At 42.3% G+C, this 511,533-nt stretch overlaps 8 protein-coding genes and 1 long non-coding RNA gene across 14 annotated transcripts; 5 read left to right on the forward strand and 4 right to left on the reverse strand.

Annotated features, from left to right (window-relative positions):
* Positions 1 to 11,014: 11,014 nt before the first annotated feature.
* PAPSS1 (3'-phosphoadenosine 5'-phosphosulfate synthase 1) lies at positions 11,015 to 59,389 on the reverse strand. The gene is made up of 12 exons (XM_075149742.1): positions 59,117 to 59,389; positions 52,038 to 52,152; positions 47,270 to 47,505; positions 45,794 to 45,932; positions 43,437 to 43,555; positions 35,407 to 35,520; positions 33,316 to 33,427; positions 30,085 to 30,290; positions 27,619 to 27,754; positions 25,911 to 26,179; positions 21,856 to 22,085; positions 11,015 to 12,047 (listed from the first exon to the last, which is right to left on the reverse strand). Exons 1-12 carry the CDS (start codon positions 59,174 to 59,176, stop codon positions 11,909 to 11,911), a joined length of 1,875 nt encoding a protein of 624 aa, XP_075005843.1. The 5' UTR covers positions 59,177 to 59,389; the 3' UTR covers positions 11,015 to 11,908.
* Positions 59,390 to 101,963: 42,574 nt separating this feature from the next.
* RPL34 (ribosomal protein L34) lies at positions 101,964 to 452,231 on the forward strand. 4 transcript variants are annotated; one of them, XM_075149752.1, is made up of 5 exons: positions 101,964 to 101,973; positions 449,344 to 449,419; positions 449,518 to 449,617; positions 450,385 to 450,488; positions 452,104 to 452,231. In XM_075149752.1, the coding sequence occupies exons 2-5, from the start codon at positions 449,355 to 449,357 to the stop codon at positions 452,186 to 452,188; spliced, it is 354 nt and encodes a 117-aa protein (XP_075005853.1). In that variant the 5' UTR covers positions 101,964 to 101,973; positions 449,344 to 449,354; the 3' UTR covers positions 452,189 to 452,231. The 4 variants fall into 4 exon arrangements, with proteins under 4 accessions (XP_075005853.1, XP_075005854.1, XP_075005855.1 ...); XM_075149753.1 differs by lacking the exon at positions 101,964 to 101,973 and adding an exon at positions 448,380 to 448,526 and having other exon boundaries at positions 449,346 to 449,419; XM_075149754.1 differs by lacking the exon at positions 101,964 to 101,973 and adding an exon at positions 448,509 to 448,934 and having other exon boundaries at positions 449,346 to 449,419.
* SGMS2 (sphingomyelin synthase 2) lies at positions 102,491 to 132,751 on the forward strand. Its single transcript, XM_075149744.1, has 6 exons — positions 102,491 to 102,711; positions 124,764 to 125,425; positions 126,210 to 126,327; positions 128,161 to 128,314; positions 131,088 to 131,254; positions 132,084 to 132,751. The coding sequence occupies exons 2-6, from the start codon at positions 124,971 to 124,973 to the stop codon at positions 132,285 to 132,287; spliced, it is 1,098 nt and encodes a 365-aa protein (XP_075005845.1). The 5' UTR covers positions 102,491 to 102,711; positions 124,764 to 124,970; the 3' UTR covers positions 132,288 to 132,751.
* Positions 143,515 to 159,595, forward strand: CYP2U1 (cytochrome P450 family 2 subfamily U member 1). The gene is made up of 5 exons (XM_075149745.1): positions 143,515 to 144,788; positions 150,143 to 150,775; positions 154,857 to 155,018; positions 156,017 to 156,184; positions 156,614 to 159,595. Exons 1-5 carry the CDS (start codon positions 144,350 to 144,352, stop codon positions 156,790 to 156,792), a joined length of 1,581 nt encoding a protein of 526 aa, XP_075005846.1. The 5' UTR covers positions 143,515 to 144,349; the 3' UTR covers positions 156,793 to 159,595.
* HADH (hydroxyacyl-CoA dehydrogenase) lies at positions 161,106 to 183,731 on the forward strand. The gene is made up of 8 exons (XM_075149747.1): positions 161,106 to 161,291; positions 165,028 to 165,156; positions 166,668 to 166,825; positions 167,521 to 167,647; positions 170,573 to 170,662; positions 172,181 to 172,253; positions 182,077 to 182,193; positions 183,244 to 183,731. Exons 1-8 carry the CDS (start codon positions 161,163 to 161,165, stop codon positions 183,360 to 183,362), a joined length of 942 nt encoding a protein of 313 aa, XP_075005848.1. The 5' UTR covers positions 161,106 to 161,162; the 3' UTR covers positions 183,363 to 183,731.
* Positions 197,759 to 268,220, reverse strand: LEF1 (lymphoid enhancer binding factor 1). Of its 3 annotated transcripts, XM_075149749.1 has the most exons (12): positions 267,974 to 268,197; positions 267,012 to 267,075; positions 265,384 to 265,517; positions 227,043 to 227,175; positions 223,228 to 223,318; positions 220,912 to 220,995; positions 218,855 to 218,977; positions 217,956 to 218,118; positions 215,203 to 215,310; positions 211,364 to 211,412; positions 210,668 to 210,708; positions 197,759 to 198,884 (listed from the first exon to the last, which is right to left on the reverse strand). In XM_075149749.1, the coding sequence occupies exons 1-11, from the start codon at positions 268,181 to 268,183 to the stop codon at positions 210,674 to 210,676; spliced, it is 1,194 nt and encodes a 397-aa protein (XP_075005850.1). In that variant the 5' UTR covers positions 268,184 to 268,197; the 3' UTR covers positions 197,759 to 198,884; positions 210,668 to 210,673. The 3 variants fall into 3 exon arrangements, with proteins under 3 accessions (XP_075005850.1, XP_075005849.1, XP_075005851.1); XM_075149748.1 differs by lacking the exon at positions 210,668 to 210,708 and having other exon boundaries at positions 267,974 to 268,218; XM_075149750.1 differs by lacking the exons at positions 210,668 to 210,708; positions 220,912 to 220,995 and having other exon boundaries at positions 267,974 to 268,220.
* On the reverse strand, positions 427,810 to 448,460 carry LOC142082087 (uncharacterized). Its single transcript, XR_012673570.1, has 3 exons — positions 448,370 to 448,460; positions 429,928 to 430,019; positions 427,810 to 429,169 (listed from the first exon to the last, which is right to left on the reverse strand). It is a non-coding gene; the product is annotated as an uncharacterized LOC142082087 (long non-coding RNA).
* A 2,126-nt stretch (positions 452,232 to 454,357) lies between the features above and the next one.
* OSTC (oligosaccharyltransferase complex non-catalytic subunit) lies at positions 454,358 to 458,413 on the forward strand. The gene is made up of 5 exons (XM_075149751.1): positions 454,358 to 454,517; positions 454,609 to 454,875; positions 455,127 to 455,220; positions 456,226 to 456,423; positions 457,779 to 458,413. The coding sequence occupies exons 2-5, from the start codon at positions 454,737 to 454,739 to the stop codon at positions 457,795 to 457,797; spliced, it is 450 nt and encodes a 149-aa protein (XP_075005852.1). The 5' UTR covers positions 454,358 to 454,517; positions 454,609 to 454,736; the 3' UTR covers positions 457,798 to 458,413.
* A 34,768-nt stretch (positions 458,414 to 493,181) lies between these two features.
* On the reverse strand, positions 493,182 to 507,479 carry ETNPPL (ethanolamine-phosphate phospho-lyase). Its single transcript, XM_075149758.1, has 13 exons — positions 507,328 to 507,479; positions 505,371 to 505,489; positions 505,051 to 505,210; positions 504,368 to 504,442; positions 502,515 to 502,608; positions 501,391 to 501,507; positions 499,605 to 499,687; positions 498,852 to 499,077; positions 497,801 to 497,955; positions 496,948 to 497,037; positions 496,606 to 496,736; positions 495,646 to 495,713; positions 493,182 to 494,776 (listed from the first exon to the last, which is right to left on the reverse strand). Exons 1-13 carry the CDS (start codon positions 507,381 to 507,383, stop codon positions 494,645 to 494,647), a joined length of 1,506 nt encoding a protein of 501 aa, XP_075005859.1. The 5' UTR covers positions 507,384 to 507,479; the 3' UTR covers positions 493,182 to 494,644.
* Positions 507,480 to 511,533: the final 4,054 nt, after the last annotated feature.

Below are 511,533 nucleotides of genomic sequence, written 5' to 3' on the forward strand. Positions count from 1 at the left end.
TAAATGTAGGATTCCGTCAGAAGGAAACCAAACAAAAACCAACAAACCAAACATCAGTGGCTAGGTATCTCCATCTTAAAAAGAGAAAATGGAGAGCAGAAAGGACCATGTTTCAAAAGTTCTACTCAGATGAATATACACTCCACAACTGTCTGCATAAAAGAAAGCTTAAATAAGCCCCTAATTAAAACCTATTCAGTTCCTGCTTTTTTATTTGGGCAAAAGATCAGAGCAAATGCAAATAAGCATGTCACATATGAACAGCAGGTCTGGCTGGTATTTAATTCTGAGGAAGACAAATACAGTCCTGCTTGTTCAGCAGAACTCTGCAAAGGGAAGACTTTTATTCTTCTACAATATTTGCTGAGAATGTTCAATTTTACCAAATAGGACAGAAGGGGAAAAAGAAATCCCTCAGCAACCACTGAAGTTTTCGACAATATTCCAATCTTCCAGTTAAGTCATTCTAATATACAAGACAGCAAGGCCTGTTCAGCAGTGTGAGGAAAAGATCAAGTATTGAGTCCTGCAGTGAAACAGCAATGCCCTTTTTTTGCACTTACAAAATGACTTTTCCAGGAACAAGATTCACCTCTGAACATAAGAGGGCACCTGCCAGAGCACTGACTGCCGCAGAAAGAAGGTCCAAGTGGCAAGAACATGCTAAGCCAGCTGTTCCCGCAGCAGCCTGTCCTCACAGAAGTCTACGCAGCATTTTGCACTGCACCCATTAAATTAATTACAGAGCATGAGCAGTAAAGGCAGATCTGCTGTTATCCCATTGGGAATGACATCTTCTAACTAGTGCAAGGTCAACAGGCCCACAGAGAGGCTAAGGCAGAGCTCATAGACATGCTCATGTGTAATAATTATCAATGTGCAGATTCAACTTTACATTTTCATGCTGGGTTGAAAACAATCACGGTACCAGAGACAAGGGAAAAATCTAAAACATCAAGAAGCTTACCACTTTCCAAGTGCACTTTTTTGTCCTCCTACAATTTAAAAGTGCTATTGATTAAAACAAATTCAGCAGCTCTTGGATAATTGAAAGTCAGTTTAAAAACAAGAAATGGTGATACTCAGTTCTTTGAACAAGCTTAATCTTGCAGCTTTTATGCAATCAGCTCTTTAGTAAAGAACCCTGCTTAAGACCAATATTAGTGAAAACACTAAATTCCTTTAGGATTTTGACTGTGCTGATTTGAAGTTTTAATGTTCTCCCAACCCCCTACTCATTGCAGGATTGGTATGTTTCTACTTGGAGAACAGCGGGCTTCTCTTTTGCTTTTTGTTTCCAAAGAAGCCTGTAACAAATATGCCTTTTTGATTATTTCCCAGTTTGTGCATCAGTACCATGGATGGTGTTAGAACAGTTCTATGAACATTTTGCAAATGAAGCGCTACCAGATGCAGTTTAATCGTGTCATACTGCAAACAAGGCGGCTTTCCTCGCTACCATGATTATTTATCATTTTACCTTGAAATACTGAAGAATCATGGCCTTTATGTCAGATCAGTAGCAAACAAGCTTTAATCTCTTTGATCCATATTGCTCATCATGGAAGCATTAGAGAAAACAAATTATAGAACAATGGAGAGATGAGGTCAAAATCATAGAATCATAAAGGTTGGAAAAGACCTCTAAGATCATCGAGTCCAACCATCAACTCAACGCCACCATGCCTACTAAACCATGTCCCTAAGGGCCTCATCTACACGTCTTTTAAATACTTCCAGGGATGGTGACTCAACCACTTCCCTGGGCAGCCTGGTCCAATGCTTGATAACCTTTTCGGGAAAGAAATTGTTCCTAATATCCAATCTAAACCTCCCCTGACGCAACTTGAGGCCATTTCCTCTCGTCCTATCGCTAGTTACTTGGAAGAAGAGACCAACACCCACCTCGCTACAACCTCCTTTCAGGTAGTTGTAGAGCACGATGAGGTCTCCCTTCAGTCTCCTCTTCTCCAGACTAAACAGTCCCAGTTCCCCCAGCTACTCTCATAAGACTTGTTCTCCAGACCCTTCACCAGCTTTGTTGCCCTCCTCTGGACACGCTCCAGCACCTCAATGTCTTTCTTGTAGTGAGGGGCCCAAAACTGAACACAGTATTCGAGGTGCGACCTCACCAGTGCCGAGTATAGGGGCACGATCACCTCCCTGCTCCTGCTGGCCACACTATTTCTGATACAGGCCAGGATGCCATTGGCCTTCTTGGCCACCTGGGCACACTGCTGGCTCATGTTCAGCCAGCTGTCGACCAGCACCCCCAGGGCCTTTTCCTCTGGGCAGCTTTCCAGCCACTCTTCCCCAAGCCTGTACCGTTGCATGGGGTTGTTGTGACCCAAGGGCAGGACCCAGCACTTGGCTTTGTTGAATCCCATACAATTGGCCTCGGCCCATGGATCCAGCCTGTCCAGGTCCCTCTGCAGAGCCTTCCTACCCTCGAGCAGATCAATACTCCCAGCCAACTTGGTGCCTTTTGCAAACTTACTGAGGGAGCACAAGATGAAGTATGTATTAAGAGACATTAAGAGAAAAAGGTAATTTCAGAGATCCTCACTTTCCTAAATTCAGTTCAGAATTTCAGTTGCTTCCATGTTGCTTAAGCTCATACTGGTTTTCCCCATTTTTGAGGGGAAACCATTCTGATTATTGTACTAACAAAGTTATATATCATGGCAAGAATAAAAAACGTCCTGCAAATAATTGCAGTGCTCTACTTCTAGATCTGGCACAAATTCTTTCAGCAGGCTTCACACTTACATTGGCACTTGGTGTTCCATAGATAGAAGCATACAGAAGTATAGCTAGAAGCATATGGAAGTAGAGCAGTCACAAGCAATTACAACTATCTTTACCATCTCTCTGGCTACATCAGAAGAACAGTTTCTGCCCAATATGGAAAAATCTCAGGATTTCTGGAGCTGCAGCTGCTCCAGCCTTCACAGCTCTAGTTAAGAAGCAAAGGTTTACTGGGTTTGGTTGGGATGGAGTTAACTTTCTTTACAGCAGCCCATATGGCACTGCATTTTGGATTTGTGACTAAAACAGTATTGGTAACACACTGATGTTTCGGCTATTGCTGGACAGTGCTTGCACACAAAGGCTTTCTTTGTTTCTCAGCAAGTAGGCTGTTGACTGGAAGCTGTGACATGAAAAGCAGCAGCAGAGGCACAGAGAGTGAACTAGGACACTTTGGTTCACACTACAGTAACTGTTGCTTTCAGCTCCACAAATATGAGGGAGGAGAAAAAAAAAAACCCACACCCCCAAAACCACAGACCATGAAAACATGCTCCAGAGACAGTAGAACCAATTCCTGGAGCCCCACAAAAATAGCTACAGTCCAGGTAAATTCTAAGAACAAAAGGTCAAGGGCATCAGGCCCAAGACAAATAATCCCAAAGCAGCCAAGGTTAAGGCAGGAATGATATGGCAGAAAATGCTTGCTTTTCTAATGAGAAAAGCAAGTGGAAGAACATTAGTACTCTACATGATTTCTTCTTACACCCACAAGGTTCAACATTTGTGTATACAACACTATTCTAAATGAACATTCCACCAGATAAAGTAGTGGCATTTGCCTTGGCTCCAACTCTATATCTAATTTACAAGAGATCCAGTCCCAAAGTTCAGGGCTTCAGTTCCTCTTTCGCTCCACTTCTTTAACTGGAGGGCAAGAGTCATCTTTCCTTCAGATGCTTGCCTTCTAAGCCTTGGTTGATTTGGAGCTGGTGTCTTAGCTTTCACTGGGTTTTCACCTGCTTTTGTGGTAATATACAAATCCAGAGAGCCAATATATATCAGCAACTTTCTTGTATGTGGTGGATGGAAAATGGAGTTTGGCCTAAATGGGAACATGCTAACCCTTCCAATACTGCCTACTCCATTTATAATCTTCTTTTATTCTTTCCTTTTATTTTTATTCTTGTTTCTTTGAATGCTTCTGCACTTTCTAATTTTATATAGACAAAATTCATGAAAACTTATTAACTGTTATTCTAGAGCAATGGTTTTAAACTTGTGAAATGCACTTCCCAGAAAGGCTCACAGACTACCATTAAAGGAACCTCAAAAGACAACTAAACAATAACAAGATTACAGGCTGACTAATACTTACTAAACCAAAAAAACAACCAAACAAAAAACCCCTACACACCTGTAGCAGTCTGCAAACGAAAAAAAGATTGTAGGCCCCTGTTATACTGGTCCTGACCAAAATTAGAAACTCCATTGTCACAGAACACTCTCCAGCCCCTTCTCTCATCGTTCTCACGGCTGACTGATGAAACTGTAAACTGCATGAGTTCCCTTGTAAACTGCGATGCTTCCCTTGGCACATCCAAGTTGAGAAAATTTTCAGCCTGAAATAACAGAGTATTTTATCACAAAAGAAAGAATAAGATACAAGTGCGGAATGTACTATGAGCACATATTTTATTAAAATTGCACGTGGAGATTGAGCAGACATTGAAAATTCCACACGAACTATGAAATGCATAATAAATTCATACCACATAAAATCCTCTTAGATGCTGGAATTCTTCACGTTAATGGTAGTTTCCCTGGGGATATACACAAGCACAAATCTCTGCATTTTAGTGGGCAGGCCTTCTTTAATTTGTACTGATCATTTTGTAAGCCACTGGCTAAAAAGCTCCCAGTTTATGTTTTTGTCTTTATTTGGCTAGTTAAGATAAGTCTATTTCTTTGGAAACCCCCATTGTGTCACATTTAAGAAAACAGTGACTTACCCCTTTTCTGTCAAAATAAAAGGCTCTGTATATTCCAATATTCAGTCACAGACTTAAAGAGAGGAGAGTTAACACACACTCTGCAGGCTCTTAATACAATCAGATTCATTTCTCCATAGGCAGCCAGATCTCTCTTCAAGTTCACACAGATGAACATCAATGATATCTTCCAGAGTTAACGTCACAAAATCAACGTGGAAAGGCATTAGTTTCAAGATCTACAGACACATGTACAATAATAATCAAACCAAGAATGGGTAAAGAGGCGGAATTTTCTTTCATTAGTTACACGGTTATGTAGAAATATCTGAAATGAGGAGTTGTTGCAAGTTACATACTGGTGAAAAAAGTCAATAAAGTATGTCTAAATGAAAAGATGAGTTCGCTTGTTTGAAACTCTCTAGTGTAGAATTGGTCTAGATAGACCATGATTCTCAGTTCATCACCAATATTCAGCAAATACTCAAACTGAAGACAATGCAACTGGCTGAATAAGAAAGAGAAAACATGTTGGTCCCCCATCAAGACACATCTTTAAGTATGGAAATGGAAAGATCAGGATATTTGTTTCATTTTTCAAGTACATTAAAAATATGAAAAAGAAGCTTTTTTTTTTCCAAAAAAACACTGACTGAAGAACATCAACTTCTTTCTGCACACCTTTTAGACAGAACATGCTGCTTTGAATTTGCATTTATATCCCAACTATGATTATAGAAAAGGCATAATATTCTTTTGAAAGAATTACATATTACAAGATGTGTTCTTTTATTGTTAGTGCTTGAATGAGGCTATCCTGGAATTCTCCACCATCAACTCACCATCTTTAAATACACTCTTCTCCAGCACCTGAAGTACTTGACAAGAAATCTTCACAACATGAATGATGGACACCCCTGAACAAAAAACTTGTATGAAAAGGAAACAAGCTATAGTTTTTTTAATAGTTGATGAAAATTCTGTACTCAATCTTAATAAGGTTGACCTTTATGAGACTTTTTTTTCTTTATACAGAGGGAAAACTTTGTAAAGTTTACAAAGAAAAACTTAAAAACTTTAATGTTCTTTGCAAAGCCATTTCATTGTGGAGCTCAGATGTGTGCATGTATTTAAAAATACTCACAGCAAAACAGTAAAAACTATGCCATTCTCAGTGTCTCTAGCTACCAAGTAAGGCAAACAGATTTTCAGTTTTCCAAAAGCAGCAGTATTTTTCCTTGAAGAAATAATGAACAAAGGAGTTATAAATAACTGTCTCTAGTGAAGAAGTGTCAATAATACTTAGCATTTTGCACTGTACTTCTGATGTTGACTCTGATGGCATGTTTATTGCTCTGCTGTCACGTAGTATGATAGGAAATTTTTGCTCATATAATTACAACACTGGATCTTTCTGACTGTATCCTAGTTAAATATAAACTATAACAGTGCTAAACTTTTTCCTAGTGGAAAGCTATGATTAAACATGATCCTGTCTCATGATTGTCTTCATTGTCTGGAAAAAATTGAATCAAATGATTAAAATATTTTTTTCACAGGTGGTAGATGAACTATAAACAAGGCAGAACTCAATGATACATGAGCAATCCTGCAAACATCCTTCCGTGGACTATCCAGCTGCATTTTTCCATTCTACAGCGGGCAACCCATTTGAACCCAACGTTTAAGAGTCAAGGAGTCTCTTCTGCTTCCACTTAAACCTTTGAGAAAGCTTCTGATGAAATCAAATTAATAGTACAAAAGCCTAAACGTTTCCTCTCTCTCTGAGGAGCACTCCTGAAATCAGAGAAATGTTTCCATGTTAGAGGAGTGGGTTTGTCCTCCTGAACAAAATGTCATGCTTTGTAATAAATAAAATGCACCAACAATGTTCAGGGAGTATTAGCACATGGATACTGGTGTCTCTCATCTGTCTCATCACAATTATTGCAACAAGCTTTACTATCAATCATTACAGAAATAATTGATTTAGACCACAACAATTCAGACACAGGTCATCTGGGTGGAAAGCCTGGAGATCTGCAGGTGCTCAGCAAAAACTGAAAACTCACAGCTTAGACTGCAAGTCTTTTACTTGCAATCATAACTGCTGTTATGAGATGAAAATAAGTGGATATGGCCAAAATGTTTGTATTTTTCTCATATGATGCAATTTAGAGTGAGGAGTGTAGGACACCACAGACAAAACAGCTTTGTTTGCAGGGAATAAAAGCAAGATTTGGGCACTATATCCACCCCACTGAAGTTTATACTGAAACTGATTTTTTTTTCCTCCTTTTTTACATAGACAGGTAGTGTTCTGACTACAATCATACTTCAAAGCATTGTGTAGATGAATTTTAACATGAAGGTCAAGTGACAGTCCTTATACTGAATCCAAGGCTCCTTGAGTTTTATGGCATATAAAAATCTCTGTATTCTCTGTTTTAAGTTGGAGCCATTTACTGTCTAAGAATTCCAGATGTGGCTTTAAAGCTGTGTTTTCTAGCTTTCAGTGGAGTTGCCTTTCCCTCTCAACTTCAAAATGATATCAAGATGAGGTCTCTAGGGCAAACAGCTCTGGAAATGTTGAAGGCATGATTCTGGCTCATGCACATATATACCCTCCCATAAAGAAGAAAAAAGTGATTTTAATAAAGACTAAATAATGAAAAGGGATACAGGTAAAAACAATCCTAATACCACAAGAGCAGACACAGAGTTTGCAGGAGACACAAAGAAAACCCTTCAATGGATGCTTCAAAAGCCTAGTAAAAATCCAGCTATATTCATAATCAAAAAGTTTTTTGTGAAATGAGAAAGCAAACTTAAAAGAGGCCCTGCTATTCCAGCCCTCAGGCTTTCTTCAAGGTAAAACAACACAACTGAGCAGAAACCTCAGCACAGTCTTCCTTTAAATCACATGTTTACCCAACACCTGTTTGGCTGCTGGCAAGGAACTCTCATATCCAATGGACTGGCCATTGAAGGCTTTAAATTTACCCTTGGCAATCTAGCTTCTCAGCTCCATCTTGTAAAAAACTCTAAACATACAAAAAATGGAACTAGTGTCACACTCCTCTTTAACAGCATCTAAATCAGGAGTTTTGTTAAGCAAGTTTCTGAGACCAATTCATAAACAAAATACTAATTCTGAGCTATCAGTTGCTTTCATTCTAGCATTTAATTTGGCCAACTCCAGGCTGAAGTCCCTATTATTTTATGGGTGGTGGTGAAGGATTCTGTGTCAGGTTTGAGGAGTAGAATACCATTCCTACATATTTCTTACCAGTGTTCAAGCACCACAGTAAATTCCATTCCTATAGATGGATAAACAGACATGCATGCAAAGTTAAATGAAGATTCCATTTCCATCTTATTTTTTTTCCTGTGGATTCTCCTATATTAAGTGAAGGAATAGTTTTCCCTTTCCCTGTCTTTGGACATGACGCCATACATGCAGTAAACTTATCTTCTGACTCACAGGGAAGCAGAGATGAGAGCTTTTTCCTGTGTTCCTACAGTGCCTAGCACAAAAACTAAAAGGTTCATGACCAGAGATACAAGGGATGCCGTGTGTGTAAATACCGACAGTGACACACACACAGAGAGCATTGAAGCTGTCAGCATTTACAGGGAAAGGGAATAATACATTGATTAGCACCTTTAATTTGTCAGGAAGGGAAAAGGATCTGGACTACTCTGTTAGTATTTGGTCAGGATGCTCTAAGTAACTTTTATTCTTTTTGTAGCATGGAAAGGCGGTAAGTTTAACCCTCTGCGTGACCCACCTGTGGAACTTTTTGAAATTAAGGAAATATGAAATGCAAGGGAGGTCCAAACTGAAGCCAATTACAGTATTGGCTACACAGCTCATGGTAGCCCTGTTCTATTTCCACCACCACCACCACCACCACCACGCCAAGACATCCACTCATTTCCTCCCCCTCCTGACTTTTACTGAATTATTCCAAATGTAGAAGCCTCGTCAGCTCCAAACTGCTAAAAAACCTGTGACCTAGTCTACATTTTCCATTTAGCATCTCTGAGGTATTACTGCTCAGATCCCCCATTGAAAGGAAAAAAATCAGACAGAAGTCAGCACCCTCAACATTCATCTACTATTTTTCCATCACAGCCTGCAGATCCTTACTTGAGAAGTTACCCTTAATATTCATGTTAGTCAAAAACAGGCATACGGGAGCTCACATAGGAAAACAGAACTCTCAGCCATGAGGTTCTTTACAAAAAACTTGCCTTTTTCTTAAGTTGCTCATAGGTACTGCAGGAATCAAAGTCACCTGGAATTAATAATTTCACCTAGGAAAGGTAGTAATTTTGTACCATTTATTTAACCCTAAGGATTAGGGTTTGGTAGTCTCCACCTACCTCATTAATCCTTGTATTTTGGAAAGCTGCGTCCAGATTGTCCTTGTATCAGCCATATGGATCGAGGGTGTTATTACTTTCGTACATCACATGCCCAATACATCAGAATGATCGGCTAGAAGTGAATAATCATCCTGAGACTGTACAAAAAGCACAGGATAATAGCCATAAATTATCCTGTGCAAGAGTAGCAGGTAAAGAACCATTTATAAGGTAGATCAATGTAGAGGCAGAAGGTGGGAGGCAGGGGGAACACTTTTTGACATTTTTCATCTTAATGAACAGAATAAAACTCCACTTGATTGTAAAAGCAAAGTGACCTTTAGAAAAAGGACATACTTGGAAGTTTAATTTTGCTGTTCTTCACAAGAAGAGAACATACCTATGTAACTGCTTAGATTCATGATTCATGTACATATCAGTATTTTTCCAGGAAAAAAAGAGTTGGTTTAGGAACTGAAGAAATGAGACAATGGAGCTTTTTATTTTCCCAGCTGGAAAGTTAGGTCCTGCTCGTCCTCACATCCATCACATGGTTCAAGAGTATTATTACTTTGTATGACATGTTCCTGAGGTCATTGCTCTTTGGTGACAGAGCAGATGTGGGAAGACAGGTGTTGGGTGCAACAACCATTACCTCCTTAGTCCTGTTGCTGCCTCCTGGAAGACACCCAACTGTTGTCTCAGAAGAGCCTCAAATGCCATAGCACCCTTAACAAGGTTGAACCTACTGTTAAAACCAGAATGTTAGGACTGGCCAATTGACAATGCTTCCCACTGAGATAAGGTAGAGAAAAGCTAAGGAAAGAGACACTGGCAAAAGGATAATTTCTGGGGTAGCTCTTTCCTGTAAATAAGCTTCCTTAAATAAGGCAGCTGCAGAAAAAAGGAAAAATTTGAACTCTGCAGTGAAAATTCATATGGTACAGGAAAATATTGTTGTATAGAGCAAGTCCTGCCCACAAATCGACCAGATGCTCCTGTTCTTAATCAGCATTATGCTGGGAATGCTGTGGCTGTTGGCTTAAAGTTAGAATAAACCTGAAAGCTTCTTTAATACAGAGCCTTGCAAGAAATGCTTTCCAGAAGCACTATAACAACAAGGCCTCAGCATCAAACCAGCTAAGTATGAAAACTAGATCTGCTTGTTATCACTGTATTAATTTGCTTGAAGGCATTCCTGCTTCTAAATTAACTTTACAGGATGATTCACATTCATGCTCACCACTCCCACTTATTTTCCGGACTTCATATAGCACACGTAGCATTTTTAAAACATTAACTTTTGTAGACTTTCACCTGTGTTCGCTATTTTGCCAAAATATTTTTATTATCTTTCATCATAGCTAGCAGAAAAATCAAACCTGACAGCAAAGAGTCCAAACTCCAACTTCCAACAGCAAATCCCGTTTTAGCAGCTGATAACTCTTGTTCACCTTCATAGTTAAACTTGAAGTTTTGCATGAACAGCTGCCCAAAGATGAATTGACTCTCTCTTCTGGATTTTGCACATCCTACATACTGATACAATCTAAAAAGAAAGCCAAGTTTGAAGAAAATCTGTTCAGCAATTCTGAAGAAATAAGCTTTACACTACTAAAACACAGTCTCAAGTAATTGCTGTGGTTCGCTAATAAACATGCCTCTTGTCTTTTCCCAGTTCTGCCTTGCTTTCTATCAGAGGTAAGAATCCCATTAAACGATACTTTCTACACCTCTTCAAAGAGACAGAGGAAGAAAAGAGAAGGAAGTAATCCTAGAAGAAGAACATATGCTTTGTCTTTCAAGCAAGCAAAGCTGAACCAAGCGAAGGAGATTACTCTTTGGAGACCTTGAAAAATAGCTAGAAAATTAACGTCAGGACTAAGCATTTGTACAACAGGAAATGCCAAGATCTAAGGATTTTTTTTATTTTTCTTGCAATAATTAAACATTAATTCAAGGTTGGTCTTTCATTCTTTTTTTAAAGTTGTAGTACATTGAACAAGTATATCTGGAACCAAAAACTGTCAAGTTGTATCAAATGAAATAAAACATTCCCTACAGACATCTATGGCAACAAGCACATATAAAAAAAAAAAAAACGGATTAGTTATCAATTCAAAGTGAAAACGAGATATTTTCTTTTATTCATTACTTGGCCATCTTTACAGGTCCACAGCAGAAGAGAATCACCGGACAACTCAATGAACTCCAAAACCAAACAAAGAAAGCAAAAAAGTTTAATTATGCTACATAAAAAATACTCTGCTTTTTGGTTACATATAGTCAGAAATTAATATTAAGTGCTTGTGGAGATGATGATGAGATAAAGATGAGGACGCTTCTATGGATGTTTTAAAATTTATTTACTTTTTCGATTTATAGATAATCTATCCATAGTTAAGGGTCTAACCATTACATTTTCTCCTACAAACTACTAAAATCAGACACTACCCAGCAGTTTAAATAACATATGAAAAAAGCTGCATCTCTTTAACAGCTGCAGAACTCATAGGACAGAGGCAGTAAAATATAAAAAAAGACGAGTTAAAAATCCTACTGCAAGAATATTAACTGTAATAAAAGAGAAGACATTAAAACCAGCAGCTAGTTAGGTGCCAGGACATAATAGAACCCATAAGGACAGGCAAAGAATGATGCTAAGTTAAGGAGAAAGAGTCTGTTTTCAGAGAACTTCCTGACAGACACCACAACAAAGCAACATGAACGGTGACTGTGTGGTCCCCTTCTCGTAAATAAATCAGGCGTCAAAGGTTGATCTGCAGTTAATAAGAGGCCTAAGCCTTCTCCAAGGATTTGTAGTATTCTGTCAGCACAGTCCAAGCCTTAGGAGCCATGAAGCCTTCCGGCGGGTTTTGTCCTTCTCGAGCCAGCTTGCGCATGCGGGTCCCCGATATAAATTCAAAGTCTTCATGGCTGAGAGAAAAGGAGTGCAGGCAAGAGGGGAGAGGGAGAGGAACAAAGGAGGGGGAGGGAAGAACATATTTTAAAAGCAGGCAAAGTTGCTCATATTCCTTCTGCTTTCTTGATACTTTATAAATTTCTTCTTGGGAGTATAATGCTGTATAGGAACTGTCATTTCCAGACATTTGGCCACCAATGCCAGTAAATCTCTAGAATATACACCCTCTACAATATTCAGCTTAGGTAACTCCTGAGATTTAGCAACATGGTCCAACTGATCTCCTGTGGACTGAATTAAGTCTGTGCTTCCACCTAGCCTGGCTTGCTCTCTATGAGGAAACAGGGAACTGCTATTGAGAGAGAACCATCACCTCCACCTCCTGTCTCAGCCCTCTACCAAGCAACCGCAGCCATCCTATTTTGCACCTTGCCCTGCCATGGCAGCAGACCAGCCTTACGTGCTGGCTGAAGGTTCCAGTGCTGGTTGAAGAATGTCATTTCAGTGCCACTAGAGAATGTGAAAAAACAACATTGCACGAAATCTTAGTGAAGGACAGTTTGCAGAACAGAGAAAGTAAAAGCCTCAGAGCCTAGAGGCAAGCTGTGCTGTTGCAAGCCACGGAGCATGCATATACATATATATATGCACATCAATAATGTGGCACATACAAATCAAAACAAAGAAAAAAAGCAGGGGAATAATAAAAATACCTTCCCCTAAAGATGTTTTTCCCTAAAAAACAGAATTCAGTTGGACAAATGCACAAATGAACCCAGATCAGGATTGTTTATCATTGTTAACATGACAATCTAAATTAATATTAGCTTCTCAGGTATGTGGTCATAAGCAGCAAAAGGTCCACAAGTTAAACTTTTACTCCTCACAGGACTGAAACAGTAAAAGCAAGACAAGAATGCCAGAGTTCTACCAAATGCTCCAAAGAAAAATTATTTATTCTTAAATTAAATATGCGATTTTACTTACGCCACTTGCTCAATTTGCAACGTGTATGCATTACTCATTCTTTACTTGTCTGTTTGAAATAAAAGCCAAGTATTGATCTCAGATGCACATGCCTTAGATCGAAACAAGAGCCAAGTGTGCGCATCAGAGGGCAGAACTTGGCTCCAAGTGCTGAGCTATGCTCAGTAGGGTATGGAAGTTAGCAAGATGCAGAAAGCATTCCACAGTTCCCTCTCACAAAACCACTAGCCCCATAACTTTTTGATTTGGATTGTATACATTTACACAGCAGCACCGCCATACATGCTCTTTTCTTACTGCTCTCAGTTCAGGACTGTAGGTTCCTGAAGTGTCACAACAAGGCAAAAAACCCTACCGTGCTTCAATTCTGCAAAATATAAATTACATAAAAATGAAAACTTAAAGTTGATGTAAGCCCATGGGAGAAAAAGTTATGTCAGTGCTATTTATAATGCCCGAAAATTTTGTTCCTTGGCAGAGATATCCTACTGTTCACTAACACTGCTTGATGGTAACTTGCTTTCTTTGCAAAGAACTATTTCTATACAATATACATGGGGAAGTGATAAGCCTGGTTAATTCTAGTGAAAAAATACTAAGTCTTCATATGATCAGGAAGAGAACAGTAAAGCAAGTGCTATAAAGTTTCTCCATGTGTGGTTTTCTCCATGGTGTGGTAGCAATATCAAAGTTCGAGCATTAAAAAAAATGTTAGCTGCTTTATCCCCTCCTTGCCTGTTAAGTTTTCAGAAAAACACTCAACTTCCTCCTGTGCCCTATGGGTACTAAGACAATAAATTTAGATATGCCATATAAGTTTGCTTCAATAAGACCCCCAATTCCTTTAGCTACTTCTTATCCCAAGTTGCATAAAAAACAGCTCTAGGAATCAGAGATATCAAGAAAGAGAGAAACACAAGAAGCAGCTAAGGAGATCTATAGAAACTATAAGAAAAGAAAAGAAAAACATGAGCGAGGATCATTTAAGAAACAGACTACATTCAGCATCTCATAACATTTCTAGAAATGTTTCAAAAATACCATTAAAAAGTACAAAAGTACTAATGATGCCCTCTCGTTATCACAAATGTCTCTCTTGAATGGATTTTGCTTTTAAAAAAAAATTACCTTAATTAGTAATCACTAAAGGACTCAAATGGAGCTTTTGCAATATATATTGTTTCCAGTTTAATCTCCACTTTCATACCTAAAACAGAGTATTTGAATAACCACTCAATACTCATTGTCTTTACTAATGGTAAAAATCAAATCTCTTCAATATCAGAAACTGGTATTTCCACTAAGCAGAAATACCTTATCAGTACTGGCACTGTGGTGTGATGTGAACCACAAGCATTTTGAAATAAAACATACCAGTAAGAGTAATATGATTTTGTGGAATAAGAAACCAGAGTCAACTACTTTTGTTCATAGTGAATTTTAAGGATATTAGGAGTTACTCTACATAAAATGGATTTGAGCGGAACATGAGAGTGGGAAACATTTGACCATTAAAGCTGTTATGAAATATAAATGCCAGTGCCATCCAAATTCCATTCTCGAGTGAGATTTGGAATGACTCTCAATGAAACTTAACCCAAGCCTTTTCTGAGCATGGGATTTAAGTGCCTTTGAAATTTTTATTAAGTGGCTGCTGGAATTGGCTTTCTTTGAGCCATATTGTATGTTAGTAAATGCTTACATTGATTTGACCTTTTACTACCCATTGAGTTTGACTAGTATTGATGTAATATTTGATGCCAATGCAATTAAAAGCATTCTCCAAAAGAAAGAGGAAAAAAGGCAGAAATAAATCCACAACAAAAACTTGTCAACAAAAAACCAGTCTTGAAACATATTACATGAAGACTGGTATTTGCTCCATGGCATAGTATCCTAGAGCCCTATTACACTCAGTGTGGAAAAAGCTTTACATACATAAGCTGTGAAATCTCCTTACTTATGGAGGACAAGGTTAGGCAGACAGAATATACATAACTTTGCTGTTCTCTCATACATCTAGCAAAAGGAGAAAAGGAATCTTTTCTTAGACTTCAGATTGTGCCCTCCTTCCACACACAGAGCTGTATGTATATACAGACACCCACAGGTGCACAAGATAATATTTGATATTTAGAAAGCAGTAAGTGATTTATTCAGAATAGCATAGGAAAAAATTTGTGCTGTTAATTAATCTTCAAAATATTCACAGTAACTGAGCATCAGACTCGAAGGACAATATAAACCATGCACAGAAGATTAAGAATTCATACACCAGTTCTTTCCTTTCTTTCATTTACAAAGACTAGTATTTTAATCTGTTAAATGGATTTCCCTTTTTTTGTGCATTCAGTAGTTATTTTTTACAATAATACCACAAGTGACCCTCGCAACAATGACAGATCTTTATGCTTTGTTATGAGCTCAAATACTCTAAGAGCAGTGCGTGAGGCTAAGATTTCAAAGACCTCACAGTTCTTGTGACAAAACAAAGTTATCACCAGTTTGGAAGTGGGAAATGACTGCATGAAGATGCAGCAGTCCTACAGGAAACCTTTGCCGTATCTCTGAGGTATCAATACAGTACCTTAATACAGTGACTGAGGAGAATATTTTTTCCACTTCAACAATTATTCCCTACAGGTTTAATCTAAGTATAAAATATATTACGTAATTGATTTTTCACTTGGGAGCACTAAAGATCAGTCATAATCTCAGGAACCCTGACCTGTATATATCTGGCACTGTGCAAATGACATTCTTGGAATTCCCATTCTCTGTGGAGGGCAATGTCTGGTGCTCTCAAAGTCTTAAGAAATTACTCTTAAATACAAGACTTATGATAAAAGTACAGACTATTCATTCATAGTTTTGCCTATTCATAAAAATACGTTTTTTGGAAACAAATGTATGGAAATAAAACAATAACATGACTTATTCACCCTGGTCTGGCTTCAAAATGACTGCTATGTTCTACATAGCTGGTAAACTTTAGATCTGATTAATTCCTAGGACAATTCACAGCCTCCTTATCAGGGGTTCAGTCCTTTAACAATTCTCCTTCTCCAACTTCACGCTTCCTAACAGGATCCATCATGAGGTGAAATCTAACCTTACAACCCTTTTCAGAAGGAATTTCACTGAATTTAAATTTGCCTTTACAGCATGAAGTCATGACTTACACTGTAACTCCTACAGGCTCAGAACATTGTCTCTTACAGTGTCAAGTCTTTGTTATGTCAGTCTATGTTATGCCTTGGGAATGCCCCAATGATGCTGAATGAACCAGCCAGTATCAGCTAGGTTCAAAACCTAACTGGCCATGAACAAACTCTTTGGAAAGTAGAACATAATAATGTGATTAATATCAACATATGCAAAGCAAATCCTTTATCTGCTGTGAATGAAATTCTTTTCTGACTGGCAGGGTTTAAGTGTTCTGAGCTGCTGTAGTGTTTCAATGTATCCTAAATCATGTACTAATGTTAATTGAGAAACCATATTTCACATAGCTAAATTAAGGAGGACAGTCAAGTATGCTTATCTCAGCCTCTTACTGTAACTTTAAAAATCAAATATCACACCAAACAAATTTGGGAATAGGATGTACTTAGTTGGAACAGCTGTCCCGTAAGTAAGACTTGATAGTATTAAAGCAGTCATGACCACCATATTAAAAGGTCCTGGAATAAACTATATAAAGTTAAAATCTCTCCTCTTCAGATACCCATGCTTCATTCACATTTTGCAGAAAGCATTAACAGTCTGCTCCAGTAACCTTACTTATGGGTTTCTTTTAGCCATAATGATCTCATCAGTTTTCTTTCAGGACAACAACAAAACAAAAAAAAAAACAAAAAAAAAACCAAAAACAAAAAAAAATCAATTTTTCCAGACACTGCTGTGGCTTTTTTAATTGCCAGACTAATTTCCTTTCTTAATTGAGTTTTTCCTCGGCAGCAGTCTGTGGCTGCATTTTATAGGACTCATCTTCTGTAAAGTATTGGGAATCTCTGCTCACCCAAACAACTACTATTATTAAGCCACCAATCCCAAATTACACTTGTCTGTGGTAATTGTTTGAGAGGCCTTTTTGGCTAAAGTGATTTGGCTGTTTTTCTGAAGGGATTTCAGCATTGGGTAGGGATTTTTTGGGGGGTGGTGGTGGTTTTTGTTGGTTGCTTGGTTCTTTGTTGTTTTTTTCTTTACACTTCAGTCTAATAGTGGTTCACAGATCAGACATTCATTTGGAATTTCTCCATTGTAACTATAATTCTTCCTATAAACTTTTCCAAAACATGTTTGAACATATTCAATTATTGATCCAAAATTCTATGAAATCTAAAAGGGTAAAACTATGATAAGCAAAGAACTGTACCAATATTCATACCAGTTTCTATATGTATTATTTCTTCAGAATTCTATGCAAGTGGAAATGCTCAAGCTTCCCACAGGAACTTAGATTAGGCTTGCTATCTGACTCCAGCGACAACAAAAAAGGAATTTTTTTTTTTTTTTATTATCCTCATTTTGACCAAAGGGAAAATAAAATGAAGTTAGCTCTACCTGTGCTGCTATACGTCAATGCTTCAAATACATTCATCAAATCCCTTTCCTACATCTTAGTTTCAGACACCTCTTTTTCCTAACTAGGTGCTAAACCTAGTTCTAAAATGTCCAAGAAACAAATTAAAAACTGTGGTGGCTTCATGAGGTAAAATACAAGTATAGTTTTAAGTCATTAGTTGTTCCCAGGTCTTAATATTTTAAAGGGTAACTTTAGTCAAACAATTTATAAAAGTTAAACTTTGTGCACCACTCTGCAACTACAATTACTGTGCAGCTAGTGTAAAGGCTTTTACATCAGTATTTTCTTACCCCCTTTCCTCACACACAATGCTCCATGATTATCCCTGAATGCAACCAGGAATATCTCTGCCTTTCCTTATAAACAGGGGTACATGTAGATACACCTGCTGCCAAGTGACTTCAGCTCCAACACAGCACCATAGCAGTTCAACATTGTTAACCATCAGCGTGAGGCCCTGACACTCAAAGTTAACAGTCATGTTCTCCAGACTGTTCCCAAGCACGGATACCAGGTCTACTGAAACTCCAAGGGCAGCATGCGTTCCAGAGGATACTAATGGAAGTGAGAAACAAACTTAACTTCTATATCAATTCACAAAACTGCACTTGTGTGGACACTTTTGGGAGCTGAAGACCTTAAGAACAATGACCTCTTAGAATCACAGACAGTGAGAAGTAAGGGCCTTTGTTACTAATTTGGAGGCAGGGCCAGTGGTAGGCTTTTTATGCTTCCCAGGCTTGCCACCAGGTCATGAGCACTTAGCCACAGTAAGGTTTCACATAGTTGCCCAGTATCTTATGGTACGTAGCTGACCAGCACCAACCCAGCATGTGAAAACCTACCCCCACAGGCGTACATGGAATGCTATCAGCAAGTGTTACATATTTCTCATAAAAGCTAAGCATGAATGTTTAGAAATGTCACAAGCAAAACAACTCTCTGCCGCTGCTAATGCTGCAGCCCCAACTTGTCAGACATCCTTCTGGCAGTTGAATCAAGCTTTTGGTAACCTCTCACCACTAGCCAAAGATTCATCCCCCATCGTCCCCGTGGCTTGGGATTGCCTTCAGAAGCAGAAAGATAATTCACTAACATCAGCAAAGAGCCCAACTGCAATAATCCCTGCATTTCTTTGCTGCCAAGCCAGGGGTGGGTCCAACTCTGACAAATTAGAGAGACACCCAAGATAGCAGATGGTGTCCATTACGGCTTCTCACAAGCACCTTCCCAAATAGAGGAGTCCAGGAGGCCTGAAAGAATAGAAGACATGACCACTCTGTGAGAAAATAACTACTTCTAGCAGCTAAGACACACAGCTCAGCTATAGCTCAGTCCAAGGCAAATCCACTTGCCATAACCTTCCATGCATCCATTAGTGATGTAAATTCTTGAATCGCCTAGCTGGTTGTCAAGTCTCCAAGCTTCAAACAACTGAGAAAGGTGCAATAGAAATCAAGTCACGCATTTCCAAAACAAGTCTGAGCAATGCTTCTATGCATACAACCCTCTTCCCCACATTTTCATGCTGTGTTTTTCACCAGGTAAGTAGTAAGCTCAGGAAAGATTTCCACAAACATCACTCTTTCGCACCCAAGGGTCTTCCACCAGTACCGATCCTCTCATATTTCCAGAGACTCCTCTATTCCCTGCTGTCCTCCTTAGAGAGTCAAGCACCACACGATCCAGGAGTCTGCCACATTTTCAGCCTTACACAGACTATCTTGAAATGCAGCCAGCTGCACCCACCCAAGCTCTAACTCTGTCTGGAGCCTACCACAGTGTTCTGTCTATGGCAAGCAGGAGCAATAATGGCGCTCTCTTCAGGGAGTCTGCATGTGTCCGCATTGCCCTCTAGAGGATTCCTGCCACACTCCAGTCCACCCGTAGTTCACAAACAGTATCTAGGGAAGGACAGGACAGACGGTCTTACATTGTGACAGCAGCGGGGCAAAACTGCACACTAATAGCAGCATGGTCTTTTTTCCAAGACAGTGACAGAAACAGAAGAAAAATGCCTCAAACCAAAGGGTCCCCACACGCATGATGAAAGGATAATAGGGTGCGCATAATGCAGTCTGTGACAAAAGGCAAAACCTGTTACAACAGAGAATTTTTTATCATTTGCTCTGGCTAATGACAGAGGTACAATTTTACTCCCCTTGATCTAAATCAAATCTATCCTGCTAAAAGTACAGTATCAATGATCACAGAATCAATATTCTTCTACAAAGATTTCCATGCAATTGGAATTCTAGCCTTTCACATTGCTACTCCCCTTCTATTCCAAATTATTAAGAAGTGACACACCAGTATAACTATTTCACTTTAATCTTTGTGTATTATCTTCTAAAACTTGCCGAATTACTTGGACAACAAACAGGACAAATAGCCATAGTATCTACTACAACAGCCTTTTGAGCCTTATGTTATAATGTATACATGTTTGCATAAAACTAGCAATATTTATGTTACAATATAGCTGTGCACAGCAATGAGGACTTCTAGATGCATCTCAAATAATGAAAGGCACAAAGGTAGTAAAGTGTTCAGCTAGCTAAGAGGCAGTAAGTTTAAGACGACTTTCATGTCATATACACTAGGAGTATCCTTCCCTCTGATTTTATTCCTCCTCATGAAAACACCATATGTATCAGGGCATAGGTCTGATCTGATGCTACTGTCCATAGCTTCACTTCAGGAAAAAAAAAAAAAAAAAAACAACTCTTGCAATGCCATCCAAAGAGAAACTTCACAGCACTAAGGAAAACCTTACACTGGAATGCTGCCTATATGGGAGGGAGGGGGAAGGAAGAACATCATCAGCAAACTACAACTGCTAAATAAGCATCCCTGATTAGCTTCAACTTTAAAACATCTGCAATGTAGCAAATCATCAAATTTCTAAACACATATGGACATCATAGAGTAATACACAGTGAAACTATTTTAATTCTTGTCAGGTTTCAACAGATTTGCCTTTATCATGCTGCTTATGATTTCCAAACAACAGAAGAACATACCATGAAGTTATATTTAGTTATGTAAGAGACGTAAAACTTTGCAACTTTTAAAAATAAAAGCAGACTAAAAAAGGCTAATTCAGGTTGGAATTTACTGCTGAAATATAAAGCAGTTACATAACCTACCATCAAGGTTAAGCCAGCACACTATCTACTAATATACATAATTCATGGTAAGAAAGACACAAGCTGCTGAATAAAACTTGTTGGTTGATTGTCACAAGCCACAGTGACATCGTTGGAGACTTTTATACTCAGTGTAATGGCAGCATAAGCAGCTGAAGAACAAAAGATAAGAGATGGGTTCATTTTTACAGATCAATCCATCCCATGCTGATTTCATGCTTTCAAAGATGAACTGCGTTGTACAGACATACTACTTCAATTAGAAGCAGTAGGAAATAGTCAGAATATTAAAAATACAAGTTTTTTTTTTTTACAGAAACATCTTGCTTGACGGTTTGTATTTCAGCATTAACTTCAACTGCAGTTTGATGTAAAACTAAAGTACAGTTCAATAATCTGAACAAATAGGTTCTATAACTAAGATGACAAGTCGTCTTCCCAGTCCCACTCATTGGCACCACAGCAACACATACAGTGAGTTTTGGACTCCGTTATGCCACATGAGTGAAAAATAATATTGGAACATACAGAAGGTGAAATTACCTGTGCTGTAACTGGATTAAAAAAAAAAAAAAAAAAAGAAAAAAAAACCAGCTGAAAACCCTGGGACATACAATGTATTGTTGTATTGTTGTTAAACAGAGCAAATAGCTATTTGTCACCCTCTCTTGTCCACTATCTTCTCCCTGCTGCACACTCTCATTGTTTCTCTTCCATCATATCTGATGCATACTCGACATCTGAGAAGCACATTTAGAAAGATAAACCAGCAGAAAGCTAATCTTACTATTATAATAAATAGTAATATTTTTCTGCGAATTTAGCAATCTGTGCCAACATGTTCCAGAATTAGAGAAACTCCAGTACCTGGGAGGAAAAGGGGAGCTTCCAGTGGAAGCTAAAGTTGGATCAGGTTAGTTGTGCTATGAAACCGCACCCAAATCATGCTTAAGTCAAGTTGCATTTGTGATCTAAAACCACATCTGAACACTGTCATCTTTGAGCAATATGAATTTAATTAAAAACAATTTTTTTATGTGGGCGGGGGGTAAAAGGCAGCTATTGCTCAAAAAGTCTTAAAAAGAAAATACAACTTACTGATCAGAGTCATAATAATCCATGCACTTCTTTTTCTTATTATAAGCTGCAACTCTGAAGGGTACGATTTCCAGCGCTCGGAGGCCTGGAGCCATTGTCAACACTTTGGCACCATGAGTTGGTTCATACAGATCTTTCCCAGTGTCAGGGTGTGGCATCCCTGCTGGATCTCGCCCTACAATGTAGAAGTTAGCTCCTGCAACCATCCGTGATCTACAGTGCCACTGAACCTAGAACAGAGACAGGAAAAAACAGTTAACAGAAGAAAATCGTCAAAATATGACCCTTAAAATGTGCATGCACTGTATAATTACTACTTTTTCCCTAATCAGATATGATTACTATGGAGCTACAACAAAACAAAGAATCAATTATGTGAGTCACCACCAAACTTACAGCTAAGACATACTATTCCCATTTCATTTGCACATTAGGACACTTAAAAAGTTACTTTAGCGGTGTTTGGAACAGTATAATCAGGGCAAGAACGATGGAGCTCATCCATTTCTTAGCTGAGTTCTTCCTGATGTTGTCACCCTCCATTCCTTCCCTTTTATATAAAAAGATTGACGCAAAAGCAACTGCTTTGGGAAGCTTAGTGGGATCTAGCCGTATATTGCTCTATTTTAATCAGTAATTTCTCTTTTAAAAAGACACCCTGACCAACAGATAGCTGCCAAACATCTCATTGGAAGAAAGAAAAGATAGGCTACTTAAACACAGTGTTCACAAGTGATCTAATCAACCTGTCTACACATTAAAAAAGAGAAATTACCCACACTCAGTTTTTTCACCTGGTGCATGTGGCAAGGATGTTGTCCGAGGCAGGACTTTAACACTTAGTCTGTGTCAATATTAAGACCCAAAGGACATATAAACTAGGTATATACTGCACATGAATGCTTGGAATAGGCTTTCAGAGCACTAAGACTGCCTATTTATACCACAAGCTTCCAAGATGAAAACTGATAAAGCAACTCTACCTTTGGTAAATAGTCACTTTTCCCTGGTCATTTTGCAAATAATTCGATTCTAACACATCTATATGAACTAGGGAGGAACCAATGTCAAAATCAGAAACTTTAGCTTTACTGAAGTTTTAGTTGGATGCACCAACTCCCTTCCACCTAATATTCGAAGTACTGTAAATATTGACAAACAGCTTTTCCACATTACTTTGCTGCACATTTCAAAATGAGTGGTTTCATAACTAACAACTTGATTTTTACTTTTTTTCCTTATAGCTCAGTTACTACTGAAGGTAAAAAAAAAAAAAACAAACAAAAACCAAACAAACCCCAAAAAAGATACTTCAAAGGAAATTCTGCACACAGACTATTCAATCATCCGCACCCTACAACAAAAGAAATGCTTTCAAATTATTCAGAAATGCGGTGAGAGGATTTTTTTTTTTAATCCCAAAGACATTTGCAGTATTTACTAGTTCCTAGACTGTTTGATATGACAGATTTTAGACTTATTACGTTATAGGACTGTTGGTGAATTTTCTTAATTCATTTTTATATGTAATATTCTCAATAGAAAATTTAACTATACAGTACAGGAAAAGTAAAATAACTATTACATTATTTTAGGTAACAAAGACACACCACTCGGGAAATGTCAATATGTTTTCATACTGGGAAGTATTCCCCTAAAAGAATTGTCATACCATCTATATAGCTTAGTACCTGCCAAAGGATACTCAGAGAAGAGTTTAAAAAACCAGCAAGTATATAACAGTAGTTTCTTATATGTGCAGCCTTACCTTCACACAAAACTAAAGGGCCCACCCAGTAACTACATAGTGTAAAATAGCTTCACAAGTTGAACAGTAATAAATATCTGTCAAAACATCTGTCAAGCGAAACGGAAAAAAAAAAGAAGGGGAGGCAGAAGGGAAATAAACCACAAATCATAGGACAAAAGTTGCTGCCACTACCTTGTAGTAAATGGACAATGTGATGGACAAACTTTCCTTCCATTACAAAAAAAAATTGCATCTGCCTACTGCAAATCTTTACAAAAAACAAAATCACAGTGTTTCATATTTTAGTCACTGTGCATGCTGTTCTATATTAATAAGCTTTAGGCAAGAAGCTCAAAAGTGATTTCTCAGAGTAGTAACTAACTATTAGTCCTACATTAGTCTGTAACTAATCATTACAGAAACCATTCAAGGAGGAAGCTTTGCAGTCAATATGGACAGAGTTTCGTAAATCAGTAGTCAGATAATGAAATTAGGAACCAGTCATGAGTTATGAGGGTACCATTGGTATCAGTTTTCATCTTGACCACAAACAGACATTACACATGATGGATTCCACTGCTATTCAAGCATATAGGGTGCTATAGAAGCATCTGGATGTTGATAGCTATGCTAGTAATTCTAATATTTATGTTAAAAGCACAGAGTGGGCCATACATATGAAATTCCAGCATACAACAGCAGATAGCAGCATATTTTCTGAAACTATTCTAGCATAGTTAAGAAATTTAAGCTTCATGTTGTCATTTGAGTAACAGCAAGTAATAACTCCATTTTGAATAAGTGAAGCTATTTGACTAGACAATTTAGAACAATGTAAACTACATGTTTGAGACATAAAACTAGCAGCTCTTGTCCCATTTCTATATATCCATGCTACTTCAGAACATATTTACTTTCCTAAGCAGGTGAATTTATTGCATTTTGATACAGAATTTTCCCTTATAGAACTGTTTCTTTTCTTCCAAGTTAATTATCAGGAATGTTAAAAATACAAAAATGCTAAACTGAAGCTTATAAACATGTCCATTAAAATCTTTACAGACTGGAAGGCCACATCCATCCTGTAGATAACCATCGCAACAGCTGCTTGTTGTTCTGTAAAGCACTTGGGCTACAGAAACAGATCTGCTACCAATGTCTTTTAAATGATCTATGGAAAATGATTAAAGGAAGAGTCTCTTTTATTACTTGGCTACAAATATTATTGTCAGGCTGTACTCTGAGGTCCCTGGAAATGCCATATAGGTTAGGAGAAAACTCTTATTCTGTTCAGAGTAAGGATTGTGGATTTTTGTTCCTCTTCATATGCTCATGAATACAAGACTGAAGTAGAAGATTTCTGTTAATTCTCACAAAAGGTCTATGGGAACAGTACAATATTCCCTAAAGTAACTCACTTACATGCCTTAACTAGATCTGGACTACAGTTTTTTCTTTGGACTGAAAGGCAGTGCAAGCTCTGTTTGATCAGTCAACTGGCCAGCAGAAAATAAGGGACACCTGTCTAATTTAATTCCACTGGTGAGATCTCCTATCTATCAAAAAGCTACCACAGAGTTAACCTCTTGAGCCTGGTCAGAATTTCAACTTCCTGTGACTTGGGGTGGGGGGGGAAGGTGGGGGGGAAGAGGGGGGTGGGGGGGGAGAAAAAAGTAGTGATGAGATGGAGAACCAATATCCCCTAAAGGAATTGCCCTCAAATGAGAGCATTTCTTCTCTCTGCTGCTTCCCACAATAGGGATTCCAACTCAAAACCTGGTTTCTAAATAAAAGCCAAAGAATTATTTCATACAAAAGCCTTGAAACAATTCTCTCTGAATTAAGTTTGCCAAAAAATGAACAAAGCCTTTTTTTTCCCCCCCTAATTTGTGTACAGCCCTCCAACATACAAACTTTTTGCTTAACAGTCATAAAACTTAAGTATCTTAATATTCAGGACAACTATTTGGTGTGTTAACAGATCTTATAGTTCCTTCTGAAAAAGACTGTAAAAAAGGAGGAAGGATTAATTCATTATCATACCCTTATAACTGTAAGGAAAGGAGCACATAAACCCAATATTGTCTTGCACCATTTCCAGCAAAATCCTCCAATATGGAAATTTCTTCATAGAAGAATGTTTTGGCTGATGACAGAGGGAGCCTTTACCATCTGATTTCCCAGGTAAAATTAGTCTCCTCTCTCCATTAAAAAAACACAACGCACAAACATCAGGCATAGCACAAAATACTTTAGTGCACTATCAAAGGGGTTTTGTTTTGTTTTAAATTCTTGATGTATTTACCTCAGTTGGTCCAGCATACATCATGGGGGAGGGGAATATAGCCACCACTGTTGTTTCTGGATTCAAGATTCCCTCCTCCAGTACTGCAGCGTGTTGCTTCATGCGCCACATGAGAGGAACGTCATCCTCCTTTGTCCAGCCTCCAAGGGGATGCAAGAGTAAAACTGGGCGCCGGTAGCCACGTTCCAAAAGCTGCTTATGAGTATCCTGCATTAAAAGAGCATGCCCATTGTGCACCGGGTTGCGTAACTGGAATGCAAAGACAGCATCTATGGAGAAAAAACAGACAAAAGATACAAGGCAAGCAAGTTATTTTACCAGGAGTTATGATAACTGAACTCTGAACTCTATTAAACAAGTATAATAGCAGTAGTCACAGGTCATTAAAGGATTATGAATTATTATAAAATCATTATACACAATAAGCAAAACTAATAAAAACCAACCATACTAAAAAAAAACATAAATCAGCTTCCTTCAGTTTTGAGATTTCTGCAGAATAACTCTAGTTATTTCTAGTTATTATCTAGTTATAACTCTGAGAGCTATAATCTTCTCTTTGGATTTTTCACTCGCATGAGCATATAATATAAAGATAAATTCTAAGAGGAAATCAAACTATGCTACCTGTCTTAAAGGCTCAATGTATCATCAGGAGAACAAATGGACATGTTTGCAACAAAACAAATAAAAGGGGATTTAATGTGCCTTAATAAGTTTCCTTCACCTAAACGGTTTAGTACAGTTTACACACAGTAAGAACAAAGCAAGGCAAACTGCTCTTCCAAAGTATTACAAACCCTTCCACAACAAACCCTGACACAAACAGGATTTCTCCCTTCTGCAAATTAAGATGAACTAAGACAAACAAGACAGCAAAATCACTGTAACTGAGAGGTTTCCCAACAAGGAACCAATGAAATCTAGAAAACAGGTTTTTTTCAGGTATGAAATATATTTATTTAGGGGCTAGCTAAAACAAAGAGTGGTATCTCAGACATGCAGATCCTGGAAATACTGACCACACTGAAAAAAAGACAGGAGCTTAGGACCAATCTCTGTTTGCATTCTTGATGTTAATCGCTTCCTTCACGCTTAGAAGTGCTTAGCAGCTGCCTGCCAGTCGTTGCCACAATGAAGGCAGTATGTTTGATTGTTCTCTGCTTTATGACATTATTCAGCCTCTTATTTATCTGCCTAACACAACCACTTTAGTGAGAAAAACTGTTTTTATTTCTTCTGCAATATAAAGCTAGCAGTTAGCTCACAATTTTAAATTGTGATAGATTCCACTTTGCACCAGTCTTCCTGCATTACTGTCATAAGCTTTGCTCCCCAGAAGCAGCATGGAACAGACTTGCAAATAGAAGAGCATGAAAGCTCAGCACTCAACCATACCTCTACAGTTTTAGCTGAACCTGATAATTTTTAAATCAGGTTCTACCACATTTTAATATGATTTTTTCTTGCATTAGTAGCATGTCTAGACAAAATTCAGAACCTCAGGCATTACCAGATTGTCTTGTGTATTTAGGCAACGCAGTGCCTGAGATCATAAAAACTAATACCAGCAAAAGGCAAAGAATGCCACCTAAGAGAGCATTCAAAATCTTCATCCTTGAAACAATGCTAGCCCCTGTGGTATTGTGGCAGCAGGCATTTGGATAAATCTTTGCAGGAAGAAACAGAACAAGAAAAATTTACTCACCAGCATTCATTTCCTTGAATTTCTGCCTTAGTTCAGCTGGAGTGAGACGGTATTGATCAAGTCCATCATTCCAAAAAATACGATCAAGGACCTGTAGATCTCCACCTACAAGCCAGTTCCCTTGCTCCATAACCATCTAAGAAAAGAAAGGAAAATCCTTGTTGGGATTGGTTGTCAGCTTCTCCTGAGCATTTAGAGCATTGCAATGCGGGCACATCTTTACCAAGGGAAGAGTTCCAGGTTAATTTCATTTGACAGTCTCAAGTCAAGCATCAATGGTTTGGTTTTGTTTTTTTTTTGTTTTGTTTTTTTTTTTGTTTTTTTTGTTTTTTTTTTTAAAAAAAAAATCACTGAAATATAGTCTGGACATGTTATACCATGTTGCAGGAGAGATGAACAAATCTTCAGTAGGCATATGTCTTTCTTTTAAAATAAAGGATTTTTTTAATATATAGAAATGCAAGTAGCCAGTATTCTTAACCAACATCATTACATGACAGAAACAGATAGTGGCTGGAAAGCCTAATATATTAAGTACAATGAAGTTGCACACTTTATAGTTGTTGGTCAAAGCAAATGCAGTTCCAGTATCACCCTGCAGTTTATTGCTGGTCAGCAATAAAGTAACAAATAAAACAGTTCTGATTAACTACTCACCCACTTTAATTTATGAAGAAAATCAGAATCTTTGAAGTAGGATAGCTTTTGGATTTGTTTCATGGTAATACTTTACCAAGGCAACATATATTGTACACTCACTAGAATTCTTTTGATATCTTCAAATATCACCTCACCCTTTATCAAAAAATAATTACGGCAAGCTGCTTAACATACTCTAGCAAGGGCCATAGAAATCACTCAGAAATTGTTAGTTTCTGAGAATGCATTTGCTTTTGAAGATGGAACCACAAAAGACTTAAGTTTCATACACATTTCTGGTAATTTTTTAGCCTTATGTAATTTAAAGATGACAACAAATGTTGATATAACATAAGACATTACATACTAAACCCACAAGCCAAGATGTTAAAATTAAGTGTGGATTTTTCAATTTCTTTTTACTTTGAGATAGAGGACCTGCTGGAATTAAATGATGATAGTCACCACCCCCTTCCCAAAGAAAATGCCAGACTGACATCTTAGCATGGTGGAGGGAAGGTGTAATAAAGATATGAAGATGAGAAAAAACTCTGCACTACAGTAACCCTTAGGCACCCAAAGATTCCTCATTAATTTAGAAGGGCCTCCAGATTCACGTGCTGTCATGATACTACTATGCACACATTCATATGCTGTCATACTACTATACACCCCAGTACAGACATAAGAACATAGTTCCTCATCTTCTACATTTGTTTCAGCCATGTCATTCTGTAATTGCTAATGCATTATAACAACAAGTCATTCAAATCTTGTCTGCATGAGATTTTCTCATAATTTCTTAAATTTGTGTTAAGTTTTCAATAAAGGGGTAATCTTACATTCATCAGCACAGAACACATCAAGGGCTTTGAAAATCTTCCAGAATACTCTTACTTGTATCTAGCAGGAGATGGCCTTTTTCAGATATACTCCTGAATACAACTCCAGTCAGTAAAAGGATGTCATTACACATTAATAAAAAAATTGATTACACCTTAATAAAGAAGTCAAAAAAATCCATAGTTTTCACATATGTATAACTATTAGTCATACAGATACTTTTAGAACACATCAAAGACTTTCCCTTTTTAAGAGCAAGCTCATAATTTGAGGTTTGTTTGATTTCTTTTTATTTGATTTTAAGTCATAGTTGTAAACAAAAAGATACTATAGAGACAAATGGGGAAAGAAACATATTTTGGCTCTGCAGACCTAAGATGCAACATTTACATCAGCTTGCAAAACCAAACACAGCATTGCGATGAGTATGTTACAGTTAGAATATTTCCGTATGACATATACATAAGGTCAAAATAATAAAACATACTGAACACAATAGATGGGAAATAACTCCCCAGAGAGTTAAATGATGAACTCTCCAGGAATGGGGCCTATTTCAAAGGCATCTAAAGCAGGCAGTTCTCGCGTGCTCCACATGCAGGCAGAATAGAAGTTTTCTTGCCTTCACGATGCATATAACTGCTGATTAAGGGGCTTTGATGATCCATCTGGCTACACAGAGGGATGTGTTTCCTAGGCACACTAGAGGGCAAAGTTCCCTCTTCTGTGGCACAGATTCTACAGTACATTCTAAATTCATTTCATGTGTACATATTGACATTAGATTTTCACACGAAGTGCAGACTATTCAACAGCTGCATAGAACAAAAAAAATCACCTTTGTTTCTGCTCAAATGTTTTAATTATTTCAACAGCAAAACTACTTTGAGAACTACACCAGTCACAGGCATCAGTTTCACTTAATTTGCAGCTCCACAAACAGTCCAGCTAATAGGACCAGATTTTCAATTTTTAAACACACACCTTGATATAGGGATGTTCCTTGCATGTCGTTCCCCATTGCCTAGCACAGCGTTCCTCTTTCCTATGCTCGTAGAATTCGGGATTACGGAGTATGGCCACACGGCGACCTTCATACACCAGTGCAATTGCTGTACACCCGTCCAGTCTTTCTTTGTCTTCTTGAGTAGCCGTTAGCACTATAGGCACTGACAGATTAATAACTCCCCCTGCAGAGTGAAGGAAAAAAAAACAACACCCTTATCCTTAGTAATGGTCATCAATGATATTATGAAAATCTACCCTCCTAACAAGCTACAGTCCAGGCTGTACATGTATCACACAAGAGGTAGTTCAAGTACTTATTTTAACAGGGGTTAAAAGCAAGTTTTAGAATGAACTCTTGCATAAGATATGTGTGCTATAAAAATGTGCAAGCACTGAGGTTTGAGAAAGAGCAAAGACAGTACTGAAAATAGCAAGTACTTATAGCTGCACACAAGTATTTAGACTGTGAGGATACTTTTTTGGGATCTCGAATATCTTGTTCAAGAAGCTATATAGTAAGCAGAAATACACAATTGACATTTTTAAACAGATCATCTAAAATATTAGGCAAGATTGCTACTGGAGTGGATAATGAGTGAAAAAAAAAATAGCATTCTTAGTAGCCATACTTTTGGTCCATAAGAAAAGTTCAATGTGATAGAAGCAGCCAAATGTAGCCAAGTAGTTAGCACATATAATTCAATTGTTTCAAAAGGTGACTTTTGCTGTTTATTTAAAACTGTATTCAGATTCAAGCATATATATTTCAGAAAAAAATGCTGAGTCAGGCAGACATTTTGCATAGTTTGTTCAGCTGAAAGCTTACCAGCTACTTTACTTCTAAAACTAAACCAATGTATCTGTTTTAAGCATTTACTTCACTGCTAGATGCTGGAAGTCTTGTTTTTCTTGACTACAAGAGTGAGATTTGAGAAGCCCAATGGAGTAAATTCTGTAAGTCTCATACAAAGGCTTGAATTCTAATGAGCATACACTTGCCTAAAGAGTGCAAAATTTTTGGGTCGACTCCAGAAGAAAAGTCATGGGCCCCTTGAAGTTAATGGGGGTTTTGCTATTGGCTTTAGTGGGGCCAAGACTCTAAATAAGGCTGATTTCCCTGTTATTTGAGCAATACACTTCTTATAACCTTCTCTCAATTTTACCTTAAGTGCAGTAGGAAGTTAAAAATCATGAAGCTGGATGAAAAGTTTAAGAGAAAAACAAGTCCCCCCCTTCCTTCATAATATAAAATGAAAAGCATGCTGCGTACCTTCTCCTAAATTCAGTCTTAGTGTTCAGAGTTATTTTCAAAGCAATTGGGTCACAAAATTGAGCTTGACAACAGTCACAGAGAAGGTGATTTGCCACCCCTAACTTGATAATTAAAAAAACCCTTTTGCTTTGTAAACAAGTAAATAAATATTTCAAACTGAGAAGAGATCTCAAACCTGTTGATTATTAAAATTTTGTCAGTGACCAATAATAAATATATAATATCATCAACATCTGTCTTCAGCCACTATACAAATGAGAAACTGAGGCAAGGTAGTGGAGTGAGTTTGTTAAGTCACAGATGAGCACAGTGTCAGCTTGAGCCTATTCCAGATAACTTAAGCTTTAAAGTGAGAATATCAACACAACTGCACTAATCTCCATAATGTAGAAGTCAGTCAGTATGAACATTGCAAAGGATGAGATGCATTACAGGTATTAAACAATTTCCCTCTCTTCAAAATAAAAATCCTGGAAAATGACTGCTGCTGTGAGACTCCAGAACTAACATATCAAGCAGGGAGGAAACTTTCAGGATGTTGTTCTGACTTAACCGTTGCCACTGCTTCAAGTAGCAAAGCAGCTTTAAGGCAATCACATTTTTCTAAAAAGGTTCTCATATGTAAATGTTGCAGTAGATATCTAAGAAGAGGAAATATGGTAGCACCTAGAGGAACATAACTGTTCAATTGAAGCTTAGGACTGAAAATTGTTTCCATCAGTAAGTTATTCGTTATCTTTCATTACTCATTTTTTGCAGCATACATGAGGTATTAAAAACAATTGCAAGAGAAGTTTAAAAACTTGTAATATTGCCATATCTGAAACACTCGTACAAGGTCTTAAAAGCCGTATAAAAATTCTGATTTGCAGAGGACTACATGGCAGAATAAGAAGCTACAAGCTATTTTAGCAGTCGAATGCATAGCATGCCATCTGCAGAGTACGTTTCACCTGGATGGACACACAGAAGGCAAATGGAATGAGAACAAAACTAGCAGTCCAAAATGATACTGCTAACTTTAGATACTCCAAAATAACAGGATGGCATTACATTGCCTAGGATAGTATCCGAGAGACTTATAGAAAAGGGAACTAGAAAAAGTAAGAGGGACAACAAATGTCTGGATCACAGAATTGAAAGACAAGACATTTTTTTTTCTGTTATCTGGTCTCCAGCAAGAGAAAAGTAGTGCAGAAGGAAATGGGGAGACAGGAATTTTTACTATCCCTCTTTGATATAGAGAGTGCAAAAAACCCTAAAAGGCTGGAGTAGAACAGAGCCTTCAAAGAGGAATAAATGAAAAATGACAGAGGATCACAATCAAATTCCAAAACCCGAGAATGTTATCACTTGTTGGCTACCTTAACTAATGCTTGCTCTTAGCCAATTGGTAATGCAAAATAAAATATATTTGTTTAAATTATCACAGGATAATTACTAAGTCATAGTAATTCAATTACATGTGACAATTGTCCATACTCAACACACCTCCTCAAATTCTGATTTCATACTTGCAATCACTCCAGCACGCAAGTCAGTTTGTTGTCCTTTCCTTCATTATGGAACAAATATTTTGGCACACAGAGCTAAACAGCAATCAAATTGCAATTCTGAATTCTAAAATCAATTTCTTCAAAACAAATTAGAAATGTGGATTTTAGGTTTAAATGTTTTTCAAAAATGAAAACATTTGAAAAACGTAATTTGTAAAGGCAAAAAGACAAGACATTCAAACTCTAACACAATGGTAGGTATAAAAAGAATAAAACCATCAAGTTTAAAACTGATGATTATAATATCCTATTCTCTTACCCCAGGTTGTGCACAAGCCCGATAACGTTACCATACCACCACTAAGAAGCAAAGCATCAACGCTATTTTAGAAGTAGGGTTAGTTTGTTCAGTTTTACAAATGGTAATTTTTACCCTACCATCGAGGAGACAGTCAAAGTGAAGGCACTGTAGGTATTCTCTCTCTCTCATAAAGCCATTCAGGGGTGTTGCCCAACCTTCTGCTAGCACTTGCACCCATTGCATATCCACCTTGTAAAGAAATGGAGAAATAGACTTAGAGCAGATAAAAGTTGTTGCTTAATGATTGACATCAGGTATTAATCATAATAGATCATGATTTACCCCTAAAATGCAGGACAGTATAAATGGAAGATTTCTCAGTATTACAGTTTTTAATCACAAAGAATTCAAAGTTTCTACAAGTAAGAAAAAAAGAACAAATTGTTCCTCACTATTCATATTTTTGGCTATTTTCCAGTCCTTACCCTAGATCAAGTTTCCATTTGTTAAAAAACAAACCAACAAACAAATAAAAAAAAACCCACGACAACAAACTTTATTTGTAAATGTTAGCTAAAGTTCAATTTAAGAGAATTAGAAAGTCACACTTGCATTTACTTTTTTAACAAAGCAAGATAACCAAGAGGTAAAAAAAGAAAACCAACACATACAATTACCACAAAAACATCAGAATTATGGGGGTGAATATTAAGAGGTCTAATCTTAAAACAGATTAGAAAGAAAATTTTTATTGCAGAAGCAAGTGAGACAGTCCACAAGTAAAATTCTCTCAGGATTAGTACTTATTTTCGTTTAAGAGGAATCAGCTTACAGGGAATTTCCTTCCTTAGCATTTAAAGAGTCACACTATGACTTAGTGTGTGGCCTCTATTATTTCTGCATGTGCATTACTAAGACTTGGTCAAGTCTTTGTCAAGGACAGGCTTTGCTTGTGCAAGTCTCTTTTGCAAAGAGCCTGACTAATTTTATTACACTGTTTAATTTATGCTGAGACAACACACATTTTCTTCCCAAGCTTACGTTATATACTTGCTTGATATTTAACAAACCACTGGTTGGGGGTAGAGGGGAAAGGATTTGTTTTTCTAGATACGGAGCAATTTATAATGGGACACTACAGAAATTTAATAATGGTGACCTTAAATATTTATTCCTTATCAAAGCAATAAATAGTTTTACAGAAACATATGTGAAAGGAATCTAATAAGATGCAGTGAAAGGAAGTATTAAAATTTTTTAGTAGTAGAAGGCTAGGCAGATTTTACAACTATTTAATTCAGTGCTTAGTACGTTGTCTCAATACTTCAGAGTCAAGTTACTCACTGCAGATGCTCAACTCTGAGCTTAATCAGCTCCTAGATCAAATGCTTAGCTTTAAGTTCTAGTAACACTGTCAAAAAGCTAGTGAAAAAACTCATGCATTGTATCTGTGTTTAGGCCTAGTTCTTCAGAAAAAGATGAGGTAGAACAGAAACACAGCCAGAAGCAGCTTTGTCTAATTTATCTAAATTGGAAAATAATGCATTTAACCAAAATAAGAACAGAGTTGATCCAGTCGATCCATGCTTTTCCACATTTTCTCTGCTGGAAGCCAGAAAAGTAGCATGAATATGTTCTAACCAAGGAAAAAACAAACAAACAAACAAAAAACAATAAAGTAGATATGATCATCTCTCTGTAGACTTAAATTTGCATCTGTTTGAGCCTGGTATATAAGGTTACTATCGTTCAGCTGAAAGTTACCAACAAGGAGAATGAAGAAGCAGTAACTGATTTCCTTCATAATTCTAGGTCATTACAATTCAAAATAAAATGGTTTGTGAAAGTAAACTAAAAAATAAAGTTAATAATTCTTCCAGAAACAACTGCTCATACAAGACATGCCAGGCATGGTTTAGTCCATGAATTGGAAGGAAGCGGGGAGGAAAGGCATGGGAGGAAGTCACTGTAAATTTAATCTCCAGGTTTGGGATAAATTAAGTAACGCTATACCAGACATTATTTATGAAATTACAAAGATTCAATTGTTATCTCTAGTAAGTGATCAAAGAAAACACAGATGCTGTGATTTCTCAAGAAAAGAGGAGAAAAGTATATCCAGATACATTCTATAACCAGTACAGGTATTTCGACTATATCTACTTCCACTGAGCAACAGATTAGACTGTCGTTCAACCTCAGCAATGAGACAACTGAACACATAATACCTTATTTATTTCCAAGGTTAACAGAGACTCAGCATCAGTTTTGGCCAACTGTAGCTTGTTTTCTGGCACATAAAGCTCTTTCACTTCATAAGAGGCATCCACTGGTACAATGTCCTGTATAAAAGGAAAAAAACAGAACTTAATGTTTGCTCAGAGTGCTTCTTGGACTGAACACGTGGTCAAGAAGTAAAATTCTAATGTTGCACTACTCTGTAGCAAGAGTTTATTCATTAAGCAGTTTTTACTTGTTTAAAAACCAGCACTGTTCCAAGATTATTATATATTGCTAGCCAAGCTGCTGGCTTGAGTAACTAAAGTGAAACATTCTGACAAGAGATTTCTTTCTAAACCTGAAGTACCCTCTATAACATTTACCTAGTAAATATTTAACTAATGAATTAAGTGCAGTTTTTATGACTTATTAATGCCTACATTATCGACAGCAGAAAGGAACGCTGTTTTTATACTTGCTAAAGAGGTAAAAAAAAGTTTTAGAGACTGAGGATTTATAAATTTAAGTCATTCATATACATTAGAAGTGATTAATATGGTACAAATTAAATGTATTACCTACAGCTAATGACATAACACCAGTGTCCTAATCTATATACTAACACTTAGAACATTTAAATGTGAGGCCACCTGTGCATACATATATGCAATGAACTGAAATCTAGTTTTATAACCAGAATACCACAGAATATCGATTTTTATTTGAAAAAAATTCAGTTTTCCTCCATGCGTTTTAAACAAGACGTTCTCACTCCACAATGCTCAAGACCTTAAACTTCTCATAAGATATGAATATAAGGATAAAAACATAATTAAAAAAAAAAGGGAGAAGGGAGAAGGCCATCATGATAAAACTTTAAAGAGTCTCCTCTGATAAAGGATGGCGTAAAATGTCAAAACCCAGTCAAATGTTCAGTGATATTCAGTAGCAAAAAATCAGCGAAAAGCAGCTGACAGTTCTTTTTAAAACAGTTTTTTCAGAGTTTTGGAAACTTTTGTAAAGTAACACTTTACTTTTTAAGAAAAAAAGCTCACCCTTACAGCAAAGTATATACAGACCCATAAAAAGAATAAAGAAATTATCTTTATTTTTCCAGTATATGCAGCCCAGAGTAAACAGGTATGCCTCTAGGAAACACAAAGTTTACCCAAGCATTTTAAAGTATTTATCCAAGCATTTACCAGACATTAGGCACTATCTCCATGGAAAGTAAAACAAAGGGAATGAGATTATGAAAGCAAGTGGGAGATAAAATGACCGCAGGAGTAAAAAGACATAGCGAGTCTCACCAGCTGTTACGCAATTCGTATCTCCAAAGACAAATAAAAGGAAAACAAATTAAACTAGCACTTAGAAATTGTGTTTTATAAGGAAAAGCTCAGTCCATTACACATCAGACATCATTTGGGAAGCTGATTTTATTAGGTAGTAAGTTAGGCAAAACTTAACTAATTTTCTCTGCCTGAGCAGCAGCATTACAGCCCAGGAGAGCTGCAGCAGACTCCTGCCACAGCAATAAGCCCAGAATCAAATAAAGGTATTGCCTGCTGTAAAGAACAGCAGACCTTACAAGCGAAGTATAACGACTGAGTACACATTATGCTGCTTCACAGAAGATTCCTCTCCAGACTCTAGTTCATTACCATGCTAGAATGTCCTAATTTTACAAACCATCAAAAGCTTAAAATAAATGTGCCTATTAAAAAGGTCTCTTCAGATATTATCCTGTTTTTAGTGTCCCACTGATGGGCACAACAATGGAGAAAACAAAGGGTTCACAATGCAGTTTCTGTCAACAACCTACCTCATTATAAGGCTGTAAACAGCTTGAAGACAGTTCTAGCAACACTGAGTCAGACATTTAGAGAATTTGTAGGATTAGTAAACCTAGACTCCCTTGGAGACATAAAACTGGTATTTAAAACAACATCTTCATTAAAAAAAAAAAAACTACCAGCAGCAAAAGGAATCCATAGGTCTTCAAACTGTATGAATTTTAGGAAAACGCTAGGCTAGCAAGCCATCTAGTGACCGCTTTAAGGTATTAATTTTACTCAAAGGTTCATTCTATCAAAGGACAAGTTACACAATATTCCTCAACATTTATTATTTCTCAATGCATTCATATAAATAACAGCAAAATAATAATAAAAAAAAACTAGATGCTTTATGGGAATGTGCCTCCTCAGACTGCGGTGGTAGATTCTTTGCTGATGCCGTCTAACATCTTCAATGTCTGTAAAGAAAGGGCCTTCAGGCAAGTTTGCGATAGAAGGGCATTCACAAGTGACATCCAATTTACATTACTGAATGACTAGTCTTACAAGTTCATATTAATTGAGGTATAAGGCCACTGAATTATTTATATATGGAAAAAACAAACACAAGTATTTGCTTGACTATAATAATCACTGAAGTTTTGGTACCTACAGCTTGCAGGGAAGTTTGTCAGTACTTTAAGTACGGGGAAAATTAAAAAGTGCGATGACAGCCATGATCTTAACAGAGAGAGGTACAGTTTTCTGGACTGAGGGCCTCTTCTCTGCCCATCAGTTGTGTTCTATCACGTTTTAAATTCACTTGAGCCATATAAACACTCCTCCTCTTGCCAACAAGAGGAAATTTCTGACCCCAGCCATTCACTGCTGTTTCTCTCAAATGTGTAAAGAAGCCCTTTACACATTTGTTTGGTCAAAATAAGTCATGTTTAGCTTATATAGTACATCTATATCAATCTAAATCATTTTGATCGAAAACATCTAGGAAATACTCATACAAACCTATCAGTCAGCAGATCTAACTGGATGATTGTTGCCTAACCGGAGTCTCTGCAATTAATATAGAATGGCTCTGAACCAAACCCTTGTCTGTGCCTTTTCCCAGAATACAGAAGTTAAAAACAAGAGAAGAAAGCCGAAGAAATGAGTTACAAAAACGACACCATCACAGTATTTAATGATTACACAATTCATTGTAACTGAAGCTTGTTCTTTAATAACAACTCCAAAATTATAACCAATTTGAGCTACTGAAATCTACTTCTATAACATCCAGTAGTATATTTGAAGAAGAAAACAACCACAACCAAAGCACACATACCTCAAAAATAGAATTCCATAACTTAAAATACAGGAAGTTCTGCTTACTTTCCCAAGCATGAGAAGTAGTCAATGTTTTATTGTTGTGGGAATTACAGAAGTTGAATACTGAGGTGTTTTTTTAAAATTATGCTTAAAAGCTTATACTGGTTTCTGCTCACTCTGGCTTACACCTTTACTGTTGTGTGTTTAAATCTTCACTGTAACAGTATAAAACTAATAGTATAATCTTGCATATCCTTTACACAGAGCATGTTTTTTTTCCCCAGCTTCTCACACAAAATAACCATTAGCCTTATCACAGAATCACAGTGGGGCCTCTGGATGTCATCTAGTCCAGCCTCCTGCTCAAAACTGGTCCCAGCACAGCAGGCTGCTCAGGAACTTGGTCGATCAAGTTTTGAGTATCTCCAAGGATGGAGCATCCACAAACTCTCAGGGCAACTTGTTCTAATATTTGATCACCTCTATAGTCAAAGTTTTTTTTTTCCCTATGTCTAGTTTGAATTTCCCATGTTTCATCTCATGTCTGTTGCTCCTCATCCTACCCTTGTGCACTTCTGAGAAAAGTCTTCATCAATCCTCTCTATACCCTCCCATTGGGGTGCTAGAAACAGCGACAAGACGTCCTTTAGCCTTCTCTTCTCCAGGCTGAACAAGTCCAGTTCCCCTCAGCTTCTCCTTGTAGTGCGACGTGCTCCGGCCCCTGAGCATCTTGGTGGCCTTCCGCTCAACTCACTCTAGTACATCAATGTCTGTCTTCTACCGGGTGAGGGAGAAGGGCACAAACATGGACATGGTATCCAGATAAGGTCTCACAAATGCCACATAAAACAGCAGAATTGCTTCTCTCAACCTGCTGGCTATGCTCTTGCTATTATAGTACAGTATGCAGTTGGCCTTTTTTGCTGCATGGGCACATGTTTTCATAATGCTGACAAATGTTTTTATAATGCTGAACAATTTATTTCAGTGCTCTTGTATCCTTCTCATGTCTTAGGAAGAGAGATACTCTGTTTACTTATCAAAAAGGTGAGTTATTCCACACAATGTCAGCATATATCAGTTAAAAGGTAGGTATGCTGCATGTTAATGTCATTGTACTGCATTTCATACAAATGCTTACTTCCAGCATTATAAACCACTTATAAAATCCCCATGGTCTGCACTTTGTCTTACGAATCCCAGTTTGTCCCACCCAATCACGTTTTGCTGTAGGTATTTGGTTTGAACACTGCATCCAAACAAATAACAGTTGTATTTATAGACATTTTCTGCTGAAATGATTTTGAAAGCAGGAGGAGACAGGAAACAAAGTTTCATGTAAAATAATGATTCAGAACCCAGCTAGCAGCTGGGTGAAATCAATTGTGTCAAATATACTCTGAGTGCCTAATTTGCAGTCAAATAATGAAAAAGTAGGCTGAAGACCTATAATGCCTGCTCTACGTGAATGTTACAGATATTAAAAACACTAAGCGCCCATGTTGGCAAGTTTCTCAATTAAAAAAAATACTGAAAGATGTTTTGGAGACTGCTGTAATTCATGTCAATTACCAAGGTGATCACACAGGGTATTCTTTATTATCAAAATTTTGATAAGTGAATGAGGAACTAGACAAGATTGAGAACTTTGCTCCAGAGAGAATCATTGTGTTGTTACAGTAATAGCTGCAGTATAATTTGAGGTAAAAAAACCCCAAAAACAAAACAAAAAAAAAACCCAAACCAAACAGATGTACAGAACAGCAGAATCCATTTCTACACATTTTCCAGGAACCACCAGCCTCAAGCTTCACATCTTAAAAAAAGAGACTGACCTTATAAACCGCAACAACAAAGAACAACCCCTAACTTCTACTCTGCTCCAAATTCTCACTGCTCCAAAATACAGAATTTGAATACAATTGCAGGGAATTGTTTGAATATAGCTAGGAAATCAGTACTATAAGGTACCATGAGGACCACCTTCCCAAATACAAGTATAATGCTAAGCTTAGATAAGAATGTGGCTGTAATTGTTGGGGGATGGGTGAGAGATGGAAGAAGGGACAAAAAGTTTATACATACACTCACAGTGGATTGATCTTAATAGTAGTAGAAGTGCATAATCAGATTCCAGTTTGGGGGGTGGTATTTGCAGAGCCGCCGTAAGTTGATGTCCCTAAGAATGGGACTTTTATACAAAGTTTAAATAGTTTATATAAACTTTTATAGTTAAAAGTTTAAAGTTACCTACTGAAAATGCAACTCTTTCCTTGTACACTTTTGCACTTCCTTAACAATAAAGGTGGCATTCCTGAGCTGTGACATCTTCAGAAAATATTTTCTGAGCTAAATATTTAACTTATTCCATAGTAAGGAAATATGAACTTTGTGCAATGGGCTAGATTAGCTATATTTATTGACAGGAAAATCACAAACGAAAACAATGAAATCTTTACAGCCAAACACCCGCTCTACACTTGTCTGACTCCATTGGAAAATATCAGCAAATTAAAAGCCAAATTTATCAGGCTCAAAAGCCACACAACCCTTTATGACTGGGGAAAAAAAAAAACTGTGCAAGCACTGATTTGTATAGTACTGAAAGCAGTTGGGGAAAAAAAAAAAAGGAACTTTTCATATGGCTCAGGCTTGGTAGCTTTAGGAGATACTCATCAGTACCTTGCATTCTAAGTCCCTAGAAAGAAGCATCTATTGCATTTACATGCAAAGAAGCCAAACCAGGTGACCCTCAAAACCAAGTTATACCACACAAGAACTTTGCAGATTCAACAGCTGCTCATTACTCCTATTTCTGTGTGGTTACCTCCCTTTTTCTTCCATAATGGATTGAACAAGTTTTTGGAAAAGAACTGATAAATTTGTTTCAGAGTTCTTTTCAAATATTATGAAAAATCCTAAGAACCAAATAATTCCACTACCTATAAAAGAACAATGTTTCAAATTCTCGTTTAATGAAAATATGTGTGTATATCTGTCTATCTCTATCTCAGCACACATTTATACAATTCTAGCTGTCTTCTCTTTGCTGCCATTATTGTCTGAATTAGTATAAAAACAGTCCTTGAAATTCAAGGATTACCAATACTTTGAGCAGACTTCTTCCCAAAGTTTTTCACAGCTACTGAAACAAAACAAACATCCCAAATTATTTTTAATGCTGCTGGCCTATGGTCTTTTTTTCTTTACTAATCAGAATGGATTATTAAAGAAGAACACAGACACAGTTTGTTCCAACTAAAGGAAACCTACAGAAATTATATTCTCAAGATATCACTGTATTAATATGGTCTGAGAAAAAGACATGCCTGTTCAGCCATGCCTTGGTTTCATTGTGTCTCATTAAAGTAAGCAACCACTCAGATATCTTGGCATTCATGATACTGTTGTCTACCAAAAAAACCCCAATAACAACAAAAAAAGTGCTAAAACATGCCTAAAGCAAAGGACAGAGCTGGGCCAGGAGCCAGCATTCAGCACTCTGTACCAAGTGTACTAATGCAAGACTTTGGGGATCACTATCTTGGCACGCGTGACATTCCTTTCTACCATTATGAAATGTAATGAATTGTTCTTCTGAGCAGGAGGCACAGGGCCTCCCACAGTCAGGAACTACCACCTCCCTCCCATAGGTAGGACCTCTACATAGCGCTCTCCTTTTTTCTTCCAAAAAAAAAAATTGAGATGAGCATTAGAGTAAAAATCTAGAATTCTACCCTGTCTTATCTCCTGAGCATCCTTGAGCAAGCAGTGATCTACTAACAGAGTTTTCTTGAAAATTTAGATACAAGAGACTAAATCTCTCCAAAACTGTACTGGCACAGAGGGTTAAAATTAACTCCATGCTGACTACATGATGAGGTCTTTCGCTTGTACCAACTTCAACACTTGGTGGAGCTTTACTCAAGCTACTGCCTACACCCTAAATTTCCAGAACATGCGCCTCACCAAAACACATGAATAATTGTCTGCTAGAGTATCTAAATTAAAATAATTGCCTGAAATGTCATTCCACTACCCACTGACTACAGATAAGAATGTAAGGAGATACATTTCTTCTATATGAAGATTAGCAAATTCTGGGAGTATGGTTTCAAGAGGATAAAGTCATCTCTTGGCTGCCCTCACTTTTAGTGAGTTTTGGGTTTGGGTTTTTTTTGTCTGTTTTGTTTTCTGTGGGTGGTTTTTTGGGGGCTTTGGTTTGGTTTGGTTTAGTTTTTTTTTAAGGTTGGGTAATGAGCTGAATCCACTTATCAGACAACAGGAGGAGGCCCGGAGGCTTCAAAAAGGGTGGTGTAGACTGTAGGCATGAACAAAGATACCTACCTTTTCAGAAGCTATAAACCATTAACTCAACTCAGTCAAGAAGATCAGTTTCCTGAACTGGTCATTACACAATTGCAGGACCACTTTTACTAGTGCAAGAAAAACAGTGGAAACAAGGCAAACCAGACACAACCACAGCAGCTCCTATTTAAGCCAGCTCAAGTCACTGTGTAAGTGCATCCCTGTCTCTTCACATTTGCAGTATATATTAATTTGTACGCTATAGAGACAAAGTAAAAAAATTCAGACTCTTACAAATGCTAGCAACCAATTTTAAAGTCAGCATTCATCATTGGTTCTGTAACAGCTGAGAGCGCCTTCTCTCCCTTCCAGTTATCAGTTATGATAATTAATATAAATTAATTTTCCACTTGTCCAAATCTTATTTCACTTAGAGAACAATGTTGATGCAATGTTTAGGTTTAAAAAGGAAACACACAATAGGACAAGTTTAAAAGCTAGAATTTAAAGATGTATAAGCCTTTAACTCTTAAAAACTGTCTCTACTTTTCCCAGCACATACATTCAGATTGCAGGCACAAATGCTTTGAAAAAAGTTACTAAGATATATCTGCATTTCTGCTCACCCTCTCTTGAAGAAGTTCCACAACTTGTTGTATACAATCATTCACATCACAGGAATCAGTTTTCAGCACAAGCTCTGGGGCTTCCGGTTTTTCATACTCAGAATCAATCCCAGTAAAACCTACAGAACATGAGACAAAAATCTTAAGTGAGTTTTTCCAAAAGATGACTCCATTTTAACATTGTTTACAGACAGTTTTCTAGATATAAACCAACACAACAGGCAAGAGCACAGAGTTTTAGCATCCTTAGGGAAATCAACAGGTTTTTTCTTTATCAGACCATCTGCTAATCGGGAGGGCACAAGTAGAAAAACTCGCGGGTTGAGATAAAAACAGTTTAATAATTGAAATAAAACAAAGTAGAACAGTAGTAACAAAAATGATAACAACAACAATAATAGAACATACAAAGCAGGTGATGCACAATGCAACTGCTCACCACCCGCCATCCAGCCCGTTCCGAGCCGTGAGAGCCCCCCCTGCTTCCCGGACCATGCCTCCTAGTTTATATACTGAGCATGATGTCACATGGTATAGAATACCCCATTGGCTAGCTGGGTCAACCACCCTGGCTATGTTTTCTCCCCGCCCCCGCCAGATTCCCGTGCACCTGGCAAAGCATGGGAGGCTGAAAAGTCCCCAGTGCAAGCAACAACCAAAACATCAATGGACCATCAACGTTCCTCTCATACCAAACCCAAAACACAGCAGATCCCAGCTACTAGAAAGAAAGTTAACTCTATCCCAGCCAAAACCAGGACACTACTACACGACTGCATCAAACCAGCATCTGCAGCACATACATAGCACATTTTTGTTGGTGAAGTTATTTGATTTATACTGTGAATAAAGAAAGGAGCACTGGCAGAAGAACTGTGCAGATCAACCCAGAGTTAGTCATCCATCAGCTGTCCTTCATTATTAGCTGTGATTGTTGGGTGGTTTTTTTTGAACACAAAGCCTGTTGTTGAACAATCAGTATATATGTAAATTCACACTCATGCCGCCAAGAAGTACTATGAAGAGTAAGGAATTCCAACATCTGTTACATTATTTTAGCTAATATACCCATCTTAAATAGCTGTTAATGTAAGGTAGATGTGTGTGTTTATTATAGTTATAATAACTACTGTCACAGACTGTACAAGCTACCAGTGACGCTTGTTCTGGCCTACTTAGGTAGCAATCTGCTTTGAAACAGAGGAGATTCTGACTAACCGTGCATAAACAAGATGGAAAAATCAAGCCGAAAGGCAAAGCATGTAAGCACAACAAGTCAGATCTGCAGCAGAAATATCAGCTGGGGTACTGAACAGCAACTGAACATCTGCATCCTCTACAACTGCAAATGCAAACGTTAAAACTTGAGTTTTTCACTTCAGACTTAAACACTCTCAAAATTAGTAGCCTAATTCCCCATCTAATTGCTGCAGTACCCCATGTGATAAAGAAAGGCCGGTATCTGTTCCAAAAACTGTATATTTTATAAGTATCTGATTACTGGAGGAGTGGGAATAGGGGGCAAAGTGTCAGCCTTATTTATTCCTGGTTTCACATGGTATAAGTGGTAGTACTAGAAGTATCAAGCAACCAGTCATGTGAAATATCTTAGATTTCTTGAATTTTATATCACTGTTGATTAACGGTGAGTTCATCATTATAGCATCTGCAAACTCAGCCCCTGAAAGTGATTACTTTAAAAACTGCTTTGTCTCTTAATACAGGTAAAAAGTACTATCATCAATCTCTGCAAACTGTTTTATATAACACAGAACAAAGAAGCACTGGAAACAATACTTGCAATGAGTGATCACATATTTAAGCTTTTTTTATTGCAGGCTGTACTTGATCTGAGGTTGGGGATAGGAAATCATTTTCATGGGCACTAGCATAGAACCCTAATTTCAAAATAAAAGTTAGTCTCTTCAGAAGCGTCCTTAATGGTCTTTACAGAAAGATAGTGATCATGCTTTACTTTTTGCAAGAAGTTAGTAACTCTTATTAAAGCAATTCTTTATAGACTTTAGAGAGAACCAGGCTCTTTTTTAACTAGTCAATGGACACACAAAGGAGTTAGACTAATCGTCAATCATAAGAGCTTGCAACAGAAATCACATACTGTGCTCAAGGTTTTTCGATGTAAGGATAGCCAGTTTTGCCCTTTTACTGTCCTATGCATTTAACTACTCAGTTGCATGAGCTAGAAGTTGATCTTAATTTTCTGCTCGGTCCTGTCCCCAGTCCATGCTGCTTTTAAGGGTGGTACACTCACAGACTTAAGCACATCCACATATGTAGAGTCAAATTACACCAATGTTTCACTTATGTAGAAAGGATGTGACTACATCTAGGTTCACCTTTAATTTCTCCAGCCCTGGCTTTCTTATAGAGTCCTTTAACATCTCTCTGCTCACAGACATGCAATGGAGCATCCACAAATACTTCAAAAAAAGGCAAACTTGCCCCTTCATGAATTCGTCTGGCATTATTACGATCCTGAAAGAAAACAGAAAAAAACCCTAAAAGATTGTATCCACATATTGTTATTGTCGTTCTGCTTTCAAAGTTCATTTTAAAGAAGCTGATAGTAGAATGTAAACAAGTTTTCAAAGTTTGAAAAAAGAAACATGATTTGATCAACTGATGCCCTGCAAGCTACAGTTCTTCACATAGTAAAAGCTGACAGGAAGATCTGAGATATTTTACATTAACCCAATTTATAAAGGAAAAAAAAAAAAAAACCAGACCCAGGTATAGAGTGCAGAATTTTCTATACCTGCCCCTATCTTGAGTTACATCCCCAACAGTTACATCTGCCTAGCCCACTAAAGTCAGAGGAGGTATTACCTGCTGTTCCTGATATGAACACCCTTCTCTCCAGAACACCAGATTTCTCTACATTCGTTAATCTGACAAAACTTGTATACTCCAAATATTATTTTATTTGTATGGCTTGCCAAGCATTGAAACAATTGGTGACTTTCATTTAGAGAACAAAAAACTTTCAAAAAATCCACTAAAATAATCTCTTACTAAATATGGTTATTTTTCCTCATATCTAAAGACTTCTGTTTTACTGCAGGATCTTGAGTTCCTGAAATTATTATCAGAACGACTGTTTGTACCACTATAACTAAAGAAATAACACCTTCTCATGCTGTGAAACATCTGAGCTACAGCCCCTGTGTCATTCTTCAAGATACTTGGTGTTCACACATCCTTTTTGTTTCTCCCATACATGTTCTCACACACAGACGAAAAAAGTCTTCACAAAACAATGTGAACATGGTTTTAGGTTAAATTTCAGTATTATCTAATATCATACTGTATACACAGCATGAAATAAAGTAAAAAGAACTACAGGCAATTAAACATTTTTCCCTTAAGTCACTTGGTAAAATACAGCTCATGCTATTCATTCACTGAAGGAAAAGTTGCTTTTAAAAACAACTTAACTGAGTCTTCAGGTTAAGTGTATACCTAGTCTTCATGTTTATAAAGTATTGGAATCTATATGGATAAAACAAGATATTGTAATTTTAAGACTCTTTCTTGGAGTATCATTTGGGTTTGTTCCTAATATTAGATTAATAATTCTGCCAAATAGACCGAAGGACAGTTCCAGTTATAGGACTAATGCAAACATTTTTTATATTTAAGATTAATGTTTCTGAAATTTGAGTAATCATCTCTAGAAAGCACAAATGTCAAAAAAACAAGCAAGCATTTGATTCTGGTTAAGTTCAGTGAGGGATTCCTATAACTAATATTCTGAGTGACATTTCGCATTTTGTATTTTCCCTACACTTTATCTAGGGGGTTTTCACATTTACCTGAGTATAAGGAGAGATGAAACTAGTAATGCACACCAAACCAGCATCTGCAAACAGTTTAGCAACCTCAGCAATACGACGGACATTTTCTTCTCTATCTTCTGGTGTGAAACCCAGATTCTTATTAAGGCCTTGGCGAATGTTGTCACCATCCAATGTGTAGCATGGAATGCCATGGCATACTAAATACTCCTCCAGTGCCATGCTCACTGTAGTCTTCCCAGCACCAGATAGACCTAGAATATTCAATAATAATATAAATGTATATTATAAGCATAGAAAAAAGTTAGGCAAATTGTAGTACATGTACCACCGCTAGTAAGAAGAACCCAAAGTGACAGAGATCAGCAGCAATGCCTTTCGGAGATGCTTACCTGCAATATAAGCCAAGTGCCTTTTACACAGACAATAGGTATAGGGAGAGTAAGGCACAAAGTGAGGTGTGCAATTAGAAGCAGACGAAAGACTTTGGCCTTGAGAGCTGTTGCCACTTACAGAGGTGGTGCACATTCCCCAGTGCTGCTGCTGGCAGTTGTTACTACCTGAGCAAACTAAATTCAGAAACCCAACACAGAGTTAAGATGCTACATTTACATCAGAAGAGGAAGATCTCACACTGAAGTAAATTTCAGTCAACAAAAGAAATGGGATCAGACCAAACCACACTCTGTTCTTACTGCTCACAGAATAACAGCACTGAATTAGACACCACAGACACAACAAAACTCACTCACAGCAGTTGTGCTCCACTAACCGGACTGTATTACCAACAAGCAAGGACAATTTTAATACTAAACTTTGGTCCAATTCAGAATCTTCGGCAACAAACCTTTAAACAATTGAGAAGTCTTGCTGGCACTAAAAAGCCTACTGTTTGCTTTAAGTTGGAAATGTACTTAAGTAATTTTCCAGACTAGATTTCAGGAGCTTATCTGGAGCACATGCTCCAGCTTATGCAGAGCAATCAATTCCTAAATGGGACACAAAGTCAAATCTTTGTAAGATGACATTAATCATCTGAGTAAGGGGGAAAAAAAAAAAAGAAAGGGTAATGGTAGTCTAAAAAATAGCACTAGTGGGTGAAGAAAAATGTTTTGATCTTTATTAGTGGTGGTTAAGATTTATTCTAGCTTTCAGAGAAAGAAGCAAAAAATCACACAAAACAGCAGTTTAGTATTATTTCTAAGACCTTTACAGCAAAGGCTGGTGATCATGCTAAGAAGCATGTTCTAAGAAAACACAAAGTGCAAAGGAAACCTTGACACCTGCAATAGTTTAGGGTAATTTAAAGAAGAGGAGTCATTGCATTGGTTCCTCCTTCACTCAATTTAAGATCCAGAGCAGTCTACTGAAAACATAAGAATATGTGTATCCCGGGACAAGTCCTACATAAGAACTTAAGCCAACACCTCTCTCAAGAAAAGCCCCCGCATCCATCTCTCAGATTTCAGTAAATCATAGAATCATCATAGAATCATTAAGGTTGGAAAAGACCTCTAGGATCATCAAGTCCAACTGTCAACCCAACACCACCATGCCCACTAAACCATGTCCCTAAGCGCCACATCTACACGTCTTTTAAATACCTCCAGGGATGGTGACTCAACCACTTCCCTGGGCAGCCTGGTCCAAGGCCTGACCACTCTTTCAGTAAAGAAATTTCTCCTAATGTCCAGTCTAAACCTCCCTTGGCGCAACTTAAGGCCATTTCCTCTCGTCTTATCGCTTGTTACTTGGGAGAAGAGACCAACACCCACCTCGCTACAACCTCCTTTCAGGTAGTTGTAGAGCGTGATGAGGTCTCCCCTCAGCCTCCTCTTCTCCAGGTTAAACAGTCCCAGTTCCCTCAGCCACTCCTCATAAGACTTGTACTCCAGACCCTTCACCAGCTTCGTTGCCCTCCTCTGGACACGCTCCAGCACCTCAGTGTCCTTCTTGTAGTGAGGGGCCCAAAACCAAACACAGTATTCGAGGTGTGGCCTCACCAGTGCTGAGTACAGGGGCACGATCACCTCCCTGCTCCTGCTGGCCACACTATTTCTGATACAGGCCAGGATGCCATTGGCCTTCTTGGCCACCTGGCTCATGTTCAGCCGGCTGTCAATCAGCACCCCCAGGTCCTTTTCCTCTGGGCAGCTTTCCAGCCACTCTTCCCCAAGCCTGTAGCGTTGCATGGGGTTGTTGTGGCCGAAGTGCAGGACCCGGCACTTGGTCTTGTTAAACCTCATAGAGTTGGCCTCAGCCCATCGATCCAGCCTGTCCAGGTCCCTCTGCAGAGCCCTCCTACCCTCAAGCAGATCAACACTCCCGCCCAAGTTGGTGTCGTCTGCAAACTTACTGAGGGAGCACTCGATCCCCTCATCCAGATCGTTGATAAAGATATTGAACAGGACCGGCCCCAGTACTGAGCCCAGTATGGTTTGGCTCATACTCAAAACTCTCAAAAAATTGCAAACTTGTGAATAATGACCTATCATCATCTATAAAAATTATCTACATTTTCTTGGACAACTACAGTTTTTTGTGTCAATGCTTACCTGTCTACTTTGAAAAGAGCAACAGCTATACCTGATGAAGCTGAATGTTATGACTTAGGCCAGAACCAGCTTCCAAAAGTAGAGGTCCTGCTCTCTCGCCCTCCCCTCTCTCCACTCACACTATCCTACTCCTATTAATCCACCACCTTTGGTGTCCATTAGCCAACTCAATTTGCTAATGGTTTTTTATTTTCCTTTTTCTTTTTTTTCCCTTTTTTGTGTGTGTGGGGAGGCTGTGTTAAGTTCACTGATGATTTAGCAAGTTGAATCAGCTCAAGGTTGGGCTGGGCAAGCACTGCAGCTTGTGCAAGGCAAGAGAAGGAAGGCAAGGCTGGAAACAGAAGTGTCTTCTTTTGGCAGCACTTAGGTACACCCCCACCCTAGAAAATAAGCATGGCAGTCCAAATCAAGATTTCAGCAACTTCATAATTTACTTCTCATTGATGCAGTCTTTGACTTGAAATTTTTGTCCCCACACCTAGCTTGCTATTCATTCAAAGGCTCTAGTTTTTTACACATCATTTGTGTAATCCAACGTGTAATGCAATGCAAAAGTTAGGGTTATATAATAATGAATTTTAAAAACAGCTTTTGAGCTGACAAGTCTTTAAAATAACTTACACTCTCAAAATTGCAAATTATTTTACACATGAAAGTAATGCTTTTCCATATTTTTGATACATTCCTCAGGGTTTTTTTTACTAGGACCCTTTGACTTGACAGCACAAGACATTCATTAGAATTTAGCTCTCAAATAAATCTTAGCTTAAAAACGAAGTGATCTCTGAAATAACTTTCTGTACACTCCCACCCCACGAGTGCTGATGAGGTGAGAGAATCTTGAAGGGAGTATACCACCGTTTCAGCTTTTATTCTAAAACCTAGCAGAGTTTTGAAGATTCATGTTTGCACAGTTCTAGAATGGGCAGTATTGCTTACTTCAATACCTACAGTCCATTTCACTCCCTACCACTAGTGCTCAAATATCTTCAATAACCTAGCTTCCCCAACACACTCTTCTTAATAGCTTACAGCCTTCCTACTTTTCTGCATTCTACCACCACCCTTCTTCCTCCTGAAAAAAAAGGAAATCGGGCACTAAGATTACATTTGTTTAAAAAGAATGACGACTGGAAAATGTTGCCGTGTAGATAACTGAGAAAACATTTTTATCATGACCTTTTTCAAAAGGATATTAATGAATTACCAGGAGAAACAGAAAGGCAGCCTACCAGATCATTCGAGCATTGAGAGACGGGCTGGAGCTCTGTGACAGAAATAGGGAGAGAAAGGGCTCCATCCTTTTACCAAAGAAATACATGACAGCAAGCTACTGTATATAATCTGTTTGGAATGGCTCTCAGCAATTTGTTATCAACTACTGCTTTACCTTTCACACATGTTCATTAACACTAGAGGAAACAAACTTTACTTAGTGTAGTAAGTTTCTATAATACTCTGTGAAGATCTTTTGTATTACAATACAACAGTGCTCTAAATGGTTTACAAACTAATTAAATGACACATTTTGTTATATTTATTTTTTATTTTCAGCTTTAACTGAAAAAAAAAAAAACCACTCCAAAGGAAATATGTTAAAGCTTCCAGGAACTTTGAAAGACAGAACAAAAAAATCCCCTCACAGTTATGAAACAAGGCTGTCTTCCAGAATTTACTTACCCCCTCTTTTTACAATCAAAACAATTCAGTGAAAAAACCACGGTACTGATTTCAAAAATAACTCCCAGTATACATTGCCTCAACATGTAATTGCTGTCCAAAGGCATAGGTTTATGTTAAAATGTTATTTCAACCCAAGGACACAAGAACATTCCAAAGAGAAGAGACCTTTACAGAAAAGATTCAAAAACACAGACTCTAAAAAAAAAAAAGTTAGGTTTCATTTGTCCATAGGTAAAATGGACAGTAAGAGGAGCCAGAAATGGTTAAAACACAAAAAACACCCCCATACACTCAAATCTCAACGGGAATTAAGCAGCAGACAGTGCGAAATAAACAATGCTCCTAGAGCACTGAACAGAATACATTCTCAAGTTACTATCTGTCCCAGAGCAATTTCTTGCTGGTCTACCTAAAAATAGTAATAAAATTGCATCAAGGTCTTAGATTCCACAAACATTCAACTTTGCTTGAAAAAAAGGAGCTACAGCTAAGTAGCTTTTCAGAAGAGTAACTGAAACAAAAGGATCCTCAGAAATCCGTGACTGTACCTGTTAACCAGACCGTGCATCCACGAAAACCACTTCTTGTTCCTACCACTTGGCCTCTCTTATTCCTGCTGACATGATGAGCTTGGTAGGTAACATTGGTTGCCCTCTGCATTCCCTGTAAAAGAAGTTGATTAGGTCTTTAACTTCTGAGAGGGTGAGCTGGCAAAGCATACTAAAACTTATTCACAGGCACAAAGACAGACCAATGGAAGTAAAAACAATACCCAATCCATCAGCTGCAGTGTAGATCAAAGGACACAAAGGAAATTAGAAAAGCCACCCATAGCAAACCACATCCCTTGTGCTCCTTCTGTGAAACTTGGGATTGCCAGGTTCGTCAACTATTACTTTCAAATACAACTGTTTAAGAAAAATCAACTATAAAAATAGAGCTGAACTGCTAGAACTGCTAGACTTGACTTCTATTTAAGTCATTTAAATATAAGAATATCAAATGGATTCTTTCTCTCCCTCTCAGCTAAGGTTTCTGTCATAAAACAGCCAAACATTGGCTCATGTTTAACTCTTAAGAGGCCTTTTCATTGCAAACTATGCATGTCTGGTCCAACTTTCAGTTCAGCACACACCTCCAAACCACTCTGCCTTTACCTATGATATCTTCAGCCTCCAGAATTGAGACAGTTATCATATATTCTGAGTGTTTAAAGAAAGTACTTTCTAAGCGACTTATTAAAGAATTTACTTTAAAAGATGGGATTTTTGTAATATAATTTTAATTAAAACAAACCTGGTTACAGACTTTCTTAAAACTATTTATTCATCATAATAAGCTGCTGTACGAATATCTTAAGTAAGATGAAACTGTTGTCAAACACATTTCATAATCTAAGGCGAGGGAACCCACAGGAAGATCAGCCTCAGCATTCCCTTAAGCTTTAATGGTATCTAGTTATGTGAACTTTGTTCATAAAAGATCAAGACCTTAGAAAACCAGACAGAGCATGAACAATCAAACAGAAGTGAAGGCTTAAAAAAAAAAGGGGGGGGGGAAGAGGTATTAGTGGTATATGTAATACTGCTTTGACTTCTCTGGCTTACAAACATATTGCAAGATATTTGCACTATCTTCTTTTTTGTCATTGTATCAGTGCTAGCTGGAAAGGAAAGCACTTATGACATTTAATAAAAAAGAAAGAAGGGAGGATATTCATCTACAAAGTACTAGCAGAGAGCTGTTCATAGTTTTAGAGAGAAACACCACAAAGTAGGTTTAACGGAAAAATGGTATTTACTTGTGGCTTCAAGAACTGCTGCTACATCATTCTTCTGTAAAAAAACACTTCAAAAGTTTATCTATAACTTAATTGGAAGTTATGAATTTGTGTGATTTTATGTCCCCACTTCTATACACAGCTGGGCTCATAGTTATTACAAACAGAAACTCAAGGTAGGAACAGATGTTCAAGATTTTAAATACAACAACTCTGTAATTCAGTGTTGACAGTCCAGCATCTAAAATTAGATGAAGACTGAATACCAACCCATAAGAAACCACCACCTGCGAACAGGTTATAACCATACAAAATGAAGTTATACTTGCTGATTGTGTTATCTTCAAATAATTTATCTCCTAAAACAAAGCTGTTTTGCACACGAAGTCAGAGCAATACAGGTAACTAAAACCAGAAGTCAGAGTCTCAAAAAAGTCAAACAGTCTTTCTTACAGTAGAAACAATTATGCACTACATAAAATTGGAGATCTCAGCGAGCAAATGCATAAATTGTGGAATTAAAAACAACAAAAAGAATTTAAGTAGTTAGCCTTCAATTAAAAGAAGGGTATACTGTGCATAATGAACCTACAGAGCAATTCAAACTAATACATTAATAGCAACATTCTTTCTCATTAATTCCAGTTGTACTGTATTGTACCAGCACTGGATAAACAGAAGACAGTCTTAAAGCACAGCTGTCATGCCACTGACTCAGTAGCATTACATTACATTAAAACATAAAAACACACATGCTTTTCTTTTGACTCCTGGCAATGAGTCTATTATCAGACTCAAATACTATGGAGGTCAAGTGTCTCATCCAAGGAGGCTTCTTTCAGTGCGTATTCAGTAAGTTACATCAGTTTTCTTTGTTTTCCAGAACTAGCAAAGCAGCAATGAAACTGATCAGGGTATTGCACTAGGCTTACAAAACACACGAAATCCTGAGGAAGCAGGCAAGACAGATTCTTACAATGATGAAAAAGACACAACGTTAAAAAAGAAAAAACAAAAAACTATCAAGTAATGAATTGGCAGAGATGACAAATCACAGATGACAAATCACAGCAACGAGAGGGCCAACAGATTGTAGAAGGCACACAAGTGCAACACAGCAGCCAACAAGCTCAGCGGTGGGACAATAATCCATTTGTACTTCAGAAGCAGGCATCCAAGACTAAAGGTTAAAGTGCCCAATCTGCATGCATTCAGAAACACACCCATCCCCAGCAGTCCCACCTTTTGTTTATGTGCGCATGCACACAAACAAGAGCGCTCAGTACGACTCCTTGGCAAAGTAGTAGCAAAATCATCCTTATCTTCCAAAAGAAAACAGCTTTTTATAGAGGTACGCTAAAGAGTTAATAATTTAGCAAGTCATTCTCTCTTGCTGCAAAAAAAACTGGTAATGTTTCCTAATCATGTCCACTTTGCTACTAGATGATTCACTACCACCACTGCGCAACAAAAGCTGAACGTTGGATCCTCAACAACGTAAGTTTTTAATTACTATCCCTGATATATACACTTACTACAAATATTGATGTGGCACAGAAAAATACTCAGGAGCAGAAATCAGTGGCTCACATCGGTTGTGTTCTTAAATTAGTTAGCCAGTCTTCAGATTCCTGTATATAAATTTTGATGAGTATCAATTGATGAAATTAAATAGCCACCCAAAATGACAGCAGAAATAAAGAACAGTCATTTCCTTTTACACTATATCAAAGCCTTGCTCACCTTGGAGATCCATATTATCAATGTTAAAAGAAATGAAACATAAGAAAATGAGTAGCAGAAAAACTCAATGTGATGAGCAGGTACTCTTTAAAAAAACTATTTTAAACTTCTTAGCCTAATTACATTCACTATAGTAGTCGCTACTGAAAGGACACACTAGATTTTTGTAAAGGGGCTAATGAAAAAAAGGGCATTTACCTCAAAGCTATTTATCTGCTTTTTTTACAACCATCGGAAATTTCCTCTCCAACTTGCCCACAAAAATATTTCTTCCGCCCCGTGTTACACATTAAGTGCTTCCGCACTACTTATACAAACACTGCATTTTAATATCTTCCCTCCTACTCACCACGTTAAATAGAAATAATGCTTCAGTCCACTGTATTTCATTATAATAGTAATGTCAGCTGAGAAGTCTGACATATCCTTCCTTTCTTCTCCCCCACTATGCTAGTTTATTTCTCACATGAAATCTGGAGTGCCGTAATAGGCTAATATCTTTGTACTGAAGATAAAAAAATTGGAGTATTAAAGTAACAAGCCTTTCACAGATGTGCACTGAAGAGCTGTCATGATAAGAGAGCAAGGAAGGATGACTCCACAGCTTACTTTTTTTGGCATAAAGGTAACTTTTTAGCTTTGCAGGTAGTTGATCAGGGAAATGAATACAGACATTTAAGAACTATGGGAACAGAAGAAAGAAAGAAGATGGGGACCAAAAGGAAATACTAACTCTGTCAATTTCTCTATGTATAGATTTGCTGTGATAGACTTTACCCATATTTTTTTTTCATCTTATTCTTGATGTTTTGCCCAGTTGCAACTATAATTTTTTTTGCCAAAGCCAAATCTGACTATCAGTGCCAAACACCTCTGATGTAAGAACTCAGATCAGACATCCAGATGAAGAAGAGCAAACCCAAACTGCAACACCAAGATTGAAAGGCAGCAGAAAGAAAAGATTATTGCTTAATTGTTTCATAATTAACAAACAGATCACTACACTGGCATAAATTGAATTTATTCTTCATTACTTCAGAGCCACAATGAAACATTGTGCTTATACAGTCACTTTATATCAAATTCTAACTTTTCACAAAGCAAGACCTCTGGTGTAGGAAGCAAAGCTTTCAATGGCAAGCAGAGACTCCCCAAGCTACAGCACTAACTTGAGACAGCTTTGAGGTTGGAAGCATCAGGAAAGAACTCTGTAAAGAACAGGCATGGTTTCTATACAAACCATATATGCTCAAGAAGCTGTGACTAATTCCATATTCTTCTGCTCTAAGATGACAGCGTTGATTCCTCAAGCTAACAACTCCCATAAGCTAATAATAGCAACACATCCAGCATCACCTCTGAAATGAAGTCTTATCTTTAATGCCTTTACCATTTCCCAATCATCCCAGATATTTTCTAGGCCATTTGTTAAGTTGCTCACCATGTGCCTTTTATAAGCCAGGGATACCCAGATAACGACACATTTTCATGACATTTATTCTTCAGCACTGATAACTCAACCAAATGGTAGGTTTCTTTTTTCCTCCAAACTGCTCTCCTCAATAGCCAAACGGCAACTCAAGCAGACTGAACGTTGCCCATTTTCTTTGTCTACATACAAACACAAGCAAGGAGAACAAATATAGTTCCAACATAAAAATTCGACTACCACGGATGCTAAAACAACAGCACCTCGCCTGAGAGTCTGTTTGTTCACATATTTAGATGAGGTTTCAGGATCTGTTCACCAAAAGATCTGCCATGAATGCCTTCCAATAGCTACTTTCTCCAATTTTGGTTTGAAAACTTGTGCTTTGATTTGGACAATTGTGCTTGGGAAAGAAGGGTAAGCCCAGAAATATCTGAACAATAAGCTGTTTTACAGTTATTAAAAAACTAACAATTCACCAACCCATATTCTGCCGCAGCCTACAGCATTACATTTTCTCCCACTTACAACAAAAATTCTTACTTTTATCCTTACAACTGCCCTCCCGAACACACTTTGCCACAGTGATACTGATAAATAAGGCATCTAAACACCTTTGCATGTAGCACCACCCAATCTGCCGAATGCATGCTCTCCTGCCACTTACACAGACTAGCTCATCTTTGCCAGATGTCCTAATGCTGGGACAGTTTCAAAAATCACAGCAGCAGAAAGCAGCCAGAACCTTCCACAGTACTGTGGATACAAGCAACCCAGTGATAACCGTACTATAAGGAGTGTATCATCACTTGCCACCTGCTGCAGTAACAGCATGACCAAAGGCAGAGAAAGCTTATTCACCAGCGCTGGAGTGAAATCATTGGCTGGCATCAGAAGGAATGGACAAAAACAAAGCCAGAAATGCCTCTGCTGCATATGCTCTCAGAGACAAGAATTGGAGCAAGTTCTCGTTAGGAGTTACCTGCAAAATGATGCAACACCTCAGTCGTGTTAGGAATTTGAGCTACACCAAAGAAAGCATTCCACAAGTCTTCCTACCAAGCTAGTGTAATGGCAGTATTTGCGGCTATGTTGTGTGCTTTTTTGTGACTTGGAGCTTGCTGTGCTCAGAGGTGCGCTCGGCGAGGAGATTTCCACAGACAAAGGTGTATTTTGAATAGCGCTAGATGCTCAGAGAAAGTTTGGAAGCCAAGGCTCAGCCTACTCTCCTAGGGGCTGCTGATTCCATCGGGGTGTAATAGGTCGCTTTGACTTTGCTCTCAGCTAGACAGACACAGAGTCAGAAGTGCCAGAACATTTGTCTGTGGAGCGTGTGAATCAGCAGCATTTTTCTCCTAGTGAAGCCTATTGGGTTATAAAGAGCATTTCAGCTGAGGTCTTCTGAAGAAAAAGGGAGAAGCAGAAGACTTCCTCTGCTTGCTACGTAATATACAGGGGCTTTCTAACCTCAACTGAACTCAGCAAACAGTTAATGTCAGTTAACTTTTTTTTAGCATACGATTTCCCTGGTTTGGACAAATCCATCTTGGTTTTGCTTCTGAAAAATTAAATGATACAGAGTAACTTTTGAATACACTTTGTTACCCCCACCCAGACATGATCTATCTCGCTATCTTCATAACATCTGATTTTGCCTTTTCCTCATAGAAATTGAAAGAATGTAACTTACCAATTACTCTCTTATGTAAACAAGTTTGAACTTGCACACAGTGGGAAGAGGCTTAGACAGGCACAACATCTACTGAATGCTTTTTAGTACAATACCAACTTCTCTGCTTTTTCTTCTTTAATAGATTTGTCATTTTAATAAGAAAGTTGTGGCCTGTACTACTCACAGCAAGACTGCAAAGACTGTTTTACAGTGTTACTTTCATACCAAATGTTTTCTGAATCTTATCTCTCGTCTGCTTCAGCTCAGCACTGTTTGAAAGAAATAATACTTTTTTTTCCCCCACTTGTCTTGCATCATCAAAAGTATCAAACGTTCTCAGCGAATGCCTGCAATGTATCTTCTAAATAGCTGCATTTTGGTCTTCGCTGTAAATCGATCTTCTCCCATCTTTATGAACAAGAATGAAGGCTTTGGCTAGATTTTTTTAGGCCCTGTCTCGACAGTTTTCCACGTAACAACCACCATACAAAGAACCTCAGTCTTTGGCCAACCCAGGTTTATGAATGGCCGCATTGTACATCGCATTCTTAAGCCTTCCTCCTTCCAAAACGCTGGAAGCTGAGGCTCACGGCGGAAGAGGCAGGGATGAAACCCCCAGACGCCCGGTCCTCTCCGGAGGAGCTTCCCGCCCTTCCCCACAGGCAGTCCCCTGCCCTTCCGAGGGCAGCGACGGAAAACCAGCACACCGGGGACAGGGCGCCGCCGCCGGGCTGCATGGCGACGCTCCCCTCAGGGAGCACGCGCGGCCGTTCCCTTAACGGTCCCGGCTCGCGGCGCCCCGCGCGCCCTCCACCCCGCATCCCTTCCCGCCCCGGGCGGGCGGCAGGGAACGGTCCAGGGAGCGGTGCGGGGAGCCCCCCGTCCCGGCTCCCGCTGCCGCCCACTGCCACGTCACCACGGAGCTCGGCCGCATCTTCCTTCCCCCTCCTCTGCCCCCCGCCCGCCCATCTGCCCCCCGGCGCACGGCTCCCCGCCCGCTCACCCAGCTCGGCACCCTGTTGGTCAGCTTGACTTTCTTGCACTGGCTCTCGGGCAGCTCCATGGCCACGGGGGCAGCGAGAGGAGGAGAACGCGCCTTCCCCACTGATGCTTGACGCGGGTGAAGCCGCTGCCTCCGGGGAGCTGTGCCGTGTGCGCGTCCCCGCCCGCGGCTTGGCCAAAGGTGGTGCAGGGAGGAGCCGCGGCCCGGCGGGAGGGAGGGAGGGAGGGAGGAAGGGAGGGCGGGCGGAGGGGCACAGGAGCCTCGCCACGCGCGTGCGCCGCGCCGTGACGCGCGGCAGGGTGGGCGGTGGCCGCGGGAGGCAGCCGCTTCCGCCGCCCGCTCCAGGCCGGGCAGCCCGGCGGCTGCTGCCCCTGGTGGGCGGCGGGTGGGCTGCCCCGGCCTGCGGGGCCCGGCGCTTTGCCTGCCAAGGCAGCTCGCTTTATTGCCGCCCGCTCTGCACTATAACGTTACTTTTGGGCGGCGTTATGGAGGTGCGTGTGGCGCTCTGGATTGCGCAGTCAGTCCTACGCGCTTGGAAGCGAAGCCGGCTGCAGCAGTAAGAGGCCCTTCGCCTGCTCCTGCTGCCAGGACCGCTCAGCTGGCATCAGTAAGCCAGAAGCCCCACAGCTTCTCCAGTTACCACAGAGAGGTGGAGCAGAGGCTGTTATGCCCCTGAGGCCATCAGGAAAAATTGGGGAGGGGGGGCGAAGCGGCTGTGTCATTTTTCTGTGAGAGCGGCGAGCTAAAGACACAGCCAAAGCAGAGCACTCCGTCCCCTGCCTTTGAAGAAAGACAGGGCTTTGCGAAGCTTTAGCTTGGGGGTGACGACACTCTGAGAAGCAGCAGAGTGGGCACTGGTGGTGACGTAATCATGAGTGACTTGGAAGGCAAGGGTTGTTCCAGTTGAATCTCCCACTTTACAGGGGTTTCCCCAACAAAGCAAGCTAATCCTGTGCTGTGTTCTAGGAAATGTCTCTTATTGTGCGTTCTTGGGTTCTTACTTCCAGGGAGGAACTGCTTTAGCGCTTGGGTGCTAAACTTACAGTGCAGATGACGCCATACTAATAGGAGTTACACTTGCTGTATAAATATTAGTCCATTTATATTAGTTCAAGAAAGGAATTGCTTTGGCACTTAAGTGATACTCTTAGGGTGGAAATGGTGCTGTGCTAACATGAGTTGCATTTACTGTAAAAATACTAGCCCATTTACAATCTGTCTGTAGATTAATTGTTCTCTGACAGTTTTAACAGGAAATAAAAAGGCCCTCTCTCTGGATGAATGTTTACTCCTGCTATATCAGAAAGACAGCCTTCCAGAGATACAAAGGTGTTGATTTTAAAGCGTATCTTGAAATTAGATTAAAAGCTTAAAATCGTTATGCAAGGTAGATGACCTCTCTGAAATCAGGAAAAATAATTAGAAATGCTCTCAGGCAATTTGAAGGTCATGCAGAATTAATACAACTAAGAGATACAACAATTGCAGTTATTTATTTAGGCTTGACTTGAATAAGGAGGTTGTACAGCATGCTGCCCTGCAAGTAACTGTTCAACAGATTGTCCCTGGCTGTATACGGACATTGTGACCATGACAAACAGTGACAGAGGCAGGGCCTGGATTTTAATTAGCAAAATCTCTCACACAATGCTCTCCCAAGCATGGAAAGAGAACCAGCATACTGCCGTGGAACAGTGAGATGAGTCAACAGTTATGTCTAGGGCATGCTTGGTTAACTGCGCTTTACACAACATTGCTTTACGTGGCTTAAGAGTAATTCTAAACGCCATTTGCAATCACATTCTTTTTAAAATTCTACCGTTACTTTACTCTAACTCTAATGATATGGATTGGTATTGTTCATTCTGCAGTCTGAGAGACCATAGTGGGAAGATGGTAGTTTGCAAGAATTCTAAATTAAATCAAAAAACAGGCAGCCCACTTACCTATGCAGGTGACTTCTTACAGGCACATTTGGCTCCCCAGTAATACACATTGACTGGGAGCAAGACACACTACATTTTTTTAAATGGTCTGTGTAGGAGTTTTGCCTTGGTCAGCTGTTCGCCAACACGGAGTTCCATCTTATCATGGGATTTTTTTGCCACCTAGTTTTTAAAGAAACTGTGTTGGATTCTGATTTGCAGGTTCAGAATACAAGGCCTTAAGCACAGGTGAAGTTTTAGGCAATGGTATTTACAGTTTGGAAAATCACAAGAGAAGAAAATGCAGTTGTATTACTCAAGTTGTACGCACAATACTGCCCAAACAGACTGAAGGTAGGGAGCTGCATGATTCCTTCCAGAAGATACTGCAAAAAAACTGATGAATGGACTACATACCAGTGAAATCTGAAGTGTGACTGCAAATATAGACGCTGGTGGTCAGACAGATGACATAATCTTAGAGGTAATAAAAAACATTTCTGAACAGCGATTCCTAAAACAGATCACCTTTTATGATTACACTAACATTCTAAAATAATGTATACATATATATGCGTATATAGTATAGTAAAATATTAACTGTATAGTAAAGCCATGTGTGTAGATGGGGTATATCAGGCAATAACCAACACATATATTTTACAGAGGTTAATGTCATAAGCATAGGTCATATTTCATCAGTTCTTGTCAACACTGTTTCAGTGAAAATGTAAATTTTTTTTGGTGTACAGAAGTTTGACATATAAGCCCATCCAGAACTGCCCATGCATTTTTCCCCTCTAACATCTTAACCTCCTTAAAAAGGGAGATGAGAATAGCATTCTTTAAACATAGGAGGCAAAGATATGTTAATTTATACAAATATTTGGGGAAAATGAACAGCCTATGAATTCTTTGTAAGGTTATATGTAAGTTCTGCATGGCTATTGAGGGGTAAGTTCCAATTCCACTTTCCTGAAATCTTTCCTGATGGATTGATTTAGATACCCAAGGCAGGTGTTTTCTAAACTTGAAAAACAAATTTCTGTGGGAGCCCTTACTGAAATTCAAATCAATAAACAATATCTCTGATGAATTGCTGTTATTTCTTAATCTGCTTCCAACCTGAGGTTAAAAACTGTTCTCATGACAGCAGGTGCTCTTGCAACCCTTCTCTATGGAGCTAATGTGCTCTATACCTGTGCCCTTACTAAATGTTAGTGTCTGGTAAGAGAATGTCAGCAGAAATGATATTATGAGCTAAATCTTTGGCTAGTCTGAGCCCCCAAAAAGAAGACCCACTCTACCTCTGGAAGAACCATCAGGATTTAGTGTTCTTGAGTTGATTGTGATGCTGAATACTTCTGTCAAAGAGCTACTCTGTAAAATGACCATAATAAATTTGGATTTAATGTTCTTGCAGGAGCAACACAAACAAAACATCCACTACTGTTCTGTTTCAAAAAGGGAAATTACATAAAAACGGAGGTACTTGTTAAAAAGGAATTACTAGAATCTTTATAGGCAGCACAGGGATTAGTTAAACTGTGTTGGATTCCAATTTGAAGGTTGAGAAAAACAGGCTTTGAGCACAGGTGAAGTTTTAGTCAAAGCAGCCTACACCCACATAATACCACTGAAGAAGGAGTGACAGCCCAGAGAAAATTCTGCATATGGAAATGCTGACCAGTCCAACTCATAGGGAAATCCTTTAAATTCTACAAAGGGATAATGCCGTAGAAGATAATTCTCTGCTGAGCTATCTTCTGTGTAGCCAGTTATACTATCTAATACCAACCAATCCCAGGCATTTAGTATGAGTCCCAATGTGCGTTATTTGACATTATCAAACAGAGACATACATGGTACCATACAGTTTCAACTTCCAGTACAATCTGAGCTACTGACCACATTGGGAAAAACATGAGAAGATTTCATCTTAGGTTATATTCCAAAGAAACGTACAAATTTGCAGGTGAAAATCAGCTTTTTAAAGAAAAATTATTTATTTAATTATAATATTAAAAAAATATGATGTCTGATATTTAGTTTTTAATATAGTGTTTCACCAGGCAGTCTGTCCCAAGATGTCAATTGAAACAACAGAGCTAAATCAAGCTTTAGGATGTTCAAAAATAGACAAGATTATTTTGAGTAGCTTCCAGACATCAATTATAAAAGGAATGTCTGAATAAGATTTGACTACAGACTAGAGTCAAAGTATTCTGTTGTTAAAGACTGACCATCTACTTGTATATGACTCATATACAAACCCAGAAATGCCTTACCTATAATATTATCTTTAAGATGCATGTTCTCTTATTTCTAGGAAGAAAAACAGTATTAATGAAGCATTCTCTAGAATCCAGCTACAGTAGTCATTTTCAATAAAATGAGAAGTTAGGGTAGAAATTCCTTTAATACTGGAATTTCTCCTCTGGTAAGCATTCTGATCAAATTCTGATGCATGTCATGATCATGTAAAGATGCATCTATTCAATTTTTTTTTCTTGAAAAATACCCACAGCAGTGTAACTCAGGTAGCCATGCAGGCTGTCTGCTTTTTTTTTTTTTGAGAAAAATATCATCTTCAAGGTAGATGATGCTGCCTACATAGGAAAGGCTCATCGCTGTTCTGTCAGGATTGTTTCCAAACTTTATTTCTCACATAAATCATTCTTCTTTTGACAACATTCTGGTGAGAACTTCAGAATGTCTTTTAAATAGATTAAGCATTTTGTTCAAGCTCTTCTGTGTACGGAGGGGTTAAAAGATGGAGTTTTGGTCCGTGGATGGACACTGGATGAGAAATAGATAGCTAAGAAAACCACAGTCAGCACAGAAAACAGATGGTTTATTGTCTATTGTTTGAAATGCTGAACAGAGAGATAAGGAAAGTTGAGAAAATGTTAGGGGAGGACGTGGAGGACATGGAGGATGTGCAACAATGAAGGAATACAAAGCACAATGTATAATTTTGTTTGCCTTTCTACATTTTGGTATTGGCTTGAGCATGGTTAATACGTGAATGCTGGATTATGGTAATATGCCGCGTGCACAAAGCCTATGAACCAATAGACGGGGTGGCTATGGCTCATGCAGCGCGCCTGATCAGCGAGCGCATGCGCCATAGACTCCCAAGAGTTGGCAACCGAGGCGTGTTTCGGCACCCGCTGGCCACATGTGTCGAAACCCATTTCCTCTGCAAATGTATAAATACTGGGATTTGCCGAAGAGCAGTGGGCCGGTGTACAGCGAGGTCACCGTTGCCTCCGTGGGGACGCCCACGTAAAGCTGGCACCTACCGACTGCTGGGCTGAGCTCGTGGCGCAGGACGACACAAGAATGTAAGGATGGTCCATCTTTCTCATGGTCTTCGGGTCAGTAAGACAATTGCTTTGCAAAATGCCCTTAGTGTAATGCATGACTGTAGTTAATAAAACGCTTGCTTTCCCCTTTTAATCTGTGTATGTGTGTTCACCTTTGTGGGAATCCTTGAATCCACTCTAAAGCATCTTCTCAAGTATTTTTGACACAGGAAGTAGGACCATGAAGCAATCTCCAATGGCTCTTACCCATAAATTCCTTATTCAGGGGTCTCCTGTTTTTATTCTGTCACCAGGTTTGTGTAGTGGAAAAGATGACTGCCAAAAGCTACCTGAGATTAATGAAATTAACATGTGGATACCCCACCTGTAATGCAGCTTGGCTTTGCAGACAAGATATGCTCATCTACATACAAAATACACAAAGGCAGGAAGTCATAGAATCACAGAACCATAGAATCGTAGAATAGTTTGGATTGGAAGGGACCTTTAAAGGTCATCTAGCCCAACCCCCCTGCCATGGGCAGCGACATCTTCAACTAGATCAGATTGCTCAGAGCCCCGTCCAACCTGACCTTGAATGTTTCCAGGGATGGGGCATCTACCGCCTCTCTGGGCAACCTGTGCCAGTGTTTTACCACCCGCATTGTAAAAAATTTCTTCCTTATATCTAGTCTAAAGCCACCCTCTTTTAGTTTAAAACCATTCCCCCTTGTCCTGTTGCAACAGGCCCTGCTAAAAAGTCTGTCCCCATCTTTCTAAAGCCCCCTTTAAATACTGAAAGGCTGCAATAAGGTCTTCCCAGAGCGTTCTCTTCTCCAGGCTAAACAACCCCAACTCTCTCTGCCTTTCTTCATAGGAGAGGTGTTCCACCCCCCTGATCATTTTCGTGGCCCTCCTCTGGACCCGCTCCAACAGGTCCATGTCTTTCTTGTGCTGAGGGCTCCAGAGCTGGACGCAGTACTCCAGGTGGGGTCTCACCAGAGCACAGCAGAGCAGAGCTGAGCAGAAGGGCAGAATCACCTCCCTCGACCTGCTGGTCACACTTCTTTTGATGTAGCCCAGGATATGGTTGGCTTTCTGGGCTGTGAGCGCACATTGCTGGCTCATGTCCAGCTTTTCATCCACCAGTACCCCCAAGTCCTTCTCAGCAGGGCTGCTCTCAATCCCTTCATCCCCCAGCCTGTATTGATACCAGGGGGTTGCACCAACCCAGGTGCAGGACCTTGCACTTGGCCTTGTTGAACCTCATGAGGTTCACATGGGCCCACTTCTCAAGCTTGTCCAGGTCCCTTGGGATGGCATCCCGTCCCTCAGGCGTGTCGACTGCACCACTCAGCTTGGTGTTGTCTGCAAACTTGCTGAGGGTGCACTAGGTCCCACTATGTCATTGATGAAGATATTAAACAGTACCAGTCCCAACATGGATCCCTGAGGGACACCACTTGTCACGGATCTCTATCCGGACATTGAGCCATTGACCACGACCCTCTGGATGTGACCATCCAACCAATTCCTCATCCACCGGACAGTCCACCCATCAAATCCATACCTCTCCAGTTTTGAGAGAAGGATACTGTGGGGGACCGTGTCAAAGGCCTTACAGAGGTCCAGATAGACAACATCGGTAGCCCTTCCCATGTCCACTGATGTAGTCACTCCACCATAGAAGACCACTAGGTTGGTCAGGCAGGACTTGCCCTTGGTGAAGCCAGGCTGTCTTAAATCACCTCCCTGTCCTCCGTGTGCCTTAGCATAGCTTCCAGGAGGATCTCTTCCATGATCTTCCCAGGCACAGAGGTGAGACTGACTGCCTGTAGTTCCCTGGGTCTTCCTTTTGTCCCTTTTTAAAAATGGGAGTTATGTTTCCCCTTTTCCAGTCAGTGGGAACTTCACCGGACTGCCACTACTTCTCAAATACAATGGGTAGTGGCTTAGCAACTTCTTCTGCCAGTTCCCGCAGATGGATCTCATCAGCTCCCATGGACTTGTGCACCTTCAGGTTCCTTAGATGGTCTCAAACCTGATTTTCTCCTACAGTGGGCAGCTCTTCATTCTCCCAGTCCCTGCCTTTGCCTTTTGTGGTTTGGGCAGTGAGGCCTGAGTACTTGCTGATGAAGACTGAGGCAAAAAAGTCATTGAGTACCTCAGCCTTCTCCATATCACAGGTAATCAGGTCTCCTGTTTCGTTCTGGAGAGGGCCCACATTTTCCCTAGTCTTCCTTTTATCCCCAACGTACCTATAGAAGCTTTTCCTGTTGCTTTTGACGTCCCTGGCCAGGGCTTTAGCTTTCCTACCCTAATCCCTGGCTGCACAGACAATTTCTCTGTATTCCTCCCAGGCCACCTGTCCTTGCTTCCACCCTCTGTAGGCTTCCTTTCTGTGTTTGAGTTTGTCCCGGAGCTCCTTGTTCATCCATGCAGGCCTCCTGGCTTTTTTGCCTGACTTCCTCTTTGTTGGGATGCTCCTGAACTTGGGGGACATGATCCTTGAATATTAACCAGCTTTCTTGGGGCCCTCTTCCCTCCAAGGCTTTATCCCATGGTACCTCTACCAAGCAGATCCCTGAAGAGGCCAAAGTTTGCTCTCCTGAAGTCCAGGAGGGTAGTGAGCTTGCTGTGCGCCCTCCTCCGTGCCCTAAGGATCTTGAACTCCACCACCAGTCCTGTATAACTCCCATACTTGAGAAAGATGGGATTAGAGGAGATATTTCTGGGAACCCATTCTCTGTCTTTAGCAAAAGCTTTTAATAAATTCTTTAATATTTGGACTGATATGTATGTCCAGCAGAAGAACAATCTGGCTCAGCTGTTTAAAGAAGCCACAGAAAGATCAGCAGAAATGCTAATAAAAACCCTGGGTGATGAGAATACCCTTTGTTTTGTGACATACTGCTGAATGTTCAACTCAGATTTCTTTTCATGTCCCACAATACTGAGGATTAAAGCTCTCTTCCCAATTATATTGCCAGTATTCCATCTGCTGAGTTTGCTCTTTAGCCAGATAAACTCACTCCATGTGCCGTCAGTGTTCAGAATGAAGTGGTCTATTTTGGCCAGCAGTGAGAGATGATGTTGGTGGCCAGTTCCAGGTAATACAATGATGTTATGAGAAGCTGAACAAATGTCATACAAGATAACAGGATACACAGCAACACTGTGTTGTCCGATGCAATGCTGTCTCTGACACAGTTCAAGAGAGGTAGATTGAGCGAGGTACTGGCTAGCAAAGACAGACAGCAAGGGGCAGTGCAGATACTAGAATTCTGGCTTAAAATTCCTGCAGAGTTCACAGGGTGCTCACTTTGTAAAGTGAAATAAAATATTATTTTAATAGTGAAACAAGAAAGCCTTCCAGGTGTAGAGCAAAAGTGCATAGTGCACAGTTTTGAAAAAGTTGATCTTCATGCTCCATATTTTGCAAAAATGCACATCTCCTCTAAAATGTTCTGAGCACTGGCATTTCAACTGCTGTAAAAGCTGTGATGACCACTAGAGGTCATTCAATGAATAAGAAATAATTCAGGCTATTGCCCTTCAGTTTGGTCATTACCTGGTTTGGGGTTTATTTGTTTTATTTTGTTCTTTGTCATTATCACCATAAAAAGTTAACTTTACAAGAGAGCTAAGTACTGGATTTCTGAAGATAACTGACTATCCGTGTACTCTATAGGTACGCAGTGACTGTAGGTAGACCTAGGTGACTGCTGACATTTTCAGGAGTGCTAGTTAATTTGATTGGGAACTAGACGTACACCTAGAAACCTGAATACTTTGCTGCATGCTTCTCTGTGTCTTTAGGTAATTAACATCCTTAAAAAATCTGGTCCTAATTCCAATGTTCAAAACTTCAAAAATATTTATCTGAATGACAGATGTCTATTTTCCACATAACTTTGTCTATTTTAAATTTAGGTACTATATTGTACCTTAGAGTACAACGAGTACTAGTACAACTAGACTACTTGTATCAGCCTTTGGCAGATACAAGGACAGGTGTATTGTTTATTTAAATATCAGGAGCAAGACTGAGAAACTGTAGACAGAGGGGTCTCTACTGAAGCAAAACTAAAGACAGGGTAACTTTAAAGGTGTTTTCTCTATTCCTATTACAGTCTTTGTTCAACATTTGAAGAAAACTACTTTTAAAATTTTTTTTTCCACATCTCTTTCCACATTATGTGGGAAAAAAAATCTTGTGGCAATCCTGTAAATAAGCTAAACCTGGTGGATCTCTGGGACTAGAAATGGAACAGAAGGAGGTTATCAGGCAGGAAGATAGGAAGGTGTTTAGAGCAGAAAAATGGGAGAAGGATGAGCAGTTACAGCTCCTGTCAGGTGAGCAAAAGATGAAGAAGAGATATGCAACACTTCTTACCCTAAAACCAAAGAAGGACCAGCTCTTCTTAGCTATGATCCTAGTAGGAGAGAGAAGCTGAAAAAGTGAATGTGAACCAACAGTTTGTTTTCTTAGGGATGAGGACATACAGAGGACTTTCACACTTGTCAACAATCCCAGGACATAATGTCCGTAGGACTGTTTTTGCCAAATCACAACTGTTGAAAGGGAAGTTCCTTCCAAGAGTAGATGATTTTCAACTAAAGTAAATATATTGTACATAAAGATTTGCAAAGTAATCTCTAATGTCACTGTGCTATTGAGTTGCTTTCTCACCAGCTACAAGTACTCTGTTTGCTACTCACTACATACATCATTCAGCTTAATAATAGTTTTTTTCATTACAACACAAACAAATTTTCCTTAATGAGGAAAGCCCTTTCTCAGAAATATTTGTAATACCATTTCTTCTTCAGTCATTTGATTTGTTGCAAATGGAAAGTGAGCCATTAGAGTGCTTTTCAATAATTTATTGCTCTCAACATGCAAATCCACCTCCTAAGAATAAGACGCTTAGGAGAAAAATATCTATCTCATCTTGAAAAGATTTTTGCATGGCGTACTAGGGGGCTATATCACAAGCACACCCACCTGTTGGAAACAACTGTAGCAGCCTGACTATCTGTTTGCTATGATTAATGGGATGAAATCTAACAAGACCAAATGCCGGATTCTGCACCTAGGGTGGAGTAACGCCAGGCACAAGTATAAATTGGGAGAAGAGTGGCTGGAGAGCAGCCCTGCAGAAAGGGATCTGGGGGTGCTGGTCGACAGGAGGCCTAACATGAGTCAGCCGCGTGCCCTGGCAGCCCAGAGGGCAAACAGCACCCTGGGGTGCATCAAACACAGCACAACCAGCCGGTCAAAAGAGGAGATTATCCAATGTATTCAGCATTGGTGGGGCCTCACCTTGAGTACTGTGTGCAGTTCTGGGCCCCGCAATTTAAGAAGGATGCGAAGGTCCTTGAATGTGTCCAGAGGAAGCAACAAAGCTGGTGGAAGGGCTGGAAGGCATGTCCTGTGAGGAGCGGCTAAGGACTTTGGGCTTGTCTGGTTAGGAGAGAAGGAGGCTGAGGGGCAACCTCATGGCTCTCTACAGCTTCCTGAGGAGGGGAAGTGGGGAGGGAGGTGCTGAGCTCTTCTCCCTGGTGTCCAGTGATAGGACGCGTGGGAATGGTTCAAAGCTGTGCCAGGGGAGGTTCGGACTTGACATTAGGAAGCATTTCTTTACCGGGAGGGTGGTCAAACACTGGAAAACGCTTCCTAGAGAAGTGTTTGATGCCCCAAGCCTGCCAGCATTTAAGAGGCATTTGGACAATGCCCTTAATAACGTGCTTTAACATCAGCCCTGAAGTGGTCAGGCAGTTGGACTAGTTGATCATTGTAGGTCCCTTCCAACTGAAATAGCCTATTCTATTCTATTCTAATAAAACCATGGCACATTTTGAGAATGTAACTGATGTTTTCCTCAGGAATTATTTCTTCTAAAGAAATTTTAAGAAAACTTATTTTAGTTGTTTTTAGCAGTTTTGGCAAATACACGGAATTTCAAGCTCTATTTTTTTCCACGTGGAAATAGCAAGTTCCAAGATAATTCATAAATAGAATGTTGCCACAACAACTTTAAAAGATGGAAAAAAACATTCTGTATGAAAGTGTTACAAGCTACAAGTGTTGGACACATGGATACTAAAAGATAGATTGGTGAGTTACACAGAATCACTAAACTTTGAAAGGTAGCTTCATAAGAATCAACACTGAAAAAGTACATTAAAGGCTTCCAGAAGAGTATAGTCTGCTTTTTAGAAAACAGGACAAGGATAATGAAATGCATACTGAAAGGGAAGATGTAATTTGTACATTATACCTCCGTTATTTGTTGTTCAGTATCAGACCTTTTGACATAAGTTTTGGAAGAATACCCAGAACTACTAAAGCCACGTAGATGCTAACCATCCTTGAAAAACAAGTACTTTAAATAAGCCTGCAAAATTACTACTTGACTCTAATGATTTTTGGCTTGTCGTTCTGTGTTTCAATTTCCCGTTCTGTAACATATGAATAATCATTCTTTTTACTGTAGCTACTTAATTGGAGGAAAATGCTTTGAAACCGAAGACTTTTTGTATGCCCTAAATATTACTATGTCATATACATTAAATAAAGTTATTCTACCATGGTGGCATTTACTAGTCTAGAATTACAAAATGTATTTCGGTGGAGAACACCCAAGGGCCAAAGCTAACAGAGACTCAAAACACATTTCTCGTTCAGTTCATAAGATGCTAAAATCCAGCAACTCAAGAACATGGAAAACTCTAATCTAAAATATTTAATCAAACTACAGACATTTTCCTAAAGGTTAAAAATATGGAATTATTTGCCAGATATGCAAGTCTGAAGCAGCTTTACCCGAAAGACTTTCTTAAAGACATCTCTAAGGAACTTAGAATTCATATTTTCCCAGAATAACTCCTTTAATCCGCAATGTGATGCATTACCAACCAGATTTATGAGCAGAGCTGTTGTTGCAAGCTGTCTTGGTGATACTTCACACACAGAATTGGTCACTTCCTGTGGCCCCTCTTCTGGTTAAGTGGCAGCAGCAACAGTTGGTTGGTTGGTTAGTTAACTAACAGCTAACTTGGTTCCCAAGTAGCAATCTCTCACTTCAGTGCCTCGGACAGATGCTTGTCTCAGCCTGACTTTACTGTGGCTTTGGTCAGAGCAATACAGAGAACAGCCTGTGAAGTACCCGGATCCTTTGTACCAGGATCTCTCCCTGACTTAAATTAGAACAGATGATTAGTGCACTTAATCAAATTAAAAGGAGCTGAAGGTTTTAGCCCTTTTTAAGAGGCTTTCAGCCCAGCAGCTAACAGGATCAATCTCTAAATGCTAGAGTAATCATTTATTTCCTTTCATTCCTTTTGATGTCTGAGAACAATACTCTTTGCTATGCTGAAAAACACACCAGCAAAATTGAAATAGGAAAAAAACAACAAAAAAATGCTGGCAGTTTAACTGTTCTTTCCCATGGGCACAGTCAGTTTGGTCAGACCCATTTATCTAGTCACTGCGACTTCTCTCTGCCTCCTCAAAATTTCTCTCTTATGACTATAAAGAATGTAAAAAATGGGAGGGAGAGTTTTATAAAGATCTCTTTAGAGAAACATAGACCTTTCAAACCTTTTCAACTTTGCAATCTCATTGGAGTAATCCTTTCAGTCACTAGAGGTCCCTAACCATAGAGCTAAACGAGATTGCAAGGATCACCCCTGGAAAAAGGTCTGGAATTGTTGTTGCTGTCTGAAAAAGACTGCACAATCTCTTGGGCAAACTCTTCAGTGAGCAGACCAGATGGGAATGCATTCACAATCTGACATTCCATTCAGTGACAGCAGATAACGTTTCCAGGCTGGTACCTGTCTGTTCAGCAAAGCTTCAATTTTGAATTGGGGGAAGAAATCCTGAAAAACATAGCCCCAAGAATGATGCCTTGGAGGCCTTCAGAACAGGACATATTGAGGTGGGAGAAGAGTAAAAAGAGCTCCTTTCATCATCATGTGAAGAATGGAGGGAGAAAAGGAGGCAAAGAAACTAGGAGACTGGCTATGTATCTGGCAGGAAAGTTTTTCTAAAATGTCAGCCTGCAAAATGTCTCAGTAAGAATGAATCATTACTTCACGAGTATTCTAAGTATGCGTCCTTATCATGAGTCTGTCTTTGTTGTAGTATCTTTCTGCCATAAACACTTCTAATCGTATCAGGCTTTCTCCCCAATATCAAATGGTTAATTTAATATGGAATCCAATCAGATAAACTGGATGACTGTTAAACATTGTTATGAATATACTGTGTCTATGTGGAACACATTTTTACTCATGTGCCTATTATAATGATCTGAGTAATCTGTCTGATTATGAACTGCATTTACCTTGGACTTAAAATATTGATTGTAAGCCCACATGCCATTTCTTTACCTGCATTTGGAAGCAGAATTCCAAGAGAAGGTGGCATAAGATTGTAACATTTTGGCTATTATCTTTTGGACAAGGAGATGCTTGTATTACAACACACCCTTTCTAGTCTGCAGCAGGAGAAAAGGATGGGGCATTTAACATAACACCTGGTTCCAGAAGGTGATGAGAAAGATCAAGAAGTCTTATGGAAGAAGGGCTGAGAACTTAAAAAATTGTAAGAACTAATCTACTTGGGCATTTTCACCTGAAGCAGGTAGAGCAATTGCAGGAAGGAGTCGTGTCACATTGAACAGAAAGACTTCTAGTGATTTGAAAGAAAAAAGTGCATAGCATTTAGATACTGTTTTCGAACCAATAAATCTGCCACCTTATAAGTAAAGACAGATCATATTTTAGTTCTTTTGCCACTCACTAACTCTTTGCCTTCACATCTAGCCTGAAGAACTAAAACATAGCCCAAAATGTCCATGCAAATCGAACTCTTCTTGAAAGTGTGCTTAAACAACAAAGGAGACTAAAGAAGAGTCAACAACAAGCACAGGAGTCAGTTTGTTGAACTGTACGTTCGGTTTCAGAAGGGAGCATTAAAGTTTGCACCTCACAATACAAACACAAATGAAGCAACTGGAGTCTCTTCAGACTCCAGAAGCTTAAAACATACCAGGCCCAGTGGACTGGGAGCAAACAGCACAATCTGGTAAGTGTCCAAGGGGCAGACTGACCTGGTTTGCTGCAGCATTAACTCATGTATTGCATTGTGTTTCATTTGGTCATGACAGATGTGGCTGTAGTTTGTTTGGCATTTCTAAATCCGTATAAAGGTTACCTCTGTATATGGCCTTTAAAATCCATGGTTTAATATGTATTCACTTACATGTTAACTCACACAAAGGACTCAAGTAATCTTCAAGAGAATGCCTAATAGTAATTAGAGAAATCTTAGGAGATTTATTATTGTGATGAATAATTTTTCATATTAACAGTATTACTCAGAGTTGGATTGTAATGATATAAAATACAGCCATGCAGGAAAAAGAATGTTTCAACAATGTGCTTTTGTTCTCTAGAAAATTGTGCTGCAGAATCATCTTTCAAGATGTTATGAGAGAATGAAAAAGAAAGCTCACAGTAATTTGAAGAAAGAGAACATCTGAATAGGAAGGACAAAGAAGCAGAACGGAAGAAGTTAAATGAGGTAGAAAACAAAGAAAGCTTTGAATTTTTAAAGAGAGGTGTACCTCTGGCAGAATCATCACCGTCTTTATATCCAATTTTCCTTTATAAGGAAAGCCTCCCATTTCAATCTTCTGCTAGTCTGGAAATCAAAGCAGATGATCAAGATGAAATTACTTGAAATGCAGGCATTCATATACAGAGTCATCCTTTCAAGAAAATTGTTCTTCCCAAGTAAATTTTAGAGACAAACACCAGTGCTCCATAAACATCATTGCAACGCTTCCAGTGTTTACATATTCACTGATGATTTAGGGTAATAAACACCATGGTTATCTTGACTAGAAGAAATGGTTACATCTAGGTTTAGCTTACCACATGTAAACACAATCTATATACCTCAACTGGCAGTCAATCAACAGAGTGCTACCTAAAGTTAATCTACCGTACAGAGGGGAAGAAGCATGAGTATTTAGTTGGTTAGGTTCTAAGTCAAAATGCTTCTACATAGAGCTCTGACTTCAATAATTACCTAAATAATTACATTGACTACCTTGAGATAAGGCAGCTTTAAACTCTCCCTCTGTAGGAGCTGAGCAGTGGAGCAGAGTGAAGAGCATGGTCTTGTTACTAGAACAGGACGAAATATTGCCAAAGGACTATTTTATCCATATTTCAACAAACTTTTTTTTTTTCTTTTTGGGGGGGGAGGTTGTCGTGTAGAATTTTGTCATAGAAAGGTAACCTGCAATGATCAGGGGAAGGGTCATGACAGGAAATACAGTTATTTGTTGTTTATGTTACTATTTATGATTTCAAACTCCTCCAATTAATCAAAAACACAGCTCAGACAGAGATGGAAATGAAGTCCCTTCTAACTGAATCATTTTAATTTTGCTTATAAGTTTTTCTTTATCCTTTAGAGCATCTTTACTGCTTTATTGAAATTCTTTGAATTAGGGATAGTATCTTCACAGCAAACTCATTAGACTTTGTTTCAACTCACATTGATTTCAGACCCTCAGCTTGATAAAGTTGTTACTTGACTTCATCCAGAACATGGTTTCAAAGCTGCACATGAACAGCTGGCTACCTGCTGTGCGGGTAGCTCCATGTGATCCTGAGCCTTTGTGCTTAGCCCCTTTGACCTGGTTAAACTGACCTGTACCATAAAATTACTTCATTTCTTGCTGCCACTCACATTCACCTTGCCTCATGTGCCTGGAACCATCTCCATCTGCTTGGATCCTAAATATTTGTCTATACATACAGTTTTTCAGCAGAGTTATAGTGACCAGTCCCTAGTGTGTGGAGACAGGATTTACCAGCAGAAGTTCTTGTTTCCGAGTCCGGTTTTAGCTACTGGCTGTTCTCTTCTGATTTTCTCTGTTTTGGTTTGGTAGAGCTAAAAATGAATGAGGGGGGCTTTGTGGAACCTGTCATTATGGCACTCAGTGAAAATTGCACCAGATGAAAGCCTAGAGCAACTATTGTGGGAAACCACATCAAGAACCACTCTGTGTATATTTACACAGCAGCCTATAAAGTTTTATTCTGATCTGACATGTAAGTATGTCCTTCATAATCTTCCTGTGTAATTTGAAATTGTAGAAGTACAGTTTAATGTATCTTTTTTAGCCTAGAGAACACATTCCTCTCAGAGAATTTTGTAGGTTTCTTGGAGATATAACTAAGAAGGGGTGGGGTAACGTGTCAAAAACAGAACAAGAGAAAAAAGAGAAAACCAAGATAAGCAACTTACACACTTGTCTTTTAAACAATCTTTGTGTCTGTTTGTGTATATCAGGGAAGTGTGGAACTTGAACCTTTGTATTACACTGAACTATAAAACCAGTCGTTTCTTGTCTACAGCTACTATGTCATGAGAGGGCTCAAGGCACAATGATGGCTGCCAAATCTTTTATACAGAAGAACAATTTGTTCGACATGTAGAACACAAACAAACTTCTCACAGACTTTCCCCTGCACTTTAAACAATGCAAACTTTTCATGTTATTTACTCAGAAAAATGTAATTGAGATCCAGCAGGTGGTTTTCCATGGCTTCACACTGCATAAGATTCGCAGCTCAAAGAAAAAAAAGAGCAACCATCTTGTTCTGAGAAGACACAGTGATGTATCTTCCGACTGAAGGAAAACATGAGATCGACAGTCCCCATACAAAATAACTCAAGCACACTCCTCCACACTCCATGCTTGTGAGAATCCATACAATTTGGCAGGTTTGGATAATTTCCTTTGCTCCTCACTTCAGCCTCACCCTTTCCATCTAAGACCGCAATTTTCAGGCCACTGGCTTGAAAGCCTCTGTTGTAGACCTAACATTTATAGCAACCCTTGTAATATATCTACAGAAGACTGACCTCTCTTCAGAATCTGTAGTCCCTCACTTCAGAGCTCATATTTGAAGCCCTTGATTCATTGTGGCTTAAAAAAAACTTTGAAGCAAAATGTACTCTTTGGCAATAAGGAAACCCACAGGCTTCTGGCCCGTTTGATCAATCTATCTGATGCCTAGGAAAGCAGAGGCCTTCCTCCATCTTAATAGGCATGTCCCTGAAATAGCAGACATGGTTGGTACACATTGATCACCTATTTACATTTCAGGAGGGCATTAACCAAAAAAACCCAACAACCAGGAGACATTATTTTCAACGATGCAGAATAAGCTACTGCATCTTCTTGAATACAACTGTCAAAAAAGGAAGGCATCAGACCAGGAGAGCTTTATTTTTGGGTGCTCTGGCTTCAGGAGAAACAGCTCCAAAGTATCTGTGGCCAAGGCTTTGTACTATGAGTGTTAAGAGAGTAAGACAGACAAATATGGGAGAGTCAGAACCTAGTGGGAAATACTAAGGCCTTCTGTATTTCCAGATAAGTGGTCAAACTTTAAACCCATGCTTTTCAGAAATTCTAAGTTGAAGCGCTTTCTTTACAAAACAAAAATCAGATTTCTCTGGAGTCATTACTGGGTATGCTAAATGGCTTCATTTACAGCGGATATTGCAAAGAAAAATCCAGTTCCCTACGCAAGGAGCAGGAGTTCAGATTCCTTCTTGAAATTTTTGCAATTCTCTTTCATGATCCCTTTCTACAGCATAGGGCAAACAATGAAATTATTGTTTCATCCTGGAATGGTATTTTTTAAGTAAGTTTAAGATGGATGTTGTAAGGATCTAAACCACAAGTTTTATTTTTCACATTAAAATAAAGGATATAAGGACAACAGTTTCAGATGTCTTAGAGATTTCAGCTCTGCAGTGCTCTGCCAACATGAAAAAAGTCAATATCAAACACCTGTTATGCAGTAGGATTTGTACCATTCCTTATGGGAATATCCTGATCTTTGTTTTTGCTTGTGCCCTTTGCAAATTCTGACAACATTCTCCAGAATGCTGGTCAGTCAGAATACTATGCAGTTGATGCATCTTTCTGTTTTGGTGTAGATACAGGAAAAAACATTACGTGTTAATCAGGAAATATATCTGAGAAGGTCAAGATAATATAAACAACTGAAAAAAGTATCATTTTTTAAGAACATAGTGTATGACAGAGAAGAATGATTCAGACCAAACTGATTAGTAATTGTTATGGTAAATCATAGTGACTTCTAATAGCAAAGACAAGGAAAAACAGGCATTTCAGTGATTACCTCAGTTACAGCGAGGCTCCTCCTTTTATCCCTAGTTTAGATACAACTCCTGTGGATTTGCTGACCATTAGGCAGACAGCCAAATGAGTCCTGTATAGTTGTTGCTTTAGGCACCTCAGTTCTGCTCCTAATAGCACAGGTATTGGTATTCCTTACCAAGCTTATTTTTGGAATGACAAAATTTTAAAAAATCTGTTACTTTGCCTGAAATGGTGAACTGAAAAGCAGAGGGTTAGTTAATTAAGTGAACAAGGCAAGTATTGTATCATATTACTAAAGTTAGCAAATGGAGTATGGGGAGAGAACAGGAAGTAACCAAGTAAACTACAACCCTATTAATCTGACTTTAATAGCATGCAAGGTTTTAAAACACACAGCATAGGAAAGAACAATTAACACATCAAGGTAAATGGAAATTTAAAAAACAGCAACGAGTAAAGAATAATTTTATGCAAAGCAGACTATATGAGATCTACCTAGTTGCCTTTTTTCAGATAAAAACAACTCCTTCTTTTTCTAGTTAAAATAAGCCAAATAAAACTAATTTTGATGTACCTTATTAAACAATTTATACATTAGCCCACCAAAAATTAGCCCACAATGGGAAAAAGGCTTCACTGTGAGAGAAAATAAGAATTTAGAGAAAGGAAATGAACTGGAATCAGATCAAAATTACAGAGAAAAACACAATTTCCTTGGTGTTAGACAGACTGTACTATCTTCACTACCAGGGCAAAACCACAAAGATTCAACCTGCTGCGTTGAAAGGGGAAGTGTATGTTTGGAGGAAAGTTACCAGCAGAATTCTCTAGGATTAGTTTGGAGACTAAAAATAGTGCATAGTATCATAGCTAATTTTGGCACAGCGTAAGTGTGTGCTTATGACATTTTCTGATGACAAAGTCTGGAGGCAGTGTCAAACTAGAAAAGGCTTGGACTATCATAAAGGTCACTGAACTTCAGTTACTGAAAGGGGATGAGGTTAAAATGTACAAAGTGCAAGGTTGTACACTTTGGAATTAATAACAGGAATTTTCTATTACCAGCTAATAGTTCATAGTTTAGAAAAGACACTTAGGTAAAAAAACTAGTATATTCATCTGTTGCAGCAGAACTATGTACTACCAGGGAGATGAAGCTATGAAACCCTCCCCACAGTTTTCCTATAGACAGGCAAGGGTACAACCTATCATGTAAGAATTTGTTATGACCTTTTCTGAAATAATGTAAAATGGGTCACAATCTTGATAGAGGAGATTAAAAGGATTTACCTTGTTTAGCTTATTTAAAGAAAATCTGAGAAAAGGTTTATTATTGCTCTCCAAATATACTGGGGATAAAGGAGGATAAGAGAAACACCGAAAGAAAAGATATTTAAAGTAGAACTCAGTATCAGCATAAGATCACCTGAGTAAATTGCCATGAAAATTTATCATGGAGATTAGAAGTTTCCAACTGTCAGGGACATAAAGTACGGCAACAGCTTCCCAACAGGAGTATGGAGGCAAAAAACCCAAACCTGTTTTAAGATGAAAGCTTGATAAATTTACAAATGGGATTATATGACCTGTTTAACTGTTGCAGGAAGGAACTAGACTCCATAGTTCATGAAATCTTTTCGGATCCTATGTTCTATTTAGAAAAAAGCAGACGAGAAGGCTTAAGCAATGAAGGAAGCGAAAGGCAACAAGAAGATTTCAGTCCAAATATAAAGGAACAAAATTTAAATGAAATGCAGCTGTGATCTGATCACCTGCACCTAGGTTAGCTGGCAATAAGGCAAACTCTCTTACTTGAAATTTCAGAAAACATTACTGTTCTGTTTCTTTTACAGCATACCCAGCTGCTCTTCCAACTACAGTTCTGGGACGTTTCCAAAGCTGCCACGGGAGATAGATCTGTGTCCTTTCTGAGCAGTTCTACCTTTGTTTCAGTTATAGCAATGAGGGCCTGTTTTCACTATACTGATAGTCCAGAGCCAGAACCTCTTTTGGTAAGACTCCTGCATACCTCCCAAAAAACCCACTTTGCTCCCCAGGGATATTCCCTATGCGGCAACAGCTTTCAAGTGTTAGCTCAAGAGTGTTTGGCAGAATGGAAAGGAGTTCCTGTAATTTATGTACCTATGACACCTTTCTACAGCTGCACAAACTTGAAGGTTTTGTTTGCCCTAAAGCTTAGCTGTTTTTGCCAAAAAGAGCAGTTAGTCCAATAAAAAGCAATTCTCTTGCCTTGAGCATCTTGTAAACAACAGGGGAAAGTCAAAATCTAAAAGCAATTGTGGGACCACCTTACTTATGACGGAAACAATTTTCAAAAGTCTAAATAAAGTAACTCATAGCTAATCTTCCACCCCCAGTCTTGGGTTCTGCATTTTGGTGCCCTTGTTTGGCTGGATGCTCGTCTCTGGTTATAACCGACTGCCACAGTTGCGCTGCCTCCACCACTGCGGGTGACTGGATTCATTCCCTTGCAGCAGCCATGCCCTCACTGGAGCAACCTCCCCTCGGACGGTCTTTTCTCCCATCTCCCCAGCACGGGTGAGCCCAGGGTACGCCACTTGGGCCAGTATCTGCCTCAGGCCAGAGCCTTCTGCAGCGGCTCCGAGGGGCAGCTCTCACCTTCGGGCCCCTGGGGCCTCCCGTGCCTTTCCGGGCGCCTGTCAGTCAGGCCTCGCCCCCGCTCCGGGCCAGACGCCGCTTGTCACGGGCCCCTGCGCCCGGGCAAGAGCGGGAGGCCTCGAAGGTAGTCTTGACGCTCGGCTGATGGGGGCAAGGTTGCTCTTTGGTGCAGAAATCGCGGGCTCCCACAAGCGAAGGCCCCGGCGGCCCTTGGGCGGCGCGCGGGGGACAGCAGAGGGCACCGTGGGCCCCGGGCCCTGCGCCGGCCGTTGGCGTTGGCCGTTGGGGCAGGAGCCGAGGGGTGGCAGCCGGCACCGCGGAGCCCCTGGGCGGGGGCAGCCCGGGCAGAGAGCAGGAGCCGGGGCAGAGGGGCCTGGGGCCGCCACGGCCTTGCCGCGGGCCTGAAACCTCTGCCCGAGTCTGGCCCGGAGTGGGCCGCGGGGACGGACCGCTTCGGTGCGCCGGTGAACTAGAGTGAGTGGCAATCCCAGCACCTCGGAAACGGCTCTCATCACTCGTAGGTTGTCCCCAGGCAAGAAAACCTCCCCCTTTCCCCCTTATTTCTAGTTAAGCCCTCCAATTCAAAACCGAATAGCCCCCTTCTCCCCACACAAATCGGCTAGTTTGTCCATGACTCCTCCCTGTGTGTTCCTGCCACTTAGGCTTTTCCACAAAGACATTTCACTGCGAGGCCATGACTTGTAAACTCTTCGGGTGGTCTCCTCAGGCAGCCAAACATGCAGGCTGTGCTTTTATTTTAAGGAGAAATGGGAAAAGCATTTGATTACAAAGGATGCTCAAACAGGCCTCTTTAATTTTGATTTCTTCCCACTTTAAGCTATAAATATAGCTGAAGATTACAAAGGGTTGTAAAGTAAATACCAAAAGACAACATTTACAATTTTCCACACAGCTACACCCTAAACCAATAATATATGGAAATCTGTCCAAAACTTTGAAGTGCTATTATAGTTTGTTATATGACAAAACACTGGGGTTTCTATGTATTTATTTAGCCACCTACCACTCCCTCACCAAGTTTTTAAATCCATTTGTTTGCTATATAGAAAAACATAACATTAAGGGGAGTTGTATTTTCAAGTTATTTGTATTACAAAAACATTAAATGAAGGCAAATTCATGTTAACAATGTATCTTGGACTTGGACTTGTATGATAAAATCAAGATCTGCTTTTAATCTATTTTGGGGGGGAAGGAAGCCTTTGATCTGATACACCTATTTTCTCTTTAATTATTTTCCTCCCACTGAATGTTTTTCCTATGATTCTAGCAAGAAACTTTTTTAAAAGTAATTTTTACCTCGGGTCCCATTAAATAAACAAAGCAAAACACAAAAAGACAGATTATTAGTAGTATTTGTGGTCATTTGGGAGCGCATTGAAGGCAGCAGTTGGTACAGATGATCTAATTTAACCAAATGATGTAATAAAGCAATACTGAGGATTAGGAAGATTTCCTTTCCCTATTTAAATTCTCTATCATCTGGATTATAGTGCCTCATGCCTTCCAAAACCAGATTCTATTATTGCAGCTGATGGAATTATATCTGAAGACCAGATTTTTTTTGGCGTTAGGAATTTGTCGGGTTGTACTGCCTACTTTGTGTTTTAATCTGTTTTTTCCAAAGTGTATCTCATTTGCAGTTCTCTGTGATGTTCCCAACCTAAGCAAAACTGCACTCTTGCTTCAGATAGACATCCTACATTGTGATTTCATTGTAAAGCATTATCAGCATATTTAGTATGAGTTAAAGCTCAGATCTCTTCTCATATAGTTTGGTCTACGGAAGTTTATGGAAACACCTTAATGGATCTGAATTATCTCAGCCAGGTGCTGGCTGAAGGATCAAGATGCTTATTTCTCAGGAATAAATGGTAAACTTTTCCAGTAGGAGTGGACTTGATATTTACCGTGTAACACAGCTTTGCTACATTTATGAGAAAGCCATTTGGTTTATATGGGAAGGCTCGAGTAGAATCCATTGAAGTCATGTGTAGTTTGGCGGCTAAGGATTTGAGGAAAGCTGAAAGAAAACATTTGGTTTAAACACTGGATTGCAGTGGTGTGTTCTTGGAACAAGAACAAAAATATTGTGCCATTAAATTAAAATATTTTTAATTACAGGAGAAACTACACTGAGTCTGTGATGCCTGTTTGAACCCTTGTGTCTACAGAAATGCATTAACAGTAAATTTCAAGTGTTTCCATCAGATGGCTACTATGCATTGGATAGGATTCTTAGTGCAAATAATTCTACAGTACTATATAATAAGTTCTTCCTAATACTAATAGAAGCTATGTTGCCTCATTTTAAGCAGTCCTGACAATTACTCAATTGTCTACGCATCTAAAATTTGTACTATGCTTCTAAAAATTATTAAAATCCTAGTGCTATGTGCATAGGTGTGTAGCAGCATTGATAGATATGTGTTCCAGGCATCCCCATACGCCATGAGATAACTGAAGCTGTAAAGTGTAAGTTTTGTGAACATGCTACAACCTTTTTTTAAAAGGAGGTATTTATAAGCAAGCTAACCTGAAATTTTTAGTGTTTCTGCAATGGAAAGTTGCAGCTAGCAAAGAGCACACAATTTCTCTCTTCTGTAATTTTAGACAAGAAGGGAGTAATACTAAACCAGTTAAAATCACTAAGCCAACTGCAATTACTTAAGTAATTTACTGAGATTACTCAAGACCATAAGTGTGGGTACTTGTGAATGTGCCACAGGATTTATCATACCCACAGGGAGTTCTCACCTCAGCTCTCAGTTTCCAAGGAACAGAGTAGAATTTTCCAATAGCATTGCTTTCCCTACACCATGTATGTATTAGGCTCAACACTGGCTTACTGATACTGCATATCAGTTCACTGCCTAAAATTATTGAGGATTATTTGAACTTTTATAGCTGTAGCAATGAAGATGAAACAGAGACGACCCTCCATGAAGTAGAAAGAAAGGTTTCAGGAACAATATTGTCCTTATGTCTTTCAATGTTCCTTATTAGATACCCGAAGAAGGTAGTTATTTGAGATAACACTCCCCCAAATACTGATCCTACCTATAAGCTTCTTGACTCGATCATCAGTGCAGCCAAAGCATTATCTGGTGTTTATGTGCAGGCTGCACCACTTTAAGAACAGTCAAGAGAAATGCTTTGTGTTGGTTCTTCGAAAAACACCACTGACAGCAATCCAGATCATAAGAGTCTCCTCCCAATACCAAAAATTGAGTGGGTGCTACAGACTGTGAGGAAAAAAATAAGACTAAATTTGAAATGAGAGATTGTTTGTTACTGTTCACTAATTTCAGTATCAGATTATTTTAATTTGAAGCTGTACCTCATTGCCTCTTTCAGGACAAAGAAAATAAACTACCTTTAACATGGTCTTCGGAGAACCCAGATCTGTCTGATAGGGTAAGATTCATCTCATTTAACTTTAGCTGGGTGTGTATCAGAACTAAGCTAGTTGCCTGCTCTTCTTCTATAGTTACAAGAAAGAAAATATTTATCCAAGCTGCTTTTGAATGGGGTGTGTTAATTTCTGTCTTTTTAGATTGGCTAAAGAAAGCCTACATGACTTACAGTAAATACTAAAGTTTTAGAAAGCCAAACCAGACAAGATGAATTTCATAGCCTGCAACTTGGCTGCATCTCTTTCATACAGAGATTAACAATTTTGGAGCACAGCTTTTATTCTTCAAGAGTTAGCTGCATGAATGTGTGTGTATGTATATATAAATATTTAATAATAAATACTAAATATTTAATATGTAAATATTTAGGGGTTTATAGTGAAGAATATGTGGAATCAGACAATGCAAGGGAAGGTTGCAGTAGGACATTTAAGTCAAATTATATACCATAACTATTTGAATAAGATTGATCTATTTTTATCTTTATAAATGTGATCTATCTAAAGGCCAGTTACATGGGAGTTTATGGGGCAACTGCAAAATAGTGGGCTTTATGTTGTAATTATTGACATAGATTGTATTGGTCTCCTCCCTCTTTATAGGTCTTTCCAGACATGCTTCACTAAAATGGAGGGTAAGTAAATACATCTGGATTTGGTACAGAGTAGTAAACTGAAATCAAACAGTCTAAGCTGAACTCCATTTTCCAGCCTACCATCCAACAGTACATCTTTAATTATAGTAACATGATTTCTAATACGTTAAAGCAGTAGGAAAGGCTATGCTAGATCTGGAGCAATACATAACAAGAAAGTAAAAAAAAAAAAAAAGAACAATGCAGGTTCTACTTGCAGACTCTAAACTCCGAAAGACTCTCCATAGCACAAATTAAAATCCTGGAATGCCTTGAGTGTTTCCTGAGAAGTTAATGGTGTTAAGGCATCTTGAGAAACACCTTTAAATCCAGCTGGTTTTACATGCTTTAGCATGTAATCCCTTTACAGTTGTCATGGAGTATTTGTGCTTTATATGTAAGGTTTTTTTCTCTTGATATACTTAGCCTAATCCTCCAATGTCTTATATGCTATAGAAAGCGAACAGAAAAATTTGTATATTGGTAACTGAAATCATATACGTTGTAGAGCTGTTAGACTGTCTGCAGTGTTTTGAAGAGAAACTCAAGCTAGATTCAAATGAACTAGCTCAGCTACTGGAAGCAGCGTAGCCATGGCAGCAAGCAGTTCAGTGTGAGCTGTAAAATCTGCCTGTAAAGGTAGGTAAATATTTGGACAACTTGCTGGCACAGAGTTCTTGTGCTACAACAGTTACACACTTATATGCCGCTCAGGATGACCTCAGCCTAAGAAGACAGCATAGCTGTACCTGTTGGCTGCTCAAGGCCTTGCACAACAGGCTTGGAAGTGCTCATGAAATGAAAAAGAAAAAGAAATGAAAAACTGTACCAGTTCTTTATCAGTATCTGTGTAGTAATCTCTTGGTCAAAAATGTGAGACTGTAACAGATGCTTGTTCTTAGTCTTGAGCTGTCAGTACCTTTCCTGTCCCCAGTACTCAAGTATCCCACATTATAGAGGAAGTGATAATAAGTGTACCCAATGAATATTACCAGTTCTTGTATGTATATATTTTCTATAAACAATGTGTTTACATATTCATCCAATTATTCAGATGATCCCTTTACAAACTTATTTTTGTTTCTGCACTGTTAAACTGAGGAGCCCAAGAAGACTAGCGACTTTGGCCAGTATTGTTTCAGGGTGCACACTGAAGGCCTGATTCCATTCCTCTTGAAAATTGCAAACCTGGATCATTTCACTAAGTTGCTTTATAGTGCAGCCCCTATTCAGGGGAATATACATGTGGTAAGACACTATTCAACGTGTTGAAGAGTGTTAATCTCGAGCCTCTAGGATTGATCATTTAATATCCACATGGTTTTGTTTCCTGCCCTGGAACAGCATAAGCAGGCTAGCACTTTTGGGGAAAAGAGATACCCCATTAAGGTGCCTTCTGAGGCCTGTTATCTAAACTTACTTTGCACCACTGCTTTTATATTCAGTGTCTGAGGGTGGTTTTTACATGGTGATTGAGGTATTATTAGCAACCGAATGATTGTTAGAAATCACTATAGCTAAACCAGCTGACTTTACAATTCTGCTGCCCTTAAAATGGATTTCAGTAAAGGTTTTTTTCTAGAATCTAATTTGGTTTAGACATGAATAATTTACAGGCTTCTTTTACAAGACACCACGAAGGATCAATATGATATAAAACATACCCACTACTGTATATGCCAGCTATTGCAAAATGCCACGCTGTTCTTTTCGCAGAACAAATTGCAAACATATGCACCAATTCAGTACAGATTATTTTCTTTAAATCATACAAGCTAACCATTAATTCAGTAGCTAATAGTGATTTTTAGTTCTTTTATCTTTCTTCTAATTACAAAGTCAGATACCAACAAAAAAAAAGTTGCTTTTCAGTGCTCAGCTTAGGGAACAATAATGGCTATTGGTTTCTCAGGGTTTATTTCTATTTTAATTCTGTGTACATATGCTAATAGTTAGAACCTGTGTTTCCATAATGGGGGTAGAAAGTGTTTGATACATGTTTTGTCATAGTTATGCTTTTATGTACTTATGCACAAAAGAAAATTGGACATCAGGAAATGCAGTTATTTAGATGGCCTATACTTATTTGGCTCTACAGTTACAAAAATGCATAGAAATGCCTTTGTCTGTGAACATCTAAGTTCTGCAAAGTACATAGATCAGTCTTTATACTGTTATAATTAGGCTTTAAAAATTAATATTGATGTGAATTATAATAGCTGTCTCTGTCTAGAATGATTTGGATCTGATTTGAAAGTTCTACATTTGAGACGTAAGTTTTGTAACTGAAGCAATTCACATAAAAAGAATTCAGGAGAATCCAGAATACAGTGATGCCCTAGCATATAACCTGAAAATTTAACTGACATTAATATCCAACTGGAATCTAGTTGGTTAATCTCAAAAAGTGGACAGAAACCAGTGTAAGTGGTTAGTTGCTGTAAACAGCAACATCTTAAGATAGACTACGTTTACCACACACCCAGCATTCATGGTTTTTACTGTGAAACCTCAAATTTTTTTTCTATAATATGTATATGCACAGTTCACCACCCACCAATACAAGATAACATCATAGTCAAGATTTGCCTGGCTCCAAAAATAGCATAAAGTATATATTTTTTAACTTCTTTAAGTTTGGAGAAAATAAATATTTAGAAGTTACGCTTAGTTTATAATCAAAACATAAATTTTGCCAAACTCCCAAGTCTGACAAGTTTTACTAGTTCTTGTCTTCAAGTTTCAGAGATGAACCAACACAGCATTTACCCTTGGGGTAAACAGTTTGAATAATGTCAAATATGTGACTATGTGGAGTATAATACAAACTCACCCTTCCCCAGGTCTGGCCATTATTGTTAAAATTTAAATAACAAAGTAATATGCACTTACATTTTCATTTGACCTTGGCTGCTGTCAGTGTTTTAAACCACATTCCTCTACTGCCTCTGCTTCTGAGAGGTCCTCTAGTGCATTTTATGTTCTGGATTAAAACTAATGTTACCCAGCTGCCCTTATGGGGGGTATTCTTCTGTAAAATATTGGAATGACTCAGCACTCCCTGTGCAGGGTCTTAAAACCTAGGCAGCTCCCGTTAGGATCTAGTGACGTGTCTAACTTGTACTTTTTCCTTCAGAATCATTTGTCAATTTTACCTCTCTCCATTCCCATTATCTATAGTGGAGGGAAAAATTTAAAAAGCCCAACCTCACTTCTCTTCACTTGGAATAGTTTAGTTTCATTTGCAATGTCAGCAGAGAAGTGCATGGCTTTGGAAAGTATTAGTTAACTTCCTTTTCTATGTTAGGGGTTCAGAGACACCAGCAGCTCTAGCAACAGCTGCAGTGATAGCAGGCCACCACTGGCAGTGGCAGGTCTTGTCCCTGTGTTAGATTCTGCATCATTTTGAAATCACTCACTGACCAAGAGCAGTGCACATACCACAGAACCTCCCATTGGAAACTCCTATTCTAAGGACAGAGCAGAAAGTATGCCTTTTGATGTGCCACACCAAAATAAAGAATGCTACATTTTTTTCCTACTAAAAAGACTATAAATATTTTTAAATACTAGATATGATAAGACTAGAAAAGTCTTCAATTTACACTGCCATAGTCCGGTAGACCTTCAAGAAGTTCCTTACATTTCACTTAAGCTATGATAAAATGTATTAAATATCTCTACTGCTGCAGTGTGCTAAACCACCTTCTACTAGGATAGTTAAATACGATGCACATAAGCTGCTTGAGTATCAGGGATAAACAATTTCCTACATTTTCTAATTGCAGTGGTACATGAAAGAAATATAGGGAAATGTTTTAATCATTATTAGGCAAATGGACAATTCTTGCACAGACTACTAATCGTCTTTTAGTTGTCTTGAAGTTGGATTCTGCTGTGTCTGTTCTGTTGTGGTATTTTACTCTTTTTGTAGTCAATTTCCTTTCCATGCTTGTCCTTATTTATAAATTATTGCTTCATTTTGTTCTAACATACTATGCTTTCTGTTTCTATACCAATATATGCAGATTTGCATGTCAGGAACCCTCCTTTTTAGGCACTGTGACACAACATGTCTCTAATACTTAGCTAACTTCCACATACGTCAAAATGCAGTGCTAGTGATAGCTCAGCTTCAGAAGTGGGCTATAGCATCCTAAACCATAATGGTTGTACATTTGTGGCAGTGTTTCTGTCCGCACAAAAGCACCTGATCACTATTTGTGAGGGTCAGGTAGACAGAAAAGGTCAACATGTCATTTGCCATACGCTGGCCAAAAGCAATGGGTGGAAGGAGGGATGCCACACTCTGGGACAAACTGGAGTTGATTCAGCCACTCATGCTCTTGCATTAAAGACTGAAGAAGTTGACAATTTAAAAAAAAAAATGGGGAAACAGACATCAGCACTATTAATGTTGCTTGTTCTCTGCAAATGTGAATCTTCTTTCTGTGAACTTAGCTTGGATGGCACAAAAAGTATTCTCAATTTATTAAAGAAAGGAGCTTCTTTCTTGCCTCATTTTTACCCCTTGTCGACAATCACTCTCACACAAAGAGAACACAACATGAATATAATGTTCCTCTTACACCCTACTGTTTTTCCTAAGAGTTTAATCCAGTTTAAAAGGGTTTAATCCAGTTTAAAAGTGTTTTTTAACTCGGATCATTTCACTGAGTTGATTTAAAGTACAGCCACAAATAGTTTTCTTTTTTCTCGTAGCAAAGAAAGCATTAAATTGTAGCACTTAAGTAGGAATGAGTACCAGGGAAAGAGGGGTTTGGGGGTGGAAGGTAAGAACCTCTTTAATTGGCTTGCCATTCATGGAAACTGTAATGTCAAATTTAGTTGATGGTATAAAATGCTAGTTCTTCAGAATAAAAGCATTTTTATCCTTACCTTGCATCCAGTTTTTAGAGATGAAAATGTCTTCAGCAATTGATAAAACTTGAGAAAACTTGACAAAGCCCAGCAAACTTCCTTATTGGTCACATAGATAACGTAATAATTACTGTTAAAACTGAACAATTTAAAAAGTTAAATCGCCTTTCCTTACCTGTATTATCTGTTATCTGCACTTGATGTGTTATGCAAAGTATACACAAAGTGCACACAGTTAGCTGTGCTTTCCATTTCTTTTTTTCCATGCATTAAAATTTTCTCCTGGTGTTTGGTGTATGCCCACTTCAGGAAAACTTAGAATCCAAACAAGTATTTTCAATTTTAATAAGAAAGCATATCAGTTATTAAATGTAAAAATTGTCTATCATCAGAGCTCTTTTCTCAGCTTTAACTACCTGACAATATTTTTATATCATCTAACACAAATAAATTTATGATCAAAAGTAATTAATGTTTTGCTCAGACGGTTACTAGAGATTTGACATTGGTTAATGTGGTCTGAGGGGTTACTGCTTACTCAACAAACATGCATTCCTGGCTTGATGCAATGTTTAGTAAAACGTGTTTGCATAAAATACTACGGAAGGTGGTGTAAAATATTTTTTCCTTCACACTATAATTGTCTGGTGATGATTATAAATGGGGATTGTTAGAAATAGAAGAGGGAAATGCCAAATAGATAGAAGGAGAAAAATGTCCCGGTGAAGAGGTTAAGCACTGGAATTTCTTGACCAAAACCCTATGGAATCTACAGCCTTGGAGATACTCAAAACTTGACTGGACAGTCCTAAGCAACCTCATAGAGCCTTACATTTAGCCCTGCTTTGCTAAAGGGTTGGACTTCCTGATCTCCAGAGATGCCTTCTAACCTAACCTCTGCTGTGATTTACAGTCAACTGTCTGTGCCCTCCATTACCTTATGTTTCAATCACAGGAAGAGATGGAAAAACTGTAGGCCAGACAATTTATAATAGAAAATGGATACTGAGTATAAATTTATGTTTTTGTTTCCACTTGTACTATTTTAGAACTTAGTTTCCAGACTGACTTGTTTGAAATATATTTTTTAATGTGTTTATAGGCTGAGCTGCTCTGTATTAACTCTAAAAAAGGCATTTATCATGGAAAGCTTGACCCAGAGTTAATTTTAGAGGTGCTAGCAAATGCTGCTGTTATAAAGCCTCTTTTCCTGTTTATGGTAAGAACAGATCTTCTCTTTTCCTCATACTTATTATCCTGCCAAAACCAGAGGTCATTAGCAAGGTGAATCTCTGTTTTTTCAGTGCTTCTCTCAGTATAATTTTAGGAAATACACACAACTGCTTTACGATACAAGTTTTCAGATGGAAACCTATGAAATTTTCGAATAATTAAATAAAAAGTATTTTAGTCCACATTTTTCCCATTACTGTTATTGATGTTATTTGTATTTGGTATGAGGGATATCAGGATTTTTTTTTTTTCCTCCAGAAACTGTATGGGATATATTGTTGAAACATAAAGAGGTCCCTGCCATTTCTCTTACACAGTTAATTTCTGTAGATTAAGAAGGGGTTTTCTAAAAGCTGAAATGGTTGCAACTAATAAAAGTGTACATCCATTAGGGCTTAGGATGCTATGGCCCATATCTTAGCTGAGCTAACATTAGCAGTACTTAAACAATACAAGCAAGATACCTGTATTAAAAAAAAAAGGCAACCTATTTAGTGTATAGAATCATGCAAAACCCTGGGAAGTCAATAAATATATAATACAGACAAACTTAACTTTTCACCCATACTCGGTGATACAAGTGCAGACATACAGTCAGTTTTCCAGGTTTTTACTTTTAGGTGACGATCTCAAAAGTATTTAAAAAAATGGACAGATAAATGGGGAGAAAAATTAGGTTTTTTTTCCCGAAAACTTATTTGAGGGTTTCAAAATACAGTCCCAACCCATCAAAATCTTTGATTGGGGAGGCTCTGGTCACATGTCCCTTGTAACTGGGCTGTCAAAAAATAGTGGACACTCATAAAATATAATTAGGAGCAATTGCCCAACATCACACTGCAGAGCTGGAAATAGAATTCCAGTCTTCTATTTAAAAATCCTAAGATAAACACTAGATTTACAGTGTTCCCTATCTTCTATACAGTTTGGGATTTTTTTTTTTTGGCAGGCTAACAAAGTTTAGCATAACACTGTGGGCTTATGTGGCCTTCTTTCCCTCTGTAGCATTCTTGGAACAATGTTATAATATGGTCACGTTAAAAGGATTTTTCCAGCACTTTCTGATTCTGAAGTTCCTTCTCATATTTTGTGTACCAGAAGCCTGATCTGTCTGGCATCTGTGCAAGCACGCATACAGCCACTCCCCCTGTTACTAATATGTTTGAATTCTGGGTTATTTCAAATTTCTGAGATTTATTTATTCTAGACACATCTAGATTACCCACTGATAAAAAATGGTGTGATGTTGGCTTACAGTATATAGATCAGTGAGCTGAAGTCAGGAATCCTCATCTTCTTTCTGATGTGCAGCTGAACCTTGGAGAAGCCACTACTGTACAATCTTATTTTTATCTGATAACTGGGAAAATCGTACATGCTTTCCTTTCTAAAAAAGCCTGGAGGCATATGGATAAAAATACTGAATAAAAAAATTTATTATTACTAATAATAAATGCTTAGAAAAATGAACTGAATATCCATTACATATTAATCTTTTAAGGAGGACTGAAAACATTAAAATTATGTAAAACTTACATTAACACTTAAAGAAAACACCCTTACAGTATGCAAAAAATAACCATATCTTTATTTTCTTACTGACTTAAGTGTTGAAGTTATTATTCTTCAATGAAGACTTAACTTTTTGTCACCTTGAGAATCATATAAAGAAAAGAAGGGAAGTCATACAAACCTTGAATGAAAGTGAGAATATACAGAAAGCACTGCAGCCATCGGAAAATTTGCAGAGCACAGGGAAGGAGTAGCAGAGGAGGATGATGAAAATAATAATGAACAGGGAAATTTACAGTAAATTTAGGCAGAAGATAAACAGTCATAGTGTATATGCGTCAAGACTTTGAGTTTGGTAATTCATGTCTGGCTTGGATTCTACCATCAGTAAGAATCGAAGTTTTTTACAACTGAATAGTCACTGTGAAAATGAAATATTTATAACTATACCTAATCTTGACAAATATATTATTCCCATACTACAGCTTCTATTCTTGATAAAGAAAATTTAAGTAGTAATTTAAATCTTACAGAACAGAAATTGTTGTTCTCAACCTTTTTCACATGTTATCTCAAATTACAGAAAAAGGGATATAGGGCTTTCTTTCATTTTATTTTGGAAACTCCCTCCTAGATCAATATAAAGAAAGAGCTGGCGATTATGACCCATCACCTGCTTGGGTACTAAGGACTGAAATAAAATGTGATTCTGGATTTCTCTTAAAAATGTAAAGTCCACAAAAATATTTCTGAATATTTTATCATATAGCAATCTAGTGGAATTTCTAGGATTTTATCAGTGACCTGCAGAACCTCATGGATTTACATTAATACCAAAACTTTTAATCCAGTACCTCCCTAAACACTTTAGAGATTTAGTAGATGGTCAGTTAGAGCAGAGAATAAATTTGTCAGAAGAGAAGCCTTAGTGAGGACCTAGCAGCAGCCTTCTGATGCTTAAGAGAAAGTTACAACCAAGAGTCCTACGCCAGGCTCTCTACAGAGGGGCAGGAAAACAGAATGAGAGAGAGCAATCACAAATTGAGAAAGGGAGTTCCAGCTAGATATAAAGAAAAAACATATTTCAGTATGATGATATTTAAGCATTGGAGCAGGTTTCCTAGAAAGACTGTGAGGTCTCAGAGGTTTTCAAGACCCAACTGGGCAAAGTCCTGGGCTGAATTCAGCATTGACCCAGCTTCAAGGAGTTAAGTAGAACAAATGTAGGTAAACTGCAGTCCACTTTGCTCCCAGTAACTGAAGTGAAAACCAATGAACATGCTACAATTTTCCTTTAAGCCTCTTTGGGCAGTCACAGTGAGCAGTATTTGCATGCATCCCATTTATGCCCTAGTCCGCTTGGTATTTTTGAAAAGATAGTGGCATAAAAACTTCACCATGCGAGAAAGTCATTTCCACAAATCCATTATAAGGACTAAAACGTAATTCTACTAGTGACCTTTAAGTATTGCAACTGTTTAAGAGAAATATACAGGAAGCAAAAATTATCCCAGGAGTTGATTTCTGCATAAAAGGACTGCATGATCATAAACCTGTTAGCATCAGCATGTGGACTGTAGTGATGTATAGGAAAAGAGTGGAATGGAAGTGATTAACACTGGCCTCTGGTGGGTTCCAGTTCTTCTGTTCTCCGGATGCCCAGTGTAAGCTAGATCATGACCTCTTAGCCAAGAGCTCTCTGGTTCAAAGGCAGTTAATCCCCAAAGGATTCCAGAGATGTAAGGACTATAAAACACTTGCATTCCACCTTACTTCACAGATTTTATATTTTGGATATTTTTTGCTGTAGGGGGTATCCTGGTGCCTACTCTTTTTCCCTCTTTCTGTCTGTAACAGGAGTCAGAAGCAAAAACAAAGACATGTACTAGGGACTGTCTCTACTTTGTCCTTCTCCTTGTCTCCATATGGCAGCAAAATAACAATTCCTTACGATGTAAAGAAAGACATTTTGAATTACATAACAATAGGTTTTAAAAAGAGATTTAAAAAAATCTCAGTATCTCTAAATACAATGTTTAACTAACTTACATAACCACTGCAGCATGAAGTCTTCAGGAATCATTACGTAGACTCCACTTATGGCTCTTGGGTGACGTGAAAATACTTTTCCACTGTATTGTGGCTTACGCCATCCCCAGCCTGCATCTGTCCCAGGCCCCAGCAGAAAGGCATAGAAGGAGGAGGTCCTAATTAACTAACTCCCAGTTGCCACAATATCCAGTTTAGCCATGGCTGCCTACTATGCCATAGTTCTCTGTTGCTGCAATATTTTTCTGTTATTCTCATTAGCCTTTTCTTCCACATTTTTGTGAAGAAATTAACAAAGTTATAAAATAACATTTAGAAAATACAAGTATCAAGCAGAGTAGGAATAAGAGATTTGAGTGAGAGTGTATACTGAATATTTACAGTGGGTTTTTTTTTCCTTAGAAAAGACCACAGGTACTGCAGGTTTTCCAGATGGACTAGAAAAATGCTTGCCTGGAGTTATTTCTACGAGGTGATCGACAAAGGCTGCTTTTGGTTCGGTGAAACGTGAAAAAGCTTCTTCTTTTCATTAATTACATTTGATCAGTAACTCATTAGGGATATTATTGTCAGAGCTGTGGATGCCAACACTTTCTCATAGCAGTTATATGATCAGCAGTGTTTCCACAAGTCACTCAATTATTCCTGAGTCAGAAAGGAGCACTATCTCCAGTCAGAGCATAATATGCTTTGCCTTTCTTTATACTCTGAAATGAAGCTAAGGATCCCCGTATTTCTGGTTTCCTTCTTCAAAGCCTATCACCCTGTAGATCTTTCATACTTTCATACTTTTTATGCCTATCCCTGAACTGGCACAATGGCAATTCAGCTCAGCGCGTAATTAATCAGTATCAATTATATTCACAGTAGAAAAAGATTCCCATCAGCTTCAGACTGCAGAATACTCTTCCATTACCATCTTACTTTCTGTTGCCTTTCCTAGTGTGTGCAATCTTGGAGACATCTATATTTACAACTCCTTGTGATTTATTTATAAGAGCAGAACAAGAATCTCCACTCTTAACAATGAAGACATCTCAAAGGTCTGCCTACATATAAACTTGTAGTACCTAAAGTCAAGATTATGTTATGGTGTTTTCTATTGAGACATTTCATGGAAAACTGTCAGCCTCCTCATCTCTTCTGAGATCTGCCTCTCTTCTCAAGCTAGAGACTTGAGAAGACTCTTCATTTTTTTTCTCACCAGATTATAGAAAGAACCCTTCTCCCAGTATTATGACTCATCCTTTCTGCATCCTCCTCCAAATCAGTTAAAAAATATGAATCAAAGGAAAAGACACTTTAGAACATGTTTTTATGACAGTAAATGTACATTTGGCAGGACATAACACTACCCAAATCCCTTCACTTTGGTTTCATGCCATCAGAAGCCATCTAGTCACATCTGTGTGATGATACATACAAACTGGCATAAAGACTCATCAGGAAGTGCTTTTCAGTCTAAGAAATCATCCATTAATCAACATTTTCTGAACTGGGGCCTTTGCACCAAATCTCTTGGCCATGACTTTCCATAAGTAGGACCAGGGCATTTTGCTCCCATGTAAGAATAAGCCTAAAATTACTTCTGCATACATTTCAGATACAGTGGAACAAAGGTCTACATGCATCTTTTCACCAAACTCATTTGTCTTTTGAGTCCTCTGAAAAAGAAAACATGTTAAAGCCCTGCTAATACACAGAATATCAAAAGAAGCATGTCATATTTGAAATTCAGAACTGATATATGAGTCAGCTCTGTCTTTTGCTTCTTCGTATCTCTGAGGTTCATGACTCATTCACTTACTTGAAGGGTACTGTCAGAATCTCTTTAGCTGTTAGTTCATAGTCAGACTTTATTCTACAGTCTTGCACAAAGTAATAGGAAGATTTCATTTGAGACTATTTTGTATACCTTCCTGTATTTGTCCTCAAACCTTTTTAAACTCTTGGAGAAATAGGCATGGGATTGTATTAAGATCTTACATATTTGAGGAGTATCACACCCTACACAAAAAAACAATGCACCAAAAGGAGCAGTCTTTCGGTGTTCAGTGCATAACTTCATTAAGCCCTACTTGTTGGTTGCTGGTGCTTTTAATTAAAAGGAGAAAAAGCATCTCCTGTTATGCTAGCCAGAAAGAAAACAAAAAGCAAGTACTTTGGAAGGGTAAGTAGATAAGCAGCTAGAATAGAAGGACCCTTTACTCCTTTCTGTCCTTTTCCCAGCTTTTATGGTATTGTCATTGTGCCTCTTCTGAAGCTTCTTGCATTGCCTGCTACCAGAACCAGTACAGCAGATTAGACAGGAGGTTACCCCAGTATGATAGCTCTCTCCGTATGTTTCACACTGAATTTACATTCAGATGATAACAGCAGTCACTTTTTTTTTAAAGTAGGCCACCTGTCCCTCATGCAATTGTGTCAGCTGCTTAGGTTTAAAAATAATTTTTGCTAAAAAAAAGTCTTCATACTAATAGAATCCTAAAATGCAAGATAATGAGATAAAAATTATATTGCTCATACACTTCAATGGGGAGGGATAAATCTTAGCAGTTTGGGATTGCTCATTCACATTCCAGTCTTACTTCCTTTTCCCTCTAATTTTTTTTCCTTTGCCAGCTGAATAAGGTAAAATTCTCCTTCATAGAAAAAGCACACACACAGAGACAAAAGAGATCATCTAGCAACTCCTGTTCAGCTACCGTTAGCTTGTATTAAAATTTAGGGGCTTTTTGTTTTGCATTACCAGGGAAAAGCCCTATAAACTTTTCGTTGAAGAGGACGGTTGCTAGCAGTCAGAGGTTTAGTACAACTATTCTGCTTCAGATGGGCCTGACTGCAAAAAATCCTAAGGCTGAGAAATGAAAAGGAAGCTACATAGGAAAGATGGGATCAGAGAAGTTAGAGAGGAAAACTATTCAGGAACATGAAGAGAAGGTAAGGTAGATAAGGCTGAGTAGCAAGGAAAATGGGCTAATTCAGCCGTCAGTTGACTTTGCGATAATTGTTGCAGCTAAGAGTCTTCTCTTAATTCTCATGCATTTAATGTCATATCCAGAAATTCTTATGATGTTACAGAAAAGCCTTAATAAGCTTTTTCAGCTGCCTGGCATCATTCTTCTGATCTACTAGTTGTTTCCAAAAATCTTACCTCTTTTCCTAAAGAGGTTGAGAATATTTCCCATATTTCTGCTTTGATGCAGTGTCCTAGAATCACCTTGATTTTCAAACTTGCAGATAGATAAACTAGAATTTATTTTTATTGTTCCCTGATCTCCCATTTCCCCCCTACACCCTCTGTCAAGGAAGTACCTGCACTCTTACCATTTCTTCCAAAGCCTTGTTTCATACAGGTAAAGCATTTCTTCAAATGCTGCTGTTGTGTATAGAAAGAGCTCTGAAGCTGGAGTCAGTGATTTTGGATGCGTATATTTTTAGATAGAAAATCAATTTTTGGCTTCAGTCATAAGGGAAACTGGTTTAAAAAAACTGATCCAGTTCTCTTATTTCACAGCTTCTAAAGCATGGTTGAGTTCAGATAGTTTGAATACTAAAAGCATTACCAAAACCGAACAAGCAAACAGCCGTTGTTCCCCAAACCCCATGCCGCAGTAGTATCCAAAGGAAAAAATAGGATAACTTTGCGATACAGCTTTTTCTGCTTATGCAAGTGAAATATTGAGGAGAAAGTGCAAAGTTTGTTTTCAGTTATTGATTTGTTAAAAACAAAAAAAAATCACTGTAGTCTAAATCGGTTTTTCTCTTCCTCGTGAGCTTTAGCAGGGAGTATAAATTCCACAAAGCTTCAGCATTTTTTCCTGAAATTATCCAAGGATGTTCTCAATAACATGTAAGCCTTTGGAAAAATAGTTTGGAAAACTTAGTATCTCTGCTCAGCTTTCGGTTATGAAAACAGCTAATAAAGCATTTTTGAGGAATGTAAACTGTATAAAGTACTAAGGTCAGACAAACGGGAAACAATAATCACAGGTTTTGTAAGCCTCGGAAATTAAAAGAGAGTAGCTGGAGGGAGCCCCTACCCTTCAGAGGTGCTTCAAGCAGTCCCCAGCCAGACAGGCTGTTCCTGACGACCAGCCTCACCAACGAGGGCGGCTCGGGGCAGCGACGGTCCGCTCCCGCCCGGCAGCAGCCAGCCGCGCCACCCGCCGGAGCCACAGCCGGGCACCTGCGGGGCGCGGCGGGCTGGGCTGCTCCGGCCGCCCGCCTGCCATTGGCCTGCCGCCGCTTCCCGCCTCCTTTGAAAGCTTGAGAAGGGCGGGCGGCCGCGGTGCCTCGGCAGTCGGGCGGCGGGGCAGGGAGGGGACGGAACGGGACGGGACGGGACGGGAGCGCCGGGCCAGAGCAGGAGGCCGCAGGTAATCCCCGGGCAGTCGAGGAGCGGCGGCTTTTTTCACTCGGAGGTCTTCCTCATGAGGATTAAAGGCGGGTTCAGTTGACTTTAGTGAACTTCACAGAGGTTTCTTTGCTCGTGGGTCTGCTTACAGAGTGATAGCATTAATCAAAGTCTCCTAAGTTTGTATGCTTAGTATAGCAGTGCTTGTCTCGACAGCTTAGTGCTTTATAGTAGGTAGTATTATTTTGCTTTGCATATTTATTTGGGTTCCGCTTCTACTGACTTGTTAAGGTAGGCTTGCTATCTAAGCAGCTGAACTTGTGGTTGTGCTAGCTGTGAGGATTTCTAAATATGTTTCTAAGGTCCTAACGCCTACAATAGCATGGCAGTACTATTTGCTTTTGAAGTGTGATGCTTATGAAGTAGTAATGGCAAAACTTGTCTTACAATTTCTTTTGTCGATTATCTTTTCATCTACTTGTTCAGTTGCCAAAAAACAGTGACACTAATGGTGAACCTATAAGGTAAGCCTTTTTTCTCATTCTAAAGCCCTTGATGATGAAAAAGAACTAGTGAATTGATTAAAATAACTAGCTGGAGACATAGAACTCATGTCATCACTGAAATGCATCTAATTCCAAAATTGTGAAACTTATTTTTGTTAGATGGTGTTAAGTATTTAGCGAGTGTATGCTGGTGAAGAGTCTCTTTATGAATTGATAGTCTACATACATTTGGCTTTAGTGTATTTTATTCTTTCATAATTGGATGGGAATAATAAATCATTCTGGACTTACTTCATCTGTTTCAAGGTAGGAGTGTCAGCTAGCACCTTCCTAAATACAATAGGGTGAGAACCAGGGTACAGAGTATAACGTTAGGCCTGAAATGAAGTAGTTTGCAGGATTTACCCTGATTTATACTCTACTTGAAGAAAAAGCAAGGAAGAATTATGAGGGACTATACTTGTGGGGGGGTATGGGACACTTCAGTGTAAAATAACTATGTTTTCATCTGCCCTTAACACGGCTGTCATAAAGGCTACAAATATGTGTGAACTCATTAGAACACGTGTGCTTATTAGTTCTTCCCTATCAAATTTCTGCATAGATGTCTGTTTTGGCTACACAAGTAGGCTATTTTTTGTACTACTGTTTACTCTGTCTATAAACTGTAAAGTCAGCTTGAACTAGAAATTCCTATATGGTTCTTGCTTCCCCCCACACAAACCCCATCTTGCAGCTTTAGTTCTGTCCCATGGCAGAACTAAGCAGGATTCTGGTGGTAGCTGCCTTTGAAAACTGCCTGGGTGTCTCTTTGGAAATAGTCAGAATTTTAATGCACAGTCTGGCTGTGTTCGTTTATAGAATTACTGTTTCCAATAATATCCCTGCTGATCTCATGAAAGGGGAAAAAAATAAACAGTAATGAAAAAGATGCTGGGTTTGTTCCAGCTGAAAGGAACGGTGATTTTTTTCCTCAAAACTCTTTCCTCCTCCCTCCCTCCCATCTGCCTCCCTGGGAGGTGAGAGGGAATGTGACTTGTATGTTGGTCTCCCCATGGAATTTTGTGTGTGTGTGTGAGAGGTTACTTTTTCCTCATAAAATAAGTCATAATTCTGCAAGTCTTAAGTTCTCTCCCTCATAATTCTGGTTTGAAAAGGACCTTGTGAAGTTAATCTAGTTTAAAGTAATGATCAGGAGATGTGCTGCTAATTCCTCTGCCAAGTTTTGTGACTTCACAAATATGCCACTTGCTCTCAAAAGTTTGTTGCTATGCAAGACTTGCAAACAGTCGTTACCAAATTAGTTACAGACCATCTCCTGCAAGCTGCTTTTCATAGATGCACTTCTGAGCTCAGTGGGAGCTCTGTGACCAAGTTCTACACTGCATCAACAGGTCAGCTGTGAGGATGGGCTTGTAGAGTTGGATGTGAAGCATAGCCTTGAACAGGGTGAGCTAATGTACTGTTATTTTTTGCTCTCTCAAATGCAGTGCTTCAAAGAATAGTATTTAAAACTAATGAAAGGACAGTGTTTCAGATGACTGTTGTATCTAAATAATTTAGAAAAATGCCGGTAACTTTTCCCTTCTTTCCTTTTAACCTTCCTTCCTTAAATGCCTTTTTCCCTTTAAAAAAAAAAAGGAGAGGCCTCTGTCTAGCATTTACTGTATCTATATGTATGTTTGCCTGTAGAAGCATTTTTTTTACTCTCATTACTCTTTCTATTCTTGAACTGTTACTCTGTCAGTCATTATCCTTTGTGTAACATCTTCAAGTAAAACCCAATTCTGCAAAGACTTGCATGTAATTAAGTGTGTGCAATTAAGCATAGCTGTATGTCTTTGTAACCAGTTAAAAGCAAACACCCTGCCCTGCCCATGGTACCTCTATTGTTTTTTGAGATTTGTTTTAAAGGATGCATTACCCAGTTATAGGAATTGGGGTGGGGGGGGAAGATCAGAGCAGGTTGTGAAGAATGCTGTGAGGTTCCAACAGATTTCTTTAATCCAGCACTACAGGTGTGTATGTTCATTCACCTAGCAATGAGAACAGCAGTAGTCTAGCTGAATTGTTTATCTGATTATAATATACTGTTCGTGTTAAGTCTGCAGGAGGGAAAACTTAAAATCCTGGCATCCTGTCTATACCAGCACCCTGCCTGTTGCTATTAGATCAGGGGAGAGTTTCCCTGTCCCACAGAATTCTGAGAGTGCAGAAAATGTTTCCACCCTGTGCTGGAATAAAGCAGATTCCCCTTTCCCTTCCCCCAAGCTTTTGTGGAAAAAAACAAAGTGTGAGCAACCCAAGCAGAATAGCCAATAGCTGGGTGAAGGGGGCTTTCCAGGGATGTAAAAAGTACAGGGTCAGGTGCCTTCCTTGAATCCAGGGCTGTGAACCGGGCCTTCTTCCTTCCATGTGACTGCACTTGTTGCTAAAGCCGTTTGACTTTAAGGAGGACAGGTGTACCACAGCCAAAGAGTTTCGTTGTGGATGAGTTGACACCTTATTCCCCGTCCCTCCCCCCGCCAATCCCATGTATGTTACACGGGAAGACTCCCAACAAAATCTGGTTGCTACGTAATGGTGGGGAACTCTTTTTAAAAACGAGAGGGAGGAAAAAAACCCCAAGCAAAGCCAAGTCCGAAGACAGGGGTGAAGCACGTGAGCAGCAGGGGGTTTCGGTAACAGTCATCCTTCATTTGAGAACAGAGTTCGGGAAATTAAATCCCCCGGCAAAACCGGGAAGCCCCTCCCTGCTCAGGGCCTGGCCTGGCTATGGGGGGGCGGCGCGGGTTCCGCCGGCGGGGACCGGGGCGGCCCCGAGCACCTGCGCCGCCGCAGGAGCCGCCCCTCTGCCGCCGAGCTGGCTCCCGGGGAGCGCAATGCTTAGCTCTTATCAAACGTTTTATGGGTGCAGTAGAGATGTCGGTATCCCGTTTTGCGAGCCAGCTTAACCCTTGTCCCGCGCCGGGGGGCTGAGCCGCCCCCCGAAGAGACGCACGTGGTTTGAAGAGGAGAGGGCGGCTGCGGGCATAGCAGACGGGATCCGGGCAGAAGCTGCAGGAAGGGCGGGGAGGCCGGGGGGAGCCGTGGAGGGGCACCGGCATCTCTGCATCTGCCAAGACCTCGCGTACCCCGGCGGCGGTGCCGTCCCCGGCGCAGTGAGGCGGCTCGGCAGAGCCGGGGGCGGCTCCCCCGCCGCCGGGCCCGGCCGCGCGGGGCGGCGGGCAGCGCGCGCGCGCAGAGGCGCGGGCTGGGGGGGCCGGGAGCGAGCGGGCGGGGCCGCGCCGCCACCCGCCACCTTTAGCGGCGGGCGGGGGCTCCGTAGAGTCCTGCCGGTTTGTCTAGCCCTGCCTCTGAATAGCAGCAGCGCCGGGGTGAGTCACTGTTCGGAAATGGAGTGGGCGGGTGTGTGTGTAAGAGAATGAATGATGTCAGGGAGGAGTGTGGCTCTCGCGGCGGGCATGAGGCTCGCGGTAAACACGGCGGCAGCGGCAGCCCCGGGCGAGCGCTGCCCCCGGCGCCCCCCGCCCTGGAGCCGCCCTCCGGCGGGGGAGCGCTTCCAGTTGCGGCACTGCTGAGGTAGCGCTGCCGGCAGGAAACCTCTCTGAGAAGTGTCGCCTCTGCTGACGCCCTTAAAGCCAGTCCCTTTCGCCAGGAAGGAGAAGAGTCTGAGGCTGTGAGAGGAGCAAATTGCAGGGGAAGGTAGAGATTGTGGCAAACTTTCTAGCTGCTTCTGCGTGCTGCCACCTCAGTGGTGGGAGTGTCTGGCCATAAGGAACTGCAAAGCCCAAACCTAAGAGCCCTGAGGCTTCAAAAAAGACTTCCAGCTGTCTTTAGAGGAGAAACTGCCAGCAGTGCAAGCTTTTGCATATACAGCTGAGTAGGTAAGTTGGGAACGGCACAGGTGGATTAAAAGCATGGCATACCACAGATGCGTGCTTAGAGAACCTGTTTCACGGAAGACCTCTACGTGTGAACTGGACAGAGACTGGGAAGAGCAATCCTACACTTGCGGTCTCTTCCATTTCTAGAGTATGTATGTTTTACCTGTAAAATAGTCTTAATTTTACTCTTGAAGAGGCCTCTCTAATTAGGGAGGGCACCTGCTGTTTTGATTTCTCTTGCAAATATGTAATGCATGGAACATACTTAGTTTGCTAGTAAAATTTTATGTTCTTGATACGGGCAATGTGTGCATACCACTTATAGCAATACCACATACCTAGTTCAAGAGGAGGGGACTTCAAAATGCCTGACTTCAGCTCAGGAAGGATTACCCTAAGCATTATAATGGTGTTGTAAAGGTGTGTTGCTGTAGGGGTTTGTTTTGGTTTTTTTTTTGTTGCTGTATGTCTGCTCCCTTGAAGCCACTCTTAAACTTCCTGAAGTGCAGCTAAACTAAACTTCTTGACTTAGTGGCAGAGTACATTTCTATTAACATTGCATGGTTTCTGGATTAAATAGAGCTCAAAATCCTTGTGAAAAGTAGTTAATGCATAATTTTCTGGCAAGATAATAAAACTCCTAAAATACAATGTAGACTAGCTGTTGTTCACTTTAATCTATTTCTAATATTTTTATTTAATTTTTTTAAGACCTTAGAAAATCAAATATCTATCTGTCCTCAAACCACTTAACAGCTATTAATTTATATGCAGTTAATTACATAGATGAATGGTTCTGTAGAGGTATTAGCATAAACCGAGCAGGTGCACGATATTTTCTGAGACAGTGGGCCTTACAGGAGTTTTGGCAAACTTCACTTTTAAGTTGCATTTATTAAATGGTTTGCCTAAAAAACAAACTGTTTTTAAAATTATATTTAATGTAGTTGCTTATGTATATTATTATTTGATAGGGCAGGTTTTTGGAGACTGTATAGTCTTAGATACTTTCTGTCTATGAAACCAATAACTTATTCTATGTTTTAACCTTACTTAAATGATCTAGGGCTTAATTTACTAGAAAGGTCAATGTGCTTGCTTCCTTTTTTTTTTTCCTTTTGGATAGGATTTACATTGCTTTTCAGTAAAAATTTATAATCCATGTCTGATTTTAGAGAAACATATACTTGTGTCTCTGTCCTTCAGAAAAATATTCTTCAAGTGTACCCTGTGTAGTATGTGCAGTCACAAGGGGTATTTGGACAAATCAAAGTGGTGGTGGGGAAACTTTAGGTGAAATTGTAAGGTGATGACAATAGTATGTAGATAAAGGCCCCTGATGAGATTGATTTCTGTACTGTCCTTGAAGTGAACTTATACAATGGAGAAATGGGAACTTGAAGAGAGCGAAGATGGATTTTTTTTTTTTTCTGCTCTTAGGTTGGTAATCTGACTCTAGAATGACTTTATGTACCCCTAAATTTTAAATATTGAGCCATGGTTGGCATGTTGATGAGCATCTATTTTTCTGGATCATAAAAGCGTCTTGTAATTGTAATATTGTAAGACACAAACATGATAGGGCTTAACAATCCTGTTTTCATAAACTAGTTTTCTTCTGAATTCAGAACTTAATGTTCTAAGTAGACATCAGAAGTATTATATTGTGGATGCAGTATTGTGAAAAACTTCCTATTTCCTTATCAATTAAAAAAAAAAAAACAAAACCCACACATATACCTCCCTGTCTCTGGGCGAGCTGAATAAGAGACTTCATCTCAAGTATTTTTCATTCTAAAACCAGAGAATTCTTTATTTACAGTGTATTACTATACCAAATAAAAGCATGAAGACTGGAAAGTACTGTATTGATTTTTAAGGATTAAATGAAAAATTAAAAAAAGAAATTAAAACAAGTGATTGGTTTAAAAAAATGGGTAGTTTTTCTTAAGGACCAGGGAATGTAAAAGAAGGTTTTTGAAGAAATGGCTCATTACAGCTAAGTCTCCTAGTATAGAAATGGTCTTTGAAGATGCAGATATTTATAACAAAATTGCATACATCTTCTGGTTGGATTTTTTTCTAATTTTGGTGGGCTGTTGGCCTACAATGTTCTTTGATACTATTTGTGGGGAGTGAACAATACAGATGCTGTGACATTTTATTTAGTATGGATATGGTATTGCGGTAGTCCGAACAGATACTGGGAAGATTAATGTAACACTAGGTCCACTGTCTTCAGAGATCTCTGTCTGCTGGGAGGATTGTTTGTACCATGGACACCACTGTCCCCGAAGATGCTGTGGACACTAAGAATGTCAGGCATCCAGGCACCACTGTCCCAGCAGATGCTGAAGACCTTAAGAGCTGCTGATGGGAAAGTTTTACACAGATAGCTCTGTCTTGTCCATTCTGCACCTGTTTAAAAGATATTTCTTAATTATACTGAACCCAACTGTTTTAGTGAGGCTCCAGAACTTTAATAACCACAAGTGTCTCCTATATGAGGACACTTGCTTATGTTATCACTGTTTCTCTTCCCCAGAATAGCTCTTGTGTGGGGATATGTGCAATACAAAGAATAAAGTACTTCTTACCAATATAGTTTGGTTTGGAAGTCTACTTTATAGCTGTTGATACGAATTTTAATAGGACTAAACTGTATACTAAAACTAAATCAGCTTCAGGAAAATCTGTTACTTGCCCTTTAGCTAACATACATGTAGTGTCTGTAATACAAGGGGACTACTGTGCCTTGAGGTCATGCTTGCGGTTGCTGAGTAAAACTAACTGCCTTACTGCACGTTAACCCCCCTTCAAAATATGCAGTCAAGTGTGGGTCATCTTGTTGTCTACAGTCTGATGGCATTCAAAAATATTGAAGTCTAGTCTGCTGTACGGATGAAGAAATTAAAATAGTTTGTTGGAGTATCTGCAGCTGTTGAGTTAATCATTGCAAACAGAATGGTTCTTAACAAAACAGTGTTCAGGTCTAAATCCTCAAAGAAAATAATTCTTGAGCATGTTTACTCAGGAAAACTTCATTGCATTCACTCTGACAAGACAGTTTTATAGCAAAAAAGCACGTATTCAGTATTTAACTATTTATTTTTCCAGATAAAACACTTTTCCTCAGATGTGTAACCCTGGAAAAGGAGAACATCCTGTTCACTTGAAGGTACCTGAACAAAAAAGCAGGTGTCTTGCTTTCACTTACCTTCTACAGTTTATGTAGGTTAACTTGTAACTGCCATGTTTAAGTTTCAAGGACATCCCACTTATTCTTTATAAACTTCGTAAACAAAAACTAAGTTGCTGCTATTGGTGGAACTGTGAGGATTCCAAAGGGTAAGCTTTGCTGCCGCACAAAGCAGTGTCTTACTATTCCTGGCTTTTGGAGCTAATTTCTTGCTGCTCCCTTCTGTAGTCTTCTGTTTCCTTTTCTCTGTATATTCAGATTTCCTTAGGCTGAATCTTACTAGAATCCTATGCAATACGGTAAGCTTCACACTAAGCTTTGCAGTGTTTTTACGTGTCTGTGGTTACTGATGCAAAGTGGACTAAGGTTGTACACCTGTTCTTCCTTGAGGAAAAGATGCCGAGCCTTTTGGGTGCAGCACTGAATGTTTTGGAAAGTTGCATCAGCTTAATGTGGGTGATTTAAGCTGAGTTGATGCAGAGCACTTATGGACACTTTTGCTTAAGAATGGCTAAATATAAAATAAATTCATTCAGGATTATTTTTGATTTAGCAGTAATCTAGAATCTTAAATGGAGCATGTAGAGTTGAATTCAGTTTCTTGGATAAGACGTAGGCATATCGCGGCTGAAACGGAATAGAAAAGTTTGGAGTACAAATAATGATTAAATGTGTATCTTCAGTTACAATAATGTTTCTTTGATGGTTGAAAGAGATGGTTGTCATGAAAGAAATCAAACAAAGCGAGCAAAACAAAACCAGGAAGCTAAATATATTTAAGCTATTCACTCTAGTCCCCCATCTGAGAACTTACAAACTGCCTGCAGCAGTTTGTAATCACTGGTTTTCAGAAATCCCCCAGGCAGTCGGTAATGTTCTTGATGAAATATGATGTTTCAGAGGCAGGTTTACCTGTTACTTGTCATAAACCAGTATGTCCCATGTAAAGTTATGTAACTTTTATTCATTTGGGAGAGAAGATCTTTTTGCCTAGTGTCTCTCTTGCTATCTTAGGCCCAGGTCAGTCTTGCTACTCAAATGTTGTAAACTCAAATGTTCCAAGCCTGAAGTTTTAAGTGCCAATATGGGTTAAATCGTACTAGTATGTTTATTCAGTTTTCGTCTTTATGCAGGTTCTGATGGCAAAGTGTCACTGTGAACTAGCAAAACTTACCGGAGTTTGCATTTGTAGAGCGTAACTTACGGGAGGTTTTCTTTTATTTTGTTTAATCACAGGTCTCTGGTGTTCATGTCTCTAATACTAGAACTTAAATTTGGTTGGTTGGTTTGTTTTTCTTTTTAAAGTCTTGGTTAACTGTAAAATAAGTGGGAGTTTGTAACCCTGTCAGAGTGCAGGAATCTGTCCAGCCTCAAAGAACAAGCCTCTAGCAGAGCCTGTCTAGAACCTGGATCTTGTAAGACCTAGCTTAAAGCCATAAGCAAAAGGTAATGACTTCCCTTTATTGAAGTGTTATTACAAGTGTTTTGGCATATGTTACCTCCCCAATATATCTTTAATAGAACACTTGCATCTGTAGAAGTCCTTTATTAAGAAGTCACCTGCTCTTACTGATTGTTTTTTCCTGTTGAAATGTTTGCATTTCTTAGTTTTTCTCTCTTTAGAGCTTTTGTTCTGCGTAGCCTCCTAAGATCTTAAACTGTTGTGTGATGAGTGCTGAATGACTTCTCACAATTAGTTTCAGTTATGTGAAATGTACATAACCGTGACAAAGTGTTTACTTATGCACACACCCAAGTTCCTGCTTATGTTCATTCTAGTGCTGGACAGTTGGTTAGTGGAGCAGAGCTAAATAAGGAGACAGTTTCCTTATTTAGGTGACATAATTTGCTAAAGAGAAACAGCAGTAGAGAAGGTCATGCCTCATAGTTGTTAGTTCTGTCTTTCATGTGGAGGGCGCTACATAATCCTATAGCTCGTTGATAGTTCTAATACATTTCTGCGGTAATTACAGCTCATCTGAATTTTTTTTTTTACTTCCCCCACATCAACCTTGTAAATGGGAAACAGCACTTGCTGTTTGTAGATGCTTTATAAAGGTGCCAAATACCACTGCTCGTGTCTTGGTTTGAGACTGAACACAGACTGTATTGAAGCAAATTGTTCCTATCACTGCTGCTGTCTCAAAAGGACATTTTAAAAACTGGAATGCTGTGTTACTGTCTTAACAGTGCTAACTTAATGTAGAATTCTGTTGTTTCATCCTCTGCCAGTTATTCTGGTTCAAATTTATGTATTACAATTTCAATATAAAACCAAAAGCATTTAATCTGAAATTTTGAAAGCAAATTTTTTCTTGTTTGTTTGATGCTGAGAGAAATTAGTTGCTATGGATCTACTTTGGATTAGTTCATACTTTACTAGTTTTTCTGGTAAATTACCTATTTCAGGAGTGTATAGAAACTATCAATATGTTGTAGCTTAAAAAGTTAATTCATGTTACTTTTAGTTCCTGTGTATTAGGAGCCTGACAAAATTCCTACTAAAGCTTGTGTTTTTTTCTATTGTCATAATGCTGTACTAATCTGTAAGAATGCTATTTAAGAGTTCTTTACAGTGCCATTCTCAGAAGCATGAACTTGTCTTCATTTGATTTCACTCTGATTTTATATACCATTTTGAGTGTGTCACTTGACAAGAGTTCATTGCTATCTTCTGGCATACCACCTTGGTCTTGTAGAGGCTCATGAGCACAAAACTTGGCTCTACTTCATAAGTAGCAAGGCCAATTTAAGACACTTGCTCAGCTGCAGTTATTGAAGAAGTGCAGATGCTCAGTCTGCTGTGTTTCCACAGAATTGTTTTGTTTCACTACATATGTATACTTTGCATGCAGCTATAGGGAGTGATTTTGAAATCTCTTCAAAAAAACAAACTCTACTTGATGTGGAAAACGTGCCAGAAAGCTAAAGGTGGTCCTCCAAAGTGAAGTTGTGTTTCTTACCATTCTGTAAGAAAGAGAATTGACTGAAATAGTTTGAATCCTGTATTGACTGTTAAAAGCGATCCTGCACTAAAATAGAAAACCAACTCTTTTCAGTGTTTTTGTTTTCCTGGAAATATGTTAAGTTCCATGGTGGACTTCAGTCTTAAGAGGAAAGACTGTGGCATCCTGTTTGGCTCTGAAGCAAGAAGTATTAAAGGCATTGCTCCTTCTAGGGTGCCATACTGAACTTGGAAGTTAATATGAAGACAACTTACTGAAGAGTTGAGTGTTACGGGTTTAAACTTCTGTCCGCTGCAGTGATTGTATCTTGAATTTGCAGACGCTATTTAAAATTTATCATCTTAGAAGTATTTATCACCATGAAATTGAATACTGCATATGCTATATAGCTGAATGGCAAGCTCTCTCCACTGAGGATAGCTTTTTTTTTGTGGTAACCATGGTCATCAGCTTCCCCTATGCAGTTCTTAAAAAAGAAATGGCTAAGCTATTTTCATACGCACAAGCAGGCATAAGTATTATAATAAGTAGTCATTTCTTCTGTGTAGAACAACTTGTCTATGTAAAGTAGGGTGGAATAATGTGTATGTCTATGGTACAAGTCAGTAAGTTGTAATGACTTTTGAAAGTTAGAAAGATGGATGAAATACATCTCAGCCTGCCAGCCATGGGACAAGGCACAATGCCTGTCAAATATCAAAGCTAAAGTAGTTGGGCTAAAGAAATATTCAGTTCTAACAAAAATCTAGATAATTACACTTCTTGCTATAAAAGTATTTTTCATTGATAAGTAGTGTTTCTTTTTTTAAAAGCATAATTCTGCAGATTTCAGGCAGTTTATGCTGTCCTGTGTACACTGCTTTCTAGTCATTGGACAATCTGAACAAGATAAGTAGCTGTCGGGCTTAGTTTTACTCTGTAGGATGAATGTTACCATAAATAGTTTCTGGTTCTTTCTTTTTTCTTAATTTGGACTTAGAGAAAGTTTAAAATAAACTCTTAAATATCATAGGGTTTGGACTAAACTCTTTAGCTCTCTTATATTTGAGGAGCTCAGTACTGAATGACTGAAGTTAAAATGGGACACTGTTCCCCTTCACGGGCCTGGAGCGCAGAGAAGAGCTGCAGTAAAGCAGGAGCTGTCTGTTCTATTGTGCTGCATTAAGGGCAAACACTAGAACTACATTCTTTTACCTTACCCAGAACTTATTTTTGAGTATGCATGCACGCCTTCTTCCTATTCTCCCCCTGCATCTGTTGTAGTGAAATCAGACACAAAGCTTTTAGCACTGCAAGCCTTTCTAGAACGTGTTTAAGGCAACACACTTTAGTCAAAATTTGACTGTGATGCATGTGATTGCAAAAAAGGTTGTTGGTTATCAAAGTCAGTATTGCAATTATAAGGACAGCTACAAGAGGAGTATTGTTCTTAGGCCTCACATAATTTGCTCAAAGAACTACTATCTTGATTAATCTTCCATAACACACACTATTATGAAAAAGCTTACTCTGGTTTTAATGATTTGTATTACTCAGCAGGTGTTAGACTGATATGACATAGCTTATGAGTTGGTCATGCGTTGCTGAGAATGGAACATGAAAAATCTACTTACACATGTATTTATAGTGATATTCTATAGTATTTTCAATTAGAATCAGGTTACAAACCTTTCTCCTTTCATCAAAAGGCTTGTAAACTGCAGGACACAGTATTTTTGTTGTTGTATATTTGTAATAGTGTGATTCAATGGAGTAAAAGACAGTCTTAGCAGACAGAAAATATATTGTTATTTAGGATGACTTTTTTTGTCTTGTTGCTATTATGATTGTTTTAAAACAGTTTCCACATCTCTCATCTCCTCTTTTCATGAGTCCTATAGGTCTAGGACAGTTCGTAGATCCAGTTAAACAACAAAGGCAGCCCCTGCTTCTTTTCTTTTTTTTGCCAGTGCTGTGTCACTTCGTAACTTCAGATATGTGAATTGGAAGTACGTGTACATCTAGAAAACCTCTTCACTTTCTTAGTTTAGAATTTCTTGGGCATTGTTTGAACTATGAAGTGGCTGCTGCTTTTTTCTCTGCTAAGTCTCACCATCTTTGACACAAACTCATTATGAGCAAAATGTCAGACTTAGTTTGAGGGAAGAGATTGAAATGTTTCACGCGAAGCAAGTCTGTCTGGGGAGTTGAAGGCATGTAGGCTAGGTGTACTCGTGAATTGACCTATACTTTAGTTCACCGGGACCTTCTTCCTGAGGAGATCAAGGCATCAAAACCATTTAATCAGTTTTGCCTAATGTTTAATGTGCAGCCTGATGTAACTTAAGTCTAGCCTTGTCTGAAAGGACCTTTTTGTCTGTGTTTACCTCTTAGCCAGGCAGCACTTATAGAGTGATTGCCCGTGAGGTATGTTTGCAGATAATCAAGCTATATTTCAAGTAGATCTTCACGTTGGTACATGCCAAACAACATATACCCTCTTACCTAACAGTTCAGAATGGAGTTAGTACTTTAGAGAAAGTATGTAGGTGTGTGAGCACCCTCTTGTCAATGTTACTCTGCCTCCTGTATGTATGATGAAAATGGTTTGTGTAGTTAAACTGAATAGTAACTTGTTTCCTAGTTTTTGTTTGGTTTTGGTGTGTGTTTGTTTATTTTAGGTTGCCTGCTGTGAAGTCCACACTTCAGCTCAAATACTGAAGGTTAGTGGGAACTTGAGTTCTTGCTGGAAAGTGTCTCAATATGTGTGTATGAATATTCAGTGGTCTGGTGTCTGAACATACCTAAGAAATTTTACTGTGAATTCTGACTCTGGACACTTCAGGTGACTGCCCTGACGGATTCCTTGCAGAGTAAGGGATCACAGCTTGTGCCATCATAGGGCTGTTGCCCCATAGAAGCAGAGTTGAATAGGTCTCAATTCTGTTCAAATCTGTTTCATAAATCTTGCTGTCAGACTTGAGGAAACTTTGGGAAGCTGAGAGCTTTTTCTGAATGGTCCAGAGTTAATTACTCTGTTGGAATTGAACTATTTCAGGCTTGAAGATGATATAACTTTTTTGAGTGTATGCTTTAGTATAGCTATCCTAGGAATGTAGGAAGAAACATTTTTGGCTTTGGAAGATGCCTTTGCTCAAAGGATGTGACACTCCTTTTGTGCTTATGACCCACACATCTGAGTATTCAATACTTCAACCAGCTCAAAATATGCATTATCTTAAATAAAAGGAAATCAGGTTTGCTCAGAGGCTGGACATGATTTTCGGGCTGACTTGTTTCCCGGTCTTTGCTGGAACGCTAACACTACTATGTAGAAAACCTGTTTCTTATGCATTGTCTTGAGTGAGATACTGAATGATGGGAACTCATCTAGGAAGTTTTAAGAAGGGATAATATATCTGCTGTAGGGCGTAGGTCCTGCTTTCTGAAGGACTTAAACAATGAAATTCTAACTCAATTTGTATCTTATGCCAGAGCAGCATTTTGCATTCCTTATGGTGTAAAGACTTTTTTTAGACAGTTTCTTTAAACTTTTTTTCATATGTGCATACTATTAAAAGAGCTTCTGGTTATTTAAAAAAAAAATCCAACAGAAAAAGACTCTGACTTCTTAAAAGTCAAAGTATTAGGAAGTGGCAAAAATAGATTGGCTCTGGGACTTCAGATGAATTCCTTCCGTTCTTTTAAAAAAAAAAAAAAAACAACCACAACCAAAACAACAAAAACCACTCAATACATGAGTAACTTGTGATCCACTGTCTTTGTTTATACAGATATACAATAGAGATAACTGTACTTCATGCAGTTAAATAAAATTAACATTGACCTGTAATATAAGTTAAAATTGCATGGCCTAGACTGTTTGCATGAACTAACTCTAATTATTACTGCTGCACTGAGGGGAGTGGAGCAGCTTAACATGGGGTGGAATTTGCTAGTATTCCAGCTTGACTTCTGCTTCGAGCTAAATAAAAGATGCCCTTCTGGGTGGCAGCTTGTATGGCAAGTCCTGAACCAGCCCCAGGTTTGTATCTTGTCTTGATAAAGCAGTTTTAAGAGATCACATGAGCTGGGATTAGTGTAGAATGTTGCAGGCCATCTTCTTGGGCTCCCTCAGCTGTCATTAACATCTTAGTACCACTCAGATGGTAGGGTTGTAGCCTAATGTACATGGGTCTTTTGTTTTCTTCCTAATTGGTTTACATTAGTTTAGAGGGCTTTTGTCTCTCTCCTTTGCAGTCCTGTAATTGCTACTGTGGAGGCGTTTCTTATTATACAAGGTCTGTCATGCAAGGCAGTTGGTATTCACATTTAATATTGTCCTTGTCATGTTGTGAGGTAAAGTATTGTCTTCTGTGCTTCAGTTACGCAGCTATGAAATTGTGAAGTTATCTGCTTTTTAAAGAAGTGACTATCAAGTGAAATTGGCATGGTGGACCTTCTAAGTCCCTATGAGACTTCCCTTCGTGCCCTTTGCTGTCTCTCTAGAACAGATGTGAGTTCTTAGGGTGGTATTGGCACCACAGATAATTGGATGCATTGTCCTACTCCTGGCAAGGAGAGGAGAGTAGTTAAGAGCAGAGGCATGTGCAGTGGCTCTAGCTGTGAAATGGCCATGCAGCACCAGTTCCTGGAAGAGCTGATGTTAGCAGAGGCTAGATTCTGCAAGCTCTTGTGCTGGCCTGTGTTTAGCTACGTAGCTACCTTAACAAGTGGCCTGGATTGCTGTAGTGCTATATTAATGAAAGCTCTTGAAATCCAAGCTACTATAGTGTCTAGCTTTCAAGTGCTGCTTTAGATAATAATCCTCTCAGATTATGTCGATTTGCCCTAAAGTTAGAAGGTCACTTCTGAAGCCAGTATACGTGAACTGTGGTTGCCAATACATGCAAATTGCTTTTGGCATAATTGGCGTTTTTGAGGAAGATTCATGCAGGAGCACAGCAGAAATAGCAATATGTAATCAGATGTCCCTCTTCATAAGAAGACACTAGTTTGTAGATGGGAATAATTGTTTTTACTGTGCCATAATTTTGCTGAGTTCTGCGTTCTCTTCTTTTAAAACTGATTACGCTATTTCCAGGTGAACACTTAGTTCTTTCCTTAGACTTTTGTAACGGATCACGTGGAATTAATTGATTCACAACTTATTTACTGTACACTATGGTTACTTGGCACACATTCGCAACATCACTGGTCTTGGTGAGTCTAGAGATGAGACTAACATAAACTCTTAAACAGCTTTGTCATCTGCAGTTCTGGCTGCTGCAGTGTGTTTTGAGGGAACAGTTTATAGAATCTGTTTGTCACCTTGTAGTTACAGTCTTTCCACATTTCAGCTAGTCTGTGTGACACCTTGTTATATCCTCCTTTTCCTCTCCCAAATCAGTGTGTATGTATAGATATCTGGCTGGACATGGGATAAGAATGCTTTAAAATGCTTTTTGAATCATTGTTATAAAATGCTTTCTATTAGAAGTTTTAGAGCTCTAGGACCTCACATGAAAATATGACCAAGAACTATGAAATATATTTGGAAATAACTTTTTCCAAATGTCCCTTCTGAAACATCTTGTTTGATAATACATTCTTTTCTGCTGGCTCCACCCTCCCCCCCAAATTTCTCATGAACAGTAAGACAAATGTCAGAACTGGACTTGGGTTCCAGCTTGTGCTTTTTACTGTGGAAATAGTGTCTTGACTCAATTTAAAGTGATAGTAGTGTTACTGTTCAAGTCTTTAAACACAGAAATGGAAAATAAACAATATTCAGCTGCAGCACACTAGGCAACTGATACAAATGCCATTTAGCAGACAGTTTGATTGCCCAGCTTGTATTTTCACCTCACATTCATGCTGGATTAGCTTAAGTGATCATTTGCTTTCCTATACTTCTAAAGATAACAGGTTCAATGATGACTAGAAGCCTCCCTTGGACGTAACAGATAGCTTAAGGAGTGGAAGTTGCTCCCTGAGGTATGGTTCAGTGTATTATAAAAGCATTCTATGTAGATTCAGAGTAACCTCAGTACTTTCACACCAGATTTTACCAGTTGGTAGGATAAGATCAGTATAACTCCAGTGATTAGATTATTGATTTCATTTGTACCTTTAGACATGCTGTCGATGTTACAAAGCAGTTGTCTAATGCTACAGTGAGAGATTCTATTGATGGTTTTTCGAGGAGCAATGCTGAAGATGGTACTTGGCTGTTTTCTTGCAGGAATAGTTTTAATCTTGCAATTTTAGTAAATGGGAATTTGGGATGAGCATCACCAACTTTGTTCTTTAAATCCTTTTTAAAAGCTTTAAAAAAGCAATAAACTTCTCAAACCATTAGGTGAGAAGGGGAAGGAAAATAAATGAAAGGATTGTTGGGAATGGTAAAAACCTTTATGCTGAGCCTCACACGAGGCTCATCATAAAAAGATTTCGTTATTGTGGTGATGTTCAATGCAGGGTTGTTAAATGCTAGAGGATAGAAAATCTTTCTTACCAAAGGCAAGGAATAGTGAAGAGAGGTTTGAATTATTTCGGAGACGTTTAGTTAGGTACTGAGGTAAATAGTTGCTCTGTGAGGGGCAGTAAAAACACATTAATAGTATTCTCAGCTGCTTCTTCTTACCTGTAGGGTGAGGCTCAAATGGAGATAGCAAAATGTCTGGGAACGGTATTACAGAAAGAATTTGGGTGATAGTTGTAATTATTTTCTACTGCTGTCCCACTGTTACCATCCTCTTCAAACTTTACTTAACAATGGTACCCAGTATTGTGGGGAGATAATGTGCCAGGCAGGACAAGAAATAATTCTAAGGAGACATGTTCTGTTCATCAATCTGTGGCAGAAACAAAAATGAAGAAGGAAGTGTGGAAGTGCATAGTACTTAAGTGTTTAGTATTTAAAGCTAAACAGTGTCTTCTTCCCTGACTAAATAATATAAAAGGGAAATGTTTTTTCTTGTCAGCATAATGTGGAAAGTATTTTCTTCTATTAATAGAAAAATCTTGAGCTGATAGAACACTTGAACAAGTTTAAGGAAGACTGCATTGGAAGCTTAGGTTGTGATGACTTTTTTTGAACAGTTTTAACTGTGTAGTGCTTAAGCTTGATGGGTAGAATTTCAGTGAAAAACCCAGTTACATATAGGAAACTTGATATAATTTTGATTATTGCAAACTGGAAGCTTGAATAATATATTAAGAAAGGATTCTGTGCTGTTGTTCTAATCCCCTACATAAACATCTGTCTGGATTGATCATGGCAGTCACTGAAATTGCTCAGTAGTCTTAACTTCTTGGTGTTAGAATTAAACTTACCTGGTTTTATTTCTGAAAGTGTGGCATGAGAAGCTGCAAAAAAAAAAAAAGGGAAACAAACATTCAGTTTGTGAGCTGGACGTAGATTTGGGTATCTGAGCCTGTGAACAAACAGCTTGAAAAAGGTCTGAGTATTTCCATCTCTATTTTACTGGGGGTGTTGGTTGCGATGTGAGAGCCTTATGCTGTTGCTGCTTGGTAGTAGGTGGGGTTAGGAACGGGTAGTTGTGGCAAGAAGGTGGAGGGGAAGACCAAAATAGGGAGCAGATCATGTTTCATGATCAGTTTCAGCCAATCTATGTGTTCACCGTCAATGATAGAGGATGTGTTGTGTCTGTATCATCCCTCTTAACTAATATTCATTAAGCTTTCCGGGCAGCTACATCAGAGTTGAGCAAGCTGAAAACTATCTAGGAGTTTTTGTGGGGGAGAGAGGAGAAGGTATTCTGTGACTGACTCCTGATTTATTTGACAGTGTGTAGCGTGCTAGATTTTTAGTGTTGGCAGAGAGGGTAAAACATTGATTGGGATACATACGCAGGATACCCTAAGAAAAGGAGGTGGGGGGAAGGAAAGGAGATATTAGTGTTTCTGAAAAGGGGTGTTTTCATTACTTGAGCTTCTGAACACAGCAAGTGTTGCTCCTATGCAGAGATCCATAATTTGTAATGTGTGAATCGGAGGGATATGTGAAACTAGCTTATAGTATGATACTGATCAGTTTTAAATATGCCTTGTCCTAAGAATTCATGTGGTGTCTTTCTGCTATCACTAGGTGAGGATTACAGTTAACGGTTTTCTCTTTAATGTCATATGCCTTGCAAGGACTAATGTCTGTATTAGACTTTAGTTAAATGAGTTATGAGGTATAAACATCTGTGTATACTTCAGTGCTAAAATAGCTTTTGTCTGGGTTGTACAACTTGTGCATGTATTCCTTACTTATTACCTGCTAATGTTGTAAAATACTCTGCAGATTTAAGCAGTTATTGTCTTCTCACTTTAAACTTTTAGGGAGAGGGTTCTTAATGCTGCAGGAAATACTTGAGAATGTTCTCATAAATGTGACCTCTTATTTTGGAGTTGGCACTGCTGCTTTTTGGGAGTAGCACGGGAAAAATTTGAGAGGCATTATCTTCTTAATAATTACCCAAGTATTTTTAGGGTGTATCACTGATAAATTTACTCTAAGTGTGTGACTTCCTCTTTTAGCTGCCTGATGGCTGATAAGCTGTAGCAGAGTCACTTTAAAGGACACATTAGTCACTGTGATTCCCCACCGCCCTGTACTGAAAGTGGTGACTAATCTCTGGGTCTGACTTTCGATTATGTAGCGCAACCTTTACCCTTGGTAACTAGGTGGAGGATTTCACCAAACAGTCTAAAACATTTCTGCCTTCTGTGCCGGGCCCCTCACCCCGCAGCCAGTAGTCTGCAACTTTTGTGTGAGCTAGAAAGGATGTGGGGCATCAGATGTGCTGCTAAGCTCTTAACCTTGCTGTCTCTTTGAGAAGAATCTTGCTTTGGAAAGTGGTTCTTCAACGGTGTCTGCAAAGCTATAGCAGAATGAAAGCAGTTAGCAGTGAGAAGCCCGAGATGCTCAGACAGCAAACTACATAAAAGCCTGGTGGTCCAGAGGTTTCTTTTGGCACTCTTTCGGAATTATTTTGCCTGATAAGACTGAGGTAGTACAGTGACTTCCACTCTTTGTAGAGTGTTTCTAATAGTAATTTTTAATGAGTGGAAAAAAGGACGTAAGCCCAACATTTCTTTGCAATGTTACAAAATATGCAGTGATAGAGCACCTTTTGTGCCTTTATTCAAAAGCAGCTGATTCAGAGCCTAAGTATCAATTCAGGTTAGCAGACTTTTCTGTCCAGATCTGAAACAGACTCATTTTGGAGAGGATGAATTAAGTAGGAAGAAAACTTATTCTTAATCTCATTTTTCTGGAGTGAAGTAGTTGTGAGGGAGTCTTTAGCCTCTTGGAAAAAGGTCAGTATTTCTTTCAGTTCTGTTGAAAAGGGATTTAGCAATGTGCATTGGCAGCGAAGGCAGCCAACGCTATTCTGAGCTGTATTTAATAGCAGCATAGGCAGTATTATAGGGAAGTGATTATTCCTCTCTGCATAGTACTTCTTAGCTGTATCTAGTTTTGGGTCCTCGATCCAGGAAAAACATAAACTGGAAGCAAGCCCAGTGGAGGGACCATCAGGGTGGTTAGGAGGCTGGAGCATAGGCCCTGTGAGAGGAGGCTGGGGAGCTGGGTTGCTTCAGCCTGAAGAAAAGAAGGCTCTTCAGCCTTCTCAGCAGCCCCTTCATATCTTCAAGGAGGTCATCAGGAACATCAGGGCCAGGCTCTTCACAGTGGTAGGAGGATGGGACACAAGGGGCATAATTTGTAATGAGAAGTAGATACAAAAAAGGTAGATCTAAAACAAAACAAACCCCAAAAAAACACCAACAACAACAACAAACAAAAACAAAAACCCACCAACTTTCACTGTGAGAACAGCCATGCAGTGGAACAGGCTGTCTGGAGGGGTTGTGCATCTTTGGAGTTGTTAAAGGTACAGCTGGATGAAGCACTGAGCAACCTAATCTGATGTCATAGCTGATCCTGGCCAGAGGCCTAGAGACCTCCTGAGGTTTCTTCTAACTTGGATTATTCTGTAAGCATTTCTGATTCTACAGATAGGACTCTGACCATTCTCAAAACCTCTGTTTTAGGAAAGACTGTTAACCTGTAAATAAAACTGTCTTTATTTATGCTATATACATGTGGATTATTGCCAGAATAAGTTACTCTAGCACTAAAAGATAACAAATAATTGCCATTTAACAAATATTGTGACCTTGGTTTTTAAAAGATAAGGATAAATAACCAGGAGGAAAATCTAAGTGTGTCATGGTGTCAGGATACGAAGCACCTTTAAAGAGCATCAGGCTCTTAGTTACCAAATATGATCCTCTGGAGTCTGGAGACCAAACAGTTGAAGAGTTTGAAGATGCCTTCACACAATTAAGGCAAACCTACTCAGCAGTGTTCAGAATTATAGAAGAGCTCAAAAATACTTTTTCTTTCTTGCTTAGGTAGTCACTGGGGTCCTGGTGAGTGCTTTTAAGGAAAAATTTACATATATTTTATATATATTTATTTATTCACATATTTACACATATGTGGGTATGAATATTATTTGTGCTTTTTGGGACATACAGTTTCAGAAACGTGGCACTGGTGTGGAATACACTGAAACTAAATGCCAGGAAAATGGAAACTAATATCCTTCTTACTTTTAAGAGGGTGAAGAAATAGAATTCCACAGAACTGGTAAAACTTGGATTGTACAAATAGATAACCAGTAACCTTGAAGACTTTTTTCCCCTCTGTCTAGGTAAGTGTAAGGATTTAGTCCTTAAGACAGCTTCTGTTGGTATGTTAGTAATCCTAAATGAGAGAATTGCAAAATCCCCCTCTCAAGAGGTAGGTGGAGTTATCTGCTCTATTTCTACTACTGAAAACAATTTTATAAAAAGCATTAACTACTTACCCTGTATAAAAGTTGAAATTTATTGCAAGTGACAATATGATGATAATCTCGGTTCTGAGAGCATTTGAATGAACGGTACTTCTGTAATACAGCTTTATCTTACTTGCACTTTAACATCACAGCAAGAAATGTGTTGGCAGCCTATTAGAGAATGTAGATAAACTTGTGTGCATGTATTTATATATTGTAAGCATAAACATTGTACAGCTGAAACATAAATACAGCTCTGAAAATATTTTTATTGTAGGGAAATAGAAATTATAAGCAAACCTATTAAACCTAGTCCTGTTTCTGCATGCCTAAATGTACTTTGCTCAGATGTGGTTTAGGATTTGTTTTTTGTTTTTTTTTTGGTGTGTTTTTCCCCAATGGTCTACATACTGTGAGGCATACATATAGCATGGAAGAAGGGATACTATAAAAACAAGCGGAGACCTGGACTGCTTTTAAAAATAAAAAATAAAAAGAGAAACCCCAAAAAACCAGTTTTTATTCATTGCTGTCAAGGTAGAAGAGGCTACCTTATCACGCTCTACAACTACCTGGAAGGAGGTTGTAGCGAGGTGGGTGTCAGTCTTTTCTCCCAAGTAACTCGTGATAGGACGAGAGGAAATGGCCTCAAGTTGCACCAAGGGAGGTTTAGATTGGACATTAGGAAAAACTTTTTTACTGAAAGAGTGGTCAGGCCTTGGAACAGGCTGCCCAGGGAAATGGTTGAGTCTCCATCCCTGGAAGTATTTAAAAGACGTGTAGATGAGGTGCTTAGGGACATGGTTTAGTGGGCATGGTGATGTTGGGTTGACGGTTGGACTCGATGATCTTAGAGGTCTTTTCCAACCTTAATGATTCGATTCTATTATATTTTCTAGTTCTGGTCTCATAAGTAGTCCTAAAACTTTGACTGAAGAAAACTAGCTAGCAGTTCTTTCCTGCTAATTGTGATATCGATAACAGTATGATGCCATAACTTTATCTCGTTATCTCCAATTGTGTAATTTTTTTCTGCAGTACTTTATTTACAGACCCTTTTTCTGCAGCTACCAAATACAAGAATATATTACAGCTGTATCAAATGTTTGAGCCAATTTTAACAAAAGTGAATGAGGTTTAAAAATACTACTGCCTAGAAACCTTTTCCATCTTGTATATGAGTGTGTGGCTTTCCTTAATGTCGGAGTAGATCGGTCTTACTGTTTTGGACGCTCTTGTTCCAATAGTATTGTTCATATTTGGAACAGCAGGCTAGGAACTATTTATTTGGAAGGCCTGTGCAAATTGTGACTATTCAGTCCTTGATAAATTATAGAAGTTAAAATATTTTGAGAAATGTTACAGAAGTTCAAATACTGGATGAGAAACACCAATTGTGAGCTAACTTTCTGTGAAAATGACCTTTAGGTGAAAATTGGATGACTAACAAGCTAAATGAAACTGCTTGTTATTCTTAAGTTCTAGCATAAAAAGCCAAATGTAGATGTGCTTTCTTATTACTTGTCTTAAAGCTGTACCCCCAGTCAACTATTTTCTTTTGAATGACAGTCAAATGGGAATGCAGAAAACTAAAGGAGCTATTTGCATGGGAGCAAGTAGAAGCTCAGGATAAACAGTTAGGACCCTTGCTCTTCTTGCATCTTTTTCACTCTTAAGATTTTCCTTGAAATATGTTGTTCCTTGTGGCAATTACGACTTCTGCTGTAATATTGCTGGCTAAGAAGCTCTGCTCCTTGATGACGGTACGTGTCTATTTTTAGAAGGTATTGAAGTGGTTCCAAAAAGAAAACTTGTTCCTAAAACCTGGGTGTATCCCTTACAGGAATTTTATTTCTCCTTTTGGGTAACTTGACCAATTTTGTGTGAGTCTTTGAGACTCCCCCAGTAAATGTTCCATAGCTTAGAGCAATCGGGTTTGATTTTCAGACCCTAGATGTCTGAAAGATGGCCAGGTCTGAGCGTTACTGAAGAAGTCTAAGGCCTACTACTAGGCAGTTTATGGGCATCTCCTGGTTCTGAAATGGGGGAATTCCAGGTTTGACAAAAGAAGCAATAGGTTATTTTACCTAAATTAATGTAAGGACAACATGGAAGCTAAAAGGAACACACCCCTCACAGGGACTTGGATGCGTATGTGAATTGGGGCAGGAAGTTGGCAGAACAACCTGTGTACTTCTGGGGAGTTCCTTTTACAGCCTGTAGCAGAGGATGATTAGGCTGTTGGTGCTCTGTGTCTATCACTTCTCTGGCCAGTCAGATTGGCAACAAGGGACTGAAAGCTTCAAGCAGAGTGTTTTTGTCTTTTTCATCAATAGAGTTTCTGCTTTCTTTTAGAATATGGGAAAAACAGTTTGAAAAGGTACTGTAAAGGAAAGCCTTTATGTTCTTACAGATCACTGATCAGATGATACATAGCACTTTGAACTATGAATGTAAACAAAGGTTTGACCACAGTATGCACTCTACTTGAAATAATCTTGATGAGCCATCAGAAGTGGTAGATCAATATGCCTTATAATCCATTTAAAAGTACCAGGAAGGAACACAACTTTTTGCTGCAAAGCTGTAGGTATAATTGCTTTGCTTAATAAGTTAATATAAAAACCTGAGTGCCACTCTACTTTTAGGTTGTTAAGTTATTGTTTGTCCATAGTTCAAATGCTCTTTGATCTTTAAGGCTTACTTGGAAGTCATTAAATATCCAAAAAAAAAAGCCTTCCTTTTACTTATGTTACTAGTGGTGTTAGGTATTTGTGGGGAAGAGAAGGAAATAACTAAGGTTGCTACTTACTGTGATGCTTTCTGTTCTTCAGTAAATGCATAATTCTAAAAATGTTTCACCTGTGCAGGATATAAAATATATCAAGTTTTAACTGCTGATCTCTACATCAGTGACTGCTATGTATAACATGGTGTTGAGAAGAAGGGTCTTGACTTAGTAGGTGAGTGCTAGGTAGACTTGTGTTCCAAAATTTAAGCAGTTAGACAGGTTTAGATACTTTTCTATACTGTCACTTAAGTGTTCTGTCGTATGCTTATCTTTAGTACACAGAGGGAGTAGAAGATTGTGTGTGTTAAGAAAAGGACTTGTGAAAGTTGAAATGTTGTTCTTCTATAGTTTTAAGTAAGGCTGTTACTTTTGCAGCTCTCTAAAAGAATATTCTTAGTTGTAGGAAGCATTGAGAGAGGACGTTGCCTGGCTGCTGGGTTAAACATCCCCTTCTCTTAGTGAAGCAGAGTTTATGATCTGATTAATAAGAGGGAGAAAAAGCATCTGAAATCTCCACTTCTTTTCTTGGGTGTTGTGTTTTTTTGGGGGTGGAGAGTTGTTGTTTCAGTGGTGTGTGTGTATGTGTTTCAGTTTTCATATGCTAGTTGATTAGGGATTTAGAAAAGGTCAACCAATGACAGTGGGTTTCGGAAACACTGCTGAGAGGTTAATTTAGAAATGCTTCTTGACTATTTCAGTATTATTTGTATGAATCTCACATATTTGTGATCTGAACCTTTACCTCTTCTCTCTTTCAGCAGTAAGAGCAGCAGCTAGGAAATCAGTGGGATTTACATGCTGATCATGTTAAATATCTTCTCTGTTTGTGTGTGTGGGAGGGACCAAAACAAACACCTGACTTTCCAGGCTGTATTGGTTTTAGATTGTCCTTGCTATCAAGAGATCAATTACTGGGCAGGTTTTTCCTAAGCAGGTTGTTTTCTGTTAAGCCATGTTCTGTGATGTACGGTTAGGGAGACTGGCACCTCTAGTTTTCATCACGATGACTTAATTGTACATATAGCATGGCAAACTATGGCAGCCTGTGTTGGCATGCAGAGGCTTGAGGTGGTGGTAGTGTTGAACTTCTCTTAGAGGAACAATTAAAGAAAAGAGATAATTATAATTTGCTGGTAGATAGTGAACACTTTGTACATGATAATCATAGAATAGTTAGAATAGCTTGGATTGGAAGGGACCTTTAAAGGTCCAACTCCCCAAACTACTTTTGCCATAGGAGCTGAACAGAGTAATAAAAATGAGTACGTTACAACTAGGATAAGTAAGTGGTTTCACAGAATTTCAGACAGGGGGAAAAAATGGTCTTTGTTTCGACTAGAGCAATATCAGTTCTGTAGAGGTGAACTGCGTTCTTTTCCCTTTGTAGAAAATGCTGTAAAACATGTGCACTTGCCTGATTTTTTTTATCTAATGAGATTTTACTGAACTGACAAATGCAGCCTGAAATAAATCCTGTGTGATAATGAATCTTGCTATTTGTTCCTTTTAAAAAAAATCTATTTAGGCATACTTTTAAGTAATTAAAGGCCAAACACAGATCCATTTGTAGTCTGCTCTACATATAGGTTACCATAACTAAGAATCTAATCCAGAGGTATATTTCTCAGTTCTCTGAAATTTCAGACGTTATTTAGTGGGTACTACAGTAGCTATGTAGACACTTTTTTTTTACTGTTTTGGTTGAAATACTCATTTAGATCTAAGAAAATGGAGCTATCCACTGAATAGACTTCCTAGATGAATCTATATTACTTTATGCCTTACAAAATCAAATCCTGTAGTGCCCTTCTGTTTTCTGTCCTATCACCTGGACTACCTGATTTATGTGGACAAACCATGTTAATCTGTAGCAACCCTAGGGTCAAAAAGGAGATATTTTGTATGGAATGCCCCTAAGCAATAAAATTCAATATTGCTGCAAACACGGATTAGTCTTGATTCTTACAACTGATAAAGCAAGTGCTGTCATGATCATTAAAGTCTGTGGATCTTGTCCTTTAAAAAAAAAAAGCAAGCCTAAATTACTACTAGCTCCTAAACTGATCAGAAATTTATCAAGTTACTCAGTAGGAACTGGCTTGAATTATTTCACAGTAACCACCTGTCTCTAGTTTGCCTTTTTACTGTATATGTAAGTAGACTTTGATGGAACTTAGAATAAGCATTTTTAAGATACTTGTTCAGTGTCATGTTGCTAGTTCTGAAGGTTCTCAGTATCTCTTTTGTTTTTTTTTCAGATGATACAGCTCTAGAAGAAAGAAAGATTCGTCTTCACGACTTGCTTTACAGTATCTGAATAGTGAAAGCACAATGGACACTCTTTAGAGTTTTACAGAAATCAAAAATCTTCTAGGAACAAGAACATTGGACTTTGAGGAATAACAGACTTTAGAGAGCCCAGAAATAGGTCACTGATAAACCTCATTTGGCCATACATCTCTGGAATGAATACCATTGAGACAGCAAAGCTTGAAGAGCATATGGAGGGTCAAAACAATGACGCTTCTAATGGCTACTCAAGACCTACCCTCTCAGTCAATGAAGAGAACAAAAATGGCACTAGCAAATCAAAGGGCTTGTCTAATGGCTTGCGAAAAACAACAAAGAAATATCCTGATTACATCCAGATTGCTATGCCTGCTGAGTCTAGGAACAAATTTCCTCTGGAATGGTGGAAAACAGGCATTGCCTTTGTCTACGCTCTCTTCAACTTGATTCTAACAACTGTCATGATCACTGTGGTCCATGAGAGAGTACCTCCAAAGGAGCTAAGTCCTCCCTTGCCTGACAAATTTTTTGATTACATTGATCGTGTGAAATGGGCTTTTTCTGTATCAGAAATAAATGGAATGATACTAGTTGGATTATGGATATTCCAGTGGTTGTTTCTTAGATACAAGTAAGTAGCTATATTTTTTTTTTTCCTCTGCTATATGTTTTCAGAACGTTGGTTTCCCTCGTTCACTTTGGGTAGAAGAAATCTTATGGTAGCATCTGTAGCAATATTGTAGAATAGGGCTGGCAGGAAAGTGACAAAGGGATGACTTCCTTAGAAAATGTTCCAGTGTCCATGCTGGATACGGAAACACAGGTTTCTCCTGGTTATTGAATAAAGTTTTTTAAATCGGAATTTCTGACACTTACATTGTACGAGTCAACTTTATTCTGGGATTGGGCTTTTCAAAGTGTGTTTACTGACATGGTGATGTTTAAACAGAGGAAATCATGATGATGTAAAAAATTTCATCCAAATTTGAGGAGGAACCCACTGTCTCTACAGCTAGACTAGAGGCTTTTTCCTTTATCTTCATGTGCTTAAACTGTACGTATTTAAATCAAGTAGTTGGTTATAATATGAAACTAAAGAAAAGGTCACTGAGTCGAGGAAAACTGTGCCTCACTGCACACCTAAGTTAGACTGAGGCAACATTAAATTGATTAGATAGCTTTGGTGGGAGCTTTGTGGTAGTTACGTTCTATTATGAGCTAGCAAGACTAAAACCTGAAGAAAGACTTTTTAGTATTTGGTTTAGAGAAGTGTGTGGTGAAGAGCAGGGGGTGGAGCTGCTCTTTAATTCTACGGACTTAGCTATATAGTAAAGCAAGAGCTCCGTAACTGTTACATGTATATCCTGTGTGTGAGCTTTGTACTCAATCTTTTTCTCCCCTTCCCTTACTTTCAGATCAATAGTGGGACGCAGGTTCTTTTTTATAATAGGAACTTTGTATCTGTACCGCTGTATTACTATGTATGTTACCACCTTACCTGTGCCTGGAATGCATTTTCAGTGTGCACCAAAGGTAAGAAAGAGCCTTTGCTCCCTAATTCTTGCCTTAGTCTCTGCCTGAGTCCTTATGGCTCATTACAGCAAATAGAAGATAATGTTCCAGGTGTTATGTAATAACACAAATTACTCTCAGTTGATGTCTTCAGAAACATAGATAGTGATAAACCAAAAGTTGTGTGATACAGAAAGAACCTCAAGCTGTCGCTGCGGTTAAGATGCTTTAAAGGAGAATACCTATGTTGAAATAGTGCTGTTACCAAATTAGTGAACTTGCTTCTGAGGCTCAAGCTAATTGCTCTAATACTGCACCAAGATTTTTTTCATACATGGTGGGATACCTAAGGTCAATATTGTAATTCGTAGGCTTATACACAAGCTTGTGTTGCAGTATGCTTTTAAAAAAAACCACAATGATGTTATATGCTTTGTCCTTTTTCTCACACTATTTTGTCAAGAGCTGTCGCAGTACCTGAAGTCAGCTGCCTGTCCCTGCTTCCAACCTGCAAAATGTATATAAATGTGACTAAAACAAGTTCAGCTATTTAAATGAGCTGATACATATAGAAACATGTACATGCTAAAGTTTTTTAAATATTCTTGTAGAAATATCGTGGCAGTGTAGTTAGGTGGTGACACAAAGGAATTCTGTTAACTGCCATCTTAGGTTACTAATGAAAAGTTGTAGACATATAATTGCCTTGGAACAAATTATATCCTGTTGACTGCACTGAAAGAACAGTGCACTTGAGAGAATAAGAAACAGTTTGGTTGTGCACTGGGAAGATAAGTATTTTGAAACCTAAAAATATTGCCAATTTGCTTGGGGGATAAATTTGTCACTTGTGTAGGATCTCATCGGTCTTGAGGTACAGCATCATGTCTGCTCAGTGTTGTTCTTTCACACTAGGACAATTTAGGGACATAGTGGATGAACTACTTTTCTAATGAATCAGTATCTATTTGAAAAAGTTTTATTTACGTACCACTATTGTAAAGACTCAACTGTTTTGTTCTAGTAGCTTGGGGAATGACTTTGTGTGTGGTAGACTGTGTTTTAAGGAATGGGAAGGGCTAAACAAAGGAAAACTTAAATGTCTCTGCTGAAAGTGTATTTTGCTAGCATTAAAACAGGATGAATTACTTGAACTCTGGAAAAACTTGATAGCTCTTCTGGATTTCTTTTTTTGTCCCATGTGAATATTTTTCTGATTATGAAAAACTCAGTTATCCCTTTATCTTGTTTGGTGTTTTCTTCCAGAGTTAATCTTTAAACAGCTAGGTGAAACTGAGTGTTTGCCTAGTATCGATGAGAAATCAAAAGCTGATCCTAATGCAAGTTTAAAAAAAATAAATCCTCTAAATCCAAGTAAGTCCTGACTGAGTTTGTAACCAAATCTAAAATTAAGCGAGTTTGAGGGTTTTGTTCTGTAGAAACATTGCTTGGCTCTGAACAGAATGGCAGAAGCAGCATGCAACGTTGCACTGTATCGGAACTAGTTTTGAATGGGTTTTATCCATTCTGTCAGTGGCTATCATGAGAATACCTGACCTTACAAATTTTTAGTATTTACTTTTCCAGTATATTCTGCATCTCATTCTCATACAATGCATATTTTAAAATAGCCTGGGAAAGTGTAGACAGAATGCTAGTCTTATCAAGCTGATCTTCAGCACCTGTCAACTTTGATATGCATGCTTATTTGTTTATGTGAAAGAAAGCCAAAGAAAATGAAGATAATTTGTGTCCTTTTCTCCTTATCTCTCCACATATGTTTGGGCAAGAAGTTTACTCAAGTCACTTATGGTGTATCTTGAACTATTTTTGTACTTTTTTCTGGTGTTCTAGTTGAATGGAGATTCTCAGGCAAAGGTTCAGAGGATCCTGCGATTGATTTCTGGTGGTGGTCTATCCATAACTGGATCACACATCCTATGCGGAGACTTCCTGTTCAGTGGTCACACTGTGGTATTAACGCTGATCTACCTGTTCATCAAAGAGTGTAAGTGATAGTATTTCAATGCACTTTTCTTGTTCAAATCTGTTGGACTGGGAAAACACATGATAAAAGTGCATGTAAAAACTATTGCCCTCCAAAAGTTACTAGTCCACTGTACACAGACTGTACGTGTATGGGTTTGAAATACAAAACGACTTCAATTGCTGAGCGAAAATGGAACACGGGTGTAGTAAAAGTGGTGTGGACTTTAATTAGGGGCTTAATGACTAGGCATGTCACTTTTATCTTTATATAGAGTGTTTACTGGTTGATTGAAGCAAGCTAGCTTTTCATTATTCATTGACAGGTTATTCAAATTTTGGGTAAAACATACTGTAGTTAATTATGCAGATTAGCTCTGTGCAGGTTGGCTGATACATCCTTAGATGTTAAGGAATTTTTGTGGCTTGAGCACAGCACCATTGCACACTTGTATTATATCCAGAAGCAATTTTCTTTCTTTTAAGTATGCTGTACATCAGTTACTCCAAACAATGGAAAGTTGATTCATGCTCCTTGGATGTCTTCTGCTAGAGTCTCCTACTTAGGCCTCTTAAAGTTGATAAGAATTTGGTAAGCACACAGAAGATACAGTTGGGGCTATGGTTTCCCCCTTTGCTTTATATTGTTATAGGGCATGGGGGGAAAATGTATCTGTGCTGCACACACAGCATCAATTGAAGCTTTGGAGAACTGAGACCAACTTCTAAATCTGATATATGGTAAGCAATGCTTCTACCCTGGGAACCTGGCCAGTCATGAATGCGTAGTGGGAAGTTCCTTTTCCAGTTCACATGTTTGGAATTGGAATCTTCTCTCCTATTGTTGTGTCCCAAACTGTGCAAATACTAGCTTCACTCATGGGCATGTGTAATTCTCACTGAAACATAAGACTAGTCAGCATCAGTTGAATGCCTTCCTTTTATTAAAATGTTGAAGGAAGGAAGTGTTGCAGTGCTACATTCTGCCTTAAGCAAAAAACACGATATAAAAACGCCTGTTTAATATGACAAACTTCAAATCTGTGGATGCGAGACATTCTTCTTCAAACAGTGATTTAAGATGCTGATTATAGTCTGCTGATTCTTAGGCCTAGGTCCTTCATGTTACTGGAGAAATGGCATGTGTAACTTATCAAAATTACCAGAAGAGTATTTAGGAAAATAACCCAATAATAGAATAGCCTAATAATAGATTTGTGTTTGCCTTGTTTTGTGTATGTTGTTGCAGATTAATGCTGGTCACATACTCTTTAATATCTTTAGTACCAGGAAAGGTGCAGATAACCCAATACTTTTGGGGCTCGTATAACTCATGTACTTTTATCATCAGGGGTTGGAGGAATAGTATCGTACAAATTCTTGTAATAAACCCTTTGACTGCTGCCTAATTGTTAGGCATATATTTCAGTGGAGTTGTGCTGAGAAATGCATAGCTTTCCTTCTGCCTGCCATATAATTAGCAAAATGCTATCTGAGCAACGGCTTAAGCCCTATAATTGCTCTGAATTAGAGGCTGCTTATGGTATTCTTTTCTGCTCTTTTGATGACACGTCTTCAGTATAAGATGCATGCTGAGGTTTTTATTATTTCTGGCCTAGTGGATTTTTTTGCTCTGCTCTTCTCTTCCTTTCATCCTTTGCTTCTTCACTTATTCCCCTGCACTCCAGCTTTTTGCCCAGAATAGCTATTTACATTTTTAGGCTTGGTATGTCTGTCTTGTTTGGGGCTGTTTTCATCAACTTCTTTAGATGACTTGTCTCCTTATTTATTTATTTATTTATTTAAAATCAATAGATACAGATTTGTCTGCAATGTTTTGGGAAGAGTTAAGAGAATATACTGTTTTGACACTTGCACCAAAATTTAAGTCCTCTTACAGTAACTATTTTGCATAGGCCTCTCAAACTACTACTGGGTAGGCTTGTTGAGATCAATAACTTTTCTGCTGGTATTGTGTGAAAGTAAAGGCTGACCATTGCCCCACAAGACAAGGCGTGCCAAAATCCCACTGCGAGTGAAAGGAAGCCCATTAGCCTGTCAGAAGTTATGAATGGTCATTGTGACACCCAAGGCATTTTTCAATGGGGAAAGAAGGGCAAGGGAACTTTTCCACTGAAGTGGCTTAAATGCATTTTGAAGAATAGCTTCACTCCCATTCGTTAATCTTTAATGAAAGGGTATAAATTCACATACTGTACTTCCCTGTACAGTGTATTCTGTTTCACAGCATGGGGGTTTAATGCAAAGTAGTTAAAACCTAGGAATTAAAATAAGAGTGTCTTTTCCTGTTTAATCTGTGATCTCTGCTCAGGTTATATAAATTCTAGACATTTTACTTGAGTGTAAAGTTTACTTGAGCATAGGCTGTAAAAAGAGCAGAGATGCAATACACCCAAGTAAAATAATCAAAGTATATGTCTTCCCTCAATTCTGTTTCTTCCCCTGCACCCCATACCCTGGAAGTGATTTAACTGGAAAACTTACTTAATTTGACTAGAAAATGGGTGACGGTGCTGTCTATCTCTTAACTGCAGGCTCATCTTGGGTTCATTTTACAAAGTAAGAACACCTCAGTAAGTTTGCATAATTCTTTAGTCTTGTTTTTTGTGTCAAAACAGGGTTCTCATACCAGTGTGGTATAAATGAGTTATGTTTTAAAATTTAGTAGCCTTAATTAAATAATCTTTTTTTCTTTCCCCTTCCCTTTGTGGATCGCTATAATAATGTATATGGCTTTTTTGTGTGTTTTTTCCCATCACCTCCCTATTTCACAGATTCACCACGTCATTTCTGGTGGTATCACTTAATCTGCTGGCTAATGAGTGCTGCTGGCATAATTTGTATCCTTGTCGCTCATGAACACTATACCATAGATGTCATCATTGCTTATTATATCACCACACGGCTTTTCTGGTGGTACCACTCAATGGCTAATGAAAAGGTGAGTGGCAAATACCTTTAGAATCAATGTATAGCCTGCATTTGTTAATACTGCTCAAAGATCAAAATCAGTTCTTAATTTCGAAATAAAAGTAGAGGTGCCATATTGAAGTTTAAACAAATTGGGCAAGGAGTTTCACTTTACTGTGGTTTAAGTAAATATTTAATGGATTAAGATCTTCTTTTTTGATCTGCGCCTGTTATTAAGTTATTTCAAAATTTATTTTTTATAAAGTTATTTTTTAAATTCCTGATATTTTGGCTTAAAAACATCTTCTTTGAACTTCAAGGTTTTGTTGCTGTAGTAGATGTATAGAATAGCCCTTGTTTGTCTAAGCTTATGAGTAAATGGTAGTTTAGTAATAAAATTTCTGACCAACCTAAATTACCTGAACCATCCTAAAATTCTAGTGACAGCTTTTCTGTACATGTCACTAGCAGTACATTTCTGAGAAATGAACACTTTCAAGTAGGAGCATAGCTCTCAAGCCATTTCAATCTAGTTTTCAACTATTAGTCTTCAATGGAAACATGACATGCCTGAAAGGACTAACATTCAGAAAGACTTGAGTGCTTTGTCTCCCTAAATTTTGTACAGCAACAAAGCATCCATTTGTGTTAGATGTTCAGTTTATAGTATACATTTGGACTATGAGGTATATGCTATCTCAATACTCTGTTTTTTCTAGGCTAAATGCATCTTGTCTTTGCAGAAATGCATGCAAATGTATTGTGTTTGTTGTAGTTGTCTTGACTCAACATAATTGATTATAATGCTTTAAACTGATTGTCTGTTTCCTTTTCCTCTTTACCTACTTGTGCCAATACAGACTTTAAAGGTTTCTTCACAGACAAACTTTCTCTCTCGAGCATGGTGGTATCCAATATTTTATTTCTTTGAGAAGAATGTGCAAGGCTCTGTTCCTTGCAGCTTTTCCTGGCCAATATCTTGGCCTCCCAGCTGCTTCAAATCTTCATGCAAAAAGTATTCACGGGTTCAGAAGACGGGAGAGGACAATGAAAAATCTACCTGAAGAAAAGAAGGAAAGCATCTGCTCTGTGTTTTTTGTTGTGTGTTTTTTTTTTACCAAAACATTAATGCTGTAACCAAAGTTCTTAAGAGGACTACACTGTAACTGAAGAAGTGGACCAAGCTTCTGTGCAATTGATTGGAAAGACAATTGTAGACACACGTATTGCCATTTCATATGTTTTCCTATCATAAGGCTGTACAGACCTATTCTACTCTTCAGTGCTAGTAGAATGCACCACTGATGGGATTTTTTTATTAAAGAAAAAAAATGGAGCAGGACTTTGCTTTACTAATGAGATAGAGGTGCCAAAGACCACATTAACACTTTCGTAACTAACTATCACTCATCCACAGAAGCACCCAAAAATCTCATCTTCAGAGTTCTGGAGTGCGTAAGGGCAAAAACATGCTAAAATGTAAAGGCACGATACCAGTGTGTCGAGGTATATAAAAAAAATAACACAATTGTGGGAAGTGGTTTGTTGCATTATTCTTGCTAATGAAGGTAAGGCCTTTGCGTGACTGGTACAGCTGGAAGCAAGTCTTGACTTTTTTTTAGACTCTGAGGGTATGAATATCTTATGACCCTAAAATAGTACTTACCACCATTATCTCCCGTATATTCTACCATATACCGATTTTTACATTTTTATTAGTAATTTTATATTTAAACTGTTGTGCTACCTGATGACTTTGCAAATTAGGAATAGCTGCTAACATCAGAGCTCAAGGAACCTAAAATTTTATTTTTAAAAAAGGACACAGTTTCAAAGTATAAATCTTTAATTGCAGTTTGGCCTTGGGTTTATAGCTGTACAGTGCCTATCAGTGTATGTACATGCATATACACACAAAAGCACACACTGCTGTGTAGTTAAACATGTATTAAACAAAACTACTTACTGGAAAGAGTGATCATATGATTCTTAATTCAGGCAAAAGCCCTACAGTTCTCATCCGCTTGAGGAGTGCAAGGCCATGTCCAAAATGGGGCTATATTTAAAATAAACTTTTTAATTTTAGTAGCTATCTCTAGCTGCAACTATGTAGCAAGTTTGCTTGGGAGCCATAGTTCTGCATTGAATTTCTTTTTTACCTGTTGGCACATGCTTCTGTGAGTGACTTTAAAAAACCAAAAAAGTGCCAAGGTGAATACCTACAACAGTAGCATTTCTTCAATTATTGCCTAAAACCATTTCATATTAAATAATGCTGTGGTAGAACTCACATGCAGATTCCTGTTTTTTTTCCCAGGGTTTCAGTCCAACTAAAATGGCTATTTAAGCAAGTTGGCTGAGAATGTGGGAAATTACCATGGCAAACATGTAACAAAGCCACAAATTAACAAATACCTGGTTCTTGTTGGTTTTTATTGTTTTGTATTGTTGGGAAAACAAAGTAGAAAATTAGCATACCATGTTTAACCATTTATATTCTGTATTAATTTCTGCAGTTAACTCAATTTTATTTTCAAATCTTCGGTAAAACCTGATAGCAAAGATAAAACTGCATTTAGTGTTGAAGTGATACTAATATAAAGGAGATGCTTATTTTAAGAATGTCTTGAACTGAGTGACAAGTGTGAACACAGTTTAAATAATGACAGCTTGTTTTTAAAAAGTCCATTGAAGTTATAAAATGCAATACAGAGTATTCAAATACACTATTTTTTTCATTTAAGGGGATCAATTGCTATGAGTTGTACGTGAGAATATTATTAATGTGCATTTCAAATATTTTTGTGCGTTATCAAAGTAATACAATAAACAGTTCCTTACAATATATCCTTGGTAAAACTTAGCTAAGAAAGAAATTCTGCTGATGTTTGGTTTTGTTATTTAAAATAAGCTTCTTAGAATCCTATAACACGCCCCTGGAAGTTTTGTGTGTATGGACATACCTATGTTTTCATTTGCTTGCTCCTGGCAGACCTTGAGCAGCTAAAAAGCCGGTATCAAAACACTTATATGGAAGTCCCTTTTTCTGCATCATATAAATGAATCTGTTTGATGTCAGTCTGTAAATCTCCCAAGATACTCATTATATCAATACTACTTCATAGAGCATAATATTTTTTTAAGCTGAATTCCAACTTTGTGATATCTTAAATACAGTCATGTTAAGCCACTTGTAGTAATACTATCTTTTAGAAATCGTGAATGAATTTCATTAGTGGTAACCATGCCTTGAAAATAACGTGATGAAAAGCATTCCAGTAAGGAGTTTAAACAGTGGTTTTCATCTGGTGGCTGAATAATAAATACTTTCATAGTCCAGATAGCTATTTTTCTGTATAACCACCACCATGTCTCAGTGGGATTTCTGTAATATATTGGCAAAGTAGGATTTCTTCATGCAGGATGAGGTGTTTGGGTTTTTTACACTTATTCCTATTTCTGGAAGAAAAAATATGGAAGTGATGAAATAGAACCCAGTAAAGATTATGCTTTTGTGGGGCAGAGTGAGCTTTCATTCTGCTGCTGAATTTGATAGAAACTTCTATTGTAATACAAAAGGAAAGTTTAAATGGCAGCCCTAGCTCAAAATACTTGATTCCTGTTCTGGCTCGGACCTCCCTTAAGTGCTTAAATTTTCTCCATTGTATCGAAGCCTCAAAATGGTGTGTGTGTTTAATTAGCAGAAAACCCCACTTCTCTACTATCTCAATAGCTTTAAATTTCTTTTGCAAACTTGGATGGTATAGATGTATTTGAAGACTCCTTAGGCCTACATGCAAGGTGATGAAATGGGGTAAGTAATGGTATATGCTAGTGCTTACTGCTATAGTAATTTATCCAATACAAACCACAGCTGGTACATAAAAATTATTGATTTTAAGAACTGAGTGATCATTTTATGTAAATACTATGAAGCTGAAAACATGGTTTCATCCTAAGAGGAAAAAGGATTGCAGTGGGTAAAAAGAACAGGAGAAACTTAGACTTCACTTAATGTACCGATCACTTGATTCTAGGCTTATTTGGGCTGTATATGCCCAGTGTTTTGCAATATGTCACTGTAATTATTTTTTCCTGGAGTTACAATAATAATCTTTCTTACAGATGTCACTTGAGCTGCAGCTGTACTGTGACTATAAATAAAATCCTCCTTCTCTCTATTGAAAAGCATTTACATGTTGAACTTCCCAGACACTTTAAAAAAAAAAAAAAAGACAGTACACTTGTACACCTGGCATATCAGTATGACTTAGATGCTGTTGGGTGCTTTGCATTTATGAAACAAGCTTTCTTAAATGCCTAACCTAAATTTAAACCTGGATTTAAAAGGTTAACTTGAGCATTTAAAGAAATATGCTGCTACGTGGTCATGCTACAGATGAGTAATTCCAGTGCCAGAAATTATTAACATACTTGAAACCATTGTAAATTGACACTTTTATGGTGTGTGCTTAGCGCTCCCATGTGGACATAAATGGTACTAAATGTTAATTATTCTTCACTGCTGTTTTCTTGGAAAGATAGCTGCAGGTGGGGTAGTAGCAAAAAGACCTGTGCTAATGTTGCTATGAACTCTAGCACTGGATTTGCTTCTCCCCTTAAAAAAGGGGGAGGGAGAGAAGGAAGGAAAAAAAAACACAAGACTGTATTTATATGTTAAGATACACTACCTTCATGTAACAGAGAAATAAAACTCAGTAACAGAGACAGAACTGGGAAGTATTTTAAGAGATGAGAGAATTCTCTTAATTAGATTATTGCAAATCCACTTATCTGTATCTTAAATCAGAACAGAACCTGTTCAAACTCTGGCTTTCTCCCATCAGTAGTGTCTGGCTAGACAATTTGTCTTAAGTTGTTTGGTACTAACCCAAATTATTTTTCTCATTTCAATAGATACGAAGTATGATTTACAGTTCTAGAGACCAGATCCATTAACTTCAGTGCAAGGTGAAGTCTTTCCATTTATTTTAAATGAACTTTCCCACAGCTCTTAGTTTTTTTAAGTTAAAAAAAAAATCTTAAAGATTCATGGTGTAACTTTGAAAACATGTTCAACCTATCAGATGTAGTGGAACCATTTTTCCTTACTGGCAGACTTAACAGCTGTAAAGCTCCATGTCATCTTGATATTTTTTACAACATGTGTTTTGGACTTATCTAGATGTCTTCTATAGGCACACAAAATTAGAGTGATACTGTAAGATTGAACACTCCTGAATTTAAGTGTTCTATACCAGGCATTGTAAAATCAATGTCTTAAATTCAGTTACTGAAAAAAAGGGGTCTTAAAAATAAATACTTCTGTTGGACACCATTCAAATGAATGTTGCTGTTTAAGTGCACATGAGAAAAATGTCCTAGCGTGGCACTGAAGTAACTTTGTGTATGTTAGCCTTCATATGCTACTTTATGATGCTTCCCAATGTCTTTAAAAAAAAAAACTGTGCAGAGAAACTGAGAATGAAGACAAAGGCCTTTTGTTCTAGTGTTTACAAGAAAAAGGAAGGAAGATGAAATCATTGAAGTAGATGGTGATTATGTATTGCTTTTTACACCAAATTGAGCTACAACTACACCTAACTTCTAAGTAATGGAGAATTAAATTGTTTCTGTGTAATAGTGCTGCAAAAAAACCTGTAAGGAAACAGGCAATATTAAGTATTTCATTCTACAGTATGGATGTGTGTCTTGTGCTGTGGACTGTGCTGGTTATCATCCATAACTTACAATACAAAAATAAACTCAGTGAGAGATGCTTGGAGATTTTAAAATATTTAAATATGATTAGCAAATTTTCATAAGCTGTTCCTCCAACCTGTCACTAATAGTTTCTAAAACAAGAAGAAAGTGCTGCAATGCTTAAAATATACTGAAGCTTTTTCTAGTTGGCTCAAGTTTCCGTGGATTTAGCCATTTGATTAAATCTTATTAACCTGGAAAGTAGCAGGTAAGAAGTTCAGGCTAAGTACAGGTAACTTAAATATTGTAGGGAAAAATTCTAGTTCTGAACTCATCTCTTATTTCAGTAGATAATCTTTCCTAACAAAACACTTAGAATGCCTGAACGATGTTTTAAGATGAAGTAACAATATTGTGCAGTCTCTAGTGTGTATCTAAAATACTGGTGTTGAAGAGACCTTGTCTCCTGCTTAGTGCTTAAAAACTCAGGAAGATTTGACTTGTTTTCAATGAAAATATTTTAATTCCTAAGGACTTGGGAGTTTAGCAAATACTATGAGAAGTTTGTTTTCTGTGGGCTAACCTTCAAATTAAAGATGCAACCGAGGTAGGAGGAGAGTGCAAACCAGCTCTTGCTGGAAGGAGTAGGTTGTGACTTTTTGAATTCAAATTATATTGGCTGCATGCTAGAGGCAGTCTTATCCATACTATAGTGGAGAAAAGATGCTGTATTATACCCTTATATTTAGTATTTGCTCTTTTTCAAATGATTCTGTATTGGTTGGCCCAGTCCTTCCCCTAGATGAGGAGTGAGTGTTTTTGTCCTTTACTTGCTGTATGGGTAGTCATAACTGGGTTTAGTTCTGCTAAATGTCAATGGAAAAAATGTAGATCCATTGTATAGAATGCCGAAGGTGTTTTTAAAGTCTCTGCGTGTGGATTTCTTCTGGCAGAAATACTCTTCTTTCAAGCTATGCCTATATAATATTAATTTCAGCTTTTGTATTTGCCCTCTGCATAATAAGGTCTTCAGGAGGTTAGCATTTGTGAAACTGCAAAGAGTTATTACAGAAGAATCTCCTTTGTGCCAACTGAGATTAATTTTCACAAAATAACTTTGAAATGTGTTTGAAGGTGTCTTTTGTCTGAAGTAAAGGCATTTTGAGCAGTTGGGAACCCAGGCACCATGCAGGCACGTGTGTGCAGAGAGGGGTCTCTGCGGCATATGCGATACTGGATGCAGTACAGGGAGACTTCTCTGGGAAGATAAACTTACATAGTAGGCTGTGAACCATCTTTGCTTGTCCTTTTAAGCTCCTTTCAGACTGAGGGCACAGTACTAAAGGTGGCAATAGCTAAAAAATGTAGTGAAGATCATTTACAAACCAGAAAACTATGAAAAGGGGCTGAAAAGGCAGACCACTGTAAAACCAGTCATCAGAGAGCTGTATTCTAATTCAGTGGAGTATATAAGCTGGTGTTACTTCAAGCATGTGAGTTGCATTTAAAATGAGTGGATCTGTTTTCTTTTTAAATTATTACTATTATTATTATTTTTTAATTAGAGATGGCAGGAGTGCTAAGAATATAAAGAGGCAATTTATCTCCCTGCTTACTTTTACATCTACCAGTGAAGTGTTTGTATATGGATATTAAACAATATTGCTAAACTCCAACCCCTCTTCCATTTTGAGTAACTTGTTATCAGTGCTTTGTTACTTCTGTAAAAACTGGGTTTGCATTTCACTTTTTTCATAGTTTGTTGGCACTCAGAAGGCTGCTTACACTTTAGCTTAGGCTGCTTTGGGCTCCTGTCTTACTCTATCTGCTTCTGTTAACTGCCTTTTCTAAATGGCTCAATACAGAAGAGTAGGATTTGCATTTGAGAAGGCTCCAAAATTAACAGTAAAGCCAAAAGGTATTCTTGTCAGACATACCTTTGCACAATTTGAAACTTGAAATTATTTTCAAGTGCAAAACCTAACATCCTAGGGCATACTTTTTATCTTGGGAATCAATTCTTGCTCTTTAAATGTTTAGTACATTCATTTTGTGTATATTTTCCTGATTCAGGAGAGCATGTGTGAGATGTGAAAAAGATAAATTCTGGGTGTTTTGTGAGGTTGGGGTCACACCAAGGAGCCTGAAAGTAAAAGAGGAAATAATGGTTTGATGGCTCGTGCTTTCCATGTGACTTTGAGGAGAACTCTGAAGACTTCTGTAAAAACAGCACAGGATGTCACTTTTAACTGCAACGTGGTTTCATCCGCGTTGGCTGACAGCTTTTCTTGCATGATTTCTCCTAGGTTGAATCTGTAGCTTTGTACATTAATTGGAGCTATATATCCAACCTGGGAAAAAAAGGCAAGAAAAGCCGCTGGCTGCTGAGGAACCTTAGATGGTAATACATGAATGCTGTAATGCTTGCATAATAAGGAGTTAATATATGGCCTTTTTTATAGCTTAACAAATGATACTACTAGAGACCTTTTGTGCTGTAGTTTCTGCTCTTGTTTGCAAACTGGGCCTCATTTTTACATAAATTGTTCATAATTAGCAAGAATTGGCTTTTATGTTGCGAAACTTTCAGGATAACACTTTCTAGCATGTCAGCTATTTTGGTTAAGTGGATGACAACTGAGTGTTGTGGTTTGCTGTATACCATGAGATACTAGAGTTGTAATTTGTAAGACATCTATGTTCCCCATGTAAAAAAAAAAAAAAAGCCCCCAAAAACCCCAATCAAACAAAAAACCTATTGCACTAGCTGTACTTTAAAAAAAGCAATAATGTGAGCATCTTGTAGCTTTTATCTCCAAAGGTGCTATCTGTCATGATCACTTGCACTGTTGACCATGAATTTGGTAAAACCATGTTAAAGAAATTGTCCTATATCGTTTACTGAGCACGTACAAGTTGAAACTTTTTAGGGTCAGCCTGTGTACTAACAAATGCAATACTTTGGACTACTTACATGACCACACACATCTTTAAAAATCAAAAACCTATGTCCATTTATGGTGCTAATGATGTCTTAAAAATTATCAAGAGCTGGTATTCTCTTCTTACCCATGAACATTAAGAAAACTGTTGTGACACCTTTTCAATAAAGCAAAATTTCTCTACATCTTAAGCCTGTTCCAAATGCTTTTTATATAAATATGACCTTTTTCTGTTTTATATAAAAACTGCAAAATATTATAGTAAGTATTTTTAATGCAGGAAAACGTTAGGAGTGTATATGGGTCTAGACTACACGTCCAAGATAAAATTTTCATACATGCTTAGGATAGCTGATCTTCTGAAACTTGGTCTAAAATACAAGAATTGTATTGGGTGGGGTTTAAGGCATAGGATAATAGTTAAAAAAAAATCTCTGGCTTCATCATCATTGTTGAAGCCTTGGAGACACAGAGAGAGGATGTGAAATGGACAAAACTGTATTAGGAGAACACTGATTATGCAGTGTAGATCTATGTTTGGCTGAAACTTCTGAAAAACAAACTTGTGAAGGAACATGACCATGTAACCATATCTAAAGAACAGAAGTGAAACTTGACATAATTATCAAGGCAATTCATAGTAGGACATTATCAAAACACATGAAGGAGCCTTAAACTAGGATTGTTTAGATTGTGGAACAGCAAAGTCATTTTCTAACTTTGTTTTAAAGCCTCACAAGCAACCTTCTCTTAAGATGAAAAATTATCTTGTGCCTTCTGTTGCAGAAGATATTATTGGGGGTTTTTTTCCCCCTTTGGTTATGATTTTATGTTGCATATAATGAAGGACAATGCACTTCCAAATCTTTTCAAGAGGCATCTTTGGGCAGCATTTTCTCTCCGTGGAGAATACAAAGCTGTTAGTGCTTGTTAAAGGCCCCTTAGTTCTCAACTTGCAGTTGTAAAAGTGTCTGCCTGTAACACATTTGGAAATCCTACTATAGTCAGCTTGGAAATAAGTATGATGCTCCTAATTGATATGGACATGTGAACCTGCAGAGCAGGTGCCATGTCCAGGTACAGACTGGCAAGAGAGCAGGGTACAGTCTGGAACGCTGCGGCACGCTTCTGCTGCTCTGAAGTATTTGCACCCTGAGGTTTTGGTCACTAAACAGCTCTCTTTCATATACTGGAATAAGTTCTCTTGAATCACTTGCACCTAGTACTTCAAGAAGTAAACAGGCTTCTCTAAGATCTATTCTATGGAATTTCTGTGTCTGTGCAAAGAATACTCCAGGTCTAGAGTAACTTCATTTAAAGCAGAAACAAACCCACCATCTAGGATAAAAGCAGGGCTGGCTGGGTTTTTTGTGGAGTGAAGATGGACAGTCTAGTAACAATAGTCTGTATTGTGTCTTGCTTCTCTCAGGGCTTGCTTTAATAGTAGGACACTTGGAAGAGCCAAAGAACATCTGTAACAGTTCTAAGCCACATTGAAATATAACTTTCCTATCTTTTGATTATTAGATGCTTCAGAGAAAACTGGGTGTCTTTTTTAATTTATCAAAAAAGTGCAATATTTACAGAAATATTAAGAGATAAATGGCTGCCTGTTTAAATGCCCTGCAAAAATGAAAACTTGCGAGCATGTGACATGCACTTGACTGAGAGCAGATTTTCAGCATTAGCATCTGCTGTCAGTTACAGAAACATGTTTATCAGTGCACTTGTCTAAGTCAACTTTCAAATATTTTCAATATTCTTTTGTCAAGGAGAGTGGTTTTTTGCGAATAAAGTGCCTGTGGAAATAAAAATCCAAAAGTTGCCTGCAAGCTTAAATAAAGCATATAAAACCACAGCCCATACTTGAAGAGAATGGGTGCTAACTCAACAACTGTGTAGAATAACTGGTCAACAATCATAGGATAGGATTCAAAGGCTAAGATAAAGTTTGAGAAGGGAATATTATACTGCTTTTGCAAGTTTACTGTGTTAATTAAACTTCCAGTTTCTGCTTGGGCCTTAACTCTGTAACTTGGTTATCTTTAAAGAAAAGTGAGTTAATTTGGCCTGTGTGTTTTTTTTTTTTTTAAAAAACCACTCATTTTAATGAATCCTTACTCTGGTGGGGTTTTTTGTTTGCGTGTTACATGGAGTTTTTTTACCTGTTAAAAGTAGAGTCAGTAAATGCTTTGACTCCTCAATTTAGGGCAAAAGAGTTTGAGGAATGGATTTTGCTTAAGTGCAGAATTAAATGGGGGTGGTTTTTATTACACTGATACTAGGACTGAGGAGGAATTTCCAATGAAAGCATTACAGTGCTAAAACTTGTATATGTAGTTATTTGTGGTATGCAGAATGTTAGTAAAGTACTTAGTTATATTTTACTGTTAATTTTATGCTTTAAAAAGAGGCTATTTGGTTCTAATTTTAATTGGAAAAACTGACTTTAATGTTGCAACAGCTTGTTATTTTGAAGCAGAAACATCCATTTGATGACACTTCAGAGCAAAGTTTACATTTGATCAGTAAATTCACTTAAAACTATGGAGGTAGTTTCATTTTTATCAAAATTAATGTGAAATTTAATCTCTGGGCAACCTAGAATTGGCCATATGCCACTGAAACCAATCTTTCAACTGCATATGGAGGCAAAGAGAATTTTTTTTTATCTAGTGCTACTTCTCAACTAGACTGAGAAGGAAGTGAGTCTAGATTACTCTTGTATAAAGAAAATAGGCAAAAACGGTGATGTGTTTCAGTTGTGCTGAATAGCTTAGCTTCTTATTTTCAGACTGCAGAACTTAAATGTTCCTTGAGACTCAGATTTGAAATGTCTTTGGATCAGATAAATTTTCACCTGTTTTTTTCTGTATTTTTCTAATAGATGCATTTTATTGGTGTACATTGTAATTAACCGCTGAATTTTTGCCAAATATGGACAAAAAAAAGCTGCATTTTGTTCTGCCAATTTAAGTCTGTGATCTTAGTATTTCTACTTTGTTTCATCCATGGCTAGTAAAATATCCATTTGCTGTTTATATTAGATCAAAGAGAGATTGCATCCAGTTGCCTTAATTGCTTGGCAGAAAACTGACCTTGACCATTTGAAGCTTTATGTATTTCTAAAATTCCTGTAACTTCTGTATAATTGCAATAAAACCTTTTTAATATAGTCCAGCCACTATTTTAAGAGCCACTTGTCACTATCTTTACTGAATGTTCAACTATTTAAAAAAAAAAACCACCATCCTTTTTAATGGGTAAGCACCATTTGTTCTTTGCATTTTTATTTTTTGGGGGTCACTTTAAAGGTGGTGTACTTGTGTTCTGCCGACAGTGCTTTTCTCTTTTAGCGAAGGAGTATCAAGAGCCCTTACTAAAATCATTAATGCTGCAAATGGTTTGGAGGACCATGCAGTAGCATTTTTCAACATCTGATTACCTTTGTAGGGATTAAATTTTAGATTGATCAGCTGGAGAAAGCGCACTAAGGTGTATTTCACAGGGTTGGGGAAGTTACCCTGAAAACCAGTTGGGAGTTTTGGGGGGTTTTTTGTTTGGTGGGGTTTTTTGTTTGTGTGTGTGTGGGTTTTTTGTTTTTGTTTTGTTTGTTTGGTTGTTGTTTTTTTTTTTTAATGGGGAAGGATAAGAACTAAAACCATCTTTCCTCTAAAATTCAGGTCCAGCTCTGAGGAGCCTCTCTGTGCTGTCCTGCATTTGCCAAGCAGTTACTTAACCTAGAGCTGGGACGTTGTTCCAGGTTAGTCCTTGGTTATGAAAACAGAAAATGTTGGTGTATTACCTAGAAGTGCCAGCTTTTGTATTTTGGAAGGGGAAGAAGGATCATCTATACTTCCTTTTCTTCTAAGCCCCAATAAAAAAAGATTTTTGCGTAAGGGGCATTTGAAAGTAAGTTCTATGAGGCTGTAAGGAGCAGTCACTTGTTTTTTTACTAGATGGACCTTCGTGCTTATGTTTAATGAAATCTTTTTAAACTTGGACTAAGTCCAAGCGCAGAGTCAGCTTTTGACAACCCCCTGCAAGAACTAGTTTTGCATTTCACCGTGTTTAACGAAGCCCCCCTCACGCTCTGCAGATAAGCGCCCGGGTGTTCTGGGCGTTGTGCCCCCACCCCAGCTGCCGGCCCCGCGCTCCACCTGCGCCGCCGCTCTGCGGCGCGGGGCTGGCGGCGGCGTGTGAAAATCCCCCGGCTCCGGGCCGCTTTTCCTCCGGATTACCTGAAGTCGGCCGCCGCGCGGCCACAACCGTTCGGCTGCCGCTAACGGCCGCGGCGGGAGCGCAGCCCGGCCCGGGGGCGGACCGCTGCCCGCCCACACCCCCGGCGGCACGGGGTCAGGGCGCCGGCAGGCCTCACCTCCCGCCTGCCCGCCCCCGCCATCTTAAGCCGCTACGCGGGGGGCGGGGGGCGAGGGCGGGGCGGAGGGCAGCGGGCCCGCGGCGCGGCGCCGCCTGAGGGGATGGCGGCGGCCGGCTTAGCCGCTTTGACGCGGCTGCTGCGGGCCCCCACCGCCACCGAGCTGCTGCTTGTGGCCCTGTGCTGGCTGGGCTGCTACTGGCTGCTGCGGCGGCCGCGGGCGCCGCCGGGGCTGCCGCCGGGCCCGGCGCCCTGGCCGCTGGTGGGCAACTTCGCCTTCGCCCTGCTGCCGCCGCCACTGCTGAGGAGGTGGGCGGTGGAGGTGCGGGGCGGCGGCCGGGGCTCCCCGGCCTTCTCCCCCCATGTCTTCCTCACCGGCCTCACCAAGATGTACGGCAGCGTCTTCCGGCTCTTCGTGGGCAGCCGCCCCTTGATCGTCCTCAACACCTTCGGGGTAGTGCGGGAGGCGCTGGTGCAGAAGGCGGAGGTGTTCAGCGACCGGCCTTCCGTCCCCATCGTCCTGATGATCACCCACAAGAAGGGTAAGGCTGCGGGGGTGCCCGGCGGGCCGGAGGCGCGGCCGCAGTGGGTCCCGCTTGGTGAGCTACCGCACGCTTAATGAACTGCCAAGGCGATACTTGGCAAGAATATTGAGCGGCAGCTGTTCGGTTTCGTGGCTGCTGTGCCGAAATCTGTAAATAACTGTTGTGAATTACAGGCTGAACCATATACTTGCTTTTTGCTTATCGTGTGTGTCCCTTGCCCTGCTGGTGACAGAAAACATACAGAGAGAAACTCGCCCTACCTTTAGGTGAACACGCAGCATCCCTATGAGCTTCACAGTGCTGTGGTGTGCACAACAGACAACATCGCCACGGCTGAAATGCCTGATCCCTTCACCTCTGTTTAGAGTAAAGGGAATGGCATTTGTGCAGGGACTTAAGGAACGCCTAGTCTGTCACCCAGGGCCTTTCTGATTTTAGCTATATCAGGAGAAGACATTTCAAATACTTTGGCAGTGGTATGAAATAATTGTGTGCTTCCCCAGCTCTTACTAAGTTAACGATGGTTAAGAGCAGGCTTCTGTGGAGTCCCATAGCAGCGCAGTCTGCGCTGCCTGCACGCAAGCTGCTGTTGCTGAGATGTTTGCAGGTGTGTTATTCTGCTTGTCAAAACTTACTGAGCATATTTGGGTTTTTTTTGAATAGGTCAAAGGAGAGTTTACTAGCTTTCGCAAAGAAAGGGCACGGGTAGTTTAAACACATGATGGCAATATCACAGTTAGAATTTCTTAATGATTAGTCTTTAGGTCCGTTAGAGATCTCAGTGTTTGTGGACTTTTTCAGTTTAGGAGGGGTAGCCCAAGAGGCTTGCTAATGTGCTAACTGTATTGTGAAACTCGTTTCTCTTTTTTTTCTGAGACCAGGGAAATCTATTGGTTAAGTGCCTGAAAAGTCTCAACTTTCCAAAAATATCTTCAATTTTTTAATGTACCAGAATCACCCCAGTAAAGATAAGAGGAAAGCAAGGGACCTAGATCATGTTTATTAAAAAGTAATCAGGTAACATTGCTGTAATTGGTTTAAAGGATAAAAAATAAATGATTAATGATATTGGTCTGAGACAGATCTTACTGGCATGTAGTTGTTGTTATAGTGTGTGAATATTTTTAGGTACAGTACATCTAGTAAGGACTGGAGGAGGAAAGGGGAAGAGCAGTTAGACGTTAGGTCAATTTTAGTGGTGCCGTAAAACCGCATGTTCAGGCTCGTGGTGGATTTCTCTTTCCTTGAGTGCTGTGAATTTTGTATATTTATTGTTTTTTGCAGACAGTTCTCTGTTAGACTTTTTTGAACACGGTGACACAAGAGTAGCCAGGGCAGTTGATGCATGCTACTTACAAAGAATTCATGTAAACGCCTAATAAAATCTCTGATAACCAAGTTAGCAGCTTCCACGGTTGGATGCTGCAGAGGAGTCAAAAGCATCAGGAGCCTGTTGTCCAGAGTGTGCTGCAGCCAAGTGCAGGGACTGTACCTGCCTGTGTAGTGCAGCGGCAGGGACATCATGCTGTTTTACATTTAGTTTTCTCTGGAAGGTCATCACAGCTACCTTCAGGTACAAGGACTGTTATATGAGGGTTGCCCAGTTGTCCATAAAACCTACTGAGCTGTTATGTATTGCTTGCGTTAGCTGGCGCAACAAGTTGAATTGCTGCAGATCCAAGAGTATTGTAGGATGAACCACGGAGGTAATGTATTTCGAGTACACAAACGGACAATTCAGTGAATATGGGCAGTGTGGGCCTGCCTGGCACCCGCACAAGGAGGTTCTCCAAAAGCCGCTGGAAGTCGCAGCTGCTTTCAGTGGGCTGGCTTGAGTTTAGTGGTGGCATGTAGGAGATGACTGGACCTCCGCGATGCTGCATTTGTGCTACTGGGAAGGCAGTTGCTGCGCAAGCGGTGGGGTAAGCGGTGAGCGATACATGTTTTCTGAAAGCTTATGTTTTCTTTTTTTTATGGTATAGGTACAATGTAAATCTCTGACCTCAGTTTTCAGATATTTTCCGTAAGAGCTCTGGGCTAACAAGTGTTTCTTTTTGTGTGTGGTTCACGGAAGAGGTGGATGGGTTACAACACTCAAACTGGAGGCCTCTTAAGTTTGGTCTGGGAGCCTCCCGTGCTTAGTTTCAGGAGTTCATGGGTGAGACTTCGCTATGGATCAGGGCAGTGACAGTTGTGTTTGTATGTGCTATGAAAGGAATCGATAGAAGCAGGGTGATTGTGTAACTTCAGATCTACCACTCATGAATTGGGTACTACAACACTGGGACGCTTTGAGTCAGTAAGTGTCCATTTTGGATTCCTACATCTTTGTTCTGTAAACAAACTACCCGGTGTAAACTTATGGGGCTATTTTCTTTTAAGCTACATTTTCTGTTGTAGTTTTGTCTTTACCTTGAGCTGACCTGCTGGGTATGTTGTGGAAGAAAGAAGGGCTTATCTTAGTTGTGTGTTGCTCTCTTGCTTGTAAGATGCAAACGAAATACTGTGCCCAGGGGAGAGCAAGTAAAAGTATCAGAAATGGCAAATACTGCATTTCAGCAACTGAGTAGCAAAGAAGGGAGACCGCCTTGGCTGGATGGGAAGTGCAGTGAGAGCTTAAGGGAGAAGGTAGAGGTCAATTCTTAATCGAAGGCTTCTGCACATACGCCTGCGGAAAGAGAAATACTAGACTAGGGTGAAAAAGTAGGTTTTGATATTTTTGTTTTAGTAAAGCATTTTTGTATTCTATAGCTATGAGAGGTGGCAAAGACTCGGTCTCTAGAGTGGATGGAGCTTGAGCAGTCGTCTGCCTTTATAGTCCTGTCCTGTGCACATCCAGATGTGGACATCGGACAATACAGAAATTAAATGTTGTGAATTCCGTGTTTGTCAGTGTTCCCAGTATTGCAGCAACACTAAAGCTAGCAGTGAGAAATTTGGGGGGCGGGGGGGAGGAGTTAGACTTTGCCAGAACTTGCTTCTCGTATGGATTTGAATTTTTCATGTAAAAAGGGAGAATAAAACAAGCTGTCTGATTTTCTTTGTTTCTTGCTTTGTTGGTTGTATTGAAAAGTTTTCATTATCAGTTCATAGAAGTTAGCCCTCTGTACTGAGCATGAAGTCCTGGTTTTTCTGGGTTCTTGTTGCTTCAGAATTTATTACTGTATTTTCTTCAGGGTTTTTTGTTTGTTTGTTTTTGACATTTTTTTTGTTTGTTGTTGGTTTGGGTTTTTTTAAGAATGCATTTCTCTGTGCTGGGTATGGTGACTTTTCAGGTCATGCAGAGATTTTCTTTGAAAACAGTGAAGTACTATTCCGTTATTATTGCCTGCCAGTGATCCAGTTGGCAGTTTTCTTTCTTCTCTTGTCTCTGTTATTCTGACTTTATGCTCTTCTTCCTCCTTAATCTGTCTCCTATGTTATTTTTTCCCAATTTGCAAACCAATTATTAGTATTCTGCAGTAGTTTGGGGTTTTGGGACTTCAGAAGACATCATGCTGTGCAGCCATGCCCTGTGCAGGACTGCTGGAGAGACTCTCCGAGCGCGGGGAGGTTTGTTGTTGATGTTAGCCTTCCTGGCTAGCAGAGTCTTCTTTACATTCAAGACAATAGGTGTCTCTTCTTTTACGAAGGCATTTGGATCCTGAAACTAATTTTCCTTGATGGCAGAAAGGGGAAGAGATTGTGGATGTATAGTCTGTTTTGGAGATATTTGTTGTGGGGTAGAAATAGTGATGACGTTTTTGTTTTTTTCCCCCCAAGAAATCCACGTTTCCCAGCCACAAACTCTGAAAATCCAAGTTGGTTCTTGGCCAAATTCAGGCCGAAATAAGCCTGTTTTTTCACCTACCCTACTTGAGGACACCAGTGCTACCAGGAAACATTACTTGAGAAGGGGAATCTGAAAAGTTTTTCGTTCTGTTTTTAAAGTGCCGGGGAGTAGACATTTGAATAGATTTCCTAAGGAATGTCTTCATGCAGAGAAGATGAAGTTCAGCTGATTCTTAGCTTGTTCTGACTCTTCATAATGTTCTGCTTATTTTGTTTAGGGCTTTTGAAGCTAGGTCATGTGTTTGTATTCATCGGTCTGTTGTTACTACTGCTACTATGAGTAGATAATATAATCAGAAAATCTGGCTAGAAAGATTACCAGCTTTATGTTACACTGAACTATTTATACCTTTGGGATTGCAAACCCTTCTGAGTACAGTTATCTCATTCACATATCTACAGATTTCTGTTTCTAGATATAGATTTCTTATTTTTTTTTTCTCCTTTTTGCATTAGGGGCTATGAGCATTAAGTTGTAATAGAAAGGTAGGTAATGGTAAGTATTGAAACATCATGCATCTTTCCATTGCTAATTTCTTATGGCCATTTCTCTTTCTTTTAAATTTAACATTAAGATTTGCAGTTGACAGAAGAATTCATGTTGCTTTTATAAATTAACTTTTTATTTCCAGAAAAAAACCAGATGTGGTGTCACTTTACTAGAAGAACAAAAGCAGAACTAGCGCATGTTTTGATGACTTTAAACTTTCTCAGGTTGACCATGGAGTACATTAGAAATAGCAGGTTGTGTATTTTGTCACCTGTGGTATCTTTGGTGTGGTCTGTTAATTCAACAAAAGAGATGTTTCTGTTTGTAAGTGAGCAATATTTATACTTGAAGCTAAGGGGTTTAATTTAAATGGTGTTTCATAATGACATCATCATGCAGAACACGTGCCTAGAGGCATCAAAACTGTAGAGATGCAAATCAAGCACGTTTTTGCCAAGTGGCTCTGAACCTGTCTTCACCTTCCCAGTTTGTTTGCAGCATGCGTATACTGTATTTTAATTGTAAGTTAAAGAAAAACCTTGCTTGTAATAGAAATGTGTACACATGCGAACAGTATTGAGAAGTTTGTATAATACGAAGGGGAAAAGAAATCCAAGCCGGTTTGTGTTTTAGTATCTTCTATTCTGCCTCGCTGAAGGAATTTGTGTCTCAGGACATTGAGGAGAAAAGGCTATAGCTAACATATGTCCCAGAGTAACAGTTCCTACAAAGTTGTTATCATTTGTAATAAAGCATCTACCTTTTCTCTATCTATTAGTGTCTTGCAAAGACTAATAAAACTATTGATGTAACTGTTATATTTGTTTCACTGACTGGGAAAAGGAGGGACAGGATTTCCTAAAGCTATTATAAAGAACCTTGTATTCTTCCTTTAGCTCCTCCCCAGTGCTTGGGACAGATTTGCTATGTATTGTTTCTCTCTCTTCTGGCTCTTCAGTTGCAGGCCTGTCTAAGTATTTCTTCTTGAAAATAGAGCATTTTGGTTTCAGGCTCTCCCTTTCTCTTCCAGGTGTTGTTTTTGCACCTTACGGCCCTGTTTGGAAGCAACAGAGGAAATTCTCTCTCTCAACACTGCGTCATTTTGGAGTAGGAAGACACAGCTTAGAGCCTAAAATCATTGAGGAGCTGAAGTTTATGAAGGAGGAAATGCTGAAGCATGGAAAGGATTCATTTAATCCCTTTCCGATCATTCGCAACGCAGTGTCCAATGTTATCTGTTCCATGGCCTTTGGCAGGCGTTTTAACTACGAAGATGTTGAGTTCAAGACGATGCTGAAGAACATGGCCCGCGCACTGGAGCTAAGTGTGAACAGCTATATGATCCTGGTCAATATCTGCCCTTGGCTGTACTACCTTCCCTTTGGGCCTTTCCGGGAACTTAGGAAAACAGAATTAGATATTACTGCTTTTCTAAAGAAAATAATTGCACAGCACAGGGATACACTGGATGCAGCAAATCCCAGGGACTTCATTGATATGTACTTCATCCATGCGGAGGAAGAAAAGAACAACAAAGAGAGCAGTTTTAATGAAGACTATCTATTTTTTATCATTGGTGACCTTTTCATCGCAGGCACAGACACTACTTCCAACACATTACTGTGGTGCTTGCTCTACATGTGTCTCTACCCAGAAGTACAAGGTAAGACTATTTTTATGCTAGGTATTTTATTCCAGACTGTAAAGCTCTAGATGGATGTTCAGAAACAGAAGCAAACAGCGACAGTAGAGAAGTCATTTGGAGTGCAAATAGTGCATGTGTATGTGTAATTTGAAAGGTTGGTATGTAATCGGACATCTTGTATCCTGCTCTGCTATGATTAGTGCTATATATTAACTATCTAAATGGCCCTTTAGCCTATGTGTTTCTTCTGTTTTGGGACAACTTCATCTTTCCCAAGCAATTCCAGGGAACCTTAGCATGTTTCAAAAGCTTTGACAATTGTGGCATTCCAGGCCTGTAGTAGTGATATAAGATATGTGAGATACATAGCGGTAAGGTCTGCTTTTATGCCTCCCTGAGCAAGGAGGTTCTTGAGCCTAGCGGCAGAGTCTGGAGAAGGAAGATCAAATCAGAGACAGCTTAAGCAAATTGGTCTTACACAAGTCCACGGTGCCAGCTGGTCAATGTCATTGCAAGGCCTCTCCCCATCAGTCTTGAACGGTCATGGCAGTTGGGTAGGTTGCTGATGGCGCGGAGGGAAAAGATGTGGAGCACGTGTCCCCAGAGGAGAGGTAGAAGGAGCTGGGCTTGCTCAGTGTTAGGGAAAGATGACCGAGGGGAGACCTTATGCTGTCTACAACTACCTGATCAGAAGATGCTAAGAAGATGGAGGCAGTCTCCTCTGAGGTGTGCAGTGGAGGGAAGAGAAGCAGCAGAGACAGTCTGCAACAAGAAAATTCTGATAAGATGCTAGGAAAAAAAATTGCTCTATGAAGATAGCAAGGAGTGCAACAGATTGCCCTGAGAGTTAACAGAATCTCTGACTTTGGAAGTGTTCAAAACCCAGTGGTGTGTGACCCTGAGTAGTCTGATCTACCCTCAGAGTTGGATCTAACTTGGAAGATGACTTTGCTTTGAGTAAGGTTTCAGCTCAGATGACCTCCAGAGGTTCCTTGCAACCCAAATTATTTGATGGTGCTCTGATCTGGTTACTGTTTGTGACAGAAAATGACTTGTAGAATTTTGTGGATATAAAAAATACCAGTGGTGTTGGAGAGGTTACAATATTAAAATAGTACTTGCTGGAGTTGTATTTCAGAACTACTTAGGACATATTTCCATCACCAAAGACTTAGAATTAATTTTGGTTAAATATTTTTCTGTACTGAGTCTTGCTACAGTAGATGTGGTTGCAAAGCCAGTGTTTTCTTTAGTACTATTTAGCAAATTTAGATGGTTGAATTTAAAAAAAATAAAGCAATTGATTTATTAATTTATTAGCAGCTTCTCCTAAAGTCCTACATAGCAACTGATTTCCACTAGAAAGATTGTTGGATGTATGCGGACTGGAAACCTTGGCAGGATGGGCAGATTCTACTTAGGTAATTCTACCTCAGTTTATAGTAGTGAAACATTTCCCCAAGAGACTACTGCTTTGCCCAGACTTCTTGCTAACCTGGAGTGAAGAAGGGTAAACCTCAAGTTATCTAAGAACAACATAAACCTGGAACACTTTTATCAAGTATTTGAGATTTTGAGGTTTTCATGTGCTGCAGCTGCTTTGCAAATAAGCAAATAGATACTTGTTTACAGCACCCTATCTGTCTGGAATAATCTTTTTAAATAGGTCAAGATCATAGTTTATTGCACAAAGTCAATCAAATTGTTCAGCAAAGATTGCAAAATAGGGCATCAGTTCAGTATATGGGAGAGAGAGTCCACTGGGGACAAATGTAAAATAGAATTTTATTGCATAGGCTTATTCTTCTATTTTTAATGGTTGTGTGTTATCACTGCTTGACTTGTTACGCAGTTACATGGATTCTAAATTACATGAGTTCTAAATCACACAAATGAGATCTAGAAGAGTTTTGGTTTTGTCTTTTTTTTTTTTTTAACTCCTTTTCCTACTGCCTGGTACTGTACATGTGTGTGCTAGTCAGTTTTCTCTCTTCTGCTGATCTCTAACAGTTTTATTGCCTCTCTCTGATTCCCCCTTGCCTTATGCTGTGGCTGTTGTCAAACAATATAAATAAGCTCAGCAGTCCACTGTGTATCACTTAGCTATGTAATGTGATTCTCTTACTTTTAGTATCCTATTCCTTATGTATCCTAATTGCCTGGGAATCATGTATGGGCCTCTTTTTTTTCCCCTGGTAATATGTTTCTCTTATCCCATAAAAGAAATACCTGAATTGCATAACTTCTAGCAGTAGCAAGAAAAGCAGCATCTAAAGCAGCTGCAAGAAAAGCTTTCCATCTCTTCCCCACCTTTCCCAGTTCTGAGAGCTGAATCTCCCCAGGGACAGAGGCCAGCTCAGGCACACAGTGCATGGAGAGGCAAATGAAAGGCTATTAGGGGGGAAAAAAATCAGAAAGAACATGTTTGTTTGTGGAAACCCGTTGTGCTTTTTACATGGAACAAGAGAAGGGTGGTTGTGTGCGTGTGCATGTATATAAGGAGGCAGTGGGGAGTATTTGGTTTGGTCTGTTCCCTGACTTGGTTTTGGTCCTTGACTTCTGAAGATCTGTGAGATTTTTAAATATATGAAATGTAGTGGAGCAGTTCAAATAACATGCTGTTAGTGGAGAACTCTTGAAATCTACATTTTTGCAGTTAGTAATGTGAGCAGCAGTTTGGCTGCTTTATGTATAGTTCCACATATCTTTACAAACTCTGAAGAAATGTTGTTCAGGATGAAATGCTGGTGTGACGTTTGGCATGAGACAGTGTCCTTAATTTTTTTTTTTATATTGAAAACTTTACTCGTTTAAATTACTGTGTGGATGTGCATACCTGAATACAGGGCTATAATGCGTCATTAAAAAAAGTAGCAAAACCCCACAAAGCAGGTCCTCGAGAGCCAATCTCTTGCTGTCCCAGGTATTTTTTTCCTGTGTTCCTCATATGAGAACGTGTTTTCCTAGCAAACCCAGTAGGTGGCAGCAACTGTTCGTTGAACACAGTTCATATGGTATTTCTGAATGCTTCTCTGAAAAAACTTTTCTTTGAAGAAACTTTTTTGCATTGAGCTTTTATTTAATCTTGAATCAGTGCTAAGGAGAGAAAAGAGCAAAATCTCAGCGTATCAGCAGCCTGGATTCTGAATCTTGGAAAAGGCAAGCAGGACAACCACAAAATATTCAGGATATCAAGGGTAAAAAATGAAAACTGACTTTTATTACTTTTGATTAAAGGTTGATTTTGAGGTCTTTCCTTTAAAATTGTCTTTTGCTGTGTAGCCAGATTCCAAATCACCTGGAAGAAAAGGTGCATCATGCTGTACGTGGGTGAAGCAAATCTTGCATCTTAAACTTCTATGGAGAGAATTACTTGGATGCTGACCCTTTAGTAAGATGAAAGGGACAAACAAATATTCTGACACTTTGTCCCTCACATGAATGAGAGGGGACGTAAGCTCATTAACTTCTGTTTTTCCTTTACAGAAGGGCTGTGTGGGGAAAGGAGCATCTGCTGCTGCCTTTTGAGGGAACTGGGAAATAGCTGAGTTTAGGTTCTGTGAATAGAAAGTAGGAAACAGCAAGAACAAGTTAAATGGCTTCAATGTTTGAAGTTACAGCTCCAGAATTCCTGCTCCAGAATGAAGTATCTAAAGCAGCTGCAAGAAAAGCTTTCCATCTCTTCACCACCTTTCCCAGTTCTGAGAGCTGGATCTCCCCAGGGACAGAGGCCAGCTCAGGCACACAGTGCATGCAGTTTCTTTTTGTTCATTATTTTTAATGCAGGCCAGAAGCTTGATGTTTTCACCATTCAAATTACTTTTCCTGTACTTTTCCAATACAGAAGTGCTAACAATGTCTGTCATCTCAGTAGCTTTACTCTTGACAGTTGTCAAAATTGCACTTGGTTGTTTTGTTTTTAACTGAGTCCGTTCTTAAAGCTTACGTTGGCGTAGTTATTTCAGCTAGGGATCACTGTAGTCATTTTTGACAAATCTACGTAAACAATGAACCATAGACAAATGAAATTAAGATGATGTCTTCTCACATATTGTGCATCTTTTAAATTTTTTTTATTTTTCTTGCTCCCTTTGAATAGAGAAGGTTCATGCAGAAATTGAAGCAGTTCTAGGACGTGACAAAGTTCCTTCTCTTACCCACAAGGCTCAAATGCCCTTCACGGAGGCAACCATTATGGAAGTGCAGAGAATGACTGCGGTTGTTCCCCTTTCTATTCCTCGAATGGCCTCAGAAACTGCTGGTAAGCATTTGTAGAGACTTGTTAATACAGCGTTTCTTTTGTGGATGAAGACTTGATGGGACATCTAGTGAGAATTTACAAAGGCCTCATTTATGTATTAGACATGTAACCCAAATATGTAAAATGCCATTTATAGAGAGTAGGTGGGCTTGAGATATTCCTCTATTTAAGCACCATGTTTGACCTAACATCCAGAAGTTTTCTAATTTAGAGCGATTTCTTTTCTGGGGGTCAGCTTGTGTTGACTGATGTGCTTAGTGGTAGTTGGCAGCTGAGATTTCACCTTCGTACCTGAAACAGCAGAGTTGTTTTTGGCTATCTGACACAGAGGTCTGAAAACATAAATTCGGAGCAATTGGTTTCCTAAAGCTTGAAAGGCTTATACCATTGAGCTCTGCATCTACAGGAAACAATAATAAATATCCTTTTCCAACTCATCTTGTTGGCTGTATGTTTTCTTAAACATAGCTGAACACTGGCTAAAAGGAGTGGGAGGTAGCAATACTTGGCTTTCAAACACAGTGCTGAATTGATCTGCTTTCTTAAATGTTTTGGCTTGCAGGACAGTGAGGTGCAACAAGCTGAAATGAGACTAGTCACTTCAAAACCCTCTTGTGATAATAGTTCAAAACCCGTCCCTCTTCCTTACCTCCACCTTCACAGTGGTGGGTCTCTGTGACAGCACAGGAACAGGAGGAAACCAGGTCACAGCACTTCCGTGCAGCAGAGTGCGTTTCTAATGATTGCTGCTGCCTTTTCCCTGCAGGGAGCTGTTGGTGTAACTTGATGTCTTCCCAGCTGCTCTGGCCTGCGTGATTCTGACCCAGGCAGGCTAGCAGATCACCTTTGCCTTACACTCCTGCTACTTTTATAGCCGGCAGCTGGTGATCCCTATCATTTTTGTGAAATCTTCTAGTCATCTTTTTAATAAGTGTAAGTCTGCCGTGTTTACTTCTAGCAACTTGTCAGATCCTCTGTCTCTGTGCTTTTGTTTAAAGTGCTGCAGGGATATACTATTCCAAAGGGCAGTGTGATTGTGCCCAACTTGTGGTCAGTACACAGAGATCCTAACATTTGGGAGAAACCAGATGAATTTCAACCATCGAGATTTCTGGACGAAAATGGCCAGCTAATTAAGAAAGAGGCATTCATTCCTTTTGGAATGGGTAAGATGTCCACATGCAGTCAGTAGCTGGTTGGGGGGGGGGTGGTGATGGTGTTTCAAGTGTAGGGCCTTGGAGGCTTGAGGCTTGAAAGTTGCACATAGGACCAATTACAGAATTTGTTTTATTATTACAGTTGATGGCTTGCAAAATGGGTTGGGTTCCTAAAAGCTCCAGTTGCCAGGCAGAAAAGAGAAATGATGAATTGTTCTTTGATAATACTTTTGCTGTGGATGTAAATGCTGTTAATATGGAGCAGTACAGCTGAGCAAGGCTTAGACTCAAATACGGGAGACCAAAGCTTCAGAGGTCATAGCTTAATAGCAGCTTGAGTCTTTCTGTGTTTGGACTATGCTAGCATAGGAATTGCATGTGTGTTAAATGGATCAACAGTACAAAACCAGTAATATGTCTCTTCTAACTGTTCTTTAGGTAAACGTGTGTGCATGGGAGAGCAGTTGGCAAAAATGGAGCTGTTCTTAATTTTTGCAAGTCTAATGCAAAGTTTTACCTTTTTGTATCCTGAAAATGCTGCAAAACCATCTATGGAGGGAAGGTTTGGTCTAACTTTAGCTCCATGTCCATTCAATATAATAGCTTTGAAGAAATGATATAACATCAAAAAAGATTAAACAAAGAAATACTGCACTTTTAAAATCCAGCTTTATTTTGTTTCCAGCTTATTTTGTTACTTTCTTTCCAGAAAAACAGCTACTGCATAGGCTTTCATAGTCGGTGAGAATGATCCATTTACACTTCTGGAAAAAGATTTTTTTTTTTGGTCAGCTGTTGCATTCCACAAATGAACTGACAGCATAGTTTGCAATTTGATACTAAAACTTGCTGGGCCTAACCCCTCTGTCTATAAGCTATTACTGTCAGTTTGTCAAATATTAATTATGGGACAATGGTCCAAAACGTCTGTTAATGCTTTAGCAAATAGTAATTGTTATTTTGGTAAAAGTAGTACACAAACCTTTAATTTACCAAATGAGTGAAGGACAATCTAATACGAAAAGGATTAAAGAATGAGAGGGTATTAGCATTTTCTGTGTAAAGAAACATTATAACTGCACTTAAATAATGACAAATACTTTTTGGAAATGACTAAATGACACTTCTTTTAACCTTGGAGGATTCTTTCTTGCAAGTAATTCGTAGGTGTAGATTGGATCGAATCAGTCTGGATTCCTGGACCCACACATTCTTGACTATCAGGGGTCACTATAAACAAGCAGGTACCAACTCTGAAAACCCAGGCTTGAAGGCCAAATGAATCCTTGAATATACCATGTTCTTAACATGAAAGGAGTGTGCAGCATCTGGATGCAGATGTTTTATCTCAGAATATAAATGAGAGCAGATTTCTCTAACAAGAAACAGAAGTCTTCTCTCTGGTGCCAAACAGATATTCACGTCGACATCTGTGCTGCCACTTCACATTCGCTGTTTTCCCCACGTCAGCAGTGGCTGCAGTCTGGACGAGACCAACAGCCCGCTCATCGGGGAAAACTCTATGTGCATAATTCTGAAGTTGGGGCTTGCACTCAGGTTTTTCATTTACAGGCAGTGTGGACAGTACTGCCGCAATCTGTTTGGCCTTGGGAGCTGGAGTCTTACTTCAAATACGGCATCAATATGGCACTACAGATGTAGGTCTTAAACATTTAGGCATGGAACATGAGGAATCTGACAAACTTGAGATTTGAGTATAAAGGCTTTCTCTTTGTTATCTTCCATATGGAGTAAAAAAATCTGTAGTTCGTACAATATTAGTGTATTGGTACCTTTCCCTTTTCACATGCAAAATTTTAGTGCTGTTTACCGCTATCAAACCAATTGCCAAGGAGACCTGTTGTTAGGTGTTTCGGAAGGGGGCACTGAATCCTGCCTTTTATTTGAAAGATCTCTCAAACATCGAAAGTGATCTTTTGGGGGACATGTAACAATTAACATTTAAATAATTGTTCTTAATCATCCTTAAATCTCTTTATACATCTTTTGATCTAGTGCATATGTACTCTTTTAAGGAAATTTTTTTTTCCCCACCTCATTGGAGATCTAGAAAATACTAGCAGTCCTCCTCATGTCAAGTTTACAAGACTGGAATGTGAAATTGACTGTAAAGTGGAATTGGGTATTCCATAGCAGAAACTAAACCTAAATTGTAAAAGAAGAGTCAACTCTTCAGCTTTAAATTAACCTCTGTTTTTGTCACTTTTTAACTTGAAGTTTTAAAAGCCAGGTAGTGCCTGTACAGCAAAGACTGTAAGATAGTTATTTTGGATTTAAATTAAGGTTTTCTGTTAGCTGTTTTGAGTAACAGAGGGGTTTAACTTCTGAATGATGTCTTTGGTTGGTCAGGTACCTCACTGTTTGTGTGAGAACTTCCGGTTCTTATATAGGTTAGCCCATGCTCATGTTAAATTTTTTCTTTGTATTTTTGAAAACCCCATAGCACAATAAAAAGTTGAGTTTGGTACCAATGCTAGTAAACTTACACTAAAAGCTGAAAACTATTGGAGTAATAAGCACTTATTTCTTTAACTTTATATTTTTCAATGAATAAATAGATTCTGTACAGTTGGGATTTTTGCCTGGAAATCCTTAAAATGGTATATGCTTAATTGCAAAGCTAAAATTAAGTGCTGATAATATTTATCTTTCTGTTGAAATGCCTCTTTAAGCAACATAATGATGTTGGTGTGCAACTGATTGCTTATAAAATACATGTCCTTTTAATCCATGAGGACACATCTGAAAAGCACTTCAGTATTTTTTTTTTTACAGATTCCAAAGAAGACATAATTTGCGTAATCCCCTAGTATGTGAAATTGTACATATTTGTGCTCGTTTTGCCTGCTAGGTTTAGTTTAAAATGTCACCTTTGAAAACTATTCTTTGAAAATTATCATTCTACAAATAGTACTTTGAGATGCAGTTTTTCATCATACCTATAATCAAATGCTGCATAGCGCGACAAGGTAAAAATCCTGATGTGAAGGTGCAACCATGTCAGTGTCTGCCAGAATGCAAGATGCTGTTGGAAACAACAATAAAGATCTGCCTGCCATGCCTTCCAGATGCCCTGAAATTTTCACAGGATGCCATGAAAGTAGCTAAGCAGTAGCATAAAAGCAATGAAATGTTTGTGGCTTTAAAAGTGTGTTGCCATTTTTGGTAAACTGTAAGTAAAGTGGTAGCAGATTTGGTTTGTGTTTGTAAATATGTCCTTCCCCTCCCTTTTTTTTAGCAGAGGAAGCATCTCAAATGCCTTATTGAAAAATGTATGTTTATGTAAGTGGATGGCTATTTCTGAATGCTGAAAATGTCTTTGTTTCTAAAAAGGACTTCAGACTTTGCTTCAGTGTAGTTTTATTTTTAATAAAGTAATTCCCAAGTAAGTGTTTGACAGCTTTGCATAGTCATTTTATTGAGTTCGACTTGTTGACTAAGCTTCTGGTGTTTGGTGTTTTACATCTTACAAAGAAAGCTTTTGAGTGAGAAGATGTTACAAAATGTTACAAAACGTTTTCGATGAGGAGTGAAGGAGGTGAGGGAATACAGTGAAATTGGGAAAATACAATGCCAGGCATGTTATGTGCAAATGACAGAAAGAGTATGTCTGTTCATTCTATCAATGCAGTTTTAAAAACACTGTTACTTGGAATAAAAGGAGGAGAGAGAAGAGTAGAGATGAGGAAAATAAAAGGGCGAATGAGTTGCCACCAGGAGGATAAGCTCAGTCTGAGGAATGAGGTGGGAAAGAAAACCACGGGCAGAGTCGAGGTGTGGTTTTGTTGGACTCCTGGCATAGAGGAGTCCGAAAGCAGAGGGCAGAGAGGGAAGGGGGTGCCCAGGGAGAGCCTGGGGTGGGGGGCAGAGAGCTGGAGCCTCTGGCCCGGAGGGAGCCCAGGGAGAGGCAGGAGGGCTCTCCCACACAGAAGGGGAGGGCCGAGCAGGAGACAACCGAAGCACTTGTGGGGAAGCAGAGGGTGTGAGCGCTGGCGTGCACGGAGAGCTGGGCGCTGGGGAGCAACAGCTGTATGTGGACATCCTTAACTCTCGAGTTAGGTTGCAGGTAACTTGGCACGGTGCTATTTTTTAGGAAATTTCATTAATTACCCGCTCAGCTGTCGTTTGCATACGCAAGGAACTCTGAATGTCTGTTTGGGTAAAGCTGTTTCCAGCAGCCACGTACTGCTCCTGACTAATCTGCCATCAGATGAGGCTGAGTGAGGAAAGGGAATTTTTTGCATTGCGCTTTTGGTACAAAGTGCAGAGATATGAGAATACTCCGCTTCTTTTGTTTGAAGAAAACAAGTTGCTTAATGTTTACCCCCATGCTGACTCAAGTAGAATACGCTGTAATTGCCATGTTGTCAGCTGCTGCTGTTGCTGACTTGAAGTGCCGGTTGTTCTGGCGATAAAGGACAATTATGATGGTCTGCATCTGACATAATTCAGCCATTGGTATTTATAAAGGAAGGATTTGATTTTTTTTTTTTGGTTTACTGTATAGTTTGTGCTAGCCTGAAAATGAAATCCCCTTCTAGTTTGGAAATACTCTTATTACAGAGTACTTCTAACCTTGACAAAATGAGCTGCTACCACAGCAGTATGAACGTTTGGAAGGAAATGCAGTGACCTCCACAGCAAAGGGCGGACGTTAGAGCAGCCTCTGCATGGAGCCTGCCGTCGGCCAAGCGCCAGCCAGGGGCGAGCGGGGAATGGTGACTGTGTGGGGCAGTGTTTTTGTTGTGCTGACCTTGCTGTGGCTACTTGACTCCTCTCAAGGAATCAAAAGTAGCGAAGGTGAAGGGCTCAGCGCCTCTCCCCGCGGCGGGCCCCCGGGCCCGGGGGCGGCCTCCGCCACCGCCCCCCGCGGCTCCCCGGGGCGGAGCGCGGCGCTCTCCCCGCCCGGCTCGGCTCGGCCCCGCCGCCGCTTCTCGCTCCGCGCTCCCCGCCGCGCTCCCTCGCCATGGCCTTCGCCACCCGCCACTTTGTGCGCGCCGCCTCCTCCGCCGCCGCCACGGCGGCCGCCAAGAAGCTGATCGTCAAGCATGTGACGGTCATCGGCGGCGGCCTCATGGGCGCCGGCATCGCCCAGGTGAGCGCGGCCCGGCCCGGCAGCGGGGCGGGGGTGACGGGAGGCGGCGGCGCCATGGCGGCCGTTGGGCGGCCGTTGCTCGGCGCGTGCAGCGTCTCGTTCGGGGCGGGGGCTCGCCTCGTCGCGGGCTGGTCGGATAAGGCGGGGATGGCGCTGGCGCCCCGCTCCCTGAAGGCTGCGCTGGCGGGGGCCGCGGTTCCCGCTCTGCGGCCAGCTGGGGCCCCTTCCCGGGCTGAGGCGGCAGGGGGAACCCCGGCTCCAGCCACCCCGCGCCGCTGCTCCTCGCGTCCCCTTCGCTTCTTGCGTTCCACTTCGGTTTTGTACTTAGAGCCGAGCCCAGCTCCGGTGCAGCCTCCGACCTGCCCCCGAGCGAGACGGGGGAGCGCGGAGGAGGCGAAGCAGCCGGTCCCCGCTCTGGTTCCGCTGAGGAGCGTCACGTGGCGGCGGGGTTGCTGGCCCGGCCTTGCCGACTGAAGCGAGACGAGTCGCCGCTCAAGTATTCTCTCTGAGTTGCAAGGCAGGAGCGATATTTAAAAACAAACAACCCAAAACTTCTCTGATATATTGCAGTTTGCGTTCAAATTATTTCCTGCTGTGCTTTTTTCAGCCTGTGTTTGTGTGAGAAGTAGCGGCTGCCCTTGCGCCGAGGGGCGTACGCCCAGCAGTGCCGACAGCCCCGCTCCGCGGGCCGGCCGGGGAGGCGTACCCGCTGCAGCCTGCTGCGGGTCTCGCCCCGCGGGCCGCCCTGTGCCAGGCGCGTCGGGCAGCTGGCGTGGGCAGCGTGTGCTCATCACAGCCCGAGGGTGAGGGCAGCTGGGAGCGTGGAGGGACCCACCCGTGCTGCCGTGCTGGCAGACTTCTGCGGATTTTGGTTTTATTGCTGCGGAGGAGTAGAAAGCACTGCTGCACCGCTGCTGCCCGGTTGCTCAACTTTCAAACTTTTTGCTCTCTTGCTAGTCCACGTATCTTCAGGTCAGACGGGTAGGCAAGAACCACCAAGGACGATGTTTTAAATTGTGTAAGGTGTTCTTACACCTTAAGACAATGTGTGGACTATTTATAAACCAGACAGTGTGTAATAATATTTGGAAAATATTGGTCCAAGAAAGAAGCTTCTTCAAACTTGCCAAGGGAGGAGATCAAGTGACATTTTACAAGTTATTAAAGTAGAATACAGCAGGCAAAATGAACATTTAGCTGTCAATCACCTGCAGAATTATAAAGTGGTTAATATTTAAATAGGACTTACTTTCCCGGTGCTTAATGTCAGGCCTTTGGCTTTCAAGTTCATCTTTAACTCGTGCTTTGGGGCAGAAGACTGAACGGTCCGTCAGTGATTTAAGATTTAGATGTTTACTTAATTCACAGAAAGAGCCTGTTGCCCAAGGTACCAGGGTAGTTCACAAACTTCACAAAGAGTAACTGGAGTATGCAGGCATCCCCAACTGGAAACTGACAGTGAGGTTGGAGTTCATAAACAGCGATTCTCCATTTTAATGAATTAATGGGTTTCCTTCTCCAAACCGAAGATTTCTCACATTCCTTGCAAATCTCTAGCAGTAGGAATACAGGGGCTATTTTTTTTACTAAGGAATTAGCTGGTTGTTTATTAACTTGTCTGGTAAAAACGCTCCTCTGTACCTTGATACCAGAGTTTGAGGTTTCCACTGAAGGAACTTTGAAGAAAGTTGTTCTCATGTTTGAGGAAGATGCACACTACGCAAAGGTTATCATTCTGCAGGGGAAGTGAGCTGATCTGCATATTCTGTTAGACTTTCAGAGAGCAGCTTGTCAAGACAAACATGTCTGGTGTTTGGCAGTAACAGGGGTTGCAGTCTTCTACCATTGTTAAGGACCAAGGATTGTTTTGCTGACCACCTGCCTCCTACTTATCAAAAAATTATCTCAAAATTACCAAAATTTACCAAAATTATCTCAAAGCAGAGATTATTGTAACACTGAACGGGGTCTCCTCTGCAGCCTATTAACAAAGCTTCTCCTCCCTTTTAGAACACTTAAGAAATTCTCTCTCCTCTTTCCTTGCTTTCTCATACTGTCAGGAGAAGCTAACCTCTGCTAAAATGTATGGGTGAAAGCCAGGAGTGTTTAATTTCTGCCACGTGAAAAGCACTTCTCTATGAAAAAAGCATTAATTGACTCCCCAGCACTCTTGTGTTTCTTATTTAGCATTCTTAAGGTCATAGGATAGCAGAGTCTGAGTGAGCATGTGTTTGAATCGTGAGGAGATGGTATGAACTTTTGCCATTTTTCTTCTTTCCTGTCTATGTAAATATGGTAAGAATGAGGTGGGAAAAGGGAGACGTTAATTTTTCTAGGATTTTTTGCCAACTGGTCAGTGATAGTGTAATCGTAAATGGATAATCAGTGAAGCATCTCTTATAAATGTACTTGCTATTGATTTTTCTTCTGAAGAGTGAAGAGTCTTGCTTTGCCATTGCAAATGATCGGCAACAGATGAAGTGTTAGGAGTGCAAGTCCAAGCTTGGTTTAAATGGTTTTTATGATTCAGTTGTTTTTATGAAATGGCCATAGTGAAAATAAAAAAACAATAAAAAAACGATCGATAAAGAAATGTCCATCTGTACACTGACACGTTGTTAAAGCTAAACTGCTGCTGTCCAGAGGCAGTCTGGCATTTCTTTATTTGCTGGATTAGCGAGGCAGCGTGGATGATAATAGCGCCAGGCTTTTCTTCAGGAGAGATCTCTCTCTTGTTCATTTCAGCTGGCTTTGTTGCAGTAGGTCTTGTGGGCACAGGAGAATCTTTAGTCTCCAGGTGCAAGGTTAGATGTAAAGTAAAAGTTTGCAGAAAGTAAGCTCCTAAGTTGTGTGACTTTAAAAACAGTCAGCGGAACTGTGGTTTAACATCTGTTTTCCACAGTTATTATATTACAACTCTGTTAGCTCAAGAATTCTGAAAATGAAGATAGGCTGTTGCTAACTAACAAGAGAAACATAAATTATTTGTTACTTCACTATTCATTAATGAGCTGCTGATTTTTAATAGGCTGTTGCATGTGAGAAAGTGACATTATATGTTTGAAATTAATTGAATACCAAACAAAAAGACAACCCAGTAGTGCTGTTGTCGCTGAGCCAGTGTTTGTACCAAGCGCGTAGTAAGGGGAGTTTGCCGGCCATTCAGGTCTGTGCAGAGTCCTGGAGTGGCGAACATTGCACTGCTACTCCCAACTCCACTGTCACCTTCCTGTTGTTGCAGGGACATGCTCATGGCCTAACAGCAGAGCTGTGTTACGCTATGTCCCAGGAACACAGGTTTAGCCATCCCTTATGACACCCACTCACACAGCCAGCATTCCAGTTTTGGTCTCCACAGCCCTTTTTCCTTACAAGATCCAAGGATCACAGCTAAGCCACTTGCTCTTTTCAAGACAGCTGTTCGTTCTTCAGCCATAGCTGCAGAATTCAGCTGCCTCCAGCTGCAGGTAGCGTTCTGCAGACAGCTTGGAGGGAAAAATGGGTTTCTTTTTCCATTTTCCTTAAGCTGTTTGAGACCTTTATCTCTTCCCCTCCACCTCAACTGCGTGCAGGTTTTCATGATTTTTCTAGTAAAGTGTATAAGTCTTTTTTCAATGTTCGTTAGCTCTCTTTTGCCGAATTCATTGCCTAGTGTATTGTCTGCCCTAACACAAATCAATACGGTTGGTTGTTTTATGATACTGATGTTGAATCTTTTGGTTTTTTTAACTTTTAGGTTGCAGCAGCCAGTGGTCACACTGTGGTGTTAGTAGACCAGTCAGATGAAATCCTTAAAAAGTCTACAAAAGGAATTGAAGAGAGTTTGAAGAGAGTGACAAAGAAGAAATTTGCGGATAAGCCTGAGGTTGACGTCATCTTCTTTATACCTCTAGGAAAACTTAGGAGAATAAAACTACCATACTGAAGTTCTGATATTGCGTACAGTTATGTATTATAGAGCATGTTAATATACTGGCTTAAAAAGAAAACATTTTCCATTTTCCAGTGTGCTTAAGAACTTGGATTTTTTTTTTTTTTTCATTCAGGGAGGTTGAAAGATGACTTACCTTATTTTCTTTCCTTTGTAGACTTCAGGCTTGAGATAAAGATTTAAAACAACTTGGTGACCTTTTAAAACAGATGCTAAATGTGAAATGGTGCAGAATTATTCATCCTAACTTAATAGCAAGCTATCTTTGAGTGCTTACCTGGGAATGCACCAATTTTGTCCAAAAGCCAATAGTAACAAAATTGCCTTAATACCTTTGTAAGGACTCTTTTTTTCTCTTTTTTTTTTTTTTTAGACTTAGGCACAGGATTACTGCAAAGGAAATTAAAGTGCAAGTTTAACTACCCTGAAGTAACATGAATTAGATGTATAAGATACTTTGCATTTACAGTACTGAGTAATACATACAGCAAGTCACTGTGAAGCAGCTGATGCATCTGAATTTATATCCTAAGTATGCTAAGGGTTATTTGTTGCTATGCCTGATTCTCTAAATTCCACAGCAGATCCGATTCTTGTTAACATATATAATATATACTGGTATTGATGATTATCAGCATGAATAATGCAGCAGACAAAGGAAATTAAAAAGGGCTTGTTTGCATGAGGAGTACAGAAGAAAAATTATAGTAAAACTGGATAACCAGAGCAATATAAGTTCCTGTACGTAATTATGGGGAGTCTTTTAATCCAAAAGAAAATTGTCCACATGATGCTTGTACTTTATATATAACATTATATTCTAGTGTGCAGGTGTGTTTTTACTTGTACTACGTCTCCATTTACCGTTGGTTCAAAGTCTTGCAGTTCCGTTTGATTTCTGTCCTCACAAACTATGTCAGTGATTGACAGATTTACTAGTCAGAAAACAGAATAATTTTTCCCCACATTTGCATTGAAACTACAGTGAGTGTAGGCCATTTCATTTCCTGAAGTATTCATGAACAAGCACATATCTATTCATAGGGGTGAAACCAGATAATCACTGAATGAAAACAATGCAGTGGTTTGAAACTGGAAAAGTTCCTCTTTATGGAGGGCAAGTCCAGGTTGTCTCAGAAACTACTGATTGACCAACCAGTTGTTCACTCAGACTCTCATGCCGAAGGTTGGACTGCATCAAATAGTCTTCCTAAAAGAATGAATTCAAAGATCTCCTATCTGCTTCACAGCACATTTGACTGGCTAGGAAAATTTTGTCAGTGAAATCATTGTATCTCTGTATACTTGGAACTTTCTCACTGATTTGGAAATGTAGCGGACTGATTTTTTCAGGGCTCAAAAAAAAGAGCACATAAGGGGATTTTCGTGTAAAAATAAATTAAATCATTGTAAATAGACATTGTGACTTCTTGGAAATGTTTCAGGCTGGTGCTGAGTTCATTGAGAAGACCTTAAAGAACCTCACAACAAGCACAGATGCAGTAGCAGTGGTCCACAGCACGGATCTGGTGATAGAAGCCATTGTGGAGAACCAGGAAATTAAAAATGAACTCTTCAAGAGGCTGGATAAGTTTGCTCCAGAGTATGTGTATTTTTCCTGTTACATTTTGAAACTTAGACCCTTCTATCTTCTGTTTTTATTCTTACACCGTTAGTTCTGCATTGTCTTAGCTGCCTTTTTTAAAAACAGGAGTTTTTCTCCCTTAGACTAACTCCAGACTGTCATGTGGTATGGAATAGTTGTTGTGCCAGGTGCCTATGCTACAAACTCTTTCAGATGTATTCAGCCAGGTTTATTTACTTGTTACATTGTTTCATTTGATGTGCTACTGGGTATGTTTAGTCAGAAGGTGTGTCCATCTACTCGGCAAGTTCAAATCCAAATGCACAACAGTGGAATAAGCTTATCCTGATACACATGAGGTATGGTTAACGTACATGTTCCCATATTTAAGTAGGGAATTGGGATGATGAAATATTCGTTCTCAGCGTGCCTAGCATGAACAAGTTTTAAGAAGTCTCAACCTCTTAGCTGTACATCACAGTCAGCTCAATAGTGGCTTAAGTGAACTAATTTTGCTTTGTATTACAAGAGTTTGGAAATAGCTCATTGCTGGTTATTGTGTGTGAGCTAAAAGTCTAAATAATCTGCAGGGATATTTCTGAGAATTCTGTGGATGGTTAGCCAACGGATGTCTATTTATGTTTAGTGCACCAATCTCCTACTGTCAGAAAAATAGCTGTCATTTATGCAATCCATATGTTCCATTTTTCCAGGCATACGATATTTGCAAGCAACACTTCATCCTTGCAAATCACGCAGTTGGCTAACTCAACCACCAGGCAGGATCGATTTGGTGGTCTCCATTTCTTCAATCCTGTGCCTATGATGAAGCTTGTGGAGGCAAGTGTTTTATAACATCATCATCATCATAACCACTGTAGCACAGCAATGCAATTGTCATCACTAAGAATTCAGTTATGAAAAGGTAGATCTCAGTTTGCAGCTCTTCTGATGTGGAATAAGCTACATCTGGTGATAAGAGGGTGGTGCAGTCTCTGTTGAGGCACAGGTTGAACAGACAGAGGTAACTTCTTCAGTCTCGAGGTTCCGAAGTTCTCCACTGAACTGCCAACAGAGGTGCTGTTTATAGCGATCATTTCAGGCACGAAGGCAAGCTGATTGATAAGAACTACTGACAGCTGAAACAAAATCATCTGATGACTGACACAGGAATTTGATGGTTACCAGTGTAGAAATTGATAGAAAATGATCTTACCGCCTTGTGATTTTTGAAACAAAGTCAGTGATGTTTGTTTCAATGTTACAGATGATTTGTCTGGAAATGTTACAATATTTCCCAACTTTTAAGGAAGTGTAAAAAGCAGTTTTTACATAACTCTTCAAACGTCTTTTCTAAACATTCTCTCTTTGGCTGCATCGTGCAATTTCTAATAATACTGCAATGCAGAGCAGAATAAGAAATAATCTGATATTAGAGTTTATCTGAGCCTCCAAAGTAAAGATCACATTGCAGAAAAACCAACAGGTGTCTCTTCTGCTTTTTCTCACCTTCCCCTGTTATGGCTGACCTTGATCAGCTAGATTTGTAAACTGCAGTAAGTGAAAATAAACTTTGCATTTTGGCCACTCTGCCCCAAAGTTGCACATACTTCGTGCCCTTAAATGCTGTAAATCTTTTTCCTGTGTCCCATGAGTGATTAGTTCTAGTATTGCTTTGGTGACAAGCACTTCAAATATGTTCTGCCTGCCTTTTGAACTCCTGAGATTCACTTTATTATATTTTTTGCTTGTTTCCTATTAAAATACACATTGTGCAGTTGCTTGCTCTGTGGCTTTGAATGTATCATTCTCTTCCTCCCCCTTTTGAAATGTTTGAACCTTTTGGCTGAAATGAACAAATTTGATTCAGAGTATGGTTGTCTGACGAGGGCTTGGACACTTGCAAATTCTCTCTCACTAACTTCTGTACCCATGTGGATTTTTTTTTTTTTTTTAGTTTAATATTGCACCCTGTATTTTGTGACTAAATGCTCTGAGGAAATGTTGTAAGAAGGAAAGGAAGGAATTTTGTAGGTGTTGTCAGAGATAACAGAAATCTTTAGAATAATTCCTTAGGATAACATAGGCTTTATTGATTTCTGTGCTAAGAACTACTTGTTGGCAGTAATTTATTTCTATGGATGAAATGTTCTATGCCTTGTCTCAAGCCTAAAACAAATGATAGTCTTTAGAAATCTAAACTAAGCCTCTGTGGCATTTAAAAAATACAGAAGATACCTATTATCATTTGTAAAAAACAAAACAGAGCAATCCCTGTATGACTACTGTGGTCAGTCTTTATAATTTGTGGTTTTTTTCACCTGACTTATGAATGTCCTAGCCCAGAGTCACTCCAGTTGATGAGCAGTATTTGAAGAACTTTAAAACACGGAAGCTGTACTTTTAGTGACTTGATCTTGAAAGGCACCAATATTAGTAAATAAATACACTTTTTAAGGCTTTGCTTTTGTTTCAGGTCTACTGCTGTAAATCAGGATTGGCATTGACAAACACTGTAAAACAATATTTTCTATGTAAAACAGATGTTTCAGTTTGAAATAATTGGAGGAAAATCAAGAGAATGGCCCAAACTATAAAAGATATTAATGAAATTGCCAGTCATCTGTCACGGAAGCTGTCCTTCATGGGTCACAAGTCTGCAGTGCCTTTGAGTCCTATCTGCTATTTTCATAGATTGTTGATCTCATGCTCAGCAGTGCATAGCTTTGAAGGGATTTCTTTCTCTAATAATCCAAAAGACTAGTGCTAATGTTTCAAAATTCTGAAGTGTATATTAAAAATCCATTCTTGAAACTGTTGCAGTCTTATGTAAGTATCTTAGATATTTTTATCTAATGTCAAAGTAAAAGAACACTATTTTTTCTGCTGAGAAACAAGCCTTTTCCTCAGTTGTAACAGTGTTTTTTTGTGTTGGCCTTACGTCAGTCATTAGGATGGGGAGGAAACCTCTGTGTGACTTAATTGTATGAACAAGGAGGGCAGCCTTAACTGCCTATGTGTAGCATTTTTCAGTTACTGCACATGGAGGTCAGTTTCAACACAAATATCACAACCAGTTCAGCTTCTGCAAGCCTTTTTTTTTTTTTTTTTTCCCCTTCTTTTTTTTTTTTAGGGGGTGTGTGGGGTAGGTCTCTAATAAATGACTTAATGCATCCCAACTCCAGTGAAGTATAGAAAATACTACATGTGACAAACGACTCAGTTGTGAAGAAAATCAACGTGGAAACATACTACTGAAAAGCTGAGAGGCTGTCACATATTTGAAAGACAGATTTTAAATTTTCCTTAGAATTAAATGTCCGTGTCACGTTTACATTGGGCACAGGGTAGATATTACAACCCTTTATATCAGGAACTATGTCTGTTAATATGATTCCTTAGATTGATGCCATCGTGTTTCCTAAGGCAACAGAGACTATGTAGCTTTTAAAGTTGTCCTGTTATACTATAATCTCTAAGTGGGATTCCAAAGCATGGTCCCTTTTACTGTCCATACTGGCTGAGTGGGAAAGTATCTTAAAGAAACACATAATTTCAAAATGTGCAAAATGCTGTATCTATCTTTAAAATAGATTTCTGTGTCTGTTATATATATATCCACTGAAACTGGTTTTTGCAAAACAAATGTTTTGTGAGTTTCTGGAATAGTGTTCTGGATTACAGTTTAATCATTGCTGTACTGGGAAATGAGAGAGATTCTGCTCATAAACGTGCTTACGCTCTCCTCACCTTCCCTCTGCCCAGGTCATCAAGACTCCAATGACCAGCCAAAAGACTTTTGAATCACTTGTGGATTTCAGTAAAGCAGTAGGAAAGAGTCCTGTCAGTTGTAAGGTGAGTACGTTTTGGTTGCATAGGGTTCAGAAGGTCTGTTCTTGAAAACTGTTAATTTTAAGGTCGTAGGTTTTAGTAGATGTAAGAGCACTCCAAGAATTTTTTTCAAGATAGTTTTTTTTTGTCCTGTTTCTCTTCCCTATTAAAAGCATTTTGACAAAGAAAATGCCCACATTTACCACAAATTCCTCAAAGTAGAGACATCTTGTGAGCAGCAAAACTCACAAGTATCAGGATTTAGCTTTAGTTTTTCTTCTCCAGTCCTGCAGAAGCCTGGACTGGAGAGCTTAAGCAGGAGCTCATCCTTAGCCATGCTAGAGACAAGACTGCTACCTCTTGTACTGTGAGGCAGTTGGATGGATCCTCCATGGTGTGTGCTTATTGCAAGTTTTTCTTAAGACTGCAGTATCTAGACCCATATTAATCTTCATTGCTTTGCAGCTTTGGGTTTTTTGTCTAGAGGAATACCCTACTTCCTAAGCACACTTTTTCTGAATCCATTAAGTTGTGGTCTGAGTAGCTTTAAGCAAGCTATTGCCTTGAGTTTCACAGCCCCAGGAGACATTTGGTCATAAAAAGAAGGGCCTGCAATCCGGTAGTTACCAGTAATTCAGCGTCTGGATGCTAGACTGATTCTGGCTGTACTGCTAAATTGCTCTGTGGCCTTAGCTGACTTTTTTCCTGTTTCTGTCACAGTTTTGCAGTATGTAATGCACAGAATATATGATGAATTATTGTTTATAAATTAGCTTGGTTAGAGGGTAATGCAGTCTCCATATCTGAACTTTTTTTTTTTTTAATTCAATTCCTCTTTGTAGAAGGAAAGTGCGTGGAATTCTCTGGATTAAATATTGAGATAAAATGGAATGAACAATAAACATCTGAAACAGTAGTAGTGTATGAAATAATACTGTATTTGCAAAGCTCTTTCTCTTTTCTTTGTAGTTTTGATTTTGATTAAAGCTTGTGTAGAAGAAGTTCTGTATCAGTTTGTTATCTTTTTCTGACAGCATGTGTCTTATCTTTTCATTGGTAGTGTTGGTGTTTGCTATTGAAGTGATCCTAACTTTCAAAAGCATGGTTTACCAGTGAGCAATGGGGGAGAAGTACACTATTTAGCCAGGAGTGTTTCTAGTAGTGAACACACCAAAAAAAACTGTTAGGAAAGAACTGCTCTTCTCGTATCCTTCAGGAAATTGTATCAGCAGAATTTTGCTAAAGAAAAAGCATTTGCCAACTGACCACATTAAATTGTTTTAAGATTAATTGAATTGGACTTGTAGTAGTCTTATTGTTCTCAGTCATGATGAATGTTTATGTGCCATTCCTTGTTTGTGAAATTAAGCTTTTGTGTTTTAATACTGAACAGATAAATCAGATGAAAAATACAGTTTAAAAAGTACCAGAAGTTGATGATTCAAGAAGTGTCTTCATCCACTTGTTTAATTTGTCATGTAGCATTTGAGTGTAGTACTGGTAAAGAATGTTTATTTAGAATCCCTTTTTTTCTTTTCACAGGATACTCCAGGGTTTATTGTAAACCGTCTCTTGGTGCCATATATGATGGAAGCTGTTCGACTTTTTGAGAGAGGTACTTGTTGAATTGACTTCAAGGAGTGTTGACATATAACACTGCTAAATGTTATATCCCTTCAGAAAAGCCTTGGGTTTCCCTCAAAACTTTCAGACCTTAAAGGCTGGAAGTGAATAGTGAACATCAAATATGAGCCCATGTGTGTAGTTGGAAAGACTTTGTCTTCACTTTGAAATGTCAGTGTATGCAGAGTCAGAAGGTACTCGTTACTTGTCTGGGAAATTTCTGGTGGTGGAAAATGTTTCTGGTTTGGAGATGACAAGGTGAGTGTAGTGCTATTGTAAAAATATCCTCTGCCAACTGATCTGGAACCTCCCTCTCTCCATCCTAAGAGACATTAATGAAAGTGGTTGAAAATCCCATAGTGGAACCATTAGCAAAGTTCTCCTGAGTTCATTTATATTGGGCTTGTGAAATAAAACACCAATTTTCAGGTGAAGTGAGTAGTATAGTACTCAGTGTCACACTACGGTACTGGCATACAAGTGATTTGGGCTCAACTCTTGCCCCACAAAACCTCCCATTCCCCTTCTATGTCCTTTTTTAACATAGGTTTGTTAGGAGCTCCCATATCGCTGCTGGTCTCTTTTACATTAATACTGAGGGTAGGTAGAAACAATCATGAATCGCCAAAGAACCACTAAATTTTTCAAAGCATTGAGAATTTTTTTGAAAAGGAAATGAGCCAATATAAACAAGTGGATATAAGAGGAAATTATGGCATATAATTGCTTTTATTTCAAGTGCTCTGCTCATAGCTGCGTGCTAGAATGCAATTTGAAATGTTTTGTTTTTGAAATCACTGCTTTTTTACAGATGAAAGCACTCCATTATCAGGATTCCGACAAATATGCTTTAAATATTAAAAATCTCTTATATAGCACATGGAAGGGATGATTTGATCTCCAGAAAAAAATATAAACCAACACTTCTCGTTTATCCATCAACAGATGCACCTACTTACATCTCAAAGGGAGAAAAGAGCAAATTTAGTGACTTGAAAGGCAAAGGCATGGATGCGAGGGGGCGTTATTCTCTTAGAAAAAGTCACAATTCTAAATAAAGTGTATGGGTGTTCCAGTGTGTGTAAAAGAGGTGCCTTTAAATGACACGTATCATTATACATATTTCAGGAGACAATAGAACTTTTAATTAAACGTAGAAGAAAACAGTCACTGAGATCGTATGTTAAAATTGACTGTTCTCTGCCTAAGCAAAACAATATTTTGATTTCATCTTTATTCTGTTTGTATTTTGTTCAACAGTATGATATTTCCAAACTTGTTAAAGTTCATTTATGAATTTTTAACTCTAATGAAATCTATTTAAAAAACTGGTTAATGTTTTGAAAAGCCTGATGGCTGTCTTCTAATTAATATTTTCCATTGAATCAGGTTAAATTTTTATCATATCCTTTGTTTTAATTCTCAGAGTAGACACTTGAGCCAGATTGTTATCCACATTAGTATGAAACCTATGTGCAATGCCAAACCTGAAATACCATTTTATTGAGTCAGTCCTTGAGTCTTTATTTATACAAAATCTCCCTGGGTTAAATGTGCGCTTTTGCATAGGCAAAATACCTTTAGTATATTAACAGTGATTTAAACAGCAGGCTTATTATAAATACTAATGTACGGTGGTCTGTACTGCCCTATTCTTAGTGGTAAACCAAAAAATCAGTCAGACTTCTTCTATGGAAGTCTGCTTTATACTAGGAGACTAGTGTGAACTAGGGGTACAACCCTTGTTTGCCCTTTTACTATTTTGAATTGTATTGTAACGCAGCTGTATACTGTCAGGTGGCCAAGTCCCAAGTTTGACAAACAAAGTGGGACAAATCTGTTGATAGAAGTAGTATGTACATCTGCATCAACTTCAAATGAGTTGAGGATTTATGCGTGTTTGAATTTGAGGAACTGAAATTATGTTAGAATTAAGTAAGGCTAATTTTCCCAATTTCGCAGAAGTGAAGTGTGGTTTAAAAAAAAACTGTCAGCTTAAAAGGATAAAATGACATCTATAAAAATTATTACTTTATACAGAACATCCACTGAAGTTGTTGCCTTTGCAAGAGATTTTGAAAATTTATTTCTACGATTCTCTGATCTTAGGTGTATAAATTGCATAGGCTATGTCTGCCAAGGTTTTGGACACCCTGAATGTCTGTACACATTGAGCATGGAGGTTATTTAACAAGTACCTCTGGGGTTTGTTTAACTTTGTCCTTTCTATAGGATCTGCAAAGAAGTGCACTGCCTTTATCGAAATATGTATTAGAAATAAGCAGTAGACGTGCATCTACTTTCATGACAGTATAAAATATGCATTCCCAGTGTCGTGGTTTAACCCCAGCCAGCAACTAAGCACCACACAGCTGCTCGCTTACTCCCCCCTGGTAGGATGGGGGAGAGAATCCGAAGGGTAAAAGTGAGAAAACTCATGGGTTGAGATAAAGACAGTTTAATAATTGAAAAAAAAAAAAAGAAAAAGAAATAATAATAAGTTGTAATGAAAAGGAAAACAACAAGAGAGAAAGAGACAGGAACAAAACCTAGGAAAAACAAGTGATGCAACCACTCACCACCAGCTGACCAACGCCCAGCCAGTCCCCGAGCAGCAATTGCTGCTCCCCAGCTAACTCCCCACAGCTTATATACTGAGCATGGCGTCATATGGTATGGAATATCCCTTTGGCCAGTTTGGCCATTGTCATGGCTCTACCTCCTCCCAGCTTCTGGTGCACCCGGCAGAGCATGGGAAGCTGAAGAGTCCTTGACATACTGTAAGCACTACAACTACTTACAACAACTAAAACATCAGTGTGTTATCAACATTATTCTAATACTAAATCCAAAACATAGCACTATACCAGCTACTAGGAAGAAAATTAACTCTATCCCAGCCGAAACTAGGACAGTATCCACCCCTTATTCTATACCATCTACGTCATGCCCAGGTCCTATATTTTCCAATACATTCCAATTAATGACCACCACTTTTCCTGTCTTTTGATATATACACACAGATATCATTCCCTTAGTCTATGGGCTATCCCTCTAAAATGTCTGTTGAGTTCATTTAGTCCATGACTTTGGCCTCCATCCGTCATAAGAGTCTTTGAGGGCAGGAGAGATGGTGCGTGGTGTTGGACTGTTGCATGCTGATGCCAGTTCTGGTTCCATCACCTCTCCACTTTGCTCGGTTTCATCAAAGTTAATTCTTCATTAATCTGGGTGATTCTTACTGTAATACCATTGATATGGCAAATAGCAACCATAGAACTGATGACATAGTGTATTATATAGCAGTTAACATCATACAATTCAGTTCATTGGCTATTTTCATCCAAAATCATATCCCCTTGAGGTACACGTCGATCTTCCCCATCATCCTTTCACATTACCCACCAAGTGCACCCAGGTCCTTGAGCAAAAGCAATCCCACGAATGGGTTTTCCCTTGCCTGAGGGAGGAGTAACCCAGACTGCCTTCCCCACCATATTTTTAATGTGCACTACAGGGACTTTATCCCCCTCTACAGTACGTAAGGGTTTTGATTGGGCAGGGCCAGCTCGATTGGCAGATCCCCTAGTGTTGACTAACCGGGTGGCTTTTGCTAAATGTGTGTCCCAATGTTTGAATGTCCCAGCACCCATTGCCCTCAGTGTAGTCTTTAGCAGTCCATTGTATTGTTAGATTTTTCCGGAGGCTGGTGCATGATAGGGGGTGTTATATACCCACTCAACGCCATGCTTATTGGCCCAGGTGTCTGAGTCCCGTTGTCTGACTCAGTTCTTTCTGGGGTGCTATGTTGCCATAGGACTTGTTTTCAAGGCCCAGGGTGGTGTTCCGGGCGGTGGCATGGGGCACGGGATATGTTTCCAACCACCCGGTGGTTGCTTCCACCATTGTAAGCACATGGCGCTTGCCTTGGCGGGTTTGTGGGAGTGTGATATAATCAATCAGCCAGGCCTCCCCATATTTATATTTTAGCCATTGTCCTCCATACCAGAGAGGCTTTAACCGCTTGGCTTGTTCGATTGCAGCGCATGTTTCACATTCATGGGTAACCTGTGCAATAGTGTCCATGGTCAAGTCCACCCGTCGATCACAAGCCCATCTATATGTTGCATCTCTCCCTTGATGGCCCGAGGTGTTATGGGCCCACCAAGCTATAAATAATTCACCCTTATGTTGCCAGTCCAGATCCACCTGAGCCACTTCGATCTTAGCAGCCTGGTCCACCTGCTGTTTGTTTTGATGTTCTTCAGTGGCCCGACTCTTGGGTACATGAGCATCTACGTGACGTACTTTTACAACCAGGTTCTCTACTCGGGCAGCAATATCTTGCCACAATGCGGCAGCCCAGACGGGTTTGCCTCTGCACTGCCAGTTGCTCTGCTTCCATTGCTGCAACCACCCCCACAGGGCATTTGCCACCATCCGTGAGTCAGTACAGAGATAAAGTACTGGCTACTTTTCTCGTTCAGCAACGTCTAAAGCTAGCTGGATGGCCTTTATTTCTGCAAATTGGCTCGATTCACCTTCTCCTTCAGCAGTTTCTGCAACTTGTTGTATAGGACTCCATACAGCAGCTCTCCATTTCCGTTGCTTTTCTACAAGACAACAGGACCCATCCGTGAACAGGGCATATTGCTTCTCGTTTTCTGGTAGTTTATTATACAATGGGGCCTCTTCAGCACGCGTCACCTCCTCCTCTGGGGATATTCCAAAATCTTTGCCTTCTGGCCAGTTCGTGATCACCTCCAAGATTCCTGGGCGACTGGGGTTTCCTATTCGGGCCCGTTGTGTGATCAGTGCGACCCACTTACTCCACGTAGCATCAGTTGCATGATGTGTAGAGGGGACCCTCCCTTTGAACATCCAGCCCAGCACTGGCAGTCGGGGTGCCAGGAGGAGCTGTGCTTCAGTGCCAACCACTTCCGAAGCAGCTTGAACCCCTTCATGTGCTGCCAATATCTCCTTCTCAGTTGGAGTGTAGCGGGCCTCGGATCCTCTGTATCCCCGACTCCAGAACCCTAAGGGTCGACCTCGAGTCTCCCCTGGTGCTTTCTGCCAGAGGCTCCAGGTAGGGCCATTCTCCCCGGCTGCGGTGTAGAGCACATTCTTCACATCTTGTCCTGCCTGGACTGGCCCAAGGGCTACTGCCTGAACTATCTCCCGTTTAATTTGTTCAAAGGCTTGTTGTTGCTCAGGACCCCATTTGAAATCGTTCTTCTTCCGGGTCACTTGGTAGAGGGGGCTTACAATCAGGCTGTAATTTGGAATATGCATTCTCCAAAAGCCCACAACACCTAAGAAAGCTTGTGTTTCCTTTTTGCTAGTTGGTGGGGACATGGCTGTTATTTTGTTGATCACATCCGTTGGGATCTGACGACGTCCATCTTGCCATTTTATTCCTAAAAACTGGATCTCCTGTGCAGGTCCCTTACTTTGTTCTATGGCAAAACTGGCTTTCAGAAGGATTTGGACTGTTTTCTTCCCTTTCTTCTGCTGTATTGCCCCACACGATGATGTCATCAATATATTGCAGATGTTCTGGAGCTTCACCCTGTTCCAGTGCAGTCTGGATCAGTCCATGCAAATGGTAGGGCTGTGTTTCCACCCCTGAGGGAGTTGATTCCAGATGTTCTGAACACCCCTCCAAGTGCAAGTAAACTGTGGCCTGCACTCTGCCGCCAAAGGGATGGAGAAGAATGCATTAGCGATATCAATGGTGGCGTACCACCTGGCTGCCTTTGACTCCAGTTCGTATTGGAGTTCTAGCATGTCCGGCACGGCAGCACTCAGTGGCGGCGTGACTTCGTTCAGGCCACGGTAGTCTACTGTTAGTCTCCACTCTCCATTGGACTTTCGCACTGGCCATATGGGACTGTTGAAGGGTGAGCGAGTCTTGCTGATCACTCCTTGGCTCTCCAGTCGACGAATCAGCTCATGGATGGGGATCAGGGAGTCTCGGTTGGTGCGGTATTGCCGCCGGTGCACCGCTGTGGTAGCAATTGGCAGCTGTTGTTTCTCGACCCTCAGCAACCCCACAACAGAAGGGTCCTCCGAGAGACCAGGCAAGGTGGACAGCTGTTTAATTTCCTCCATCTCCAGGGCAGCTATGCCAAAAGCCCACCAGTACCCTTTTGGGTCCTTGAAATACCCTCTTCTGAGGTAGTCTATGCCAAGGATGCACGGAGCCTCTGGGCCAGTCACAATGGGGTGCTTCTGCCACTCATTCCTGGTTAGACTTACTTCGGCCTCCAACACAGTTAGCTGTTACTCCAGCTGTTACAGACAGCTGTTACCTGTCACTCCAGAAATACAAATATAGCTTGATGGCATCAGGGTACACTGTGCACCAGTGTCTTCTAGAGTCTTATACTTCTGTGGGTCTGATGTGCCAGGCCATCAAATCCACACAGTCCAGTAAACCCGCTTGTCCCTTTCGTCCACCTGGCTGGAGGCCCCTCTAGTCCTGGTCATGGTATTCGCTACTCACTTCTTGCAAATACAAATCAGAAGTCTCTTCATTAAGATCAGAAATAAGATCAGCCCTTCTACTCTGGGGAACTGCCCACTGGAAAATGGAGCAGCAATTTTCCTGGGAGAACCCTCTTGTGTGATTGTTCTTCCTTGCAACTCGCGTACCTGTGCCTCTAGGGTTGAGGTAGATTTTCCATCCCACTTCCTCATGTCCTCTCCGTGGTCACACAGGTAAAACCACAGGGTGGCCCGTGGTGTGTACCCACTATATCCTCTCTCATGAGCAGAAGAACACTGACTCCTAACAGCTGAGATACTGGTCCGTACAGGTGGAGAGTAGGACCTATCCTCTTTGAGTTGCTGGACCTCCTGGGACAGTTTCTCCACAGCCAAGACAAGGGAGGAAGAGAAACCTTCTTCGTATTGCCGGAGTTGGTCAACCGCTTCATCCACCATTGGTGCCTCTCCGTCTTTCCAGGTCAGTATTGCCAACGAGTTGACATACAACGCTGGTGTGCCCCATACCAACTTCCACCACATGGGTCCTGTGCACTGGACTTCATCTGGATCTTTGGATAACTGCTCGTTGTCCAGGTCACCATAAACTACCTCCAGCACGGTGAGTTCCCTCAGGTACTGGATACCTCTCTCCATGGTGGTCCAGTTGCTTGGGCAATATATAACATCTTCCTTGAAGGGATATCTTTCCTTCCTACCCGACAGTAATCGCCTCCAGAGGCTGAGGGCTTGTGCCCCTTTTCCAATCATTTTGTCAATGCCCCCTTGCCTAGCAAGGGATCCCAGCTGTTTGGCGTCCTTACCCTCTAATTCCAGGCTACTGTCCTCATTATCCCAGCATCGTAGTAGCCAGGTGACAATGTGCTTGCCTGGATGACAGCTGAAATCTTTTTGCATATCTTGCAGCTCTTTCAGGGATAGGGATCACGTGGTTTCAGTCTCATTTATTAGTTCTTCCTCTTCCTCCTCCTCTTCTTATGATGGCTCTGCTTTTTCATCAGCCCTTGCTATATGAGCTGACTTTCACTTCCAAGATTTCTTCTAGTGTATAGGAGTGACTGATACCGGCACAGGTTGGTTCCCTGGTTCAGCCGCAGTGCCTGTCACGGGGGTTGGAATAGCTGCAGTGCCAGTCGCGGGGGTTGGAGTAAACACAGTGCCTGTCGTTTTGTCATCAGATCCAGAGGCCTTCTCCTCTCCTGTTGAACAGGGCTCGGTAGGCATGTGCCAAGCCCCAGCACATTGCAGTGATTTGTGTCTCTCTGGAATTGCCAGGGTAACAGCATACTTTTTCCAAATATTCTACTAATTTTTCAGGATTCTACACTTGGTCAGGTGTGAAGTTCCAAAACACTGGAGGTGCCCACCGTCCTAGGCATTTGCCCATGCTATCCCACACACCCTGCCCCTTATAACTATCTAGCCTTGGGGCAGATGTCTGGATGATATTCTTAAATTGCTTATTAACCTTAGACAAAACCAAAACAATATTCCCAAGAAATACCAATAGAAGTATCTTAACTATCCAAGGAATGTTCAAGATATTGAAAAGTTATTGTAATGAAGAAGGAAACATCGTAGAAGAAGGTAGCCAAGGTGCCATTCTGTATTTCCTCCATTAAAACCTCTCAGAGGAAGAACTATAATTGCTAATTGTCTCTACGAGGTGATACCCAGAGTACAGTAATGGCTTCAGTACAAAGCTCAAATACCAGATTAAGCTCAAGGCCAGTGTTTTAATAACGAATCTCTGAGGCAAAACATCACTAATCATTGTAGAGCACAGCAAACTGCAAAACCCAACACCAATCTTTAACATGTACAGCAAAAAAAAGAGCATGGTGCAGATCAGATAAACTAATATCGAGAACAGATGATCAATATTGTGACCCGCAACTGTTAACAGATATAAATTCCTTAATACGCTCTGGTTAATCTGTTGTTCTCTCATACCCTGCGAGCCCCATGTTCGGCTCCAAAAAGAACTGTCATGGTTTAAACCCAGCTGGCAACTAAGCACCACACAGCTGCTTGCTCACTCCCTGCCAGTGGGATGGGTGAGAGAATCCGAAGGGTAAAAGTGAGAAAACTTATGGGTTCAGATAAAACCAGTTTAATAACTGGGGGGGGGGAAGAATTAATGAAAAGGGAAACAACGAGAGAGAGAGGGGGGAACAAAATCCGGGAAAAACAAGTGATGCAACCGCTCACCACCAGCTGACCAATGCCCAGCCAGTCCCCGAGCAGCGATCACTGCTCCCTGGCCAATTCCCCCCAGTTTATATACTGAGCATGACGTCATACGGTATGGAATATTCATTTGGCCAGTTTGGGTCAACTGTCGTGGCTGTGCCCCCTCCCAGCTTCTTGTGCACCCAGCAGAGCTTGGGAAGCTGAAAAGTCCTTGACGTAGTGTAAGCACTACAACTACTTAGCAATAACTAAAACATCAGTGTGTTATCAACATTATTCTCATACTAAATGCAAAACATAGCACTATACCAGCTACTAGGAAGAATAACTCTATCCCAGTGACATTAGGACACCCAGCAAAAGAATGAGGTGAATATTGACTGTGACAATGTGGCAATGCAGGATTTGTGTTTTTACAGGCACAGACTAAAGTAGAAGTAACAGATTTCTGATAATTTTGATTTTTTTTTTATTAAATAATTTTGGAATTCACAAATTTAACTGCACCTGCACAGTCTCTTCAGGTCACTCTATCTGCCATCTCTGGTGCTGATGGATATCCTCCAGTGAAAGCTGCTGTAACTAAGCATGTTACTCAGCTGCTACTGCTCCCCCCGCCATGCCTGTCTTGTCCGTCAGCTGGGTATCACTTGCCTTCTGGCTGTTGTAGAGTAAGGGTAGCTCTGTCCTGTGCATCGTTCAAAAGCTGCTGCTGATCTCATGAAGCTGAAATTGAGAATTCCTTACTTACACTATTCAGCTGCCTCTAAAAGAAGCTCTTGATTCTTCATAGTGACGAATTCTTCCTCTAGTCTTTCTGATTGGTTGAGCACAGTAGCTGTGGCTCCATCAATAGCATAGTAATCTATACTGAAATGCAAGAGGAAGCTAGAAAAATGGAAAGCAGGCATGCATGTCTTTTTTTTTTTCGTGAGAGATTCAGCTTTATACTCCAGCATGAGTATGCTGACTCCAGTTTTTGTGGTTCTGAAACGTGCAGAGACTTCTGTGAAAAGACGCACCAGGGTGAAATAACACCCTGTTAATTATTTATAAGTGGTGCCAAGTAGATGCAGAATCTTCTCTGTTCATCAAACTGTCAATTTTTTCTCTAGGAGATGCATCAAAGGAAGATATTGATGTTGCTATGAAGCTTGGGGCTGGCTATCCCATGGGTCCATTTGAACTGCTGGACTATGTTGGGTTGGATACCAGTAAATACATTATAGATGGTACTGCATGCTTATTTTCTTCTATTTTTCCCCTTTTTAGCTATATTGTAGATGAATGTTCTAATGAAAATTTGACTCTTAATTAATTTAAACTCAATGTTTATGGCATAGCCTTTTAACTGTTGAGGAGAAAGGAATGCGAATTCAGCTCAGAATGCTGTATGAGTACAGCATTTGTACTGTATGCCCGTCCCTTATGCACGTGGGGACAGAACAGTGGTGGTTTTGCTGACTTCATCAAGTTCCAGTGGAAAATAATGATAATATTAGAGGAACTTTATATAACTAAAAAGAATCAGTGGGAAGAGACACATGTACTGGAGGTAAGAAATTCTCATGAAAAGCAAGAAATGTTGAGACTCCCTATCCTATTTCTGCCAGCCATGTTTTCATTCTCAATTAGTGGGAAGCCCGGTAAATACCTTAAAAGATGCAAGTATATCATCTCCCTTTCACTTCAGTTGATAAGTGGATGAATGTCAGTAAAATAACAAAAAGAGACATAATTGGTGATGGTTTGTTGATGATTGTTGTATAATATTGAATGAGCAGCTTAAATATTTTCCGAGGCAGAATGTCACTTTCAAAGTGGCATCTTCAATGAAGCCACTTTTGGTTTTAGCCAGTACTGTGGAGTAGCGTTATATTGTTCTAACTGACCGTGTCTTTCACAGGTATAAATTCAACTTGGAATTTCTTTCTACTTGAATTTCTTTTCAGCATAGCCTCTGTTGTATTTCCTTGTACTTAACTATATTTTAAAAGTTCTCCTTAATTTTTTTAAAGTATTAAAAATCCTTAGTCATGGAGATTATAAGGTGTTCAGAGTAGACTACACTTAAAGACTAATTGCTAGATTTGCTCATAATCATCAATACTGATCTGTGCTTTCTGAAGCTGTATTGAAGGGTCTAAGAGAGTCTAGAATAAGTTCCAAACCTCCTTTAATTTTCTGACCTCTTAATATTTTTCTAAGGAGATGCAGTTCTCTATTATCTTTGCATAGAAACAGAACTGTTACTAATTCATCCACTTTTTTTCTTCCACCAGGATGGCATTCATTAGAGCCCAGCAATCCTCTTTTTGCACCCAGCCCACTCCTGGATAAACTGGTAGAAGAGAAGAAGCTGGGTAAGAAGACTGGAGAAGGATTTTACAAATACAAATGAACTCCAAACCTCGAGACGTGTTAAACTGTCTGTGTATGCTATTCAGCGTTGCCATATTTACAGGTGAATTCTGTTTAAACCTTCCCAAGGATGGCACAAGCTGCATTTAGAACATAACCCACCTCTGAACTGAGTGATTGCACTAGTTAACTGTTTCTCTGCTGAAAGCTTGATTTGGTAGATTTTTTTTTCCTTGTAATTCTGAAAAGCTTTATATGTACAGTGCCTTCATGCAGATGTTGATTTTTCAGGTGCAGGACAGAATGACAACTGAATTTATGTATTTGAAACATTATTATATTAACGGGAAAAATCCTAAAAATAACCGCACTTTCTTAAAAATAAAATTTTCAACAATTCTGTATTGAATGTCATGGCTTGCAGTTGATGTTCTTGGTTGTAGTCCACTGGGTGGCAGTCTCTTTTCACTCTGGCAAATGTAGCGATGGAAAGGCAGTAAGTTGTTTTGTTAGGGTTTTTCTTAAATGCAGTGCTAATCTGTAGGTGTAAATTACAGTGCCTTGAACAATAATTTTTTGAATGTCATACTGTTTAAAAATAAGAATAAAAATCCTGCAATGGCAGGCTGTCACTTGGAGAGAAGGTTCCCAATACAGCATTTAAAAGCAGAACTCATCATTTGTGTTGGGATTTTCTGGCATTTTCAATTACTGGTTGAGGGCCTGCCTTTGCTAGGTGCTGTAGAAACATAATGAAGAAGTGGTTTCTATTCTGAAGGGCCTAATACGTAGATTTGTTTTTTATTAACTGAGCTAGGAAGCTGGTGAAAGCTTCCGTATGCTTTCTAGAGTCCTGTAAATTGGCTTTATTTACTGGCTGTTCACTTTAAGTGTCATTTTTACACACTACACTACTACTGTAGTTAAGTCCTTCAGGGGGTTGAAATTGGAGTCAGTGCTGTGTAAACAAATAGGTGTGTCTGGCTATGTGAGGCACCTTCTGTTTTGTAACTTTTATTTCCTTGGAGCTTAGCAGAACCTGGACTTGTTCATGGCAGGAGCGCTGCAAATCCTGCCTTTTCTCCAAAAACTGCAGAGCAACTGGGCAAGAGGGTTGGAGTTCCAGTTCAACTGAATAGTAGCCTTCTTTTGCTTTGTGTATTTTGGATCTGCAAACTGAGTGCTTATATATATTAAAGAAATGATGAATAATTATTTAACTCTAAGTTGCCTCTTCCTCCCTCCCCCAACATCTAATTCAGATTGCATAGAAAGAAACTGAGGCTGACAGATGTTGATTTCCTTGCACACGATCACACAAGAAATTTCCGAGTAGAGAATAAAAATTGTTGGTTTATTGGATCCTAGTTCCTCATTACAGATCTTCTGATTTTGAGACGCTTTTCTTGAAAGAAGAGGGTTAAAGGAAAGAAATGGTACTGGAGACAGTCTCTTTCCTTTACTAATATATTGTTAAATTGAATTGGTTTTCCTAAAATACGGTCCACTTCTTGCACCTGAAGTCTGTTTCACTTGAAGGTTCTTAGTGTCTGTAATTCAGTTTAGTGACTGCAGGGTGAAGTTAGCTTCAGAACTGCTGTTTTCAGTAGTAATTAAAAATGGAAACGTGTATTACTCTTGTGTCTTAAACAATGCTATTTGTTTTTTACAAAAACATTTGGGCAGAATTAACTTGATGCTACTCCCTTTACTCAGAAGATCATCTTTATTTTTAATTTGAAAACACTTAGGTTTATAGCAAGGCATAGGCTATTTAATAATAAATGTGCGAAATATTTTTCACTATTAGATGTGATGTTTTAGAAAAACAAACTTTCTCTAAAACAGTGTTTGCCTTTCAGCAGCTCTAACAGGTGCAGTATGTATATATGTAATATATACAAGAAACCTGAAAGAGGCATTTGTAAGTTTGGCTTGCCATTTCAGAAGAGACTTCTTTTTCTCTGTAGCAAATAGGCCACGTGGAGGTACTTTACTGGTGGGTAGGGATGGTTTATTTTATCAGCATGTGGAGTACTGTACCAGGACGAGAAGAGATGAGGTAAAGGGCCAAGACTTCAAATACTCTCCTTTAAATCTAGATCAGGATGCATAGTGGTAATGGAATGACTGAGGCCAGTGAATCAAGGTAAGGCTTTTTTTTTGCTCCTCAGTGAGGAGGTGTGGAGGATGTAGAAGTCCCTTCTTGGGTTCAAGATCATGATGAAATTGGTCAGAAGTAGGATATTAAATAGTCGCTCCTGATTTGTAGAAGAATTTCTGCAGCTTTGACAGTTTAAAGATGTCTTAGGAGGCTTAAAGAATGAGTAATGAAATAAAGGAATTGTCTGTCTCCACCTCTCCCTCATTAAAGATTATTTCCCAGCCCTTGCTATGCCTGGACTTGATGCGGAGCCACATGAGCCACCTTCCACTGCATGTAGTGTTGACGAATGAAGGGGAATCTCCTGCTAGTAAGTACCTCAGACTAGAATGTGGTACATTAGACCTCTCTCACCAGTCAGCTCTTCCTGAATTTTTATTAATAGGGTAAAAGAGATGGTGGAAAAAAATGAGGGATAGAAGAGAAAGGAGGAAGGGTGTTTGGCTTCCTTCACTGCCTACTTCTAAAACCTTTAGTCTTCGTTATCCTTTTTCTCAGCAGGCCTCACAGATTTAGAGCATTTGCCCCACTTTGGTCAAAGCTTTGAGATGTGTGCTTGGCACAGCTCAGGAGCAGCTTGACAGCCAACAGCTGAGGAGTCGGACGTGAGCCCAGCTGCCGCAGCTGGGAAGATGGTTCCAGATACAGCATCTGGGTCATTTCAGGTGCCAAACATGCTCCATCTATGGTCATCCTAGCTGCTGATGCGGCTGGGGAGAAGACGGGATCACAGCAAATTTACAGAGGGAGTTGAAAGCAGAATCTTAATTGGACTGGAGGAGGATGCTCTGCATGAGTGACTTACGGCGTATAAAGTGCAAGAGGCAGCAATAAAGTTTGATCCGAAGAGGAATTAAGCATGTAGAAGTTAAAATTTGGCTTTGCTCTAACAAATGAAATATTCTCCAATGTCCACTGAGCACAATAATACTTGTATGTGGGTCAATGGTAACAGCTGCCTGTTTGTTGAGTGCAGATGTCCTGAAGTTCTAAATCTGCATCTGTGTTTGCAAAAGTCATTGAGCTTTTCCAGTGTATTACTTTAGGAGATTAATTTTCTTAGAAGATACAGATATCAACTTGCAGTATGGATTTGAATCTGGAATGGAAAGTGGAGTTTGTTGCTTCCTCCTTATTTCATTGTGGGGACTTGCAGAACATTACCTTGGTAGGAATTCAGTTGGGAAAACAGCATTGCTAAAGAATTTAATGTGTGTTAATTGTCTGTTGATGAAGTTTAGCCCCTGGAAATGAGTAGCTGCCTTGAAGTGAAGAGCCCAGCTCTGTCCAGATGGGAGTTTTGTGAACCTATGCCTTATTTTACACAGTACGAAGAAGCAACTGCGTAAAACAACTTGAAAAATTATCTTTTTTTCTTTCTTAGACAAGTTGTATTTTTCCCCCAAACCATCTGACCCAAGGGTTTTGAAGTGACAATGCAAATGTCCTTCAAAAACCAGTTGTTACAAAAGGCATGCTATTGACAAGACCGGCGTTAACTCCAGCATCTAGCATGGGCTCTTCAGAGCCGAGAGAATCCAGTACTGCCAGCCCAGTGCTCCAGCAGGGAATCAGGCCTCCGAAAAGCACGGTAGTGGCTTCAAAAAGAGATTCAGAGTTTTGTTTTGGTTTTGTTTTCTTAATGCCATATTTGGTGGTTCTTCTCCTCCTGATGTTTGTTCTGTGGATAAGGCTGTTATCATACTTTCAGATATCTGTGAAACTTTTGAGGTTTGTCAATCGATCTCTTCTGTAGATCAACTTACTATAAATTAGTGAATGTTTACCAGGCTGGAGAAGAAAAAAAACAAGAAACTTGCTGTATAAAGCTAAGTGTAGCGAGATGTGATTGTCTGTTTAAATCTGTACTTTTTATTAGAAAGAGAGGGGCATCTGAAAAAGGTATTTCCAGCTTGCCCACCCAAACGGTTGTCTTGGTGTGAAAAGGCCTTGTGTGTTCTTGACTTTGTGCCAGGCTTTGGTCAGTAAAGTCTGCAAATGAGTTAGGTGTAAGCTAACTCAGTGTAACATATTCCTGTGGTCAGAAATGTAGGTGCTAGAGGGTGTAGGCACTAGCAAACGATCTCTGTTGTGTTACTTTGTAGTTTAATTGCAGTGCAGCATTGAGGTCTGAGATCCCGAGGATGGCCTCATTTGGGTGTGTGCAGTGTAGTAGCATAAAGGTGATGGGATTGCATTGTTCCTTAGTGAAAAAAAAAGAGTACGATCAGCCATGAGAAAGTACGTGCCGTTTCTTTGGGAAAGCACTTTTGACTTTTTTTATTTCATGAAAAATTCTTCTTGCAGAGAGATTGGAGAACTTGTGTGAAACTAGAAACGCTTGCTGTTCTGTAGTGAATTCTTTGTGTAAGCATCCACTGTGTAGCACCATGAGATACGAAATGTTTTCCATGTCTCAGAGTACTGCTCTTCAAGCCTATGTCCATAGATATATAGCTGATAGTTACTGCAAATGTTCATACTAATAATTTTTATTAAGCTATCAACACATAATTGCCAAAGTTTAATTCATGCTTGTTATTCTTACATCTAGAGAAAGCCACTTTACAGTACCATGTGTCTTTAAAGATGTGGGCAAACCAGAAGCAGTTTTTGTGGTTTGTAGTGACCAACTTTCCCTAAAAATTTACTGCTGACGGTTTTGGAGTTAATTTTTTTAAGAGAGGCAGTAGCCTTCTTGCGCCTTTAGCTATATTGCTGCGTTCTTACTTTTCTAACTAGTACCACACCAGCAACCCGCACCTCACCATTTTTATTCACTACAGTTTGCAACCACGTGAGCAATTATAAAACTGACCTGAATGATACCTATTTCCCTGTGCTTTTTGTAAGAACTGAGGCCAGGAGCAAAAGCAGATGATATGATTCTTTTGAGAGCTAGATCTTTTCATGTTATATATTCCTTCAGTAGCTTTTCCTGTTGTTCACAGCCAGAGGGAAGTGCTTCTGCTGAATTCTGTTAGAGAAGGGTTAAGTAGAGCCAGAATCTGGTAACTGTAAAGATGATTTGTAGAATGATCTGTCTTGAATTTTATGATCTTCTCAAAAGTTCACATTAAAACTGAAATCCCTTTTTATGTACCATTTGCTATCCAGTATACTTTTCCATTTATAAATGCAGTGCTATGCAGAGTCTTAAATTAAATGTATATGATCACAGAACAGTATGTAATGAGGTCTGGGGTTGTTACTGATAATATATTAATCAGATTTAGGTTTGTACGCCCATGGAGCAGCTTTGCACTTGTTCAATTCACTCTTCTCTTTTATTCCCATAGAGGTTTTCTATTTGGTTTTCTATAAATTGCAAGTAACTCGCAGCAATGCATTCTTTGCAGAGAAACTAGCACCATAAAGCTCTAATGCTGGCTGGATGTTTTGGTTGCTTCTGGGGTAGGAATAATGCAAAACACCAAACCTAGTTATTAAAGGAGCCGTTTCTTTTGTCATGTGGTGGCATGAGGCATCACAATGAGGCATGAGGCCAAGTTTTGTTTCCAGCCTTGGGTCAGATGCTGTACGTTGGCCAGGGCACCGGAGGATATTTTAGCACAAGGCTTTTGCTTGGCGGGCATTGAGGAACTTGTCGCTTACTTTGGCTGTTTCATGCTGCCAGATAACAGGATTTTTTCCTAGGCTGTTGTTCACTGCTGCTTTGCTTGGTGCATCTCTGTCCTGCCTGGTAACAGCTTCTTCTATTCTGGTCCCATTTTTCTGCCAGCAACCACTTCTAGGGTGGTTTTCTGTAAATGGACAAACCCTTACAGTATTCACTAGTTAAAGAATGCAAAATTTTTGTCATTAGTAACCTAAACCCCCCATTTGGAGTCTTGGCTTCAGCAACAAAAATCTTGTGGATTAACCACTTTCACCAGCGAGAGGCTTTCTGATGAGCTGTGGGAAGAAGTGTATGCTTGGCGGTAGGTCTACAGTAAACAGCTGGAATTTGCATGTGGTGAATTAGCACCAAATAAAATCCCCCTTTTTTTTGCTTAATTATCCTTGCATACTCCAATAGATCTATTAAACGTTTGTGCAATAGAAATTGGTAAAACCACACATTTACAATAAGTGGGTTTTGATTGTGCATAGACTGAGATTTGTCTGTTCTGGCCTGTGTAGGTAACATAATGGTCTATGATCTGATGAAGGGACCACTCTGTTCCCTGACTCCTCCTCGGCATGCAGTGATGCCCTGAGCCAGATTGAAGCGCTCCAGCCATTGGAAGCCCTTGCTTCAACTCTGAATCTTCAACTATTTTACATTAACTTGGTTTGAGACCTGCTGTTTTGAATCCTACAGAGCTGCAAGCATAAGCAGGTGTAAAATATACTGCATTTATATTCCACAGGCTTTTTAGGTGTTGGTTTTCTCTAAAGACGTTGTAAAAGGTAAAATATTTCTGACAACTACTTGAAGTCTTATTTCTCTGAAGACGACAAGAGGGCTAATGGGTTCCTTACAGCTGATGTTGCAATTCTTTCTTCTTTGCAATTTAGGGTGAGATTTCTAAAAGCATTTTGTTTCAGTTGGAAGCCTAGTGATGTTTTCCAGAATGTCTAAGCGAGTGAGGCATCTAGCTTTCAGTGATTCCTTTTCAGCACTGAAATGCCTCTCAGAACTTAAAGAAGTAGTATTTATGGAAGAGCCTGGTTTTGGGGGTCCTAGTTTTATTTAAATCTTGAACTTAATTTTCAAAAGAATGGGCAATATTAGAAGAGAACTAGCGTGGATTTTAATGACAAGTTCCCCCACCCTGCTCTGGTTCTTGAGAGAATGTGAAAGAAAACACCAATTTTCAGCCTTTTCCTTCTCTGTTTGCTGTTTATCTGCTTTCTTGAACACAGAATCAGTTGCAGGAACAAAACTCTGCTCATGCTGCTAATTATTAATTGCAGGCAGTAGCAATCAGATTAATAGTCAGAAAAAATATTGCCTTCTGATTTCTTCACCCTCCCACTTCACTTTCTTTTGAGCCAAAGGGTCATCACAATTGCTTACGGATGGATTTCTGGGTGCTACCATGACATTAGTGTCAGAGAGCGAGCAGCAAAAGTTAAGCACCCAAATAATGTTTTAAGTGCCTAAAAAAACTTGTGTGAGTCCTTTGAGGAAGGAGCGTGGGTGAAATAGGCTACAGGGAAATACTTCATTGAGAGAGAGCTGATTTGAATGAGGCTGTGGATGCTAAAACCCAGTCAGGGTGCTTTTAGGAAAATGGCAGTGTCTGTGAAGAGTGAGATCTATGATAAGCATTTAAATAGCTTACTTTAGGAGACAGTAGATACTTAGAGAATTTAATTTATTCAGTAATAGAGAGATGAGGTTTTTAAAGTGGTAACCTTTTCTTCTAAAAGGAGAGAGAATGTGGGGGGGGAAATACTGTTAATTTCACATAAGTGGTTTTCCTGATACCATCTTCTTTATTTCTTTAAACAAAAGCATTAATTGGAACTGAGGAAGAAGTCTTTCTCTTTCTTAGAGACTTGGCATTTTATTTTTGGCTAAGACTGAAAGCTATTGTTGCCTAAGTTGACGCTAAACTGGCAAATCTATGAACTGAAGCCAGTATTGTTACTTGGATCTAAATTTGTGAGGACATTTGGTTGTCTTAGAATAAAAGTTGAGCATATAGTTTACCTCAAGGGCAGAGTTATACTCTAAAGATTATTTGCACAGGTTTACAGCTGAAAACGTTGCTTAGCTTATTGACACATGACGTTTAAAGTAACATGTTGGTGGAAGGGAAGAATAATGGCAAATGATGAATGTGACAAATGGTCATACAATAGACACGATCTTCACCTGCAGGCTCAGTGCTTTTTGGCAAAGGGCAGAGCTTTTCTACAGTGGCAGCTAACATACAAGGAGGAAAGTTTCCAGTGAAGACTGTGATCTTGAAAAATCACTTTTATTGTGTTTTTAGGGAATGAACTGTTTCAGTGACAGATAAGATTGGGCTTAGCTATGGCTGGTATCAGTTTGACTTAGAATTTCATTTTAAGTCACGTTATGAGAGTAGTACAAACCCGCAGGCACCCAGCTCAACTTACAACTGATTTATATTGAAATTGGGAATTAAAATCTATAAATCAACCCAAATAATTAAATTAAATCAGTCTAAACAAAGGCAGTGCCCGTACAGCAGGCTATCCTGATTTAAATATAGCAGTTTGCTAAGGCTTGCTTGCCCACAAAGCTTGCTTTCTTTTAACTAATATTCGATGTAAATTTTTGGCTACTGGCAGGGAAGGAGAGCCACTTTCTCTGCCTTCTGTGTGGAAGGAAGTTCTTGTGGAGAACTTGCTGGATCTGCTGAGGAATAGAGAGAGAAGTATCAAAATTTGATATTTGACATGGCAGCTGGAAGTCCAGCATGTGTTAAAGGGTTTTAGATACCTTTGAATAGAATTGATTTCAAGATGTGAATTAGCAAGGACATCCTTCAACCCCAACTAGTGTGTGCTCCAAAGAACTTTGCAGGCTTTCCTGTCCTGTTTAGGAGTTGTCATGTCTGTAAATTACCCAATTTAACTAAGTATTGGCCGTAATGTCTGAAAAAAATTGGATGAAATTTAGTAAAGGGACAGGTGAGAAAGTGCTGCCTAGTCTTCAGTGTTCAGCAGTCATAGTAGTGGTGGGTAGTTGGGACTGGTGTTACGCTTTTCCATTTCGTCTTTTTTGTGAGCTGCTAGTTCTGCTTCCCTGGGATCATGGAAAGGTAATGCTACAACAGTGCACAATAGAAAATAGTTCAGGTGAAGCACTTAAATCCACGCCCATCAACTTACTCTGTTCTCTTACTGTTCTCTGAGTTGTTACCATTGCCTCTGGAAGTGAGGTAACTCCCAAGCAAAAATGACAAGGGATTAAGCTTGAATGAGACAGCTGTTGGAGTAAGGTGATCTGAAGAATTCTTCAAATGTTGGTTGATAAATACAATATATTCCATGTTTATATAATTGTGTGGTAGCAGTTATAATAACTATATCCATAGTGTAGTTGTATGCATCTCATGTAAGATATCCCTTAATTCTTCTGTCTGTGGTTTACACTAGTTATATATAATCGTATCTGATCCTCACAACATATCTGTGAGCTAAGGAAGTACCATCCTTGAAATGCATTTGGGGAACAGATATACAGGGAAGTTCTTCCTTAAATTAACTTGAAAATAGTCTTTTCACCCATTCTTTCTTCAAATAGTATTTGTTTCCAAATTGGAGTGAAAGAAGATACAGTATAGGTGTTAGACCTGTGCTAGATTTAAGTCCATCTTTTTATGTTCATAGGAAATCCAGCGTCAGGTCATTGGAAATGGGAGACTGCTTCCCCGTGGGTGAGAGCACGTAGCAGTGCTGTTCCACCAGCAGGGAAGCCCCAGCTGCCCATGAGGACAGGGCAGGAGTAGAGGGGTCAGTCAAACACAAGAGAGAGTTGGGAGGACGGAGAAAGCCTAGAGCAAGAGTGAAATCAAATGGACCAGAGGAAGAGGGAATGAACTGCTTGGATATTGAGAAATTGCTTGCTATTCTGTTTCAGTGAGTAATTTCAGTAATTTCTCACTTTAAAAAAAAAACAAACGGTGGGGAGTAACTGCTTTAGAATACCAGCATAGACAGAACTAGACTGCTCAGTGGTTAATTGAGTGCTGAGAGTGGTTTTATTTCTGAGTCATGCAGTTATACCAGTCCCACACAAAGGGAAACTTTCAGACCATATGTCAAAATCTTCCTTATACAATCTGAATTTTCAAACAGTGACTAAAACCACTCATTGTTAAATTTGTTGAGGGACCTTAGATTAAGGTGTTTGGATCGTGAATTCTTTCAGGATATCGTACTAAAAAGTTGGGTAGAGTTTGAGCTAGCAGGTTTTTACAGGAAAAAAAAGCAGTGGCCATTCTGTGATTCCTCAGGCGTGGTTTGTTTGCAAATATGATTTCTACCTATCTAATTTAGGATTGAGTGGAGAGGAAGTAGTTGTTGCTGATGCTGTTAGTCATGTCAAAATAAAACAGATTTCACAGGAGAAGAGTAAGAAGGAAACATGTTTCAGGGTAGCAAAAGCAGCAACTAGATTTTAAGAATCTCAGGCTTTGAAACTTCGTCTCAGTCAAGGGGTGTAGCCACTGCCGTGTTCTGGTGTGCACTGTCTCCTCTTTTATTACCCAGCACTTCACTTTCACAGGCAGGTGCTGAGAAAACCTAACCCTTATACAGGGGTCAAGATGTGAGTCCTTGCTTCTGTGGCTTGTCCTCTCTTAAAAGAAGACACAGATGGTCCTACCTCAGTCTAATCAATATCCTGCAGGATTTTTAGCCAGTTTTCTTAGCTGTCCAGATTTGAACTTAGTCCAATTTCAAAGAGTTGCCTCACCACATAAGTATCTTGACCATCATTAAGTTGTGGAGTATGTTATTTAGTTATTTTTCCTCAGCACAGTGACCAGGACAGACCAGTTCTTGGGTGAGTTGCTCTTCTGGTATGAGGCAGATGGAAATTTTTCTCCTAGCTCTGATGGTTCATGTTGATTTTCCATAGCTGAGAGGGATGAACAAACCCATCACTTATTTGTATGTGTTGGGTTTCTGGGAGGTGGGATGGGCGAGTTTATCAAAATGAGTTTTGTAGAAAATCATTCACAGGAAGAAAACCTTAGTATCCCAGACCAGGTGAGCAGTGACTATTATCTCAGCCAAGCAGACGCTGCTTCTGTGGCTCAGTGAAGTTATGGTTGTTGCAGGAGTGTGCCAGCCAGAGAGAAGATGTCATCGAAAGCCCATGGCCTGAAGGTATGAGTATTTACCTGGACGGGGAGCAGAATTTTAGTCCTTGCTTTGACCTGGCTGAAGGCTGGTGGTTGAGGTTCATTTCCCGTATTTCTGGCAGGTACGTCCCTTTTCCTAGGGCTGCAGATGCTTGTTTGCTTGTTTGCTTTCTAAAGCTGATCTTTGTATCCATGAGGAGACTCGCAGGGTAAATTCATACATTAATGCAGAGGTTCTCTTCCTGGCCTGTCATGTGGAAAAACGAATGTGTTCGGGCACACTTTCCAGGTTTTTGGCTTCATCTCAGAACATCTGTGTTTACAGCAGGCCATTCTCCTGTTACATCTGCTCTCCTTTTGGCTAACCTCCTTCTTAGCCCAGTAGTTTTGTCACTGACCCGACTTAGGAGAAACGTGTTCATAGCTGACAGGCTTCTGGCTATTTGTGGTGTTGCTTCTTTCCCTCTCATGTTCTACCTTGTATTAGGTCCTTATGCTGGAGGGGAGCCTGCCAGGCATGTTAGCCACCTTGTGAATGCAAGGGAACAAACTGCAGTTACATCACTGGAGAGGTTACTGGGCATTTCTTAGCCTCTGCAGTGTCCTTCATTTTCTGCCTGTCTTGCTTTAGCCTAATGAGCCGCCATGTAGGTCAGAGCAGGAGGCCATCAGGAAACAGGGAATGGTTGCTTCAAAGCCTTGTGCCCTGTTGTGGTTTCAAAGTGCAGATGACTGATGCTCCAGATCCTGCTGTCCTACAGCCTGAAGCAAGGATTGAGTCCTTAAGGTCCCACATTTGCTGCAAATTGACCTAACCATCGAGCTATCACTTGTACAACTAAGTCACTGCCTTTTCTGTTAGCTAATCCAAAGCGGAACTACAACAGAAGAGAATTCTCTAGAGCTGGTCAGTCCCTATAAGCACAGCTAGTGAATCTGTCATCACTTGCTGTGTGAGAAGCCAAAGTTAGCCTGGGGCATTGTTCTTTCATGTAACAGAGGGGAAGTGGCTCTGGTCCAGGTGATCCAGAAGCCTGAGGAGCCAGACCATCCTGTGATGTTGGCCTGATTAGCTGTAAATAATCCTGGCTTAACTGCCCTGTTCTGTGTCTTTGCCCATTGCTGTTTTTTCGGTGAGGGGAGGGGGAAGGACGCGTGTTTTCTAGCTACTAGGAGACCTCCTGTGTTTATGAATGGGACTACCTGTACCGTGATCTGTGCAGAACTGGTTTTGGCGCATGCATGGAATGAAGCATGGAGGGAGAGAGTGGGTTTGTGAATGCTTGTACAGAAGCAACTGGATAATTAACTCAGCCATTAGGTAGGAGCATTTAAATCCTTAAAGACATTTTCTGTGGGAAATACAGGGTAATCATCTCCTCAGGCACCCGAGAGAGACATGGTTAGATGCTGACTTCTGCCTTAATTGCACATCAGGAATTTAGGTGTCATTTTTGAGTCTCACCTGGAATAATTTATTCGGTAGCGCAAGGATTTAAACCTAGTCTTACTGCCAGGGTAACACCATCATCACTAGGCCACTTTCACTGTCTCACTGACACGCTGGTGCAGTAGTGAGGGCGCGGGTCAATTTGCTCTTTCAGTCCCACAGGAACAAATGCCGATCAGCAGTGGGGGGCAGGAGCGGACACTGACCCAAGTCACAGGGTGTTCCAGGAGAGCGCGGTTACTCTGTTTCAGGTGCTCTCATGGAGCATCCTAAGCCTCGCATATTAGTTAACCTTTCCCATAGTTGCTGTATGTGAAAGGTCTTTGATCTATGAATGAGTCCAACACATGGTGCTTGCTCACTCTATGTTAACAGCAGAGATGTTATTTTTAGCTCCTGAATTCTTTTTCTCCTTCACTATTAGAGCTGAAAGACCTTTCGTCCTTAAGACAGGCAACTGTTCACTACCTAGTGTATTTGGGACAACGTGCTACATGAGGCTAACACCTCTATTGGGAACAATGTTTTTGCAAAATGGGTAGGTGGCTTTTTAAATAGCCATTACAAAATCTAAATAAAGTAGTTGCGTTTTAAAAAGTTTTAAAAAGAACTGTTATCTTTGGAACATGTAATTTAGAGAACTCACTGCAGTAATCCTTGATTTAGAACAATTACTGCGCTAAAGTACTTGCTTTTTTCCCTTTAAAAACAAAAACAAAAACCCAAACCAAACCCCAAACCAAAAACCAGACAGGTTTCCAGCAAAGGCTGGGATAATTAACTGGAATGGAAACGTAGCCAAGTCTTGCAAAATTCTAGTATACAGTTGCTGTTCTCTCAGAGGTCTTTTCTCATGCCATCTGAGAGCGTTCCCTTGCCTGGTCACTTGTTTTGCTTTTTTTAACGTAATCACTAGTTGCTAGAAATAATACTGCAAGGACTAATATGCTGGTTACATTCTTACAATTGGGTTTGTGTGCAGTGCATGCTGGTTTAAGAGGAAGCTGTTTTATAACATTTTTAATTATGAAATTTCTTATGCAACAGAGTTTAAGGGTCAGTTATAAACAATCTAATCAAAAAGCTTCCTTAGGCAGTAACTCACCTATGTAATTTCTTGTAGCTCAAGCTTGACTCAGGCCACTCTCACACAAGATTCCGGAGCTAGAATATAAGATGTGCTGATTCAATGTACAGTTCATAATTTTTTTTTTGCAGTGGTGCTCACAAATCGTTGGAATAGTTTACCTATGGCTACAGTGGTTTTTTCCGTTTGAAGTCCTTTAGTAGAAGTCAGGCAGCTGTGTCTGTTTTTCAAAGCTGTGGAATACCAGTCCCTGAACAAAAGGGGAAAGGTGTCAGAGAAGTTGCTGGTAGTGTTTGGGGCTTGAAAGGCTCAAAACGCCTGTGCTTTCAGTTTTGAAGCATGCAGAGGAGCTGCTTGCTGTTGCAGGAACGTCTCGCGGGCGCCACTGGCAGCAGGCAGGCCATGCTGCTCTCTGGATCTGACACCATGAAACCAGGCCCTCCACAGCTGATTCTGCAGCCAGCTCCAGTCCTTGACTGCAGGATAATTTATGCAGCTATAAGAAATTTAACTGTAGTCTCCTGCCCCTCTCTGGACTGCATCCAGAAAGAAGGGAATCCATATTCCTAATCATCAGCTTAAAACCACTGCTGCATTCAGCAAGATTTTAGTAGGAAACTGAAGATAGAGGGAGGGATCACAGACCCTTCCACTTGGGCCAAATTTAACTGAGAAGCATAAGGGAGCACCAAGCCTGCCCATTCTTTGCTCCTGGTAGAAAACAAGAGACTTCTGCTCTCTTTAGGAAGAAAGTAAGCTTCCAAAATGACTTTACTTCAGGTGAGCAAACAGCCAAACCGACACATAGCATTTCCCGCAAGGGAAGAATGCGCCAAAAGTCACTTGAGAAGTGACTGTGCCTTCCTGGGCTTGCTTCTACCTTTGAGGGATTCTACTCCATCAAGCACGAGCCATTCTCATTTTTTTAAGCCAGACAATTGACTTTAGTTTTATTACAAAGCTTTTATTAAAAAACAAATGCTCAGCACATTAACTCAAACTGGAATGACAAAAAAAAAAAAAAATCGGTTGACAGTATTTTTGGCAAAGGCTGTGCCTTACTATTTTAAAAAATGGGTACATCAATGCTCATTTCAACAACTGGCATAAAATCCCACTAACAGGCTAACAAAAACAGATACAAATACAGAACAATTGAAGTAATAATTCAAGTGCTGGGCTTTTTACAAGGAGAAGGGGAATGGGTGAGAAGGAAAACTCACTGCAGTCAGATTTGCTGGATGTATTGCTTATGTTTACAGAGTAGATGATGCAAGACTGAAGTGTCTACTGACCAGCTGACTGTTGTTACATTTATTTAGTTCTATAGGACACTGTGTTATATAGACTGAGAGGCCACTATTTGTTACAAATAGTTTAACAAAAAAGCCACCTTTTTTCCATACAGGTTTTTCCTCTGGCAGAAAAAAAAAAAAAGAAAAACCCCTTTTATTTAAAAAGTATTTCAGACTTCTGACACTTGTTTAAAAGCTCATACCTAGTAAAATATACACCAAAGAAATTACAAACTAAAAGTTAAAATATAAAAGCATTCAAGTTTCTTAAAAAAGCTAAAACCAAAATTGATCCTGTCGCACCATTAAATAAAAAGAAGGTTGAGTGTGTCATCCTGGTCCAGGCAAATTCCATTCCTCGATGTGCTGTATGGGGCAGCTGTGGTGTCTACGTTACTCTCTTGGCTGAAGCAGGCAGAGACAGCCGTGCTACTTTGTTTGCTGACTCAATATGGACACAGATGAGATGGGGGCTTAAGAGTGCAAGGCAGAGGTGGAGTGAAGACAAAAGCTGCTCTGCTGACCCAGGAGCTCATTTGCTCTATTTATATCGGGGCTGGACCTCGTGATAGTGAAGGATTTTGGCAGTGATTGTCTTTATGATTCAGTGTCTCTAGCAGTGACATCAGGGTGAATGACATCCTAGACAGACTCCTTGGGGGTGGTCTGTGTGGCTGAAGGACACACCTAGGGTTTAACAAGCTTCCATCTCCAGAAGGGGTCCTGGTGTCGCCGCCTTTGCTTTGCAAGTTGAGAAAGCATTTCTTTTCCCACCTACGGGGAGGGGAGAGAGAGAGAGAGAGAGTGATAAAGACTATATGAAGCTTTTTTTTTTTCTTTGTTAAATCCTTCAAAGAAGCTGGTGATGGGTCACTGTAACTCTATGACACAACTGTATTCGTGGAATGTGTCCTTTGCAATGTCAAAGTTAAGTGCAGAGTATTGCTATTTGCTCTTGCTTGAAGTTTGCAAGAATATTTACGGAGAGTACTTTGGATTGTAAATAGATGTCCACACAAACTAAAAAGGAGGGGTTTAAGCTATTTAGACATTGAACATATTACAAAAGTAATTCCCTTTTGTAGTGGATTTCATTTATCTACAACATTTGACTCAGATATCTGTTACAAAACGAGACATCCTCAGGCTTTAGTACTACAGTGGTTGAGGTCAATTAAACCTCTACTTCAGAGCCTCATGCTCTACTCCCTGCAGAAATGAAGAAATGCCGTCTTCTGTAAGCGGCCGAGTAGAAGAATGTGGTGGGTGAGGCTTGTGTGAACACTGACCCTCCCATGCATCCACACAACTGGGGAGGATTCGTTCTGCTATTCAGCGGGGTAGGGTACATCTTCCAGTTGCCTAAGAGCCATGGGCCTCTTACCTAGCAGTAAAGTTCACTAGGATCTTGGAAGGGTTTGCGTTCTTATAGCATGTGAAAAGGCCAACAGTGCAAGCCTTATAGGGATTGGTCATCCAGAGAGGAACAGTTCTTCATCGTTAGGTCTCTGGGTTACATCAGCTGACTTACGCAATTGCTAACTCAACCATCACCCCTGCCCTTCTGACCCAGACAAGGGGGTTATAACAGCTACTCCACCCAAAGACTGTCTAATGAGTCAGGCGTTTTTCCACAGATGGACACATGCTGGCCAGTAATGGTCTCAGGATCATTGGTATCTCAAAAAATCTACATTAACCTCTAGGCCTCCAGGTACTACTCAGTTGCCAAACAAGTAGAGGGTTCAATGAGCAAAGCTTTTGAGAATGGCCAAAATTAGCACAGGAATGCAGTTTGGTGGAGAAGGTGAGTGAATTTTCACCAGAAAAAAACACAAAATGCTTAGTCACACAAAGAAGATACGCTGCCAGCACCTTGAATCACGCAAGGCAAGACAGAACAAGTTTATGAAGAAATGGTTTAAACCACAAGTCAAACTTCTGTTAGACGAATCATAATAGATAGACTGCTTGAGCCTGTAAAAGTCACAAGCAGAATTAATCAGCAAATATTACAGCAGCAGTATTTAAACCTGGGCCATTTATAACCGGGCACCCACCTCCCATCTGCTGCAGCTTCCCTGTAAGCCATTACAACGCAAAGCGTTTTGCCCGTACTGGTTGAGTACAGCTCCTGAAGAAGCAGTTACACAGGCTAATGTACTCCAGAGTAGAAAGCCTCCAAAACTGATTTTGGACCCTTTGATTTTAGTAAGCACAAGCTGAGGCCCCAAAATTTTACTTAACAAGCTGACGACTCATCAGAGGCCACCCACATGACCATTGTTTTAGCGGAAAGGAAAGCTGAGGACACTGAAGTAGTTTAGCTGCAGACTAAGTAAGGTAGAAAGAACAAGCGCAGATTTGTATCACACTCTCCTGTATAGCTTTAATTTGAAGGACACTCTCCCCTCCCTCAAATACCACCATCCTGGATACATAATGAATAATTTTCACCTGCTGCTGGTAGCCACAAAAGGACATTTAAAGTCACTGTGGCCTCTTGAACAGCCCAGCTGAAAGTCCACTGGCAAACCAGTGGTTTCAACAGAGGTGGTCTGTATTGACTAATTCAGTTCCTATTTCCTCATAAAACCAGCCCAAGTCCCAACTAAAAAAAGCCTTCGGAGCTTCCTGCCCTCCCCCCCCCCCACCCCCCCCCTCATTTTTTACAAAGTAGCACAGTGCTCCATAACACATGCGGATCAAAGAGCTGCGAAGGGCTCTACCTTTCCAAGGAGCACGAAGAGAGGCCAAGCAAACAGCAGAGGAACGCTGGGGAGAGCACCCTGCAGCTTTATATTTATTTTGTGCCTTTTCATCCCGGATTTTCAAAGGTTTGGTCCAGGTTGCTCTTCCTGGGAAGGTTTTCCTCTCAGTCTTACATGAAAACATTCAGCTTCCTGTTGAGGAATGGCCTTGAGGCGCCAGGCCAGTAGTTCACAGCAGTCTGATACAAGCGCTGTGATTCAGAGCTACTCCCCATTAGCAGCCAGGAATGTACTTCACCGAAGGAAATGAAATGCTCTTCTGTTGAGATGGTTCCCTGCCTCCTCCCCCCTTCCCTTACCAGCACGCTGTCTTTGAAGTCAGGAGGTTAAAATAACGACCGCGGCCTTGCTCTGGCCCTCAGCTTTTTCAAACAGCGGCCATCGCTTCTTTCTCAACCCAAAGGCAGCTTTGGCAGCGCCTGCCTCCTTTCCATTGCCCCTCTCGGCGCCCAGTTATCCCGTTCCGATAGAGAGGCTGCAGATACTGCTGTAATTCTGCAAGGGGACAGGCACAGTGAAGCCCCAAATATTTTTATTTCTAAGCGAGTACTGCAGTACAGCAAATTACACAGTAGCTATCCTGAAAACAGTATCTAGAACCCAGCCTTTCCCCAGCTGCACATTAAGGCTACGCGCTGGAAATACTTCCACTGCTGATAAACCAAATAATACCTAAAAAATACGAATGATGATGGTGTTGCCTTACAGATATAAAACAGGTCAAATCAGGATTATTTTCAAGAAACCACAGGCATGTGCTAAGGAGACTGAAGACTTCCCACATCTAAGGCTTCACTGGGGGGCTGTAGCTGAAGTCTCGCCAAGCCAGGCATGCCCTAGCAAAGCCCAATCCACAAGTGAAGTCGGCGCAATCAAAGACTGCAATTACAGCTCCCTGGCTGTGGTTAGGCTTCAAAGAAAGTGCTGCAAGTCACATTTTACATATGTGAAGTCTTGAGCCTGAGCCACAATAGGAGGCACTGTCTGTGCCATTTGCAGTGTACATCTGACTGCAGAAGGAAAGGGGGGAAAAAAAACCCACCACCACCTCGAGAAAGAAACAGAAATAAAATTCAACAATAACTCAGTGTTTTTTTTTAAAAAAAAAAAAGTCTTCAGTACTGAAGTGATAAAACTGTATTTCAGGAATCACTACAGTATAACTAAAGCCTCCTAACAAGCCTGGGCTCAATGGCTGAGGGCAAGAGCATCAGAGGGGGACCAGAAGTCCTCCCCATGCTTGGGGATGAGATGGATTGAAGGGTGGATCCGCAACGGCCTTGTGCTCCTCCTCTAGTCTTTAACTCATGCCATTTTTCTAGAACAAGGGAGAGGATTATGCAGCTTCATCCAGGTCACGCTAATCGGAAGAGGTTATGGAAGAAAGTCAAGAGTGTCTGGGTCGGTACAGGAGTAAGTACAGAGTAAAAGAGATAGCTAGCCCTTCACAGAAAGCAAGAGAAAGTGAAGATTTTAAACCAGGTGCTTTTTTTCTACTTCTTTCCCCACCATAGGTTGTTTTCATACAGTTGTAAGAAGAGACAAGACTACACATAACGGCAGTTATATGTATTAAAAAAAAAAAAAAAGAAGTCATCAGTCTCCAAACCTGGCTTTTAATCCAGTACTTCAAACAACACGGCAAACTCAGGGACCCGGCAGCTGAAACTGTCATTTTCTTTTGAAGTCCAAAATGAACATGTTGGACTTACTGCCAGGGTTTATCCAATACTCCAGAAACTTGGGTATGCAAAGCCAGGTGATTATTTATCAGAAAAGTTCACGCTGTTTGTGAAGCCCCTTTGTGTCTTCTTCGCAGCAGAGCTGGAGAGAGTTTCAGGCGCAAGCAGATAGATGTCGGCGCTGCAGTCTGCTCCTCTTCCTGCCCAGCTGTGCCATGGTTTGTGGGGTTAGCCTAAACCAGATCCTTGAAATGTTCTGGGCAAACAAAAACAAACACTCCACAACCTTTGTTGTTTCTAAACAAAAAAACCACCTCCCAACAAAACCCCAGTCATTTTAGTAATCCGATTTGCTGCAGGGTCCCACAAGCTGTTAGAGCACATGGATGGGGAGACCTACGGGAGACAGTAAAAAGCCCTCTCTGCAAGAGCTGGATACCAGCAGGCAGCAGAGGAAACCTTTTAAGCTGCCTTAGTTGCCAAAGAAATTACATAAAATTGTACCCTAAAACTGTAACAGATCCTGCCTTGTTGAAGCTATGTCAGTAGTAAGTTTTTCTTGGTGTTTTTTTCCCTGTTGTTTTGTTGTTTCCCCCCACCCCCCCCGCCTCGCTACTGTTAGCCTCAGCCCATTGCTGCTAACTGCGAATGGAGCCTCCAGTAACAAATTACTCACTCGTGTTTTAGATGCCCTGAAGTAACTACCCCTGAAAGTACCTCTCCATTGACTACAGGCGGAGTCTGGAGTCCTACCTTCTGTCCCCTTGGTTTGGTCTAAGCTAGATGCGTTAAGTGAACAGCAGGAATATCCCCCCCTCCACGAGTCAGAGACCTCTTCCAGAGCAGGTTAGTGTCAGCACGGGCAACACCCAGTATTTTAGGACTCCCGCTTTGTGCGGCTGAAGTCAGTGATGCCAAAGCAGGTGTGGCTCTTATCAAAGGCCCCCAGTGTAGGCAGCACGAAACTAGCAGCTCTATCACTGAGCTACAATCTTTAAAATGATCCTACTGGAAGACCCAGGACGTGTTTTTCCTGTTGGGGGTGGGAAGGGAGAGAGGCTCAATGTCTATAATAAAAAACAGATTACCTCTAGACAGCTGTTTCTAGCAGCTTCTTAAAGAGGAATAATATACTAAAAGTGATCAGCAAGGCAGAAAGAAATAGGCTTGTCCCCTTTTTGAATTTTTATGGCATAAAATAAATATTCAGAAGACTTTCAAAAATTATTTATTTTATAAACAGAGCTGTGAAGAAAGATGCATCAGTTCTAGGGGCACTGAAATTGCTACTTCAGTTTTCACCTGCTGTAACAGAAAAGACATATGAGGTACTGGTAAAGTAGTAAGTGAAAATTCTTTCAAAAGAAAGAAATAACATAGGTAAAGTTTCCTTTGTGGATCATCTTTTCTGCAACAACTAAACATAGGTTAGAATTGACACTGTACTTTGAAAGACAATCTCAACATTTAAGTCTCCTAATACATGGAATAATTTACATATAGTTGCTTTCATGCAACCAAAGGTAAGTCAGATGTAACCTGAATATCTTCTTGAGCTTCATCAACTCTTCTACACACAGGCATCCACAGAGCAACACTACCAGCGTAAGACATCAGTACACAGAAACCACTACAGAATTCAAACACATCAACTTCACTTTGATGCAATTAAGTCATCTCAGCAGAAAATCTCTACTGGTCCAAAATACACAAGCCTCCTGTTGTGCATCTCAAAAGACACACATATGGGAAGAAATCCAACTATTCATCAAAATGTAGTCTCACCTAGTGTCAAGGCAAATGCACATACCATAAAACTAATTATATGTAGTTATTTTGGCAATAACATTTTACCTCATGCAATTTCAGGTATCCCTGAGACGAAGGATAGAGGCGTCTCAAAACTCCCGAGTTTAATTCTGATGCAACTTAATATTAATGAGGAAACATGTGTCTTACTTCTGCAAGGAGGAATCAACTTCAGAAGTTATGTCTCTCTGCTCAGTTAAGCCTCCTTAGTTCTCTTACCCCCCGATCCCGCCGTACTGATGCCCCCGGCAAGAACCCTAATTCAGAGAGATGGTCACCGGTACCACTTCCCTCAGTTGCATCTACCCTGCTCACACGCTACGCCCCAATGCCAATGACACCTTCACTGCACAAATGCTACCAACGTTTGCTCTTACCGCTGGAACCAACAGCGGAAAGCTGGTGTCCTGAAAGGTCAGACTAAAACCCATGCTGTCTAACTGGCTGCCAGTCTCACATTTAACTGGCTATAGACAGCGGTGCTTCAGCTGGCCCTGTGTGAGCTTCCTTCCTTGAACAGCTTTCCAATCTGCACACTTTCAAAATTATTTATATGGTACAGTCTTAACAAGCGGGTAAAGGATCAGAGATTTAAAAGATGACTTGCATAAAAAGTCTTAAAGTAGAGGATTAAAGGACTGACTGGTATGAGAAGGTTGGCTCTATTAGCAGTGACTTCGCAACATCAAATTCAGGCTTTTTGGTTTTGGTTTGGTTTGGTTGTTTTTGTCTTCAGGATGGCTGGTTTTGCATTCATGTATATCATAAGACCTCTTCAATCCAATCAATCTCTAAAAGTCAGAGGCAGACAGAAACAAAACTCGGTGCTAAAGTTTGCTAAGCTTTGACAGAATTTGCATTTGAATACAATTCTGTTGAAATTAGAAAACAGATTTCACCCAAGCTTAGTCTCTGGAAACAACTGGGAAAGACTTCGACAATGTCATAACAACTTGCTTTCTAGCAGTTCAAGAATACGATATCAGTTTCTCATTTTGAAATTTTTCATGTAAATACACTAAAAAATGAAAATGCAATACAGACCCAAGATGAACGCTAAAATGCTGAGGTTTTCTTCCAATTGGGAATGAAACCACATTTCAAAATCTTATGTTTTCTTTATGAAACAGTTTGTTTCTACAGAGTTTTTCTCATGACCTTAGAATTCTCAGTCTGGTGGCGAGTTTACTAAATCCACTAAAATACACCGTTTTCATCCAGAGAAGAATGGTGCACCGGCCGTCAACTCTCTGTCCCCACCCTATCCCACAGGAAGAGTTAGAACAATAGTTGTCCCCCTGTTCCTTCATTCTAGCCCAAGCCGCCTACGGCTAACACCTCAGAAGTGAAACGATACGGGGTTTTTTTAATCACTTGTAAATGTGGCTGAGTTCAAACTTCATTGGGCATCTCTAACTTCACAGCAGCATCTGCAACTTGAGAATCTCTGACAAAATGAACAGGTTCTAGACACTCGCCTGCTGAATTATCTACTTCTGCCCTTTGTCCGTGTCAGTTTAAAACATGAAATGCTGAAGGTCAGCTTCATAGCTGACTGTGCTACACCCTTTGATTGCAAAAACTGTTTTGTAGATACTTCAAAAATTTTCTTGTTTCTCTAATCCCGTATCTATGCTGATTGTCTAGTTGAAAGTGTTCTGCTGTTTTTTTTATTTAGAAAACCTATGCTTGGCCTCTACCCTGACTTACCCTTATCCCTCCCATAGTCTCTGATTGCACCCAAAATAGTTTTTATACCCTTCCTTCCTTCCTTCCCTCCTGCACTTCACAAGGCTCCTCCGCCAGGCCGGTGGAGGAAATTGGGGAACTCAATTCTGCTCCGCCGCATCTCTCCCAGCAGGTGTCAGTGCCCTTCTGTACCTGCCACCTAAGCGGGAGACGGCTTTTCTTCAGGTCTGCTCTTTTGACGTTTTTCTTGATGTCAGAAAGCCTGAAAGAGAGGAGGTTTTCTGTCTTTCACCCCAGCGAGATCAATGTCAGGTGAGAATTAAGTTGCAGGAGGGGATCTGTCCCAATACTCCTTGTCTTTGGAAATTTCTATGCCTATCTGAAAAATGCTGAAGTTAACCAAAGCGTTCAATAATACAAATGTTTCAATCCAGCAAATTCTCTTCTGTTCATTCTGTCCTCTTGCCTACGCTGAAAGGCCACCGTTCATAGGCAAAACAGGGAACAAGGAAACATGAGTCGCACATGTAACATAATTTTTAAAGCAAATCAGGACATGTCTCTGCACCACCATCACCACACAAATTCTCAGACACTAACTTCTGCGCAAATCCTCCAGGCTCTGTTTAAAGCTTCTGAGCGGTCAAGCAGTATGGAAAGGGATGGAGCGTTTGCTTCATTTTCAACTGCTCAGCAGCAATTTCAAGAGCACTGGCCAAGCCAGGTTAGAAAACATGTGCCTCAGAAAGCAAGGTACCACATCCTCTTTGCATCTCCTTTCTAGGATGCTGGCCAGAAATCCATGGTCAACCATGACCACAGTCATCGGATGGTTCTCTTCCACGGTATTCTGGCTGTAGATTGGTCTGCTTTATAGTCTGCCTTCACAGCCTCACTCCATTTTATTTCTAAGTAACAAGGAAAAGATAATCCAGTCAAAAGTTGTTTGTTACAACACTATCCAAAAATCACTTCCGCACCGAAATTTGGCTCTAATTTCCATGTAGGAAGTTTGAAACGTTATAGATAATTCATTATTTAAAGTTAAACAGTCTTAATCTGATCCTTTTAAGTGCTTCTGATTGTAAATCAGTATTAGTCAAGTTTTCTCATTTTTGAAAGCTTTGCTAATCTAAATGCTAATTGTCATGGAATTTTGCAAGCCACAAATACACTTCTCACAGGTTTTCAAATGTCTAGTAAGCTTCTCTATCGCTCTTTTTAGCCCTTGAAGATATGCCAAAACACAATGTTAAATTATGTAGCTTGTGAGGACTTCCCAATTGCATCCTGCCATATGTCAAATGATGTGCCTTTTACAATTACCGTACATAGCAAGTCATAAGACGTTAACTATTTCCACGTTGTGGAACGATCAGGAGGAATTTTCATTAGTACCTTTCTCTTTCCTTGCCCATTTAAAAATACTCATGAGATGCCAAAAGTAGCTTTTTTCCTTCCAAAAGTCAAATCAGATAGGAAATGGGGAATCTCCAATTCTGACACAGAATTGCTCCCATTTACAAGTCTTCTACAAGGTTGTGCTTAAAGTAACAAGAAAACACCCACCTTTTTGAAAGGTGCTCAACAGATCTCTACATATTGTCCTTCATCTTAGCTTTCCTCATTTTCCCTTCCCTCCTGGCCTCTCCCAAACTCATTTTTAGCATTATCATTTCTTATGCCACTCTCGGTTGATTTCAAAAGGAGAGAATAAATACAAGTTATTTCTTCAACAAATAAAAGTTATTTCAAACATCTTGTTGGGCCATTTCAACTGAAAACAAAATCCTTCTTGGGGACAGTTCTACAACTCTTAAAGAATGGCAACGTGCTTTGGAGTACCCCAGGATAATTTAGCAAAGACTGGAGCGCCAGGTCACAGTATTCCTAAAGCACTGTAATACTAAAGTGTTTTACAAATTGGCCATTCAGCAGGCTGGAGGAGATCGCGGAACCCAGCTAAATCCTAAGCAGTGAAGCCATAAGAAGCCTGCTGCTGTGTACAAGCCCAGGAAGAGGAGCAACTTAACACTACCGCCTTGACTTCACCCCTCAAATGATGTCCAAGCCAAAAAGCAGGTTAGAGGTCCACCTTAAAAATCAGTTATGTGCTGAAGCATTCATGGACAAGAAAAAACACACCCAAAACTTTCACAGTATCTTAAATCATTTCTGTTTGCATGTCTCTTCCGTTACTTTCCTCTGAACATCCCACCACACAACCCTCCCACCATTTCATCCTTCTCACTTACATCACCGTAATTACAGCCCTGGCTGATCTCCTTTGTGCTGATCTCGAGATTCTTTCTTTGGTCTTGCCACCTACTCATTTCTGATTCTTCTCAGATAACAGAACGCTTGTCTCCTTCCCAGACCTCCCACCCTCCTTCCCCTTCTTCCTTGCACCATCCCTACGAGTAAGAATGCTAGTGTTTTCCTGTCTTCAAGAGCTCTTTGCGGCACTCACTGAAAGGCATTCCCAAACTTATTATCTCCATCCAGTAAAGACTACAACAGCTCTGCTGTGGGCCTGTTAAGATATTACGCTTGTGGGCAAAATATTCTTTGGATTAGGCTTGCAAAGGGCAAGAGTCTTAACCTTCAGAAGTTTACTTTGAAGTCTGGCTGATTCAGGTTCCCTAAATCATTCTGCGCATTTACTCCCAGCTAGAGCACATCTGTACGTCTCCAGCGGAGAGCATTCGCTCGGCACGCAACATTTAGCGAGGCTGCCTACATGCGCAAATATGGAGTCAACAGCACGCTCCCCCTTCAGTGGAAGAAGATACCTACTGTTCTCACACTCCGTGTTATAAATTGCACGAGGACAGAGAGACAGGTATTACCAACAGTTTGCACACTGTTACAGAGCTTAAGGGGAAGGAAGGAAGGGGTGTAGAGGTAAAAGGGAAAGAAAAAGAGAAAACCCACATACTCAGAACACTCATCCTCTTCTATTTCAACTCATCCTCTACTATGAAAAATGCAAACAGAGAAACTCCAACAAAAGTAGTTCAGTGTAGGCAAGGCAGTCATCCTTAGATTGTAAGGCATCCAAGAAACCAAATATCTCCCGGTTTTTAACTGTCACTTGAACCTCAGTTGTATTCTGATCCTAATCGAGTGCTCTGCGTCAATTCAGATAAAATTATGTGTGTTTTGCTTACTGGTAGTGTGTTAACATCAAAGGGAAAAATGCTCACAACTATCATGGACGTGGGCCACTAAGCTGAAATATCAATTATAAAACTCAAGGTTAAAGCACTTGCTTTTTTTTTTTTTTAATAGTATAATACTTCTGGCAGTTACTGTAACTAACGATACCTTACAGCTACATTTGTTGTGTAGGCTACCGAACCCAAATGCTGCAATTCACATCTAAAATCAGCATGACTCAGGCATATTGCAAAGAGCAAGACTGTCTGCTTGCCTGAAAAACTTTTGCCTAGCAGGAAGAGAAAAAGAGCAGCATTTTGCCTTTTCACTTTACTTCAGCTTTAAAAAAAACCCCGAAGTCTTAAACGCAACCAAGTTTAGACTAACCAGCACAACTACAGAAGAGGCTTGAATCATGCTGACTGACTGACGACGGACGCACTGCACAGAGCAAACTTAACTTGGCTTTCTCTGGCTGAAAGTCCAAGCAGAGCAGAGGGCCAACAGGAGGCGGCTTTGCTGACCACTCTGAGTGCCAAGGGAATCATGTGGCCAAACACGGCAGCGGGAGAGGGGATAAAGAGCCCATTTCTGTTATAATGCATAGGGGAGTTTAGAAAGTGTTATTTTTTTGCATAGTTCCTGGAATTTTCAGGGATCTCCCGAGAGCAGTCCGGGTTAATTAGACAGTGCAGAAGCAACTATTATGTCAAATGAGTGCCATTCCTACTAGAAAACATATCACGCTGAGAGGAAGAGAAGGACCAGCCTTCCAACACGAACACTGAGAAATGAGGATCTCACTGTGGTACTGTGTGCACTCACAAGCGGTCTGGATGGTGTTACTGGATATCTGTAATCACTAGTCATTCCACCTTCAGTGCAGATGATACGATATGAAGAGAGAAAACACACACTGGAAATACAACAACAACAAAAAACCCAACCCACACCACACATGAAATACCACTGTACAGTCGAGGGAGAAATTCTTGATATAACTGAAATACAGTCCCATTTTCTTAACAGATGTTTTGTTAGTATACAGGTGAATAAATTTTTAAAAAGTGTACCCAGCCAGCCAGCATCTTGTAGATGTCAGCACATAAAATGTACTCTGAAGCCAGCGTCTAACTTGCTCTTATGAACTGTGACAGTCTGCTGGCTGGGAGGGTTTGCACTGCTTAATAAACCCATCCCTGTGCTTCACAGGCAGACTTGCAGCGAGTCAGTGAGGTATGGCCCATTTGAAAATATTAAGGTTAAGAAGTGAAATAGTGAACACCTGATAGCCGGTATAAAAACCATCAGTAGTCAAAGTAACATTAGCTTTGGGATATGATACTTCTGCAATTTTTGCTAAATTCATATTATTGCATAAAATTTATAAGAAATCTTATTTTACAATTCAGTTTTATCATCAGGAAAGCTTTAGAGATGTTCTTACCATGCTTCAGATGTAGGCAGCTGTCATTCTGGGGCCTGTACCTGTAGAAGATTGTTTTCCTTTAACAAATTTCTGTTACAGAGTTTTTGCACATTCCAAATAAGTTTTTTTGCTACAGTATTACATGGATTTTTTGGTGTGGTTTTGGTTTTGTTGTTTGGTTTTGTTATGGTTCTTATACCAGCCATTTTTCTTGGGGAAAACAGGGTGTTTCTTTGTATGTATTTTACAGGCAAAGAGGAGACCTCACTGATGCTTTTAGCCAACCTACTAGGCAGCTGTTAGTGTACACAGAAATCTAAAACACAGCGATAAAAAATACAGTGGCTACAAAAAGGTCAGTGTAAAGTTTCCAGTGTCCAATAATCCCACACAGTATTTGAGAGACAGTGAAGTCTAAGGATGATACAACATTGATTGAGGAGAAAAGCAAAGGTAAAGCAGGACAGTGATTGCAGCAATGCGTAAGTTCAGCCAAAGGATGTTGATGCCGTCAGGACTGCTGCACGGAAAGGCGTAAGGGAGAGGAGATATGTAATGTGTGCATTTTCACAAGCTTGCATTCAAAGTGAAGTATCTTAAAACATCCATTAGAAGCAAGTGTTAGAGAAAAGCACGTAAAAATTAAATAGCGCAAGCCCTGGTTTCTAAAATATACCTGAGGTCAATGGTAAGTAAGAGTTGGTCACGGCCTACCTGATGCTGATTCCTGCAACTTTTCTCTCTTCCTCTTCTTTTTCTTCCCCTGAAAAAAAAGGAAATTTTACCATTCTATTACACACTCAGAACTTTTTTTTGTCGCTCCCCCACCTCACGGCGTAGAAATGAAAGCCATCTGGACACTGAGAAAGGAAAAAACCCAATTGTTTTCGGGATAGCCAAAACCTTTTCTAACCCGCTTCCAACTGTTTCAATGGTAACAAGGTTTGCTCTCAGCATCTATGGAGAAATATGCACATGAGCAATACGCATTTTTGTACCCACACGGAATTACAATTTCTGGCAGTTTTTCAACTAACGCTGGCAGCCGCAAGCATCTAAAAGACTTCTCATGCTTAATAATCTGATGACACATATGTTGATATCATAATTTATGGCTCTTACAAGAACTCTTCACACATTCAGATACTTACACTGTCATACATGGCAACAGCAGACAGGGTGTTGAAAGTACCTAGGACGACCATGACTTGTCCCCAGGGTGCAAACGAGCCAACTAAAACTGTTCTGATAACACCCGTACCTTAACAAAAGCCAAGTCCCATATGGCTGCACCCGGAGAACGCACTGTGCAATAAGCAAATAGCAGACTGCTGTATAGCGGAGCACCCTTAATGTGACTGAGGCGCAGGACAGAAATGGACGTCTGGCAGCTGTCTTTCTTGGACACCACACTGGCACCAGTGTGCCGGCGCAGGCTCATCGTGCCAACCCACACACTCAGCCTTCTCCTGCTCCCCCATCTACGGAAAAGGCCAGAGCTCCCAGTTCGCAAAGTCTTTCAGGAAACAAAAGGTCAGTTTAGACCCACAATTTTAAACCTCAATCATCTTGTGTCGCCCTAATTACCACTTTGATATTCCTCCATATGACTTTCCCTTATTGTCCTCTATTGTCAGTCAGAGCTTTTTCTTTTTGTTTAAAAAAAAAAAATCATATCCATCTATATTTTAAAGAAGCCTTCAAGCTGCCAGGACAGGCTCTAAGAGGCGAGCTCTGGCAAACCTTGGTGCAGTTGCTGTAAGCGGGACTGCAGCCCAATGTCCATCCTTCTGCCCCCAGCAAGGGGTCACCCCACTCAGCACAGCTGAGTCAACGCGTGTCCTGGTGTAGACCGGGCCATACACGGTGGCCACAAACTGGAAGGGCTGAGGTGGAGGGACACATCTTTCCATCAGCTAGCTCTGCAAGGCGACGGGATGGACAGCAGGTGATGTGAGAAACCACTGCAGTGCTCACTGATGGACAGCAAGCGAGGGCTCCAAATACAGCTACCGTGAAGTTATGGCAGATGAATTTAAGTAGTCTCCAGTCTGCTCTGGCAGTCTAGGCCTGCCTGATTCTTAAGCTCCCGTCCTTATGTATTCTGAGGCTGGCAACAGGGCTGGGCAATGCCTTGTGAGAGAGCTCCCAAAGATGGGACCAAGACTAGAAGCTGGAAAGCAGATTTCGAGGGCGCTGGGAAACCCACAGTGATATGCTTCATCACTTAGGCACCAAGGCAATACTCCTTTACAGAGGAAAGCCCATTAGTTAACATGTTAACATGGAAAAATCATGCGAGGAACATTATGCTTTATTTTCTATGGCAGGCTGACTTCAAGTGCTAAAACATACTGAAAGCTGATCTGAGATCCATCTATGAGATACCAGAAGAGGAAGAACAGAAGGAAAAGGCTGGGCTGAAAACTAGTTGTCAGCATTCCCCAATGAGGTAGTTTCTGACAATTCCAGCACACATAGACACATCACATTATGAAAACACTGTGCTTCTCATGACTATCACACAACTTTGCAGGACTACTTTGGGTGTCAGTAATAAAAACCTAATAAAAAGCACACAGATATTGTCAGCAGTTGAATAGCAATGCTTAACAATTTCTTGGGATTTCTGAAATCCTGAATAACCCGGCAGACCAAAATAGAATAATTAAAACCAAGCAGCACACAATTTTTTAATCGTACTGTTTTGTGAAATTCACCCACGTGAAACGGAAGAGTCACCCCTAAGTCACTTCCAACTCTCAAAATACTGCAGTAATATCTGTGCTAAATGAATACAATTTCATTTTTTGACTGCTCAAGTTAGAAAAAATGAAGAGAAAAAAGAAAAAAAAAAAAAAAGATGACATATACCTGAAAAAGTTTCAGTGATAAACTGTGATCTACCATGATCACCACCTCACCACCACTGCAACAAACATGTGCGTGCCTGGAGAGGCAGAGAGAAGGACTGCGAGAGGAAGCTAGCGGAGTTCTCCATTGTAACCTATAGGACTGGAGCATGTCAGAGCTATACTTCCACACAGGATGTAGGTTGGAAGCACATCAAAGACCGAATTCATACGTGCCACCTTACACACTCCAAATGCCTATCAAGTCATTTAAGAAACCGCAGGTTCACTGCTTGTGCTGTATGGCAGTAGGCTGTGGCAAAACACATCAGGTTCTCAGAGTCAACATGACTGAGCATCACAGGACAATCTTGAAGGCTGACATTCAGTAAACATGAGCTAACAAGGCTCCAAAGTGGTTTGATTTTCCAGCGAGTAAGTTCAAGACGATTGAAATCCCTTTGTTTTCAGGGAGTATATCACCGAGGCCCTATTTGTTCCCAGGTATATTTCAAGACAGCTCTGTTGACATGGTCTGGTTACTGGAAATAAACCCTACCTGCGTAAAGTCATGACAGCTCATCTGCTAGGAAAGATGACTGTATAAAACAGGCAGAAACAAGTTACTAGGGCTTACAGTAGTGTCTGTGCTTACAAAACTGGGCATGGATGTCAGCAAGACCAAGGCATTTGCTTCAGAGATGATCATGTAGTTTGTGTCAACACCTTCCATGCCAAAGATCTCCCTGAGAGACTCTAGCTTACAATGAGAATTTTGTTTATGCTGAACAGTAGCTGTGCTGGATTGGAAATGTTGGGTACTTCCACAGTTTCTGTTAACACCGTATTTAGGTGCCTCATATTCTTTAATGTCCACAAGACATCACTGAAGTAGAGAAATGCTACTGTCCACCTAACACAGATGGAAAACTGAGTCAGATATAGCATGTACACTTCCTATCACAGTAAATAATGTCACAGCTGATGGGGGGACGGAAAGGAGCCCAGATCTCAGGCTAGGATCAGTCTCTCAGGGTTGCAGCTTGCGAGTTTCACAACATAACATATGACTACACTGACAGCTCATTGTAAGCACAACAGTATAATTGTGCAGTGCAAGCTGTGCAACGTGCTATTAACACTTGTTTGATATTTAATTATAAAATAAGAGTGATGGTAAGAAAACTTCTTAGCTTCACCAAACTGTATAAAAGCAGAATCTATCATGAAGTTTACTTATACAAATTTTGCAAGCTTTATTTCAGAGATGGGCCATTCTGAATTACTTTCAGCTAAAGTTCAGTTTGCATTAAGATCCCTGGGCTTTTGGTTCTCTTGAAAGAAAGACACCCCTTTTTTACTTATGTCTAAAGAAGATTTCTTCATAGCAAGTGATCAAATAGAAAATTATGGAAAATTCACAGCTGTACAGTAGAACATAAGCTTTCAGACAATACTGACGATGGTCTTAGAAAAAAAAAACTTTCCCTTCCAAAACTGTGACCTTCATAAGAGGCATCTCACAACAACAACAAAACCTCAAGTTTTCTGGATGCTTGAAGTGCAAACAAATATAAGGGTTATGTTTGTTCACCATGCCTCCATTCAGAATTTTCCACAAGTAAAGAGAAAAAGAAGAAAGAAAAAAAAAGTTAGGTAAAGGGAATTAATTTGAAAAGAGCCTTCAAGTGAGCGACTTACATAGTTGTCTCTTGCAGACCAGCCTGGATAAAGCTGCATGTGTAGCTGCCTTTCTTTACGAGCTAGTTCATAATATTTCGCTTGTTCTTCACGGGAGAGAGCATGCCACTGCAAACAAAATAAACATAGCATTAGACTAGGAAATAAACTCATACCTAGGCAAAGGATGACACGAGCAAGTGTTTTTGTGACTTTGATTCAGTCCTTCCCCACTGCAAAAATGAAATTCATTAGCAATTACAAGTACCCGTGTTTATTAACCAACTTTCAGGCATTTGTCAGCTCTGCAACTGCCAAGTGCCTTGAGCAAGACAAAAATCATTTATGGAAATGGGGCTCACCAAATAATCTGCTCACAGAACGATGCTCTCCCAACACTACTTCAAAAAACCCCAAAAGGCCCAAACAACCAAAAAGCACCCTTTAACTCCTGACAAAATGAAAGGTTTTGTGCTGCTTTTAAAGGGCAGTGAGCTCCCTACCACAGAAGGGTTTGCTGTCTTGTTTTTTTAAGCAGCAGCTACACGCGGGTTTTCAATACCAATGCAGAGGGCTTTCTGGGCACCAGCAGGCTCTATTCCAAGATCAACCCCTAAGTATTGAGCTTCAAGGTACCTGCCTTCTGATTTCTTCTTGTTGTAATAGAAGAAAAGAAAATGGCAACTGCAAAAGTTTCTAAGATACAGAAACCACAGAACTGTAATCTTCCAAATTACATGAGTTGACCTCTGTAGCCAAGTAGGGATAAACGTCCCACTTTTATGTACTTGTAAAAAAAAAAAACACCAAACAAAAAAACCCCTCACAACCTGCATATTTGAAAAGGCACCAGCTATATCAGTATCTAATAATTTTGTTCTTGTTGAAACACCTATCATAGACCTGAACCAAAAAGAGTAAAGGCCTTTTATTTAGAATCAGGTTCCACTGCTACAGCATTAGACGTGTCTTCTTGTTTGACTTTGACAATATGCATGGGGGAGAAGGGAGAGAAGAAGATACTAAAAAAAAAAAAGACAGACATGAAATCAAGACACTCATGCAAGAATAATTTACAGAACTAGGATTTCAGATCAGATCACATTTGTATGATTTAATGTTTTGTTACATGTCAGAAGATGTGAACTAAAGCGCTTGTCTGTCTTGACGTAGCAAGTTCAATGTGTTACTGAAAGCACAGCAGTTCAGCCTATTTGCAACTCTCAAACTCCACATGTGCATTCCAAAACTGGAAGGTAGTGAACATTATGCCGTGGCATCAGAGAGCCCAGCACACGCAAAGCGTCAGCTCTTGAGAACGGAGGTCGTTCCTGTTCCGGAGTGGCACAGGGTATAGTAAATAGTGACCAGGATGACTGAACACAAAACATTCGATAATAATTAATCTCCAAGCAATTATATTGGATAACTCATGCGTTGTTTGTACCACAGTAAAAGTGGAATTTGAGGTACTTTCACAGAGAAGAGTAACTTGAAAGGAGGAGACCAAGCTGTGGAAAAAGCAGGCAACGGAGCACTGAGGCTTGATTCATTACCAAAATGGAGATAAATAAGCCACTGCCCTCATTCAGGCCAAGAAAACAAGGTTGACATACTAAGCAACTAAGATTGATTACTGAGGGAGTGAGAATGAAAACGTGATCCTAGAGACTTGCAAGAAAGAATGGAAAAGGCAAGCGCTGAGATGTCCTTTAAGAGGAGGTAAGAAGAACATCAGAGAGAAGGCAGAAGGCTGCAGGAACCGGGAGACGTACCAATAGATTTCTGCTCTGTTTGGGGTGTGTGGGTTGGCGGGGGGATGGGGCGGGGAAGTCTTCAGATTATAACAGAGAAATAGCAGTTAAGGTCATGTACCGACTTCCCACTTAAAAAGCACAGGGTTTTCAGAGCAGTGCAGTGCCTCTCAATACTGCCTTAGTCAGTGGTCAAGAAGAGGGGTTCACTAAGCAAGGGGATTTGAATAATCCCTACGCAAACTCAGATTGATACAAAAGTCGTCCCTCTTCTCACTTCTGGGACAGCCAAGGGCAAAATGGGCATTTACCTCTGCTGCTTTCCCTTGGAAGAACAACACTGACAGTGAACATGAAGTTTGTAATTGTGGGTTGGCCTGCGTATTTTTTTTCGGAGCGTGGAAAGAACAAAACATGCCTTCAATGCCACAGAAGCAAATGGGTCTCCGCAAGGCTCTGGGACGTATACCGGGATCATCAGTACTAGCCTGTTGATTTTAGAGACATTCAAAACTTGACTGGACGAGTCCCTGAGCAACCTGATGTAACTGGACCTGCTTTGAGCAGGTGTTGGACTATACGACCTCCACAGGTCCCTCCCAACCTACATGACTTTACAATTGGACGACGTTATATTCACTTTCAAGTTCCATCTCCACTGGCATCCAGTGTTCATCTTTGAACGATCCCCTCCTGCTCTGATGGACACCAGCCTAAGGGAGGACCCAGAAGGTGATCTGAATGCTCCTGCCATGTGTGAATGAGGATATTTCATGCCTGAGGTGCTGACACCATGACATGAGTGGAACAGACACCAATTTGATGACGTTGCTAATGCTGAAAAAAGAAAATCAAGATGCTACTTTTATTTTTAGTTGCATGTTTTATCTTCTATAGCTAATTTGATAGTTGCACATTAGTTAGCACCTCAAGCAGAAAGTGGGCCATCATACCCAACTAAAGGGAAACACACACAAATTAGCAGCACACGTGAGTACACACACACCCTCCTGTACATACCCTTCTGCCAAGAATCTGGTTGATAGCTGCGCTTTCTTTCAGAGTACACTCTGCTACAACGTTCGCTCTCATTTCTTTCATGTACAACATGAAAGCATTCAGAGGTTTCTTAATATGAGGTCTTTTTGGCTCTTGTTCTTTTCTCTGTTCGTGCTGAGGCTTCCTAAAACGTGGTGGGGGAAAGGGAAAGGAGGGGAAAAAAAGCATCCATTTACCTTCAGCCTAAAAAAACCCCAATGGAAAATTACCAACCTGTGGTTACAGTAGCATTTAAGTAGTAAGAATGAGAATTTCAGTGGTCATGTCCCATCCACTTTCATCTCTTTTCAGAGAACTGACTTAATTTAATACTCAGGGAGGATGTCAGGTTGACATTCTCCAGCAAGTAACATTTGATCTGTGAATCCGCTCCAAATTCATCACTTGTCTCAATTGTCTTTTTGAAAGGCTATCCATAGTATCCTAGAAGAGCACTGCTACAGGCAGGAGGATAGCTCCTCATCCGCTTCTTTCTTAGGCCTTTTGCCTTCAAGTACTAAGCAAAAGGGCTGCTTTTTACTAGTAGATTTTACAGTTAAGACCTTTCCCAGCAGAAGCTCATAAGTTCACACTCAAGCAACATCCACAGGTAGACAGGTTCACGATTATGTCTGATTCAAGATGACTGTTGCAGATAGCTAAAAAGTGCTGGACTGGAATGAGAAATGGCTCTGTGTCTCATTACTCTTCCCAAACAGTAGCCCACATCTCCTGTTTTAGTTATAGGAGAAGAGTTAAAATTCAGAGAGGACATAAAAGGCACTTTTTTTTTTTATTTTTAACCTCCTTGACTCTTCTTCAGATAGAGTTAGTTCTCAAACATTTATAGATTAATGGCTAGTGCAGAAAGGCAGACTCACACATGCATTAGCTCACTGTCGTTGTGCGGATGTTCTTGTTTTACTTGAGGTGTTACAATAGCTGGGTGAGGGATTCCAGTTGTATGAGGGCCTGGAGGACCAGGAATCATGTGATGTGAAAACCTAAAAGAGAAAACAAAGGAAGGTCTGTAACCTTACTGAAGACAGGCATCAAACACGTATGACAGCAGCGGGATGCCCCAAGAATGCAAATGCTACAGAGCTTGCAATGAAAGACAATTCTTAAGAGTGCATGAAAAATATTTGGCTAAGATTTGTGCATTGTAGCCCACTTATTCCAGAAAAACAAACAAACAAAACAGTCAACATTTTGGTTGTAAAGAAGTTATTTTATTACCTTTCAGGCAAACAGTTTTAGCAATGCACACAAGAAACATTTAACAGTTGTACTGTTGCACTGACTAGCAATAAAAATACACATTTCTTAACCAAAAACTGTATTTCCACACCAAGATATAAACATTCTTAAAATATCCACCACCAGCCAATGCAAAGGAGGGAACTGCCATGCAGAAACAAATAAAATAAAAGAAGAGGAGTCTTTTCAAGAAGTCCCTGATGGCTCTCTAAGGGATCTCTTACTTTTCAAAGTACTTAAGCTAAAAGATTGTAATATCACTTCACCTAAACTCACTATCCTTCCTTCAAATGCTTAAAATAAAAATAAACTAAAAAAATACTGCATCGGGGGAGAGAGGGAGAGGGGGAGAGGGGGAGAGGGGGAGAGGGGGAGAGGGGGAGAGGGGGAGAGGGGGAGAGGGGGAGAGGGGGAGAGGGGGAGAGGGTCTGAGACTTTTGTCCTAAATAAACCTTCCTTTCATTTGTACAAGGAAAATGAAAAGAAAACCAAAGTACCACTAACTCAATCATCCCACCCTACTAACCCAGGTCATCCTCAAGGATAGCTGAGACGAGTCTTGAAGGTGCTGAGCATTGCAAGCTCAGGCGCAGCAGAAAACCTGCATGCTTTATTTTGAACTGGTGGAAAGTACCATTAAAATCAAAAGCAAGCTCATGCTCCAAAGGTTTGCTAAATGAGTGCTGGTTAAGGAATCACATCCAGCCTCTCCTTTCTCCATTCCCTAATCACCTTGCCCTTTTCCTTCATGTCATCAAAATAAAGCAAACACAAAGCCCTGTAACCAAATCAGGTCATTTTATTATGGAGAAAGAATGGGTTTTCTTCCCAATCACCCTGACAGGCACATGCTTATCATTCACCTGTAAAGAAGTAAAGGGACAGTGATAATCCAAAGGAGCCCACACAAATAGAAGCAAGAGGACCCACCACTTATCAAGTGGTCTGTCTTAAGTCCCCATGCAAGAGGATGCGTCTTCTACACGTCACACAAAAAAACCCCAAGAATGCTATATTGCAACCTTGTGTACACCAAGCACAGGATGCAGAAGCTGTCTTTAGAGTGCAAAAGCAGAGGAGAGGAGGTCTGGAGTGTGTCATGGCCAAGTCTCAGTTAGCATTGCTTGCTTGCACTTAGACATAAAGACACAGCGCCTGATTCACACACCAGTACAAATACACTGTGCTGGCATCCCTTGCCATTAGAGGCTTTGGGCTATGAAATATCTACTTGCGAGCAAGTTTCCACACAGAGCGATACCTAAATGATTCAAGACTAATTACCAACAGCTTTGAAATTAGAACTAGAGAACGCAGACTAGAGTGACAATCCACCTGGCTGCACACTTGCATGAGCAAAACCCAAGGATGCACACTATATGTTGCATCTAGAAATGAACTAACGACCCATTTCAGATGAAACAGCTCAATTAATTGTTGACAATTCACTGGTGCTCCTAATTGCAATACTTCAGAGACTGTCAAGAAAATGCTGAATGAGACCAGTGTGGGATCCAGGCAAACTGTATCTACACAAATATGTTAAATAAAAATGTACGCATAAAGTTTTAGCTGACTGAAAAGCAAGCAAAGGCAGACCAAGATGCAAGCAGAAGAGCAACTTGCCCTCTAATGCCAGCAGTTACTCCCCAGTCAGTCATTCACCTCCTACACCTACCTGGACATGGAAGGGTCGACTGAGAGTGAGGATGGATAGGGCTGCCTGAATCCACTCGAGATAGGATATACAGGCTGACCTTGCCTGAGGTCACAGAAGAAAGGAACCCATCAATCATATGATACGGTATTCAGTAGTTACTCTAGAGTTACAAGCACTTGATGGGAACTCAGTACTAGTCACAAAAAAATAGTAACAGGTAACACTTTCAAGAGTTCTGCTGTATTCAAAGCTAACGAATCCTTGAACACTTTGGACTTTCTCCCTTGCTATTGAAAGATTCCCAATCTGGGTTTCCGCTGGCGAAGAAAGCAAAACCACCAGCCTTCCTCCCCCAAAGCACACGTGCATGCACACACACACACACACGCGCGTTTTAAAAGCACTGGAATCAGATTTGGTTTACTAGCTCTTAGGAAAGAGGCATTTTTTTCCAAATAGTTCTACTGTAGATCAGTGCAAGAACACCAGACTGTGAATTGTCAAGTTAGAAAACCTTTTGAATAGTTTTATTCAGTCTTTGAAAACTTAGGACTCTTTCCATTTGCATCTTTATAGTGAGGTAGAAGTGGCCAGCTTTTCTAAGAAAGCAGAAGTTTATTTGATTAAAAAAACGCCATAACCACCTAAAAGCCCACAGCAACATAAGTCCATCTTAACTACTTAAAGTTCAAACTTTGTAATCCAGTAAAAGAAGCCTGTGTGAAATTCTTACCTCCTTTATACTCCCACACATACGGAATATTTTGTCACCAGCCTGTCACTTGGACTCTCTAGTTTTTATCATCATCACCACATTTTGGCTACTTTCAGTTAGCAACAGTTCAGGTCGTGACTTCGATTAACACCCTGAAGTAGCATGCTATGGTAATGCAAACAAGTAACAGTTCAGCCCAAATCCCTGAACCAGCCCAGAAAGACCACCACACACATCAATCCTATTCAAACAGTTAATTATTGACTGGCAGATCAGCTTTCAGAGGGGGAAAAAGGGGATATTGGCCTTTGTAAAGTTCAGAATACAGGTTTCACACTTGGAGTACATTACTGGAAATGAGCTCAAAGGGAAGGGAATTAAAAAAAAAAGGTGGAGGAAGTCTCAGCAGCGCTACCACGCAGAAGGCAGCTGGAAGCCGTAAGCATAAGGGACGGCTGGGTACATCCTCCTGTCAGTGAGCGCTGCTGAACACATCCGCAAGCCTTATAAGATCGGATCTTGTCTCTCCTCTTCTTTCTCTTTTCCCTTTTCCCTCCCCCCAGCCTCTGCATCGAGAAACCATTCAAATGAAATGATTGACCACATCTGGAAAACGAATGCCAGGAACTACCTGGTGGTGGTGGTGGAGGTGGGGAATCAGCCGAGCAGCAACAAACGGGGAGGAAGGAGGGAAAAAAATAAGAAGAAAAAAATAGTGAGTCAGATACTTCCATATTTTAGTTTGGTATCTGATAATAATTTGTTCCAAAAAGGCATGTGGCATTTCCTGAAAGATTTGCCAGCAATACAGCATTTCACCATCTTTTGCTCTCTACTTTCTATGCCTATTGTCAACCGGATCATGTTTCCCTCCCATAAACACGCTAAAAAAGAAAAAAAAAATCTGCAATGCTTGTTGCATGGGCACGGATTATTCAAGATACAGCTTCTAAAGCACTGAAATTGTTGCTGAGTTTCCTTATTCCTTGCTCCGACAGATCTGAGAGCAAGTACCTATCTACCCCAAGCAGACATGAAGCATCCTGCCAAATCGATTACTCTGAAAATACCATGTTTCCTCCAAAAGGAAAATGACACCCTGAATGGCAGAGAAAGATCTTGAGAGGCCTAGTATTAGCAAGAGCAGCAAAATCTCCCAATGACAGAGGCTTCTCTCCATACAGAAACTGTAAAAAGCAGCAGACTACAAAAGTTTGTTCGCCATTTTGGTGCAGTTTCAAGATTTCCCCCCCCCCCCACAATTCAAAGTTCCTTCTTACCTTCCCTCCCCTCAGTAATTGCATTTTTGTTTATTAAAAATTTACATTTTATTCCTTGAGAACTGTTTTCTGCTATCTTTCCAAATGCCAAGAGCCACAAATCTGAGCCATAAGAAATATACAGACTTCAAAGTGAAATCTACACACTTCAATTTCTGTACGTGTTCAAAAACCAGATTCAATTCATTTCAAAAATCGACATTTTTTGATCTTTTCAACTAAAATAACGTAATTTCTTACTGCAGTGACATTCTTATTTTGTAAATGCTGCGACTGATTCAACAACAGCGAATGGTGTGCACATGCACCTTTGTCTGAAAAGAAGCTAGAAGATCTTACCAGCCAAGAGGTGGTGTTATCTGTCCAACCCCCCCTGGAGACAAGGGATAGAAGGTAGGGAGATCAGGAGCTGGAGGATGCCTGGACATGCCTGTTAAAGAGCACAGAAGAATGAATGATTTTTCCCCTCAAAATACTACACGTGGGCTACAGTTCACAGCTAACACGGCCAACGTTACAATGGAATTAGTGCTCTAGATAAGAAATAACGACGTTCTTGGTTAGTGTTAAAAGCAAAAGGCTATCCATGCCACCTTCAAAATAATAAGTAACTTGCACATGATATTGCAATTCAAAGGGAAATACTGGAAAGAACAAAGTGGAAGGAGGGAATAAATGCATGGGTAAGGAGCTGTGCAAGTTTCGATCTCCCGTAAAGCACGTTAGACAATACTATCCTCTCAATGGTTTCACCAAACCCGATCGGATCCTGAGGACCTCTTCTAACACAGCATGAAAGAAGAGGAAAATAAAGCGTTGTCAAAGAGGCAGCGCAGCAGAGCTATTAGATTAGGTAAATTGCTACTTGTACGTTTTCGTGGGTTCCCTTATGGATTCACAGATTTTGGAAACTTGCTACCACAGAGGATCAGTGGTTAATTAAGAATCATTTTCAGGCCTGTAATGGTCACACTTGATATGATTCATTTGGCTTCCAATTGTCACTCCAGCTCCAACTAAGCTCTTCATCAAGTTGACTCCTGTGGGCTCCAAGGTCAATCTGTTTTGCATTGGTAGTATTTCATGGAAAAATAAGAGTCCCATCAGAAATGATCCATCAGCTCACATTCCCCAGAACACAGAGTCCTACAACTGCAAGAATCACCTCAAGATTAAAGCTAATCCTCGTCCCAACAGGGTCCGTGGTCTCCATTCTTCACCTAAACCTCATGCCCCCAGGAGACATGGAATTATGGTTGCAGAGGCCACAAAGACATCGGTTTATTTAAATGTGTTTGGGGAAGAGGGGGCTGAAGCAGAAGGAATTGTTAAGTCTACTTCACATGTTAAATCAGCTGCTTTAAAAGGGCATTAAATATTTATGTGGTGACACTCCAAAGGTCCAAGACTGAGTGTGTGCTACCTTGAGACCTGCTTTATAGATTGATGCTACTGATTTATTTCCCCCCTCTAGTTTGTATTTAAATCTTCTGAATTTAATTACAAAATTTAAAGAATTATCTTTCAGGATTGTGTACAGAAAAGGACAGAAAACAATACTGGTGGTGTTACTGTCTCAAAAAAGCTAAATTCTCAGACTTGGGACCACAACCTGAGGATCATATTTTTGCCCAGTTGTCTTTTCAAAGGTGTAAAACAGCCGGTGGCTGACAGGAGAGGGAACTCTTTATATATCCCAGGGTTTTTATGTGAAAGGGAATGCTCTTTTGAAGCCGCTTTTAAAACAAAAAAAAAAAAAAAAAAAAAGGTGAATAAGCCCAGCCTCTCATCTCTCTCATCTCTGGTGACGGTTGATGCTCCTGGGAGTGACAACACGATCTTGCCCCTACCAGATCAAGTTCTGCACAAGGAGCTGGGCTGCTTCTTCCCCAAAATCCACATTTCTGATCCATGGAGATGATGCTGTTCTTTCTGCACTAATGCACAGTGGTTATCGCTAGCCCAAAACCTGTGGCCCCTCACGGGGGGCTACCAGCTACCTAACGCCCAGCATATGCAGCCACCGCATGGCCAGCTCTCCGAAGCAAGCTTTTGCTCACGGGAGGGTTAACAAAAAAATAAAATAAAATGAAATAAAAGGGAAGAAAGAAGTGACCGCCTTTAGCAAGGCAGTGGCTGTGTGTCCATCCCAACGTGCCTGGGGTGCGAGAGGCAGCACTGTAGGCAAGCTGCTGTGGGCCCCCCCGTCGCCTACCCGCCGGGGGATTTCGGTGGGAGGAGGGCACCTCGGCATCTGGGCTGGGGCACTGGGGTAGCGCCTCGCTCCAGACCCACGGTGGGAGGCGAGGACAGAAACAATGGTTGGAGGCGTTTGGCAGAGGACCTGAGGGAAAAAAATCTTCTCTTCACAGCAACTGCATGGGCCACTTCACTGGGGCTGCTCCCACATGCCAGCGGCGCCGAAATGGGGAGCATGGAAAGACCACACACATCAAGGAGACCGTCACAGCCAAAACCAGAAGTCTCCAGCCTGCGTTATCCATCCCCATCTCCACCAGACACTGTGCAAAGGGACCAAGAGCCCATCCAGGAACACCGGAGGGGCACGAGCTCTGCGCCAGAGACGCCCCGGCTGCCGCCGGCAGAGCCCCTCTCTGGGCTTGTGCTCCGGGACGGGGACACGAGCGGTGGGATGCACCGGGGCTGGACAGGGGAGAGGGCGAGATGAGGCAGAAGGGAGGACAGGCAGCAGAAACAACAAACCAGATGTTCAGTTTGGGTCTGCAGGAGAGGAGTACAGGGTAAAGGCAAAGAATTAGGGTGCAGGAGGGCAAACCCATCGCGCAGCAAGTGAAAACCTCTTGAGCTCGTGGACTGCAGCAGCGGGGTGTGCCCCAGCCACCACACCCAGCTTCGGCAAGAGGTGGAAATCCTGTACTCTAACACGCGTGGCACCCGTGGGATTTCAAGGAAAGAACATGAATATCCTTCTCCTGGGCACTGATGCAAAGGAGGAAGACAAATGAGGACAGGAGGTCTCCATTTGCTTCTTCCAACTCTGAAAAAGGTATTATACATGTATTTACAGGCCAGGCTTTCCAGGCAGAGTGCTTTTTGTATTTCTGCTTCCTATAAAAAAAAAACAACCAACCAACTAACCAGCAAACAGCAAAAACCACACAGAGCCACAAGGCCATGGTATTTTCTGGATGTAGCCCATGTTATTATCTGCGGAGTAAGGTCAAAATAAAAACTAGACATTCAGGGAAAGTCAGAACTAAAGAAAGTCTCTCTCCCTGAATGATGGTGACTAGACACCTCCCCAGATAAATGGGACAACTGCGCATGTGGACACGTGCCCAAGTAAAGCAGAGCTTCATGAACTTGTCAACTAGGCGTCACGCCACGTGGTGGGACACGTGTGTGCAGAAAGAGGCAGGGAGAGGCACCCTCCAGCCCCAGCCTGGCACTGACAGAGTTCACACCCACGCAGTGACATCCCGACTACAGCGAACGCCTTCGTAAGCCCTCTGCTCCCTTTCCTTCCCTCCTCGCCGCCAGTTCTCCTGAGCAGGCTTCTCCTCCTCAGGCTGCTTACCCAAACCCCGGCTCAGACCCGCGCCGTCCGGGGTCCGTCCTCCCCTTGCACTCCCCCAGCCACCACCACATCCCCCCCGGCTCCTGCATCCCCGTGCGAGCAAACACACCCAGGGGTTTCCTGGGGAGGGTTCGCCGGGGTGCTGGGCGGGAGCTCTGGGTGCAGGCTGGGCTCGGCACCTCGGAGGTTGTTGGCGCTCTCCCGGGGGCCCACAGGCTGACCCGGAGCGGGGCTGGTCTGACGCTCCCAGACGAGGATCTGGGGAGCTTTTTTGTTTGTTTTAAGGAGTCCTAGGGGCACAGAGAAAACTGACACCTGCGACCCTGGCATCTAAAACAATGCCGTCTGCAGAAGGCAGTGGGCATCAGAAGGTTAAAAATGTCATGTTTGCAAAGCCTTAACCTGCGCAGGGTTGAAACTGTATTCTATGGGCTATGCTTCAGTCATGCCAACTGACATAGGAAATAATTCGGACAGCCAGAATACAAGGACATAAAATACAATTTTGAGTAAAAGGGAGAGAGAAAAGGTTTCAATAACACCACTACTGAAGTACTCTTCCCCTGTTTTTGGGAAGGTGAGGATGATTGCTCACCTTGTTTGGAGCTGACGTCGGAAGGGATGTGAGACGGGTGCGACCCCGGGGAAAAGTGCTCATCGCTGTAGGTGATAAGAGGGGTGAGGGGGTGAACCGCATGAGAAGGCTGTACCACTGGCACCTTGTTTGACTGCAAGAGAAGAAAAAAAATTAAATTAGTGTTAGCAAGGGGCTAACTGGGACTTCTGCATCAAAAAACAAAAGCACTTCCAAAATGCAATATTTACTTATTTGTATTACTGAAGGGAGGGGGGACAACATTGGGGCTGGCGGACAGCAACCAGGTTTGCTGCCAGAATCGGCATCCTCGAACCACCGGCGCCTGAGGAGGGGTGCAGGCGTTGAGGAAAGGCAGGGAAATAGATGGGGCTGGGAGCAGGAGGAGAGGTGTTTGGGAGACACGGAGATGGGGCTGGTGGAAGCGGCGGCCGGAGCGCGGCAGGGCAGGAGGAGCACCACGCCGGGCAGGCAGGCACCGCACACCAAGGGCTGCCACCGAAGGACGGCAGAGCCAGCAGCAGTGCTAAAGAAACAGTTTGGCTACGGGATCAGCATTAAAAAAAAAAAAGTTTTAAAGTACAGGTTTGCCACATCTCCAGCCTTAAGAGCAACACAAGCATCACCGACTTCATTCCTCCTCTCCATCGCTCTCCAAACGCGGCATGGCGCAGCAGAGACAAGCCCCAGCCTTGCCAGAGGGTACGGCGGGCTTTTCCCCCGGCAATTTTACAAACTCCACTCAAAATCTCCTGGTCTGGGCAGCAGGTAACTGAAAAGCCACCCTTAAAAGCCTAATTTCATATATAAGTGGTTGGCAGTGACCTCCCAGAGGGGTCAGTTAGGGAGGAGACTCGCTGACCGCCCAGGGACGGCAGGGAGGCCTCTCGCCACGTCATGCCACGGAGAAGTCAGCAGCGCTACGAACGCCCGAGAGGGTCCCAAAATGGGTGCCGCAAAGCGATGTCCACGCAGGCCAAGACGCACGTTTCCCATCGGCCCTTCCCAGAGAGGCGCAGGGGAGGGGGGCACTCAGCGTGTCGGAGGGACACTGCCCAAAATTACGCTCTTGGATCAAGGCTGCAAGACAACGGGACTCGTCCGCCCCAATGAAATGCTGCCGTATTAACACTGCTTGAAACACAAGTTGCTCCTCCCGTGGTGGGATGAGACGTAGGGATGATGCCAGCGTGTAACAGGCGCTATTCATTTGTACCCCGCCACTCTGTACCCTGCCCCTTAGCAAAAATAATCATGCCCCAAACAGGTTTTTATTAAAATTTAAAAAAAAAGGAAAAAAAAAGGCAAAATAAAGCAATAGTCCTTCAGAAAGAAACACTGACAGCCTGTCAAATACTAGGAATTAAGAAAAGAAAAAATCATTTAAAAGCCCAATGAAATTAATTTTCTTTGAGCTCACTATTGAAATCCCGGCACAAACAGATGTTAGGACAATGCTCCAAGTACAAACCCAGGATTTCTCTGGACTTCTAGAAGCAGAATGGTTATTAAATGGACAACTCAATTTGTTGTTAAGGCCGGTAGGAGTAGAGGAAAGGGAGCAAATGGGAACCAGTGCAGCGTTTTCTGCTTGCCTTGTTTCCAGAGCACCACCTTAAGGAACTTGCATTAGCAGGCAGTATCTTCTTAATGTCTGACCTATCCCTCCAGTCATATTGCTCGGAATCTGGTGCCATGAATTTTTGCTAAATTATGCTATCCTTGCTCTCCTCTTAATTTTACGGTTTTCAACACAGATTTGCTTTCCTGTGGGAAAGAGATAAGAACCTGAGGATTTTAATTTAAGCTTCGGCCTTGTCTTATATTTTGCAAGACGGAGAGAGAAAGCAGCGCCAGTAGGTGTTTTAAAGCCAACAAGCATTAGGTCCATTTTTGTGACCAAATAATAAAAGCAATATGAATTCTCAGTAATATATAGGAGTTGAGTTGTAAAGGGGATAGCTCACACTGCTATTCATCTTCTCTGTCTGTATAAATTCAACAAAAAACAGATGCCAACAAATTTCAGACGCTTTACAAATCAGGCCTCAGTCTTCAGCTACGAGACTTGTGGGCCAGCCCACCATTCAGCAATTACTTTATCAACAATAAACTGTATATTATGAATAAAGATCAAGCAATAGATGTATTTAGGTCACACACACGCAGCTGCTAATCAGCATTAATTTCTCAAAATTTTGTAATTAACATTTTGTATTATACTGGATGTAATTGTCATGCACGCCCCTGGTATCAGGGTTACTTGCTTTCAGAAATCACCCGTTTGTACTTTGAGCAAGCCAATCCCCGTGCCCCCTCGCTCTCCAGCATCCTGCAGATTTTATTTTATTTTCTAATTCTCGGCACCTTATCCTCTAAGCCCACGGCAGTGGCTTTCAATGGGCGAAGCAACCGTGAGAAGTCAGGAGAAAAGCAAACCGCTTGTCAGCGGGCTTTAAATTAACATATAAACGGGCCGTATCACCATTAAGAGCATTTGGGGGTCTTGCAGAGCCAGAAACTGAAAAAAAAAAAAATAGTAATAATAAATAGTAACAATAATAAAAAGCTCTCCAGCCTACCTGTCCCATACTGCTTTGGGAGGATGTAAGGAGCTCTGGCCACCTAAATCCTGCTGGGCCCCCAGACGTGCCACCGGACAGGGGCTCGGTGGGCACAGGCTGAGCACCCCTGTTCCCTGTGGTCCCACCAAGACGACCACAGTGATTGACTGGGGGAGAAAACGCAGGGTAACACGTGCGAAAAGAAACCAGGATGAGAAAGGCCTGATGACATATTTTCCAAAAGCCCTATGGACTAAATCAGTTCTGCTATGGCACCTGCCCTACAAGTCAACCCAGATGGGTTATCTGGGCCCTCTTCCCAGAGAGGGTTCAGGGCAGGTGACCAAGATCTCCTATGCAGATCCGGATGCCCCTCTTGCCGCCCTCTCAACTCTGCCTGCCCCAGGCTGGGCGAGGAGCAGACTGGCCCCACGCGCCCCGGCTAGTCCCACAGATGCTGACCTGCACCCTTCACTCTCTGGGACATCTGGATCGGGGACGATGACGAAGCCCCTTCCACCACTACTGCTCGCAGTGGGCATTACTGCCCCAAAGGCTTTTCAGGGCTGAGGGACATAGCCAAAATCCTACCTCACGCTGAGGTACAAGGCAGAGCTGATTAGACTCCTCCTACTGCAGCCCAGTGACTTCACCCATAGGCTTCCTCCTCTTCCCACAAACATGCCATCCCTACTACATTCATCTCCCCAAATTCTCCGAAGATGGTGCATAGAGCTGCAGAGACACTTGAGCGATTGAGACAGACCCAGGGACTGCCGATCTGGGTCAACGTGATCTCCGTGCAGGGGGAACTCGGTTCCCCAAGCTTTGCTCAGCCCCTGCTAACCAAGCTAGCAACCACCACAGCTCTCACACTGGTGACGTTTACATCTAATACAGGCATGGTTCACAGAGGACATTTTATCCTCAATACAACCTTAAAAATCTTCCCCTGCAAAACCCGATCAGTCCAAAAGCCTTTGATGAGACAATTACATTATTACCCATTGTCCTACATGAGGTTCTTCAATATTTCAGTACAGAAATTATACTTCATCCACCCACCAAAATGTAATATTTTAGTGCAAACTGGTACCTAGGCAGCTTCTAGAAAAACAATAAAGCAGATGAGAATGCAATTCTCATTTCCAAGACAATCTGAAGAAGTTGGATGTTCATTGAAACGGTTCCTAATATGGCTCCGACGCAGCGTATGTGGTGTACTTCCACACCACATCAGCTTTGTCACCTTCATTAAACTCTGGGCCTAAGCTTCTTCACACGCCCTGGAAAGTAAAGGAAATTGAACGTACAGCCTAGCTCAAGATCTGCAATTTGGAAAAAAAAAAAAATAGCTAAAAATGAGGACCTGTGGCTTACAAAGGTGTAAGGCTTTGAGGCACCTTGTCACGCGGGTGTCATAAACCGTTATGAACGTTAAAGGTTAACGGCGAAGGGATCACCCATGCCTGTTGGCCTGGGGACACCCAGCTGTGCCAGCTCAAAGGGACACTTGCTCCTGAGCGGCTAAACTTTGGTGGCCCCCTTCTCGGAGGCCACTGGCCCATCAGAGCTCCGTTCCCACAGCACAGTCTCGTAGCAGAGCCTGTGGCAGCATCCTTTGGGAATTGGCCTTGCACCCAAAGGAACTCTCCCTGGCCCTCCCTGGGCCACTTCTGCTGCTTGGACGTTTGCTCATCAGCTTGGCCTTCATAGCCCATATCTTTTATTTCTCCCGAGCACACGTCAGGCTGAGGTGAGAAGCGCAGGCAGAGGACGGTCCCCTGAAGGGACACCAACAGGGCAAACAGGCAGGGCTGGCAGAAAATACATCTATTGGAAACAGCGGGAGCTGAATTATTTGATCAGTTAGTGCATGGATGAAGCTGCTATTCAGTTTTATGACCGACCTGAAAAAAAAACAAAATCCCCAATGAAATGTTAGTGGGCAAAGGGTAAGAGCTCGCAGGGACAAGGACCCTGGCCCAGCAGTAGGCGTTACCGTGGCAGGAGCTTCGCCATGCACCGGACAGTTTAAAACTATTGCTGCATGAAAGTAACGCAGGAACAACCGCCCAAGTCAGTACAAGAGCAAATGTTTCTCTTGCAAACAGCAATCACAGTCTGCAAGCGTCAGGCTTGAACCGTACTCCGGCATTTTGGGCAGGGCAAGGATGGGGGGGAAGAAACCCGCAGGAAGCGGCTCCTGTGCCACACGCAGCACCCAGCGCCGGCAGAGGAGCTCCTCTACCAGCACACGAATGCGGCAGTGTTACTCACCATTTTAAAGGAGCACTGTCCTCTCATCCAAGGAGTACACTTTGAGACAGTTCAAATTAATCTCCAGTGAGTTGATGGTGAAATGCTGCATCTTGGATTCAGTCTGAATCCAGGACGTTTTTCCTGACTTTTGAAAAGCAAGACTGCCAGAAAAAACCCAAAACCCAAACCCTCCCCCAACAACTAGCTAACACTTCAGCAAAGGCCCACACCTGTAAGGTATCCTATATGCAACAAGTGTGCAAAAACTATAAAAAGCCCGAGATGGCCACAGCAAAAATGCCTGTAGGTCAGCACCAGGTGAGGCAGGCGGCTGGGAGCTCCCGCTGGAGCCGGGGAGAACATTTGTTCCAGCTGCTGCACAGAGAAAGATATTAAATTAACGACCTTTCAAAGGACGCACATCTACAAAGGAGGTCGCAGACGGGCAGGCAGGTTGGAGCAAGTGAGCCCGTGCACACAAGACCCAAGCGTCCCTGGGTCAGCACCCAAAGAGGTGCTGGGTTGGTTTTTTGTTTTGTTTTTCCTTTTCTTTAAAGATGAAGCTGCTTCTAGAAAGCCAAAAAAGACCCCAGCCTGCCAACTTTTCCTCTCCTGTCAGCAAGTTGTGCGTTGGGCACAGGCACTAGCAGATGGTCTTCTCAATTCAGACTAAAATAAGCCAATAAAAAAACCCAAATAAAAACTTAAGGAGAAATGCATGCATTCCCTTTTGTTTCTGAAAGAGAGGGTCATTTCAAAAAAACATGGCTTCAAGTTTTTGACAGCAGATGTTAAATTCAGAGGGGAAAACACAACAACAGACAGCTCCTCCAAAAAAAATCAACCCCAAACCCTTCCACTACTGCTACAGCAGTACAGCAAAATAAAAGGACCAATGACTTGTTGGAAGATTTGGGGATATCTTGACCTGAAGAGACAGGAAAAATCTGTCCATTTTTTAGCCTATTTAACGTCTAGTTTCTAGAGCCCTGAAATCATCCTTAGGCAGAAGGATGCCAGAAGACGGCAGTTTCAGTCGTCCTCTCAAAATAGAGATAGCATTTTATGGCTAAACTAACTCTGCTGACCAGCTGTTGCAATAAAATTGCAAGACCAAGAACGTACTTTTGGAGCCATGTCAAAACCAGGCCCATGTCCTGGTTCACCATGGACAAACTGTAGCACAGCGGGACCAGAGGTGGAAGGAGAGGAGGCAACAGTAAGGTGTTTTGGCCAGAACTAGTTACCAACAGATGAAACAAGCTAATCAACACCAGCAACAATTGCAATTACAATTTGCCACCTCCCTGTGAATTATTGCACAATCCCTTTCCATAGACAACTTTGCAGAGATACAGCAAGCTTGATATATAGAGAGTTCAGGTTACTCCCCCCGTCCCCAAACCATTTATTTAGAGCAAATAGTTTTAGGTCCAAAGCCAACCTCCTTCTAGGATCTTGACAGCAGAGATCATTTTATGCTTAATTTTCAAAACCTCCTCCAATCGTTAGACAGTGCAATTGGGAAAATTACCCAGCAGATGGGGGGTGTGGATTTGCAACCCGACTTTCAGCCTCACCTGAAGCTAAAAGGAGCAGGGAGGGGAAAGCATGCCCACAGGAGCATCCTGCTCACAGGAAACAGGGGCTTAGGAATATTGTGATTTATGAAAGCCAAATAAAAAAGGCGTAGTCTTTTTACCCTGCTTCACAACTTGGCAATAGGAGGCCATTTATCTCACTGACCTTTCATGCTTACAAACAGCAGGGGTGACACCCCAGGGACTTGCCGCGGTAAGGAGGCAAAGTGAAACACTGCATCCACTTCGATGTGAGGCTTTACGCCTTTACAACTGCTAACACTTAGTCAGAACAAAACTAGAATTAAAATTGCACGTTTCAGGGGGTAAACTGATAGGTAGCTGAGGTCAGAAAAAAATCCTCCTGGTCCCCCTTTTCCGCACGTCCTGTACTTCAGCGCTTCGCCGGGTAATTAAATTGTATTTAGTGCTAGGAGCCAGGGAAGGGAAGAACAAGAAAGTTACTTTAAGTCAGTCATTGAAGGCTTCCCCTGCTCCCCAGGACACGTTGCATCAGGCGACCGCAGAGCCGCAGCAGCCCAGGAGACCCCTGGGAGATGGAAAGAAGAAGCTACCAGCGCATCAGCGGGCGAAGGAGGCACCCAGGATCCTTGCTAGAGCTTCCCGTGGTTATTCAGGAGCAGGAAAAGTTTGTGCCCCTCTTCCAGCTGCCCAGACCGCCTTCCTTTCTGGGAAGCCCAGCAGCAACCAGCTGTGGCTGTAATGCATGGGAAAGGCAGCTTCACGGCTGACAGTGCTGTGCCATGGTCTGCGGGCACAAAGATCAGCACCCGAAGCAAAAGGGGCGTCACAGCTGGAAACACAGGCAGCGTACGAGGAGAGGCAAGAGGAGTCGGAGCAAACAGCTCTGCCTGAAGCCCGAAGGGTCGGCACGCAATAAAAACTTCAGTACAACAGCCAGGGGAGCATTGCAGAGAAAAGAGTAAATGCGATTTGATAAAGCCTGGGATAAGCATCTATCTAGACGGATTACAATCAGTACCCAGATTCAGGTTAATTGCGACGTTAGTGAGAAACCACTGTGCTAATGGCTTGTCTACATTCTTGTCTTTCTCCAACTTCCCCCCCGCCCCCTTCAATCTTGGAAATTAATATAGCACAACTGTGACGGGTTTTTGCTGAAAAGTTGTAATAAACATTTGAGCTCCCTCAAGACAGCTTTAAAAACATGGGTGTTGAATCTCTGACAGAAACACGCTTTATTTCAAGTGTTCATTAAGCACTGCCATTAAGTAAGTGATTAAAGCACACCCAGTATTAGAATAGCTTGATTAGAAATCCCCTGCTATCTGCGTTTTCTTCTCTCCCGTGACTTCTTAATTTGTTTGTTCTCGCCTGCTCAGGAAGGCTGTCGGGAGACCTGGAGTGCTGGTGAACCACGCAGGGAGCCAGGCAGGTCTTGCAAGGCTCCGATCGGGGGAGGACAAGCCCATTTCTATTTACATATTGCAAGTTCACATATACACAGATTACACTTAGTGCTGCACAGCCCATTAGTTTCAGAAACATGTACTAACGACTGATAGGGCATTAAATCGCCAGCAAAGCCACATGCTTGCAGGGAAGGTTTCCCTGTTAAAATATTTTGCGGCGTTTTATTTCGTTCTCCAAACTCAGCACCGGGTCCTCTCCAACGGCCATTAATTGCCAGTAAACGTTCTGCAATTTGCCAGCCAATGCTCATTTAAGCTCCGGATGGTCCTTTTAACTTTGCCCATCCTGAACAGTTCATCTTTTTCCTGATGTAAATATGTGCACCAAGAAGCTCGCACCCAACAAGCAGCAACCTGCAGCATCAAATCACCCTCGACCCCAGGGATCACTAAGCAGTCCCAAAACCTGGTAAATGGGACCGCCAGGGCTGGAAATACTTAACTCTCCGGAAGGCAACATGTCCCATGGGCCATGACTCCCCAGCCTTTACCCCGCGCAGCATCCCTCCTTCTGCCTCGTGCATCCTTGTCACGCACAAGCCAGGCCGTCAGCTAAAAAGGCATTTTCCCCCCGTCATTTCCCGACCTGCCCAGCGCCCTTTTCTGTTCTCTATTGGCCAAGGGGAACACAGGCACTGCAGTGTTTTAACAAGCCCAAGCTCAAGCCTCTGAGTTGCAGGGGTCTGGCTTATTAATTGCTTTGACAATAAGGACCGCTGCCCTTAACCAGCAGAGGAAGCGGGACATCGGAGGAACCGGTGCCCGCAGCCTGGCCGCTTGCCAGGGGAGGGGGGGTCAGCAGGGGCGTTATGTGCCAGGGAGCCGCAGGGGTTTTTGGCAGGGGGGTAAAGATGCTGGAGCCCATCCCGGTGTCACCTCTTGTGCCATCTTCATCTCTTCCCTGGGAACAACGCTGCTCTGGTTTCTGTCACCAGAGCCATCTGCTGAGTTAAGACAAAGACACGAGCTTGGTTTGCTTGCCTCGAGGTTATCAGCATCCCTGCTCACAACAGCTTCGGCATCTTCGCCGGGGTACTCAGACCCGCAAGCTAATGTGCCTCCCCTGGGCAAAGGGATGCGCTTCAGTCCGATATTCAAACCAGGGACTCCTCTGCACCCTCAGGTACCCACTTAAATCAAGCATGGAAACCGCTTAGGCAAGTGAAACGCCATCTACTACATAAACATACAAGTGTGTGAAAGCAGGCGGTCTGACAGCAGCCTCTGAAGCCTGGCGTTCCTGTTCTGGCAGACAACGTGCGTCACAGGATGGGATGGCTTTTCCTCATTGGCCTCCTCATGTCCCACAGGATACAGACCGAGGCTCCTGGGGGAAACCGAGAAAAAACCCCGTCCTGCACCCTGGTGACAGGAAGATGCCTTTCGGCATCGCAGAGGCAATGGATCAAAAGTGCTTGAAATAAGGCCTCCACTAAATGTATTTACATTAAGTCTATGTTACAGCCTATTCAACACCACAAGCCATAACAAAGACCATCAGAGGCCCAGAAGACTGAGAAATGGGTCAATTTCTCTTTGAGCAGCAATTTTTAAGATGCACTGAATAGAAATGTTCTTGATTAAGAAAATGCGAAAGCATGACATGCATCGGGAAGACATTTGAGCTCTGTCTCATAGAAGGTAAGGACAAAGGCTCAGATGCCTGTGCAAGCACCTGACACACCTTTACATGTCCAAAACCTCTGTTCACCATGCCTGAATTTGCAACTTGGAGGTTGACCGGGCAGCAACTGCTTACTTCTAGCAAAACAGAGATGAAGTTGTGCTGGCCACGCTACCCAATGTGACTGACGTTTTTGGAAGTGCTCCTGCCTCATCCGCCTCCTAAAAAAAGAGGGGGGGGGGAGAGATAAAAACGGGTGTGAAGAAGGAGGAGTGATGAATTTGACTACACTGATGACTCCTCTCAGCTGGTCCTTGCTCCTGGCAAGCCCCGCTCCCCATCACACCATCGCTACTGAAAGGCTCCCGCAGGGAAATCGCTGCCGAGGCCGACCCCCTCCGGCCCCAAAGCACTGGGAAGGGCTGCCCATGCTTTGCCGGGAGCAGCCCCCACCACTGGGATTTTAGCTGCTTCACGGGGATTTCCCGGCAGAATTGGAGCAGACCCATGCCCAGCTTGAAGCCCAACGCCGACAGCCGGGGCTGCATGCATGGCGTCAGGGACAGCGGGGTCAGGCAGGGCCAGGTGGGATCGCTTGGCGTATGATGGAGTACAACGGAAGCACCAGAGGGGCCAGTTTCTCCAAATTCGAGGCTCCCAGGCAGCGCTGACCCTGCGTACGCACTGGAAAAAGTTTTCACTAAACTTCCCCAAGTCCAGCTAAACAGTATTAACAGATTTATCCAATAACATGCAAATTCAGGTTTTAATGAAAAGTTTTAAGTCCCAGCTCTAAGTGATTTGGACTTTTCTGCTAATAGCATCTGCTAATGACCAAAGATTTAATGCATCAAGTCTTAGCATACATCAGTGCAAACAATATAACCATTTAGTGGAGGTAAAAAGTCATCTTATTAGACATCCGTCATTGGATGTGGGCAAGATGGTCCAAAGGATTAAAATAAAATATTCATTTTTAAACGCAAAAAAAAAAAAAAAAAATCCCTAAAAACGTACAAATGATTAGGCCAAAAGTAGCAGTCTGCTAAAGCTTCACTAGGATTGAAAATGCAAACTGCAACATTTATCTGGAGGTAAAACGCATTTGCAAGTACTTAATTTCTGCAGCACTGTTCCACAGAAGGCAAAACCAATTTTAACAGGAATTAAAGCAATAGGGCCCTCCAGAAACAGGATGTCTCTTAGACAGGTTATTTGAACCATCAGTAGAAGGTCACAACAGGAATTATTTCTCTACCACATTGTGCAAGATGATTTCAGTACAAACAAAAGTGTTGAAAAGCTACTAACTTAATTTCATAGATCAGTCCCATGAGGGTTCGTCACGTCAATGAGACACAAAAACATGTCCTAAAATTACATTTACGTGTAGCTAAAAATATAAAAATCACAGCACACAGCTAAGGACGAGCAAAGAATGACTTGAACAAGGCACAGGCTCAAAGGAACAGGGCTGCAACCACTATTTTGGCCCGAACCATCGATGCCGACTCTTGGCATAAACAGGACCAATAAACCTTCCGCAAAACACCGCTGGACGCTGAGCTACCGATGCATAATGTAGAAGGGACCAACGCCTCCCAGCCACGGGCTGCGGGTGGGAGATGACTCAGGTCAGGGGAGTACTCTAATTATAACGGGCCCGGGCAAGCTGCCAGCCTGTTTGCAGGAGAAATGGAAAAAGGAAGGGAAAAGGGGTACCCAGAAAAGATGGAGCACCCCATCTTCATGCCTGCTGTCTCGCAGGGCAGCTTAGGAAAGATTTTTTTCCCCTTCCCCGAAAAGCAGACGCTGCAACCCCACGGCAAGCCTTGCCTCCAGCTGCAGAGGAGCCAACAAAGGAGCCCTGGAGGGATGCTCCTATGCCAGCTTTGGGGCTAGATCAGCCTCCGAGAGCTGCCCATCCCTGCTGAAATGCACCCTTGTGACCCAGGGAGTCCTCGGGACCCAAAATGCATCCTTCCCAGTGTTGGTGGCATTGGCTCTCCTCCAGCTTTGCTCCAGCCCCGTTCACCACCCATCCTCGCCTCTGCCCCACCACCCTGTGCTCACCCCCGGGAAACTGCCTGGACCCCTCCGGCCCGGCTCGGCTCGTTTTACTGCACTGCACAGCACCCTCGGGCTCCCCAGAAACAGGCATTTCCCTCAGTTTTGAGGCCTTGCCCATGCAGGCACACGGCCATCCTGGGCACTGACCCGAAGGCTCTCCCGTGAGATGGGGGCAGATGGGGAGAAACGTGGGGCTCACCTGCTCCCCCTTCCCACCCCACTCGATTTGGTCTGTTACTACTAAGCTCCTTCCCTCAGTTGGCCACAGGGCTTAAAAAAAGGTTGCTGGTATGCACAACACACGTGATGCCTGTTAAATCCTGTGTAGGATATTTCTGCCTGCTGCTAGACTTGTGTGTTTTTTTTTTTTTAATTCAAGAGCTGCCCTTTAAAATTTAAAAATCGCTCTTAAAAGGAAAAAAACCACACCCAGCCCACAACCTAAGTTTTGTGCAGCAGGCACCTACATCCTCATAAAAACGCCGGGCTGCACTTTATAACATGGGTAGAAGTCTAAACATCGTAAAAAAGAGCCTAAATTGCCAGATTGCCCAAGCCTCCAGTAAATCACCCTTCCAGATGGGCTTACGGCTGCACACAGAGCCCCGCTGGTAGCAACGGGTTGCCCTGCAATTATATTTCAATCCTACTAAACTCAACAAACATTATATGAGAGTTATGCTCGATTTCAATAAAGAGGCACTTCCAAAGTTTACCATCACCCCTTCATTACCAACAGTGTGATTTTTCATGCAATTAGCGCTCCCCTGTGCAATTAACTCCCCCCCCCGAAGTGTGGCGGCGGAAGAGGTGGACAATTTCTTATCATAACCGCATCCCTCCTCAGTACTTTTCATTGCAATAAAGGCTGTGCTTGGGAGAAATACAGCTACGTTAGACTCTGCAAAACACTGCTGAACAATTTATCAGGCAAAAAACTAGCTCATGCCAGGAGAGCTTGGGGAAGCATTCACCCCCTCTCCTCCCTCCGCTGCCGACAGTGCGAATGGTCGGGAGCACCAGAGATGCCCAAATGCAAAGCTAACCGCTTTCTTTTTTGGAGTGGGAGCACGAGGTATCTACACGAGACCTGCTCATTGCACGTACGCTGCCGTGGGGCAGTAAACCCCGAAACCGCTGCAGCACCTGGGGTGGGCTGGGCAAACTCAGCCAGCGACATTCCCACCCAGCAACCCCTCCAGCTGCCGCCATCAGCCAGGAACGTGGTCGAGGTCTGCAACCACATACCGGAGAAAATTTTAACTTTTAAAAATTTTTTTTCTTCCCCCTCCTTCTTTCTTTCTCCTGTTCCCAGCAGAACTGGCAGGTTCTCTCCCCATTCCCAGCATGGTATTTTGGAGGTCAGGACCAGGCCCTCCCCTCCCCCCTGCAGAGGGAGCACGTTTTTTAGCTTGACGCTCTGGGATCTGAGGATCATCTGGAGGTTGGGCGCAGAGACGGGCGCTCCGGCTGCAGGCCCGGCAGATGCTACGTACAGACGCATCTTCAGCTGGCTCGAGAGGCCGCTTGTCCACAGCTGGTTGCACAGTTTGCTACATTTATTTGCAGATGAGGTAAATTTTTACTGCCCCCTTTATTCAAGAAACAAGCTAGGAGATAGATTCAGGGGCATCTATTTCAGACCTTTAAATAAGGAATCAAGTGCTCTGTTCTAAATAAAAAAAACAAACCTAATTTTCCCCTTTCATGGCAGTAAGTGCCCTTGCTGTGTAATATTGCATGCTGCTGGAGAGAAAGCATGTATAGGTCTCTCTTACTCCTATCCTATACCTAGGATAAGGATATCTTAACCTCATTTAGAAATAAAAATTACCCCAAATTTCAGGTTGTTAACATGCTTCCACCATCTCACAGGTGCTGGGTCACAGCCAAGACACTAGCACACCGTGAAATGCAGGCAGAAGAAGTCCCCCCTGCCTTTCATGTAGTTTCAGCACCTGTGCCTGAAGACAAAGCTGGCAAAAACACCACGCCAACCGACCGGGCTCAGGACACTCAGCTCCCAGCCACAGCCAGAGACGGGACCGTGAGCCACGGAGGGAACCCACATCAGCCCAACTCGAGGGGTGCAGCCCCTCACGCCACCGAACTAGCACAGATGCAAAAATACGGCATCTAACGTGCGGAAGCGGAGACGGGATTTGCTCATCTTGAACATCTCTTCCTTCCGCTCACCCTCCCCAAACCTCCCTGTCCACACACAAGCTGCTCGTGGAGGATAACCAGCTCAAAATGAGTAATTAAATGCCAGTCCATCAAAACAGCGAGAAAACAATACCCTCTCGCAGGAAGATACTGTGGATTATTTCTCATATGCCCAGTATTTTGGAACTCACCGTTTGTATCACTTGCACAAAACTAGGAGCTGAGAACATTAGGAAAGCAGCTCCTGCGGTGTAGCACAGAGATGGAGCACAGCTTTTCTCAGCATCGAGCTCTCTCACACTAAGTAAGAGGAAGGAAATGCTGCCTCCCCCACAAAATAATTTTTTTTTTAAAAAAACACCTTTCCTCTTCAGAAAACCCGGGCCAGGTGTTACATGCTTTCGACAACAAGCTAATGCCAGGCTGGCTAATCTGCAGGTTCACTCGTTAGTGAGATAAAGGATTTCAGTGCGGTGCCGCTGCCTGGGCTGTGGGAGCCGTGGGCTGGAGGAGCGCTGCCGGCAGCCGAGTGTCACTCCTGGAGGAATGCCTGACCTTTCCCGGGGCTTTGATCATGCTGGCTCGCAGCGTGAGATAACCAGCCCTTTGCAGAATCCGGAGGTAATAAAAAAAGCAGCTTTGAGGCCTCGTGTTTTTTGCAGGGGAATACTTACCTGTGTTCCCAGCACGCTGCCCAGTCCCCACCATCACCCTCCCCAGATAGCAGCCACGTTAAAGCCAAACCCATCGCTGTCAACTAGGGGAATCACGTAAAGCATTCAGGTGAGAGTTTTCAGCTCTTGTTTAATTTCTCTTAGTTGAAGAGGGTACTTGCATATCGCTCTTATGGAAGATGCTCGTACAGAGACTCAGAAAAGAGCAGAGCAACAGAAGTACGGTCTCCAATTAGTACACGATTAAGCTGTAAGTAGGATAATAGGAGGAGAAATTTTGTATCTTACACAAACAAGATAGCAGAAGAGATAGATAAAAGCACAGAAGGGGAATAAAGCTTTATTCTCCGTTCCCCTCTGAACACTGAACCCGTACAGAAAGCACTGGATTTGCTGAGGGGTTTTTGTTTGTTTGCAATTATTTTAACGGGGGGGGGGGGGTGTCTTTCTCAGCACAGTTCACGATGGGCAATTTAAACAAGCCAATGTAGTACCAGGTTAGTAAAGCGTGAAACACCTGGAGCCCCTGGGTTGAATGTGCTGAATCTGTAAGTGATAATTAGATCAGTCTTGAATACTTCCTTTAATGAGTCTACGCAAGCACCACATCCACCCAGCCTGCTTTTGGTCGCCAACCTAGAGAAGTTCTCATGATCTTCTCAGGCTGGGGTTGTTTTGTTTTGTTCAGGCTACAGCAGTATGGTTGCTAAAGTTGGAGCTACAATTCCTCGGTGCTCTCTGCAGGTTGTACAGGAGGCACGGGCTCGCTCTGCAGCACTCCTCAGCTGCAAGCAGGCTGATGCCAAACCGAGCAGACCTGGATAAGTTACCCCTCTGGGGGGAAAAAAGTTGTGCTCAGCTATGCTGTCTTCCTCACGGGGGTTAACTATGTAGATTTCAGATGCAAATTTTACTTTAGGGCAGGCTTTATGGTATTAAGAGTCTCTTTTTCAGCCTTCTGAAATTTCATATGTATACATGCTAGAGCTCTCTCATCTCTGTTAATTGGGTTTTGTGGAATTTCGAGGCCTGGGGGCCAAGGGGGGGAGGGCTGCTGATTAAAGCGCGCCGTGCAAAAGTGGATGCAGAAGCGTTGCACAGTAACAGGAGGGAGACTGAATTCCTCCAAGCTACCTGCCTTCACGCGCACACCCCGCCTGCCACTTTGGAGGAACCCTGTCTTTCGCCCTGGCCTTCCCGTGGGTGCGAGGACGGCTCCTGCCCCCTCTGACGGGCATCGTGGGGAGGATGCTCGCCTGCGCTTCTCTGGTTGCGCAAATCAATTTTACAGTTTTCAAGGCTGGTCCGCAGCTACATTTCCTTATTGCACAGTGCCCGTGTCCTCGCCGCAGACCTGAACAGACCTTCACCCCGAAGCGGTGGCGATGCGGGGCGGGGGGAACCCACACTCTGACCTACACCCTTCAGGACCATTAAGGAGGAATAAAAGGACGTTTAATCTCCCTTCATCCCCTTTCATAACCCAGCATGCACACGTGTGTCAGAATGTGTTGGGCGGCGATGCCTGAATCGATGAGACGACATGTGTGTGCGTCCGTCTGTGTGTGTCCATCTGTCCCCACAATGAGGGCTCAGAAAATACCCGTTCCTGCATTTGGCCGAACTGTATCTCTCCACATATGAGGATCCAGTCCAGGAGCTTGCTTGCTGGAGCTAAATACAGATATTCACACACCCATTATAAATGCAGTCTAGTTTCATTTTTAACCCACAGGAGGGTGTGGAGGGAGAAGACATCAAAGCATGGACACAGGCTACCCTGGCATTCTGGGCGTGCAATTTTATCTTCCCCTCATTTCCCTCCTCTCCAAACCAGCTGCTACAACTATCATGATGCTTGCCCTCCGGCCAGTATGCTGGAAAACTGGCTTCCAAGGCAGTCATTAATCTCTCCCCATTACCCAGCTGGCACAGGATTTTGCTTAGATCGGAGGAGAGTCAGCTCTGTGCCCTCCGAAACACCAGTGGCAGCTCCCGCAGCCACGCGTGCCAGGCACTGCACCGCTGCAGCAGAAGGGCCACCACGCGAGGGCCGTGGAGGGTAAAACCCAAAGAAACACAGGCACTGAAGAGCTGAAAGAAGATCTTTGATGTGAATTGAATAAAACCCGCCTGTCAGCAATGACGGTGAGAAGAAGTGCTATGCATCTTCGGGGGAAGGTGGCTCGGATCAGAGCTAAGTTTAGAGGCTGACTTCTTGCATAGCAACAGCAGCAGAGAGTAGCCCCTATGCATGTGAGTTATGCAAGTGAAATGAAGATGCACGTAAACCTTCAGCAAGAAAATGCAGCTCAACAATGTTACACTTTTTATTCTGCCACCAGGTTTCGACCCATCTGGGTTAACAGGGCTGGAAATTCACAGATAAGTAGGTGGTACATTGAGCACAAGCCAGGGCTGCTCCAGTAAAGCCAAGCTGAAATGAGAATAAAGCAGGCTTAGAAAGTAATGACGCGCGCCGCTGCAAGTTTGTTAGGGAGATAAAGTAACAAGATGTGTATTTTGTGCAATTACCACCTGAAAAGCAGCCATTTTACAGTCTCCTACCGTATACTGCACTGTCCCAGCAACACTGTGAGGCAATGTTTGACCATCTACATCGGGACAGAAATAACCTTTTCAGAGCATACTTTTTTTGTGTGTTGATGGGGTGATTCATACCAAACCTGTCACATCCTCTCGGTAATACTGCTCATTGCTACTTTTAGAGGGGAACAACAGGGCCCACTGAGAGCCCTGTGTATACGTACATAAACCTGCATTTGATCTGTCAGTAGGACCGTAGGTTCCCCCAAGAAGAAGAAACACACAGACGAGTTTTTGATCTTCCTTAAAGTACTGCTTATCTTAGCTTTTGTTTGTTTTCTGTTTTTCGGGTGTGGGGTAGCTTCTGATGTGCATGCCACCCACCGTAAGCTATCTAGGCAACGAAACAACCATCATAAACCACCGCTGGAACAAAAATAGCAGCACCTTTCTCCCTCCTGCCTCCCCCGGGCACGGGCCACATGCAGGACGGTACTGCCAGCATGTGCAACTACAAGTATATTTTGCAGATCACATACCCAGAGGCGCTAAGCATGGGTCTCCCGTCATTATCTTGCACCCAGACACTCGTTAGGGAACCGCAGAGTCCTTCCTGATGGCTACCAGAAAGAGTAGCCCTTCCCAAGCAGCCGTGGAGCAGGGAGGGATGGTCCCCCCTAGGCTGCTGGCGGGTGCAAACTCCAGCTTGGCCCAAGGAAAGCTGCTGCCTGTGGTACAACCGGGCGGGTAAGCATCTACAGCAACAGCTCAAAACAGTTCGGTCCCATGCAACAAGCCTAAACCACGGCGCACTGAGCCTTCCCCTGCTGCCCAAGTCTTCACCTTCTCACCCCCTCCTCGCCGTCTAGAGGCAGTGCCAGTCCACAGCTAGACGCACGACGGGCTGCAACAGCAATGGTAACAAATCCTAACTTGAATAGGGGAAGTGGTCTGAAAGGGATTTACTTGAGGATGCAGGTTAAACCAGCCTTCGCCCACGCTTACGGCTTAGTCCCTCTTAATTCCGGAGGACGCTGGCAAACCGCGGCCACACCTGAGCAGGGGGTAGAGGTCTCCAAGCAGCTACGCTCCTACCAGCTTTCAGAGGGGAGAGAAAGGACAAAAAACCCAGTGGCCAGGCAGAGGAAGAAGCTCTTAATTATCAGGAGGCAGCAATCAGCTGCTACGCCGCCTGTTTTGCAGCAGCCGGGCGAGCACGCGGTGCGCGGGGCCGCCGGCGAGCACCACGTGAGTTCTCCGACCCCGGCACATCCTTCCTCGCCGGGAAAGGACATGAACCCCCGGGAAGCCCAGCTGTGGGGTCTGCTGCCGAAATCCTGCAGGGCCTCTGCTGAAAAGCACACTTAAAATGCACGCTAAAAATAGAGCCCGCACTGAAGCTATATTTAGCGGGAGGGTGCACGCTTTCGGAAGGGCCGTTGTCCCCTCCAGCAGCAGGGGCGAGGCAGACGGGCATGCCCTCGGGATGGTCCCACATATCAGCACCCAGCACAAGCGTGCCTCGGGAGAGCGGCATTTTCTTATGGAAAGGCAAAAGCAGGCTGCAGGGGCCCATTCGCATGCCCGCTGGGTAGTGGTCCCTGCTCCAGAGCAGCCCAGCGGGAGGCAGGAGCCTGGCCCTCCCTGGGAGCTGTGCTGCTGGCCGGTCCCAGAGTGTATGCTTCCTTCCCTATGCCCGGGTTTTTCTACCTGTGTAAGTGGGATAATGGGCATCGTGTTCTTCATAAAGCACTTACGGACATGTTGCTTCATCCAGGCACTCAGGAGAGCCAGGCATAGCTGTAGGAAGTAATATTTAATAAGGGCCACTGAAAATTTGTCAGCTAGTGAAAACACAAAATCTCCTGCTCAGCTTGTCAAGCCAAACATTTGTCAAAACCCTTGACTAACTGTCTCCCAAGTAAACAGCAAAACACCCGTCTACTGGCTGGACCGCTTAGACTACGGGACGGATCCAGAGCCAACGCGACAGAGGCAGCAGGCTTCACACCGGCGAGCCCAAAGGGGTGGTTTTGCACTTTCCACGGCTCGTGCTGGGCTTCCTCTCCCCCAGAGCAAAGCCGAGGGGATGCACGGCACGAGGAGGAGAGGATGCCATGCGGTCCCCATGGATGCTGCACAAGACGAAATGGCACCTTCCCTCATTGACTTGCGGGGCAGCGAGGCAAGGCGGGGGGCGTCCCACCTCCGGCACCCGGGAGGAGCCACTGAAAGCCGAGCTTCTAATTAAGACCACGGCTTCGGTTAATTGAGTCCAATTCACCTGTGACATGAAGAGCCCCAATCCCATCAACAATAATGGAACTGCATCGGCTTACACCAGTAATGACTTCAAATCAGCAGCATAATAAAGCTAATTCAATACTTCTCCAGGTCCAGCTGATGAGGCTGCCACAGGAGAGCAGGAGACAGCCTTCCCCCCGCCGCACCGACACCTCCTCTGGAAGAGAGGGTGACGTGAACGGACAGACGGTTAGAAAGGCAGGGGATGTAAAAAATAAAGTAAGTTTCCAATAACGAGACTAAGGCTTACTTTTAAAATTCAATTACTCTTGCGGGCGACCCTGTGCAAGTGCTAACGATGAAGCAGTGCTCCCCGCAACTACTCGCCAGGACGGGGAAAAGCAAAACCCTGCAAGGCAACCACAGGTTTCCAACCCGCTGCGTGCTGCTGAGCCATCCCACCGAGCCGGACCCACCGATTTGGGGCACCGGAGGCAGGCATCACGTCACGTGCATGCCGGGTAGCGCCCGCCGGGGTGCGGGAAGGAGCTCGCAGGAGACGGCCGTGCGCTGGCGGCCCCGGGGAGGAAAGCGGAGCGACATGAAAGTTGCCCGACGTAGGCAGACATGCAAATCAGCAGCTGCGCGCCCGCACCAGCAACCTCCTCATTGCCGCGACGGCAACCTCCTCATTGCCACGACATGACGGCAACCTCCTCGTTACCACGATGGCAACCTCCTCATTACCACGACGGCCGCTGCTCTCTCGGGGAGGGGCCGGGGGGGGGAGCCAGGAGGAGTGGGAAGGAGCGAAACCCTCCGGCTGGAGCAGGGGATGTGCCGCCGGGGCCGGGGCTGCCCCAGGACAGCCCGAGCGCCCTGAGGGGTGGGAATGGCAGAGCTTGGCCCCCCACCGCCCCACACAGACCACTGCCTTGCGCACACAAATCTGTCTCTGCCTCCAGCCAAAAAAACCTAAGCCGCCACTCTTCTAAAGAGGCACGCATTATTTTAGAGCAGTCAAGTTATGACTGGTCTGATTTCCATAATACACGCTCTGCAAACATCTGCCTGTTATTTAAGGCTCAGCTCCACCGGGACAGAAGTTGAACAGGGCAGACCTCTGAGCCGGCGCGTCCGCAGAGGGCTCCTGGCTGCCAGAGCCACCTCAGGGCAGAAACGTGCCTGCCGGGAGGTCAGGGTGGTCACTCCTCGCTCCCGCGGCCGCAACCAACTTCACGTTTCTGCAGTTTTCCCCGCGTGCTGCTGATGCTCCCGCTCCTCACGGGAGGGCTCTGCCCCCCTCTCTGCCAGAAGTACCTGCTCACGCCAGCGAGCAGCCCCCAGAGCCTGTGCCACCCACAGAGGACCCAGCCGGGGTTATCCTTCCCAGGGAGACACGGGCTATGTATCACAGGCGCCTAACAAATCATTTGGCACCTTCAGGTTGTCTGCCGTTTTTGCAAGCCGACTGTCGAAACCTGAGCGTCCCAATTAGATGAAGTTAAATGCTGCCCTGAACAACGAGCATTGCTGGCAAGAAAGTTATCCTGGCGTTATTGGACTGCTCCCTCCCTACTAAAAGACCGCAAATTGGTGTTTACTTTCGAGGCTAAGTAGGCCAGATTTGAGAAATCGCGCCCGTCCCGCCATCCCACAAGCTCCGGCTTCCCGGGGGCTCCCCGGAGGCCACACGACGGAGCACCAGCTCCTCGCCACGCACCTCTGCACCATGCCCTCGCTCTGCATTTAGCCCCTGCTCCATCCCAGACTGACACAGCGTTTGGCTGCTGTTTTTATTCCCTGCACGCTGTACTGGGAGATCTGAAATAACCGAGTCTCTGTGCTGCAGTGAGTTGACACAGGCTAAATCAATTAGCTGCTATTGCTGGGATGCTCAGCCAGGCCAGATCAAAAAAGACAAAGAAAGAAAAGCCCCATGCCGAGAGGAACCAGGCCCAGTCAACACATTTATCTCCAATACTTTAATCATCATATTTGAAATGGGAAAGGGAGATGGCTGGTGCTTCCCAAAGTGACTAGGTGCAGGCTTGCTTTCCTAGGGCAGGAGGGGCAGAAAGGACAGGCAGGGTGCTGCAGCTCCCATTCACCTCTGCTCCATCCTTTGTTTCCATTCAACACAGACTTCAAACAAACACAAAAAAGCAAAATACTCTGTAAGTTCAGTTAAGACACTTTCCATTTCAGATTGGGTTGTTTAAGCCCTGTAAGTCTCCTAGTTCATCCTGATTCAAACTAGCACATTTTGGAGCTTGTGCTTAGCATCATCCAGGAGGGACACAGACATCACAACACACCATATGCCTTGCATGCCCCCCTTCTGGCAGGATTTATTATTTTGCAGAAATCTTTGCTCTGCATCAGCTGTCCCAAGGACTACTGGTCTTCTTCCCACTGACTTTTGCAAAACCATGCCGGTCAGTAAGCAGCACGTCCCATATCCAGCATTTTGAGTACCAAGTCCTGGACCTGTTTTTTGCCTCCGCAAAACATAAAATATTTCTTTTGAGAGACTGACAATTACGGCTGACAAGACTTTACCTACAGCTGGGACGGGAGGAAACCAAAACTGGTAAAGGATGAAAGTGGCTCCGCACCACCCAGCCGTAGCTGGGCAGCCTCCAGCTTCAGCTCAGCCCCTCGTGCAGCCGCTCCTGATGAGAGGTATCATGCCATGCTGCTCTTCACTTCAAAGGAGACAACTGTAAGGAGAACTATTAAAGCAATTAAAAAAAATTATCTTTAAGATGCAATCTACCCAGACATGAATGGGAATAATTATCAAGCTGCAGATTTTTATGTTTTTTTCTAAGGCAATAACTGGCTGAACATTTCTTCTGAGTAGAGTTACCTACAATAACTTCTATCTTATTGAAACGAGACACTGGAGACACCATTTTTTCATGTTGTGGGCCACATCTTCCATACCATATCTCGTAGTAATATCTATGCTCACTAACCCTTTTCTCGTTCAGTTTGTAATCCTATAAACACCTCTGTAGCAGCTCATGCAATCGTTTACATAGAAAAGCTTGATTTATGTTTTTCTCAAAGCAGCGAAGGCAGCAGTTCAGCAGCCCAAAGTGAGAAGAGCCAGCCCCAGGTTACCAGGCAGCTGCCTGAAATCGCCTCCTCAAATTCTTGGTGAAGAGCAAGACCTAACATCAATACCCGTGCCTCAGCTTACTTGCATCTGCATATCCCGAATCCTTTATTATTCCTCTTCTGCTCTGTTGTCCCACCTATGAGATGGATGTTACGTCGCACTGCAGATGGGAAACAGGCCCCGAGACATCAGCTACTGGGCTGAAGTCGTGCGGCAACTAGACTTTCCCAAATCCTTCGAACGTTAGTGCATTCCAGGTATTTTTGCACACAACGTACCATTCATGTCTATTAATCACTTTCGGTTGGATAAATGTGTTCTCTGCTGTTGGAGCAGCTACTACATGAAGCATTACCCGCTCCTGTCTGCCTCTGACGTGCCCGTGGGCAGGTACCAGCACCAGCCCCCCTGAGCCAGGGATGCCAACAGCCGCCTTGAGCTCCTCCCCATAGGACTCGAACATGCGCGCTGGCCCCTATTATAAACATCTTTAAAGATGTGACAGAAACAGAAGAACCTCAAAGCCAACAGACCTCTTTCCAAAGAAGGCTTTTTTGGTTTGCACCCCAAGATGTCGATCCTGAAGAGGGACACAGAGGGGTTTAGCTTGCGTATCGCAACTTTGCGGTGAGATGCTTTCTTCTTTGCAGGTTAAGGCTTAAGCCACGTACTTGATCCAATCAAGACAGTTAACTGGCATTAAAAATTTCATGAATCAGCTATGAAAAAGGGTTAAAAAATTCCATTGTTTTTTTTTTTTTTAAATCTATTTGAAAAATTCCTTTGCAATTTAAATTTATTGGGAGGCAGAGGGAGGGGGGGAAATACCACCAGAAGGAAACAGTTTTACTTTTTTTGAGATCATGCATCTTTCACCAAATACTTAAAAAGAAATCTCAGTTCATATTTGTAACAACAAGGGATTATCAGAGTCCTTAATTTACTGTTGAAGTCTCCGTGAAGTTTCGTACCCTGAGCGAGGTGCAGCCTAATCCCTGTGTGTGATTACATTTAGGAGTGAGAGGGAGGTGTGCGGAGGGTGGGGAGAAGCAACTTTTATTGAAGACAATGCTTCAGGCAGCCCTGGAGCAGAGTGGATCCAGTTTGAAAAGAATTGGCAACCCTAAAACTTTTTGATAAGATAAAAATTCCTTGATGTTGGCTCACACTAGGCCCACTTCAGCTCTGCACTTGTCCTCTGTGTTTCCTTGGCATATCTGTTCCTTTCCTCTATCTGCTTTAGCATAACTTTATTTTTCTCTTTTATCTTTAGCTAACTGCACCCAGGGACTGGAGGGATTGATTTTTTGTTTTGACTTATTGTTTGAAGATCTGTAACTCAAAGCAGCTTCTTGCGCCTCTGATGTCTAAGCCTGAGCAGTATAAAAGGTAAAGCTCGTCCTGTGTACCAAAGTGAGCGGGGATACCATTTTATAATCAGTCATCTGTGTTTTATTTTGCCTTTTTGGGAGGAAAACTATTTTAAGACTTTATAGGCAATAATACTTCAAAATAAATATTCTCATGGCAGATACTACACATGCCAGTTCTCTTTTTAAAGACAGTCAGCTATTGCTCACCACTCAGGGGAAGGGAAAAAAAAGTTCCTAATTAAAGGAGGCCATTATACATCAGAAGATATTTTGAGCATCACGTCACACTACCAACAGCCTACTGCAGCCAAAATGTTACCATGCAAATCTAAAACCGCTCTCGCTCAGAGATGCGCTACCACGAGGCTAGCCTAAATCCCCGCTGGGAGGGGAAGGCAGGAGACGCAAGACGTGCTCGTCAATGCCGCTCGTAAAGAGCAATCCCTCATTGCCATGTTAATACCACCCTGTCCCGAGATACGGAGGGACGGGGAAGGATTTTTGTTTGCTTCCTCGGCCTTCTGAGGGCCGAACTCAGGAGATTTCTCCTTTTCCCAGGCAATTCTTTCCTCCCCCCCCAAAAAAATGCTGCTAGGCTGTTTTAAACAAGCAGTTCTTCAGGACGCGGCACCCAGGTTTCTCACTGCACATATGCATTTCTGTAGCACAGAAAGCCGATAGCCACGGCACACACCGACTTTGTTTACGATCGCCCATCTCCGCTATTCCCTGAAGTTGCCCAGCTTGCTGAAATATGGTTACATATGCAAACATTATCTCCCAATTGTAACCTCATTTTCTGCTCTGCTGGACAGCGTGACCAGCATTTGTCATCTCGCTGCCCCCGCCCGCCACATCATTCATGTGTCTATAATTGTCATCAAGATGTGGCATGTCAGCAGGACTCCCGCGTCCGCTGCTCCCCATCTCCACGCAGTCACTCAGGTAACAAACCCATAATCTCACCCTGTTTTCATGATGGTTGAATTACACATAATTGTTTCTGCACAGTGATTGATTTCTGCCTGAATAGAGACCTCTGCCTTTTTTCAATGCGAGCGAGTGGCAGCCAAGTCTCTCCATCTAGGAGGAGGCAGCAGCCTTTGAAGAGATCAAAGCCAAGGCCGCGAGCAGTTGTGCGCCCTGGGAATATGGAAAGCCTTTATGCTCTCAACCCCATTTCCAACATCATGTTGGATTGCAGCTGCATTACATTCTGCCAGCATTCTTAATGCTTTTAGTATTGACTCTGACATCACCGATAGCTGTTTTAAAGTAACAAAAGCTGAAGGATGACTTATTTTCACAACTCCGTAATTGGAACATGCAAAGTTAGGGGAAGGGAGCATTTGTTTTTAATCTGAGATACAAAAGAAAGCACAGAAAATTATATAAGTTCCCCAAAATTAAAACCACGTTTTTCATATGGAAAGAACAGAGGGGGCATTTTTATAGCCTAGACCACACAAAATGAACTGATTATGCACATGCTTTTTCAAGCCTAAAGGCTGAAGTAAAAATACGATTGGGCAAGCAAGTCAAATTGGGAAAAAATATTGTGACTCACGGTACGTTTAGTGACTTTTAGCACCTGATGCAAGGCAAAATAATGCAGATGCCCAGGCTGTCGCCTCCCCTCTGCAGCTCCTTGTAGTAAACTGACAGCAGTTCACTTACCCTAAACCAGACGCACGGCACATGGCAAACGAACACTAAATCCCCATTAGTTATCTAAAAAGATAAAAAATTATCTAAAAGCGTAAAATACCACAAAGCTTCCTCTAAGATTCCCTCTCCTCCGGCCATACAGACAACTCTTAGGCTGCCTTAAAACTACTCTTGCCACAAAATTGTTTTCAGGGGCATCAAACACTCCCACGCTCCTCATCTCTCCTCATCTGGCTTCGCTGGTGAAAACAAAAGTAAATCTCTATCGAGAAAGACTGTCCTGAACTTTGATTAAACGTACATCTACACTGTCCTGAAAAAATATTCCCAGGGAATTTTTACAACTTACCAATGGAAAGGAGGGGGGATAAGGAGGATGTAAAAGGCGAGAGCCTGGGAGGGCGCAGCAGCCGAACAATTCTGTGTCCGTATGCTGACCAGTCTGAGCACCACTGCTACTTCGACAAATATTTTTATTCATTCTAAAACCACTGAATACGAGCCTTTAATAGCAGTCATTTTGCAATATGGTAGCTGCCACTAAAGCGTGCAGAGTTGTGAGGAAGGAAGAATGTGCAAATAAAGCATAAGCTGTAAAGAATTAAACATTATAAGCTGTAAAGAATTAAACATTATGAGCACCCATGTATTAGCAATAAAAATAATTTCCTCTTAGCTGTATCATTTTTCTTCTGCTGGTCTAACACTCCTTTTTACCCTGTAGTCATTAAAACCCCGACTCAAAGACAACAGCAAAGAGATCTGCCCTCCCTCCCTGTGGACACAGAGCTTATGTCCCTGTCATTTCAAGGCTGGGAAACTGTCTCGTTTTTACTTTGACTGTTCCTTAACACACACTAACCATACTGAGGCTGAAACTAGAGCCAAACGTAGCAAGCTCTTTACCAAGATGTAAAAGCTTATATTTTTCTAGTAGTATTAAGACAGAAGTCTTTTCTGTGTTAATCCAAGGTCTTGGGGTCCCCCCCGCCCCACTCTCCTGCCACCCCCAGCAAATTTACTGCTTCCTCTGCACAGCCTGCTTTCTTAAATCAGGACTAATTCTTTGTGGCTCTGATGTCCACTCTGATAACTGGAAGGATGCTCATAAAGCAACACTGGGGAAAGAGCGGCAAGATACAGAGAGCTGGAGCAGTCACTGTAAATAGAGCTATCTGCTGCCATGTTGGCAGGGCAGCTAATTCAACTTCTGCCTATCCCCAAGTATCTGGAAATGAATGCCAGCCTCCAGAAACCGAGCAAGCAACGTGTGTAGCATTACAAAGGTCTCCAAAACACTCGCCGCTATGAAGAAACAGCAGCAGAGAAGTCACTTTTACACGATGCCACAACCCTGCCTTTCAGCGTCAAACCATTACTGTGATGAAAAAGTATGTTTTACCGTAATTACCGCTCATTTTCCCTTCCAGGGACTTTTTTGTTCATTTGCAGAGGATTCACTTGCTACTTGATACTTTCGCTTGAAAGCTTGCTACTTTTTTGCACTGTTCACTGAAATTTAAGAGACGCCATTTAGCCCAAAAGAGGCACGCGAAGGCTGTTGGCCAGCTTTTCATCCTGGGCAGCCCACCACATAACCCGCACAGGCGGCTCTCCGTGCCCAAGCAGAGGCACAGCTTCTCCTCACGCAGCTTGTTTCAGTGACCACGTCAGGGAGGGCCGGGGAAGCTGACAACAAACCTTACCAGTTCCTTAAATCTTGATCCCTGCAAAGTGACGACCTGCATGACTGCAACAAACAGAGTTTTAGGTTTGGTTGTGGTGCTGGGGGATGCGCAGCCACCAGCTGTGGCCACCATGTACAGGCTGCAGCTACAGAGCTGTGAAGGAAAAAGAAAATGACACCGACAACCCCGGTAACCCAGGGAGGCGATGCCACCGGGGCATGCTGCTCAAGAGACACAGATAGGAAGCTGAGAGCTGTGCTCCAGCAGGCGCACATTAAAGTAGCAGGTATTTCAGGATGCCCAGAAGTTTAAAGGCTTCAGCTTTAAACCAGCCAGCACCTCCTTTGCAAACCACTCTTCCCACCGGAGGCTGCTGAGGTGCAGGGCATGGACATTGCTGAGGCCACGGCAGGTGCCCATCGTGGCTGCAAGAGGAAGATGGATGCCATTGCTGCCGAGACGCCATCCCAAATAGCTGCTTTAAGAAGCAGCAAAGCAAGGTCCTCCCAGCCCCATGTTAAACAACAAAAGCCCCACCATGCCGGTGCCCAGGGAGGTGGCTGAGCAACCCTGGTCGGCTGTCCCCAGCCCATCACGTGCAAGAGCCACGAATCGATGGCAGCTTCCTGGGAGAGGGAGCACACTGTGCTAGTTATCTAACTGCGTTTGGGCTGAATTTCTGAGAGAAGGATAGAGACAAAGTGGGGGGTGCAAATAATGATGCTGAGGGCAAGCAGCCTGCCCGCTCTGCGGGGGCACAGCAAACAGGAAAAAGAGTGGGAAGATAACAGGTGCTACTGCGATGGCAGAGAGGGAAAACGGGAAAAAACAAAGTCTGTTTTTTGACAAAAAGTTTAAGCCTCTCCTTGCTTTTGCTTAGAAACTTCAGTAAGATTGTTCAGTCCTTAATTGAAAGGCTGGGTATGAAATAGAGCTGCAGCCAGCGCTGCCACCAACTTTCTTCTTATCTGCACTAGTTTTAATCCTCTTATTCCCCCCTCCACGTACATCCCAGTTTTTACTTCCTCAGACTTCTGGTTTGTTTTCATGAAAAAACCCAAAACAACCCAAGAAACGTATCTTTACAAGCAAGCTGTCTTTCAGGGGGGTTCCTGAAGTGAACTCGGGAAACTGGATTTTGTTCCTGCCTCTGCCATCACCTTCCCCTAAGTCTCTGAACAAATTTTGCTTTTTCGGCTCCCCGTTTGCAGAATTCTCCTCCCAGATTGTGGCTCTGCTTTTGAGAGCAGGGTGGGGGGAGGCAGGGGACGTGACCCCCCTCTCTACGCTGGCATGGGTGCCAGGGATACCTCCCGGGAATTCGCCGGCAGCCACGGATGCGCTGCGATTTCCACGGGTCATGTCCTCACGCTAGACTCTACGTTGGGTAATTATACACAGAATTTACCTATTTCATGCTTAATTGCACAAGCACAAACTTTTGCTCCGCCCCCGAAACAGCTATAACCTACCAGCAGCGCTTGCGTTACTACAGGCAGCTCTCCCAGTCCCGGCTTAACGCCCTAGGCTCAAATCTCGGCCACTGTCTTAACCAGCCACCCCCTCCTGGGAGAACCCACCGAGCCCAGCAGAGGAGAGGAGGTGCAGGTAATGCATGAAAGGCCAATGTCAGCCCACGGCTGACTTGTGAGCTGCGGGCTCCTGGGCTGTGAAACGCCACCTCCAGAAGAGAAATGCAAGACCCACACGCAAGCTCTTATGCTGACTGGACCTGAAAAAACGGTTTGTCCACTCAACGTTGGCCAGAAAGATTCATTTAATGGAGGAGGGCATTTTTTGTGCAGTGAGCAAAACTGTTTAGCTAACTGAATGTATTTACTTGCAGTGCTGGAGCCAGAGCTGGAAGACAAGCTCACAAAACCCCCTCTGAAATCTCCTTCTCCTAAAAAGTCTGCCTGTGCCCCAAACACAGGGGTTTCTGAACCAGCTTTGATTAAACCGCATTTGCCGATAGAGTATTTGTTGTTCTACCCCATTAGCCTGTAATATTCTCATTTACACACACGTCTGGGAAAAAAAAAAAAGGAAGAATTTGAAGTTTCAAAGAAAGAGGGAAAGCTTTCTATACAAGTTGTTTGGGGAGGGCCTTGAATTAAAAAAGTTTCGAGCAAAACAGCATTTTGACCAGCTCTCCTAGAGTCTCTTAATATTTCCTTATTACAAAGTATGAAGTCATCTTTTACAGGTCATTCCGATAAGAAGCTTAGTAGTTGCCAGTTTAAAAAAACCATGTTTGCAATAGTGCTGTCAAACTGTCTGGGGAGTTGCCTAATAAATTAGCATTTTTTTGCGGTTCTCCTATTCCGAGTTTTCCTTCTGAAGATTTACATCCAAAACAGAATCTCTGCACTATTATCTTAGAAATATCCTCAAAATAACTGAGAGGGGAAAAAAGACACAACAAAACCATAAAAATGCACATGCTTAAGAGCTAAGCTTTTTAAAAATTATTTCTTTTTTTCGTTTAAATCCAGCACAGCTTCCCTTTCTCCCTGTACCAGGGGTATTTAAGACATGAAATAATGCGTGTGAGAGAGGGTTTTTGAGTAACAAATTTTCAAATCCAACATGCTCAGTTCCAACTTATTTTTTAAGCTGAATTTCAGCTGTGTGCAGGAGGAAATCGGGCAGTAAAGAATAGACACAAACACAATCCAGCATGCTAGTGTTGGAGGGCAGCAAAGAAAAAGAGTTAGGGGCATTCTTCAGGCTAAATTATTTTAATTGCTTACATTTTTCAAAATGTATTTTAGTATGTTCGATATATGGCTTATTTCCTCAATATCCTCAAAAGCCCTCCCAGCGCCAGCTCGGTGAGCTCACTTTTCCCTTCGGCGTTGATCCCCAGCAGCCTGGAGGGGACCCGGGCTCGCCGCAGCCTGCCCCACCGCCCCGGGCTCCTACACCTGACTGTCACCCACCTGCTCGCTCCCGCCCCGCTCCCAAAAGCTCCTCGAGAGGCTGAACCTGCACGTGCATTTACGTTTGAGAAAGGAGGACCTGTTCACGAACCATTTTTACTCTTTGCAGGGGCTAATCCACGTGCAGACGTTGAAGGGAGGAATCAGAGTCTCCCCCAATTCGGAGGGCTCCCTGCACTGTGTCAAGCCCGGCTATTCTCCTGCTTCACCTCAGCTTTTCTGTAACAAGTGTTTCTTCGGTTTAAGAAACAGAAATGCCGCCAAGCAGGCTGCAAGGAGTGCCACACGATGAAACAAGCTGCCACAAACCCTAAATTGAGGAGCGGGCACGGATGTGAGAAGGAAGCCACTTCGTAAAAATTAATTTAGAAAGCCGCATGGCGGGAAGACGCGCTGCGGTGCCGTTCTGCAGCACGGCTGCGTGGGATGTAATACGGGTCGGTGGCGGGAACCTTGCTCACCGTGGGGGTACACGGGAGTTATACGAAACTGCAGTGACGGCAGTACAGGACTGGGGGTGGGAGGATAGAGCGCAACCAAAAACACAATTACCGCTTGTAACTGCAGCTTCCTAAACCTGATACAACCCCAGTCAAACTTCAAAACTAGAGACCCTAAACAAATCGCTGGATTGCGGCATTTTAACAAAGTAAACACATTTGCATCGCTGGACACAGTTTATCTGCATTTTAGCACATCGGCAGGGAAAAGGTCTTCTCCCCAAGCGCGGTCTGCATTTGACAAGCGTTGACACCTTTAATCGTCACCTCCATATTGTACTTTTTTTATGCTAGACAAAGCTTGCCAATGCAAGATTTGGGAGGGATGAAGAAAGATCAAGGCAAGAAGATATGCCAAAACTGTGGAGAGACAACAGACGGTCACAAAGATGAAACTCTGAGGCAGTTTTGAAATACAGAAAGAGGGCAGAAAATTGAAGAAATAGAGCCTTATAGCATAGCTAAGTGACCAGTTACTGAGACAGAGCGTTGGCTCTGAGCAGCCGGTGTCACTAGGACCCCAACCCAGAAATACAGGGCCTACAGGGACAGCTTTTTAGAGCTCATCACTCTCCACCTCTGAGCCAACAAAACTGCCCAACAAAAGCCCCATGTTCCATTTCCCTGTTTTTTGGACGTACATGACGAATCAGACCATTTCCAGACTGGTTTTCTTTGGGTAACGCCTGCATCCCCATCCAGACCTCCGTTCAAGTCAACTAAGGGGGAAGCTGAGCGGCCATCAGTATCAATGCGATTTCAGCATCACGGAATCTCAATTCTGCGGAATCTCACTCCCCGTGCTGACACCGCAGGGTTTGTTGCAGCTCCCGCGAGTCACGGTTGCAGGCTTCTTAGAGCAGGGCTGTCGAGTATGTGCAGTGCCTGGCACTGCGCTGGACGTGCAGCAGCAGCAGCCTGCTTCAATCTACTTTAAAGCTTCCCTACTCAGAAAGCAAGGAAGTAGAAAAAAAAGGCCTAGCAAACAGATTTCTTCTGTTCTTTGCCGAAGCAGCATTACTAGAGCTCCCTTGCACCACGAGCACACACACAGGCACCCCTGCTCACTCGAAGCGCCAGCATTTTCAGAAGGTACATCATGGCACCCACGTGCACGAAATCCCAGGTTCCCAGGGGACTTCTCCCCTGTGCACCCGCCTGGGTGAAGCAGACCTGCCCGCTGACTTGTGCGCTGCTGTTTGAAGTACAGGGCTAGAATACTGAAAGTGCTTGGATAGACAGACGCTTTTGGGAATTAACTGCTCTCTGACTTGCCTAATAACTCCTAACCAAAGCGATTCTCTGGTTTATGTGTTACAGCTGGTGACAACAGCACGCTTACTTTTTAAGTTAAACTGCCCATTTTATAAATATTCAATCAAAGCCTCGTAACTTTACACTTGTAATTTGTGCTGACTAAGCTCATTCTATTGATTTTACGCCTCAACTTCACCTATACCCACAGCCACTTAAAGAAAATAAACAAACGTCGAGTCGACTTTTCAGCTCCATGAAAATGCTCTTCTACCTGAGGGATTTGGTATCTTTGAAGATCACAGGTGAAAATCTTCTAGGTCCTTCATCTCAGCCTGAAGCATCAGCAAGCAACACCACTGCCAGAAGCCAGGGGAAGGCATGCCACTTCTCCTCAGGCAGTTCAGACCACTTTTCTTCCCCTTCAGGAGAACAGGCAATCCCTGGCTGATTAGCACAGTTGGCACACACGTTAACTCCCTACTGCACTTTTAGCTCAATCCCAAAGATTCAATGAATACATTTTTATTTAAGTGCTCAATCACTTTCTTGCTGAGAGGACAGATTCCTTTGAAGTGGGAAACCCAAACTAAATAAACATATCCGCAAGATCCAAGTCTCAAAATAGAAGCCTTTGGGTTGCTAGATTAACTTATTCTGAATGCAATTTTCTTAAGTGAATCTAATGCTTACGAAGGGCCAGAGTGACAGAGACACTAATCCCCGACTGCCCGGGCAGGAGCAGCACGCCGAGCAGCTGCGCCGCCTTCCCCCCAGCGCCCTGCAAGAAGGGACCGAACCCGACGGCCAGACGAGAACAGTCTTCACGCCAAACATGCCTGATGGCCAAAAGCAGCTTAGCGATAACTGCCTGCTAGCCAGGACATGGGCAGTTTGGGGTAAATGGGAGTCATTTACACACAACTGGAGCATCTCGGCACAGGGCTCCCCTGCAGCAGTGGGGAGGACGCAGGCCGAGGACAACCTGCCCCCACCAGGTCACGGACCCACGGACCGCCCGGCTCGCAGCAGCGTTTCCCTCGGACCGGCCACAGGCTGGATCGGTGTCCGTCTGTGCGCGAGCTGCACGGGGGATCTGAGCGGGCCACACGACGCACAGACCTCAGGCTGGAAAATGTTCCGTGTCCGTATTAAAGCAGACGCTTGCACGCGTGTCGTCTTCTGAGAGACACAGACAGTGTTTTACTACTAGCAAAAAAAGCACATGCCTCTAATGGGACTTCAGAAATATTACAGCAGCAGTAAAATGCTTTTGTGTGGGTTATTTCCTTCCCGTATCAGGAAGAGTTTTCCCTAACTATAAACAGAAGTTAAGTACTCAGGAGGAGCCAGGCCTGCGGTACCCAGGCTTTTCGATGCCTGCAGCCATGCAGCCCTGCAAGTATCTGGAAAAAGTCTTTTCCTCCTTTGATGCCTGAACCTGTGGAGCTTCAGGCTGTCTTGTTGAACCATATCCTCCCTGGCACTCGCAGCCCGTAACAAGCTATTCTTATTAACATTTTTTCTGGACTGGGATTAAGTTGGAGAAGAGGTGGCACAGCACCAAGACAACAAGAATGACATTTTGCTTTTAAACCACCTTAAAATGAAAGCGGCAGCTCCAACTTCTACAGTTTATATTGAATTAGCTCCTAGATATATAGGAAAAAGGAGATTTAGGACATAAGCATATACACATCTTGATATACAAAAGCTCCAACTTTGATGATTTGTAATGGGTGGGGTTTTTGATTACACCTCCGCTGAAGCCACACACACGCAATTGCTGCCTCTGGACTGAGACATCAGGAGATCATTTTCTTTCCCCCTTGCCCATTCACAATTAGATAGATTTGCTAATTGCATCACCCTGACAAGGAGAAGGCAGCAGAAGCAGAAAGGCTGTTTTCTTCACCCAAAGACCACACTCGTGATGGGCATACGTACATAAGACTCTGCCTGGATTGTGCCATCTTATCACGAGCAACCAGATCAAGCTTTGGACAAAAGCCAAACTAGAGGCACCGCAGTAACTTCTTCTGCCCCCTTTTCCAAACGGAGAATTCATTTCACTAAGGGGAGGAAAGAAAGCACCACCCAAACTCGGCCCACGACCATTCATGGCTTGGATTTGTGTTTCAAAGAGACCTGGCTTGTATTTTAGACTGATCAGCTGTGACGCTTGAGTCAGAGCAGCTGACAGACGCATTTGCAGCAGTGAGGTCCCTCTATTAGCGCTGAGCAGATTCCTCTTCTCCCCCCGGTGCTGGCATTTGGCACAACTCACTGAGCCCCTCAACAAATAGTGTCAAAATTCCTCCCCGCGCAAACCCGAATAAACCCCGGCAAGTTCTGCTTCCATTGAGTCAGGAAGCTTTGTGCTCCTCCACACCTGATTTCGAAGCTATTTAAGGAGCTAGACGGCATCACTCGACTTCATTGAGAAGACGCGTGCCACGCAGGGTGAAGCGGCAGAGCCTCAGTGCTGGGTGAGCAGCTCCGGCTTGTCGAGCCCCTCGGCTGCCCGTGCAATCCGCTTCTTCAGGCACGGGTCTGGGGCTGCAGGGGGAAGAAAGAGACGTGCGACAGGACCACAGCTGCCTACGGCCCTCAGAGTGTCCTGCGCCGACACCAACTCAGGGATCAGTGCAAAGCTTTCTGATGGGTGATACAGGAGCAGGAGCTGAGCCCCAACATCTGTGCTACAAAGCCCGTTTCATATTGGGCCAGGGAGCTTTCAGCTGACCACGGCTCCCAGCAAGTGCCTACAACTGCACATTCAGCAGAAGCTGACTCTCAGGAAAAGACAATATTACAAAACATCAGGTTCGTGTCCTTCTGCAGCTGGATATGCTAGCTCTAACGCTCCCATACATTCCCCTCAGGGTCCCAAAAATTCCCCACAAGCAAGTGAAGCAGCCTGCTTTCACAGGGACGGCAAGATGCAGCTAGGGAAATAAACCGCTCTTACTGAGGCTTTGTAGCCACTCATTCTTGCTATTTCTATCCCCATATCCCCCTCCTGTCCATATTATCCACACAATTTTTCCTGGGACGTTAGCTCTTCAAGACAGGAGCTATGTCCACACCCTTTGCCACGCAGAAGCACACAAGGAATATCCAAAACTTGGGCAGGGTAGGGGGGTCCTGCGCATAAACGTTGTTCCTTGTGTTCAAACTCTCTTAGCAGAATTCCTCAACGTTTTCAAACGGATATGCTGTGTTTTGCAAGTCTCTGTAAGGTGTTTATAGATTGTATCCTCCAACCTATTTAACACCTCCAGCTGCTACAAAGAGACAGTTTAGCCACGAATAAACCAACCCAGACCCCAAGAACAGATAAGAACAGACAAAAGGGAGGTTACAGAAATCCTCTATCTTCCCACAGAAAGTTTAATTCATTGGGAAAGAGGGAGGAACAAAGACAAAATTATTTTCTAGATTAATTTAAGACTCAGAGAAATGATTCTTCTTCGGTCAGCTCCTTTGTCCCCACGTTCCCATCACACAGACGAGAAAGGTTTGCTACCCCAAAACTAGTCTTGTTAACAAGAAAGTAAGAAAAACCCCATACACGTTACAAAACAAACAGCTGTCTCTATCTCCCATCTTCAGTACCCCCACGATGCTGAGAAACCACCAAAAGATATCTCGAGCACACAGGATGCACATTCACCAGGTGTTACTGTGGTTTTAATACCATCATGTGCCACTTCTCCTGCAGCCACCCAAACCAACTGCTTTGCTTTTTCACTTAGCCAGCTATCTGACAGGAATACGTACTGCAGTGCGAAGATTGTACCTGAACTTGTAATTAACACTCTCCTGCTCCTACAAATCCAACTTGTAAAAGGCAAATCAGTTGCTAGTAAAATTAAAAACTAAAAAAAATTTAAAAATTAAAAAAGAGAGGAGGACAAGAGGAGACCACTCTAACAATAGCAGATTTAGGAAAATTTGAAATCCTCCTCATACACCCTTTCCCCTCCAAAAGCTGCACTGAAATTACACTACAGTTTTCTTCTTGTAAGGCTTATTAGACACGTTGTGTCTGACTACAGATTTGTATTTTTAATTTTACAGAGCAAGAATGTAAAGCGTTTGCCTTTTTTAAAAAAAGGCATTTTTTTTCCTACATATGTCGGTGAAAGTAACTTTTTTCCCATGCCAAGAAAGCTCCACTCTCTCTGCGCTGGCGTAGCGAGCCGAGGCCACCTCCGTCAGAGATGGTCCCCGTCCTGCATCTGGCCGCCCCTCCCCGGGGGTGCATCCCCTGGGCGGTTTGCAGGCAGAAGGATCCTTCCAAGGGTTTGTGCCGGGCAGAAAAAAGATTCAGCGCCCCAGGGCGGCTTTTTAATCCTGCCTAACACCTCCAGGCAACAGATGCATCAACAAGAAGCGGCTTTGTCATGCAAATGGCAGGGCGCAGGTACACACTGCAGGGCTGCTCCGCGCACAAATGGCCGGGGACTAACACCCCAGGGGAGACCGCCACCTCCAGAGCTCGCTGATCTCGGCTGCTCCTTGCCCCCCAGCCCTGGCACGTCCCCCCGAAAAGGGGAGCAAGAGCAAACCTGCGGGGCGGCGGTTGGGACCCCGCAAAGGTGAACAGCAGCAGCGCGCGGCGCTGGAGCTGCGGTTAGCCATGAGGCGAGCGAGTGTGTCATCTCCTGGATGCGGCGTTTTGATCTCGCGCGCATTAAAACCCAGCTGTCAGCTAGGAGACTAACAAAGATTATAGTTCAATCAAACAAAAAAATTATTTAATAACTCAAGCGTGTAGCCTTGTGGTTAAACTGAAAGAACTCCAGGCTTATGTCAACATCGCAGCCCTGCAACAGCACTATTTTACCGAAATAGTGGTGTTGCTCTAACATGCAAGAGCAACACTGCGCTAAATTAGCCCCTCAGATGTCCGGCAGTCAGCTTTACAATTAGAAAGCAGATGCGTTTCCCCCCCTCCTCCCCTCCAACGTACCCACGTAGGATGGTTCCTCAAGTACCTGAGCAGACAACCTCCGCGAGAAGCCGATATTCTGGGGGCATCGATGCCAGATCAGTACAGAGCGGCAGCCCCATGGCACGCATATGCGGAGAAAATCCTCAGTGAATAATTAATCTGGGTTTTGTTGTTCAAAGCCTTGCACCAGCACTAGGGACTTTCTTTGGAAGGTAACACGGGAAAGAGGGGGTAAAAAAAGGTCTGAAGTTTCTCAGCCCTCAAAGGGGCAGGTTTGAGTCTCCGTGCCCTCTCGAGAAGCTGCATCCTTTTCCCCACGACACGTCTGAACTGAAGTTTTCTGTAGAGCAGCGTTTACAACAACAACAAATATCAACAGACCGTGGTCATCATGCTTCACCCTAAATGGTTGTAGGCCTCTGAACTGTAATTTATACACAAATAAGGTCCTTTTTAAAAACAGAATACAATATATTGCACGAGTTTTTGCATCTCTAAAATGCAAACGGTGACACATAAAAAGGGCAGATCCATGTGTTTCCCAGTGCCAAACCGCCCTGTCATTCCGAATCCAAACATCCACCAATTTAACACGCTTTGCTGCTGTCAAATTACCAATACAGATTAGGCCCCTTCTTTTTTGTTTTTGAAGTCAAAAGCCACAACCCTCAAGAAAAATCAAGAATGTCGGAGAGGAAAATAATACCAGTTGTTTGACAGAGACCGCCAAGTAAAAATCTAAGAGCCAGTAAGACGGAAAACTGCTTTATCACAGGGAAATAACAGCATCCAACTTCTCATATCACAGCACACACAACTGCAGCAGCATTTTTTCAGCAGGATGCTTACAAGCAAATTTGTTTCCTGCTCCGCTCCGGTTCTACTAATATAATTCCACAGCTCATTTTAACATTGCCTTCCCATCACTCTATACGTATACCAAGAGGTTTATAAAAATAAACGGGAATTGACTATCCAAAATTAAAAGTACGTTAAAATCCATCAAACGTGCATTTACCAATGGAAACAGAAGCACCAACCTGGAAGAATCAGTGCCCACCACAACGTAAAGGAAAGCTGTAACCATTGCATCATGGTTGATATTAATTCCTAAACAACCATTTCGCAATTTGTGGCTGAAGGTACAGAGCATGTTTCAAAGCAATACTGCCAGATACATAAAGCCTTCACACAGAAGAGCTGAAGGCCGAAATAAATATCCATCAGCAAAGAGCAATGCCATATCTGAAGGCGAAAAGCAGCTCTGCCCTCGATTTTCCTCAACAAACGAAGAGTTAAAGCCAGAAAATTCACATCTGTCCCAGTCACTACAAAGACGGCATTTACATCATTCCGCCATACATTATCCTACAGTTGTAAACCAGAGTTCCCCCCCTCCCAAAGCTCCCAGCCCTGTTCAAAGGACGTCAGACACCGCAGACGTTAATCTCAGCTTTTCCACCGCAATCGCGACCAGCACCTCCAAGAGCTCTCAAACTCCACTGGACGGAGGCTCTGAACAGCAGAAGCACAACCTCCACCGTAACTGAAGCCACCCAAAAAACCCCGGCGTGAACACGCACTGCAGACCGAACAGGAGGAAACCCAGCTCGCCAAAACCGGTCTTTGGAAGAGATAACTCACTGTTCTGGGGATGGGTGGCGACAGAGATCCATTAGGCATGTACGGGTCGTTATTCATATTTGGCATCATGATATACCCAGAATAACCAGAGTATGATGGTCCCTTGCTGTATAAGCCACTGTCTGGATGCTTTCCTATGGAAGAGGAAACAATGATTACATTATTCCCCACATATGCATTTCTTGTAAGTTAGAGCACTTAAACAGGTACTGTGCATTCATAAAAATGTTCTGCATGCAAACGTTTCCTTACTCATGGAAATTATCTCTGACAGAAAGTGGTCCGCAGCAATTTGCAATATAATTTTTTTAAGAAGAGTTAATTCTTAAAGCAGGAAGTACTCTCAGTGAGGAGTTTACGCTTAAAATACGGAATAGCCTCAGAGTAACCAATTTATTTTGCTAGTCCCTGCTCAAATCATGGCAGAAACATCAGCAATGACATCACATTTCTCAAGTAGCAGTTTTCCCCCATTTTATACATCCCTCTAGGATTTGTGGATTCAGAAGTATTGCCAGTATGGGTTTCCAACATCATTGTTAGGAAAGGGAGGAATAGGGCAGTGATAACTAGATATAATCATTTCCTTCTCTCACCGAGCCACTGTGTGCAGCGAACAATTCATTCTGGCCACGCTCACCAGGAACAATTACAGGACAGGGGCTGGCTTGGAAGGAGACCCTAACGATTTGGGGGGCGGGGGGCTGTTGAACTCACATGGCACTACAGTCAAGCGGGAAGCCAAGTGAGGGAGGCTATTTTGTAGGAAAATAAAGAATTTGGGTCCAGGTCCTGCAACAGGGAGTTGACAGGTCTCCCACCTATATGACTATTGACAATGATACTACTCGAAGGTGAGGTTTTAAGAGGATGCAAGGCTGAAAAGAAAACTACGCAGAGCTGACCAAAAACTCACTGCCAAAACGCTACGAGCATGGACATTATTGCTTTTAGGCTGTTTAATGACCAATTTGGAGAAAGATCGCCACAGAGTCCCAGAAAGCACCAGGACTGAACTGTGTCTGTCTTTATATGGAATTTATGATCTGCTTTAGTTCGTGATGATAAGCATTTCATTTTAAATATAACCTCCCATCCTTCACAGCACACGTTCTTTGTACGCGTGTCCAGCTTCCTAAGTGATAGTCAACGAACTCTGTTATTTCCTCTGTCCTCCTCAATCAAAATTAACCAGCTGGTACATTGAAAAAAGCAAGAGGTCTGTTCATGCTTAAATTTGGAAGAGAAGATTTAAGTGACAGACTTTGGCTATGGGGAAAAAAGCAGAGAGTTTCTGAACACACACAACTCGGCTGCACTGTATAAGTGAAAAGATAGATGTGTTTAAGCTGATATCCTAAAAATAGTTATTTCTTCAGCGAAGATCCATTTGGCCTACTTATCAGTTTCTAAACAACTGAAATACCATTTGGTCAGTCAAGATAAACGTGCTGCACATTCATCTGCTTTTTATTCGCACTTTGAAAGCACCCTGGCATCCCCCTTCCCCAAAAGGTACTAAATCTATGTTTCCCAAAAGAAACCACGCTCCAGTTTGAGGATCGTGCGGAGGCTCATAGTGGGACTAAGAGGGACAATACCGCAAGACAGGACCATGCGCTTCTCACCTTCCTCAGGGTGCTCTCTGCCTTTATCATGGTAGGAATCCTGTGCTTGAGTCTGTCTGGAAACCTGACCGCGGGGAATCCACCATCAGAAAAGAAGAAGAAAAAGAAGAAAAGTCATTGTATGGATGCTGATCTATCGATCATAGTGCTACAGATTCTCGTAGAAAGAAAAAAGTTAGGGCAAGAGATAAGCATCTTTCTTTTCCCTCTTAAGTCGCCTGGAAGGCAACTGTACCAGAAACGTTTGTGTAAACGATCGTTTTATGACAACGTTAATAACTATGGGGCTTTGCAAAGCGCTTCTAGCAGAACCGCCCTATATTTAACGAAAGGGGCTTATTTCTGGAAAATATTTGGAGCTTCGGTGGTCAAAACATTTTTGGTAAAAAGATACCAAAAATTATAATGAAAATCAGGTTGCCCTCATTAATAGATCTTTCGGATAAAAAGAAAAAACAACCAAAAAAAAAGGAAAGAAAAGAAAAAGGGAAAAAAAAGAAAACAAACAAGTTCCCCGCTCGCCCTGAAGTTGTTTTAGCGTCGGGAATTTCTTCCCAAAACAGTTTTATGCAAATCGCGAAAGAGTTTACGGCTAATGCTCCGACCCCGCTGATTTTACCGAGGAAATTTCATGGCTGCTTGAGGTCTCATACCACCGCGCCGTCGGGGGACTCGCGGGAACTTTCTCGTCCCGGGCCGAAGCGCGGAGGGGGCCGCCCCCCCCAGCCCATCCCCGGGCGCGGAGGGACGCGGAGCCCGCCCGGCTCTGCCTGCCGCCCCTCTGGAAACGGGAGTGGGATGTTTTTTTTTTCAGGGGAAATCAGGAAAATAGGGGGTTCCCCGGTGCCCCGCCGAAGCTCCCTCCCTCCCTCTCGGCGGCGGCGTCCGGAACCCGCCGGCATCCCGCGCCCCCGCGGCCGCTCCGCTCCGCGCTGCCCCGCGGAGCCCCCGCGGCCGCGCACCTCGTGCCCGTTGGCGCCGGGGGCGATCTCGGACTCGTTGACGAGAGAGGACTTGATGTCGGCCAGATCGCCCTCCTCCTCGGGGTGGCTGATCTCGGCGAAGATCTTCTCTTTCTGGGGGTCCCCCTCGTCCTTGAAGGGGATCATCTCGTCGGTGGCGCAGAGCTCCGGGTCCCCCCCGCCGCCCCCGGCCCCCGGCAGCTGCGGCATCCTCACGGCAGCGCGGCGTCTGCTGCGGCCGCCGGCCCGCCGCGGGAAGGGGAGCGGGAGCGGGAGGAGCAGCGGGGGGAAGGAGGAGGAGGAGGAGGAGGAGGAGGAGGAGGAGGGAGGAGGAGGAGGAGAGAGAAGGAGAAGGAGGAGAGAAGAAGGAAAAATCCCGTCAAGTCTTCGGGGTTGCTCTCGGCAGCTGGAGACCCCCGCCCGCCCGCCCCCTCGGGGCTGAGGTACCCCCGCTCCCGCACGGCACCGGCCCCGCGGGGACCCTCGCCCCGCCGCGCCGCGCGGCCGGAATAAGTCGAAATACACCCGCTTGCGTTCCGCCCGCCCCCAGGGACCGCGCTGGGGACCGCCCCCCAGGAGCCCCGTCCCCCTCCATCCACCCCCCCGGGGCCCGGGCTCACCCTGGGGGTGAGGGGACGCGGAGGGGAGCGGAGCGCGCCCGAGTTTCGCCTCCGAGTGAAGTTGCCGTCACCCGGGCGGGCCCGAGTTAAAATGGCTGGGGGGGGGGCGGGCAGGGGGAGGGGGCTCCCCGGGGGACGGGGACGGCGCTGCCCGCGGCGCGCACCCACCAGGCCTTTGTCCGCCGCTTCGCCCGCGGCTCCGGGCAGGGCTGGGCTGGGCTCGGCGGCACCGCGGGGGCCGGGGAGGCGAGGAAGAAACAGCCCCGGGAGGGAGGGATGGAGCGGGCGGGGAGGCGCGGCCCCCCCCCCGCTTCCCTCCGCGCCCGCGGGCAGGGAAAAAAGTTGCCGCCGCGGCGCCTGTGCGCCCCCGGCCGCCTCCGCGCTCAGCGGCCGCCGCGGGGCCGCCTGCCGCAGCCGGCGGGCGCGGCGCCCCACGGGGGGCGGCGGTGGGGCGCGGGGCGGCGGCGGCGCAACTTCAGCATCGTGCCCGCCCTCCCCTGCCGCCCTCCCTCCGCCGTCGGGGCGGGGCGGGGGCGGCGGAGATGAAAGGAGCCGCCGCCGTGACTGACACCGCGCCCGGGGCCGGGAGGAGGGCGGCGGGGACCGGCGGCTCGGGGGGGAGCGGGTGCGGGGCTGCCCCCGGGCAAACTTTGCTGAGGCTGCGCCGAGCAGCCTGTGTGTGTGCGTGTGCGTGTGTGTCGCACCGGGGGGCTGCGCCGGGGCACTGCTGCTCCTCTCCCTCCCCAGGCAGGATGCCGCCGCGGGGGGCACAGGCACTGGCCGCATCCCCAGGCAGACAGACCTGCGTTTTTAGGGCTGCTTTGTTGAGACTTCCCCTTTGCCGGGGGGTGGGGGGGTGCGGCCACATGGCGCCGCTCGGGGAAGGGGAGCGGGAGGAGCGTGCGAGGGTTTGCCCGGGCGCTGCCCGCGCCCGCTTCGGACGAAGGGCAGAATTAACACATCGCCATTAAGTCCGGCGAGTGCCCGGCAGGAATGCGTGGCAGCTCCCGAGCGACAGGGAGAAAACCAGCCGGGGTGAGCTCGCCCCGGTTTCAGACCGGTAACCGGATCCAGAGCAGTATCAGAGATTCACCCCTCGCCCCGTCCCATCCCTTTATCCGTCGGGCTGCCCCGTTAGCTCCCGGGTGACACGGCATCGCCCCCGTGCAGGGTGCAAGTACATTTAAGAAAAAAAAATCATCCAAACAAAAGCAGGCGCTGCGTTTGGGAAACGTCAGGATCCGCCACATCTTTTATTTTGCGAACGCGATGGGCGCACATTTTGCAGGAAACAACTTCCCATGATTTTGGCATCGGAAAAGTGCGGTTCGCGCTTTGCACGTGCCCCGCGAGGTTGCTGAACCTTCAAGCGCCGGGAGACGGAGGAACGGGAACATGCGGATGCTCAATCCGTTTTCAGCAGCTGCTGGTCTCGGCGCGGCGTGAGGAGCGGCCGGCGCGGCGGCACGGCTGGCTGGGACACGGGCGGGCTGAGCCCGGCTGCCCACGCCGCCGCTCGTGTCTCTGCATCACCGCCCACGAACCAGTAATAAAAATCCAGCTGAGAAACGAGACCCGCCAAACCCCGAGAAAGGGAGCAGGTAGTGGGAAACGGAGGATGGACTTGTCAAGTCGAACAAGTGCGTAAAATAAAGAATCGAGAAAGAAAGAAATTAGAAATGTAAACCCTGGGAAGGGGCTTAATTGTGCAGCGCTCCCCGGCTGCAGGGAAACCGTCTCTCTCCCGAAGGCGGCTGGGGAGAGGCGATCGGGAAGCGGTTGTTTGGAAAACGGCAACTCGGGGATGGTTTGGGCACGGAGATGCCGCCGCATCCCTCCCGCCCCTTTCCCGGCGCTCGGCGGGCACCGGGCACCCGGGCCGGGGGAAGGTGCCCCGGGCCGGTCCCTTTCGGAGAAAACCCTTGCGGCGAGAGCCCGAGCGTTGTAGCCCGCTTCCCCCGACGGGGCGGCCCGGCCCGGGAGCAGGCGGGGTCCCCGCCAGAGGAGCCGGCAGCGCGGCCACACGCCTGTTTCATTACCGGGTTCCTCTGGAAAAGCAGCCTCCCCCCGCCCCTCCGCCGTCCCGGGGTCTCCCCCTTCATGTGGGCTGGAGTTTTTCCCGGATCACTTTTTTGGTGGAAGGATTTTGAAGGCAGAAAAGGGCCGGGTTGGGGGCGGCGGGCGGGGGGGGGGAGGTGGAGACCGTAATGATTTATGACAAGAGGATAAACTCAGGAAACCTCAACTCCAACGCCAGATTCGACTGGAGACAACACAAAGCTGTCGCTTTACTCGCAGTTCGTGGGGCTGAGGGCACGGCCGGGGGGGGGGGGCAAAGCACGGGGTAGCCCCGCAGGACCCCGCCGCCCTCCCCGCACAGCCGGGAGCGCGCCCGCCGCCGTGCCCGCTGCCCGCCGGCACCCGGCTCCGCACCGGCTGCCACGCGGTTTAGTACTCTAACAGGGTTTATTTTTGCGTTTTAGGTGGTTTTTTTTTTCTTTTTTTTTCATTTTAGCGTAGTTTTGTATTTTCGCGTTTGGGTTTTTTTTTTTCATTTTGGACGTTTTTGCATTTTAGCTTTTTTTGGTCGTTTGAGCGGGTTTTGGCGCTTTAGAGGTTTTTTGGGGGGGTTCTGGGGGTTTTTTTTGCATTTCAGCGTAGAGGGGGACCGCACTTCGAGCATTCCCCGACGGCCAGCCCGGCTCGCCCGTCCCGGGGGGGGTGGGGCGAACAGGGAGGAGAAACCCGCCGTTGGCCTGGGGCGGGCCGAGCACCACCGGTCGGGGCAGCGGGACGAACCCCACAAAGTTTCGGAGGGGCTGACCGGGGAGAGGGGGGAACTGGGGTCCCAAGGACGACCCCCCCGAGCGCAATAAGCGGGGCGGGGGGAACACACACACTCTCGCGTGCGAAGCGCCGTCCGCCGCCGGCGCCCCCCTATATAGGGGAGGGCGGGAGCGGGGCGGGGCGGCGGCGCCTTTGATGTCCCGCCGGCGGCCCCTTTCATCCCCTCCCGGCCCCCCCCGGGCCCTTTGTGTGACTAAATTTGGCAGGAGCATGGAGGCGCGCCAGGGCGCCCACGTGTGCGCCGAGCTCCCAGCTGAGCGGGCAAGGGTTTTCTTCCGGGTAAGGAGACAGCGGGGGAGATCAAAGAGTTTGGGGAGCTGGAGCCGAAATGTGCAGTGGAAATAAAATAAAATAAAATAAGAAATAATAATACAAAAAGGAAAAAAAAAGAAATCCTCCGGACTGGACGCATGCCAGCCCGGAGGCAGGGGGGAGAGGGGGGAGCGCCGCGCACATGGTGGGGAGCGACCGGCGGGAAGGAGCTAGTTTTCTCCGGGAGGGAAAAACAAGTAAAAATAAAACATATTCTTGCAAAGAGGGGTGCAGTTATTTTCTGAGAAGAGGAAAAAAAAAAAACACCACCAAACCAAAAAACCAACCCTTTTGTTTAAAACCACCGGGCTGTGGAGCCAAGCGGGCTCCGCCTGGAAGTGCCGCCCGACGGCGCGTCCCTGCGCCCGGCCGGGCCGGGGCTGCGCGGCCCCGGGGGGAAAACTCCTTTAGATTGACCGACGATAGAGCGAAACGGCGGCAAAAAGCCTCTCTCCCCCCCGCCCGAGAGGCCAGTGCCAGTTTGGAGGGAGTCTTTCTAGGCAAACCCTCCGCGGGTTTTTCTCCCCCGAGGGGGAAATGTCGAGGGTGGCCCCCCGAGGGGTGGGTGCGCTGGGGGGCGGGCGCCCTTTGCGGCAGCCCACGCTGTGCCCTGCGGCTCCCCGACGGGACAGGCGTGCACCCCGCTGCTGAGGTGCAGCGCGACTTTTTTATGAGTTGTGAGGCACATGGGTGGCAGAGCTGGGGTGCGGGAGGGGGAACCCCGGGGGGCCCCACCATCGCCCCGCACACCCTGCCCACTCCGGGCCCACGGGGACGGCCACCCACCTCTGGGCTCCCACTGCTCCCTCAGGACTGCAAAGCACGAAAAAAGATGTTGGGTTTCAAGATCTCTCAGATCAAGCTTTTACAGTGCCTTTTCAAGGCAATGTGAGGGAATTATGCATGTTCCCTGCATCTGCGTTTGCCACCCTATTTAGATAACATCTGTGATTTATGTGCAAGTTGAATATAGAGGCTGAATTCCCAAATTCCTTCTGAAGCAAATAAATGCTCCTCCGTCAGGACGTGGGGTGAGCTGGGCCCGAGCAGGGATGCGACGATTAGCTCTGGGCTCTGCAGAGTTACCGCTGCAGTCACCCGCACGCGCCGCTGCTGCGCGACACTGCCGGGGAGCCAGCCCCACGCTGCCTCAGGGTGCATGAATGTATTTAGAAATATGGACCTGTTCCTGGCCTCTAAAACAAGGATAATACTTCTAAGCCTCTTTTTCACCCTGTGAGAATAAATGCGATGTTGTGTGTAAGAGGCTCGCTGCTCCTCTGACAAATGCCATAGGAAAAGCTGTAAATAACAGATCTGGATGTTTTTTGGGCAAAAAACAAAGCACCCCCGCTCTTGTGTTGTACCAGGCAGACGGTCCCTTTGGCAGTGCAGTCCCTTTTCAGTGCTTTTACTAACACAGGGTCCAGATAGCCGGTATGGCTTTGGATTTGGGTTGCAGACACTGTAGCCTACAGCCCCATGACCCACATCCAGCTGCTCATCAGCGTGGGTCACCTGCTGTGGTCTCCAGACGCTGCTGGGGCTGTGGGGTCCCGGATGATGAAGCAGTGATGCCAGTCCCCGGCAGTCTCAGAGGGACTTCGGGGGGGGGCGGAGGGGAGGATTTCTCACCGCGCGCATCATCGTTTCCCTCATGGTGGCTAAACGGGCTGCTTTCTGACGGTCCGTGGCTGGGCCAAGTCAAGAGGATGCTGCCGAGTGAAGGGAACAGCTCTGTATTTGCTGCAGATTTGTGCTTTGAATGGAGGAAAAACCAAAAAGGGAATAATGTGTGCTGGTTTTGAAAACTCAGTTATTATGAGTCTTTATGAAATGTGGACTCATTTTTTAAAATTATAACAAAGGGCATCCTAGCTATGTTTCTAGCCGCTATATCAAAGAGTAACTGCACTTCTCATTTAAAGCTACTTTGAAAGAGATCACATGTAATAGGTATTAGGATATTAAGAGTGTATATGTGCTTTTTGCTTTTTAATTTACACATTCAGCTTTCCAGTTCTGGGATGCCATTAATGTTCTTAGCCCAGAATTACTCTATTTAAAGAGCTAGGTTTTCTTAGCCCTTGCGACAACATGGGCTTTATGAGATTTGAGTGGGCAAATCTCACCAGTGCATTTAGTAAGAGCTTTTGTTTAGAGGAAGGCATTGGTGGCTCAGATCTCACAAATATGTTAAGTTATCTTATTTTGGGATTAAAATAGTTAGCAGTTCAGGGGCTGCTTTCTTCTTCGTTCTTTAAGTCAAGATAAAATACAGGGGAAGTAGCATGGTTTATTCAAATAAATGGTGACACGAAGTAGCTTGCGAACTAACCCTTACATCGAGCAGTGCTGTTGCAGGATTATTTCTGATGACTCATCAGATCAGGTAATCCACAGCGTGTGGATGAAAGGGGAGGCAGGACTCAGAGTCAGAACCAAACCCAGAAAGCCACAAACAGAAGAATGCAAAATGTGGGGTTAATGTTGTATTAAAGGTAAGATCTGAGAAGAGCACAGCAACGTGCTGCCCCCCAGCAGGGATTTTTAGGCTGGGATTTTTGAAAGGACCAAACAGATGTTCAAAGGGAGTGAAGTACTACATCCCCGAGGGGGCCTTTGAAAATCCAAACTTTAGTAGTTTTGTTGGACACTACATTTATGAGAGTTTCTGGCTGAAGGAGTGTGTTTTAATTGCAGAGTAGCAGTTTTGCCCGTTTACGTCAACATTTCCTACTTTCTTAGAGGAGGAGGTTCTGCTCCTGGATAAATAAATGTTATACGTGGCCCAGAATGGATGAGATTTTCTCCATCCCCGAGAACCAGGGTGCCGCACCCGGGAGCAGTGTCCGTGGGCAGGTTTTCAGAGGCCCCTCCGACTGAGTCCTGCTTCTGCTCCTCTAGCTTTGCACTCAGGAGTGCCGGTGCCTGTCTCACACTGCGACTTCTTGGATGCACCAGGGAAAGGCACCGAGGGGCTTTTGCCAGGGGTTTTGTGCACATGTCGTTGGAAGCCTTACGCTGAAAATGTTTCTTTCTATTGGTACTTGCTTGTACAGTGCAAAATTAGTATCTGTAGCCCCAGAAGTATGTGAGGTGCTTTGTGGAGAAGTCATCCTTCTACAAAAGCCCTTGGCATGGCTATAGCTAGGCCTGTTTTGGACTTCAGCACAAACCAATTGATGTATTCTGCCAAATACATAATGAACATGCAGAGCTGACTGTGCACCAGCGTTTCGTCCTAGCTTTTGAAATGGTGGCCGTTCCCTTTCTGTGCTCCCAACGAAATCAAAGCATCTTGTAATCCCTCGCTTGTTTTTAAGTAACAGTAGTCCTCTGTGCCCTGACAAATATTGCCGGCAGAAGCCTGGTAGCTCCAGACAAGGTCCTTTGAAAGAGGTGGGAGGGGAGGGAGGCTCCGCGGGCAACTTTCCAGCGGCAGCTGTGCACTAACGGCATGGGAGTGTGGGAGGCTTCCCCTGGGTTAGTAAGACAGTTCAGCAATGCAGTGAATGTGTGCTCCCAGTGCATGACTCCTATTTACTTTTTTTTAATTCTCTGACCTCTGTCTGACCAAGTCCGTCGCCCATATGCAGCTGGACGGGGAGGGGGAACAGCAGCCAGGCTGTACCAGGGATCTTGCTGCGCTCGGAGAAACGCGCGGCACTCCCCCCGGGGAAGCATTTGAAGCAAGTAACAAGGTGGCGAATTTTCCTTCTTGTGAGGAAGTTATTTGGAGGTGGGTCTTATTTTAAAGTACCATCTCTCACTTCCCAGGGAAGTAACTGCCATTAATTTGCCCAACAGAGGTATTAAACAGTAACAGTTGAATGCCAGTCACAGGCAGTGGTGTTTGCTAGGGAAGTGCCAGAAGAAGACAATTGGGAGGTTGCAGGAGTCTGGGGTATTGTTCAGAGGCTTGTCATCTCAGCATCACAGCTTCACAGTTTCGGGTCTGGTAACGATCCAAAAATACACAACTTCACGCTGACTGGAAGGCAGAGCGGCACCGCGTATGGGGACAGCAGTTAGGGCTCACCTTTTGACGAAGAGCGAGGTCAGTCCGAGTTGCAGCTCGCTGCTTTACCTTTACCTCTGTTCTCCTTTGTGTGTGTCTCGTGGGCTACTGTGTCCACGTCCTGGGAAAATGGATGGTTTGGGCTTGCAATTCAGAATTTCAGAAAGGCTCTTTAAGGCTGAGGGAAGTAAAGGGGTGTGAGCAAAAAAGTCCTGCAGGCGTGGCTGGGTTGTCGAAGGAGGGCGAACACCACACACGAGGAGGTTTGGGTCAAATTCTGCAGACCTTGACTCATAATTGTGCTGGAGCAGGGACCTACAGATAAGACCCTGAGCTGAAAAAGAGGGGGATGACGTTAAGGACAGCATGGGGTAGAGGAGAAAACATGAAGCAACAGTAAGTGAACGGTTGCGCTTGCCATCACAAAATTGCCCATGTGGTGCTGGCCTGAGTCTCTCGGACCACTTGCGGTTCCTGCTGAGTTCAGCCAGAGCTGTGAGTGCTCAACCCTCCTGGGAATAAGCCCTGCCTAATGAGGAGGGTGGTTTCTGCCCCGCTGGAGAAGGGTAATGAGAGAGAGGGACCTGTTGAGACCGACCAGGCGACTTGTGGAGGGTTGAAGACAGGGTCCAGATCATGGCTATTGTTGCTCATCTGCCAGGTTGGGCCGTTATGCCATGATTGATCAGCCATCTTCTGGCCTCCATATCTCCACAGGAAGCCGTGCTTTCTCTCCCGTTTCTACCTTACCCCCTCTCCTGCTTTGTGCTGGCCAGAAGGAAGGAGTAACTGCAAAACTTTCATATCTGTGTGAACCTCCAGCAGCAGAATTGACTGTCCTTGCCCATCCAGCAAGGCTTTTCAACTAAACAAGGGACTCCAGCTCATAACACTCCTCTTGGTTAAAAGATTTTAATAACTTTTACTAATTTCAGTACCTTTTTACACAATATGTGATTAAATTATGAAGCTGCTTCCCATAAGATGTTATGGAGGCCGAAATGATGAATGGACTCAGAAAAGGATTAGACAAATTCATTTTGGCTATGAAACATGACTGGTCAGATATAACCTCCAGCTTAAAAAGTCCCTGAACCTCCAATTGCAGGCAGTCCTTCTGGGCCCACGAAGGTGACGCAGCAGAGGAGTGAGGAGTGGGAAACCGAAAACTACAGAAACCGACCCAAACGTGTGCTGTGACGGAAAAGTCAGATGTCTGCAATCCGATCTAACTTAAAATGAGTTTTAGTATATCAATCAAGAGGATCACCTTTTTTTTTCTTCAGAATTTGAATTTGCAGCATGCCGTCAGTCACTGGCCTCAAGCTATAACCAAGATTAATACCAGCTGATGTGTGTATGCCTCTACTATGTTGATAATGAAATAAAACTTTCCCTGGTTTATTTGTCTGTCCCTCGAGGAATTCAGCCTTTCAGACATCTCTCACAGCCAAGACTACTTTTTATAATGTTTATTTAGGTTTGCTGGCCATGAAGTGTCTAAATAGTGTTTCATAAAAAAAAAAATCTTTAAACGAGAAAGATCAGAAGTATTGCATGGTACTTATATTTCTTTAAAGAGGGTATCATTGGCATGCAGACAGGCTGTGGCTTGACATTATATGTTAACGAAAGATCATCCATGAAACACCATGACAAAAATAATATTAGATAACAAGAAAAATTAGCTGTTAATGGGATTTAATTTCATTTGTGATATATAATTTTGAGTTTCAGTAAGCCTTTCTGTTTTCTCCTGAATGCAAGCAAACACTTTGTTATGTTGAGCTCTCTTCTTTTCCTCTTATGCACCCTGCATTTAGCACTGATACAGGCGTAGGATTCACCAGATTATTTTGCATTAGAAGAGTGCTATCTTTAGTGAGAGCAATTAAAGCAAAGGGGCTGCAGGCCAAAGCGCTAGAGCTGTATATGGATAGCAGAAGCTGTAGATTAAGCTATATATTAATTACTTGGTTCCCTACTTGGAGCTGCGAACAGTGAATTCTTCAATTTTATGTTGCATTTTTAAGGTAGTTTGTGGTTCACTAAGCCCAACACATCAGGAGGTTTTGTATGTAGATATTAAAATGGTGGTGCTTTAAGAACTACTATGGTGTTTTGAAAAACAGCTGAGGCAGACTCCAGAGGCAGATCCAGAGGAAGGGTGCGGAGCAGCTTTTGGGGGTGTTCAGGTCCGTTGCTTTATGCAAGCTCTTGCGCAGGGTTGCAATGAGCTGGTTTTATTTCATCTGCACCCCGACCTGTGCTGGTGGATATGATGTTGTGGGTCCGAACGAAGGTCTGATTTGGGCAGGAAGGTCTCCCCACCTGCTCCCCCCCACAGTTTATGGAGGTGCCCGTGCAGCCTCTGCTGTGCTGATGCTCTCCGAATTAGCAGGTCTCTGCCGCAGGGAGGGAAGCTTTGAACTTCCTTGAATTATCTATCTTTGAACTTATTTGAATTATCCTCATCTGGGAAATGAATTATCCTTCGGCTCCTTCTCACCTCTCAGAAGCTCCCTGTCCTCTCAGTCACACTTTTGTGTCCCTTGTTGTTGCTGCACATCCTTCCTATGAACTCTCCCCACAGCTGGGGAAGCCTGCAGCATCCCCTGGGAGCTGCTGCTAATTTCCAGCCAGGCACCAGGGCAGCTGCCTTGTGCCCAATGCCCAAGCAGGGGAGGGGGTCCTATTCATTACTTTGTTCAGTTGATCTGGATCTTGTAAAACATATGTGCCTTCAAAAGTCCTGACTCTGACCTGCGAAACAGGTGGCACCTCGTAAGCCTTTTCAAAGGGAGTTCTCCTCATCTGCTGTGTAATTTAGGCCCCTGCATTAAATATAACTGGGTGTGGAGCAATGCCTGTAACTATCGTGCTTGGGCCGACGTCTGCATGTCGGTTCAGCAGGGCTCTGCGTAAATGCAAGAGCCCCCGCTGGGCAGCCTCAGGCCCAGCCTGAGGGCCTCTGCCTGCTGTGGCTATCGTCTGTCACGCAAACCAGGGATCCTTCGCACCTTACTCCCGTCAAAAGTGCAAATACCCATTTGCCATATGGTAGAGGAGGGAACAGCAGCAGCAAGAGTTTTCACACTGATTCTGAAATCCATCCCTATGATAATGGAGAGATTAATATAATATAATTTAGTAAGCATGCGATAGTTAACATTTAACTTCTCTCCCCCTTTTGTTCTGCCAGGAGCCTAAATGTCGGCCATCGCTTGGGTGATGTGCAAAAAGCACGGCTTGAGATTGACCAGGTGCTCAGCTTCCTTCAAGATCGCTGTGTGGCTGGAGGATTCCAGGGAGAGGCGTGAGCTACCATCAGGCCCAGGAAGAAAACGCCCGTGCCCCGATAGGATTGTTGGAAGCGGTTTCGAGGGAAGATGGGCCAGGCTGGCTGAGGAGAGAGACGGCACGGCACAGTGCTTGGCAGAGGTGCGGGAGAGGAGCCTGGCTGGTGGGCAGGCAATGGGGGAGGCATGCCGCCAGCCGGGCAGGGGAGAGGCGGGGAGGCAACGTGGTGGTGGGAATGCTCAGGTGCAATTGGTGGCTAAACTGAGCAGTGTGGAAGAAGATGGCTGAAAAATGGGGGAAAAATCCTTGAAAATGGCTCCCTGGCCATCCCAAGGCTGGAAGAGCTTGCTAGGTGTTCAGCTCTGAGAGCATAGCTTGTTAGAGGCTTACAGCAGCCCTCGGTCTGACCACAGGACGTGACATGGCCTTCGCAGTTGCCCTCCGGGGAGCCTTTCCCTCCATGCTGGATGTATCGGGGGCGCAGGCTCTTTTGCCCACGAAGTTATGTGCAACAGGTGGATGGTCTGAAAATTGCCCTCAGGTACCTTACTGTCTCTTGTCCTCAGTTTTATGAGACTCGGACGTGAGGCCAAAAAAGAGAAAGAAAACAGCGTTGACCAAGACCTAAAACATTTATTGTCAATTGTTCCTCGGCAAAGGGGAGAAGACACGAACTCTTCACGGAAGAAATCGAGGAGCCGATTGCCAGTGGTGCTGCTGGGCTTAGGGTCCTGTAAGAAGACGTTTGAAGGAGGCTGGTTGCTCATTCCTAATCTCTCGGCCTCCAGCACAAGGGACAATGAAAGAGTTTTCAGGCACATACTTTCAGTGGTCTTGGCAGCAATTGCTTAAAATTAATCCTTACTTGTGGTTTCAGAGACTTGCCTCTTGGAGCGGGCCCGTGGTAGCCTCTATTTGTACCGTGAGGAACACAACGGGACTCCAATCCCAATTAGAGTCTGATTACACGCTTATATGTGCATGTGCGTATACGTGTTTGTATACACACAGCATATATAACCAGGCTGAGCAGCTTGGTGTGAACATCTCTGTGGCCAAGGCAGTGGCCCAGGCAAGCAGAGGCAGAAGGGTCCGGGCGAGCCTTCCTTTCGCTGGGCCACAGCACCGCCCCGGCCTCGCCGCAGGAGACACCTTGCCCTCCCCCGTTCTTTGCTCAGGTGAAGCGTACTTGGCGCGCCTTTTTCTTGGCAATTGTAACACTGCAGGTCTGTGGTAGTCACAAATACTAAATATAGGTGTTATTTTAAGGTGTAAGTGCTGCTTATGCTCTTTGATGAGCTCATGTGGAGGGTGGTGGCAGCCCGGTGGGGGCCCCTCAGAGCAACCGCACTCATTTCGGCCATACAGCACAACACGGTGTGTGGTACCGCTTTGGTTTTGAGGATTGGAAATGTCTTTTTTGAGCTAGATGGCCCAGCTGGGAAGCTGTGAGGGATTGTCCTGCAGGGAAGTTTTTAGCCCTCTCCCTGGAAAGGCGGGAGGCTGCCGAACCAGGGTATTTTATTTGTTGTTACTTCCTTACCCTGTCTGAGTTTAGTTCACGTAGCTGTGGAGCAATGCACGCACGCCTAGCCGGGCTAGTTTGTTGGCTACACTTTTCCTTTCCAATGAAAGGTTTTCTTCTGTGCAAGTTACTGTATATGAAAACAACCTATTACTCTGAGCGGCTGGGCTATACCATTAACCATACTTACTTAACCTAGGAGGGTTTCTGTAAAGAGTCCACCATCTGTTTAGTGATGGCGAGTAGGTCTGCCCATTCAGACGCACCGGTGTAACGGGAAGGCTTTATCGGCAGGAATTTTAGAGGAATGCTGATTTATTTCATTGACACAAAAACTATAAGGACAGCTCTCTCAATTTGTAAGGTTTTAAATGCTTGAACCAAATGAAACTATTAGAGAACACAAAACTGCTCACTCTGTGAGCACAGCTCCTCTCTCAGAAACCCATCTCTGCTGACTGCAGCCTAGGTATATATTCTTTGCAGCATTTTAGGAGCCTTTGCTGATGCAGTGCTGGGAAAGGCAGGGAGAGCTGTCCATAAAGCTGAAAGAGCCTCAGAGCAAATGCTGTACCCTGGAGCCCTTCTTCCTTCAAACTTCATAGCATCTGGCTCAAGCACCTCTGCCAGCTGTGATGGTTATGGAGTAGTGCAAGCAGAAAAGCTGTAAGCCATTTGGAGAAAAAAAGTAAGACACCTGACAGTACGATATCACGAGGGTGTATCAGAGACACTTGATAATTGCACTTGCGTGTTACTGAGCAACCTCAGTTTTGGGGTGGTGGTGGCCATTTCCCTGATGTACAGGAGGATCTGACCTACTTCTCTATTGGTAGCAAATTTGGAAATCATTTGACCTGAGAGTCGGTCAAACATACCATCCCATCATGTTCATGTGCTTTCTTGTGTGTTTTAACCTAAAAATATTTTTTCAGAAAGATTTTGGAGCAAGATTTATTTTTAGTTCCTTTTAAGGCAATTTGGAGCCAAAAAGGAACAAAAAAGCCTCCAAACCCCAAACGAAATGGCACCACTGAACAAAGGGGTTCTTGTTTGTAAACTTCCATTTTAAAGTGTTGTTGCATATTCTACTGGAACAGTTTTTCATCTTTCACTTACACAGTCCAATTTTTTAAATACTAACCTATTCAAGAGTCAAGTACTTTTTAGTACCTTTTTGAGCATCTTTTCAGTGCTGCGTCCCTGTTTCTCAGAAAGCTGAACTTGCTTTTCTCCCATGTATTGATCCTCCTAGATAATGTCTTCAGTGAGAAAAATAAGACAGTGTTTCAATTTGCAGAGGAGCAAAGTTAAAGAGACTGAGCTGAATTTGTCCTGTAATCTGCCAGCCACAGAGCCTTCATCACTTAATGATCCTCACCTCATGTTTCTGCCACTTGCAGCACAAGAACAGGACTCTGTTTCAGAAAAAAACAACCCAGAAACAACAAAAAAATCCCACTCCCTTGCCCCCCCCAATTTTCCTTTGAATCTAGACATGGTCTAGCCAGGATAAATTTTTTTCTCTGCACTTCTACCTTAATATTTCTGTCTACATTGCTTTGCCTTTCTCTGCCGCCAAAGTTAAGTGTTTGCTGAATTAAATAAACCATGCTGTGTTGACAGAGCTTGTGAATGCTGCTATTGTCACCAGAATCCTTTTGCTGATCCGACCCCAAATCCTAATGCCAGCTCTGTGCTTACTGGTGTGGTAGTAAGTGAACAAGAATCGATTACGCTGACAAGGCTAAGAGAATCTCCAAAAAGTCATTTTATAGGCTGGTTTTGTCACCAAGCAGCAAAACTTCACGTGTGTTATACCTGGTCTGGTTTGGAATTGGTCCTGTCTGTCAGGAAAGGTTTTTAAATTAGTAAATGCTCAGTAAATCAGCAACACATTAGAGAAAAGCTTTTTGTCCTATCGCTGAAATAAAAGTAGTGGATGATTTCAGTTGCAAGGCAGTTAATAATATTGGATTTAATGGATTTCCAGTGTTTGCATAATGCAATAGGGGATGGTGGAAGGAAAAGGATTGTTCCTATCTGTATTGTGGTGAGGAACCACAATGTAAAGTCTGTAGGATGAAAAATTAGAGCCATTTCTGACAAGATAGTTTCTTAAGACCTTAAAAGGAGAGGTCTGAATTCTCAAAACAAAACCATAATAATTAAAGTCCCCTAATTTTGCGTATCTTAGAATCATAGAATCATAGAATCATACAGGTTGGAAAAGACCTCTAAGATCATCGAGTCCAACCGTCAACCCAACACACCATGCCCACTACACCATGTCCCTAAGCGCCTCATCTACACGTCTTTTAAATACTTCCAGGGATGGTGACTCAACCACTTCCCTGGGCAGCCTGTTCCAAGGCCTGACTACTCTTTCAGTAAAGAAATTTCTCCTAATGTCCAGCCTAAACCTCCCTTTGTGCAACTTGAGGCCATTTCCTCTCGTCCTATCGCTATCTTAAATGCCTACGCACTGTTATATATGCCAGAACCAAATACTCTTGTGTCCTACTGAGAAGTTCACGAAAAAAAATTGGGTCTACTGTTTTTGTGTGAGGTCTAGAAACAAACGTGTCCACCTTCGGCTCCAGTCGGTCTTTGACAAACTACTCAGTAAAACAGCATCCTGCCTCAAAGCCCACACCATTATTTCCCCTGACACCTATTGTTTCTTCTCCTTTTGGGCATGTTGAAAGTAGCAGCAGGAGAAGAGATACTTCGGGGAGTTACAGCGAGGAGCTGATGGCTCAGACCAGTGCTGGAGTTCCAGAAGTGGTATTGGCTAAAGGGTTTCGGTTTCTCTTTTAACATATTTGCGTGAGACAGCACGATAGCCTGTTTTAGCAATGTTTTCCTTTTCATTTTGTTTTTCTTTCTGACAACATAGCGCACAAAAACTCAATGTGGTTGTATAGAGAGCTGCGTGAATGACTCACGCTCTCTCTAGACATTGTATTTCACACTCTCTCTAGACATTGTATTTCACCAACGTGCGTCCTAATCCGAGAACTATGGTCTCAGCTCTGTGGTTTAGGTGAGTCACGCTCAACCCAGCACCTGGCAATAGGAGAAAGGCAGCTTTCGTTGACTTTTCCCAGTTTGGCCCTTGTCAGGGCATACTTACTGCTGGGTTACCTGTGGCCTCATGGAAGCACTCTATCTGTTGATCTGACCTTTGCCTCTTAGGCAGGGTCCCCTGGCTTTATTGATGCTTTGGTGTCAAAGAAGCTTAGAAGATGCCCAGTTTCTCCAAAAATGGGCCCTTTCTCTGTGAGCTTTCTGGTTTATAGAAATAAGGGGAATGACATTCTTTCTCCTTAAGCTATGAGGAGAAAAGTGTCTATAGTGTTTATAGTGAAATAGTTTATGATGCTTTCAGGTTCATAAGCAGAAGCTCTGGGCTATCAGGGCTTGTTCTGTTGAGGCTCTGGTGTCTCCGAGGATTGCAGGAGAGCTGGCTCCCACAGGGCTGTGGGCTTTGGAGGCAATGCAAGAGCATGGCAGCAGCAAATCATCTCCTTCCCCAGCCAGGGGAGACTGAGAGACCCATGGCTTTTACAAAATCTCTTGTTCAAACGACGATGCCAACCTTGCCGCAGCAGTGACCAGCAGAGTCTGGGTTACCGTTTGACTCCTGCTATGCAAGCAGAGGCTGGTACAAACCAAACTGATAATTCATGTCCACTGGAATTCAGATTGCAGCTCAGAATAATTATTTCACCTGGAGTTGGAATTTTTTCTCCAGGCTCAACTTACAGTTTATAAATACGTGAGATAGGAGATTGGTAATTCAGTTTATAGTTTGTATGAACCCTGAAGCTTATGTCAATGCTGTTATCTATTATAGAAATGCAAACATGCTCTTTGATGTGTTATTCTCAGTGACTTGGGAGGATAAAGACGGAATACTCTATGGGCATTTGTAAAAGAAATTCAGAAATTGCAAGTCTACTAGGACCTAATAACATATTTTCGTTTATTTTTTTTCTCTTTCACAATCTGCTTGATTACAGTAACTTAAAAACAAGAGAAGTATTGCATCTGTCTAGTTTCTGCAGTAGGAGAGCTCAAACCGGTTTCCCTGCTATGCCAAAACCCCTTTTCTGAGTATGCCAAATGTTTATTGTATTATAGCGGAAGGGAAATTTGGTGCCACATACCTATGATTTATTCTGTTGGACGGATTTTCTTGCTATAGGAGCACCTCCTGCTGGCTCTGCACTTCACTGCCCTTGGACTGCTCGTGTTTCCCAGACTTGGGAATAACAAGGAAGGCAAACCAGCTTTCTTGAGATAAAGGAAAATGATCGGCGTGGGACCAGCTCTGCCACTGTGAATGGTGATAGGGACGCTCTGGTGACTGACACTACCCAATCTGCTAGAGATACATATTTATATAGCCCCTAACAGACTATTGGTACTCCACTAACTCAGTTCAAGAGGATCATAACACATCTTCTGTTCCCACATTTCCACAGTGACCCAGCTGAAGTCCACAGAATGGCTGGCAGTAAAACTCGGTAATAGGGAGGTGAGAAATAGCAAGACGACATTGTGCTTGTCCCTGGTAGCTTCAACTAGACCATGAAAAATAATTTGGAATGTTTTTCCACCAAAAATGCCATTTTTATTAAAAAAAGTGAACGTCTAGTGGGTTTGTGACCATTTCAGTGAATTTTATTTGAAAATATAAAAGCAAGATATTAACACATCCTTTTTGATTACTGCCACAACAAGCAGCTTCGGTGTTTTGTTTCCAAACAATTTTTTCTTGAAGGTTTGTGTTTTATTTTTTTAGGAAGCAGTTTAAAAGTAATTTTTAAAAATAAAATAAGTCAAACTACAAATGATATGTTAAACGTAAGCTAAATAAGCTATCCTGACCAGAGTGTTCTTTCCCTTGGAAAACTAAACCAATTGAAAATACTTGCTGTCATTCAGATGCACAGCAAAAATAAGTTTGAATTATCAACCTTCCCCCCAGAATGAGAGCGCTGCCAGCACTGGCACGTTCCCTTTAGTGATCAAAGCTCTTGGGATGGATGGAGATGACATAAAGAAAACATGGTTTGTTCGTTTAAATGCAGTGGGTGGGGAGAATGAGAGAGCAGAGTGTTGTAGGGAGTGGGACTCAAACAGAAAATGAGCAGTAAAGATCTGTTCATCAATGCCTATTACTAGTAGTAAGCATTAACACCGTAGCAGCACTTAAAGGCTCCTGTTATTTACTGTTATTCCAATAGTATATAAAGAGGCCGTTGAGATAGACACCAGAAAACAAGAACAAGAAGACACAAACCTTGTCTCTACAGCAATTAAGCTTTTGTTTTACAAAGGGACAACCCATGGTTTATTACAAAAACATTTTCTTCTTTATTGTCCTATTTTAATATTTTGACACACCCTAATGAAAACACAGCATGCCACTACAATGCCATGCTGTACTCTGTTGTCATGTATTTTATGGCTGTGTGTACCCTCCGGCGTGTTTCTGCAGCTTCCTCCCTTGGTTAATTGTCACCTATGGCTGCCTGGCTGCTCCTAGGGAGGATGCCACAAAGGTAATCGATAGGGTTCAGATGACACCCATCGCAAACGCACATGTGTCGGCCCAGACAAATGCTCCGCCGGGACAGTGCCACAGCCTCCTGTATGGCACACATTTTACAGAAAGAAAAACTAGGAAATAATTTGGCAATATTGTAGAAAATGGTTTAAGACTTCTCTGGGACTATTTTGGTAAGTCTTGCTGCTTGTAAAGTCAGACTCCTTTTATCTCATAGGGACTGAAAGCCAGAAGAAAATTGTGACTAATACATTTTTAAGAATTAGAAAAAATTACCTAACCCCACATATTTGGAATATCAGAATATTACCATTTAAGGCTGTGATTTTCAAAAGAGCTTATGGGAGCGTGGCACCCGCACCTACTCCTATGCCCATTGAAATGCATTTTAATTTGCCATCAACTTTCATGTGAGGGATCAAAACCCTTCAGCTCTCATTGAATTTCTCTGGGAGTTTGGTGACTGTTGCAAAAATCCCAGCTCAAACCTCCTAGCTGTCACTCTCCTTTCCAGGGGAATTGGGTCCCTATTGCAAAAATCCCAGGCTGAACAGCCCGATAACTCCTGGCTTTCAGGGCAGGAAGCAAGCACTGTGCATCCTGCCCAAAAGCCAGCAGGAATCTCTTTTTTCGAGTGCAGAGGGTTTTGACATTTTGGCCTCAGCGACAATCCTCAAGCTGGACCGAGTATGACCTGCCTGAGGATTGTGATGGGTTTCCTTTATGCGGGGATTAAGGAGAATCTACGTGTGGGCAAGAAAGCAATATTTGATCTGGCTGTAGCGATCCATTTCTATTAAGTAGTTGCTGTTTGAAAGGTGCGCAAAAATTTGCACTGACAAAAGTAGGTCTCGTGAGCTGGACTAAGGGGTGAAGATGGCTGGGGCCGTCACAAACATATATTGCCGTATATTCCCAGCCCATTTCAGTGCCACTGTCACACAGATGTCTTTCTCTTTCTGAGACAAAAAGTAATGTGTGCATTATTTCATACGGAATTACCGCAGTGAGGTCTGCGCAGTGGCTTTGCACGTCGGCACAGAAGATCATGAGCTGCGGTCAGTGGGATGCTGCAGGGGCAGAAGTAGTCACCTGCACAAATCTAATGACGAGACTATTGTGTGTGTGTGTGGGGGTGCTTGCACGTGTGCACGTGGGGGTGCACACCCTGCCGCGTGCACACGCGCGTGCAGATGGACAGCACCAACGAGAGGGACTGCTTGTGGAAGAAACACTAACAGCTCCGGATCTGTGTTTTGTTTAGAAGAAATAATGCTCGTGTAACAAACAAATAAACCAGCCCTGCTTGCCAATGCTCTCAGAGCGATGGTAATTACATAGATTTTTGGTCAGTCGTGTCATATTTACTCCACTAAGTTGATTAACCTATGTAATGAGTACAGGACTGTGACCAATACTGACCCCACATCAAAGGCTGGTATTGCTGCTGTGTGCTGACCTGAATTTTAATTGTTCACTAGGTTTTGTAATTAAACCACAAACGTGCTACAGAAGAGATTAGGCATTTTAGCTGGCAGTGTATGCATTTTCCCAGGTGCGCCAGTTGTGTACACTATAAAACGTCCGATGCCCGCCTCAATAAGCAAGTGTCTAACGACACGCCACTTCACAGATACCTAAAGCCTCTTCTTTTTTTTTGGCTTGATATCTTAAAATGGGGAACAAATGTGATTTATATGCTAAAATTTTTCTATATACATTATGGTGTATCACCAAAGCTTTTGCATAAAGGTATATAAATAAATCAACAATGAATAAATTAGGACTTCAAGTGTCTGTGGAGTTCCCACAGGCTTACACGCTTGGTCCTCAGAGTCCAAAAAAGCTACTGCAGACAGATGTGTTTTCCTTCTTCAGGATCATCAGCGTGGTACATCTGTTGCTTCAGCCAGTGGCTTTGCGAGACTCGAGAGAAAACACGTTGCTCCTTAAATGAAGACAACTATTGGAAATAAATGAGAACTTTTGGAAAGCTACCCATGCCTCACTTTTGTTTGAAAGACACTTCTCTTTTGGAAGCTCTCGCAACATAAAAGAGGAACTGCACGGCCTCGCTCCACGCGACCCCTCCCTCTCTTGTTTTGCCGGAGAAAAACACGTGTTTTGACATCTGAGTTTTCCAGTGCGTGCTGCCTTCTACCTCATGCGCCTGCTCCTTTGGCGAGGAGAGGTCCAATGTCTCTGTTGGCGCAGCTCCCTGCTTTGCTTCTGACCACACAGAGGAGATGGAACTAGAACGAAGTGGGTTAATCCGGAGTTGGGTGGGTTGCTCTGGAAGAGAACAACTGGGAAGAAGATCCATCTTTCATTCATAACATTTTGTTTGAAACATATGGGAAGAATTAGGAGCTACATTTTCATCTTGATGAGCTGGGACTTGGGCGCATGTCTTGAGATTTATGCAAGACCGTGAATTTGGTCTGAAACTATTCTTCTTTGGTTTGCTTGTACTTCTTCCATCTTCCTGTGATTTAGTCCTCCTGTGATCTACCAGCGATGGGTGTCGTCAGGACTCACAAAAAGTTGTTGACTCTGTGGATTTGATTGTGATCAGAGAGCTTGGCTGAAGGAAGAGCAAAACCCAGATTTCTTTCCTACAGGAAGACTGTTGTGCGTAAAGAATAGTGAGGGCAAGATGACAAAATGTGGCAGGTTTGGGGAGTAGCAATCTCTGAGATACAGGCTATTTGTCTCACACCGTTGATAGCAGGAGTTCTTCTAACATGGGCAATTTGCAGTTGTCTGCTGATGCTTTGGGAAAAAAGAAATTCGTATGTGGCTGTGTAATTTACTGGGGTGGTGAGACAGTCCTAGTCGTCTTTTTTTTATTAAAAAAAAACACCCTGCAGATTAAAGAGTACCCACCTGGCACTGCATAGTGTCCTGTAGACACTAGTCTTAACGTAACATTCGCAACGTACTCTCCAGGGACAATCTCTGCTTTGTTTTTCTTTCCTGTGTGCTGCCCAGGAATCCCAAAGGCATCTCTGGGAAGATTTTTCTTTCAACGGGGGAATTGTTTATTCAGCCACGTAGTTGAGTTCACCAACTAGATGTGTTTTTTCCTTTGCAGTGTGCGCCAGTATGCCTTGATCTACTCTGAGAGCCTCAGAAGCCAACTGAGCGTTGCTTGGGTGTGAACTTCTCTGCCTGTTTCCCAGCTCAGGTCACTCGCAGGCACAAGACTTTGCAACCTATTTCGGTTGGTCCTGCCATGAGGGTAATTTCTGCATGCTGGACTTTTTAAGAGCGCCGATTTGTGTGATACTGGCATCAGTGTGCTGACATTTTTCTACCATTTTGCAATAGTTATTCATCCATTTAAGCATGTGACCAGCCTTGAAAAATCAGTGAGAACTCTTAAATGCTGCCCGCTGGACTCTGTGAAGAATGATGCCTTCATTATCATACCTGAATACGCACAGGAACCTTGCTTCCTTGTTCAGAAGCACCCTTGCCTTTACAGAAAATACCGTACCTGAAGCCTGCCGTGTCTGGCCTTCTTGAATGTATTTGCGAGGACTGAGCGTCAAGTAAAATACCCGCTAGCTAAAGAAAATAATGCAGCCCTGCCCGAAATAATGATGTGGTATATTCTTTAAGAGTGCCTGCATGCCCCTGTAAGAGCAGATTTTAGATTGTAAATAATACCTCCAAATTTTCCTCCTGTGTCTTAAGCTTGCAATGACAAAAGCCCGTGCAGTGCGTAATGATGCCTCCAAAGAAAAATATATAGAAGTGCTAAAAACAGAAAAGTATTTGCTTTACAGAAATATCAAGCTCTATGAAATAGGTTTTGACTCTTAAATTGAGACAATAGTATTCAAATAAAATTAAATGGAGTAACCCAAGATTGAAATCCTAATACAAGAATTTACAGGGAAGAAAAGTTGTAAACAAATTACTGAAATACAATTTTAAGGAAAATATGTTAATTTAAAATAAGTTTGCATACTCATTTGAAAGATGTAATTTCAAGAGAGAATAACCAGTTTAAAATTAATATAATTTATTAACAATTAAAAATTATAACACAAGTGGAGGGAGGTTGGAGGTGAAATATTGAGTTTCCTTTGATAGGTAGAGTAATTATGAAGTATGCTTTTGAAGTTCAAGAAGAGAGCCTTAGGACACAACATTTTTTAAAGTAAAAATTGGCTTGCACTCTGTTCAAGTGATTTATTTTGCACTAAGAAATGGGTGTGAGACATGATGTGATTTAAAATGTCATCCCTTGATGGAACTGCTTCAGGGTGACATCATTTTTTTTTCTTTTTTCTCTCCTTTTATTTATATATTTGGCTGCTTGATTTCTAAAGTTTTCTATCTTAGGGAATCTACTGAAATTATGTAGAAATTAAAAGAAAACAAATCACCAACACCCCCACCCTCCCTCAGATAAAACTTTCCCCTAAAGTTCAGGAAGCTAAAAGCTAGACTCTGGGGGGAGCCACCGGGAAGGAATATATTTTTCAGCTGCATCTGTGTCATCCGTGTTGTTTACCTGGTGGCTGACTTTGAGGAATACCACTCGTACGTGCCACCAAGCAAATGCACGTAACAAATGTTGTAGGAGTGGTGCTTGTCTTCAAAACCAGGCTGTCCCACACATCCCTGGACAGGGAGGACCGCTCCTCCTCTGTCCTCTCTATGTGCCTTTTTGCAGGAACATTTCTAAAAGTTGGGACTGGCTTACCACCTCTTACAGTTTTTCTTACAAACAAAGCATTATGCGATATATGTGGTAGCTTCTCAGCTCATCAGTTTTCCTTACAAGCAAAGCATTATGTGATATATGTGGTAGCTAGTCAACATGATGACTTTTGTGACACGTTTGCTTGACACTGGGCTTTACCGGCAGGAGGAGGCGAAGCTGGCTCTTGTGGCAAAGGGCCCGGAAGACAGAGGTGGTGCTATGGCTGAAATACACCCTTGCTTACCTTTGCAGACGCACCTCTTGTAAAGCTTTTGCTTAACCTCAGTGGCATTTTTATATGCCTGGTGATTTTTATCATAAATCTCACAACTTTTCTTCGAAGCCCTAGCTATGGGAGGCAAGGGATTAATGTGAGAATCTCATAGATTTAACTTCACGGTGAATCTCATGATGTTTTATCTACTGCTAGCTGAATAGAACTTGTGGGTCCTGGATGGTACAAGCATCTGGACACAGAGTAGCTCAGTTGGGCAGCTGTAGGGGAGATATACCTATGCTTGCTACCTACAGAAATTCCAGCCAAATTAAAAAAAAAAAAAAAAAAAAGGAAAACACAAACCCTTCAAGTTTCACACAGATGTGCTCTGGAAAGCCCTGAGATGTGGATGCTCTTGTCTCTCTGAGCTCCACCAGCTCTGCAGGGCTGAGCGATTGAAAACGAGGGGAATGTATTTCATCACCAGCATGAATAAATTATAACCAAATACACACAGGGCACAGATCTGCCAAGTAAGAGAAGCCACTTTTTTCCTTGTCACTTTTCAAATAAAATTGCCATCTAATCTAAAATATGGCAGTCTTGCTGAAAGTCGGAGAATTCTCTTTGTACGAGGAGCTGCAGCAAAGTTCGTAGCCAGACTTGTTATAAAAACACAGAAGTTAAAAATAGCTGTGCAGTCAAGGAGCAGGATCCAGCTCTAAATGGGTGGCCCAGTTTGCTCTCACATTCAAGTATCGTAAACAAAAATCAAGCCTTTTCTTTTTAGGCTGCTGATGATAGCTTTTTCTTTTGCCACAGGGAAATGTTGGCGCTTCCCTATCATCTGACAACTCTCAACTATTTTTGTGGTCTTTGTTTGTTCGTGAAAGGTCTGTGTCAACAAAGTACCAGTATCATTTTGACTGCAAGCAGCGCATCATTGGGAAGGTGTTTCTAGTGGAGGAGAGGGAGTAGCCTTTTTTTGCAGAAGATTGGAAAGATTTCTGCAGGAACTTTGCAAGGAGCTTGCTACACTTTTATTCTGGGCCTTCTGCAGGACTTGCTGTTGCCCTGGTTAGTAGGCAGAATTGCTGCTGCACTGGGAGATGGATTGGCTCCTGGTCCCACTCTGACAGCCATTAGGCCTGCATGAATTACACAGCCTAGTGTTTTGGGTGGAGCAATTCTGGAAGATTCATCCCAGCTGTGTCTCACACCAGGTGGCAAAACAAACTATAAAGGGCTGAGGGGCTGGGGATGTGGACTCCCATCTTCCCTGCTGTGCTGTGGGTAGGGACTGCTGTGTGCAATTGCTGCCCTCCTCATTGCACCATGAAGAAAGTTGAGGCTTTAGAGGAGGAGGGGTAAGAGATATCTAAGCTGGTATAAGTCTGTTATGACTAAAAGTAGTATTTTTTTGCTGAAATGCTTGGTTGAAGAACTGAGGCAAGCTCTCCATGTTTTCTGACTTGTGTTAATCCTCAACCTTGATAGAGTCTGTGTTGTTCTACTTTGCAGGCCTTGGTATGTCTATTAAATATAGCACAGAGAGGTCTATCTATCTATGAAACGAGAGCATAATATTTATTGATCTCACAAGGGGGCTTTTTCGAGATAAATTTTTATTTTGTTTTTAACTGTAAGCCTTTTGAGGCTGGGTTCTTGTCTTTTGTGACTGCTTGGTGCCAAGCAGAGGTGTTGTTAGAGGCAGACTGTAAAAAATGCTTTAAAATCACTGGATGTGAGGGCTAAAGAGTGAAAAGGCATTCCTTTATTTTAGTTGTTTAAAATGTTGACAGTCCAGAGAAAGCTGTAGGCATGTTCTCCATTACTAACTCATATTTTTATGTGTGGTCTTCTGAGAGCAACAATATCTGCCATTTTCCTAAAGCTGGTATTACTAATAGCTTACACACCTCTGATACAGTGCAAGGGATAAAGCTGAAATGTATCTGTTGCCCAAGATGTATTTGATGATATTGTAGCCTATGGTGTCCTACTACTGAATCAGCTCTTGCAAGAGGCTTGGAAAGGTGTTACAAAGCTGGGAAGCACACGGCTAATCCATAAAATCTTAAATATAAGTAAAGCAATGTGCAAATGACACCTGCTAACTGGAAATCGCTACAGATAAAAGAAATCTGGCAGCTGAATCACAAAATATTATTCAGAGTAAATACTTACACTAATTTAATAGCCTAGAAACAGTTCCACCACTTGAACAGCCTTCAGAAGTATCAACTAATTTGAAAGAGTGGGCTGCTGTTAAAATAATAATGATTCCAGCCTTGTCCTTTTTCCTTGGTATCCTCCAGGCTTTCTCTGGTGGGTTTTTTTGGTGTCTTTTTGTCTGATTCAGTAAAGCACTAGACAAATTTTAGTCTTAAACACAAGCTTAAATCCCTCTGGGTTCAGAATAACATTTCAATGTGCTTAAGCTCAGCACGTCATTGTCCGTGGCCTGTGTCCTCCTCCACCATCAGCAAGACCCAGCATGGACAACCATGTGTTGTCTCTCGGCTAGTGAGGTGTTGAAGTAAGGGGGTGGTAGCTCTTGTGCTACTTACTCATAAATAAGCACTTGCGCACGAGTCTAATGGTTTGCATTGTGTTGGAGAGATGGGATGGCTGCTGCTGTCTAGCAGGCAGTTTTGGCAGGTTGTGGCTGGTGACCATGAGCTTGCACAGGGCAGACTGCCAGCACAGGAGGAGGCAGAGGTGCGTCATGAGCCAGGGAGTTTGCTTGTGTCTTTCTTTACCTAGTTCTTAATTAGATAAGCACTTACATAAACACTGTTCCTCACCCTTCTGCATCTTGGCTTCCTGCATTTTAGTTGTGGGTTGTGCTCAGGCCACCACACCAGCCCCCACAAGGTGACGGGTGGCGCAGGAGGTTGGGGTCCTCTATGCTGGCATTGCTGTTGCCCTTCTTTGCTTGTGGGTCCCCTGCTCTGGTGGGGCACAGGTGGTGGTCAGTAACTACATTTCCCTGTTTTGCCTGCTGTAAGGATTTAAAAGAACTTTCTTATCACTGATAATTATCAAAGCTGGTGAGACCGCTGTGTGTAGCTGAGGGTTTGCAATATGAGAGCCTTAGGTACTGATACTATATCTGATGCTATAACAATTTTGGCTACTTGAGCAAAAAATAGCCAGGAAAGATCTCTAGCCCTTTCCCAGAGGGGAGTGGACCTATTAAAATGAATGACTAAGAACCTGCCATGTTGCTGGCATAAGCCATTTCAGTGAAGTTTCTGCTGCCCTGCAAGCTTGGTGTCTCGCTTTGCAGTTCAGGAACTGCTGGCCATGCAGTGCAAGGGAGCTCCTTCCTTCTGCTCAAGCTAAAAGGATGCTCTAGAAATTAGGGCAGTGATCTAGGACGTGGCAGGTTTATGTTCACCACTCTGCTCCCTTACTGACTGCCTGTGTGATATTAGGCTTAACCTCCCTGTACCTCGTCTCCCTGTTGAGAAATAGACATAGTAAGGACACAGTGGTGGTGTGAGACTGCTAAAAATTGCCTTCTGATAGTACGGTGGTGTTATGGTCTAAGGTATACTTGCAGGTGAATATATAGTTTCTATATAGTTTCTGTATATTAATATCCAGAAAGCTTGGCAGTGAGTTGCACAAAAGCTGCTCCTACCATTCTGGAGAAAAAGTTACAAGAATGTTACTTTACATTTTTAGTTAAGGGCTTCTGGACACTCTAGTTGCAACAAAATTAACTAAATTCTACTTATCGTGGGTCTTTTTCAGTGTTTATAGAGAGGTCGCCTCTACTATACAGACTGGGCATGAGCTATATAGAAGGCTATTATATAGTGCCTTTTGAATTTCATGCTCAAACACTGTGAAAGGCTACCAGGGCCTTACAGATTCATAAGAAAATTGTGTATTCCCTATGCATTTCTTCAATAAGTGTAGCCAATGCTCAGCACCTCTAAGGACCAGGTCTGTCCTTCTAAAATAATAGCTAAGTTAAAAAAACAAACTTCTTGGGCTGAAAACCTCATTATAACTATTTGACCTCATTATTTATTGAAGAACACTGTCAAATCTTAAAAAGAAGAAAATATCCCGCATTATACCTGTCACAAATAGGAGGACTCCATGGATGTGTGTAGCCCAGCTGCTGAGCTGTTGGCTCAGCTTCTCTCAAGGAGAGCTACAAAGCCACATGGTGTCTCCGGGTACTGGATTTTGTACTTGGACCTCTGTATTAAAACTCATACAGAGTGACAGCTCCCTATTGGATATACATCTGAAGAGCCGCAAGAGTGCAAGTCATTCCAGCAAGGGTCTGGTATAAATTAGACCCAGTAAATTGGCTCCAGATAAGTCTATTTTGGACTGTGGAACATGAAGAACTTGTGTGGTGTACTAAACCTCCTATTTCTTGCCCAAACCCTGCCTCTTTGCAGGGAGCTGCCATCGCAGTCAGAAATACGGATCTAGAGGCTGGCAGGCTTTGGATGGCAAAATCCTATACTGGATCACATTTTGCACAAAGACTGCTGTTAGCCTCCTGGGCATATTATTTAACAACTGCAGTGGGATCTAAGAGCTATATCAGATATTTCATTTAGTGTAGTGAGTTGTCTTTAAATAAGTGGCAGCATGCATCTTGATTTTGATATATGCAGCCTGAGATTACGGAAGAGGTAGACATGGTATAGTTGTTTAAACCTCAGAATACGTTTTAAATAATTGATTTCCATGCATCTAAAGTAAAGATCAGTTATTCAAAACATATTTATATTTGAAAAAAAACCCCAGTATGACAAAATAAATACTTATAAAGAATTTAAAACATATTTTGCAACATTAAAAGCCTCCAAATATGTGTCTCTAACAGTGGTAAAACCTCAATAAATATGATTTAATAATTCTTTGTATATTTAATACATAAGCATGCTATTGAGTAGAAAAAATCAGATTTAATTAAAAGTTTGGCAATGGGGAGATGAGTTCACAAAGCCAGCTTCTAAGTTTACAGCTGTTTCGTGAAAGGCATGCACAATTATAAGTATATGAGAAGAAAGTGGTGTTTGTGTTAAGAATCTCTAATTATTGATCCAGTGCAGGTGCAAACTAGTGCTTCATAATCTGATAAAGCTGTGTTGGGAGAGGTTCAGACTTGACATTAGGAAGCATTTCTTTACTGAGAGGGTAGTCAGACACTGGAACAGGCTTCCTAGAGAAGTGGTTGATGCCCCAAGCCTGTCAGTGTTTAAGAGGCATTTGGACAAGCTCTTAACATGCTTTAACTTTTGGTCAGCCCTGAATTGGTCAGGCAGTTGGACTAGATGATTGTTGTAGGTCCCTTCCAACTGGACTATTCTATGTCAAGTGAGAAATGTTTGGCAAGGCTCTCCACTCTATTAAGACAAAGAAATGCAAAGTGAATTTTAAAATGGATGGAGGTAGCTAAAGGAGAATTTCTCTAACCTGTTGAGGTTTTGATGGTTACTATATATACCAATAATGTTCTGCACCTCTGCAGAAGGCTAAGGGACGTGCTTTTAGGGGCATGTCAGGCTGTAAGAGGTGGAGAGAGATACTGCTAAGCTCAGTCATCCATTGGAGTAAGGACTGGGCCACTTCCTAGGAGAAGAAGTGAAGGCAGGCCCCAGTCCCTGTGACCACTTCTGTTCTCTACTCCTGGCAGCAGTGCATACCATGGTCCCATCGCTGGGGAGTTCTAGTTCCATGCCTGCATCTTACCTACTGATGCAAAGAAAAGAGGCAGGCTGGCTGCTCTTCTTGGGCAGAGTTTCTGCTGACTTCACTGGGTGCTTCCTTGGAATAAGGACAGCAGAGCATGCACCAGAAGAACATTTAGGCACTAAACATTTGGTGTCACTTCAGTCTCACTTGTAATGTATTAAGCCGCCTGCCTGTAAAATGTGCCCTTCCTGTAGTAAAATAGCTGTTATTCAAACTCCAGTTCAGATATTGAAGTTCCCTTCACATAGTGAGACCAGTCCTGGCAAAAGTAAATATAGGTGGACGTACTAGTTTTGCAGTCTGTAGATTTTGAGCCGGTTTTGACTGTATGCCTATTATATCATAATGCAATTGGCTTCCTTGGGAATAGTTGCTGACTGCAGTAATTTGAAGGCTTGTCTACACGAAGTATGTTTAATAACTGAATTGGGGTGTGAATGTAAATCACATTAGCTTTTCTTCAAGTCTCTATGTGGATACTTTTGCTCTGAGTGCCTTTATAGAGTTTGGGCTAATCCACATCAAAAGTTAATTAGCATCTTAATCTGTTCTGTGCTAACTTTTTCCATGGTTGGCAGGCTAAATCAATATTGGTCCCAATACCTGTAAGCTCACAAATCACCTGTCTCTTCCTTCTTTCATTCATTCCCATTATATAGCAGTGTGATTATATACTCAGTGTTTCTGAAATATTCTCAGCCTGGAATTCCCCAGTTAGAAGTTAAATGTTTCATGTTGCGCTCTCTGTCTCTCAGTGTGATGATGAGGGTACCTATATACATGTGAAACTCCTAGGTCTCTGCAGTGAAGAAGTTTAGGTGAGCATCTATCTTCCATACTATCAAATACTATTTTGCGTGCTTTTATGAAAAGGGTAATGCAACACAGAATGCTGTACATGGGTTCTTCCAGCTCTGAATTAGTCTCTTTTATCTGTCTCTGACCACAACAGATGTTGGCAGCCTTTCTATTCCATATCCTTAAGTCAGACTAAGAATATCAGTTCCGCTTAGAGAAGCTGTAGGGGAAAAATTAACCCTTTCAGGAGGCTTTTTCCTAATTCATTTTATCTTTTTTTTTAAAGCTCTTGACTTAATTTTAAAGGAAAAAAGTCAGCAAATGTCCAAAATGACATACATCTTTGGGGTGTCCTCAGTTTAAACTTCACAGAAGTGCTCATTGGTCTCTGCATTTTCAGTCACCTTCCCTCTTACTGGGGTACAGAGACATAGGTTAAAAAGACCACTGTGAATGTTTCTAATAAACAGTTAGCAAAGGAATTTGCATGGAATGGCAGCAGTGCTGTAAAAGGCTTGTGAGTATAATCTTTAGCATAGACACCATAGACAGTACTGGCTATCTCTGTGGTAAACTAACCCCTCTTGCCTCTCTCAAACAATCCATCAGTTCATTCTATTGCACTGATTATGGTATAAAACATTATTTTAAAGGTTTGAAGAGAAGCAACCTATTTTTCCCTGTAGGCAGAATTAACAAGAGCTTTGCATACCTAGATGCTCTTCAGTATAACCTTGATCTGTTTGTTTTTGTCTTAAAACTCAAACAAAAACAAGCAAGAAAAACAAAGCCATGAATCTATAATTTAAAATAATTACAAATGTGCAGATATTTTATTCCTATGTTTTACTTAAAAAAGCTCATCAGAAAGTCATAATAAAAAGAAAACACTATATGTATTTATACTGTAATAATTTGAGAAGCGCCCCTTATATTTCTACATAGCCCTTGCAGCCTGTTCACCGCTGCTCTCTTTGAGACGACCAGCTATCGGAAAGACCCTGGCAATGGCAGAACCAAGCCAGCATTCTTCTTACCGTTCTCCTGCTGCACTCGTGCCTCTAACAGAGCCCTGTACAGCCTGATGTGTAGCTAGTTACATGTCTTCAAGGGAGAGGGCTGTAAGGATCTAATTTTACTGACTGACATGGACTGCAGAAGCATACACAGCTTGCTCATATCCTTTGTGGAGTTGGAAGCGGAGCCACCTTTTTTCTTTTTTCCTTTTTTTTTCCACCACACAGAGACGCCATCACATATGTTCAGAGGCTGATGAGCTGAAAAGATCTGGGAGCCACATGTGACCAGCAGAACGAGCATCAGCCTAGAGTAGAGTTTCAGTGGGAGATGACTTTTGGGAAAGTTCCCACAGAAATGCCATTGTAGCATTTTTGTCCTTGCTGGGCCTGATCTCATTTATTCTGAGGCTACTTTACGTGTCTCTGGCACTGCAGAAATACCTTATAGCGGGCGTAAAGCACACTTGCAATCACATCAGGGCTCTCTGGCATCACCAGAAGGGTGCCAAAGGGCTGCTTGTGTCACGGCAGATCTGGCCCACCGTGTTTATTCATACAGTAGCTTCTGCTGAGTCACAGCGCCTGCCTGGCAGCCAGGAAAAGGAAGGACTTGTTTTCATTAGGGGACATCAATGCTATCTGGTGGCTGCAGAGCACCGGGGCGCAGAGCATGCCGAGGGAGGGTCACAGAAGGCTTTCTGGAATGCCAAAGCAGGAACATGTTAGTGTGATGAGTGACGCAGTCAGAAAGATGATATTTTCAGTAATACAACACAACAGTCTCTCCTTAAGGCTTAATCTCCCAAGTGTAGAAAGTGGGGGCTGATCCCTCCTCTCCCATGAGAACAGAAGCAAAAGACCTCAGGAGGCTGGGATGACCACACAAGCAGGCAAGTCTCCAGGCCAGTTTGCTTGTGAAAGTGTGGGTATCACCTTCTCTGAGGGCAGACCTGCAGGTCCCCTGGCCTGAGTCAGCCTCCAGATGAGTTCTCTCTTCAGAGAAGGGAGCAACAAAAGCAGGCTGGAGGAAATGTAGAGGAAAGATAGCATTTCCCCTGAGTTACAGGCTTTTGATATCTCAGGTGAAGTTGGTTATCCAGCTTATAATGGACTTTTTGGGCAGACAGGGTGTATGGGGGTAGGGAGTGGGGGTGATGGTGGGGGTAGGTGGTAAGGGGCGGGCTGCTCTCAGAAAGCATTGGTCTCGGTCATCTTGTTTGGTGCAGGAAATGGGGCTGTGGAAGCCAATGGGTTCTTGCTGATGGAAATGTGAACCCACAGCTGCAGCCTTCCAGCAACCTGCTAGATGCAGGCAGGAGGAGGCAAGAAGATAAGCAAGGGCGCCCTTCAGTCCTCCCTCCTGATGCTGAGAGGGTGTAGTGAAGTCTAGAGCTGAGAGGTCCTACCTCTGAGGGAACTGTCCTGACCCCTGGCTGAGAAAAAAATATCTGATCCCCCTGATTTCTCAACTGATATTGAAGTATTTTATATGTGAGACTTGTAATCTGGGGGAAGCTGCAAGCCAAGCATTTCAGAGGCAGTCCCCCCACTTCTGTGAGACTGTTAGGATGCAGTGGAGAGGTTCTGGTCTCTGCCTCTGCGAAGTGGTTCCTGATTTATATCAGACCGTGCAGTACTCACCAGCACCACCTTCCTGGGTTCCCGTTCCTGTATTGCCAGGGTACCATTAAGGGCCTCTAGCCAGCATATTCCTGTGTCCGTGATGAGGATTCATGCCCTCTCAGGCAGAGAAGGGATTTGAGACTGGGTGAGTGCTCTATCCGCTTTTAAATAAGTGGGACATGCAGCGTCCTTCTGCAGTTTTGTGCATCTGGCCCTTTGCTTCATTTGATTCTCCTCCAAGCACCCATAAATGAAATGTTTTGTACTGAAAACATGTTTTGTGCCCAGTGAAATGAATTGCTTTCACTGTTGTGAGAAAAGAAATGAAAATTTCAGAAGGGTTGCAGTCAGGACCCTCCCCTGTCCTCCCTGTTTTGTTGCTGACCTGAAAAATCAGTTATTCCCATAGTCCAACTCCAGGTATAATGTCAACATGTAAGGGACAGACTGTGAAATGTCTTACTGTGGTGAGTGAGGGCTTTGGAGCTTCTACCCAAGAGACTTTTCTTGCTGGGAATTATCTCTTGTGCTTAGTGTGTGATTTAAACAGCAACATATCCTGCGATTACAATAAGATAATGTTAATTTATTTTAGAGCACACCAGGCCTGTTGGTGAGTGTTGGCTAATAATTGATCATCGAAGGGTTTCTTAGTCACTTCTGGTAATGTGGTCTTCCTCTTTGCAGGATTATTGGTCTTTTAAGTGGGATCCAACAACTTTCCTCAAAAGAGTGGAATACTAGGTTTAGCCAAGAAACACTTTGAAATTATATTTAACCTAAGGCTGCCAGTGTTACAGAACATGAAGGGATAATGTTCTCTTTCTCTTCTTCAAATTCACATGCACATGATTAATTGCATTATTTACCCATAGCTAAATACTGTATAAAGCTCTATCTTTATTAATCTCCATTACAATTCAGCAGTGAAATATTTTTAATGTTATGTATGGTCTCTACTTAGTGTTAATTTCTCTGTTTCATTAATATGTACTTTTGCATATATAAAATTCTAATACTGGAATTCTAATTATTCCTTTTATGCTTGATAAACATCTAGTATTCGTTGAAGAACATGGAAAAAAAATTGAAGATAAGCCAAATGCCACAACTGACAGCAATACCGGTGACTTCCTGTGTGTTTGTGGGATGGTTTTTCCTAAAAGCATCCGAAGTTGCTTCTACCTTCCTAAGAATATGAAAAAAAAAACCATTGTCCCCAGGTTTGTTTACACTGCAGTGTGGGACAGACATGCTAGAGATAGCTCTAAATAAGCTGGATTAAATTCCAGAAGTGCTGGAGACATAGCCTTGGGATATTTAAAACTAGTCTAAGAATAATACTTAAAGATAAGAAAGGTGTAAAGGAATGAATTAGGTACTCAGAAGGTTCTCTTGTCTCTATGTTAATGCACTGCTCTCAGGTGCTTAGTCCAGTGTAACCTGGAGTTGACACAATTCCTCCAAATTTACTTTTTTATTATGTTTCTACTAATTAGGGCCAGTCCATTTTTGTGAAGTAGGCTATTGTGGCAGGTAAACAGGCCATCACGGGTGCTCCGCTCCACTGGTTGCAAGTGAGTATGGGTGAATGTTCAGAGGCTTGTGAACCTGAAAAAAGAAAGGCTGGCCTGTCATCCAACGGGTGGGAATTGAGACTTAAAGTGCTCATCCAAATCACATTAACTTCCTTGAGCACTAGCCTAGTGTTGGAAGAATACAGGGCTCAAGCTGCTGGATACTTGGTTATCTTCCTGCTGGTTCATTTTGGGGCTGAAGAGTTCTGTTAAGATTGGTGCATGTTCACATGAGTCATCGAGTCATGTCGCAATCACAGATCATATCGCTTCCGCTAAAAAGGCTGTGAGCAAAATATACAAGCTCAGGGTTTTTTTCTCTAGGTTTGTTCTGCTGTCTGAGTCTTTAGAAGCAAGTTTCCATGTGAAATAGTCCCAAGGTTAAACTCTGTTACTAACCCCCTATTGCAACTAAACATTTTCATGAACTGACTACTGAGATCCTTAAGGAAAAAATCTGCACTTGTTTTTTTTTTTATCATGATCCTCAGTGGTGTGGGACTTTGAAATAGTGTTTCAATTTGATGGGCTATTAGTTTCTCTCTTCTGCATAATATTCCTTTCTTGCCTGTGTATTTTTATTCTGGGATATGACTAATATAAAAAAATATTTTGCCTCAATCAATGACCACTGTTGCAGACAAATGTAGCTTTTCTGATATTTGTCTCTTGAGGAGTGTTCAAGAATAGGGCCTAGAGCATCCCTGAGACTTTCCCTCTCTGAGCTTTGGCTACATGCGGCCATCTGAATCTGTAGACTGAAATTCCACTCTGCCATGGTCATCTTTCCTTTCATCTTGTATCTTGAATGTCACCTCCGTCTTGTTGAAAAAATAGGGTTGGAAGAGAACAGTAACTCCCCTCTCCTATTTCGTTGCCATCTGATGTTTTAGCTACAGATGGTGGCTAGCTAATGATGAACATCCTGTTCCCTTCTGCTGCAGGAAGTCCACATAGGAGAGAAGAGCACAGTCGCAGTGGGAGCCTGCTGGCCTCTCCACCGGGGCTGCCTGCCTCCCCACCCTTGAGAAGCTGCAAGTGGCAGCATTGTGCTGAGTTCCCAGAAACTGGGAATGGCACAAGAGGTTGCCATGTAACTCCTCATGCTTCTTGGGTACTTGCAATGGTGATGTACCTGACTGACTGTTTGTTTGGGTTTTTTGGTTTTTAACTAAGTGCTGCAGTTTTGTGAGGTTGGCCATTTTAGTCCATGGTTTGAAATTTTTCATGGCTTTATTTGGAGAAAAATATACCCCTGGTGACCATATCTCCGCTCAAATGTGACTCTTCTACTGAGCAAGTGTTAGTAAAAATGGAATAGATCTTCAGAGCATTACAATTATTCAGATTGGAGAAGAAATCCCTGCAGATTTCAACTCCCAGTACTCCTGTGTCTTGCCTGGGTGGATGGAGTAAAGGAATAGGAGGCTCTGAACTGTTAAGCTTAGCGGCAGGATACTCACCAGCTCTTGCCTGAGAAGATACTACTTCTTGAGCTATACAGAGAGCACGAGCTATTCAGTCTCCCTTGAGACAGGAAAGCTCTGAACTCTCCAAATAAATCCACAATTTAATCCAGTCCTGTAGTCTTTAAAAGGATCCTGAGCAGAACTTGAAGTTGCCTGGACTGAATGTGCTGAACTACTCTTCACTCTTTCTACTTTTGGCAACTTGGAAACTTATGTCTGTCCAGTTTCAGGAATACTGATCCTCAGAAGTGACAGAGCCTTGATACATAGGTCACTTCAGAAAAGACGTACAAATATTATGTTCACCCCAACGTGAAGGAGTTGCTAGTTAATATTATTCAACGAATAGGAAAAGATACTGAATTTGTAGGCTAAGTTATTTCTCTGTTTTAATGCTCCATGGATTCCAGTGTTTGGCATAGTAAACTTCATGTGATAAATTACACTTACAATTTATTTTTACTTGCTTCACTTTTGCCATTGCATTAATAGAGTCCCCAGAACTTACTTGAAAATCTTCAGAAAAGAACTTAAGTAGCCAGCTAAGAAATTGTAGCCTAAGTATTTTCTTCTTTCTCCTGCATGCTTTCCTAAATACTACAAATGCCTGATGTACAAAAAAGAAAATATTTAGGGGTAAACTGAAACTAGATTTAATAAGCTATATGTCACAAGCATGTAGATCTAAAAATAGGGTATTTCTACTGTTAGCGATAGATATTCCAAGACTCCCGAAGGACTACACAAGAACTCCTTAGGACTAGAAAGGAGCAAGATGATGGATGTTAAAGTAGTGTCATTTTTAGGCATTTTTCAAAATAAGTGGCTATTTTTCTTGCCATTTGGGACCTACACAGCAGGATTAATGGTAACTAATGCAGTGTAGGTTTAGACAAAAAGTAGTCCCAGCAAGCAATTTTAAAAGTCTCTCCAACATTATCTGATATTGTAAAATAAACAGGAATGTGATCACATGACTTGATTTGTTGGCATGAGTATGGGATACTATCTTTACCTTAAAGTAGCACATCATTTAAAATAACGTAAGAAAAAAAGTTTTCCAATGCCCATCCTCAAGTATTCCACATGTACTGCATTTCACAATATTTTGCTATATATTGTGCATTTTACATGTGCTGTCTCTCTGGCAAAGTTTACCAACAGACATTTTCATAGAATCATAGAATCATTAAGGTTGGAAAAGACCTCTAAGATCATCGTGTCCAACTGTCAACCCAACACCACCATGCCCTCTACACCATGTCCCTAAGCGCCTCATCCACACGTCTTTTAAATACTTCCAGGGATGGTGACTCAACCACTTACCTGGGCAGCCTGGTCCAAGGCCTGACCGCTCTTTCAGTAAAGAAATTTCTCCTAATGTCCAGTCTAAACCTCCCTTGGTGCAACTTGAGGCCATTTCCTCTCGTCCTATCGCTAGTTACTTGGCAGAAGAGACCAACACCCACCTCACTACAACCTCCTTCCAGGTAGTTGTAGAGCATGATGAGGTCTCCCCTCAGCCTCCTCTTCTCCAGACTAAACAGTCCCAGTTCCCTCAGCCACTCCTCATAAGACTTGTTCTCCAGATCCTTCACCAGCTTCATTGCCCTTCTCTGGACACGCTCCAGCACCTCAGTGCCCTTCTTGTAGTGAGGGGCCCAAAACTGAACACAGTATTCGAGTGCAGCCTCACCAGTGCCGAGTACAGGGGCACGATCACCTCCCTGCTCCTGCTGGCCACACTATTCCTAATACAGGCCAGGATGCCATTGGCCTTCTTGGCCACCTGGGCACACTGCAGACTCATGTTCAGTCAGCTGTCAACCAGCACCCCCAGGTCCTTTTCCTCTGGGCAGCTTTCCAGCCACTCTTCCCCAAGCCTGTAGCGTTGCATGGGGTTGTTGTGGCCGAAGTGCAGGACCCAGCACTTGGCCTTGTTGAACCTCATAGAGTTGGCCTGGGCCCATCAATCCAGCCTGTCCAGGTCCCTCTGCAGAGCCTTCCTACCCTCGAGCAGATCAACACTCCTGCCCAACTTGGTGTCATCTGCAAACTTACTGAGGGAGCACTCAATCCCCTCATCCAGATCGTTGATAAAGATATTGAACAGGACTGGCCCCAGTACTGAGCCCTGGGGAACACCGCTCGTGACCGGCCGCCAACTGGATTTAACTCCGTTCACCACAACTCTCTGGGCTCAGCTGTCCAGCCAGTTTTTTACCCAGCGAAGAGTGCACCTCTCTAAGCCGTGAGCCGCCAGCTTCTCTAGGAGAATGCTGTGGGAGACAGTGTCAAAGGCTTTACTGAAGTCCAGGTAGACCACATCCACAGCCTTTCCCTCATCCACCAGGTGGGTCACCTGGTCATAGAAGGAGATCAGGTTGGTCAAGCAGGACCTACCTTTCATGAACCTGTGCTGGCTGGGCCTGATCCCATGGTTGTCCCGGACATGGCTTGTGAGCACCCTCAAAACGAACTGCTCCATGATTTTCCCTGGCACCGAGGTCAGACTGACCGGTCTGTAGTTCCCCGGATCCTCCTTCCGGCCCTTCTTGTAGATGGGTGTCACATTGGCAAGCCTCCAGTTGTCCGGGACCTCCCCTGTTAACCAGGACTGCTGGTAAATGATGGAGAGCGGCTTGGCAAACTCTTCCGCCAGCTCCCTCAGTACCCTTGGGTGGATCCCATCTGGCCCCATAGACTTGTGAACGTCCAGGTGGTGTAGCAGGTCGTTAACTTCTTCCTCGTGGATTATGGGGGGTTTATCCTGCTCTCTGTCCCTGTCTTCCAGCTCAGGGGGCTGAGTACCCTGAGGATAACCGCTCTGACTATTAAAGACTGAGGCAAAGAAGGTGTTAAGTACCTCAGCCTTATCCTCGTCCTCGGTGGCAACATTCACCCCCGCATCCAATAGAGGATGGAGATTCTCCTTGGCTCTCCTTTTGTCATTAATATACTTGTAAAAGCATTTTTTGTTGTCTCTTACGACAGGTTGAGTTCTAGCTGGGCTTTTGCCTTTCTGATTTCTACTCTGCACGACCTAACGAGATCCCTGTACTCTTCTTGAGTTGCCTGCCCCTTCTTCCACAAGTGGTAAACTCTCTTTTTTTTTTTTTCCTGAGTCCCAGCCAGAGCTCCCCGTTCAGCCAGGCCGGTCGCCTTCCCCGCCCGTTCTTCTTGCGGCACATGGGGACAGCCCGCTCCTGCGCCTTTAAGACTTCCTTCTTGAAGAACGTCCAGCCTTCCTGGACCCCTTTGTCCTTCAGGACTGTCTCCCAAGGGACTCTCTCGACCAGTGTCCTGAGCAGGCCAAAGTCCGCCCACCGGAAGTCCATGGTAGCGGTTTTGCTGGCCCCGCTCCTTACTTCACCAAGTATTGAGTATTCTATCATTTCATGGTCGCTAAGCCCAAGCCGGCCTCCGACCACCACATCTCCCACCAGTCCTTCTCTGTTTGTGAACAGGAGGTCAAGCGAGGCACCTCCCCTGGTGGGCTCGCTTACCAGCTGCATCAGGAAGTTATCCTCCACACACTCCAGGAACCTCCTCGACTGTTTCCTCTCTACCGTGTTGTATTTCCAGCAGACGTCTGGAAAGTTGAAGTCCCCCACAAGAACAAAGGCTAGCGACTGTGAGACTTCTGCGAGCCTCTGGTAGAATATTTCGCCTGCCTCCTCGTCCTGGTTAGGTGGTCTAAAACAAGTATCTGGCTGTATATACATTACTGTTGGCGATGCTTCCATTATATTAATTGTATTCAAGGCCACATTGTTTCTATGCCTTGGGAAAAAGTTGTAAACCTTATAATAGAATTGCTTTATAAACCAACAGCTGCAAATACTTTTTCTCCAACCCCCTTTTTTTCTCCTGCTTTTTGACACTTTCTGCAAAAGATTAGTAATTTTTGAAAATGAAAACATCATAATCCTATAATATACCTAAGCTCAGAAATTAAGTTTGGCAATCTTAACTTCAGTTAAACCCTTTCCTTTCCCCACAAAGATGTGAAAATAGAGGAAAAACCATTGAAAGAAATATCCTAGGCCAAAATTTGCAAATAATCAAGATTGTTGAGAAAAGAATACCACTTTTGATTTAGAAAAGACAGCTATTAAAACAAACAAGCAGTGGACTAATTATAGTTGTGGGGCAGCTATTCTGTGAGAGTTGCAAAAATGAGGATAATGGTCCACACTCAGGGGAGAGAAGGGGAGCGCAGACAGAGGATACTCGGTTGCGAGTCAGGCGAATAATGATACTTCAGCATGTCTAATTGTCTAATGCTGCAGTGTGTATAAACTAGGGCAAGCTGTATATTACACAAATTAAAAGCAACCCAAGGCTGTCATGTTTTTGTACGAGCTCTGCTCTACTGCAGACGAGTTGGCTTTGGGAGTTGTGTTTTCTGTGTTGCTCACTGCTCGGCTCTAGCAATATGGGAGTGGAGGTGTTATTCCGTTGGTTTTGAGAGATGCGGTTGCATCAGCGCTGTGTTATTGTGAAAGACTTTTCCTATAATTTTGTCTTTGAATGATCTCCAACAGTCCCTCTGCCTTGCCTTTAGAGATTTAAGTTGGCAAGTGCTCAGTGTTGCTCTGTCTTGTCTTTGGATGAGAACTGAAGGTCTTCCTTGTGACCTTCCAAGGTGGCGTGCGGAGCGCTGCGCACGGGATGTGCTAAGGGGAGCAAGAGCAATGTTGGAGTGGGGAGGCTTTGCATCATCTGGCGTCAGGCATCGGAAGTGCTTTGATTAGGAGCTTAATCTCCCTGTAGTGAATGCGGAGACATGCTCCTCCGAGGAGAGACTCGGAGTACCTAGACTAGAAGCTTACCTCTTTCAAAATTTTTTCTGACTTTTGGAATTACAGCATCTGTAACATCCCTCCTAAGGATATTAAGACCTGAAAAACTCTTGTTTGTGAAACTACTGGGGCCTAGCACTTTGAGGAGAGGAAGAGAGAAATAATGGAAGCTAATAAAGTGTAAAAAATTGCAAATAGCAAAGAAAAGATAGCTTGGGAAATTCTGTTTTCCCTATGCCACAACATGCTGCCTTCCAAACTCACTAGGCTATATCACAAAAATGGAAGGTGATCAGCTCTGCTCCTCAGTTGCCCCTGTGGGTATCTACCTCTACTAAGCATCACTGTCTGCCTTTTCCACCCCCGATCCCTCAAACCTATCTTTTAATCTTAATTCAGTTCCAGGGTTTTGGTAATGTTTAACTATCTTGTTAAAGATCTTAATTTAATCCATATATTGTCTTTAAGTGGTAGTAAAAACTGGCTAATAAGAAAGAAGTTAAACTGTGAACTAATTTTTCTGTGGTGGGAAGGGCTTGAGGCTTGTGTCCCATCACATGTTTTCCCAGACTGGGTCATTCGGAGTCCAGCTCTGTTCCAAGCTTTTCCTAGTACAGGGTGCTGCCAGCTGCTCATGTGGGATGCTAGTGAGCCTTCTGCGTCTCAAGGACTGAAACCATTTTGACTCCAGCCTTAGCAAATACTATTTAATTTTTTTCCATAGTAACTTAAATCTGTGCAAAAAATAATGTAAGTTAACAGGATACTTAATGTGAAAGGAAATAAGTTAGTACAGCGTCCATCTATGGCATACAAATAAAAGAAGCAAGCAGGTGCTTCTTGGCAGCATCATTTTAACCGGTGCTGAAGCATGAAGTAGTGCTTTCACGCTGGCAGTATGTGAAATGGGTGGGGCGCTTTGTCATCCTCGCATAGGATGAGAAAATATCAGGTAAGGAATTTCATCTCTCAGTACCCAAAGTCAAGTTCTGATTTGGGTTACCCTGCTAAAAACTAAGTAGCTGCTCTCCGTGCATCACCATAAAAAATAGTCTACCTTGAAGAGATAGGAACATAGGCCCTGTAGAGAGATTTGCAAAATCCTTATGCTTGGACAAGGATTAAACCCCTGCCTCTGCTCCTCCTGCAACAGAGCCGAGTTTATCTGTAACTTATCTTTATAATGTCAGGCTCTTTTTGGTCCTGTTTGGGAGTGGAGGAGTGAATGGGAAAATGCTGGAAGCTGTATGAGGGCCTGAACCCACGGGGTTGCCTGGTTCAGGCTGAAGGCTCACCAGATGGAGGTTATTAAGCAATCAAATTGGAGAGTGTTTACCAGAAGTAACCAGACTTCTGAACTGCTTGATGTTATCCTGTCAGGAGTTGAAGGGCACAGGTCAGATCCTTTGTCAGGTTTCCCTGCAACAAGCTTTCAAAGGTGAGAGCCAGCACTTTGCAAACTGCAAATATGAACATCTCCTTTCATAGAATGCTGGCAAATGTCTGCATATGCAGATATATGCATGTGTCTCTAATTACCAAAACTCCTTCCAGGGTCAGAGTAAAAAGAAAGCCACAAAACCGTATCTTTAAATAGATCTCAGCACACCTGAACTTTGGAGAGTCTGAAAACCTTATCCCGATGTGGATTTTGTCTATAATGCACATCTCTACTATAGCTGCAAGTTCAGTACACTCATGCCTTTTAGTAGTTATGCAAGAAAATACCCAGAGACAGATTTGTGTAATTAAAATCCTGATTACTGAGGGGATCAGCATGTGATGAGGCAAGAAATGGTGGCTAATATTTGATCTTATCTTGCAAAAAAGAGAGCCCTAAAGCTTGAATTTGTTTAATGCTCATTTGGCTTCCCATATACAAATGATACTGATCATCTTTTGACAAGCACTGCTGATGATAATGGGTGAGAGCAGGAGTGTTACTTGTTTTGGTTTGCATCGCTGAGCATGACATTTAAAAGCAGAGAAAGGCATTTGTTTCAAACCTTTCAGGGAGCGTTTTCAAAGTCAAGCTTCTTGAGCTTCACCTTCTTGAGCTTCACCCTTAGTAAGGGACTAAGCGCTTACAGCAGCTGACCAACTGTGACCCAGCATCACCACCTGCTAGCAGACATCTCCTCTAGTACTGCTGAAGGACATTTCTGTAGCTGGCACTGGTTTGGGTACGTGTCTATAAAAAAGGTTGTATGATGTGTTTGATTTCTGGAACAAGGGACTGGATTTGATGACCTAAAAATCCCTCTGAGAACTAGATACGCTTGTATATTGTCAGCCTTTCTCATGAATTGGAAACTTGGCAAAGAAAAAGACTAAAATTACTTTATTCCCTCTGAAATTTCAGTGCTTCTGAAAATCACATCCATAGAGAGCTCTAGTTAGACACTGACAAAGAATCCTTGCCTTTAATTAAATTGTAAGTATTTCTTGGTAGTGATTACAGTTATCATTTTAATTATTTCCACTAAGTACAATACCACTGGCTCACACTAGAGCTTTTCAAAATGCATCTCTCTCTACCTAGAAGGACAAATAGTGTGCTCTGATCAGTGAACTTATGTGATTTGGAGATACTGTAGTTACAGAGATTAATGTTTCTATAATTTTAAAGATTTAGCTGTCATCTTTCACTTACTTTTAAACCTCACTTTTCTTCTTTTTATCCTGAGGGCATTACAGAAGGAGTTTCTTGTTAAATTTATCTTGGAGTTATCCAAACTGAGAAAAGAAAATTAAAGAATATCCACAGTTCCCATGAGAGGAATGGAAAACACAGATTATTCAAGCTTTATTGGGAAAAAAAAAAGGTCAAGAAAGGAATGAAGAACATAAACAATTCCACCATGTAGGTCAAGAGCGCATCCCAACTTGCAGAGGATGTTGTGTAGACTGAAGGTAGCATCCCAGTGCCAGTGGGGTGGGTATGATGTGCCAGAGCTCCCTGGCGAGCAGTCCCCTGGTCCTGCTTATCTACTCCCTGTTGCTCCAACCTTAGAACTGTGCAAATCCCCTCCTGTCCCAGCACACCAGCAAGGGGACCTGCTCCTGCTCTTTGATCAAAATGACAGCATCACTTACATGAGGAGCACATGTTGTGCCATTTGATGGAACATGTGCATCCGTATTACGTTGCCTGATCTGAGTTGCATGACAGTCCTTCCTGTCTCTGGCTAGGGAATGATTTAGGTGGGACCTGAGCAAGATTTCTCATTATCTTTAGGTTTAGAAAAATCAGTGTACTATATTTTAATTTCAGTGGGGTTTTTTGTGGGTAGATCTGAATACCTCTAATTGTGAGTGGTACATATCTGACCACATGATGAGCAAGGTGTCCTGAGGTAGACCCCCCCCAAAGATGACTATCAGAGGCTGTATGTCTCAACATACAGCTGTATGCTAGCCACTAAATTTAGTGTTCATGCTAATAGAACACTTGGTCTATTTCATCCATAGAAGAAAAAAAACCTCATTGTAAACTTGCAAATTCAAGATAAAAAAATCTTTTTCTTTGACTAACTTAATTTTGCAAGAAATGGATTGCAAACAGCATCACTAGCTATTCTGTTTAGGTTTTCATAGAGGACTGTCCCTAATTCACTGAACTCCATATATCTGTCCAGTTCACAAGGAGGAGACAAAGAAAAGAAAAGCCTTCTCTGTGACAGCCAGGAATACAAGCAAGTATTGCCCAAGTCCCAGGTGAGAACACTGTCCTCCAAGCCAACAGTGACTAAAAACGCCAGCTCCGAAGCAGTCTCATGCCTTGCCAGGGGCTGAAGGGCTAATTTAGACAGAAACTAGAGGTTACTTGTATGGGTTAGGACTCACTGAATTAGGCACAGTAACCAGATAACTTCTGTTCAAAACCGCTACCAAATAAAAAGGAAAACAAGAAGATTTTAACATTGATTTAATAATTCCAGCAATATGAGGAACTTGGGCTCTCTAAAGCTGATTATAGGTAATGCAAATGCTACAAGGTGCCATGAAACATAGTAGATGGAGCAAAGTTTCCCAGATAAGTAAGAGGGAGTTTCTTCTCAGCTAGAAGAGACTTGGTTCATGTGAAAGTGTCCTATTTCAGTTTGTATTAGCTGCTGTCGTGTCCTATGAAGTACTGATCTAGTGGGTATGATGATGTCTCTCAGATCTGGTCCCTGGTATTAATTCCTGTAATTTTTCTCAGTGTCTGAAATCACTAGTAATTTTTAAATGCTCTGCTGGGTGGCAATTGCTATGATCACTCATTCTTCTTTGTTTCAAACCCAGTGTATCTGTGTTTTCCTTCTGATATTTTCCCACTTCCCAACTGTTCTTTTAAGGTGTTTCTTAGAGATTCTCTAATTGTCTATATGTCATAATTCCCCAAACCCATTAAAATAAATGTCATCCCAGCCTGTAGCATTTCCATATGTAATCTCACCTGTAAAAATAAATGAACAGAAATCAAATACTACTTCATTCAAAGTTTCCGCTTCTTGTTAGACAATTTCAAAAAGGCGTATATTATGTTAATAAATTTAGTTATTCATATCAACTCTTTCCCTTAAAATTTGTGCTTCACTTCTTTCAATACTTGCAGAAACCTTTCATTCTTCTAACCCTCCTGCAGCTCAGATCAACTTGTTTTTCCTTTTCTCTTTTTGATTTTTTTATAGCATTTTATTTTTTTTCCTTGCAAACCTTAACTGGCTCAGCCTTCTCATTTAGTTTCTTCCTCCTCCTCTATTTCCAATACAGATTATTCTTTGTCCTTGGAGCTTTGAGTGGTCCCGTGTGAACACTCATCAGTTGCTACTGCTGCTTTGCTGACATGAGTGTTGCAGTGTGCAGAACAGGAGAGTCAGCAATGCCTGGACCTTGATTATGAGAAGACCCTCCCCCTGCTACTTAAAACCTCCCTTGCAAACACTGGAGGGGAGGGGAAACACATGATGGAGCTGATAGATTAATACACATACAATAGCACCAATTGCCTGCAGGAGTAAAAAACCCTGAGCACCTAACTTGAGAACAAAATTAATTTTAAAATGTAGGTCATATGCTAATACAGCTCCCAGCATAACCTGTGTAGCACCACCAAGCACAAATAGGAGTCGATTGTGCCTTCTTGTTTTTTCTTGCTTGCTATATTTGCTGCTTTCTGTGTGTATACAACGAAATTAGCTGTTGGACTCAATGGCCACATTAAAGAGAGAATTCCTTCATCTAATGATCAATAACAAAATGTTTTGCATTATTCTTATGGTGGGGACTGTTGATACTCCTCCTTCATCACTGATGAGCAAGGGAGAGAAAAGGAAGGATTTCTCCCATGATCATGTTACCCAGTGGGCAGGCTGGGTTACGGGGGGTGCTTGCTGTCCTGTCTGTCTTGTGCTTTACAGCAGTTGTGCCCAGATGTTCTGGCCGGCAGGACTGGAGAGCTTGGACCTACTGGCAGAAACAGGTTGTGCTTTCTGGCCACCTTCTACATGGTGTGAGCGGACTTAATGCATGTGCACAGTATGATTTGATTTACATGCATAGAGTAGGCCCAGTGCTTTCCAGTAAAGTTGGATGTCCCTTCTCCTGCATGCCCTTCACAGTTTCTCTGTATATGAAGTCTCTGACTGTTGGATGACTATTCAGCTCCGATGGGATGGTTTTTCTATTGCTGTTGAAGTTGTATCTTTACCACATGGTTCAGACCTTTGCAAAGTTCAGGATATTTAAATGGAGGCTGTGACAGATTTAGAGCTGCACGGTAAGAACTTATGAATACCATATGCTGACTTGGGTTATTGGGCTGTTTACTGCATAATGATATTGTTTAATTTAATACAGGAGGATGGAGAGAAATAGGCGAGAGAAAAAGATGCAAGATAAGCTACTTCCCAAAAAATTTGAGTAATAAGGGGCAATGCCAAAACAAGAAAGGCAGAGCTCATCAAGAACAAACAAGCAAGCAAATGCAGAAGTGGTATTTGAAAAAACCAAGTGTCTTAGCACAGAGGGGATGGTTGGCTGTTTGAACCCCTAGAGCACCTATCTGGTAAAAGGCTGAATATGGGTGTCTGAGGAAACGGAGCTTACCTGTGTTAGCATCTGGAGGAAGCAAGCATAGAGGCGTATAGCAAACATATCGGCTCTCACCTGCAGAGCTGGGTGAAGTGCGTAGTGTGAGCTAAAGTGGGAATTCAGTGATGCCAATTAGTATTGTAGGGGTTTATTTTTTGTCTCTTTTGGTTGTTTAAAAAAAAATCATTGTAAAAGGATTTTTGTTTTCTTCTAAGACCATTTTAAAACATTGTCCTTCAGCTTTTGTATCAAAAGGCTTAAGAAATTACAAGTCAAGCAAGACATTGTTTCAGGGCAGTAAATGTCTTTTTTTTTTTTTTTTTTTTTTTTTCCCCTGCCTCAGCTTTTCACTTCAGGAAGAAAAATAAGGGGATTTATGCAGAGCAAGGTCATTTTTGGATCTTCCAGCAAACCATAAGAAAATCAGTCCATACAGCTGTTTATAGTTGGTTCAGTACTTTAAAACCTCCCTCCTCAAAAAGCTACCGGTGTAAAACCTCACAGATTTTAAGAGGACTGTCTGACTGATCGCTGACTAGTTGCATCTGACTTTGATGGAAGAACTGGGAACTGGACCTGGTAAATGAGAGCAAAGGCTTTATTGAAAATACTTCCACCCGTACAGCAAGTGCATCAGAATAATGCCTGTTCCCCATGTTGGTGGCACTGGGCTGCAAGCCACTTGGCTACCTGATATCCCAGCAGCTGTGGAGATGTGGCTCCTGCTGTGCACGTAAGAGCTGGATTTCTTGGCAGACCTGTACAGCCCACCTTGATCTCCATGTGTTTGGATCTGGAGTGGTTTGGTATTACTGCTAGCATGTTGCAGCTGGCAAAGCAGGCACAACTGAGCCAGTGTAGGCACTGCTGAAAGCAGCAGAATCAAGAAATACTGCCCTGAGAAGATATAAGCAGGCCCCTTGGAGAAAGAGCAGAAAATAGGTGGAGCTGTAGCTTCCCACAGTTATAACACAGGTTGCCATCAGAGGAAGGACTCATTAAATTTTGTGATTCAAGTGTCAAGGACAGAAGCCATTTTCTTGGGCTGCTTATAGTAAAGATGAGCATGTGGCTCCTGGCACGAAGCATGTGAGGAGAACATGAGAATTCCAGTATTTCCTTTTTGCTACTGCAAAAAGCAATTGCTGTGCTTATTTATTTGTGCAAGCTGGCTGGCTGGACAAGGTGGTAGCATGAGGTGTTGAGAAATGGCTTAGATATTGTGCACCTGAATGGTCATCCTACTGAGCAAGCAACTGCCCATTTAAATGTCTACTTAATTATAGCGGCGCCAGTTTGTCTTATGTTCGTAACAGTTGTGCCAGCATTTTTACAATAAACCTTCATTATCTAAATTTTATATTTGTCCATAAAATGTTGCTCTAGGCAGGTATCTGATATATAAGATAGGAGGGAGGAAAAATGTAATTACCCATTACAAATTAAGTTATAAGTGATTTTGAAGAAAATATTGTAGCTTGACCCTATCTAGTAGACTTGCAGTAAAGGTATGCCTGCTGTGGAGAAGAGCTGAGGCCCTCATTCTCCTGGTTGAGTGGAAAGCTAAGAGTCTGTCACCTTGCTGATGACTGCCTGGTGGGGTGTGTGATGTTCACATTAACTGTCCTGGACAGGACGGCATCTGGCTGTAGTACTGCATACTTTGGTCTGCTAGCCCTCAGTTGAACTGGTGGTTACCACATCTGCGGTGATACAGCCTTCTGACCAAGTCATTTCATGTCTCTGCTAACTTCCATACCCTCAACTCTTGCATGAAATGACACGACACATTTTCCATCCCCTTTAGCTTCTTTTGTCTTTCCCCTCTGCTTTTATCTTTTGTTTTTGGATTTGGTTTTCTTTTTTGAAAGTAGGCAAAACAACAATATTCTTTTTTGTCTCCCAGCATCACAAGAACCCACAAATGAAAAATTCAGCACACCAGTGTTACTGATTCCCACACACCTATACATTTTTCTGTAGCTCTATGCTCTTTCTTAGAGGCACAGCTTTCAATGCCCTCTCAAGAGAGAAAAGTCATTCAGAACAAGAAGGTCTTTCCCTGGTTGGCTTTTCTAATCTGCTTGACTTTCCTGCCTCTATCTCAGCTGTCCAGCTGTCCACGTGCTTCTGTAGTTGCCTCAACCCAGCTTTGACTGGCTCGCATCTGTTAAACAGCCTGCTCCTTTACAGCACTCTGGTGACATGGGGGAGTGCTATTGCCCCCACTTATTTGACTAAATATAGCCCAAATGAGATTTAATGACTTGCCCAAAGGAGAGTAGCATGGACAGCAAATGACTGAGTCAGATCTGTCATAAGGAAAAGGCAACTTTCCTTCTTTTCTCGGTAACTCATTGTTTTTAAAGAAAAATTTGGGCAAGATATTTTTAAAAAACATTAAATAAAATGTTATATGAGACTACCATGTCATACTTTTAGCTTATAATCCCATGAGTTGTGTTTTCAGACTTTTACTTGGAGTTTAAATGTGTGTTATCAGTTTTGCTCATCCATTTTTTACATCTGCAGGTGTTCACTTTTGTTAGGGTTGTGCAAATCAGGAATTTAAATGTCAAAACCCCCGATATGATCATGTCTTTGGTTCATCTTCCCCGTGTTGAGGTAACTGCAGGGGCCTCTGATTATTAAGTAATGGGAATTAACAAGACAAATGTAAACATTTGTTCAAAGGGATTGTACTTGGAAACCTTAATTAGAGGGCATGAAGCCATTAAAGAGTAAAAGCCTGCCGGCCTGGGGCTGGCGGGGAATGCTGGCCTTCACAGCTATAAGCCCAGCCAGTTTCTCTGCTCTCTGCAGTTTTATTTGTTTTTACAGAAACACCGTTGGAATAGTCCATTTTTTCCACAGTTAAGGCTCAGACACTCTTTTTTTCTGCTCCCCCTCAGCCCGAAATACTTCATACAATGTCTACTTTCAGCAGCGTCTTAGATATATATCCATGTGCTTCCTTCTAACACCTAGTCTGGCTGATGTTGAGCTTTGTAGAAATACTTGTTTTGTAAAAATTCTTGCATTTCTTTGTTAAAATTAATTCAAGTAAATAAAGCATAATCTGCAAAAGCCATAGAAGTTTTTAATTGCATAGGAACAGCACTGAACCTCAGTGGCTGGTGACTTCTCTATTTTAAAACATATTCTGCTTAACACTTTTCAGCATGTATCTTGCAGGCTTACAGGAAAAAAGAAAAAGCCATATTTTTGCATTTCTGTAGGTTTAAAAAGAAAAAGAGAACCCTAAAAAATATCCCCTAATGAAATGAAGGGAAACTGTTTGCTGTTGGTATAATACAAATCCTAGTGTTACTTTTGTGGTTGTGAAAAGGACGTGTATTGGCGCTGGCTGGGATAGAGTTAATTTTCTTTGTAGAAGCTTGTATGGGGCTATGTTTTGGATCTGTGACCAAAACAGTGTTGATAACACATCAATGTTTTGGTCACTGCTGAGCAGTGCTTACACAGTCAAGGCCTTTTCTGCTCTTCACACCACCCCACCAGTGAGTAGGCTGGGGGTGCACAAGAAATTGGGAGGGGACACAGCCAGGACAGCTGACCCAACTGACCAAAGGGATACTCCATGCCATGTGACATCATTCTCAGCAATAAAAGCTGGGGGAAAGAAAGAGGAAGGGGGGACATTCGGAGTTATGGTGTTCATCTTCCCAAATAACTGTTATGCATGATGGAGCCCTGCTTTCCTGGAGATGACTGAACACCCGCCTGCCGATGGGAAGTAGTGAGTAAATTCCTTATTTTGCTTTGCTTGTGTGTGCAGCTTTTGCTTTACCTATTAAACTGTCTTTATCTCAACCCATGGTTTTCATGCTTACCCTTCTGGTTGTCTCTCCACCATCCCACTTGGGGGGTGTGAGGGTAAGCGAGCGGCTGTGTGGGGCTCAGCTGCCTACCAGGGCTAACCCAACAGGGTGGAAGCATGTCAAGGGGAGAGTAGGTGCTGGGTACTTGGTAGCCTGACTAATGTAAATCATCAGTAGAGGGCACATGGTCTGAGACTATGAAGTCAAATTTCACACCTCGCTTCGCGTTTTACAAGGCTGCTTCTTTAGGATAGCTGGAGAATGTGCAGAAGGTGAGGTAGGAGCACGGCAAAAGGAAGAAAGTTGTGGATAAGAGTACAGCTGAGTACAGTTTGTAGAGGAATTGTCTCCGGAGCCAAAGGAGTGTCTTTCTGAGTTGTTAGGGCATTCTTCAAAGAGGTCAGCATGAATGTCCTTGCAGTCCTCCCCTTGCCAAAGTAAAGGAAACAAATCCAAGGCGCACTGCAAATGGGTGTCCTTCCCTCCTATAATGTCAGTAATCCACAGGGCTTTTGGATGGTGGCCTCAATCTTTGAGAGCTGAGTGCTAATGTACATGATCAGCTGGTGAGCTCTTGGTCATCTTATCAATTCTTTACACCTTGTGTTTTCTTCTGCTGCCTTGTTCCAAGAATTACATGCAGCATCTCCAAAGGCTATGCCAATGCTCTGGTTATTTTATTTAAGTAAAACACAGTCAGAACCCCTGAGGGTCAGAAATCACTCCTATTGAAGGTTCCTATGGGATTAAGATTGGACCCTTCGTTAGGGCCTGACCAATGAAGCTGTTAGCCTGGTCCAAGAAATTTTATGTCTGTTACACAGTTGCAAGCCTAAGTGTTGGTGCTGGGTAGGGGGGGCTGCCTGGACAGTGTTATGTTACTAACTATGCTAAGTGAATGCAGTCCCAGGATGACTGTTTCTAAAATGCATAGCGGAATGAATTATAGCACATGATTGAAAGGAATGAATTGGGTAAACCTACTTTGATGGCAAAATGGCTTCAAATGCATGCCTTTTTCCTCCTCCAAAAGGCTTCACCGCATCTGGTGTGTAGGCTATGATCTGCACTCGTACCCTGCAGGGTCATTCGTCCACCTTGTTGCTTGCTGTGCGTGCTCCCTGCAAAGTTTCCTTTCAGGTGCCCTTGTAGTATTATGCATTAGAGATTCATGAGGAAAATCCAGCAAGTGCTGCTTGAGATTTTCAAATGACAGGCAGATAGCTATTAGCATTAATCCTCTTTCTGTATTCTCCAAAGAGCTCTTTGACAAGGGTGTGTGCAGGACAGGAAGCGCTTGACAGGATTCGGCTCCCACTCAAATCCCTCCATTACAAATGAAGGAAACGGAGACCCTCCATCATCCCCAGCACTGGTGCAGACAGCCTGCCCTGGGAGGCAATCTCTCCACTGGGGTATGTGGTGGGGGACGGTCTCCAGCATCCGCCTGAAAGGCCACCCAGGAGTAGTGTAAGTTTGGAGAGCGATAAACACTGAAAGTTATTGTCAAGGCACAAGCCTGCAGCCAAGAGCCCCTGCAACAGCACTGAGATGAGCACTGCGTGGGGTTGCGTGGGCTTTGTGATCCCCCGCACCCCATCCCTCTTCTTCCCTTGCCTGTGTGTGATGGATGGACGGCAGTGAGGTAGCTCTCCTGCCACTGCTAAAAGAAGGGTGATCCCCACTTGGTCAGCTGGGCACCTTCAAGTCCCGCAGTGCCAACGCAGAGCTGTTGGCAGCCCCAGAAAAAGGGGAAGGGGGATTACAGGGGAAGGGGCTTCTTAGCTTGGGAGCTCTGCACCTTTGACTTGGGGGCAGTATGGGTCAATGTTATTTCTAGAGGACTAAGAATAGGTTATCCCGCTGAGGTTGTGTAAGTGGGGCTGGCAGTGGGGTCATGCCTAAGAAATAAAGGACGTAAAGCTTTCCTGTCTGGAAGACAGGCAGCCAACTGGCATGTCCATGTCTGACCATCAAAGTCTCTCTCTTCCAAGGCTGTCTGCAACTCGCGTGCTGCACCTCATGGCTGTAGGAAGTATTACTTATTGCTTAAATACAGCACTTCAAAACTGACATATTGAGTGAGAATTTGCCCTCTTCTGATTTTTGAACGTAATGAACTTCACGATGCTTCTTAAAAATAAATTACAAGTTATATATCTTCTTTAAAATACATATTGCTTATAATCTGTACCTTTAATAGACATAAAAGGGAAGAAGTTGGCCTAGTGGGTTGGCTGTGGTGAAAATAACCTTTGTGTTGCATATGTATAACTCAGTGTACTGTGGGCATGAGAATTTGAAGGAGTTTGATCGTAGTTCAGCTGATGTCAGTGAAGTTACAGATTATAAACAAAATCAGGATTCGTCTCACTATGGCCTTCTTTGAATCCACACTTCCTTGATCCATGGTTGTAGCTGATTTACAGTTAGTCAGTGACTCCATAATTCCAGACTCTTCTGCCAAAACCCATCAGCCTTCCCCATGAAGATCTAAGCTTTTCTTCGGGAAGGAAATAATTTAGTTAATTTGCTGAATAAGTATGTGGTAGAGTTTTGTGGGTAAGCCTAAGGGAGAAGATTAAAATCACAAAACACATTTGAACATCAGCTGGCTGTATGAAATACAAGACAATGAAAGTCAAGACAATGACAACAGCAATTTAATAGTTTATTTAAAAATTTGTAGCATTTTGCTACAAAACTGCATAGTGATCTAAGCTTTGAAATGTATATGATGGGGTACTATAGCTTGACTTATATCAAGACTTGGAATTAAACGTAGATTGCAACTGGAAAAGCATTACTTTGTACAAAATTGGAGGATGCTTTTCCCTCATTTGCTAGCTAATGATCATTTAGCTATCGCCACATGTGAACTCTTAATCTTACAAATACATTACCTCAAAGAAATCTGCACTCAACATTTGCATTAAAGTATCACTTTTAAACAAATTCTGGCAATAACCACATGATAAATCCTGGCTTTCCAAAAAGTTGATTGCTGTCTGCTTCCAACTGCCCTGCTGGCATTGTATCTGTCTCATGACACTTACAACTGTTGACCATAGCTTGATGTTTCAGACACAAAAATTTGTCTGTGAAAGCTTCACCAGACCATGTAGCTGATTTGAGCAGCTAGCAGGCTTCACCATCCCTTGCAGGAAATCCTAATCTGAGAAACAAAGTGGAAAGAGACAAAAGGGTTTAGGGTCTCCACAGGGAAGGAGTGTTATGGGACCACCTTATTTCCTACACTGCATGTTTTTAAAAAAAAATAAATCCAAAACCTCTTCTGGATAGAAGTCGTTAGTTAAATTGATGTTACTTCTTGTAAATCCAAAAAGTGGTTCTGACCATGAAGTGACTGGCAGCAGCATAGGAACAAGGCTGAAGTTGAAACAACAGACAGGCAGGTCCCAGGAGTGTGAAGATACATCACGTTTAGCATTTGCCTGCCTTTTGGGTTTACTTCACCAATAGCTATGCAATCTCATCACTGCAGATGGACACCATCAATTCAGCTTTATCTTGTTCGTGTTCATAGACCCTTCTATGAAATATCCCAATTTCAGCCTCAAAAAACAAAATCAATTTCTTCTGGGGGTCTAGGAAAAGTAGCCCTTCTAAAGGAGAGAAATGAACTTCCCCCTGCTTACAAAATTAAAAAGGTAAAGAAAATGGGACTTTGAAAGGCTTCAAGGACAGTCTTTTGTATTTGGCCTGACTGTGGACAGGTGACTCTGTACCAAACTGGAGGCATTCTTGAGGTTATCCTGGTAGCATAAGATTTGGATTAGCGATGTTTAGGCCTGTTAAAATGTGAATTGAGGTTGGGACCAAGACGTTTCTTGAAATTGCTAGTAATAACAATGCCTCCGTATCTGTGGAGTCTGTTTAAAGGAGTATGATGAAAGGAAAAAAAAGCTAAACACTCAGTTGCTGCCCCTCTTAGTACTTTCAGATATCTCAAGTTCAGCATGAAGAAATCACAAACAGACAAAATAAAAAATAACTAAAAGACCTGGTTCTAGAGTGTTTCATTTAGGGATCTCAAAACTACTTTTCCTGTATGTGGTATTGCAATCTCTGTGTTCAAAGCAAGGCAAGCTCTTAAATCAGATTAGTTCGTAGATAATGTGGCCACCTCCCTGTTGCCTTCCTGAAAACTCAAGCCTCATGGCATCGCACTTTATAATGAAGGAAGACTGAAACCTTTTGTAAGCAAAGAAGGACTTTTACAGAATCCTGTAACTCCAGAAAAGGCAATAAGAAATTTTAAACACAGGACTTGAGATAAAATAAGTTTGCAGTATTATGAATTATATTCTGCCTCACTTTGACCACAGGGTAGGTACATTTCATCTGCCTGTGATGGGGAAGTTGAGACGAGATGCAGTGATGCTGTTTCTCCCAGGATCACAGTGTGAGGACAAACCCCACTATTTCTCACTCTGACCCCATTGCATTGGCCACTGAACTAAAGGGCTCTGCTGTTCTTAGCTTAATGATGCTTACAGTTAACTGCTATGAATCTCTTTGGGGTTTTATCTTGGTTCTTATGATGCTTATTGTGGTTTAAACTATCAAGATTTAGAGTACATGTGAGTGGCATTTTGTAACTGAAAGGTGTTTTCCATTTCCATTTTGTTCATAGCCCTTGAATTAAGTCACCATGGAAAAATGCCAAATACTACACCCTTTTTTGGCAAATAAATGTACAAAACTTGATGCCTCAAGCATATTACATGCTTTGCAGGAAATTCCCAGACTCTTACAACAAAGAGACAGCCAGGCACCATATCAGCTCTTCAGAGCAGATCAAAATTGCAGTTACTTGCAGGAGTTGTGGAGCTGAATGTCAGAGCTCACCTCTTTGAGCACCATTCACATGCACCCCTTTCTAACTGCCTGGTATCCGAGATGTATTCCTGTGGCCACTGTTTGTCTTTAATGGACATTATTATATGAACCAGATATCCATGGCAACTTCAAAATGCTAAGAAGAAAAATAACATGTGCATCTATATTTGTCAGTTATCTCAAACTGGAGAGCCCCCCAAGCATATAACATGTTACTGAGGTACTATTGCATATTTCATTAGTAATATGAGCACTTTTTATATTGGAATACCTGAATGTGTTTGAGGTGAATAGGTAACTTCCATCTCACAGCAAGGAATTTAGGGGTTGGGCATCCTATTATACAAAGACTATTTGATTTGTATCTATACAGCATGTGCTTGCTGATAAACCTAACTGCATTTTGATGAAAAGTGTTTTATGTGGGATCAGACTGTGTAAAGCAGAACTGCCCTAGACAAAGGGCTGAGCCTAGAAGACACATTATTAATAAATTTGCTTCTGCTCTAGCAGAAGGATGTGAATTACCCCATCTATGTTCTCTTTTCTTTGCATCAGCCTTCAGTGGTTGAGTTTGGCATGCCAGTAAAAAGTCATGGGAAACTGGGCACCCATCCTGACGTGGTGCAGCATCCAGCGAGGACTGAACAGTTTGCGCATGTACAGCCCCCCAAGGCAAAATAAGGGGGTTTTGGCCTCGCTTGTCTCTATTCTCTTACCCTCATTTCCCGCGTATTATGGTCTGAAGGGTGGGATTCTCCCCAGTGAGACACAAGACCTTTGCGGTGTACCAGGACCGACCTCTCTTACATAGGCTTCAAACAAAATTAAACTCCACATCTGAACAGCTCTGATTTTGGGGGAAAAAATTCAGAGCCGGATCTGGACTTTGCAATTCAGGTCCCCAGGACAACTTAAAACAATGGTTGTACATGTACTGTGACTCATACTTGGGGTGTGGGTTGCTGACTCTCTTACTGTGACTGAAGAGGAAAAAAAAAAAGCTAGGGGCAGAACTCCTAATCTCATCCTTACGTTTCATTCACAGATAGCAAAATCCTGATCAGAAGCTCAGTGAAGCTGAATCAGCAGGATGAATGGCCTTTGGTTCATGCCACAACTGCAGGCAACCATTGCATACTGACCTGGACCAGCGAGGCATCCCTGAATACTACCTTTGTTTCATGCCGGGGAAATTTTTTGGATAAAGCTGATCAAAGGGAAAAGTTATTGCACAGACTCCACAAGTCTGTCTGAAAACTAACTTCTGTAATTTCTTTTATTGCTCTTATGCCCTCTGGAGTTCCTAAAGCAAATTTTTCTTGCCTTATGGATAAAAGAGGTGCCTGGATGCCCCAAAATGTATTTTTTTCCCCAGTCAAATGTTTCGCTCAGGATGGAATGACCTCCTTTTTTCCTTCCTTTTTACCTGCACATTGTTTCATGTGATTGGGCACTGGAGTATCACATGGTGATGCGGGGGTGTAAGTAATTTCCTTCCTCCTTCTTAGGATCTCAACACTTTTATTGTATACTTGGATTACACATTCCTTGCTTCAGGCTGCTTTTTCCCTGCCACAGCTTTTTGAAGACACTGCTAAATTTGGACTTTTAGCACTTCTTGTATAATTTTATCAGATAAAGGTGGACCTCCTATAGAGCCTAATGATGAAAAGGAAGGCAACTGTGAAAGGGGTGCCAAGTTCAGTGCATGAACATTAGCAGTTTTGATGGCAGAATTCATGGTGGCAACCCTTTGTTGGAGTCCTACATCACTTAGACACAAAACCTCCCTAGTCTGATAGTACAAAATTATCTTTGACTTCAACAGAGCCAAGATTTAAAGTTTCAGTTTCAAAAAGAAGTTGGGAACTGAGATATACCCATGTGATCAGGAACCCAAGTTTATAGCTTGAAGTCTTAATTGTGCAATGTAGCAAAAATGCTCAGGAAGGCTCTGAAAAACTTTCCTTTTCCCTCACTTTTTATTCTCACTTATTTGATAGCCTGTGGAGTACTGCCGTTCAGTTATTCATCTAGGAATGCCTAAAAGTTTGAGATGACTTCTAGGATTTAAAGTCTGTTACTCAATATTTGTGTAGAGCCATAGGTGATTTACATGGCCTCTGGCCCAAAGACATTGTAATCTAAATTGAACTCTACAAGACAAGATGCTGAGGAAGATAGCATCAAGGAAGGAAATGGAGGAGGAATCTGCTGGACAGGTTTATGGGCTGTTTGGGAAGTACCATTATGCAGCACGTCAAAAAGTTTTTGCATTTTTGAAAGTAGGGCAGTGATTAGCCTGTTATTAAGTGGAACAGCGTTGTGGATTATGGAGCTATACGAAATAGTCTTAAGGAAGGGGTTGCATGAAGCCTGTGGGAGCAGATCCATAACAATCAGACTGTGTGCTGCAGAAATAAATATCCTATTTGACTAGAAAGCCTGGGATTTTTTTGCTGCGCTGAAATGGAGCAATGCACTGCTCAGGAGCATTTGAATCTAAGATGAGCATGTGAAGCACCTAACGCACTTGGGTTTTCCCTTCTAGTTGCTTTTGAATTCAACCATGAGCCAAATAAAAAAGGACCCTGCCTCTTCCTACTCCATAAGCATCAGCTCATACTCAAAATAAGTCTTTCTGTAGATTAAAAAAAGAATTACCATTTTTATTGTTTACTATCATTTATTATGTTTCCTTTTCTACTTTGGGTTTCTGAAAATCTTCTGACTTTTGAAAGACTTTTTTTTTTTTTTTCCTGAACCCTTTGCTGCTTTGCTTCTTTTTACCATATTCCCTACATCAGCTCAGACTTTCTGTAGCAATTACAGGCTTTTGTTCTCCCATGCTTTTGGACTGAAGTCCTGGAGAGCTCCAAGCCCTCTAAATGGTATTTCTTGAGGAAACCGCCAGTTTTCTTCCCTCAGTTAGAATACCAAGAGTTATCTGCACTGTGCTGACACTCTTAGTTACAAGGCAAGATCAGTCTTTTAAACACATGCATAGAGTTCAGTTTTAATGTTGTTTTGTGACTATCTGGAATTATTTTTATGTACATGTTTCTATTTTATCAAGCATGTATGTAATCCTGCATGCTTGCAAAGTGTCGGTCTTCGGCAGGGAAATAACTTGAATATCCTTTCACTTAAAAAATGACCTTTTTAATCTGAAAAAGATGATGCATGTGGAAATAAACCAAAATAATTAGCATTAAAAGATGTCTCTCCAGCCTGGGATCAACAATGTCCTGACCAAATTACACCGATAAGCAGACCCAAAGAGACTTCCTGAAGCACTAAGCACCATTTAACAGATGACTGGGTTAACTCTTTCTCTGCTATTGACCTTTATTTGTTCTGACATCTTATAATATGTCTCTCACTCCAGAGTGCTTACACACAGCATAACCTGTGATATTCCCAACAGTCTGACCTCCTAACAAGCGCATAACGCTCCACAAGTTAAATGGGAAGTCAGGATAGTTTATCTACCTTGTTCTCACATCTAGCCAAGGCTTCAATTTTAACAGGAAATTCTGCCAGAGGAAGGAATATCTTGCCTAAAAATCATGTAAAAATTAAAAATGTGAGAATGTTGCTACTTTATTTTGATGACAAAAGCAAAGTTTATTGCAATGGGAGTTTTCCATTACCCCAAAGTAAGTATCAGCATAATAGTCTGAAATAATTTTCTGGTTCAGGCAAGTTGGCTTTCCATTATTTACTGGATGATACCTCTACTCTTATTCACTGTTAAATCCAATTTGGGCTTCTGGGCTGAAGGTGCCAATTTTGGCTAATCCGACACATTCATTTTACTGTATTGCAAAATACACAAAAAAAGCATGCCCCTGGCCACCCTAGTAGTGCTGGACTCCATCAGAGATCCCGCAGAGCCAGGCTGGCTCTCCTGGGGGATGCAGGCCAGGGTAGGGGAAAGAAAAGGAGGGTGGAGGGAGACAAAGGTGCCCTCGAAGCAACTTCACACCCTCTGTTTTCCTGCTGCTCCTGAAGCTCTCATGGGAAACGTGATGCTTTGTGTCCCGGTGAGGTGGCCCAGAGTAGTCTTGAAGAGCGTATGCTATGGGTCCTTGTTTCTGCCCCTTCAACCTCTGCTATGCTTTCGTGCTGGGGCTTCGTGGGAGCTTGCGCAAGACAGCCTGTGGTTGTACTACGCAGCGCTCACCCAAGGGAATCAGCAGTAGCAAACGCTGCGATTGTTTGCCTTACTTGTGGGAAGAACTCAGTCATTTATAACTAGATTGGCAAAATTTAGAGAAAGGGGCTAAATCATGTCCTCTGATGTAGGTTTTCTGGAAACTGTGCTGCTTACTAAGGGCATAGAGCCAGTTAGCCATGCTGCATGTCTCCCTATGCTGGTAGGTGTGTGGGTCATGGAGTGAGCATGTCTTGCTCTCATACCAAACCCTCAGTTTTTGGAGTGTGCAGTAAGATGCTCAGGGCCATCGAAATGTCATAGATTGCCTGGGTGCCTCTGTCTGTGAGGCCAGTGAGCTCTGCGGTGGGCTGCAGGCCAGAGCACTGGCACACCACCGCTCCATCGCTGCCCCCTCACCTGGGTTTTCTTCCGATAGAGAGCAGGAGGTGTCGGATGGACTGTGTGCACCCGAGGCTCGTCAGCACCCAAGGGAAAATGTGAATCTGAAGCTGGGAAGTGCTCTCAGGATCCTCAGTGTAGTCAGACACACTGAGAGCAGAGTTTGACGGACTTCATTGTACCAGCCTCGGCAGAGTCTTGTAGATGTAGGAAGGAACCACTCACTGATCCTGGAGCATGAAATATGAGCACAGCCGGGGGTTTTTCTCTTCCTACTGCTTCTGCTTGGAGCCAAAGCAACATTGTCCTAACTCATAATTTATGGCTGTTCTTTATAGCAATAAAAAAAATTGGAAAGAAGCTTTCTGGCATCATTTGCTGAAGTTCTCTTTCTCTTAACACAGTCAAATGATTCATAATTAGAAAGAGTAGTGTACTTTACTCACTCTATTCTGGTTATACAGAAACTCATTAAGCACTATGCATCCAAGTGCACTGTTTTATGTAAACAAGACCTCTGAGAGAGATATAGATGTCTGATAAAGATGAAAAGGAAAACAGACTAATACCAGGCCACATTAATAATGGCCATGTCATGTTCTTAGAAAACAAAAGTCATCTGCTGTGCAATTATTGCACATTTCACAGCAGGATGAGGGCAAGGTAAAGAATAGAGATGTACACAGAAAGGCCAGCTATAGATTTTAGATCTTGAACGATTTAGTTGCAGCTAGGCTTGAAACTTTGCATTATTTTTGTTCTGTGATGAAATGGGACGGCCTCTGTTGTGTTCCTAAGTGCTTAAGACTGGTATTTTGTGAATGTTCTTTACTGAGACCTTCAGGATGTCGTCGTATTTCACACTGAACTCGTCTAACCTTCAGCAAATGAAGCTGACAGAATTTGTCTTGTTATGTCTAGGTAGGATTTAGATTATAGATGTGTTTAGCCATGGCCTCTGCTGTTAATAATGTATTTAAACCAAATGGATAGTTCAAGTTTAAAACTCTTCCTCTGGCTGTGTCCCCTGGTGGTGCTGTGTGGATGGCTTGGGCTCTCTGAGGTAGTTCAGCTTTCCCCTCCAAGAAGCAGAGGCTTTGACCACCTCAGCCTCCCCTGCCGTGTTCTCGGTGGTTTTTGGAGGGGGCAGCCCTCTCCGGCTGAAATCAAATTTTGCTCTGCCTCCTTCAGTTTTTTTTGCATGTGCTGTGATTCTTTTTTCTGGAATTCAGAAACGAGAATAAGTACATGAGAAAAAATGCAAGTAGAAATGGGGAGACTTTCAACTCAGTTTTATGGGATGGAGAGAACGAGGTTTTCCCTGTGTGATGAGTCCTTCGGTTTGCTTAAACATCAAAAAAGGAAGTCAAACCCCCAAGCTCCGCAACCTGTGGAAGATCATCAAACTTACATAACCTGAAGTAGTCAGGTCTTTAGACCTTAAACACCTGTATACTATATAGTTCTACATATATACTTTAATATATAAAAATAGTTATATAACATAAATCTATGCATACATGTATACATATGCATATAGAGATGCACTTAGTAAAATAGTGCACTTTTTTCCTAGTAAAAAGCTGAGATGTGGGCTTGACCAGTCTGAGAAGGTATAACATGTGACTTCCACAATATGACTTGCTCCATTCCAAAATGAGCAGAATTTAACTTAAAATACATCATTAATAACAGTTTGCATTATCCACATAAAGTGATGTAAAGGTCAGACACTTCCATTGAGACTAGATAAAAATGCCAGAAGTATGCTAGCTTGAATTTTAACTGAGATGATTTTAAAGGCTAGTGTATTTATATGAACTGAGCCATCTTAACTTTTTCCATAGATAATCATATAGACTTGGTGAAGTATAGGCAGGAGGCACTTATGCTATGCCTTTCACTGACAACAGTTCTCCTGTGTAACATAATAGGTCCGATTACCACCAGCACTGAAGCAAATGGTTCAGCCTCTTTGAATCTCTCTTTATGACCAAACTCTCCAAGATGTTTTCTGAATAAACTGTTAATTTCTTCTCTGTTCTGTTTTCCACAGAGTAGCTGATGCTACGTTTTCCACATAGCTGATGCTACGTGTTCATGATCAAGAGTTCCCAGAGCTCAGTCTTTATGTACGTGATCACAGCTTGTGCTCTTCAAAATGATAATGAAACCTTATTAGAGCACTTGGGCTGTTAGAATAAAGGCACGCTGAATATGACCATAACTGATAGATTTTGGCCAGTCTATTTCAATGCCCTTCCAGTGTAAAGGACCTGTTCTTCTAAGTCGCTTGGTGAATTTAGTTGAGTTTGCTTTCTTCAAATTGTGGTTAAGCTCTTTTTCTATCCATTAAGTTTTTGACAGTCTCTGTAGAAGTGACTACGGCGCTCTTGTCTATTAAAATATTTTCTGTCGTAAGTACTTATCACTCTTTCTGCATCTCTGTGGTCAGGCTGCACCTCGAATACTGTGTTCAGTTTTGGGCCCCTCACTACAAGAAGGGCACTGAGGTGCTGGAGCGTGTCCAGAGAAGGGCAACGAAGCTGGTGAAGGGCCTGGAGCACAAGTCTTATGAGGAGCAGCTGAGGGAACTGGGACTGTTTAGTCTGGAGAAGAGGAGGCTGAGGGGAGACATTATCGTTCTCTACAACTACCTGAAAGGAGGTTGTAGTGAGGTGGTTGTTGATCTCTTCTACTAAGTAACTTGTGATAGGACGAGAGGAAATGGCCTCAAGTTGCACCAAGGGAGGTTTAGATTGGACATTAGGAAAAATTTGTTTACTGAAAGAGTGGTCAAGCCTTGGACCAGGCTGCCCAGGGAAGTGGTTGAGTCACCATCCCTGGAAGTATTTAAAAGACGTGTAGATGTGGCGCTTAGTGACATGGTTTAGTGGGCACGGTGGTGTTGGGTTGATGGTTGACCTCAATGATCTTAGAGGTCTCTTCTATGATTCTAATGGTTACAGCAGAGACAAAGGTTCTCAATAAAACTGAAAAAGTGTCTGCTTATCCCCTGGAGCCAGGAGGGTCCAAACTCCCAAAAGATTCAGTTTGCAGGAGTCCTCTGTGTTCAGTTTGGGTCTCAGAATAGGTATTTAAGAACTGCCTTGTAATCCAATTGTGGATGGGAATCGTAGCAGAAGGCTTAGCTGCAGCCCATATATTTTCTGCTATTGAAGGTGCATGAGCAATAGATTGTCAGTTGGTATACAAATGTTCCAATAAAAAAACCAATAGCTCTCCACTGCTGCCTCTGAAGGACACTCAAGGAGAGAGTGAGCTATTGCTGGAGTGTTAACTTGAATGGGTTGAGCAGAGATAAGATAAAATTTGCTTAGTAGAAAAGTATTGTGTTAAATGATTAGTGGACAGTTCTGCTTTACACAAAATTAGTCCCTCAGTTTGTAGTTGCTCAGCTTACATGTAAAACTTTTCTAGCTGCTCGCCTCCAAATCAGATGAGATGTCAAATGACATTCCTCCTGTCCCTCCCAAGAAGTCTGACTCAATGGGGATATGCAGCAGGTGAGCACACTGAACAAGGGTAAGCAACTTTCCTCTCCTGATGAGCCGCATGCCAAATTTCTCGAGTGGCTGAAAGCCATCTGACTTGTATCTTGGAGAGCCAAGGAAGGGGAAGCAGTGGGTGCAGTTCACCAGCAGGAGATGATTGTGGCCTCTCACTGCAAAAGCAGGAACGGAGGGCATAAAACCGCATGCCGGAGAAACTTAGCAATACTGGCCTCTGCTCTCCCTGCTAACTCATTTCCTTCTACAGCTGCGATTTTGGACTGGCACAGGAGTTACATGATTGTTGAGCTTTGTTTCTGGCCATATGATTCATCCTCAGCCTGGGAGTGCACTTGAGCTGCTTGCAAACTGCGCATACTCAAGAGGCAGAGCTTGACAATCCTTGCATTAACCTATGTCTGTGCTTATGAGACTCATAATGTAGGACCCACCTCAGCGGAGACAAATTAAACCAATGCTCAGTGTGCTTGAAAATCCTCCGTAGTCCCTGATGCATTCACTTTTTACTACTCCAAAATGTAGCTGACACAGAGACGTTTCTTCCTGTGTCTTCCTCCCTTTTTTTACTGTTTTAATTATTCTTTTCTCTTCCTGTATTTCTATCTTCATGCTGATTGATTATCAATGATATACAGCTTTTGGCCTAAGTTTGATGGGTTGGATCTTGAGGATTTGGTTTGTTTATTGAATATCCATGACCCAGATGTTTTTGGGGAAAAATCTACTGATAAATTAGGCACAACAAAAGTATTAGACAGAGATGATGTGTTGCTGTTATTTCAATGCAATGCTATTATGGAACGTAATAGTAAAATCATAAATTTCCCCTGCTGAATTCTTGTACACATAGTCAACTGGGTTGCTGGAAAGGTTGTGAATTAAGTACTCAACTCCTGATCAAATTGAAACTGAAAACCCGAAAAGTTGATTCATGTTTTGTTTTTTTAATTGTTTGCAAGGATTGAGGCAGCTTGAAGTAACCAAAGTGCCAATGTTTTCTAATGGAAAAATTGAAGTGGGCCATGTGCCTTTCCTAAGTATCTCCAGAGGATTTACTTCAATCACAAATCAAACGTAACTAGAAGTAAGAAATGCTGCATGCCCCTAAGATCCAACCACAATGGAGTTAACAATGAATTGATTTTATGCTAAACTGTGTTACATCCCAAACCAGCAGCAGCATTCAAAACCACTTCTACAATGGGAAACATTAATGCAGCTGCCTGAATAAGATTTTTCCCCTCTCCGTGATTGGAGCGTGGTGTCTGTTTCAAAAGACAGGGGTTCTACTTTCGCCAAACAAATTGTCATTTTGCTTGCAAGTTTGAGGGCCAGAAAAATCAGTTAAGAAAGAAAGGCAAACGGGTCATGCAGCAGCAGCAGAATGACCCTCCGTACACACTGGAAGGCACTTGGCATAAATCGCATAGCAGCAGAAATGCACCGATGGCAGCTTTTATGGTAGCCCTTGTCCCCTGTCCCAGCCCCTTTCTGCTCCCCGTTCTGTTGAATACTGTGCTGTGAAACAACGGACTTTTCCATCCGGTACGCTAAAACCCAAAGACCGCTGCATGTTTGACAGGTGTGTTGCTGTTAATCTGACAGATTTTAAAATAAAAATGGGAAAGCGGAGGATAATTGGTCAATTTGTAGCCGGGAGGTGGTACTTGTTTGAGATACATGCAGATTATGCTTTTCTCTACCAGTGCAAAAATCCCAACAAATGATCTGAAAGAACAACCGGCACTGGGGAGAGGATGTGTGTGCGCGCGGGTGTGTGTGCGTGCGTGGTGTGCCTGGTAAGGTTTTCTACCCTCTCTTGCAAAGCACAGGCCTTAATGAGTTCCAGGGGGACAGTGGCTTGTCAATCACAATATACTTTTCAAGTAATAGTCATCTCTGCCCCATCACAGAACCACAAGGCATGAAATAATTAGAAAGCCCAGAGTAACTGCTCTGTTTTACAAGAGCAAAATCCTTGTGTGGATCATTTACATAAACTTGTCACTTCCCATTACGGTTCTAATGCAAGCTGGGTAATAATCATGGGACCAGGAGAGGGGAGGTCAAGGTATGATGCTCCTCCACGTTTGAAGCACAAGGTACGCATGTGCCCAGCTTTCCATCCCCCACTGAATTAATGTAAAGTATCTTTTATTTTCCATTAAATAAGAACTATTCACGCTGCTATGGTAGCAGACCATGTGCAGCCTCCTCTTCTTAAGAGAGAAAAAAGGCTTTTGCGTCAAGCCATTGTTAGGGGAGAATTCACTTTGAGGAGCATTTCAAAGCTGATCCGATTGGGGAAGGAATAATGTTAAATATTTGGTATGAAATATTTATAAGACGCACACACGAACATCTGACAAAGTAGCCTGGAAAATACACATTCTCGTCTTTGACAATTTTAGCTCTTTCTCTCTGAACGAGAGGGTGGAGAGAAGGTGTGCACATAGTGAGAATTGTGTATGTGTATAAATGCATCTAAACACACGCACGCATACACACACGCAGAGGCAGACACACTTGCGTACAAACGCCTGAATGGGTTGATGGGATTTAAGGCAATCTGCATCTGAATACTGCTCTCCAAAGATGGTAGCAATAAGGGCTTGCTGAAGTCTGTTTTAATCATTGTGAATATGAAAGCTCTGCATTAATGCCTATCGCGAGGGGCATCCGTAGAGTAAAGGAGGTGATGGCTGCTGCTGTGGCTGCTGCTGTTTTCCAGCAACCATTTTGTTGGTGTTCTTCACCGCTGTCGTAGGGCATCATCTGCATTTCTGCCACAAGAAAACATGCCTCTGCTTTTTGCACGGATTGACTTTCCCCACATGCATCCCTGCATGGCTGTTTCATTTACTTTTATTTTAAAAAATGAGTACAGTTAAAGATGAGCAAACAGCAGATTTGCTTATAGGCAACCAGAATTGTATTTTTTTTAGCCTTTTCATCTCTTTCAGATAAAACAAGGCAAAACCTTTTTTCCCAAGGGTCTGAGAGAGGTTTCAGAAAAATGGGTTATCACCTCATTCTCAGTCCTTATGACAAGAGATAAAGAGAGAATGTAATGGCTCACTCCTTATGGCATTCACAGTGAAATGCACAGGGATGACATATATTAAATAACCAGGATAAAGGAAACCATGTGATCTGCTTTCCTTGTAAGGGCATCAATAGCTCTCTCTTGGAAACTTTATTTCCTTTTCCTTTGTTTTTGGGTTTTTTTGGTTGGTTTTTTTTTTTTTTCCCCCATGTCTCTTCTTTGCCTGCCCCATTTGTACCAGCTGTAGCCTGTTGTTATTCTCTGGTGTAAACGCCTGTCTGGTTTAGGCTGTAAACAGGTTGGAGCAAGACCTTTCAGTCTGTCTGTAAAGATCCTTTTTATATACGCAGTGCTATACACATGTTAATTAATAGCAATGGTCTTGATGAACTAAAAGGCCATATATTTCTCTTCCTATGGGCTGGGGATTCACTCTCTCTTTAAAAATTGCTAGATCAAATGCCGCGGGCAGGCTCCATGCATTGTACAACATGTTTTCATGTGAGCAGGCAGCTCAATAGCAAGGCAGCATCGTTTGCCCTCATCTGCCGGCTTTTGTCTTTGAGTGGAAGTGTGGGGCCTGGTGAGAGGTAGGATATGAACTGTGTCCAGACTCTGTTCCTTATCTCTGAGATCACCAAGGGGGAGAGCATTGTTGATGGATTTAAATCAGCTTTTTCCCCCCTTGTGCACAACAAAAGTCTAAATCCCTTTTCAGGCCAGATTGCTCCATTTCGCTGCATGGGCTAGGCAGATTGGAAACATGTTTGTCACTCAGCTTTTCTCCCAACCTAATCAGTAGACACTGGGGTGGTGGGATTTCGGCGCTCAGCGTATCACCCTTTAATCTATGGAGTTGGCCTTTAAAAGCTGCTGATGCTGTTGCTGCTATGTGTGAGCTGCTGCTGTCTTTCATTTCTGAAGACAGATATAAAAATAATGTTAACCACGAGCATAAGCAGAGGGTTTAGCAGGGATTTGAATCTAAAATGTGATACTTAACACAGGCCAACTTGATTTGGTCCAGCAGAACTGAACACCTTATTCTGTTATAATAAAGTGTGTCGTATATGGAGAAGATGGCAGTGGGATTTACTGCCTCTGTGTTTTAGTTCTGCTGCTGAATGGGCCTAAATGGTGAATAACCACAGGCCACAGGGAGCTATGGTTGGAAAAAAGTGGCTTGGCAGACCTGTCTTTAAGTTTCAAAGGTCTCTCTGGTAGCACCACAAGCTCACCAGTGTCTTTGCATTTGCTGAGGTCCATCGCATGCTGACTTCACCTGTGCCTGATACAGCAGTCCTAAAGGGACAAATCGTCACAGCAAGCAGGTGTAAAGAAGCAGGTTAGCTCTCGTGAGTCTGCAGAGGTCAGCAGGATGCCAAGAGGGAGAGTTATGTGATAGGTGTGATGAAGGATGTTAAAAGCTTTAAAAGAATGTAGGCTCTTCAGGGCAGAGGCTGCAGCTCTGTTTACACCCAAACAAGTCTGTATCTGCACGCGCACACACACACGTGTACCCGTCGTGCTAAGCACAGCCTGAACCAGATATTGACTGAGGTCTCTAGATAAATAAAAGAGAATTCCTTCCAGGAGAGATGTATTTCAATGACCAGATATGCAATAGCGTTTCTAATTTTTTCTGCCAGCAAAATATGCTGTGGATAAACTACCTTGCATCCCCTTGAACTACAGCTGTACTGTTCTGTGGTATTAAAAGGTACTGGTAACATGCAGAATTGCATCTACCAGCCCCATATAACGTCCTGTATGCCCCATGAGAAGCTGGGGTATGGAAGGAATGCAGAACTGGGCACTTGGGAAGCAAGGGTGGTTCAAAAATTCAGCCCAAATGTTCAAGCTTAACGCTTTGCTGTGAGGAGGGGCTGGCTGGGTGAAATCAGTTTTTCAGGAACCCATTGAGTTAATTGGCAGATGGGGAGGAAGGCTTGCTTGCGTTCCTGCCAGTCTGGCATCCCAGATTCCCACCAGCCTGCCTCTGGGGGCATTGGGTCCCTGCCTGGAGCTCCGACTTTCCTGAAAGGACAGGAAACTTCTGAATTTTTCTCCTCTTTTCATCATTTAACATACAAAAGAGTTTTGAATGAAAGTTCCATTTTCAGTAAGCTCGAGTTCTTTCTTTTTAGTGGTTGTAAACTATGGCCAATTGTTTTGTTCAAGTGCTGAGTAACTCCTTTTAATTTTGGCTACCCAAGGACAGCAAGAAAAATACCAGTCTTCTTTCAGAAACCCTCCTTTGTTTTTGGGAAAGGACACAGATTTTTCAAGACTCTCCAGATTCTCCCTAATCCTAGAAGAGCTGGAGGACTATAAAACAGGCCATAAAAAGGCAAATTTTCCTGTGTGTTTGTGATGGTACTTGTTGTCCCAGCCCCTATTCCTGCCTGGATTAATAACTGAGAATGTTTTCAGCAACTTTCAGTATCCAAGTCCAAAAATTCTAATGAGATGGACATTGTCAATACCTACAGCAAGAGCCTTTGGCCTGGTTATGAATAAATGATGATTTTTTTGGAAGATGCCATTCCAGCACGTGAATCTAGAAGTGAGGGCTGAGGATTTCAGTGGTTTGCTGGATTGGTCAGTAGCAGAGAATAGTTGAGATGGTTCCTAGGTAGGGTCTCTGAACAGCAGGGGCAGATGAGAGGCTGTGATGAAGATGTTAAAAATAAGAGACAAAATGTGAAGGAGTAACCCATATCTCTTGAAAAAAGAAACTTTCATTTTTTCCAACATGATAGCTGAAATCCTGGACACAGTATACTTAATGGTACAAGTCTAGCTGGCTGGTGGGACAGGCATTTAACTCAGTTACCTGGTGAACCACGTGCAAGCAATCCATATGAGGACTGCATGATAGTGAGAAGCTGGTTCCAGCAGTGGGAAACAGGGAAAGTAGGTGGTCTCCTAGCTGATCTCTCTCTTTTAAAGCAAACTGCATACACGCACATGTATATACATATTTATATATATTTATAGCCAATTTAATTAAACAAAATTCCTTACAACCTAAGACTGCGCAAGACAAGATTCAATCACGAACTGCTTTTTTTCAATTCCCATGTTCAAACAAAAGTCCCTAAGAAAGGAGGGCTGGATATTCCAACACAGAAAAGTGTTGGCTTTTCGAACAGATTGTTTACAGAAAGTTTTAGTTAAATCATCTCATTGATTAACAAAGATTTGAGCTATGCCTGTGTGAATCACTGATATTTCAGGTTGGGTTGGCAACTAAATGGGAAAAACTGGAGAAGGAATTCTGCTCAGTTTGACAGAAAGTTTTAACAAAACTTTAACTTCAGCTGAGTAAAATTCCCACCCCCCACCCCCCCAGGATGTGAATGGATTTTTCTCATTCAGGACAAAATACTCAGTGTCAAATATAATGTTTTGTTTTATGGCACTTTTAAGGAGAGGAAATGACAAAGTAGATGCAATACCTTTCATCCAAGAACTCGGTGATTAGGGCACTTATTCTGTATGTGGGAGGCCAGGATTACATTCCTTCCTCACCTTGAGGACATTTGAATCGATATCACTCAGATATTAAGGCTTTATTTAGGTGGCGGAGAGAGAAGTTCTTAACTTCTCTTGTTGTTCTACTTTTATTGGGAAAATACTTGAAATATTTTGGAGGCCATGGAGAGAATAATTTTGTGGCTTAGTGCACTCACCTAGGAGAAATGAGATCTGTGCTCCAGGCTGCAATACACTGACTGCTTAATTTGAGAGTGGAAATGTTTCCTGGAGCAGGGACTGCAATCCTTTTCTGCTTCCCCCATGACTTGTCTAACCATTTAGCGATGAACTTATTTTGCGCACTGAGCCCTAATGAATGATTTATTCTATGTAAAATAGAACAGACTGAGCAGGAGGGACTGAGACAGGCTGACCCCAGACCGGCAGCCTGGCAGGTAGGTTAATACCTGGCAGGCACTAGCTCATACACTGTCCAGGCCAAGGCAGAGACGGGACCCAGCTCTGCCACAGCCCAGCCGAGTGCCTGAGTGATAGCTCTCCAGCTGCTCTGGAAGACTTATAAATCTAGCAACAATTTTCTTTTTCTATTTTTTTCCCCCGCCCTGACAAAGCTAAAAACATTGGCCCCGTGTTAAAAATAGCTGCGGGAAGATAAGAAACCACAGTTAGCCAAAAAACCTTTTGCTCGGTCATTTTCTTGACATCCTAGTCACAACTACAAGTTGAAAAAGAGAATAACTGATAGTTACCTTGATTACTCGGTTGGTTGTATGCTTGAGAAAGGAAAACTGAACTTTAGTAAGACCTTAGGCCCTCTGGTCAGATCAGACAGTATACTAAAAAACATTGGGACTGTAAGATGAATATAGGAGACAAAAGGTAAATGAGCTTTCCAATTATAGGAACACTTCTTTTTTCTTTATTTTTCTTGTTTCTGGGGCTGAATCCTGGGGCAGAGCTACAAGAGGCAGTGCAAGTAGCATGGTATTAGCAATGGAAACATTTTTAATCAAAGAAAAATATCTCAAAGATAGTACCAATAGATTGGGACAGTTTCCTTCCATCTGGAGACTGAAGGGAAGAATGGAGAGAACACCTAAGGACAATCCTGTGTAGTCAAAAGGATTACCTAGATGAGAAGTACTTTCTCACAACTTTAAACTGTGTTTTATTCCTTTTCTTGCCTTATTACTCTCCTTGAATGAAAAATACTAACTTTTTCCCTGCTTTTGCACTATAAGACTTTCTTCTGCTCTCACGTTAATGCTTATCCTGCTTTCTTCTCAAAGCACAGGTCCCTTCCAGAGTCACTGCCATCAAAAGATTCCCTAGCTGAGAACGATGCCAAAATAAACTGCTTGAGGTCCCACCTCCCAAGACTCTCAGGAATCCCAGCAGAGACTGATAAGTTAGATTTGGCACCCATTTTGTATTTTAAATACATTATTTTTCCCCTCTAGGTCATGGATATTTAGACAGATGTGTTTAGAGATTTGCAAAAATTAAGGGGATGACAAGGTTAGCTCACTTTGTGTTATCTAAGTGACAAAAAAAAAAGTAATTGCCACAGCAAGTGAGCAAGACATCGGGGCCCAGCTGTTGTAGGCTGTGATGGAGTTTGGTTTGTTCTTTCTGTTAGTAACATGCACCTCAGCAGAGGTGTTAAGACCCTTATGGCCTGAATTCTTGCCAGTGTCATTTCCTTATAACAATACTTTCTACCTTTGTATTGCCTGAGATTCTAAAGCATTTGCTCAGGCCTTGTGAAAGACTGAACTGGGCACCTGATACCCCCTGTGAAAACCCCACTCGTAATGGCTACACCTTCACCTCTGTGCTTCTGCTGGAAGCAAAGCTCTTTTCCTAAGCAGACGTGGCTGCCAGAGAAGGAAAGCCTTTTAATTGAAGTGTTACACCTGAATGACTGTTATCCCTGCAGGAAAAAAAAAGAAAAAAACCCTCTTGGGACCAACAAATAACTAATGACTCTGTCTACTGAGGAGCAGCAAGAAAAGCATGTCACCTTGTCTTGTTTGGTTTGGCAGAGCTGGAGCGCTCATAAGAGACGAAGCTGCTACAACTTGCCTCCCCCGCTCCCAGAGCCACGCAGCCTCCGCTGCCAAAAGCACTCTTCCATCGCAGCACGCGCGGCAGGTAAGTGTCTGCCAAATGACAAAACACAAACCTCCTAACAAGCAGCTGAGGGTAGGGTGGGGATTCCAGATAGAGACAAATCTATGTCCCTCAGGAGATCTGGAGCAAACCGATCAGTATAAGAAGTATTTCACTGCTAATTAAGTCTTGATCCTTTGGCTTCACTTAAAACAGTTTGAGAGTATATCAAGTTTGAGAGCAGGTGCTGACTAGCTTGAAAGCACTGGTCCATCAAATCAGGTAAGGGTTTTATATTCAGAAACTCCCCTAAAAGGGAGACTGTAACTTGCTAAGTGATAGATATACCCAGGCCCTTTCAAGTATAATGCATTATTGACAGAGTTATAATGCTTCTGACTTACTTTTATTCCCCCAAACGCTTGCAAAATTCCCCTCTGCTCTGAAAGAGCCTCCTCTGTCTCATGTTCTGTCCTCTTCATTTGTATGTATGGAATGAATGCCGAAGGAGGCATAGCCAGGTGCAGCTCGGAAATCCCAGGAGTAGTTGCTTCTGCTCTTCCTGCCTTGGTTTGGAATCCAAATCCAAACAGGAAAGTCTGATTTTAGAGGCGATGCCACCTCCGTTCTGTGGTCTTCAAAACTTTCAAAGGTTAAGAGCAGAAGAAGGTGGATGCATAGAACATCTTCTCTCCAGGTGCCAGAATATTTAGGGGAGTGGTCACCTTTTATTAGTAGCTCTTAGGTTTTCATGACTGACCAGAATGAAGAAAGGCCCAGGAAATGTGCAAGTGAAAAATAATTAGCTGCATATGCAGTGAGGAGCTGAGATAGAGAGGTCATTAAAAATTTGGGTTATGTTTTTCTGTATCTGAAAAACTTCTTTCTTAATGATCTCTGTGCTACAGAAGACAACAAAGCACGTTAGAATAAATAAAAAGCTGTACCATGCCTCCCTACTGATACAGCTGCCTGAGGACAGAATGCAGAATGGTACATGCTTATAGCAGCTGGCAGTATGACCAGCTCCAATTGCTCCCAATCATAAGTTGCCTTAAAATCATGGTTAAAAGATACATTTTTCTCATAATTTGCTCTCTGAAATTTGCGTCTCTAACCGTCACGTTTAAAAACAATCTTTCCAGTGTCATAGTACTGCAGTCATGGGGCCAAAAGCATTCTGCACCTACTTCATCAGTTGAATGAAAGGGATATTTAAAAGACAGAAAACCATTCGCAAGTACAGCAGTCATTCTTTTATTATTCCTCGTTGCGTTGTCAGTGTTCTGCAAGTGAGGAAGCACCCTTTAAAATTTCTGGTATGCCTTCAAATTTCTGCCACTCATACTGAGACTCTAAACCTGCTATACTGGTGATCAATACTGGTAGATGGCGTTTCTTCACCATAGTAAGGTTTTAAGTAAGATTTTCCCTCAAGTGTTGTGGTGGTGGTATTGTTACCAGTGTGCTTCCAGCCTTGAGGAATTTGGCAGACAGCTGACAGTTGGAAATTTCTTTTCTCTGGAAAGGACAGAAGAAGTGCAGGGATGTTTTCTTCCCTGATATTATGCCTTGTCATGAGAAATCTTTGCATGGATTTCTCTGTCTCTCCTATTGCTGTGTAGTGCCCTTCTGTGGCTCTAGCTATGTGGTACTCTCAACACTTTATGAGGTTTTTCACACTACAGGCTTCTGAACAGTTAACACGAGGCTAGCGGGCCAGCTGCTCTCTAAATTAATAGTGTTGTATGGATGTAACTGGAGGCAAAATTTCACCCTGCAAGAGATAAACAAACTTAGTCCAATGTGCCTTGTACTGTGCAGCAGATCTGTGTTCTTCAAGCTCCACTAGTAATATGTCATTCACCCAAATCACTGATGCTGATTTTGTAATGAGGGCTCTTGGTGCCTGTGCTTCCAATCATCGTTCTTTACTACCTGAATAAAGAAATCTTCCTAATTGGACAGAAATAGTGAAAGGATTTAATTTTCTATTGACAGATCTGCTATAAACCATCCATGAATGAGTTATGATAGCTACACCTGCTGAAGAGTATTTTACTGAGTTTAAACATCATAAGTAAACAGAGTTGCCCGGTATGTTGCGTGGATGAGAAGTGGTTGAAGTGTAGTGTGACAGAATAGGGGTGTTACAATATAGGGGTGCATATCCAGAGCATCCATATTTAGATCACAGAAAAAATGCGGCATTAGTGTAAGTACATTGTTATACAGTATCTCTGGCATAAAACTGTGTGGTTTCCTGAAGAAATTGGGCCTAAATAGTATGTAAGGTGAAGGACCTGTGGAATACTCCTGAGAACCTCTTTCATCTGGACCACAACACCACAGGCCCAATGTGGTTGAGTGAATTAGCCTATTATTTTTAGCAGGGGAAGAAAAAAAGGGGGTTAGTAAATTAAGCAAAACATCCAACAACACTAGGCTATCAGTTCTGGTGGTTATACCTTTCGTTTGCTCTTAATTTGGAACACTGGAAGATTGTTAATGATGTGAGCCCAGAAACAGAAGTTGGGAAGGAAATAAGAACGTAGGACTGTGGCTCTCCAGCCAAAATGCATTTGTGATGTCAGTTCTTCATCCTGCTGTAGTCCCTTTGTGCTCCAGCAGTGAGGAGGAAAGTTGCTTAACATTTGTCTCCATGGGTTTGGTTTTGGGGTGGAAGGACTGCAGCATGAGGCTGCAGCCAGGGAATGTGCACCTTCCAACCCAGCTCCTTTGAGGTAGGGCCCAATCTGATAGACTATTTCTAGCTGCAGAGCATCATTGCCTGTTTTCCTGAGGCCCTTTTTGCCAGGTGAAGCTAGCACGAGAGGTCACTGAGCAAGAGAGACGGATATGGATTAGGACATCTAAATCTCATATGCAAGAACTGAAACACGGAAAGTGATCTGGCAAGCCCAATGAAGGCATTTTCTGAGCACGGTCAGCCAGTCCAATGTGCCCTTTCGGCACTGCCACTGTACAACCAGTAATCTATGGTGCCTTGCACTAGTTCTTTCTGGTTGCCAGAGTCCCTCTTTGGATCTACTGTAAGTTAGTGAGGCTGTTCTAATGTGAAAGGGGTGAAAAAAGGGCACAAAGTTTGCTTAATCTTTTCCTCTTTTCCTCTATTCCTGCATTAGGCAGAGCTTGGCAGAGCTTGGTTGAAATGGTGAATTGGTGCCACTGGCTCTATTGCTTTCTGAAGTGGCTAGTGCATGGGTCAAAGTTTTGGCATGTCTAAAATTGACCCATTGAGTCCAGACTGCGGTCACACCGAGTGGCTCAGCCAATGCTGTGTCAGATATTGGCAGCAGAAATAAGGCGTAAGACCTTTATGCTCACACATCCCTCGGTTAAAGGACCATTCTCAGTTGAATTCACTGAATCATTTTCTGTATAGATTCTCTTGCATGAGTCTGAAAATAAATTATGCATCCAAATTAGTGTTAGAGGCCACGGTGTCTTTCGCAGCCAATATTGCCTGAGGCTTTTGACGCTGATCAGGATGTGGATAATTTCCTGTGAAGGTGGAAGAATTGTGAGATACTCTTCAAGTACCAAGAAATAATATTTAAACTGTGGTGGTTCCTATTCCACAAAAGTTTTAAAACATTGTTTGCAGCTGGTGTGCTGGAGGAAATAAGCTAAAATCAGCTCAATTCTTCCTCACCTTAATTGCAGTCCCTTCCTTGAAAGGGGAGAAAAACCCACATGTTGACGTACGGCTGTCAGTTTTTGGAGGAGCCGAACAAGCCCAGCAGAGATGTTAAGGCAGTCAGGGCTCTCCTCACCTTGTGTCCCGGCCTCTCTCCGGGGTGGGTATACAGCACCTCCAAGGTACGGCAAATGTCCCCTTGCTTGCGAGGCCACGTCCCCACATTTGAGCTTGGAGCTACCAGCTGGCAGAGGCAGCAGCCCTGTGCTGTCCGGGTGGTTACAACCAGCGGCTTTGAAGTTCTGCCCTTCAGCTATCTCCTGTTGCACGCAGCTTGTGATACATGAGTCTGTGTCCTGCAGCTGTCACCATTTATATCAGCAGGCGTTTGAAGCAATGCTGGCCACCCCAGGGAAAGGGGCAAGAGTCGAACAAAGTGTTCATCTTCAATTAAACCACTGGGATGCCAGTGCAGAGTCTGATTGCCTGCCACTTTCTCCTCTAAAACTAGTCTCATGTCTGAGCTTTTTAATAGGAAAGAACAGAGGCAGCTGCCAAGGTTTGCGAGTTAGTATGGGTTTGAACCAAAGGGGAAAATCAGTAATGGTGTCAACAGGTTTGTAAGTGGGACAAGCTGATTTGTAGGTAGTGATTTCAGTAAGCTCCAGCTCCCCTTTAGACTGCTGTCTTCAGTTTGAAACTTTGCTGCTGAATATGTTAGAGGAAGCCAACAAGAAAATAGCCAGGCAGCTAAACCAGCAGAAGGGTTTTTAAATGTTTCCTTGCAGTGAGCCAAATTCAGCTCCAGAGTAAGTGCAATTCCTACTAAAGCCAGTTCTGAAACTGCTGCTTGAAGTCAGGTTGAGACCAGTGGTCCAGATCTTCATCTTGCATTGCACTATCTGAGTTGTCTTTACCAGAAAAGACTTCGTCATGCAAAGAATAAGCAAGAGAAAAATATGACCCACCTGGCTGCTGTACCCATTTAGTCCTGGGCTGAATTTGCTCAAGTATCTCTTTTTTGTCTTTCTTGCATGTCGAGTATGCTTGCCTGTTCTGAGCCACAACAAAAGTAGTAACAACAGACTTTGACACCTGTGTTTCCTCCAGCTGTGAGTCTCATCTTTTTTTCTGCAAACCACTTTATCTGCTTCAGAATGTGGGGCCGGTTCTCAGAATTACAAATGCTGCTCTGCAACAAATGGTCCTTCCTTTGCTTCATCTGTACAAGTGTGTGCTGCTTGGTCTTATTTGACTGTTTCTATGAACTTTATGTGCTGCAGGGTATGCCCCTGACTTACGGAGTGAGTTCGATACAAATTGCATAACAAAACAATTAACGGTGCAGGCTCACATGTTTAAATCCGTGGTTATGTTCTTATGGATCTGACTTTTTGTCTCCCTTACCAGCTGTCCTCCCTTAGTGACTAGTACTGATAACAGCCCTGCTGAGAAAGCAAATGGCAGAAAGCAAATTGCTGCTTCTTAAAAAAAAAGAGGGAGGGGGGAGGGGGGGAAGTGAAGAAACAAAAAGGAAAAGAGGGTCAGAAAAAGTTATTCTAAAATGCAAACTGCTGTTAAGCCTGAGTAACTAGACTGGCAATCTTTGATAAGGCTGGAATCGTTGCCACTGAAATGAGTGGAAAATGTTTTGTCATTCACAGCAGAAGAGCAGCAAAGGAATTTCTGGTATGAAAGTTGTCTGTCTTCTAGTGCATCTGTATACACCATGTGCTGGGCCACTTGGCAGGCCAGGAGATTACGTAAAAAAAAAGATCTTGGAAAGTCTGCTGTCTTTGCTTAATATCGCAGAAATGCTATTCTTCCATAACCAGAGCAGCAGCTCTGTATTGGAATTTTTAATACAGGGTAGGGAATATACCCAGGAGAAACGAAAGCTGTCCTGCTCCCGTTTCATGAACTTTCAAAAGGACACTAAGGATAGAATCAAAAAAATATGGTGGGCAGTAGCATAAGAGTAACTTCTGACCCACACCTTACTCATTAAAAAGTCATTAATGTTTACAAGAAGAGTAGACAACCCAAATAAAAACACATCATATGGACTTTACATGCTGTATTGCAGCAAGAAAAAATAGTACAGGTAGAAGAAAAGTCATTGCAATGCTCGAGAGGTTGTAGCCAAGAAGCCAGGAATGTGGGATGTCGTTGAAATCTCTTGGACTGCTTTGGAAATCTTACCCTTAGTTTCCAACACTGAACCAAATTTAGGTCAGCCTGATCCAACTGCTTACCCTCAATGGGTCTGAGCGAGGAATTCTGTCTGGGTAGACACGTCTCCCAGCCTAGATAATTAATTCAATTCATTTATTTTAATTTAATTAAAACAGGAATAATTTTACATCACAAATTAGTTCTCACTATTTTTATTTTTTTTTTAGGGTTTGCATTTAAGTCAGCTGGAAAGATCAAATAGACTTGTTCATTTCCCTCTTTGCTTGTACTCGTTTTTCAGTCCACTTCCTGTTCAAGTTCTTATGCACACTACGTTTTGCTTTTTATTTAAACTCTACTGTATATTTTCAACAATATTACTTAAACTGTGTCTAATCCTGCAAGTTTCTTTTGTGGCATTTATAGCCTGCTGGACTTTTCCTTCTCTTTCACAATTATTTGGAGCCTTTAGCGTATATTGACATTTCAAATGTGCAAAAGGGTTCACTCTTCTGGTTAGGATTTTTCATTTGGGAGATGTCTGATCCATAGTACACCATTTTATAGCCCCAAAACCCAACTTATAAATATGAACAGATAGCAGGTGATTAAATTTGGAGAACGGATACATCATTGTTTTGGGAATTAATAGCTAGCCTGCGACTCATTTAAGCAGGTCCTTAAAAGCCTTTGTTCTAGCTTATAAAAAAGGGTGATCCTACTTCAAATAACTTCTCAGCCTACCCTTATCCATTCCATTCCATACTTTGACTAAAAAAAGCTCAAACTTTGCAATTATACTTAGCTTACCCTGGCATATTTGTGCATGGGTAATAAAAAGCTCATTCCTGACCTGGTTGCATCTTTTAGTCCCTTTCTATGACTTTGCTATATAAAGTGCAGAAAACATACCAGGCTCAAAAATGCATTTGTAAAGGCCTCATGGTCTTTACACGACTATTTATTAGATGGTTCTTCCCACAACTAACAATATGAATTAATTCATCAAAAGATATCAAGAGAAAGTTATTTGCATAACGGGTGCACCAGGTAAGCTTGTACTTTGAGAAAAAAGTATTAGCTCATGTATTTTGACAAACATGGTAAAATTTTTATTATCCCATTACACCCAGCCTCAGAGAGCCTACACAATTTCATGTACTCTGATAGTGTTGCATATACTTTTAAAAGCTATGCATAAGCAACTTACTTCCTCTTACTTCAATTATTTTACAGTCTGAAAAATGCTACTGTCTTCATATAGAATCTCATGTAACATGATCAGGAAAATATTTACTGTGCTGGTTTTTTGAACCACTTGAATTAAAATGTTATTTTCTTTCCGTAGACCTCTGCAACACGGTAATAAAAATACACACACACAGTCTCCCTGCTTTATAGGTGAAGAAAGCTATCTTTACAGAAGTATATGAGCTTTCATCTCATTTGAATTTTGTAGGACTTTTCTATAAGGACAGAATGTCTGTAAAATATTAGGTTTCTGAAAAAGGGGTTTTTCTGCTTGAACTGTTTTCTGTCAGAGCTAGTTCAGATAGATTGGGCAATGAAACTATCTATTGTAAATTACTATTTTTGCATATGTTTCTCTCTGACTTCTCAGCTGGTCCGGTCTAATGGGCAATGGCATTGAGAGCTGTGCACTTGCCTCTGGGTCTGTCATGAGTCTTGGCTGGAGCTGGACCTTCTGAGAATTGGCACAGCACACTTTCACACGCTGCAAAAATAATTTCTTGTGCTAATCCCTGATGGCATTTACATATTACACAAGACCTGCTTTGTAGAAGAAAAACCCAACATTTTCCCATGACCATAGTTAATGTACTGTAAATCTGTGAACTGTTGGATCTGTGAGCCACATCTCGGGGTACTTTGTCCACCAGAAAAAGACTTGATAGAACAGTATGCTCTGTATCAGAGAGGAAAGCCCTGGCGTGGTTAAAACGTTAGTTCTAGACTCGAGAGGTCTGAGTTAAAGTTTTTGCTCATCGACTGACTGCTGTGTGACTAGTTGTTAGGGCACTACATAAACACAAACCCAAAATAGGTCCTCTTGTGATAGACACAAAATTCAAGAGTTTAAGAACAGCTGCCCTGTCTCGGTCTAAGGGTTCATTGAGCCCACTATCCAGGTGGTTATAAGCAGATGCACAAGGAAGACTAAAAATAAGGAAAGAGATATACTTCTTCCAAGTACTCTCCCAATTCCTAACATTCCATAAACCTGATGTGTGGTTTTTTTCTGTTTAATAACCCTAAATGTCTGTCTCTTCAAGGTCCTTGTACAGGTTCCCTGTCAGCCCATGTAAACGTTTTCCACCCACAATATCCTTTTGCAGGGAGTTCTGTGGCAAACAGAACTGTCATCTTTTGTTTTTCCTGAGCCTTGCTCTTGCAAGTTTCCTTTGGTCCCCCTTAGCTCTCACGCTGGGAGAAACAGCCAACAGTCAATTTTTATCTGCCTTTTCCGAGACACCCTTTAATTTGCTGACCTCTGTCATGTATCACCTGTCCAGGTTGTCTCTTTTCCAGGCTGACAAGTCTCAGCCTGCTCAGCTGTCCCTTCAGTTGCATACGGTGGTGGCTGTAATGCTTTTTCACTAGTGGGGATCTTGGCAGAAGATTTAGCAGCAAACCTGTGTCTTTGTGTGTGCATGTGCAGGTATATATGTTTATATATAAAATATATATTTTCATATATAAAATACAATGAGGGTTTAAGAGAGCAGTACAGTACAAACCAAAAATAGTATAGGATATTTATTCTGAAGCTAATATTAAGAAGATAAGGCTATTTAATTGTTATTCATTGGAAAACAGGAAAAAAGTAACCATTACCTTGTAAAGGACCATGTAACTTTCTCCTGTGGGCCCCCTTTTTACCTGAATGGCTACGTGCCCATTTCTGTGGAAGTGGGAGCTCCAGCAAAATGCCCACTGAGGGCGACTGCACAGCCAAACGAGTGCTCAAGAACTCTGTACTGCATCTGTTGAACTTGTCTTTCAATATAGACAGTCTACTTTGTTCAATCTTGTTGAGGAAAAGGCAGACTGAATCTCGCTGCTATGCAGTAGCTGCTCACCACTCGCTTCACAAGTGAAATCACAGGTCAGATGGGGTTTCAGGACCTTCTAACTTTCTCCTTCTCTGAGTGCATCATGTCCATCTCTATGACTTTGGGGATAGCTGGGGAAATGCCCGCTGAAGGCTACTGTGCAGACACAGTAAACTTGTGGTGCTGAGCTTGGTGCTACTACCTGCGTGTTCGTGCTCTGTGTCAAAGGCAAGCAAAGCTCAGAAAGAATTTACAGAGGCTCTGAAGATGCGGTTTCTTTCCCACTGTCCCCAAGGTAGAAGCCGCCCTGATTCCTCGCTTGGGCTCATCCTTTTTACCCTTGTCTGAGCATTTGAATCTGTTGTTTTTGCAATGAGGCGATAGCACTGCACAAGGCTGATAAAGTGTGAGCAAACCATTGATTTGTAGATGGTATACATAGTGACATAATGGTGTTCTTTGCTAGGAACTGGGACACTTCCTAATATTTGATTTGTTCAGGGTTTTTTTGACTGTTCCCGAGTGCTGAACCGATGTTCAGGAAAGTAGGCAGTCCAGTGTTTGCAACCCAAGCAGAAAAAAAGCTAGACCCAGTGTGGGCAACAGGATAGACCATAACCCATTGCAACCTAATGGTTCTTTAATAAATAAATTATTTTTTGACAGATAATTTTTGCTTAGGTGTCTATTGAATTCATGTAATTTAATAAAAGTATTTTCGTAGGCGGATTTGACGAGGATGGAGAGATGGAGCTCAACTGCTCATTTCGGGACTGGAGGATAGTGGGGAGCAGAGGTGCTTGAGTATAGTCTGGTTTTGCCTGCCTTCCACATGTATTTATACAGCCGTCTCTGCCTTGGTTGCTTCTGAAGCTGTTTTTTTCTGAGATTGTAAAAGGCATCCCCTCTCTGTTGCATCAGTCTTGCTTATTTACAAACAATAAGGAAGGTTCTCCTCTGCTAAAACAGAGTGAAAGTAATAAGAAAAGAGTCACTGTGGTCTTTAACTGCACCTAACCAAAGTTGGGTTTTTTTTTTCCTTCTTTCTCAGAACCAAATTACCAATATCTTAGTCAGTTCCTGATTCAGGAGTGCAGCCATGCTGAAATCCTGTCTGCTTTTTACCTCTGCACAGGCAGAAAGAATAACAGTGTGTATTTCCTCCACAAGGTGATGAATACATGAATTACTAGGTGCTTAAATATTTTGGTAACAGCATGAGCATAAAAGATAGTGAGATTATTTTCTTTGTCTCTTTTTTTCTTAAGCTATCATTTTTTTATCTTTGTTCCTACTCACACACCAAGATTTGTGTGCCCGTAGGCTGCCTAAACTTGATGTGGTGATCAATAGAAATGAGGCCCTATCAGATCAGATGAATGCTTCTCATCTACTTTGGTGACAAAAGCTTAGCTCAAACCAACTTTACTGTCCCTCAAAGAACTGGCTTTGCTTGAGGTGTAGATGAGGAACATTCGTACAGTCACTCTCATGGCTCCGATGGAGAGGGAGTAAATCTCCAGCAGAGGAACACTAACAAACTAGAGAAGGGCTAATGAATGATGCATGCATTTGTCCATGTCCCTGGTCGCTGCTGAAATGCTTATAGTTCATCTATGCACAAATGCTCAGAGTTGCTGTGGAAGTAACGCAGGCTTTCACAGCAATGTTCCTGTGCTCCCTGTTCATGGCAGTCCTCTTCTTAGGAACCTTGAGCAGAAAAGCATCAAGACAGTGAGATGCTGACTTTGACTGATCCTTCTGAGCTGTTTTTGATCAAACACAATCTTAAGCCTGCAGCCAGGAGTCTTTTTCAAAAAACAGGTCTCTCTTAAAAGTAAAGATCCTCTGTACTGAACTAGAGATCTGTCTTCTAGTAAAATAATACATTCTGGCAATTTTACCTCTCCCTTGGAATCTTATCCTTAGTCAGAGTAGGAATGGTTTCAGCTAAGGAACACAACCTTCACGATACTCAACTGAAAGTGTGTAAAAATACATGCCTATGTGTTTTTTATCTCCTTCTGCTTCAGTTTAACAATAACCCAGCATATGACTCCCTTAGTTGGCAGACTGCTTGCAAGAAGTCTGCCATTTCTGTTGCTGACATATCTCTTGCTTTTTACTCCTCCAGACTGTGTAGCATATTTAATTAAATTTTGAAACTTTGGTATGAAGTTTAGGAAAAAATAAAGATAATGTTCATGGAGAGAAAAAGGAATTCTTTTAAAGTCAGCTTCATTAACTGTTGGGCTATTAGGGTGAGGGTCACTTTGCCCAGACTGAAATAACTGGATCTCCCTAATTGCATTTTATTTGAATTATTTCTTTATTTCAAACATGTTATGCTTGTTAGGGATTTAATATGACTGGAAGCACAGATTAATTATACCTGGCAGCTAATTGTAGGAAAGTTATGGTGATCAATGTTTATGCTGGTTTTTTTTTTAATGTCTACCTTTAGTTTACACACTTGGATCAGTTCCCTCCCAATCATGAATAAATATTTGCTGCTTAAATGTTCCCATGCAAATTGGATTAATTTTAGCATATTCATGGAAGAAGGACATCACTGCCTACCCTCAATATTAAGCTAGCTGAACAAGCAAAGGTTGGGTTTTTTTTTCCCTGCTTAAGCAGTGAATGAACTAGACAGACAGAAAATTCAGCACAAGTTTGCTTATCCCAAATGGTTTGGGGGCATCCAGGGTATTTGGAGAGATGGAGGTAAAGGCAATCAAAGAATTGACTGGGAAAGCGACTCTTCCTGGGGCCCTAACCTTGAAGAATTTCAGTTAAGCACTGCTCAGCTGAATGGGATGGTAATTGGATAAACAGGGTGGTAAATGTTTGGATATGGACAGAACTCAGCACACACCTATATGTTTTTCTCTTTATATTTATAGCATCTCATGCAGCCTTCGTGTCCTGTCTGACACCACGCAACTGCATCGCATCCTGTGGTGTAAATGCACCGCGACCTTGCCACCACAGACTCTCCCTTCTCCCCATTTCATTAGCTACCATTTCAAGTGTGGTACAAGGAAATGTTCCCGTGGGGCTGTAAGGGGCTGTACTTTTTCCCTATGTCACCAGCATTTTGTGTCATGCTCAGCCCCTGCACACTGACTCTGGAATATGGGCAACTGATGCTGTGTGATGGTGACTTTCTTCCTGTAGGCAAGCGGTAGCTTTTTCGCAGTGCAATGTCCCAATGGTGCCCTCTGAGTCGTATCCTTTTCAGGGGATTGCTTCTCTTTTCCCAGTTCTCCTAACAACAGGGGCGGGTCATCCCTTACTGGAAATTGCGCAGTTGAGAAATCCTTGTCTCTGCATTTGTCAGCTGAACTGAATTGTGGAACAAGCCTTGAAGTGGAAAGCCCTTTTAGCCAGAGATGTGAATCTTTTGGCTTTTTTTGGCAGATTAATCGGTTGTAGGAACGCTGTTCCTTTTGAGACAGCAAGTTGCTGAGGGCTCGTGCATAGTTCTTGTATCAGGAGCAAGCTGGAGACAAAGGCACAGGGTTTGGGCAATGCTATCGCACGAGAGCCAGTAGCCAGCTCTGTAAGCTCTGTACTGCGGAGACTCTTTATTTTTTACACAGCAGGCTGTTTGACTGGGAAAGGCATCATCACGCAACAACGTTTGGGTATTCAGCACTTAGATGAGGCAGTCTGCATAGGAATTTTAGGGACCTAATGCTGGGCCTCAGGATTTGAAAACCTCAGCCAGGATACTGAAACCAGCTGGGAAAATGCCGGGATTTTGTATCATCACTCAGACTTACCTTTTCAATGGTTAAGGCAGTTGGATACAAGTTGTATTTACTTGCTTTCTGATGTCTTAGAGGATACAAGACCTGTAGGCCAGTGGAAGAGAGGAAAGAAACAGATTCAGTTTTTGGTTTTGAGTCCCTTAGACTTGATCTTTGACACCACAAGTTAAATAATAACACGCACAAAAGTTCAGCTCTCCTCCTCTCACTGTGGTGGGTGTTGCTGGAGGCCCTGGAGGATGGGAAGATACACTCTGAATGATGTCGTAAAGCTCAGCTTTTTTTTATGGCAACAAACGGTTGCCATATCATAACTTCCAGCCTCCTCAAGCACCGGAACAGCAAATCTGACATCTCTCTGTAAGCACGTGCACATGTACATCATCGATGCCTGTGCAGCTTCTCCAGTGTGTCCAGAGTCACTGTGCATGCACTCCAGGAGACTCCAGTGCCTCCTGTGATGTCTGTCCCTCTGAACTCCTGGGATGCGTGAGACACTTGTGTGATATGGAGTCGATTTTTGCATGGTTGGTGGCCATTTGTCTGAGATTTCCAGATGTTCCAGCTGCTAATTGTCTGGAAATCTGGTGGAATGTTGCCCAAAGCAGTCAAGTTGGCAGGCTTGAAATGTCTTTTACATGTCTAATTAATGTAGTGTGTATGTAAAATGTCTTCCTGTGCAAAGAGGACCAGGAAAGAAAAGTACAAGTTATTAACAAAGGCAACTAAATTAGAACTTCTGTTCTTTGTGCGTCTTGCAGACCTTCGTTTTCACATTTCTTATATCAATGCTATCATTCTACCAATATGCAATAATAAATATTCAGTAAGTGTGTGTACTTGTATTACATGACATGTTCTGTGACGTTTTTAATTTTTTTGTGTGTGTTTCAAATTCAGCTGCTTCCTTGACACCATAGCATTCCTTGTACTTTTGGAGACACTTAAACTTTGTCTTGTGAAGCCTTGTGCCCACTCGTTTATATTAAGCTGAACACACTGAGAAAATCTATCACACTCAAACATCAGAGATGACTCTATGGACTTTTTCCAAGGCTGCTTTTTGTAGGAGAAGTTTTTAGATTGATGTTAAGGGTATGGCATTATATCTATGTGGTATTTACAAAGGATGATTTGAAGCTTTTTTGTAGTTACCTATCTGCCTAGTGAGTTCTGCAACTTTGCATTTTGAGGCTTACGGTAACTGGATTAGTTACTCTGTCCGTTTCCTTTCTGCTCTACACTAATTAAGATATTTAGCGATGACCCAAAGGAGCACAGGAGATCCTCACTGATTACCTTTGCATGTGACACAGGACTGGAAGAACTAAGAATTATGAAAAGGCCAGTGATATAGACCTTTCTGCATGAATAGATAAGGTAAGGGAAATTTAATTATTTGAATGTTTATACAATCAGGATAGGATGGAACATGAGGGGACAAATATTAAGGCTATGATGACAGAATTGGGAGGCTGTACCTGAGAAGCAGTGAATGCACAACGCGGTGGGAATTTTTTAGATAGACAGCAGAAAACAAATTCCCAGTGTAAAATCATCCATCTGTTTGACTCAATGACATCCTTTTAAGATGTTAACCATTGTTGGAGATATGAGCAAGGAAACTTAAAATACAAACAGAGAATGTCATAGCAAATATAAGCGGGAATTCTCTGCGGTAAGGACTGAGTGTCACATTCTGCCATCGGCAATTCAAAGAAACTAGTGGTAAGTTGGAGACAACTCCGAGGAGAAGTGCAATTGCTCAAGGAGAAAAAGTCCTGAGTGTGTAGGAAACCTGAAACTCACTCTCTCTAGTTTACCTAAAGGTAAATAATAAGAATAATCTTGGTCAGAGTCTGCCAGGACCTAATGTAGTACAAAGTTTGGAAATAGACTCTTCTGTCTGGGAAAGGATCTAATTGTCAGAAATTGAAACAAATCACATTTTAACTAGGGAAAAGGTGTGTATTTCTATCAGAGAGGGTAATTAAGCATTGGAACATGTATTCTTAATTGAGAAACATCTACAGACTATGCAATTTCTTTTCTTTTTTTTTTTTTTTAAATCTGGCACCATTCCCTTGGAAGCAAAACTAAGGGGAGTATTGTTGCACGAGAAAGGGGACCCATTCCAATTTTACAAGAATGCTTATTCAGCTGAGCTACTTTAGTTTGATCAAAATTACATAAAATAAGAGGCTTTTGTTGTAGCAATTTCTCTAAGTTTTCTACTGTCTTAAAAAATTCCTGTAACTATTTAATGAATCATGTTTTTTGGTATCTGTGAGTATTTTGTGCCTTACCACCATGAAGTATTGAACTATGATAGGGTTTCAATGAGAACCCTACCATGAAGTTTGGTTTAGGTGTGTCCTGTATGTGTCTCTTTGCAGCCAATATTGTCCCCTGGATCTTCAGCCAGGAGGAAAGATTATTGCTGGTGTCTTTGGTGGAAGGCCATTATGAGATTCTGACATTTAGAAAAGAGAAAAAAAGTGAACTGAAAAATCCTACCCTGCATTATTCTGGAAGCACTTCTTTGTATTGCAAAGTAGCTGTATTTATGGGAGATATTTAGTAAGGGGACATTCATGATTTTGTTTTAGGAGGTCAGGAAGGGGTAACCTAGACACATGGGAAGCAAAATTTAGAAGAAATTGGATTTTTTTGAGTGCAGTTAACATGGTTTTCATTATAGAGATGCCAAAATAAAGAAATAGAGAATTTAGAATCATCTGATAGAAGGTTAAAATTTCATTTTATGAAGAAACTTCTCAAAAATCTCTCATTTTGAAAGTTATCATCTGTAAATTGAATTGAAATGTGCATTTTAAACCATAGCTTTTCCAAATGCTCAGTCATAACTACTTCTTTGGTGGTCTGCATATAGGAACAGAAAGTGTACGTTGTCTTTTAGGTGACTATAAAAAGGCATTGGAAAGGGGCTGTGAACATAAGGAAGAACCATGTTTTCTGTGCTTTAATCTATTGCACTTTCAGAGTTTATAAGCAAACAAATGCTTTTCCTAGTATGCTGGCCTTGAAAATTCAGTCTGGATCAGAAAATCACACAGTCTTTTCTCTTTTGGCCCTGCCTTATTCTTCTGTTCCTTTTTTGTCTAAATGGGGAAGGAAGAGGTAAAGAGGTTTAATTTTTAAAAATTTCTTCTAATGTAATTAAAAGTTCTTCTACGTAAAATTGTCATACAGAAAAAACAGCTGTATTTTTCCATACATTTGCAGTAGAAAGGTTGGACTGACTTTAGATTCCATGATCCCTGGCGTGGATTACCCAAAACTCACTGATGATAAAGGCTGATATTAGATGCTGGCATCCCCTGCTGGTGCACCTGGCAGTTATCAGTATTTTTTTGTGAACTGTTGCTATTGACAGTCTGATTTCATCTTCCGTTTTCTCAGACTTTCCAGTATTATTTTCCAGCACTGTAAAGGGGACCCCCCAGTCTCTGGTCCGGAGGGCTGTGGGGAACCTTACTGTCAACCTCGGAGCTGTTCTTGAGGTCACTTCTGCGACCACGAGGGTTAGAAAGTCATTGCAGTTGTTCTAAAGTAAAGAAGAGAGTGTCTCCTAACTAAGGGACTCCAAGGAGGAGGGGTTGAAAGAAGGCATCAAATACCATATACCAAATACCAAATACCATACCATATAACATTCAGAATGGTTGACCATGCTGTTTGTTCTCACCGCAGTGACTGGCTGAAGCTGGGAAGGACTGTGATTTCTGTTTAAAAAAAAAAAAAAAGGAAAAAAAGGCTGCTCAGCCTTTCTCAGGCTGAGGTAAAACCAGTATTTTTTTCCACTGGCCGTCTTTTGTCTGTGTATGTGGGTGATTGTGTGGTATATGGGCATTCTTGCTCCCCCCATTTTGGCAGGTTGCTGAGCGTGTTTTGCTCCCCAGTGACAATGCAAGTGCTCCTGGAGCTGGTTGTACATGAGCCGTCATTACGAAGGAGGGAATGGCTTAATCCCACCAACAAGGGAGAGAGAATAGCATGCCTCTGACTTCAGCTCGGGGTTTTTGTTAAAATGAATGCGTGCTTTCCCATTGATATACCTGCCCATCAGATAGGATCCACCAGGTCTGGACTTGACCCATTGTTCTACCAACAATATAGTCAATTCAGTAGCTAATGCACGCGTAAGATGAAAGCTGAAAATAAACCCCTTTGCCAGATACAGTATACGTTTCAGTGCTCTGCCAGCTACCAAGGGACCATACTTTAGAGTATTCAAGTCAGGAGTTGTAGGAGTTACCACAATATTTCTCAGTGCCAAAGGTCAGGTCTTTTAATCTTCCATGATAATAAAACTACGTTTGCCCTGATGAGAACAAAGGGACATAATTTTGCCCCAGTAAATGAGCTTTTAAATGAGTAGTGTTCAACTCATTGTTGGCACCTGAATGCACAGCAAGAGGTGAAATTAAAATTTTAATGTATACTGTTGAATCAACATGAATGAAGAAGAAAACAAAAGCAGGCAAAAATAAAATAACTATCAAATGGGAAGTACTTAGGGCTAGACTTACATGATGTTTCAAAGCATGAATTGTAATATGTGTTTAAAATATGACTGTTCCTTTATTCTCAGCATGTGGGTTAGACTTTGAATATGGAACAAGAATTTAGCCTTTTCAGAAGCTGCATTCTTGACAAATTATTCTTGAAATGAAACTGTTTAATGAAACTGCTTTTTAACTGCTGTATAAAACCATGCATTATTAACAGACGACCACACATAACACAATATAACACTCTGCCAGGTAACAATAGTTCTGCTAGCTCATTCTTACACAGTTTTGAACTTTACCACTTTTACTTTAAAATATAACGGGCTAGGCACTGTCTTTGCCGGAGACCAGTGCCAAGTATGAAGCACAGCTCTACTGGCACAGCCTCAGCGCTGGGAAGTTCGGGGTGTTTTGCAGAAAGCAGGTGGGTGAGCGAGGCGTACACTGCAGGGCAGATTGCACAGCTGTAAGATGCGGAATTCCCCTCAAAAGGATCGGCATGTCTTTGAAAATGAATTCAGCACTGAAATAAAAGAGATTTCTGATGCAGGGGAAGAAAGTAGGGTTTGATTAGTTTCAAATTAACTCTTTTTGTGTTTGTTTTGCCTTCATCTCCCTCTCTTTTCCCCTTTCTCATCCCCTTTACCCCAAGAGATGGTTTTCAAGAGAGAATACATGGGATGTTTTCATCTTTAAAAGGTGGTACTGGACTGTTGGAATAAACTCTTCAGTGCAGCCTGCTTCCCTGGAAACACAGAGCACGCTGGAAGCTTGATGCATCTGGAACATTAGATTCTGGAAACACCATGTTTTCTCAGTATCTATTAGGAAATGCATTCATTGATTATTTTCTCCTTAGAATGCTTGCAATAGATTTCTATGACTAATTATTTTTCCCTGTATATTTTTGTGGATGGTGACAACACAGTGCACAAATCAGGAAGAATGGCCGCAAGGCATTTAGTGCTCCAGTGCTCTTAAGGGACTTGCAGGTTTGCAGCACCTAGCAGGATTTGTCACTATATAAATGTTATGCAGTATTCCCATTTATTAATTTATTGGCTGCCTGAATGAAGATCCAGAGATTTTAATGCCAGATTTCTTTCCTTCTATTCTTGAACTTACTTATCAACTGTTCAAATGTCAGTTAAGACCTCAGCAGATGCCCTCTCCAATTTTTTGGGGAAGTGCCATAGCTTTCTACCCTCAGAAAGTACAGTAGATGATAGTTAGTGATGATAGGTCATGCAGAAACAAATCAGCTGCCAAGCACTTTCAGAAATTCTTGTTTTATTTTGCAATATCAGAGCTTTCTCTGCTCTTGCTGATCAACGTGAATAGCTTCACGGCAGTGAAAGTCAGCCAAAAAAAAAATTTCTCTTTTGCATCTGATAAAAATTTTATTGCCATATCAAGCTCCAAATAAAACTCCTACTCTCTAAGCAATTCCTGAAAAACACAAATTAATTTGGGTTTGAATAATACCCCCAAACTATTAAAGCTGCCAACTGAAAAAGGAACAGATAATTAGGAGATGACAACAGACAGCACAAAGCCAACAGAGGAAAAACTGGAACACAGCTAGACAGCAACACTGGCCATCTAATCCATTAACAGCCTCCTATAATTATGTTTTGCTTTTGCATTAAACTGGTATAGGCACAAGAAAACATTACTGAAGTTTTAATCTCCAGCAAAAGAAATCTCCTCCTGCCTAACAGCACGCAGCACACACACAAATGTGACTTCAATTAGCACTACCGTAAATTTTAATTTAGCACTTGGTAGGAGCATTCCGCAATGTATGTAAGAAATAGGGGCTGATGCTCCATTAAAGACATTCCATATGATTATCCCATTGATCCACTGATCCCTTGATTCATATTTCTGGGATGAGTAGGAGGGGGAGGATTTAGGAATTTAGAGCTCATGAAAAATGCCAGAAGTCTTTTTTCCCCCCGAAGTCTTCTGCACCTCTTTCTGTAGCTGCACTTTGCCTGTTATCAAGGTGCCACTGTCACCTTCGAGGTGCCTGGGGACTGAGCTGTCCTGTTTCTGTGTAGGCTGGGACGGTGCAGGCTCCCTCACGCTGCCCAGCCAAGCACGTTATCCGCTGCAAGTGGAAAGCACCTACAACCAGCCCAGTGACCTCTTTGCAGTTGCTGCCATTTACTGCCCTTGAGGTTAGATTTTGTCCCGTGGACATCTGCCTTCTCTAAGCATGACCCCCGGATACTAAAGCATTCTCATTTCATTTTACACGTTAGCTTGCGCACCTGACAACAGCCCAACAGGTTAATAGTTAGCGTTAATAGTTAGCAACAGTGTGCGTTTCAGTACTGCACTGTGGTATGTTTTCTACTTGTTACTACGCAAAGACGACTTGCAAATTCTCCAGTATCCAGCTCCATCATGGTGCACTTGGTTTTGCTTTTCTACAGGATTCTCTTGTGTGAGTAGCATACAGGTTTAGTTCTACCAGCCAGCTGTGATTTGGATTTAGCGCATTAGAGTACCAAGAACTTGTTTGTTGTTGTTTAAAGTTATTCCCTGGTGGCAGCGCTTATTTGTGTTTAAACTGCAGATGCCTACGTTTATACAATTTACATTGTTTAAAATGTCACTATTATTTGTTTTTCAAAATTTCTGCTAGGTTTGACAGAGTGTATCCTGTGATTTATGGTACAGCCCTGTGCTATGCCATTTTAGTGAGGATCTTGAAACAGGGCCCGGTGGTTTTTTTCCCCCTTTTGCTGTTTGTTCTGCTCTTTAATTACATTCGTGTCAGCTACTTTGAAGTTAATGAGACTGTTGGGATATGTAAAAGAGAATCCTGTATTGATTTCAGTCCTAATATCTTATCTTTGCATCTTTCTCTTCCTGCATGTAATGTGTTCTGAGTCATAGTTGCTGACATGTTGTGATGGGTGCAATAGCTTTGGCCCGACATAGGGCTTTATCGTACAATCCAAAAGTAAGAGGAAATAGATAGATAAACACAAAATGCCATTCTGCCTTCTCATTTGCTCATTAAGCCTGGCATGTAAGGAGTATAAGTTTTTAAAGTCGCTGGGTTCTGTACACATCCTAGGTTATAAAAACCATTTGTTTCCTGTTTCTTTACAAACAACCCTTCTGACTTCTTGTCTCCCTCCCCTACTCAAAAAAAAAAGAAAAACAGTAGTATAAAACATGACAAGTGATAATTGTGAGCTTGGGATATACAGCAGCCTATGCTAAGATTCAAGGCCAAGTTAGGACTTGAGTTTAGGTACAATGCAAGCCAAATGCTTAATTGTTCTTGTGCCCATCGGCTAGAGCCGGGTTCTTGGACACAGCCAGAAGATGACAGAAGATGGTCTGCTAATGTGAAGGGTACAAATTTTCCAACACCAGCTGCTCACATAACTGTTTTGGTACCTGGAAAAGAATTTTGTAAGTGTAGCTAAGCCATCAGATTTCCTCTGGGATTTTTTCAGCCAAACTAGTAAATAATCACTTTATGGTTTTGGAGCTGTTTCCGAACTTGAACCCTCTGCATAAGCTCAGGTTCCCCTGCTCCGCTGCCAGGTGGAAATCCTTGCAGAAATGTTACTGAGTAACTTTTGCTCTGTTCCAACTGCTTTTTCTTGGTTTTGTTTGGCAACCCAGAAATGCCGGGGACCAGAAGCTCGGCAGACATCCGTTCCACTCCACAACCTGATCGACCAACTGCAGTCAGTAAAACCAGTCTCATGTTTTTAAATGGAAGTCTTAGTATGCCGTCTTTCAATTTTACCCATACACACTCATTCAAAAAGACTACCTGTTACATGTTGTTTTCCTTCCATTTATAATAAAAACTGTGATTTATACTTGTGATACCCAGACCATTTGGAGTTATGTGAGAAGCCTGTGTTGGCAGCAAAGCATCCTGGTGTTCAGTTTGGTTTCAGTTCGCGTGACATTGCCAAATTCACCCCAAACTGATTAAACCAAAATTTCATCCTGTTGCCCACCAGAAGGTTGAATTTGGTTACGATATAGGATCAGTAACAAGTTATTCTTGTTAGTCCTGAGTCTGAAATGTGTAATGACACCCGAGGCCATGTTTTACTCCTGATATTTTGCCCAGCCCAGCTCACCACAAGGCTTATTGTACCTTCACAAGTGATCAGCTTACATTGCCTGTATTAAAAAACTCTTGATCTCATGTAATTGTTTTACTAGTGTATGGTATGAGAATTAAAATGCAGCAATAAGGTTTACAAAGTTCACTCCTCACCGTGGAAGTGCAGCAGGGTTGCCAGGACCCTATAGAGCAGCATATGAGCACAGTCAAGAGATGGCAGGACTGTAGGTGTCTCTAACAATACCCTGTTAAGTTATCGATCCAGTAAAAGATTTAAGGACACTCTCAACCTGAAATAGCCAAGGATTTTTTTTGTTTTGTTTTTATAGAGTTATTTGTGTTCTTCTAATGTACATATGGGTAGAGTGCTTTGCAATATTGGCATCTAAAAAAGCTAAGCCCCAAAAGGTATCTTATACCCAAGGTTTGAAACAACATAAATGTGATAGTTTTATTCAAGATAGTTCCGTTCTTGAATCTTCCAGTGGTATTTTCAGCTTTACTTCTTTGTCTGTGCTGCATTGAAAATCTTTGTCATTGTTCAGGAGGATGCCTTAAAACTACCTGTGGATGAGGACAACCTACTTAATAGTGAATGACAAGAGAGGCAGTATGTACACTTTCGGCTTCAAAATTAAGCGCAAAAATCACCTGATCTTAACGTGAATGTGTAATTTGGCTTCTGATTACATCTGGAAGACCACTGCCTTGCGACTTAGGAGATGCGTGTTAAGTTCTCTGTTTGTAGCCTAGTCAGCTCCAGGAGCCATGCTACCAGTTAATGGTACCCAAACTTCCTCATCTCGCATGAGGATGCTGCACCCACACGCCCAGGGTGCCTGAGTTGCTGGGCTACAGCTTGAAGGAAGAAGCTACTGACTTGCAGCTGAGTCTGGAATGGCCGTGGGTTTCCATTGCTGCTGGCTGACCAAGCACAGTGTTGCTGCTGCCTCTGGGGTTAGGCTCTGGGCATCTTTTGGTGAGAAAGGGAAGGAAATAAGAGAGTGGCATGGCAAAAGGGGAAGGGGAGAAGCGAGAAAAGAGAAACATGAGAAACAAAAGAGAAATGCAATGGATATGTCACGTGATAAATTGCAAAGCCTTGAGACTGCTCATAGTTTTCATGGATCGTTCATCTGCATTGCAGTCTGTCCACAGAGCTATCACTTTCAGAGTTTGATTCTAACAGGCACTGTCAGTCTTGCTGTGATCCCATCAAATCATGTAAAATAGAGTTGGAAGGGCTGTCCAAAGGTTGGCGAAAGTAAGCTCCCCAAAGTAAGCTCATTTGTTGTCCTTACAACACCATTCATTAGTAGCTTCTTTTTCCCTGTGAATGTGAAGTCTTCCTCCAGCTTCAAATCCCAGAAAAGGCAGTATTAGTTGGAAACCAGGGTGAGAGTTGCTATATTGCAATCTATTAGTGTTTTGTGGCCAAAAAAATTCCACACGCTGAATATTGTGTATTCAGTGTAAGCTGTATGATAAGTCCAATGTAGAAGACTAGACTGTAAGTAAGGGCAACTTTTTTCCATCCTCTGCTCTTTGATCAAGTAGACGCCTTGAAAGGTCACTTCACTGGTTTCTGTCTGCCTTGCTCCCCTGCAAAATTATATTTCCCATCTTCAGAAAGCTCTTTGAGATGTCTGGGTAAAAATCTCTACATCAAGTCTTAAGTACACTCGCCAAACGTATTTGGCTGATATAATGTTTTAATGTTTTCCTTTACTGCAGATTTCTGTTAATTCACTGTAATTACTAAAACTCTGTATTTTCCTATTCACCAAAAAAATCTGTTCTTCATAGTCCTGTGTAAAAATAAACTCTATTAATCCTTTTATTTTTTATTTAAAATAAGATTATGCCTACTACAATTCCATCTGTAAAAAGTGTCTTGGCATATCCTTTTAGAAAGTGCTTATCTAATCTATTAATCTTTTTCTAAATTCAAGCCTTTCCTACACCATTTTGCAGTAAAAATATATTTTAACACAGAAGTGAAATGCCCTAAGTACAAAACGTTGTTTTATTCTGTAAAATTATGTTGTCACGCAATGACAGAATAAAATTTCTCCAGATAGGCAGAAATGCTGCAATGGCCCAATTTACTTCTATTCTAAAATATGGATTTTACGTATCATTAATCATATTTTTGTAATGAAGTGGCAGGAAGCTGGCCTAAAAGTCTAAAATAAAATATACTTCATTGTCACAGGGAAATCTACTCACCACCTGAACTGCTTAAGATTTTGATTCCTATACAATGAATACGAGGCACTTCAGGCAAGAAAAATTATGACATAATTGGCAGAAGTCCCATCTCCAGATGGAGGAACTTCTAAGACTGACACATTAGCCTCACATAATTTATGTTATGGGAGAAATAAAATAACTGAACCCCCCTCTGATTACTCCACCCAGAAGCAAGGTTTAAGCAGGCGTGTTCTTTGAATTAAACCCAAATTCTTCCCCGAAGTCTTCAGCGAATTCAGAAAACCATGTTCTGGAAGATACACAAAGGGCAATTGCTGCAGTTAAGCCCAAGCTGTAGGACCCAAGAGCCCTCCGACAGAGTCATTACAGATTTGCTTCTGCTCCTCCAACTACATCTTAGGATTTACATGCCTCCTGCTCTTCTAATATCAGTGCCTACCAGTCTCTATTTATTCTTACAACGCTTCCGTGGAGTAGAAGAGGATTATTTCTCAGGTGGGGAACGGCAGGACAGAATAATGAAGTAACTTGTTAGGGAGAGGGAATTGAACCTGTATCTGAAGTACTGGACCCTACTCTCTCCTTTAGGCAGCAGCTGTCTGGTCATGCAGAGCTTGGGCTCTATAAGACCGGCCTGCCAATGCGCGGTGATGCAGATCTCTTGTGAGCCGAGCCAGCTGGATGTGTCTGTGCGAAATGGTATGCTTACCAACACTGGAGGTGGCAGGCAGGAGGAATACTCGAACTAACTAGGAATTGTGACGATGGTTTAATGACATGTTCCATTCTCATATACCACCTTTTGGGGCTCACTTGAAAAATATCAATGCTCACTTTTCTTCCCATCTCTGATTCTCCTTGGTCACAGAGAATACAAACTGAAGAGGAAGAAACACGAATACGAAGCCACTAAGGGCTGGGAAGTATCTTTTGATAAGTGTGGTTTTTCTAATCTTCCTATCCTCAGTAAAGGCTGCGCTTGTTTTTGTTCAAGACACAGTCATTGGAGAAGATTGTGTTAAATATTTTCCACTAGCCCTCCATATCCCCAAACTTGGATGCCAATGTCCCTCATGCTTAGGTAGTAATCTGTATTTCCGTGGCAATTGTGAAATAAGGGCTTAGCTAATTTAAGAAGTAATTAAATTAATAGCTTGCCTCAATATCCATGCAGATATAAAAAGAAATGGCTCTTTCAGTATATGCTGCTGCTTACAGCAGACACTAATATTGGGTGGGAGGCCAGAAGTGGTCCCTCAAAGTCTACTATTCGCCTGCTGCCAACATGGCAGTCTTGCTGTTGAATACAGTCATTAGAGTTTAAAAAGAAATTTCCTTGTTCCTGCTCACTGGCCTCTGAAGTATCAACAGTTTGAATATATTTATGAACGTCCAAACTAAAGGTGTGACGTGCTTTGTCTGCAAAGTGGCAGGAAGCTGGCATTCTGCCTAACATTCTCTCTATTCCCAGCTTTTATGTGGTAAAGAGATTTATGGGGGTTTCAGTTGCTGGTTGTGGGTTTGTTTTGTTTTGTTTTGTTTTTTAGATTATTTAATTTGTGCTCTTACTTGAAGTGTGATGCTTTGGATTTGAGGGTGGGAGGAGTTAATGAGATGGCTTTGGTATGCCCCACTCTGGTAGCCTTCACACCAGCTGCAAATTATGTGCTTGTCTGCAGCCTTCCTAGCACGGCCATGTCCCTGCAGCACAAGAGCTGTGGTGCTCAGCCACCCCCTATTCCTGTATCCTCTCTCTGACATCGCCTGTGATGTGAAATTCAGAAGATGTTTCAAATTGTGAGGGTGTTTCTGCTACACTGTCAGGTAGTCCCAGAAGTGGGATGAGGAGTATAGGATGAAGGTAGAGCCAAGATCTTCTGGGTCTGAGCCTGATGGGAGAAAGAGGAAAGGAGAAGGAGAATGGACATAACTAGGGGGGTGCTTCTCTGACTAATAGGGGTTTTAACAACTACTTTGGGAACCACCTGTGATTTTAACAGCCAGTTCCATTTAACTGTACTGAACTGCCTCCAGAAAGCTTTGGCAAACACCTTTACAGAGACATTTATAGGATAAATAGGCAGCAGAGATTTTTTTTTCTAACCCCACAATTTAGAAGTTGGATTATGACCTAAAATTTGGAAGATTTGTACTCCCTCCAACGGTGTGTTTATTGTAATAATGATATTTCATTTTTAACTCTTGCTGTTGTGATTCTTGTCAGCCACACAGCTTTCTGGTCTCTTTTGAAAATGGTATTTAGCTCTTGGTCTCTTGGAGAATAAAGTTGGAGATAGGAAATTGTGTTCCTTTAGGGATCTTATTGATGCGGAAGTTTCTAAAAATAAGGTTTATCTCACTTTAACTAATGATTGGTCATTGCCAGCCCTGCTTCTCTCATCTCCTTTCTACTTATTCAGTAATTTTATTTTCATGACATAACTCAGAAAGAAGGACTGTGAAAGGTATGAGCTAATGATCTGACCAGTCAGGCCTTCTAAACATCTGGTCTGCGTTGTCATATAGTGCTAGTCTGGATGATACAGTACCACCTAGGGCTCCTATTGTCCAATCCTATTATTCCAGTAAAGACCTACTGAAAGGTCCTCCACTGTTGGGAAAGGACTCCTTTGAACTGGGTTCTTTAAATATAACTTCATGTTTGTAGAATTAAACTGTGATCTGAAATAGTGAATATCATTCTCTATTAAATTCTGATGTTCAAATATCTGTAAAAGTTAATCCTGCCTTCCATTATAAAATACGTTTCTACCTGGTAATAATTATCAGAAACGTGAGCTAGCTAGAAATCTAAGGAGCACACACTGTGTTTATGTTGCGGGACAGAGATCAGAGTTTCAGGAGTTATCCACATACAGTGTGAACTACTCACTGCTGATCTGAACAAGACATAAGTGGAGCAGGCTGCAAATCTTGTCTCTATGATGTGAAGAAAAGGGCACGGGGCCCTTGCAAGGTCATGTATACCTCACTCCTGCGCTGGGTAACGAGTAATGAAATGTAACAAGGCTGGGTGATATGCACTGAGATCTTTGTTGTAGCCCAGTGAGGTAGTCCTCATTCAGTATGGTTGACACCAGGGCAAGTTTGTCTTTTAAAAGAGGAAACGTGCCAGCCGTGGTCAGAGAATGCATGTGTACTCTGCCGGCACTTTTCTGCAGCATCTGTAACATGGAGCGTGTTATTGCGGGTTGCTCTTTTATCCTCAGCGCTAATCAGGTCAGCTCTGTGCAATCCCCCAAAGATACTGTGGCTCATGCATTTGTGTTCTTGCTGTAGCTCAGTTTAAGATGGGTTGGAGTCTAATTCTCCTAGTTGTTAGCCCCTTTGGACACATTAAAGCCTGGATGGGATTAGCACCCACTACAAATATGACTGCTGTCTACAGGAACCTTCATACTGACTGCTTGAATGGAAGATCTTTGAGCTCTTACTATCTACCTTCCTGCAGTGCCTTTTTCTTCTTTTTTTTTTCATTGTTTGTAACTGTGTAAACCTGGTAATGCATACACTGAACTACCAAGAGACCACTTGTGAGCCTCATTAAGACAAGACTTAAAACTTCTTTGAGACTAGTTGAAAGTCTGACCAACACGCCCCCCAAAAAACAGCAGGAATTTTTATTAAATCATTCTGCCTTCATGCTTAGGCACCTGGACTGTTCTTTATTCATTTGTGCCAATGTCATTTGGCATTTTACTTTGCTTAAAATTGATGAAAAGTAGTTTTATGTATGGCAAAAAAGTATAGAATTTTTATGTACAGTAAAAAGTAAATGTATGGATAGTAGAGAGAGACTCAGAGTACAAGGAATGCTGAGAGTCAGTTCTGTATGTGAACTTGTTCGTTGGGTTTTGGAGGACAAAGCTGCTACCTGCTCCTTCCAGAAAGGAGTCACACCTATTTCATTCAAAAGTTCAAAATGAGTCACATATCATCTGTACTTCCCTGCAAGCAAAAGGTCTAGGAGAAGAAAATCTATGTATAGTATTTGTGGCACTTCTAAAACACAGTATTTCTTCAGAAGCTTTGTACAAACATTAATTCATTAAGCTGATTGCTTTGCCAGGGTCACTTGACCCTTTGCTTTCGGTTCTAGAGCTGGTGCTGTTATTGAATTGAACTGCCAAACACTCAGACTCAAAAAACCCCACGGAAACAACATCCAGCAAACCATCTTGGAGGAAGATGTAGATTGTGTAAGATTTAGGGGGTTATTAGAATCACTGGAAACTGTATGCAATTACTCTAACAACTAAGAGGAGGTAAAAGGATGACAGAATGGAAAATGATTTTCTATTTGCTCTCTGGGGTGATACTAATAATCCTCGTTTATTTTCATGAGGCCAGTTTTGTTAGAAATTCTATTCAAAGGGCACAGCTGGCAACAGCTGTCTGTAGTATGAAGTGTCTATTTTAGTGCGTTTAATCCTGTGGTGTCTTAAGTTTAAAACATTACACATTCAAAGTGTATTTTTTTGCATGCAGGCTATAAAGAGTAGTTAGCATCTCAGCAGAATGGCTGTCATTTATGTTATGTTATTGTTGTCTTCCTCCATGCCGGCCAGACTGCATTGTACTAGATGTGCCCTGAACGAGAGCAAAAACATAGTCTGTGCTCAAAAAGCACTTATAGTATAAGTAAAGAGCAAAAAACAATAGGCTGAGAAAAAGGAATAGTTGAGAGAGCAAACAAGCAATAAAACTGACAGGCAGAGGTCTTAGCACAGTAGCTGTCAAACCGTTACCGCTCTGCTTACAGTGCCGTGATGATAATCTCAAGGCAGTTGTATCAGCTCCTTCCACAAAGACATGCAGTGTGAGATCAAAAACTGATGTTAAAGTGCTGCAGTTTTCTCTAGGAGTTTTAAACATCAATGTTTGTACCCTAAAAATACAGGCTATGCTTGAAGATCCTTGGTCGGTGTAAACCAATTACAAACTCATCGGAGCAGAGGGAATGATAGTGGCTCCTTCCCGCATTGGCTGTGCTGACAAGAACGAGGAGGACTCTGTGCTGCTGGCCTGTGTGGTCAGGGGCTAATTTGCTGATTAGTGACTTTTTACCAGCCTCTCCAGCACTCTGGGCTGGGCTCTCCCTCTTCCTGGGGTCAGGAGGAGGCACGCTCTGATCTTGGAGCGACCCTCAGGAAATGGCTCAGCGAAGGCAAAGAGGCCTCAATGAATTTCCATGTTAGAGAAGGCTCTGAAATCAATACCCCGGCCCAAATGAATGGAGCTATTCATTTCGCTGGGGTGTGGGTGGGGAGAGGCTGGGATCTAAAAGACCTGCCAGATTTTGTAAGGCCCCTGCACTATTCCTGCAGTGTGTGTCTAACAGCCCTGGCCAGCCTCTTCCATGGCAGGCAGGTAGCAGCGAGGCATTCTCGCTGACTCGCGGCTGCTCTCTCACTGCCTTTCTAATTATAACGATACCTGCTTTTTCTTCATAATCTCACCCCAGCTGACTTCGCCTGCTTTGCCAACGTCCTGCCTGACCTCTTAGCCCCTTGCCTCCTTTCCCTCGCCCCCTCACTTGACTTACAAGCCCAGAGCAGCACTCCCACTCACTGAAAGAGCCTTGCTCCTGTTTTCCCAAAACACTGGTCCTTCTCTGATCCGTTTGAGCACCGCTTTCTCTCTCACCTCTCCATTTCTTTCAACAAAGGATATTTACCCTCTGCCCCTTGCCTCACCCTGCCCTCTTGAGACCTCCAATCCATTAATGTCTATCACTTTTTTGTCACTCTCAGCATCCTCTCCCTGCTGCCTGCTCTTGTAAGTGACCTCAGCTATTGCTTCCCTCCACTTCAGTCTTTTCTTGATCCTCAGCTCTTTCTTCACTGTCTCCTCAGAAAATCTGCTCCATGAACCCACTCAGCCCAGCTTCAGGACAACAGCTATCACCACATTGTGCTTGTCATCTTCCCTATTTGTTTTGCTTCTTCTTCCCTGTACGTACCCCGGCCATGACTTAAATTCGGGAAATGCTTTCCTTGAACTGTCCTGTCACCCACCTCTCCTTCAGATCCTTTTCTGAAATATCCTTGTGTTTTTCTATAAGCAACATTTAGAATAGAAAACGTACACTGTTCTTCTAAACGTCTTTGTATGTTTTATTCTTCCTTGCCTTTTGTTCCCTGTCAATTATTTTGGTTTGTTCCTTCATATTTGAGTAACATATTCTTGTTGTAACATGAAAACGTAACAGTGCATGGGTACATCCAGACAAGAGAGCTGAACTCTTTTCAGCTTTTCTCGCTGTCAGAAGAGGAGAAAGATGCTATACTTTACTCTCCTTCTAGGAAACACAGTCTCCCTGGTTTGCTAATTTGTCTATCAGCCTGACCATGTACAGCTGCTGATGGTGGGGATTGCACACTGATTTTCCTCTAAATTCACCCCAAAGTGTAATTTCCATAAATACCTTCTGTGCTCCGCACAGTTTTTCTCAAAAATCTGTTTCAAAGGCTCTACATTGTCTTTTCCACATTAGCAAGTGAATGAATACTGCCAGCAGCTGATGATTCCTGAAGAGCGATGGCACAGTAGGGAATCACTGTCTATCATGTCTCCAATTGGTTATTGTTTTAATATCCTCGAGACATTACCAAATTTACTAACAGTATTTTTAACAGTGAGTCGAGGAAACAAATGCAATTTTCTCTGCTCGTAAGAGGTTTATTCAGAAGCGCAGCAGCAGCCTGGAAAGGGTTAATGAGGGCTTGTCTAACTCCGAAAACTGTGGCTGCAGCCCAGGCAGGATGGGGCGTCAGGTACAAGGCAGGAGGGTGTTCCACTCCAGTCCCTCTGAGATGCAGCTCTGCAACAGGACAACCTGCTCAGGGCAGGCGCAGGGGCTGCGGCGTGGGAGGCCACCTCTTGTCCTCACCCTAGCTAGCTTCAAACACCCTCGCTGTTCATTTTTTGTATTCAGCATTGCTTATAGTTTATTTTTATTCTGCTGTATTTGTCATGATTAAACTGCCCTGACTCTTTCCTGTAGAAACTCTTCTGATATATTAACTTAGGATGAGTTTCATAGTATTTCACATACTTCTACCAGGCACTCAAAGTATCTATTTCTTGCTCCTTTTTCTGGGTTTATACCGTTTCCATTTATTTATCCTTAAACAAATGTGTGTAGGATTTATGTGCGTTTTTAGATTCATTCAGAACCTTGAGTTTTTTGACTGCTATTTCCCAGAGAGCTGTCATTAAGTTTCAACCTGGAGCTGGTTCAGGAGTTAATTCTTTTTTCCCTTCTAAAAAAGCCTGTCCACAAATCCTTACAGCAAATGGACTGGAAGAGCATTCCTCCTAGAAAGAGTCTTAGTAGCAGAAGTTCAGTTACAGTATTTGCTAGGAACATTTATCTGAGTTGGCATGAAAAAATAAATAACATTAAATTAAATTATATATTTGATGCAATCATAAATTTGAAAATAATTCTTGCTTTCTACTACTGAGGCTGGAAAAGTGAACAGCTAGAAATAATGCTGATTACAAGGACTGTAGAATAAGCTGTAGAGCTCCAGGAGGAAGTCTTCATTAAAGACAGCATTAAGCTCCAAGGAAAACGGAGACTTGGAAAAATCTTTCAAAACTTGTAACTTAAGAATGTTTGCCTTTATGGCAAAGGCAAAGGAAGATGGATGATGCTTGAACTACGCCTGAAATAAAAGTGCCTTTACTCTTTCCTTCTGATTAAAGCTTTTAAAATTTTCCTGAAATACTGTGATTGTGCTTAAACATCTATTTGCTTTTGAAACCTGACTAGTTTCAGGAGGTTCCCTGTCTTAATTGTCAAGATTTGTGCTCAGTTTCTCATATCACACTCCTGTATTATAAAAAAAAAAAGCTGGAGCGAATCTTGCTAACCTCTCAACCCAGGAATTGAGGAATCTCTCAAACTAGTAAAATGTTTCAAACAGACCGAGATAAACTAGTTTCAAAAGGAGGAGGCTTAAATATTTCCCCTTTCAAAGCTACTCCTCATGAGGATGGTGGTCCAGCTCTTCCCTCTTTGAGGCTTCGTTCTAGTTGCGGCTCTGGCTGTTGTATCGTTGCACCTGCTGTTCTTCTTGATGCGCAATAACTTGAAAAGCTGGAAATAACTATGAAGAGTACAGAAGATCATGGAAAGGTCAAGCCTTTATACCCAAATCTCGGCTATATCGCTTCTCCGTTTTATGCCTGGTATAAAGAAAGCTTCCTGAACAGCCTGGCCTTCCTTGCACGGGAGTGTGTGGTCCCGTTGGAGTCCTGCCAGGGACTGCAGGCTCGAGCCTCCTGTCTCCTACATGAACTGCACTTACCTGTACCTCAGAGAGCATTTTGCTGTACCGCTCTCTGCTCTATACTTTATGGTGTTTGCCATACGTATGTTCATACCACTGACGAAAAATAGCTACAGTCAGTAAAGATGTGATATCCATTCCTGGTAGCCCTTGCTGCTTCTTGCTTGGGTGATGAAAGGGTTTCCCCTCCCTTTCCTCCCTGTAGACCTTCTCTCTGCCACCGCTGCCTCCAGCCAAGAGGGCAGTGAGGGCCTCCTGTAGGATGTGTCCCACCCAGACCGTAGTGGTTTCTCTTTGCATGAGCCAAGCCTCCTCACTGCCCTGAAAGCAGAGCACCTCCCAGTCCCTCCCTGCCAGGCGAGAGCACGGACCAAAAAGCGCACTGGAGCACAGAGGAAGCCCCTGTGCATTGACTGTAAGAAACACAGGCTGTAACTCTCCACTCTCTGAATTAGTATTTTTACAAAAAAATCAAAACAAAAAATAAACTAAAAGGCCCCGTGGCTTGGTACAAGTTCTGCTTTTTGTGTATTGCATAGAGTAGGCATATTCGGAGAGAGGGAAAAAAAGGAGTTATATTCAGGTGCCAGTGAGTGGCAGCTTAACTGAAGTATTCATAGTAGTCCAGACAATGACGATAGTGCTTACACTTTGATCAGCACCTTTTAATCTCTCCTATGATAAATTAAAAAGCTTTGTCTTCTTCATCTCCAGCTACTGGAATTGGATGCAGTCTGGTGCCCAGATGACTTAAGTCTGGTGTCCTGTCAACTTTAAGGAAGTTTGGCTCCAAGACTACTTTGCTGTAACAGTCTAGGGCGTAGAAAAACAGTACAGACTTTGGATGCATTTCATTTTGATCTTTGGAGATCCGACAGACTAGTCATGACTGTGAATGTGGCCAGTTTGTAGGGAAATTGTCCCACATGCTGTTCGTATATCTGATGTCCAAACCTACTCAGTGGCATCAAAGGGTTATCTGCAAGGAAACAAGAAAGGAAGTAAATCTGAAAACAGCTCTGAATCTTGTACGCGACATCTGAAAGGGTTTGGCCCCCTTATGAACTGCTGACAGTTTTGTCGCTGCAGTCTGTGTGAGAGCCATCAGAAAGAGTGGAGGAAAGCAAAAAACTAAGGCCAAAGTAGAAAACAGTTTGCCTAGGTCTAATGAACTGAAAATGGAAAAAATTCGTTTCCACAAGCACATCTGCACGATGTGCATTGAGCATCCAGAGACTGAACGGAATGGCACATACTGAAGGAAGATAGAATAACTTAGTAGGCAGATTATCAGTCTTCCCTTAAGATTAATTTTAGTGACATCAGTGCATGTACACTTGAGTGACTTTGTTCCCAGATATTAAAATAAGAGTAGTTTCACAGGATCTCTTTCATGAGGTTATTGTAAACACTGAATGGAGAACAGCAAAGCCTGACTTAGCAATCCTGAAAGGCAGGTATTAGCTTGATTGTAGAGCACAAAGGAATTGAGGCCTGGGAAAAATAAATTATTTGTCTGTGGCTGAATTACAAGAGAGGCTATATATGTTTGGCCATTGCTCAACTAATTATCCGAGAAAGCAGCAACATGAATGTTCTTTAGAAATATTTTTTTTTATTTCTAGGAGAGGACAGGGACTATCTAGGGTCCCCAGACATTAACTCCCATTGTTATTACTGTAGACTTCCTCTGTTATCTTCTTCTGGTCCACAAGTGGCTGCACAGCATGGGTTACTCACGCTCTTTCTCAAAATCATGTCAAATTGATCTGATTTCCTCTTAAGTCCGGATAACATGCCTTGTAAGAGGAACAATCATTTGACTTTACTTCAACTTTAGTAAGATGTTTGACATTCTCAGGGGCATAAATTTCATTGCATTAAGATGATGTTATGAATGAATGGGGGCAAAACTATTCTCAGGGAATGATGATCAGTTCCCTGTCAAATGGAAGAATATGTAAAGCATAGCTGAATTTGACATGAGTCTCGTTCTGCTTGATGGCTTTCATTACTAACGGCAGGCAGTTAGCAATGGAGTAGAGTCCTTACTGCAATGACAGCAAGCCAGAGAGGGAGAACAAGCACTTCAGAAACGATCCAAATGATCTTGATGAACTGGCGACATGGTCTGAAAGGAGCAGGGGCAAGGAAGAGGAAGAGCAGCACAGCGCCAGGAATAACCGGCTGCAGGAACAGGGAGTGCAGAACGGGGTAGGGAGCAGTGTGCCGAGGGACTCGTACTTCATGCTCTGCATGGCATCTGGGCAGCTGAGTTCAGAGGGTGTTAGGTCCCTAACCCCGTGGTTACTTGTGCATGTTGTAGCTGCTTTGGGCTGTATTCTCAGACTTAGGAAACCAGCTTCAGCTGAAATCAGTGAGAGTTTGACTCCTAAATACTTTTTAAGAGTCTGGATCCCTGTTCCTCATCTGTAGAATGCAGAAGATAATACTTCCCTCCCTCGCAAGTGCGCTGTTAGCATAAATACATTAGAGATTGTAAAGAGTTACGATGCTCCAGTAATGGGGATCATATAAATACTTTAGATAAAGCTGTTTCTCTTTCCTCCTTGCACCTCTCTACGTTTCAAATTAGACTAAAATTAATCTAATATAGCTTTCTCATCCTTATAGTATTTTTATTCAGGCATTTACATGCTTTACGGTGCTGGTTTTGGCACTTTTCTCCTTTAAGGCATGGCACGGAGTAGCACTGTCTGAGAATTGTGGATAAAATGGGACAGAAAAGCTGAACACATGGATACCAAGAAGGTTTCCTCGCAACAATAATCATTGGGAAACTCCCAGAACTTTCTCTTCTTACATTTGAGAGTCTGCTTTTCTTATGACTTCACTGAATATCTTGAGTTGGAAGGAACCCATAAGGATCATTGAGTCCAACTCCCAACTTGTGATAAATAATCCAAATGTGGGATTCCCCTTCCCAAATTGCTTCCAATTAAATCTCTAATAGCCACCATTTGGGTGTATGCATGTACGCTTTTAAGCATTGTTGGTTAAATCCTTGCTAGTTGCAAGCCTCATCTTAGGCTGCAAGAAATACAGGCATACTACAGAAATATACAGGTGTATGCATCTCCTTGAATTATACAGTGAAAGGTTCAAGCAGTTCCATGTGTGGTTCTTCAGCAATGTCAATTTTTAGTAGGGGACTTGCATAGTAGCATGACAAAACGATTTTACTACTTATGTGTCTTCTGTTCACAACATCAGAAGCAAGGTGACCAATGGTAGTGCTATTAAAGTCCTGTCCTCGGTGGCCCTTCAGCGCTTTCTATTCCACTCAGGAGAAACAGGTTGGACTGAATGAGAGAGGAATTTTATGTGCAGTTTTTGGCAGCAGGAGAGCAAGTGGAATGGCTGGATGTGCTTGAATCTGGAGCCAGAGGGACCAAAGGGAGAGCAAGAGGGAGGGAGCAAAAAGGAAGTCGTGTCTGTTTGCTGCATGACTGAAGTGGTGTTGCCTGCAATACTCGAGCAGGAAACGAGGTGTGTGTTGGACAGAAAAGTAAATATTTGTGGTGTTTTGGTTTTCAGGAGGGATAAGAATTGAGACTTTATAAATCTGGCGAAAGAATCGGGTTGCTTTGATGTGGAAGTGGTTCTGGTCTGTAGTGGAACTGACGTGTTTTGTAGTTTCCAAAATCAGCTTTAATAAATATATGTTTTGGGGTGGCCTATGGAGAAAAACATCTTCAGAATTTTAATATGCAAGGAGAGACATGCCTGTGAGGACTCTTCAAATGAACCTGGGTTGCTAGGGCAGTTTCTGTGCCTGTGACTAGGCTCACTGTTAATAGGGCAGCAGGCAGAAACCCAAGCAGAGCGTTCATGGGCTTTATCTTTCTACCCTACCACACTCCGATCCTGTTCCTCTGAAGTGTCTGTGAGTTCAGTAGTGGCAGATCGAGCCACAAGTGAGCAAGCAGCAGACCACCAGACAGAAGAAGCTACCCAAAGATTTTAGGTCTTGCCCATGCTGGCAGGATATATAGATAGCAAAGCATTACTCATGCGCTGCTTTAAGTTATTTGCAACCAGATGTGCTCTAGTACTGTTTCGCTGCACAGTGCATCTGAGGCTGCAGCCTTCTGGGAAAGCATTCAAAATCGTTGTTATTATAAATCCAAGCCCAGTTACTATGACCTGAAGCCGTATCCTGTTCACTGCCCTGACTGCACAAGAAATCCAAGCAGGACCTTGCAAGAAACACCTGCGTGGCTTTTCCAAGTGAGTGCCAGTGTTTTAACGGAGTATGCAATGGTCATCAGCAGTTAAAAGATCAGGGAGATATGGGGCAGGATGGACTATGACTTCTTTGTAACTTTAAATGGGTCTTAAAAGCAGAAATATAATCTTTCAACACATGGCCCCATTGACCATTAGTGTCAGGAGTGCTCAGAGTACTACAAACCAATGTACTAGGCTGTATTTTCTTTAATAAGTCTGTGCAAGGAACAGGAGATAAGACGGCTCGGAAAAAAAATTGGAAATATCTTAGGAGCTCGCATATATTTTCTGAAGGAAGCTTAGGAAACTTCCCTCACAGCAGTTTCCACATAACTCCTCATTTGATAAATGTTTCTTCCTTAAATGCAATTTTTGTGTCATCTCTGATTTTGAGGCTGGGACACGTCTGATGGCTGTGCCTGCGTGTTTTGTGCCTGCGTGTTTGTGAATGCTCTTTATGCTTTCTTACTATATGATTGTGAAATGTCTGAATGTGCTTTGATTTGCATTATTTCTTTTCTGTCTTTCTTCCCATCCCAATTTTCAGCTCCCTTTTGTCCTGAGAAATTAAATAATTTTCTTTTTTGGCAGCAAAGCGACTGCCTTGTTGGAGTAAAGATGTCTTTTTTAGCTATGTCCCCTTGCTGCATCCCCCAGGCCAGACTCCCTGACAGGTCACCCTGTGGTGGCACCAGAGCCCGCTCGGGAGCAGCGGGAGCGCTGGTATTAATTGCAGTGCCAGGGAGGGGACGCTGAGGCCAGCGGGCCCCCTCGGCACCCCCGAGGCAGTCTGGGCACGCCACACGCAGAGCGCCTGCGTCAGGAGGCACAAGGCAGCCAGCAAAGAGCCCACAAAGCAGAGGAGCAGGCTCCCGCTGCCAAATATCATGTCCTTATGCTCTGCGTGCCTCGTCAGAAACCCTGCAGCACAGGCTCGGCATTCAGCCTTTTCATTGCCCTGCCACATCAGCAGGAGGTTTTCTGCCAGGACCGGCAGCCTCCTACACCACACCGGGACCCAACGCCCAACCCCGGGTGAGGGGAGGGCTTGCTCTCCCCCTCTGCAGTGAGCAGGGAGCTACCTGGATGTGCAGCTGGGCTGTGTGCCCCTCCACGTTTTGGAGGGAGGTAGCAGAGCTGCAGGAGCAGCGTGGCTGGCGGAGCAGCCAGAAGGGGTGCAGCAAGCAGCTTGGTAGAGCAAACCCGTCCTGTGGCTCCCGGGAGGCTGCGCCAGCAAGCACGAGCTGTCCTCCCACTCTCACCCAGACGTGGCCGTGCTGGATGAGCCACAGCTCCTCCTGGGTTACGTGAGTCATTCCTCACCTGCAGACTTGCTGTCACGTTGCATGTTTGGTTGTAGCCCTTGTGTCTTACAGGTGAGTCAGGGCTAGCTGTTCTTGTGCTGTCTTGCCCCAAAACATACAGTCTGGTGAGCAGCAACAAAGTGCCTGGAGCTGTCTGAAGGTGCCCTGCAGGCTTGAGGCATGGGTGCAGATGAGGGCACTTCAGCACAAGGCTTGTTTGTTCAGACTGGGCTTGGGGAAAATTTAATGGACAATAATAGAAGAAAGGTGGCTCATATTTTTCATACTGTGTGGGAGCCAGGCTAAAACAAGGTGAGTGGAAGGCAGAGGCCAAACAGTGTTCATCTTTGAGTGCTGCCAGGCTCCTCAAACCCACTGTCTGTGGCCCGTCTGCGGCCCTTTTTGGTAGCAGTCCTCTGCAGATGAGGGTAAGATGAGGTCAGGCTTTGAAACCTGACCCTCGTGCAATTCTCGGTAAGGACCATCCCACTAGTGAGGCTGCTACCTGGTTTAAGGGTAATGTCTTATGACCCCTGTAAAAGTCCCCTTGCAGAGCACCTGGATCACGTCACTAGCAGCACACCTGCCCCACGCCTGACTGATGGCGTGTGCTCACTCCTCGGTCAAGAAAAGCCCGCAGCAGAACAGTTGTCAGATCCATCTGGGCTTTACGCTTACACCAGCGCGCCGGAAAACGCTGCTGTGTTCACGTGCGTTGTGTGCTGCACCAGCGATGTCGTTTCAAGTGACGGACGTGGCTTGCCCTGGAGGTTGGGACGATGCAATGCCATGGTGAATGGATAGGACAGCAGTTCACAAAAACGTTGCTGTTAAACTGTGTCCTAGTGCATGGAGAGCAGGAGACCCTGTCGTGTACAGCACAGTTTCCCGCTCTATGAGTTATCCCAGGAGAAGATTAGTGCCTCTTGCTTCTTCCAGTCCCTGCCAGTCCACAAGAAGAAAAAACACAATGTGGGGACGGGATGCCATTGCTATGACTGGATTGCTGTCGCTGCACAGTTGGGCTGCGCCTGTGGAAAGGGAGCACTGCCTGTTCCTTGCGCTGTAAGACTGGAGAGTGTGTGTCCCCAGTTGATGCAAACCCTGACTCTGGCAAGCTGGGTGGTCTCAGTGCAGACTTTTAACCTCTCTGCACTTCTGCTTCCCCCATGTACAAAACACGGATAGTAATAATTAACTGTTTCACAGAGGTACTGTGTTTTCATGTCCGTAGAGTGCTTTGAAGGGGTAAAGTACTTAGCGCTATTGAAGCTTTTCAAATGCAGCTGTATTTCATTGCGTGCATAACAGAGAGTGATATATTGGTTTAAAAACATATTTGAAACTCTTGATAATTAGGAAGTCGGGCAATGGCAATTAATGCTTTCACACATGGTGTTACTGCTCTTCTCCAAACTATAGCTCATTTAAAATGCTAGCCCTATAATTTATTAGCAATATTTAATACCTCAGTGACCATAAAACTTAGTGTTTTATTACCACTGATTAACATATGTTTGATGTTCTGCCCAGTGTTACACAATCCAAAACAAATTACTCTCAGGAAGCTGGATATTATATAAATACAGAAAAGCAATAAATAATGCATTGGGGAAACATTTTTCTGTGGGTTCTAACATGCCACAATCTCTTCAAATGACTTAGACTTCTTAGGCAATTTCTCAGTCCCCCAGGAGCGTTTGCACCAAAGAACACACTTCACACCATGCTGGCTACTACTCTTGCTGCCGGTTTGCTGGTGATTCCTGCCATCCTGTCAACCTCTGATACCACAGGCTACTCATGCCCTACCAGAGGAAACCTGGAGTTGCTTGGTCAGAGTGTCTTCAGTTATGATAGTCTCCTTAATAAGCTACAGATGTGTAAGAAACAGAAAGGCTCTTTCATATTTCAGGATGCTTTTTTCCCTCTTCTCAATCTGGCTTGAAGAAAAAGAAGAAAAACTTTACAAATGCATTTATTATTGGTTCTCTTGAGCCCATTTAAAGCACAGCTTGGATAAGAGTACAGGGGTGAGGAGAGGGAAAGCTGACTGACTTAGGGATTACAAACTGTTCAGAATCCCATTTTTCTCATTTAGTTTTGATGGTGTAGCTGTGATAGGTACCTGTTGAAAATCACAGCCTATCTGGTTAGATTTTCATTGAGCATGCCCAAAATGTCTCTGCAAATATTGATGGTTTCAGAGAATCCAGCTAGGACTAAGAAATCCAAATGAGATACCTCCAATTGTAAAGCTGATTTATACCTGTTCAACCCCACAGCGTATATTTTTCTGATGCAGTCAACTGAACGTTCCTGTCACAGGCTTTCATGGAATGGTTGTGACCCAGCTGGCAACTTGAGACTATGTATTAATAAAGAAGGCAGCAACTTAATCACGGTGGAACTGTAGCTCCTGATAGAGCTGACAAGCAGCAGTCACCTTGCTGTGAAATTCTCCCAGCCTGCGCAGACTAAGAGGCAACTTTCTTGCTGGGGTCTTTGTTCCACCTCTCCTAAGACCAGAGTCCCCATTAAGACCTAGTAGGTGTGTCCAGCAAAGGCCCAGGCTCAGGTGATTAGCGTCTGCCTTCAGTAGTGCAGACTTGGGCTTCCTCTTCCATTTTAGAGAGCTGGAAGCTGCAACTTGTAGAAAATGAGGGTTTTGCTTTTGTTTAAAGTTGTCTTTGCATTGAGGGAAGGGAGATAAAACTGTTCTTCCTGTGGCCGTACAGATTTGTACCGAAAAGCCTTTGCTATGGAGCAGGTAGATACTGCCCAGACACAAAATAAAAAGTTGCTTGCCATCCTGAGGAATTTACTGTTTGAGTCTGTGATGTAGAAGTGGGAAACAGGGGAGACGAAACAGTAAAATGATGAGCCGAGTTTCTAGCTGCCATAATCCAGCCCTGGCTCAAGCATGGTGAACGGCTTAATGGCTCCTTTCACACTTCTGCTCAGCCATATGGTATTTGGAAAAAGCATCAACCTCAAAAATGTACTGACTGAACACCCTCCCTTTTTCTTAAAGCTTTCTCGTGCACCCAACATATTCTAGCAACAGGAGGTTTAGTCATTAGCCGAGTTGTGTCAATAATGGATATTTTGTTTCAGTGACTGACTTAAAATTGGGTTAAGTCAAACAAAACCATATATTTTCCTTTTTTTGGTGAAACAGTAAAATGAGAAAATTCCTGTTAGAGTCAACCTGGACAATTCCATTCAGCCACAAACAAAAGGATTTATTACAGTTTTGGACTATTTAGCTTTCTTTCCTAGTCTTGCATAGATCAACCTTTAAAGGAAAATGGCATTGCACAATGACAATTGAAAATTTTATTTTAAAAATGTTGAAAAAAAAACTTTTGGCATCTTTGAAATGAAAGTGTGAAACTTGTCAAGTTTTGTTCCCTTGCTTTTGAATGAAACCCAATTTTTGAAGGATTTACTAACAGAAGTGTTGCCTATCTATTCATAAGCCATCTGATAAACCATTTCCAACATCAGACCTAAGCACTTCCCTCTTCAAGGAGCTTTCTGGCAGATCAGTACGCGAGATCAGAAAATGTAGTTTTTGGAACCCTGTTACAGACTACTTGCTACACATCTTAAAGTTTTCACTTCTTCCTTCATATTGTAGCAATATAAACCAGAGTTTTGTGTTGTCACCAGGGAAAAGGGTTGAAATTCTGTCTTGCCGTGACCTTGCCATGTGCAAACTAGAGACCAGATGCTGCTAGCCCAGTCTTGCAGACTTTGTACGTAAAACTTAGTGCTTGCACAAATGTAGGCAATTTCAACCTACATTTTCCAGTCCTGGAGAGTATATTCTGAAGCTGACAAAAGCGAGGAATTTTTGTGGCAGCCAGTGCTAAGGTAGAGGACATCCAGCTCTTTCTCAGACTCACCCCTAGCCTATCTGAGAGATTTCTCTCTGTAAAACTCTTCTTGTGAACATCTGCTAATTTCTCTTAGAAATATCAAGAATAAGGTTGTGAAAACACCAATTAAAAATTCACAAAGAATTGCTAGTGACTTGTTTAGCATTTGCTAAGGCAGATGAGAGATTTGGGCGCCAAAAGATAAAAGGATTTTGACACTGTGATTTATATGTTAAGAAGCCTCTCCCCTCCCCCATTCTCTTTTTATTTTTTAAACTCCCCTTAGTCCTACTGCCCTGCAGCATTGCTTTTTGAGAGAGGCTAAAGCAACTTTATATTTTCTCATGAGTGCATGTCAGTGCCTGTTCCTTAATTCTACATCTGGCTTAAGTGCATTCAGGTGACTCATAACTTTGTCTCTCTGCTTAGTTTTTTCTCTTTCTTCATTTATCAACAACAACAATATTGTGTGGGAAGCTTTTTTTTCTCTCCTAGTCTACTAACCTGGAAAGCCATGTGAGTAGCCCTGAAGTGAGCAAATAATGAAATATTAAACGAGATGGTGAGAGGAAATGAGATTGCCCTTTCGTAATAGTTTGGTGACGAGTTAAGATCCCTGCTGCTGTTATCTGGATTTATACTCATCTATGTAGACTAAGCGTATGGCCATTTTATACTGAAATGGGTTATTGTTCTTCCATCTCTCTGCCATGGCACAGATCTTTTTGTTCTTGTCACTCCTGACGCCTTAGACTATGGTGCCCAGATTACAGTCTTTGGGCCATGAGAAATGGACCATGGAAATTCACTCAGCCACAGCTGTATACTGGGGCTCTCATGAAATGGAGCACCAGGGACAAACTGCAGAAGAGTTCTCGTTCTAGCAACCCACCCTGGTCTCTCTTTCCTGTAGGTTAGGTTACTGCAGCTTATCTGTGAAAATTCATGTACAACAACCTGTGAGAAGCATGTGCGGGGGAGACCCCATGATATGTGCCCTTTCCTTGTCCCTGGAGTAGGCATGACTGGAGAGGCTGGATCTTACGAAGATGTTTGTAGCAGACAGGAACGATCATTTACTCTTTTTCTCTATGGTACTGAGCTCAAAGGGTCCAGCCGAGGCCAGAATATGCTGCTATAGCCTGAGTATGTAACACAAAACTGTCATCATCTGCTAAGACAGTAAGCATGGCAGTCCCTGGATTTGTGGAACTTGAAAGAAGTCATCTTTGCAAGGAAAAATACACGTCTAAATTCACAAGAAATGTTGTTCCCACTGTTGCAGGAAGCGTCCGTTATCACCAGTGTGTTCAAACAACAAAGCCAAACTGAGCCTTCGTCAAAATTTGAACAGAACATTTCTTGACAACATTTTTTTCCTTGACTTTCTCTTTCCTATCTCTACTCTTGTTTGCTTAATAGATACAGGTGTCCCGGAGCTCAGCAGCATTCATGTACTAAGAGTACCTAAGCTACTGAATTAAATTCCTATTTGAAGTATAGGGAAAGAAATACTTAATAAAGATCAATGTTCATTTCAGTCAGTTACTCGTAATGCAGGATGTGTGTGTGTTTGGGAAGGCAATGGAAAACAGTGAGCTTTATGCCACATCTTCTTTTCCCTTTCTAATCTCAAAGCTACTTTGTGCCCAGCTACACCAAACCCAAGGATGCCTTTCGCTTGTACTCTGTGTATTCCTGGTTGCTGCAACTTTTTTGTCTTACGCGTAACGAGTCCTAGGCTGGGAGAGCTACCGAGAAATGTGTCAAATGAAATGTGTGATAGGCTCCTGAAGTCAGCATTTAGCCAGTGATGTGGGTGTATCCCGTTGGAGGTTAGGTAAGTACTCCAGAAAGGTGTCAGCTGCCCATGCTGGGTAGCTATTGTCTTTTTAAAATATCTGATGATGTTGGCTACTGCCAAAGTCAGGCCACTAGTCAGATGTGGTATGGCCGTTCTTATGTGTATATATGTGCGTAAGTAGCAGATGCAGGCAGGGTAACTTGCTAAAGGCTCTTTCTAAAAGTCGATACAGAACCAGGAATGGCATCTGGCTTCTGATCTGGAGCTGCCTGCTCCAGATGCTCCAAGGCCCTCTGCCAGGTACGTTTTTTACTCTGGGACCCAACGTATAGGTTTGCCTTGGTACTCTACTTGCCCATGATGCTACTGCCTCAAGGAGGTCTCAAGAGGGCCCCAGACCTGGCCTTAGCTGGGGGGCAAAGCTTCCTTGCCTGTGAGAGGCTAAACAAAGCCAGACGTCTTCCTGTTTCTGTTATAGGTAAAAGTTGTACGTGGGCCACTTTTTATGTGTAAGAGTAACAAAGCTGCTGTTTGTTTTTGCACCTACCTATAGGGATCTTACTGATGGTTTGCTTGCCATCCTCCACCCAAACGAGTTAGGTGGGAAGTCACTTGGGAGAGTCAGGAGCAAACCAGGTGCTGACATTATCTGTTCTTGATATCACTTATGTACAAATATAAACAGAAGGAGGTTCTCCTTGAGTGATGCTGGCGAGCAAATTAGCTTTGAACTGTCTGCCCATTTGGGAGAAAACATGACTGTTCATTCCAAATACGTCTTGGCAGTATTGTTAAGGATGCATTTTATGTGTGAACCTTATGCCATATTCTATACATAACACAGACATGGCTTTCCAGAAGCCTCTTCTTACAGGCAATGGGCTGCAGGCTATGTCATCTCCCAGGTGCATTGCTTAATGCTAATCTTATGAAATGCAATGTTCACACATGCTTGACACATCCTTGTGTGCAAAAAATCACCCCCTGAATCCAAACAAATACCTGTAAACAGCGGCAAAAAAAAAGTTAATTTGTCATCTGCAGCCCCAGTGCAATTACAGTGTACAAGTCAGACAGAATGAAAATAACCCCAACCACCAGGGAATCTTGAGCTCAAGCCAAGTCTCCTTCCTGTGCCCGCCTTCATTGTGTGTGTTCGAGTATAAGACTGAGCATTGTTAAAAGACCTTCTGAGAGACAAACATGTTTTTTTTTCCAAAACCCAGCCATAGTCTTGCAAAATGTCATACTCAGGGAGCTGGAGCCACTATCCGGAATTGCCATCCTTCACAGGAATTTTTAAGGAAGGCCTTTTGATCCCATTTTGTAGAGCAGATAAGCAACTATTCCATCTCATTTGGCTTACAGTGCTACACAGACCGCTCATATCTGCCCTGTATTTTGCAGCCGTCCTAGGCAGCGTATTTTAAACTAGATCTTGCAATACGAAGTGCAGGAAGAGAGAGTACTGTCATCCTGCTTTTGCAGTAACTGCCAATACTTTTAACAAGAGGTTTCCTCAAAAGAGGCTTCCAGACTTAGTCTGGGATAAACCTTGTGGGCAGAACATCTGTATTCCCAGGGAGAAGGAGGGGCTTGGGCAACATACTAATTTGTTTTCCCATCTAAATCAAAATGCTGCCTCATAACCCAATCAAAGAAAGAAACAGCACCACCCAGCAAATAACCTTTGCTAAAACGTTCCTGTTCTGCTTTCCAAAGTCGATTGAGTATGTTGGTGCCAGAGTGCTTGGCTTGCCTAAGTCAATATGGCAACCAGAAAGACGTCAGGAAATGAGAGGTGGCTTCTTTCACTGAGTGTAAACTGGCCTTTTTCAAAAGGATACTTCAGTAGCCCTTTTGTGATTCCCTGGGCTAAATCTCCTCTGACATAGGTGACTAAGCAACTTCAGAAGAGAGGTGAGCGTCAGCAGTGTAGAGGAAGTTCCCCATGGATTTTTGGGCAAATTACGCCAGTATGTCCCATGTATCATGTACCAATTCACATGGAGCTGAGTTCTTCTTCACAGCAGTACGTTTTCAACACAAGGAACCATTTTCAGCCTATTTTATCACTCTATTTTTGCTCTGAGCACACATATCCACAAGTGCCTACTTCACTTGTAAGGGTACAAAATGGATACGAGGGTGGATTTTGCCCACCGAGTCAAAATGGTTGTATTATCCCTACTCATTAGTGAGGTAAGCCATTGTTAATGCTTCCGGAAGCTTTCCAAGCTCAATTAAGTTGTACCACTGTAAAACAAATGTTTGCAATAGGGCAAACTTCTTCAGCTCACATCCGGACAAAACCGACAGTGAGTAGTCGGCAGGCTGCCCATATTTAATTACATTATCCTCTGCCTGCAGTGTACCACAGGCCTCTGGAGGCAATCCAGGGCCATATTTATCTTGTTTATATTTGCTTGTAATTTTTCGTGATTGATTAAAGTTTAGGGAAATCATTATGTTTAAAATGCCACGGCTTTGGAAATAGATGTGTTTGTTAGACTCTGTGCCTTGGCTTTAAGGAGTTGCACTTTGGTAAAGCTGCCATGGAAGAAGAGGTGGAAAAGGTTCCTGTCATTTACACCAACACAGACGCAATACATTTTGTCCCCTTAGTTCTCAGGTCTTGTTTTTATGTGGCCTCAATGGATCTTGGTCGAAGTTTAGCCAATGTGAGAACAGGATCACATTAGATTGATATAGGCTTGAGGGAAAGACGGATGGCTTATGAGTCCCAGGGGAGTGATAGATGGATGGGGATGGGAACAGATAGATGGGGACAATTCAGACTGGAGAGCAGGTGTTGCTACTGGCCCCAGCAATCTGTCCTTCGCAGTCTTGGGCGCTCCTGAATCAGCCCAAGAACTGTTAAAATTAACAGCGCTGATGAGGGATTCCCAGTGACCATCACGTTCAGATCATGTCAGCTCCCTAGTGATGAAAACTGTAGGATTTTGGAAACTGATTCCTGAGCTGCTGAGTTACTTGTGCGGACAGGATGGGGCCAGCAGCTGGGGGTGGTAACCTGGATGGGCACTCCAGGCTAACTTGTCAGTGAGACCTGTAATAAAGGGGGAAAGAGAAGAAAGAATGATTGTTTTGAGTTGTAACTCAGCCATAGTGGTCTGGAGTCTGCCTCCCGAGGAGCATTGGTCCTTCATGGTTGACTCAGCAGAGAGATTCAAGACCAGACTTGCATACATGCTGGAGTCTTTTTTTGCTGAATATGGGGTCTCCGAAGGCAAAGCAACAGTGGCTCTGAGTGAGTAGCCATGTTTAACCTCTGGTTAATGATACCATTGTAACTTGACACAAGTCATGTGCAGTTAAGCATCGAGAAATGGGTTGTTTCCATGTTTGAGTTGCATTATCATCCATTATTCTGAACATATGATTTTCAAAACAAAAGTTGGAAAAATGTTGATTTTTATTTTCCTCCCTAGCCATTCTGAGGCTAAATTTTCTGGTATGAGCTCAGTCGATGTGTCTATGAAAATGTCTTCCTTCTGCATGTGTAAACCCAGTAACAGAGTGCACGTAGTTGCATGCAGAATCACCCAAATCACATGGACTGGTGTGCTGCTCTGTGGTCATCACCACCTGCCTGCAAGAACTGCAAACTCCTTGAAAGATGTGTCCTTTTTATACTACCCAAAATAGTCTTGCTCTATTTCTGTCCTCTCATAAGTTAAATTGACAAAAGGAGTGAATAAACCACGTAAAGGCAATTCCTGGCAGATTGTTATATATCTGGATAGGTAAAGTTATGGCAGAAGGAAAAGAGCTTCTGAAAGAAAGTTTGCCAAAAATAAGGCTTCTAAGTTTTCAGCTGGAATTTGCCTGTGAACAGCTCTTAAAAATGGAGGTCTATAATGATTCTGAAATAAAGTTTCCAAAGTTGTACATCATTTTGTTTATGAGTAGCCTGAGGGAGAGAAATTCAAGAATCCCTTTCTGGGTTTCTCAGATTACCTGAATTTCATCATACGTAATAAGAAAATTATTTTGTATTAAATATAAAAGGTGGTTTTCAACAGTTAGGACTTGCTATAACTTTATTATGCTATAACTTTAAAATTTTATTGCGTGCATGTGAGTAAGAATTCCATACTTGTTTTTTCTTAGACTAAGGATTTTGGTGTTGTTAGTAATATGTATTATAAGAGCCATAGCACCATGTGATGCTTTGCCAGGACCAGGGCATTGTAGGTTGGTGCAAAAGAAACGCGTAGAAAAATCCATTCTCAGCCTTACTTGATGTCTGCCTGCCAGTTTGTTTTTATCTGTCTTTGTACGGGTAGCGTTGTTGATGCGCTGTCCCTTGTGCAGGCGGTCAGCTCCGGCTGAGTTCCACGTCAGCCTTCTGGGTAGGCTTCAGGAGGACTCTGAATGACACTTGGTCCATGCACTGATCCACTGCACAGAGACAGATTTTAATTCTTGAGCATTAGCAAGTGTTCAGTTGTAAGCAGTGCCCATATGCCATCGACTTCAAAGAGATCCTGAGGTCAGTCAGAACTACGTTTATTTAGAGTTAAGTGTAATGGCATGTCCCAATAACAGTTGCACAGAATATTTGTTTAATAATTTTTTTTATTTATTTATTTGAATTCATGCTCTTTGGACAAAAGCAAAACCCCAGAACAGGCTCTTGGGACCAGCATGTCCTTGCTCTGGAAGGACTGGACTTGCAAACCTTGAAGAGGCATCTGGAGCTTTCAAACTCTGCACGGGTACTGTAGCAATACTACATGCAGAGAGACAGGTGGGTTCATGTGCTGGCAAACGGGAAGATGGCAGTAAAACAAAAAAACCCAAAGGTAAACTCACCTCCTTGAAAAGGTGAAAAGTGACTATAAACTATATTGCACAAATTACTCTAATCCTCCATTATATCATTGGTACTTGCTTCTGAATGGAGTTTTTCCAGCTGTCCTTCAGTACATTTGTGTATCATTTGTGATCTTACACTGTTCACATTTATCAACTGATAAAGCTTTCCAGATTTCAAAACAAACCTCTTAAAACCTTACTGCAGAGGAAGCTGACTGTCTAGAAAGGATTGGGGATCTTATTTAAGTTATCCAAAGGTCAGCAGGCAGAGGAGAGAAATTTCTACAGCTTTGAAGTAACTTTTGTAAATGCCCTTTTGTCTTTAGGGATACACGTGCATCTTAGGTGCAGAAATACTCCAGCTGACTTGATATGAGCTAACTGGAAGCAGGACAGTGCACAGTAGGGTGAGACCACATCTGGCTCTGCAGGTCATATTTTACCATAGTTATGTCTACTGAGCCTGAGCTAATGATCCTCAAGATCTCATGAGAGAAGAGTCTCTGGCTGTAGCTCATGTATATCACAGCTGAAGTATGTGGAGGAGTGCACACACAGTAAATCAGATTTAGCTGAATTTACTAAGCAAGCCATAGGCCCAGCTTATTCACAGTAGGCACGGTTAGGTCCAGAAACAGGTGATCTGCTCCAACAATGGCTCTGTGGTGTCAATACCTGTATTCAAAAGGTGCTGGAGGAGGTGTGTTGCTCTGAGGGGGCTGTAGATCTAGAAATCACAGACAAATTTCCAACATTCTCAAATTCTACTTTGACAAGATTTCCAGGATCAAAAAAGTGGATATATCCAGCAGAGCTGCACATTTTGTCCTGACGTCTTGGGCTATGGTGCATCTGGACCTGCATTAACACGGCTGGGATTCAGGTTTGAATGCAGCATAAGGCAGGAGGCTAGGGGGAAATATTTAGTACCTCTGCACGTCATTGCCTTGTGTATGCTGGTCAGGTATCTGCAGTAACCCCTGTTGCTTGAGAAACTGCATCCTAAGTCAGAGAGACACTTTTAAAACACTACCTGAAGCCCACAGCTATTATACGGATGAAAATATTGTTGGCTGGGTTTTGTTCTTCCTCTTAGTGTGCTCTGTTTTCCCTCCTTTAATCTGCTATAGATTTGCGGCAAGGGTCTGTTTTTATGCCCAGTTCTCCAGCTGGGATGAATAAAACAAACAGAGGTCAAGTGACTAATTCAAACCCAAACAGTGCACCAGCCCTTCAGCTAGGGTTTTAGAATGAGCTTAATGATTTTTAACTCCTTGCTGTAGCTGCTGCTTTAAACTGTTCCCAGCAGGCTGGCTGTCAGGTCCAGCAGGCTGCTGAGGACAACAACTGGCCTGTTTCTTGTCTTTGAAACCATCATAGTACAAATTGCCGTAAGCTCAGGGAAAAGTGTTTGCACTGGTATATGGACAAGTATAGCGCACAATTCTGCATATGTCTACTATACAAATTATACTCGTGTCAGCATTTAGGGGGCATGCTGCCTGCGATTAGTCACCGAAAAAGCAAAGCCTGTATATGTGGTGAATGTATGACTAATCCTTGAAACTGAGGTGGTTAGTTGTAGGAGATTGTGACACATTCAGAAAGAAAATAGATACTGCATGATAAGCTCTTCTTTGAAACCGCAAAGGCCTGTGATAGGAGCAAGGAGGGAGAACTAAAGCCGAGAGGGTTAGAGTGCTAGACAGCTGACCGAAGCCAATGTTGTTTGAATTAGAGTTCAGAAAACAATTGCCCTGTACGTCACCTACCCTCCATCCCTTCTGCAGGAGCCTAGGGCTTTTTTCCGTGCTTTTCTTAGGGTTCACTTCTCCCTCTCCTATACACAGTTATCTGGAAGGGATAGGGACGAACAGAAACTTCTTCCCCTTGAATGTTACTGATTCCTTATTGGAGGGGGGGGCTATTCCCTGCCTGCTCCTCACAGTGAGCTCAGCACTCCAAGGGGGATGAGAAGCAGCTAGCAGGCTGTCTTCTCCCAGGTTGGCCAGCTGCACGAGGAGACAGAGACAATCCTTTATCAGGATTAGTAACTGCGAGGTCTTGGAAGGGAAAATGCCCTTAGCCAGAGAGTCTTCTACATGACTCCCACCAGAGGGTTGGGTCTAAGTGGCACAGCCTTGTCCGTAGCAACTTGTCTGTTCTAGTTTTATGTGACTCAACAATAGAGTTTCCACTGTTTCCCTTGCAAGACTCAAAAGAAAGCAGGTTTTACAGACCAGATAACCCTTCCTTATTCATGTGGAATAATCCCACTAAGAAGTCATTCATGGGTAAAGCAAAGAGAAGCTGTCCCCAAAACAGCTTTCTGCATATGTTTGAGCCAGTGGATTCCTGCATGTACACTGTTGTGTTTGTGGAGCAGAACACAGGCTAGGAGCAGCCTGGGGTATGTGAATGTAACTTCTCGGCGATACAAGCAAACCACCACGACAAACAGCCCTCTCTCCGTCTTTCTGGGTTCTGCTTGAATGGAGAAGTAGAGAAACAGGTCATGGCATGAATTCTGTTTGCACAAACAAGGAACAGCATCCCCCACATATAACACAACAACCTTTAGTAGGTGTTCAGACTGCATGAAACCATGAAGCCCTCTGTGCATGTTTTAGGTGATATAATTATCCACCTGAAGGAAACAAATTTAACTCCTCTGTGGTTTGCAGTCTTTCCTCTCAGGAGTGGTGAGGTCTGTGACTCATTATGAACCCTGAGCAAGAAAGAAGTGTTACCCACTTGAGTAAAGACTTTGCTGAGCTTGGACTATCAGGTTGTGAATGCAATAATAGTCCCAGGCTCTGGAGAGAGGCCCCCGAAGAACTGAAAGACAGGTGTCTTGTCAACCGGTTGACACAGCAGTTCCAACTTATCCTTTGGCAATCTGCACTTCCAATGAGTCAAGTGCACTGGCCTTGATAACAAAAGGGGCTGCCTTTAGCACAGCCCCATAGCTTTGAGCAAATACGCTCTCATAGTGCAAAGGAATGCCAGGTAGATGATGTCAGAGATGAATCCAAAACCTGTTCCTGCTTGTATTGCAATCCTTCAGATAGATTGGGGTTGCGACGAGTGAGGTATAGGTTGATAACTTGTCCAATGGGACAGCTTCAGGGGGTTGTGTGCAATAGTCAGATGAGGAGTGACATGCAGAACAATGAGGAACCCCGCAAGCCTCATCAGCCAGTCTTCCTTAATAACAGCTTGAAAGGATTAAATCTTTGGCTGGTTGCACCTTACATTCAATGAGACCATGTGCTTGGAGACAGCACAGCATGATAGTGACAGCTTGAATTAGTGTGCTTTTGGTGAAGCTCTTAAAATCACCAGAGTTAAAAGGAGATCCTAGGGTCAGATGTGACAGTATCCAAGAGTCTGTTAAGTTTCATAGTTGAGAAAGAGCAGAGACAGTTGCACTAGCTGTTTGTGAGGAGAGCAAAATCACCTCAAGCTTTGTCTAGATAAAGTTTAAAAGTGATTTCCAAGAAATCGATCAGTGTAGTCAGCATGGGATTTGGATCAGGATTTCTTGGGCATTTTTAAAAGAAATAATATTGGAGCTTTTGGTTATGTCAAGGATCTTGGCAAGTCCTTTAGGACTTTCTCAGATGGTGTCAGTTCTGGGCCATCAGATAAAACATCAGGCCAGCACTTTCATGCCCATGTTTTCTTGGACATGGTATATTAAGATAGCAAAAGTGTCAGCCAGTTTGCTTGATAATAAGGGGATCGTGTCCCCATGCATTATGAGCAGGCAGCTCATTTTGTTTTGTTAAAAATGGATTGAACTTCTTGGACAATTTTTTGGCTGGCTGTCCTCTAATGTCCGTTGGAAACACAGGGCAGTGTTGACTCCTTGGCAGTCAGTCTTGCTACCTGGTCAGCATGAACAGACCAAGGAAATACTCCAGCAGCGAAGCTTGCAATGACGATGAAGTAGCACAGTCTGGGACCACATCTGCAGCAGCAGTTTGCACAGAACACTTGTGTTAGGAGTTCTTACTGGCTTGCAAAAATGGTAAGGTTTAGCAAAATATTTCACTTCTGCGTTCATATAGATTTAACAAGGAGTATTTTAAGAGAATCACAGGAGTGACTTGTGGCCTACACAAACCTCAGATGGACAACTGTATTTGTTAACTACGGAAAATCCTGATTCCTGCAACAGTAGGAAACTCTTCTCTGTAATTCATGGATAATTTTATCTGTTGCTATTAAATTCCTTGAATGGGTCACTAGGGGCTTCATTCCTATGCATGATAGAATTACATCAAGGCAGTAAGACAGCTTTTCACAAATAACCAGAAGTGATGTCTGTTGCTGTGAACTACCACAGAGTTGAATGTAACTCGTCAAAGGGTTTTGGAGGCCTCTATGTCCTGGCAAGTCTATTGCCATGAAATTCCCATGGTGAAAAGGTGGTGAAATTCAGCACTTGTTTCCTTCTGTGGTAGAAAACTGTGCTAGAAGCTGAGCTATCCAAGGAATGCCTGTCTGGGATTTGGCACAGGGGCTTAATGGATTGTCCCTATCACTATCTGTGAAATTGATGCCAGCTGCAATGATGAAGCAGTCCAAGAAGGATGGCACTAGCCCCACCAGTTTTACATTTTTCCTTTATAACTTAGATACTTGGTTTCTTAATAATCTCCAAATTTCTTGAAATTGTTCAGAAAATATGCGACAGACAGACAGACAGACACACACACACACACACACCACACCCAGACAGAAACATTGCTGAAGAATATCTGGAAAGCAGAATTTTCAGGATTCATTGCAAAATTATCGATGGAACAGAAATTCCAAAATGGAGATGCCTGACTTCCCACCAAGATGGTAGAGGTCAGTCTTAAAGAATAGGGTCACATTGATAAGAGTACATGGATAAATATGATCCCCTGAAAAAGAACTAGTGTGGCCTCTGTAAAGGGAAGTCTGATAGCATTCTGTGAGGGTGTCAATAAGCCTACGGATAAAGGGGATCCAGCTGACATGTTATGTTAGGATTTTCAGAATGTCCTTGCTGATGTTCCGCACCAGAACATTTTAAAGACATAAAACTGGTGTCGGGTGTCCTGGTTTTGGCTGGGATGGAGTTAATTTTCTTCCTATTAACTGGTATAGTGCTGTGTTTTGGATGTAGTGTGAGAATAATGTTGATGACACGCTGATGTTTTGGTTGTTGCTAGGTATTGTTTACGCTAGTCAAGGACTTTTCATCTTCCCATGCCCTGCCAGATGTGCAGGGGGCTGGGAGGGAGTGTGGCCAGGGCGGCTGGCCCAGCTGGCCAATAGGCTATTCCATACCATATGACGTCACGCTCAGCATATAAGGCTGGGTGAAGAAGAAGGAGGGGGGGTGTTCGAAGTGATGGCGTGTGTCTTCCCAAGTAACCGTTACGCGTGATGGAGCCCTGCTTTCCTGGCGATGGCTGAACACCTGCCTGCCGATGGGAAGTGGTGAATGAATTCCTTGTTTTGCTTTGCTTGCGTGCGCGGCTTTTGCTTTCTCTATTAAACTGTCTTTATCTCAATCCACGAGTTTTTCTCACTTTTACCCTTCTGATTCTCTCCCCCATCCCACCCGGCGGGGGGGGTGAGCGAGCGGCTGCGTGGTATTTGGCTGCTGCCAGGTTAAACCACGACATCGGGTTAGAGGAAAGGTTCATTTTCAGACTGAAAGCTGATTAAGGGTTAGGAAGCTAAGAGTCACTTAGTGGCCACTTCTCCTGATGGAGAAAAGTCAGCAGTAGCATCCTTTTGGGATCACTACTGGGACCAGTTTGATTCTGAATCTTCATCAGTGACAGAACAGGGAGTGAAGAGTGAAATCTCTAACTTTTGGATAAGCAGTTTTGGGAAATCAAATGCTACACCAATGGTGAAGAACATCCAAAGAACCTCATAAAACTGAACAAAAAGGTGGTGGGTACACTTTACTTTAAGTAAATGTGAGGTAATTCATCTAGGAAAAAGTGATCTTAACCAGGCCTACACTGTGCTGGATTCTGAACTATAAGTTATCACTCTCATAAAAGAAATCTTGAAGTCATTACCAGTGATTCCCTGAAATTCTTGGCTTAATGTGCTGAAGCAGATAAAAAGCCAACAAAATCATGGACGTCAGTGAGAATGATATTGTGAACAAGACTGAAGATGCATTTTGCTCCTGTGTAAAACTGGTGTGTCCACATCTTGGGTGCTGGGTACAGTTCTGGTCTCTGCATCTGAAGAAGCATATAGTGGAGCTAGAGAATGCCCAGAAAAGAATAACTAAAATGATCGAGGCAAGAGAGCAATTACCTCAAAGGAGAGATTAAAAATGCTGAGACTCTTCAGTCTGGAAACAAAAAGGCTGACGGGGGATATGATTGAGGTCTGTATCACATGAAGGTGATGTATAAACTAAACGATGAACTGTTACTCAGCAAATCCTGTAACACTAGAACTAGGAAGCACTTTGTGAAACTACTAGGAGGTTGTTTAAGAGACATAAAGTAATCCTTAATAAGGCAGGTAATGAACTATTAGACTTTCTTACCCAGGATGTTTTGGAGGCACAGTGTCAGCAGTTTCAAAAAGTGATTAGACAGATTCACAGACGAGAAGTCTATAAACAGATATTAAAAGGAACAGGCAAGGATATACCCTCTAGCGCTAACACCACTGCAGCTCCTGAAGGGGTAAGAGGGAAAGGGACCACAGAAAGTGGTTAGCATTACTTGTTCTCCCTAAATAGCACCACTTGATGTCCTGTGGTGTCCTTGCCAATGATCAGCTATTTGCATGCTTGAGTTAGGTCTAATTTCATGACAAGTTTTCCCTCAGCAGTAACACTGCATGGTCAATTTACAGCAGGTGCTGATATGAGGTACGCTTAAGATTGGTATTAGTGCACTTACCACACATTGCGTGACACCATTTGGCTTATAACTTGGTACAACTGATGTAGCATGTTTCTTTGTGAGGCTTGCTCTGGGGCTTCCTTGCCAACGAGATGCTTAAGTGCTTTGTCAGACTTTGGGTGAAGGGGAAGAGATGTTCTGTACGGACCAGCACAGGCAAGATACTGTAGTGGAACAGTGCTGGTCCTCGTTGATAAAGTCCCCGTTTTCAGAAAGTACTTGAGGGAATTAAAGTTCTTTCTTAGGGGCTCTTGACTGCAAGGAGGTTCTTGCTGGAGGAATTCCTCTTTGAACAGAGCCATAGTGAAAACTTCACCTTGCAACTTCCAAAGGTATTGCTGTCATGACCCCTGTAGTCTCAGAGATAGGACAGGGTGGTGTTGAACCTACTATGCAGGATGATGCAAAAAGGAAAGATTTAAGGTGTCTCCATTGGCAATTGCCACCCCTTGGCTGGATCTGACTTCCATTTTGCAGCTTTTTTCATTAGCCAGTACATGTCACTGCTATGGACATGTAGTAAAAGTCTCCTCATTTTCTTGCTGAAGAAAATAAGAATAATTGTTGCCCTTGGATCAGCAGACTTCTGTGTTTCTCATGGTTCTTTTTCTTTCCAGAAATGATTCTCACTGTCTTGGAATGAGTGTCTTGCTAAATAAAGACTATCACACATGTCCTCCCCAGCTTCAGCAGAGACTTGGGTGACTGGTCTTGCCTGATGATACTGATGTGGCTGAGTTCCCAAAGTTCCAGTGAGTTTCTCAATGACAACTGTGATGACAAAATGTGCTTGTAGGGGTTTCCAAAATATGAATTTCCTTTATACATATTTGCATTCATTCAGTGCAAAAGCCCTTTTCCTGGGTGACTACAAAGTAAATTGCACTAAGAGAGGAGATACAAAAATCTCCCTCCATCTCCCTCTCATCTTGCCATCTCCAGAGGAGGAGCTCAACAAGCTGCTGAAGTTTCATTGTTCAGATATATGATGCAGTCCGATAGGCACACAGGTAACAACGGCCTCGTTAGCTTGCTGATTTTGCTTGTGAAATTGAAATGTGTGGTCAGTGGCTAATGATGTAGTAGGCAAGAAATGTGCCTTCAGCAAGACTACAATTTCACTGTATTTCTCCATGGGAGGCAAAGCGAGAACTATGAGCAATGTTATGATGACAAATGTCTTAGTCCCACAGAACTACAAAGGGAATAGTCTGTTTCTGATTGGGACTGTCTATCTAGTTGGCTTCAAGATGATATAAAAGTCATGCATAAGAATCCCATGATACGGCTTGAATTCCTCAGTCTGTCCCAGAGTTGTCATCTCAAATTGCAGGAGGGCACGTTCATTTGTATCCCACAGTGACAGCGCTTTTATTGCAAGCGCTCGCTGGTTGAAGACTCCGTTCACCTCTCAGTGGCTCCAGAAGTCTTGCTGCTTGTCCCTATTCCTCAGCAGGATCCAGTCCTGATGATCAGAAATTTGATGGCATATTTATGGAGAAGATTGCACAGACTTGAAGCGGCAAGCAAATACAACTTTTTCATTGTCAGTACTATGAATTACAGCAGTGAATGAATGGTTGTCCTGCATTCCCCTGGCTGTTGCTGGATGAAGAAAGAGGGAAAGGAATAGGATACAATATGATTTTTTTTCTTCTTTGGTATAAACAAGAAACAGAGCACCTCAGATAGATAGGCATTAATGCCACATAAAACTGAGGTGCTCTTATAATGCATACAAAGCATATGTCTTCACCTGAGGGGAACGTGGAAAGGCTGTGCACCAAAGAATTGATTATTGCTTCTTTGAAACTAGAGCAATTCAAGTGGAAGCCTGCTTGAAATGCCTGTTGGAAACGTCTTTCTGACTAGAAACATTTAGAGATAATTTGTCACATTGATCTTTGCCATCAAGAGCCAAAGGATAGAGAGAGAGATTTTAACCTCTCACCTTCCAAAGGGAAGGCCAAAGGAGAGGAGGGAACTGCCAGGTTCAGCGTTTCCATGAACAAAAGAGGGACCTACTGTGGGCTTCTGTCACCTTCTTTCAGCCAAAAAACTGGGATGGAGCAAAAGCGGGAAAACCTCTGCACGTAAATGTGAGGTGAAGTGGTTTGGTTCCTGCCTAGCACAGAACAACAATCCAGCAAACATATGGCCACCAATCTAGTTATCTTCAAACAGTGAGAGAAAATCCATTAAACAGAAGAAAAAGCTACTATGAAAACACCACTATGAAGGTGGTGTGCAACAACCGCTTCTGGGTATGCGTTTCTTAGGAAAAAGCACAGGAGTGACTTTACTTACCGACTATCTGGACTGGCTAATCATCTCTCCATACTGATAAGTTGGTGGACAGAAAGAGTGTGGGGGATGATGCTGACAGAGAAAATAGGAGAAGAAAAAGCATACACTTTATTTATGCAGAAAGAGTAGGGCCTCAAAGCTACAAAACAGGCTAATTGTTTAATTTAACAGGAAATTGTGGGAGAAAATGCTTATTGAGGTAAATTGCCACTGGGAGAACAAATTCAGAAATTTCTTTACTTAAGTGCTTTGCAAATCTGGCTGATGCTGAAATACAGCTTCGGAGTCTAATTTGAAGATACCCATTTATCTTGACCTGAAAGAAGAGTTACCAGAAAATACCTGAAGCGCCTGAAGAAAAGCCTTGGGGAAGCTTGTGTGCATTACTTTTGGGTAGTGCGGTTTTACAACAGGATGCGACAGCCAGTTCTGGTCTGCACCTGACAGCCGTCAGGTGCTCTCCTCCCAAATACCCACGAAGTTGTTTCTTCAGCTTTTGTCCCTGACGTGTTTCCCAAGTGATAGGAGAAAACTGTGATTAGGAGGGGTAAAGGTTTCTGTCTCCCACACTCCTGCGAGATTTTTTTTTTAAAGGAAGACGTGGCAGGAAAGTTCCCAGTAGCTTGCCGTAGTGATTTTTATCCAATGTCTACTGGTGTTTGTTTATTCTAAGCAGTATTACTTTCATCTGCTTAAAGGATGTAATAAAACCCCTTAAAATTATTATGGGAGCATCTACCTTGATTAGCTCTTGGCAGGTAGGACTGCCCATTGTCACCCCCCCCAGTCGTATCTCCCATAAGCAGTACAATATTTGATCATTAAAGCCACAAGAAATATCTCACATTACTCAAATCAGACGGTACTTTCCATTTTAGTTTACCTGAGGCAAATTAAACAGGCCCCCTTGAAACAGTTACAAGAAGAGTTATAGGAGCTCAGCACCAGACACCAATTACGATTTGAGAACTAAATGCCATAATTAACAAGACGTATACTTTAATCTAAAGCAATTCAAATATGTGGCTGGATAAAGAAAAAAGGTAAGGGTAAACTCTCTAATTACAATAAATCCGTGTACTGAGGAAGTGTGTACCTTTGAGGTATATTCTTTTATCCTGCAATTGACTTCCAAGTGTTTTGCTAAATACCCCCCCCACACACATACATACAAAAACTTCCTTGCATTCTCATTTTCCCCAGCCCTCTGCATAAGTATTTATTTCCACAGACACTTTTCCTCCTGTCTGTGGATGATAGGTGTGCCAGTAGCTGCGCATGGCAGTTTTCCCCCTAGCTATGGACTTCTCGCAGATACTCCGCAGTGGCCCAGTTCTGCCTTCAGGAACGGCAGCCGGAGCAGTATTTGTACATGCCGCTTGGCACAGAGCTGGAGCAGTGCTGAGTGCTTTTGAAAATCTCATCGCAAACTTCTCTAGCATAAAGGAGGCTTCAAAGAAATACAATTTCTCACTAACATATAAGTAACAGGTATTTGTATACTTGGTTTTACATTACTATCTGATAAATAAAATCATGCTCCTTCTATTTTTTCTGTTAATATAAAGGACAGCCTAATGCATCCTTTAAAGAGCCTTATTTATACAAACCTCTGCTCTTGCCATATTTCTGCCATCTGCAATAGACTTTTAGGATGTATTAATAACAAACCATCTTGAATTTCTCCATGCTCTTGCTAACAAAGATAAGTCAGAATTCCTGTGCTTTTTAAGACAGAACAGTAGCCTCTTCTAATTTAGAAAATTATGTGCTAGAACCAGACAAGTGAAGAGGAAAGGAGAAGGGACTGTTAAAAGTGGAGCTTTGTGAGTATAAGATGAATGTGTCAAGGTTAAAGTATTCCTCTAATCCCGGAGTCAGGAAGGAAAGCTGCAGCTAATAAAGTCCATCCATGCAGTTTTATCCACTTGCATGCACTTTACTAAAGGAAGAGGTACAGTCTGGAGACCAATTAAAAATCACTTGTCTGATTCTTTTAATCCCTTTATTTCCATATCTGATCAAAATAAAGATTTATTTTTTCCCTATGTCTAAGGAAAGAAAAAAATCCTAAATTTATGGGCAATGCATTGTTTTCTGTTATTGACATGCAACCTCGTATTTTATTCTAAAGCTTTTCGGTTCCTCTGGCTATCAGTGGTTACGCATGGGTCTAGATTTGTGTTTGTTCAGCATTGTTTTTTGATGGTTTGACATGGTTTGGAAAAATTGGGACCATAAAGCTCAATTCCATTAGAAAGCCCCTGCTTTAGATTGCCCTTCGGCAATCCCCACTGAAACCAGTGCCTGGAAACTCGAAGGACAAGCGTATGCACAGCAGCGGAGAGAACAGATCCCTTAGTATTTTCTGGTTGTGCAAATATATTTCTGATATATTTCAAAATACCGTAGTGTTTTCTAAAAATTTGGAGATGAATTGTGGTACAGCTGCACCCACAGTTTCAGCTACAGGAAACCAGAGACAGCATGAAGGACTTGCAGTATTTAGAGTAAGAGCAGGGGAGAACACTGCGTTGCTGAGGATGCACCTTTGACAGATCACGTATCTGGGAGTGGTACGTGGGAGCGGTGCAGGGCAAGGCAAGGGGGGTCCCTCTCCTCACCTAAAGGCATTTCAGCTATTGCTGGTCATCAAGGAATGCAGTGAATGGTTCAGAAGCTCCAAGTAGTTTATTCAGCACTGTGGTGAAGGACAGAGAAGGTTAAAAACAGAAAAACCACAACTTAAGGGAGTTTGAGTGCCAAAGTCTGCAAAAGCCTCAGTGTATGTTAGTGTTTGGACATAGACAGAGACTTGTTAAAGAAGTTCCTGTCTCAATTGTAAAAAGATGGAGCACTTAATTGATCGTCTCACTCATTAAGGATATATATGCTCATTAAGGGTATATAATATCATTCTCCATTTTAGAAATTTGCTCTCTGCCTTTCGTTGGTCCTTTGAGTGATCTCTTCAAATGTTTTGTTCTACCCAAACCTAATTAATAGCCTGTATTATCTTCTCAGTAGTGCAGCGTGAGTGAACATGACAGTTACTTCTGGCATTCAGTGTGGTAGAACATGTATCTTATTCTCTTAATCATTACTCTCCAGATGCAAGAAATGCCCCACATCAATGAAGTGAGCTTCAGCATAAGTCTGCTGTGCAGGTGCTAACTCTGCAAGCTCTTTCTGCTCCTTATCACTCATTCCCTCCCTGTTGTTCTTTCACTCTGAGGCTGTGTGTCTAATGCTGCTACCCAGCAATGAGAATAAAGTGGGTGCCAGCGAGACAACAAACCCTGAAGCCTGACTGTTGCGCTGCTGGTGATAAGATGTAAGCTAAGATTGCATAACTCTTCCAGCAAAGAAGTCTAGCTGCGAGTGAGATACTCTGAGCAAAGCTCACAGGGTTTGATTCTGTCCTCAGATAGGGAGAGCCCCAGCGATGCGGAGGACCTTATCAGATCAACCACCTGATTTTACAAGATTTGCAGAGTGCTGTGCCCTTAAGCTAAGGCAGATGCTGAGCACCGGGTATGCGTTGCACTTTCATTCAGTGATGGTGTAATTTCTTAATACCTTACACTGTCACTTAGAAACCGTGCCTCGTGTTAGAGGGACTCACTGTAGTGCCACACCAGTCTCCATTGCTGGCTGGGCTCTGTAGAGAATTCTCTATTGAGAATTACCTGATTGTTGTGAATCAGTGAGAAAAAGCCAGACGGGGTCTGTTTGGATGCCCAAGAAGAAATCCAGGATGCAAAAAGGTTTGTGCCCACCTTGCAGTCATGCAGTGGCCAGTACATCAGTGGGCTGATGTACTTAGCACAGCTTGCTTTCCATGGCCGGGAACAGAGAATAAATGATTATTTAAGTGATGTGTGTATGGAGATAATGAGAAGCAGTGAATGCCACTTAAAGCTCTTGTACCGTGGTTTGCTCAAATGTCTGGAGAATCACCCTCTCCTGATATTTCACTGCTTTTTTGCCGTTTCTGTCTGCAGCATCTTATTAACCCAAACATACCATAAGCCTCGTCCACTGGTTGAATTGGGTTTGCAGGAATTGTCATTTGTACGGGAATATTGAATATCTTTGTTAACTTCTGAGAGTATTTTCACTCTTTACTGTTCCCTGGATTGTCACACCTCTGTGACAAGTGTGAATTCCCTATTTTGGCATTACTAGGCCAGGATAATGTTACTGAAACCTGTTGACTGGTCACTCTTTGTGTGCTTATGTTTCTAATGTGTGTTTTGTTTTTAGAGAGGGAAGTAAAGTTTGCAAGAGAAAAAGAAAATAACCAGCACACGGCTAGTTATGTTTGAATTTGTAGCCTGCTCTGTTACTTGCGGGAATAAATCTGGTATGATTGTGGATGAAAGTTTCAAAACCGTGTGGTGGATCTATTACTTTTGGAAGATACGTACCTAAATCTGTGCGACTGGCTTCATGTTCTCAATCTGCACCTTGAAACATTTGCAAACGGTGGCAGAGCTGGAGCTCCTTTCATTCACGGTCATCTCTTGACAAAGTTTTCTAGGCACCCAGGCTGCTTTTGAAAGTGGGGTGAGGATCTAAAGCCATTTAGATGTCTTCACTCCTTATCAAGTGACCAGACAACAAGGTCTGAGCTGTCCAGATCAGTCTGCACCTGGGGCAATAATTCTCTGCAAATCTTTCCCGTGTTACTGTATCCTTGCTGTTTCTGCCCTAGCTCTCAAGCATCTGGGTTGTGTCTCTGTGCTGGACCATGTCAAGATGCTTTCCTAGTCCATCGGATCCATTGTGGGAGACCTTGTGAAAGGGCATTGGCATACTCATATGATTTTTGTCTGCATTGCAGAGGTGGTGATTCTAGAGGAGCGAAGCTAAAAGCGTCTACAAGTTGCAGTTTCTGGAATAAGATTTAGGTGTATAAATCATTATATGCACTTGAAAATTTTTACCTTTGCTCTTAATTGTTAGAATTTCCAGCATGTTTTTGAGTTTGGCATGATTTCTTTCCCTTGCGTGCAAGAAATGCTTGCCCATATCTCTTCATGTATCTGTATTTATACATATGCTACAAATAAAAGCAGATTTGAGGACAAACACTGTAAAATATTGCCTGAGGATTTAAGCTGAGATTGTAATATGCTGCTTGAAGGCTCTGGACAATATTGCTTGAACAAAGGAACTCTTTTAATCCAAAAGGGTTTGTTTACTCTAATGACTCTCAAACCCAATCAATATTTGTTTTATTAACCTGTTGGGTGGATTCAGTTTAAAGTCTTACTGTCGTTTGTTTGAAGTGGTTTGTACTTGGAAGCTCTGTGAGAGGTAAACAATACTGAGAGTCACAACAACAGTGGCCTATTGTATTGAGCTATTCCCTTTTGTACAGAGACTCTTGACCACTTGTGTTGTTTTTGAGGATACCGGCATATGCTTCTTTCCTGATACAACCTCAAGCATTCAAAAATCCCAAAGGTTGGTAAATATTTATCGAGATGCTTTAAAAATATTTCTCTCGCAAGTGTTTGCTGGCTCTGCTGTGCAGTTTTCTTCGCTTTTAATATTGTGGTACAGATGCACGAGGAGGTGAACACGATCATTGTTCGTGAACATCAAGAGCAATGCAGCTGCGCCTGATTATATTAAATCATATGATGACGTACCATTTTTGACATATGCAGCTTCTCTTTATTGTAAATTAATCACCCTAAGAATCTATTTTCATTAGTTAGAACATTAGTGTTTTGCCTCTTTATGTTTTGCATTATTTAGAATCATCATAGGCAGAGTTGTTTATTTACATAATTAGCTCCGTATGCCTTCACTGCGTTCAACATATGGTTGCAACTCTGCGGGACTCCTGTCCCTTTAAGAAGTTGTGCTGGCCCTGAAGGCAAGCCTGGGAGATCTCCTCTGGGCATCTTCATGAGCCTACAGTCTTGAGTGGCGATGCGGCAGCCACTTTGGACTTAAAATATACCTTTCCTCTTCAACTGGGATAAAAAAAGAAAACATCCATGCCTGCGATTGCCAGTGATAGCAGTGCTCACCAGTGAGAGGTCGCGTGGGGAGGACCAAGCCATTCTGCAAAACCCTGGTATTGTCTTAGCTGCAAGGGAGCAGCCTTCTCAAAAGCTGACTGTGGCCTCAATTCGTTATGATTTTGAGGCATCTGTAGTCCTGCCAGACTTTCATGCTCAAAAATCCCTTGCTACCCTCCAACATAATGTGAGGTTGATGGCAAGATCATGAGATTTTAAAAAAAAATAAATCAGTTCTGGATTCTTTTATTTGCCCTTTGATGTTCAAGCCCTTGGTGGTTCCCATTTCCAAGCTTTTGTCTGAGAATATGAGCACTAGAAACTTTGCTTTAAACGAAAGCTGAGAATAATCCAAAATTACATGATCCCCGGGACCTATGACTTTGACCTTCCCCTGTATCCCAGATTTGAATATCGCAGTATTTGAAATCCCGGCTTGTGGTCACTCTTTGGTTGTCTCCATCAGTGCTGCTGCGGGTGTGCCTCGTAAAGCAGCCATCCCGCTCCTCTGATCCTCCATCTGCTCCTCAGCTGATCATCAAGGGGATGAAGCCTACGTGCTCCGAGCCGGGGCAGGGAAGCGCCGAGCGGAGGAATAAAGCGGCAGCGGGTTTGTAGCTCAGCGGGAAGGAAAACTGCAGACCTGTGTGCACAAAACGTGTGAAAGGGAAATATTAAAAAGGGGGCAGGCAAAGGTTAAAGAGAAGGAACAGCCAACCTAAACGCGGTTAGGTGCAAGAAGGACCCGGTGTCTTCTTCAGTTTTTACTTTTTTTCTGGGAAGTGCCACTAAAGCAGCCTTGCTCTGGTATTGGTATTTTCTACATCGTTATCAGAGTTTCCATGTGTGCCTGTGGAGTGAACGATAGTACCCAAGCGCTGCCAGCGCCTAAGCAATCCGACTGAGTTTAGATGTTAAATATAATTTGGGAGCACGGCTCCCTGGTGAATGCTTCAAAACAGCGAAGAGTGCTTAAAGGTGTGTTGGTCAGGGGACATAAAATTCTCTTGTAGCTGCTGCTTCCTTCCGATTTTATATTCTGTTTTGTGAAAATACTAACTGCGAGTGCCCCAGATCTGCAACACGTATGCCAGGTAGTTAGAAAAGGAGCTCGGTACCGCCAGGAGAGCTGTGCCAGCCATCCTCTCGGTAACGGAGCGCTGGTCTGTTATTTACCAATTTTATTCCCCAAACCTTCAGGGATTAGGGAAGAATTACTGCCCCTTTCCAAAGGATACCGATGCTCAGGCAGATTAAAGACCTTGCTCAAGCTTGCACACAGAGTCTGTACTTACCCTGACAAATGAATTTAAGCCTCCTGAGTCCTAATCCAGAGCCCTTTCTACTACAGCAAAGATAACTAATCTGAGCTCTTGAACTGCATGTGGCGTGAGAGCGCTTTCGGCAGGGCTGGCAGGCGAAGGCAGCAGCGCACTGCTGGCACGGGCTGGCCAGAGCCGGCTCCCAGCTGCGGGGTGAGGTGGGCTGGCGCCGGGGCAGCCCTCTTTGCCCCCCGGTAGTAAAGTGGTGGAAAGTGCAGAGCCGTCATATTCGGCCTTTAGAGTTTGCCCAGGGTTTCCCATCCGCCGCCCTGTTGAATGGCATCGTCTCAACCAGGGACCTGGGACATGGTTAGTGCCTCAGCCATGTTCGCACCTCATATCGCAGCGAAAGGTAAGCGTGATACCCACAGAAAGGAGACATAGGACCATGGGCCAGAAAGGAGCTGGGGGCCAGTTTAGGTACAGTCTCTGTGTCTTGCAGCTCTGCCCCTATAAGCGTTTAATATGCAGTTAGTAAACACAGTAAGTTTTGCCACACTGCTCTGAACTGTTTTTTCCGTCCTGTAGTTGGCTTACATATGAACGTTGGGCAGATTTACCCCATCTATGACTACAGTGAAGTTACAAAGTGAAGTTACATATCTTCTCCTCCTCCTCCTCCAACGTGTGCTTCATCCTTGAGCTTCCAACCTGATCTTCTTTTGCTCCCCAGGGTTTAGTTCCCTTGTACCGTTGCAGTGGCTTTGCAGGCTTGGCTGGTACACTGCTACAAACACCCGTAGAGAAGCTCCTGCATATGGCCGATATGATTCACGTTGCGCAAGTGAGCCCATTCTAACAGCTTTAAGCAATTGGTAATTGCCCTCAGGCTCTGCCCCTTCCAATGTTTGCCACCCCAGCGACTGCAATAAGGCATACCAAGCATGATCTATGGTACACATTGGCCAGAAGATGTTGTCCTGGGCTAAGTATTGCTGTCGGTCATGGGCCATCCCACATCTACTCACAGAGAACACCACAGTGGACTGAGCATTAAATCCTCTCTCTGCAATTATACTGAATGCCATTCATTTTGGACAATGCACAAGAATGGTTTTTGTTTTTCATTACCAAGTCCTCTGAGGATTTGCCTTTTTTTCTCTCTTTCTTCTGGTGATTGTTCTAAAACCCTTGAATCTTTAATTAGAATGAAAATTTGCTTTATTGCTCAAGAGTCTCAACAATATAGCAGTTTGGATGAAATGCTCACAGTCCAGACACAGCTCAGCATGCTCCCTTCTACACTCTTCTCACCCCACCACTCTCCCATGTGCTACGCATACGTGTCCACTTTTCTTGTCCCCCGTAAATAAATTCAGTCCCAAGACTTCCACGCAGAGAGATGCCGTACCACCCCCGCTGCATGTCCAGCTACCTCCTCCGTCTCCAGCTTGCTCCTTTTTCTTCACAATTGCTCCGTGTATTCTCTCTTCTTACCCTTCCTCTCCCTAATGCCTCCTGCACTGGTGTCCTGACACCAAGGTCCTGACACTGTGACTACCGCTGCGGGAAGAACACAGCACTTACTTCTCAGTGTCTGGGTTTTTCTCCTGGCTGGAGTGGTAACAAGAGCATCCCTTGAACCCTGGCTTGTTTTGGACTTTCAGAAAGAAATACTTTTCCGATGTACTTGAGCTTAGTGTTGTGAACCTCTGCGTAAATTAGTGGTTTAACAAAATAATGATCTTTACTGAAAGCATATAAAATATTTTCCTTTTGGACGAAGTTATTTCAGTAACTCTATATCACTTCATCACCCAGCCTTTAGAAGAGTGCTAAAGCAGGCGATAGTCCCCGAGTCCATAGGTCGCTTAGCTCTTCTCCCCTGACACATAAGGATTGCTCATTCATCAGATACATTTTTTTCCCTTCTAGTAAAAAGGGACAGGAAAAGTTGAAACAAAGATTACTTTATTCCTGTTTTCTGCTTTCTCAATATTTTTTGTCCAGAGCTTAAGTGGGAATAGTATTCCAAAAAAAGAAGAAAAAAAGAAGTGTGATTGAGTACAAGCTCCTGTTTAAACAGGATACATTTCAGGCTGCCAAGAGGACTTTTACAGAACTAAATATAAGGGTCTTAACTGAAAAGGAAAATTGATTTAATATCTTGACACAGCCTTTTTTATTATTTATTTTTACAAGGGACTATTCATGTGTGTGCATGATTTCTTTGCCTTACATAAGTGACACGCTTTTTTGCATCTATAAATATTCAGGTTAGCGCACGCAGGGCGCTGATTTTATGGGTGATATCAAGTCATACATTTGTTGCAGAAGGGCAAGTCAGATACCTGGTTTTTAATTTTTTTTTTGAACGTGTAATCCGTGTGTTTCAAAACACTTGCTTTGTTGTTGAAGAGATGGCCAGAAAAAAGCTCAGCAGCTCGTATTTCACGCAACCGGGCTCTTACCGTCTCGGCGGTGAGCAGAAAGATGCGTCTGCTCATGATGTTTACCCACCTTGGGCCCGTGTTTGCCTAATATATATGAAAGGGGTTCTGTTATCATCAGGCAGGCATTCCGGAGGAAACACTTTGAGAGCCGCAGCCAAGGGAGGGAAGCGGAGCGGGGGACGCTGGCTCCCACCCACCCACCGGCCCGCCGCCGGCTCCGCGGCCGGGGTGTCTCCGTCTCTCCAGCACCACCTAGCGGGACCCCCCGCGGGGACAGGGGGGCTTGAGATTCAGGGGGACGCACCCGCGGTCTTACCAAAAAGCATGGGCGTGTTCCTCCTCCTCGACCGTAATTTTTCCAGTCTGCGTTGGTATCTGCTCTGCTTGATCACGGATATCGCTAGAGACCGGGGCTCACGAGCGCTTCCTCTCGGCTTTTACTACTGTTCTGCACGAGCTGGGAAAACCGCTGAGCTTATTTTTGCTTTGGCTTTCCCATCTGTGTAACACGTGCCATGGTTGAGTAAGGTTAATAGGAGGCATAAATAATCCCTAAATAAAGGCAAATGACCAAGAAATCCTGAACTCAGCTCTTCTGATAAAGTTTTGCTGCTTAACGTCTGAATTGCTCTCGGCTTTTCGTGAGGCTTTACTGGCCCGCTCACCGCACACCACACCGAAGGCTGTGCCTGCATCCCAGGGGGGCTGTGCTCCATGTGCCCCGGCCAGAGCAGGGAGTGTTTATTTAGAGTTAAAAAGTAACATTTGGCGAGTGGGAAGGGGAGATGAGGGAAACGGATTGGGGCAGGAGGCTGCTGTAGATAGGTTGCTTAAAGACGCGAGGGAGCAGCTCGCCTGGCTTGTGACAGGATGGGACGTAGGTGCTAGGAATACGCCCAGGGCTATGGCTGCAGAAGTAGAGGTGCTTCAAAGCAGAAACTATCTCCAAACTGAAGCAGGATTTCCCCCTACATTAACTGAAGGGCAATAATGCCTGGAATTCTTTGTAGAATAAAACCTAGCTGACAGATTTACACTCGAGTTGCTTCAGCTTTTCTTGTTCTGGACAGGAGGGAAGAATGTCCTGTAGCCTCCATGGGGACGTTTGCCACAGGCCGTGTGCCCAGCACCCCACAATAGGAGTGCACAAAATTGTCACGCTGATGTGCCACTGCAGGAAGCTGCTGGTTTCAAAGAAAAATCATAGTCCCTGTGTATTTGCATACGGCAGAGCTCAGAGACCTTCTGGCGAGCAAAAGTGGAAGTCTTTCCCCTAAATGCAAGCAGCGCTTGCTAATCAACTAGTGTGTTGCATTTTTAGTCGTAGCTCAAAGAGACCTTCCCAGTGAACCATGTCAGCCTGTTCATAACATGAAGATGTCTTCTAATAAACTGGTCATAACTGGGTCCCGGGTTAACTATACTCAAAGGCCCTCAGGATATGATTAAAAACTTGTAAAAAATGACCACCGTAAGCTGCAATTCTGCCACTTTTCTGTCCTGCATCTCCTAAAGAAAGGAACAACAATTCAGAATGTTCTTCCAAGCGTCAGTTCCAATTTCGGTTTTCAGTGTGTATTATTAGAAACAAGGGCTTAAGTTTAATCACTGAGCAGATACGGTTGTGAACAAGCCAAACTTCCCCACAGACGTGCCTTAGCTCTCACCTACTACCTGAGGCAGGCTCCACGCCGGGTCTCTGCTGCGTTGGCAGTGACCATGGCTGGTAGCATCAGCTGCCATGTGAGATGCACACCTACCTGAATTCATGTTTTGGAGGGCACCAAGCAGAGGCGAGAAATTAATGTCGTTTGATTTTAATTTCACTACGGGATTAGGTCTCAAATAGCTGTCAGATTTGTGCCCTGGTTTAACAGGGCACCCCGGCAGGCAACACCATCCTCAGCATAGTCTTGTGTTAGATTAGAGAGTCAGGCAAATAATCTTGTTGTAGTTCATGGAGGCAGCAATCTCTCTGACCTCACTGAGGTTTCTCATATGTTTAGGGACCTTGCCTGATTCAGGCCCACAGACATTATCAGTTCCCTGGTCTGTTATTTCTTTGTAAATTCAGTAGTAGTTTGGGGAGTTATAAGTTGTCATCCAGAATTTCTACCAAATCACATCTACCCTGGATTACTGATCTGTGTTTTTACAGATCTGGCTGAGGGTGAAATTTGAATCTGAGCAGCTGCCAAACAGGGCATCTGTCAAGAAATTTACATACTGTTATATTTCTGTAGTTCTGCACTCTATGTAAATAATATTTGCCTCCTGGCATCTTCCGCACAGACCTGATTTCCTCCCTGTGGTTTCTTGCCAGAATCTTGGCCGTTTCAATAATTGAGACTCACACTGAGACCTCAGAAATGTTAATACCCAAAAGCACTAAAATCATAGAACACTGCGTGATTATGACTATTCTAAAAACTGTATTAAGAATCAAACACGCCACAGCTAGAGAAACGTCATATTTCCTTGCCCCAGCTCTGCACCCCTTCATAATACAACAATGGAAACTGGAACAACACCTGCCTAGCTCATATTTGCCCTCTGGAGGAAGGTGGAGCTCCTTGCCCAGTACAACTCTTCCAGCTTCATTTCACCCAGCACCGAAATAAGGGGATCAGGGGATGCATCAGAGTGGTGAGAAGGTAGGCTCATCACCAGTTTCAGCAATCCATATGTGATGCTAAATATCCCATAACCCACAGCCAGCTAGTGTAGTGCTCCTCTAGCTTAGTTCAGGAAATAGCAGCAACCTGAGAGTCAGGAATTTATAACCAGCTCCCTAAGGGTCTCTTTAATCTTGATCCAGGAGGGAATGCGTCTCCAGTCTTTATCAGCAGGATCTTCCCAGGCAGGGTCTGATTCTTGTCTCTGTGAGTGCTGTATCAATGAAATCATATGTACATTTAGACGGCTAAATAAAACAGGGCCAGGGAGCAAGCTGGACCACAGATTGCCTTTGCTGCCTAATTATTAGCACACTCCTGACACGAGCCAAGTGTACTCGAGGACTATTCCCAACTGTAAGTATGGGGAACACTGAGCCGTTTGGCTCCTTCCAGCTTCTGTGGTTTGCTTACCTCCATCCACGACACCATCCTTCCAGGCTTTGCACCCTCAGGAGGCCCCCTCATGCCTACCTACCCCAGGGCATGCAACATGTAACCTCAGCATCTTGCTATGAAATCTGGTAAGCTGCAACACATTATTGCACACACTTTGAACTGAAATAAACACATGAAAAATAGTAATTATGTATTAGACTGCAGGGCATCTGTGGAGCCTATGAAAGACTCTGGCAAGTGCTACACCATGTGGTTAGGCCATAAAAGGTTCCCTGGCCCTGTTTTATTAGCTTTATAGGCAAAGGTGCTGGCATTAAAAATTGTGTTACTATGTTTAGCATGCTCCAGACAATGTAAAAATTCAATGAGCTGTGTAATCCACAAAAAAACCATCAACCCATCACCATGTCCAAAAACAAGTAGAAGGGTTGTGCAATATCTGTGCCTCTCTTCTTTTGCACAATATTTCATATTCCCTCCCATGTTAGCTACCCTGGCAGAGGCCCATTCTGTTTTCAAAGGAAAAACTATTTTATTACTTAAATGCATAAATCACAATATTATCTCTCTATCTTGACAAACTATGTTTTCTAATGAACACATGCATGTCCGTATTAATTGACACTCATTGAAGGGGAATATGGTCCTCGTATTTTTGAAGCTGAACTGAAAAGCATTCATAATTCATTCTCATTATCAATTTAGCTTTGCAGGAAAAAAGTATAAGAGATAGGAGCTTCTTTGCTTTTTTCATGCCTTTTTGGGAAAGACACTATTTATACGTGATATGCAATGAGATAGAGGGAGTAAGTGTTTAGAGAGTGAAGATATATGGAATACCTAGACAAACTTGAACTGCTTTGAATTATCGCACTACAAACCCAGACCAAACCTACTGACTCTTAGTGAAGCTGCTTTGGTTTTACAGGGCTAGTTTTTTCTGGGCTGTTAGAGTACAAACCAGAGGGTGATGAGAAAACCCACCATGTTGCGTCATATTTTAGCCACGTCTGTCTGAAAGGGAAGATTTATTTGCTTAAAATCTTCGTTCTGAAACTTCGCTGGCTTTGTTCAGTGCACCACAGCGATGTGGAGGTTGTGCCATACCTGACCGGTTGTGCCCATTTGTTTGTGTGTTTTGTGGCGGCTGCAGCAGGAGCTCACCCAGCAGGCAGAGGTTAACGCACCTTAATCGTGCACGCTGTGCTCGTGCCTGCGGTCGGTGGGGACGGCAGGCTGGGGAGAGGCTCTGCCCTAGCAGGGAGCATAGAGGGACCCTTCACCTGTGAAGCCTGAATAGGCAAGGCACCGAGCCGGGCAAAGGCATGACGAAAAAGGCAGGGGATGTGAGATGAAAGCACATGACCAGTTTGCTCCACAGGATCTGTGCCCACGTCCTGCCGAACGTGAGTGGGATGGGGAGATCCCACCCCAGCAGGAACGCTAAGAGTGGCGGCGTGTTGCATTGCCGCGGGGTCGATTCGCAGTAGACTTGGGCAGGATCTACTTCATTTTCAAAGTGTTTAAGAGAGGCTGATGGTAGAAAGATTTTTACGGTGGCCTCCTTCCTTCCCACTTTGAGATCATCCCAGCCTCTTGAGCTCTGGGGGGTGGCAGATGCTGCTGCTCCTTGCGTGACTTCCCAGAGCGCGGGAGTTTCGCTGGGGTTCTCCGGATGAGGGGTGAGAAGCGTGCTGTCTTGCTGTTATATGATTATATTTTTCTCCAGCGGTTGTTTGTGGTAGATTCACATAAAGCAGTGAACAACTGGCCCTCATTATTTTTTATAAAAACCTCTGCTTGATCAGATCATACCAGCAGAATCACTTCAGCCTTCTCTTTCTGTTAATTGGTTTATTTCTTCAAAAGGGATTTTATTTTTTCCATGGTTCCACTGTATTTTCTGTGTATCTTCTGGAGCAGAAAGAAATCAATTCTTTGAACAAGTTGCTTCTTTCAAAAGCTCTTTCCTCATTTAAGTGGGCTCCAGTGTATTAAGAACTGAGCTGGATGCCGCTAAGTTAACAACATTTCCAAACATATTCCTTGGGTGTTTCTCTACATTAGCTAGGTTCAGGGAGTTGCCATGGAGGTGTATTTGCCACCAGATGAGTCAGAATTATTTAAATATGTCTGTCTGGATCAGAAGGTTTTATTCCAAATTATGAAAGGTGTGCAAGCCTTCATCTCTGCACAGCCCCTGCCCCTGCAGCTCCCCTCCTGCCGGCCTGCTGCCACTTTGTTCTCAAAGCTCTTTCCCTTCCAGGTCCTCTCCTGCTCTAGTGCCTTTGCGGGGGTGTCTTCTCCGCTTCCTCCGACTGGAATTGAAGGCAACGAACCTTTCCAGCACAGACCTGGTGCAAACCTTTGAAATCAGTGGAAATTTTTCCTTCCATTGGCTTCGCCAGGTATTTAATTACCCACACGCCGCCTGCCACCCTTCAAGGGAGTGAGAAGTAGTTTCAGGGTTTCTCCCTTCTGAATCCTCAGTAAATGTGGAATGACTGGGATGTCCCCTCTCTTCCTGTGCTTTCGGCCTGCCCAATTTCTGTATGACCTTGTTCTTCAGAACTGGGGTCTCCTCATCTAAGGAAATGTAAACAATAGATTGCAAGAGCGATTTAGGGAAAGATTCCCTTTGCTGGGCGTTGCATCCATGGTTACCTTAAAAATATGCCCCATAAATCACAGGCCTGAGTGGAAGAAAGAAATATTAATAGAAGAGTGTTTTTATGTGCTGAGAAGCCTCTTTCTTCCTCCCGAGGGCTGTGAGCTGGAACGCATTTGAAATTCTTCTGTAGCTTGTCGACAGCAGGAATAAGTGCTCAGGCCTGACACCGACAGAGCCCCATGCTGTTGTGGGCTTGCAATTACAGCAGCTCTCTGTTGTCTACGGTGGGCTTTCCTCTGTCTACAGGAACATTGCATCTCCCTGAGCATCGAGGTGTTTAGTGAACAATTGTTAGCTAGTTTCTTTTTATTTTTTCCACATCCTCTGAACTCTGACGCTATCAGGAAAGATCCTATCAGTTAGCCCTTTGCGCACACCCCCATCAGTTCATCTCTGTAGCAAGTAGTATTAATTGCTAATGTCTGTAGAGTTGCAGATACAGGTATGAAGACCAAAATAGTAAACAGACGTCAAGCATAATTATGATATACATGTGTGCGTGTCTTCATCTGTACAGAAAAAACAGCTTCAAAAATATTTTGATTGTGGTCCTAATCCAAATTCACTTCACCAGCCTTGGGTTTTTGCAAAGCCACTTATCTCTAATTCCGCATTACCTCAAAACAGGGATTTCCCATGTTACTTTTTACAACGCCGGAAGCGCAAGTCAAATGGAAATAGGTCTGATGCAGCCATATGGAACAGCATGACCTGGAATTGCTTGCTCTTGGCTGTGGGCAACCTTGCTTTACCTTTATGAGAAAGTCTAGAGGAAAGCAAAATCGTTAAGAGTCTGCAGGTACAGCAAGGTGAACTCTGTGGTACTGAAGGCACAGAAAGGCAGACGCTCAGCTGATGTCACTATTCCTTTTCATTAAGGCTTTTTTAAATTAACCTCTTCTCCCAAATACAGAATGTTTCAAATTGCAGGCAAGACAGTATGAGCAGCAGGAGTGGTACTTGATTAGACCTATTTCACGAGCACAGATTTTGACATAATATTTCTTCTGGTTAACTTCCGCACAATAGAAGGCTAAATGTAATTTTTAAATTTCATTCTCAGCAAACTGATGGGGTAAGGTTCGATAGGAATGTGTCTACCAAGCTTTCTTCAGAGACTGTCCTAGGCACATGCATCTTGTCTACCTCCTACAGTTTGTGGTGTCAGTGACACGTGTTTCTTTTCTGACATAATCATGATGTCAAAATCAGTATAAACCAGGTTCTTACCTCTTTTTTTGGGTTACATTGGTCTGTACTCAGGGGGGTACTCTTACTATTCGTGCAGAGTCAGCCATACTAGCACAGAGCGGCTTAGAAATTAGTGACAAACTGTTATGTCATTAATATTCAGAGCCAGAAGGTCTGAAATATCTGTGGATGTGTGCTGATTTTTGATTGTGCTTTTTGTTGGAAAGGTGTTTCGCATCTAAGAAGATTCTTTGCTCTCACAAAGCCTCACTTCTATCAAAAAGATCACCAAAAAAAATCGTAAAATTTAAAGGAACTGAGTGACTAAGTTGTCACTCTCAAGAAATCTAGGAAGAAGCCACGTCAACATGATCGGTCTGTGATTATTCCCATTTGCAGCAAAGTCAACTAAATAGTTAATTGTCCAGCAAACAGTTAATAGTCCACCAAATGTCTTCCTTCCTTGGGAGCAAAACACTCACTGTGCCACCTTTTGCAGTTTCCTCAAACGTGATCTCGCCCCAGTGTATGGGTTCAAAGTGCTAATAAGGAGAGAGGCAGATGAAGTATTCATCTTTCACCATATCCCAAGAGGTCTGGAGCATTTGGTCTTGTAACACTTGCAGCCTATGAGGTCTTGGCGGCTGGGATCCTCTGGTTGTTTGGGAATGGGGCTGACCCATTTGTCCTTCCTCACCAGGATGTGACTGACTGGCGGCTCGTACAGGTCTTGGCAATTATTATGCAGTGCAGGTCTCCTCTAGCAGAGCTTTCCAAGAAGATGGGGAACGCCACAGCCTGAGGTGTTTGCCGCCACGATGGTCTTTCTGTTGTCCTTCAGAAATGGCTTCCTGCACGCAGAGCATCCTCCATATTCTCCTGGAATCTGTAAGCTTGGAGAAAAGCAAGCACAGAAAATTTAGTAACTGCTTCCCCAGAAAAACACAGATTTACCACTTCCATAGATTTGTGGTAAAAAATCAACTTTAACTGATAATTATACTGCTTTTAATTTACTATATTCACCCTGTGTAATGACTTTTGCTCGCTGCTGCTGCTTACTACATGAGGGTATTTTCTTTTTTTATTGCTCTTTTTTGGGCATGGGAAAAGTACACAAACTTCTGAGCTGAAAACATTGAAACACATTTAGAGGAGAAACAGACTAACTGAAGACCACACTTCCACCCAGAAAGGTTGTGTCACCAAAATTATTGTAAAATTGAAGGGAATCAGCATTTTAGTTTGCTTATGCTCTTCACATTAGAAACTTTTGAGGGATTTAAGTTCAGGCACCTACCTGAGCTTTTTAATTGAGGAAACTTGGCTCCCTCTGTAGTCAGTGAGGAGAAAGAGAGAATCATCTCCAGATAGGAGTTCCCGCTCAAGAGATCAAAATTGGCTTATTGTTTTCCATAAAGAATTAGACATCCTGCACCATAAATACATGTTGCAGGTTTTTGCAATTTGCTAATGCTTTCATGCATCTTTCACTTACTTAGTTTTTCACTCATTGAAAAAATCTTTACAAAAATATTCAGGAACCAGAGAAACTTGCATGCAGGATTTTTCACATATTCTAAGTTCAGGTCATGTATAAAGCTTCCTCTTTTGAGAATTTGGATTAATTATTCAAACTTTTAGAAGAGTCAACACTGGTATCTGAAACTGAGCCTTATATCTAGTGTCACAGCCAATTAATGCAAAACCCCCACAAAGTCGGCTCATCCATGCTATTTTATCTGTATGAATGGGATTTCTGGTAACCGTTTCACACACCATTCTTTAGCTTTTTCTACCTCTTCTGCTGATTTGGCATATAAATATCAGCCTATTTACAATACACAGAGAAGAAATTTTGAATATTGATGAGGTTTTCTTCTGCTTTAAACGTAAAGGGCTTTGTGCCGCATGACAGCCTGCTTTCCCTCTCTCTTTCTAACATGTTACTTTACACAGAAGTTAAATGACTTTTTTCTTAAGTGGCGAAGGTGACCAAAAGGTTTGAGACCCTATAAATCAAGCAAGCATGCTTTTAAGTTGTTGTCTACCTTTTGCAGTGCGAGTTAGGAAAAAAATATCATGTTATCTTCCATGACAACGTAGATACAGCTGGTAGGACTGGAAATATGTAATGAAAAAGGGTGACACCTGTCTACCTTGCTCTGGGGCCAAGCGCAAGTCTTCTCAGATTGCTCTTATGTTAGTGGGGCGTGGGAATTACTCATCCGCTGAGTAAACGGCATTGCTCTCAGAAGGTTCTTCCTTCTCTCTCTGAGATACACACACACACACACATAAACAAACAGGTCTTTTAAACTGTTAGGAGTTCTTTTGAGATTAGAAGATATTTTCACTACCGTATTTGACAAGAAATGGAAACAAAAATTCTCAAAATTTCATTGGAAAATGTCAAGGTTTTTAAAACTAGTAAAAATAAGGGTTTTTTTCTCTTGAAATTGTTTTCAGGTTTTCAAAAAAGAAAACACAGTATTTTTCACAACAGAGGATCTGTTCCTATCCTTTTTTTTTGTTTGTTTATTTTCTTTACTTATCGGTCCGACTTTGTTTCAGGATGTTCATTTCCACAGATTACAAAACTGCATAGCACGAGCCCTGCCATTCTTGTCACATTTTTTCTCTGTAATATTACTGACTTCAGCATGGCTATTTGATAGTATGGTTAAACTGAGTGGAGATGGCATATCCTTCCTCCAACAGATGTTTTGTCAAATTCATATCTTAAACCTATTGCTTTTTACTAAGTTAAATTAGCATTGCTGATTCATAAATTTTTGGCCAAGTCCAAACAAACCTCCCATTTATCCTACTAGAAATTTTTCTCTGCTCTAGGATTTTAAGATCATTATTCATTAAAAGGAACGCTTAACATTAGTAAAATATGTTTACTGACTAATGCTTTTGGAAAGTTTGTTTTAATAGAGTTTATAGTTTAAGAACTGAGTTTGCACATCTTGCAACATGTCTTAAACTTTGCTTTATAAATTATCACAAACTGGTTGAGAATTAAAAAAGGGGCATCAGGAGCTAATATCAGTGATGAGAAGGATAAAAGCAGAAACCCAGCTCTGCCTGTTTGAGCCAGAGATTTGAAACTTTCCCCAGCTTGTGGGTAATATCACATTTCCCTCTCCTCTGTCCCCACCCTCCTACTGAGATCAAAAGACAATATTCCTGCCTCTTTGTAAGCACTGTGCCATCTGCACAGCTCCATTTGTAGAAGCAAAGTCCGACTCATCCTCTGTTTCCTCACTTAGATGTATGATACAGTCTGTACTGCCAGAGATCTGATGTGGTAGGAGCAGTTTTCTTATGTGTGAGCCTGACAAATTGAAACCTGCCTTCCGTGCTCAGTCCTAGTTGAAACAGCTTCCCACAAAGGCAAGCATCAAGATCACAATCAGTGTTTTGAGGCAAAATATGAGCAACGCATGCTAATTTTTTTTAAATGCCACAACTCTAGTGGACAGAAATGCTATTTATTAAATATTTGTGGCCTGATATGGTTGTCTGCTCTTTTACTACACTGAGGAAAGGTAAGATGTATGGGATGCCACAAGAAACGTTCTTCAGGTGGTGGCTTCTCCGTCACCATTCAAACACACGTTGAAACCCCCGCTGGCTGGGGGCCCAGATGTCCACTGCTTATTTTAGTGTGGCGTGGCAAAGCAAAGCTTCCCATGGGTATTTCCAGCCCCACCAGTAGCACTGACAGAGGATAGAGGATGCCCCTCTTGGATGGTTATGGACCAAATCGGCTGGAGGAAAGAATTTTTAAAAGGAAGTAAAACTTGTAATTGACAACTGGGTAGAAACGATTTCTGAGGTGGCCAACAGCCAGAACTGCACATTTGGAAACAAGGATTCTACTGGTTTTAAAGAAAACACCTGCAAGTAAACCCAGTGATTATTCAAACAAACAAAAAAACCAAAAGAAGATATAAGAGATGGGGGAGGGGGGAACAACGAGAAAGTTCATAGCAATCTGTATAACTTAGGAGCTAAAATTTTAAGGAATAGAAGGGGAAAGGGATTCTTTCTAGAAAAAACCATGTCCGGTAGGGATAACTCAGGAATGATTTAGTCTCTTTGGTATCAAATTAGTGTGAATATATTAGAAGTATTGCTAATAATGCAGAAACGATGAGAATGCTCAGAAAATATTTCACTTTCATGTTGGGAGTACCCAGACAATATTTCGCTGTGGTGTTGGGAAGATCCAGATGATGTCACCAGCTGTGGACAAAACACTTTTCACTCCAACAGAAGCTCAGGAGAATTTAGCGTTAGGCAGGGAGTCTGAATATGGACATTTTCAGTCTGCAGGTCTTGTCACCCTGCTCTGTTTTTGAATCCAGGGCATCTCTCCATGTTTTCTAATGCTGTGGGTCAGCATCTGTTTACAGGTGATCCCTTCCTGGAGTTGTCATTTGGACTCTTGGAGGACTTCCCACGACACTGCAGGCGCTCAGGTCAGCCATTCTCTTTACCTCAGTGGTTTCTTGTCTTTTAGTGGTCTTGATAAATCAGTGACATCTGGCTTCAAGTTCTGGGTTCTGCCTTTTGCTGCTTCACAGATGAAAGTTTAAAACCTTGTAAACCCCCTGTGCTGCATTTCTTCCTGTGATCTCTGTATCATGCTACAGGTTTTGTATCTGCTTGAATTGCAGGGAATATATATCCACCTCTCAGAAAATGTCTCAGGAGTATGGCTGTCAATAAAGGCATCCAGGTCGCAGTGGTGCAATCCTGTCTGAGACCTTGCTGCGCAGCTCCAAGGCTATGGAGCTGGCTGTGGGAGAACGAGGTGTGTTCACTATCCCTCCGTAGCAGAAATGCATGGCTTTGCAAAGACTGAGGAGCCAGACCGCAAATTGTCAGGAAATGCCCTTAGCTGGCAACAGCAACAGCTCCGGGCAGGTCTGGAGATGAGCTGTGAGGATGTGCAGCCCACTCCTACTGCGCCCAGCCAGGGTCTGCTCTGAGTCAGCTCTCCCGAGCCAGGTCCTGAGCTCTATCAGTCCTCACTGCCCTTCCCAGCAGCAGAGGTGTGAATGGTGAGAGGATAAGCGTACCTACACTTCAGATGAGCTCTTTGTACATCCTACTCCTATACAATCATGTGTGAAGGCTGTTATGGCAGGCAGTTGCAGATAGATGCATTTTCCATGCACCCCTGTTGCATAGATGCATCTTCCACCTTCCAACAAGGAGAAAGCCTTGTGTGCAGTCTGCTACCTTTCCCCAAGCCTGGCTTAGACAAAGCCCTCCTCTGAACCCCGGCAGAAAGCATCACTACTGTATATATATGCAGTAACTGGCCCACATACTACCCAGTTTTTCTTTATTCAGTCACGCCCTGTTGCACACTGGGTCTGTGCTTGGTTTTTGCTATCAGCAAATTAAAAAGGGGAAGTTCATAAGACGGATTGTACAAATTGTCCCTTGACTCAGCAGGAACAAGAATAAGCTGCTTCCATTTGAAGAGAGTGTACAAACTGTCCGTATTTTCCTGCCCCTGTTCGTAAAGCTCTTGAGAGCGTAGCATATTCAGCTGTGAAGAAAACTGCCGTAAGGTCTTCACAACACAGACAAGAGAACTGATCTGAAGTATGGGATTTTGGTTTAGTTCTCTCTTCAGACAACGGGCTGCAGCCAGAGACACCAGAGCCACCGTGAAGTAAATGCTTTCTTGGTAAGAAGTTGAAGCCGCTACTGCTGCGCAGCACTTCACGTAAAAGTCAGATTGCCTCTTCCCAAGTAGATGAAGATGCCTGCCTGTGCAATGAAAATCTCAAAGCGGCCTCACCTTTACGGCCTACTATTGGGATGCACGGAATGATGGATGGTTAAGGGAATGACATTAACAAGCAGTCACCTAAACTCTGCTCCCGTGGCCTGCACATGAAATTTATCCTGGTTTACCTGTATAGAGCTGGGGATGTTCGTATAGCAATGCAATAAGATAATTTATTAAACAGCACAGTCCCTGCCTGCTGTGCTGTGGCCAGAAGCAGCGTGCTCTGCTGCAGCGGCCTCCTGAGGGGCACACCGAGGTCTAAGTCCTGCAGGACCCAGAGCTGGCTCCTTCCCTAGGCTCACATCACACCACCACCTGTGAAGAGGACCACTATTGCCCACCTCCAGCACTTGGTCATGAGCCACCACGCATACACGTATTGTGGGATTTTTTTTTTAAGAATGGCATTTTTTTAATGTGTCAGTAGGGCTTCTGAGCCTTCAGATGCATTGAGTTGTATTTTCAAGTTCACTTCAAATGGAATACTTAAACATTTATTGCACTTAAAGGAAACTCCTGTGTAATCCAACAGCTGGCTTTTTAAGAAACTGCCCCATATTTTTAGCCCAGGATCCCCTCTGTGGATGACTCTTTCCTGGGTTTTGATGTTTTATCTTTGTTTAGCTCCACCAACATCAGCAGAGTCCTCTTTGTTTGCTCAGGGGAAGGCAGAACAGGACCCAGCCTGTTCTCCTCAAGAAGCAGAGCAGTGAGCTGGTGTACTAAATATCTGATTATTTCTCTGGCTCTGTATGTTTCCTGAGAGACCTGGAAACAAAATCATATACACATCACATGGAGGTGAGCAATGAAGCTAAAAAAAACAAAAAAGGAAAGAAAAAAGTTGTGGAGGGAAGGAAAGAAGATAGCAGGTGATGGCTTTTGCAACAGCAGACTATAAAATGCTGCTATCTTTTAGGATACATCCAGGTGTGTATCGCAATCACAAAACAAGTTTCTCTGCTCTAGGCTGGTCTAGTTGCTCTGAAAGACAGCATTCGATAGCTTTGGCTCAGTGAATGGATCTCGGCTTTTGGGCAGGGTACAGGCAGAGCAGTCTGTCCCCACATGCCTTGCAAGCCTACCCCTAGTCATTCTGATGTGACTACGGAAGGGCATTGCTGGGAGTGCAAGCCACATAGCTCTCTGCTGGTCTTACTGATTGCATGTGAATCCTTCAGATGAGTAACAGCTGAAAGGGTTTGGTTCTCTTCCTATTAAAAATAAATTGCAAAAATTGTATTCATTTCAGTGCAGGAGGATTGGACCCTTAGCCTCCAAGAGGATATTTAATATACTCCGTTACTAGCATCTTAATGGGATACAGCTATACTATGCTGCACACGGAGCTGCATATGATACAGCTCCCTCAGGCTGCTTGACAATATGCTCTCCACTTCAGAGACTAGTATATAAATACAATTTACATGCTCTGTCTTTAGTCATGCCACAGTTTTGTCAACCACATCACATTTTTCTGCCTCGGGCTGCAGTGTGTGCTGTTAACACATGTCTCCGGACTCAGGTCAGTGAGCGCAGGGACAGCATTGCATTGCTTCTGCTTTCATGGGACTTTCCTGTCTTTCTTGTCATGCAATCAACTTGCCTCATTCCTCTTTCAGCTTTTTTTCTTTTTTCCCTACCGCACAACATATATAGCCACTCCACCTTTTAGCTTAAGTAGGCACCAAAGAGAGAAATAGTACACGGTGTCAAGGCCTCATCTATAGTACTGAATTCTGCTAAATTGTGCTGATTTCCAGCTGCTGAAGATTTAGCCCATGACAATTAGTCTCCTTAGCTTGATATTATTACCCTGAATTGAAGTGCAACAAAGCAAAATCCAGAAGGGCAAAATCCTTTTCTCTTAGAAGACTCTAAAGCTATATTTAATGTAAGTACAATGCAATTTGTACACTTCATTCTACTTTATTTTATTTTTCAAGCAGATGTAAAAATGCTGAAATTTAGGAAAAATAAATACCTCTCTAGCATATGACTGTTCCGAGTAAGTGAGATCTACTCACTTTCTTTCTCAAATTGCTACCAAATCTACTCATCCTTCTCAGATTTTCTTCCAGAATATTTTAAACCTGTGCTTCCTTAGAATTTACAGAAATTTATCATAGGTTGAAGTCTCTATTGACCTTTGAACTCTTAAAAATTAATGAGGAAAAAACCTTTGGCAGTATTATCAGAAACATTTTCCCCAGCCATAGAGCTGGTCAACAACTTTCCAATTTTCCATATGAAATTTCATAAAAAATGGAGAGGGGGGAACAACCATCAATATCTCTTTTGTGTTTAACACCCAACACGCTGCAGTTGGAGAGGCTGGATGGTGTATCGGGTCAGGGGGTCTTTGCTGCTCTGTATCTCCACGGCCAAGGTTTCTCCCAGGATGCCGGCATTATTCTGAGATTTCCTTCCCTCTCTCCTTGGACTGATTGTGCCGTAGCCTAATGTATACAGCAACGAAGTAGACAAAAGCTGACCAAGGGCATGCAGAAGGCAGTACAGCTGTAACTGCAAATCCCTTTTCCTCCGTTCTTGTTGACTGACCCCACCCCTTAGAAAAGCTTTTGTCTAAGAAAAGCAAAATCAACATAAGACTATGTAGATGCATGGCTGGCTTTGTCTCCAGCAGCAGTAGTAGCTGGATGAACAAAGAGACTGCTCGGCTTCCTGTATTTTCTGGATTCAAAATGGAGAGTACTTTACAATGAGAGTTACTTCTTTCATCTTGGAAACACGCCTTCATAAGCGTAGTTTACAGAGATCACCATGATGTCTCTTCCTGATCTTTTTTGTAAAAATTTAGTGGCATCACTTGTTGATGAGCTAACGCCTGAGTATTCATTTCCATCATTGTAAATCTTTTAAATCAAAAGAGAATGAGAAATGTTAATGGCAAAATGGAGAAAGGGCTTACCTCTGAAAAGTTTCTTTCTCCACTGCACATCGAATCAAAATGTAAGAGACAAATCTATCTTCAAAACATAGTTGCAGCTGAAAGGAGTAGTAGGCATACACTCACAGCCAGACTCTGGCCTCCAAATACAGTTTATGATGCACCATGATCATTGTATCCCTCTCTATTTACTACTCCACCGTGTTTCCACCTGGGGTGGGGGGTTAGACGAACTTCATTTGTCTGTGAGACTCGTAAAGGATGTTGATATTTAGTTAGGTACTGAGGCTACTGCTAGGACTTTGTGCTGTTCCTTTAGCGACGTGTGATTCACAGGGAGGGAAAGGGTGGCCAACAGAGCTTCAAGTGACCACTCCTAACCCCATCCTGGGCTTTTCTGCTGCTAGCCTGGTTTGGACGGCTGCATGGGGAGATCTGCCCGTGCTGGGACAGCTATCCCTTTTACCTGTGGGCTGCTGTACTGCCTTAGGTTGCTACAGCCTTAGCACTTAGAGCCCTACCATGCTCTACCACCACATGGCTGGTTCTGGCCAGGCAACTGTACATTTGTCATCTTAAATTCCTTCATTGGTGACATGCCTAATGAAGGCTTTTAGACCCCTTTGCTGTTACGCACCTCTTCCCCGGTGCAAAGGGGGAAGATGTCCTTATGTGAATACTGGGCAGTACAGTGTTTTTTACTTACAAGCAATAGTATAACTTTATTACAGCCCACGCTGTCCTTCTGCACAGATAGCTCAGCATAAAGTGTAAGCCTCTCTTTCTGCTCTAGGCACTATGTGGTCTGATTACAGCCATGCAATACCACATCCCACTCCCAGGGGACAGCTGACAGTACTACAGTTGTTAGTTCAGACCCTGAAACCTTCGGTTTTGGAAATGGTGCACATAGCCTTGCAAGAAACAAAGGGAGAAAATGCCACAAAATACTATGGAGTAAACAAGATCTGGTTTGCAGAGGCTGACGAGAGACTGCTCGGCAGAGGCACTTCCTAAAGTCACAAATTTTCTTTGCTGCCTCTGTGCCTGCTTCCTGAAGGACTGAAGTGTTTTCATGGAGTCCAGATGTAGGACAATAAGTCAGTGTAATTAAATACCCAAAGCAAAAGCATATCACAGCGGCTAAATTGTATAGTTACACCAAGAGTTAGGCTTCGTATGTCAGAAGTGTCATTTGGTTAGAGGACCTTGGATACAAACCCACAGAACAGCCTCCTCTGCCAGGCAGGTCAGGTTTTAGGATCTTAATTATTGAGGTCCTCATGTAGACTAGGCATCATGTGTGAGAAAGATAAAAGAGGTCGTTTTGCTTTTGGTAGAGTATGTTTACATTGGCATTTTTTAATGATCAGATATTGCTTGTGGAAACATTGCATTCTCAGTTTGGGCCCAGTAATACAATATTCATAAAACCCAGCAAAAAAAGAGTACCCTGGTATACCATAAAACTACGTAGGATGTGGCATTTTGTGTAAAACAGCAGGGTGGGGTAGGAAAAGCCTCAGTACTAATTCTGAAAAGGGAGCACTTGCTTGCTTGAGATGCTCTGCTGAATCAGTGGAATTTTTTGCATGAACAGCTGCTCACTGGCGTGAGCACGGGGCGCAGGATTTGGCCAGTTGGTACCAACTGAACTCTGACAAAAATAAGGCCCAGGTGTAATATTTAATATATCCGATGGGCACCCTTTCTCATGATTTTATCTGTGCGCAATTGAAAGAAAACTCATCTAGAAATAAAGAGACTGACGTGTCACATCATGACCATTAGTACAGTGTTACGTTTTGTGGCCCATATTCAATGCAGCCCTCGAGTGATCTGTTCCAATAACGCAGATAACAGCTAGTAGGATGATTCACCCATCAAGCAATAACGAGCAGCCATTGCATCACCTTCTGTTGTTTATTGTACCCTGAGGCTTTTCAGAATACAGTTGCCTTGATAAAAAGATAAAAGAAAAGAACATAAAACTTGGGCGAAAGAAAATTCTTATTAAACTGAATCTACTTCTCGTCTCCTCTTTCTCTGTTCCCTTTAAAGTTATTATTAATAGGGCCAGACTGTTTGATAGTGAGCAAGCATTTGTATGAGAACCATTACTGGTGGAACACCACCCCTGAATGGCTGCTCGAGCCAAAGAACAGATGAGGCCCGAAGAATGTAGGACAGATTAAAGCAAAGTCCAGCCCAGGAGTGAGAGACAGGTACATTATGGGCCAAATTCTGAAGACTTTGTTCCATCTACTTGGATTTTCCGGAGGTCAGTAAGAACTCTGCCAGCATAAGAGATCTGAGTAAAACCTGAGTGATCCCCTAGGCTTTGAAGCTATAATAATGTTTATGTCTCAGGCTCCTCTCAGAGTTCATAATGAGGATTAATTAAATACACCTCAGGGCTCCCTATGCAACAGCAAAATACTCTTACTCCCATTAAAGAGAGAGGAAACCTGTCCTTGTACAGGGAGGCTCGGAGCTTTCTCTGGCCCTGGGTCCTATTTCAAAGGACTTTGAGTTGCCAACTGGACATCCAGGGAGATGTTGATCAGATTTAGCTGTGACGTTGAAGATTTAGCTGTGACGTTGATCCTGTGGCTCGATTTTCAGGAGTGCTGACCTCCTCCAGCTCCCCGTATCTTCAGGCAGAGGTGTCCGTGCTTAGAGATCCATATGCCAATATTATGTCTAGCTTTAAGAACATCAGGTAGAGCAGTAATCTATTTAGTAGACAGTCAATGCAAGAAAATGTTGAAGATAGGGAGTGTACTTCATCTATGTGAGGTAGGCACTAAATGCCAACTTAGTAATAAATATACGTGAATCATTAACCTTGGAGATCACCGACAGGAAGTCCTCTCTAGTCACCAAAGAAATAATTCAACAATTTCAGTTAAGTAATTAAACAAATACACTGTTCTGGGTGCAAAACGAGGTGCCAGATTTTACTCTGGGATGCAGTGTTAAACCTTCAGAGCTTTCTAGGGGGAGTACTGACAAACTCTTTGTTGCAGAATGCCCCACTTGATGTGTCATCGCAAGTCAGAGCATACAAAGAAACGATGATGTAGTTTATTATCTGTGAGCCTCATGCTGAAATACTTACAGAAACAAAGCTCACCCATGACCATCATAAGGCCATTTGCCTAGATAAGGTCTTCTGATCAAATGATACTTCAGTTGCCTATCATCAGCTGTTTCAGAACCAGCACCCACAAGAACCATGATAATGGTGAACACTTGGAGGGTGGGGAGGGACTTACTGTGCTATAACAAGTTATCATGGCTCATAATCTCTTTTGCCGCTGCTGAACAGACTCTGCATGCAATCAGAATCTGCTCATGAGCATGCAGGAGGACTTCTGCTCTTTGTATGTCATGCGATGGCACTAGCAATGCTCTCTGTGTAAGCTCACTGTTGGAGTTTAGGGACACAACCAGCACTAATCTCAGTGCGGAGTGAAGAAAGGAGAGAGTAACGTTGGGCTCTTTTAAAGAACAGGATGGAAAAAGCACCATAGATTTTCTTCTAGAACAGGCTCCCCGTGGCCTGTCAGTCCTGCAATACCAGGCGAGTGTTTACACACAGATCCCCCACACTATGTGCCTTTGAGACTGTCCTACCAATAAACTAAAGCAAATCATCTGCACCTTGTGTGCAGGTTCCCTTCATCCTACCGTGTAACTTCAACAGCATATGAGTGCACACACTTGTAAGAATTTCATGCTAATACATTCATTTCTTTGTATTCCTCCTAAGAACTTACAGAGCTAAATCACTCTTCCCTTTTCCCTAGATAAAATCCAATTTATGGCACTCCTGCTTTTCTGAAATACTTATGGTTTCTCCAAGTTTTCTGTGGTACACTTGAAAGCAGAGTTTGGTTTATAATTCGTGAAATTTTTGCTTTAGCTTTTTTATCTAGATTATGACATAAAATCTCATATTTTCACTTTGTCAGCTGCCTAAAGTAATGCCCAATGTCTAAGACAAGTCTTTCCTTACGGCAAAGTGACCGGCAGGAGGAAACTAGCCAGACAGTCTGAGTGACGACCTGGGGGGGGTGATGGAAGCCCCTCTGGGACAATGCTTTTTCCTGCTTCTGGAAGTCCCTCCTATTTCCACATTGGCTTCTGCATCCGGTACTTTACCAGGATTCTCTTTCACATCAAAGCATCGCTCCCCGGGCTACACATGTAGGGGCACAGCCTTAGTTTCTATGGGAAATAGTTTTATCCCAAAGGAAAGGGAAAGAAATGTTTGGTTTAAATATGCTTAACACTCCCCCTTCTGTATAAGGCGCTCTGTTGTTGCACTTTCTCTGGTCCCTTGGGATATCAACATGCTCCTTACCACACTCAAGCTTATTTTCTTGGTTGAGGTGTTTAAAAGGGGCTGTGGGGGAATTTTGCTCTCATCCACATTGGTTAAACAAACATCAGGCTTAAAGCTTGCTAAATTAATTGCACCAAATTCTTTTTTGCTGGTCTCAGCCTTAGGATGAGTTGGTCCCAGTTCTACCATTTAAAAGAACTCCATGATGCAGACAACGTGGAGCTTCTGCTTCTCTCCTAAAGTTATTAGAAACACAGAAGGAGCCAACGTATGGGTGATAAAGCTGCTGCTTAACTTAGTGAACAGACAGGAGGGGTGCATGAATTTGTCTGGAAGTTGAAGTCAAGGAGGATTCCTTGATAAAGAGCTCTAATCAGAGATGAGCTGCTGACTTTATATTTTGCTGAGTATTGTGTGTAACTTCAGTCAGCCCACAGAAGGAACAGAAATCTTTGGAAATGAGACTGCTCTTGAGTTGAGTGCGCCTCTTGAGTAAACATGCAAAAGTTGCAAGCTTCATGATAGCAGTTATCACGGCTTAAGGATATTGATGTGATGAGGTTTGTAGCTGACACAGATGAATAAAACAGATGAGCCTTTGAGTGCACAAACCCTTTTTCAAGCTTAGTGAGAAGACAAGAGTGTGTTTCTGATTTGACTGTGAGTGTGGGACCATTCAAAACTACACAAGTGCTTGCTGGTAGCCATGACTGATACCAAGGAGGAAACACCCAATGACTTCCATGGTGGGGAATTAAACCAAGCCTGGGCACTCTAACCACACAGATGTCTCCTTATCCCAAATACTTACAAAACATATGTAATTTGGTAGCCCAGCTATTCAGTTTTTGAAGTCTCCTGAATTTGTTTGTTATTCCACTGTTGATGCCATTAGTTCCTCCCCCATTTTCCTCAGTTGGCATTTAATCTCTTTGGGTTGGTTGCTCATGCCTTCAGGGTCACTGGGTTTCTTTCCACACCAGGCTCTTTGATTCTGCCTCTATTCGGGGGCTGGTTAGTCTTTTGATTATTTGAAATGCTTTGAATGCTGACTTAAATTACACTGCCTTGTAAGAGACCCTTCCACAAGGGCTGTTAACTGCAAGGCTCCTGACTGCTTCCGTAGCCGGGCTGCTAGGTGGAGAAAGTGTGAAGGAACACATGTAAATGTTTTATAAAGACAACAGCCACTGAAGTGCAAAACTGACACATCACCTCGCATAAACCATGTGAGACTTTGTTTTGGTTTGTTTGTTTTATTTTATATATATTTATTGGTACTAACAGAAGCTAAAATGCTTACGCCTACTGTGGAAAAATGCTGAATCTGGAAACAGATCTCTAATGTCTCAGTCAGAAGTGTGGCATTTTTCTTAGGGACAGATTGTTGGCTGTGGCCAAGTGGGGCCCAGCAGAATTGAGGATGTAGATGAATTGGAGACTATCCAGAAGAAAGCAACAGGAATGATAAAAGGTTTATAAAACATGAGTGATGAGGAAATGTTGAAGAAACTGAGTTTGTTTAGTCTAGAGGAAAAAGACTATGGGGGAAAATGTATGAGTTTTCCAATACGTAAACAATTGCTTTAAAGAGGACAGCCATCATTTGTTCTCCATGGCCATTGTGAGAAGGACAAAAATAAATCAATGTAATTTGCAGCAAAGAAATTTTAAGCTACACTTTGGGAATTAGGTTTTCTCTGGATGTTGAGCCCTTTCACTGGCAGATTTGAGAACAGGTTAGACCAACACCTTACAGGGAGGAGGTGGCTAAACCTGACCCTGGCTCACGGGAAGTTGTGGGACAAGGTGATTGCCAGAGATTCTTTCCAAGCCTTACATCTTTATAAATTTATGAAGGAGGACTTTGAAGGGAAATGGTTTTGGCTGGGTAAACACATAGTTGCATTTTCTAACTGGTCACTCCAGTCACCTTCATGCCTCTTCAACAGTACGAAATTATGTCTTCTTTGTGGCAGCCGTACACTGCTGTGATAATTTTGGGAACAGCATTTTAAAATCATACAGCTACTTTGTTTAGCAGAAGCTCCAGTTCCTTCCTCTTTGTTCAGCCTCTTAACTTTCCTCCACGAGGCGGAAAATCCTTCTTTTAGGAAATACGTTTTGGCCTCCCTCTTGCAGGACTCGGAGAAGCCTTGTTCAACTTCTCCCACTAGTTTGAAAGAAATCCCCAATCTGCCATCACAACCAATTCCAGTCTTTCCAGCAGGGAAAACAGCTCATGGTGCCATGGTGGGATAACACAGTTGTGTATTTTAGGAGCCATCACACGTTAGGCCAATTGTTCTGGGCCCTCACTGCCACCTTGAGGAAGTTTTCAATGCACGTTCGTCTGATGTGACAGTATCGGGCTCCTCGGTGCGCGCCAACCGCCCTTGCACAGTCTGATCTGCAGTCCCGTTTGCCACAGCAGCAGGAGTGCGGGATTTGCTGTGCTGATATAACAGCGAGATTACATTCGAGCTGGGGAAAGGTGCCTTCTGGCCCAGCCGGACAGTGGGTGGAGGACAAAGTGGAGGAGCAGCTGAAAAAACCAAATGTTTTAGTGAGGATTTTAAAAGCACCAGAAAATTGCAAGGCTAATACGTTTAGGCAATAGAGGAGGTAGGCAGGGAACCTTCAGAAAATGTCCTTCCGTGTTTTTAGCTTAGAAGCCTTTTCCAGGGAATGATAATTCATTTATAATTAATTGCTAACGTGTTTATTATTATCAATATTGATTTCAGTTGACAAGGCAAGACATAAAGTTAATAAGTATGAGGCATTGTGTGCAAAACCCCAAGTCCTCCAGGTTCATTGCTGTGCCAAGTAGGTTGATCAAGAGCCAACGTCGCAACACGTGGCATCAGGGGACCCCTTACTGCCAGTCTGCAGGAGAGGCCAAGAGTCCTGGAGGAGAACTGCCTTCAGCAGAGGAGGTATGTCCAGGCAGCCTTGAGCAGGCCATGGGGGAGGTAGTATACTTCTGAGATTAAATCCTATCTGTGCCTTAATAGAGACAACTCCTCTCCACAGTACCTTTCAGCATCCTGTTAATTAAAAGAAGGATTAGGATAAATTTACAAAAATAAATAAATTAAAGAGAAAGCAACTTCTGCCAAAAAAATGAACTTTCATGTTCAACTCTTGCTTGAAACTAACTTCCCAGGAGCCAACTTTCTCGGGGAATAGCCTGTTATCAGATAAAGGAAGGACTGAACAAGAAAGATAATTCCTTTGTTATGAAAGCCACCCCCTTTTATCAAGACCTTCTCCCCCAGCTTTTAATGCTCACTGACTTACCTCTGATCTCTTGGCATTTTTGTATTTTCCCACCTGTCTGTCAACCTCCTCTGAGGGTATTTTCCTTCTTGAAGCTAAACTTTGCAACACAACTAAAAGAAAGCAAACAGAAATGGCTTCAATCACTCTCATTGCTTAAAAATTCATAATCATTTCTATAGCCGAAGGCAGAAAAGCTAATTATTTACTGTCCCAACCAGTCTTATCACCTCCCGGGAAAATGTGCTATTGAGCTGGCTGCGCTGATACATCTGCAGAAGGCAGCTCTCATCGCTGGGACCCGAGTCTACTAGCATCACCAGCGGGAGTTTTTCAGCTTTGAACAGAGCTGCTGCAGCAGGTTAGCTACAAGGCAGAGGAGCTCAGCCACCGGGGAGTGGGAAGACGGCAATGTCTTGCTTCTCTCCCTAGTGAACCTTCTGGCCATCTTGATATTGGCATTTACAGAAGAGTGAGCTATTTAGGGAAAGATTGTGATTTTTTTTTTAAATGCAGCCCATGTAAGCTTGGTACATAGGATATTATGGAAAAGAAGGACCAGAAGAATTCTGGCTGATGCAGGCAGATACCCACCCAAAAAATCTTCCCTGAGTGGTGGCTCTGCCTTTTTGTTTATTTGCTTGTTTGCTTTTTATGGAAAGGTGCCCAGCTGTGGTGACTGCTGTGAGAGATTTGGGGGATTAGGTCTCACTCTCACTCTACCCCACCTCATGTTGCTGTTGGATCCCACTGGAAACTCTTCTGTATGAACATCCTGTTCCTCATCCCTTTGAAGCAACTTTTTCCCTCTCCTTCTTATCTATCTTCCAAGTGCCTTTCATAATCTGCCTCCAAACTGAGTTCAGATCCAACATTTGTGACTTCTGCACAACATGTTCTGGACCAAAAAGGTTTCCCCTTGAAACCTTAAATTCTTTGAACACCCCCATCCAAATTCACAACAGATTCGTCCTCCCTGTCCTTTTCTTTGGGCAGACTCTTGCTTTTTGTTGTCAACTTGAGTAGACTGGCTGCATTTCTTATCAACACTGAGGAAGATAAACTTGAATACATAGCCTATATTAAGGTAGCGCTGTGGGCTACCTCAGGCGCTGTCTGCTGTTGTGAACAAGATGATGCAGGAAGCTACAACATGTACCTCATTCGTATAGCTGACATCTTCTAAGCCAGCAGAAGCATTTTAGTAGTTTTAATTCAAATTCTCATACATTTTGCTCATAGGAATGTACATATATAGTATGTACATAATTCTGAAAAATAAGGCTTCACCATGACCGAAATCTGGAGAGGTACAAAAATTGAACAGAAATCAGGTTTGAGCAAGATAGAGAACAGAAAGGAGTTTTACTTCATAGGGATAAATAAAGTATTGGCTGTTTCTTCTATGTGCTGTTGAATTGTAAGAACTCCAGCAGATCTCTAGCAGACTTTAATTACTATAGCTGATTAAAAAGCCTAAAGACCTGGATCTTTCATGGTGATTAACTATGAGTGGTGGGGATCTAACCGAAGATGGCACAGTCAGGGGCAATACAGCAGGAATGACATGGTGATAGTACAGAGAGGGTAACGTGGCCATCAGCACTGGGGCTGCATGTGGCAGAACTAAAAGAAGCAGCAGATCTGAGACGCGGTGATGGGAAGGGCCCCGGCAAGGCGGGAAGTGAAGCTGTGGGAGCAAGCTGGGAGATGAAGGAGAGGACACTAAGATGCCAAATGCATCCATGCTTGGCAAGTAGAAAAACGTAGGCTTGTGTCATGTGTTACAAGTGTGTTTACATCCCATCATTGCTTTGCCCAGTGAACGTTGTGGAAAGGACCATGCTATTTGTAACACTTGGAACCGAATTATGCTTTTGTGATATGCATTATAAAGCAACCAAGCATATATACAGGCCTAGCCTTGTACCCAAGAGAGCCTAACTTGTGCCAAGGCCACGCCACAGAGGTGCTTGAGGATTCAAGCAAAAGGCAGGGTCTCCAGCATGGTATTTAGGTCTAGACTTCTGCTTTGGATGGCTGCTCACAAAGCTTTGCCCTGCTTTTGCTCCACCTTGGGCTTTCCCACCCTGGCTGCGCCCCAGCTCCTTGACGTCCCAGCTCTTCCCTCAGTTGGGCTTTGGCTTCCTCTCCCGGCCTCATCTCAACATCTTGCTCTCCCTGCCGCGAGCACAGCAGCCACCCTGCCCGGCCTGAATGGCCGGCAAAGACTACTACTGCCAGAGCTCCCGCCTCCTCCCAGCGCCCAGCTGGGGTACTTGGCTTTCACACCTGGGCTGAAGCCAGCAGTTTACTTGCTTTAAGCAAAACCTCTAGGTAGTTGAAGTCTGCTACTATTTCTGGCAGAATAATTAAACTGACACATGCACGGGGAAGTTTCTACCTTTTCATTTGTTTTCACTGAGAGAATGTAGTGCTGTTTGCCAGGGCTGCTAAGAGCTAATAGACTTCAGTCATGAAGCAACGCCAGGATTTTTCCCTTGTGAAGGCACAGGACTAGAGACCTTCCCCTTCCAGGAAAACCCTAACTTCTCTTCTTCCCATGCTTTCACTCTCCCACCCACCCATCCAGCACAACTTGATGTTGCGTTGATCGAGTAAATGGTACAGAAGGATGCTAACATCTGGGTGTTGGCAGTGTGTCTCCCAGATGGCCAACACTCTTGCTTCCTCCTTTTTTAAGATAAAAGGGTCCATATTAAAGCCGGTTAAAAGAGTATTAGAGAATTGATCTGAACGCAACAAAGTGAATAGATCAACAGCCACATTTTCATCCTCTACTGCCCTCTATTGAGGATGGATCCATCTGCAGAAGAAAATCTAAGCTGCAGTTATTCACAACACAATGCAAGTCAGCTTAGAGATTTATCCCCCCCAAAATCGTAACATTTTTAGCACATATGTGCAGTTCAGAACGCATTTTCATTTGCAAAGATTATCAGTGTGCTTTTTGACATATTTATTGTATCCATTATTTGCAGGTTCCATACATGAAGGCAAAATTGTCATGGATTAACCATCCAATCCCCAGGATACGCTTAGGGAGAATCTGTTATATTAATAACACAATTAATAACCAACCTGTTATGATAATCCAAAATAACCCATTTGGGACGTGATGATGCCAGGTGGAACCTGCCCAGTAGGTTCCACATACAATACATCCCATGTACAATATGGCAAAGGCCCTTTACTTTCACCCTGACCTAATCAGCTCAAATTCCAGTGGATGAAAGAGCAATTAGCTGTACTAGTCATGCTTCTAAATTGGAATGACAATGCATTTATCTAATAAAGAAAGAACTCAGAAGAAATCTGCCTCTTGACTTTAAAAACACTCTCTGGCAATGTGATTCCTTGGCAATATCGTTCCTCCTTTGGCAATATTTGTGGAAAAATGTAGAGGAACGGAATGAGTTATAGTGATGCTAAGAGAAAAAAGATAGAAAAGATTATCATGTCCTGTATTTTTCTACTACTTATCATCTGAAGATCTCTAAAGGCTTTACAAGTAACTGTTTACAAAGTAATTATTTGCAAAGTAATTATGTGCAGGTAATTATCTCAAAAATCACAATGGACAAGCAAAGATTGAATTTGTTCTTGTTTTACAGATGGAGAAATTTGAGAAAAAAATAAAATGTTTAAATCCAAGGTGCCTAAAACTAGGATTCTCCAGTCTCCTCTTTTCCTTTCAAAATAAAAAACTTTGATATTCAGGGGTGTGTAGCACTTTCAGCTACATAGGGGACGGCAGGGGATTCACACTGGTAAACTGCATGACCTGACATTTTTTGAAATGAAGGTATCCTACTGTAACATCTTCTTCATTGTGGAATTTAAGGCTGAAAAATGACATGTTCTGGATAAAGCTGTGAGGATTTGAAAATGAATTAGCAAGCAAATACTACCTATTCTGGATGCTGATTCCAAATGAGAGTGAAGGAAGGTGCACTTTTCTGGGCTTTCCTCATGACCCTGCTAGGTGCCCACCGATGTTTCCAAGTTCTCTCCCGTCCTTGACAGCTAAACTGTGACAGGCTCCCCTCTGCAAAATTTACTTTTTCCTCCCTTGTGTACAAAATGGTGTAATTTTTACAGAAGTTGGATTTTTCTGACTGTCTTCTGCATCTCTGTTCCATGAAATGACAGGCTTACTTTCCAGCAATAGTCCTTTGGTATAAATCTGAGCTCCCTGAACAGGGAGCTAGATCTTAAAAAACAAGACACTCTGCTACTGGAGCTCTTATGGCATTTCATAAAAGCAATAATCCATCCTTTACCAAGCAAGGATTCTCTCCCATAGACCATCTACGTGGTTTCCATCTGCACATTAATTGGAAACTGCTTGGGGTAAAAAAGTATTTATATGTTTCAAATGGCAGCTGTTCCCATGCACTGGCAAGGTGCAGAGAGCAATCTTCCCACAGCCCAGCCCTCCAAGGAGAAACCACAAGCTGGCTGCAGACCTCGACCAAGGAAAATCTGGGGCATTTGGGTAGTACCAGCTGGACCGAGGTGGAGCCATATACCACTCCTCGCTAGAAGGAGCAGTGTGCCTGTTGTCATGTGGCAAAGGACTGCCTGCTGGGTGTGCGCCTGCCTTCCAGTCTTCAGCAGAGTTTCCTTCTCTCTGCCAGCTGTGGTTGAAGGAACGTGTATTTTGTATTGTTTCTGCCCGGTAAACATCTTTAATGCCCCCAGAACTGATGCTGATGACTTTCTTCAGGGGTGTGAGCCATGAAACACCTAGGAGAAGCCCAGAAACACAGATGAGCACCCTGAGCACAGAAACTAAGCTGAAAAGCAGCAGAGGCTGAGCAGATAGACTACTTCAGGGCCTCGCTGTCTTACTCAGACCCTCTCTGGAAACCGGGGTATGGCCCATACAGAAAATTACAAGGACCCTGAAGAACAAAAATGATAGCCGGTAGATAGGCTTTGTCTTGCTTTTATTTGGAATGGTCGAACAGTGGCTTATACTCCATCAGTTTATCACAACAGCTTCCTCTCTATGCAAGGGCTAACAGCCTGGGTAACATTCACCCTCCAGGAGCACTCACAGAGCAAATCTAGGAAAGATTTTATTCTTAAGAAGCCGAGTTGGGCATCTCCTCACTTAGGAGATGGTAGGCACAAGCAACCAGAGAAAGGGCCTGGATGGATTGTATGCTAACTGGAAAACTTCTTTGCAGACTTGGTCTCTATGCTGACCCCCCTTGAAAACTCATCTTTGGGATCTCTTAAGAAAAAAAAATACCATTTATAAAACAAGAGAACAAGTTTATCCATAGCATAACCAAGCTTCATTCCATGGACATCATTTTAGCAGTGGATCCACATGGTGATCTACAGCAGTTTAGTAATCAGCAAGATTTTTACACTGCTCTGAGATAAAATCTCTCTCTGGTCTGAAATCAGAGAAATTGACTGACGGTCTCTCTATGACAAATAAATAATATAGAAGAAGAAATATCCATATGGAATATTTATTATTATGATTAAAATAGTCAGCAAGTTAATTTTAATTCAATGTAAATGCAGGTTTTATGGAAGGGGGAGTATATAGCTAAAGTGCTATCTAGCAGTTTTCCATTGCTACAGGGACTTCATCACAACATAGTTAAAGCCCCATCCGCTGTTTCAGTGGGGCTGAAAGCCTGTTAGTGCTCTGAAATGATGAAAGCAAATGAAATTGAATAGCAAACAAAAAAAGTTCAGACTTGATCAGTGATGATGAGAGAACTCCAACTGGGTTCTCTTGGGAGCAATGATCAAGAATTAAAAGTCTTGATTTTTTTTAAGCTAACAAATGAAGCTTCTTTATTCTACTTAAATGGGATAAGAAAAACCCTATTAAAGAGAGCTAACTAGTACTAATCTGCAAGCCACATCCCTGTTGGCCCCAGTAGGAAAAAAAAAAAAGGAAAGGCTTCTAAAAAAGCTTAACAAAACCCACACAAAATGAGAGGAGCAAGACATTACTCAAAGATGTGCAACTTTGTCTCCACGAAGGCAGAAAAGTCTGTTTTCATAACTGAGGGAAGAGGCAGGAGCGTGGGTGCAGCTCCCGCCTCCGGAGTTTACAGTCTGCGAGCCGACTGCAGAGGGGCTCTTGCCAGGTGTATGAAGGGGTGGCCTGGGCTTGGGTTTTTGCATTTCTTTTTTGTTCTTGACTAAGGACTTGATCCCCCCAGGCACCTGCCTTACCAGGATTACTTGCATTTCTGGCATGACTGATCTCAGCAGGTGGCTATGTGGGGGCAGCGTGCCCACTCCTGGGCAAGCCTCAATATTGGCCCTCTCTGCTGTCACATTGGCAGCCTTTAATGTATGCTCATCTCCATGTAAGTATTGCTTAGGCTCCAAATTTGGCCAGTTGTGAGATTATTGCACCGTCTGTAATCTGTACGCTCTCCTGAATTGCTGGCTGGCTTGCTGGTTAAGGGGATCTTTCAGCAGTCCTGCTGTATCTCCTCCCATGTCCATGCGCTCTTGATGGCACCGTCCAGCGTTGCTGATTTGACTTTAGCTGGCAGGGAGAGCAATAGCTGTGAAGATGTGTCAACATCACTGGATGCCAACATCTGGAGGCAACCTGAATGCATGCCCAAGACTCCTCAGGAATTAAGATGTGGCGGCTAAACCTTGGGGCTGTTTCTGCACAACCGTGGTGACCTGTGCTAGCTAGATTAGTGACAGAGTAATGCTGTAAGGACACCTTCACAGTGCTGGTGGACTAATCCCTCAGCAAGGGAGGAGAGAGAGAGACAGCACAAGTGAGATGAGGCAGAAGATCCCTTGGCGTATGTATAGCAATAAGTTAGGAAGGAACCATTGATATGAGAATTGAGGACAAAATACCCTCGTTAGTCTAAGACGTAGAAAAGATGGGGGGGAGGGGGGAGGGAAGAAGGAGAAAACTTGGCCCCATTGTAAAACTACACAAAGCAATAGTTGCACCAGAGTCTTACATTACTCTTTTTTCACATGGACCAATGGACCAAGCCCATCTGTGAATCGGTAACCAAAATACAATTTCCTCCTCTCAGATCAATGTTTAAATGCTAGTGATCAGGAATAGCTCTTGGTATGCAGATTAGGACCCTGAGCTTGTTTAGCCTCAAGAAGAAAAGGCTCAAGGGGAATCTTATCAATCTGTATAAACACTGAGCGAGGGGGAGTAAAGACACAGAGCCAGAAACACAGGAAATACTGAAATACGGGGAATTCAATTTAAAGGTAAGATAAAACTTATTTACTGTGAGGGTGGTCAAACACTGTAACAGGTTGCTCAGAGAGGTTGTGGAGTTGTCATCCCTGGAGATATTCAAAACTCAATTCAACACAGTCCTGGGCAAACTGCTCCAGCTGACTCTGCTTTGAGCAGAGGGGTTGGACTGGATGATCTCCAGAGTTCCCTTCCAGCCATTTTTCCCTTTTCACCCAAACTCATCATGGACTCAAATTGCAACCTCTTGTGATCAGTACAGTTCTCAAACTACTTCTCACCAAAGACATGGGAGATGTCCCATGAAGACGTGTGCTCTTACACAAAACCCACAAATTCTCCAAGATTTACACTTTTAGGTAAATATTTGCCCCTAAAAATACAAGCTATAAAGCGCCGCCTGATTTGCTGTTAATGATTGCATCAAATAGAGCAGTGATGAATTCAAGGCCAAGATCGGGCCCTTTAGGTGAGTCTCAGAACTTCTAGCTGCTACACACAAAACCCATTACTACAGAATTGTGACACAGAATAATCAAGTCATTTATCCAAGCTATAGCGGGTCAGAGTTTTGACAGTGACTGCAATGAGAGCACGATGAGGTCCTTTGGGTTGGGCCATGTTTTTCAAAGAACCAAACCTGATTCCTAATACTAGGAATTATGCTCAAATTACATGGCTATATATTTTAAACAGAAATTCCTTTTAATAACCTGGATTTAATGCATTTTACAATGTATTTATTATCTCACACTGTGATATTTTGTAACTTAGATTTTCAGCTAACGAGTAGCTCATCTAATGAAAATAATGATTTTTTCATGCTGTACTACATGGAAACTTAAAGTATTTCAATTAAACAAACCACCTCATTAGTGTGCCTTGATAATATAGTTGAGTTTTCTTTGATATGGTCAGAAATATCTAGCATGCTTTTGGGATGCAATCAAACTCTCCAATAAACTTGTTGCTAAAGACAGCTGCCTAGCACCATGTATTTCTTCAGCAGTCAAATGACCTAGTTTAGAAGTGTTTGAAGCCATTTTATACTGTGGAAGGAGAACAAATTAACCTTGTTTAACAAGTAGTTTTCAATTTGTGTTCCAGCGCTCTTCTGCACTCTACCATCTCCAGTGCAGTAGCACGGCCGTATTTCAACCTCCCTGTCACATACCACATATACTTAATGCTACAGCTTTGGGAAGCACCTCTCACCTGCTGCACGGACCCTGGGAGGAGGCACTATCGTTGCACTCAAAATGTATGTGAAGCCACAGGGCTGGTTATCTGAGGTCTGCTTCGCTCTTTTCTGCACTAGGAAGAACAAAAAGAGAATCATGGCCATTGTTGCCTTTCACTTTGATTTCTTTGGCCTGCTTCCTTGAAAGGCTTGTTTGAATGAATATTGCAAAGACAGCAGAGAAACCTGCAGCAGAAACCCAGCTTTTGGTCGAGCCGAGACCAAACTGAGCTGCATCTTTACTGCAGAAGATTTCTGTGGCTGCAGCTAATTCTTGTTGGGATGTGGGGTCAGACCTTTGGCTATTATAAATCAGGGTAGCTCTGTTCGGGGAGCTGGTTTTTATCAGATGAAGATCTGGATTCACATTCCCGTCATTTCTCTGAGAATGAACATTTCTGGGTAATACTCTTTCTATATAGGGTTAGTGTACATTAAAGCTACAGTGAGGTGCTGTCTTTTAGGCTCTCCCCTTGGAAAATTTGGTTCAGATCTGGCTCCCATCATAGGCAAAATGAGCTGCAGGAAATCCCTCTGATCATTGAAAGTAATTAGCTACTCCCCAGTCAGCTGCAATGGACCATACATTAAACACAAGATAGCTTGACCTTCTATATGTATTCACTATAAAGTAAAAGCAGAGGCAAAAGCATTTACTAGGTGCAGCTTAGTCCCCATGCCAGCTTACCTGGCTTTTTATCACTGTTAAAACCACATTAAACAACAAACAACAAACAAACAGAGCTTCTTAGACACCAAACTTAACTGGTGAGCTGTAAGAGATTTGGGAAGCTACCTGGTATCTCCCATCTGCATTTCTTTCTCCCCCAGCAGCAAAACTAGATAGCACCGTATTACTTTCGTTTCTAGTTGTTAATTTTTGATGCCTTCTGTTCTGAGCTCAAAGATAAGATACTTGTCTTCACCCTGTTGCAAAGAAATATTTACACCCAAAATACACGCTCCCATCCACCTATGCCTGCCTACATTCTAAGCTTAATGTAAGTTGGCAGTGTCCCTTTAATCAAAATTTAATGCTTGTCTTCAATCTCCTCAAAGCACTTAAAATCTAGAGGCTTTAGAAGGGAGAAAATCATTAGCGCCGCTGTCCTCCTCTGCTTCCCAGCGAGCGGGAAGTTTGACCATGGGGTGTTAGGCAAATGTAGGTTTTGTGTTGCTCTCCACAGAGCCCTCTTTCGGGATCAGGCTGTCAGACTTTTGCTCTTTTTGCTGCTCACAGGGAGGAGGGTGTAGAGCAATCTAAAAATCTGCTTGAGAACAAGATGCAGCCAACACTTTTCTTCAGAAGTTCAGAGGAGGCCCCTGCTTGCACCTGCCAGCTCTGTACAGGCAGGTACTAAAATTCATATCTGAGTACGTCAGAAATACTGCATTCAGCTGTCTCAACTTCTGTCACAGGCATATCTGCTAAGAGAGGAATCAGCCAATTAGTCTGGGATGTTCAGAAGAGCTCGGTTCCCGCTCAGTCGTTCCGACTCCCAGACCTGTGAGAAGCCTGGCTTGCAGCTTGGCAGCTTGGAAAGCTGGCTGTGAGCCCCTCTGAAAATTTGGACTTGAATCTGCAAATATGCAGCTCAGGAACCCCCGTAAGGAGCAGCCAGTCTGATCCCAACCATAAGGCAAGTTCATCCCAGCTTCATGAAAAAATAACACCTTCTGGGGTTTTTGCCATGCACAGCAAAGTACAGTGCTGCAGAAATATTTTGTAGGCAGCTTTCTGTACAATAACCTGCTGCTCTGCAGGCACAGCTACCTAACATTGATCCAGGCATTTTTTTCAGCACAGCGTCATATTTTGTGTTGCTCTCAAGGAGTGTGATATGCTTTACGTTTTAATATGCTCGTTGTTTTCTTCTCAAACACTTCCTTTTTCTTCCAAATTCCCTTCAACCACGGCAATCTTGTGTTGTACGGCCTTATTTCTTTGTTGCAAAACTTCATAAATACAGATGTATATGGGTACCTGTAGGCCTTAATTTTTTCTGTTAAACACCAGTAAAAGTGTATCTGGACAGATAGCTAGATATTTTAATGTGTCCCTAATTTTTAATGTACGGTTTAATTTGCACCTAGCGAGGAATATCCGAAGTCTCATGTGCGCTTATGCGCTTTCTCTCTCTCTCTCTCTGCTTCTCTCCTTTTTGCATTTAAAGTGTGTATTAACATGCTGGACTTTTACCTTTGGAGAATTTCGTTCAAATCTGACTTATGTTGTATGCAAAATTGAGTTGCAGAAGATCATTCTAATTACTGAAAGTATTTGCCCAATCTTTAGCACATTATAGCATGGTCATTACCATTTACAGTATGTTACAGTTATAGCTTTTAAAATATGTTCACAGCAGGGCACTACCTTGATAGCTCCTGGAGTAAAACGAGTGTAGCACACTGCATACAATACAGCGTGACAGTCCAAAGGGCAGTAACTTGGTCTAGCGAATGAGCAGTAGATCATCGCTCGAAGGTGAATAATTCTACATTGTTTAAGATATACTTATCCATACAGAAAACACAACCAAAGGGATTGTTACCTTCCTGTCTTCTTGAAGAAGGAAGGCATTTATGGAGAAGTAGGGTAGGGAGTCACGGGGAGAAGGCAGGAGGCAGCTCCTTTCATAGACTTAGCACTGAGATATGGATACACTAACTGAAGGGGAAAGGGGGGATGCTTTCCTCTGTCTTCATATGATGAAAATAAAAAGTGATCAGGATAGACTTTTGTTATCCTCTGGGCATTAAAAGCTTAAATGCAAAATGCATGACTTATTATATCTAGCCAACACTTAGGGGTAGATAGGCAGTATGGGGAATTAGTTGTTGTTAATTGGACTTCTGAGCTGAATTCCCAGGGTGCTGCACTGCAAGCATACCTCTTTTGTTTTAATATTGAAATAGGGAGAAGCCAGCTCTGTGACGGATTCATTCCACTATAGAACAGCAGAGCACGCTAAATCATTTTCATCCAAATACTTAGTTGCATTTGTTGAATGTAAATATTTTAGGGTTAATTTCTACATGTACTACGGAAGGTATTTGGTTTTCCATTGAGCATTTTAAAACTGTAAGGCAAATCTTCAAGTGGCATAGGTTGCCTAATTGTTCTGTAACATCTGAAGATATGGCTCGCTGTTTCTTAAGCCATCATCTAAATATATAAAACATTTTCTATGAAATTTGGGGCGCTTGATTTTGCTGCCAGTGAATTGAGCTCTTCAGAATTCAATGGCAGTGAGCGTAGCTTCAGTGATACAAGTTGCACGCAATTTTTTACAAAAAGTGCAATCTTGAAAATCGTATTTTGTGTTATTTTTTCCACATCATGCACAGTATTTCTTCTTTTGAAAGTTTTAATAACAATCATAAAATAAAATCAAAGATCTCTCACAGATTTAGGACATGCAGAAAAAATAATTTTTGCTTCAGGCTTTTGTTCTAGGAGCCAGTCCAGTCTGCACATGCTGAAAAAAGTAATAAAGTAGCAATCCCCGGAGCAGAGGCCACAGGTCACACATCTCCTTTAACACCCTGTTGTAGCTGATCCTCCTTGCATAGCTAATTGCCACTAGTATAATCCAAAAGGTAACAGAAAAACCCAGGCTACACTTGCATGTTCCCGTCAGTAAAACATCACAAAGAAATGTTCCTAGTGCTCCTGAAGTGCTCATAAAAATAACCTGGGGAGATGTTTAAATTAATTATAAACCCCTTAGAGAATCTAAGCAGCAAAACCTTCCTGTACATCTTCATGTATCTTTAAATCATGAACGCAAATATATTTTTTTAAAGGTACACAGATGCATGATTGACCTTTCATCATTCTTTACCTCTCCCCTCACCCCAGTATGGTCAACATTTGCCATGGTAGGTAGCCCTTGCTATTTTAAAGAACAAAGCAACAGCAAACGTCCAAAACGCCAGATCCCTTCGACACTTAACCTCTCACTCAATAGTTTGCTCCCAGCCAGTTCAAAGGAGTTTTATTGTTTATTGGACTTGAAATGGAGTCTAGCCTATACCTTTCTCACCTGTTCATGGGATCCATGTCAATTTATGGCAGATGTTTTTGAGTCATTTTTTGTGGTAAGTAGCTCTGTGGAAAGGAGCAGCTAACCCTAGTATTTGGTGTTTACTACTCTCCCAAAACTTCTGCAAATAAAGAATTGCACCCTAATTCTCTTTGCAGAATCCCTGGGATTTTATTAAATAGTAACATTAATTACTCTGATTTTAAAACTGGGAAGGCTGGACTTAGGCTGGTTAGGACTAGCACTTAGGTAACTAGATTGTCAAGGTGTTTGGGAGGTTACACTGAGCCACCCGAAGACACTACATTGCGGAGACCCAAAATCACGGTAACCACCGTCAGTGCCCACGCAGCTGATTACACTGCCATGAATGAAGTGATTACCCAAGCCCGCCATAGGAAGCCGTGTCAGCGAGGGCGCTTTGCCCTCTGATCCTGGGCGCAGGACGCCGGGGATCAGGCACATCCTCCCCGTACGGCAGGAGAAACACGGCCGTACCCCTCACCTCGGGCGGCTGCTGTCGGGAGAACGACCAGCGAGGTGACGATCCCGAGCAGCTCTGGAGGCGTTTCCAGCACGAGTCTTTCTGGAGATGTGAGCTGCCTACAGCATTATACACATTGCTGGGAAAAGATTGCCTCCGTGCCCTTGATGCCTGGATGGCCAGAAGGCTTAGACGTGAGCAGCAGACAGGATTTACCTTGCATTTGACACCGAGGATGAAATACAGTTTTCACAGCCTGGAAAAGCTGCGCAGAGCCCCTTTATTTTTTCATTGCTCCGCACTGCAGATGGGTGGACTGACATAACACCGCTGCACCAGGAGGACCGACGCGGGAGATGTCGTAGGTCAGGGACCCCCACTTCATCTCGGGGACGGGATGAAAAGCAGCCGTGAGCCGCCGCCATGCAGAATTCACGCCTCAGCTGTGTGCTCTGCCCGCGGGCTTGGCACCCTGCTCCCTCTTAAACACTTTCTGCAGGGGGAGGGGGAGTGCGCACAAAGCCTGTTTAATTAGGCGTTGTGTAGGAAGGACGAACCCCGTCCCAAGTGAGATGGAGGATTGCATGTCTCCTCCAGATGGTGGGATTATTTTTTTTTTTTTTTTCTAAGGCAGGAGAAAGTAAGCAGGTGTGAGTATGGGGCCTACCTGTATTGGTTTTAATCAGCAACTTTAAGCAAACTCAGTGTTCTCATCAGAAAAGGGGAAAAATAAACAGCTGAGCACTGTGATTCATTTACACTTCAAATATACTTTGAGTTGGTTATTCCTCAATTAATCAAATAGCTGGTGTATCCCTAAAGTAGTATAAAGTGACACGCTGTGTGAAATCAATTTTCCCTTCCAAAATCATTAAATTCAGTAGCCTGTGACTACATCCCTGCTAATTCTAGTACCGGTCCTTTCATCCTCCATTAACTTTGGCACGCCTAACAGGCTGTCAAAAATAATTTCCCAGAACGTAAATAATTCAGAAATTAAAAATTAATAAATAATAACAGAGAGCTACTGGGAGATAGACTGGGTCAATTAGTCAGCTCTGCATTCTGTTTCTTCGCAGCAGGGGGGCAGCCACATTCGTTACTAGAATCTTTCCTTCGATTCCTAGGTCTGATTTACGGCTCTTCATTACTGGATCCAGTCAGACACAATTACCTCCATCACTATCTCAGTTCCTAACTTCAAAGAAACACACATTTTCTTGTCTGCTTTTTTTCTCCTTGCAGCAGCCTCAGCTTGACGTCCCTGGAATTTCTTCCACGCGGACTAATTAATAAGACTTTGACTTATCATATTCACTTCTCTTCTTTGATGTCCTACCTTAGTCAATCATCCTATTTAATTAGAATTTCAATGATAACTTTACTTATCTCGTGGCTAGATGTAAATTAAAATAACGGGATTTTAATTCTCTTTCTTACGGGGTTATGACATTTCTGACAGAAAAAGTTTCAACCCAAATACGATGTTATGTACTTCCAATGCTAGGAGTGCATTCCACTAAATTGTTTTTCCCTTTGCTACAAAATAATTTTGCTTGTTTAACAAGCTCCACTGAAATGGAAATGAACTACAGTTTCTCGTAACGTAATTTGCATAGGTCCGTGTTGTGGAAGATTATGTTGATATAAATTAATATAATCAGATTGTGACACATGCCACATAGTTAACGGAAGGGAATGGGATTTTTAAGACAAAAAATAGCTCTGGAGAGACAATGGACCATAGGACTTCTTCTTTCTGCCCTTTCCAGCAATTGCTAGTACTTTTCCAAGGTTTCTCACTTCCTTCCCTCATTTACAGACCTAATCCTGCTGGCTGCATCCAAGCAGCACCTGGGGTTGGATTCTGATTTCAATGAGACATTTCTAAAACACATATCCATCCGCTCTTCATAGAAATGGTATCGTGGCTGCGGCTTAACGGGAGCAGTATATCCCTCAGCTACCACTTTTCTTCCTCTCTGGAGTACCCAGTATGTGCTTGCACACAGGCTCGCTTTCCTTCCCATGCCTCTTAGAATTTGCCAGCCTAGGTCGGTACGACAGCAAGTGAATACGAGTGAAAACTATCTCTCATTTTTTAATTGAAGCTTATCGTGCAGGACAACCCTAGAAGAATCCATGAAGAGAGGTTGATGGAGCAGCAGAGTCCTCGTGGGGCCTGGGAGATCCCTGGAAGTGGGACAGGAGGGTAGGAAATTAAAGGGGGATGCCTTCTGGGGGTCCAGCCGGGCTTATCGAGCCTTACTCGTTTGGACACTCTCGCTCTCACTCCGGTGGAACTTCCCATGCGACCAACCGAACGGTTGTGCACATAGACAGGGACTTTCAAAAAAGAGAGGGGTAAGGAGAGGACCATGTGGAAAAGAAAGCAAGGATGGTCAACATATCAAGAACTGGTCTTAAACTGTGAACAAAGCGTTCTTCTGGTGCAGTAAACAGAATATGGTGACAACTTGCTGGCCGGTGTAAAATGCACCACATATTACTAATCTGCCATCAGAGATGATTATCTTTCTAACCATCTCAGGTGGAAAAGAGGTTTCCAGTTTTACACTGCCAATAAGCAAATACACCCTGGAAGCCAACCTCTAGTTTTCTTAAGGAAAAAAGCCTACATCCTTAGGCCCTAGGCTTCCACTGACGTCCTAGGCAGAGAAAAAATGGGTTTTATAGGATGCCACTGTTACTTTTCCAAGTCGATGGGTTGTGCGTTTGCTAATCCATCCCCTTTGTTGTACTCAAGGAGAGAAGAAAGTGCAGAAAGAGTTAATGAGACATGTCGGGCATGGAAAATAACTGCTCCCAAAAGAGACGGTTCGATCCTGTGAAAAGGTAGGAGTAGCAGAGAACGTGAGAGAATCACTTGACTAACGCTAATCTGTACAAAATGGGCTTAGTGAGCTCCTGCTTCAAATCTTATCCCCACATTGGACAGCATTAAACCAGTTGTCATAAAGCTAACATTTCTAGATGCTCTGGTGAGCAGTTTGCCTGACAGCCCTGTTCCTCTTAAAAAATAAACTGAAAATGTTTGAAAAACTAGGCCAGCACATCAGCAGAAGAGAACTGCTGGAATTTAATTGACAGCTCCTAAAATTTACACCGGTTGAGTTTAGAGCCCAAATTGGGTAAGTTCAAAAAAATATTGATACTGTTGTTCAATAATAAAATAGTAACCTGTTGCACTGACATCTAAACTAAACTATTCCATCATAATTTAATAGTGTTGTTATTCAACAATTGGATTTTGTTACACTTCTATAGTTAGGCGTGATTATTTAATCTCATTTAATTGGCTTTCTTATTCCCCTCAGGGTTCTGGGCCTAGAAAGTTCATATTAAATACTCTAATTGCTCTGAAATTTACTTGTCGTCTGAAATATGCTCCTATTTTAAATATACCCTAAAATCTAGTTCACACATATTTTCTCTTCTTTCATGAATCAGAAAAATTCTGGTGTCCATAATTTGCACTTAAAAAGAGTCAGTAACTAACCAAAATAACAATTATAGATCGAAAACAGGGAGGACGCAGTACAATGAACTGCGAGTTACAAACCCATAAGTAAGGCCAGGAGCACACATCAAAGCTTTCTGAGCACCCGCCACTCTCCAAAACCAAAGCTGAAGCCGCTAACGATGGCAGCAGCATCCTACACGTTTAGCGCGCAGGTGCCCAGTTATCGCTGTGGAACCTTGCTCAGCCCCGCGGAGCACAAGAGCACTGCAGGGCTTACAGCCACGGGGCCCAATCCTGCCCTCCTTGCAGATGGCGATTTCCCCTTGACGCTAGACGAAGACTTCGCCCGTACAAGTCGGCATCAATTGCGGCAGCGGCCACGACGCGGTCACACACGCCGCGAGAAGGAGGGGACGGATTTTGTGCGGCAGAGCGGGACCACCACCAGCAGCAGAGGCCGGGGAGCAGAAGGGGTGGAAACGTGTGTTTTAAAATCCCTTGGTCTGTGACGCGTCAGTGACACGTGGCGGGGTGGGAGCAGGACCCGACAGGGAGGACAGGAGTGGATAGCGGGGCCTTCCTCTCGCAGCCAGCTGCGGATTTCAGAGCGGAGAGGCCAGCTCCGCTTGTCAACCTCCTTCTCGGCTGGTCGGGGACCTGCATGCGCGGGAGGGGAGCTGAAACAATCGTCTGGGAGAAGAAGTGTAATCCAATGGGGCTCCTTCTAGCGAGCGTTCCGCCTCTCCTCCCTGCGAAAGCAGTGCTTAATGCAATTGCAAGGGGCTGATAGGAGTAGCTTTTGTGTGTTTATTTTTTAATAACGGCAGATTTGGCAGACCTGACACCACTGGAACGCTGTTTCTGGCTGTTGACAAGCCGTCTTACGCTCCCTTAGCTCTCGCTGTTTCCTTTCTTTTCTTTTCTCAGGGATCTACCAGAGGCTATTAAATACGAAAGTCAGAAAACACGACCCAGCTCAGGAAGCTTGTAAGATGCCGACTGCTGAACGTGGGGAGGGTGTATTAAGGGAAAGATCAACTAGCCGTGTCCTGTTTCCCCTATGCTGTTCCTAGGTACCTATGGCTTGGAAATGCGATTTAGGGTCAGGTGGAGCTTTGACCTGACCAGCAGAGAAAGTTTTATGTCCTCATATTCCTTCCTGAGTGCCTGCCCTGGAGCACATGCGGGAGAGCACGCGCCTTGGTACACAGGCAAGAGGATTTTCTGTCCAAGACTCCCAGTGCAGCCACCGGCAATGCAGGGAGGTGTTGGGCAAATGTGGGTATTGTGTTGCTCTCCACACAGCCCAGTTTCGGGAGCAGCCTGCCAGGCAGGGAGCGCAGCAAGGACAGCACCTCGGTGCGCAAGGCTGGCTATTCTTGAACAACTCGAACGTTGCAAAAAGAGGGAAGGTGCCAACCTCTCCCCACTGCGGCTGGCGGGAGAAGGGGTGCAGGCTTCAAGGGGGACCAGCCTTTTGCCCGTGTAAGTTTTGCGTAAGAGCACACAGTTTCCAGGTGCGTTATCTGCTGGTTTGGTGTGGAGAAGCGTGTGTGAGTGATTTGTAATTTAGAGCTGAGAACAGCAGACTGAGAAATGGCTTATGGGCCTACAACTATGTAACTACCATAATAAAGAACAAAATGTTCTTTCTGAGGAAAGAAGCTGGTGTTCTAGACAAACAACTTTTCAGTAAAACATACAAAAAATAAAAAAAGTGTGTGTGGGGAGAGAGCATGTGCGTAGGATCCCTGGGAAAAGTGAAGCACCTGCAGCAGAGAGGATTTTGTCGTGTTTTACCACATCCCCCCCGCTCCAGGACCTCAGCACCCCCAGCACCGCCAGCCCCTCCGCTGGCCGCGGCAGCGCTGCCGGCTCGGCCGGGGCTGCCCCCTCTCTTGCCGCTGAGCGGCGCCCCGCCCCGCCTCAGCCGTACAACATGGCGCCACACTTGCACCTCCGCTGCCGTACAACATGGCGGCGCCCTTGCCCGCCGCGGCCGGGAGACGGGTTACAGCGCGCAGGCGCCGCTATTCCTTCCTGGTTCCATAGAGCCACTATTTCAATGTTGACCCGTGCGTTTCCGCTTCCTCTTCCGGGTCTAGCGGTGCCAGGTATGGCGGCGGGTGGTTGAGGGCCGTCGGCGCCCATCCGCCCCCATCCGTGCCCCGGCGGGAGCTGGAGTGGCCAGCAGGCCCGGGGGGCTGTGGTGAGGGGCCGGCGGCGGGGGCAGAGCTGCGCGGCGGAGTCGCCGGGCCTCCCTTAGGCCTCCGTGGCGGGACTCCCGAGAGGGGCCCGCGTCTCCCGGGCCGCAGCGAGCCGGTGCCCGGGACTGCGGGGCTGGGCCCCGCCTGCCCCCGGCCCAGCGCCCGAGGAGTGCTAGCCCCGGCGGCGGGGGGCGCCTCCTTCTGCCGGTGCAGAAGCGGGGTACTGCGGGTTTCGCTGCCTTCGTCGCGCTGTGCTGGGCCCGGGGCAGGCTCCGGCCTGGGCCTAGAGCGTGACTAATAACAGTTTGTTGTCAGGTGAGATAGGAAGGGACAGTGCTGTGTTTGCGTCAGCTCATTTTTCAGCCTTGCCAACGAAGCTTACGTTGACCAGAAAACAGGCAGCTGGTAACGCTTTAAACAGCTTTCTAGAGGAGTGTGGCATCACACGGGCAACACCGGGATGTTGAACTGCGTTCAAGTTGGTTCGGATGAATCTTTGTTGCAAGTCACATTCAGTCCACTATCACATGTTTTGGTTTTTTTTTTTTAATGTAGCTGTGTTGTCTGTCGTGGATGAGGAAATGCTTTAATTTTGTTAATACAGACTCAGCAGCTGCTGATTGAAATCTAACTTGGTGCTTCAGTGCAGGTGATGTTGTGATATGTGAACTTCCATCTGGACATTGAGCCCTTAAACTAGTGCTGCTTTGTTTTTGACTAATTTAGGTGTAAAAAATGGTTCAGCGCCTGACCTACCGCCGTAGGTTGTCCTACAACACAGCTTCCAACAAGACCAGACTGTAAGTAAGATGTAGTTTCTAAGAAAACTTAATTTTAAAGAAAGCTAAGTTTAAGTTTTGATTGTTAAATTAACAGAGTATTTTTCTGCCGTATTTAGGTCCCGAACACCCGGGAACAGGATTGTTTACCTTTACACCAAGAAAGTAGGGAAGGCACCAAAGTCAGCATGTGGTATATGCCCAGGAAGACTTCGTGGTGTAAGTATTAGCCTTACTGGCATAGCATTTTTTTTACAGCAATCTTTTTTTCCGTACAAAGAGCCTTTTCAATCATTATGCCTGTTTCTTGATGAATTCTTGTTCGAACAACTTTCTTCTTTAAAATATTCTTATCTGAATGTTGTGAAGTTTAACTGGTAAAACAAGCTTTGAAAGCTTAAAAGAATAAGTGCTTTTTTAATGCTTGTGATTCTCATTGCTGTTATATCTGAACCTTCTTGTTCTATAAGTTGTAACTGGCTGAAATGTTTAGAGTTAGACCAAGGTGATTCTGTAGCAGGTTTAAAAGTCTAAATTGGACCTGTTAGGTAGGCTTTAAAAAAAACACGTAAGCCAAGTTTGACTTTCAGTTCTAGCAAAAAGGAATGAATGTTTTTAACATGATATTTTTCTCCAAAATGTATTTTGGTGTAAGGCCATTGCTCTTAACAGCGATGGGAATGCTTGAGTAATGTCTGTCTTTGAGCAGTTCCTACACTTGGGAAAACAATCTGTTTTATAAACAATTTTTCAATGAATGAATCTATTGAATTGATGAATCTATTGGTGAACCCCTGTGGCAGAATGAAAAGATCAGCTTAGGAATGCTGAAGGTGGCAGGTACAACAAGCTGTCACATTTTTGCATCTTGAATAGTCAATTTCAGGTGGTGCTGCTTTTTTACACTATGAAAGTGAATTTTCTTAATATGGCTGTTATCTAAAATTACTATCTTATGATACAGTTCTCATTTTTGCTTTCTGTAGGTTCGTGCTGTGCGTCCTAAAGTTCTTATGAGGCTGTCAAAAACGAAAAAGCATGTTAGCAGAGCCTATGGTGGTTCCATGTGTGCTAAGTGTGTCCGTGACAGGTAAGCTTACAGAAGGCTAACTTTATTCTTGAAAATACTTCGTATGAGATTTTTGCATCTCACTGTTTTCATAATGTGGGCCAAAATTTTGAAGACTCTTGTCTGACATTGGTGTAGTAAAATGGAGGGGGTAAGCATGGCGCACATTAGCAGTGATGTGTGCAATTTTTGCTCCTTGGATTTGAGCTAGTTACTGCATGTGGAGCTCCTTTGTAGAGAGTTTATGTTCTTCATGATTTCTTACTGCACTGTGCTTTGGTGCTAAACGGTCTGTTCATTGTAGATTTTGATTTTATATTCAGCCCCCATAATAAAGATTTTTCTCTTCTGTTGTCCTATTCTTTTGTCTTATGCAAAGATAGGAGTGTAAGATCAGTTGAGCTGTTGGCTTTTGTGGTGTTTTGGGATTCAGAGATATTGATTGATTGCATATTAAGCATCTTTATGTGGTTAAGCCTTAAGATGGCCTTTGCTGGGCCTCGCTGAATTCAATTTTATTGGGTAACAACTGTACATCCTGTATGTCCTTGGCAAGTTGGAGGAAAAAATGTGTATTACAAAGAATATGTTATCTCTATGAATGGTAATCAAAGCAGATCTCCAGAGTCAGCAGTCCAATGCCAGTTTTTTCATCTGTAGTGCAAATCTTGCCAGCATTTTTTTTTTGTTTGTGTGAGTTCTAAGCTAAATCGCATTAGGTTTAGAAGAAGACGGGTTGTTACAGCTGCAAATCCGTAGCATGACTTTTATGTGTTAAAAGCCAATTTTTTTCTGAGTGTTTTCCCAAACACTTCATGAGCTTGGTAGGCCATTTTTAATATATGAGTATGCCTTATTCTTACTCTGCCTAAACCAAAAACCACAGTCACCTCCTTCCCTATAATTGGCAGGTTTTCTGCTGCATCTGTATAGGCAGCTTTGGTAGGTTTTGTGTAGTGCGACAGTAGCAATATATACCAAATGCATATGGAATGGCATTTTAATGTTTCAAGGTAGAAGAGCGTGTGGTATATCTGTGCTTTTAACTTGAAATCATCAAATAGGCTGTTGATGCAAGTACTGTCACTTAGGTCCGTCTGCATGGTGGTCCTATCATGTTTAGGCATGACTTGACCTGCCAGGGTTTTCTCTGTTTATGTGCAAAGAAAATTTAATCCTGAGAGGGGAACTGTTCTTGTTTTGATAACTGGACTCACAGAAAGTTTTCTGTAGTTCTAATAAAGAATGCTGACCACGACTGGTCACACCAGTTCTGACTTTAAGAACAGCTAAATTAGGTTGCCAGTGAGGAGTTTTGCCTTTTGCCTTTGAAGTTAGTGAAGGTGGTAATTTTTCCAGTGTTCAGCCATCAGATACTACCTTGCTTGCCTACAGGCCACTCACCCTAAATTTGCAGGCACTCTGGGCCTTCTTCCCCAAACTTCCACATTCATACAGTGCCGCTGTCCCTGTCTTTTGATGCCGGCAAGAACATCGATGGTTTCTCTTTTTATGTAATTGTGGAACTAACACCACATGTGCAAAGAGACAGCAAAACTAATTGTAACTTTGTCTTATTTTTGTTTTTTTCACTTAAGTGGATATATGTCCTAAAGTTGTTGGTTTTCCTTTCCAGAATCAAACGAGCTTTTCTTATTGAGGAACAGAAGATCGTTGTCAAAGTGCTGAAGGCACAAGCACAGAGCCAGAAGTCAAAGTGAAACTATTTGTAGTTTCAGCCCAATAAATGAAAGTTCCACTTTTCTTGTGTCCTGTCATTCCATGTGCTAGTCAAAGCTGGTAGGAGCTGCTTCTCACAGCTTCTTAAATGCAGAGTTGGGTTTTGGTGCAACAGAACCCAAAAGTCAGGACACTTATTGTGCTACCTGCAGACAGCAGGCTGTGTTCTGTGCTGCCTGCAGACAGGGAATCAAGCAGGTGGAAGCAGGTCCGGTTAAACAGGACTGACTCACAGTTCTGTAGAGGGGTTGGAGTAACTTTGAGCAGTGCAGGTTTTTTTCATGGCAGCAGCTGTGTATGATGTCATCGGAGGACTTGGCTCAGAAGAAAGATAGGAATCTGAAAAAGAAAAGCCAGCAAAGGGAGACTATGGCTAAAGACTGGAAGAGAGATTGTCAGATGAAGAGAGGGGAGCTGGTATGGGCCTAAGGTAGACCTTTTTTTTAACAGCATGTGCTGTAGTTATTGTTACTCAAATCTGAGGGGGGGAGGGAATTGTCTGACTTCTCGAAGCCAGTGCTATATCCACCAGACGGTTACATACTGCTACATCTGGATCTCCTGGAAGAAAGCTGTTGTATTCTGTTCGTTGTTAGGTGCTTCCTGGATCAGCAGTTACGGGTACGATACACGCAGAGCCCCGGGGCCCAGGTGGGATAGACCTTTAATGGCTTCCAGAATTAGGTTTTAAATAGCAATTTAGGCCTCTGGTATTGAAAGTTGAAGCAAAGTTCTGTTGGATCTTTATCACTGAGGATGTAATGATAATGTGAAAAGCAATTGTAAAAGGTGGAAATGGGCTTGTTTTGCTGCTTTGCTTCATTCTGTTGGATGGAGGGAACTGTAAATGTGCCTCTAACACTATCCAGCAGTGCTTTAACACACTCAGGATAATTCTTGCATTACCTGTGGGTGCAGTGATATTCCTCACCCCCAGCTCTGAATTTTGGAACTTGGTATGACAAGAACTGGGTATCTATTTTTACCAAAAACAAATCTTTGGGATTTTTAGGTAACCATTTTTTCAAAAAGTAGTGAGCTCAACCACTGGAATAAGGAAGGAGGAGAAATAAACTACTGAGGGTGCAGACTTACTGGGAGCATTGAGGATGCCATTTGAAGAGTTTCTAAGATCACTTGTAGAGTCTGCTCAGGCTGTGGCTCTCAGATGTGCGCAGATTTCTCCTCCTGACTGTACGCCGTCTGTTCACACCATGCCTAGCTCTGAAGGTTGTCCGGCTGTGCAATCAGCCAAGAGAAGTATCGCAGCAAACTGAGTTGATGGAAAGACCTGCCCTTTCGGCAGCAGCTAGCTGGTGCCTTGGGTCAACTGCCTGCAAACTCACAGTCCCTGGCTGTCAGGTGCCTTTTCTGAAGGAGACACTTCCCGTGCTGTCAGGAGACTTGACCTCAGCTCAAATAAATGTATAGAGAAGACAGGAACTGCTCTGAGAAGGGCTCTCCCCTGTCCCTCTTCATGAAGCAAGAGGAACTGGACACTTCCACTCAAAAGGGGGAATTGTTCTCCCTTACATGTTGCCTGGGTGCTCCTTTCGATACTGAGCCTCAGCTGAGGGGAGGACAGTGGCAGGTTGGCCCTGCTGCTGGCTGGGGCTGACGAGCTGTTTGCAGACTTACAGGAGTGTGTAAGACGGCTTGTACACACGCAGGTACCCCGCCTGCTGCCAGCAGCTACTGGTTTGATGCACCTTTGTCCCTCCTGTCCCAGCGTGCAGCTGTTGGTCTCCTCCGGCTGCGGGCCGGGACGGACACCACATCCCGCGGTGCCGGCAAGGGGCATCCCGGCCCCGCTCCCCTGCCAGCACAGGCCCTCGGGTGAGGCCTGCCCTGGATCTTTTTCTTTCCCTTGGGCCTGTGCCTCCCAGCCCGGCCTTGCAAGCTCACACCCGGGACGCGGGTTCTCCTTCCCCCTGCCAGGGAACTGCCGCAGCGCCCGGGGGGTGCTTTGCCCAAAGAGCGCTCTCGCCCCTTGGCGGCGGCTGCGGGGCCGGTGTGGCACCTCCGCACGGGGAGTACTCCATAAGTGAGGCTGGTGGCGAGCGCTTATGTATCCATAGGCGCACACGCGTGTCCGCGGCCGCCGGCCCGGCGGGACCCGGGAAGGGGCGGCCACGTGGCTGCCCCGCCCGGGGGCGGGGCCCGCGCCCCTTGCCCCGCCCCAAGCTCCTCGCTGTTACCCAGCACCGACACGTCAGGGCTGTTGGATCCTGGCAGGTGAGGAAGATGGACAGATGGCCCGGCGGCGGGCGGCCTGCGTTTCCAGATGTTTTCGCGCAGCAAAAAAAGGCTGTAAGTTATGCCGGTCGTTCCCTCCTGGGCGTCACTTTTGCGTTCGTTTAGATTGGCTTTTTTTTTTAATTTGTTAATTTACCCCTGTCAGGACGCGGCAGCCAATTTCCGTTTCCGCCTTCGTGTCCGGTGGCGGAGGGCGGCCGCGGCGGGGCGAGCCGGGCAGGGAGCAGCGGTGCTGCGGCTGTCCCTTGGGCCGCGCCGCGCCGCACCGCCGCCATGGAGACGCTGTACCGCCTGCCCTTCGCCGTGCTTGAGTGCCCCAACATCAAGCTGAAGCGGCCGAGCTGGGTGCACATGCCCTCGGCCATGACCGTTTACGCGCTGGTGGTGGTGTCCTACTTCCTCATCACCGGAGGTGAGGCCGGGGCCGCTGGGGCGGGCGGTGTGAGGGGGAGACCCTGCCTACGGAGTAGGTCTTCGTCTGCGGGGCGGGCTGCTGGCCCCTGCCCCGGGCAGCAGAGCTACTGCGGCTGCTGACCGCTTCTCCGGCTCCAAGTCGGTCGTAGAACGCGAACCTCGGCCAACTCGAGCGTTCCTGCGGTGTTAAAACGGTTCTCGCTGTCTGCTGCTGTGAGTCAAAGGCCGTGCTTGCTCCTCTCCCCACAGGGATTATCTACGATGTGATTGTGGAACCTCCCAGCGTGGGGTCGATGACAGACGAACACGGACATCAGAGGCCAGTAGCCTTCTTGGCATACAGGTGGGAGCCGGGCTCTGCCCCCGCAAGCGAGGTGCTGCAAATGCCTAAGCACAAGTGAATAAACCTGTCCTATGGAGCTGTGCATCTGTTTTTTTTTTGAGCTCTCTGTGCAAGGCAGGATCTGTTCTATATTAGTCCTTAGTTTGCAAATATTTAAAAAAAAAAAAAAAGCAGCATTGAAATCAATGGAAGTAGAAAAACTCAGTCCTTCTAAAACTTTTAAAAAAGTTGCCAGAAAAGTCTGGTAAGAAAAAAGTTTTGAGCTGGCAGTACTTCTCTCTCTTCCAAACCCTTGCTTTTAAAGTTGAGTTTCATAGCGGATGCAGACACATTTGGTCGTATTTCATAGCAGCATACGTAATGTTTGTGGAACTTTTGGTTCTGGCCTTTTAAACTCTGATGTAATTGGGACTCTTGTGTCTGTGGGTGGGGAACACAGTTACAAATGTGTCACAACAGTGTCTTCTTTGAGTCTTTTGCTTCTATTACTGAAAATAAGCTAGACACTGCTTAGTAACAAATTGGTCTGAAGAGGGCTAAATCTACATTTGTAACTGTGGTTTTTATGTGTGTGGAAACAAATAATGGTTTTTGTTAAATACCAAAAAAGTTCTTTGAATCTGTGAGGTCTGTGACATGTCTGATGCACAGATTTTGACTTGGACTAGATGTAGTATATGTCTCAAACTGGCTTGAGTTGTTGCAGTGTGGATGAATCAGACTACTGCAGGGAGTTGATAGCACTTTAGTACAATTCAGTGAAAACAACATGAAAGAAGATGAAATTGTTTGTTTTCAGGATATGAGACAATAATGATAATCTTCATTTCTGTATTAGCATCCACAGTAGTTTCATCCATGCCAATTTTATGAGGTTGCTAGTATTGCTAATTACAAGGATAGGAAAAAGGTGGAGTAGATGGGGTTTGAAATGCAACTATTTTCTTTAAAACTAATCTTTTTCTGACTCTCTCGTCTTCCCTTCCCCCCTTTTTTTTTCTTTAGAGTAAATGGGCAATATATTATGGAAGGGCTCGCATCCAGCTTCCTCTTCACAATGGGCGGCCTAGGATTCATAATTCTGGATCGATCCAATGCACCAAATATCCCCAAGCTGAATAGGTTTCTTTTGCTCTTTATTGGATTTGTCAGCGTGCTTTTGAGCTTCTTCATGGCCAGAGTTTTCATGAGGATGAAATTACCGTAAGTGATTTAATACTCTTTCAGCTTTTCTTCTATTTTGTGGCTCATGTGTGCCTATGTTAGATTTAAGAGTAACAGAAAATACAATGAGGTATGCTAAAGATCTGCAGCTTGGCTATAAGTTGCTTTTTTCGACGCATTTTTGGAACAAGCAACCTTGAATAAGGTGGGATGCTTTTGGGGCCAGCTACTGTAAGATTGTGCTGTGGTTAAAAAAAGGTGACAGTTCCTGGTATGTCAGAAGATGAGTCTGACTTACAATGAATTTTAAGGTAGACTGAGTATGTACTGGTCAGTAAAAGTAATTACAAAGTAGAGCTTTGAGGAAGAAGCAAGTATCAAAGAAGTTGAAGAAAGGCAAATGAGTACTTTATAGTGATAGTTTACATGGAAGATCATAACTAGAAGAACTGATGACAGCAGTAACTAGTGTTTGGAAACATCCAAAGCAGTCCTAAAGTAAAGATGATGTCTCAGTTTGTTTTTTTTTTTTTTTTTTCTGGAAAACTGAACGTAATGTTGAAGCATACAATATATGTGATGTTTTAATACATCTATATCCACAGATCAAAAAGTAGGAAAGATCTGGAGCTTTCAGGCTATGCAAAATCCAAATGCAGCATTTTCAGGTTTTTTCCCCCTCTCTGTTTCTCGGTCCATCTATGTTATTCAGAATAGCTGAAACCTGATATTTGAAGGTACTGGTAGTTAATTTTTGGTGTAGCTTCATGAGGTGTTGACTTAACAATGACAGTCATTCCTCCTTTCTTAAATTTTTTTTTTTAACTTCTGCAGTGTAGTTAAAAATTTTGTTTCGTAACATGGAAGTGATGGGTTCCCTGGTAGCAGGTAGCTGGGTAGGGACCTGCTCTATATTTTCCTGCTTTTTTGATGCTATATATTTTCTTGTTTCATTGAGTACACATGTGTCTTAATGGTTCTCTTTCTTAAACTCACTAAAGAAACAGGGCTTCGGAGAAATGGAAGAGAAAAAGAGGCCAGAGTTGTGTTGAGTGCCAGAAAATATCTTAACACTGGTAGTTTGTGTAAAGGGTACAAATAAAGAACCTTTCATAGGTGTAACCTGGGCTTCAAAAATTCCAAACAATTACCAAAGCTGGGTTGAGAACAGGCTATTCCATTTTCAGTGTTTGTTGAAGAAAATCAACTGAGGAAGGAGTGTGTATTTAAGCTGGCCAGTTTGTACTTTGGACAGGATTTATTGTTTTAAATAGCCTTGATAGCAGAGTTTTTGGCAGTCTGAAGCTTTTATTTTAAGACCATCTGTCTCTCTATTTTTGAGTAGTGCTGCCTGTGTTTGCTAACTTTTTTCCTAACTTAATTTTTTTCTGTAGGGGCTACTTGATGGGTTAGTACCTCTTGTGATGTATGAAAGCCCGAGCTGAATTTACTCCTCTTCATGAAGTGTTTAAGAAGCAGCAGCAAGAAACAAATTCCATAGTCACCATCAACAGGAAAGAGACCCAGCCATGAGAAACAACTGGGGAAAGAGTGCTTTCTCTGCAAACAAGCTCTGACTACCAATGGCTGATTTGTAGTTTTGAAGCAATGTTTTATCATTTCTGTTTTAGAGCTTTTGAAAAGAGCAAGTTACCTAGCTGGGTTTTTCTTTTATATCCCAACTCAGTATGAAATACTGAAATGAGTATTAGCCATTGGCTTGACAGTTCTTTGTTGCAGGTCTGTCTCCTCTTCCCTGTGTGGGACAATTTTATATGTGTGAATCGGAGAAGAAACACCTGAAATGTTTCTTTCCAAGTTATAATTAGGAAATTAGTAACTTTGGATGCTTTACTGTCAAAATACAATGTGTCTGAAATTATTTCAAAGGCACCTTTTGCCTTGATATTAATGGCTCTATGTGAGCAAATCCAGACATGCACTGGGAAAGGCAAACTGTATGAGTGTGCATTTCTTTTTGAAAAAGTGTACGAAAGGAGCCAAATAAAACTTATTTTCTACAAAATTATTTGAATTCTATGCAATTTCTGAAGTTTTTCTTGTGTGCATGGCCTGTTCTACATCCAGGCTTGAGATGCCCTACCATACCATGACCGCATAATTTCAGCTATATTTTTCACTATTGGATAATGATTTTTTTTTTTTTTTTAAAATATCAGGGACAAGAAACCTCATATTTTCCATGAACTTCTACTGTATCCAAATGACAGACTGTTATCACTAGCCAAGAAAACTTACTCCTGAAGCTGCTGCTTTTTTGTGTGAGAGGCGAGGCTCCAACTTACTTTGTCTTCATTTTAAAAGATTGAATGTTACTATCACGTTTCATTGAAGTAATGTATTGCATTCTGGGGGAAGGAAAGATCCCTCTAAATCTCCATAAATCTCTTTTTGCAAGCCATGTATGTTTGAAGCACTATTTTCATCTGTATAATAATTGTCAGTGAGAAACATTGTTTATTCCCATAATTGTGAAGTAAGTATTACTGTTCACATACTTAATCAAACTTCTGAGCTGGCTGTTAATCATCTGCGCTCAGGATACGTCACTTCCACTCCCTCATTCTTACATGCAATGTGACTTCTGCATTTGCTCATCTTACATGTTTGTCATTAAGATTTAAGGTAGCTTAAGCTGGTTTATGAGGCTCATAACTGCAGAGTTTCCAGTCTTCCAGTTCTCTTTTGGTCACTCTGGTTTTGGTGAGACATATGCTTATCTTCAAGGGAGAGTATTGATACTATGTAAGTAAATAACTGGCTACATAAGTCAACTTTTTAATACATCTGAGAGGGAGGTCGAACCATAAAGTCACTTCACTGAGTATAATCGAGATCCCTCCGGCTTGGTACTTGTCCCACTGCACTTCAGCGTCAGCCTCCAAGTTTGCAGCTGATTCTAAACAAGCGTACTCTTAAACAGTGGTTTTAATGGCATAGTTGAATGCCTGTGGTCTATGAAATGTATTTGATTATAATTGCATGCTGGGTGACATAACTTGGAACAAATAAAGCGGACTTATAATTGCAAGGTAGAAGATGGTTTGGGGAGAGTAAGACAATGACTGTCTGCAACAAACAAGGTTAAATGATCCCTTGTGTTTCTTTGGTCACAGACTATGAACTAGATCTGGTATGATCCTCTGCCAAAGCATGAGGCACAGAGAGAACCAGGAAAACAAATGCAGAGCAGAAGACAGAACACCCAGAAATGAGGAGCCTGCTAGGTAGGAAGATGTCAGAATGCACAACTGGAGAGATTGGTTCATTTTGGGTGTGGGTTAGAGGCTTCTTGGTCACCCAAGGACAAATTTCTACCGAGCACTGTCAAATAAACTGCAAAGAAGAGGTATTGCTATGTGTTATAGGAATCCCATTTTCAGTTAAAGAAAGGCTGGTTATTTTCTGTAAATGTCTGCTGTTCTTTATAGGTGACAGCAGGTGGCCTCTACTGTAGGGGTTTAGGATAGCAACAGGAATATTTCAGTGACTGAAAGAAAACTTCCTGTAACTAGTGATAATATCCGTCTGTGTTTGGTGCTCATATCTTCTAGGGTGAACTGAACTAGATTGTGGGGTGGGAAATTAAAAACAAAATTGAAACACTGTGATAAAGGTAAAGCAGATCTTATAGGAACACATCTTTCCATGATTAAAAACAGAAGTTTGGCCTGCTTCCAAATGCAACAAAAAGAATCAGGCTGAAGTGTAGAGATCTTGATTTTCTGGCTCCCTTGCTGGAGAAAATACTGAATCCATGGCTCCTCTGTAGGTTTTAGTATAATCTCTGAGTGATGATGCCTGGTCAATATAGTTAGGAAGAGATACATAACCTGTGTAGCTTTTGAAAGTTAGTATATACATATATGAACCCTTAACAATCCAAGTGATCTTATACTTAATTGAGTTAAGCTGAAAAATACCTCTAGATAAAAAAGACCAGGCATTCTGGTTTCCTTTTTTTCCCCCAGTACTTTTTCTAGACTTCGGCAAATTGTGGAACAGTAACATAGAATCATAGAATCACTTTGGCTGGAGAAGACCTTTAAGATCATCGACTCCAACCGTAAACCTAACACTGTCGAGTCCACCACTAAAGCATGTCCCTAGCATTACATCTACATGTCTTTTAAACACCTCCAGGAATGGTGACTCAACCACTTCCCTGGGCAGCCTGTTCCAGTGCTTGATAGCCCTTTCGGTGAAGAAATTGTTCCTAATAGCCAATCTAAACGTCCCCTGGTGCAACTTGAGGCTGTTTCCTCTCGTCCTATCGCTTATTACTTGAGAGAAGACACCTACCTCGCTACAACCTCCTTCCACATAGTTGTAGAGAGCGATAAGGTCTCCCCTCAGCCTCCTTTTCTCCAGGCTAAACACCCGCAGTTCCCTCAGCTGCTCCTCATAAGACTTGTGCTCCAGACCTTCACCAGCTTTGTCGCTCTCCTGTGGACACGCTCCAGCACCTCCATGTCCTTCTTGTAGTGAGGGGCCCAAAACTGAACACAGTATTCGAGGTGCGGCCTCACCAGTGCCGAGTACAGGGGCACGATCACCTCCCTGCTACTGCTGGCCACACTATTTCTGATACAGGCTCATGTTCAGCCGGCTGTCAACCAGCACCCCCAGTTCCTTTTCCTCTGGGCAGCTTTCCAGCCACTATTCCCCAAGCCAGTAGCATTGCCTGGGGTTGTTGTGGCCGAAGTGCAGGACCCGGCACTTGGCCTTGTTGAACCTCATAGAGTTGGCCTCAGCCCATTGATCCAGCCTGTCCAGGTCCCTCTGCAGAGCCTTCCTACCCTCCAGCAGATCAACACTCCCACCCAGCTTGGTGTTGTCTGCAAACTTACTGAGGGAGCACTCGATCCCCTCATCCAGATCGTTGATAAAGATATTGAACAGAGCTGGCCCCAAAACTGAGCCCTGGGGAACACCGCTTGTGACCGGCCGCCAACTGGATTTAACTCCGTTCACCACAACTCTTTGGGCTCGGCCGTCCAGCCAGTTTTTTACCCAGCGAAGAGTGCACCCGTCCAAGCCATGAGCAGCCAGTTTCTCCAGGAGAATGCTGTGGGAAACAGTGTCAAAGGCTTTACTGAAGTCCAGGCAGACCACATCCACAGCCTTTCCCTCATCCACTAAGTGGGTCACCTGGTCATAGAAGGAGATCAGGTTGATCAAGCAGGACCTGCCTTTCACAAACCCATGCTGACTGGGCCTGATCACCTGGTTGTCCTGTACGTGCCATGTGATGGCACTCAAGATGATCTGCTCCGTCACCTTCCCTGGCACCTAGGTCAGACTGACAGGCCTGTAGTTCCCTGGATCCTCCTTCTGGCCCTTCTTGTAGATAGGTGTCACATTTGCTAACCTCCAGTCAACTGGGACCTCCCCAGTTAGCCAAAGCTGCTGAAAAATAATTGAAAGTGGCTTGGTGAGCTATTCTGCCAGCTCCCTCAGTACTCTCGAGTGCATCCCATCCAGCCCTATAGACTCGAGTGTGTCTAAGTGATGTAGCAGGTTGCTAACCATTTCCCCTGGGATTGTGGGGGCTTCATTCTGCTCCCTGTCCCCATCTTCCAGCTCAGGGGGCTGGGTACCCTGAGAACAACTGGTCTCACTCTTAAAGACTGAGGCAAAGAAGGCGTTAGGTATCTCAGCCTTTTCCTCATCCTTTGTCACTATGTTTCCCCTGCATCCAATAAAGCATGGAGATTCTCCTTAGCCCTCCTTTTGTTGTTAATGTATTTATAGAAACATTTTTTATTGTCTTTTATGGCAGTAGCCAGATTAAGTTCTAGTTGGGCTTTGGCCCTTCTAATTTTCTCTTTGCATAACCTCACGACATCTTTGTAGTCCTCCTGAGTTGCCTGCCCCTTCTTCCAAAGGTCATAAACTCTCTTTTTTTTTCCTGAGTTCCAGCCAAAGCTCTCTGTTCAGCCAGGTTGGTCGTCTTCGCTGCCAGCTCATCTTTCGGCACATAGGGATGGCCTGCTTCTGTGCTTTTAAGACTTCCTTCTTGAAGAATGTCCAGCCTTCTTTCTGGACTCCTTTGCCCTTCAGGACTGCCTCCCAAGGGACTCTGTCAACCATGCCCCTAAACAGGCCAAGTTCTGCCCTCCAGAAGCCCAAGGTAGCAGTTCTGCTAACCACCCTCCTGGCTTCTCAGAGAATTGAGACGTTTGGAAGATCTGTGCCACTGAAATAATTTTTGCAGGGAGGGGGACATTCCAGCCATTTTGAGGAGATACTGATAAATACTCTTGCTGGTAAAGATAAGCGTGGCATTTTTTGTAAGTCCAAATACCAACTTTTTAAAGATGTGTAATTGTTAACTAAAACCTGTAATATTTTTTACAGGTAAGTTTATTTACTGGTATGAAGGAGTCCACACTGATGCCTGAAATAAAACTGACACTTTAGACTGATGCAGAATATCTTTAAGCACTGCCATTAGACTGTCTTACTAATTTACAGCATTCTAATTCTAAATATATTGTGCTTAATGGAATTTTGCTTAGGAGACTGAAGGTGCTTCAGCTAACTACTTGCAAAGCTGGATACTTGTTCACAAAATACTGCTTGATATGGTTACTATAATCTATCTATTTCCAGTTCCAGTTGTGTATTTTATATGCATTAATACATGTTCTTAATATATGAATTAGGAAGCACTAGATATTAGAATTCTTAAGAGTTACAGTCTTAGAAACTGAGACAATCCTAAATTTCTTCTGCTGCTCCCAATACAGGGAGCCAACGTGGGTATGAGGAAGACAGCAATTCTCACTTATTTTCCTGACATGCATGGAAAGGCTGCCTACAATGGGAACTGTTTTCCTACAGCATAGCAATGTCTGTGACAATGTAATTGGTATTGCACGTTTGTGAATGTGATGATTGTATTTTTCCTTCAGCGTTATGATTTTCCTCACAAAAAGGGTTGCAGCAATAACCTATTTTTAGAATTTCTAATTGCCGCTTCTCAACTTTGCAGTTACTTTAGAATATTTTTCTTCCAGAACGTGGTTAAAGAGGGTTGAAACCATTACAAGAAAGGAATTGGAACAATTGTAAGAATCTTAGAAGGACAACGTTTTGTAATGCTCTGCAGTCGCATTGAGGCCTTTTAGCTATGCTGATGATTAGAGAAATCTGGATAAATCTGGATTTCAGTAACAGCAAACACTACAACTAGTGCATTGAACTCTTCTTAAAGGGTAGTGTTTCATGGGAAGCAGCTACTAGAAATATGAGAGTTTCTAGGTGATTTGATTTCTTTGGTAAGAATTAATTGTGCTGGTGTCCTTTTTGTTTGACATGGATACCCGTCAGCTAAGAACTGGACTGAGACCATGAGCTCATTTTAGAGCAACAGCTGTAGCACTATAATGGGAGTCAAGCGTGTCTGACTTGCACCACGTTTTAATTGGTGATATAGATGCGAGGCACTGCATTCTGATATCTAGTATCTTGAATCTGTAAGGCAACTTGCCGAGCTCCTGTTTAATGATATCAGTTTAGTTATTAATGTTCTTTGGGTATAAGGTGGAGTTTCACTTCATCATGTAACTATCCCATATGGGTTCTATAAATGTCAAAGCTCTTAGAGTATTGTACCTGCAGGCTGCAAGAAATAGTATTTAGCTGTGAGTAAATCAGATCAATATGGTATCATCTGCTGCCTTACGCATGTGAAAGACTGACATTTGTAATTTCTTTCTTTTTTTTTTGGTATCAATTTTCACTACAAAGATCAATGCTGAGGTGAGGACTGGTATCCCTTTGTTGTCGGTGGTAATTGTACGCTCTTAGCCGGAAACAGGGAAAGAAAATTTTGAAAGGACTCAGACTGGTTGGGTTATTCTAGAGTAAACCATGAAAGTTAAACTTTTTCTATGTTACTTAGCAGACAGGCTGAAACAACTTCAGAACTTTTAGCTATTCCTGACAGCTCCTGGATGATAGGTAATGTGTTCACTATATTCAGCCTTCCAGTACCTCATCTGTCTTCAAATGTGGATGGAGAGTGTTGAGGGATGGGGAATAAGCTTAACTTCAGTCTGAAGAAAAAGTTTTGGGGAGTGGGGGAAGCATTTTAAGCACCTGGAAGAAAATGGCAAAAGGATGAGTAGCCAGCTTGGATTTTTAAAGAATAACTCATAGGAAGAAAAAGCCATACATGAGAGTTATGGGCCCCGTGGATAGAAGAAAAGCAGATGTTTAGGCTGTAGCTTTTGATACTGTCTTGCATGTTATGGAAACTTGGCTTAGCTGAAATGACTATAAGCTGGATGCAAAAGTACTTTGAAAACCATTTTCAGAGAGTGTTTACTGATTAGTTGATATTCTTTTATCAAAGTGGAAAGTTTTTTTTTTTTGAGGTCTGTCCTGCGGTGAGTTTTGTTCAACACCCAGTGACCTGGATTGAGTAGGGAGTACTTAGTAAATTAGCAGAAATCATAAAACTCAGAGACTGCTGGGAGGGCAGAATTAGGATGCATAGTGATCTTAACAAATCAAAAAGAGTGCCCTAAAAAAAGTAGACTGGTTTATTCTTTCTAGGAACAAGTGCAAAATACCAATGCTACTTAAGCAAAATAACTGACGAAATGTGGGATTCCTCAGAGTAAGTCCTTGGGTTCTGCTGCCCTGCAAGCTGAAGAGGAATGTTTGCCTTTTGTGCAGCAATACATCATCACACTGAGATATTTGCAGAACTTTTAACTACGAAGCGTATGAGGCATAAAGTAAGTATGAAAGGAAAGGAGTAATTTTGTTTCTGCATCAGTAGTAGATAGAGCTTAAATAGCAGCAAGGAAGAGTTGGGATAATACTAGAAAAATATTTTTGAGAGTAAAATAGTTGACTACTGGACTAGATGGTCTATGGCAGTGATGGAATTTCTGCTGTGTGCAGCTTTAAGAACAGGCTAGGGAAATGCCTGTTAAAATCTGCAGATATGTCTGTCCTTGTTTTGGGGTGAGTGATTGGCTTCTTGAGGTGTCTTCCAGCAGCTGCCCATCTTTATTATTCCATGGATGAGAACAAAACTTCTGACCTTCCGAACACCGACGCTCTCTGTCTTTAAAAACAGTTACGGAAAGGTCTTTGTAAATAACTAAATCTGTCCTTTAAAAATATCCCTGCAGTGTAGTTGTAGGACAGAATCCTGCTGGCCTTGGATCAATTGGAAAAAATCAAGTAGTTATATGACCTAGACATGACAGCAGAAAGTAGCTCCATTAATTGCCTGCTGCCGGAACAGAAAATGAATTAGCGGTTGGAGTAAGGAAAATAGAAATGTGTGGACGAATGTTTAAGGCCTTTTCCTTTCCTAATTTCCATGTTAGTCTTTCACCTAAAATGGGTGTCAAAATAGCTGCTGTATTAGAACAGGACAATGAGTGGGTGGAGGGAGCCTGTGATGTTTCTAGGAAGTATTTTGGTGATGGAGCTTTTTCTGCATTTCTGCCTTCTCTGAGCAGCAGTAAGACACAAATACACTTTTCAATTACATGGCTGCTCCAGATCCCTCCTTTCAGGAACTGTGCTTCACTGACCCCTGGAATTTAACTTCTTCCGTGTTTTACCCAAGCGTGTCTGCCTCTCTCTGCTACAGTTGGTTGTTACACCAGCTCTGAACTACCGTGTTTCGTCTCTTCTTGCTGGCCTCCTGCTGGCCTGAGCTCTTTTCGGGGGATTTATACTATTGTCTTTCAGCAGCTGCCTTTCCTTGTTTTTTTGCTGTCATTCTAGACTTCCGAGTTTCAGGACACTGCTGCTGGTTTTGATTGCTCTCTTTCTAACTGCTTGGTATTTCTGCCTTCAGAGGGTATTATTTATAGTCTCCTCAGCTCTTCCACTTCCTTATTCCTCCTCCTCTGGTACTTTCTCTTCTATCACACCAAGACCCATCAGTTAGCCCCACCATCCACTTGGTGATCCATCAGCCTTGCTCCTCTTGGTTTTCCTACCTCTGTTCCTTCTACTCTGACTACAGCTCCTTTGATTTTCCCTCCTGACCACTGTCTGAGCTACTTCACCCTGCACTGACTCCACACTTCATTAGCTCCTGCTATACGCGGCAAAGCTCAGCCTCCTGGCTCCTGTCATCCTTTCAGCCTCTCTCATCCTCTGGTTGTTCCTTTGACTGTTCCAGTTTTCTCTTAGCTGTCTCATATCTTTGTCTTTATTGTTCTACACTCCACACCATCTGTTGTGCTGCTGCCTGCATGACTCATCCTGAAAACAATAAAAATCCTACTGCATCCCCAAGCATTACACTAGGGAGCCAACGAAGGCACTCCTGTATCCAAAATCTACATCAATAGCAGTCAAGCCAAGATCCTCATGGAATTCAGGTACATAATTTTTGTTTAAATCAATAGAAGTTAACTGCCAAATACATCTGAGAATCCTGCCAAAGTTTCATCACAACTCTAAGAAAAGGAGGCAATTGTTTCCTGGGGCTGGATTTAAAAACACCTCTGCAGGGAAAACCTGAAAGTTCTTAAGTTTCTTAGCGAGTAACTATTTTTTTTCTGCACGTACAATTACTGAGTGTTTTATGAGCATAGACAACATATGGTCTGTACACAATGGAACAAACTAAGAAAAATCTGTCACAAATACCAAGATTCATATACACACTAGACAAGGCAATAAATATGAAAGCTCATAAAACCAGGGAAATGGAATGTTCCGTCGGACCCGTTTTAAAGGTACACAAGGCACACAATGCTTAAACCCACTGCTACTTAACAAAATTATTAACAAACTAGATTTAAATCATCATTTGGTTTCATAGCCGAAGCAGGAATAATTTTAGATGTATGAGGAAGTTTTTTCCCTCTAATGTTTTAAGAGGCAGGCAGTAGAAACACATAGTGACCTTAAATATTTTCTTGTCTCATCTAACACCTGGATAAACCCAGACTATACTTCACTGAAATCAATGGAGACAGACCAGTGCAAAGAGGGAAACCGGGCTTGTAATATTTCAGCTGTGTCTAAGAGTTGTGTTTAATCACAGCTTCTTTACTAGACTGTGACTGAACAAGCCTCATTTTACCTACTTTGGATGGTCAGTACAAAGTATTGCATTTGTGCAGCTACATTTGGAAAAGAAATGTCTTTTACTTAAACATTGTAGATAATATCTGAAGCTGACTAAAGAAATTCTTTCTACCATTAGTCGTTCCAGCATCTATTAGCTGCTACTTTTAATCTTTTTTCAGCCTTGACACCTTTTAATTTTATATATCTGCAGTTCCAATCATCTGTTAAGCCCTTGGTTCACCACTGGATGGCAGTCCCTGCAACGATATTCACTCTGGGAAGGAAAGTCTGGTTTTAAAAGTAGGGTACTGAAATCACATACTGCTTTGTACGTTAATATGTACATGAAATATTACAGTGGTGAGTATATTTGGATCCATTTTTCTTGTTGCTAAAGTATAAGCATGTGAAAGACTTTTCTGTAGATTTCTTTTCTGTAGAATTCATTTTCCAATTGAAACTTCAGGGCTTAAAAGCATATAAGAGGATAACAACTTGCTCTTCTATGGCACCATCCAGCCAAAAATTTCAAAGCAGTTTATACAAACTAGGTCAATTAAGAAGTCAGAGTGTGTGTGTGTGTGTATATCTATATAAAATATACATGCTGACTTTATACATAGCTCATAAAAGGGAAAAGATCTGGAGTATTACAAAGTTGTATGAATTACTCAAAATTACAGTGTTTATGTAGAGATGTAAAAAAAAAAAGCCTCAGTCTTTTGATTGAACATTCACTGTATGTCTAATGGTGGGGAAGGAATTAAATGACTAAAAGGAACTTACAATTTAAATGATTAAAATACAGTGAGTGTAGGGATAAGAACTACTTAGTATTGAAATTATGACTGATATCCATAAATTAGAATTAAAAGTCAGAACATAGGCTGCAGAGGTAGAGAAAGCCATGTGGACTTCACCAGGATTTCTGTGTGTATGGTTATAAAGTAGGGTGAGTTTACTACCACAAGGTTTTAGAAAGTTCCTGCCAAAACCTGAAGCTCTCCCTGCTGGCATCTGTCTTGAAGCATAATGTGAAAAAGTGTTGATACAGCCCCCATAAAATACTGCAATCTATAAGATGCATTTACCTAAGTTAGTGGGGATTTCACCCTAGTGTATTTTAAGGCAATAAGAGTCTCTTGTTTCGCTTGGATAGAAATATAAATGGCAGCTTATTACAAATGAGTCCTGTAGATGTCTCTTCAACAGTGAAAGGGAGATAAATGAAAATAGGAGGAAGAATGTGTGCATCAGTGCCCGTAGAAAAGACCCCTTTCAACACCCTTTACAGATGCTTGCATCTGAGCATTTCAAAGCATTAAAGTCTGTCACACAGATGGCTGTTTTTATATCCCTTTTGCAGATGGGATGTTGAGACAGTAAAGTGACTAGCTTAAAGTTATGTAGCAGCTTAATAGCAGAGCTAGGAAAAAAATTTAGATTTAATTGTCAGTTCTGCATCCTACCAACACTGACAGTTAGGCACTGTCAGTTCAGCAGCAAGCGTTCTCTAGAGTTTTTACCGTAATTTTTTTTAATTCTAGGTATTTTCAGGGTAACAATGGCTTTTTAAATGCTTTTGTCAAAGGGCACTTTCTACAGAAAACAAAAAATTTTGCAGCAGCATTTTACTGAAACTTTAAGTGCAGTACTTCCCCTCCTGCATACTGGTTTGTTGGCAAGCTCTCTCTCTTCTGTTTCCTGAGATGTAGACTGTTTCACTGCAAGATTATTCCTGGTGTCTCCTTCACCCTCCTTTACATCTCATGTATTATTGACACGGTTACTCCCATCTCTCTCCAATTAGTCCATTGTGCTAAACTCCCTTGATAAATTTTCAGAGGAGCCCTGTCATATTTCCACTTGTTAGCCCTTTCGCTTGTGCGCCATAAACTTCTGCTGAAATATCACATACTCTTTTCCAAGCACACCCTCCTTTAAAACTGCCTCCGATCCTGTGGTGCCTCCAAAATTAGAGGACCAGAGTTCAGCTCCGGCGCTGAGAGCAGCCTGACGGTGCCTCTCCATCTCCTCTTGCTGCCCATCTGTTTGCAGCCATCTGCTGCCTCTCGCCCAAGTGTAATTTGTAAGCTCCTTGGGGCAAGGGCAGCCTCTGTTTCCGCCACACCTTGTCCACGTAAAGGACTCCTCGGCACTTCGGTTACACCCATAGTAGATTGTGCATTAATTAAATTTTATCACGAGAAACCCTACCACCAAATTCCTGACCAACTGTACTGTTTATCTCCATCAGATTGAGGTTTCAGATTACTTTCTTTCTAAAGCTCTCTTTGCAACTCTTCCACAGTTTTCCACATCCAGCTTTCCTTTTCTTTCTCTCCACCCTCCTCCCCAGCTTTCTGCTTGCAGGGAAGTGGCAGTGCCCTCATTAGCGTGGCCCAGTTCTTTGCATTTCCGAGGCCTTTATTCAAACCCCCAACCAGCAACTTTCTCCCTGTTTATTCCGAGCTTTTCTCTGCCTGGGAGCGTGCCCCGACACACCCTCCGCTCCTGCCCAGTCCTTTCCCATGCTGACGCAATCTGTTTTTTGGTCTGCTGCCTGTCCTGAGATAACCTCGCTCACTGTCCCCGCATGGTCACATCCTCTCACTTAGGAAGAGTTTTCTCCTCCTTGGGCAGACTACTGTAGTAACACACAGACCATGGGTAGATAATCTGGGAGACAAAGAACGTTACTTTTTATTGTACTTTGTGCTGACACCACAGGCAGAGGCAAGTTCTGCATAGAGCAAGGCAAACAGCCACAAGGCAATGAAGTTACAGCAGCTCCAGTGCAGTCGGACACATATGCTCATCCTTTCTGGGTCCCTGTCCCATCAGAAATGGTGAGGATGAGCAAAAATTGCAGGAATTTAATGATTTGGTACTTAACTGCAGGGGAGGCAGAATTTTCAGTTATTGTTGACAATTCTTTGTCTTCCTAGGCTGAGGAAAATACCCCTAAAGAAAAAATGTCCCACAGGGTTAGAAAGACCAATCGCTCATTAAGGATTAATTTGGAGTACAGTCCAAAGCTTTGTTCCTGACTGAGATACAAGCTTCCTTATGGTGTGAACGCACATGAGTCCAGGGTTTTGGTTTGGCCCGCTGTACAGACAACCATGGCCCAGCTGTGACTGGCATCCAGAAATATAGCACATTTGCCCAAGGTTTGGAGATGTCATTTAAGGTTTTCCTGTTGTATCGGGAGTGTTATAGACTTCCCCAGTGCACACAGTGGAACCGTATTTGTGCTCTGAAATTCAGGTGGTGATCTATGAGTTGTTGTGTTGCCCTAATAAATTCAGAACAAATTATATCTGCCTGAAAAGTCTCCTGTATTCTTTTGTGTTCATTTATGAAATGGAATTGCATGTAGATTAAGTATTAGTGGACGAAAGGAGGTTGCTGTAACTCATGCCTGCTTAGCCATAATGCAACATGGTTGTAAAACATTTTATTAAAGACTTTTTGTAACTGAGACTCCCTTGCCCTGTACATGTTTATCTGTCTCGTAGTGGGGGCTTGGAAGGGACTTATTATGGGCAGCTTTGTGCTATGTCTGCACTGAAGAAAACATCCTTTGGTCCTAAGGAGCACACTGTGGGTTCACATAGGAGCTTTAAGGCAGCTCCGTGCTAATTGCCCTCCACATAACCTCTGACATCAGTGGCCTTTGATAATTCCCATTTCAGATTTCTGTTTTCTTGTTAATTACAGAGTGTACTTTTTGAAGTTACTGTTATTAAAAATATCTGGTCATTGCTTGTTCTGTGGTAATGCTTAGAGGAGCAAACTCACATTGGGTTTCATTGCATTGGCTATACAAACCCACGGATGGCATTGCCGGGTTAGAATTGCTCACAGTAGGTGGGGTCGGGAGGGAGGAGGAGCCTGGTGATGACAGAGCTCTTCCTCCAGGGGTTCTGCCCCCGCCACCCTGAAGTCTCAGGTGGACTTGCATACACGGTGAAATTGAAACTTTTTGATCGCTGCCAGAAGGTTGTTTCTGACACATTTCAGGGAGTCGCTTGCACCGTACATTTGGCATGTTTTCTTATCACCTCAGGAATATCTGCCAAGTCTAATTCTTACCTATTTTTGCAGTTTTGGAGGATCTCTCCTTTGCTGATTTTCTCTTGGAGCCTCATTGCTCCGCATTTTACTTAAATACTTTGTCCTCTAGGGACCTCTGGAAAAATTCCCTGGTAGGAATTGCTTCTGGGTGGACTGTTGGTATTTATGTCTGTGAAAGTTGGATGTTTTGTACCCTGTGAACACAGACTTCTTTTAAAGCCAGACAGTCTGAGAAATATAATTGCACTACACTTATTTGATGACTATAAGGATACACGGTTTTGACTTTTCTTATTAATGCAGTACTTTTTTGCTGATGAAAGGAAAGACATGGGAAGTGTACTATCTTGGTCCAAGATCTTTCATATGATTACAATTCACCCTTAGTAAAACCCACGAGTGACCACCAGGATAGCAGAGGATGTGGATTATTTTGAATAGTGTCTCTATATACCATTTGTCTATGTGACTGTTAGTATTGTAGGTGCAAAGGGTTAATCTAGTCGTAAAAGTATTACATATCTGCAGGAAAGCAGACGATACTTAACCTAATTACTGAACTATTTAGTTAGCCAATTCAGGCACTAAAACATATTTTTCTCCGGAGTTCAAAAGAGGACATGCAGTATAGGACAGAAGCAGAACTATAGCTTCACGAGCAAAAAAGTCTGCTGACTGGCTGAATCAGTCTTATCTGGTGTAACTAACAGAGAAGACAGGAGAATGATAAAACCCCAGGCGAAGGGCAGGAGGAGACAAAGATATTTACCTTCTGCTCCTTAAAAAGAAAGTTCTTTTCAGCAAGGAGAGTCAATAACTAGAGGTGATGCTTGAAGAGAAGTGCACCCTGTATTGCTGTGGAAGATGCAAAAGACTCTCGGGAGGGGTTAGGCAACTGAGATGGAGTCCTGCGCTCGTGTTTCAGATGCATGGAGCCGCAGTGATAGGTATGTCTCACATGGAGCAGAGCTACCAGGCGGAGGCTGACATGAATTAGGTTATCCACACGCCACAAGACAGGGCCATGCAGAGATGCTAGCTGGAGTGCTGGAAGCAGCACAGTTGCATTAGCTTGGTGCCATAGAGATATAAAAATTTGTTTGGTGTTAGTTTAGGTGCTAATGTCCACCGTACTATGCTGCTTCATGGCCTGAAAATAAGTCACTTGGTAATACCTAGATCTGCATTGTGCTGTGTAGACATAGCCTGTATCTTTCATTTCATTTCTGAGTAAAGCGGTTGAGGTTGAGAATTTCCTTTTGACAAATTGGGTGCAAGGAAGTAGGAAAATGGAATTCTGGCAAAAGCGTGTATGGACTGTGGGGGAGTCTTGGAAAGTTGTGCCTTAAGGTCTTGAGGACCCTGACAGGGGGAAAGAAAGAACATCATTGCTGGAGTCTGGAGAATGTTTTCAGGCCAGATGTAGTGCCTCCTTATGAAAAGTTCTCCCAGCCACAGCAGTAGGAGGCAAAATTGAGGTCCAATGCCAAAATACGCTGACTGTTCACAGAATGACTTTTGTCAGTGTTGTAATAATTTTCTTCTAGTTTTTTAAGAGCTTCATTTTGTTGTTGTTATCTCCTTGCTCTATTTTAACCTTTGCAAGAGAAGTTAGATCCTTATGCAGATTCCTATTGATACCAATAAAAATCAGCAGCGCGTGTCAGCAAGATCCTGACCATAAGTTTTCCTTGCACTATCATTCAGCTCGGGATTTACCTGAGAAACTCATTCTTTCCTTCTTGTTATTTTATAAAAAGATGAGGTATGTTTCCATTGCTTGCAGTTAGTAGCATGACAGTAATAAGCCATTAAAAGAAGGATAGGGACTTTGCAGATGAGCTCAGGAAACTCTTGCTGCTCATAAGGGACTCGGCGGCAGTGATTGTGAGGGAAGCTGACAGGAGCTCTGGCAGAGCAGGTGGGGTGAGGAAATGTGGAGTTAGACAAGGAGGGATAAATGGGAGGCAGGGAGGAAAGGCAGTTGTATCCTGGGATTTGTAGGTGGTGACAAGAAAACTATATTTGCAGTGACAGTATATAGTGAGCTAGTGGGACATCTGTCATCCTTACTTTTCAGCTCTATGGAAAATACTGTGAGGGCTTCAAAGTCATATTGCCTTTTCAAAATGAAATGATCAAATAGCATGTTTCAGGGAGGATCACTGTCTACCTTAATCCCATGCATGATCTTTGCCTTTTGCCCTTGGTTTGTTAATTCACTCAGCTGTTTTGTGCGCACTTATCAGACACATAAGAGCCAGGCCAGCATTTCTCATCGTGGGTAAAAGGCTTGCGATTTGTACAATATATTAGCTACTGTTTTCCAAAGCATGAAAATCAGTGGAGCTTTATAACCCTGTTGACTTTTAACTGATGGAGCCAGCACCTGCAATGGCATACGCATTATGAAACCATGAGCATGTTCTTTTATCAGAGGACACTGTGGGAAATGCATTAACTGTTAACCACCAGTTAACTGGCAGGTCAGGCAGACAAACCAAGGACTCAATGTAAAGGTCTATTACCTCTTACAACAACCCTAGGTATGACAGCTCAACTGGGAAGCTAGCATAAATCAGCAAGGTCTTGTCAGTGTACTTCCCTTGCTGCCGTCTATTTTCTATTGATTTGGGAAAGAGCATATTTTGGTCTCTGGAGATACTAGAATGGTCAGCAGTTACTCTTATGGATACTTAATCAAAGCAAATGAGTCTTCTCTGTGAATAAGTATACATTCCCTGTCTGTGCATCCACATTAAAAAAATTGAGTGCTATGAAATCTGACTATGACATGTAGGGAAAATAGCCATTGGTTGTATTTCAAGTGTCCACTGATAGGCTATGGTTTTATGAAAAAGGACCTTAATTCCTCAAAGAAGGGCTGAATAAAAAAGAAGGGTAATGGTTAAAAGTGAAGAATGTTGCTTAGGAAAAGTATTAGCAACTCATTAAAATACCTGAAAGGCAAAATAAGTCTGGTTTGCTTCTTAGTAAATTATGTGTAGAAGTTTTCAAAATTTGTGTTGCCTTGAGTATAATTGAATGTGTTCCAGAGGTGGAGGGAAAGCAGGGTGTAGAGATGTGTGCTAGAAGGAACCCAAGTCTTGTCCACTGAGCTTTCCAGAACTGTCAAAATTGGGGGTAATGTAAGAGACCACAATCTGAAAAAGTGGCAAGATAGAAGGATTTCTAATCATACCAGATAAAACTTTTCTTTTGATAAAAATAAAGTTTCAGAAAATGTTTGAGCCAATCTAACAGTGTGCTGCTTTTTTTAGTTTAACTCTGCATTTTTCTGAACCCTCAGTTAGTTTGTTCAAACCAAAACAGCAAAAAACTAAACCATGAAAAAAAAGAGATTAATTTTCTGCTGGCTAAGCTTCCTGACCTGGTTCTCCATAGCATCAGATGAGTGCCCGTGCTGGCCAAGGGGAAGGGTGGGAAGTTGCAGCCAGGGGTCAGAGGAGGTGGAACCGTCCTTTTGAGCAGCGACTAGCTATTCACTAAGGCACAATTTTGTTGAAGCCAAAATTAACTCATATGCTACGCAAAGAGGGGATTCAAAATAATGCTTTTTTGGCTAGATGATGGGAACGTTCTTGACCTTTTTCTGAGAATTTTGTTCACCCCCATGAGTTTTTGCATATAAAAAGGAACATAAAGTTTAGTATTCCAGATGGGGATAGTCACAGAAAATTGAAACGGGAAATAAAACCTTTTGGAAGTGAAATGAGGGGGATATAGAAACATGAGTTCAGTCTCACATCAGAAATCAGGAGAAAGGGTGCAAACCTATTGTTTTACTTTTAGATAGGCTGAGAGATTTCAAATAAATAAAAAAGCCCAGAGCCTTACTGACAAATGGCAGCAATTGTCCAGCTTCCACCAAGCCTGTTTATTCCCTGAACCAGGCTGCCAAACACTGGTAGTCAGTGCTTCGTTTCCAGTTTGATCTTGCAGTTGGCACACAGTTGAAAACTCCCGGGGGGTTTAGTTGGAGGCCTGCCAGAGGGGAGTGACAAAATCATTCCAACGTCTTCCCATTTGTCATGTGATTCCTTTTCTGGATATCTTTTTGGGGTGAGGTGTGTGTGGGGGGGATGATGTACGGTGGCACGATGGGTAAGGAATTGCTTTTTCTTGTTAATGTGATGACTTCCACAAGTGGATCGATTCTTCTGTCTTTACTAGGCAAAACACCTAAGAAGTTCACTAAGAATTTTGCCTGAATAAGGACTGGAGAAAGGGGTCCAGAATGTGAATTCAGCCCCTGGGTCACCCGTGGATCAGTCACCCAAAGGCTTAAATTGTAAGTCCCTTCATGACCCCATGCGCATCCAGGACAATTTCAGAAAGATCTAAGGCTACCCCAGCCTAACGGGGAGCCAACTTCCAATTGCTGCTATTTGAATTGAGGTGAGCCATGGTCCTTTCCTCTTTCTGCTGGGAAGTTCACCAGGCATGTCACGAAAGGTTGTCAGTGTAACCCAACCAGCAGCCATCGCGGGATAAAACCAGGCAATTTCAAGTAGAGGGACAAAAGGTCAGAGCACTGCAAACCCAATACTGCCACCAGCATCTTGGGTTACAAGGTTACGGTACAGGGGTAGGAGGGGGGTGAAGCGTAGCCTAGTAAACACTCAGTCAGCTCTCAGAAATAGAAAGTGACATGGATCCTAATGGGAGAAATATGAAGCTACTGTACAGTACATATTCACCTGCCATTATCACTTACATATGCTGAGAGGGAGGGCAGCTGGCTCCAAACTCCTCTCCAAAGCAGAAAGATATTTTTAAATAAAGTTAATGCATTAAATTTAAATTACTTTGGCAGCAGGAGAGACTCTGGAACCTGCAGGAACATTTTGGAAATGCTTCACTTTGATAACAGTATTTCATGGTCTCTCAGGTTGAATCAATGTTGTTCCAGCAGTTTACACTCAGGTAAAACTGAGTATAGAAATGATAAACCTCTCTTTCTGATACAGTCTTAATCCATTTGAACATCCTTTTGGTTAAACTACTGCATGTTTCCTTTTCATTTGCTGTATGCCAGCTATCCTCAATCTATATTCTTTACTTAGGAAACCTCTAAGTGGGACATAGTTAATTGCAAGCGAAACCCTCTTGGTGCCATCTTTGATTCACGGGTATCATCTCCTCTACTGCATCATCTGCAAAATTCTATATAAGATCACAACTTATGTACTGTTGTCTGTACAGGCATAGGGGAAAGAATCTAGCTGTGAGACTTACACTGCTATTGCCAATTGTATTGGAAATAAATAATGCAGGCATAGATAGTAACGCAGCAGTAATAAGGTTAGCTAGAAAGTCTCACCTTCTTTTGACAAGAAAATAGAAGACGCCAAAGTAAGGAGGTTGGCCAAAAGACTCTATCAACTGTTAGTCTGTGCAAGCCAGAGTCCTATTAGTCTCCAGCTATGCTTCTGAGTCAGCACAGCGTGCTGGATTAGCTGGAGTGCCAGGTCCTGCTCGGCCTCTCAGTGTGTGTCAACATTGGAACAAGCCATAAAAGAACAGGTTCTGTTTCACAAATACCTCCAAGGCTTTAAAAACTTTTGAAATCTTCTGAAATCTCTAATCAGACATGACTTTGTTGAAACCTCTGCTTGCAGAGTGAAAAGGTCAGTCTCTGTATTTAAGTTTTTCTCTCTTACGTACACTGGGCTTGCAAAATCTAGTCAAAAACTTTGAAACTGATAGTTCAAACAAACGTGTTTGGTTTGACAAAACAATTTCTGAAGCAAAATCTGTTCATTAAACAGACCCAGTATAGTTCCAGCCTAGTAATTCAGAATAAGGCAGCTAGAGGGATGGTTCTCTCACTCAGACTCCCACAGAGAATAGGATTTTTGTAGTCATTCCTTCTCACCACGTCTCAATCTCACATGCCTCCATGGCCCTGGAACCAGTTGCATGGCTTTGGAACTGTTTTGATCAGAAACTGTATTGGCATTTTGTTCCTGCGTAAGGGCTGTTGATGTACCTCTGCCCTGTACTGTGTGGAACTTTTTATTTGATTCTTTTCAGGCAAGCCATGGACTTTTACTCTCCTGAGAAGTATGTTCCTAGTACCTGGAAATAGTATAGTGTCCTGCTGCTACCAATATGTTCCCATGTATCTGGGAAAATTCCTGGGTATTTTTGCAAGAGACCTGCTATGATTCTGAATAAAGAGTGAACGAAGCTTCCCTGTGTTACAACCAGGCTGTCTAAATGTTTTAGATAACCTGAACCAAATTACAGTAATTCTCCTTTAAGTGCTTTAAAGATTGATTATCTCCTTGTAAGGTACATCAATCTAATATGGTGCTAACAGTACTGAATTGGGCTTCCAAGGGACATGCAGACATGCCATGCAAGTGATGTAATCTAGTAAACCATGATATTTGTATGTGTGTGCCATGCCAGGCTCTAAAAATACAATTATCTCTTCTTTTTATTTTGGTATCTGTGACCAAAGCACTGATCGTGCTTCGCCATTTACCAGTGATTACTCTTCATATTTTATTAACAGTCAATTGTCATAGGAGCCACAAGCCTGGACCAGGCTTTCAGTGTTCCAGGTGCTATACAACTAAACACCAAAATGACAGTCCCCCAAAAACTTTCAATGAAAGTAAATAAAGCAATTCAATAGTGACATAGCTTCTTAATATTATACCAACAAACCCTAAGGAAATTCACAAGAGCAAAGGACCAGAAAAAGACAGTTAGGGTTACCTGGTTTGATTTATTAGTACATTCAGGCCTACATCATGCCTGTAATGTCCAGCTAAACTGGAGTATTTGAAAGAGCTGGAAAATAAAGGGTATTAGGCTGGAGACATAACTGAGAAAGGAATTGGAGTTAACATTGCTCACAGTAAATACAGCTTTGAGTAGATAGATAGATAATGTCGGTGTAGTTTGGAAACTGGATTGGAAAGATGAGCTGATGTCAGCAGAAGGTAATTCTGTACCTCAGGACCCACCATAACAAAGGCTGCATTCTGATATTTGTTTTAAAAAAGGAAGGAGAAAGAGGGAGAGATCAGAGTCAAAAATTACAGTTCTGGAGTAAGTCTGACAAAACAGGAGCATTTTAGTAGCAAGGTGAGTAGTCAATACAAAACATGTCCTGATAGAAACCCATATATAGTGATTTATTTATGTATTTATAGCTCTGCTCCACAATAATGTCAACCTTTTCCACACTGCTTATTAATTTCCTCAGTCATCAGAGACACAAAAAGGGAGACCCTTTAAATACAGATAAAGAATATTTATTGAGTGCTTTTGCCTTTTTTATTATTACTGACTAAGCTACCTGGTAGTGTTAATAGTAACTAACTACAAACAAATGATTACTCATGGTTGATGTCGTATGTCCTACTAGGTCACTCAAGGTTCAGTAAGAAATTAAACATCAAACAAAAAAACCTGCAGTAGCTAAATGCAGCAACCCAACTAAATGATAGTTTATGGGGATTCTGTTGCTCACAAAGACTAAGTCATGCTCTCACCACCTCTGAAGGGTATATCTGCTGGCCGCTGTTCCCTCTGCCCTCTGGTTAGCCTGAATCGTACATAACCTGGGAAAAGAGCCAGCTTTTGTGATTACAGATTCCATGCAAACAGATGAGCAGCGTCAAAAGCTTGTTGCTCCTGAAGGGCACAGGCAAGTCACTGAACCCTTGCAGTCCCAAGATAGTTCAAGAAAATCTGAATCAAGGAGGGGAAAAACAAAGAGCAATGGCAGTCATCTTGGTCCGCTTGTTTCAGATGTTACTAGGTGTGTAATATGTGCTCAAAAAAAGCCGATTCTTGCGTTATTTTGGGGAATTCAAATGATGTGTAGTGTTTCTTGCACATCCTTTTATGTTTGTTTTCCCTATGCCTGGGGCCTTTGCAGTATAAAAACATAGAAGTCATGTACTTACCCAGAGCTTAGAAAATATCCTCTCTATCTTCCAGTCCGACATCGTTCCTATCACGCAGTCAATGCACAGTCACTAATTCTATAAGCCTACTAGGATGTTATATCACCCCCTATGAAAGCCTTTGATGAAGGTGACTCGACTAACACAGTAAGCAGGTTATCCCATTGCATAATTTGCTTTATAGTAAAATTAGATATGGACTCAACCAACAAAGTTTGCATTAAGATCCACATTTTTCTGAGACTCGGATTCACTTAAATAATTTTAAAAATATTGTTCCTGGACTAACTTGTAAATCCCCATGTAAAGTTAGACTGACAATTGGAGAAGGGCTTAAGGCCTGTATTTTCAATCTTAGAAGAAGTAAAAATAAAAGTAGTAAAAGATGTAAGGGGACAAAGAACCTAATCCTTTTGTACTAAAATACCCGCTCCTGTGACCCAGAATGTCTCACATCAGTGTTAGCCTCCAGAGCAGGGTGTCTGCATCCAACCTAACTATTGGGAATGGTCTTTTACCTGCACTAACTCCCTAACTGTGTCCAGAAAGGTTTGGAAAAAGGCTGTAAGCCAACATCATGCAACACGCTGTGAGAACAATTTAATAGCATAGACAACTGAGCTGCTATACCCAGAAATGTTTGCAGGCACTGCTAGCCACAGATGGAGCCTAAAGTTATCTGACCTTTCTTTTCAGTTGAAAAAGAGCCGGGTTATTTCTGCACTGTTTGTGATAGAGAATGTGGTTGTTCATATTGAAAAAGTTTCTTCTCCCTACCAGCCTCCCCAAAATGAAACAACCTTCCAGGAGGGATGCCCTGGGACCAGGGGTGGGGAAGGATGCGTGCCCTGGGCGCTGCCAGGCCCGGTGGCCCCACAGCTACCTGCAAGGCTGTGGCGTTTTGGAGGGAACTGTTGCTTTGGTGGAACAATTTCTGGTTTTCGTAGAGCAGAGCCAACTGTGTTTTTACAGGTAGCCCTTGTCCCTCTGACAGCCTCTCTGGCCTGAGGGCTTCATAGGGAGGTAAGGGTCTGTCCTGTTGGCTTTTTTGTCTCCTTGAGCATGTCTGTGAAGAGCTTTCAGCAGTGAGCAGGTATGAGTTTGCCTGACAAGCCATGTGCTCCAGAGTGACAGTTTGTCAGGGGGGTGATGCAAGGTGAGCGGGGTGCCTGGAAGGGGAGAGCAATATTTGATCATGTTGAACAGTGCTGGGAGGTGGTAATGCCGTGTGATGCAGAAGACACCTAACTCTACAGAAGCCTCTACATGCATTTGGCAGGAGCTGTGTTGGGTTTAGGAAGTGAGGCTTAGCCTAATGCTATGGCCCGCTAAGGGTATTTTTCCTCTGCCAAGCTTATAGTAGGTCTGTGCAATAGTGGTTCTAAGTTTAACAGATGAAGCAACGCATATTGGAGAAGTTCTTCACCAGAATTTTATTTTAAATTTTACGGTTTTAGATGTGTTCCTTGAAAGTGTGTTTCACCAGAAATAGTTACTTTGACCATGTCCGTGAAGCAGGATGATTTTTTCTGAAAGATATTTTCTGAAGTCGCTTCACCGAAAGCCACTGAACATATCCTGAAAGTAAAAGACAAATAAATGTTGCAATATGTTACTCATTTTTTAGAAAAGCTGCTGATTATTTGAGGTCTTAACTCATAATTTTTGATCATTTGTGGTTGGCAGAGAATGAACCAAGTAGATTTTACAGGATGGCCATGCATGATACAAATAATACTTACAAACCAACTAACTTTACAGTGAAGCCTTCGCCAGCCAAAGAACATGGTACCTTTTGAGAATTAGCTATAATCTTACTTTTCTTTATTTTACTCATGATGAATTTGGAGAGGGGATTAGTTCAAACTACACTAGAGCCTGATGTTTGTACAGCATCTTACACAGGGTTTTGTGTAGTTTAAACAATCTGCTGAAACTCAGTTTTCAGTTCAGGTTAACTGCCCTGTACCCAGGTATTTAAGCATGGCAAAATCGGCATATAGGGGTTTGAAGGTGAGAAGGGAAGTAGAGGTTCTTAAGCTTTGATACCAAAAATGTACATTTCTGGAAAAAGCAGAGGTTGCTTGCTGTGTATTGCAGTAAGCGCTACGAAAGCAAGGGAAAAAAATGAGTGCATGCAAGGTTTTGAGCACCAACCCTGGAAGAAGTGTAGCTATTTTGCTGTTATTTTAATCTGTGCTAAAGCCAGTTTTGTAGGGGAATGAAGTGTCAGCTGTGAGCTATCTGAATAGAGAAGTGTTTCAAAGTGACTATTAAAAATAGCCTGATTTTTCACGTGATAGTACAGCTGGTATTTGCTTTTCTTTTCTATTTTTTTTTTTCTTTTGGGAAGTAAATAAAAAGACCCTAAAAATTGACACACAAATCAGGTATCTCCTTCAGCGTTATTCTGAATTCTGCCTTGACTTCTTCCCTTCAGAAATGTGACCGGCCACAGTGGAGAAAATGAGATTCTGTTGTGGGCAGGAGGAGGACTCTGGAGATCAATTGCTGGAGCTTCACTGCCCAAAAGCTTTGTGGATGGCTTCTTCACTGCAGGTCAGGAAAAGTGTTTCGGGCACTATTTACCAGCCAGTGCTGCCTCTTTCACTCTTGAGCATACCAACACAAAATTGAAGCATGAAGTATAGCAAACCATAATCCTCTGGGCTTGTGAGTGCTTGTGAGTAGTGGGAAACAGAGGATGGGGAGGAGAAGAGGTGAAACGCAGGCAGCAGGTAGAGGTGAAGTATAAGTGGTAGGGTCTCAGAAGGTATCGGGGGACAGCAAGGAGGGGGAGAGGTAGCAGCAGTGAGGCTTTTCTCTCCCTTTCTGTCTCTGTTTAAAGGAAGTTACACTTGATTTATCCAGGGAACAAGCTACCATATATATCCCTCAGTCACTGCTGCCAAGAGAGGAGGAGTTGTGATGGATGAGTAGGGCAATGTGAATGCAGTGGAAGTCTCTGGTAGGATGCGGGGTGCAAAGGAGGATTCCTTTTTCCAGACGAACGGTAAACATTATTTCTCAGACACTCACAATTGCTTATGTAACGAGAAATTAATGCTACGAATGAAGTGGAGCCAGCATGATGCTTGTTTACAAGCCAATCTGCTAACTCTTTCGACCAGCTTGTTTAATTTGTGTTGATACTTCCTTTTAATGGTGTATTAGTGCAAGATAGCATAACCTGAGAGTATGTGAGCTGGTGGAAACCGATGGAGTGTAGGTTTTACTTCAGGCTATCTATGCACTTTGGGGAAAAAGCACTCTGTAAATTCACACTTTGTGTTTCATACAGTAATTAGAATGCATGAGACTGGGGATGAGGCGCATGAATAAAGATACTGATCCAAGGCTGTTGTGACTTGCATAACATCACTGAAGCCAGAAGTGCCGCAGTAATTTATACCAGCTGGGAATATGGTCCATTCTAAGAAATTTAAGAGCTGCCTTGCTTAATAAATCTGATGAGCAAGCAGAAGCTTGGTACATCCTTTCATGTGGAAAGCTCTGTGCGGCTCAAATATTTAGACACATGTTGCAGGATGGACATGCACACTCTTCTCTCTGTCTCCCTTACTCTGCGAGATTGCTCCAGACCTTTGAAACACTCCAATTCCTGATGAAATGTGCTTCCAAGGCATTTTTAAAAAGAACAGTCCAGGGAGGCAAGGAATTCATGCAGGACAGGTATCAAGACATTTCTCTGCAGCAGTCATAAGCAGTGTAGATGATAGTTTCTCCTAATCTGAAACACCTCTTGTCTTGTAGATTGATCCTGCTATACATTACAAATTATTGGAAGACCAGTGGAAGACCTCCTGCTGTTATTCCATGTCCCTGAGCTCAGTCTGTATCATGCGCTGGCTGGATACCTTCATGTGAAATATAAGATAGCACACATAGGTTACTTGAAATTTATTCCAGTGGCTCCCTACCCAAGCCACAGAGGGTCTCAAGTGTTCATGTGCCTAGTTAAGTATTGCAACTGTTGCCACACACTGAGATTTTACGTTTCTTAAAATGCATTGTTTGCTGCCAGCCATTTTATGTTCAGTTCAGACTGCTGCTGAAGCCTAGAGACACTCCTGCTAGAGACACTGCGTGTCTTCTTTTTCTCATTTTGATTTCTAAAACTGAAACTCATCATCATTGGTGTGTTCCGTGGCTCTTTGGGTATCATTTCCAGGAGCACTTTTCATCATCAGAATCTGAGGATCACCTAAGTCCTGGTATGGTGATTTATAGTTACAGTTTTGCCAGAGTAATGAGTGCCTCTGGTAGGCATCTGTATGAGACTGGTATCTAACTCCCCAGCCTCAGGGTACACCATCCAGTACCAAATACTGGCTCTGTTTACCTCTGGAGCATCCTAGAGTCATGGTTTGACACAGATGAGATGAATACACTTGATGATTGAATTTCTATCAAATTTGCCAAAGCACGTCATATAGAGTTTATAGACTCTATGCCATCTGCAGCAGGACAGTTTATGCCTCATCTGGCATAACATCTGTCAAAATAAACTTCTCCTCTCCCTGCCCCCAAAATTTAATAAGCTGAATCTGTACAGAATCAGCTCTGTGTAGCTTGTGGCCACAGTGGTTTTGATCTGGTAGTAGCCAGTCTAAAACTGTCACATCAAATCCTGGCCCCAGGTGTATGCTTTGTGGTCAAGAGCACAGCACTGAAAACTGGGCTTCCTGCCTAGCAAGCTGAAGGTTAGGACACAAACACCAGTTTTGTTCAGAGCACCAGCTTTTAGGACGGTCAGAACCACGGCCAAGGAAAAGAAATACAGAGTGCCTTGAATGATCTGGAGTAATCTATTGCCACTGCTTTGATTTTTTATTATTTTTATTTTATATATATATTTTTTGTTCAACAGTTGTGCCAGGCATTCCCAACAGCAAGAGTGGCTGCACATGCAGAGGAGTGAGTATTTCCATTCTATGCGGGTTAAACGCATTGTGTAAGCAGTTCTGGCCTGCTATGTGGTACTGGAGATGAGCATGCTGGTTGTCCCTCTTACAGGGAAAAGGATTAAAAAGCTGTCTGAAGAGCTACTGAGTGCTAGTGTCATCATTGCTCTGTTTGGAGACTCGAAAAGAGTATGGCGACCAAACTCTTGTGCGAGACTATGGATCTCTCTGAAAGTAATGTTATCGGCTGCCATGGTGATTCATTGTGCAGCTGTAGTGTCCAAGCTGATCCTCTCCCCACCCCTTGCAGAGTTACTGAGACAGAGCCTACATAGGGGTCTTGAGCCCCATGGTCCTGAAGTTCTGAACTTAAAGGTACAAGCAGAGGCCTCAGATACCTGGAGATCATTAGTTACAACATTTGCTGTAGAATTCAAGGATGTCAGCAGGAATTAATCAATAAAAGGGTTCTCCAGAAGGACTCCCTTCTTTTTTACGATTCCCTTTATTCTCACTGCAGAGCTGAATTAAATGTAGGCCAAAAAGCCTACTGAAAAGGGAAGAAGAGAACAGTGAAAGGCAGTATCAAATTCAAGTACTTCCAAAAAAAGAGCTCTCAACTCTGATATGTGTCAGATCCCAAATTCTTTCTTTCAGAGTGGATTAATCTAAAATGGAACAAGGTAGACTGATTCCAGAACAGGTTTTCACACATGAGTTATTCTGCAATAGTTATTGCAATGTACATATACTCTGTCCTGGTCAGAATTAACTTTCAAGTACAGACAAGCCCTTCCATTAGACTTGAGCAAGTTGTGAAAACATTTAATAAAGGTAATTAGTTATAAAATCTGCAGTGGCATTCATAGTTCATTTTGGTTTTGCTTTTCACAAACATTTTGTGAGCTGGCACTAAACCCCCTATATTTTCCAAGCAATAGGGAACCTTGTCAATTCTTCTGTGACAGTGTTTGCCCAAGTATTTATACCAGAACTTTTGATGTGCCTGATCTGAAAATTGTTAAGAAATTAGCAAATCAAGGAGCACTTGAAACTTAAATAATGAAATCTCTGTGAACTCATAGCATTACAGATCTAAATTATTCCTGAATAGCCTACTGGGTCACACGAATGTTTACGGCTTTCATAAAGGGAGCACAAAGAGAACTGTCAAAGATATAAGCCTACACAACCCCATTTGCCCGGACCATGGCCATCACTAGCTTCATTACCACAGATTCGTCCTTCAGTGTACATTAGCACTGATATCTAAAGCAAGAGGAGAATGAAATTCCCTGTGCATTTTGCATCAAGTTTCAAATCAATGTTGAGTTTGTCATTGACATTTCAATGGCAAGCACACCTCCCTATTCAAAGGATGAATTTTGGCACTGTCTCCTTTAGTTAATCCTTTTAAAAGTGCTTAAACATCAATGGTAGTATTTGGCTCTGCACGCATGATTTCTGGGCAACTACTCAAAACTTACTAAGCAATAATCTTTTTGTTTAATCATTCACTGCGAACATGTTACATAAAATGGACTGATAACAGAGTCACAAGACTCTTTTTTCCACTGGTATTGTACAAATGATGAGACTTGAAAAAGTTTTTGAAAGCTAGGCAGTGCAAAATTAAATTTGCTGCTGCTGTGAGAAACAAGAACTTTTTTCAAACCAGTGCAATTAGATCTCCTTAAGTCATTAATGTGTCTCTTCCCATGTGAAATAGATCATCTTTTGGAAAACCCAGGTACGGAAGGACTGATGCATGTTGTTTGGTTCAGTAACAGGCAGGGCGAGGCAGATGCGATGCACCATTAGAAGCTGCATAGGCTTTTATGGAGCCTAACCAAGAGGAAACACTTGTGTACTGCCAAAAAACTTCAAGCAATTCAAGAAAGCCGTCATTGCATACCCACCGGGAGAGACTCCTGGGTCTGAGCTGAGGCAATGCTGCTGCTTTAAGGCCCTCAGCAAGCACCTACTAGGGGCTGGATTGTAATACCCTCTAGATAGGCATTAGCAGGAGAGACATATGGAAATACACTGGCACTGCTACGTGCTCTGTTGGCTGGCAGAGATTTCTCCCGTCTGTCCTTGTGTTGTGCACTTAGAAGGTGCTTAAAGTCGTGCGATCCTTCTGCTTCCTTGTTTTTATTTCCCATTTGCCTCTTGCTTAAGACAACCTGGCGCCCACGGGCTGGAATGTGTCATCACTTTCTCCCCACGCGATCTGCTCTTCATGCCTATGGTTCAGTTGCCACGAACCTTCCCGCTTGAGCAGCCTGCTGCAAGCCATGTTCGGCAGGAGCCAAAAGCAATGTTTGCTTTGCAAAGAGACATTGCAAATGAAGCAGTATTCATTTAGCAAAGGCAAAAAGTGCAGCAACAGAAAATGCAGGTGTGACTGGGGGACTTTGCAAAAATGAGCGCTGTATTTGGGCAAGCCGCTGGGTTGTTTATTGTGTAAGTATAAAGCACTTAATTCAATAGAAACCAGTCTGGAAAAACAGGAAAGAAATAATGGACTGTCTTGAGGTAATTCGCCATTCAGCAAGCACAGGGGGGTTGTTACCGGACATGCCAGAGCTGCCACCTTTGGCTTTCAGCCCCCTAGCAATCAACCCAGGAGCCTGCCTTGAAACAAGGCAGGAGGACAGCCTGTGAATGGACCGAGAGAAAGGCGATGGGGGAAGCTAGTTGTGCCCCTTTCTCTCCAGGCACTTTTTGAGGGGGGTGTGAGAGGGAAAGCGAGCGGAGAGATGATTTTTCATCTAGGGAATTTTGAAGATACTAGGTCTGTTGGTCAATATTCCTGTAGGCGCTGCAGTTTTGCTTCTAAATGCTGAAAAAGACATTTGGTTTTCAGAAAGCTAGGTAATCCATGGGTACCACTGGGCTCAGGCATCTGAGCAGCAGGACTGTGGGTGCCTGAACTCTGTGCAACCCGTAACGTTGGTGCCGGTGGAGAAATTAACGGCCCCACGCTCAGCCCCAGAGCAGAGCAGCTCCACCCCAGGAAAGCTCAGCCGTGAAGGCTGACACCTAAGATACTGCGCTGCCATGTTTCAGCAGGGTAGCTAGCCCTGTCATAGGGACGGCACATAAGGTCGCAAAGTGGTTGTAGCTTTGGACAATTTTCCTGTGTGTACAGTTAAAGAGGCCTGGCTATTTTTGTTTACAGGCATTCTGTAGGCATTTAATGTTTCAAGGGTCTCTAAGGCATTTTTGATTGCAAGGTTTTCCACAAGAGCTCATTTCTGACAGTATTAAACCTATAGGTAAACCAGGTTAATCCATATAAGATGTTTTGGTGCAAAGATTTACTCAATTTGAAGAATAGCATGCAATGAAGACCTGGACTCATAAGAGATATTTTTTTGTTGTGTGAATGTGGTCTAATTTGTCAACCGCCCTTTTAAAGCTCTGTGTTTTTCAGGGTTTGTACTTAGATGGTATTCCCTTTCTTTTCCAGAAGTAGCCTACAGATATCTTACTGTCTTTTCCTTTTCCTTGCTGCCTGTGAAAATATCTTTGCCCATGACAGCAGTATGCTGAGGTATTCTTAAAGGGTTCACCTGCAATTACTAGTCTCTACCTAAGACCCCCCCTTCATAAAATTTATTTTATTAATCTCAAAAATATGTCAAACAGTGATTCCCTCTGGTTTACATTACATTTATTGAACATAAAGAGATTGCCTCACAGATAAATTGCTTTGGAACGCGTCTGTATACATGTTTCTGTGTGTGTTTGTGCATACATAAAAAGAGATAAACATACATATATACACCCACCCACCCACCTCTATATGCATAATGTACATGCACACATATTATTTATAGAAGAAATGCCTATATAAACAGCTGCTATTTGTTCTTCTAGACTGTTCTTCTGGAATGTGAAATAGCAAGTTTATACAGAAGCCAGTATTGTCAGTAGCTGGCAAACCTTTGAGGGACAAGGAGGAAGAAGATGTTTGGTAACTTTACGATCTCTAGAAGACAAAATAAAATGAACAGAAAATATATCTGGAGGTGGGTACCCACAAGCACCTGAAGGTTTATGCTGCTTTGGCTGTACTATGGGAGGAGGGAATGCTTGCAATATGAGGTGCCCTTAGGATGCTTTCCAGTGTGCCCCATTCCCCTGCTCTCAAATCCAAACTGGGGAAAGGTTTATAGTATAGGTTAGGTGTGGTAAAAAGAGAACAGGACTCTCGTGGGGATGCAGGGAATAAGTAAATAGGGGCATGAAGGAAAAGTCTTCTGCACTTCATATGAAGCCATGCGCATTTGTGGGCAAATACTTTCATACAGTGCTCACAGGTAACTCTCCAAGCTCTCTTGGGAACCAAGAAGTAGCTTAACACACTTTAGACAAAAGAGTGAAGATGCAGTCCTTACTGGTAGTTTTTTGTTATATTTACACATCTATGTAAGGAAAAAGCTTTCTTGTATCAAATCTAGCTTACACTGGAACTCATTATTTTTTCACTGGAGTTTCACCACCTGTAACGGTGTCCTCATTTAGCTGTGAGTTAAGAAAGCAGTATTAAATGCCGTGATTATTTTTGCGTGGATGCGTAAGATGGAAGGGAATCTGGTCCTGTCTCAGAGACTTGTAGGTCTCATCTGTACTATAACGCTGTTCTTCAAAGGTGAACGTGCAAAATATAGTCTGTTCTTATAGTCTAATTTATTTACGGTCTATATGATCTGTGTCTTGCCTAATAGAGAGGAGAATAAAGCTAACTTAATTGAAAGCTGATTATAAGTACTGTGAACAGAAATCTTTGTTCTCAAGAGCAAGCCACTGAAGCGTGTTAGCAGCGCATTTTCCAGATGAACTCCTTTCCTGCCTTATTTTGTGACTAGAATGAAGAAACTAAGGAATGGAGACCAAAAGCTTTCTTTTTGCTTAAAAGAAGTGCCCTGTGCCAGCTGAAAATGTATTTACAGATCTTTAAGCGAAATGCTAGCCAGACTTGCTTGTTCTGTGGTTGTATCTCTTCATTGCTTCATGATATTTCGTATAATCAGTCTCTGACTTTGTACTGCACATGGTAGGGCTTTATTTCCTGACAAAACCACATGCAAGCAGGGAATAAAAGGAGGTAACTGCAAATAAGTAAATTTAGTTAACTGTACTTTGTGACTTGCAGTCCTATATAATCGGGATTGCACCTGATAAGGTGATTAACCTTTACAAACCGTAACAAAGGTTATTACAGATGCTTTTATAAGTGGAAGTAAATAGAGACATAAAGATGTTAAGTCATTCGCTGAGCCGTGTAATGAATCAAAAGATAAGCTGAAGCCAGGAATCCTTTTCCAGGCTTTCATGCGACCACAAGACTTTCTGCCTTGTCGATTGTTAAAGACTTTTAGCAACCTTCAGCGAGCCGCACCGAAACACATTTCTTCATGTTTTTCCCCTTCCGCTTCCTTTAATTTTTTTTTATTCCATATTGTTGTAAATGTATGTTATTGTGATATTGGAGCAGTGTTTACCCTAGCACACATGAATGGCTGTGAGCAGAGGTGGGAGAGGCTGGAGGTTGGTTTGCTTAGTGCAGGTTGGTCTTGAGCTGTGAAGCTCAGTGAAGGCATTAATCTTTTGGTGCTTTGTATCTAGGGTCTTCATTTAGGCCCAAATGTGTTTCCTTATGAAATATCAACATGAAGAGTCCTCCTGTGTAGACTTCTCTCTCATGGCCTTTGTAAGAAACCCTGCATCTCTGGAAGTTGAAGCCTACAGAGATGACATGACACAGTCCAGTTACACCACGAGTCAGTGGGAAATGCAAAAACATAAATTGTCTTTTGTAATTCAGCTTTTCTGCTGAACCACAGACACTAACAAAACCAAATGTTCCAGGTGGGAAAATACAAATGCATATGGGTAGCAGAGATAGGGAAATCCCGTCACAGTCATTTGGCTTTGTCTTCCCTTGCATAATCCTTCTGCCAGAGCCTGGCTGGCAGCACCACAGGCCAGGTCCAGGTTGAAAAGGGACACTACTGGAACACCTGCTCAAGTCATCACTGGGAAACCTGGAAAATTAAACTAACCTTTCCCTGCTATGAGCTAGTTTGCTCTGCTTGCAAGCATTAGTCACTTGTTTTTTCTAAATTATTATATTAAATGGAGAAAAAAAACAACAAGGTAAATCAAACGTGCTTACATACAATATGCTTATACGCGTATACACAGTACATAACTGTACAGTATAACGAATACTCTTTCACTGGCATCCTAACTCCTTACTTTGTCTTCTCTAGTGTATTACTGAATGCAACTTCTTTAACACTTTCTGTTTTTTTCAGCTCCTAGATTAGAGTATATCTCCAGCACTGGGAACTTACTATCCAAGTAAGAATTTGTACAGGCTCCATTTGCAGCCTGTACAAATTCTTGTGTTCCATTTTGCAAGAGACATTTAAACAGCCTTCTCCACTTAGAAATATTTTTCTGATGGGTGTTTTTGACTTCTTTTTCTAGGCTCTATTTTTTGCATGTTGGTGCTGAAAGCTGTGGTTTTAGGTGGTGTCCCAGGCCCAGTCAGCCATTTGACCCAGACTTTTACCACATTAAAAATGAAATTTTGTCTCTGCTTTCTGATATTCCTTTTTTTTTTTTGAACAGAAATGCCTTGCACGTTGCAACGACACATCTAAAATAAGCGTTTCAGGCTTGTCCCTTGGTCCCCTTTATTCATCTCCCCTTTTTACTAGGTATCATCAGACCTTGCTTCTTCTGGGGGTGTGTGTGGGGACTTTCCCCTCTGGACTTTGGTGTGTTGAGGCTGTCTGTTAGTTTGCAGCCACCAAGTTTAACAGCTGTGAAGATTATAAATGTATTATCTGATGATAAGACTGTGTTGTACGTCTAAGAAACCATACATCTAAAAAGCAACAAACAAAATATTACACTCCTGCATAATTCTTCTACTCAGCGTATTCCCATTGCAATGTTAAATGGAGCTAAGGCTGAGGCTTTTTTCCCCAGATGTGGACACGCGGCATGCTCTGTTTCCCTGGTGTTGTGTTGACATGGCAACTTTTGATCCTGATTCTTCCCCCCACAACAGTGCTGTCTAAAGCACAGCTTCCTGACTCTGCACAGGTTCAGTCCTGCTTGCTTTTATGTAGGGGAATTAACTGGCGGTGGGTTCAGACTCTCACGGTGTCACACATTCATCAGTATTTGCAGCAAGCACGGTCCTTTCTTTTTCCCCAGTCTGTTTGCCTAAAAGTCTTAACCGTGCAATATAAAAGTGATTGAAACAGTGAACTATGAGAGTGCAATAAAATCACCTTGATTCAGCTTCCAGTAGGATGATGAGCTAAAGTGAAGATAAAAGCGTGTGATGCCCACTTGGGATGGAGTCCTGCCTTTCCCTCACCCCACTGTCTCTTCCTCCTGCTGCATGTCCTGTGCAGCTCAGGCCTCCTCCGTGAGCCTGTTCATTAGCCTTGCAGAAAACTGATGGGGAAAAAAGCATGGTCTTCTTTTTTTCTGCAAGGTTAGTGAGTTGAACTGGCTTACAGATGTGTCTGATGAATGTAAGGACTAGAGTGGTGGTTGAACCATATGGTTTAAAGCAGGAATTGCACAGCCAGGACAGGAGAGGTAGAAAGAAGAAAAAGGGAAACAGAGGGTTGAAAAGGGGAAAAAAGCCTTGCCTGTTCAGTGGAAGGAATATATTTGATCAGTTCAGCTGACTGGAACTGCTCTCTCTGTGTTTAGCCTTAATTATTTCTACTTCTACTGTCCCATCCTTTAGTCAGTCTCTTCTAATTAGCATGCCCTTCACAGTAGGGATTGTGCATAGTCTTGCGGGTGGACTCTGAGATACTGCGGGGAACATTAACAATGATAGAGTAAGGGTAATTCTAGTAGGCCCAGCTCAACTCCTGGTAACTGTTGGATTGGTTCCTCCATTTAAATGATAGTGTTTTTTTTTCAGTGTGTATCATAGAAGCGATAGCCTCTCTTGTTTAAAGACAGTTGTTCTAGGTAACTCGTACCTTGCATAATGAGCAGAACCAATAGGTAGAGACCTTCCTGACTTGTGAAGCAGAAACTGGGTGAAAAACACTAGTAAATTGGAGCAATGGTTGTTCCATGTATTCAAGCATGTGCAGAAGCAAGCCACAGGTAGGGTAGAGGTAGAGGCACAGGCCCCTTGTGTTAATGAAGTTGTAATCTTCACCTCCTCCCAGATTTAGGCTAATTGGATTTTTTTTCTAATTCTTTTGAAAATTAAATATTAATGACCTGCCCCAACAGTCAGTGCCATAGTACAGGCTGGTGGGCTGTGTGCCTTTGAGCTTAACCCTTCCAATAAATCGCACAAGCATTTGCTTGCTGGGAAGCGCATGCTGCTGATGCTGCACATGGCGGAAGAGGTATAATATAAGTAGCCCCACTCCATATGGGGAGTGACCTAAACCGTGCCTTTGGACACATACCCAATTAGGTTGACTTAGGTCTTTGTGTAGTTTCATGTTGGAAAAGACCTGCGGCGTCCTTCCTGGTGCAGGGTTAGCAGGGGCTGAATTCTGGCAGCTGAGGTAACATCTGGCTTGGAGGGTAAGAGCTACCAACAGCAGAGGGCCATGTGGAGAAACACAGCCTAGCCAGTTCTGCTTCGGCATGGAGACAACCCCAGCCAAAACTGAAGTTACTTCCCTCATCAAATAGATGTTATTGAAGAATAAAATTAAAACAAAAAACCTCTTTGTGGAGGACATCATAATTACAAATAAGAGATTTATTTTTATGGAAGAATTATTCAAGGATCATGAAACAGAAAATAAGCCAGCTTGAGGATGTTGGAAGACGTTACACCGGAAACATCAATATTAATATAGCAAATTGTGGAAAACATGAAATTAGATAAGGTGCTCAATTTTCAGTCATATCAGTAGGGTCATTAGCAGCAATTACAAAACAGCAGAACTTAGGGTATTAAAATTGAAGAGGAAATACATTTCGTCATTTTTTTTCTGAAGTACAAACTGTTTGTAAAGCCCTCAGTGTCTTCCATAGCATGGAGTTGTGCATGTATTAAAAAAGAGAAGCAGGTCTTGTGTGCTCTCGTTGAAATTTAACACTGACACGGCAGCAAGTCTGTCTAGTGTACTTGCAGCACAGGTAGACAGTGGCTGCAAAGTGGTTGCATGCATGTTTTATGCAGTGGTCCTCTCATTTTAGTAATCTATCAAATGTTAGCATAGCTATTTATGTGTCAGGATCCCATGCAACTGGTATGCGACTCTTCATCACCACTGACAAAAAGTAACTACAGGATCAGGCAGTAATTCCCACGACTGTCAAAACAACTAAAATCTATGGGAATGCAAGCTGGGCTCTTCCTGGGACTCTCATTTTGAGAGACCCTCAGGTTAAATTCAATCAATCAGTGTGTCTGAAATGATATATACTCTACTTGCATATTTTTTGGACTGAGAGGGTTCAATATATAAACTTTTGGGGAAAAAAAAATAAAATCTTACTCTATATAAATAGTTATCTATAAAAGTTGCTTTATCCATAGATATCCAGATTCTTCATTTTCTTTGAACATAAAGTGAGAATGCGCTGCATAAACATTGTGTTGCTACACACACAGTGGTAGACTCTTGGTAGAGCATCGTTGACATTAACAAAGCTACACCAATTTACATCAGGTGGGAATACGGTCCATAGGACTTAAGTTACACTGGAAGATAATAATGATTTCTCTCTCAAGCATTGTTTTGTGAATTCAACCATTAAAACATGGGAAGTAATTAACATCTCAATATTACATATTGAAATTTAAAATATTGTAAAAATAGCACGTTAAGCATATAATTTTAAACTTAATAGGATCAGCATTTGCTTGTATGGTGGTTAAGCAATTCAGATTCTGTGTAATATGGGTAAACCCACAGATTTCACTGAGTTTATGTACCTATGTCAAGCCTGCCATCAGCACCAAGGTATTTGTGTATCACTTGCCCATTCTGTCACATCTAGATTTCAAGCCACATGGTACAGTTCTCATGTATCTGAAAAGGTATTTTAAACTCCTACTGAAGCTAATAGGAATTCAGCCAGTTTATGGAAAGTAGGACTAGGCTTCAAACAGATCCTAGAACTTAGACTATTGCACTCTTCATCTTAAAAGCAAGCCGGACACAAATTCAAACTGAATGAAGAAACTTTCCCTCTTCATGTTCTTATTCTCTTACTTGGCACTGAGCGTTTTTTAGAATAAAGCCCATTTTCTTGTCTGCAGGCAGCTCCATTCATATGGCCGATGCTTTCATTTGCACCTTCTGGTTGAGAACTCCCTTCAGTTGTCTGAAACAGAAATGAAATGTCAGTGAAGGCACGTGCATGTCTTCCAACAGGCAGCCATTGGACTTGGTTCCCATTAGGTAGCTCTGCCTGACTCTCTTCTTTTAGTGGCACAACTTCTTAGCTTTGAAAGACATTGATCCAAATGTGTACAAATGTCTGTAAGAGGCGGCTTGCACCCCAAATCTAGTATAATCTAGATATAGCAAATAACCCATAGGGTTTCTGCTTTAATTACTACATCCCTAGACAGCTGAGCTATTGCCTTCCCACCGTTCGCAGCATCACTGGAAAACTCTCCAAGGGACAGCTCAGCGAGCCTTCCTGTAACACAGTGAGTGATGTGTTTTTAAGAGTGTGAGAAATTATATATGATTTATCTAAAGCTGGGGCTGCAACCAAAGAAGTCCTAATTTGGATGCACGTCAGCCATTCATACTCAAATGAGCTATGGTGGAAACGAAATCCCTGGAACTCTCTAAAAACTTGGACACCTTCCAGGCTGAAAGCTTGCTTAGAAAGACAAATATCCATCAGTAGCACGTAATACCTAGAAGTAGTAAAATTGTTGACTGCTGAGCTCACCATTTCGTGCAGCCCAAAATCTGGTTGGTCTTGTTTGCACACAAGGCAGACAAGGTGAGGGGCTTGTCTATAACATGTTTCTCATTGTAGGTCTGTATTACTCAGCTCTTTTTAGACCTGCCCCAGTAACACAATCCTCTCAGGTTTCTAGTTATGTTCTGAGCTCAGTTTCAAGGCACAGAACCACTCACACCTCCAAAAATGAAGGTGTGCTCTACCGAAGTAATTTATACTTCCTTTGTCAAACACCTATCTGAATAATAGTTCAAAAAAAATTCAAACCATACTTTTCTTTTACACTGTGCATTTGTAGATGCATTGTTTTCTGTCTTCATTCCAGTTGCCTCTTCCATTTCTAAAAAAAGTAATAAAATAATTGAATTAAAAAGAACCAGGTGTAAGTAAGCATACAGTCAATTTAACAGCTGGCTGAAGTAAAAATACCTAATCAGCTATTTTTCTGGGCATTTACCACACAGAAAAATAACTGAAGAATGATGAATACTTCCTAAAACATTTTTCTGAGGTAATGTGATTAAGGTATCATCAGGACTGTGTGGTTTGGGGGTGTTTAGAGAAAAGAACGAAATGAGGAGCTTGACTGTAGCATGGGGTTCAGATAGACCTTTCAGAGCCGAATTCTGCCTTTGTCCAGCAGGTTCGTGCTAGTGTAACTCCAGTTGTTATAATCTCAGGAGATGGGAGCGTTCAATGCAGAATGGGCTTGGAGAGTCCTTACACTTAATAGTATACCTGACGTTATTTTCCCCCTGGTTGGTCCCCAGGTAGAAGATAAAAAGAGCCTGAAAACCTTCAAGCTAAATTTGAGTAAGACAATCATGTTCCAGTACGCCAGTTAAAAAAAAAAAAAAAGAAAAAAAAGGTAGAGCAGATTATGGAAAGTTTCACCTGTGTTTCAGCAGTGTCTTTCAGGCCTGTGCTGAATTAATATATTTGCTCCTTAACATATAGCATATGGGACCAGAAATGAGTAGTAACACTGAGTCTGTGAGAGAAAGGATCAAGAGGCAGGATTTTGCCTAGAAGTTTGGATAAAGTACCTATGGGGCTTTTTATTTATTTATAATAATTGGCATTAAGAACAGCAGTTTGAACAAGTGGTAAGAAACATAACTGATTACTTTCCCTTGCATGTAATGGCCTAGATTATGGTGGCTGGTGTTTCTAACGGGTCATCTGGAAATGAACAAAGAAGAATATTCCTTTGAGCACTAAAGCATACATACCTGTGAGAAGTGCATCAATGGTCTCCACTACGTGTTTTGCATCTTCCATTGTGAAACACATTGGTGGTTTAAATTTTAGTATATTTCTGTGGGGTCCATCTGCACTAAGAAGGATTTGATGCTCTTTCAGCCTGTGGAAAGAGGAAGCATCTGCGTTAGACACAGGTATAAAACTATATTGTGTCCTGTCAGACCCTTCAGGCTGAGTTAGATTTTGAAACTTTTCTTTTTCTAGTACCATGTTATCCACAGCTACACAAATTTAAACTGAAATTAATGACTAACTGCTGGGGAATATTAGGAGGGTTTAATCACTGCACATAGTCTTTAAAAAACATTTACTTGTAAATAAGGTGAAGGGCTTCAGCTGTGGCTGGTGTTCGCTTTTGTTGATCTTTCACCAGATCCACTCCAACAAACAATCCAACACCCCTGGAGTAGAGAAAAAAAAATACCGACAAGTGAAATCCAGTGTCAGTAACCCAAGCCTTCTGCTGCAAATGCAAAACCTGTTTCTAACAACTGCAATTCCCTTCCCTGGGGTGCAAGCAGGGAAGGAGCAGGAAAGAGAGGAGACTTTCTCTTTGGTCGTCTTTTGGCACTGGCTACTTCAGATGATCAAGTGGGATTACAGATATTTCTGGATAAATAAATTTAGCTGGCTCATTAAGGCCACGTGGCCAGTTAGGAATGATAGAATAATTTTCTTTCTTTCTCTCTTATCCTGCAAACCTCAAGCCAGGGAGCTGTGGAAGACAAATAACCAAAAACAAGAACTAGAAAACCCCCACAACCCAATGCCCCCCCCCCAAAACCTTAAGGCAGTTATCATGGTAGTAACATGAGATGAGGAAAACCCACACTAACATCTCCAAATGAAATGGACCAGAGATTTGAACAAGGTCTCCATCATCCCAACAGTGTGCTGACAACTGGGCTATTGCACGTGGATGGCTCTTTCTCCTACTCTCTCTCAGAGCTTTTCTAGTGGCTACGCTTATACCTAACTAAGCAGATAGATGGACAACTCTTTTGAAAAATATATTGCCTTACAGTACCAGTTTTGGGTAGTCCATTTTAAAAAAGAAGTGTAGCATAATCCTGACATAATGTTTCTGTGTTCCCCTCACCCCAAACTTGTTGATTTTCCTAGCACAGTTATTTTTCTTCTCTGACATCGCTGTAAGGCACCCACCTGATATCTCCCACCAAGGGATGTTTCTCCTTTTGGTCAGCCAGCAACTCCAGGAGATAATTCCCTACACGTGTAGCATTTCCTTGGAGATCCTCTTTTTCTATTACCTCCAGCACAGCCAAACCAATAGCACAAGACACTGGATTGCCTCCAAACTGATAGTAAAGACAAACAGGAAAACAAAACCCGTCAGAAACATTCTTCTGTGTCTATCCATGTAGTTTTCACTTGCCCTCTCCTGCTTGGCAAGTCATGAGGAAAGCTTGAAGAGGTGGGGATTTTGTGCCGTGCAGGCTGTGGAGCACTGTCCCCCATACTTGGGGCAGAGCGAGAGGCCCAAGGGAGGGGATCCCTCTTCCTCCGCCTCGGGTTTCAGTAATTTGAAGATTTCACAGCTGAAGCGTTCAAGCTGCTGTCATGGTTTGCTGATTGCATGTGCAGGCAAAATGCTCCTGTGAAGAGCAGTGGGTGATAAATCTGGTATTTCTTGAACCAGAGGATACAAACTCCATTGAAAGCTTGGAGATTCATGGTAGCTGGGAAGAAGGCTCAGTCAGGCCTTTCTGCTCTCACAGGAGCAGAAAGAGGACTCAGTAAACACGAAGAAAGCTGCTCCTCTGTGGCATGCATGCAGCTCAAATGTTTCCTGGTAAAGGGTCACTGTTTTGTTAGGTGAGAACTGCAGAGCAAGGTCTGCCAGGGCATAAGCCCCACCAGCACAGAGCCTATCCTAGAAAATGAAATTTTACATGGTCAACATTTCAGAGGGGGCAGAGAGAGGGAGAGAAGTAAGGAAGAATTTATCTGTGTGGATGTGAGCTGAGATGCATGACTTGCCAGAGAGCTAGGGCTGGTCCATATTAAGATATACCACTTGGTACAGAGCATATTTCAAAGCCTCTCCATTGCTTTTATTAGATTGTGGTTGACTCGAACTCCTAGTAATGTGATGCAGTGATGGATGCAGATGTTAGCTGAATCACCCGAACAACTTCTAACTCCTAAATGCAGACCAAAAGAAAAAAAGGCAAACCTTCACCTACGAACTTACTGTATTGAAATACTCCAGTCCGGAGGCACCAAAACTTTCAGCGATTTCCCTTGTTGTGACCACACAAGACATAGGGTGGCCATTGCCAATGGGCTTTCCCATGGTGACAATGTCAGGCACAAAGTCTTCGCCTTGTAGCTGGAATGCCCAAAAATGCTTCCCAACTCTGCCAAAGCCAACCTGGACCTCATCAGCTATGAATACTCCACCTGCCGCATGCACGTACCTGAAAACAAATAGAATAGCTTGAATGACTAGTGCTGCAGTACACGTCTCGGGTAGGCAATCTAGGACAAGGGAGTTTGTATTACAGAAATTCTCCAGTGTGAGGACAGGTTAGGAAAAAAAGAAAGGACGTGGCTGCTGAAACACAGCTATAGCTATTTCAATTGATAAAATTTTTAGTTTGCTAAATGTTAAGAAAAAAAATCTGATATTTTAATGCAAAATAGGGGTACTGTAACGGTACTGCAGGGTTATGTCTATGATGGTTCAACTTCATCTTCCATCAAACTTATAGCCTGAGGATTAAAGATAGAAAAGGAAAGACAATTATCCAGCTAAAAACAATTAGTCAGCTGATGTTCCACAAAAAAATGGAAGTGGAATCATACTCTTCAAAAAGTAGAAAGGAACCACAGATAGCCAAGAACAAGAGAGGGTGATGGCTGAATTGATTGGATAAGCCTATAGTGAAAAACCCATTTCTTTGGTTAATTTTCCAGTTATGCGCTTTTGAAGTGATGTACGTACTCTGCCACTTTCTGGAAATAGCCCACAGGTGGAATTACTTGGCCTCCACAGCTCTGCATGGATTCAGCTATGAAGGCAGCAATCTACAAGAAACAAACTCAGGTGAGAGCTGTGTTCATCTACTTGGCCTTTGCACAAACATCTAACAGTCTAGAAAGAAATGTTTAAACGTGTGCCTTAATTTAATCACACAATGGGTGGGAAAACTGAGGGCTCTTGAGAACAGCTATGGCTAAAGAATTTATTCATTTTGTAATCTGGGGTGCCCAAATTTGCAGTAGCCAGGGCCACCTTTCCAACCTGATGGGAATACAAGGACCTCCGTTAAGCTGTAGTCCTACAGCTGTTGAAGTGGAAGACCCTTACTGGTGTCAGTGGATGTTGGATCAGGCTCCTGGGAGCTCTGTAAATTTATTTACAAATTTCGATTTACAGCATAATGCCAAGGCTCTCCAGTAAAGGATATATGTGGTGATCAACTTTTTTGTTCAGTCCTGAACACCAGGTAGAGGTGGGTAGAAGCTGAACTGTAAGATGACCTGAGGCTATGCTTTGGGCACCCCTGCCTAATGCAAATAGCTACACAAGTAAAATGTCAGCATGAGGCACTTGACAAAAGAGGAGAAAAATTCTACAGACGAAATAATTCCAGTTGCTAGGGATGAAAAAGAAAGTTATTTCAAGTCAGGAAGGGTAAGAGCAGCGGATCAGATACACTGGAGCATCAAAATTCGTTTCTTGTCAACAGCAGAGGTCTATGCAGCAGAGATACGATATTACCCCAAAGTCTCAGCATAAGTCTGCTATTTAAGGGACTGCATCCCCACACCACTTGTGAACCCCTCCCTGAGCATCAAGAGGTCTCTCTGGGCTGGTGCAGTCTTCCTGGAAACAAGGCCGAGCAGTAACGTGTAAAGAACCGTACACTATATTTGAAGAGGCATGCTACGGCCAAAGAGTACGAAGCTTCCCATAGCATGTGAGGCTTAGCCTTTAGCACAACTTGTCCTGCCACAGGTCTATGTCACCAAAACCTAAGAAATATGCAAAAGAAAGGAAACAAGGGAAGAAAAAAACAAAACTATCGGTTAGTAGAGAATAAAAAAAGTTGATGAAGAAACTAAAAGAAGAGTGATGTAAGTCCATTGGACTAGAAGGGAACATGTTCCAATCTCACTGAAGTCTTCTGTGACTTCAGTGGGCTTTGGATCAAGCCCTACGTGTCTCAAAACACTAATGCTATCATACAAAACATTAACACACATTTTAGGTAAACCTGTTCAGAAATTGTGTGTTTTTATCAAGGTCATATTGTATATCATTGAAAGGTTCATCTTTTTAGATTACTCCAAAGTTATCTTAAGCCACTAGACTCAGAAATGTAGTATCAACATGTTATCTAGCATATTTTCTCCATGTCCTGGCGGCTTTTATATATCCTTACTAGAATTTGTGATATAGTTTCTCAGCTGACCTCAAAGCTTGCCCTAAGATATTTACAATCTACCGATTCAATGCATAAAATAGGAAATTAAACTGCTTTGGTTGTATCTGCTTATTTACAACTGTATTACTGATCCTTTCATTGATGCCTAGAAAAATTATGATAAGAGCATCAGGTAGAAAAATGGCCCATTTTGAACACAGAACCCACCACGGAAAAATGAAGGGCAGGGGGAAGCAAGGGAAACTGAGTAAAGAAACATGTCCTTAGTAGCCTGTTTCATGCCCCCATGCCACGCTTAATAGATGAAGCCTCAGCATTTCTAGAGCACAAAACACACACCTTGCGTCCATTCTTCTGTGTTTCTTCGATAATCTTTTTCACCTCTTCAGCATAAGCACTTGCTGGATCTGGGTGGTCTTCCCTATATTTCCCTCTGTAGATATCTGGAGAAGGAGCCTGAAAAGACCAGTATTTTTTTTTTTAAAGCCCATCCTTCCATGAAACATTTACTTTCTTTTCTATTGCTCTGCGTTTTTGTCTTTCTAAACAGACAGACAATAGGAGTTAGCATAGCCTGAATTTCTGCATGGAATTGCAAAAATGCTTACAGGAGCTTAAACTCAATCCAGCCCTGTAATGTGTTCAACGTTACTGGATGCAACTGTTGAAAGACCCATCATATACCTCATCCACCTTTCAAGATCGTCCCTTCTCTCCCCAAAGACACAATACTGAGTCCTCATCCATCATCTTATTTCAGATTCTTACAGAAAGATCCATTTCTGCAACTGGAGAATGGGGTTTTCCAGTCTGTCACTCCCCTTCCAGCATCCTAGTCACGGTACAAATCTGTTTGACCTTCAAGCCTTTACAAATGGTGTTGGGAGAGGTTCAATAAAAAAGAGAAAGGAAATGGTATAAAAAGGTGGATACTACTTCAACAGTGTGGTTAACGCAAGGAGGTCTAGGTAAGAAAGACCTGCTTGATGTGTATCTCTAGGCTGAGAATGATTTTGTCTTTGTAAGATATACAAGTTCAGGCTGAAAATCAAACAGTATCCCGCTCAAACAGGACATCCCATCACCCATGAGCTCTATACTCAGATCTGTGTGAACTTGTGGGGTCTGCCTTTCCAGTTTTTGGAAGTAGACTCAAAAGTCCTGATATCTTTAGCCAAACCAACACAACAGATACTGGCTAATTTCTTCAAACTGTGTAACTATACAGTGCAGTGACTCAGGAAACTTGTAGCACGATAAAGGAAATCAGCCTCACAGCTGAATACCCTCTTAGAAATCCAAAAGCAAACAATTTTGCTGTATTTAATCCACTGACAAACAGCCAAGTGTATGTACTCTAGCATCAGCAAACCAGAAAGAAAGTATATTTACACCAAAAGCGGGTAATTCAATATGCTGCGTAACAGGCATAAAAATGACAAAAAGCAAAAAAACACACTTACCACATGCACAAATTCCTTCTTGCTGTCCTTTCCCAGCTGATTAAATTTATAGGGACTGATGTCAATCAGAGATGTAACATGGCCATGGTAAGCACTGCATGAGTGTTAAATATCGAAGTCACTTTTCACCAAATGTATAGAAGAGCTAAATTTACAACTGTGCCCATAAATAATCCAGAATAAATGACTGTATCTGCAACACAATAGCACTGTTTGTGAAAGAATGTTGATTTAATTTACTGAGTCTTTCTCTCAAAGGCAATATTAAATTGCTGTTGACTTTAATTCACTAGCAAGACTGGAACCAGGAGGGTTTTTTTCTTGCATAAAATCAAGTGCCAGCATGGGGACAGACCAAGATGATGTCCCCTGGACCGCACTGCCTCTAAGGTGGCTGCCCTTGCAGCCTTACCTAGCAGTTGAAGGGTGGGTCAAGCTCCCTCATCTCCAACCTGTGGGCCCCACTCTGGCCAACCCAAGCTTTGCAAGCTAGACCCCAACACCACTGCAAAGACTCTCAAGAGTGTGCATTGTATCGGAAGGCGAGGATCTTATGCAGCAGCAGCACACTACTACCTGCCCTGAAGGCCCTACAGGCTAGACTGTTTGGCAGAAGCCATTTTCAGGATAAGGATGAATATTGTTTGAATATAAAGGGTTTATATTGCAGAGTATGCTAAAGCTGGTTACTGCTGAGGCCAATTTGATTTAGAAATGAGGAAACAGAACCTTTTGAACCTAAAGCATGTGGCAGCTTCAGTTCAGCCATAAACTTGAAGCAAAGGAAACCTCAAACCAAATCAAAGACATGTCACAATCTCATAGTAGCACACACATCGGGTAGAGAGGATGTTTTTGAAGTCCTTTGTCTTCTTTACACCTTTCTACTAGCCAGTCAACAAAATCTGCCAATGGACACAAAGAAAGGACAGAAAGCTCACCCTGACTGGGATGGTAGCTATGGCAAAATCCTACACAGCCTTGGGACCTAGGCAAAGAAATAGCCTGTGGTGTTCAGGAAGACAAGATATTGCAGTGAAACAGTGACAGCCAGCTCCATCCTCAGCTTCTCCTGATGGAAGCTACTCTCAGTGGCTCCAAATCTTGGCCACGTGAGTCAAGGAGGGCTAACAGGGATCTGAGCACGGCTGAGTCAAACAAGCTTTGTGCAATTCAGATAGAGACACGGGTTCTTACAGTTGCTCTGGCTGGACTTTCTAATCACAACCTGAGAAGAAGATCTAGCCCTATAGCAGCATAACCAACCCTACAGCTGCATCTAGGATAGGGAAACCCACACAGGTGGCTGGCCACCTTCCCCATGGCTGACAGCCCTCTCAGAGCCTTCTGATTTTGGAGCTGCTTGGTTTTGCGTGTGTACTTGTGATCACTGGAGGAGAGCTGAGCATTGGTGCAGCACCCTTGCAGAACTACGGGATCTTTCTTCTTGACCACTGAATATTTTTTTGTGCAAAAAGAAACATGTCCAGCAGAGCATGACAAACAGAAAACCCTCCTCCAGAGCAGCCCAGTGGCCAGACCACTCATTGATGTTGAAAACCAACATTCAAGTCTCTGGCCTGAATTGCTTTGGGAGTCTCTGTGGGAAATGCCCTGTAACAGGTGATTGACCTTCTGGGGTGACAGACAAGCTTATTTTTCAGAGATTTTCAAAACTTGCGTTTATCCAAATGCGGAAAAGGGATTTCCTGACCTGTTCTAGTATGAAAGCAACAAAGCTTTTCTTTCAGCAGGCAATGGAGTACAAACAGCAGGGGGTTGCTGCAAAGCTGCTTCTGAAGTAATGGCAGGAATTGCTGGCTGCATTCACATAAACTACTCTATGTACTTACTTTTCAAGGGTGATCACATCTTGGTGCCCACGGTACTGCCGAGCCAGTCGTAAAGCAAGATCATTTGCTTCAGACCTGCATAATAACAGATGCAGCAGCAAAATGAGGTAGTGCTTCCAATTAAAATGGTATTCTGACACAGAAGAGGAGGCACGGGACTAATGGATATAATAAATCAACACAGCAGGCTCTGTTACTATACAGATTACAATGCTAAGGTTGAGACTGTAAATGCCATGTAAGAGGGCAATGAAAAAACAGCTCTTTGTACAAACAGCAAACAAAGAGATGCTTTCTTTCCCTCCCCCAGTTTGCTTGTAGAACTTTACCTCCTCTTGGTACAAATGAGACTGCTTTGCAGCTGAGAGCGCAATGCAGCCGCAAACCCTCGAAAAGCAACAGCGCACTAGCCCCATCTCCCACCCTCCATGACGGCTCTGTCCTCCCCAGCGCTGGCACCATCAGGCAGCAGAGAACGCAAATCTGCTCCCAGATGAAGACTCAAACTTCCAGCCTGACCCGTAGCAGCCTCTCTGCTCACAAGTCCCTGATGAGTACTGGAAATATTTTTGTTGCTTGTTACTAAGTCCTACTTAGTAAAATTTAGACCAAGCTGTTCCAAGTGTCCATCCCAAACAGGAGCAAAATGGTCATAATGGAAAAAAATAAATGTTCAGACATACCCAGAGTTAACAAAATAGCAAACAGAGAGTTTCTCGGGCAGGGTGGCTGTAAGACGCTGTGCGTACTGAACAAGGTTGTCATGCAGAAACCGGGAATTTGTATTGAGCAGCTCCATCTGTTTTGTTGCAGCCTTTATCACGTATGGATGACTGTGGCCAACTAAAGAAGAAAAGAATTAGTTATTACTAGCACGCAGTTAGTTATTAAACCACACAAGGAGATTCAGAGAAGCACTGTGAACATCACCACTTGGAAGGTGTGTTCTGATCCCCATTAGAAATGAAGGAATAGAAGCAGTCTTCCAAGTTAAACTGCTTACCATGTGCAACATTGTTGATACAGTCTAAGTATTTTTCTCCTTTCTCATCAAACATATATTGGCCCTGAGCACGCACTATCTTCAGAGGGTCCTTGGCAAAGAAAACTTTGCAGGAAGGCCTAAAAAAAAGAAGTATAAAATAACACCATTTTAGTTTTCTCAGTTTTCCCCCCTCTGAGTTTTCAGGGGGTTGATCTTTTGCAGCTCTGGAGACAACTGCCTCCCTCTGCAAAGAGCTTGTGAGTGGTTCAGATGGTGGTCAAGTGGGGTTCTTGCTGAAATCAAAAACAGCCGCTGTGTACCTGCCCAGGCACAGTGGAACAGAAGTAGGTCTTTAATAAGGGTGTTTTCAAAGCATGACTCTGTCTGCAAGCAGCTTCAGACAAGCACAGTGACTGCAAAGTCGTTCCAGGTCCTTATATGTCCTGCTGCGTTTCTAGGCTGTAGCTCTGTTTGTTTACAGGCCTTACGAACATATATGGCCAATTAACTCGCTGGGAATAAAGCTAAGTTGTTAAGCATTGTTTTATACTATAGCCAAAATTCATTACGCAATGGATGACTGTACCGTATAGAAGTCACATTCAAGAACAAAACACTAATGCCTTGCAGGCTTTATTTTCAGAGGTGCTGAGCAGGTCCTAAAAACCTCAGTATCTCATCCTGACTGCTTTGGATAAAACCTTTAAAAGCGGCTTTTTATAAGCATCTAAATCACACTGGCTTCCAGCAAAACTCAGGCTCCTTGTAAAATTATCCAAAGTACTCTCTAAACACTCTTTTTTTTCTCCCCCCCCCACCCTCTCGGAGAACATGCCAGCTATGTAATTATGTTGAATGATATTACTGAGTAGAAGGAAAGTCTTCTGAACTTTTACTAATGTTTATATGGCCTCAGATAAACACAGTCGTTTCCAGGTAACTCAGACAGTGGTGCTAATGCACAATCCCTATTGTCAGGTACATTGAGATTATGAACTTGTAAGGCCCAAATGTGACTCCCAGAAAGTGAAGTCGTTCACTTTCTTGTAGTTTCCAGCCCTGTTGCAGATTTTTTCTGACATCTTCAGCTATCCCTCTGGTACACTTTAAAAGCAGTGCACGTCATCATCACCATTGGCCATTTCTTGACTACAGTTTTTTCTTCTGGTAGGTGTCAGTCCTTTCTGTGAAAGGGACACAGGCAAGAGTCCCTTAACGTTGAGCTGGCCCCTAAAGAGAGGTTGATGTGCATGCTTTATGAAGCCATGACTTTTATGAATCTTTAGTGAGCTTTCTATACATTCCACACATTTAGGATGCAATCAGTGAATAGCTGGTGCTGGTTTTAAAAATCTGGACTTATTTTTCACTTGGCGACACCTACAGAAGAAGGAGGAAATAATATAATACTGCAATACAGGGGGATCAGATATGTGCACAGCCAGGACTATTGCTCTGGTAGCAACTGCAGGCAGCCTTTCTGAATTTCCCCCAGTTAGACTCAGCTTAAGAAAGCTCCTCACCTTCATTTAACAGAGACATCTATTTTTCAGGAGCGTGCAGTTTATTCACAAAAAAAACCCTGCACAGCAGCATGTTAGAAATACGGCTGGGTACCACACTCTGGTTGCTGACTTTGTTTGATGTGTTAAAAAAGTGAAGTAGCGTTTGATGTGCTGTGCTTTAATGAAGTGGTCCAGAGATCTGGCAAGCTGAAGGGCTGACAGGTCTTGTCCTTCCCCCGCAGTCCCCGGCCGCGGGGACTTTCTGCCGGCCGGGCTGTGCCCGGAGCCCCGCAGGGGCTTGCCGCGGGGCCGGCGGGGCTGCCCAGCGCTGGCAGCCCTCGGGCAGCGCCGAGCGGGTCCGGCCGGTCGCTGCCACCGCCGGGGGGGCCGGAGCAGCCGCCGGAGACCTTCCTCACCCTCCTCCTCCTCCTCCGCCCCTGTCCCGCTCCCGGCCCCGCCGCCGCCCCTACCCGATGTGCTTCCTCCGCAGGGCGAGGGTCTCCGCCTTGCTGTAGCGCTCCTCCATCCCGCCGGCACGGCACGGCACGGCACGGCACGGCACGGCACGGCCCGCCCGGGGGCTCCCCGCCTCTTATGCCGGCGCCGGCCCCCGCCAAACCCCTCCTCCCTGCCTGCCTCCCTCCCTCCTTCCCCGCCGGGACGGCCCGGCCGCCCCCCCCCGGGTTATTCTTTTAGGCGACTCGTGTATACTGTTTAGCTAAGGCTCAGCCGAGGGTTGCCCCCGCGCCTCTGAGTTTTTCTAACGATGCAAAACCAGCACAAACTTGTAAAACCACCGACTTGCTGCGGAGGGACGGCGGGGGAGCCGGGCAGCCACCCAGCTCCGACAGGCGAGTGTGCCGTGCCTGTGCCTGCTCGCCTTTTGTCGGTCGTTCTGGTGGTCAAAGCACTTCTGCTACAGACACCCTCGTGGGGGGCACCAAGAGGTTGATTTAACCAAAATTAGGGTCATAATTCAAGGACCTTCACAGCTCCTTATCCCCCAGACTCTATTCGTAAGTGTACGCTGAGACACGTACTTGTATACACCCATCAAAGCCAGTATCCGTATTTCCTGTAAAGCGGGGCAAATTAGTAAGAGCTAGGTTTTGCCAGGTTTTTATAAATGTAAGTGGACTAGGGCTCTAGCCCTGGTGCTCTGATGCGTTGGTACACCCTTTTTCAGTGTTGGTAGGACCTAAGTGTAACTAGTCATATGATCTCTTTCTAACCAAGCGCCAATATAGAAGTTATTTGCTTGAATATGGCATTCCTTCATAGTTACCCTTGATAACCATCTCACTGGACGTCAAAGCCCATGAGAAAAGGAGGGGATGATTTCATGGGGAAGAAGGGCTGAATTCACATCAAGAGGCATTGCATTTGAAAACAGCAAGCGAAGCTGCTGGTGGAGCACCTCAGCTTTACCTTCTCTCTTCCACAGATGCAGCTTCTCCTCGTCTGGAGGCTGCTCCTTGAGCTGCATGGGCAGACACCAAAACCTGCGCCCACGTCCCTTCTACCCCATCTGTAGCTCGTCTGTGCCACCTGCAGTGCTATGTTTGGAAGAGTTTTTGGAAAGCATATGTAAAGCCACACAATTTCCTGTGCTGATGATACTTGTCTTTTCTAGATCAGTATCCAGTTAAGTCATCCCAAATTTTGCAGATGGAAGAAACAGACCTCCTGATTTTTACATTTTTAAATATCTTTGCCAGTAAGCCACCTTTCTGCTTCTCTAGTCAAGCGTTTCTTTTCCTACAGGCATTTTCTTGAGCTTCTTCAGACAGTGTTAATTTTGAAGCTCCACAGCTTTCACATTCCTGCTCCATCGGAAACCTTGCCTCACCAACCAATAAAACAGCCATGTAGCAAAAGTGGTAGGAGGCACCAGCAGCTACACCTCTATATCCCAGCAGAGACAGCAGCTGCCTGTCTTCAGTGCCTTGTCCAGGCAGAAGGAGGCATGGACTTAAAAGATATGAGGGAGTTGTCAAAGCTGTCAGCTAGGGCAGTATTGTACAGGCAGCGATGGGATTCATTGATGGGTCTCAAGAAAAGAACAGGCATTTACATCTGCTAACATCCAAATCGAGCCTAGGCTAGAGCCTGTCAGGAATGCTGTCTGCAACGCTTTTCCGTTTTGCCCATGTCTCTGAAAGCTGGGGAATGATAGTTAGCATAGGGTAGATGTAGTTCAAGTTGTACACATTATATACTGGACGTAATTGCAATCCCTTTGTAATAGTAATGTAAAGAAAGGCTAGAGCCCAGGCAGTGAATGGCAGCATGCCAGTCTGCGAGTCCGAAGGCATTTCAGGAGAGATGATTTTCCTGCACCAGCTGGTGCCTGCCCTCTGTCGGTGCCGAGCACAGCCCTGGCCCTCCTCCGGGGCTGCTGGGAACGCTAACGCTGAAAAATTTCAGCTGTTTATGCTGACCTGCCCGCTCTTGCTTGCACAGAAACCCTGGACCGCAAAGAGATTTAAGGGATATGCAAGCTACTATGCTTTTACTCCTTTACAAGCATGCATCAGCAGCCCGCCCTGCCTGTATCAGGGCTTTTTGTTCAGGTTTACCAAAAGAAAGTTTGTTCACAGCTAGATTAGTAATTGCTTGAAGCAGTACTAAACTTCATCAGGAAAGCTCAGAGTGGTAGGTGAAGTAACTTGTTAGAAGGGGGGTGGGTTGCTTCTCTGTTCCTTCACAGCCATGAAAAGAGGCTTAACAATCAAGAAAATATCCTTCCCTCTTGGCTCATAGTTCTTGCATGCTCTTTTGATATTAGCAGCAGGAACAAGCCTGCCAAGTCTCATGTGTGGAGCAGAGGAGGTCTTTCCCCCCATTAGCAGAGAGAGACCCTGCCTGAGACACAGGGCTTTCCACTTTAGACCTCTCCCGCTCCTTCCACTTGCCCTCCTAATGCTGTGGAGTAAATATTAGCAGCTATTTCTCCATGATATAGAGAATTATTAAAATAGAGGGGTTTTTTAAAAATACTTGTGGTTTGGAATTTTTTTTTTTTTAAATACTGTTTTCTCCATCCTGCTCTGTTTGCTTTCTGAACATTTTAATTGATTTTTTTCCACACTTGTTTAAGGGCTTTGTCCTGGCAACCAGCAGCCTGGCTCCCTGTATGAATGATGAAAAGGAGTAAATATTTCTAAGAGCTAGGTAGGATACTTCAAGGTATCCAAGTAAGGTGCCTCCGTCTCCCTATTTAACTGTTTAAGGAGTTACTGTATTTCTGAAAAAAAAATGTATTGCTAGTGCATCCTGAGAAGCAAACCATTACAGACGTCAGTGGAAAATGATCTGCACTGAAGATCTGTTTCAGTACAGAAAGGTAAAGACGGACAAACCGCACCCATCTGCACCTTCTCAGGGACAGCCAGCTGCTTGGTATTTACTCTGAAAGGGGAATGGACTTGCCTGCGAGTTGATGTGATCGGTTCAGCAGGCCCCTGAGTCAGTCGAGCGCAGGGTGTGTTATTTGGGAACAAATAGGCCAAGGGGAAGGCAGAAAAGAAGCTGCTTGTGTTACTTACTGAGCTGCATGGCAGCATCACTTTCCAGACCCATTTGCATGCTTGCTGGGTCCTGAATAATTTTTGTCGAGAATTGTTTCAGTGCTGAATGTACCAGTAGTATTTGCAGTTCCAGATTTTTAAAAGGCAAATTTATTCTATATATAACTTTCTGACACAAGCTAATTGATATAATAGTGCGAGTTGATATTTTAGATTTTTTTTTTTGGCCATATTTGTTTTTATCAGTTTTACCTCAACCAGAATCAATTACCTCACAACAATCTTAACATGCCAAAGGGAAGAGAGCTCCTAAGAGCTTGCAAAAAGTTGCCAGATACTTGTTAGCTCCAGGAGGGAGCAGCCAGACAAAGGTGAAGCCCATGAGAGCTCGTGACTGCTCCGTTTAGGTACGGGCACTCGGAAAGCTCAGTCAAGCTGTAACCTGCACATACAAAAATAATCAGGATATTTATTAGTTATTGAACATTCTGACTTGGTGTAAGCACATGAAAAACCTGCATCTTGGTTGATGTGACAGGAGCTGTGTCCACCTTTGATCTCAGAGACAAATTAAAGCAGCTATAGTACAACTATACTAGCAGACTGTGATCTCTCTGAGGAGGTTTGTGTACAGTATTTTCCTGAACACTACAGGTCATGTATATATATTTGTATGCATGCATATATATATGCATATATTTTTATATATGTGCCCATAGACACATACATACATACATATATATGGAGCATCCAAACTCCAAGTTTTGAGCAAGAATCCAAAACCACTGTATTTTTCTACTGCAGCCAGAAGGGTGAGGAGAATGCCCTGTGAGTATTGCGTCTGGAAATCAGCAGAAGCCAACAGAAGAGAAGACAAATTAGTAACCCTGGGAAGACAGAAAGACTCTGCTTTCAGGAACATGACTTAAATGTTTTGGCATTCCCTTGTTTGTTTTCTTTTAATAGTTATTTGGGTGCAGTTGTTACTACTTGCTGGAACATGAATGCTTTGTCAGCTCCTTGTTTTGTTTTGTTCTTTTTGTTTTTAAACATTTCTTTGTGTGTGGTTGTTGTAATTGAACCGCTAGGTGAAGCTGTGTGAGATGAGGATATAAAAAGCCACTTCTGTTGCATTTTTTTGACTTC

This window comes from Calonectris borealis, chromosome 4 (assembly GCF_964195595.1).
Source record: "Calonectris borealis chromosome 4, bCalBor7.hap1.2, whole genome shotgun sequence".
NCBI lineage: Eukaryota > Metazoa > Chordata > Aves > Procellariiformes > Procellariidae > Calonectris > Calonectris borealis.

Excerpts from the sequence above, each read along its gene's own strand:
- SGMS2 (XM_075149744.1), top strand. The coding sequence starts at position 124,971 with ATGAATACCATTGAGACAGCAAAGCTTGAAGAGCATATGGAGGGTCAA. Across the intron at positions 125,426-126,209 it reads TGGTTGTTTCTTAGATACAA|ATCAATAGTGGGACGCAGGT; the intron begins GTAAGTAGCTAT and ends CCTTACTTTCAG. Across the intron at positions 131,255-132,083 it reads ACTCAATGGCTAATGAAAAG|ACTTTAAAGGTTTCTTCACA; the intron begins GTGAGTGGCAAA and ends GTGCCAATACAG.
- PAPSS1 (XM_075149742.1), bottom strand. The coding sequence starts at position 59,176 with ATGGAGCTGCCCGAGAGCCAGTGCAAGAAAGTCAAGCTGACCAACAGG. Across the intron at positions 45,933-47,269 it reads TCATCTCTCCTTATACTCAG|GATCGTAATAATGCCAGACG; the intron begins GTAAATGTGAAA and ends GTTTTCTTTCAG. Across the intron at positions 12,048-21,855 it reads GATTATTATGACTCTGATCA|CCATGAAGACTTTGAATTTA; the intron begins GTAAGTTGTATT and ends CTTTTCTCTCAG.
- ETNPPL (XM_075149758.1), bottom strand. The coding sequence starts at position 507,383 with ATGGAGGAGCGCTACAGCAAGGCGGAGACCCTCGCCCTGCGGAGGAAG. Across the intron at positions 501,508-502,514 it reads AGAAGGAATTTGTGCATGTG|GCTCCTTCTCCAGATATCTA; the intron begins GTAAGTGTGTTT and ends TGGTCTTTTCAG. Across the intron at positions 496,737-496,947 it reads GCCCTTCACCTTATTTACAA|GCTGAAAGAGCATCAAATCC; the intron begins GTAAATGTTTTT and ends CTCTTTCCACAG.
- CYP2U1 (XM_075149745.1), top strand. The coding sequence starts at position 144,350 with ATGGCGGCGGCCGGCTTAGCCGCTTTGACGCGGCTGCTGCGGGCCCCC. Across the intron at positions 150,776-154,856 it reads TCTCTACCCAGAAGTACAAG|AGAAGGTTCATGCAGAAATT; the intron begins GTAAGACTATTT and ends CCCTTTGAATAG. Across the intron at positions 155,019-156,016 it reads AATGGCCTCAGAAACTGCTG|TGCTGCAGGGATATACTATT; the intron begins GTAAGCATTTGT and ends TTTTGTTTAAAG.
- RPL34 (XM_075149752.1), top strand. The coding sequence starts at position 449,355 with ATGGTTCAGCGCCTGACCTACCGCCGTAGGTTGTCCTACAACACAGCT. Across the intron at positions 449,618-450,384 it reads GCCCAGGAAGACTTCGTGGT|GTTCGTGCTGTGCGTCCTAA; the intron begins GTAAGTATTAGC and ends TGCTTTCTGTAG. Across the intron at positions 450,489-452,103 it reads GCTAAGTGTGTCCGTGACAG|AATCAAACGAGCTTTTCTTA; the intron begins GTAAGCTTACAG and ends TTTCCTTTCCAG.
- LEF1 (XM_075149748.1), bottom strand. The coding sequence starts at position 268,183 with ATGCCGCAGCTGCCGGGGGCCGGGGGCGGCGGGGGGGACCCGGAGCTC. Across the intron at positions 267,076-267,973 it reads CCGGCGCCAACGGGCACGAG|GTTTCCAGACAGACTCAAGC; the intron begins GTGCGCGGCCGC and ends CCCCGCGGTCAG. Across the intron at positions 218,978-220,911 it reads GTCGACCCTTCCATGTCCAG|GTTTTCACATCACATGATTC; the intron begins GTAGGTGTAGGA and ends TTTCTCTTTTAG.
- OSTC (XM_075149751.1), top strand. The coding sequence starts at position 454,737 with ATGGAGACGCTGTACCGCCTGCCCTTCGCCGTGCTTGAGTGCCCCAAC. Across the intron at positions 454,876-455,126 it reads CTACTTCCTCATCACCGGAG|GGATTATCTACGATGTGATT; the intron begins GTGAGGCCGGGG and ends CTCTCCCCACAG. Across the intron at positions 455,221-456,225 it reads GTAGCCTTCTTGGCATACAG|AGTAAATGGGCAATATATTA; the intron begins GTGGGAGCCGGG and ends TTTTTTCTTTAG.
- HADH (XM_075149747.1), top strand. The coding sequence starts at position 161,163 with ATGGCCTTCGCCACCCGCCACTTTGTGCGCGCCGCCTCCTCCGCCGCC. Across the intron at positions 166,826-167,520 it reads CTGGATAAGTTTGCTCCAGA|GCATACGATATTTGCAAGCA; the intron begins GTATGTGTATTT and ends CCATTTTTCCAG. Across the intron at positions 172,254-182,076 it reads TGTTCGACTTTTTGAGAGAG|GAGATGCATCAAAGGAAGAT; the intron begins GTACTTGTTGAA and ends TTTTTTCTCTAG.